Source organism: Pelodiscus sinensis, chromosome 6 (genome assembly GCF_049634645.1).
Source record: "Pelodiscus sinensis isolate JC-2024 chromosome 6, ASM4963464v1, whole genome shotgun sequence".
NCBI lineage: Eukaryota > Metazoa > Chordata > Testudines > Trionychidae > Pelodiscus > Pelodiscus sinensis.
In genome coordinates this window covers 27919078-28455781 of record NC_134716.1, presented here as the reverse complement: position 1 = coordinate 28455781, position 536704 = coordinate 27919078, and the positions used below count along the sequence as shown (strand labels likewise).

The 536704-nt window shown below is 44.6% G+C and overlaps 5 protein-coding genes and 3 long non-coding RNA genes across 13 annotated transcripts; 4 read left to right on the top strand and 4 right to left on the bottom strand.

The window, feature by feature from the left end:
* Nucleotides 1-11848: 11848 nt before the first annotated feature.
* On the top strand, nucleotides 11849-21568 carry LOC142829824 (uncharacterized). The gene is made up of 4 exons (XR_012904643.1): nucleotides 11849-12097; nucleotides 15213-15393; nucleotides 20318-20461; nucleotides 21307-21568. It is a non-coding gene; the product is annotated as an uncharacterized LOC142829824 (long non-coding RNA).
* A 10564-nt stretch (nucleotides 21569-32132) lies between these two features.
* MLANA (melan-A) lies at nucleotides 32133-41946 on the top strand. Its single transcript, XM_006115146.4, has 5 exons — nucleotides 32133-32251; nucleotides 33554-33652; nucleotides 36998-37094; nucleotides 37803-37904; nucleotides 38245-41946. Exons 2-5 carry the CDS (start codon nucleotides 33579-33581, stop codon nucleotides 38311-38313), a joined length of 342 nt encoding a protein of 113 aa, XP_006115208.1. The 5' UTR covers nucleotides 32133-32251; nucleotides 33554-33578; the 3' UTR covers nucleotides 38314-41946.
* Nucleotides 41947-55147: 13201 nt separating this feature from the next.
* Nucleotides 55148-126656, bottom strand: BRD10 (bromodomain containing 10). Of its 4 annotated transcripts, XM_075931609.1 has the most exons (9): nucleotides 126269-126651; nucleotides 125344-125934; nucleotides 117095-117295; nucleotides 103683-105103; nucleotides 85547-85623; nucleotides 74605-74694; nucleotides 60887-61002; nucleotides 60222-60409; nucleotides 55148-59412 (listed from the first exon to the last, which is right to left on the bottom strand). In XM_075931609.1, the coding sequence occupies exons 2-9, from the start codon at nucleotides 125826-125828 to the stop codon at nucleotides 55781-55783; spliced, it is 6210 nt and encodes a 2069-aa protein (XP_075787724.1). In that variant the 5' UTR covers nucleotides 125829-125934; nucleotides 126269-126651; the 3' UTR covers nucleotides 55148-55780. The 4 variants fall into 4 exon arrangements, 2 of the variants coding, with proteins under 2 accessions (XP_075787724.1, XP_006115209.2); XM_006115147.4 differs by lacking the exon at nucleotides 126269-126651 and having other exon boundaries at nucleotides 125344-126262; XR_012904641.1 differs by lacking the exons at nucleotides 55148-59412; nucleotides 60222-60409 and adding an exon at nucleotides 66753-66884 and having other exon boundaries at nucleotides 126269-126656.
* A 31629-nt stretch (nucleotides 126657-158285) lies between these two features.
* LOC106731449 (uncharacterized) lies at nucleotides 158286-167595 on the bottom strand. Its single transcript, XR_001367727.3, has 5 exons — nucleotides 167279-167595; nucleotides 166952-167184; nucleotides 165401-165506; nucleotides 163061-163187; nucleotides 158286-159177 (listed from the first exon to the last, which is right to left on the bottom strand). It is a non-coding gene; the product is annotated as an uncharacterized LOC106731449 (long non-coding RNA).
* A 44471-nt stretch (nucleotides 167596-212066) lies between these two features.
* LOC102452186 (uncharacterized) lies at nucleotides 212067-236139 on the top strand. 3 transcript variants are annotated; one of them, XM_075931616.1, is made up of 7 exons: nucleotides 212067-212220; nucleotides 218959-219162; nucleotides 220140-220256; nucleotides 224451-224498; nucleotides 228713-228810; nucleotides 230404-230469; nucleotides 234525-236138. In XM_075931616.1, exons 2-7 carry the CDS (start codon nucleotides 219006-219008, stop codon nucleotides 234750-234752), a joined length of 714 nt encoding a protein of 237 aa, XP_075787731.1. In that variant the 5' UTR covers nucleotides 212067-212220; nucleotides 218959-219005; the 3' UTR covers nucleotides 234753-236138. The 3 variants fall into 3 exon arrangements, with proteins under 3 accessions (XP_075787731.1, XP_025043785.1, XP_075787730.1); XM_025188000.2 differs by lacking the exon at nucleotides 212067-212220 and adding an exon at nucleotides 213125-213248; XM_075931615.1 differs by lacking the exon at nucleotides 212067-212220 and adding an exon at nucleotides 213896-214123 and having other exon boundaries at nucleotides 234525-236139.
* LOC142829825 (uncharacterized) lies at nucleotides 228821-306010 on the bottom strand. Its single transcript, XR_012904644.1, has 4 exons — nucleotides 305745-306010; nucleotides 295073-295194; nucleotides 259002-259078; nucleotides 228821-228910 (listed from the first exon to the last, which is right to left on the bottom strand). It is a non-coding gene; the product is annotated as an uncharacterized LOC142829825 (long non-coding RNA).
* Nucleotides 306011-306048: 38 nt separating this feature from the next.
* UHRF2 (ubiquitin like with PHD and ring finger domains 2) lies at nucleotides 306049-451657 on the top strand. Its single transcript, XM_075931614.1, has 16 exons — nucleotides 306049-306575; nucleotides 331339-331581; nucleotides 343623-343885; nucleotides 360709-360927; nucleotides 388578-388687; nucleotides 401364-401550; nucleotides 405818-405941; nucleotides 406334-406441; nucleotides 418670-418774; nucleotides 432840-432946; nucleotides 438771-438933; nucleotides 439440-439577; nucleotides 440309-440432; nucleotides 440907-441070; nucleotides 446800-446898; nucleotides 450557-451657. Exons 1-16 carry the CDS (start codon nucleotides 306423-306425, stop codon nucleotides 450701-450703), a joined length of 2454 nt encoding a protein of 817 aa, XP_075787729.1. The 5' UTR covers nucleotides 306049-306422; the 3' UTR covers nucleotides 450704-451657.
* Nucleotides 451658-460224: 8567 nt separating this feature from the next.
* Nucleotides 460225-529728, bottom strand: GLDC (glycine decarboxylase). The gene is made up of 25 exons (XM_075931612.1): nucleotides 529458-529728; nucleotides 529245-529323; nucleotides 517218-517353; nucleotides 504498-504662; nucleotides 504066-504143; nucleotides 502569-502716; nucleotides 502166-502362; nucleotides 499092-499188; nucleotides 494085-494190; nucleotides 492699-492838; nucleotides 491277-491357; nucleotides 490526-490623; nucleotides 489830-489914; nucleotides 489693-489734; nucleotides 486959-487101; nucleotides 483595-483670; nucleotides 477771-477896; nucleotides 472130-472279; nucleotides 470776-470888; nucleotides 468741-468882; nucleotides 466822-466933; nucleotides 465154-465249; nucleotides 463216-463388; nucleotides 461174-461254; nucleotides 460225-460927 (listed from the first exon to the last, which is right to left on the bottom strand). Exons 1-25 carry the CDS (start codon nucleotides 529683-529685, stop codon nucleotides 460784-460786), a joined length of 3036 nt encoding a protein of 1011 aa, XP_075787727.1. The 5' UTR covers nucleotides 529686-529728; the 3' UTR covers nucleotides 460225-460783.
* Between the last annotated feature and the right edge of the window lie 6976 nt (nucleotides 529729-536704).

Here is a 536704-nt window from a genome sequence, read left to right as displayed (position 1 = left end):
GGACGGAGTGCCCAATCGTGGTGAGAGGAGAACTCTCTGCTGAGACAATCTGCAATTGCATTTTGGACCCCTGGGAGGTGATGGGCTTCCAGCGTGACGTGCAGGACGCAAAACTCCCAGAGCCTCATTGCCTCTGTGCAGAGCTCTGGAGACTGGGCCCCCCTTTGTCTGTTTATGTAATACATGATGGCTGTGTTGTCCGTGAGTATGCTCAACAGCCTGCCCTTTAGGGCTACGTCTAGACTGGCATGATTTTCTGGAAATGCTTTTAACGGAAAAGTTTTCCATTAAAAGCATTTTCGGAACAGAGCATCTAGATTGGCACGGACGCTTTTCCACAAAAAAGCCCCAATCGCCATTTTTGCGATCGGGGCTTTTTTGCGCAAAACAAAGCTGAGCTGTCTACACTGGCCCTTTTGCGCAAAAGTTTTGCGCAAAAGGACTTTTGCCCGAACGGGAGCAGCATAGTATTTCCGCAAAAAGCACTGATTTTTTGCAGTAGGAAGTCAGTGCTTTTGCGGAAATTCAAGCGGCCAGTGTAGACAGCTGGCAAGTTTTTCCGGAAAAGCGGCTGATTTTCCGGAAAAACTGGCCAGTCTAGACACAGCCTAGATGTGGTTGGAAGACCTTGCAAGCATTCCTAATCACCTGTAGCTCTTTCACATTTATGTGGAATGCCCTTTCTTGAGGGGACCACATGCCCTGTGTGTGAAAGGTCCCCGTGTGGGCTCCCCAACCGCAGTTCTACGTGTCAGCTCCCAGCTCCCTGGAGTGTGGTGGAGGGTGGTATGGCATGCCCAACATAACCTTGCTGAGTCTGTCCACCAGGCCAGGACCAACAGGACCCCGGGTGGCACAGTCACTATCCATTCCAGGGAATGTCTTGCCAGGGCGTAAATTGAGGCTAGCCACAGCTGGAGGGGCCTCATTCTGAGCCTGGTTAAGGGCACCACGTATGTGTACAGTGCCATATGTCCCAGGATCTAGAAACACACTCATGCTGTAGTCATGGGGGCAAGCGTGAGCTGACGAATGAGAGCAGAGTGTGCCTTGAATCTTTCCTGGAAAAGCAATGCTCTGTCCATAGGAGTCCAGGACTGCTCCTATGAACTCTGTCCTCTGGGTTGGCAGCAGGAGGGATTTCTTTTCATTTACCAAGAGGTCGAGCCAACAGCACATGTCCAGGAGGCGGTGGACATCCTGCTCAACCTTCCTTTTGGACGGCCCTTTGACTAGCCAGTAGTCCAAGTACGGGTACACCTGAATGCCCTGACGCCTCAGGTATGTTGCCTCTGCCTACATGTACTTGGTAAAGACCCTTGGTTTGTGGACCATAGATAAACCAAAGGGGAGGACCACACATTGGAAGTGTTTCTTTGCAACTATAAATCTCAGGACTCACTTGTGGCCCTCAAAGATGGCGATGTGGAAGTACGCATCTATGACATTGAGGGCAGCATACCAGTCCCCAGGATCCAGTTCGGGGATAACAATGGCCAGGGAGACCATGCAGAATTTGAAGCAGGCCAGATACTCGTTGAGGCCTTGCAGGTCCAGTTTAGGTCTTATGCACCCCCTTCAGCTTGGGACTCAGGAAGTAGCAAAAGTAGAAACCCTTTTTCTCAAATTCCAGTGGTACTCTAACAGGCATGGGTCTGCGACATGCAGCACAAGCTTTGAAGGGGTGGGGGAGGAAGGGAAGCAGGGCAAGTCCATCCCCCAGGCAGTCTTTCATAGAAGTTAATAATTAACAGTTCACAAGTACTTTGCAGTTGGTTAAGGGGACTTGAATGCAAAGGGAGTGCTTGCGATAGTGGAGGCTGGAGCACACTTGCTGTCATTGGGAGAAAAGAAGGAACTGAGGAGGGAGGAGCAGTGGAGCGCCCTATATAGCGCGGTATACATACACCACTCCAGGGGGCGCTGGGACCCCGGCTCCTATGGGTACTGCTTAGGGAAAGACTTCCAGCACCCGTGGAAGGCACACACATCTATATTGAATAGGCATGAGCAATCACTCAAAAGAAGAAACTAGGGATAAAGCACATACCCATTCCCTCTAAGCAATGTCTCAAAAGACCCATAACTCTGCCTTTGCATTATACAGAACTTAGCTATTTACATTTGCTCTACACATGCAAACATAACCTACTCCACAGACAGAATATCACACGTACCACCTACAATAATCTCTTCATCCATTTTTACAGCCTCTTCTCCATTATATGTACACCATGTAATTTAACATTATATTCTGTCACTTATTACGCCCACAGACCATACTCATTTCACCATGACCTACTGACAATCCCCACAGCAAGCAAATACCTATGCCCCTGCTATTCAAGCTATTCAAATCAGCACTGAATGAGGCACTCTGGATTGCTCAAGGTATCCATGCACCTATTTATTTTGATCACATACATCCCAAAAGGGGGACATCCCCCACATCACTTCATATCACCATCACAGCTCTGCCAATCTGCTCCAAATAAACTCTCCCCTGTTCAATATGGCTACACTTAACACATCAAGTGCATCTGGATCACATGCAGATAGATTAAGGTATCTGGGCATATACCTAAATTTGATATTACCTGAATTTCAAAAGCTTTTACTCAACTGCTGATCTCAACTTTCTGCAAGGGCATCAGAGATCAGCTGTATTGTAACAATGTTTGTTTTTTGGTCAGTGAATAACATCTCACACTAAAAAGAATTTTAACAAGTATTTTAATTCAGTCATTGTGACACTCACATCCTTAAAACTGGATAAATGTGATATTCTTGTTATGAATTTGCCATTCCTCATACCCTCCCTAATGTTTTTTACCATCGCTTGCTGCAACTTGCCCTAAGGTCTCGGGGGGAAGGGTTTGCTTCTAATTAGTTGCTCTGTAAAGCTATCAGAACATTTCTGGGCACTGTAAAAGTAATGACGATTTACATTGTCATTCTCCAACAAATTGGAGCGTGGGCATGGACAGATAGCAAAGGGAGTTGCAAAAGACATGAAGTGTATTTTATTAGTTTTCCTTTCCCTCACATTAGTCTCACAGCTCCTCATCACCATACAAAAGGCATGTTGTTAGGCAGCAGTGACATAGTTAAAGCACTAAGAACCTTGTGCAAACAGGTAGAAGTTAACTCACTCAGAAGCTGGGCAGATTGAGGCTGGATCTGATCAGAGGTGATTTCTTTTGCAGCCAGGTGGAGGGCGTTCCCTTCATCTTTCACTTATAATCTGAAACAGGTCATAGTCCAAGAAAAGCCTCTTAGTAGAGTACAAATCTCGTACAGTCCAAAGGAATTTGAAATGGAATATACATAAGTTTAAGCAGTCTAGGGATTTTTCTTTTATCCACAAAATTTTCTCATGGAAAAATGAGAGGGGGACATGTTTATTCTGGGGTTAGGAACTGGTGAGAAGAGGGCAAAAAAGAATACAGATGGTAGTGCGGCACGAAGTTGACTGTCCAAAAAGCAAGTATGTTTAGTATATGTCCATACATACATTTTTATAACTGTTAACTGAATAAACCACAAACAGCAGAAGCTCAAACACTAATACAGAGTATAGCATGTCTCTTAGAGGAAAAATAGCTGATGTAAGTTCCGGATAAGATTTTTCATCTTGATCCTTGGAATGAGGTGTGTAGGTAATGTATATTAGTGTAACTCAGGTCAGGTCACTCTCAAACCCTTTAGTGTTGCATTATGATAGCATGACGTTTATTTGGCTTTGCATTATCTGTGTTTCTTAATTGTTTTAACATTCAGCTAGTAAATTTTAAAAGATCCACAGTTCTGGGTGCTGAATCATTCCAAACTCAACACTGCCAAAGAAAACAACTGAATACTTTCATCTGCAGCATTTAAAGTATACACAGAAAACAAATTTACCTACCATGGATATGCAGCCCCCTCTGCCATGAATTGCCTGCTATCACAACTGGAGTGGGATGCATCACAAAGTATCACATCAGAACTCATGGTTGTGCTAATGTCCAACCTAAACTTCCTTGCTGCAATTTAAACCCACTGTTTCTTGTCCTATCATCAGGAATTAAGGAGAATAATTTTTCTCCCTCCTTGTAATAACCTTTTAGAAACTTAAAAGCTGTAATGCCCTGTCAGTCTTCTCTTTTCCAAATGTTTCCAAAGTTTTTTCAATCTTCCTTTGTAGGCCATGTTTTCTAGACCTTCAATCATTTTTTTTTTTTTGCTCTCCTCTGGACCTTCTCCAGTTTCTCCACATCCTTCCGGAAACGTGGTGCCCAGAACTAGACACAGTCCTCCAACTGAGGCCTAATCAGTGCCAAGTAGAGCACAAGAATTATTTATGTCTTGCTTGGACCATGCCTGTTTGCTTTTTTTTTGCAACAGAGTCACACTGTTGACTCATATTTAACTTGTACAGGCAGTCCCCGGGTTACGTACAAGATAGGGACTGTAGGTTTGTTCTTAAGTTGAATCTGTATGTAAGTCGGAACTGGCATCCAGATTCAGCCGCTGAATATGGACACCAGTTCTGACTTACATATAGATTCAACTTAAGAACCCCAGGCGTCCCCAAGTCAGCTGCTGCTGAAACTGATCAGCAGCTGATTCCAGGAAGCCCAGGGCAGAGCAACTCTGCCTCGGGCTTCCTGTAGTCAGCCGCTGGTCAGTTTCAGCAGCGGCTAACTTGGGGGCCCCTGGGGTAGAGCAGCTCGGGTGCTGCTGGGTTGGTCCAGTAGCGCGGCCGCTCCTCAGCGCTACTGGACCAACCAAGCAGCACCCCAGCTGCTCTGCCCCAGGCGTCCTGATTCAGCCACTGCTGAAACTGATCAGCAGCGGCTGAATCAGGACTCCTGGGGCTGAGCAGCTGGGGTGCTGCCGGGTTGGTCCAGTAGCACCAAGGAGCGGTGCTGCGGGACCAACCAGCAGCGCCCCACCTGCTCTACCACAGGCCCCGGGCTTTGCTCCACATCTCCCTGGTCTGCTGGGGGGGGGGCACTAGTTGCGTTCCCCCCCCCCCAGCAGACCAGGGAGACGCAGAGCAAAGCGGCGGAGGACCCGGGCCGGACCGCGGCGCTTCCAGCTGATCTGGAAGCGGCCGCGGGTCCGGCCCCGGTCCGGCGCCGCTTTGCTCAGCGTCTCCCTGGTCTGCTGGCTCCCGCAGCAGACCAGGGAGACGGGGAGCAGCTTTTCTCGCCCCGGAAGAGGCGGGCGGCGGGACGCTACTGCTCGAGTCCTCCGGGGCGAGGAAATCCCCATTCGTAACTGTGGATCCGACGTAAGTCGGATCCGCGTAACTCGGGGACTACCTGTAGTCCACTATGACCCCTAGATCCCTTTCTGGATTACTCCCTTCTAGGCCATCATTTCGTTTTTTTGTATGTGTGAAACTGATTATTCCTTAAGTGGGGTGCTTTGCATTTGTCCTTATTAAACTTCATCCCATTTACCTCAGACTACTACTCCATTTAGTCTAGATAATTTTGAATTATAATCCTATTCTCCAAAGCCCTGGCAACCCTACCCACCTCGTGATATCTCCAGACTTTATAAGCACACTCTCTATGCCAGTATCTAAATCATTGATGAAAATATTGAACAGAACCAGACCCAAAAACTGATCCCTGCAGAACCCCATTCATTATGCCCTTCTAGGTATGAACCATTGATAACTGGGTGCATCTACACAGCACCATAAACTCGAAATAAGATGCACAATTTGTGCTATGCAAATTGTGTAGCTTATTTCGAGTCTACAGGCAGTCCCTGGGTTACGTACAAGATAGGGACTGTAGGTTTGTTCTTAAGTTGAATCTGTATGTAAGTCGGAACTGGCGTCAGCCGCTGCTGAAACTGATCAGTTTCAACCATGGCTGAATCTGGACGCCAGTTCTGACTTACATACAGATTCAACTTAAGAAACCCAGGCGTCCCCAAGTCAGCTGCTGCTGAAACTGATCAGCGGCTGATTCCAGGAAGCCTGGGGCAGAGCAATTCTGCCTCGGGCTTCCTGTAGTCAGCCGCTGGTGAGTTTCAGCAGCAGCTGACTTGGGGACGCCTGGGGCAGAGCAGCTGGGGTGCTGCTGGGTTGCTCCAGTAGCGCGGCTCCTCGGCACTACTGGAGCAACCCAGCAGCACCCCAGCTGCTCTGCCTCAGGCATCCTGATTCAGCCGCTGCTGAAACTGACCAGCAGCGGCTGAATCAGGACGCTTGGGGCAGAGCAGCTGGGGTGCTCCGGGTTGGTCCGGAGTGGCGTTGCGGGACCAACCCGGAAGCCCCCAGCTACTCTACCCCAGGGGTAGGCAAGAAAAGCCTGGTCTGCTGGGGGGGGGCACTAGCTGCTCCCCCCAGCAGACCAGGGAGACGGGGGTGGCGGGACCGCCCAAGTCCTCCACGGCTTTGCTCCATCTCCCTGGTCTGCTGACCTGGGAGACGCAGAGCAAAGCCTTGGAGCACGCCCGCAGCGGGACAGCCCAGGCGCGCCATGGCTGTCCCACTGCGGGCGTGCTCTGAGGCTTTGCTCCCCATCTCCCTGGTCTGCAGGGAGACGGGGAGCAAAGCTGCAGAGCACGCCCGCAGGGGGACAGCTCAAGCGCGCCCAGGCTGTCCCGCTGCAGGCGTGCTCCAAGGCTTTGCTCCCTGTCTCCCTGCAGACCAGGGAGAAGGGGAGCAGCTTTTCTCACCCCGGAGGACTGGGGCGGCAGACCGCAGTGCATCTTGGTGTCCCGCCGCTCCCGTCGTCCGGGGCAAGAAAAGCCCCATTCATAACTGCGGATCCGACATAAGTCGGATCCGCATAACTCGGGGACTGCCTGTATTTCAAAATAGGCTATTTCGAACCATCCCTTACTCCTTGTACAACAAGGTTTACAGGGATGGTGAAATAGCATATCCGCTATATTTCGAAATAGCGGACGTGTTCAAAAGATGCAGGGTAGCTATTTCGGGATACCTCTAGTTATCCAACCAGTTATGCACCCACCTTACAGTAGCGACATCTACGTTGTATTTTCTATCTTGTTAATTAGAAGGTTATGCGAGACTGTATCAAATGCCTTACTAAAGTCTATATTTACCACATCTACACTTTCCTCTTATCCACAAGTCTTGTTATCCTGTCAAAGAAAGCTATCAGGTTCGTTTGACATGATTTGTTCTTGACAAATCCATGACGACCATTTCTTGTCACCTTATTATCTTCTAGATGTTTGCAAATTGATTCATTCATTACTTGCTCCATTATTTTTCCTGGTACAGAAGTTAAGCTGACTGATTTGTAATTCCCTGGGTTGTCCTTATTTCCCTTTTTATAGATGGGCACTATATTTGCCCTTTTTCTAATCTTTCGGAATCTTTCCTGTATTTAATGACTTTTCCAAGACAATAGATAATGGCTCAGATATCTCTTCAGTCAGCTCCTTGAATATTCTAGGACATATTCCATCAGGCCCTGGTGACTTGAAGACCTCTAACTTGTGTAAGTAATTTTTAATTTGTTTTTTCCCCTATTTTAGCATCCGAACCTACCCATTTTCACTGGCATTCACTATGGCTGTGTCCAGACTCAGGGGTTTTTTCGGGAAAAGTAGCCTTTTTCCGAAAAAACTTCCCCTGCGTCCAGACTCAAGCCGCGTTCTTTCAAAATTAAATCGAAAGAACGCGGCTTTTCTTTCGATGGCGGTAAACCTCATTTCACGAGGAAGAACGCCTTCTTTTGAAAGTTCCTCTTTCGAAAGAAGGCGTTCTTCAATGTAAATAGGGCTTCTTCAAAAGAGAGCATCCAGACTCACTGGATGCTTTCTTTCGAAAAAGCAAGCCGCTTTTTCGAAAGTTCAACGTGCAGTCTAGACGCTCTCTTTCGAAAGAGGCTCTTTCAAAAGTATCTTTCGAAAGAGCCTCTTTCGAAAGAGGCTTGCAGTCTAGACATAGCCTATGTTAGGCATCCCACCAGCACCAATCTTTCTGGTGAAAACCTAAACAAAGAAGTCATTAATGATACCAGTGCCATTTCCACATTTTCTGTTATTCCCTCTTCATTGAGTAATAGGCCCACCTCTTGCTTCTAATATATTTGTAGAATGTTTTCTTGTTAACCATTATGTCTCTAGCTAGTATGACAGGATCAGGTCAGAAAGTTACAAAAAAATAGTCCTACTGGAGTCCGGGAGGCGGGCAGCCATAAGCCTGCCCACATCTAAAGGACCTCCCTCCACAGAACCTGAAACACCAAATGATTATGGGGGACAAAGAGGAAGCAGGCAGGGCTGTGGAGGTCAAAGGGCAAAAATGAGGGAAACGGATAGAGACACCAAGCAGAGAACCCCCGACAGCACCCACTGTCCTTTGAAGTTCGAGAGAGAGAGCCAGTGGACGTCGCCCAGTGGAACTCTGCCTGGATGTGTGAATGGATACAGGAGCAGAAACAGGCCCCACAGTCACAGGCCCCTCCCTCAGCCAGCCTCTGCTCCATGATTTTGTAAATGGTTTTCTTGCCTATAGCCAGGAGGAGGTTGACGAGGAGGTCCTGCGACTTTGTGGGGCCACGGATGGGGTGTGCATACATTAATAGGTATGGGGAGAAGTGGAGCCAAAAGAGGGGCTGTAACCAGGCTCGCTCAAGATAGACATGCACCAGGGTCTCCCTCAAGCCACAGAAGGGGCAAATGTCGGGAACTGGAGTGAACTGCGCCAAGTACACGCCCATGCTCACAGCGCTGTGGAGGACACTCCAGCCGATACCCTTGGTGGGCCGCGGAACCAAAGGAAAGACTGGCCCACCGGTGTTCCCCACCCTCTCCTGAAGATAAGAGGCCCCGCTCTTTGTTATCTGGGTGGGACAGCGAATGATGTGAAGCATGAGCATGTATGGATAACTATTTGGCACGGTTCGAAAGGGGCACTGCAGAGAGCTCGGGTGAGGAGGGGGAGGCGTTTGGGAAGGCACATGGGGCCAATGGAGACATCCAGAGGGCCAGGGAGGAGTGGTGGGCAGGATGCGCCCTCTCTCAGGACCTAGTCAAGGTAAACTGAGCAGCAGGCAGCAAAGCATCCCTCACCTCCTGAAGTACGTGCCAGGGAGTATGAAGGGGGGAGAGCCCCATGCACTGGACAAGTGCCAGAGGATCCACCCAGGCTCCCCAGCCATAGTGCAGGTGGTCTCCAATCCTGATGACTTCTGCCAGGACCAACCTCTGGCGCACCGAGGGCAACTCTACCACCTGCACATGGAGATGGGGATTGTGTAGCAGGGACTCCACAAGGAGGTCTGCCCCCATGGTGGCCTCCAAGGACTTGGTGGCTGAAAGCAGCTTCCAGGTCCAGAGGAGGTCCTGGTAGAAGGCCGGTAGCTCGGAGAGGTCTTGCAGAAGACCTCTCGAGTAAAGGAGCTGCTGGTCATATCGGAGCCCTTGAAAGCAGCAAAGGAAAATGTGCATTAACATGCTCCATGCCAGACTACCTGCAACATTTAGAAGCCTCTGCAGGGCCTGGAGGCAGAAGACATGGATCCACGTGCGCAAACATGGGGAAGGATTGAGAACCCGTGCAGTGACCCAATGCAGTCCTGGCCAGAAGAACCACAGCATTAGTTGCTGGATCTGAGCCAGGAAACCTGGGGTCAGGACCAGGATGTTGAGAAAGTGCCAGAGCATGGCCAGGACTAGCTGGTTAAGCAAATGTGCCCTCCCGTGCAGGGAAAGGTACCGGAGCAGTCCTGTCCATCTCCGCAACTGCTCAGCCACCCTGGACTCTAAACCTCGCCAGTTCTCCTGCCGGAGAGGGATGTGTGGTAGAAAGAAAAATGCTAAGATAGAGCAGTGGATCCGTGCTCTACCGGATGGCCTGAAGCGTGGGTAGGAGGGAACTTGCCTGCCACCCAGCCCTGACCACCAGGCCAAAGCTCTTGACCCAGCTGACCCGGGCGGAGGAGGCTGCCAAGTAGGCGGGTTGCCAAGTAGATGGCTCCACCCATGGCAGGCCTCCACCCATGCCAGAGTCCTGGATGACAAGGAATATGTTGTTGGCCTATGCTGACAGGACCAGCCGCATCTCCAGCTCACGAAGCACCAACCCCGTCAACCTCTTGTGAAGGAGACAGGGGAAGGGCTTGAAGGCCAGAGTATATAGCTGAATTGACAGCGGACAGCCTTGACTTACCGCCCCCTCCTCCCTTTCCTACCCCGAAGCAGACCAGTGCCGTCAGGGTCCAGTTGTGCTTAACCAAGCACTCCACAGAAGCATACAGCACCTGGAGAAACCTTGAAGCCAAAGGTAAGGAAATCCACCTGAAAGTGCAGGCCCCACTGAGTTTAAGTAGGAACTTTGAGCTCATTTTGTGCCTTGGCCTTTCTAATTTTGCCCCTACATACTTGTATTATTTGTTGTATTCATCCTTATAATTTGACTTAGTTTCTACTTTTTGTAGAACTCCTTTTGATTTTTAGATCATTCAAGATCTCCTGGTTAAGCCAGAGTGGTCTCTTGCCATACGTCCAATGTCTTATACAAAGAACTGTTCATATATAGTTGAAGAACTGAAGGGCAACTGCAAATGGTTTTTATATATATTTAGTTCAGTGATTCACGTACAGACAGTGACACTTATATCTGAGCATGTTGTGCTGTCAACCTGACAACCTATCCTCCACAGCTAAGGCTGAAATTGGTTGGTATGGGCCTGTGTAGCATTCCAGCACATTTTTTTAAATCCCAAATTCACATTGCTGCCAAAGTATAACTTGTCTGAAGAAATTTAATTTGAAGTATCATTTGGCTGAGTTTACTACTGCATGGGGGTGGGGAGAAAGAAGAGGAAGACTCACTGCTACATTGACCCATCTTCCCCGTTGTGCTAAGTAGCTCACCTTATTCCTCCCTCAGAACGGAGACCTGCAGAACCTCAACACATTCCTCTATTCTTCACTTTGCCTCTGAACAGCTACGACGATCTGCTGCAGAGCAGAACTGGGTCTATTTTTCTCCTCTTAATCTGCACTAAAAATGACTTTTGAATGCCTGGTGTCACCCCAGGCAGAGGTGCTAATCTCTTCCTTTCAGTGCACCAGTGGCTTAAAAGCTAAATCTGAAAGAAAATAAGAGCGATGTTGTTTAAAAATGGATGATAAAGATGTAACCGTACTTCCCTCCTGGTCAGTGGAACAAATATACATAACTGGCATTGAATATTAATCAAGTCAAGCACCCAAATCACCTGATCACTACGACAAGCAAAAAACAAACAAGCTACTGCCACAGAACCCTGCACAGAATTGTCACGCTAGCGGACAGTGAAATGTATTCTTACTAAGCACAGAATCAGTAACCAAAATACTAGCAGCGGAAGCAAAGTACAGTACAAAGAAGCAGCAGTACAGTGCAAATTCTGATCATAATTCGGCAAAGCACTTGACCTTAAAAGTAATTGGGGTCCCATAAAATAACTTTTCAACCCTGAGCAGCTCTAATGTGGTGAATGGGTTTGATTGCACAAGCAGCAGCCCCAGGATTTGGAGAGCACAAAGGCAAGCTTTGCAGTGCCTTTGCAGTCCTCTTACGCTGCCATGTTTTGTGTGCTCCTCAGCTGCAGCAAAGGATCTGGGCATGGCCTTACACTTACAAATCTCAGATGAGCCACAATCAAACCCCAGTTCTCAATAAACACTGGCACAATTCAGATCCAAACTTTTGGGCTTGCTCCATTTTGGAGTGAACCAAAACTGTGGATCTAAATATCCATGTCTAATACAAATATAACCACACCTATTATACATTCTCACCCACATAGCTCCGCACCACGATCTTGCTTTCTCTAGTTTCTTAGTAGTATACAACTGCTTCTTTGAGTGTAGGAGGAGCCAAATGACTTAGGAAAAAAGGAGTTCCTATATTGTACTGCTGTTTGTTCAAAAAATCGTGAACTATGAACATATCCCAAATGAGAGAGATTGTTGTTGTTTTTCTAACTAGACTGCTGTGCAGATGGAGAAGAATGAGTAATAGCAATTGGTAGTTTGCAATACAGATCAAGACACCACATGTGACACCAGAAGATAGAGGAGATGCATAAATAGCTCAGACCTGGGCTGTTCTTATCTGAAGGTAATAATCCATAGAGTTGTATTATACTTTAATTATTTTAGACAGGTTCCTAGGCAGCATTCTGCCATTCTCAGCCTTTTTGTTACAATATATATGTGTTAAGATATATGTATACCTTACTAACTGCCTGTATTAGTTTGGACTGTCCCTCACTTACATAACATGAACAAAGGAAGAGTTTATTAAATAAGTCATCTTCTGCCATCTATGCTTCAGGAGCAATCAGCAGCAACACTGATGTAACACCTGAAAGTTGTTGGGAGAAAACTGATGCATAAGGGTGTAGTCTGGGCCAATTTATAACATCAGATAATTATCAGAAAGTATTAGATTAAATGGGAACACAAAGAATCTACAGCCTGGCTGTCCTGGGGCACCATCAATGATTACAAGGCACAGAAACAAAGTGGATTTCAGCATGCATTGCTACTTGTGTTCTTTGTTCTCTCCTTTGCCAGTCTTTTCATCTGAAGATAATTAACAAAGGTTTATTCTGATGTGTTTATTGCTCACTTATTAAATAGACAGTCAGCAGCTATGGAAATATCTTCAAGTCAAACAATCCCTTTTACAAATGGGTTATATAGTTCTGCTGCAACATTGCTTTTATAATGATGGTATCACAGTACCAGCCTTTTACATGAAAAGTGATTTATTCTGCTTTTTTTTTTTGAGGGGTGGTACCTTGTTTACTTCAGTGATGCTTCCTTTCTCTTACGACCAAGGGACAATGTACCATTGCTGGCACTTATATAAAAAGAAAAAGTGATGAATAATAAAATAAAATATGCCTTTCTTTTCAACATCCCAAAGCTCAGCACTTAAATTTTTCTTTGTTATGACCCTGATTCTGCTATCTGCTAAGCACTGTCAACTTCCACTGAATTCACGGGATCAGGCTTTAACTGAGAGTAAATGAAATAATTATGCCACTTTTCCTAATACTGGTTGTATTCATACAGAAGCCTGGGATTCAGAATTTCTGGATTTTATTCCTGACTCTGCTGCTGACTTGTTACATGACCTGTGGAGAGTCATTTAAACTTGCCATGCCACCGTTTCTCCATCTACAGAATGGAAACACTACTATTGCTGTACCACGCAACTGTAACGTGCATCTTAACGAATCTTTGATGGTTATTTAGAAACCTAGAGTGTGCAGAGGTAGATGGGTTCATAGCCATCTGCTCTCTAAGCTGAACAGCACATGTTACTTCCCCATCACACATACTCAGTCAACAACTCTGTGGCTGCCTTTTGTACAGGGGCTCCCTCAGTCCTCTTTTCCTGTGCATCCATGCTGGCAGTGCACTCTGAACTAGCAAGTATTCTGATTAGAAAGGCTGCTTGCACTTTCCAGTTTGGGCATTTTAATCAAGAGAGTGTATAGCCAGCTGTTAGAGAAAGTGTTTCTTTTCTCCTGTCCTTGCATAGGGAAGTCACAGTGGCAAGATAAAAATGTGGGGACTTGAGAAATGTTCTGCACTCACCACATTTTAGCAATTAGAGCACAAGAGGGAGGTAAGAGGAGATCCTGATGTTACATCCAGTTGAGTTACTGTCTCACTTGTGTCCTTGGATCGGTGGGTTGATTTCCTTGTGCCTAAGCATGAAAGTGAGAAAAAGGAGAATCTTGATGAAAATGTGCTGTTAACAACAGAACATTCTAGTCCTGTAAAGCAGGGAAAACTCCCAGAAATTGTGCTACAGTAACATTATTAATTACACTAATAACTGAGGGTACCCTAGGGCATGATTATTACGAACTAACCAGAGCCTGCACTATGAGCAGTAACCTAAAAGATGATATATTTGCACTCAGGAGAAGGTTAGGTTGCTGTGTATATTTATGAGCTGTTATGCATCTTTTTGTGGCAGAGCCAACCTGGGATGCTGAGGAGTGCAAGGTGATGTTAGGAGGCATTACACCTTTGTAAGGATTCATAATTATTTTGAAGCATGACAAACAGCCAAGCTGATTCTATCTGCACAAAGGCACAGCTTGCACTCTCTCGTCCAAGCATAGCACTATGACCTCCTCAGGCCTCTGCTCAGCTGTGTGCATCTATTTGGCCATGATTTGTTTTTAAGAAGAGACAGATGTGGAACTGAATGCATTTGCATAACTGAGACAGGGCTGTCTGAAAAAGGCAGACAAGTTAATCAGTTACAAAGGGGACTGAACTCTGCCTACAAATTTCCCTAAAAAACAGACAAAATAAATACTCAAGATCAGAAGGAATGCTTGTGGTTAAGGCACTGCACTGGGAATCAGGAAACTTCTGTTCAGTCCCTAGTTCTGCCACTAAATTTCAGTGGAATCTTGGGCAAGTTACTTTGCTTTCAGCCATTTGAAGAAGTGGGCTGTGCCCACAAAAGCTCATGATACCATCTAGGTTTTGTTAGTCTTTAAAGTGCTACCAGACCATTTGTTGTTTTTTAAGTTTATCCAATAAAATAGGGTCACCTGGGCACCCTAACTGAAACTAGTGTCTTTTCCTGCCCCCTGGAGCTCAGAGACAGCAGGAATTTTCTTGGTTTCCATCTTCTACTGAGTTACACAAACGGTGCCAGCCAGAGGAACAGCGTGATTAATATGTTCATCTCTTATGCACACATTGCAACAGAGCAGGTTGTTTAACTCATCCCTGAGGCTGCAATTTACCAGCTGTCACCCTGGTTTTAGAGAGCAGGTAAAGTGGGAAGGTTACTGCCTAAGGGATATTTCAAATTACATAATGTCATGGCAAGAATCAAATTTGGGGCTTGGCAGCCTTAACAGCATGGCTTTAAAAAGTAAGCAGGTTGGGGTTCTTGAAAGCTTAGAACGAGCTGGGATCTCTGATTTTTTAAGAATAGTCCTCTCTCTTCCTCTGGCTTTTTTTTCTCTCTATTTTCCATTTCCACATCATTATTCGTCTTCTCCTTCCTCATTTTCTCCCTGTCCTCTTGCTCCTTTGATCCTTTTTTATTCCTCTTCTGAGACTCCTGCTTCTAAGCTCAGAGACCCCTTCAGTGAACATGTTAAACCAAATTGCTGAAATGCATTTTATTCTTTGCTCCATCACTTTGTGGATGTCATCTTTTTAATGGTAAACCTTTTATGATTTTGCAGGACTATTACAAAAAAAACCCTGCACAAAACCAATTACGAGAAAACTCAAGATGATGCAGGACAAAGTAAGCAGCCCTCCAGATGGGTTTGTTCTTTGTTGAAATTCAACAGCACTTTGACGAACTTGCAAGCACCACTTCCTGGATTACATCAATAACTATTGCTATCTTTCACTTAGGACGTGAGTAAAAGCGTTCTCTCCCACTCCTGTTGATCTCGTGTTTATTGTGTGACTCATACTTCCTAAATTATTTTCACAAACTTGTCAAACACTAAAAGGAAGTCATGTATGTCTAGCTATATAGAGGTACACAAATAGGCTGGGCAAGCATGCACGCGCGCGCGCACACACAGAGCACCAGATTAAGTAAATAAAGGGCATGTTTACACGAACATCAAACTGACGGTATCCAGTTCCAAACCAACATCCACATGGCTACCATATCTGCCAAAAAATAAAAGATGAAGGAAAAAGCAGGATGTTCAGATAAACAGCGATAACAAATAGTAGCGCTTTGGCAACCAAGAGACCAGGATTCTCTCCCCATGACCCACAAAAAGCCTAGACATATCCCATTCCCACATTCATATGTATATTACAGTGCTACAACATAATACATTGGAAAAGTCTGTACTAAATTACACAGATTTCTAATAAATACTTTCCCTTTGTCTCTGGCTGCAAACCCTGCCTGTTAATGCATCCCCACTAATACTTATCCCAAGATTTCAAACCTCCAAACAACTTCAAAGAGCCACCAAATACAATGGTAATTCCTTCTCAGATGCAAATGGGAATGCTCCTCTCTCAATCACAAAAAGGACTGAGACCCAAGAGACGCCAGTGACAGCTTTTCAGTGTGTACAGTACTTCAAAATATCACAGCTTTAAAATCTGACAGTGCTAGAAACTGGGAAGGGGTAATGCCCAGATTCCCAATGGGGGCCACAGCACTCACTTCTGGCCATGAAAAGGCCCTAAATATTAGACTTTAAAGCTATGACACTTTCAGGCGTGCAAAGGCCACTTGAGGTCATTTCTGGAGGTATAGCTGATTTATCATTTTTCTCTTCTTTAGTACTCTTTGTGCTTAGACTTACGGGGCAAGGATTCCCCTCTGAATTAGCATATATCTTCATCTGTGTTCCCTATAAGCTGTATGCTAGTGTGGCCACTCAAGAGAAATACAAATGCCACCCAACTGATTAGCAGACCACCCACAGCTGGTTTCACGTTTCTGTTGGTGGTGCACGTTCACACATGCCTCAGTGCACATAAAATTATTCCGTACATACATGGAAAAAATCCACAAATGGATGGAAAAGATTAGAGGAAACACTAGTCTACAGTGCAACCACAGGTGAGCCTGCAACACCTGCAGATATACCCCAGATAGCTTTGATTTCACTGCTTTGAATAACAGTAGCAGTGAAACTATGGCAGCCAAGGCTAGTCAGTCCAGGACATGCTATCATCAATAAAGGGAGAACAGACTCATTGCACCTAATTCTTCACTAATTCTGGGTATAGCCATTTATAGTTCTGCAAAGCAGTTCGTTCTTCACCATTAATAATTCAATAATCCCAAATAAATGTAGATACAATCTTTAAGCTACATCATTAAGTAATCCCTTTATAGTAATACCCTCAGTCTATATAGTAAAATAACAGCAATTAGAAGGCAATTTATAGCATAATTTTTTGTGAATAACCTTTATAATAGATCCCTGCAAATAAACTGAATTCGATACCCTAATCAAGTCTGCACCCACCATATAGTCTCTCCCAGAAAATCCCTTTGAAACAGCAGGATTATAAAGAAAGTTCTATGGGAATTGTCTGAAGATACCATTTGAATTGCTGCTACAGCAAATCAGAACAAACCCAGCAAATGCCATCTTTTCATATATGTCAATTTCCAATCAATTATTAGTCCCACTGCACAATGTTCAATGTGTGGGTTGTTACGTTCTGAAGCAACTAATCTATACGCAGGTATTTTGGCTCTTAAAAACAGAGCACGCCCTCCTTATCCCTCACTCTACTCCACTATATGACTATAATAAATCATAATGGAAATCTGCTAGCTTGGTCCATGATGTCAGAATCAGTGACCCATTGTGATACTATTTGTGTGACTTTCATATACAATTTTAGTCTAAAAAAAGCCTATTTGGAAAAATTATGTTTTCATATGTACTTCTAGATCATAACATAACACGGGATGAGGGTTAAATCATTATTTATTAGACACACTGAGATCTTTGGATTCAACAGAATCTAGAAAGACATATCAGAAAATGTACCAAATACAGATCTGCTCCGCAGGCTGTGAAGCCAGTCGGATAACATGAAAACAAGAGTTTTCTTCCTAGTGCCAGTATGCAGGGGTGAGGAAATGGATTTTGTGATTTTATTAGTTGGGTAGAAAGTTTCCATTCCGAAAGTTGTCAGAATTGATTAGAATCTTTCTAGTGGCTGGGAATCTTATGATGCATTCTCATTTTCAGATAGGGATACATGAACATGCACAGATTAAGTATTACCTCAAAAAAACATGTAGGTTTAATTTCAGGTGTGATTTCCGGTCAGTTCTTCTTTTATCTCAAAATGTTTTTACCCCAAACTATCCTCAACTGTGAAATCCATATTTAGAGAGTTTTTATGTGAAGTTTTTATGAGTAGGAGGAGAAAAGAAATTATGTCAAACATTTTCCACAATCTCATGCTTTGAGGCAACTTTCTTCCCTTCCTAAAACCATCCAACTTTGAAAACAGGAAGCCTTACGTAGCTTAGAAAGTATGGTGTCCTCACAACAGTGCAATAACTGAAATAAATCTACACCATCTTGAAGGCAAACAGTGTCTTCTGGTTACACATGGCCTGCTTACTCACTGTTTGACCTTAGGCAAATTGTATGAACTGTTTCTCTTCTCACAATGTCTTATCCAAATAGCAGGGGTCACATATCTTCAGAGGAGGCTTTTGAGGATTAATTCATCATCTGTTAAACACTCAGATCTTTGGATTGAACAGACTCTAGAAAGACAAAGTGTCTGCAAATATTGTACAGACACTATACAAATATCATACAGTCATCATTATCCTGTCCCCTAGGACCAAGTTAATTTCCTCTCACAACTGGGATACATGATGACTGTTCCCTCTAAATGTTACCTTTAACCACAGAGAAATCAAAGGTTTATGAAAAGCTGCTGAGTATTTTAGTTAGTGGCTAGTGCATTCAGACTTGGGTGAAGTTCCTACTTTCTCCAGCTTCCATCTTTCTCAAGCACTTGGAAGAAGGTGACCTCATCTGTACCAGCATCAGCATCTATAATTCAGGTGTAAGTGTTCTAACATGCAGAGAAACTTGGGCTGTTCCATACTCGACACCAGGATTTCCATGTAAGACATGTGCATAAATGACTGGGCATAGGCCATGAACAGTGGTTCTCAAGTTAACAGCCCAGAACAGAACTGTGGTTCTGAACTCATTTGCCTATTGAGGTCAGACACTTGACTTTCCTTCCTGCATGCTTCCTCTTGCTGCTCCTATGGTATGTAAACTGATGTTTCAGGTATTGTAGGAAGTGGGGAATGTACCCATTAAGTTGTTCATTCCCAGCATATTTAGCATCAGCCACCAGGTTGAGACTCCAGTGTAAGAAGGCAATTGGTCCGTCCAGAAGTCATCCCATCAGTCATGAATTTCTTAGCTTCAGACTGTACCTTTACCATTACTCTTAGCATAGTTGTGGCTTCATTCCCCCTCTACCCCCAATTCTTTCCCTTTATTATTCCCCACCCAGGACAGAGATTTCCCCCTGTAATATTTAAAACAAGATTCAGGATAAACAATCTTATTGAAATGTCTGAATGTTAATAAGAGGTCATTTGCCATTGTTGTGGTTTCATATAAGTAGGTATTTGAACAACCAAAAACAATTTGCTCCCTGACTTTGGACCAGTGAGCTAAATGTCATTCCAACCTCAGATTCTTATCTGTCTGGGCATAGGAACTTCATTTTCTTACAGTGAAATCAAACAGCACAGTGATCTGTTACGTCAGCTCCCTCTAGTGGCTATAGAAATTTCACACCCTTTCCCACAGCATCTAGCCACGTCAGTAACTAAGCAGAAGACAAAGCAATGCCTTAAATGGCAAGCAATAAGCACCTGATCCAATGCCCGTTGATATTGATGGACAAATAGTTACTCAGTCCTGAAAGTACTGGCGTATGCGCTGAACATTACTGATGCTTGCGAAATGTGACTGGATCACAGGTTCAATGCTTTTGAAATTTTTGCAGCAAGTTGTGAATGACAAGTGAAAACCACCTCACATGCAGAACTGCTCAGTACTCAAGAAAACTATACATGCTATGCTGTTGTGTGTGTGTTGTACTGTTCCCATAGCTCACCAAGGGACGCAGAAGTCCCTAATGTCCAACAAGTTTAGGGACTGAATCTGAGACCACATTGGAAAAATGCCTCAAATCAAATGAGGCTCTCTTGCACCTCCCTCAGCTCTTTTCAAAAGGTTTACAACTTCAACAAGGAATCAGTTTTAGCAACTCTCTGCCCATACAATCCCCTTTAGATAAACACTAGAGAACATAACAGATAATTGATCACTTTTCTATATAAGTTTTAAGCCAGACTTTCAGAGTGATCTAATGTTCTAGTACTAAAATCTATACATTGACTTCTATATCCTATAGCTGGGATCTCATTCTCTATTAAAGAATATTGTAATTTCAAAAGATTATTATTAGTTTCATCCCTATGTTGAAATTCTTTATTTCTGCAGAAAGTCTGCTCTCTACTCCTAAACATGTCCTGATTATGTTGCTATAGCTGCCCTTCCTCGGTAGAAAGTCTTAAATTTGAGGGAGGGGAATCCTCCTTCGAGGTCACCACAATGGAATTCAGATCTAATTTTCTCACACATGTAGGAACAACAGAATACTGGGTCAGAGAGATGCCTGATACAGATGAGGGGGGGGAAACTTTTCCTTAAATGTTTCCCTTTCTTGTATAATTGGTTTAGCGAGCTTCATGTCCTAGTGTTGCCTTATCTTTATTTCATTGTTGTTTTAGCACCAGTAGCCAGCAGCCTGTGCGCAAGATACACCCATCGAGCAGTTGTGATCATTGGAGGACTCCTGGCTTTCTCAGGGATGACACTGGGGTCTTTTGGTTTCAGCACTGTCTGGATGTATACAACTACTGGCTTTCTACAAGGTACAATCCAAATCATGTCACACACCTGCACTTCTTCTGACCCCTCTTTTAGGGTGCTTTTTTAAATATCTAATTTCCACTATAATGTTACTGGTTTTATTTATTTTTATTTTAAAGTTTTAATGCACACATTTACTTCTCCCCTCATTTATGTGAGTAGGACTATGCAGGAGAAAATTGCAACTGCCAATAGTCATAACAGGCAGATTGCCATCATTTCCCCCTGCAACTAACTGCAACCAGAAAACCAGCACCTCTTGATGTTAAAATTAATCAGGCATTAAAAGTTTTGCATTGCACCCTGAGGGCCTAAAAGAAGCAAAAGTGCAACAACATACATTCCTAATGCTGCACTTGGTATGGAATGAGTTTAAATCTCTTAGTCACAGGGTAAAATCCTCAGCCTCCAAATCTGTGCATTGCTGCATCGAAGCAAGAGCAGCGTGCCTGTATTCAGCAAGCTGGAGATTCTCCTTGACCAGGGAATAATGCTGACCTGACTTGTTTCAGCCAATAGCAAACTGGGCAATAGTCTTTGGAAAAACAAAGGTTCCGTGGTGAGGAGGCAGTAATGAAAACTTATTTATATGAACTGCTTTGTATTCCGGTTTTTCCAATTAAATGTGTATATCTAACAGTCATAAAATGCTTGACACAAACCTACAGAACATGCAGCACAGCAGAGCTAATGTTTATGGTGAAACAGAACTTTTTACAAGTCTTGATTTTAACTGTGCAAATTTAACACAGAAATAATAATGTGAAAACAGCTTCTGTTGTAACTGTCTCTTACTGCATAGATATGTGAATATGGTGAAGTGTAATTTTTTTCTCTTTCTCTGCAGGACTTGGGATTTCCTTATTATGGACACCCGCCTTTAGCATCGTCAGTCATTATTTCTCTAACAGACGGGCTTTGGCCAATGCTGTTGCCAGTGCTGGAGAATGTGCTTTTGCATTCACCTTTGGTCCTTTTTTTCAATGGTTAATTGGTTTATATGGGTGGAAAAGTGCTCTGTTGATCATAGGTGGCATTCAATTCAATATATGCGTCTGTGGAGCAGTGATGCGACCCCTGAAATACAGGTGTGTTCCTGAAGCTAAGAATTTTGAAGTTCAGAGACCATCCTGCAAAGTTGAGCCTAAGACTGGCAAGAAACATGCATCTCTCATCACTCACAAAACATTCAACTGGATGCTTTTGAAGAAACTGGAATTCATGCTTTATGCCATTTTTGGTATATTAGCTGCTATGAGTTTTTTCATTCCTCCATTATTTTTGGTTCCATTTAGCTACAGCCTAAGGATAGATGAGTCTTGGACTGCATCTCTGCGGTCCATTTTGGCTATCATGGACTTCATGGGCAGAGTATTGTGTGGCTGGTATGCTAACCTCCGCTTTACTAGGACAATCCATTTGCTGACAGTGACAGTTGTTCTGATCAGCACGTCTTTGATGTTATTGCCGCTGGCTAACACTTACCTGTCTCTGGCAATATTCACTGGCTTTTATGGCTTTTTCTTTGGTGCGACAGTGTCCATCCACATCACAGTGCTGGCAGATGTCGTGGGCATGTCAGATTTTGACAGTGCCCTGGGGCTCTTCATGCTTATTAGAAGCACTGGAAGTTTTCTGGGGCCTCCTCTTGCTGGTAAGTTGAAATGGCACTTTCATCAACACAGCTTATTAGTGAACTGCTAGTTATTTCGTAGTGATGGTCTCAAGCTGAGACGTTTGGATCTGGTCCAAATTTCCCCCTCGTATGGATTTTAGCCACGTCTCAAGTAAGGCTACTACTGCCCTGAGACTCTAGTACTGACCACGGAGTAGCACTGGAACTGCTCTGAGGTAATGGTGGTGAGAGGGTTCCCAGGCTGGCTAGTTAGGCTGTACAACAAGTGCATCTTAAGGAAATGAACTTAGATATTCAAATGTGTTTTCTGGGAGCATCTCAGCCTATTAGTATATTAAATGGGAAGCTGGCATAAAAAAAGAGTGGGAAGATACAGATCACTCATAGAAACTTAGAGTGAGTAGAAATACGGGCTGAAAAAAAAAAAAACAACTTGGAAAAATTCAAGCTACAGCACTGCAAAAAAAAATGCCACACTAAGATAGCTATATAGGCTGCTAAGCAGTGATGCCGAAGGAGACTTGGGGTGACAGTGGACAGCAAAGTAGATGTGCATGGGCGGTCAGTGAAGGTAGGGCTGGCAGAGGCTACCCCCAGCCCCTTTGGCTGAGGCCTCGCCCCCCACAGGAGCCAAGCCACCTCCCCACCCCCCACTAAAGGGAGGCGGGGCAGCACGCCACACATGCACTCCCTCCATGGGAAGGGGAGGAGGGCAGTTGGGCCCCAGCCTCCCAGCCCCTGAGCATGGAAAAGGCGGGTTCAGTAGGCCTACAGTAGGCATCCTGGCATACCAACAGTCCATGTAGATATGATTTTGCAATGTGATATGGCACAGAAAACACTAATTTGATTGTAAGCCAATGCATAGGAGCACTATTCAAAGACCACTGAATTCAGTGGGAGTCTTTTCAATTACTTTTGAATCAGTACCACGTAACAGCACCATGTCAGAAAGCAAGATGTTTTTATAGCCCTTTTCCATATAGTTTTGGGTCAGACCACCTCCAGCATTTTAAGCGCAATTAACTTCATTTGAACTGAAATCACTGAACAGCCTTAGTTATCCGACTGCATTTGCAAACCAGAAAGCTGTCTACATGGATGAGCATGGACAAAATTAATTTTACCTGCATTTCACTGCTACATCATGATGGTGCACCCTCAATACCCTATCCATCTAGTCATGTTCTCTTATGCCATGCATGTGTCTGTGGTATCTGCAGGCCGTGTTGAAGCCCAGCCAGAAATCAGAGTTTCTTTTCTAATTTCCATGATTCTTTGAAAAAAGGACTATCCCAAAGAGCAGAGATACCAATAATAGAATGCACCAGATGACAGGACCCCTTCTTGCCCCAGGTCATGGCTGAGACTGACTATCAGGCTGCCATGGGGCAGCTCACACTTTCTTTCTGAAAATTACTATAGTACTCGCCAATGACTATCCAAAATAAAGAATTTTACAACAGCAACACTGCAGTGCACTGAGCATCTACAGCAAAGTACAGTAGGGTTTGTGTTTATGTATAAACAGGTGCCACTGTCTGTGCTGTCCCCCATTTTTTTGGCTAAACAGAGAATTTTATTCTGTAGAGCTGCCCGTCTGGTGGCATCTTTCATTAACATTAAATTCATGTACACAAAATAAATGATAAGTAAATTGTTCTCTGAATTGTTCCTTTTAAGATTACTATAATAGGAGTGATTGAATATCCCCACAGCTACTGCTCTTAGCACAGAGAGTTGCAGATAGTGGCTGATGGTATAACAGATATTTCAAATGAAGGACTCTTCCCAGCACATTCCAACATCTACAAGGAAGATGAGCTGCATGTAGCCCTAGGATGACTGTACCTGGCACCTGCACATTATACCATTGGCCACTATCAGAGACAGAGTATCAGGCTTGGCAGTCCACCAAGAGAGTTTGATATGGCAAAACACATCCCTTTTCTGCTGGGAGTGTAGGGCCTTTGAGGCAAGAGTGGAAGAGAAAATTGAAGGGGGCCCCCAGGCTGCCTTAGGGACTCAGAAAATGCCATGCACTTAATTTACAAACAGGTGTCACTGGTGCTCTGGAGTGATCAGGTGCAAAGTCCATTTCGACTTCATGGGAACTGCATGTGCTTGCCCTAGAGTGGAGCTTGGCTAATCATGAAAAAAGGGACCTAAGTATTTAATGTTTTTTTCCGATCCTTTACATTAATCTGACCTGGCATAGGTCTGACACTACCATAGCTCAGTGGTCCCCAACATGGTGCATTTGTGTGCGCCTGCCAAGTGCTCAGGGCTGGCCTGGCCCCGGGCATGTGGCGCATGCATGGTGCCGGAGCCGGCCCCAGGCGCATGGTGCACGGTGAGCACCGGCCCCAGGAGCGCCGCGGATTGGCCTCCTGTGCTCTGGGCGCGCGGCGCTTGGGAGGGGGGCATGCCAGCCTTGGGCGCGTGCTGAATTGGCCGCCTGCGCTCCGGGCACACGGCGCTTGGGGGGAGGGCACCGGCCCCGAGCACGCGGCCCTTGGAGGGGGCGCCGGCCCCGAGCGCGTGGTGTATGGGGGGGCCCGCCCCCGGGCACGCGGCTATGGGGGGGTCCCCACCCCCAGGCGTGCAGCTATGGGGGGCCCTGCCCCTGGGCGTGCAAGTGTCCCCGCCCTCTGACGCCCAGCAGGCGAACGGCCACGCCCCCTGGTGCCTGGCAACCTCAAATGGTTGGGGACCACTGCCATAGCTAATACCAGCAAGCATGTGAGAAACCCCAAATACACTGAAGACCATGAGGCCTCTATCACTAGCCTGATGAATGTTAGGAGATTTTCTTTTAGTAGGGTCAGGAAAACACTTCAGAATTCACGAGAGATAGCACAAACTCTCCAATAGCTACTACATTGTTTGGAAATTAATCCACAGTAAAATCTGTCATTTCCCTCTTTCACTCACAATGGCTACCCATTTAACTCATCTTATCACCTCCGCCCTACATGGCTTTGGCATCAGGGCTCTCCCATCTGTCCTCATTGGTTCCCCTTTGCTCTTTGTTTCCCTACATGGCTTCTTCCCAATCTTTGTTCCCTCTCCCCTCCCACTGATTGTCACCCCCGCCCCAAGCTCTTTGTTGCCTCCTGACCTTGTCTATGGTTTCACTAGCACTCTGCCCCCTCCAGCCCAGCAGCAGTAGCTGTTGCTGCTGAGGGAGAGGTATCTGTCAAAGAGCCCAGCTGGCAGCCATTGCCTGCTCTACAGTTCATGGAAATTGCGTGGGAAACCAGTTCACTAGGACAGATGCTCAAAAGCTGGGATGGTGCTAGCAAAGCTGGGACTACTGGCTTGCAAGAAACAAGCAGTCAGATACCTTGTAATCCACGCGGCCAAATTTTGAGGCAACAAATTTCTGGCTGCTTAAGTTGCACACATACATCTGCCTGTTGCATCCCAAATTTGCACCTGCAGAAGTGGCGACTGCACCCTCTAACAGATGCTTACACACACACACACACACAGTTACCTACTGTGTTTGAGCAAAGAGCCCATCAGCAGCCATGATGGATGCCGTTGCAAACAGAGCAGTTTAGACAACTAGTTTTGTAAATACGGGCTTAAACCTTTTCTACATTTGCTGTCCAGACAAGTTTTTTAAACTGGTGAATTAATCCTTACAAAGCCAGAAGATGGACTCTATTACCGAGAAAATGTATTTCTCTTCTTAATAAACTCTCTCAGCAATTCACATTTATTTCCGTTTTCAGGTATCTAAAAGGGTGTCATAAGGAGGAGGGAGAAAACTTGTTCATCTTGGCCTCTGAGGATAGAACAAGAAGCAATGGGCTTAAATTGAAGCAAGGGAGGTTTAGGCTGGACATTAGGAAAAAGTTCCTAACTGCCAGGGTAGTTAAACACTGGAATACATTGCCTAGGGAGGTTGTGGAATCCCCATCTCGGGAGATATTTAAGAGTAGGTTAGATACATGTCTATCAAGGATGGTCTAGACAATATTTGGTCCTGCCATGGGGGCAGAGGACTGGATCCGATGACCTCTCGAGGTTCCTTCCAGTCCTAGTATTCTATGATTCTTCCTGACAAAGTCACACCACTACCATTTGCTTTTCCCACTAGGTTTGATTGTGGACCTGGCAGAAGACTACAGTGCTGGCTTCTACATGGCAGGAGCCACTCTCATCCTATCCACTGTATTTTTGGTTGCTATAGATCAACGTCAGCAGAAGAAAGAGCAAGAGAACCAGACTGACACTAAATCAATGAAGCAAGTTCTGCTCTTCCCTTCCCTCCATTTCCTGAGACTTAAGACTGGAAAGTGTCAAGATCAAGCTATGGGAGTGTGACCATTGCAATTCATCTCTGAGAAAATTTAGGGGCTTATTTAAATGTTTAGGTTGAATACATTCCAGATTTTTTCCCCCAAGGCTACTGAAGTTGTGTTTACACAATTCTTGCTGATACTCTGTGTAGGGCTGTGTAAAATTCATAAAAAAAGTCACAAATTGAATGCAAAAAATTCCCAAATGTTCATATATTTTAATATGAAAGTTGCAGTCCATCTGAATAAAAATCCAATTATGAAATTAAATGTATATATTTTAACCCCAAAGATGCAATTTTTAGGTTGTTTTCTTTTCAGGGGATGGGAGAAGAGATTAAAATACACAGAAAATAGCAAAAATATTAACAGAATTTTTTACCCATACAATCTTCACTCCCTAAGTGCCTATTATGTTTTATTTATAATCTGGATCATTTAATCACTTCTGTCTTGTGATATTTATTGACAACATTTTGAGCCCATGCGGCAGGCAGGACAGAACTGAAGAGCAGTTCTTAAACGTCTTCAATGTGTGGACATAGTCCCTTGAGAGTGAGATGTTTCTGGGACACCTCTCCTCACCAATTTTCCGTCTAATTTTTTCCATCCATGTATGGAATACATTTTGTTATGTGCACTGAGGCATATGTGGATGTGTACCACCACTAGAAATACATGCTGCTGGCTTTGGACACCCTGCTAAGGTTCTACCACCTGCTTTTATTCTGACCTTTTATCAACACTTTTGTCCTCCCTATCCACCAACAACCTCTTTACACCAAACTACAATACTGCAAAACCACCATACTTCACCTATAGTCTCAACATTCACCACGTATGCTAAACCAGTGTTGCTCAGAATGTGGGCACACCTCTGGGAAGTGGGCATGATTGACTAATTGGATGGGGTGGACTAGACAGAGACTTTCAGTTGTTTCCTAAAGTCTTAGCTTCAATTTTTTAAGTTAGTCGTTAGCTGCTAGGACAGCAAAGAGAATTTCCAAAACATGAGCTCAGAGACGTGTCTGAGTTTGAAGAGAGCCTGAGACTACAGCTCTAAGGTGTCAGCATTCCAAAAGGGTGTTTTAAGTGCCAGTGATAATCTTTAGATAGCAATATTGTTATCTAGTTCACTGCTAATGAAAGCACTGAAGAAAGATGAGGAAGAATATTTTGAAGCATTACAAAATACAGGATACATTTTAAAAGACAATTTACATTCATGTATTTCAAACTCTAAAATACATATAAACGTTTAATAACATTTTCCTAAAGGAAATCTTTCAAAACTTTGGAAAATGTTCTAAACCACCATCTTATAAATAAGCTGTTAGAGATATGAAGAACAATAGATATGCCAGCTAAGAAGTTGACACCTAGAATCAATTTTCTAAAAAGACACCATTGACTACCTCAGCTGCTTCACCATCAACATCTTCAAAATGCCAGTGTTTATAGTTTGGTCAAGAGTCTAAACCACCCAGTAGTCAGGTTATCTCAGATGCACTATATGACCCCTTTCTTTAATTTGGCTACCAACTCTCTCTATTCCAGCAAACATGGGAAGCTATAACACCAGACAATGGGCATGGGAGGCCATTAATCAGGTTATACTATCTTGTTTACCTCCATCCTGCCTTGGACCCTGCTTCTCAGACCCCTTTCACTATCAGTAGCTGGCACAGCAGATGACATTGTTCATATTTCTATGAGCCATACCAGTTCCATTTCAATACAGAAGAAAAGGGTCCTTTGGCCTTTCTTCTGCTTCAAGGGTTTTCTCAAAAAATATGGTGGCCGTAGCAGCCCACCTACACCATCTAGGAGTAACAAGTCTTTCCATATCTCTATGACTGAGTACTCAAAGACTGGTATTATCAGGAAGGGCAGTTGGCAGTTCTAAGAAGAACTTGGCTTTTCCCCTTCTAGGGCCACAAATAAATCTTAAGAAATTGACCTGGAGCTTTACGCAGTAAATACATGTTAGTAGCTTCTGGGGCATAGGGCAGCTTGCGTTCTAACATAGAACTGCAGGTTACATCTTCAGAGTTTCCTGGAGTGGCTCAGGACACTATGTGTACAACAAACACAATCTGAACTACCTGGTGTCTATAAACAACCACGTCTACAAGACACACTTGCCCCCAGAAATGGAGAAGATATCATGCTTGGTATAACCATCATCATCCCACATGTCCAGCTGGCTTCTGAAGAGGGACACATTGTCTTCTCAAGAATATGTTCCTTGAGGAGAAACCCTCCTTCTTTAATGCTCTTGTTGAGAGGGAGGTGCAAACAGGATATCTGTCCCTCTCATGCCCGTCACCTAAGCAATGCTTCTGCCTCTCACTTACAGGGATCACAGCCCCATACATGGTATGCCGATTGGAATTTTCTGAATATTAACCCCATGAAATACTAACACTAAACTACAATGATAGACCGAAGGAGAATTTATCTAAGGCTAGCTACCTGAGGCTCAAAGGTCATGAGGAGCTTTAACTTCAACTTGTGTTGCCTACGGGTATGGCTGGAAAAAGTTTCCAACACAAATACACATATATCTGCACTTTAGGTTCCAGCAGCATAATACAGCCACCAGAATCCATACCCCCTCAGTAAGGCCTCAGTCCAGTACTGGAAGCTGCCCTAATCTAATATAAGCTGGCTAATTGTTGGGGGTTGGTGCAACACAATGCACTTCTACCGCACCCCTTTTCACACACCCCTCTGCTGTGAGATGCCACAGGACCTGGCTATGAGCACTCGAGATTCTCTCCCTCTCCCCTCTCTCTTGGAAGGCACTGAGGAACCCTTAGCTGAAGGAGATCTGTCTGCTTTTCTGGCCCTTTGTGGCAGCCAAGTAGCACAATCACCAGCTTGCAGCCAAGGAACTGTCCCTATTTTTATTAAAAATAATGAAATCTTCTGGTAAGGACTGAATAATGCTAACTTAGCTTTCTATAATTAACAACTCAATCCAGCTCCAGGTGCTGGCGAGCGCTTTGTCGGAGAGTCCAAGTGCTCTGAGTTTGCAATGAACTTACCATTCGTCAAGCACGCTCTGCATCTCACAAGAGGCACAAAACATCTTACGTTATCAGGTCCCACGTTACTGAACATTCCTAGTTCTTCCTTACTTTTCGGACTTTAAGTTTCACTGAAAAAAAAATCACAAGACCTCATCCTAGAGCGATGAAATGACACAACTGATGACATAAAGACAATGGGCCCACTGTTTAAAAGGTCAGCCAGGCATTTTCAATTACACAGGAAGCCTTTATTCTCCCCCAGTGGATGGCCACAATAGCCTGCCAGAGGCTGATGGATGTCAGCGAACGTCTGGATTGTTCTGTGTTTTGAACGTATTTTTAAATTTTTCTTTCCAAAATGCAATCAGCAGAGAGTTGACTTTCTAACTCACAGAGCAGATTCCTAAAGACAAGGTAGCTGGGCAGAACTCACTCAAGCTCTGGGTCTCCACAAATACATTTCTGCCCCACAAAGATCCAGCACTATGCTTACTTCAGTCCTTTAAGGTTGTTCAAAGTTAATCAGTAACAAAAACACTACCCCAAACTGTATTCATCCCACAAACATCCCAGTGGGGCCCTGCCCTTGCATTCAGTACTTGTTTCCAAAACCATCTGTGCTTCCGTAGATCCCCTTCCCATTGTCTGGTTGTCCCTTCCAGTTGCTCTGGCTCTCCAGTGAGCTCCATCCCAAGACTGCAGCCTGGTTTCTCTTCCACCATGAGACACACAGAGCTGTGACCAACAAGTGCTAGGCCCTCTCCTTTTATATCTCCTTCCCATGTTTGAAGTCGGCTGCAAGTGTGGCAGATTGAGGCACTGGGATCCATAGGTTTTCCCTAAGCCTTTCACTGCCATTGGGGAGCCTGCCAGCTCCCTTAACCCTCGCTGGGCTCCTGAGCAAGGTGGGGGTGGCTCCATGCCCCTGGAAGGAGCAGGGCCTTGGGTAGAAGAGGTGGGGCTGGGGCTAGCCTCCCCCAGGCTGCCCACAATGCCTATCTCCACCAGCCTCCAGTACAACTGCAGCAATGGCATCTACTGGAGCTTTGGGCCCTTTTGAATTGCCAGACCCCAGGGCACTTGCCCCTTTTGCTCCCCCTCAGCGGGCTTGCCCCCCTCTCCTGATGTGTGGCCTCCCTGACCCATCACAGCAGTTCTTACAGAGCTGGTACTTGGGGTTTCAATGATCTCAATCTGGTGTAAATCAGGAGCAATGCCAATGAACTCAATATGTACAGGGACACAGGTTTTACAACAGCATAAATGAGAACAGGATTTGCGTTTCACCTTAACAATTGTTCAAGCCTTCAACTACAGCATTATACCTCTGTGCAATAAGGCAGTTGCACATTTTTCCACTCACTGCTATTAATGCCAAATCATTGGAAGCAAAAAATATTAAAATCAGCTGAAATATTTCTTCATTACTGCCCAAGGCAAGACAAAACAATAATATACTGGGTTGTGTTATCACATGGGTTTTTCATGAATGTTGGTCTGCTGGCACTGATGGAGAAAAAAATTACATCTGTTATTTAGCATCTCTCTCTTAGCAGTGAAACAGTTGTCCAAGGGTGGAGACATGCTTATAAAGAATATGAAATCTGCCATTACATAAAGTTGGGGACTGGGAAAGATCAGTTTTGATACCATTACCTTTTTAATGTTATATACAGGTCTAAAACCTGATCCTTCAACCCCTTTTCTATTCAAAACTCACAGAGCACAAGTGGAATAATGCAGAGGAAACACTGCTAGACCAGATAATTATATAGGAGACATTTATTCAAAATGGGACAATTCTGCTTCTAATTACTATGTTCTCCACTGCATTTGTTGTATTGTCATGGTTCCAGCAAAGAGGATTTCTTAGGTCCCATGGTATAATGGAAAGCAGAATTCGGCTCAATGAGTAGAACTGATTAACAAGGAAGATGCTGTCCAGACTGGGAGAACTATGCTAGCTTGAAATGTTTGTCCAGAAGTGTATACATTTTTGAAATGTTTGTACACATTTTCCAAAAGTAGTAAGTCCTAAACACACTAGGAAAAATCCATTGCACTGGTATCAACAATGGAGGCAGCTGTAGAGTAGACAAGGTTCAGGTGTTTTTATCACCATATTAGTTAATAAGGCCAAAACGGGAAAAAACAGTGCAGAAAAAATGTTTTGCTTTTCTGAACCCTGCACTAACTAAATCTTAGTGCTGAGGTTATGGTTTAGGAGGTGGTTCCCTTTTCTCTTTTTACTAGAGCGCTTGCTTACAAGTATCTGTTGAGCTACATTGGTATAAGGGCTCTTTAAACTGGTATAACTGTATGCACACAATTTGCACCTATTTAAATATCTAAGTTTCTAAATTGATATGGCTACACTAGTACAAAAACCTGTGTAGATAAACCCTCAATAATGCAAAAACTTTGTGTCAAGAAGCACGGACTCAAAAACAAAAAACAATAAAAACAATTTTAAATGGGGACAAGTATGTCCACACTAGGCATTTTGGCTGATTTAGGAAAATTGGTGCAAAAACTGTTTGTGGACCAGCCATATGCCATGTATGGGAGAGCACGGAAAGTAACAGATCTAGTAGCTGTTTGCTAAAAAGAATGGGGGGGGGAAGAAAGCTGTCTCTCTGCAAGGCCTCTTTCACGCTAATTAAAGCTATCAAAGGCTGCACCATTTGGAATTTCAACTCGTGATAGTCATGAGTTGTAGAGACCAAAAAAAAGAGAGAAAAGATTAAATGTAAGAGAAAAAAAGCTGCATATGCCTCCATCTAGTAAGCAGAGTGTGGGTCTGTGAAGAAGGTAAGGTTTTTGAGCTTATTATTCAGCTAGAACTTCCTTATGCTATTTTAAAACTAAGTTTCAGAAGAGATTTACTAGCTCAGTCTGAATTCTCTGAGAAGTTATTTAAATTAGGCCTCATTCATTTCTAAATGGGTCATTTTGTCTTAATTTGGTGATAAATTATTTTGGGAATACAAAGTAAGATTTGCTCATGCTATTTAATCAAGCCCAATGTATTAATTGATGTATTCTTTCTATAGTTGTGTCAGGTAAATTAGATTTGAACTGCTCTGTCTGATCAGATTTGGATGGTTAATTTCCCTCAGGCACTTTGGCAATTAAGCATGCACAGATAGCAAATGTACAGTAAATGCAGATCCTCAGCAGATGTAAATTGGTGCCGCTCCGCTCTCTCCAAGTCAATGGAGCAGTGCCAATTTATTCTAGGAAAGGGCTTATCTAGACAACTATTACAGTGGCACAGTAGCACCAGGACAGCTGCACTGCTGTAGCTCTCCAGTGAAGACACTAGCTACACTGATGGAAGGGATTCTTCTGCCAGCTTAGGCAATCCCCTAAAGAAAGGCTAGATGGACAGACTTCCCCCAGCTTCTTAGTGGTGTCACTATTGGGGTTGGTTTAACTGCATTATGTGGGGTCTGAATTTTTCACATTCCTGGGTGACAATTATATGACCTAGTTTCCTAGCATAGACCAGGTCTAAGGGATCTGGTTTTGGGTGTTTAAAAGGAACAGAAACACACCAAGTAAAACATTCACCTTCTCTTTCAAATATTTCTCCCCCACCTCAAACTTAGATAAAGTGTATTATCAACAGATTATTCCTGCTCTCTAAAAGTCTCTCAAGAACCTATCATGTGATCATACTAATTTACAAAATCTACATTGTCTATAGGAGTGATTTCAAACTACAGTGGACTCACCTAAGGTTGCAAGGAAAACTCATTTCACTCTTGAAACCTGCAAATTGTTAACATCAAAAAAGAATAAGCCAAGTCCTTCTTTTGGTCACTGTAGTGCAATCCCAGTAGTAACTCCACTGAAGTTGGTGGAGTTATACGGAAACAAACTCAAAGTTATGGCAGCGTGACTGACAGCTGAGTTTGATCCAATGCACTGTGTTCTTGTTATCACCGCCTTGCATGTAAATGGATCTACTTCTTTCTAAAAATTTTTTTTTAAAAAACAACACCCTCTTTCTTCTGATAAATAGACATGGCGATAAATAATATATTATCCTTTAGGAGTATAGTAATGGATTACACTTTGCACTGAATGGCCATATTTTTGTCCTTGTAGGTGTGACCAAAACCATTCGTACAAAATGCCCAAAGGAGATCACCAAACAGATGGCATCTTCAGCAGAGGGAAGCGATACACTTATCTTACAGCAGAAGAGTAAGTATCAAACAAAAGCCTTGACAATGTCAAAGCCAGTGAAAAGAGTTACATTCAGATATGCGACACCTTCTAAAGCCTGTTTATAAATGACTCATCTTAGAGGTTTTCCTCCATGATGGGAACAGAACTCTGTAAGGTAGGATTTTCCATCCAGGTTCTCCCAAAGGAAAAACAGAATCTAAGAAAAATTAATTAGAATTTCTCTGTTTGAGGAAAGTAAAGTCTATCTATTTTGTAGTTTTCTATACTATCAATCACTTACGTATAAAGAGACGCACTGAACAATTAAATAAACTCTGCATGGCAGAATCCAAACCAGAGGATGAAAGAATAAACAAAATTAATGGAAGTTTAAACTGCATTATTAATTCAGTTTACCACAAGCATTAAAGTTAGTGACTTTTGTAATAAGAGTGTGATGCTTATTTAGCATTATTCATCTGAGGAAGCTGCACTGAATTTTGGTTTTGCTATGTCATCAGAACCTCAACAGGGGCATCATCTGACCAAATGTGAGCGGTATTGGCCAAAACCCACGGCATACAGTGTTGTGCCTCCCCAAACAGGAGGAGGCTTTGAGGCTGGGTCTATCCTACCAAAATATGTCAGCGTAGCTACGTTGCTCAGGCGTATGGAAAATTCACACAGACAGATGCAGTTCTACTGAGCTAGGCCCTGGTGTAGGCAGCACTGTTGACGGGACCGCTTCTCTTGTCGACATGGCTACTGCCTCCTGGGGAGATGGAATACCTTCGCTGAGGAGAGCAGCTCTCCCATCAACATCAGTAATGTCTTCGCTATGTGCTGCAGTGGTGCTGCTGCAGTGAGGTAAGTGTACACAAACCCTTAGTAATGATGCATGAAAGTGAGTCTACATAAACTAGCACCAGGTGAGACTAACCCTATGCAAATTTGGTGACCTTTACTTTATGCTGCAAGATGTACCCATTTCCCCACATTTCACCTTGTGAGCAGAGAATAATGAAAGATGGCAGAGGGAAGGGGTATTCCCAAGATCTGCCCCCAAAAGCCTGATCCCCTAAAAGGGAAGGAAAGTCGGTTTAGTCTCCGCATTCATTCTGAGTCAAATGTACCTACATCTGTCCACAGTAACTCAGCTGGATCTAGCTGCAAGGAAATGAAGCATCACACAGTTATGAAGTGGATTATAGCATGTGTGTGTGGGAGACGGGAGGCAGGGAGAGAAGTGAAGAGGACCTGGTAGTTAGGCTCAAAGAGAGACAAAATAAGGAAAGGCCTCTCCATGTCCACTTGGAGCATTCAGGATATGAACGTTGCCATCCACACAATTTTCAGTACCACAGTTACACTCTCATAAGCTCTGCAGAAAAGACCAGGTCCTCTATCTATAGAGCCTGCACGAGAGCGGTAGTGTCAGTGGAGATGGGGTAACAGGCAGGGAATCAATAGAAACATCCAGCTGTTAGATAAAAATTATCCTGGGCTCCCTTGAGGGAGACAGGATAACAACAAGCCACATGGTGTGAATTTTGGGAAGTGCCTGGTGAGCCATGGGGCAGAAGAGAGAGAGAGAGAGAGAGAGAGGGGTGAAGAAGGCTTTGGCCTTGGTAACTCACAACTAAGATGTGGGAAAGAGATCCCTAGAACTGGAGACTAATGGCAGTTGTTGGAGGAAGGGTTATCTGAAGAAGTGGGCTGTGCCCATGAAAGCTCATAATACCATCTACATATTTTGTTAGTCTTTAAAGTGCTACCAGACTGTTGTTTTCGGACGAAGGGTGTGAGGCTTCTCTGAGAAGAGATTATTGGACACAGGAACACTGCCAGTAGAGTCTTCTCATGTCCTGGCTAGGCTCTGGCATAACAATGCATCTGCTGGGAAACTCCTGTGCAGAGCTGAAAGGAAAGCAGCAAGCAGTTAGTCTGTGCAACGAGACAGGTAACATGTCTCCAGCCAGGTGAGGGTAGCCTGCTGGAAGAAGGTGAGAGTGATAACTGGGCCTTCCAGAATTTGACACCCTGAGAGCTTAAGAATCCAGTTGATTGCAGAGAGCTGAAGGCCCCCAATTGTTTCTGCAAGGAGGAAGCACAGATATAAAGTATTGTGGTTTCCACGCCCACTCTCTCTGTTCACTTCTGTGTCCAACGTCTTAGCAATAGAAAAAGGAGGAAAGGAAAGCCATTCTTCTTTCCTCTAGCAGAAAGAGTGACAGTTAAAAGGATAGGGACAGAACAGGGGAACTGAAGTGAGCATCCCATGCTTCTAACTAGAAGGCAGCAGCAGAATTGGAAGGAAGGAGGGAACCAACAAGAACTTATTAAATGGGTAAAATCTCACAATTCTTTGTCTCCTGGCTTCTTTAAATGGCAGTCTTGAATGAATCCCCAACATAGAACGGGAGAAAGACAGATGTCAACATATACTATTAAACCCATAGCCCCCAAACACAATGTAACCCAAATCCCCACCCTCTACCACACAATCACCGTGCTTAACGTGGCATGAAACATAAGTAAGTTAGGAAGCAGTCTGTGCACAGTTTACAGTCTTACCTCTTTTCTTAAGTTCTGAAATTATTTATAAAGCCAGTGGCAATCCTTTTGTCTCTGGAATTTGCTATAACAAGGTACATGCTGGACAAAGATCCCAGTGTTCTTTGCCTGAAGAGATTCAGCTAATAAATATGGGATGTCTTCCTACAGGTGAGGCATTTCATTGCTTACATATTTTTTCCATTATGGGTATGATCTTTTCAGGGAGTAGGGTGCATTCTATAAGGGTTAATTCTTTGCAGATCAGTATTTGAGGCTCTCACTGCATTTTCTCAGTTGCTGAAATGGTCTCGCTTTTGGCAAGGACTTTCACTAGTCATTGGGGAGGTTGGCAGGAACCTGAGACCCTTAGACCAGAGCAGTTGAAGCTAAGAACAATTGTTTTGTCAAATTTCACTGAAAAGTTTTGGCCATTTCCTTTTCTATGGTTATCTAATCCTCAAAAAAGTTGTTCGCCATGAAATACTGATGGCTCAGAAATTCCAACAAATGATGGACGTTTCATTTAGTGGGCAGGTTGTACAGTGTACAATAAAGAATACTGCTGTTCAACAATTATTTTTATCTTTTATGTTCACCTTGTGATCCCAAGCTTCATATTCTGTATATCATCCAGACACGGCAGGATTCACTACTCACTGTCCAATGGTTTAGAGATCAATATAGTAATAGTTTTATTTTTAAAAGCACAGTATAGTTTGTGTTGTCACATAAGCCTCTTGAAATTGCTTGATAAATGCAAATACTTTACACAATTGTGCTAAATACACTCAGAAAGAACTTAATCTAGTTTTTCTTGTGCAACAGGGCTGCAGGTATTGGAATCCTTGTTGTGGTTCTTGGAGTTTTACTGATCATTGGCTGCTGGTATTACAAAAAACGATGTGGCTATAAAAGTCTTCCGGTAAGTTCGGCAACTCATTCTGGTAGGGTACACAATCATTATTATTATAGTAGTGACTAAAGGACTCAGACATGTAATATAAGTGAGCTTTTAAAATAAGAAGATGAAGGAGAGGAAACCAAGGCACAGAAAAGTGAAGTGATTTGTAAAAAAAAAAAATTACATAGTACATTAGCAGCAGAGCCAAAAATAAAACCGTCCTGCAGTCTCTCAGTCCAGTATGTATTCATTTACATACTGTTGCCACTAATATATATTGAACACCTCAAATCTGCTAAGCATTGTAAGCCAAATCAAAGTCAGTCTCTCCCTGTAACAGTTTACATCTAAATAACAAATGGAGTGGGGGAGGGAAGAGGACGACAAAGGTTACAATTACAAGCTTGTATGTTTGATAGAGCAGTAGTACATGTAATTCCTGGACTGTCACTGCTCATTAAAAGTGCTGTCATATGGGTGGAAATCGGGTAAATATTGCATTTTATTAATGTCAGCAGAACTGACAAATGGGGCCTGTGTGTTGTGTAGTCTTGCTTTAATCTTTATATTCATGCCCATCAGTGTGAAATAAGCTATTTGCATATATTTGCATGTATTTGCAAATGTGCATGTATTTGCAACTAGCCCTGCTATAAGTGATACATTTATAGGCATACTCAAGGTTTCTTTTTCTGTCACTTTCTCACCTTTCCTTACTGTCTATCTCAGAGTAAAAGCTCTGGCGCTGGCAGGATGAGAAGCATGGCAAGTGAAGATGTCCCACTGGATAGCAAAGCACTTTTACAGGAGTGCAGCAATTTTCACTCTGTGGTAAGCTGAATTCCAAGGTTTTGTTAACGTACAAATTACAACATTTAGTCTGCACTGGAGTTAGTTGGTGAGACAGCTGTTGGTAAAGTAGTAATGCCGCACTCTTTTTACTGAACTCTTAAGCACAGCCAGAAAAGCAATGCTAATATATTTTTTTTAATTGTTCCGCTGCTCTTAATAGCAGTATTATTTAAGGACAACCAAGTAAATCGATATTAAATGCTTTAATAGCAATACATAGCCAGCTAAAAGATCGTTATAATATTTCAGATGAAATGTAGTTTGCTTGTCCTTCAGTGCATTCTATTTAGCATCTTCACCCCAATTTTCATTACCACAGGTACCTGATGCTCCACCAGCATATGACAAAATCTCTGCAGCACCATCACCACCACCTTATTCGCCATGATGTTGAGTCAGTTTTAAATGCTAAGTATACCAACTGATTCTCTTCGTGCTTTTGCTTAAACTCACATGCAAACCTAATGTTCTTTATGGGTAAACTGTAATAATAAATGCACATTTCCATGAATAGTTGCTGGCACATACTGTCTTGTTCAATTTACCTTTCATCCAAAGTGTCAGTTACAGATGAAGTTGAACATGTTTTGGCTTTAACTTTTCATTCCATTAGGTAGATTAATTCAACATGCATGAAGATCACAAAACTGGCTATCTTTTTTAATTCCCCATATTTTTTCTCACTCAGGCTGTGTCTAGACTACAGGTTTTTTTTTTTTTTTAAAAAGTGGCCTTTTTTCAAAAAATCTTCCCTTGCGTCTAGACTGCCGCCGCGTTCTTTCAAAATTAAATCGAAAGAACGTGGCAGTTTTTTCAACAGCAGTAAACCTCCTTTTATGAGGAAGAATGCCTTTTTTCCAAAGTGCTCTTTCGAAAAAAGGCATTCTTGAATGTAAACAGCGCTTTTTCGAAAGAGAGCATCCAGACTGCCTGGGTGCTCTCTTTCAAAAAAGCAGCTTGCTTTTTCAGAAGAAATTGTTGCAGTCTAAACGCTCTCTTTCAAAAGAAGCTTGTAGTCTAGACGTATCCTCACACACACACACACCCATGTGAGCAGAGATATCTTTGCTCTCCCTCTCTTCTTTTTATGCTCCTTATAATAATAAACGTCTGAGATTTCTACAAAAAGTCAGCATAAAATGGGCAGCAAGAACTGTCTTACTACATCTACTATTGTAAACACTTTCCATTTCTCCTACAAGCAGTTTTGAAAAGCACATTAGCCACAGGGACTCAGTTAAAGCCAGAACATGCGTATAATTGACAAAATATTCTCTTTTTCTGGGTCTTATCCCCATGTCACTGATTCTGCATCCGTGTTAGACACAGCTCCTCAGGAAACTTAAAATATGAATGAGGCAACACAGGAATTGCTGCTTAAAGTAAATAAGTTTGTATCTATCTTACACCATACCTGTCGTTATGGTATAGTCACCATTGCATTTAGATCCTTGTTGGAAGTCACACCAGAGTGGAGAAGGACGGAAGAAGCATGGAGTTTGAAATACCATCCTGTCTATAGAAATCAGATTTGCGACACTAATCATGAACTGGGAGGCATGGCAGTTCATATTCCATGAAAAATACACAGAGGATTTCAGTCTTCAGCGCTGTCAGTCTTCCACCTTTCATGCACACTAACTTCAACAGAAAATAAGCATGTATTAAGATCTTTAACACACATATGTATAATTAAGAGTTATGAGTTTTAAGAAAAAAATCTTATTTTTGCGAAGTCTTCATCTGTAGCTAATTCATTGCCAAGCACTGAAGACGGAGAGGTTGAAACAATTAGTAACTTGCCAGTGATTAAGAATCTGGTTTCTCCTTAAATCAATATGCAAATAAAAAACCCTTAAGACAGAAAAAGTTTTAAATCTACAGTGACTTCTTTACCTAACAATCTTTTGTATGGAGGTACATAACCAATCCTACATTTGTATTGATACTTATATCATAAATTGTTTGTGGAATCAGTTAAATTAGATCCCTCCATGCTTGTATAGTAATTCTGACAAATTATAACTAGCATATCTGATTTTATAATTTATTAGATATCTGTACTTAGAATATTTAATGTTGTATCCTCCATTAATCTCCAAACTAAAATTATGCCAGAGTTTGAACAAATTGACTACTTACACGAACTGTTTATTTGCATTTCTTCTAGGCAGGCAGCACTTGGATTTGTTTAGCAATAAGAAAGAAGAATTAATAGAAAAAGATGCAAGATGGTCAGTTTATTCTGTTAGAAATATCAATAAATAAAGGAAATGGTAGAAAGATTAACTTTCTGCAGGAATGAAAGTCAAAGGAACAGCTTGAAATGGACATGTATAAATAACCAATAATTCAGTATACTGAGACATCCTTTCTAAGGAAATAACATTTCAAGGAAGTGAATACATACACATACTTTTATTTTTTTTAATCCTTATAGATCCAATAAGGGTTAAATGAAGAACTGTTCAGAAGAGCTGAGGTTAACCACAAAAGCTTTAATTGATTACTAATATGCTTTGATAATGGATATCCAAGTTAGATTTGCACAGGAATCCAGCCATGCTGAAGGTATCTGTATCAATCGCACACTGATTGCTATCAAGAGCCACTAATGGCTGCTAGCCAAAGTTACATGGAATTAGACTTCTAGAGCTCCGCAACCGAAGTGCTGACCTATTTTGAATTTCAGGACACTGATTTAGAAGTGCCCAAATGGTAGCTGAGTTCTTCTGAAAATCAGGCCCTACCTGTGGGTGCAGAGCTCTTCAGAGAACTCCAGCCACAGTATTTATTCTTCTCCAGTTGAGGCACCCTTGTGTGGTCACAGGGCATATTGTCAAGCAGTGGGCTTTGTTTTCAATTTGTGTCTGAAGGTACAAGTGACAAAAATAAGAACTGTTGGAGTGCTTAATAAAAAAATTTACAATTAACCACTCATGTTAAACTATCCCATGGTCAGCTTTGGCCTGTCGGTGCACAAAATAGGGTCTTTAACTAAGGGGAGTCCACTGTGGAATGAAACGAAAAGAGTAGACAAGTCAAAGTGAAGCCAATCTTGGCTGCAAGAGATACCTGTTTGCTAAAACTGCACATAGCGAGAACCATCTATTTGCTAATGCTTTTCCATCATCACTGACATAAAAATCCAACCCCAGCAGATCTTCTGACAACTTGAAAAGAGTGGAAAGCAAAATCCTCCGTGACGACTGCTGTATAAAAAGCACCATGCAAAGAAACTGTAATTTACCCATTTAGAGTTGTGATACTGTGAGCTTTACAGGAACACCTAGAAAGGCCCGAAGCATTTTTCCACAATACTAAAAATTGCCAAGAATATTCACAAGCGATTCCAATCATTTTTATACATTATACGTCCTACAGAATTGAGGAAGAAGGAAGTCTGGAGTTGGGTGATAGGCAAAGAGAGAGTAACTGAATCCTAAACCAACAGTTTATCTATTCCAGGAGGTAGTGTAGCTATCCGTTGTCCTCGACAGGCCATAGATATCCTGTCAAGGTGGCTAACATTTAAAATATATGTTATATTTTATTTTCTATATCTTAAACGCACACCCAATCAGAATTTTAGCTGCTACACTAAGTAAATGGCAAGATGACAATTTAAAGGAAACACATAACTGAGAAATGCATGGAAATCTGTGCCCTGGCAGGCATGAAGAGGGCTGTGATCTTTCCTTTAAACATGAGGCTAACGGGATCTGGACTTCTAACGCTGCTGTCATCTGAAGAAGTTGGCAGTGCCCACAAAAGCTCATGATACCATCTACATGTTTTGTTAGCCTTGAAGGTGCCACTAGTCTATTGTTTTTTAAGTTTGCCCTGGAAGTGTTAGGTACTTTCAAAGTATTAGATTTTGAATTGTTCTAATGCAGTGTTTCCCAAATAGGGTTCCGCAAAGTGAAAATAAGGGTTCCGCGAGAAAATTCCATTACAATAACATTTTATTATTTTTAAAAAAGAATAATTAATATTATGTGATTTTTGTTTTTAAATATGTGCAATTAAACTAAAGGGTTGATCTCATGACCTTGTTTAACATTTGTTTATTATTATCTTTACTTATTTGTGGTCTACTTCTTCAGTTCCATATATTAGACTGTTATTAGGGGTTCTGCAAAATTCTTTCACGTTTAAAAGGGTTCCGTGACCAAATACAATTGGGAAACACTGCTCTAATGGAATCATGCAAGGATGTAAGTGGTGTAAGGGGCTAGCCACTCTCCTGAGTGGTCACATTAGGACTGCTTGCATTGTGGTTCTGGCTCTTGTTTACATAGACTGTACTCAAACTGTTTTTCACCACAGGAGGAAGAGGGTGACTGAGTAGGCAGAACTAACACTAAGACATGCCAATCAGCAGCTCTGGATAAGCACAATAGGGAGAAATGAACTGTACCCCTTTTCAGGTCTGCAATAAATTACTTTCCCTCAAAGCAAGAGGGGAGCAATGAACATGCTTGTGAGTAAACTATTAGTTCCTACTTTACTTGGAGTGGTCTGTCTACAAAACCCATTCCCTCAGGCTCACGGCTGAGCCTGACTTACACAAAATTTTTCTGGAACAGCTGTGTTGTTTAGGAGTGTGTTATGGGGGATGGGAGGGAGAGACACACACCCCAACTGACACAGCTATGCCACCAAAAGTGTTAATGTAGAACCAATTACATTCACAAAATAAACCTTGCATCAGTATAGATTATTTTATTCAGGGAAATGTATAAGCTATACTGGCAAAAAAGACTCTTGCTGGTTTAAGCTACATCTCCAGCAGGTTTTGCTAGTATAGCTATCCCTGTATACTATAATAGTATATAGTAGTGGCAAACACAGGCAAAATCTTAGGTATTATCTACATAATCTGCAAGGGTAAAGCAATGTAGGGTGTAAATGTACAGCACTCAAACCTGTTGCATATTAACTAGTTGTGTGAACTCTGCTACCACATGCAAATAGTTCTGTAATGCACTTTGGACATACTTTGAAACTTCAGTATGTCAAGGCATTCTGTGGAACTTTTAATGCCTGGTAGCAGGATCCACATGAATGGCAGGCTAGTGTGTTGCAGATTTACAGCTTGACTTGTCTCACAGTAAAAGACTGCCTAGACTCACCCTTAATGTGGAAAAAAATGACTTTGCAATCACTCTGTGCATAGAAAATTGGGCAGAACAAGGCAACCATTTTACTGTTAGAAATAGCAGGTATTTTAGACTAATAGCCTATCCAACTTGCTATGTTGGTAAGTAACTAGTGTTCTGTAATAATCCCCCATGAAAAACAAAAAGGCAAGTAGCCAGGATATGAATGGACACAAAGGGACACCGATGACCAGATTTACAGCAAGGTGTCTTTACATTGCTCTGGCACTAGCAACCATAAACAAAGTGTCAATAATTAACCTGCTACAAAGTGCTTTTACACTGCTAGGGTGGTTTAAAGTGGCCTTGGCTTAGAATGTATGAGAAATAAAATCCAAACCACCTATTAGTATTAGCTATATGTGGTTGTTCAAAAATAAATATCAAGTTAAATGCTTTTAGAATGAATGGATTCCTAAGCAAATCTAATACCAAAGATTTATCACATCATTACCCTGTAGTATATTTTGACAATTTTATCCAAATATATAAAAATTTTATATTTTTTTATTTTAAACACCTCATTCTGAGAGCATAGCTCTTAAGACACAGAACATGTTCACAAAACGTTAAAGCAAATTTATTTTTTCCTGATTTGCATACTGATTCGTTATTTCTCTATATAATGAGTTATTTCTCGTTACAAGGAAAAATTTTCTGTGCTTTCGAGAAATCTTGTTTTTCTCTATGACAGTATTCTACTGTTGTTATAGTTTATTAAACTGTGTAACTTCAAACACTGATAGTCTAATATTTTTAATATAGCCATGCCATCAAAACTCATTTTTATAGTGATTATATATGAATGATGATTTAATGTCTTAACTTGACCATACACCTCCACATTTGTTTGCATTTAAAAAAAAAGTTACGAACTAACAGCAGACGGGAGAAATTGAGAAATCACTCTACAGTCAAACACACATTTGTTTAAATAATCCTTGGATTTGAACCTCCAAACTGAGCATCTTTACAAAATGTTTTAATTTATTCAACAGTTTCAGCAATTTTGGATTCTGAGGATATGGAAGTTTTCCATTCAAGCAAATGAAAAGTACAGACATTTATTTTACAGTAACGGTGCCCCAGAAGCCCTCATTCTTCCCCTCCCCTGCTCAGAAGGCAAACAGGACAAAGCTGGCTCAATTGTATCTTAGTACCTTTGTAAAAGAGAATTCCGATGATACAGTGATATTCCTTAGTAAGAGGAAAAGAAGGAAGATTGTGGAATACATTTGGACAAACACATGCCAAAGAATGAGAAGTTACTTAACTGTAAAGTATCTGCAGTTGTTTGAGATGCATCTTTCACGTGAAAATTCCACTTATAAGGTGCGTGCACCTCAAGTGCTCAAATTAGGACTAGTAGTATTTGTATGGTGCACAAGTGCCTTAAGTGTCATCATGCTCTATGTCAAGGACATATAGCAGCAGAGTATGCCAGCTGCCATTCAATTGACTCCCAGGTATAAAGATACAGGGGATGGAAGACGTGAGGTGGAATGCCCATGTGGACAACATATCTAAAAACTCTAACTTCTGTACAGGTAAGTAACTTCTCATTCTCCTTTGAGGTGGTTGTTCACATGCAAACTCCACTGAGGGCGACTCCAAACCAGTTACCTTGTGCAATGGAAGAAGAAACTTGGAGTCTTTAGGAGAATAAAAATTGCAGCATAGCTTGACTGAATGCAAAGTCAAGAGCTGGAAGCATCTGTCAGAGTAGTGTGTCTTTTAAACATATAAATGGTCTCTCAGGTACAGATTAGAGATGTTAAATTGAGGCAGTAAGCTAGTCCGCTTCTTGATTAGTTAATAAGGGGGCTAGCTCCTGAGGCAGTGCGAATCAGGACTGAGCAGTCCCGCCTCACGCTGGCTCTGGAACCGCTGTGGCTCTGCTTTTTAAATATAATAAGAGCCTGGGGACTCTTACTACACTTTTTAAATGTAGTGGGACCCAGCACAAGCTAGGACTCAGCTGTCTTTGCTCGCGCCGGGTCCCCCGTTGAGCCTAGAGATGGTGCAGGGGGGGGAACGAGCTCCCCCACTTTTTGCCTAGGCTTATTGGGTAGTTGACTACTCACTAACATCCCTACTACAGATGTAAGCACATTTTAAGCGATTTCTGAAGTTGCCTGGGCTCTAGTGGAATGAGCTTGCAAACTGTCACCTTTTAACAGGCTCTCACACAGTCCAAGGCAGTGACACAGTCTCTTTATGTATATGGTTGTACCTCTCATTATTTCTCTTCTCAAGACAAATAGATCTGCAGATAGTGGCAGAGTTCCAGCTGTGCCCTGTGGGTCCTGCGCTCCTTAGGTGGTTATTATATGCCTCAGAGGCTTGCTGTGACCCTCTATGTTGTTTTTCTAGATATCAGGGTTAAGGCTTATTGAGCCATTTTCATCACCGGCAAAGTCATGAATGGGATGGGGGAGATTGCTCTGTAATTCCTCGACCTCCTTTTCCCAGAATTAGTTCTTTTCCCAGAACCCGGGCCTGCCCACTACTCCAGGTTCTGGCCCAGGGACATGGCAGCGGCAACTGCTCGGGTTTTATAGCCCCAAGACAGCAGCCTTTTCCCTTGGCCACTTCCCCAAATGCTCCCCTAGTACCTTTCCTCTGGCACTTGACTGAATCTTTCCCTTCTCAGCTTCTCCACAAACACACTTCCCCCTCTCAGTCTGTCCCACTTGTCCTTTCCCACTTCCTGACCTGAGGGAAACCTTTTAAAGCTCCTCCTCCTCCCCCCCCCCAGCTTTAATTGGTTGTAGGTGTCTGGTTAGCCTGCTCCTTCAGGCCAACTATTAATTAGCCTCAGGTGTCTGCCTGCCTTAGTTACGGGGCAGCAGACTCTGTGAGTTTATTCAGGGAATAGAAAACTGTTTATTCAGCATGCTGTATACCTGCCCTACATTTGACTGCAGCACCCAGCTAGTCTGGGTCTGTCACAAGATCTACAGAATCAGTTGCAATTGTGTAACCTCCTGCAGCAATGTTTCTTAAACTGTGCTCCACAGCACACTGGTGTGCCACAAGGCAGTTGGAGGTGTGCTGTGGAGGACAGAGTTCAAAATGGCTGTCCTGAAAGGGACAGGTGACTTCCCCCCCCCCAAAAAACTTTTCCCCGACCCCTTTTTATTGTCAATAACTCCCCCCCCCCCCCGTTTTTTTTTTTTTTGCTCAACAAAAAAAATCCTTGGTGTTCCTCATGAAAAGAAATTATTGTTTAGTGTTCCTCAGTCTTAAAAAGTTTAAGAAACGCTGCCCTGCAGTATTTGGTTCCTCCCCAGCTCCTAGTTCTGCAAGATGGTAGAAATGTCGATAATATAATTGAAGAAAAAATCAATTGAATTGGTTATCTTTCAAAAGATCTCTTCTGTGAAGACAATGGCACAAAAATATCTATAAAATTGTTCTAGAAAGGTATTTGAGGAAATGTTTCAGAATAGTTTTTAAAATTGTGTTTTAACACAGAAAAGTACTAATTACATAAAGATTTTTTTTTTGTAATCCTCAGGAAATTAGCTTCGGTATTAAGACTGAAAACATTTATTCATCAAAGTTATCATCAGTGTCATCTCTGTCTAGAGTACTGCTAGACATATCATACTGATCCTCATCCTACATTCACTCATCTCCATACAAGGTAGGCTGCTGGTCAAACATTTGCTAATGGGTGAGCATCTAGTCTTTACACAAGAGGATTTGATTAGCTGAAGGGTAGATTCAGGAGCGTGTGATATTTCACATATAGCTGGTGTAATCAGTCCATTGTTTAAGACAGATCCATGCCCAATAAGGGAGGAAACTTTTGGATGCACTTGATCATTCATATTTTTCCCTCTTCATAGCAAGTATAAATGCATCCCTTGGTGGACATTTTTCTCTGCTTGGCTGTTCTTGCAAAACATCCAGCGACATAGCTCTGCAAGTGTTGTAATGGTGGTCTGAAAATGGTAAACTCAACAGATGAATGCCTCCTGTGAACTGATGCCCTCATCAGTAACGGTCTCATCCATTTCAAGCATCTTCAGAGTGAGGAGACTGAATTTGGAAGCTGAATCAAATGCCTTCCAGAAAGATAATATGATTTTTCTAGCCTTCTAGTAGTATTACATCCTGAAAAGCTGTGGAAACATGGCAGCATGGTAGCTATTAATGGCCCACGTGATAGTAACATCTCTCTCAAGCAGCAATTCAGTTCCCCCGCAGCAGCCACCAACACAATCATGTAGATATCTTGGGTAGCATCTCACAGAGAGAACCTGAACACCTGTGTCTTGTGCAAAAATCTGGAGTTTAGGAGCACTTTCCTCTGTGGCAGCTTCCTCACAGAGCAGGGGACGATCTCATGTTTCTTAATGTAGAATGTGATGGTTGTACTGTCAGTCATTACCTGACCAACTGACACTGATGTGCTGAAAGAAAGAGCTGCAAGCCAATGTGCATAGCTCTGAGCTCCAAGGCTACGTCTACATTGGCCCCTTTTCCGGAAGGGGCATGTTAATTTCAGAGGTCGTAATAGGGAAATCCACGGGGGATTTAAATATCCCCCGCGGCATTTAAATAAAAATGTCTGCCGCTTTTTTCCGGCTTTTAGAAAAGCCGGAAAAGAGTGTCTACACTGGCCCCGATCCTCCGGAAAAAAAGCCCTTTTCCGGAGGATCTTATTCCTACTTTGAAGAACTTCAAAGGGCTTTTTTTCCGGAGGATCGGGGCCAGTGTAGACGCTCTTTTCCGGCTTTTCTAAAAGCCGGAAAAAAGCGGCGGACATTTTTATTTTATTTAATAGGATTTCCCTATTACGACCTCTGAAATTAACATGCCCCTTCCGGAAAAGGGGCCAATGTAGACGAGCCCCAAGAGATTGAGATGCAATTTTCTCTTTCTAGGGTCCAGAAGCCCAAGAGCCAAGTCTTTGTGTGCTCGACACCCCAGAAATGAAGCTCTGTCGTTTGCTCTGGATGGGAGGGTATGGAGGATGGCAGGAGATCCCTCTGTATGCATTTGTGACGTTCTTTCACAGCACTGGAATGACGATATTGGAAGGGGAGGGAACACACAAGACCATGTCCTGATGATGCCAGAAAGGGCTGTACACTGGCTTCTACCACCCTTGCATGCAGCATAGATGAAGTTTGGCATGTTGTGAGACATAAATGCAAGCAGACATATGACCCAGAACATCGAAGCATACTTAGACAGATGTCAGGGGAAAGCGTGCAAAGGGTTGATGAGATCCACCATAATCAGTTACTACTTTTGTAATAGATAACTGCTCTTGCTGCCACAAAGTCTCATGGAGCCGCTATACATTTTATCCTCTGTGCTTGCGACAGAGATTTCTAAAGCCCTGAGTGGATACAAAAGTCTGTGAAAATGATCCATCCACATTCGCAGATGAGGATACCCAGGGATATATAGCAGAAATCTACATATTTCTAGATCCAAAATGTGTATCCACATCCATACCCAGAAAAATGAACTGTGGATATCTGCAGATTTGCAGGGCTCTACAGATTTCTTTGTTGAGTAAAAAGGTGCAGTATCTAGTGAATCATGAATTTTCATCTGCCATGGGGTGTTTTTCTAGCCAATCTAGGAGTTGCAGATATACCTGGATCCCACTGACCTCTCAGGTGAGCCCCCATGGACTGCCAAGTACTTGGTGAATATCCTTTTGTGTTGGGTAAAGTATGCATCTTGTAAGTAAAGAATCAGTCTTGGGGATCTAATGAAGGGAATTTGAAATGTCAGATGAACTGGTTGAAATATTTCAAATCTAGAATTACCCCCTCCCCTTTTTCTTTGGGATTGGAATGTAATAGCAATACAATCTTTTGCTTCTGAATTCTATAGGGATCTCTTATACCCTTATACCCTGAGATTTAAAAGAAAATCAACTTATTGATTTAACAATATTTCATGATAGGTGGCCCTGCAAAAGGATGGGGAAGAAAGGTGGAGGACAGAAGCAACTGAAATTCAATGGAATACCCTCAGTCATAATTTCTAGAACTCAATGGTCTGAAGGTATCTGATTCCAGCCCTCTTGAAAATAAACGTGGAGGTAATCAAAAGCAGGTGTCATGGGTATGATTTTCCAGTGGTTGTGATTGGCTCTTGACAATCGTGTCTAACTTCTCTCTGCGCAGTAGAGGAAGATGCTGCTACTTCCTTTGCATTTCTGATGACTTCTCTGGATTATGAGAATTAGTAGAAGGTCTCTTTGGTAACTTTGTGATCTGTCCTAAAATCTGCAGTATTTCAGGCTCAGCTGGACATTTGACCCTACTTCTGGTCTTCATTGCAGGCATCCATTTAACTTTTCAGCTGTTAATTCTTTTGGATGAAGACCTATGTGTCTTTCACTCCAGACAGAGGATTTCGGCTTACAATCCCTCTGCTCCACACTGTGATTTCCTCAGGTTTGATCAGGGTCCAGCCCCTGTCATTAACTCTTTCTCCAGGGGCTACAATGAACCAACCCTCACAAAATAAAGTGTACTTGTTCTTAGGGCTAAAACATTTCAGAGAAAACATCAACAAACAAACAAAGCTACATACAAGTTGAAAGCTTACCAGAGATCACCCCACTAACTCCAAAATGGGCTCTACGAGATGTCAGTGTTCCAACTCCTTCTCCTGGGTTCTCTCTCATTTACCAGTTCATATCAGTTTTAAGAAAAAGACCGCTTTGGAACAACCCAATCATTTCTTTATAAAACTTTGGGTCTCTGATCTCTGGCCTCCAGTAACACTAGTCAACAGCTCACTCCTCACGGCAAATCTTCAAAAGGCTGGGTTTTTACATAATCAGTGCTGTAGAATTTGCATTAACCATCCCTCCCTACATAGTCCTGTATTTTGTTTTAGCTACACCAGACTAACACGGCTACATTTCTATCACAAAAGTTCATGTCTGTCTGGCAAAGTATAGTCTTTTCAACTACTTACAGTGCTCAGGTCCCACATTTGTCACAAGAGACTGATACAAAGACTTCCCAAAAAAACCTTAAAACAATAAACCTCCTAACCCGAAACAAATTCTTTCCAGTGACCAGACATCACACCTCAATCATACTAACCAGGAACCCACCCCCACAATAAACTCCAGTGCCAACTCTGTCCACATATTTACACAAGTGAAATCATCAGAGGACCTAACTACATAAGCCACCACATCAGAGGCTCATACAACTGCACATCTACTAACATGATCTATGCCATCAAGTGCCAGCAATGCCCCTCTGCCATGTATACTGGCCAAACTGGAAAGTCTCTATGACAAAGGATTAATGGACACAAATCAGATATTTGAAATGGTAACAAAGAGAAACCTGATGGTGAACATTTTAACTTGCCTGGGCACTCTTTAATGGATTTAAAAATGGCTATCCTCTTACAAAGTAATTTCAGGAACCAGCTAGAGAGTCTGCAGAACTGGCCTTCATACGCAAATTTGACACATTCACCCAAGGATTGAACAAAAACATGTCTTGGATGGACCACTATATTCAACACCCAAAAGACATCAAAAGCTAAGTATCGGGCACTTGCAGTCCACTCTCTTAGCCTCATTTAGCACAGATATTTAAGTTGACATGGTTTTCCCCCTTCCCCCTTTTTTTCTGCTATGTATTTGTACCCCTGGACCCCTTGCTTTAACGTGGTACGGTTTGACGTAGTACTATGTTAAAGTGCATTGGAGATCATAAAGACTGTACTCATTACAGTACATTCAGTTGTATATTATATCCATTATCCATTATATCTACACAAACAGAAATCCCCAAAGCCCGCCTTATTCTTAGACCGCTGCATAAACTCAAATTGTTTTAAAAATAACTTCTCAAACCAGAAATTAATAACTGTCCAAAAAAGAATCCATAGCTATATGGCAAATAATCAAGGGTCCTTTTCTTCTTTTATTTTTAGTTGCTGTGGGGAAGCTTGACAATGGCTATCATCTGAGTTTTTAAGAGAACAATGAAGAAGAGAGGAACTGTACTCACAAAATTACTCTTTGTCCAACTAACATTTAGCCATCCAGCCCATTAGGCAGTTAATCAATCTCAGGTTATTTCACTTTATCAAACAGCACTTTAAGTATGTGAATACACATTCCCACTAACCCTCTTTATAAAACACAACAGTTCATGAAAACTGCAGATTGCCATGCACTTTTCTAAACAAGCACATTTGCAAACACCTCCATTACATTAAAATAACTTGGTTAGTGTAAGCTTGTAATCATTTGAAGTTTCCTTGCAGTGAAAAATAAATTTGCAGAAAAATTCAATTAGAGCTAATTACTGTGTAACTATTATTTTTTTAAAACGGTTCATTGGGTTTCCTCAATTTTCTTCTGTGTGAGATAAAACCATTGCAAAAATCCTCTTGTACCAGCAGAAGAAAAGAAAAGCAAGTGCAACATCATTCCTTTTTTAAAAAGGGAAAGGTTGAATCTGCTCTCTAAGTCCCCCAAAGCAATAAGAAAAGCCATTTTATTAAAAATCTACTAAAATAGTCTTCAGAAGAACAAAATTGTAGAAAGCCAACCTCCAGCTTCACCATCAAAATGGAAACAACATACAATGAAAGAGCTGGCATGTGATCTTGGAGAAAGCAGATCATCAAGCAAGAGATCATCATTTTCCAATGTTTCTTTCTGCCTGTCCACACATTAGGAACTTCAACTGCAACACTCAGTTCCAGAACATAGTCAGGTACCTAAAATATTTTTGAGTTGTACTAAAGTACAGCACACAAGCCCTGTCCACAAATGAAGGCACTTGAAACCTATAATTATAAGGTTGGTAAGGCAACATGGTGGCAATTTCTACAGTTCTGAAGCGGAAGCAATCCCGCTCAACTCAAAAAGCAAAGAGCTCTTATAAAGTAAGACTTGGCTGAAGGCAGGGCTTCTTTCACCAACAAGGGCAAACTTCCTTAATACAACCTCTCTCAGGATACATCTACACAGTGTTATTATTTCAAAATAACTAGCGTTATTGCAAAATAACTTAGTTCACCTCTACGTAGCAGTTATTTCGAAATAATGTCGAAATACTGTCAAGCTGGAGGACTTCTTACTCCCAACTCCTGTAACCCTCATTGTACAAGGAGTAAGGGAAGTTGGAGGAAGAGTACTCTATTTCAAAGTGCTACATAGATATTCCCAATTTTGAAATAAGCTACGTAATTGACGCTCAATTTGCGTAGCCTATTTCGAGTTAAGCTCTGCTGAGTAGACACACCCTCAACATCTTGGAAGTCTTATGAGGTTACTAAGTCTTTCTTGGAAGTAAAAAATGATAAGCCATTGATCTGAGTGAGCAATTGATCAGGATTGAGATGCTGCTTTAATTTCTTATTTTAAGATGCTAGACAAATCATGTTGAATGAATTGTTGGGGCAACAGAAAGGGTAAAAACTATCTGGGGAAGAAACTGAGTAACAAGCCTTAACTTGATGAAAAATCAGGCTGACAAAGCTGCAGAACAGAGCTTGAAGTTTCCCACTTCCTATGCTATACAAACGACTTTCAGAAAAGCAGTAATTTTTACAGCAAAAGTAAAAAACTTTTCCTGAGGTATTTCTTAGGTGCTAGGGGTTCAGTAAAAAAATGCATGAGGATGTTCAACATCATGCTGAAGTTCGAGGGGACAAAGTGAAAACTCAAATTTTAACTTACTCTAAAATAGCTCTCTTCCAAATGAAAGTTTATGGAAAAACACTTTTCCCTTGCTTGATAAAGGTCTAATCAAACTTTCATTAATGTTAAGAGTCTTTCCCCATTCTCTTCAATGGGAATGAGATCAGAGCCTAGTTGTATCACATACTCAGGACAGAACTGTAACAGCTTAGGCAGGGTCTAATGTGAAACTTCACCCAGGATTCCTGCGTCATTGCCTGAATGGCTTTAAAATGGATCTGCTCTGAAAAGTGAATTATAAAAATGGCATAAGGGATTTCTCTGTTTATTTCTTAATCTAATATGCTCATTTTACACACTCAAGTTGGGATCTTAAAGTCCCCCTGCTTTCTTCGCAAAAGAAGGAATAGGTGTGTTCATGGCAAGACTAATGGGTGTAAAAAAAGCAATAAAACTGTGTTTCTCTCACCCGTGTCAACAGATATAACTGAGTAAGCAGATCTAATGGTTAAGTATATGACTTTTTTGGAGAACCAAGGCTCTCTCCTCTGCCCCCCATCCTTCCCAAACAGATATCCAAAGTTATGCAAATAGCTTAAGGGAGGATGCAAAAGACCCCAAAAGCAAATTGCCTATCTGCTCAACCTATTCTCCTCTCTTTGAATGGAATTGTAAAGCACCCTGGGTAACAGAAAAAAGAAAGGCTAAACTTCTGGGATTGAGCTAACAAATATGGTGATTAGCATATCAAGAACTACGTATTTATATAGCTCTTGTTCAGTCAGTGGCATCTTTAATCAGAAAGAAAGAAGGAAATGTGATGTTTTCTAGAAGTACAGAAAATAGATAAACAATAGAATAGATTGCATCTGCTAAAAGTTTTTGAGGGAAGATTATGGCAAAAGATACCAAATGTTCTGGAATGAGATCACAGAATGTTAGGGCGAAGGGGAGAAAAGCACCTTGGCTGCGTCTAGACTGGCATGATTTTGCGGAAATACTTTTAGCGGAAAAGTTTTTCCGTTATAAGTATTTCCGCAAAAACGCGTCTAGATTAGCACGGATGCTTTTGCGCAAAAAGTGCTTTTGCGCAAAAGCACCCGTGGCCAGTCTAGATGAGATTTTGTGCAAGAAAGCTCTAGTGGCCATTTTTGCCATCAGGGCTTTTTTGCGCAAAACAGTCCTTCCCTGTCTACACTGGCCCTCCTGCGCAAGTATTCTTGCGCAAGAGGGCTTTTTGCCGAGCCGGAGCGTGAAAGTATTTGTGCAAGAAGCACTGATTTTGTACATTACAAAGTCAGTGCTCTTGCGCAAATTCAAGTGGCCAGTGTAGACAGCTGGCAAATTTTGGCGCAAAAGCAGTTGCTTTTGCGCAAAATTTTACCAGTGTAGACACACCTCTTGAGTTTGGGAGAAGGAAATTCTTTTCTGATGTGGAGGACAGTCAAATTTGAGAAACAAGTTAAAGAGGAATCCCAAGTGAACAGAAGGAAAAGACCTCCCTTTATGAAATCATACCTGACGTTTGAACTTGTTATCAGAAGGGCATCTCGAGGAGGCTGATGCGTCTCCCTTGAGCTGGAACACTTAAAAGATGATTTTTCCAGGAGAAGGAAGGAATCCAGGCAACAATGGGAACAGAGGGCACCATTTGATCAATCAAACATCCCTGATCCACAGCTGGAGCTCCATTTACTACAACTTTGTCTGAAGAGCTTTACTATACTCATGCCTGTTCATTTCAGAAGAGGAGGAGGGAAAAAAAAGATCTAATGGGAATGACACAAATGCACTAATGAGTACTCTTGATTGTGACTGGACGGTTATATGGCGATAGATGGGAAGACGTAGTCATCCATTTGATCTGGATCAGTGGAGCCCCAAACCAAGAAGAAACAAAAATCCACATGAGCTATATTCTTTCCATGTTCCTTGCACAGAACTTCATTTGATGGTAATCAAATGTTCTCAGCAAAGAATGTGGATATTAGATGGTCATATATTTGCATGTCCCAATAACTAAACATGCTGAAGCCTACAGGAAAACTGAGGGAAATAGTTCATAACAAGCACATGAAAGGAAAGATTTGACAAACATTTTGAAAAGAATTACAATGATTTCTTCCACAACATCAAAAGGAAGAAAGCAAAAGGTAAAAAATCACCTAAAAATCAGAATTTCCTAGAAATAAGAAACCTGTAAACAGGACGCCTGTTCCTCATTACTGAAATCGTATATGGAATGCTTAAAAAGCTTGGGGTCTTAAATAATTTTCTGTTTGGTAAAGTTCCACATTGCAGGGTTTTTCTGTATTAATGCATGAACACTATAAAAAAGGTGCATATATATATTCATCTCCCACGATGCAGTATCTTAAAATACTGTCAAAACAAAGCAGTACAGAGCAACTTGATTTATTACATGCAGAGTCTTCTGCATTGTTGCTTAACAGTACACTGGTCCAAAATTACTAAAATACTTAAAAAACTATACATTGTGTAAACAAAACATAAATAAGACAGCATACTTCTTTGTACATATAGTTTAGTACAGATTGTTAGGGACCAGGAATATGTACAATTTTACACCATGGACCGGATTTTTACAATGCATAAATATATGTTTTTACAGAAATCAAACAAAAATAATATCTGACAAAAATAAAGACACATACTTTTACAAACATGCTGCCTAACATTTCAAATTGTAAAATGAAACATGTCAATGTAAAATGTGCAAAAGTCTAGATTCCTTTAAACTAAAATAAAATTTTATACTTTGCTATGTATATTTACAGGTTATTTTTGACCATTTTATTAAATAAACCTTTGAATGCGTAGTAGAGGGAAATCAAACAGATCCTCCCCACATCTCGCACAAGTAAACTGAGAACAGCTGCAATCTAATACAAAGTAATTTAAAGAAATCAACTAAAGTTTCAAACAGTGTAAGAAATGTTCAACAGTTTGTAATGATTTTCAAAGTACAAAGAATGCCCCAAACATTTAAAATTGGCTCATTCACTCCTAATTCAGGATGCAGCTTTGTCAGATTTACTTAGGCCAGAAGACTGAAAAGCAGGGAAGACACTGGTTGGATTTATGCTTTTGGACACTGCAATGGGTGACAGGGGTGAAGATAGAGAAGAAACTGCCTTAGATGCTGGAGTATTTATAGCATTCAAAATGGCTCCTTCTGGGCTGACCAACAGTTTCTTGATAGATGTATCTAAGTGTAATACTGAAGCGCTACTTGGTAACTGAGAGTTACCAGCATTTATGGCAGAAAACAAAGAAGTTTTAGCTAAAACATTAACTGGAGGTTTTATCACTGAAGACACAAACTGGGTAGTTGTAGAGGGTGGAGCACATGATTTAGCAGCAGTGTTTATTATCTGTGGTGTTGCATGTACAATAGGCAGAGTGTTTGCTGTCCCAAGAGAGTTCACAATTTTTGTAGAGCTTTTCAAAGGATGTTTTGATGTTTGCCAACTTAATGAATTACTTGGTGCTAGCGTAATGCTTTGGGGAATATGATTAACAAATGGTACTCCTTGAGCACCTTGGCCATTGTTAATAACTAACGGAGGCCCATGTTTTGGATTAGCAGAGATTAAAAGAACATGACTGCCTGCGCCAAGGCCTTGTGGTGGAACAATAAATCGAGTGCCACTAATCATGATATGAGTTCCAGGTGCCAAAGGTGTGCAGGTATTAATAACTATTTTCTGTTGAAAACAAGTTTCATTCAACTGAGCTACTGCCTGGCTAGTTACAGTAGTAGAAGCAGTAGTAGACTGAGGGCCAGAGGCACCTGGAGCACAAGAATAAGCCTGAGCTAGTTTTGATAAATTAGTAGGCTTCTGCTGGCATGGGAGAGAAGCAAAGCTGGAAAAACTAATTTTTTTACCTGCATTTGGTGAAGCAGCTGGCAATACATTTTGAGGTTTATGAACGTTTGCATTACTTGGCACTGTAGCTGAAAGTCCTGGTGACTGAAATTGTACTAGTGTGGGGGGATGTCCTTTTGGGAGGGGGAGACACTGTGCAGCAGCTGGAACTGCTGTTAAGCAAGGAACTGTTTGTATGACTTTAGTGGAGGCTGCAATAGGTCCAGGCAAGGTAACTGTAACTGGAAACTGGAAACCAGATGATATACTTTGAGAAGATAGTCTTGGTTGTGTAGTTGAAATAAGAACAGATGAAGCAAGATGTCCTGTTTTAACAGTTGATATGGCCATAGTATTTCCAATATTTGATGCACACAGTGGATTAGTTAAAAGTGGCCTTATTCTTGAAGTGTCATTTCCACTAACCAAAACAGTGGGTCGTGTCCCAGCAGAAGTCCCACTTGCAGTCACTGAAACAGAATCTAAACATGCATTCGCTGTCGTTACTGTAAAATCATGTGTTGCTTTTGTTGCCACACCTATAGATTCATTAACAGATGTAATATTTTGACTCACAAAACTAGAACATCCTGGAACCAAACTACCACTTGTTGATGAAGGCAAAATAAAACCCTTGTTGCTTATGGCATCTGTTCCTTTGGGAGCTGCAGACTGCAATATGTTAATTGGTGGAACATGTGGTGCATTTCCTGTGGTATTTATAATGGCCTGACCTATGTTTAGACCAATTTTAACATCTTTTACTTGAGACACAGTAGTTGATGAGCTTACTTTCATTGGTGTGCCCATTGTAGATGGAATTAGAAGCAACTGAGGTTGTTCTGGAGCATTAACATATGTTTTACCAATAGAGGAAGGCAGTGTCTTCTTTAATGATTCTGTAATTAGACTGGTGTTTGATGGGCTACTGGGAATTGGGGTATTAATGAAAACTAATTTCTGGGCACTAAACCCAGTGGATGTTGGAGTTGGTATTATATTTACTCCTGTAGCTCCACAAGGAGAAAGAATAGGTGGATTTGTGACCAACATAAATTTTTTAACAGGATTTTTTAAATGGGGCATATCTCCATTTGTTGCTGAAGCAATCTCAGGTTGCATAACAGGATGTTTTTTGGTTGTGATATCAACTTGTTGCTGAATAGAAGGAATATGGGTAATATCTGCATTACTCTGTTCAGTACTTCCTGAAGAAATGTTAATTACATTAACAGTACTATTTGGAGTTGCTGACACCAAAGTGCTAGTTGATGAAATGGAGGACAAGAAAGTAGGAGAGGACACCTGTTGAGTTTTCGCTATCACCCGATCCAAACTGCCACTAGTGGGAAGCTGCCCTACTGGAAATTTGAGATTTTTCCCTATTAACTGGTTTAAGCCTGCAGGAATGGCAACAGAAGATGATGTTGAGGAGGCACCAAACAGTGGGAGACTAGATGTCACTGTTGCTGCAGATGGAAAAGTAGAAGTTGACAATGTTGGGGATTTTGGAACCAAAAATGCCTGAAGCGGAGGTGCATAAGTGAAAACTGAATTTGGAGATAAAGCATTAGGTGAAATCTGGCCTGGGTTTGTCTGTACTTTAACAATTCCAGTGTTCCCCCCTCGTGTTGTGACAAGAATGGATTGTGATTCTCTTATACACACAGTTTTCAGCTCCTGTTTAGATTCACAGGAGCTACTAGTCTGCTGAGGTGCTAGACTGTGGATGGAACATGAAGTATTTGTAAATTCACTTAGTGTTGTTGACGCCAAATGCTGATCTAATGTGGAAACAGTAGATGAAGGCAAAGGTACAGAAAATATGGCAGATGAAACTGCAGTTGCCATTTGGCCAGTCTCACTTTGGCTCATTTTAACAGCTGATGTTAGTAAGTTACTTGTTGATGTTACAGAGGACAAAGGCTGTGGTTTGCTCACTGGACTAGTCACTTGTGACAAATGTGTAATATTCTTGTTAAAAACTGTACAAGACATTTGAGTGGTAGCATTTACTGTTGGGTTTGCAAGAACAGATGATAAAGAATCATTAACATCTGTTGTCTGTGGGAAAGATGGACAGTGCAGCTTTGTTACACCTTTTCCTTCTTTGTGTTGTCCGAGAAAATTTTTGGGTAACATAAGAACTTGTTGCATGACTTTTTCTCCTGTTTTAGGGTCAATCACTGGTTGCATCTGAATCTTCACTGAGCTGTTATGGACATCTATTGGTACACAGTGGCCACTTGGCATTTTGTATACCATTTGTAAAGGACTCTTTGAATTGGTTTGGTAGGGCATTGCTGGCCGTAGTGGGGATGACTCCACAGGTGACATAACTGCCTTTTCAGAAGTAATTATGTCCATACACACAGGTGGTGTCATCTGATTCGTTAAGGTCACTTTGTTCCCAATGTTTTTAGCAAGCAAAGCTTGGATGGGGTTGGTCCCTTTCAGAAAGTTTGATATTGATGTTGCAGAATCAGTCAGGGCAAATGATTCTGGAGGTGGTAGCTCGCTTTGTTTCAGTTCATTCAAACAACTGTTAGTCTGCACTTCAATTTCTGTACTCTGAACTATAGCGTCATTTGTGCTTAATTTAACTTTCTTCCTTGGTGAAAGTTCTTTTGTGCTATCATCTAAGTAACTATTTTGCTTAGACTGACGTTTAATAGATTTGGGCAGTATCTTCTGTATTTCTTTAGAAGTCAAGTCTTTCTTTAGTAGCCTGCTCCTTCCTGCAGAAAAATCCATTTCTAACAGTTTCATTTCATCTGCAAAAAGAATTAAAACAAGTAGCTGTAAATATAATCACAAGTTATATGTTTGCAACTGGACACAGCTATATGATCATTTTAAACTTCTAAACTAAAAGTAATGCAGTAGGTCATAAGCTTGTTGTCATGTCAAGAATAGTTTCTGATGTAATGACAGTACTAATCATCTCATTAAAAAATAACTTAGGCTCCAAACAATTTACATTTCAAATCCTACTGAGAATTTGATTTTAAAAAGATCATTAAAACCCCAAAATTCTGAGGATTTATAAATGCATCAAATTACAAAATTTGCATTTTAAGTGACAGTATAGTTTCCGGGATTTGATGTTACAATGCTTTAATTTAAAGCAAATTCATGAATTAAAAAAGAAATCCAGAAGTTTTTATACAAAATCAATAGACAGATATGGCTCCACTGCCTTTCACACCAACTATGAAAAGACTACAGGAAAAATGCTGGTGTTGGGTCAGGAGTAGAAAGGGGTAACAGGAATTTGTGGTGTCAAACTATCATGTCCTGCAGCAGATGCTGTAAGTTCTAAGCTCCAATTTATGACAGGTGCCATTTCAGTACCTTCTACAGGCCAAAATCCAGAGGGCATAAAGGTAGCATAAAGATTAAGCCATCTTTGTCCACCCTTTCTCTGAGCTATTCTTCCCAGGAAATGCAGCACATAATCTAAACAAATATAATTCAGTATAGTAAAAATAACATGTATACGCAACTACAACACCAAATGCAAGAAATCTGGTAGGCCTTGTAACACGTCCACATGGTCACTAAATCCCAGCTAAGTGCTTACCAAACTCTGAGTGATCTTTTTGCAGGATCTCCAGATGCTCTGCAGATTCTGAAGATTTACTGGTTACTGCACTAAAAGGTTCTTTTCCATTATCAACTTCACTTTCTTCATTACTCCATAGTTCTCTGGTAAATTTATCATGGTCTGGCTGTTTTATGAAATCATCATAGTCCTTCTTCAATCGAGACCTTGAACAGAATGTCACACATGACGACTGACTTCTGCAACCTATTTTAAATAATTTTATCAAGGAAATACTTAACTTCTTATACTTGCACTTGTACTTACTGCCCAAAACCTTAGATAACATATAGTTAAGATTCCTTAGCACAAGATTCATGGGATGAAATGAAACTAAATTTGTACCAGTAACTCTACTCTGGGCATTGACTTGGCATGATAATTCTCCAAACAATCTGGGTATGCATGGAGATTTTAGGGCATTTTGAGAAAACTCTGTTCAATTTTATCTATGGAATCCTTAGCAATCCTCTGTAACACTTAAACATCTATATCTTTAAACTAAAATACTGTTTTACCTTATACATAGCCTCAAAAGATTACTGTCACCAGGATTTTAGCATCAATTACTTTATTACTTGAAAATATGTAACTTCTGTTTTGTTGATCTCTCTCAAATTGTTCCAAAGAGTACCTAAATTTACCTGTTTCTCTGAAAAGCCTTCATTAGCTTTGGTTCCCATGGTAATAATTCATTTAGCAATCGTATCAGTGTGCCGTGCAATTCCTTTACTGCTTGTTTCCGATGGTACCACCTTCCCTGAAAACATAAAATCACCATTTACTGATTATTGTATTATGTCTGCACATAATAAATATATTAGTCTGACACCAATGTCAGTGTACTTCCATGAAACATATAAAAAAGAAAATACAAAACTAAATACATATTATATTTGACTTCATCAGTACTGTCCTTCTCAGCTTTAGTAAGTCAAACTCTAATCTTTACAGTATTTTTATTGAAAACCCAGAAACAAAATCCTCATAAAGGTCTCTTAAGAGTATGTCTACACAGCAACATTTTTCTAAATAAACTAGAGTTATTTCAAAATTACTTAGTCCACATCTACACAGCAGGCAGTTATTTCGAAATAATGTCAAAGTATGAAGGACTTCTTATTCTGACTCCTGTAATCCTCATCGCATGAGGGATAATGGAAGTCGGAGGGAGAGTGCTCTATTTTGAAATAAGTACTGCATAGATGCTCCATATTTCGAAATAAGCTACACAACTGATGCAGATCAATTTGCACAGCTTATTTCAAGCTAAGTCGTGCTGGTAGATGCACTCCTAGAAAAATGTTTACCTTTTCAGGTTGCAGAAAACTGTGACTAAGGTCCAATTCTGCAAATATTTGGACATGTGCTTAACTTTACTTCCATGAATAACTTTCAATATGTAAGGTACTCCCATTGAATTCAAGGGGACTTGTCACATATGTAAAGCTGCATGTGTACATGATTACAAGATTAAGGTCTAAAATTGTATTACAGCAAATGTTTATGCCTTTAATTAAAAATGTTCATTTTATGAATGTTCACATTTATATGGACAATTATAGAAAGAAAAAGTATTCTATAATTTTTCAGATTATAAGATTCCTGGAAAAATTACTTTTGAGGCTATAGTTTCTTACAATTATATTTTATCCAAAAATGAATTTCTTGGGAAAGTTCTGTACCTGAGCTATATCTGATTTACCAGAGAATAGGAGGAGGAGCACTTTCTTTTTGTGACTGGAAAAAAACATAAAAACCTTAACTCAAAGATGGTTTTCTTTTCCAAACAGTTTTCTTTTCCAAAATGAATACTAGATTGTACAATCCTCCATGTAGAATGTATATCAAACAGAGTAACATGCATGTACAGTATTCTGTTTTCCTTACCAGTTATTTAAGTAGGCATTAATTGTGATTATTAAAAATTTGCTAATATAATCCTATAAATTTACATGCACTTTACGAGCAGCACAAATATGCTTTATAAATATTTGCCACAAGAGCTTAATTATTCAAACTCTGACCTTATACTTTTGCCACTTCACTAAATTCAGTGTATTAGACGAAAGAACTGGACTTACTAAAAGACTGAATGGTTCTGCTGCAAAAACAAGGAGAGTGGTTGGGAACTCACCTCCAAGTTTGATCTGCACCTGTAGCTTATTGCAGAGCTCTACTCTACAAAGACTACCTTTACCCCAGAATGCGTGGAATTTTGGGTCAAGTGGCTACAAGAAGAGGTGGATTAGAGCCGGAAGTTACAGCTCTTCAAAAGTCTTCAGTATCAACTTCTACGTGGCTTATCGGAAGGATTCCTTTCCACCTATCCCCTGAAGACTTCCCCAGCGCACAGCATGATCACTTAGGTTGCTAGACTGTTTTTATTATAATGTGCAATCATATAGAGCTGAATGAATGATGAGTCATTGCTTATTCTTGATTAAAATGACAAAAACCCACGTATTTGAAAAGCTATACTTTAATGCCAAGTTATGCTTAAGATTTAATAAACGTATTTTAATTCTCCCAGGTGTAAGTGGGTCACACTTCATATATTACATATTGAAGAAAAACTGTCAGGTACTATAATAAAAAGTTATATATGTGCAATATAGCCTAATTGGAATCCTGACACTGATTACTCATATGAGTAATCAATAGAACTATTTACAACAGTAAAACAATATTAGTTTCAGCAGATGCATTTGTATATGATTTAGTATTACTGGAATACATAAAATGGGTTTATGATTTAGTACTACTGGAATACATAAAATGGGTTACATGAAAAACTAAACATTAAAATAAGTACCAAATATACTTGATCATAAGCCCATTCGTTCATAAGCCAATCCCCCAAATTAAAAGAAAATTGTAAAAATCACAATGACCTGTCCATAAGACAACTCTATATTTGCAGTCTGCAAATCTCTTGTTCCAGCCAGTTAGAGTAAGCCACTGGCACATCAGGACATTTTGTTTACCTGAAGCATCTGCAGACACAGAGCCTCTCAGCTCCCAATGGCTGCTGTTTGCCGTTCCCATCCAATGGGAGATGCGGGAAGAGGGACGTGCTGGCTGCCACTTCCCACCACTCTCATTGACCCAGAACGGCAAACAGCAACCACTGGGAGCTGAGGGGCTCAATGCCTGAAGACACTCCAGGTACATAAAAGGTCCCGGCGAGCCAATGGTTTGCTCTGCTGGGCTCAGAACTGAAGTTTGCCGGCCCTCCTCAAGTTAAAAAATGAAAATGGTATAATGCAATGACATTTATAAACCAGTCCTCCACCCCCTTTACCGTGTCTTTTTTTTTTTACCAAAAAAATTAGGCTTATAATCAAGTCTATACAGTAAACAGAATGAGACTGATTCAGAACACTGAGGGTATGTCTACACTGCCACCCTAGTTCGAACTAGGGTAGCTAATGTAGGCATTCAAAGTTGCAAATGAAGCCCGGGATTTAAATATCCCGGGCTTCATTTGCATCTTGCCGGGCGCCACCATTTTTAAATCCCCCTTAGTGCGGACTCCTAATTAGAAAGCCTAATTCGAACTACCTACTCCATGACCATGTAGCCGCGGGCACGGAGTCCGCACTAACGGGGATTTAAAAATGGCGGCGCCCAGCAAGATGCAAACGAAGCCCGGGATATTTAAATCCCGGGCTTCATTTGCAACTTCGAATGCCTACATTAGCCACCCTAGTTTGAACTAGAGGGGCAGTGTAGACATATCCTGAGATACTATATGTCTTGAACAGATTAAGACACAAAAGTAAGAAAAAGATGACAGATTAATGTGTGAAATGTAGCTTGTAGATGACCGATATTCTAGTTTGGGTAGGGAAAGCAGAATTTATATTAGTTGGATTGGACCACTGAATAAACTTTTAAATAAAGAACTGTATAATGTTCTGACCAAATTGGCACAAGCATAGGTTTTAGTGTAGAAATGGACTAGAAGTTTTTACTAGATTAAGATCACCTGAGGAGACAACATCAAATGTGTAAAGATCACATTCCTCTAATTTAAAAAGATGAGAAACTCTAAATTTAATTTCTTAAAAAAATGTGTATAATCTAGATTAAAATTTCTGGACAACTTCTAATTGTTTGTTTTCCAAGTAATTTCTGTGAGACTAGGATACAAAATATCACCTTATTTTAAATCTAATTATCTTCTTAAATCCCAACTGTCCCCTTTTCTCTGGATCCTGGAGTATAGCAGTTGGAAATAACCCCCCGGTAGTAATCTGTAAAGATGAGTGGAATATAATGTGTAGAGTACGCTTTTCTCACATATATTCAAAGCACACAGTGAATAAGAAAAAAAAACCTGACCCAGTAAAACAAATGGCTTTGAACTTTTATATCAATGTAGTTCAATGTGGCTTTCAGGACAGTGACAGAGATGCCGCCATGTTAGTCTGGTGTAGCTGAAACAAAAGACAGGACTATGCAGCACTTTAAAGACTAACAAGATGGTTTATTAAGTGATGAGCTTTCGTGGACCAGACCCACTTCCTCAGATCAATTTGTGGAAGAAAATTGGCACGATCATATATACCAAAGTGATACAATAAAAAAAAAGTGAATACATATAAAACTGACGAATCAGATTTAAGAGAAGCCTCAGAACTGTCATTCATGCTTAAATTTGACACTTTACGTATGGGTCTTAACAAAGATGCTAATTATCTCACCCATTACAAAGATAGCTTCCCCAATTATCACCCCTAATGTCATTACCTCACAGACACTAACCTCCCCCCCTCACCGCTTCTCTGTTCTTAAATCTGATTTGTCAATTTTATGTGTGTTCGCTTTTTTTTGATTGTATCACTTTGGTATAGATGGTCGGGCCAAACAAAGTGGAACAGTTATGACTGTACTGCACAATGTAAGAGGGTGTGGCTGTTCTGGGAACTCTACAGATGCAGTTTCAAAGAATGACTAATAAATCTCTTACCTTATGATTCCACACTCAACTCATTTCCTCAGTGAGGGAGGTATGTATATGGGTTTCAGCATTACCAAATCCTATGGGTTGTACTAATGCAGTGGTTTTCAAACTACTGGTCGCAACTCCACCCTTACTGTAAGGTAACCCAGTGACTAGTAGAGGTGCTACTGCAGGTTTCCTTATTGTTCTGGCACTGTGGATCAGGTCTGGCTCCCAGGCGGGGAGGCCACAGGGTTCCATGTACTGCCCCTACCCTGAGCACTGGCTTCATACTGCCAATAGCCAATTCCCAGCCAATGGGAGTTGGCGTGGGCGGCATCTATGCTTGCATGCAGAGCTGCTTGCCTGCCTCCAGACCTTCTGCTGGCTGCTTCCAGAGCACAGCATGGTTTGCGGTGCTAGGAGAAGCAGGAAGCCTGCCTTCGCACCTCCACTGCATTGCTGACCAAGAGCCACTAGCAGTAAGCCAGTGCCAAACCATGAGCATCAACCTCCTGCCCCAGCCCTCCTAAACCTGGAGCCTCCACCTCCACCACAGACCTCTCATTTCTGGACACACACCCCTGAGCCCGCACTCTAATCAAAAGAATTATGTTGGGTCACGAGCATCAACAATTTTCTTCAACTGGGTCACGAGAAAAAAAGTTTGAAAACCACTGTACTAGCAGAAGTGGAGATGCTCCACAACAACTACTGTACCGGAGGAGTACGGATCCTTTCCCTTCACATGCTTTTTGAGAAGAGGTCTAACATTTGTTTTGAAGAGATATGTGAACTCTTACAATTTGTTTCTTTGAGTTTACTGCAGAGCAAAATTATAACACTTTACAATGAACATGCTTAATTATTTCTCTACTGATCATTTTAACAGAAATATCCAGCAACTCTAGGATTGCATATAGAGCTTTAAACTGGTGGCAGAGCTGAGAGAGAGTACCTGTATCATCACTTTTTCCCCAATGGGACTCCTGATTAAAGTTAGTGGCAAAAATTATATTTTTGTTCTGATAGCAATAAGTTATGATATTTGGACTTTTGAACAAATGATCAACAATTTGTATAAAGAAAAGCATAAAATGTGCTCTTTAGTAGTGGCTTAGAACTAAATTTAACAAAGGAAAATAACATTTAGAATTATGCGCTGAATGATCCCATATTACTAAGGTTAGAGAGACAATCAACAAATTCTGAACTTAAAACTTACCTTTTTTTAAAAAAATAGGTTTCCGACATCCAGAGCAGCCATGGAATGCTGACTCCACTCTCCGTGATGCCCCAGCATACACTAGTCTGATAATGGCATACTCATCATGGAACCCCAAAGCAGACTGGAGCCAGGATATGTATACAGGGGGTAAGGACTAAACTTTTATTTTTTAAATAAACACACACACACAACCACAATATTATGCAGTTTTATAAGATTTTTTTTTACAATTCTTTTTTTATATCCTATGGGACATAAAATAAAGAATATAAGCAATCTTACAAAACCATGCAATATTGTTCAAAAAGGGTGGTGGTGGAAGGAGAAAACTTACCTTACCCTTATAGGCCTGCTCCATTCTGCAGCGGGGTTCGGTGGAATGTGTGACATCACCAGTCTAGCACGTTCTAGTGATGTTACACGGAGAGGGAGCTGATCAACTGCAGCTGCTTTGGACATCAGACACCTAAGAAAAAAATTGGTAACTTTTAAGTTCAAAATGCTTTAAATGCACTTTTTACCTTAGTTATGGGCCAAATGCTACAACACTTCTTACCCAGTGTCCCTGGCTTCAAAAGGTGCTTTGAGTGACTAAAAATGCAGGATTTGACCTTATGGGGGCATTTAACATGTAACACATAGGTGCTTTCATTTTTTTAACAACAAAAGTGGCTGTAGATCAATGACATGCATTTTAACTTCTGTAATATAATTTCCAATAAAATTATATATATAATATGTGGCTTTAGTTATCATCTGAGGAACAGGACTGGAAAAAAACAAAAATCTGTACTATCTTTCATTTTGAGAAGAAAGAACTTCTAAAAAACTCATTGCCCATTTTTGCATCAATTATATAGTTAAGAATTTCTTCTATGGCTTGGAATTGGCAGGGAAATCATCAACCTTCAGCACAATATGTTTCTTTAAAAATATCTGCTTAGGATTTAAAGATGTGCAGGGAGAGCAAAGAAAACAATCTGTTCCCACAAATAAGGCTTTCGGAGGTTGTCTATTAATATTAACAGTATTTCCTTCAAAAGAATATAAGTCTTAATTTCTGATACAAAATGAGTAATAATTTGTTTCTCTTACACATGTGCTTTCTTAGCGGGCAAAGGTGCAAAACTAAAATACACATCTGTAGATTCTCATCCCAAACCTCAACAGCGGTCTCCTCAGGGAAGAACGCACTATATTAAACTTTTCCTATGCTAAATTATTAAACAGCAGCCAATTATGTTTTACCATGAAAGATCCACGCTGATACACTTTCAGAGTCATGCAAAATCCAACTGATTATATCAGAACTTGTCTTTCAGAAATGAGTCTTAAAAAGTATAATAATTGAACATAAACAAATCTTGTTTCTGTTTTCAGAATACAAAATGAATCTCAAAATGAAAGCAAGTTAGAGATAGATTCCTAACAGCGGATAACACCTTCATTTTGTGGTTTAGTTTTTATTACAACATGCCTAATCAAACAGACATTGGTAGGCCATTCAGTCAAGTGTTCTACTTTTCCTTAAGGAAACAAATTATTTCAGTAGTTAATTTACAGCATCTTATTTTTTAAAGAACATTTGAAAAAAAAATTAAAAATAGCTGACCATTTTCCTAATCTCAAATTGAGCTCTCTCAATGTTATAAACTTTAAATGATTCTCAACTTTTCCAGACTCTTGTATCCCTTTCAGGAGCCTAATTTTCTGGTACAGCCCCCAAAGTTTAATCTTATTTTAAAACTACTTGCTTATAAAGTCAGACACCAAAATAATCAACTATTACTGTAAAAGTGCTTACTTTCTCATTTTTATCATATCATTATAAAATAAATCAATAGGAATATAAAAATTGTACTTACATTTCAGAATATAGCATATAGACGTATAAATAAGTCTTAAAATGTTAGTTTGTACTGACTTTGCTAGGGTTTTTATATAGCCTGTTGTAAAACCAGGCAAATATCTAGATGAGTTGATGTATCCCTAAAAGACCTCTAACCCACCTCTGGTGAGAACCATTATAATCTAACTTGAGACAGTAACATTCAAGCATGTTCATTTCTAGAGAGGCATGGGCTGAGCAGGACTTCCCTGGTAATTGCTCTTCCTGGCTTTAAGGGCTCCCTGTGGTGCTGGGTAGAGGAACTGAGAGTAGGAGCTTGTCTCTCCTGTGTTCTCAACACTCCTGTTCTAGTGCCCAAGCAGCAAGGAGAAGGAACATATATGTATGTATGTACAAATAAAATCTGGAGAAAGAAGCTTGAAATGACTAAATGTAGGAATAAAAATCCCTGCCCTTATTAGGCTCTGGCATCAATTCTGCAGTTTCTAAGAAGATAACTTCTGATAGCAGTCTCTCATGAAAAAAATCTCTTAAGAAGTGAAGAAGCTGGCTCGGGACTAGAGGGCATGCTTCTACCATCATCAGATAAACTCAAAGGACTTATTGGTCTTAAGGAACATTTACAAATCTGGGAAAAATGAGGACAGAAGGTCCCTAAATGGAAGCAGCATAAGAGTAAAGTGCCTAAAGAATAAAGTTCTCGGACAAATCTTCATATGAGCTTTTTATCCCTGAGACCAACTCAAAAGATTTATGCCTCCAGTAGATCAATCTTCCAGATCATTAGCCTATATTCTTGGTAAAACTGACATCCACCTAAGGAGGAAAAGCAGCTAGTCGAACTGGCTCTTCTGATAACACCCTTTTCTTTCCCTCAAATAATAAGTCTATCACCTTTGCATCTTTACTGAAAGATCAAAATTTCACCAGCTGTGTTCCCACAAACAGCACTAATTGCAACTACAAAGAAGTTAGTAGACAAAATCCCACTATAGCAGTGACCAAGTTTTAATAGAGTAAGATATGACTAATTTAACAGTACAACCACACAGGGAGAGAGTTCTATTACATGACAGAATAGACTAGTAGAGAGAAACTGAGGGATGATTTGTGGGTAGATTTTACACACTCATTTTTTTAAAAATGGGTTTGAGGGACATATATCCTCTCCCCAGCAATTTTTCATTGTGGCAGGTAATACAACTCCTACAGTGGGTATCAGCAAGGGGAATGTCATGAAGGAGAGACAAATTCCAGTTGCTTCAAAGGGGTCATAACTCCAAAAAAAGCCCTCTGATATTTCAACTTCTTCCAATGATCCTGCACAAAGAGTTTCAGTGTCATTCTTTGGACAACTACACAAAGAGAGCCAAAAACAAAATGGGCTTTCAGAAGAATACAACACAACCCAAGATCATCAGATATAAAAAGCTGCTAAATTTTTTTGGCAACCTTCATGAACAAGAGGAGTGCTGACCAGCACCCAGTGACTAAGGGGTTAATTCAGGTATCCCTAGTAAAGATGTCTGGCCTAGAGAGCCAATCAAGATAGAGGCTTGGAATGTGAATTCAATATAGATTCGCTACCTGCTTTCTTGCTTGACTCTCCCAGCCCCCTGGCCAAAACCTTTGCTTGGTACTGGAGTTAACCCCTTAGTCACTGGGTGCTGGTCACTCATGACAGCAACAAATTCAAAAAGTCTGGTCTTCACTACCAAGATGTGATAACATGCAGTGTAACATGGGAATTGCACGTCCGACTGTGGTTCAACCAGTGCAGAGTGCTGTCTCTGAGAAAACTCGATATTTCAAAGACAGTAGTAAAACACCTCATAGCAAACACTTAAATAACTGTAGCCCAAAAAGGCAGAGTTATTCTTAGGGCTTATCCAAAGGAAGACTTAGTGCACAATGGCCTGCAATGCACTAACTCAGTAGTTTTCAAACAATGGGTTGTGACCCAGTCTTGGGTCATGGAATGTCAGGCACTGGGTCTCGTTGCTTCACAGCGAAGAATGGGGGTGCTAATGCAGGCTTCCTGTCGGTCCTGGCACTGTAGACTGCGCTGCACTCCAGAAGCAGCTAGTAGCAGGCCCAGCTCCTTAGGTGAGGGCAAGGGACAGAAGAGCGCACAGGGTCCACACACGGCTCCTGCCCTGAGCACTAGCTCTGCACTACCATTGGCTAGAACCTACTGGACTCTGCTTCTGGTGCGCAGCATGGTCTGCAGTGCCAGGACAGGCAGGAACCCTGCCTTAGGTCCTCCGCTGCATTGCTGACTGGGAGCTTCTCACTGTAAGCCCCTTCTGCCCCAGCCTTGACCCGCCCCTCAAAACTGCAACTCTCATCCTCAGCCCCACCCCAGAGCCCACACGCTCGTCAAATTATGCTGGGTCATGGGCATCAACAATTTTCTTCAACTGGGTCATGACAAAAAAAGTTTGAAAACTGTTGTACTAACTTGTCCTGCATATCCTGCCACTGCATATTACAAGTCAACAGTACACTCTGACCTACAAACTACAGAACTTTCAGTATATAGTAATAGGGTCCACAAAGTCAGTTAGTTCATGGCAGGCTAGTGTGATGAAGATTGTCATCCAAGCTTGCTACTCACTAAGTTTCCATGTAGATAATCCCTTAACTTCTGCTAGTTAGAGACTGGCCCATGCCCTTAAGAATTATACATTTATATAAATATTTTTTTTAAAATCTCTTATCTAATTTAACTGTGGCTATCGAGATAAATTTATTTGAAGCCTCCTAAACTTTTAGTTTCAATTACTTCTCCTGGCAATATCCATAGGTTAATCATGTGTTGTAAAAATTACTTCCTTCTCAGTTTTAGTTTGTTGCCTTATGATTTCATTGAATGTCTCTGTTCCTGTATAATGAAAAAGGGTAAATAGCAGTATATGATTTACCTTTTCAATAGCATTCATTATTTTGCATTATTTCAGCTACTATCAAATCCTCGTTTAGTAACTTCCTCTTTAAACTAAATGCAGTTCCAGTCTTTTTATGTTAATTATTTTCTGTAATATTTACATTGCTGTAGCACCCAAAGACTAACCAGATAAGTACCTCATTATGTTAGGCCTATACAAACATACGAAATGTTATGGAACCTCCTCCAGAGAGCCTTTACATGTAAGACTTTTCCTGGTTCTTCGCATTGTTTGTATCTGTACTCCCCAGAATTTAGCCTATATACCAGCGTTTCCGAAACTATGGGCTGCGGCCCAGTATCGGGCTGCAGGAAAAAAGTACCGGGCCTCAGCAGGGTTGCCAGGGTGTTCTGGGCTCCCGGAGTGCCTGTGTGACACCGGGTTTCCCAAGCCCTTGCCGGCCTGGGCGGAGTCTGCAGCTGGATCTTCCAGCTCCCGGCAGATGAGTAGCTAAGGGAAGTCGGGGGGCAGGGGAGAGGAGAAGGGGAGAGCTGGCCATCAGAAGCAGCACTGGATGGGGGAATCGGGGTGGCCCAGGGAGATTGGGGGAGGGGCAGCCGGCGGAAGCAGAGCTGGGCAAGGGGCTGGCCGGGGGAGATTGGGAGGAGGAGTAGGGGAGAAGTGGCCGCTGGAAGCAGGGCTTGCCTGGGGCATCGGGACTGTCTGTGAGAGATTGGGGGGCTGGTGGAAGCAGGGCTGCCGGGGAGCGCAAGGTCAGGGGTAAGGAGCTGGTCAGGGAAGATGAGGGGGAGGGGGAGAAGCTGCCGCTGGAAGAAGGGCTGGAAGCGGGCAGCAGGACTGGCCAAGGGAGATTGGGAGAAGCAGGGGAGAACTGGCTGTGCGGGAGGAGATTGGGGGAAGTGGGGCTGGCCAGAGGCGCAGCAGGGGGAGCGAACTGGCCAGCGGGGAGTGGGACTGACCCGGCCATATGTGGATCTCAGGGCGCTGCCCCCCCTCCCCTCCACTGCAAAGCACGAGTGAGTCTGGCCCAGGGATTCTATTGTGTCCCCCACCCCCCTCCCACCCCCTCGAGTAGTTGCAAACTGTCTGGCTGGTAGACACACTCATGCAGTCTGAGCACATCTACCAGCCAGGCAGTTCGAAACTACAAACTGATACATTTAGTAATAATAAAACTTACCTAATGAGAAAATACCAGACATGTTATATGTCTGGTATTTTCTCAGTTTGTTTTTTATGTGTTTATATTTTTGGGCTGCAAAAAACAGTATGGAAAAAAAAGGGTGCCAACTAAAGTAAAACGTTTGGGAAACCCTGGTCTAACCAGCTTTCTGTGTCTCTTACATTCCATGTATCCATATTTATATTCCTTAACTTGCTGGCAAGAATATTGTGGGTGACCATATCAAAAGCTTTGCTAAAGCTGGCACTGGGGGCTTTGGGAGGACCAGAAACAACGTATTTGAATATTCATCATTTGATTAATGAATATGCAAATATGCAAATGAATGCTACCAGTCCTCCAAAAGTTTGTGAATGGATTTACTGGTCCCCGTGTCAAAAAGTTTGGGAACCCCAGCTATATACTTTTAGAGACAGAGTGAGCAGAACCAAGCACAGAATATATAAAGGTATTGTTACATTTCAATTTTAAGAATAGGGTTGCCAGATGGTTTTAACAAAAATACTGGACACACTTGACATTACATCACAATTTGCATTACATCTTATTTAGAAAATACCGGACATTTATATTTTCTCAATTTGTTTCCTGAACAGAAAGCTCAAATACTGAACTGTGCAGTTCAAAACCAGACACCTAGCAACCTTATTTAAGAACAATTATTTAATGTTTAGACATTTAAGTACCATTCTAAAAGTCTTACTGGTATTAAATAATCAGAGGCAGCACAACACATATTAATTTGTACTGCTGTAAATAGATACTACTTCTACATTATTAATCACAACCATTCCAGTAAACCCCTCTTGAATTATTGGTCTTCAAACCAGGGTGCTGTCCTGCAGCTGCAAAATAATTTCAAATAGGGTCCATAACTGCAGCTTTGAGTGTTGTTTTAAGTATCATTCTGAATTTTTAAATTGAAGTCTCTATTTCCATAGTCCAGGTTAATATTTAATACTTCTTCTATTTCTCTAAACCTACCAAATCCACTTTTTTATGACAATAAAACAATTGCTGTATCAATAACCTATGGTGACCTGAACACATGCCTTCAAACACCTGAAACAATACAGGCTGAATAGCCTAATTTTCCTTCTAAAATAGAGATACAAAGACATTTAAAATTGTTAGGCATTTCTGTGGTAATCATTAGTAACAGGCATTTCTGTTATGAACTGTATTGATCACCATTGCCATTGATAAAACTTTTATGAAAAAGGAAGAAAAGAGAATGAAGATCAACAGAATAAGGGATGTGAGCCAGAGAATCAAGAAAATAGATAGATTTCACAACTTATGCTATTAAAAATATTCATCTCAATGGGAGTTTGTTCCTCTTTGCTACCACACCCAACTTCTGCTGGATTCTTTGGTCCAATGGGTCTGATTCTGGATTCTAGGTTTATGGCAGCTCAAAGTCTGCTAGGTACAACTGTATGAAACTGTTCCTCAATCCTCTCTCCAAAGCCAGATGTACTCATGATGATCCACTGCCCTGCTGAATAAAGTCTTCGACAGCTGACTATAAATACACAAGTCAGGCTAAGTTGAATCTGACTACAGATTTGTGGAAGGGGAGGAGTTAGACATCAGTATACACTTTAAATGGCTGTATCACAGCGCTCTGTATAACCATGTGTATGGCTAGAAAGCTAAGCAGGATCACAAATACATGAGGATTCCATTCCTCGATTAAGGGTACGTCTAGACTACATGCCTCTGTCGCCAGAGGCATGTAGATTAGGCTACCAGACATAGTAAAATGAAGTGGCGATTTAAATAATCGCCGCTTCATTTAAATTTACATGGCTGCCGCGCTGAACTGACAAACAGAAAAGAAAGCTTCATTTTACTATGTCTGGTAGCCTAATCTACATGCCTCTGGCGTCAGAGGCATGTAGTCTAGACGTACCCTATGTCTAGCAACAGAATATGGCCCCAAGAAGATGTGCTCAGAAAATAATTAAAAATAAACCTACCTCCTGGCCAAACTTTACTGAATCAAAAATCACAAAAAGTGCTTGAAGATTCCTATTTAATTATTAATTGCACTGTTTCTTAACAATAATTGTGAACTGAATACTAAAAGATATGACGAATTAAAAAAAATCTTTCTATCTAGTGAACTCTAGAGGTTTCTATACAACTATTTGTAAGACATACTTTCTAACAATTGATTGGCCTCAAAATAACTGGAACAATTTTATACCCATACAAAAGAAAGCTTTTGAATTTCACATACCGATTTCTTTCTAATGTTCTCCAGATCTTTGAGTTCATTCTCGATTTTTGTGATTAATTCCCTGAGTTCATCAAGATTAGTGCAAATTAGCTAAAAAATAAACATAAAAGTATTTGGTAATACGTCATTGAAAAAACACATACTGAAGTTAAAAAATCTCATTTAAAAACACATTCTAATGCTTAAATTTACCACTTGATATTTTCTTTACTTCTGAAATTGATATACAACAAACAAGGGAAAAATCCCCATAACTTTTAGAGAAAAACCTTATGAGACAGATTTCAGTCATATATATACAAAGAGCAGCTGAAATTTTGATACCAATAGCTATGCGTCCCATATGTTCTTACATAATTTACCCTCTCACTTGTCAATGCCTGCATCAGAGTCTGGGTACTTTCTAAAAGACGAATCTCACAGTGCAGAATGACACAGAACAGGAAACTTGCCCTAGTTTTAACTGTGTCTCTGAATACTTTTGTGCATGCATGTTCCAAACAACTCCAAACAATTGTGCTAGTAAAGTAATTACATCTTATTTTTATTAGTTTATATAAATCATTGGTAAATAAGGCTACAGCTACGCTGCCATTTTTTTAGAAGATGATATGCAAATCATGCTCACATTTGCATATCATCTTCTGATTCTTTTTGCAGAAGAGCTTTTGCTGCTATTTGGCCCCGTGTAGATGGGCCACATGTCAGAAAAAACCCCTCTTTTGCAAGACCCCTTATTCCTCGTAAATTGAGGTTTACAAGGTCTTGAGGAACAGGGTTTTTTTTCCCAACATTTGGCCCCATCTACAGGGGGCCAAATAGCAGAAAACCTCTTCTGCAAAAAGAATTGGAAGAAGATATGCAAATGCGAGTGCTAGTTGCATATCCTTTACTGGAAAAAAATGGCAGTGTAGCCGTAGCCTAAGTGTAACTATCATTTAAAACAGAACCCCAGCAAAAGACAGTGGGCCAAATTCAATATTGGTGTAAGAAAACACAACTCCACTGATTTCAAATGAGTTGCATGTGTTTAGATTAGACATCCATTAAAGGCAATCCAATAAACACAACTGTTTTCACAAAATAACTTGATTTGAACAAAACTAAAGCAATGTAATATAATATAACCCATCGTAATGTATATATTCCTGTTACTTTTTAGTGTCTTCAACAGATGACTTATTAATAATATTTCCTTTCAGAATGTGGCTGTTAATTTACTGTTTAACTATGGGCTTGTCTAGCTGCACTGCTGAAGTGGCAGACACTGCCTACACCAAGAGAAGGGATTCCCATATTGGCACAGATAACCAACCTTCCCAAAAGGTGGTAGCTTGCACTGTCTACAACATGGAGGATTTAGGTAGATTTAACTATGATACTAACTGGCCTGGATTACTGACATCCTAAAATAGGTAAACCAGGTTAGAGTTGAGCAAGCCTGTGTGTGAAAATATAACGTGACCCAACAGCAGGAAAATTTTGGTTTACTAACATTTATGTCAACAATAGGCTTTTAAGCTGGAAACGAGAAAACTACACATTTTTAATTCATACAATTTAATTTTAATTTAAAGAACTCTAGAAACTTGGTGGGGGGGTGGGGCAAAAGAGAGCGATTTTAGGGTCTAAGCTATTGGCAACTTTTCCCCAAAGGCTACAACAACCTGAGATAATAAATCCTGTGTGGTTAGACTTGATTTTAAATGTCAAAATGAGTTATACCAAAAAAACATTCAAGTCCATCTAAAAAATGTTCATCAATGATTACAAACATAATGAAATCTTTTAACAACAGAACAAAAATTAAAAATGACGGAAAATAATTACTAATATTTACGGCAAATCATAAAATCAGTCTAACACACTCAGAGGCAAGGTCTACACTAGACTCGGAAGCTCAGCTTAAGGTTCACAACTCCAGCTACACAGAACATGGAGTTGGAGTCAGCTTATCTTAAAAGCTGATCTTGGTGCCATCCCCACAGCAGAAGGTCAACAGAAGCAAATACTCCTGTCAGCTTCCATTATTCCTTGTAAGGGCAGGATTAACGGCTGCCGGGGGGCGCCCTCTGAATTAAATTTAGTAAATCTTAACTAGACTTGCTAAATAGAACTCTGAAAGATTGATCACAGAATCGTCAATCTTCTGCAGAGTGAAGACAAGGCCTGCTTGCAGTTAACACACGAAATTTTAGCATGAGAGCAAATTAATATAAAAAACACAAATCTAGCAAATTTTATGTACAGTAATTTGACTATTTTAGGCTCCAAAGCATCCATAGGCCTATCTTCTCCAATACAATTTTTATTGTTGTTTCTGATACTTCCCTTCTTCAACACCAGCTAAATATGAGCAAAAAACCCAACCAAACAAAAAAAAATCATAATCCTGGGATACATAAACAGGAATATTGTGAACAAGACATAAAAAGTAATTCTTCCTCTTTAATCTATGCTGATTAGGTCTCAATTGGAGTATTGTGTCCAGTTCTGGGCACCATATTTTAAGAAAGATATAGAGAAATTGGAGAAGGTCCAAAAAAGAGCAACAAAAATGATTAAAGATCTAGAAAACATGACCTATGAATACTGAAAGAATTGGGTTTATTTAGTTTGGAAAAGAGAATATTGAGAGGAAACAAGGTAACAGTATTCATGTGCCTAAAAGAGGAGTGAGAAAAAGTATTCTCCTTAACCTCTGGTAATAGGACAATAAACAGTAGGCTTAAATTGCAGGAAGGGAGGTTAAGATTGGACATTAGGTGTAAAAACTATAAAGGTGGTTATGCACTGGAATAAATTACATAGGGAGGTTGTAAAATCTCCATCATTGGAGATATTTAAGAGCAGGTTAGACAGACATCTGTCAGGAATGATCTAGATGTTACTTGGTCCTACCATGAGGGCATGGTCCTACCATGATGACCTCCTGAGATCCCTTCCAGTTATAGTATTCTATTATTATATTTTTTGAAAATACCCTTGTCAATGAAATATGGCATTGGATCTTTTGGCAAGATACAGATGTTTGAAAGATAGCTAATGCACACATGCAAGAATTACCTTCCATAACATTTTACTGAAGAAAAAAATAAAGTTTTGTGCACACTTCAGTGGGTTCTTTTTAGAAAGTGGAGTAACTCATTTCTAATTTTATTAAACAAACTTGAAATTAGGGATGTTAGATAGTGTGTAACTGAATAGTCATGTAACAGCATAAAACTTTAGCAGATACAAGACTATTCAATAGTCCCCATGGGGCAGGAGTAGGGCCAGCACCTCGTGCACTCTAGTCCCACTCCCAGGGAAGACCCTACTACCCCATGCTAGGGATGTAAGTGAGAAGCTTATGCTTATTGGGTGGTCGAGTGGAGTACTCGATTACTCGCTTTCCTCCCTCCCCAACGGCGCCTCTGTATGAGAGACAGCAAGCGGGAGGGGAGAGGAACCGGTGCCCAAAAGCACCATCTCTGCAGTGCTGCCTCCCCCTCCTCCCTGCCTCTGAGATAGAGGAAGCAGGGAGGAGATAAGGGAGGCTGCTATGGCAGCAGCCCCAGTTGCCAGGGGTCCCATCAGGTAGCTGGGCTCCCCTGCAGCCATGGTGAACAGAGGCTTCTGGACCCGGCTCGTGCCGGTTCCGCACTGCCACAGCTCTGCATTTTAAATTTAAATTTAACTATTCAGTCCCGGCTCGGGCCAGCTCCAGTAGCTACCCCCACAGCAGAGTGGCTTTTATCGATTAATCATGAAGTTGATACAAATTGTATTGATTACACAATTGGCCAAATAACCGCTCTGTAACATCCTTACCCACCATGCTGCCTCTCTATCAGAGGAAACTGTGTGGGGTGGCACACGGGTGCTGGTCCTCTAGGGAAGGGGCTGCAAACCGGCTCCCGCCTGCTCCCCTGCACTACTGCCTCTGATAGTGTGGGGTGGCAGCAGCCCCTGTCCATGGGGCGCCCAAGGTCCGCACAGACAGAGGCTGCTCCGCAGCAGCCTCCCCTGCCTGCAACACTTGATGCCTCTGATAGAGGGTTTTAAGCTGGCTTTAAGCTCCTGCTTGTGCCCCTCCCACAGCTGCTTTTGTAGAAGACAGCAAGAGGTAGGGTGCAGGCAGGTCTGGGGAGTCAGCACGTACATAGAGCCAGCTTGAAACCTGGCTCCTTGCACATATCAGCACCTGCTTACCCCCCTCAGCGCAGAGTTGGAGAGGGGGGCCAGCTGATCCAGCGCTCATGGGGGAGATGGTTTAAAAGCTGGCTCCCCATGGGCATTGGCTCCCACCTTCCCCAAGGGGTGGGACAGGATTAAGCCTAGGTTTATCAGTTAATTGTGTAGTCGTCTACACCAGTGGTTCTCAACCTTTTTATATCGGAGACCGGCAAACCCATTCACATAACTTTCGGTGGACCGGTAACATTTCATTTGTGTATTTGCATACTGATTATGCAAATAATGAATATTCAACTGTGCAAATAAAATGTTACTGTTTCATGGTGTAAAACACCCTGGTCCCTAGAGCCAGCTTATATCTCTAGAGCCCCTCACCTCTCCACTACCCACCAGCGCCAGCCACTGACTCCAGAATCCCTAGAACTCAACCACCCCAGTGCCAGCCTCTTGCCCTCAGAGTCCCCTACTCCCATCCCTCTGCCCCAAATGCCTCAGTACCAGCCTCCTGTTTCCAGAGCCCCACTGTACCCAATCCTCCCAGGTCTCCCGTGCCGGCCCCCAGTACCCAATATTAGCCCTTCCCACAGTGCCAGCCCTCCCCCGAGTCCCTTCCCTATTAGTCACACCCCGAGAGCTCCCCAGTGCCAGCTCCACATCCTAGATGTCACAGTGCCCCTCTGTGTCAGCCCCCCACCCCGCCTCTTAGAGCTCCCCACCCCCAGAGCTCCTCAGCACTAGCGTTGCCCCCCTCACTTAGCCCTGCCACTGCCTCCCAGCTGCCAGCTGGGCACAGAGTGCTTCCCTGCGTGGTGGGAGGACTGCGCAGAGCAGGCGGCACGCCAGGGCCCTGCTGAGTGCCTTGGCAGCCAGGCTCCACGTGGCACTTAGCTCCGTGTGCCATGGCAGCTGCGCCACTGTTGAGCCGGGGCCAAGTGCTGAGCGGAGCCAGGCTGCCACAGCATTCAGCTGGAGCCAATTTTTATCAACTACAGTACAAGATTTGTCAATAAGGGAAGGCTTCCTCAGGCCCGGCTCACGCCGGGTTCAAGAGCTACCCCACTGCAGCTCTGCAGTTTAAATGTAGTAAGAACTGGGTGCGCAAGCAACCCAACTCCTACTACATTTAAACTACAGAGGCAGAGTGGGAGTAGGTCCCGGACTTGGCGTGAGCTGGGATTGAGAAACCCGAGCCTAGTCCCAGCTCATGCTGGGACTCCCTGCAGACAGAGGCTACTGCCAGAGCAGCTTCTGCTACAGCTAGCCTGGGTCACCGCAGACGTGAGCTACTTCCCAGCAGCCTCCTCTGCACCCCCCACCCGATACTGCTGCCTCTGATACAGGCAGCAGCATGGTAGTGGGGGCAGATGGTACCATGGAGATGGTGCTGTGGGGAACTAGCTTTTAAGATGGCTCCCTCCAGCACTGTTTCCCGCTTCCCCACCTTGCAGCTCCTGATACAGAGGCAGCAGGCGAGGGAGGGTGAGCAAGTAGTCGACTACTCACTTACATCCCTACTTGGGTGTCAAGTTAGGCAACCAAAGTGAATACTTTTGGTTTTAATCTCTAGGTATCTCCATCTTCCTCATGTAAAACGTGAATTATATCATCCCCTCAACTCCCAGACGTACTGCTAAAGTAAATTAGTTAATGCTTGTGAAACACTCAGGGTGTGTCTAGACTACTGAGTTTTGTCGACAAAAGTGGACTTTTGTCGACAAAAGTATACCTGCGTCTACACTACCATTGAGTTCTGTCGACATAACGTCGACAGAACTCAGCAGTTTTGTCGACGCTGGTAAACCTCATTTTACGAGGCATAACACCTTCTGTCGACAGAGTTCTGTCGACAGAAGGTGTTATTGCCTGTAGGGTTGCGTCTAGACTACAGGGTTTTGTCGACAAAGCAGCTTGCTTTGTCGACAGAACTGAATGTGTCTAGACGCTCTATGTCGACAGAAGTTTTGTCAACAGTATCTGTCGACAAAACTTCCGTCGACAAAACCCTGTAGTCTAGACGTACCCTCAGATACTATAGTGATAAATGTCTTTAAGACTCCATTAAAATATCAGTAATTGTGTATTCACAGCAATGTTTGAAGAATGTGCAATAAAGTCTGAGGCCACTTATTGAGAGAGAATATAACAAAATATTGAAAAGCAACGCTGTCTGTGAATACCATCAATTCTGAGCACTGAATGAAGACAACATTCTGTGGGGGGGAAATAGTATGTGATCATGTAATTAGAGACATTATCATATTTCAAATGTGTAAGGGGGCAGAATTAAGGTTACACAGGTTATTTTTATTTTAAAATTGCCTAAATTCGGGGTACTTGACTTTGAAAATGTACAATATTTTAACAGTTGTTGTGGGAAATACAATTTAAAGGCTGGTTTTATGGTCCCTTAATGGAGGATCATATTATTTCCAATATTTCAATCATGAGACAAATCAAAGAAATATTTGCAGCCTTCATTTTGTATTTTCTTACATTTGAAGGTTTAACCTGAGACTTTTTACTGTAACTTGTTGTGTATTAGGGAAGAGGATAAAAGACTGCCAAACCATAATGGACTGTTTCCCCTTTATACAAGATTTCAAATACATTATTCTATCTTCCTCTATAATTCCTGCTGACTTTTTATTTACATAAAAATAACAAAAACAGTATGTTTTCTTATGAAAGCTATTTTGATGTGAGAACAAGCAGTCAGTTGTTCGAATGAGACTACGTGAACAGCACCAGAGCGTTCTCTTTAAAAACAACTTAGATGAAAATATAGGCTGAATTCAATGTCAGATTTTTTGTGATTAAAACTGCACTTCTAAGTAGTTCAAAGTTTTTGCCACTCAACTTAAGAGAAAATATTACTAATGAAACTGGATGGTCTATGTTTTTTCTTCCTGTTATAATATCCTGATAGGTAATAGGTAGTTCTTTTTGAAGAACACCATGTAAAAGAAGACACTTTCTACTATGAAATATTTTGAACAAGAAAAAGCAAATGGGAAGAAAGCCCACGTCCCTCATGGCTTTTGCACATGGTGACTGAAAACAAACTTCAGGACTTTCAGGCACCTAGCTTACAATTATTTATGCTAGCATATAATTATATAAACAATTAACCAGTAAGCCTGGTCTTATCGGTTAATCTTAACGACCACACACCCCTTGTTGCTTTTGTATCAGAAGCAGCAAAGCATGGGTGAAGGAGCAGGCAGGAGACAATACATGCAAGAAGCCTGCTTTCAAGCAAGCTACCTGTGTGGATCAGCTCAGGTGGAGCTGCCTCCCTACCTTGCTGCCTCCCACAGAGGCAGCTCGGGGTGGGGGAGATGGTGCTCAGGGGGGTGTTAGCTTAAAAGCTGGCTCCCCACGAGCACCGGATTTCTGGAGCCACTTCCTACTCTTGCACTGCTGCCACTATCAGAGATAGAAGCATGAGAAGGGGATGGGAGGGGAATGCTAGTACATCCCCCCTCTGCAGGGAGCTTCGGCCTCCTGCAGACTGAGACTTCTGCCACAGAGCAGCCTCTGTCAGTGGCAAGATCGGGCTCACCATAGATAAAGACTGCTCTGTGGGATGCTGGTACAGCTTCTGTCCACGGGGAGCTCCCCTCATGGACTGGCTCCTGCCTGACATCCCGCACTGCGGCCTCTGATACAGAGGCTGCAGTGTGGGGTGGCAGGGACTCAGAGTGCACTGGCTGATGGCCCCAGGGAACACTGAATAATCATGTAACTGTTAAGTTTTGGTGTGGTTACACAATCATTAAATTAAATTATATTTTACATCCCTAGTTTTGGAACAAATTAACCAAAGGGTCTTAAAGTAATCTGTCATGGGATAAGAGGGAAGGTCTTCTCATGCACTGATAACTGGTTAAAAGATAGGAAACAAATGTTAGGAATAAATGGTCAGTTTTTATAATGGAAAGGTATCTAGTGGTATCCCACAGGGATCTGTACTGGGACCAATCCTATTCACCATATTCATAAATTATCTAGAGAATCGGTTAAATGGTAGGGTGGCAAAATTTGCAGATGATACTAAACTGCTCAAGATAGTTAATAACAAAGCAAACTACGAAGTACTTGAAAAGGATCTAAAAATTAGGGTACTAAATACAATGGCAGATGAATTTTAATGCTGATAAATGCAAAATAAGGCATACTGGAAAACAACTATATGTAAAAATGATGGGAACTAAATTAGCCATTACCACTCAAAAGAGAGATCTTGGGAGTCATAGTGGATAGTTCTCTGAAAACATTCACTCAACGTGCAGCAGCAGTCAAAAAAGCAAAGAGAAATCTAAGAATCATTAAAAAAGGGATAGAGAATAAGAGAATATCTTATTGGGTCTATATAAATCCATGGTATGTCCACATCTTGAATATTGCATGCAGATGTGGTCACCTCATCTCAAAAAAAGATATCATGGCATTAGAAAAAGTTGAGAAAAGGGCAACAAAAATTATTAGGGATTTGGAACAACTGCCATATGAGGAGAGAGTAATAAAACTAGGACTTTTCATCTTAGAAAAGAGGAGACTAAAGGGGATATGACAGAGCTCTATACAATTATTACCATTGTAGAGAAAGTAAACAAGGAAAAGTTATTTACTGGCACCCATAACACAAGAACTATGGGTCACCAAATGGAATAGGTAGCAGATTTAAAAAAAAAGAAAAGAAAGTATTTCTTCACACAACATACAGATAACATACTCTGACAAGGAGTTCAAGAGGTTGTGAAGACCAGGACTTTAACAGGGTTCAAAATAGAACAACATACATTCTGTTCATGTGGGTCCATCAGCGATCATTAGCCAGGATAGCAGGCATGGTGTCTCAAACCTGTTTGTCTGAAGCTGGGAATGGATGACTTCCTAGGAAAGGGATCACTTGACGATTACCTGTTTTGTTTATACCCTCTAGGGCACCTGGCAATGACCTAGTACGGCTGTTCTTATGTTAACCTACTATATCAGAGGCTCAATTCAAACCTGCTATGTGCTAGGTATTGTAGAAGGGTCCATCCAGAGAGATTGCACTCTGTGTATTGTGAATTTTACCAGCTGTCCAGCACAGATGTTCCACACCATGTAAGCCCTACTTTGAGAGCTTATGAGAATTAAATGGTTCACATCATCCTTGGAGTGGGCCTCTGCAGAGGAGCAAAGGGCACAGTGGCACTGATTCAGTGAAGCACAAAACCTCAAGCATCTGCTTAATTGCTTTGCTGTGCTGGGGCTAGTTCTTATACCACAGTGCATAGAGGAACAGGACAATTTTTTTCTTCACTTAATTTCAGCTTTGTACAATTTCCCTGTCCCCCGGCTTATTGCACAGCATTGTCATTTGCTGTTAAACTGTTGCCATGTTCCACCCCAGAGCTGGAAGTCCATATGCACAACAGATGAAGCCCATATGTTTAAGGCAGTTTGGCTTATACTATTTCTTGTAGGACAAATCTTGATCAATATATGATAAAAGCTGATTGATCAGTAGAATATTCTGGCTGCCTGGGTGGGAAGAATGATGAAGGAAAGGGGTTTACAATCCAACATGTGCTAACGAGGCATTAAGAGGTAATGCCAGTGGATTAGATTAAAACAATAGCATGGGTAGGGCTGTAAGATTATTTAATCATGAATTAAAAATACATATGGATAAAATGCCTAGAAAATACAATTTTTGTGGCATACTTTACACTTTGCTTTCCCCTTCTTATTTATTAGTACCTTTTCCTCCCCCATAACCTAACACTTCTACATATGCTAACTACAATTCTAGTACATAATATTAGAACCACTATCAAGAAAAATGTTTAGCTATAGATAGTGATCTAGCATCTAGTGTTAGTTATTAAGTATTAGCATTTAAAAATTTTACCCAAGACCCCCTTCTGGGACACTGCATTGTGGTGGAAGAAATGGTTCTGTCTGTGGGTTTTGCAGAGTAATTACAACTTACGTAAGGTCTCAGTGCTAAGAATATTACTGATGCCTTTCTTAAATGTTCTTATATTTATAGGAGCACTGCAATCCAAGTGAACATGCATTCATAAATCATGATCTACAACAAAAGAACTGAAATACTTTAGCTGTAGTAGCATAAGAAAATGACACTATTATAATTAGCATTTTTTTTCAGCTCTCCAGTCTAAAGTTCATTTACAGCTACAAGTTAAGAAGTTAAAAAAAAAAATCACAAGTCTAGCTTTTCTCAGCCTCAGAGTAAATCAAACAAAATCTCACTATACAAGGATATGGAATAAAGTCTCAGAAGGGTAGCCATGTTAGTCTGTATCTGCAAAAACAATGAGGAGTCTCTAGAGTGCCACAGGACTCCTCGTTGTTTCTATGGATATGGAATGTCACACAACCCATAAAAAATGCAACTAATTATACCTCAGAAAACTACAGGTTTGTTAACAATATTAACTGTTATAAAATCACTATTTTTCAAAGCATTTTCTGTATTTTTTCCTTGACAACTGTTAAGTAGCACTCTGTGAGTCTACACATGTGAGTCTACACATGATAAATAAATTCAAGAACATTTACTATCAACAAAAAAGAAGCAAACATTTGAAAATGCTATCAGATTAATTCATTGGTTCTGCTTGTCTGCAGTGGGAAGAAAGTCACTCCTCAATTGCAAGCATAATTTCTAGACTCTCAGCTAACAGCTACATGCTCTAAAGACATTTAGATTTCAAGCATACCCAAAACAAAAATTAAAGACATTTACCTGAAAGTCTGGCACCGTAGGCTTTGTAACAGCTTTCCTCTTCTTTGTGATTGCTTTTTTAGATATGGATTTTTTTCCTTGTAAGGTTAAAAGAGAAAAGCTTCATAATGCTGTTTATTGAACTTCATTAATAAAACCAAATTACATACAGCCTTGAAAGTTAAATTATAACTAACAGATGGCTGATGGTAAGCTGGACTCAGCAAAAGCAAACATTAAACTACAAATACCTGCGTGCAGGGCAGCCTTATTTCAACAATGAACAAATCCACTATAAATTCCAAAACACGTCATATGAAAATTCAAGTATTTCTGCAAGAACATTAGTTAACCATGAAAGAAAAATTCACACTGCCATTGTGAAAGAGTGGAAGGGTATCCATAAAATTTAAATTGGAAACATAATTGGTTAAAATAAACACTTACCTACAAAAACTCTTCTCTGACATTAGTATCCCACACTGATCCATACACTATTAAATGTGCTTTCAGAGCACAAGTATTTCTAAATATTACCTCATGGATACTAGGAATTAAATTCTGTTTAAAAAGGTAGCCAGTTAAACATTAAATTTAACTGGTTAACCAGGATCTTGCAGATGGGGGAAAAGGGGTTTCCAGTCCAGCAAGGCCCGCCAATTAATCAGGTACCCAGTAAGCATCACCCTTACCAGATGATGCTTAACAAAGTAAGCAGTTAGCTTTTTACCTCCTTAATGAATACAATGAAGTTATCATAACAGACAGACCACTGTTTCCATTTAGTCTGGCAACTTGTACCTAGCAGCAGCCAAAACTAAATCTTGCTTTAGAAGGCGGCAAATACCTTCCTCACAATGCACTTCCTGCCCAACTGTATAATGTAACGATAGGGAAGAAAAATTCAGTCTCAACTTTAAAGGCAATCAATTTATCCTGAAATTTCAGGGATAATATTCCTTGTTACTTCTCATCTAACAAAATAGCTATAAATGTTACATATGGGCAAGATACCGAGAGAATATTTTTTGTTTCTACAACAGCATACAACTGTACATATTTAAATATCTTTGACCTCTTCATTTGCACTCTAAACATTAAGACATCTCTGCAAAGCTTACTATTATTATTCTAAACCTCTGAATAATTTTCAAAAAGCTGCAAATGAAAAAAATTTCAAATAATTTAAAAGCAGCCTACCACAAAAGTCCACCCCCCTCGTATGGATCATGTAAAAAAGTACCATATTCCTCTCAATGAGTAGCCTAGAATAAGTGTTGGAAGATTTTTGTGAGGTAATTAAAATTTCATTAACCATATTTTAGTTCAAATGATTACAAATTTGGTTTGATACATTTTAATTTATTTTAGAATTCCATGAGCTTTGCAGTGCAATTACAAAGATATGGCTTTATTAGGATGCATATTGAATCTCATAGAAAAATAATCGTGAAAATATTATTTATATACATCAATGGTATATTGTCACCTGGAATAATCTGTTCTTATCAATCTCTCTCAAAGAAGACATAGAACAAACAGAAGCAGTCTAGCAGAAGACAACCAATATGTTTGTGAATATGGAAAGACTTCCATATAAGAAGCAGCTGAAAACTGCTGGAGTATAATAATTTAGAGAAAACATGAGAAAGATGACATGATAAACAACATAGCTCTGACAGCTCCCAGCTTCCAGCCCCTGCAGGAGCAGCTCCTGCTGTTTGCTACAACATGTGAACAAGAGGACAGTCAAACTGAAAGGTGACATACAACTATTAAATGAAAACACTGTTTTTTAAGAAGTCAGAAAGAATGTGTGGAATTCATTGTCACAAAGATTCATCATGACCAACCAGTTAATACACAGATGAGCAATATTTTAGTAAGTGACCACATATTTCTATGGAGGGGGTGTGAGGTCTGGGATGGAGGTTAGGCGCAAAAGGGAGCTCAGGATAGGGGGGGACTAGGGCATAGGAGAGGGTGTGGAATCTGAGACAGAGTTTGGATGAAGGAGAGAGGCTGTGACCTGGGGCAGGAGATTGGGTGAAGGAGGGGGTATCGGTGCAGGAGAGAATTTTGGCCTGTGGGAGGAGTGTAGGAGGGGGTGCAGGATCCAGGACTGCAGAAGTTGTGACTTGGGCCGGAGAAGTGCAGAGGGTTTAGGTGGTGTCCTGGGGCACAGAGTTGGGGTGCAGAGTCAGAGGCTAGAAGCAGACTGTGGCCGGGAGGTGCCTACTAATTGGCACTTGATCAGGACAGCATGACCCTCGGGCAGCAGCCCCACGCTGCACAAAGTGATTGGCTGCTCCATATGCCAAGCACTGGGGAGGAAGAGTTCCGGCCAAGGGGAGCTGAGAGATTGTGCTGGGAGCAAGGGCAGCATGCAAAGCATACCTCCCCACCCCCAGGGCAAAGGGGCACGTGGAGCAGCCAACCGTTTTGAGCGGTGTGTAGCTACTCCCTGCCTGAGGTCCCAGCAGGGCAGACTGCGAGATGGATTCAAATGCTTGATGGGCCAGATCTTGCCCACCAGTAGCTTAGTAGGATTCAAAAACAAATTACATATATAAATGAGTAATGAGAACATCCACAATTACATACATTATAAACATTTTTACTGAAGGGATTTATAAACCTCTTAGAATTACATAAGTACAGGACTAGAAGAGACCTCAACAGGTCATCTAGTCAATTCTCCTGCACTGAGGCAATTAGCGTTATCTACATTATTCCTGTTTGTCTATCCTGTTCTTTAAAATCTCCTATAACAAGCCTTCTACAAGCTCCCTAGGTAATATGTTCAAGAGTTTAACTACCCTTATAGCTAAGTTTTTCCTAATGTTTAACATAAATCTCCTTAGCTGCAATTTAAGCCTGTTACTTCTTGTCCTGCCTCAATGGATAAGAAGAAGAATTTATTATCTTCCTCCTTACAACAATCTTTTATATAATAAGGATGTAAAATCCCAGGTAATCAGTTAACTGGCTAAATGCTGGGTTGACATAATGTTTAACCCGTTAACCAACTAAGCGGCACCCCAGGCTAGGGACTGCTCAGCTCCCAGGCCCATGTGAGGGCTGTTGCTGCCGCCGGCTCCCAAATCCCACTGGAGCAACCCCGTGCCCTCTGCGGGCTGGGAGCTGCTCCAGTCTGCTTACCGGTTAACGGTTAACCTTTCACACCTCTATTATGTACTTGAAGTCCATTGTTATATTTCCCTCAATCTTCTTTTCTCCAGACTAAAACCCAACTTTTAAATCTTCTCTCCTAAGTCATATTTTCTAGATCTTTGATTAATTTTGTTACCTCCCTGTTGACTTTCTCCAATTGGTCCACACATTTCTCAAAGCATGACTCCTTACTCCAGCTAAAGCCTTACTAGTGCTGAGCGGAAGAATTACTTTTTGTGTCTTGCTTACAACACTCCTGCTAATACATCCCAGAATATTTGCCTTTTTTGCGCAACATTATTACATTGTTAACTCAGATTTAGTTAGTAATCCATTATAACTCCCAGATCCTTCTCTGCACTACTGGTTTTTAGGTAGTCACTTCCCATTTTCATTTGTGTAACTGATTATTCTTTCTTAAGCAGAGCACTTTGCATTTGTCCTTACTGAATTTTATCCTCCAGTTTGAATTCTAATCCTGCTCTCCAAACTGCTTGCAACCTCTCCCAGCTTGGTGTTGTCCAAAGACTATAAGTGTATTCTCTAGGCCAGGCATGTCGAACAGGCCTCTGGTGGGCCACATGTGGCCCGATTGAAATTTTTTGCAGCCTGCCGGCCGCTCGGAGCATGTAGCTGCATGCAGATCATGGCCAGCTGGGCCACTCTGCGCATGGCATCACAGTGACTGCTCACAGCCAGCCGGCCACTCTGGACAGGCATCAAGCACCTGCTCAAAGCTGGCTGCTATGCTCATGCCACCCCTGAGCACCTGAAGAAGAAATGTGTAGCGGCTGTGGCACCGGGACCCAGGCATCAGGTTGGGGGGTCTAGTAGTGCCTGATTCTGGGGGAGAGGGGAGGCATTAGGTTGGGGGTGGGCATGGCTCTGGGGGAGGGAGGAGGCATTAGGTTGGGGGGACTGACTCTGGGGGAGGGAGGAGGCATTGGGGGAGGAGATGGATGAGGCATAGGGTTAGAGCGGGGGGAGTGTGTTCTGGGGGAACGGAGGGGGACTGGGTTAGAACGGGGGTATGGGAGTGCCTGGCTCTGGGGGAGGGATGAGGCATTGGGTTAGAGCGGAGGGGAGGGACGGAAACTAGGAGTGCCTGGCTCTGGGGGAGGAGTGAGGCATTGGGTTAGAGCGCGGGGGCTGTTCTGGGGAAGCAGAGGGGGATTGGGTTAGAATGGGGGTATGGGACTGCCTGGCTCTGGGGGAGAGGAGGAGGATATTTTGTAAACATTTTGTTTTTTATTTATTTATTCCCAAATAAAATAAAATTAATATACATTTTGTGATATAAATAAATATGTCAGTTTTTTGCAACTGCATGACTATTATGTTTATGCAAAATCTCAAACTTATAAAGTATCTGAAATTTTCACAGAAGCCTGTTCTATGTGATTAACCACTGTTTATACTTGTTTTTATTTCAACAAAACAAGTTATGTATCATATAAAAATTAAAAAGTACCTTACATTTATATTTAAATTAAAAATTATTTTATATGGGAAAATAACAATTTTACACATCAAATTACTGTATTATATTAAAACAAGACGTAAAAAAGTATAAAATATATCTAAAACATAATCTATAATAATAAATAATTAAGACTTTCCTATAGAAGTACATTTTCTTTGCTGGCCCTGAAAGCTGTCAGTTTTCTTTTGTGTGGCCCTCAGTAGGCTTTGAGTTTGACATGCCTGCTCTAGGACATTAATCACATTTATGAAGACATCAACAACTGGATCAGGACAGATGGACAACTACTCTGGGTACTGTTTTCCAACCAGTTGTTCACTTACCTTATAATTGTTTTGTCTACTAGTTTGTTTAAGAGAAAGTCATGTGAGAAAGTATCAAAAACCTTACTAAAGTAAATATATTTCATATCTACTGCTCCTGCCCCCTGCTCCTGCTACCAACCCTGATCCACACAGGCTTGTTCTCCTATCAAGGAAAAATACTGGGGTAGTTTGACATTTGTTCTTGATAAATCCGTTAGAATGTTACTTATACCTTATTATCTTCTAAATTTTTAAATACGAATTGATTATTTGCTCAATTATCTTTTCAGATACCAAAATTAAGCTGACTGGTGTATAGTTACTTAGGGTTGTCTTTTTTGCCTTCTTATAGATAGGACAGGAAGAGAGCAAATATAGTACTTTGGGATCTCTTCTGTCCTCCACAAGTTCTCAACAGTAATCACTAATGGTCAGAGATCTCATCATGCTGTTTGTTAAGTATTCTATTATGTATTTTGTCAAGCTTTACTGACTTGAAGATATCTAAGCTGTCTTAGGCTACATCTACACAACAGCATACGTCAGCATAACTTATGTTGCTCATTTGTGTGAATAAGCCACCCTCAGAACAACATAAATTACATTAACATAAGCATTCATGTGCCTTATATTGGCAAAAATGTTTCTCCCACCAACAAAGCATGTACCTCTTGTGAAGGTTTGTTTTATTAAATGCCAATGGGAGATCTCTCTTGTCGGCATAAAGCATCTTTACTACATGCACCGCAGTAGCACAGCTGTATCAATACAGCAGCATTGTTGCAGCACTGCAAGTATAGACATGGAGTAAATAAAGCATAATTTCTTCTTTCCCTATTTTAGCCTCAGCTATGACCTCATTTACACTGATGTTCACTATGGTAAGTTATCTGATCACTGCTCACCTTTTAGTGAAAATAAACAAAAGAAGGCATTTAACATGGCAGTCATTGCTACATTGTCTGTCATTGTCTTTCCTTCCTCCTTGAGTAATTGGCCTACCCTATTCTTGATCTTCCTCTTGCTTCTTCTGTATCTGTCAACTGTTTTCTTGTTCCCCTTTATATCATTAACTGTGTCTCATTTTATGCTTTGCCCCCCTCTAATTTGGTCCCTACATGCTTGTGGTATTTGTATTAGTCATCCTTCATAATTTGGCCTAGTTTCCACTTTTTGTATTATTATTATTTTTTTAAGTTTCAGACCATTAATAGCTTCTGGTTAAGACGGGGTAGAATTTTACCATATTTCCCACCTTTCCTATGTACTGAAATAGTTTGCTCCTGTGCCCCTCGTAGTGTCTATTTAAAAGACTACCAACTCTGATGAATTTCTTTCCCTTAAACTTGCTTACTATTGCATCTTAACTATTAATTCCTTGAGTTTGCCAAAGTCTGCCATTTGGAAATCCACTATTTTTATTCTGCTGTTTTCCCCTCTACTATTCCTTAAAATTATGAACATCATCATTTCATGATCACCTTCACCCAAATTGCCTTCCATATTTAAATTCTCAACTAGTTTTTTGCCATAAAAAAAAAAATCTAGAACAGCCTGTCCCCTAGCCACTTTCTACACCTTCCATAATAAAAATGCATTCCAAGAGCTTGTCTGATAATCTGTGCCTTGCAATATTATTGTCCCAACAGATATATGGGTAGTTGAATCCCCCATCACCACCAAACACAGTGCTTTGGATGATTTTGTTAATAGTTTAAAAAAAAGCCTCATTTACCTCCTCTTTCGGTTAGATGATTTATCTACTCAACATCATTATTTACCCCTTTCATCATTCCAAAGACTTTCAGTACCTCTGCGTCCCACTTCTGACTCAATCTCAGTACTATCATGCACTTCTTTGATAGATAATGCAACACTTCTTCCTCCTTCCCCCCCACCCTTTGCCTGCATCCCTGAATAAGCTGTACCCATCTATACCAACAGTGATTTGAATTGTCTCACCAAGTCTATCATGCCAATTTTATCATACTTGTGATTATTCAATAGCATCTCTAATTCTTCACATTCTTGCTCCCTTATACAGTCATCTAAGATGCTCATTAGATCTACCCTCTATATTCTCTCATCTCTCCTTTGTCCCTGCTGTGATTGTCCACATTGTCCAATCCTTCACCCAAGTTTCCATGGGCTTATGTCTCCTGCTCCAGTCAAATCTAGTTTAAAGCCCTCCTCATTAAGTTATCCACTATGTACCCTTCCTTGATAGGCAGACCCTGTTTCTTCTCAGCAGTCCTCGATACAGCATCTAAGATGGAAAAAGTTGAACCCTTCGTGGTGACACCACACGCGCTGCCATGCACTCACCTCTATACATGCCTGTCTCTGCCAAAGACCTCACCACTGGCTGGAAGGATCAATGAGAACTCCACCTGTGTTCTCAATTCCTTCTCCCTCATTCACAAAGCTATGTAGTCATTTCTGATCTGCTCAGAATCAGATCTTGCAATATCATTAGTGCCCACGTGAACGAGCAACACAGGGTAGTAGTCAGAAGGCCAAATGATCCTCAGCAACCTTTCTGTAATATTTTGGATATGATCTCTGATAGCAGCATACCATCCAAGACGCCATGTTGGGCCAGGAGATGGGTGCCTCTGTCCCCCTTAGAAGTGATTCACCAATCTTTGCCTTTGTTTTCTATTGGGAGCGGTGGCTGCCATATGCCCGGCCTTGGAGGTGTACAAATTCTCTTCCTCCACCTATGATGGGCAGGGAGGACTTCCTTATCCCATGGACTGGACAGGCCATTGGCAGGGCAGCATCCTGTCTCTATGCATGGGTAAGGGAGTACGGGCAAAGCACTGACTGATGCCAGAAGTAACCAGCAGCATGTTTCCTCAGCCTTTGAAAGATCTATTTTCTCTTCCCCTGGCGGTGATACTGCAGTCTTCTCCAGCTAAATTGCTTCCTCAATCTTGAAGGTCTTTACATGCATATTTTCAATGAATTCCGCATGTGCAAAGATGCTCCTCAGCCTGGCCACTTACTCCTGTAGCTCTCCCACTACTTCCTGAGAGATACTATCATTAGGCACCTCTCCCTCTCAATGCTCTCCACAGCATGGCTATGTATGACAAAGGGAATGCAGGCCACAGTCTACACAAATCCACACCAGGATCTGTCTGGAAGTATGCATGGTTAGGTTTTCTGTCTGGACACAAGTGATGGGAGACTAGCCACAAAACTGTTACTATTGGTAATGTGGTCTTCCCAAATGATGGTGCTTTTATTCTCTCCCCTACCAACTCCCTCTCAGACTCCTCCATTCCCTCTCTCTCCTTGATCAATCAGTGTCTGGCTTTTAAGCCCTTCTTTTCTAGGTCAGCACTGCTGCCTATAAACACACAGGGGAAAGATGATCAAGGATCAAAGCACAGGAGGCTAAAGCTTTGCTAATGCACTCTCAGTTATCGGGCCTCTGGCCCGCACTCTCACAGAGTCCTTAACAGATCACACGGTCATGCTTCTGGGTATATGCAAACCAGTAACTGACAGAGGAAAATTATTATGCAGTTTATTATGTGCTTTGTGCACAGTGTTATGTCAACAGGACAACTCCCAATGACGCAGCTTCTGGTACTTGCAGAGGTGGTTTTTTTTGTGCTGATAGGAGAGCTCTCCCATCAGCTTAGAGCATCATCACTGGACACATTGCAGCAGTGCAGCTTTATCAATACAGCTGCACCATGGCAGCACTGTTTGTACAGATATATCTTTAATGGATGAGAAGCATTCCAATCAGCACATCAGCAATGAGCACAATAGTAAAGCCCAAGAGTAAATCAATCATTTTGTTTTCAGCTCATACGAACCAATCAAAGGTGTTTAATTGCAGTACAGCTATTCCCTAACGCAGTGGTTCCCAATCTTTTTGATACTGGGGACCAGTAAACCCATTCACAAGCTTTTAGAGGACCAGTAACATTTATTTGCATATTCATTAAACAAATGATGAATATGCAAATAAATTGTTTCTGGTCCTCCCAAAGCACCCCCAGTGCCAACTTTAGCAAAGCTTTTGATACGGTCTCCCACAGTATTCTTGCCAGCAAGTTAAGGAAGTATGGATTGGATAAATGGACTGTAAGACAGATAGAAAGCTGGCTAGACTGTCGAGCCCAGGGTTTCCCAAACTTTATATTGTTGGAACCCGGTTTTTTTCAGTACCTTTTTTTGCAGCTCAAAAATATAAATGCATATAAACTGGGTTGAGACAGATGGTGCGGACTCTAGGGTGTGAATGAGGGATTTAAGTTTAGGAAAGAGTGAGAGGTGCAAGCTCTGGGAGGGAATTTGGATGCAGGAGGATATGGAAAAGGGGATGCTGGCTCGGGGAGGGAGTTCCAGGCTGCGGAGAGTTGGTCTCAGGTGGAGGGTTGGGGTGCTGAGCAAGCCACAGACTTGTGTATGTGAGGGTGCAGGAGTTTGGGGATGTGAGAGGCTCAGGACAGGGGGTTCCAGTGGATGACAGACTCAGATTTGGAGTCCGGGTGCGCAGCACAGGAGTGTTATGATGCTGTGGCCAGATGACAACTTGGCCCCAATTGGGGACTTGTTGGCCTGGCTTCATTTTTAAATAAAATATTGTCAAACACAAAAGGTTTCAGCATCATCTTTATTTATGAAAGGGGTGGGGAACCTGTTTTGAGTCAGGAGTCACTTGCCCACAGAAAAGTCAGTCAGGGCCACACAAGTGAGATACAAAACCAAAACCCCTCCAAACTCCTCAAACCTCACTAATGTGGCCCCGGCTGTGCTTGTGGGTGCTGGAACAGGGTGCCAGTGCATGCTGGAGCAGGGGACAGGGTGCTTGTGGGTGCTGGGGCAGAGTACTTGTGGGGGTCTGGGTGGGGGGGGAGGGGAAAAGGACCGATACCTGGGGATCCTGCAGCTGCATGCCAAGGCCCAGGAAGAGTGTGGGCTGCTCCCCCATCCCCAAACAGCCGCGCGGTACCTGAAACACTGGTCCGTCGCATGCCTGATGCCTTCCTGCGCAGGGCGAGGGGGAGTCCCGGACCATGCCAGCCCCAACTGCTGAGGCAGTGCGCGCCTTGCTCCTCTGCTCCCCACGGCAGCGCAAGCCGCCCGAGCAACCAGAGCCAGCACAGTGATGGACTGGCGTTTTGGGTACCACACTGGCTGTTGGAACAGAGGGAAGAGCAGCCCGTGCACTTCTGGGACCTGGTGCGCAGCTGCAGAACTCCTCCCGACCCCGCAGGAAGCCTGCGCTGCCTCCGTAGTCCCTGGAGGTAGCATCAGCGCGGTCGCTGCCCCCTCTCCTGGCCCCAATCCCGGCTACTTTATCAGCTGGTGCCGGCTCCAGTTCTTCATCGGCGCGCCCGGCCTTCTCTCTGGGTCCTAGTGCCCGCCAGATCTAGCCCTGCTGCCCAGAAGCATGCCCAGCAGAGATGCTGTGGGTGGCAGGCTCTCTCCCAAGAATCATGCATGCAAATTTTTCTGAGTACTGGTATTTTTTTTCTGAGGACCGGTACTGGGCCGCGGACCACACTTTGGGAAACGCTGCCCTAAAGTATCTACAGAAACCTCATAACTTGCCAGGATTCATAATCTTTGAGAGATGTATATAATATTTAAGGAATAATGTAACTACTGAAAACATGCTTCATGGACTTAGAGTAATAATTAATCATAAGGGGATAATGTGTCACAATGATGGCCCATTCAGGTAGGAGAGTTACCACTAGGGATGTTAAAATGAGTGTTAAGTGATTAACCGTGTAACAGCTGAAATGTTCAATGGTCACACAGTTACATGCATGGCAGCAGCCAGCTCCCCAGGCTGCACCTAGCCCAGCTCCCAGTGTGCATCGGCTCTCGCCTGACAACTCACTCCTGGGGAGCTGGCTGCTGCCCCACACCGCAGCCTCTGTATCAGCAGCGTGGAGCAGCAAACGACTCTTCAGGAACCAGTGCATGCCAGGAGCCAGCTTTTATTATTTTGTGTATGCACCACAACTGAGTGTTTAATTACATGATTTTCTTTCCACAGGACTTTTGTCTCATTTAGTGCTCAGTGAAGCAATGTGGGATGTGAAGTGAATATAGCTGTTGTTTTTAGGACTCCACCTCATTTGTAGGAGAAGGTGGAAGATGTGTACAGCTGAGGCAGAAAGACACACAAGTATTTATTTTTCAGCCAAGACAGAATAGGTTTTGTGATACATTAAATTATTATTAGATTACTTGCTGTTACTGCAGAACACAATATTATATGATTTTAGGAGGGACATGGATTCCCTCTAATATGTGATGACCTTGCAATTGCATTAGGGCTGTCAATTGACCTGTGTTAACGCCTGTGATTAACGCAGGACAGGATTAATGAGTTAAAAAAATAAGTGGGCATTAATGCTGCATTGCCTCTTTGAAGTGCCACTCCAGCAATTCAAAGGGGCAGCGCAAGCAGAGCTGGGGATCAGCTGGAGTGCCCTGGAGCGGCAAAGCCCCAGAGCGGCCCTTCAAAGAGGTTCTGCAACAGCAGAGCCAGACATCAGTCCCCAGCTGATCCCTGGCTCCGCATTGCAAAGGGCTTTTCAGTGCGGAGCTGGGGATCATCTGGGGACCGATTCCCAGCTCCGCTGTTACAAAGCCCCTTTGAAGTGCCACTCCGGCACTTCAAAGGGGGTTTGCAATGTGGAGCCAGTGATCAGCTGGGGACTGATCAGCTGGGGACTCCATCAGAGCTGTGGCTCCGCTTGCGCTGCCCCTTTGAAGTGCTGCTGCCTTAAAGGGGCAGCACTGCACGGAGACTGGGGTCAGCTGGGGACTCCAACTGACCCCGGGCTCTGCCTTGCACTGCCCTTTTGAAACACGGCAGTGATGCTTCCAAGAGGCAGCATTGCATGGACCCCGGGGTCAGCTGGGAACTCCATCTGATCCTGGGCTCCATTCAGTGCTGCCCCGTTGAAACGCCACTGCGGTGTTTCAAAGGGATGTTTCATGTGATTATCGCAATTACATTTTTTAATCGCTTCACAGCCCTAAATTGCATACATAGCTGGTGCTGTCAGGGCCAAGATGTTTAATTTGCAAAACACTCCCTGCATTACATACTTGTTTGAACACAAACATTATATATGCACAGACTTGAGATTTTTTTTTTAAATGTCAACAAATCAGATGGCTGACCAGACACACTACAACAATAATGGTCATGCCAATGTTAAATACTGCAGTAACATAAATTCATTACCATTTCTATTCAATATTCATGTGTTCATGCACTCCAGGACAGCATCAGACCTTCTAACTACAATGTCACCCTGGGAGCTCAGCTATTATCCACCAGGGCTTTCCTAAAACTTTTCTAGAGTCACAGCTTCCCAGGATAGTATCCCATCCTATAAGTATGCCTTACCTTACTGGTTCCTAAATGAATGATTTTACACTTGGCCACAATAAAATGCATATTGCTTACTTGCACCAAAGCAGATCAAGCAATCCAGATTGTTCTGGATAAGTCATCTATCTTCTTCATTATTTATCATATCCAAAATCTCTGTGCCACCTGCAAACTTTATCAGTTACTAATTTATTTTTTTTCTTCCAGCTCATTAGTAAAAATAAATAGTGTAGCATCAGCATTAGAAGCATAAATGCTTACTGATTATTCAATTTACATTCTGAAGCCTATTAGCCCATTTTAATCCATTTAACAAACGCCATATTGATTTTGTATCATTCTAGTTTCTTAATCAAAATGCTTGGCAGTATCAAGCCAAATACCTTACAGAAGTCTGTTATATTAACACAACTACTTTTATCACCCAAACTTAATCTTAAAGTTAGTTTGACAAGATTTATTTTCCTTAAATTCATGTTAACTGGTATCAATATATTCCCTTCTTTTAATTCTTTATAAATCAAAGCCCATATCAGCCATTCCATTATTTTCCCCAGGATTGACGTCAGGCAAACAGATGTGTACCTATCCAGTAGTCACATGTAACTTTTAAAAATAATGGCAAAAATTAGCTTTTTTCGAGTCCTTTGTAACTTTTCAGTTGTAACTATTTTATTTTGAGAGGAATGGAACCAAAGTCCAAAATACTAGAAAAATAACAATAAAAATTCTTGTTGGACTACTAAATTTGAAGTCCAAGGTGCCTATGGAGATTTCATCAAAATTCACTGCCCCCATTCTGAGAAAATCTAATTTCAGCTCTCTCTTTTCTCCCATAGACAAAGAGAGCTTTCCCTTCCTTATTCTGAATTAATATAAAGCTCCACTGGTCTGTTCTAAAACAAGGACCTTCTTAAGTTTTAGTGCTTGTGGAAACTTCAGTATTGACATCTCTGGAGACTACTACATAAATCAAGCATTGGCAATAAGAGGACAAGTTTCCTCCATAATGCCATATCCGTGGGACTAAAATTCTGACCTAGAAAACAACTTTCAAAAAGGCAACTAGGGGGCTGCACCCCCTGCTCACTACATGGTCCCTCCCCTTTCCCCCTCCAGCGCCAACCCCCACGAACCCCTTCTCCTTCCCCCCAACACACACCCCACCCCTGTGCCCTAATCCTAACTCCATCCCCTGAACAAGGCTGCACCAGGCCTGGCTGGCTCTCTGTCCCTGGCCTCCGGGAGGGGGTTGGACCAGGCCCAGCTCTCTCCCCCTTGTAGCTGGAGGGTTGGGCCAGGCCGAATCCATGGTGCAGCCAGCACTGGTTCTCTCCCCCAGCTGCTGGGGAGATGGGCCAGGCCAAAGCCGCAGCTAGTCCCGGCTCTTTCCCCCTACCTCCAACTGCCAGGCAAAGCTGAGGCCGCTCTCCCCATCTCTCTCCAACCTGCAGAGGAGGGCTGAGGCCTTGCCAGGTCCCACACGCTTCTCCCAAACACTGGGGACAGGTGGGGCTCTCCGAGGCCTCACATGGCCCTGCTCCTAGCCACTGGGGAAGGAGAGGGAGCTGCTGCGAGGCCTCACTTGGTCCCGCTCTGCCAAGGTCTGATAACATACAGTAATAAGACAAATTTATAGCAAATCTAAGAAAGGTAATATATCAAATACCCAAATAACTTCTGCACTATACCAGTTTTAAGTTTGATATTTTAATCCATTTCTCAAAGCAGCCTTTGATCAGCCACATTTACACATCTGAAAATGATCTCTCACTCACTGAATATTAATGACTTGTCACTAGCCTGGAAAGGAATTTTATCAAGTGATGTGCCACTACAATAATCTGATAATTACACCATAGACGTCTTTTTGAAGCTCATGATTCATTTTAACAAGGACAATGAAGATTATATTTACCATTCTGACCTATAACAAGACTACTTACTTTGTAAGTTTTACAGTAAGCTCTCACTGATGCACACCTCTCAAATCTCACAATATGCTGGATAAACATTTTTTTTTAATTGAGATTCTTGAACCTAGCTATTGGAAAAGGTTTTTTCAGAATATGTTGCAAATGATACTCAGCTGTAGCCTGTAAGGAATTCCTCATCTCAAAGTTGTAATAGCTTACAAGATCTGAAACTCTCAAAGTTTAAAAAAAAAAAGATGAAGTGCACAGAAAAATATGGTTACTGCTATTGGTAACTTGTTTTAGTGGATTAAAACATCTTCGTAATGGAGCTTTTGAGAGGAGTCTCTGAATCCTATGAGCAGGGCTCGACAAATAATGCAATCTGCTCACCCATGGCGAGTAGATTACAACGTGAAAGAGCCGGGTTCGGGCGATCTGCGCATGTGCAGAACAATCTGCACATGTGCAGATCGCTGTACAGAGCGGCTGGCGAGCAGGGCTCGCCGCGGTTTGGCGAGCCCTGCCTATGAGTGTATCTAATTCTTGCCATTAGCCATAGCAAAATGCAAGATTACTTACACTTAAATTTCTACAGCTGAATTCTAGCACTATCTAACCAGCATTAAGTACACTTAAGTATGTCAATCAGGAGTGTGAATTTTTCACGCCCCGGAGCAGCACAATTACACCAATCTAATTTCTTAGTGTAGACCAAGACTAAGGGTGAACTAATGCAGCCATCTTGTCCTTGGACCTCTGACTACACAAATTCTAACATTTTCAACCAAATTTCATGACAAAAATCCATGATTTGCCCTTTCAGATTTTAAATTGAAGGCCAGAACCACCTATTTACAGAAATAGTAATATCTGGTTATCTTTAGATGTAGAATACACTTTCCCCTCCTGTTAATTCCTGAATTTCTGAGGGCAACTGAAATCCAGTATTTATTAGGTGCATCATTTATTTTTAAATGTAGACTATTCTATTCCCTCTCAACTCCTCCTCATCTAGAAATATGCAAGGTTTAGGAATCCATCAAATCAAGAAACAAAGCTGATTTCAGGGATTTCTATGCTGACACTGTCTTCATTTGCATGTTCTCAAAACAGCAGAGATTTGTCAACAAATGAATCAATTAACATAGTTCTGTGTTATGTGTCATTAACGGATCAAATGAAATCTAAGTGACACACGTCTCTGAGGACATTGGTGCTGAATGGCAAACATAGAGGCCTGATACTTCAAGAGCCCTGTTACAATTTGTAAAAATAAAATGGTCCTACATAAGGATGTAAGTGACTAGTCAAGTCACTACTCGACTACTTGATTCCCCACCCCTTGCTTCCTCTGATACAGAGGCAGCAAGGGGCGGGGGAAGGAACAGGAGCTGGTGCTGGGGGGAGCCAGCTTTGGTTCCCTCCCCCAGCACAGTCTCTGTGGGGGGGGAAAGGGGAAGTACTGGGGGAGAAAAAAGCACAAGGGGGACCCTGCACAAATGCCTCGGTTTTTTAAATGTGCGTGAAATCTCTGTCCCCTCCCCAGCCCCTAAAGAGAACTGCCAGCTGTTCTGAACAGCTGGTAGTTCATTCTAAGTGTCACCTGCCCCTTGAAGGCTGGGAGGACATTTCTGGAGCTCCCCTCACCCCCAAGCAAATCGGGGCCTGGGAGCACATGTTCAAAACAGCTGGTGGTTCACTCTAGGTGCAATGGGCCCATGGCCGGCAGAAGAGACTTTGCACGCTCCCCTGTCCCCAGGTCTTGATTGGCCTGGTTGTGGGAGAGGAGCTGAGTGGTTGTAGGCCAGATCAACCAGCTTGGCGGGCCGGATCCAGCCATCAGAGGCCCACATCTGCTTTAATGCATGCTAGAAGTTTAATTTTTTAGTCTATGGATTCCCTCCTTAGAGTTTTTTTTTTTTTTTAAATCATCTTGTATCTATTTCTCTTACTAGCTCAAAACTGATCATCTGGCAGTATTCTGAGGGGTGAGAGGGTGTTTATACAACACATTGTACTCTTAACTGATTATGCTTAAGGGTTTTTGTGTGTGTGTGTTTGGCTCCTCTGCATGGTACTCAGATGCCTTGAGAAGAGCATCATGTATTACACAAATAAAACATATGGAGATAGTATTCCATGCTCCCAACAGCCAACTCGATACACAAAATTATGAACATCTCTTAATGTGTGAAAGCACGTCCAAGCCATCTACCAGAGGCTACTGTAATTAACAGTGGGAATCTATGAAAGGAAAATGTAATTTTTAGACTAGAATTATAGGGAAATGTATTTTTTAACCAAATCACTAATATTCAGTATTTCCCATGACAAATTCGTCATAACAATTCCAGTATGAAATTACAATTCCTTGCAACACAAAGTGCAATTTGATATAAATAACCACATGCCTCCACTAGGGATGTTAAAATGTGCATATTTGTGTAACCATGTAACCACTGAATTTTTTGGTGCTTACACATTTACATGCAGATGGGATGAAGCATGAGCACAGGGCAGGGCAAAGGCAGCTCCACAGGAGCCAGAGCTTTTAAGCTGGCTCCCCAAGAGCATCAGCTCCTGCCTGCTCCTCATCCCCCACTGCTGCATCTGTGGGAGGCAGGAGAACAGCAGAAGAGTTAGGCAGCTCGGCGGGGGCCAGCTCCTGCCTCCCTCCTCCCTGATACAGAGGCAACATGGGGTAGAGAGGAGGCTGCATGTAAATCGAGAGGCCCAGGCTCATCGGTTAACCGTGAACTTGAACCGTTAACATCCTTAACTCCCACTAGCTTACTGCTGCTAGATTTACTACTTAGTTACAAAAGCTCATTTTATATTAATATAATACTACTTCATTGCCCACATTTCCTTTTTTAATTTGCAGCCTAGCATACTCATATCTATTATAGCAGGCTCTCCCAGTATAACAAGCTCTGAACCCAAACTATACCTTAATAAAGATTAGTAGAAATAAACAAGCCCTTTAAATAGAATCAAACCAATTACATTAACTGTCTCCCAGACTCATGTGACTGGAGATCCTAATTCATGAAAACATCTTAACCAAGATAATGTTATTAATGTCTTAAAAACCACAACAAAATGAAAAAAAAGTTAGCTTGTTACAAAAAACAGGCCTCAAACGATCGCTATAACAATTAATACAGATGAGAAACATGTGATACAAAGATTTTGGGGATTTTTAGTGCTCAGTGAACGATATATAAAGTAAATTAACCGAAAAAAGCATTTCCCCTGAACTCTCAGTTATAGTGATCAAGTTATCACACTAAAAACTCCTGCTACCTTTGAATTCAAAAGCATAACTTCCATTGAATTCGGTGCTTGAGAGTGAGTGTTCAAAAGGCTAAAAAAAAAAAAACACACAACACACTTCTCTATGTACAATTTCAAAATATTCTGTAAAATCATTTCTTTAAAATACAACAGGTACTTCTCAGAGCACTGCTAGTGATGATTACCTTGATATGGAGTTGGACAATACCAATATAATAGCACAATGTAAAACAGTTTACACAATTTATATCCTGTTTAAACAACCTTCCCTGATACTTATATCTGTGATAAGGGACATAAGGTATCTGTACTCTACATACCACCATTTGTGAAGAATGGCTTCGGGTGCTTTGTGGACTAAGAAAGAAGCCTCGCAAACTACACTCACTACAGACTACTCTGAAAATTCTGAACATGTATCATGTTTTGTCAATTTTTATCAACTTATAAACCTACCCTGTGCATAAGACATATTGGATGTGAAATAATGCATAATACATGTGTGTTCCCATTCACAAAAGAAATAACAAATAGGCTATTTTAAGAACACCTCACTATCATCATCTCTCTCATTTGTCCTCTAATAAAATTAACTTACCAGATTTGTGCTTCTTGTGTTTTGCTTTCTTTTTGATGATAAAAAACTTATTATGAATCTCAGGTTTGTAAGTTTTGAATGGATGAGGATGAATCTCACGCTTTCTCTGAAGATGTTCATTCAAAATGTCTTTCAATTTCTTTTTTTTCTTTTTCTTCTTTTTTGCCCGCATCTTAGTAAGTTTTAGTTTCTTATTATTCCATAATGAATTTTCCAAAATCAGTTCTCTAGCAACTCTGTGGCAATTTATGTCTGGATTGTTGCTATGAGTCCCATTCACATGTACTTGGCAGGTTTTCAGGGTATTTGTTTTTAATGGCTTGGGCTCGGTTTCTATTAGGGAAGCTTCATGATCTCTCTCTCCATTTTCTACAACCCTAATTTCTCCTGGGCTAAGAGGTTCTCCAAAGCCATCAATTTCTCCTGGACTAATTGGCATCTCCTGGTTCTCTTTAGAGCAGCCAGGTTTTTTTATGTCACAGGTTCTATGCATTTTAATTTCACAGTTAGGTTTCATTTCTTTTTCTGTAGTGAGACTGAAGCTATCCAAGTGAATTTTTGCTGGGCAACAAATAAGAGAATCCATGCTTTTCCCTGCTTCCATTTTACAGTGAGGTAGCAGCTCTTCTCTATCACCAAATCTGACTTCCCCATTGCTCTTGCTGAGGTACTCACATTTCACTTTCTCCAATTTAATCCGTGGTACCTTTTTTACTTTGATGGGTGGGGCTGGAAATGCAGGAGCTTGAAAAGGCTTCTGTTTGTAAATCCGTACATCAGCACCACAGAACTGTGGAAAATGAACATAGGCATTCTCCAAGAAATCATAACCAAGGATCACTTCCCTGCACTCATGTATAGGCTGTCCAAGAACAGCATCTTGAACATCTTTTTGTGTTTCATAAACAAAGTCACATAAGCCTTTTAGCAGCCATACTTTTTGGTAGAATGGGAGCTCATGAAATGGTTTTCCTTCCAAAGGATTAACTTCCCCAAGTACTTTAAAAAACTGGGGGCATAGTCCAAGCTTTTCTGCACAGCCATCGGGGTTGTCAGTTTGCCCTACAACTGTGTACCACTGTTGTACCTTCTGTCTAAGTGCTGCTTCCCAAGTCCTATAAGGAAGAGTTGGTCTTCGATGCAATGTAGCTCTACGATGAGGAGGACTTAATAAAGACGTCATTATTTTAGATAAAAAAACATTACATTGAGGCATTAGAAGACAACGTTCCAACTCATAGAAGACTATTTCAGGCAAGTTTAGAATTTGTTGTGCTAAACAGAGGAAATGACCAATAGCTGGAATTTCCCACATAGTCTCCATCCTTGTAGGTGCTGCTTGAGCTAAAAGTGACTTTTCCCATTCTTCTATTTCTTTCTGACAAACTTCTTCTGCCTCTTTCCGTTCTTGCTCTCGTAGCCTATTGAAATGAAAGAAATTTCACAAAAATTCAGATATCTGATTTATTTTTAAAAAGCGAAGGAGAAAAATCAGAAAAACAGAATAATCTAAAGCAACAAAGCACACAGCAAGTGAAATCTGAATTAAGTTTGTCTTTGTTATATAGCTGAATTCAACTGGTTTCATTATGGGTTACATAACATATCAGTATGCAAAATAGGAAAACGTACCTTACCTTATACTTCTTACTGTTACCACTTAGAAAAAGAGGTTAGGGGAGGAGCAAGCCTTGGCAGATACCATCAGGTGTTTCCCCTAGTAATACTCCTATAGTCTTTTTATCATCTGTCACTATCTGCTCACCAAATATCCATTTACAACCATATTGAACTACTTACCTGTTGAGACTTTACCTTCATACTGCTGTACTATGACATAAGAGCTATCTTGCTCTTGTTTTAATTTAACATCTAATTTATATACAAATATATTTTACAATACCTTTTCTTCTGTGTATACATGCAGTTTCTTACTGTATGTTTTACTACCCAATGTGCAATGGGACGTTAAATAGCCAATAAAACGTCAGGATACATAAATAATGAGATGGAAAACAATGCTGAAAACATAATACATTGCTAAATTGTATGCCTGCAGCTATATTCAGTTCTTGTACAACATGAAAAACAAAACCACAGCAGAAATAGTTCATATTCAGGGACAGGTAATACAGAGCTCTGCCTAGAAAAATTTGAGTAGAAAGAGATTGAAAGTCAGTACAACTACTTTAGACAACGTATTGATAAGAAGGACTTTGATAGATGTATACAAAACAACAACTAGCCTAGATATCAGAGGAGTAGCTGTGTTAGTCTGAATCTGCATAAACAACAAGAAAGTCCTGTGGCACCTTATAGACTAACAGATTTATTGGACGATACGCTTTCGTGAGCAAAGACCCACTTTGTCAGATGCAACTAGCATAGAGAAGATAGACAAGGCACATCTATTTACCTTTTTCAAAATGAAAGTACACAACTACTACATTCAGTGAAATGGAAAGGCAACAAAATTAAAACTGACCAAAAGAATTATTTTTACTACACACAAAATTATCCTATATTGTGGCAATTCATTCCACCGGCCAGATGCCAAGAAATAACAAGTTTTAAAGAAGAACTGGACATGTGTATAAGTAGACACATGTATGGATAGGGAAAACTTCCAAAGCTCAATTAGTGAAGTTTTTTGTTTGTTTTGTGATTTTATTTTTAAATTGGGATGGGATATAAATCTTCTTGCTGGAGGATATACACTAGACTAGAGGTGGGGAACCTTTTTTGGGTTGAGGGCCACTGACCCACAAAATAATCAATATGGGGCCACAAGTGAGAAGCAACAATAAAAACACCAAACCATCACTAACATGGCCCCCAACTGAAGAGGAAGACACTCCGCATGTTTCCCTTGCACACAAGATGCCCAGGCTAGTAGATTTTGTGTACTCCAGCCCCACAAAGGCTGGTGAAGCAGGCTGGCGTGCCAGCGTCATCAAGTCCAGCCCCCTGCCCAAGGTAGGACCAATCCCAACTAAATCAATCAAGCCAGAGCTTTGTCAAAACCTCTATGGATGGAGATTCCACCACCTCCCTAGGTAACCCATTCCAGTGCTTCACCACGCTTCTAGTGAAATAGCTTTTCCTAATATTCAACCTAGACCTCTCCCACTGTAACTTGAGACCACTGCTCCTTGTTCTGCCATCCGTCACTACTATGAACAGCCTTTCTCCGTCCTCTTTGGAATCTCCCTTCAGGAAGTTGAAGGCTGCTATCAAATCCCTCCGCATTCTTCTCTTCTGCAGACTAAACAAACTCAGATCCCTCAGTGTCTTCTCATAGGTCAGGCGCTCTAGCCCCTAATCATTTTGGTCACCCTCCGCTGGACCCTCTCCAATGCATCCACATCCTTTCTATAGTAGTGGGCCCAGAACTGGACACAATACTCCAGATGTGGCCTCATCAGAGCCAAATAAAGGGGATCTGCTGGCAATGCTCCTCCTAATGCACCCTAATATGCCATGAGCCCTCTTGGCTACAAGGGCACACTGTTGACTCATATCCAGCTTCTCATCCACTGTGATCCCCAGGTCCTTTTCTGCAGAACTGCTACTTAGCTATTCGGTCCCCAGCCTGTAACAATGCTTGACATTCTGCCTCACAAATGCAGGACTCTACACTTGTCCTTGTTGAGCCTCATCAGATTTCTTTTGGCCCAATCCTCTAATCTATCCGGGTCACTCTGGATCCGATCCCAGCCCTCCAGTGTATTTACCTCTCCCCCTAGCTTACTGTCATCTGCGAACTTGCTGAGGCTGCAATTCATCCCCTCGTCCAGGTCATTAATAAAGATGTTGAACAAAACCGGTCCAAGAACAGATCCTTGGGGCACGCCGCTAGAAACTGACTGCCAATCGGACATCGAGCCGTTGATCGCTACCTGTTGAGCACAACAGTCTAGCCAGCTTTCTAACCATCTTACATTCCATTTATCCAATCCACATTCCCTTAACTTGCTGGCAAGAATATTGTGGGAGAACGTAACAAAAGCTTTGCTAAAGTCAAGGTATATCACATCCACTGACTTTCCCATATCCACAGAGACAGTTACCTCATCATAGAAGCTAATCAGATTGGTCAGGTATGACCTGCCCTTTGTGAACCCATACTGACTATTTGTGATCACTTTCCCCTCTCCCAAGTGAACCTATGTTGCAGATGGTACTGTCTTATTTTCAAACTGCTTGCTGCAATTCTCTCTCAACACACAAAAAATTTTAAATATGAATTAAAAAGGAATAACTTCTCCTAATTAAACCAAAAAATCCAAAAATCCAACTTCTAATTGACTCCTCCACTTGATGACAGAAAACCGTTAATGAACACTAGCCTGTAAAATACACATAAAATGTATAAAGTGGCAGAGTAATGTCTACGTGTTGCTTTAACTAGTTTAGACTACATTTTTGTGGCAGAGAGAAATATATCACAGAACTTTACACACAGTGAATGTATAGTATGTATTTATGAATGAGCAGGAACTACAGACAGATAGCCATTTGATATCAAAATAAAATTCCAATGAAAGTTTCATCTAACAAATTTTCCCAAGACTATTTTGTTGGATATATGTCATTTATTTATCTATGAAATTAAGATAGATAAATTAAAGCAACACTAAAAAAGTGAAAAACTAAATTTAAAAAGTTGACTAAATTCAAAAATTGTATTCCCACATCAGCTTTAATTCAGACACATTATATATATGGATCAAATCTTGCTTGTCTTACTTGGATAGTTAAGACCACTGATGTAAACAGGACTACTTGCATGAGTGATGTGACCTATATCTGTCCTGCATTATATTTCAGGATTGACAATTATTATGTTATGATGTTAAATATAGGCCAGTAACAAACCCATGTACAAAGGTGTCTGAATTAACTGTACTATTTACATTTCCTAGCTTTGTTCATTATGCATCTAAGAAGGGTAGCTATGTTAGTCTGTAACTTTAAAAACGAGTAGTCCTGTAGCACCTTTGAAACTAAAAATATATATATATAGTATCATGAGCTGTCATGGGCAAAACCCACTTCTGCAGGTGAGCCTGAGGCTCATTATACTTTATACCAGGGTTACTCAACTCGCGGCCCCATTTGTTTGTGGCCCACGGGTGGGAGCTAAGACAAAAAAGTAGCTGATATAATGGTCTTCTGTTCATATGCATCTTAGAAATTAAATTCCTAGGCTGCCATTGCTCATTAAAAGTGCTGTCATATGGGTGGAAATCGGGTAAGTATTGCATTTTATTAATATCAGCAGAACTGACTTAAATGGGGCCTGTGTGTTGTGTAGTCTTGCTTTAATCTTTGTATTCATGCCCATCAGTGTGAAAGAAGTTTTTGAATATATATTTGCATGTATATGCAACCACACTTAAGTTGCAGACCTTGGCATGTGCTGAGAGTATCATTGTGGCCCCTGGGGCTCCCAAAGTTGAGTAGCCCTGCTTTATACTTTTGTCCATTATACTTCAACATTGTATTAAAATACGGGTTTCTCTATTAATTTCTTGAGGGTGGGGCAGTAAAAGAATAGAAAAAACAAAGTAAAAAAATTAAGTGCTCCCATTCACGCGCCCACTCAATTGTGTCACTCTGCTGAGCATCTTAGCCACTTGTGAGATGCCTGCCATTCCTTCCCAACTGCATAAGGCAGCTTCCAAATGCCTTATCTTCTCTCAAGCAACTAAATACGCTCACATACAGTAGTGCATTTATTTGAATATGTAAGCTCCACATTGAAATACATGTGCAGGTAAGTTGTGTATTTTAGAGCACTTGATCTTGAGAAAAGGTGGGGCCAAAAGGGTGCCTGCCCCTTGGAAATGGGAGCAATGCCACCAGCAAGAAAATGATCAGGTTGAGCAGATGGTGAAGTGAATTTATCACTACGAATAGCTGTTAGGATTGGTTGTGATTCATTTATTAAAGATATTGAAATTGCAGTCAAAGACCTCATGTAGAGACACCCACAGAGAATACAAATAATAAATCTGATAACACAAATATTTTCACTATATCTGTTGGAAAAACATGTGTAAGCCTTTTTAGTTTACTATGGAATTAGTAATCACAATAGAACTTTGAAAATATTTTTGAAAGTAATTAAAGTAAATAGGAAAACAGTCATGCAATTAGTACTGAATTAGTGAAACATATAGGCATCAATATTCCCTCAATTTATTTTTCTTTTATATTGCGGGGGTTACAAATGTCACTGAAAATTACATTTTTGTCCTCCGGCCATCTACTAAACCAACATAAAAAACAAAAAACACACACAAAAAAGAGAGGAATGTGTATGGTGGGGTGTGGAAGAGAATTGTGTGTACACAAGGAGTACATACGAGAAGAGTTGTGCATGTATGAGCTACAGAGCGTTATGGGGTGGTTCTGGGGGGCAGTGGGAGAATTGCTCCAGGGTGGCTCCTCTACAGTATCACACATTGGTCTCTATTGCCACCATTCATAGTGTCCCAGATGGAAATTATGTGCTATGCAGTAGCTGTCTTAGGAGCTGGAGGCAGCAACACACACAAACATAACACTTTCGCTGGGCCAGAGGGTTCAGATACACACACTAGGGACTGGGCTGCAGTTTCACTCCCGTGCCTCTTGACAGCAGCAACTGCTATGTCTGTGGACACCAACTACTGGACAAATTAAGTATGAGATATAGGGTCAGGGTTATGTATTTCAGCCCCATCAGGCTGTAGCTTTGGAACTTCCACTAACGCACTGCGATGTTAAAATGTGTCACAAAGTTACAAGTTATGGTTACAAGTTTACATCCAGGGGGGCGGGCAGGCTCCCCGTGAGCAATGGCTCCCATCTGCTGACTCCTCACACTACTGCCTCTGCTGTGGGAGATGCGGGGGAGGAGGGGAGGGCAGTGGAGACAGGTACGCATGGGGAGTGGCTCTCCGTACATACCAGCTGCCATCCCCAAACTGCTGCTTCTGTATCAGAAGCAACAGCGAGGGCAGTCCGGGGAGATGTGGCTATATAATTAAGATGGCTCCCCATGAGCACGGTCTTGCACATCTCACCCATGCAGGGGGTGGGGGTGTGCATATAACTGGGCGGGTTAACCAATGGGCCCAGATTTATTGGTTAACTGTGTACACAATAACATCCCTACTAACCCAAGCCAGCAACACAGAGCCCAACCAGGCCCCTCATCTGAACTTCTGCACAAGAAGCATCCCAGAGACATTATCTCCTCCTGGCTTGGCATGACCCAAAACCAGAAGTCCTCCCCTATCAAGGGGCCAGGAACAAGCAAACTTTTAAAAAGCCACACCACAGCCCTTTTGGGCCCACCCAGTGGAGCCATAAGCAGCATCATTTCTGATTTGTGCTGTATATCTAAGATGGCTGCACAGTTTACACAGAACTATGATGGGTTATATTAAAACAAACTGAAAAAAGTATAACCAGAAAACCATAGTAATGCAAGATTTATACTCTACAATTCCACTAAATTACAGCAGTGTCAAAATGTTTTCCCACTATCATCAAAAAGACAATTAAAAATTAACTCTCAAAATAAAAACTAAATGCTAAAGACATCTTTGCTTACTGCCTGGCAAAAATCCATGCAATTAGTATAAACTTTGTTATTTTTAAAATCGGCTCTCAAGAATGAATCTACATAATTTAATAAATATTTATTACACAAAGTTTTAAAGTCTTTTTAATCACACAATATTTTGTTGAAGCTATATTTTATTTCCAGTATTGCATATCTAGTTTAGAAAAAGAAACATAAACTTAAAAGATGATTTGAATACTTTGGCAAGTCTGGGCTAAGCCTCCTGGGTCCTGCGCATGCTGCTGGGTCTCTGCGTGTGTCCCTACCACTACCGACAAGGCAAGGCTACCGTGCTTCAAGAGCCCTTTTAATCATGGGCCAGTCCAGGGTTTTTGGAGGTCCGTCCCTCCATTAGTCCACAGGGTCTCTCCTTTTCTTGCTGGCAGCCCACCAGCCAGGAGGAGGGTTGTGGGGAACCCAGTTCCACCCATTTGCTCCAGGTTCCAGCTCAGGACCCTAGGGGAACAGGGGTTAGCCCGAGTGGGCTGAGAGGCTTGGCCCTTGCCCCACTGAATAGTGGCCCCCTCCCAGGGCCTGAGGGAAGGTTTTTATTGTGTGCCCATAAGCCTTAACCGTCGGCAGGTGCTCCAATCAGTCCACCTTCCAGGCTGACTCCTAACGGCTGGGCTGCAATCTCTGGAAGCCTACTCCTGGAACATAAACCCACACACCCAACTCACCATGTAAGTGCCTTCCACTAGGCTTCTGCAGCCCCCTTCAATCATGCTGCCACAATACTTGAGGCATGATTGTGTGTAAAGTGACATTTAAACAGGAATCTATATTTTAATCTGCAAGTCACATTGGTAATAATGAGAAGTACTGAACATTCGGTAACGTCAAAACACTGACATGATGAGCGGCTGCAACAAGACAAAACTATTATCTAATAAAACCTAGGAATATTTTTCGCTGAATGACATGTCCAACTGGCTCTCAAATAGGCTGCTGCTTCTTCTAGTTCAGTGTTTCCCAATTTTATTTGGCTATGGAACCCTTCTAAACTCAAAGAATTTTGAGGAACCCCTACAGCCATAGGGAAAATTTGTCAAGCAATAAACCATCCAGGAGTCACACTTTGGAAATGCACAGAGTGGGGCAACGGGACGCAGAGTGGCAGTGGGGGAGAGGAGACGTCTGAAAGCTGGTGAGAAGCCAGAAAAGGAGCCAGTGCACAAAGACATGCTGGGTGGTGGGGGAGAGGGCGGGAGAGTGAGCGGGTTCTCACAGAACCCTTACTTTTACTTTGTGTAACCCCAGGGTTCATTTGGGAAACACAGTTCTAGTTGAATCCTTCATTCCTTAGACAAGCAAAAATTCCCACTGACTTCAGTGAATAAGCATTCTAACTGCATTTTAGCAGCCATATGAACCTGTCAGTTCTAGGTCTTGCACCTAAAGACTTCTCATGCTTTCTACGGAGAGAGAACTTTCAAAAGTAACTGCTAGATGGTAAATCTATCTGAAACAAAGCATTAAATGCTACATGTGAACAAAAATTATTCTCCCTGAAAATTATTTACCTGCTACTTTTAAAAGTAATTTCCTTCTGTTATACTCTGTTAAAGAAAAATATTTTTTCTGATTATTTTATGCCCTTGATTGTACCTTGTGTATGTAAGATAGAGCTCAGTTATGCATGATCCTTCAGTGGTACATAGTGCAGGTTGGCACAACCAACCTGTGCCACCCATGTCCCATATATGTTATAGTTGCACACAGAACATTTGATTTTATGTATTTGGCCTTTAAAAATACAAAACTAGGTAACTTACAATATTACTAGTTTGAAACATTAATTTGATTGTTCAATCAAGCACTCAATAGTTACAAAATACAGGTGGGACCTCCCTGGTCCTGCATACTTGGGACCTGAATGGTCCTTAACTAGGAAGGCATGCAACTAAACAACTATCTGATAAGCATAAGCTTATTGGACAGTTGACTACTGATGTGACTAGTCACTTCTCCCCCAGTTGCTGTCTCTATAAGAGAGAGGCAGCAAGAGGAGGAGCAGGAACCAGTGCTGGAGGGGAGCCAGCTTAAAGGCTGGTTCCCCACAGCACTATCTCTGCGGGTGACAGGGGAGGTAGAAGCAAAGCGGGAAACGGTGCGAACAGAGATTGACTGAAGCAGTCTCCGCTTGTGCTGGTTCTGCTGTGATTCTGCTTTTGAAATGTACAAGAGCCCCAGTAGGGCTCTTGTACATTTCAAAAGCAGAAGCCCAACCGGAAGTGCACCGCAGGGAGTGTGAGGCCAGTCCCCCACTGGCCCCACGCTCCCTGTTGGGCTTCCGCTTTTGAACTGTAGCAAGAGCTGGCAGTAACTAATAATTCAATTAGTTAATTATTCTAAATTTAACATCCCTATCCTTAACCACAGAGTTTGCCAAACCAGGGGAGGTCAATGCAGTAGGTCCTACTGCCAAACAGGGCTATGCTCCCTGCTGCCAGCCCCTCTGCCTCCAGCTCTCCTCTACACTGGCTCCTGGCTGGGACTGCACTTCTCAACCTGGCCAGCTGGAGCTCGCTGATCCAGCAATATCCATGGTCCACCAGACCAGAAAGTCCTTGATGATTTCAGACAACCAACCTATACTGGAATTAGGTGGGTCCTTACCATCTTAACTCTGCCACCTTGTTTACTTTATGATAGTCTTCAATTACAAGATCGCACAATATTTTCCCACAAACCCTGCTTCATTCATACACAAAGGATACATGGGCTCAGAATTAAGATTGTATGAGGAAATCTAATTCTGCCATTTCAGAACTCCTGAGTGCTTTACTTTGCAACCTAAATTACATTCTTTTAACATAGGGCCTTTTTTAAATAAAAATATTTTCTATAAAATAGCTATAGGTCAGATTCTGAAAAATATTAGGTCTCTAAAATGTAGACAGGTGCCTAGTGGGATTTTGGAGGTACTTATGGTTTTGAAAATTCCATGAGATGTCTAAATATTTTTGAATAATCTGGCTCTTGGTCACTAAACCCAGTTCACAACTTTTATTCTTGTTAATTCTTAATTAAAGCAAACAGCCAAAGAGGTCTTCTAAAGCTCCCACAGCATGGAGCTGATAATCCACAGAATAAGGAACATGGGGAAAATTGAATACAAGGAAATTTTAAAAATAGTCAGATGTTATTACATGTACAGGCAGTCCCCGAGTTACGCGGATCCGACTTACGTCGGATCCACAGTTACGAACGGGGCCCTCTCCCTGGTCTCCAGCAGACCAGGGAGAGGAAGCAAAGCGGCGGAGCACGCAGGCAGCGGACAGCCCAGACGCGTCTGGGCTGTCCGCTGCCCGCGTGTTCCGCTGCTTTGCTCCCCGTCCTTCTGGTCTGCAGACCAGGGGGACGGGGAGCAAAGCACAGCAAAGCCACGGAGCACGCGGGCAGCGGACAGCCCAGACGCGCGTCTGGGCTGTCTGCTGCCCGCGTGTTCTGCCGCTTTGCTCCCCGTTCCCCTGGTCTGCAGACCAGGGGGATGGGGAGCAAAGCAGAGCAAAGCCGCGGAGCCAGAGGGCAGCAGGACAGTCACGGCGCGTCTGGGCTGTCCTGCTGCCCCCGTGCTCCGCGGCTTTGCTCCAGACGCCTGTGGTACAGCAGTTCGGGCGCTGCCGGTTGGTCCTGTAGCGCCGCTCTGGGCGCTACTGGACCAACCCGGCAGCACCCCAGCTGCTCTGCCCCAGGGGTCCTGATTCAGCCACTGCTGGTCAATTTCAGCAGCGGCTGAAACAGGACGCCTGGGGCAGAGCAGCTTGGGTGCTGCTGGGTTGGTCCAGTAGCGCCGAGGAGCGGCAGCGCTACTGGACCAACCCAGCAGCACCCCAGCTGCTCTGCCCTAGGCATCCCCAAGTCAGCCGCTGCTGAAACTGATCAGTGGCTGACTACAGGAAGCCCCTGCCCCGGGCTTCCTGGAATCAGCCGCTGATCAGTTTCAGCAGCAGCTGACTTGGGGATGCCTGGGGTTCTTAAGTTGAATCTGTATGTAAGTCAGAACTGGCATCCAGATTCAGCTGCTGTTGAAACTGATCAGTTTCAGCAGCGGCTGAATCTGGATGCCAGTTCCGACTTACATACAGATTCAACTTAAGAACAAACCTACAGTCCCTATCTTGTACGTAACCAGGGGACTGCCTGTATATGCAATACTGTAGAACAAAATATAAAGCTGATACTAGTACACCAAGAATACAAAATGTGTCAATTTAAAAAAACAAACAAATAAATAAATAAAATGTATGAATAAATACATAAACAAACAAACTACTATAGATATTATTAAAAATTTTCACACCCATTGGTTCTTTCCATGTTGGGTCAAAACAGGTGAACATGCCACTCAGACAAGCAAGCAAGTAATGTTTACTTTTCCCCTTTTTCTTAGCTTATCTGTGAATTCAGTCTAAGTATGAAATAAAGTATTCCAACAGGATTTAGAGTACCATATGAACAACCTTAGAAAAGAAGAGAAACATCACAAACTGGCATATCCATCTCCCAAATGATGCATCCATACATACTTGTGTATCCAATCTGTAACATTTTGAAAAATCAGAAGCGGAAAAGCAAGCTGCTTCTCAATTACACTGTAAATATGCACGAGTGAGTTTGTCTGTTTGTTCAAGAATGCCTCCTTAATGGTAAAAACTAGGATCACCAAATTCAGTCTACATCTTCCTCTTATCGTAACTTAAAGCAAAGTAAGGGTTTTGTTGTACGAGGGAAATGAGATCGCTCCTCATAAAACCATACAGAGAAGAGACAGAATCAACAGGAAGGTAAAAGGGGCTAGAAACTAGCCCATAGGAGCTGCCTGTTTGCAGGGCAGGCAGTGAATGAGTGAAATACCTACTCCTCCAAGGCTCACAGTACTCAGAGCAGCACATGGCCCCTACAGCTAGTGTTCTGAGACATGTGGAAGTGTGGAAGGCAGGGAGCCTGCTTGAGGGACCTGCAGGGCCACTGGCTGAGAGCCGCCTAAATAAACACCTCCCAGCAAGCGCCTGCCTCTGGCACCCACGCCCCTCCCTTCCCCCAGCTCTCTGCCTCCCCTCTTGCACCTCTACTCTATATAATTAAAACCCTCTATACCTCCGATCCTGTACCCATACCAACTCCCAGAATGCTGTAGATCAATCTCCTTCTCCAAGTCACAACCCAAATCCTTGAACCTCTCTTTCACTCCCAGTCCCAGGTCACAATTCCTTCCCAGCCCTGCTGCCTCCTTCAGGTCAAAATCCTCTCTTGCACCGATACCTCCTCCAAGACCCTGCACCTCAATTCCCTACCCCAAGCTTCCTTCTGTACACAACCTTCATCACAGACCCTACACCTCCTTCATTAATATCATGGAAGAGGGCGATCCTTGACCACTTAGAAAATTCTTGGAGTGGCCCCCATATTAAAAATTATTCTCCACCCTTGGTCTACATGAACAATTCATTACAAGCATATGCTATGCGTTAGAATGTCAGTTTCCTTGGATCTGGCTCCTTTCCCACAAAGAACTAGATTAATACAAACTAACTAACTGCTAACCTGTAGCTATAGGGTTCCAGGATAGCGATGACCTTCCAGAGTCAAACCGAAATATATGACAACATTCATTGGTTCTGTGACAGTGACAGTCACGGTGATGTAATTACGTTCTTAGCTATATTCTAGTCCAGGGTTCAAAAGTGAACATTCTTTCATAAAGAACAGGTGATATATTTGGTTTTCCAGAAGAGAAGTATTTGAGAAATGGAAAGGCAAGATTACAAAATTTATTTTGTCCTTTTACCTCTTTTCTTCTTTTGCTCTCTGGTGTTCTTCTTGTCTCAGAATCTGAACCATTACAGACTCAAAAACACCTGTGGTCAATCCTGCTAAAATGCGAGCTGTGGAACGACGCCTTGTTGAAGTACATACTGTTCCTTTCTCATCTTCCAACCCATAGCACCCTTTCGATGTTACTGCTATTGTTGTCTTCTCTCTCAAGTGCCTTGAAAGAAAAAAATTATCAATGTACAATATTTTTTCCACTAACTATGCCTTTAAAATGCGTAACAACTAGGTTAGGTCAGAAAAAAATGGATATTTTTAAAGTGTCATCTCTATCCACAACTGGGCAGTCAAATTCTTTAGAGATCAGACCACTCCTTTGCAAAAATATTAAATTTAGATGCCATCGCCTGAGAATATATGAAGACCTAAGCTACTGACTATTTCTAATAGAGACTTCCTAAACAGATTTTCTAAATTAATTTCCACATAGATATTTTGAAAATATCTACAAAACACATATTTAAGCTCAAATAAGGCCATTTTCAAAAGACAGAAAAGCATTTTGAAACAAAAGATTTATTGAAAGCTCAATAACATTAGAGATTGTAATGTAAAATTTGACACGTACAAAATAGAAAATATTTTACTCTGAAATATCTACACAATGAAATAAGCTGAAAAAATATTTTTCTGATTTTGACTGTCTTTCTTTCACACTGCTAGGGAACTCAAATGCACTAATTAAGTTTAATATGAAAAATACTTTTCACAACATTGTCTTTTCCTTCAATTAGTCATCTTCTTAGATTGCCAAAATTAAGAAAAATTACACACTCTTTTCTTGGGTCACTAAAGGTAAGAACTGAAACCACTACCAGTTTCCCAAACTCAATCTAACAAAACAGAGAACATCTTTCTCCACTACAAATTAATAAGGAAAATATATACACGATGACATATTAGAACAGTTAAGAACTGAAGAGTTATAGGTTGTTTCATAATGAGTACGAACAGCAAAACAGTTATTAATAAGACTAAGCAATTATGTGACCTGTGTGCAAATAACAGTACTTCGGGTTATAAGATTTTATGACAGCAAATAAAAAAATAAATACAGATATTGTCTGTCAATATATTTGAGGAACTTTATTAATTTAATATATTCCCTGTAATACTGGTGCAGAAGTTTGGGGCACAAAGAAGCTATAAAAAAAAAACCAACCTTCTCACATTCAGGTTCATAGTAGAGATGTTAAATATCATGAATTCCTATCAGTCACTCGACTATTCTATAGTCCCCCGGGGTGGAGCCGGTTGCTAACACACTCCTGCCCCACTCCCGAAGAGCCACCTGCCCCACTGCGCTGCTGCCTCTGTATCAGAGGCAGTATTGCAGGGTGCTAGATGGGAGCTGGTCCGTGAGGGGAGCCAGTTTAAAAACTAGCTCTCTTTATGGACCGGCTGCCTGTCGCCCCATACTGCTGCTGATACAGAGGCAGCAGCATGGGATGACAGCAGCCCCTGTTCAGGGTAGGGTCTGAGCTCCCGGACCCAGCACAAGTCAGAACTGAGCCAGGCTTGACTGCCCACATGGCTCCTAATACACTATAAATGCAGAGCCACAGCGTGGACTCAGTGTGATCCAGAACTGTGCTGGGCTGCTGGCTAGCCTGCTAAAAAAATTACTGACAAGGTGGGGGAGGAAAGGGTAATGATTGTAGTCTATAGAATTAAGCTATAAGCTTTTGCTCATCGGTTAATCAACTACACTATTATATCCCGAGTACATAGGGTATGCAAAAGCCACAATGTCATTCCAACATCAGTCACTAATGATCAACTGGAGAGCAAGAAGTAAAATTCAGGTGTTTATAACACCCATTTTAAAGCAATGTCTCCTCACTCCTCCGCCCTGAACATGAAGCATTAAAGGTGCAATCTTGGGAAGTGTCAAGAACAGAACATTCCTGTGACACTGTACCCAATATTTATTATTGATTTTAAAATATTTTTACCCTGCCTCTCAATTTAAAATATTCCATCACTTCAAAGTGATATCATAGAATTAGCCGTATCTATGATGAATTTTTGCACCTAACATTGAGTAGTGATTATTGGTAGTCTTCACTACCAAATTTGTCAACAAAAACTACCTTTTGATGACAAAACAGGGAGAACGTACACAGTGACATGCAACTTTTGTCAGGAAAATGCCCAGTTTGAGCAACAAAACTCTTCCATCCCTGTGAGAGTAATGTTTTCTTTTCCCCTCCCTTTATTGTCAAGAAAGGTCCAGAATAGACACTGTTGTTTGTTTGGTCAAGAGAACAAATATCCCACAATGGCTGCTCTGACGGCTCTGCTCAGTGTTTTGATCTCTGCTGTTTTGCAGGTATGCACCCCTCGGCTTTCAAAGTTCCAGGAAGTATCTGACAAATGAGCGTGCTGCTCCATTTGGGAAACAAAGAACAAAGTCATTGGAATGCTTCTGTTCTGCACTGCACTAAGAATGGGGGGGAGGGGAAGAGGAAGAAGATACAAAGACTACTGTGCTGTACTCATGATGCCACTCCCACCAGCTGAGAAGGCTGTGGAAGAACTCTGATAAATATCCACAATGCATTGCTCACACTGTCGATGATGGTGCCCCCAGTGTGGACATGCTTTGTGGACAGAGGGAGCAAGTGTGAATAACCTTGAATTATTTTTGTATGTCAACCTTTGGGTGTAGACCTAAGTTTTAGTGTAGACTTAGCCTCTGTATCTGCATTTCAAATGTTTACAGCTGGGGAAGGCCAACTAGACAAGATGCTTTCTTTGTAGATAGTGGGTGAGGAAGGTCCATTAAATAGAACAATAGATGCTAGAAGAAGCTTATCTCCCAGCTGGAAGCCTTCGTGAGGAGGTTGCAGACAGTCTCCAACTAATGGCTGCTGTCACACTACAATGACATGGGACCAGGTTTCCTGGTGGTATACTCCATCATGAGTTGTCACCATTTTTTCACTGCCTGGTATGGAAACCAGGCTTTGAAACAAAAGCTTCCCATCATATGCAAAACCTGTATAAGGCAGGGGAGGAATATCATCTGGGTTCTTCACTGACTCCCCACCCAAGAAAACATGTGGAAACACCTAAGGAACACAGACTGAACTGGGAGAAGTGCTGGTCCCAAGCTAAAGAGATTTTTAGCCTATGAATGGAACACCGGGAGATTCCAAATTGTAAGCAAGTGCACATTTCCCCTCAGGAATCCACAGCCTGCTTGTATTATCAGTTAAGAGGAGAATCTGCTATTCACAGCCAATCTATTTAGAATATTAAACTTACTGTGCATTTTTTGTTTATTTGATGGGTCATTTGCTTTGCTCTGTTTGCTATCCCCGGCAGTTATTTAAAATCTATCTTTTGAAGTTAATAAAGCACAAACATGTTTATCTAAAACTAGCATGTAGGAATCATAATCCAGTGGGAGAAAGCTGTTCCATATTCCTCTCCATCCTAAGGAAGGTGGCAACTTTTATGAGTTTATGCTGTTCAGTTCCCTGTGCAGCAGAAGACACTATGGCTACGTCTAGACTGGCATGATTTTCCGGAAATGCTTTTAATGGAAAAGTTTTCCGTTAAACGCATTTTTGGAAAAGAGCGTCTGGATTGGCATGGACGCTTTTCCGCAAAAGCACTTTTTGCAGAAAAGCATCTGTGGCCAATCTAGACGAGCTTTTGCGCAAAAAGCCCCGACTGACATTTTCGCGATTGGGGCTTTTTTGCGCAAAACAAATCTCAGCTGTCTACACTGGCCCTTTTGTACAAAAGTTTTGCGCAAAAGGGACTTTTGCCCGAACAGGAGCAGCATAGTATTTCCGCAAAGAGCACTGATTTCTTACAGTAGGAAGTCAGTGCTTTTGCGGAAATTCAAGCGGCCAGTGTAGACAGCTGGCAAGTTTTTCCGGAAAAGCAGCTGATTTTCCAGAAAAACTGGCCAGTCTAGACACAGCCTATAAGTTTGGGTTAAAACCCCCGGGGTGAGGTTCGGACCTGGGAGCTGACCTAGTTGAAGCCTTCTAATCGTAGGGCCTGGTTAAAGAACTTGCCTGCACTTACTGCAGCTGGGTGTGTCCCTTCCTGTATGTATGCTGGTGAGAGTGTAAGCTGGAGAAGGTTTGATAGTTTATCAAGCAATACAATGGAAGAGGGACCCCCAGCCTAGTGGATCAGGAAGCTCAGTGTTATCCAAGGATGTAAAATACTAGTCAACTATCCGATAAGCATTTGCTTATCGGATAGTATTTTGACTAGCCAATATTCCCCCTGCCCCCGCTTGGCTGCATCGCCCTCTATGACAGTGTTTCTCAAGTTTTTTTTTATAAAGTACTCCTTTAAAAAAAAAAAAAAGAATACCCCCTAGTACCTACGGTTGTCAGCCACACAATATTTTTTTCTACCATTGCAACATGTTTGTTTAAACAACTTAATGGTAGCAGGGCGGGCGATGAAATTTTTGGGTGTAAAAAGTACAAAAATAATAAAACGCTGTAAAACTTAAAACAAAAATTCAGTTTTCTCCAAATTTCAGTTGTGTTGATGTACCCCACAGACTTCTCTCAAGCACCCCTAAGGGTACTTGTACGCTAGTTGAGAAACACTGCTCTATGAGATAGAGGCAGCAAAGGAGGGGGGGAAGGGATACTTCAAAGTGGCAGCACCACACAGTGGCGCTGCCACTTTGAAACACCAAGGCAGCGTTACAAAGGGGCAGCCGCTGCACAGCTGATCTGCAGATCAGCTGTGCAGCAGGCTACCACTTTAAAATGCCATCTCTGTGCCTTTCAAAGGGTCAGTGGAGCCCGGGGTCAGCGGGGGACTGAGTTCCCCGCTGGCCCCGAGCTCCATGACTTTGAAATGCAGAAGAGCCCCTGCTGGGGACTCTTGTGCATTTCAAAGCAGGCATGCTACATGCAGCTCAGAGACTGCGGGACTTCCCACTGGCCCTTGGCTGTATGCGGTGTTCTACATGCCTCCTTTGAAATGTACAGAAGCCCCAGCAGGGGCTCCTGCACATTTCAAAAGAGGAATGCCGAAGTGCCTATTGACTAGTCAATGAAAATTCTGTCAACTGGTAAATTAACCACATTTTAACATCCTTATCTCAAATGTGGTTACTAAGGGCTTTTTCCTGTGGCCAAAACCTCCTTTGTGGTTATTTGAGGAAGGGTCACAAAGCAGTGGTCCCGCCCCAGAGACTACCAGCAGTGGTTGGACCCTGCCCTTCTTTAGGCATAAAAGCAAGAGGAAGAGACATCCAATGAGTCCCCCAGCTTTCTGACGGTGGTGGGGGCAGTCTTCAGCCCTGGGGTGGTGGACAGCAGGCTCCACCCACGGGATTTTGGGCTCCATTCCTGGGACTTGTTTCCTGGGCATGGGGCTTCAGGCTCTGTGGTGGTGGACTTTGCCCTCAAGCTCATTACCCCCCCGCCCCCAGTGCCCCATTAACCCGAGCCCCTTCTGCCTCTGTACCCATCTCCCCATCCAGGACTTCATTTATTAAACACACTTGCCAATGCTGAGTTAGTCTGAAATGAAAAGTAATATTTGTATGTTGTTAATATCACTTTCCACAACACACAGTATCTAGCAAGATTTTAAAAAACCAAAAGAAACAAGAAAAAAAAAAAGAAGAATGCTCAACATATGTCTTATTTGTGATTATATTTCCTTAGGTCCAGCTAAGAAGAGAGACAACAGTACATTATTTTTATTATTGAGTCTGCAGAAAAAATCCTACATAGATAAACTTTCAATAATTTGGACATGTATATGTGCATATGTGTTTTCCTAAAGTTATGCAAGTATTTTAGGAAAAACTGTCAGTGATATCCAGCAAGGGTTGGTGTCTGCACTCAGAGGCCACCAAAATTTTGTTGTGAGAACTCCTGCCTAAGTTCCCTATAAAATGCATAGGGAAAGATAGGCATCTAAGAAGAAGAAGATCCACAAAAGTCAACATGCCAGGCAGGTAGTGTCTAAGCTAGCCATTGGGATAGACCAAGGAGAGGACACTCAATTTCTTCCGTTGAAGATGTTCCTCTGTGTATAAATTCTTAACAGTCACTGGGGGAGAGAATGAGAATGACTCTAATCCAGGGCTAAGGGCATCCATCAAAGCGAGCAACATCTCCTCTCCTACACCCAATTTTGGCTGGAGTTCAATCCAGCAGGCAACCTCTGAGTAGACATACCAGATTGAGACCTGCAGGTGAGAGAGGCATTCAAGTTCATGGTAGGGATGTAACAGGATAACTATTTATACTATTAACTGATAAGCATGGGCTTATCGGTTACCAGGAACAGTAGCATGAAAGGTAGCAGCACAAGGCAGCAGCAGGCTCCCCAGGAGCAGGGTGGGATCCAGCATGGCTGGGAGCCAGTTTTAAAGCCAGCTCCCAGTGAGCACCTTCTCCCAGGGAGCCCACACACTTTGCGGATATGTGTAACCATGCATCCACTAAAATTTTCAATGGTTACATGGTTACCCAATTACCCGTATTTTAACGTTTTTAGTTTATGCACTGCTCTAGAACTTAGGCAGATGACAAGTGTCTATATGCTTATAGAGAGGCAGCAGTGCACATGACCGGGCACAGAAACTCAAATGCCCAGGGAATTTTTCATGGCAGCATGTATCGCAAACTGGGAAAGACTCAACCTCCTCAAACAGCTCTGCAGGGCCCCACCCATTCTCTGCTCCAAAGCCCCTTCCTGCGGGCCACTTCCACCTTGGCCCCAACTCAACTATGGAGCTCTTCTTCTAGGAAGTGTGTTTGGGCTGGGGTTATGGTAGCTGGCCTGTGGCCAGTGTTGGGAAGCTCCTGTGTAAGGATGTAATAGTATAGTCAATTAATCGATTAACTGGTAAGGAAAAGCTTATAAGTTAAGAATGCTATAGACTACACGCATTTCCCTCCCTGACCCTTGCCAGTAATTTTTTTAGCAGGCTGGTCAGCAATTCAGCTCAGTCTTGGCTTGTGATGGGTCTGGGAGCTCAGACCCCTCCTCTCCCCAGTCAGGGGCTGCTGCCACTCTGCACTGCTGCCTCTTTATCAGAGCTAGCAGCACAGAGCAACAGGCAACTGGACTGTGAGGGGAGCTGTTTTTTAAACTGCAGCAGAGTGGCAGGGGGCTTTTTGGGAGTGAGGCTGGAGTGCACTGGCTGCTGTCTCCACCCCAGGGAACTATAGAATAGTTGACTAACCAATAAGAATTCATGAGGTTACTCAACTATTCAATTAACCGATATTTAACATCTCTACTCCTGGGCACTAGAGCCACTTTTTCCAGCACTCAGGCCACTTAGCACTCCAGGTTTAGGACTGTGTTGTCTGGTGGTCGGGGGGTGGATGCACTAGGAGTATTGGGGGGCACTGGGGCCATAGTTCCCAAGGTTGGCACCCCAGCAGGGCCTGGAAGCACTGGGGCTGTGACACTGAGTGCCTGGGAGCTGAGGGTGTTTGGGTAGGGCAGCCTGAGACTGAGGCAGCAGTGCCAGGGCTGCAATGATCAGGAGGAGTTTGGGGCTCTTGTGGGTGAGAGTGGGAGTTGAGGCGGGATCTCAGGCAGAAGGGGTGGGACCAGGGGCTGGTCTCCCCCAAAGACAGCTTATGCACTGCCTATGGAAATTTTATAACAGAAAGTTTTGGTGTCTGTCACACTAGACAGCAGACAGAGCTGGAGTTCATGGATCATAGTGATGCCTGTTAAAGAGGGTTCGTTGATCTGGCCCTTTAATTTTATCTTACTTACAGCTATATCTAGAGTACCTATTACTGCATCATAAGTGCCAAAAAAAATCAAAAGCTGTATGATCTGCCTCCGGTAATAAAGCTCTTTTAAGAAGAGTGTCTACAGTGGCTATGCATTCTTATGTGGTTCTGCCGTACTAAATATCATGGAAGGAAGAGCTTAGAGGCAAACAAAACAAACAAATACAATTTGCAGCTTTCCTTAAGGAAGGAGGCTTGGGCTCAAACCCTTCTTCAGAAGCAAGTTCCATAAACTCAGTGTGTTGAGCCCTAGTGTGCATGTGGTTTCATTACATATTTGGGTCTGGATAGCCACAGAACACACTAAGAAAAAGGAAGCAGAAAGTGCCTTTTGGCTTCAAACTCTTTTAAGTCCCCGCATGGAAGGCATCCTTACTCCACAAAATTGGCAGCTGTCAGAACCTCTTTAGGGGCTCAGAAAGACAAACGTGTCTGCTACACTTACCAGGAGAGCAAAGCTAGCTTCTGTTCCAGCATCATCTCCAGCTTCTGGGCCTGTTTGGAGAGCCAGTGATCCACCCCGTTCAGCCGGTAACACGTCTCAAGCATTAGCCGAAAATCAGCCACGAAATCCGTGATCCCAACGTATTGTCCATTGGCAAATTTCTCTTCCATCTTCAGCAGCCACATTCCGTCCGCTTGCTGTGGAAGGGAATCGCTGCCGGTGCGATCTGCTGGGGAGGTAGTTCCGCCTTCTTCCGGCACTATTAAATGGTCTCCCAGGGGCTTCAGAAAAGGAGCTGTCAGGGGCCGGTGCTTCTCCAGCAGAAACTCGCAGAGAATCCGGTAACCCTGCTGGAGCTCCGGGCTCAGGTTCTGCCTCCAGCGGCAGCTGCTGTCCCTCTCGTTCTCCTGCTGCTGCTCTTCTTCTGGCAAGCCGCCGACTGGGGCTGGACCCTCTGAACTCTCTCCGGGGGCCGGAGACTCCATGTCCCGCCTGGGCTACTCCAGGTTCGCGCTGTGTCCGGGCTCCGCTGCTAGCATCAGCTCTCAGGCCAGTCACTCGAGCTGCCGGCGGGTGGGCGGGCAGGTTCACCTGCGCACAGAGACACAGCTCAGCCCGCCCGCGCCCCTCACTCCTGCCCCGCGCCAGCCCGGGGAAGGTGCTGCTGCCTCCCGTCCCAACAACCGAGAATTCGCCGCGCTCCTCGCCCGCATCAGCCCCCTCCCCGCGCGGGTCCCCGCCCGCCCCAATCAGCGCCCAGGCCGCCGCTTCTGCTCTTTGCGCCTGGCGGGTGCGCGGCCTCCCCTCTGCCCGGCCACGTCCGCTGCCTGAACCGGCCTCCCCCGACCCCGCCGGGCGCTGCGGCGCGGCCCTCCCGCGCCCAAGCAAAACGGCTCCCGACGCCGCCGGGCCGGCCTGACCCTACCTCGGGCCTCGCTCTCCCCGTGGGCCGCGCAGCTGCCGCCGCCCCGCCCCGCTCTCCGGCGCTCGCCAAGCGGCCGCTCCCCCCCTCGCCTCAGTCGCGCGGGGCCTGGCTGCGCGGCGGCGGCCGGAGCCCGGTCTGCGCCTCAGGCCGGGAGCGGCGGGGACCGGCCCGGCCGGGCGGCCTGTCCCCCGCCCCGCTACCCGCGGAGAACCATGGCCGGGAGGCGGGGGCTGGAGCCGGCGGCGCTGTCAGTTAATGGCCGCGGAGGGGGGGGGGGTCGACTCAGTCCCCCTCCTCCCCAGACAGGTTGGGAAGGGGCGAGAGAGAGAGGAGCACCCCCCTGTGCAATGCGCATGCGTATTGGCAGCGGCGGCCGCGAGAGTGTGCGCTGGTTGTTTTGGACGCCAGCTGCGATGCCGTCATTAGACAGCGACATACTGTGGCCGGAGTGCAAACCTAAGGCGCATGCGTAGCCTGGAGGGCGGGGCTGTCTTGCCTACGGGCAGGCAAGTCAGTGCGCACGCGCAGTGTGGAGGCTTTTTCCTGGAGGCAGGCTGGCATCTCTTTCAGGAGAGGTGCTTAGGACCAGCCAGGGGGCCGCAGGAAATTGGTGCACCATAGGGTTGCCAGGTGTCCGGTTCTGAACCTGACAGTCCAGTATTTGAGCTTTCTGTTCAGGAAACAAATTAAGAAAATATAAATGTCCAGTGTTTTCTCAATAAGATGTAATGTAGATTGTGATGTAATGTCAAGTGTGTCCAGTATTTTTGTTGAAACCATCTGGCAACCCTAGTGCAGTCCATGGGCAGGACCAGACAACTGCTGTTGTCATTTTGCTACTCAGACACTGCAATTTCCTGTGTTCTGGCTTTATCAAATACAGCCTTGGCTGCCTGTCCTCATCCACAACACTGCTGCATTGATGGTTGTGTCTTTCTGCACCTTCACCCACTTCCATCTTTATACTGGTTCATTAAATGGAGCTGTTTGTGTTTACCGTAAAGGCCTATCTCACCCCTTGGCCATCCTCTGCTGATATATCACATCCCATCTCTGATCCACTTAGGATTCTACCCTTCATCTCCCAATTGTTGCATTCTCAAAAAATTGTGTGCTTCATACTTTGTTTAATAATGGGCCTGGAAACAATTGTGGACTAAATTCTCCTTGTTCTTCTCTGCATGTCTATGCTGACCATACAGCCTGGAAAATCCGGGACAGTCCCAAATTTCAATCTCCTGTCAGGCTGCCCTGTAAAACATTGAAAATATCCTGGAAATGGTAATGCAGCTAGAAGTGGCTGCATGCTGCTATTTCTCCTCCCTCTCCCAGGGCAACACAGGTATGCAGGGACCTTCCTACAGATTTTTCCCCATTCTCTGGAACCTAGCCAATAAAAGTAGTGGGAGGCAGTACCTGACCTCTGGCCCTCTGCTGCTCTGGCATGCAGGTAGTTCTCTCAGGAACTACTCCAGTAAAGAAGCAGTAGGTAAGTGGCCTCCTCCCCCTCACACCCCTCTCCACGAAACCCCGCTGCCCTTTAAATTTAGTAAGAGCTACACGAGTCTTCTTAGATTTAAAAGGCAGAGCCAGCACTCTGCACAAACCAGGATCAACTAATTTCAAGTGCCATGCTGTCTTTTAAATCTAAGATGACCTGTGTGGCTCTTACTAGGTTTAAAGGGCAGAGCAGAAGCCGGACTGGGAATCAGCTGATTCCCAGCTCCAACTCCTGCTGTGCTGCTGCTCTGTGTTTTAAACCTAGTAAGAGCCCCGTGGGTCTTCTTAGATTTAAAAGATGGAGCTGCACTTGAATCTAAGAAGCTGAATGGTTCTTACTCAATTTAAAAGGCAGAACGTGCACTAAGCACAAACCCTTCTGGTGGCAGGTGGGTGTGGCTAAAGGGAGTTGGGGACGTAGCTAATGTGTCCCTGGTTTTGGTTCAGAAAATATGGTTACAATATGCCTATCTATTCAAAACACAAGGAAAGTCTGGAGAGCTGTTTAATTACTTGCTTTAAGCATCTCTCTAATAATGTTACCCTCTCCAGCTGCTTTTCCAAGTTTTCAGTTTACTGATGGTTTCAATAACTTCTTCCATTATAATATCTCCTAAATGAATATCAAGTTCTAGTGTAGGTCTGCATTATAGTTAATATAATGGTTTGCTTGAGCTATTTAAAAGAGCCTGAACATTTTCTTTTCCTTTGTTCTTCTTTGTACTAAGAGTCTTTTCATGTCCCTTTTTAATAGTATGAAGTATCCTGTTAACTGTTTGATAGTCTTATACAAATGTTAACTTACAGGTAGTCATTCGTATTTGACAAAGCATTTCAAACTTTTTCCTCAGGCTCTGTCCTTGGTCACAATGTCATGTCACTTCTTGGGTCAAGTGAGAGTGACCTTGTTCCCTCATATAGCAGGTGACCACTTTATATAGTTCTTAGTTCTTTGTTTGATAGCCTTCTTTAAGTTTGCCCAGAGGGTTGAGCTTTTTCAAATGGGCTATTATCCCCTCCCCCATCCCTCCAATGACTTTAGTTCCTTTAGGAAACTCCTGTAACTCCATGGAGAAAACAATGTAATCCCTAGCCCACAATTACCCATGCAACATTTATAAAGTTGATACAGTGCTCTTTGGAGATGCTAAGCATCCATAATATCTGTCACATCTATACTGTAACCATCCACAAACATCCAAATTAATACCAAAGCTAATCTGTAACATGTTTCACCTATATAAAGATAGTAAAAGATACTAATAATCAGAACAGGTGCCATTTCAGATTTTAGTGGAGGGGAAACCTGTGCATGCTGTGATGGGAGGCAGAGTGAGTACAGCGGTTTCAGCAGTGTTACTGAGCATGCTCAGTACAAGCCAAGCAGATGACCCCTTCCCTGCACGCATCACCTCTTTCCAGGAGCTACAAAAGCACTTGAAAACTCTTTGGCGGGTAACTTAGCAATTAGCCAAATGAATTACTGTACGGTATCTAATTCCTATATAAAAGAAAGAAAATTTAAAAAATATTAGACCCAGCTACTCTAATACTAACATATTCTGACATCTTGTTACAAGTCACTTAAGTAACACTGGTTAGGCTTAACATTTTAATATATATTCTTACTTAGTTGCTAACTCTGAAGAAAAAGAGAAACTATCAGGACTCTTGGGCTCTAGCTCAACTTTGGGAGTGGAGTGCAGTCTACTGGCTTATAGCATGGAGCAGATTCATGTTGATTCTATATAATAACATCAGAATGGCCATATTTAGTAAAACCAATGGTCCATCCAGCCCTGTATCCTGTTTTCCAACAGAGGCCAACGCCAGATGCAGACTTCAGAGTTACATACAACAGTATTTTGCAGCTGAAGATGGCATCAGAGGCAGAATCCCAAGTGACTGCATAGAGTTCCGCAGAGGTGTGGATTGATGCTGCTCTGCACATCTCTGAGATCGGAACATTCTTAAGGTGACAGATCAGGAGACTGATTTAGAGAGTCTTTGGGCTGATATTGCTGAGCTCTTGCATCTTTCCACCATAGAGAGGGAAATGCTAGGGATTTCTAAAGGTGCTTGTTCTGTCAAGGCAAAGTGCTAGGCTCCCCTAACATCTCAGGCATGTAGTACTGTCTTCCTGTTATATTGGTGAGGCTTGTGACAGAATACTGGAAGGCATATTGAGTGCCCCCCCTCATTTTTTTTCCTTCCCTCTCCCTCCTTTCTCCTCTATTTATTTTAAGTCTGCACATCCTAAACTCAAAACTCTGGTCATCTGAAGAAGTGGGCTGTGTCCACGAAAAGTCATGATACCATCTACATGTTTTGTTAGTCTATAAAGTGCTACCAGACCATTTGTTGTTTTTTAAATTTATCATATGAAACAGGGAGGTTACCTTAGGAATGAATTTCAGATGCAACTTGAGAGTAACCTCTGGAAAGAATACCGTGTAGGGGGGATGTACCATCAAAGCTACTATAATCCCTATTCTTCTCGCCAAGATAACTGATACTAAGAAATCCATTTTCAATTATATGTACTTTAGTGAATAGGTGGCCATGGGTTCAAAGGACAGGACCTAGTCAGCCCTTTCAGGTTTAGGTCCCTCAAGGGGGTAGGAAGTAAAAGTCGAGGGAAGGTGTTTATTAAGGAAACTTTTAGTGTTTGTGTACCATCAGGGCCATCCCTACAATTTCTGGTGCCGTACGCAGCCTGAGCCCCTGCACCTCCCAAGGGGGATCTCTCTGCAGGGGCCAGCCCCTCCACAAGGGTCAGAGGTCCTGTGCTCGAGGACTGCAGGAGGCAGGAGCAGGACAAGAAGGCAGCAGGAGTTGGGCCATTGCCCACACTCACCAGTAGTGCTAGGAAGCAGAGTGATGCGCTCCCCCAACTTCCAGCCATGTCACTCAGGGAAGGAGAATTGAGGGAGGGATTGGAACCCCCACACTCACTGCCAGTGGGAAGCAAAGAAATGCAGCTAGGAATGGGTGGTGTTGAGCAGGCTGGGTCTCTTTGCTTTCCACTGTTGTCAGTGAGTGCAGGTGTAGGCCTGACCCTTGCTGTCAGTGTCAGCCCCCACAGCTAATCTCTGCATCACTTGCGGGAGGGAGCCTGAGAGAAGGGGTGGAGTGGGAGCAAGGCAGAACAGAGTATGGAGAGTTGTCCTAGGTCCTGCATTTCCCTAAGGACGGCCCAATGCAGCTGCATATTTTGCATCTTGGTAGGGACGGCCCTGGGTGCCATAGTACTGAAACTAGGGATGTAAAATCCCATTTAATTGGTTAACCATTTAAACATGATGTTTAACTAGCTAACTGATTAAAGGGGAGTTGCGCAGATCCAGCCGAAGCATCCGCTGACTGTGACGGACTGCCTGGGATCACCAGGGACAGAAACTGCTCCGGACAACCGTAGCATTCTCTGCCTGTGACGGGCACTCCAGCCCGCCGTGGACAGGGGCTGTTCCAGCTGGACTGGAACACTCCTGACCATGGCAAGCCCCATGGGACATGGGCAGGGAGCTGCTGCAGGCCCCACTGATTAACCAGAACCAGTAAGCAGCACTCATTAAGGGTGATGCTGACCAGGTAAACGTTTAACCTTTCACATCCCTAGGTGAAAGTGTGATAGCTGCTAGATGGACCCTGACAGAGGTTACGGATAACTCCAGTTTTTTAAGGGTCAGAACATATTCCAGAATATGTAGAAGATGTTGTTGTTGGAAAGATTTGTTGGGATGTGCATCAAATCTGAAATGTGGACACTTTTCAGTGGTGTGGACACTTCTTGTTCTGGTCAATGGCAAATAGATCTGTGGGCGATGTTCACATCATGTAAGCAAGTCATAAAGTACTGGCAGGTGCATCTCCCCCTCATGATCAGGTAGGAACATAGGTAGCATGTTAAGGAGGGGGGAGGCTAAGTTTCCCCAAACTGCCAGAGGGGTGGCAGTGGCAGATTTGGAGTCCCTTGGAAAAAACTCCCCCTGCTGCAGCCCCAGGGCTGGAGTAACTCCACGCCATAGCCCCAGAGCTTTTGCAATGTCAGAGCTGGGAGGGGGAGGGGGCAGGGGATTAAGCAGGGGGCAGAGCCTCGGGGAGCGGGGGTTGAGGTAGCGAGGGAATGGAATGAGTGCGGGGCCATGAGGACATGGGTGGCATAAGGATGGAACTGTGGGTGGAATCAGGGGAAAACCCAGGGGAAAGGGTGGAATGGAGTAAGGCCATGGGCAGGGCCATGGGTGGAAAGGAGGAGGCACTGTGAAGACAGAGCTCCTGCCACAACTGAGAGAGCTCTACCGCACCCCCAGCCAAGGCTGAGAGCTCAACCCTGGCCAGGGCCAAGCTCTCAGAACCATACCCCCAGGGCTCCAAACAAGCTTTCAGGCCCACCCCTGCTCCTGCCCCCCAGCTGGGTAATGGGAGGTTGAGAGTACTTATCCGGGGCATGGCCTTGATCAGAAGAAGCAGGGCAGGGAGCTGGCCTCCCCAGTGGGAAACTTCACCTGCCACTCATCTGTGGGCCTTTGCAACTGAGACTGTCCTCTGTTGAGTTCTGCTTGCCTGGAGGATAAGCTGTGGACCAGGTGTCATCATGAGAGATGCACTAGTTCCATACCATCATTGCTCCTGTGCACAGGAAAAGTGAACTGGCCCCTTCCCGGGAGTTGAAGTAGTACAGGCAGGTAACGTTGTCTGTTTGGATCTGTGTATGTGATCCTGCTACCAGTGGGCGGAAATGACCACAGGCATTCCTGACTGCTCTCAGTTCAAGGAGATTGATCTCCACAGGCGAGCACTTCCCTTGCATTATGAGGCTGTTAAAATGTACACTCCAAGGGTATGTCTACACTACCACCCTAGTTTGAACTAGGGTGGTAATGTAGGCAACCGGAGTTGCAAATGAAGCCCGGGATTTGAATTTCCCGGGCTTCATTTGCATATAGCCGGGCGCCGCCATTTTTAAATGTCCGCTAGTGCGGACTCCGTGCCGCACGGCTACACGCGGCACGGACTAGGTAGTTCGGACTAGGCTTCCTATTCCGAACTACCGTTACTCCTGGTGAAACGAGGAGTAACGGTAGTTCGGAATAGGAAGCCTAGTCCGAACTACCTAGTCCGTGCCGCGTGTAGCCGTGCGGCACGGAGTCCGCACTAGCGGACATTTAAAAATGGCGGCGCCCGGCTATATGCAAATGAAGCCCGGGAAATTCAAATCCCGGGCTTCATTTGCAACTCCGGTTGCCTACATTACCACCCTAGTTCGAACTAGGGAGGTAGTGTAGACATACCCCAAGTGATTCTTCAGTGGTACGTAGTGGCGATGTCATTGTCTGCCAGAAGGGGATCCCTTTACATATATTGACTGGAATTTTCTTCAAGTTCAAGGAGTTTTTGATCCTGCTGAGCTGCATTCCCTCTCAGGTGTGGCTGCACAGGAGCCTATCAAGGGCCACACACCTGATGAGGAGAGCTGCACAACCAGAGGAGAGGGGAGAGGTGTTGGGTTAGGTGGGGAATAGATGGTAGATTAGGAGCAAATTGGGGTGTATGAGGTTGTGCTTGGAGAGGTGCTTCTCCCCATGTCCCAACCCTAATCCTTAGGAAATCCAAAACCTCAAAAAGGAATGGCAATTTTTTAAAGACATCAAAAGCAGGATGCCTACTAACCGTACCAGTGCCTGCTAACCGTAACCAGATGGTTGAGGTGCTAAAAGAGCACTCAAGAATGATAAGGCCATTATGGAGAAGCTAAAGGAATTATTTGCATCAATGCTCACATTTGAGGATGTTAGGGAGATTTCCAAACCGGAGCCATTCTTTTTAGGTGACAAATCTGAGGAACAGTTCCAGACTGAGGTTTTGAATCAAACTGATAACTAAACAGGGGAGGGCTGGCAGCATAGGGCTGAAACTCAGGCAGCCCCAGGAAACCGGGGGAGCCATGCTGAATGGGAGCATTTAGGGTGGACTGTGGGCGGGGCCAGCCAGACAATTTGGGAAGGCTTTCCCTGTTTTTGATACCTGCTGCCAATGGACTCACAACTTGGAGCTCTTTGGCTGGGACACTCCCAGAAGCAGGGGGGAATCAGATTTCATGAGAAGGCTTATTTCCTGGTCCATTACATGTTTTTCATGGCTGTGAAACTGATAAGGGGCCAATCATCATGCACACAGTGGATTGCAGCCTTCCACAACAATTGCAAAACATGCTTCTATTTCATAACACTGGCAGAACTGGATCTCAGCTTCTGCCCCTTCCAAAGACTGCACTCTGATATGCTTTTGGCTTTCATCATGGTAACACAGAATTTGATCACTTCATATGCTTTAATGCATTAATCCTTACAACTCCCTTGTGACATAGTTCTTCTCCATTTTCTAGGGATGTCAACGACTAGTCGTCTATCTGATAAGCAATGCTTATTGGATAATTGACACACTAGTTGACTAATCACTTCCTCCTCACTTGCTGCCTCTATCAAAAAGAAGCAGCAAGGAGGGGAGAGGATGGTGGTGCTATAAAGCAGCAGCTGGACCCCGGCTGCACATGGAGTCCCCAGCTGGCCCCATGCTGAACATGGCATTTCAAAGCGGCAGTGCTGCATGGAGTCCCCAGCTGCTGCTTTGAAATGCCACATGGAGCATGACTCTGGGCTCCACACTTCAAAGGCAGAGGCACCCTTATCAACTAAATCAAATAGCTGATGCAAATTACGTCGACTATTCGATTAGCCAATTTAATCTAAATTTGACATCCCTACTATTATCCCCACTTAACAGAAGGGGAATCAAGGTACAGAGAGCTCAACATGACTGTGATGGGTCTGTCATACCCAACAAGGGTTAAAACCAACCTAGGGAGGTGAGTGGCAGGCAACTAAAACTGAGGCCTAGTTGGGAGGCAGGTACAGGTGCAGCTGTAAATAATTAGGGTGCAGCTGAGCCATATGAAAGGGAAGCCGCAGAGCAAAGCAATGTGAGTTTGCTGCAAGGAGCTGGGCTGGCTGGTTTTCCTAGAGGATATACACATCTAGCATTGGGAATGGCTTTTGTAAGTTAGACAGGTTGGAGGTTCTGGGAGCAGAGCTTGGCCAGGAGACGAAAAGACCACCACAAATCTCAAAAAAACACCTCATACACAGAATAAAAGTTCTGTATCTTGTGCTAAATGCAAAAAATGAAAACATTCTTTTAAATGCAATTTGTAAGTTTCTCCACAGGAGAGAGGTATTGCATAAAGACCAAATCCTGGACCCACTGATGCTAGAGGCAGAACTCCTATCAATATAAATGAAATAAGGATGTGGCTCTTGCAACATAAAAACTACTAATTAAATATGAAATGAAGTGATAAGATATTTTCCCATTCTTCTGTATAACAAATTGTATTTGTGGTATGCCATGTCCAAGAAAGTGGTATGATATTTTAAAATCATAAGTAACTATCAGATGAAATAAACTTATACATTTCATTACATCATATACCTTATACTACCTTTCTATATAGGGGTGAATTTCACCCAAAAACTTTTCCGTTTCTTTGTATATATTTAATGTGACTTCCTGGAAAATGTCAAATTATGGTCAATTTTTTTCAGCCCATAGTTAAATTGAGGTCAAAGATTCCTGAAGACTGTAACTGTTTAAAAATATTTCAGATCATGCCTTTACACATTGCAGCAGACTCAGAAGAGGACATAAAAGAGTAAAGGACATTAGCCTCACCATGATCAAGTCCCTTTTTCTTGGGGATCCAAACACAGGCTATTCTAGGCTAATCAAGATACCTGAATCCAATTAACCTGGTGAAGGAGGCATTGAGAAAAGGGTGAGGCTTCGTTTCCCCTTTCCTTGATCTATAAGTGCATCTGAGAGGACTAGAGGCTGAACTACCCCCAGCATTCCTGAAGGGGCAATAAAAACTAGGGAGTTTTCCCCTTCCAAGAGTCTGCCATGCATACCAGGAATCTATCTCCTGCCTCCTGTAAGAACTAAAGACTCTTTATTATTATGATGGACTCCATGTTGTTTTAACAAACTCCATCTTAGACAATGGACTCCATTTTGTCTTACTAAACTCCATCTTGGACTGTGCCCTGCACTGGAAAATCAGCTCCATCCAGTTTTTCCTGCCAAAGCTGAAATCACCTCAGGCGTGAACTACGCTGCACACGGCATGGGACCTTTTGCACATGGCACTGAGACGGTGCACTCAGCACCCTTACTGCTTTTCCCGCCTAAGGAACTTTAAAAGAACTGTCACCTGAGGGACTCTTGCTCTTCTCATCCTGAACACTTCGCTGCTTGGTCCTCTGGTCCACCGGCCCTTGGCTTGTTGCTGCTTCTGGTCATCCTGCTGTCACTCCGTCATGAAGGCTCGAGTGAGGCCTACCATCCGGCTACAGGATAGAAGCTGCCTGAGGATTGGAATCTCTGAGCTGCTGTGGGCACCTCCCTTCACAGCCTCCACTAAAGGGTGTGGGGATTTGCGTCTAGGGGACATCCAGCAGAGCTCTTAGGTTCCTTTGACTCATTCTGGAATCCTGGTCCATGTGGTGAAAGCCCTTGGGATATAAAGGAATCCGTGGTTGGCCCAGAGCCCTGAATAACATCTCCGTGGGTTCACTTGGGCTATGTCTACACTGGCGGGTTGTTGTGCCAGAAGTATGCAAATGAGGCTAAGCATGGAATATCGCCGAGCCTTACTTGCATACCTAATGAGCCACCATTTTTGCGGAAGAGGCTCTTGTGCTAGAAGGAGCTGTCCACACTGCCCCTTCTTGCGCAAGAAAAACCCTCTTGCGCAATGCCGTTATTCCTGAAAATAATCAGCGTTAGGAAGTTTTTCCTATTATCCAACTTAAACCTCTCTAAATCATCAGAGGCCAAGGAGAACAATTTTTCTCCCTCCTCCTTGTAATACCCTTTTAGATGCTTGAAAACTGCTACCATGTCTCCTCTCACTCTTCTCTTTTCTAAACTAAACAAGTTCAATTCTTTCAGTCTTCCCTAATATGCCATGTTTTCTAGACCTTTAATCATGTTTGTTGCTCTTCTCTGGACCTTCTCCAATTTCTCCACATCTTGAAATGTGGTACCAAGAACTGGACACAATACTCCAACTGAGCCTAATCAGCACAGAGTAGAGCAGAAGAATGACTACTTGTGTCTTGCTCACAACACTCCTGTTAATGCATCCCAGAATCACGTCTGCTTTTTTTGCAAGTGTCACACTGTTGAATCATATTTAGCTTGTGGTCCACTGTGACCCCTAAATTCCTTTCTGTAGTACTCCTTCCTAGACAATCACTTCTCATTCTGTATGTGTGAAACTGACTGTTCCTTCCTAAGGCTACGGCTACACTACAAACTTTTTCCAGAAGAGGAAATGCAAATGGAGCGCTAATTTGCATATTCTCTTCTGATCCTTTTTGCAGAAGAGGTTTTTGTGTAAAAAAAGCGCTGTGTAGAAGGCGCCTTTTTGCACACAAAAAAACCCTTTTGCACAACTCTTACTCCTCAAAAAATGAAGAATAAGGGTTCTTGCAAAAAAAGGAGTTTTTGCACAAAAAGGAGCAATCTACACAGTGCTTTTTTGCACAAAAACTTCTTCCGCAAAAAGGATCGGAAGAGAATATGCAAATGAGAGTGCGAGATTTGCAAATGAAAAAGTTTGGAAAAAGTTCGTAGTGTAGCTATAGCCTCTGTGGAGTACTTTGCATTTGTCCTTATTAAACTGCTTCATCCTGTTTACCTCAGACCATTTCTCTATTTTGTCCAGATATTTTTGAATTTTGACTCTATCCTCCAAAGAACTTGCAACGCTGCCCATCTTGGTATCATATGCAAACTTAAGAATCGTACTTTCTATGCCATCATCTAAATTGTTGATGAAAATATTGAACAGAACTGGTCCCAAAACAGAACCCCCACTTGTTATACCCTTCCAGCATGATTGTGATCCATTAATGACTACTCTGTGAGAACGGTTATCCAGCCAATTATGCACCCTCCTTACAGTAGCCCCATCTAGGTTGTATTTCCCTAGTTTATTGATAAGAAGGTCATGCAAGACAGTGTCAAATGTCTTTCTAAAGTCTAGGTATACCACAGCCACTGCTTCTCCCTTATCCATAAAGCTTGATATCCGATTTGTTCTTTACAACTCCATGCTCACAGTTACCTATCACTTTATTATCTTCCAGATGTTTGCAGATGAATTCCTTAATTATTTGCTCCATTTTCTTCCTTAGCACAGAAGTTAAACTGACTGTTCTGTAGTTTCCTGGGTTGTTTTTATTCCCTTTTTATAGATGGGCACTATATTTGCCTTTTTCCAGTCTTCTGGAATCTCTCCCAACTTCCATGATTTTTCAAAGATGATAACTAAAGGCTCAGATACCAACTCTATCAGCTCCTTGAGTATTCTAGGATATATTTCTTCAGGCTCTGGTGACTTGCAGACTTTTCTAAATAATTCATGTTAACCCAGCTTTGGATGTTTTAGTGCAGGGGTTGGGAACTTCCAGCCCTCCCCAGCCAATTCAGACCAGTCCTTGGGAGGTCCAGCAGCATTCAATGTTGCAGAGGGTCCAGCAGCTGGGTTAAGATCTCACCCCAATCTCACCTGCAGCACCCGCTGGACACTTCTGGCTCCTCATTCTGCACATAGGAGAGGTAGTGCATGCAGATGAGGTGACTTGGTGGCCAGGCAGCAGCGCAGAACGTGCCAGAGCCCCTTACCCATGTCAGGCAGCAATGCAGAAAGTGGCTTCATTGCTCGCTGCCCAGAGCCATGCCAGAAAGCAGTACAACAAGCACCAGAGCCCCTTCCCCATGCCAAGCAGTCAGCCAACAGTATAGAAAGCTGCTTCAGCACTTGCTGCCCAGAGCTGTGCCAGACAGCAGTGAGGAAATGGCAGGAGCTCTTTCCCTGCTTGATCACTTGCTGTCGCAAACAACACCAGGCAACAGCTGGGAAAGTGCATGAACTCCTTCCCTGTCTGGGCCAATTGTCAGAGAACCATGCCAGGCAGCTGCTTCCTGCAGGATCCAGCCCCAGCCAGATGCTGCGAGTAACTTCTCTTCCTGGAACCAGGTAAGGAAGTGTGCGAGAGTGCGATGGAAGGGGAGCTCCCAATAGAGATGTGAACAACTAGTTGACTATCTGATAAGCAAATGTGTGGGAGCTGGGAAAAAGGAAGGGGTGACCAGTGCCAGGTCAGCCCCTGAGCCTCTGCTCTGGCTGGGGCTGCTGCAACAGTCTGTTGGTTTGCGGTTTTTGTTTGTTTGTGTTTTAATTGTTTGTAATAGAATTTTTAGCACATGACAGTGTAGGTGGCTGCTTGAAGAGAAATGTGACAGGATGCCGTCACAGAAGACCCCTTGAGGGTACTTCCCGGAGTGCTGACAAAGCCACTGACACTTGTCTCCTTGTTCTCTGGGACTTTTCACCACTCTGTCCTGCTGAGCCAGATCTCCTGGTCTCCCCCAGCCAAGGCACAAAGCTGAGGTCACTACCACCCTGAAGAGCAATAGAGACACTGGACCTCTTCATGTCTGAGGGGAATGCCATTTTGGGCACAGCTACCAGGAACCCAACCCCTAAATGAGATCAGAACCCCCCCCAAAATCATTCAGGGTAAGCCCTCTTAATGAAAGGAGGATGTACATACTGATTGCTCCCTCAGGCAACGATTATTTACACTGGGCTTGATAGTAAATAAGAGATTTTATGAAGTGCAAACAGTAGGATTTAAGTGGTTACAAGTGAAAACAGGCACAATAAACTAGATTACAAATTTAAAATAACAGAATGCATAACTAGTTCTAATATACTAAAATTTCATTACAAACTTACCCTAAAACTGTTCTTATTTCAGCTAAACCGCCAAGCCAGGAAAACAGGCACAATGAACTAGATTACAAATTTAAAATAACAGAATGCATAACTAGTTCTAACATACTAAAAGTTCATTACAAACTTACCCTAAAACTGTTCTTATTTCAGCTAAACCTCCAAGCCAGGAAAGATCTTTTTTCCTGGGGTCTCTGGTTCATTCTCCTGGGAGTGACATGCCAGCCACAGGCCTGAAAACCTTGCATCTCAAATAGAATTCCTTTCAGGTGGGAATTCTTTGTTTCACATTCTTTCCTTCCATGGAAAATTGCCTGTTCAGATGAGTTGGGGTGGTCACAAGTCTTCCTAAGACCAACCATTGCTTAGACTTAAAGGACAAAAGAGGCTGTTTACAGGTAGCCACCCAGCTGTTGAAGGAAACAGACTGAATGGCTTTTATTTGCACATTTAAAGCCATAAACCATTCCATACTCCATATTTCTAACTCTACGTATAAGAATGATACATACTACTCTGATCATATGGCCCAGAAAATCCGGGACAGTCCTGAATTTTAAGTCCTATCCTGGTGCCCCGTGGTAGCTCTGATATGTCCGGGAAAAAGTCCCTACGCTCCAAGCACAGCAAGAAGTGGCTGCGCAGTTGATTCTCCTCCTCCTTCCTCTCCCCTCCCCTCTCCCAGCTTGGGGAGGAGTCAGGGACACTTCGCAGTCTTTCCCTGGGGCTGGGGGTCCAGCCAATAGAATCAGCAGGAGGCGTTGCCTGTTAGGAGCCCACAGAACACAAGTAAGTGGCTGGGATGTGGTTTGGGGCGCAAAGAGGGGCCCAGCTGGCTCAGGTGGGGAGGCTAAAATGCAGCTCATCTGGGGGGAGAGGGCAAAAAGCAATCCACTGCCTGGCCTGGCCAGGGTGGGGAGGGACGAAGAGCAGCCTGGCCCAGCTGAAGAGTGGCGCAGGCAGGGCAGTGCTGGGGAGTCCGAAGAGCAGCCTGGCTGGCCTAGGCAGGGCCAGCCCAGGGCAGTGGGCCAAGGCGTAGCTCCCAGCCCAGTTGGAATTTGGGGAAAAGGGGGTATCAGGAAGCCCAATATGGTGGGTGGCAACAGGGGGCCTGAAATGACCTCTCCTTATCTGGAAAATGCCTTATTTGGGACCAGTCAGGTCCAGAAGGTGCCAGACCAGGGAGGTCCAACCCCTATCCCCTAAGTCTACTCCTGCACCCTCCCTCTTGGCTAGACACCCACCCTCCTGGGCAGACACCCTACCCCCAGTCCACTCCTGCATCCACTGTTGCTCCTGCACCTTCCCTCCTGGCCACACACTGCACCCACCCTTCCTCTTGCTCCCTCCCCCTAACCAGACACCCTACTCTCATCTTGCTTCTGCACTCTACCTGCCATCCAGAACCTCTCCATCTTCTGCCCCCACCTCCCTCCCAGATCCTGCACTCCATCCTTGTCCCACTCTTTGGCAGCCCTGTTTCACACACTGAACCCCTCATTTTTGTCCCCACCCCTCAACCTAAGGGGTCTCCATAAAATCTACCAGAAAGTTAAATCTGACCTATGGGAAGACCTGAACCTCAGTTCTCCCTGTCCCTTCCCCTGGCACCTTGGGGCTGGAACACCAGAGGAGTGAGGTGTCTCAGTTGGGAGCCAAATCAGTGAATGTTGGGGGTTTGGGGAGTTCTTTTGCTTGTCACTTGTGTGACCCGCCCCCAGCTGATTTTTCTGTGGCTGAATGGCCTCTGATCCAAAAAATGTTCCCCACCCCTGCCATAAATAAAGAAAATATTGAAACCTTTTGGCTACGTCTACACTGGCCCCTTTTCCGGAAGGGGCATGTAAATTTCACTAGTCGTCGTAGGGAAATCCGCGGGGGATTTAAATATCCCCCGCGGCATTTAAATAAAAATGTCCGCCGCTTTTTTCCGGCTTTTAAAAAAGCCGGAAAAGAGCGTCTAGACTGGCCCCGATCCTCCGGAAAAAGTGCCCTTTTCCAGAGGGTCTTATTCCTACTTCAAAGTAGGAATAAGACCCTCCGGAAAAGGGCACTTTTTCCGGAGGATCGGGGCCAGTCTAGACGCTCTTTTCCGGCTTTTTTAAAAGCCGGAAAAAAGCGGCGGACATTTTTATTTAAATGCCGCGGGGGATATTTAAATCCCCCGCGGATTTCCCTACGACGACTGCTGAAATTTACATGCCCCTTCTGGAAAAGGGGCCAGTGTAGACGTAGCCTTTGTGTTGGACATAAATTAATATTTAAAATGAAGTTTTATAAACGTGTGAAAGCTTAATCTGTCTAATAATTTCAGTTAAACCATTCTCCCTAGCTGCAGCACTAGAAAAATGGCTCAGGTGTAATTATGTAATTAACGGTGAGTTTCCATTAGCAACTGGTGGTCCATGGAAAGGTTTACATTGAGCCAGGGGGTTCACAGGACAACAAGGTTGAGAATCACTAAATAGAGGTACCCCTGGCCTCTCCCCCTGAGAGACCTCGCCAGACTCCCTGTTGCTCCTGAAGAGCCCACAGAGAGATTGGGTCTGTTACCATGGTGGTGAAATCACCATGTCACTCTCGTGTGGATGATGGACAGATGTTTTGTGAGTTTTCCTCATCCAAGCAGTTGATGATTTAAACAATGTGTCAAGATGCCATGTGAAAGCACTTGGTGCATCCACAGAGAGAGAGGATGTATTGTCTCTCTCCAGAGAGGGTTGTGTCATGGTGAACAAGCCCTTTGTGAGCTCTGTGAAGAGGTGAGATGTTTTGACTTCCAGCTTCAAGGGATTTGTTCTTTAATCTTTGGGCTCCACGTTGCCTAGACTTGAATGGAGTTAGCTCTGACAACACATTTCTGAGTTATTCTGACACAAAGTGAAACCTGTGCTAAAGACCCCACGTCCAGTGAGAGAAAGCACTACTGTCAGAACTAGTAAATTCAAAGTTTCTCCAATTTTCTTCAAAGATCCCCTTACCAGGCAGTGGGGCTTTGGCTGATTGGTTCCTTACATTTTTGAAGGATGACTAAATATTAACTGGATCTTCTTGGGTAATAGCAATAGATTGCTTTGGGCCCAATCCTAGTTTAAAATTTAAATTGGATCAGGTGCTTTGTGAGCAGGTTGGAAAGTAGTCTAATCTGGCAATTATTATTAGGTATTATTTACGTAATATAGGCATTGCCATCATGGTATTGACATATACATTTCTAAGTAGCTTTACATATAAAATAGCCCAGCCCCATTTATCTCTATGGGAAATATACCTTGCAAGCAGTGCTGGTGAGGGTTAGTGACATGGTGTTGTCCACCCTGTAATTGTCATGGTTAGTTCAGTATTGTCATTCTGGCTTGTGGAAATGGAGGACACTTGATTTTTTTCGCGGTAAATTCAAAAAATGTAGTTGCAGTACATCTCTCATCAGAGGGTCCGGACTTAATGCATCTGAGAGTACTGAGGGAGTTGCCAAATGTCATTGAGGAGCCTTTGGCTATTATCTTTGAAAGTCGTGGAGATCGGGAGAAATCCCGGATGATTGGAAAAAGGCAAATGTAGTGCCCATCTTCAAAAAAGGGAAGAAGGGCGATCAGGGAACTATAGGCCAGTCAGTCTTACCTCGGTTCCTGGAAAAATCATGGAAGGGATCCTTAAGGAATCCATTTTGAGGCACTTCGATGAGAGGAAAGTGATTAGGAATAGTCAGCATGGATTCACAAAGGGCAAGTCGTGCCTGACCAATCTGATTAGTTTCTATGATGAGGTAACTGGCTCTGTGGACATGGGAAAGTCAGTGGATGTTATATACCTTGACTTTAGCAAGGCTTTTGATACAGTCTCCCACAATATTCTTGCCAGCAAGCTAAGGGAATGTGGATTGGATAAATGGATGGTAAGATGGCTAGAAGGCCAGGCCCAGCGGGTAGTGATCAACAGCTCGATGTCAGGATGGCAGTCAGTTTCTAGCAGAGTGCCCCAAGGTTCAGTTCTAGGACCGGTTTTGTTCAATATCTTTATTAATGACCTGGATGAGGGGATGGATTGTACCCTCAGCAAGTTTGCGGATGACACTAAGCTGGGGGGAGAGGTAGATACGCGTAAGGGCAGAGATAGGGTCCAGAGTGACTTAGACAAATTGGAGGATTGGGCCTCAAGAAATCTGATGAGGTTCAACAAGGACAAGTGTAGAGTCCTGCACTTGGGACAGAAGAATCCCAAGCACAGTTACAAGCTGGGGACCAACCAGTTAAGTAGTAGTTCTGCAGAAAAGGACCTGGGGGTTACAGTAGATGAGAAGCTGGATATGAGTCAACAGTGTGCCCTTGTAGCCTAGAAGGCTAATGGCATATTAGGTTGCATTAAGAGGAGCATTGCCAACAGATCCAGAGATGTCATTATTCCCCTTTATTCGGCTTTGGTGAGGCCACATCTGGAGTATTGTGTCCAGTTCTGGGCCCACTACAAAAAGGATGTGGATGCATTGGAGAGGATCCAGCGGAGGGCAACCAAAATGATTAAGGGGCTGGAGCATATGACTTACGAGGAGAGGCTGAGGGACTTGGGTCTGTTTAGTCTGCAGAAGCGAAGAGTGAGGGGGGATTTGATAGCAGCCTGCAACTTCCTGAAGGGAGGTTCCAAAGAGGATGGAGAGAGGCTGTTCTCAGTAGTGACAGATGGCAGAACAAGGAGCAAGGGTCTCAAGTTGTGGTGGGAGAGGTCCAGGTTGGATATTAACAAAAACTATTTCATTAGGGGGGTGGTGAAGCACTGGAATGGGTTACCTAGGGAAGTAGTGGAGTCTCCATCCCTAGAGGTGTTTAAGTCTCGGCTTGACAAAGCCCTGGCCGGGTTGACTTAGTTGGAATTGGTCCTGCCTAGAGCAGGGGGCTGGACTTGATGACCTTCTGAGGTTTCTTCCAGTTCTATGGCTCTATGATTCATTAGAGATGTAAATTCCCATTCATCACTTAACCAGTTAATATTAGGTCATACTAGGGCTGCCGTTGGCTCCCAGCCCCCTCTGGACCGGCCCCTGTCCACAGCAAGCTGGACTCCCCATGGAAAGAGGCTACTCTGGACACTGGTGCAGTCCCTGTGGGGTCCCCAGGTTCCCCAGAGACAGGGAATGCTCTGAACAAGAGCAGCCATTCTGCAGCGGGCCACCTCCAGCCCCCTCTGATTACCAGTTAATTAGAACCAGCAAACGTCATCCATTAAGAGGACTATGGAAGTTGTCCCATGAAATTGTGGGATAGTTCTGGATGATTCCCAGGCTCTGAGTCAAATGGGGCTGCATCTACAATACAAAGTAATAGGTCTTAGATCCTGGATCTCATCTTGAATCAAGGTTGGAGCCCTAGCACTGCAGTGATATGGGACCCTATTGGTAGAGGATGGTGGGAGGAGCTCTTAGAGGAGTCACATGACACCCTTTACTTCCAGTCATGTGTTCATTTTGACCCTGAAAGACTACTCCAGGGGTGGGACTTCCTGTGGCAGGCAGGAGAGGCCTAAGGTGTCCCTGTTTTCAGTTCAGAAAATATGGTCACCCCATACATACACCAAAATAAGATATATGAACCCAGCAGATTGTGATAGGTTACATGAGGTATTTTGTCCAAAGCATCTTAGAGTTCTGCATGTTTGTATCCATAAGTCAATTTCATAAAGAATGGGAGGGCAAAACCATCACGATAAAAATTCCAACACTTTTCAAATTCAAGATGGCTTCTTCAAGCAAAAGAAGAAAGTGAGACTCGGAGTGTCATGTTTCTAATGAAAAATGGACAAATGACTACTTTTTTTTCTGGATGTGAAATGCAAGCCTGTTTGCCTGATGTGTGGAGAAGCAATTTCTGTCCCGAAAAAAAATCAAATCTAGAATGACACTACAAAACAAAACATATAAAATATGATGAATATCATGGACAGTTGCAAGCGGACAAAATTTAAAAACGTAAAAATATAATTTGTATATTCAGCAAACAATTTTCACAAAAATTACAAAAGGAGGTGGATGTGTTGAGTGAACTTATTGCAAAAATAATTTGGCCTAATTCAGAAGGAGAGTTTGTAGAGTGCATTATTGCAACTGCAGCTTTACTGGCACCTGAGAAACTTAGATTATTTGAGAGTGTGAGTTTATCTCACAGGACCATGCCAGATGAATTCAGAATATGACTCGGGATTTTGAAATGTTTCCAAAAGATTCTACAGTTGATTTTGAGTTCTACTCTCTGGCTGTTGATGAGACAACAGACATAACAGATACAGCTCAGCTGGCCATTTTCCTGTGCGGAATCACATCAGGTTTTGAGATTCAAGAGGACATACTTTCTGTAGTACCATTGCATGACATTGTCAGAGATGAAGACATTTTTGAGACTGTTACTTCAGCAATGCACAGGCTTCAGTTATCATTAGAAAAACTGAGCCATCTTACTACTACAGGTGCTCCAGCTAGGGTTGGATCTCAGAAGGGATTAGTCGTTTTAGTCAAGAAAGAAATGGATCATGTTGGTCTTGATCCAAGTAAGTTGATTGTGTCATTGCATCGTTCAAGAGATTCTGTCTACACAGTCCATGTGACTAAACAATGTAATGTCGACAACAGTACCAAGCATTACATTTATTAAAAGTAAAGGATTAAACGGCCCAATTTAAAGAGCTATTGAAATACCTTGAAGCAGAGTATGGTGATTTAATATATTATTGTGAAGTGCAATGGCTGAACCGAAAGGGTATGCTGAAGCAGTTTTATGAATTGAGGAATTAAACTTTCAATGGAGATGAAGGGAAAACCTGTGGCTGAGCTGAGCAACCCTGTGGCTGTGTGATCTTGCATTCATAGTTGGCATTTCTCAACACTTATCAGAGCTCGGTGTCAAAGGGCATAACCAGCTTCTTACTTCCTTTTTTAAAAAATGTCAAAACATTTGAAGCTAAATTACAGATGTGGCAAATGCAACTGGAAAAGGACAACAGCATTTCCCAATACTTCAGGAACAAAAATCTGCATCAACAGTAGATTACATCAGGGAGTGAACAAATTTAGTGTCTGATCGAAGGAACTGGAATTAAACACTTTTTCCAGACAGTTCAATACAGAAGTCTCGATGTACCTGAAGGCTTTCAATATGAACTTATAGAAATAAAAAGCACTGATGAACTTATAGATAAATAAGACAAACTACCTCTGCTGGAATTCTACCATCTATATAGGTGCTGATAAAATTTCCAAACTTGAGGAGACCAGCTGAAAACTGCATCACTATTTGGCACTGCGTACTGCCTTGAGCAGTTCTTTTCCAAGCTTTCTCTTGCAAAGAACCATCTGTGTGCCAAATTAACAGACATTAATCTGAAAGCCAGCTATGAATTGCAACATCTTCACTTCCTGCAGACATAACAAGGCTCCGCAAGGAAAAGCAAACTTAGCCATCACTCTAAAACAGCAAATAAAAAAGAACATCACATTTCACATTACATCAAGGAGTTTTGTGCGTGGGTGTATGTTCCTTAGGTTTTTTTCCCTCCTCACTTTTATGTGGCCCCTGACTGATTTTTTTTCTGTGGGTTAGTGGCCCCTGACCCAAAAAAAGTTCCCTATCTCTGTTTTTGTGCTTCACTGCAAGAGCAGCAGAGCTAAGGAACCTGGGAACTTTCCTTGCAGTCAGGAAACAAATATGAGGTGTCATGCCACAAATATTGCTTAAATTACACTTAAAACTTCCCCATTTTCCCCCCAATTTTGGAGGGAAGGCAACACTCCAAAATGGCCATCTAGTCTTCTATCTAGTCTCACTTGTCTGTGAGAGTCTTCCCTTTGCCTACAATGGGCTTTGAGCCAGGTTACCAGGTAGGGCAGTGTTTCCTAAATGGTTTTCACAGAACCCCGGGGTTCAGCAAAGTGAAAATTGAGAAAATTGAGTTCCTTGAGAAAATTCCATTTACAATATCATTTTATGATTTTTAAAAAATAATAATATTTAAGCACTTATGAATTGTATTGAAAACAATTTTCACTTGTGTTTGCTACGATAAGTGTCCTTGTGTGATGCCAGCTTAGCCAGAGAGTGGGGACAATGATGTCACTACTCGCGCTGCGCATGAAGTCAGTCAGTGGTGTGATTGCCTTTTATATACCACTGTTAACGGTTTGTACACATTAAATGTGATTTTTGTTTTTAAATATGTGCAATTAAACTAAATGTTGATCTCATGACCTTGATTGGCATTTGTTTATTATTATCCTTACTTATTTGTGGTCCTGCAAAAAATTTTTGAGTTTAAAAGAGTTCCATGGCCAAATAAAATTGAGAAACACTGAGATTTGGATGGAGAAGGTAGGGCGATCAACTGGTTATCTGACATGCATCTGACGAAGTGGGTCTTTGCCCACAAAAGCTTATGCTCCAATAAATCTGTTAGTCTATAAGGTGACACAGGACTTCTTGTGGTTATCTAAGGTGTTTGTACAGCAATGCGAGAAGCCTGGGAAACAAACAGGAAGAATTAGAAGCCCTGGCCCAATCGAAGAACTATGATTTGACTGGAATAATGGAGACTTGGTGGGATAACTCACATGACTGGAGCACTGTCATGTGAGGGTATAAACTGTTCAGGAAGAACGGCGGGGAGGGGAGAAAAGGAGGAGAAGTTGCATTGTATGTAAGGGTATGTCTACACTACAAAATTAATTCGAACTAACAGCCATTAGTCCGAATTAACTTTAATAGCGGCTACACATGCAAACCGCTAGTTCGAATTTAATTCGAACTAGCGGAGCGCTTAATTTGAACTAGGTAAACCTCATTCTACGAGGATTAACGCCTAGTTGGAATTAAGTAGTTCGAATTAAGGGCTGTGTAGCCACTTGATTTGAACTAGTTGGAGGCCAGCCCTTACCAAGTTGCCCTGGTGGCCACTCTGGGCCAAACCAGGGAAACTGTTCTTCCCACCTCCTGGTGCCGGAGCCCTTAAAGGGGCACGGTCTTGTTAGAGTGCTTGTGCCAGTTGCAAGCCTGCCAGCACCCAGCCAACAGACCCTGCACCTGGCACGGCATGAGCCAGCCACCCGCTGCCACCCAGCCCTCCGCCTCTTCCCAGGACCAGGCTGGCGGCTCCCAGGAGCCTTGCCCGGGGCCACAAGAGGCGGGCACCCGCCTGCTCTAGTGAGGAGATCGTGGACCTCATCGAGGTTTGGGGGGAGGCCTCCAACGTCCACGACCTCCACACTAGGCACAGGAATGCGGCCATCTAGGGCAAGATAGCTGCCAACCTGGCCACCAAAGGCCACATGCGAACCCAGAAGCAGGTTTGCATGAAAATCAAGTTGGTCCAGTGAGACCCCCGACCCTGAGCCCTGAGCTTAGAACATAAGAACATAAGAATGGCCGTACTGGGTCAGACCAAAGGTCCATCTAGCCCAATAGCCTGTCTGCAAACAACGGCCAGCACCAGTCCCCAGAGGGGATGGACCGAAGACAATGACCAAGCAATTTGTCTCCTGCCATTCATCTCCAGCCTTCCACAAACAGAGGCCAGGGACACCATTCCTACCCCCTGGCTAATAGTACTCCATAGACCCAATCTCCATGAATTTATCTAACTTCTCTTTAAACTCTGTTATAGCTCAAGCCTTCACAGCCTCCTGTGGCAAGGAGTTCCACAAGTTGACTATGTGCTGTGTGAAGAAGAACTTTCACTTATTAGTTTTAAACCTGCTGTCCATTAATTTAATTTGGTGTCCTCTAGTCCTTCTATTATGGGAACTAATGAAGAACTTTTCTTTATTCACCCTCTCCATACCACTCATGCTTTTATAGACCTCTACCATATCCCCCCTCAGTCTCCTCTTTTCTAAGCTGAAAAGTCCTAGTCTCTTTAGCCTCTCTTCATATGGGACCTGTTCAAAACCCCTAATCATTGTAGTTGCCCTTTTCTGAACCCTTTCCAAGGCCAAAATATCTTTTTTGAGGTGAGGCAACCACATCTGTACACAGTACTGAAGATATGGCGTACCATAGTTTTATACTTCCCCTCCTCCTTCTTCCCCTGGCTTCCCCCTTCCAGCTCCCTCCTCCCAGGTTTCCCCCTCTACTGTTTCACTCTCTCTCTTCCCCTCTCCCACCTCCTTTTCCCAGTCTCTCTAGAGGTTAATCTCCCCCCGCCCCGTTTTGTTAAATAAAGAGAGTTTCTGTTTTTGAACACACGTGTCCTTTATTTTTTACATCAGGAAGGGGGGCTAGGGAGGGGTAAGTGGAAGGAGGTGAGGGAGGAGTGGGGCACGAGCCCCCGATGGGGAGGACTGGGGTGGCTCTGCGGGCTCCTCGGGATGGAAGCTCTCCTGCAGGGCCTCCTAGATCCTGACAGCCCCCCGGTTGACCCTCCTGGATGGCAGCCTGCGGCAAGTGCAGCCGGGCTGATGGCCGAGTGCTGTGATGTGCCGAGTGTGGGCACTCAGGGCACTCCAAGACAGGACTGCTTTGCTGTCCCTCATCAAGGTAGACAAGCAAGCGGGGAACCCTGAGAACTGTCTGTCCGGGGTGGGGGTCGGGCCCCGTTAAGCACAGCCCTCAGCTAGCCTGAGGCAGCAGCTCCACACTCTAAGTCCTAACCTGATGCCCTGCCGGCACTGGTTCTGGCCTTAACTTCGGTTCAGGGTCCACTCAAAGTGGACATGCTATTTCGAATTAGCAAAACGCTAATTCAAATTCATTTTTAGGTCTAGATGCACTAATTCGAATTAGCTTATTTCGAATTAACTAATTCGAATTAAGTTAGTTCGAATTAGTGCTGTAGTGTAGACATACCCTAAGAGAGCAGTATGATTGCTCAGAGCTCCAATATATAGATGGAGAAAAGCCTGGTGAGTCTATGGGTTAAGTTTAGAGGTGGAAGCAACAGGAGTGATGTTATGGTGGTGTCTGCTACAGACCACCGGATCAGGTGGATGAGGTAGACGAGGTTTTCTTCGGACAACTGAGAGAAGCTTCCAGATCGCAGGCCCTGGTTCTCATGGGCGATTTTAATCACCCTGACATCTGTTGAGAGACCAATACAGCAGTACACAGACAATCTAGGAAGTTTTTGGAGAATGCTGGGGATAACTTCTTGGTACAAGTGTTGAAGGAACCGATGAGGGGCCATGCGCGGCTTGACCTCCTGCTCACAAACATGGAGGAACTAGTAGGGGAAGTAGAGATGAGTGACAACCTGGGAAGCAGTGATCATGAGATGGTAGATTTCAGGATCCTGACTAAAGGAAGAAAGGAGAGTAGCAAAATGCACACCCTGGATTTCAGAAAAGCAGACTTTGACTCCCTCAGAGAACTGAAGCACAGGATTCCCTGGGATGCTTACATGAAGGGGAAAGGAGTCGAGGAGAGTTGGTAGTATTTTAAAGAAGCCTTATTAAAGGCACAGGAAGGAACCATCCCAATGTGCAGCAAGAAAAACAAATATGGTAGGCAACCAGATTGGCTTACTGGGGATATCCTTGGTGAGCTTAACCACAAAAAGGAAGCTTACAAGAAGTGGAAACTTGGACAGATGACTAGAGAGGAGTACAAATATATTGCTCGAGAATGCAGGGGAGTTATCAGGAAGGTGAAAGCGCAATTGGAATTGCAGCTAGTAAGGGATGTGAAGTATAACAAGAAAGGTTTCTAAAAGCATATTAGCAATAAGAGGGTGATAAGAGAAGGTGTGGGGCCCTTACTGGACGTGGGGTGCTTATGTGGATGAGGGAGATAACCTAGTGACAGATGATACGGGAAAAACTGAAGTACTCAATGCTTTCTTTGCCTCTGTGTTCACGGACAAGGTCAGCTCCCAGACAAATGCATTAGGCAACGCAGTATGGGAAGACGGTGGACAGCCCTTGGTGGGGAAAGAACAAGTTAGGAATATATAGAAAAGCGAAATATACACAAATCCATGGGCCCAGATTTAATGCATCCGAGGGTACTGAGGAAGTTGGCAAATGTCCTTGCGGAAACTTTGGCCATTATCTTTGAAAACTCGTGGAGATGGGGATAGATCCCAGATGACTGGAAAAAGGCAAATGAAGTGCCCGTCTTTAAAAATGGGAAGAAGGATAATCCAGGGAACTACAGACCAGTCAGCCTTACCTCAGTCTCTGGAAAAATCATGGAGGGGATCCTCTAGGAATCCATTTTGAAGTACTTGGAAGAGAGGAAAGTGATCAGGAATAGTCAACATGGATTCACCAAGGGCAGGTCAGGCCTGACCAATCTGATTAGCTTCTATGATGAGGTAACTGGCTCTGTGGATATGTGAAAGTCAGTGGATGTTATATACCTTGACTTTAGCAAGGCTTTTGATACAGTGTCCCACAATATTCTTGCCAGCAAGCTAAGGGAATGTGGATTGGATAAATGGACAGTAAGATGGCTAGAAGGCCAGGCCCAGCGGGTAGTGATCAACAGCTCGATGTCAGGATGGCAGTCAGTTTCTAGCGGAGTGCCCCAAGTTTCTGTACTTGGACCGGTTTTGTTCAACATCTTTATTAATGACCTGGATGAGGGGATGGATTGTACCCTCAGCAAGTTCGCAGATGACACTAAGCTAGGGGGAGAGGTAGATATGCTGGAGGGCAGGGATAGGGTCCAGAGTGATCTGGACAGATTAGAGGATTGGGCCAAAAGAAATCTGATGAAGTTCAATAAGGACAAGTGTAGTGCACTTGGGAGGGAAGAATCCCAAGCATTGTTACAAGCTGGGGACCAAATATCTAAGTAGCAGTTCTGCAGAAAAAAACCTGGGGATTATAGTGGATGAGGAGCTGGATATGAGTCAATGGTGTGCCCTTGTAGCGAACAGGGTTAATGGCATATTAAGGTGCATTAGGAGGAGCATTGCCAGCAGATCCAGAGAAGTGATTATTCCCCTTTATTCGGCTCTGGTGACGCCACATCTGGAGTATTGTGTCCAGTTCTGGGTCCCCCACTATAGAAAGGATGTGGACTCCTTGGAGATGGTCCAGTGGAGGGCGGCCTATATGATATGAGGGCTGGAGTGCATGACCTATGAGGAGAGACTGAGGGATTTGGGTTTGTTTAGTCTGCAGAAGTGAAGAGTGAAGGGGGATTTGATAGCAGCCTTCACCTTCCTGAAGGGAGATTCCAAAGAGGATGGAGAAAGGCTGTTCACAGTAGTGACTGATGGCAGAAGAAGGAGCAATGGTCTCAGGTTCAGTGGGCGAGGTCTAGGTTGGATATTAGGAAAAACTATTTCACTAGGAGGATGGTGAAGTACTGGAATGAGTTACCTAGGAAGGTGGTGGAATCCCCATCCATAGAGGTTTTGACAAAGCCCTGGCTGGTTTATTTAGTTGGGATTGGTCCTGCCTTGGGCAGGAGGCTGGACTTGATGATCTCCTGAGGTCTCTTCCAGCTCTATGATTCTAAAAGGGTATGGGGCAGATGCTCCTTGGTCAGCCTGGGCTAGGCAACCAGTCCTCCTCAGCTACCGGCTGGAATTTCAGGCTACTGGGGGAAGGGAGCCTAAACACTTCCTGTCAGAACCCCTCACCTTCCCTTGTGGTCTCTGGCAATGCTGATGTTGATTTTCTCAGCTTCTCTGACTCTCCTTATCTATTGCAAGTTCCTCTTCACCTCCATTCTCTCCCCCACCCTTCAGCAGGGAAGGATTTTTAAAAGGCCTCATGGCTACCTGAGGTCAAACCACCTGGCCCTTAATTGATTTATAGCAGCCCTGCCCCAGCTGCTTCCATTCTTCCCTTAATAGCCTCAGGTTAGCTGCTCCTGGCTGCCCTGAAGTAATAGGATTGCCAGGTGTCCAGTATTGACCCGACCAGTCCGGTATTTTCGCCTCCTCTCCAGTAAAAAAAATTCAGAAAATACCGGACACCTAAAATGTCCAGTATTTTCTGATTTTTTTTGCCGGCCAGCCACCTGGCAACCCTACAACACACTTGGCAACTGGGCCCAGCCCCCGGACTCCTCTTCCCCTGCCCCTCCCCAGCCCCTGGATGTCTTGCTTACCTGGTTCCGCAGGGAAGCTGCGTTCTGGCTTGATCAAGAAAACAAAATGGCCACCGGCAAAAAGCCTAAAGAACTGAAGCAAGGGGAAGCAATGACTTCCCTTGGTCTTTGTGCTCAACCACTCCCCAGTTCTTATCCCTATTCTGACTCTGCAGGCACTCTGCAGGCACTCTGACTCTGCAGGCACCAGGGACCATGCTGGTTTTTCTTTGTTTTTTTTGCTTAATAACTCTTGGATTCCCTTTTTTTTTTTGCTCAGCAAGTTTGGTCTCCCCCTTTTTTTCCCCCCCTCAACAGAATTTTTTCCCTGGTGTCTTTTTGTTGGGGGTGGGGGGGCATGTTCGGTATTTTTTGTTAAACCATCTGGCAACCCTATGAAATAACCCTCTCATCTAGCCCTCTAAGCTGCCCTCACAATGGTTACGTACAAATGCTGATTCCTCAGCAGGGCTGCAGTTGGACTTCTTATTTCTAGGACATTTTCCTCAAATACCTTTTGAGGAGTTGTTGGTCCTTTACATGTGCACATACATACAGATGCTGCCCTAAGATTAGTGTCTGCTATGCTGTATGTCCTTCCCTTTGAACTGGTAATCTTCGTTCCTGTTTACTTACTTTTTAATATTTCTGAGGATGGTAGAGTATCTCAAACTTGTGTACTTTCAGTGAATTCCACAAAGGGGATGTTTCCTTTGTACAACCCTAGCCAAGAGACGTGGCTGAGGACAGGGCTGTAGCCAGATGGCCAGGAGAAGCTGCAGGCACAGGGTGCTAGCTCTTGTGAGCAGCGGCACCACATTCCTCTCCTTTGGCTGCAGCATCTCCTAGGAACAAAGCCTTGTGGCTCAGTGGATACCGATGTCTGCAAGTAGACATTTGTACCCATACAGGTCTCTAGCATGAGGCTGGAGCTGGCAGGGAGCCTGCCATAGCCTCATTAACTCTGAGCTGGCAGTGCACCAGGAGTATGTGCTACCCTGCAGGAGCCCTCACCACAACCTTCTGCCCCTTTCCAGAGCCAGCACCCCCTTTTTTACCCCCTCTGAGCCAGCCCTGACCCCGTTTGAGAGACAGCACACCTTCCTGAACCCCATTCTCACTCCCAAACCCCTGACCGAGCCCAGTAAACGTGAGGGTGGGAGAGAGCGAGCAATGGGGGGAGGGATGAACATGGTGGGGCTTTGAGGAAGGGGTGAGGCCTCAAGTGCTGAGTAGATTTTGGGTTGCCTTTCAATTCCAAAAGTGACCTTGGCGTAAAGAGGTTGGGGACAACTGGTCTATACCAATGTGGTAATAAAAAATAATTTAAGAATAGTTTAGGATACTTTTGGGCTACTGTTTTTTAAGTGACTGTGGACTATTGATTCAGTAGAAAACTGGTAACTCTTATTTTTGCTGAGTTTTTTGTTTTTCAGTCATTTATTTTTAAATATTGCTGGATGAAATTAACTCACTCATTTGCCTCTTCACAATTTGGGCCATAAAATATTTAACAATTGCAGGAGTAAACAAATGTTATCTATCGCTATAAAAGACAGTGTAAAAAATATATCAAATTTCCGTTTTCTAATAGCCATGTTAAGGCTCCAAAACTGACACCTCAAGATTTGGGATTGGAAGCATCTTGCTGTGTGTGCTAAGTTTACAAATAAACTTAAAATATAGTTTTAACTGGTATTATATTTTTTTCTTTATATGGGGACTAGGAACAGTGTTCCTGTCAGCTTATTTCTAAGTTAATACCTGCAAAAAAATAAACAAATAAGTTTTCAAGTGCCTACAGCTGCCTCCCTACTAAAATCTGAAATGGTGTCCATGTCACCTTCCCACCTCCGATACTGACCTGTGATGAAAGTGGCTCAGTAGTCTTTGGTCCTTGCCTTTAGACAGAAAGGGAGGTCACCCTGAGAGTGGTAATGAGCCTCTGAAGCCAAAGAATCCATCCAGAAGTGTGGGACCTACCAATACAAGGTCAGAGCCTTGTCACAGTGTATTTCCATAGAAAATATAGCTGAAAGTATATTATATTTAAGACAGTTCTCTAAATTTTGGAGGGGAGAGGATATATTATCCTTCTACTTATGAAAAAGGGGCAATCATCTTATTTGTGGTTAAGTGCCTTGTGGCAGTAAATGGAAAGATTAAGTAATAAGGAAACTATATATTATAGCCCAGTAATATAAAGACCATGGTATCCTTGTAACTATTTAGTTATCGTTAGCACAGATTCATCAGCTTAATTAAACCAGTTGGTTGAGAAAAAAATGGAGTATAGGTAAAGTATTATATCCCAACAATTACAGTTCCTTTTCTGAATCTATTTGGAAAGCCCAGTATAGCCACAGCATGACATTTTAACCACATTAAAACTTTTCTATCCCATACAAGGGCTTAAATTCAGTCAGATTTTTGTGGCTAGACTTCCTTCCACCTCTTCAGAATTTTATATTTTTCCTATTCATTCAGCATACGCTAGCCTTTTTGTCAAGTTAAGAACATAAGAACAGCCATACTGGGTCAGACCAAAGGTCCATCCAGCCCAGTATCTTGTCTGCCGACAGTGGCCAATACCAGATGCCCCAGGGGCAGGGAACTCAACAGGTAATCCTCACATAATCCCTCTCCTGTCATCCATTTCCAGACAAACAAGCTAGGGTGGTTTGGTTCCCTTCTGGTTCCCTTTTGCTCCTTATTATGAGTCACACAAGCAGCAATGCCTCTGTGGCAGCCAGCACTTCATATTTTGTTTATTCAGATCTATTAAAGACCCTCCTAGCAAGCTGTTGTGGTCAAGCGCGTTTGAGAAGGAACTCACATTCCCTAGAACAGGGGTCATCAAACTTTTCAACCCAAAGAGCCAAACTACATCAAAATTCAGAACAAATGGTCAACAAAGAGCAGCATAAGAATATCCATTGCCCTGGGGAGGTGAGTTCTATTTCCCTCTGGTGAAGAGATTACCATGCAGCACATGGCCAGTTCCTCCACCCTTGGGCAGTGTTCTGCAGCTACAAACACGCGTGCATGGGATCATGGGACCCCCAGGAGGCAGGTGACACAAAGGCTGTGAGGTGTGACACAAAGGCTGCTCTTCCTGACAGAAAGAGAAAGGAGAGGGCAGAAGTGACACAGCTCTTGAAAGCAATTCAGAGGGACGGGGCTGGGCTGCCCCAGGGAGGGCAGCGGAAGGAAGAGGCACAGCTACAGGTTTGACCTTACCCTGCACTGGAGCCCAGCAGGCCGCACACGCTCCCCACAGGGCACCCCTGTTCCTCCTCGTGGACCTCAATGAGCCCGAGCACTCCCCTGCCAGGAGCTCCCGCCAGCCCTGTGGCACGGGATGAGGGGCGTTGGGAAGTGGCTCCCCATAGCAACCCAAGGAGGTGGAAGCAGAGATGTCAGAGCCATCGAGCCTCTTCCTAGAGCTGGAGCTTGGGCCAGAACCATGTGATGGCTTCCCAGCTGTTCCTGGGGTAGGCCCCATAGTGACTATTGGCGCTGGAGCCTGGGTTGAAGCTAGGGTTGCCAGGTGTCTGGTTTTCGCTCAGACTGTCTGTTATTCGGGTTCCCAATCTGGTAAAAAAAAAAAACAGAAAATACCGGACATGTGAAATGTCCGGTATTTCCTGTTTCCCTCGGACAGAAGCCCAGCAGGGACAATTTTCCCCTGCTGCATCTGGCAGGAGCAGGGGAGTGAGGAGTGTTACAGAGGCATAGCGAAGGGGTGGGGGAGCAGGAGGGGGCAATTGCCTCCAGGCACCATGCTAGGGGGCCGCTGGGCTGGGGTGGGAGTGCAGTGCACACTACTCTGGCCCACGTGACACTTTGAGCAGAGACCCGGGAGCTGGACACGTGATGCCTCCCTCTACACACTGTGAGCTGAGGCAGCTGGGCTGGGAGGCAGGAGCGGTGACTTTAAAAGTAAGATTTCCTTATCTGGCCATCCCATTTCTCCAGTGCCTGGCTCTGCGGGAGGCGAAGAGGGAGAGAGGATTTGATTGGGACAGGGTGCTCCCGGCTCTGGGGATGCCTGGCTCAGGGGGAGGGGTGAGTGTATTGGGATGGGGGACCGGGACTGCAGTACACCCCAGACCCGGGAGTAGCTGCATCACAGCCCAGCTTCAGCTTCAGCAGCTACTTGCCATGCCACCCACCAAGGAAGCAGCTGGGCAGCCATGATGTGGCCCTGGGAAAGGGCTGCAGGTAAGGCCAGAGCTGCAAGGTGGCTGCCCGGCTGTTCTTGGAGATGCATGGTGTGTGGCTGCCTTTTATGCCATGGCTGGAGCTGGGGCTGCAGAGTGGCTGTTCCAGTAGAGACAGCCATACCATGGCCCTGGCCCCAGGAGTAGCAGCACTGCAGCCCCAGCATAGCAGCTACCACACAGCCCACTCTCACTGCAGCTACATATTTGGTTCCGTCATGACCCATGTGTGGCTCATGTGCCATAGGTTGCCTACCCCTGCCCTATAGGATTCCTCTGTTGCTTCTCTTCATAACTTGTTCAACAACACGTATGATTCTCAACAAAGCTACAGATTTATCTGAATTTTTAAGTTTATTTGATTGAGAAGTGTACACTTGTATATTTTAAATTTGATAACATACTTTTCTTTCCCTCTTCCCTAAAATTAAACTGCAGAGTTCAGTTTAGATCTGATTCTTGCAAATCAAGAAGTCATACTAATACACTGAAAGGAGGTCTCTGAATTAAAAATGTCCCCATTACAGTGGCAAAGCTTCAAGACTGGAGCTGTGCTGCTGTAACAAAATAGTTTAGAGTAGCTAGTGTCTTCTCATCTGCCTGTCTTTCAGCCAGCCAATATCGTTAGACTGTTTGTTGACATTTCCCTCCTACCCTCCCCCCAAAGTATTTTATTTTAAGGACTCCAAAAGGAAGTGATGGGAGGAATGCCCTTCCCTTGGTTATTTTGTTTACAAGTTAGGCCTAATTTTAGGCCTGGTCTACACTAGGAGCTTAGATTAAATTTGTCCGCATGAGGTCAATTTTCTAAACAATGAGTCCACACTACCAAGAACATTCTGCCATGTTTAAGGAAGGTTGAAGACAGTTTCGGTACTCCTGCTTTTCACGAGGAGTAACAGAAAATTTGACTTTGCATGGTCAAATTTGCGGTACTGTAGACACTGTGTTGTGAAAGTTGACAATCTTGGTCTCTGGGAGGCATCCCACAGTGCCCCACTGTGAACTCTTTGGCCAGAATTATTGACTCTACTGTTCTCCAGGTGAACAGAAAAAGCCCTAGACAAGTTTAAATTTCATTTCCTGTGTGGCCAGCATTATGAGCAAACCTCAGAGCAGGCAGCACACCTCAGCAGCACCCATGGCCTCGACTTCCATGACTTCAAGTCCCATAAGCTCCATGAGCTTCAGTTCCCAGAGGAACGGGAGAGCACCAGCGTGGAGTGTGAAGGAGATCTTGGACTTCATTGATGTATGGCGAGAAGAACCCATTCTTCTGGCGCGCCGAACCAGTAAAAGAAATGCTGATATCTATGTGAAGATCGCAAAGTGCATGGTAGAGAAAGGATATGTCAGGGATGCCCAGCAATACCGTATTAAAATAAAGGAGCAGAAGTAGTCCTACCACAAGACTAAGGAGACAAATGAACTATCTGGTGCATCACAACAAACATGCTGCATCTACGACCAGCTGTATGTAATCTTAGGGGGACGACCTGACCAGTTTTTCAAGCCAAACAGTGGAATCCTCTGAAGACAGTCATCAGGCAGCAGCGTGGAAGACAGCATAGAGGAAGAGCAGGAGGAGAAGATCATATGACCTTGGATTGTCTCCAAGGTGATAAAAAGTTCTTGGCTCTCTTGGAGTCCTACTTTTAGCTGGCAAGCGGAGAGAGCCAAGAACTTTTTATGACCTTGGAGACAATCCTCTTCTCCTAGGACATCTCACAGTAGGGCAATGATCCTGGGGATTAAGTAACTTTTCATTACAGTGGGAACAGCTGGGAGCTTGCTGAATACTCCCCTGGATCTAGCAGCTGTCCAGTTCGCACAAATCCATGGGCAGAAACGGACAAGGGAAGACATGTTTAAGGAGCAAAAGGAATGGAGGAATATGCTACTGAAGGATGTCCAAGGCAGAACCATACAAAATGGCTGCCCATCGCGAGCTAACCACAGAAGATCTCATAAGCAGGAGCAGGGATAGGGGGCTCTGTCAGCAGGGTGGAACATCTTCCATATAAGGGCATAAAAACTTAAACAGAATAGTGATAGAAATGTAGCCATGTTAGTCTGGTGTAGTTGAAGCAAAATACAGGACTATTAAAATAAAGTGCTACATAGTCCTGTATTTTGCTTAAACAGAATAATTATTCTCCCCTGCTCACTCCTCCCACTGCAGCAAAAACCAGCCAATGAGCTGGATCTGTAAGCAGGTGATAAAACAGCAGGCAACCCCTCTCTCACCGGGAATTGCAACCTGTGAATGCCTGGCCTAATCACCCAGACGCCTTGTTCTCCCCTGCTCCCAAGAGTTTGCTGAGCATATTCGAGTTTGGTCGACCTGAGTGGAGGCAGTCAGGGTATGTCTACACTACAAAGTTAATTTGAACTAACGGACGTTAGTTCGAATTAACTTTGATAGGTGCTACACTTGCGCTCCGCTAGTTCGAACTTAATTCGAACTAGCAGAGTGCTTAGTTCGAACCAGGTAAACCTCATTGTACGAGGACTAAGCCTAGTTCGAACTTACTAGTTCGAATTAAGGGGTGTGTAGCCCCTTAATTCGAACTAGTGGGAGGCTAGCCCTCCCCAGCTTTCCCTGGTGGCCACTCTGGACACCACCAGGGAAACTCGTCTGCCCCCCTCCCGGCCCCGGACCCCTTAAAGGGGCACGGGCTGGCTACGGTGCCCGTGCCAGGTGCAAGCCTGCCAGCACCCAGCTAGCAGACCCTGCACCTGGCACGGCTCGAGCCAGCCACCCGATGCCCCCCAGCCCTCCCCCTCTTCCCGGGACCAGGCTGGCTGCTCCCGGGAACTTGCCCGGGACCGCAAGAGGCGGGCACCCGCCTGGTCTAGTGCGGACATCGTGGACCTCGTCCACTACCTCCGCACTAGGCACAGGAAAGTGGCCATCTAGGGCAGGAGAGCTGCCAGCCTGGCCACCCAGGAGCAGGTGTGCATGAAAATCAAGGTGGGCCACTGAGACCCCCGACCCTGAGCCCTGAGCTTACAATGGCCGTACTGGGTCAGACCAAAGGTCCATCTAGCCCAGTAGCTTGTCTGCCGACAGCGGCCAACCCTAGGGACCCTGGATGGGATGGACTGAAGACAGTGACCAAGCCATTTGTCTCGTGCCATCCCTCTCCAGCCTTCCACAAACTTTGGGCAGGGACACCACTCCTACCCCTGGCTAATACCACTCCATGGACCCAACCTCCATCACTTTATCTCACTTCTCTTTAAACTCTGTTCTAGTTCTAGCCTTCACAGCCTCCTGCAGCAAGGAGTTCCACAGGTTGACTCTTTGCTTTGTGAAGAACAACTTTCTGTTACTAGTTTGAAGCCTGCTACCCATTCCTTTCCTTTGGTGTCCTCTAGTCCTTCAATTATGGGAACTAATGAAGTAATTTTCTTGATGCACCCTCTCCACCCCACTCATGCTTTTATAGACCTCTATCCTATCCCTCCTCAGTCTCCTCTTTTCTAAACTGAAAAGTCCCAGTCTCTTTAGCCTTTCTTCATATGGGACCTCTTCCAAACCTCTGATCATTTTAGTTGCCCTCCCCTCTCCCACGCTCTCTCTTCCCCTCTCCCACCTCCTTTTCCCAGTCTCCCCGAGTTTTGTTCAATAAAGAGAGATTCTATTTTTGACCACACGTTTTCTGTATTTTGTACATCAGGAAGGGGGGTTAGGGAGGTGTAAGTGGAAGGAGGTGAGGGAGGAATGGGGTACGAGCCGCCGATGGGGAGGACTGGGCTGGCTCTGCAGGCTTCTGGGGGTGGAAGCTCTCCTGCAGCCCCCCAGTTGCACCCTCTCCCCAGATGGCAGCCTGCGGCAAGTGCAGCCGGTCTGGTGGCCGAGTGCTGTGATGTGCCCAGTGTGGGTACTCTGGGCAATCCAAGCCAGGACTGCTTTGCAAGCGGGGCACCCCTGAGAACTGTCTGTCCGGGGAGGAGGTCGGGTCCCTTTAAGCACAGCCCTCGGCTAGCCTGAGGCAGCAGCTCCACGCTCTAAGTCCTCATCTGATGCCCTGCCGGCACTGCTTCCGGCCATCCTTAACCCCGGTTCAGGGTCCACTTAATGTGGACATGCTAGTTCGAATTAGCAAAACGCTAATTCGAACTAGTTTTTTAGTCTGGATCCATTAGTTCGAATTAGCTTAGTTCGAATTAACTAATTCAAACTAAGTTAGTTCGAATTAGCGCTGTAGTGTAGACATACCCTTAGAGAGCATGTGGCTGGTCCTTGTGTTCCTGCTGTCTTCGGAAACGGTATAATCCCCTCCCACACTGTTTGCCATCAACTCTGTAATTGACCTGCTTTGGTCCCCTTTGATGTTCCTTGATTGTTATTCCTTGGAAATTTGGTTTAGAGGTGACAAGAGTTGTTAGTCACCCATTCACACATAACTGACCACTAATAGAAGTGGGTCTGGCCCATGAAAGCTCATCATCTAATAAACCATCTTGTTAGTCTTTAAAGTGCTACATAGTCCTGCATTTTGCTTGACCACTAATAGTCTTTCTTATCCCACATTTAGATAGCAAGTGTAAATAGTTACCTCCATGAATGAGACCAGCACTAATGTTACCATTGTCAACCCCTGGGTCCACTTTGCCAATTACTGTGACTTAGAAAAACCGCAGGGAATTATTTGTTATTGCCTGGTGATATGTTTGTTTTTTATTTTAATGATTATTTGGCGTCCACATATGTAATTGTAATTAGTTGTAATTGACTATAATTGACTGTAAATCATATTCAGGTGAACTCTCCCAAAAGTTAAAGGAGTGCCAGTGTTTGTAATAATAAAAACCAGGATTTCTCTTTAGTTTTGAGTCATGGTCTCATCCTTCCAGCATCCCCTTCGAGCCTAGCATTTTAGTGGGGCTGGACAAAGGAGAGGACAGTGGAGTGGGAGGAGAGGACATTGTGAACAGAACTGCAAGTGAAGCAAAAGAGAATGTCTTTGTATGCCCGATGGCTGTGAGGAAGTGCATGGTGGTGTGCCTGATAAGGTTCCCCTTCGACACTTTTCAGAACAAATTTCCCTCCTCACCCAGTTCCATAGACTCCACTCCTGAAGGCCCTAGGACACGTGGGAGAACTCATGGGCAGGCTCACACACAGCCTTCAGATTGTTGCAAGGGAAAAGTCTGTCCTCACATTTCTGATTCCTCCCATACACACCTTTCGGTCCCACGATGGACTCCTTTTCTGTTTCTGCTGTCTTCCCTAAATGAAAATATATGCTCTCTGTTTCTTTATTGCTTGTACTGCAGGTGTGGGATGACGGATTAGAGCAGGGGTCGGCAACCTTTTCAAACGAAAGAGCCAAACTACATCAAAATTCAGAACAAGTGGTCAACAGAGCTGTATAAGAATGCCCATTTCTATGACTGAAAATATACAACTTATTATTGATGATTGACATAATGATTAATAACAGTATTAATGAAACCTACTCAAAGACTATTTAATGGGACTTCTGCTGCTGTATCTCTTCACACATTTCTTTGAAGTTTACATCATAACTGGTCAAATTCAGTTTCATGCACGCATTCAGCCTTTCTTCTGTCAATCTTAGGGCTCATCTAGACTACGCTAAAGTGTCGAATGAGGATATGCAAATTCCGCAGGAAAGTGGTTTGGACACAGGTTTTTTGGTGACCCCCACTCTTTTTTGAAAAGCCGCATAAACCTCATTTTTTGAGGAAGAGCTTCTTTTCGAAAAAGAGGGGGGGGGGCACAGAAAAAGCCACATCCAAACTACTTATACCTTCAAAAGCAGAGCTTTTGAAAGTGAGATCGGAAGAATATATGCAAATTCCCGTGGAATCTTCATATCCTCTTTTGACACTTTAGCATAGTCTAGATGAGTCCTTAGGTTGGGGGCTAGGAATGTGGGGGTTAAGGAGTTTGGGTTGGAGTGTATGAGAGGCTCAGGGTAGGGGGGCTGGGTGTATGATGTACACAAGGGTGAGTTGTGGAGGTGGTGCAGGAGTGTTATAGCAGGGAGGTGGAGGGGTGAGGGGCTCAGGGTTGCAGTGTGTGTGGGGTGCAGGATTGTAATGATCCTGTAGCCAGATGGGGGCTGGGCCCCAACTGGGTGTTTATTGGCCAGGCTTCGTTTTTAAATAAAGTAACATATTATGGACAACACAAAAGGTTTTAACATTGTCTTTATTTATCGCAGGGGTGGGGAACCTTTCTTTTTCATCGGGGCCGCTGCCCCACAGAAAAGTCAGTCGGGGACCACACGAGTGAGAAGCAAAAAAACAACCTCGACAAAAACCCCCAGCCCTCACTAATGTGGCCCTGAACTGAGACGCCTTACTCCCCTAGTACTCCAGCCCCATGGGAGAGGGGAAAGGGCAGGGAGGACTGAGGTTCAAGGCCTCAGTCCAGATTAACTCTTTTGGGGTTCCAGGGTTGGTGGATTTTTTGGCCCCTCTCAGGCTCTGGGGTGGGGACGAAAATAAGGGGTCTTGTGAACAAGACAGAGCTGCCAGAGAGTAGGATAGGGATTGGGGTGAGAGGTAGGATGCAGGAGCAAGCTGGGGTAGGCGTCTGGTGAAGTGGCAGGAGCAGAATGTGGGTGGGTGTCTGGCCAAGGGGAGGTGGCAGGAGCAGGCTGTGTCTAGACTGCATCCCTTTTCCGTAAAAGGGATGCAAATTAGACACATCGAAACTGCAAATGAAGCGGGGATTTAAATCCCTCCCGCTTCATTTGCATAAAAATGGCTGCTGCTTTTTTCCGGCTCGGAGCTTTGCCGGAAAAAAGCGCCAGTCCAGACGCGGATATTTCGGAAAATAAAGCCTTTTCTGAAAGATCCCTTATTCCTCTTAAAATAAAGCTCCGAGCAGGAAAAAAGCGGCAGCCATTTTTATGCAAATGAAGCAGGGGGGATTTAAATCCCCGCTTCATTTGCAATTGCGATGTGTCTAATTTGCATCCCTTTTACGGAAAAGGGATGCAGTCTAGACACAGCCAGAGAGAGAGAGAGAGAGAGAGAGAGACCTCACCACTCTGTAAAGCTTGAATCCATCCGGGTTTCCAGGAGGTGATGGTTGCTGTGGATCAAGACTGTGCGAGACAGGCAGAGCAGGGCCCCCAGCCAGATCACTCAGAAGCTGATACAGAATTTAGATCCAGGCATGAGAACACTTTCAGTGTGGGTAGAGGTTTTTTATAGGACAGAGGTGGTGAACCATTTTTGGATCAGGGGCCACTGGCCCACAGAAAAATCAGTTGAGGATCATATAAAAGTGAGAAGCAAAAAACAACACACACACACACACACACACACACACACACACACACACACACACACACACAAAACCCTCAGTGATGTGGCTCCCAATTGAAACACTTCACTCCCCTTTCTATCTGACTAATTTTGTGAAGCTTTATGACTTGGTGACACTCACTCCCCCTCTGTTTTCCCTTCCTCCCTACACAGGAGCAGGCTGGAGGTGCAGTGTTTTGGCCTAGGGGAGAGGGATGTGCAGGGTCTGGGCGGCACTTGCTTGCTTTTTGCAGGAGCAGCATCCCACTCCCATCGCCTCCCCAGCTTGGCCAGTAGCTGCTGGTCTCCAGGAATGAAAACCTCTCGGGCAGGATCGGCAGGCAGCGCTGGAAGAAACACACGTGCTGCTCCTAGTCCCCAAAGCTTGGATCCTCCATCACCATCTTAGCCACCTTCCCCACCCAGTCTCTGTGCACTCAACGTGCATCACTACCACATCTGACAGCCAGCTGCGGTTTCTCAGATGATCAGGCAGCGGGGAGGCTGCTCAGCTCCCATGTCCCATCTCCCTGGAGCATGGGAGAAGGTAGTGTGAATAAGGAAGCACTTGCGTTGCTGGGGGCGAGGAGGGCGGAGCAGCATGCATGCGTGCTTCCCCACAAGCCAGATCCAGCACAGAGCATTGGGGCTTTCCCTGCACCTGCAGGAATCCAGTGCTGGCTCCAATCTCGCAGGCGGTGCAATGCTGGATCTCCAGCACGAGCTCCCATTGCGGGAGGGGGAGCGAGGGGGGATGAGCTCAGGCCATATTTGGTTGCCAACCCGCTGCCCTAGAGAATGCCTCATGAGATATTAGAGAGATATTAGCTAACAAGAGATATTAGAGTGCACTGTAAGTCGAAATAAAAGATATGCAATTTGAGCCATGCAAATTGCATATCTTATTTCAATGTTATTTCAAAATAGCTTATTTTGAAATTTGGCACTGTCTACACAGCACTTATCTTGAAATAACCTGCTATTCCAAAACGTCCCTTACTCCTTGTAGGGGTAAACTGAGGCATGGTATTTTGCTAAGAACCCCTAAGCTTTCCTAAATTCGGGGTAGGCCTGGGAATGCACAGCAGAAGCAATTAACATGACCCTGGTCACCCTGGCAACCACATTCCAAGAGGGCCTCACTCTGATAAGACTCAGGCTGGTACCAAAACAACCTTTGTGGAAACTGTTCTCACTGTCTTCCTTTACCCGTAGATAATAAGCCTGGAACCCAAGGACTACGCCAACGCAAGGCAGTATCACCCCACAGTAGATGCATCATAATTTCAGCAGACAAAGTTACCAATAACATGTCTGTTTTGTTTATGTTGGCTTATTTAACTTGTTAAGAATAACTAACTACATGTATTATTGATGTTTAATTGGCAATGGGCAGAGATGCTGTGTAACCTTTGTAGTTTATTGGCTTATGTGCTCATTATGTCTTGCCGCCAGACCCTATTAAATTGCTTCTACTCTGCCCATCTGCTGCCTATTGTAATGTTTTGATTAACTAGTGTTCACCAGGTTAACCCCTGGGTGTCACTCCCCCAGCATTGAGTGTTTAATAAACCCTCTGACTTGTTTTCACCTGCATCCAGAGTGTCCAGAAATTATTCCCTTGTGGAATGAGATTTACAAGGAGGTCAGAATAGTGAGCCAGTTATATTTTGAAATAATGGGCGCACTCCAAAGACGCAGAATAGCTATTTCAGGATATTGGAGGAATCCCAATATAGTGCTGGAGTTTAGACATAGCTTTAGTCACTCACAACTAACTTCTACCACTTACCTTCTCTTGACAGAAGTTCCCAGTTGAAAAATGGAAGTGTGGAAGGCAGTGGAGGAAGTGTCTGGCACCTTCTCGGATTTATTTGTGCAGCTGAACCTCATTAGCAATGGTAGACAGACAATTCACTGTCCTATGAGAAGTGACTGATTTCAATTCAAGATGGTCTTAGTTGGCCAGACAGTTTGAAAAAATTGTGTCATTCTTGGCTTCAAGGACCACATACTAGGGTGTCTCTGTAAGAAAAGCACAACAGCTTTGCTTATGGCTGTGGAAAAAGGCAACCGCATTCTGGGTACAAGGAGTTAAAGAAGTAACTTCAAGACCTACATTTGGCTTCTGTGAATGTGGGGACAATAATTGGGTAATCAAGAAGAAAAAAGATGCTGAAAAGTAGTAAACTGCCCATTGCCTGTAAATAAGAGACAAAATGGAAGCAAGGTCAAAAATCCATGGACACCAGGGAAGGTTACCAAATATTGCATTATGGCTCAATAGCAAGTCATGAAATAGCAATAATATTCGCAGAAATATTACAGGATAAATGTATGGTGAGCCACTGAAAAGAGTGACCAGCTGATTAAAGTTAGGAGTAAAGAACAAATATTTAATCTTCTATGTGCATATGTACCCCAACGCTAAGTGAAGTACCATCAGCTGAGTAGTTAATTATCGGAGTAAATTCCAATGAACTTTTGTCAGTGGATGAGGCTTTGGCACTTGAAAAGAAGCTGGTAGGATATTTTAGAAGTCTCAGAGTAATAGCCGTGTTAGTCTGTAACTTTAAAAAACTGAGTTGGCCAGTAGCACATAGTAATTCATGAGCATATCTTAGCATGATCTAATTTTTCCTAACACATATTTTGTAGAGAAGGATCTGCACTTAATCATAGACCAAAGCAGTGCTAACAGATTCTGGATCAATTACATCATGTTACCAGATTTGCCCATTACTTTGATATATGCTCATTTATTACGGTTAGTCTTCTGAGGGAATGTACTGCTTGTGTCACTTGTGTTCTTATGTGGACCTCTGCTTCTCCCTTCTGCCAGTTCCCTCCCAATGGAGCTGTCCTGCAGGCTCTGTGTTCCCCTGGGCTGGGTTCTTCTCACCCAACAATTAGCAGAACACACAAGTACGACCAGAGCATGTCAGAGAGGACAGGTTAATCAGCACTCACAAGCTGACTCCTTATATGTCCCTGGACTCAGTATCTGGGTTGGACAGCAAAGCCCAGCTGTGACCCTCACGTGCTCTTGGACTCAGTGGGCTGGGTTTAAAAAGCACTTTCAGCTGCCACCTTCATACACTTATCTCCATTTTCATGACACAACTGTTCTGCTGTTCTGCCACTTGATGAACAAACCCCACAGGATTTTTGGGCACTACATGGATCATTAGCTTAGGCCAAGGAACTTTGTTGCAGAGTGAATGGAAAAGCCAAAAACAACACCCTCTGGGGAGGAGGAGAGAAAGTTAAACAGCTTAACCACAAACGTCATTTATTTCCAGGCAGTAACCATACAAAAGAAGCCAAAGAAATAAAACTGTTGCAATAATAAATCTAACTTAAAATCTGTTTATAAAAGTCAGGACTAGCAAATCATAACATATCACACAGAGTAGGGAAAAGAGGCTATACTGAGAGGCTGTGTCTAGACTGCATCCCTTTTCCATAAAAGGGATGCAAATTAGACACATCGAAACTGCAAATGAAGCGGGGATTTAAATCCCTCCCGCTTCATTTGCATAAAAATGGCTGCTGCTTTTTTCCGGCTCGGAACTTTGCCGGAAAAAAGCACCAGTCCAGACGCGGATATTTCGGAAAATAAAGCCTTTTCTGAAAGATCCCTTATTCCTCTTAAAATAAAGCTCCGAGCAGGAAAAAAACGGCAGCCATTTTTATGCAAATGAAGCGGGGGGGTTTAAATCCCCGCTTCATTTGCAATTGCGATGTGTCTAATTTGCATCCCTTTTACGGAAAAGGGATGCAGTCTAGACACAGCCAGAGAGAGAGAGAGAGAGAGAGAGAGAGAGAGACCTCACCACTCTGTAAAGCTTGAATCCATCCGGGTTTCCAAGAGGTGATGGTTGCTGTGGATCAAGACTGTGCGAAACAGGCAGAGCAGGGCCCCCAGCCAGATCACTCAGAAGCTGATACAGAATTTAGATCCAGGCATGAGAACACTTTCAGTGTGGGTAGAGGTTTTTTATAGGACAGAGGTGGTGAACCATTTTTGGATCAGAGGCCACTGGCCCACAGAAAAATCAGTTGAGGATCGTATAAAAGTGAGAAGCAAAAAACAACACCACACACACACACACAAAACCCTCAGTGATGTGGCTCCCAATTGAAACACTTCACTCCCCTCATGCTCCAGCCTCAGGAGGGTGGGAGGGGAGCACTGAGGAACTTCAGGGCTTTCCCCAGTCCAGATTAACTCCCTGGGGGCATGGACTAGTAGATTTTGTGCCCCTCTTATGCTCTGGGGTGTGGCCAAAAATGAGGGGTTCAGTGTGTGGGAGGGTGCAGGAGTGGGCTATGGGTGGGTGTGCAGGGTCTGGGCAGGAGGTAGGGTGCAGGATGGATCTGGGGGTACATGTGGGATCTGAGAGAGAGATAAGGTGCAGATGTGGGGTGGGGTGAGGGAAGGAGGGTGGATGCAGGAGCAGAGTGGGGGTGGGGGATATGCCTTGGAGGTACAGTGCAGGAATGGGCTGGGGATGGAGGGATCTGGGTGAAAGGAAGGGTATGTCTAGACTGCATCCCTCTGTCAGCAGAGGGATGCAGATTAGGCAGGTCGACATTGCAAATGAGGCAGGGATTTAAAAATCCCGCACCTAATTTGCATAAAAATGGCCACCACATTTTGCCAACTCAGCACTTTGTCAGCAAAAAGCGACAGTCTAGAGGGGGATCTGTCAAGAAAGAACGCCTTTTTTGACAGATCCCTTATGCCTCCTCTAGGTTTACAGGATCTGTCAAAAGAGGCCTTCTTTCTCGACAGATCCCCCTCTAGTCTGCCTCTTTTTGCCGACAAAGTGCTGAGTCAGCAAAACGCGATGGCCATTTTTATGCAGATTAGGCGCAAGGTATTTAAATCCCTGCCTCATTTGCAATGTTGACCTTCCTAATCTGCATCCCTCTGCCAACAGAGGGATGCAGTCTAGACATACCCAAAGTGTGCAGGAGCAGGCTTGGGGTGCAGGGTCTGGGAAGGTGGTAGGGTGTAGAAATGGGATGAGGGTGATGGGGAGCCTGCTCAACTCCCCAGGTACACACATGGTTCTGCACTCCCTGCTGCTCCCAGACACTGCCCCCCACTGCTTCCATTGACTGGAATTCCGGCCAATGGGAGCAGCAGGGAAAAGCCTCCAGGCAAGCGGTTCTCTACACTGCCATTTCCCAAACTGGGGGACAGAGGGAGAGGTAGTGCAGAGCCACCTCCTCCCCTGGCCAGGCAGTCTACAGATCAGATCCAGCCCTGGCCTGCCCTGATCCAGCCCATAAGGTTCAGGATTCCCTCCCCCCTCCACAGCAGGGAGCGATGCTGGCACTCCAGGTCCGTGAGGAGGCCATGGAGTGACAGCGTTGGCTCCCCATTGTAGGTGAGGAGCCTCATAAGCCAGATCCAGTCAAGCCATTGGTCACATCGGGCCCATGGGCTGTAGGTTCCCCACTCATTGTGGGGAAACAACAATGGTTCAAGGGGGAATACTAGATTTGTTTATGTGTAAACTGATGATTCAAAGGAGTATTCAAAGTTGATTTGTTTGGGCTGGACAACAGGAACTGATCACTCCTGGCTATTGGCAGTGTTCCTTCGAGGGAGTTCATGCAATTAGGCAGCTTCAGTATTTTGGCTACCAGTAGAGGATTTATTACTAGAATTGGTCTGATACTTACTGATCTGGGAGCGGGAAAGCATAGCTTCATTAGCATCTGTAAACATATTTCCCATCAGGCAATGCTTTCCTGTTTTCTGTATCCCAGAGATCAGTGTGGTTCTTATTTTGCAATTTGTGGTCTCCATTCTATATGCTAATGGTGATGCCTCTCTGTCCCATTTCTAATGTAAAGGAGTCTCGGGGATTTTTTTCCCCTGCCTTTTCATTGCTTTTCCTCTTTTTTCAGATCAGCATTGGTTCAAGGAAAGGCCAGAGAAAGAGGTCTTTCATGAGTCAGACAGGATACTGTATTCTGACTCCAAGAACACTGGAGGGTTACAATGATGACAAGACATATCTAAAAAAAACCCCCAAACCCAAGAAACCCATATGATCCCCTGAGAGCAGACTGCAGAGCAAAATAGATTGGTTGTAATGGACTTCTGTGTGAAAACAGTGGGGGTGGGGGAATGAGTTGTGAAATAAAGAATAGTGACAATAAGGAAGTTGGCATGAAATTTGAGGATGCAGTTCTGTCAAGGTTGAACAACAATCAAACTGACCACCTTGATATCAATGAGACTGGGGAGAGGGGTGGGGAATATGTATTAAACAGTGCAGCTGCCTGCGGCCAAACCAAACACAGGAAATGTCGTGGCAAGGAAACGTGGTGCTACTCCAGTGATGTGTCAGTGGTGATAAACAATAAGGAAATGTTTACGCAATGGCAGAAAGTAAGAATGGTGGAAGTTACAAGGAATACAGGCTGTTAAAGAAGATACCACGACTGCTCTTTTGGCTACCATACACATATTTTAGGCCTCGCATCCCCAGCCCTCCTGGACCTGTGATTCCAATGGCCCTCTACAAATTATTAGGAACTTTGCCAGTGAATGAGCCTTCACACAGTGCACATTCTTAAATGTGTACATGTGTTTACTCTCAGTTAATTGGTAGAACACACAAACCAAGAATTTAATGCTCACCATTCCCAATAAAGCAGACAGACATCGCCCAGTGACCAATATCTTGCCTGGGGCTCTGGCTTCTGTACAGTATGGTTAGACAGGAGTTAAGAGTTCTGGCAGCTTTGGTCTCAGAGTTAGAGTCCAATGGGCCTCTCATCTGATCCTCAACTATATAGTTAAATGAGAATCCTTATCAATCTCTTAACCAATTTGTTTTACTCAAAGCATAACTATACAGTCATTCTAATCAATCATAACATCTGTTGGGCTAAAACAACATTCCTAGCAACAGCAAAACTTCAATTTCTACTTATTAGCTAAAGCAACTTTTTAAAGAAATTCACACAGACATCCAGTAAGAAACTTGCAGAAATGCAAGGTTCACTTGTCCATTCCCATCAATCTGCAGGCACAGGAATTTCTGTGGGGTGTGTATGTGCTTTTTTTTTGTAAATGTGGATTGCAAGGGTGGGAATGCACCTCCCATGGCCTGCCAAGTAAGTGGGGAAATCAGCTCCACCCTTTCCAGGGCTGGCGGGAGGAAGACTCAGGCAGCATATTGCTCCTGCCTTCCCCTGGCCAGCTAGAGCATGCTTACTTGGGTGACCATAGAGGGTGCTTTTGTACCCTTCATAATCTCCCACCCCCTTGCGTACAGGCCTGACCTGTGATTTTACTGTATCTCTCATTGTTAGCTTCAATTTTATTATGTGAGCAGAACTCACTGAAGATTCTAGTTGTCTAGCCAGTGGCAAGCAGAGATTAGGCCCTATAAGCAGTTCTGGTACAGCATATGAGCAGCTGGTACAGCAAAAAGAGGTAGCTTGGGCCAGCCACAGGAGACAGAGCAAAGTGATTACCAGATCACTCAGATCGCAGCTTCTAAAAAGGAGGAACAAAAGAGAGGACTATGCAGCACTTTAAAGACTAACAAGATGGTTTTATTAGGTGATGAGCTTTCGTGGGCCAGATCCACTTCCTCAGAGTGGGTCTGGTCCACGAAAGCTCATTGCCTAACAAACCATCTTGTTAGTCTTTAAAGTGCTGCATAGTCCTCTCTTTTGTTTCAGCAAGATCAGACTAACACGGCTACATCTCTAATACTATTCTAAAGAGGAGGGCATCAGACCATGCAGCAAAATACAGGCCTGTACGCAGGAATGTAGACTTTTTTGTAAATGTGGTCCGCAATTTTTTTTAAATATAAAGGAGTTCAAAATAGTCACGCAATGAGTGCACATAAGAGATGTTAATGAAAAATAAGAGTGGAAATAGTGATTGGTAACATTATTTTGTTATAACATACTAAAAATTATACAGTAATAAAAGCTTTATAGAAATTACCTTCTGGGATCTTGCTGTAATAGAAGAGAAAAACAATATTCCAAAAATATTCCTGTTTTTGTCTTCAGAGTTTCTCAGTTAAGACTATATATAGGCTAGTACTACGAGTTGTACCTTCCTGGTCCAGCACTCTCGGGTCCTGGACCAAGGAATTTGAGGGACCAGGGAAGATCAAAACTGCAGTCAGGGGCTCCACTCTCCCCACAGTGGCCTAGGACTCTAGCACAGACTGACATTATTCGCAAATGACAACAAGCGACACACAATCTTAGCCGCGCTGAACACCATGCCATCCAGAGTCTCAAAAACAACCTGGGCATTGTAATCAAACCAGCTGACAAAGGGGGTGCTGTGGTCATTATGAATAAGGCCGACTATAACCAGGAGGCAACCAGACAACTCTCGAACACCACATTTTACAAACCTCTCCCCTCTGATCCCACCTTGGAATACCAAAAGAAACTACACTGTCTCCTTAAAAGCCTCCCCACAGCTACTCGGGAACAAATCCACGCAGAATCACCTTCTGACCCCCGACCAGGATTGTTCTATCTACTTCCCAAGATCCATAAACCTGGGCACCCCGGACGTCCCATCATCTCTGGTATTGGCACGCTCACTACTGGTCTATCCAGCTATGTAGACACTCTTCTCAAACCCTTCGTAACCAATACCCCCAGCTATCTCCGAGACACTACTGACTTCCTAAGGAAACTTCAAAACATCGATAACCTCCCCAATAGTACCATCCTTGCCACCATGGATGTAGAAGCTCTATATACCAACATCCCACATGAAGACGGATTACAAGTAATTAGAAACACTATCCCAGAGGACACTACTGCCAACCTGATAGCAGACCTATGTAACTTTGTTCTCACCCACAATTATTTCCAGTTTGAGAACAACTTATACCTCCAGATCAGCGGCACAGCCATGGGTACACGCATGGCCCCACAGTATGCTAACATCTTTATGGCTGACCTAGAACAACGTTTCCTCAACTCCCGTCCCCTTTCACCCCTCCTCTACCTACGGTACATAGATGACATCTTTATGATCTGGACGCATGGCCAAGAAACACTGGAGATATTCCACAGAGATTTCAACAACCTACACCCCACCATCAACCTCAGCCTGGACCATTCTACACGAGAGATCCACTTCCTGGACACCACCGTACAAATCAACAATGGAAAATTAGACACCACTCTCTACAGAAAACCCACCGACTCATACAGTTACCTACATGCTTCCAGTTCCCATCCAGAACACATCACATGATCCATCGTCTATAGCCAAGCCCTTCGATACAACCGCATCTGCTCTAATCCCACTGACAGAGACCAGAAGCTTCAGGATCTCTACCAAGCATTTATAAACCTCAACTACCCACCCAGAGAAATAAAAAAGCAAATTGAAAGAGCCAGACGAATACCTAGAAACCATCTACTTCAAGAAAGACCCAAGAAAACCAACAATAGAACACCATTTGTCATCACCTACAACCCCCAACTTAAACCTGTCCAACACATTATCAATAAACTACAGCCTATATTGGAACAAGATACCATACTCATAGAGGCTCTGGGAGACAGACCCATAGTCTCCTATAGACAACCACCTAACCTCAAGATGATTCTTACCAACCACCACAGGACATACCACACTAATACCAACCCTGGTACCTTCCCTTGCAACAAACCCCGTTGCCAGCTTTGTCCACATATTCATTCTGCTGATACCATTATTGGACCTAACCAAGTGAGTTATAAGATCAAGAACACATATTCCTGCGCATCCAGAAATATAATCTATGCTATCATGTGCCGAAAGTGTCCGTCTGCTATGTACATTGGACAAACATCTCAGACACTTCGCCAAAGGATTAATGCCCACAAAACAGATATCAGACAAGATCACAAAGAGAAAACAGTTTCTTGCCATTTTAACCAGAAAGGACACTCTCTCAATGACTTAACCACCTGCATTCTGCTACAAAGACCTTTTACATCTGCACTTGAAAGGGAATCCTCTGAACTGTCATTCATGTTAAAATTCGACACTTTCCAAAAAGGACTCAACAAACATTTGAACTATCTCACCCATTACCAAGATAGTTTCCCCAATTATCACCTCTAATACCATTAACTCACAAACATCCCACTCTCCCTACCTCTAATATCATCAATTCACAGACACTTACCTTCCTTCCTCCCCCTTCCCCCCCGCATCCCCCTCCTGTTCTGCAATGTGATTTGTCCTTTTCATATTTGTTCATTTTTTTTAATTGTATCCTTTGGTATATATGGTTGTGACTACTTTCTTCCACTATTTGATCTGAGGAAGTGGGTCTGGCCCACAAAAGCTCATCATCTAATAAACCATCTTGTTAGTCTTTAAAGTGCTACATTGTCCTGCATTTTGCTTCAGCTGTCCGGAGCGCCACTCTCTCCCTGGTGGCGTCGCTGCCGCCTGGGGCTCTGGGTTCCTGCTGTTCCTTCAGGAGCTCCGCTTTCTCACCAGCAACCCTGCTACCTCCTGGAGCTTCACTACTGCCTGGCAGCTCTGCAGTCCCCCACAGTGCCCTTCTGCTGCTTGGGGCTTCATGCTCTCCCCAGAAGCTTCGCTGATATCTGAGGGGTTCTGCACTCCCCCTTGCAGCCCCACTGCTGCCCGTGGCTTTGCACTCCCTCCAGCAGCAACGGAGTTTCTGATTAGAATTTTTTTTAAATCTAGTCAAATCAACACTTGGGGGACTCCATGCTCCCCCCAACAGCACTGTGCTCCCCCTAGCATCTTCACTATAGCCCCAGAGGACTCTGTGCTCCCCTCCAGCAGCCATGCTCCATTCCTCCCAGCAGCTCTACTGCCCACGAGACTCAATCTTGGCCTGTAGTTTGGCCTGTATTCCTGGCCTCAGCTCCATGGCTTATCCCATGAGTTCTCTCCTGGGATCCCTCGAGGATGCTGGACCAAGGGTGTAGCCAGACCAAGGACATCCAGATTAAGAAGTTTCAACCAATAGTGAAATAGATTGTAGGTAATAGCAAACTTTTCTTCGTGACAGTAAGTTCACAGCAGTGTCTAAGACATGTTCATAGTTAGTTTCCATCTTTAAGGAGAGTGTGAAGCTCCAGTCTTCTGGGGAACTTCCCAGCAAAGATATCCACCACTTCATCCAAGTCTATTTTGGCTGCATAGTGGATGTGCATTTAAAGGGTATGAGTTGGGGTACAGGCTCTGGAGGGGACAGGTGGACAAGGCAGAGTGTAGAGAGCATGCAGGAAAGCAGGCTTGTGCAGGGATACAGGAATAATCTGTGGAGGGTTGGCTATGAATGTATACTGTACGGAATATGGGGTGGCCTGCTGGGAAAGGAATGAGGGGACATGGGGGAGTGGGCTGTGCACATGGAGAAGGGGGGTTGAGATGGTCAGGGAAGAGAAGCAGAATGTAGGGAAACTGCAATGCAAAGTGCAGTGGGCTCAGCACCACAGGACTCTCTGCCCTCATCTCACACCCTGCTTGCCCCGGAGCTGCTAACTCCATGCTGCTCCCTTTCCCCCCGGTACTGCTGCCTGATGTATGGGAAAGGAAGCTAGACTGGGCATGCAAGGGTGCAATTTTGGGAGAACAAGGAAGGCAGCAGCTTTGCATCCCGCTCCCCTGATGTTAAGGGAGTGAGGGGAAAGTGGATTCCGTGCATGCCTCTCAACCTGGCTGGTGAGCACCCCCAAACCTGCTGAAATGGCACCCATGTGGGCAGGGTTTGGAGCTGAACCAGAGCAACAGGAGAGCGGTTGCCTGGGAGGGCTCAGCGGTGCTCCAAGGCAGTAGTGACTGGGAGCTGAACGGGTGTCCACCCCAGGCCAGCAAAGCAAGGACCCTCCGTCCACACTGCCTTGGGGGGCCCCGTATGTTCCACTCACCCTCTGCCCCATTGATCCCAGATGCGCAGCCCCCCAGCCCAGCTGGTCCCTCCATGCAGGGGTGACAGGCACTGAGCCCTACGTTTCCCCTGACCTCTTCCCTCAGCATCTCCTTGTTCCCCTGCTGCCAGCCCAGCATTCTGCATTCCAGGCCACATGCAGAGCAGGGACTTCCCAGCACTAGTGAAGAGCTGCTGGCAGGCACTGCTCCGAGGGCTTGCATGTGACATTTCCTGGATGCTGGAACCAGGGTTGCTTCTGTAGCCTTAACAAACCTTAAGCGCCGGCTTTCATGAGCAACTCCCCCACTAACCCCACTGCCAGCTTCTAGCCCAGCTGGTCCAGGAATGCCTGGGCAAGGAGCAGGGCCTCTTTGGAGACTGGGCCTACAAGGACATTTCAAAGAGGGCTTGTCTGTGTGCCTCTGTCAACCTCCATGCACACATGTGAAGCAGTTATCAAGTAATCGAAATGGCTCCTGAAGCGTGAGTGTGTCATACACGCAGCTCACACTCCATGGCTGGGCTGTGAAACAGGCGTTTGTCTGTGCGATTGGCAACCCACCTGCCCTGCAGTGGCTTATTTGAGGGACCATTGGGGGGGGGGGGAAGTGTTCGCACCCTTCACACACACCGGCTGTGTCTACACTGGCACCCTTTTCCGTAAAAGGGATGCTAATGAGACACTTCGGAATTGCAAATTCTGCGGGGGGATTTAAATATCCCCCACGGCATTTGCATGAAAGTGGCTGCCGCTTTCTTCCGGCTCGGGGTTTTGCCGGAGAAAAGCGCCAGTCTAAACGGGATCTTGCGGAAAATAAGCCCTTTTCCGGAAGATCCCTTATTCCTACTTTCAAGTAGGATATTTAAATCCCCCATGGAATTTGCAATTCCGAAGTGTCTCATTAACATCCCTTTTACGGAAAAGGGTGCCAGTGTAGACACAGCCACCCTGTGTAGAGGCCTCAAATAAGAGCAGTTGTATATACAGATTGAACCTCTCTGGTCTGGCACGCTCTGGTCCGGAAACATCCATGGTCCATCATGATTTTAGTTAGCCAGGTGTCCATTTATCAAGGGTGTGGCCAAGTTTTCCGTGGTCCCATGAAGTTTTACAGTCACTATTCCTGTCTCTAAGTGTTCTGTGCTGGTATTTAGCTCTAATTTAACCCTAAATGGCTTCTAAGAGCCCAGTAAGCAGTGGAAGTGTTGCTAATGCTGCTGGACAATATTGACCTCCTGTGATCCGGCAACTTCTCTGGTTCAGCACTGGTCAGGTCCCACGGGTGCCAGACTAGAAAAGTTCAACATGTACTACAGTGGGAGCAGGGGAATTCATAGCAGTTTTATGCATTATTATGCCCAATTTACTGCATATTCAATTTTGTTAATATAAATAGCAAGAAATATCTCCTGATTGGATTTTGCTGTACGAATCAGACACTATACTGAGATCTTGTGAATCTCTCTGTGAGGAAAACAAACATTCCTTTGGGCTCTAGCTGATCTCTTCACTCTCTCCCACTATTCTTTCCCTCCACAGTTACTCATATTGTATTCTAGATAGGGAGGCAGTACTTATTACTAATGCCTCCTGTTTCTTAAGAAGAGAGTCAGTGCCAATTCATTACTAACACACACAACAGGAAAAATTACCCTTGAACTCTGTCCTTTATGAATTTTTTTCCGGTTTAAAAATCAAAGCCTATAAACTAAATTTTGCACCTAAGGTTCGACAATAAATAGCTTTTGAAGGAGCACAGTTTTGTTTAAACTAAGATTTTTCTGAACAGATTAAATATCTATTCAAACCCCAGATATGAGAAGGAAAAGTATTGTCTGGGATCAAAAACAAGCTATGAGACAAACCAATGAGTAGGAATAAATGGCTAATTTTCATCACTGAAAAAGATTAAAAGTAAGGAGCCTCAAAATTCCGTGTTCACTTGCATGTTGAACATAGTCCATGATTTGGAGAGGAAGGTGAGCAGTGATGTAAGCAGACTTTCCAGATGACAGTTATTTTAGTTAGTCAAGAGCAGAGGGGATAGCAAGGAGGTGAAAAAAAGACTTAACCAAACCATGTAATTTGACACGATGGTGTCAAATTAAATTGAATAGTGATAACTGCAAAATGCACATTGGAGTAAAAATACTTATACCATCGTCATCTCCAATGAGCAAGCCAAGAAGATCACCATGGTGGACATCACCATACCCTTTGAGAACCGGACAGCGGCCTTCCGTGCAGCCTGGGAGAAGAAGATCAAGAAGTACACCCCTGCTGGCCGACACCCTGCGAGCCAGAAGATACTCCGTCAAGATCTACGCCCTGCTGGTGGGGGCCCTGGATGCTTGGGACCCCCACAACGAGTCAGTGCTGGAGGCCTGTGGCATCTGCCGCCATTATGCCTGCCTCATGCGTCAGCTGATGGTCTCTGATGCCATCAAGTGGTCCCGGGACATGTATATGGAGCATGTAATGGGCCACCGTCAATATCGGGAGGAGTAAGCAACCTGCTTCCCTCACAACACCTGCTACAGCCTGGCAACCATCCACAGAACCTCCCCCTTCCTTGACATGGACAGTGACTTTCCTACACTGGAGGACTACGCGGTCTGCCCACCAAAGAGAGGAATGGCCAGGAACTCTAACCATTTATTGCCCTCAGGCCATGTCTCTCCACAGGTGCTGGACCTTGAGGGACTCTGGCCGACTTGAAAGATTTCAATGAGGGACACGGTCAAGGACAGACTATGGACTCTATTCTTAAAGAACCTTAGTTGGTCACCCACTGAGGAGGATCTCAGCAGGGGCCACAACCGTTTCTCTCCCTCCGAGGCTTTGCTTCCCTCCACAGGTGCCAGAGAAGACCATCAACGAGACACCGACTAACTGCGACCACGACGGAGACACGACAGATGACTGCTGGGGACACAGTCAGGGAACTCTCTTATCTTCTTCCCTGATGGACTATGGACTCTGCTTTTGTAAGAGCATAACTTGGTCACCCACCGAGGAGGGACACAGCCAGGGTCCCAACCCCTTCTTTCCACCCGAAGATGTGTTTCCCCTCAGGTGCCAGAGGAGACCATCACCAGGACAACAAAAGACTGCAGCCAAGACAGAAGGACAATGGACCACCAACGAGGGACATGACTGAGGACGATGAGGGCCTAGGTCAGAGGAAGCATTGGCTTTCATTACCTGATGGACAGAGCTTGATTTTTTTCCCCCTTCCAAGAAGACTTAATGGACTAAGGACTGATCCCCTCAGTGGGGCTAACTCCACCCATTGCTCTATAGCCTATACTCAAAGACAGAGACTCTATTCTGCTCTATGGGTGGTGCCCCTCGGGTTGTGTATGGACTAAAGTTTAATTACTTCCTCACTTGTATCCGGGACAGGGCAGGTTAGGTGGCTTGCTTGTAACCTTTATACAGTGCTGTAACCTGCCCTTGAGCCGCAGATTGTCTATCCTTTATTTCATCCTGTACAATTTGTTTGGCTTTCCAAACATTCACTCAATAAAACTCTTACAGGATTCTAGAGTAACTGTATTCATAAAAGAAAGGGACCTGGATGGTATTGATCTCTGTTCAATGTGTCACTGTGGTCAAAAAAGCACACAAGAAATTAGTATACATAGCGAATGAAATGAAGAATATAGATTGTCATTTGTATAATTCAAAATTAATGTTTCTAGACCTTTAATCATTTTTACTGCTCTTTTCTGCAATGTCTCCAATATCTCCACATCTTTCCTGAAATGTGCTGCCCAGAACAGGAAACAATACTCCAACTGCGGTCTAGTCAGTGTGGAATAGGGAAGAATTATTTCACATATCCTACTGACAACACTCCTCTTAAAAGATCATAAAATTATGTTTTCCTTTTTTTTCAACAGTATCATACTGTTGACTCATACTTAACTTGTGGCCCATACACCCCTTTCTACTGTATACCTTTGGCAGTCATTTCCCATTTTGAATGTGTGCACCTGCTTGTTCTTTCTTAAACAAAGTACAAGCATGTGTCCTTATTTAATTTCATCCTGTTTACCCAGATCATTCTGAATTATAACCCTCTCATCCAAAAGACTCTGCAGACTTTACAAGTGTATTCTCTATGCTGCGGTGGGACCCCTAAGGCCCAGGGACTGGATCTGAAGCTGGATCCAGCCCCTGATGCTCAGGGCTTTCCTCACCCCCGCCCCAACATCAAGGATCCTGTACTGGCACTTCAGGCCTGCAGCCCCCTTCATCCTTCCCTTTCTGCCATGGCTCTGGCATACCAGTACCTTCTGCCCACTGGGAGAGGGGCTGGAGTCAGGCAAGCAGGGTCCAGATCTGATCCACAGGCTGTGCCTGGCAGGGGAAGGAAGCAGCTCTGTACCCTATCACTTTCCCTCTCCCTAGCTGGGGAAACCTCAGTGCAGCAAAATGCTATCTGGCACAGGGATGTTCAATTGTGTTTAATCAGCTAATGGAGTAGTCGATGAAATTTCCATTGACTACTTGATTAGTCGACAAGGTGGGTGTAGTGGGGCGGACTGGCTGCCTGCTGACCAGGAGGGGGAAGAGCCCCCCTGTGAGCTCACTTGGGCAAAGCCTGACCCCACCCTCTCATCTGATTGGAAGGAAGGAGGCATGACCAAGGACTATGAAAATCCAGTCCAGGAGCTCAGTGGGGCCCCAGCCATCAGAGGAATCAGATGCCTGCCCTGTGCTCCCGGGCTGGGAGACTGAGCACTGGCCTGGACCAGCGGACTTGCTGAAGATGTCCAGCCCCAACACCCCAGCAGACCTGCCAGAGACCCAGGTATATACGGAGGGGGTAAACGGCAGTAGCTCAGAGATAGCTGACCACAGTTTGGCTGAATCAGAGCTGGGGTCAGCATGTTGCAGTCCGGATCCCCGCTGACCCAGAAGCAGACTGCTCTGCTGCTGTTAGGGTTCTGAGCTGGGACAAAGTGGAGTAGGTTGGCCTGTGTCTCCCCGCACCACACAAATCCTGGGTGGCAGTCTTCCTTCTCCAACCATTGAGGCCGACTGCCTGGATTTGCTGGATTTCTGTCCCAAACAAGGAGACCCAGCTGTTTGGTTAATATGAACTGTATAGACTAGCTACTGTTGGTTTGTATTTCTGACTGTTTGTTTGCCCTGCCCTACACCAGGGCTTGGGCCTTACTGTTTGCCTACTGCTCCGCCTTGAACAAGGGCTGAGCCACTTACTAACTGTTCCCCCCAGCACTGGCTCTTGCTTCTCCCCCTTGTTGCCTCTTATACAGCCATCAGGGGGGACGCTACTAATCAAGTAGTGATTCGACCATCTGATAAGCATATGCTTATTGGGTAGTCGGCTTATACCCCTAGTCTGGAGGCTTTCCCCCACTGCTCCAATTGACCATAATTGCCTGAGAGTGGTGTAGGAATTGTATCTAAAACCATACCTACAGTATGAGAGAAGATAGAATGTTTAAGGTCAATTTCTTACCACCCAATTTTGTGAAGTCAAAGTTCCATGTCCCCACAGTGCACAAGAATTCAATGTAGTTTGAAGTAGGGTATCCACAGTAGGGAGACTGCTGTCGACCTCAAGAGTGATCCACTATGGGTAGCCTATTCCACTCTGCATTCTGGGTTCTCATGGTGCACTTTGAGACCAAAATTATGCAGTGGGTGGTTCTGGGTTCATGTAATCAAGTTCTCATAATGCACTTGTCTACTCCCTCCCCCCTTCCTTGAGATAGTCAAGAAATAGTCTTTTTGTTAAAAGAAATAGCCTTTTAGGCCCTGGTAACTCGTGCAGATGCCATAGCACTGTGAGCATGGTTCCCCTGGTGAATCCCATTGTGCATCAAAACATTGCGATGTTCATGCCTACCTTGGTAGGCCTTATGGTGGAGTATGTCAAGACTGAATGCATATCACTCTAGGAATAGCAGGAGGAAGACTCTCAGGATGCCATGGGCATGCTTTACAGGCAAACTCTTGGGTTGAACAAATTAGAAACACAGCTGGCATCCAGTCCTGTGGAAACAGTGGAATGCTGCTTCTGGTGCTGGCAGACAAGTACGGACTGGTGGGACAGCATAGTGCTGCAGGTATGGGAAATCAGCATTGTCTGTAAAACTTCTGCACATGCCAGACCACTTCCATGAAAGTTTGTGAATGGCTTTTCTCTGCCCTGAAGTGCAGGAATACCTGAATGAGACTGTTGAGGGGTACCTCCCCTTGGTCGGAATCTCTCCCATACTGGCCCAACGGCTCAGTCTTTAAAGTCCTCCCCTTTTGGGGTAAAATACAGCCTCTTGGCACAATCTTTGGAGTTCCCCTCTCTCGGGGTAAATACGGCCTTGCGGCCTAGTCCTCAAGCCTGTCGGCTCTTCTGGATTCTGGGGCGATGCAGAGGGGAAGGATAGGGGGACCTGGGCCCTCCCGCTCCACCGGGTCCCAGCCCAGGGTCCTGTTGGCAGTAGCTTGGTCTACTGCCTACTCAGTGAGGGGTTCCTCCCCGTAACCTGCTGAGCACTCAGGGGTCTGTTACTCCCTGCCCAGGGCTGCTTCCTACCTCTCCGCCTTTTCCCTGTGGTTGTACCTCTCCGCAGCCCCCAGGTCCAAGGCTGGCGCAGCAGCGGGGGCGGTTGTGTCGGTCCCAACGGCGGGGACCCCTCCGGGTTAGGAGCTGGCCTTGTCAGTCCTTCCCCTTTGGCTATCAGCCCCAAGTGAGCTGGCTCAGGGCCTTTTATGGTGCAGCTCACCAGTGAGCATGCCTTGCAGGGCTGTGGGGGAGGGGCAATTTCCACCAGCTGGATCCTCTCAGCCAGCTGGGCCCTGCCCATAGGCTCACTTATAGTGCGGGGCAGGGCTGCCCCCTCACAGAGACCTACTCAGACAGTGGATAAGCGCATGGCAATTGCCCTGTGGAAGCCTTCAACACCGGATATCTACCAGTCAGTTGGGAATCAACTTGGAGTGGGGAAATCTCCAATGGCAGCTGCTGTCATAGAATTAGCGAAAGTAATCAACACCATTCTGCTACGGAGGGTAATGAGTCTAGAAAATGTGGATGTCACAGTTGAGGACATTGCCACCATGGGGTTCCCTAACTGTGGTGGGGCAACAGACAGAATGCACATCTCCATCTTGGCACCTGTCATGGCTCCTTCCCCACTCTGGCATGATAAATGCAGAAGTGAGGGCCAGCAAGTGTACCCCAAAACCTTATCTACCAGGCTTTGGTATAAAACTTCCCCAAAAATCTTAAAACCCTAGATTTTGGGAATAAAACTTCCGCTGCCACCATCCAAATATTAATAAAGAAATCATTTGGGAAATCTCATCCCTAACATAAAAATCAGGGCATACAATTAACCAATCCCAGGTTATTAAAAAGAAGAGAGAAAGAACTTTTAGTATTACAACAATATTCCTGTTGTAAGCATAATGACTAGATGTAAGGTAACAAAATATACTCCTGGGCTGCATCTAGATTGGCATGATTTTCCGGAAATGCTTTTAACGTAAAAGTTTTCCGTTAAAAGCATTTTCGGAACAGAGAGTCTAGATTGGCACGGACGCTTTTCCGCAAAAGCACTTTTTGCGGAAAGGCGTCCGTGCCAATCTAGACGCGCTTTTCCTCAAAAAAGCCCCAATCGCCATTTTCGCGATTGGGGCTTTTTTGCGCAAAACAAATCTGAGCTGTCTACACTGGCCCTTTTGCGCAAAAGGGACTTTTGCCTGAATGGGAGCAGAATAGTATTTCCGCAAGAAGCACTGATTTCTTATAGTAGGTAGTCAGTGCTTTTGCGGAAATTCGAGCAGCCAGTGTAGACAGCTGGCAAGTTTTTCCGGAAAAGCGGCTGATTTTCCGGAAAAACTGGCCGATCTAGACACAGCCCTGGAGAAACTCCATGGGCCTAGAACTTAGTCACAAAGAAAATCCAAAACAGCTTTTAAAAAGTGCACAGACATCAGATCCCATAACCAAACCATAAAACAAGAAAACCTAATGGATTTATCTAAACTTTACCTACTTACATGTAACCCCAAAGGAGATTAGTCAGATTCCCAGGGCTTTGTCTGCTGGCAGTTCTGGGAGAGGCACTCTGAGTTTGCTTTGGCTCCCCTTCCCTACCAGGGTCAGAGCAACTCATAGGGAGTGAGAGGTCCCTCCCAGGGATTTCAGGAGGGGAAGGAGGGGCCATTCTTGGGGAAGTCTGGAGCCAGCCAGGGCAAGGGGAAGGCTGCCTGTGTGGGAGCTAGTAAGCCCCAGGCCTGCACGCAGGCTTCCCCCTGAGAACTAGCTTCTAGGGACCTGAAGGCAGGATCCCTCAGCTGGGTTTTCTCTCTCCACTGCTGATTCCCAGTTTGTGGAGTTTGCTGGGAGGCGTCCCCAGCCAGGCTGAGTTGGCTCTCCAGCTCCCTGGGTGAGACCAGTCACCGCATGGTCAGCTCTGCTCTGTCTGCTGGTTTGGGGCTTCTGCCTGCTGTGTGTGTGTCTGAATGCTGGGGTAGGAGGTTATACTTTGAATTTTGGTGCAGCTGTGTGGCCTGCGTCTTGAGCCTTGCACCCCTTTGTGTTGAAGGGAAATTCTGGGACCGAAAAAGCCTGATTCCTGCCTGAAGAGGATCCCTGACAGAAGAGAGCAGCCCCTCTGCAGTGACTGAGTCATTTCTGAACCTGAGGCTCATTCATGGAGGCTGTGTCTACATTGGCACCCTTTTCCAGAAAAGGGATGCTAATGAGACACTTTGGAATTGCAAATGCCACAGGGATTTAAATTTTCCACGCGGCATTTGCATGAACATGGCTGCCGCTTTTTTCCAGCTCGGGGCTTTGCCGGAAAAAAGCGCCAGTCTAGGCAGGGATCTTTCGGAAAATAAACCTTTTAAGAGGAATAAGGGATCTAGCCCAGCCCAGGCCCAGGCCCTGAGAAAAGCGGCCAGCCGCGGACAAGAGCGGTTGCTTATTCGTCTGCAATCCTGTCTCAAAAGGGGAAGGTGAGCTCCATGGGGCAGGGACCCTCGGGGGAAGGGAAGTAGCCCAGGGCAGAACCCAGTGTGGTTGGCGGGTCAGTGTGTTTAGGTGGCTCGCCCCACTGACCGGACCAGATCCTTCACGGACCCGGGTCCTTAGGGCCCTGGGCTGGGGCCCATGAGCGAGGGCGGGTCCGGGACCCCCCTTCTCCCTTCCACGGTACCCCTTGCCTCCATAACGAGGGTGTCGGGGTAGCACTGTTAGCGGGGGCTAGGAGGGCCAGGCGGAAGTAGGGTAGGGTGACGGTTATGCCGGTGATGAGCACCCGAGACAGACTGGTCTAGTGTTGGACTGGGTGAAGACAGTTGATTGGGGCACTGAGGCACAGTGGAGGGTGGCAGTCACGAGCGCACCACCTGACAGAGCATCATAGTTCTTGTGCAAGAAGCACTGATTTCACACATTAGAATGTCAGTGTTCTTGTGCAAGAGCTCCCTGTCAGTGTAGACTGGCAGCATGTTTTTGCGCAAAAGCGGCTGTTTTGGTGCAAGATCGCGCCAATATAGACACAGCCCAAAAGTCTCTGTCCCTGGTCAGTGCCGCCCAGAGTTCAAAAGTTGACCTGCAGGGTTCTACCTCCCAACCTGGGTGGAAAGGGAGGGTAGGGGGGTTGATAGGGGCACCTTACGTGGTCTGAGGCTGATGGCGCCACCTCTACGTACAATTCTGCTGCAGCCTTTACCACGAGCCACTCCACCACGCTCCAACAGCTGTCTTGTTCTACTCCACTGGCTGCTCCGCTGGTTGCCTGCCACCGCTCCTATTGGCCATCACCTAGACTAGCCAAAGATTCCAGCTTCCACTGGACTAGCAAAAGACTCCTCATGGAGTCTACTTCAGGTCTGTCCTTAAAACAAAAGGGGGAAAGAGGCAGGTTAGGTCAGTCTTATAGCTCACACTTGGCAGGCATGAAGCAGGCTGACTTAAGCCCTTCCCCCTCAAATCAGTTCACTCAACTCTGGAAGGGGGGGAGGCTTGTTCCTCGAAGACCTCTTACGGTAATAGTGTCTATCCTGCAAGAACTGGTGTCATGTTTTACAGTTCTCACATTTAGGGGTAGCATGATTTGTGACCCCCACAACAGCCCCAAATTATTTACAATACACCACATTCCATTCCAACACTGATCCTCCATCAGCCCTGGCTGAATTGGATTTACATAACCACACCTCAGATTCCTTCCCCCTCCTGGCATGAGCTGTCTTTACATATCAATCATAGGTGTGCGCAGCACATTACATTAGGGTGTGCACCCAAAGAATTTTTTAAAAATGTACTCTTTGACCCCATTAGCCACACTCCTTGACTCCCATTAGCCACACCTCTGGAGGTAACACTCTCAGGGCAAAATGGACACATGACCAAAAGTAAAAGGTGTCCCCCCCAAGGACTTTTCCCATCATCTTCCTACCAATACGGATTAGTTTGGCCCCCATGAAACCCCCCTCATGCAACTATTCTGCAAATGCATTACCTCAATGTGTGTGACATTAACTCGGGGTCGGAGAGGCTGGGGGAAGTGTTCCTTCTAAGAGTTTCCTCCCATGAGCAGAATGAATTTTGTCTAGTGCACCAGTACTGAGTTCATGTGGCTTGTTGCATGTGCCACTGTGGCACCCAAATTATTAATAAATATCTTATAAACCTCTACCTTTTCCCTCTGCTGCCATGTCAGAACATGGCAGAACAAGGAGCAATGGTCTCAAGTTGAGGTGGGAGAGGTCCAGGTTGGATATTAGGAAAAATGATTTCACTAGGAGAGTGGTGAAGCACTGGAATGGGTTACCTAGGGAAGTAGTGGAGTCTCCATCCATAGAGGTGTTTAAGTCTCGGCTTGACAAAGCCCTGGCCGGGTTGATTTAGTTGGGATTGGTCCTGCCTAGAGCAGGGGGCTGGACTTGATGACCTTTTGAGGTCTCTTCCAGTTCTATGGTTCTATGATTCTATGTCTCCTCCTCTTGCTCCATCAGCTCCCCTGGTGCCTGCTGCCCCCCAACCCCTCACATTCCTCTGCTGTCCTGACTCCTGCCCTTCTCACTGCCCTCAGCCCTCCTGGGACCTGCCCCCCTCCACTAGCCCTTCTCTCCCCCCTGTGCCCACTCCTCCAGTAGCCCCATTCTGATCATGTGAGCTACCCCTCGTCATCCCCTCTTCTAACACCTCCCTTTACATACCTGCCCTGCCTCTCTCCTCTGGTGCTGGTCCCTCCCCTGCCCTCTTTTTCCCTGATGCCCACCCCCTCACCACTCTCTGCACCCCGTTCCCCTCATGCCCCTGTGCCCTCATAGATGCCTTGCTCCATCCCCGCCTTCCTCATGCCCACCCCTCTTTCAATCCTTCTCCCGGCACCTCCCCCTCCCCCCTTTAGCCTCCAGTGCCCTTACCTTCTCCTCTCCCAGCATCACCCCCTCCCACTGACACCTCCCCTCCTGCCCTTTTCCTTATTGCCTCCACTTGGCCCCCTGGCATTTGTCTCTCCTGCACCCTGTCCCTTGGTACCTTCCCCTTTCTTCTCCTGCCCTGTCCCCCTCCCCTCAGCACAAGCCCCTTCCTCTCCCACCCCTTCCCCCTATTTTCCCCTTTCCCCACCGTACCTTACCTTACCTTTGGCTTCTGCCTTCCAGTTTGCAGGGCTGGAGTCTGTGGTTGGGCCCCAGAAGTCCCTGCAGCCCTGGCCCCAGCTGCTTCTGGGGCTCCAGACCATGTGCTGGGCCATGTGGTGCAATTCTGGGCTTGCCCATGCCACCTTGGGTTCCTGCTGGGGGGGCGGGGGGGCAGGGCCAGACGGAGGCATGGGTGAGCTGGGTAGTTGCTCAGGGCGCCAACCTTACAGCTGCCATCAGGCGCCGCGCGCCCGACTCTCACAGCGCCAGCTCCCCCCATCCCCACGGCCAGCAACACCCTTCCCCCCATGGCTGCGGGGCCCTACATGGCCTGGCACGCGCATCAGCAGCAACAGCTGGGCCGGACTGGGCCGCGTTCGCACTGTGCACCCTAGGGGCATGCCCCGGGCTGCGTGCTGGCGGCCGTAGCCGGGGCGCGCATGCGCCGTGCACTCCAGGGGCGGGTCTGCGCACCCTAGCGGGGTGGACCCACTCCCCACGGGTGGGCCCGCGCATGTGCCATGCGCCCATGGCACCAGAATACACCCAGCACATCCAGTGCACATGCCTATGATATCAACAGTCAACAGTTAATTATCTTGCAGAGCTAAACATTTGGAGTGAGCACAACCACCCCCAGAGCAGCTCCCTCCTTTTAGCTGGCTGATAACACGCAGTAGTTCAGCCCCTGCTTACACCTCTATACCCTCATCCCACCCCTGCAGTATAAACAATAACTGTTGTTCAGAGATCATATGTTTTCATTTAGGGAAGACAGCAAAAACAGAAAAGGAGTCCATGCTCTTCCTTTGCTCCCCATGACAGCCATGTGCTTCCTGAGAAGTTGGAGCTGGAATGCAGTCCCAGGATTCCTACTCCCTCCCTCCTTATCCCCTGAACAGGCAGGCAGCTGGGGGAAAAGTCCGTGGTGGTGCAACAGACCCGGCATTTTCAGGAAGCGTGCCAGCTATTTAGGGGAAGGGAAGAGCGGCCTGCTCTAACCCAGTCCTCCTCCCCTTCCCCAGAGCTAGGCATCCCCCCTACCCCATTCTATCCCAATCCCTCTCTCCTCCCCTCCTCCAAACCCAGATACACACACCCACAACCCAATCCCACATTCCTCTCCTTCTCCAAAGCCAGACACACAGACACCCCAACCTGATCCCCCTTTCCTCCCCTTCCCCAAAGCCAGGCACATCCCCCCCAACCCAGTCCCCCTCCCCCCGGCTCTAACCTAATTCTTGGGTCCCGGAGCCACTGCCGCTGCTGCAGCCACGCGTCTCTCTCCAGGTGCTGGGGCATGGGTGCTGAGCGGCTGGCTTTGAGCATGAGCTGGCTGGGACGCAATGCACAACCAATCCCCCTTCCCTTCCCCTTCCTCTCCTGTTACCTTCCCCAGGGCCAGACACGTCCCCTCCAACTTTATGCTGCGGTCCCAGAACCAGAGGTGCTGTGCCACATCCGGGATGGCACACGCACTGTCCCCACCCCCTTCCCCAGAGCCAGGCATCTCCCCTCCCCAGCCTTATGCCAGGATCCCAGAGCCACTGCCAAAGCAGCTGCCTATGCTCAGCAGCCAGCTGCTAGCATGTGCAGGCTGGGATGCTGGGTGTGACCTGGCCTGCACTTGCAGGATATGACATAGTGCACTGGGGGCCATGAGAGGAATGGCGTGGGCCGTGAGCACTCTTTGAAGGGGTTAACAAACATGCGGATAAGGGGGATCCAGTAGATATAGTATACTTGGATTTTCAGAAAGCCTTTGACAAGGTCCCTCACCAAAGGCTCTTGTGTAAATTACATGGCCATGGGATAAGAGGGAAGGTCCTTTCTTGGATTGAGAACTGGTTAAAAGACAGGAAACAAAGGGTAGGAATAAATGGTAAATTTTCAGATTGGAGAGGGGTAACTAGTGGTGTACCCCAAGGGTCAGTCCTGGGACCAATCCTTTTCAACTTATTCATAAATGATCTAGAGAAAGGGGTAAGCAGTGAGGTAGTAAAGTTTGCAGATGATACCAAACTGTTTAGGATAGTCAAGACAGACGCAGACTGTAAGGGACTCCAAGAAGATCTCACCAAACTGAGTGATTGGGCAACAAAATGGCAAATGAAATTTAACGTGGATAAGTGTAAAGTAATGCACATCGGGAAAAATAACCCCAACTATACGTACAGTATGATGGGGGCTAATTTGGCTACGACAAATCAGGAAAGAGATCTTGGAGTTATCGTGGAAAGTTCTCTGAAAACTTCCACACAGAGTGCAGCGGAGGTCAAAAAGGCAAATAAGATGCTAGGAATTATTAGGAAAGGGATAGAAAATAAGACCCAGAATATCTTACTGCCCCTGTATAAAACTATGGTACGCCCACATCTTGAATACTGTGTACAGATGTGGTCTCCTCACCTCAAAAAAGATATTTTGGCCTTGGAAAGGGTTCAGAAAAGGGCAACTAAAATGATTAGGGGTTTGGAACGGGTCCCATATGAGGAGAGGTTAAAGCGACTGGGACTTTTCAGTTTAGAAAAGAGGAGACTGAGGGGGGATATGATAGAGGTCTATAAAATCATAAGTGGTGTGGAGAGGGCTGATAAAGAAAAGTTATTCACTAGTTCCCATAATAGAAGAACTAGAGGACACCAAATGAAATTAATGGGTAGCAGGTTTAAAACTAATAAAAGAAAGTTCTTCTTCACACAGTGTGTAGTCAACCTGTGGAACTCCTTGCCAGAGGAGGCTGTGAAGGCTAGGACTATAATAGAGTTTAAAGAGAAGCTGGATAAATTCATGGAGGTTAGGTCCATAAAAGGCTATTAGCCAGGGGATAAAATGGTGTCCTTGGCTTCTGTTTGTCAGAGGCTGGAGAGGGATGGCAGGAGACAAATCGCTTGATCATTGTCTTCGGTCCACCCTCTCTGGGGCACCTGGTGCTGGCCACTGTCGGTAGACAGGATACTGGGCTAGATGGACCTTTGGTCTGACCCAGTACGGCCATTCTTATGTTCTTATGTTCTTGAGAGCAGCTGATCTGAGTGGTTCCTGGTTCCATACTGGTTCTGTCAGGGGCTGCAATTTTTTTCTGCGGCCTGCGAGCCTCAGGTTGGCCACCTCTCTCTTAGGGCCTTTAGGGGTGGAGGCTATGGAACTGGGTGAGGAGGGAAATTTGTTCTGCAAAGGATCAAGGGGGAATCCTCTCCAGGTACACCGCCATGCACTTCCTCACAGCCATCGGGCATAAAAGATATTCTCCTGTGATTTACTTGCAGTTCCCTGCACAATGTCCTCTCCTCCTACTCCACTGTCCTCTCCTTCAGTAGCGTATTCCTCCATTCCTTTTGCTCCTTAAACATGTCTTCCCTTCTCCATTTTTGCCATGGATTCGTGTGAACCAGACAGCTGCTAGTGCCAGGGGTGTACGCAGCAAGCTCCCTGCTGTGCACGCTGTAATGAAGTTATTCTGAATCCTTGGATCACTGCCCAACTCTGAGATGTCCTGGGAGGAGAGGATTGCCTCCAAGGTCATAAAAAGTTCTTGGTTCTCTCCGCTTGCCAGCTGGCCATTCTCCTCCGCCTTCTCCTCCTTCATGCTGTCTTCCATGCTGCTGCCTGATGACTGTCTTAGGAGGATTCCACAATTTCATTTAGGAAATTGCTCAAGTCCTCCCCCTAGGATTGCATACAGCTGGTCGTAGAAGCAGCATGTTTGTTGCGATGCACCAGACAGTCCATTTGTCTCCTTAGTCTTGTGGTAGGACTACTTCTGCTCCTTTCTTTTAATACGGCATTGCTGGGCATCCCTGACATATCCTTTCTCTACCATGCACTTTGTGATCTTCACATAGATATCAGCAGGGCTTGACGAACTGCGGCGAAAGCCGCTCACCAGCCCCGCACTGCGCATGCGCAAGAGCCGCATTGCGCATGAGTGCGCAGCCGGTAAACGGGGCACCAGGCTGAAATCTACTCACCACGGGCAAGTAGATTCAATAGATTATCGAGCCCTGGATATCAGCCTTTCTTTTTCTGGTTCGGAGCTCCAAGAGAATGGGTTCCTCTCCCCATACCTCAATGAAGTCCAAGATCTCCTTCACATTCCACACTGGTGCTCTCCCGTTCCTTTGGGAACTGATGCTCATGGATCTTATGGGACTTGAAGTCATGGCCATGTGTCATGAGTGTGCTGCCTGCTCTGAGGTGTGCTGCCTGCTCTGAGGTTTGCTCATAATGCTGGCCCCATAGGAAATGAAATTTAAACTTTCCCAGGGCTTTTCCTGTTCATCTGGAGAACAGTAGAGCCAACAATTCTAGCCAAAGAATTCACAGTGGGGCACTGTGGGATGCCTCCCAGAGACCAAGAATATCAACTTTCACAACACGGGGTCTACACTACGTAAAAGTGACCATGCAAGCTCACATTTTGCGTAACTCCTCATAAAAAACAGGAGTCTAGATATTGACTTCAGCAGCCCCTGAAAATGACAGAATGTTCTTGGTAGTGTGGACTCATTGTTTAGAAAATTGACCTTATGCGGGCAAATTCAATCTAAGCTCCTAGTGTAGACCAGGCTTAAAATTAGGCCTAACTTGTAAACAAAATAACCAAGGGAAGGGCTTCCCACCCATCACTTCCTTTTGGAGTCCTTAAAATAAAATACTTTGAGGGGAGGGGAGGAGGCAAATGTCAGCAAACTGCCTAACAACATTGCTGGCTGAAAGACAGGTAGAGGAGAAGACATTACCTACAGCCTACATCAAGGCTACTCAACACATGGCCTGTGGGCCACATGTGGCCCACAGCCCATTTGTTTGCGGCCTGTGGAGCAATTTGTGTTTACGCGGGTCTTGACACATGGCCCGCAGGGGATCCTTTGAACATGGCCTCCAAGAGGAACACGCATTGAGTTAGCATTGAATGATGCATGTTGACAAGCTGGCTGGAATAGATGGGTATAGGATGTCGGTGTTTCTAATCCCCAGGGAGGAAGTGCCAGGAATGCTGGGAGCATTGTGGGAAGTGCTGGCTGCTTTGTACGGGGAGATTTCGGGAAATCCAGTAATGTGCCTGAACCACTATTGCTTACTGCTTAAACTTTAGCCTCGAGGCATAAAGGATCTGCTGACGAAGGGTTCTGGGGTCGGCAGATCCGCGTCTAGACTGCCGTGCTGTGCCAACAAACAGCTGATCGGCACACTGCGGTGGTCATTTTGATTTAAATGAAGCTGCGATTATTTAAATTGATGCTTCATTTCCCTTTGTCATCCTGCCTCATCTACATGGCTCCGTTGACAGAACCATGTAGTCTCGACACACCCAGCATGACCAAGTCAGAAATGGGGAAGAAGAGAGAGTTTGGGTGCCACAGAGAAAGCAGCTTGACCCCGCATCCTTCCTGAAGCCCAAATCTCTAGTGAAATCGCTGAGCTATACATTGAAAAACAGGAAGTTTGTCTAAATGCCCTAAGACTTATACCTTTCGGGGATCCCGAGCATGAAGTCTCTGACAAAAAAAAAAAAAAAAAACGCATCTGGTGAAAGTGATGATCAGAAGAAAACCTCTAGCCTAACCTTTAAAAAGTGATTGCCTAATAAGTATTTGAGTGACATGTTATTGTAATACTAATGGATAAATAGGGAAGGAAAGTTTTTGTTGGGAGGACAATTTTAGGAACACTTGGAGGGACACCTCGAGGACTCCTTGAGGACTCTTCACTTCTGGACGCATCTTTGCCCCCACCGGCAGACAGAAGACTGGCCTTCGGAAGCCTGCTCGGTGTCATTCAAGAGCCACACTCAACTTAATTATCAACGTAATTATCGAGGGTGGGGGTGTTTTACTAACCTGTTGTGTAAGTGCTTGAGACTAAGTAAAGTTTAGCTTTAAGTGAAAGCACTCGTGTTGTCGTGTTTGTACCATCCATCTATCGGTCGGACGACCGTGTCTCCCCTGAATTATCACCTTGCAGAGAGTAAAAGTTACCAAGAGGTTTGAGTTGAAAGAACCCCAGGTAACAGATTTTGGAGGCCCCAGCGAGGATGGTTGAGAGGAAGGAGATGGTTGGTACAAACAGTTGGTAGTTTGTCCACTGCAATAGGAGGTAAAAGATGGCGGGATGGGGTCGCTCCCTACAAGTGACCATGTTGCAGTTCGCGAGTTAATTTACGGATACATTCTGTTACTGGGACTCAGAACTCAGGCTGATTGCCTGCTTGAGTGAAGAATTATGTCCAGAGATGGGGGAAACATCTGGAAAGAAAAAACAGTTCTAAGTCATGTTGGGAAACAGCCTGGCAGATTTTGTTCGAGAGCATAAGGCTCTAAGAATATTCAGAGCCAGAGGCCCTGCTCCACCAATATTTGGAGCTAGGTCCCATTTCCCCCCTCCCAGGACTGAGGCTAGGGCATCCTCAGCCTTTCTGTTTGCTGTTCATTCTTTGAATGAATGAAGCAATTAAGGGCAAAAGCCCAGAAGGAAAAGGCAATTATGTAACAAGTATGTGTGAAGAGACAATAGCCAGAAGCCAGAGAGATCACAGCTCCATCCCTTTGAAGAGAAACTGAAGGGGAGAGTTGGGCTGCCAGTAAAGTGCCTTTTTTTTTTTTTGGAAGCAAGCATCAGAAAAAAGTAGTCTTTGTGTTTTAAAGTAGGTCTAATTCAAATAAAGATTATTGTACAAAGCCAACTTTGAACTTTTTATTAGTGAACTTAAAATCACAATAACTGAAGCCCTGGCTAACACCTTCACACTCACAAATGTACATATTAAAGCCAATTATCAAACTGACACTAGATGTAACCATTTGACAGTGATTGCTTTATTACAAAATAGTCAGGGAGAAAGTTATAAGACTATTAAAAACATTGAAAAATGTCTTATACATCACTAGAACAAAACCAAGCTAGTACATTATGATAAGTTTTTGACCAATCCACTACGTTACAAAATCACCTGACAATATTTTACAAAATCCTTGGTTTGAATATAGACATTATTATGGAACATCCATGCAGGCACAATGGTATGGTGACATTATTTTCATGATCAATTAGACACCACTGTAAGCAGAAGAAAGTTGCTTTATTTCATGTAAAAGAACTTTGGGAGATCTAGTAAACAAAAGAGATTCTGTGAAAGAGAGTAAGGAACTAAAAGAGATAGAATGAGTCAATTATGGACAATATTTCTTTCCTGGATTCACTTAATATGTTAAAGAGTTCTCTCTTAAAAACGCAAGTAAGATGCAGGCAATGACTGAAAATGCTGTCTTTTTGTTTGTGTGTGAATTATGAAGGAATTCACTTGTAGGAGTTTTGATAAAATAACTTTACAGACATCATTTTCAAATATCATTTGCAAATACTTAAGATTTTTCTTTTCATGGGTAGGAGGGGGGTTGAAGGTTTAGAATACAGTGCATACTATGATAATGAGGAGTCATTAAAAAAGAACGGTTACTTACCTGTAACTGTTGTTCTTCGAGATGTGTTGCTCATGTCCATTCAAAGTAGGTGTGCGCACCGCGTGCACCGCGTCTTCCAGAGCGTTTTCCCTAGCGGTACCCGTAGTGCCGGCAGAGCACCCCCTAGAGTGGCGCCGCCATGGCGGGGCATAAGTACCCCTGCCGGTGCTGCCCCACCTCAGCTCCTTCTTGCCGGACACTCCGACGAAGGAGAGGTAGGGTGGGAGTCGAATGGACATGAGCAACACATCTCGAAGAACAACAGTTACAGGTAAGTAACCGTTCTTTTCTGCTTCAAGTGGTTGCTCATGTCCACTCGAAGTAGGTGACTACCAAGCTAACCCCACGGAGGAGGGGTCGGAGCAGTCATACCACCGGAGTCATGAAGGAAGGTGATCAATAAACAGATTTAATTGAACAATCCAACACTGACAAGGCACCAATTAAGAACAAAGACAACCGGATATATATATTTACATATTTACATCACAGATTTGAGGACTGCAGAGCCCACCCTTGCATCCTCCCTGGCCTGCTGAGGTAGCGCCTAGTGTGTTGCAAACGTGTGAAGGGAAGACCAGGTGGCTGCCCTGCAAATTTCTGTGATTGGTACCTGGGCACCAAAGGCCACCGAGGACGCCTGCACCCTGGTAGAGTGTGCCTTCACCCTGGGTGGGTTTTACCAGCCAGTTGATAGCATTCTGTGATACATTGCACCACCCATCTTGATAGCCTTTGTATCGAAATAGGCGACCCTTTCACCCTGTCCCCAAACGCAATAAACAATTGTTGTGATTTATGGAAGGGCTTGGTCCTATCAATGTAGAACGCCAGCGCCCGCTTGGTGTCCAGGGAGTGCAGGACCCGCTCCTTAGAGGAGGCGTGAGGTTTTGGGGAAAAAAACGGTAGATAAATCTCCTGGGACAGGTGGAATGGTGATACCACCTTTGGGAGGAAGACTGGATGAGGCCGTAGCCTTACATTGTTATGGGAAAAAACAAGGTAGGGCGGGTCTACAGTTAGCGCCCTTAGTTCCGACACCCTTCGAGCCGATGTAATGGCCACAATGAAAGCAACCTTCAATGAAAGGTGCAGCAGGGAACACGTGGCCAGCGGTTCAAAGGGGGGTAGGATAAGCCTGTGGAGGACTACGTTGAGGTCCCAGGCGGGAAGTGGGGCCCTCACCGAGGGATACAACTTTTCCAAACCAGTAAGAAACCTCATAACCACCAGGTGAGAAAAAAGGGAGACTCCTGCCGTACCAACATGGAAGGCGGAGAGAGATGCCACATGGACTTTGATAGAGGAAAAAGACAGGCCACTAGACCGAAGCTGGAAAAAATAGTCAAGAATAGTTGGAATAGGAGTCGAGGACAGGTGTACTCCTCTCCGGGACGCCCAAGACGAGAAGCACCGCCACTTGGCAGCGTACGACCGTCTAGAAGAGGGTTTCCTGCTACTGAGGAGAACCATCTGAACCTCTTGGTAACATTCCCTTTCTGGTTGGTTCAACCACGGATAAACCATGCTGTTAGATGGAGAGACCGGAGATCCGGGTGAACCATGATCCCCTTACCCCAGGGTTGAGTTAGCAGATCCCGGACTAGAGGGAGTGCTATTGGGTCCTGGACAAGCATGTCTACTAGGATGGGGAACCAGAACTGTATGGGCCACCTGGGGGCTATGAGAAAGATCGAGGACCGAAAGGTCCTCGCCCTGGTCAATACCCTGGAAATTAGGGGAAATGGGGGAAAGGCATAGAGAATGCCCTCTGGCCATACGATCGTCAGGGCATCCCCCAGGGAATATTTCCCCAGCCCCAGCAGGGAACAGTAGTTCCTGCACTTGGCATTGCTTACCAAGGCGAACAGGTCTAGGCAGGGATAACCCCACCTGCGGAAAACCTGGCAGAGAGCATAGTCCTTGAGGGTCCACTCGTGGGCTCCAAAGGATCTGTTCAGCGTGTCCGCTAGCAGGTTTTTGCACCCGGGGAGGTATTCCGCTTGAGGTGTGATACCGTGTGTGATGCACAAGTGCCAAAGTTGCAGGGCCTCTTTGCAGAGGGGAGGTGATCGCACCCCACCCTGCTTGTTGAGGTAAAAGACCGCCGCTGTGTTGTCCATACGAACCAGGATCGAGCAGTGAGCGAGCCTTGGCAGGAAGGCTTCGCAGGCTCTCCTCACCGCCCGCAATTCCTGGACGTTTATGTGCAGGGCTCGCTCGGAGGGGTACCAAAGGCCATGAGTCCTGTGCCGCCCCAGGTGTGCTCCCCAACCCAGATCGGACGCATCGGTGACCAGCATCAGGGAGATGGGAGGGGCATTGAAAGGAACCCCGCTGCGTACCACAGTTTCCTGGGTCCACCATAGGAGGGAGTCCAGAATTTCTGTGGGCACCGTAATTATCGAGTCCCAAAGACCCCTGGATTGGCTGAAGGCCCTCGCCAACCACGCCTGCAGGGGTCTCATCCTCAATCTGGCATGGCGGACCGTGTATGTACATGCTGCCATATGGCCCAGGAGCCTGAAGCAGATCTGAGGGGTCGTGATAGGGGACCGGGTTAACCCCGAGATCAGCTCCACTATGGAGAGGAACCTGGGGCAGGAACGCCCTTGCCACCCTCGAATCGAGGAGGGCTCCCACGAATTCTATCTGTTGGGAGGGAGTCGGGGATGACTTCTTGACATTTATCATGAGTCCCAACCTTAGGAAGAGGGCTCTTGTGAGTGCCACGTGATCTTCTACTTGCCCGAACTAGCGACCTCGGATCAGCCAATCGTCGAGGTACGGGAACACGTGCACCCCTTGTTTGCGGAGATATGCGGCAACCACCGCCATGCATTTCATGAAGACCCTCGGTGCCGTACATAAACCAAAAGGGAGCACCGTAAACTGAAAATGGGATTGGCCCACCATAACCTGAGGAACCTCCTGTGGCTGGGTCTGATCGCCACGTGGAAGTACGCATCCTTGAGGTCGAGAGTTGTGTACCAGTCTCCTAATTGTAGCACTGGGATGACCGATGCCAAGGTCACCATTCTGAACCTGTGTTTTATGACCACCTTGTTTAAATCTCGGCGGTCCAAGATGGGGCGGACCCCTCCCTTCGGCTTGGGGACAACAAAATAACGGGAGTAAAAACCCCTTCCTCGCAGATGCGGAGGAACCTCCTCTATTGCTCCTTTTCTGAGGAGCACAGACACCTCCTGGTACAAGATGTGTTCGTGAGGGGTGTCCCTTACTAGGGACGGAGAAGGGGGTTTTGAGGGCGGTGGGCCTAGGAACGGGATAAAATAGCCTCCATTTACTATGTTCAGAACCCAGGCATCTGATGTTATTATGGCCCATGCATGGGCAAAAAGGGATAGCCTGTCCCCAAACGGGGGGCCAGGGCGGGAGATTGGTACGGGACTCTCGAACAGGGCGTCAAAACTGGGGCTTGCCCTGATGGGAAGGACCGTGAGGACCTCCCCTCTGGGCATCGGTCCTGGCACGACGACGTCGACCCCTAGCACTCTGAGGGTGAGCAGCCGCCCCGGAACCTCCACTGGAGGCCCGGGAGCGGCGCCTCCAGTAATCCCCACGGGGGACCTGGGGCTGCTCCCTCCCCTGCTGCCTATAGGGCAGCTGTCGCCGCTGCGGGGCCGGCATGTGGATGCCCAAGGACTTCAAGGTAGACCTTGTGTCCTTTAGGGTATGGAGCCTAGAGTCGGTGTGCTCCAAGAACAGAGCTTTGCCCTCAAAAGGCAAGTCCTGTATCGTATGCTGCACATCCGGGGGAATTCCCGAGACATGGAGACATGTCCCCCCGACGCATAACGACACCAGTCGCCATCATGCGGGCTGCTGAGTCCACAGTGTCCAGAGCCGCCTCGAGAGTGGTTCGCGCGATGACTTTACCCTCCGAGGCAACAGCCGCGAACTCCTGACGGTCCTCCACAGGGAGTCTGTCTTGGAACTTTCCGACGGCCTGCCAGGTGTTAAAGGCATACCTGCTTAGCATCGCCTGTTGGTTCGCGATGTGGAGTTGCAGCGCTCCTGTGGCGTAAATGTTATGGCCCAACAGGTCCAGCCGCTTAGGCTCCCTCACCTTTGGAGAAGGACCAGGCTGAGGGAGTCTTTCCTTTTGGGCCGCGGCTTGCACAACCAAGGACCCAGGGATGGGTTGTGAGTACAGGTATTCATGCCCCGAGTTTGGAACGTAATAACGCCTCTCGACCCCTTTTAGGGTAGGGGTCAAGGTTGCTGGCGTTTGCCAGAGGGCATTAGTAATCTTTGACACCGTTTTGTTAAGCGGTAAGGCCAATCGCGTGGGTGCATCTTCCGTGAGGATGTCCACCATTGGATCCGTGTCCTCGATGACAGGCTCCACCGTAACAGCCAGGTTGGAAGCCATGCGGCGGAGGAGGTCCTGGTGCATGCATCCATTGATGGCAGACTCGGTGCAGGGTCTGCTAGTGCCTCGTCCGGAGATGACAACGACGAGGACTCCTGAACTGGCACAGGAACAGTTGTCGCCAACTGCGGTGCCGTCTGGGCGGCTTGCGCTCCCGATGGGTCCACCTCCGGTGCCGGTGATTGCGGTGCCGCTGGATCAGGTTGCGGCACCCGAAGGCGGGGGGGGGGCTGGGACAGGCACGCTGACGGTTGGGATCGGTGCCCTGAAGTCCCCGACCCCGGAGAAGGAGGCAGCTGACCTTGTCACTGATGGTAGGCCCAGGGGGTCCAGAAAGGCCACTGCGGGTGCAGAGGCCACGTTTGTTGAGTGTGGTCCCTCCTATGTCTGGACCTGGACCTGTGGGCCGAGGATGCTCCTAAAGAGCCTGAACGGACGGAGACAGCATGGGTGTGTCTAGACTACATGCCTCCTTCGACGGAGGCATGTAGATTAGCCAGATCGGAAGAGGGAAATGAAGCCGCGATTAAAATAATCGCGGCTTCATTTAAATTTAAATGGCTGCCCCGATCTGCCGATCAGCTGTTTGTCGGCAGATCGGGGCAGTCTGGACGCGATGCGCCGACAAAGAAGCCTTTCTTCATCGGCACAGGTAAACCTGGTTTCACGAGGCTTACCTGTGCCGATGAAGAAAGGCTTCTTTGTCGGCGCGTCGCGTCCAGACTGCCCCGATCTGCCGACAAACAGCTGATCGGCAGATCGGGGCAGCCATTTAAATTTAAATGAAGCCGCGATTATTTTAATCGCGGCTTCATTTCCCTCTTCCGATCTGGCTAATCTACATGCCTCCGTCGAAGGAGGCATGTAGTCTAGACACACCCCATCCGAGTCCGAAGAATAATCGGAGTCCGGCCAGGGTGGAGCCGAGGAGGAGTGCGGGGCAAACCTTGCCATGGACTCTGGTTTACCCGCATGAGTACGTCGGGGCCGTACTGTCTGTAGGACTGGGGGACCCATGCCCGATGCCGGAAGGTTCTACGGCACCCAGTTGCAGCACTGGGGCGCCCAGACTTGGTACAGACTGCGACGTTGCCAGTTGCGGCACCGGGGTGCCCAGGCCCGGTGCCTGATAAGTCGCCAGCATCTGTGGTGCCGGGGTGCTCAGGCCCGGTGCCGGGTGAGATGCCGCCAATAGCTGCGGCACTGGGGTGCTCAGGCCCAGTGCCGGTTGAGTTGCGGCTGGCGGTTGCGGCACCGGGTGTCAGCCGACGGTCAGGGCAGTGAGTCCCTTAAGACCGGCTGAAGTTCTTTAAATTGTGCTTGGTTCTGTTACAGCAACTGAAGGAGTCAGGTTAAAGCTTAAACAGTTACTATTTATTGTTACAGGGTAAACTTAGTTGTTAAATGCTACTGCTATGTTACAGATAACACAGCCACTACAAAGGACAGGACAGAAATTACACTAAGAAGTCACTTACAGGTACCATGAAACCCTTTTGGTTCTCTGAGCTCTTATTAAATGCATGCAAAATAGACACATAGCAGGTATATATTCTCACCCCTGCGTTCCAGACTTGGCGTGGCCAGCGTCTTTCTCTCAATCCCTCGGGAAGAAGTAGGGCGAGGTTGGGCGTCCCACAGACCTCAGGAAACAATCAATACCTGCCAGCAGGTATAGATGATTGGAGCTCAAATGGGGTGGGCAGCGGAACCTCTTTTATACCCCTTGTGTCATGTAGGCTTCTTCCTGATCTCAAATGGCCAATTAGGAAAAATGGCTTTGAACACCAAGTTTCCCACGAAGGGTGCAAAGCATAATTTACACCTGGGAAAATGCAGCACCTCTGGTATGTGATGGGCGAAGATTCCTCTCCTGGGACAGTGCAGGCGTGTCAATTACTGGTACTAGCCATCAGGGCGACGGGAGGCCCCGGGTCATCAGCTAGCCCATTTACTGTCTGGTTTCTGTTTATGGTAGAGTCAGGGACAGGCAGCAAACCTGTGTTCCCAGGGCATCAAAGGCTGACTGCCTTTCTCTTGCTCTCTGGGGGGGGGGGGGAAACAAGATGGGGTTTTTGTGTCTGGCTACAGTGGACACCACATGGCTACTCAGATATGGCACCGCCAGGCGGGGAGCTGGCAAGGAGCTCATCTGCAGCGAAGTTTGCGCATGGCTGGAAACTCCCTGAGAATGACGGTTCGGCGTCGAGAAGGGTGCCGAAGTAGCAATCAGTAATGACCCCACATGGGGTGGTCCTGACGCATAAGCCACCTTAGCATGCTGACCTGGGCCATGCTGGGGTGAAGCCGTAGCCAGCTGAGCCTCCGACGATGGTGACCTCGACCCTTCCGAGTCAACCGAGGATGGAGGGGAGGTCATGAGGCTAATAAGGTCCTGTGCCACCTCGAACGTACCCAGCGTGGATGGGCGGTGTGGAGGCAGGCGACCAGGACTATCGAGGCCTCCTCGGCGCCCACGGTGCGGCGAGGGCGATACGCGCACCGGTGAGCCCACGGCGCGGTGCCCAGCCGAAGTTGCCTTCTTCGAAGGGAACCTTCGCTGGGATTTCTTCACTCTCTTAGGGTATGTCTACACTACCCCGCTAGTTCGAACTAGCGGGGTAATGTAGGCATACCGCACTTGCAAATGAAGCCCGGGATTTGAATTTCCTGGGCTTCATTTGCATAAGCGGGGCGCCACCATTTTTAAAACCCCGCTTGTTCGAACCCCGTGCAGCGCGGCTACACGGGGCACGAACTAGGTAGTTCGAACTAGGCTTCCTTTCATTCTGTAAATTTTGATCTTCAAATTATACAAAAGTAAAAAACAGACCACAGGTTGAACCTTTCTAATCTGGGACTGACTGGTCTGGCAACATCTATGGTTTGGCATTCTTGGGGACCCTGTGGTTGGAGCAATGTGTGTGTGTGGGGAGGGGGCACTATGGCAGCAGAATCATAGATGTTGCCAGATCAGAGAACCCCAGTAGCAGAGCCAAGTTGACAGCAGGGGAACAGAGTCCGAGGACCCAGCTGGGGTTGGGAGAGGAGCTGGGCCACGTGCCCTTGGGTCTTCATCGACCTCCCCTAGCAAACTCCCTGGTTTGGGACCAATCAAGTCCAGGAGTGCCGGACCAGAAAGGTTAGGAGAAATGTTTTCAGTAATGTTTGAGATATTAATTACTAATTAAACAACCCTGTCTTCTTAAACTCTGTGCAAATATCAATTCTAATTTATAAAAATAAACCTTAAATATAAACACAGGGCCAAGTCCTGCTTATTTAAATGAATGTATACATAGAGTAAATCTGCTGACGACTCCATATTATTTTGATTTACACTCATTAATTGAGCACAATTGATTAGATTTCCAAGGGGCGGAGGGCGGGAATCAGCTAATTGTTATTTTTAAAACAAAGTCAACTCCAGCCTCATGATTACTGAAAATGTTTCGTCTCAGTTTTTCTTCCAGACCCAAGAAACCATGTAATAGAGTACACATGCAAATAAGTTTATCTTCAGTTCCTTGTGGGCCAAAATTATGGATCTTTTAAGCTTGATTAGAATGTCAGTCTCAAAAGAGCAATTTTTCATGGTGACAATGGGCAAATATACACAGTATAACAGAACGTATTACACATCCAAAAACACCCATCCCAACATACCTGCAGAATGTATGTAACAATACCTGAAACATGAGACCATCTGGAGTTACTATTGTCTGTCACATTTATCTCTTGGATAAAAACACTAGATAGTCACCTAAATAAAATATAAACCTACACTGTGCAACAAGCATACTAACAACTTAACTAAAAAGTGATAACAATGAGGATGCAGTTTAGCAATAAAAAGATGGTTAGAATTAATCAACACTGTTGCCACAATGTATGTTCGTTAACTGGAATTTTTAAACATAATTCTAGGTAACTGAGCTTTAAAAGGCCTTACATATTGGTTTCACATGCTCCAGGTCCATGACTTCAGATGCTGTAGATAATATAATTTACCCAACAGCAGAAAGATGGGAGGTCAAAGTATTTATAAGAAGTGAAAAAATGAACAAAGAGTTTCTAATAAATATTTCAATCTTATTCCAACATGCACTTTGATAGCAATCTACAAGCCATAGCAAAACTCTTATGTAAGAAAAAATGTGCCAAATTAGCTAACTTATACTCAGGGAGCGTTTTGTTGGTTTTTTATAAAAAAAAAAGGTATAGATAAGAATCTCTGCACTAAGAATCTCCCACTCAATCTTTGTCATTTATTGCAATAAAAAAAAACTTAGTAAAACCAATTTTCTCCAACGACTAGTTATAAATTTTATACAAAATATTGTTCCAAAATCTGTTATATATGGAAAAACCACCTCCAACAGCTCCCAGAAGGGTGGGGGCCAGAAGAACATTGCAAAAGAAGGGGCTATATTGTTTTCATTTTAGAAAGTATTTGCTTTTGAGGGTTATTGATCAAAGAGTGCTTGGTTGTTTCCATATTCAAAAGAGTATCAATAATGTTGATATTCGTAGTTAAATAATTTTTTCTTACGATTGTGATACTGTGCAATAAAGGGAAACTGTTAAACACTTACGGTTTTCAGTCCATTTTTACGTTATTTAATAAAATATATATCGGCTTACAGGGCGGGTGGGGGAGGGGACTAGACCCATTCTGGGCACCACCAAAAATTATACAAACCTGCCACCCCTGCTTTAAGGAGGGGAACTGTACAGGGAGATTTCAGCAAATCCAGTAATGTGCCCATGTTATCTGCTTAAACGAAGCACATGAGATCTTTTGTAGGGGAAAAGGCAGGAGGCCGCATTTATTGAGAATACAACAGTTGCATATGCTTTTCAATCACTCACGCACAAACATACACACACACAGTCTTGCCAGACAATGTTATAGTTACCAGTCGAGAGTCTGTATCAATCTAGTGGCCAGCTAGATCGAACACAGAGGGGTAGCCGGGCTCTGTTGGTCGATCGATCTGATACTCCTGGAGTGGCAAGACGAACCCAAAGTTCCATAGCAAAGCACCCTGCTTTTATAATCCTTTTCTCTGTTGAAATCCATGGATTCTGCTCTGTCAGCTTGTGACCAGAATGTTATCTTTTTGATGTCAGTGTTCCCAAAACATTTTCCAAGGTCCATCCTGTAATTAATCGTCTTTCGGGGGTGCCTGCTTGCTTCAAGGCTCGTCAATCTGCCAATATCCAATCAACTTTAGAGTAGGGATATGCATCAATGGTTATAGATGGCTTCTCTGCCTCCAGGTCGTCTAGTCTTCACCCACGCTTCCTCACCCTCCTTCTTTGGCCATCTGGTTCTGAGCACCTTGTCTCGACACATTCATATTCCTCTCACACACATAAGCAATGTTACAAGGACTCTTGAGGTTACACAGATACCCAGATCTGCATCAGGCAGAGCAAAGAGGCATTGTAAATCAAGCAATTAAGGCCTCTCAGCCTTCAATTCTTCTAATCTCATTAACATAGACACAGTATGAGATCTTGTCTCTGTACTTACTAAACTTTAGAACAAGGAAATATAGGAGATATATATTTAACTAAAGGATTTGACTTACTACAATCTTAAATATGATTATATATTACCTTACATTACTACATTACTAAACCTATCTTAAGAAATATAAAAAGAATAAAACTTTCAGTTCCAACACCTGTACCACTATTGCTTACTGCTTAAACGTTAGCAACCAAGATAACAGGCTAGACAGCATGACCAAGTCAGGGAGGGGGAAGAAGAGGGAGTTTGGGTGCCACAGAGAGGGCAGCTTGACCCCACGTTCTTCCTGAAGCCCAAATCTCTAGTGAAATCGCTGAGCTATACTTTAAGAAAAACAGGAAGTTTGTCTAAATGACCTAAGACAATTATATATATGCAGGGCTCGACAAACCACTGTTTCTACTCACCCATGATGAGTACAGGCAGTCCCCGGGTTACGTACAAGATAGGGACTGTAGGTTTGTTCTTAAGTTGAATCTGTATGTAAGTCGGAACTGGCATCCAGATTCAGCCACTGTATCTGGACACCAGTTCTGACTTACATACAGATTCAACTTAAGAACCCCAGGCGTCCCCAAGTCAGCTGCTGCTGAAACTGATCATCAGCTGATTCCAGGAAGCCCGGGGCAGAGCAACTCTGCCTCGGGCTTCCTGTAGTCAGCCGCTGGTCAGTTTCAGCAGCGGCTAACTTGGGGACGCCTGGGGCAGAGCAGCTTGGGTGCTGCTGGGTTGGTCCAGTAGCGCGGCCGCTCCCCGGCGCTACTGGACCAACCCAGCAGCACCCCAGCTGCTCTGCCCCAGGCGTCCTGATTAAGCCACTGCTGAAACTGATCAGCAGCGGCTGAATCAGGACTCCTGGGGCAGAGTAGCTGGGGTGCTGCCGGGTTGGTCCAGTAGCGCCAAGGAGCGGTGCTGCAGGGCCAACCGGCAGCGCCCCACCTGCTCTACCACAGGCCCCGGGCTTTGCTCCACATCTCCCTGGTCTGCTGAGGGGGGCACTAGCTGCGTCCCTCCCAGCAGACCAGAGAGACGCGGAGCAAAGTGGCAGAGGACCCGGGCAGGACTGCGGCGCTTCCAGATCAGCTGGAAGCGCCGCGGGTCCGGCCAGGTCCTGCACGGCTTTGCTCAGCGCCTCCCTGGTCTGCAGACCAGAGAGATGCTGAGCAAAGCAGCGCAGGACCCGGGGCCGGACCCACGGCATTTCCAGATCAGCTCAGACCAGGGAGACGGGGAGCAGCTTTTCTCGCTCCAGTCCTCCGGGGCGAGAAAATCCCCGTTTGTATCTGCGGATCCGACGTAAGTCGGATCCGCGTAACTCGGGGACTGCCTGTAGATTTCAGCTGGCTGCTCCGTGCACCCCATTCATTGGCGCTGCGTGCATGCGCAGTGCCAGTCTGGTGCATGCGCGGTGTGGGGCTGGCGAGTAGCTCTCACCTCAGTTTGTCGAGCCCTATCTATCAGGGACCCCAAGCATGAAGTCTCTAAAAAAGAAAAAAACACAACTGGTGAAAGTGATGATCAGAAGAAAACCTCTAGCCTAATCTTTAAAAAGTGATTGCCTAACAAGTTTTTGAGTGACATGTTATTGTAATACTAATGGATAAATAGGGAAGGAAAGTTTGAGTTGGGAGGACAATTTTAGGAACACTTGGAGGGACGCCTGGAGGACTCCTTGAGGACTCTTCACTTCTGGACGCATCTTCGTCCCCACCGGCAGACGGAAGACTGGCCATCGGAAGCCTGTTCAGTGTCACTCGAGAGCCACACTCAACTTCAGTAATTATCGAGGGAGGGAGTGTTTTACTAACCTGTTGCAGACGTGTGTAAGTGCTTGAGACTCAGTAAAGTTTGTACCATCCATCTATTATCGGATGACCGTGTCTCCCCTGAATTAATTCCTGACACCACCTCGCAGAGAGTAAAAGTTACCAAGAGGTTTGGGTTGAAAGAACCCTGGGTAAAAGCTTAGCCTTGTGGACAGAGCCTGGGAGGTGCTGACTGGCTCAAATTGGTCAAGTTTGGGTCTGGCGCCATGGCTTAATCTTTGTATTCATGCCCATCAGTGTGAAATAAGCTATTTGCATATCTTTACATATATATTTGCATGCATATATAACCACACTTAAGTTGTGTCCCTCAACATGTGCTGTGAGTATAATTGTGGCCCCCAGGGCTTCCAAAGTTGAGTAGCCCTGGCCTACACCATGATTGCTGCAAAATTCTCCCATTCCCCATTGTGTCTCCTGCAACTCAGGGATCCACCTTAGTATAGTTGTGCCTTTATAGTCCTGCTGCTGAAAGATGTCCTGACAAGGGCAAGGTCCTAGACAGGGACCAGATGACATAGTTGTTATCACAGCTTTGTCTAAATTCTGAAATCCACATGCGGTTTTAGACTTTGTCATCCCTCCAGACCACTATAAGTCCTTTTCCTTCCCTACCTTATTTCTGTTTTCTATCCTGTTCCTTTTGCCTTCTGTCTTATAAAAGTCTGTCTTAGTTGGCCACGCCTGTATACAGTAAAATTCCGATAATCCGGCACCTTTAGGACCCAGGGGGTGCCGGATTATAAGATTTGCCGGACTATTGGAAGGGGGGGCTATGAGGGGTCTGGAGTGGGGGGGGATGCCACCCCAGACCCCTCATAGCCCCCCCTTCCGATAGTCTGGCTCTGCCCCAGGCGTCCCTGATTCAGTCGCTGCTGGTCAGATGCCTGCAGCAGAGCAGCTGGAGTGCTGCGGGGTTGGTCTGGTAGCGCCGACCCTTGGCGCGGCGAGACCAACCCGGCAGCACCCCAGCTGCTCTTGGGGAAGCCTGGGGCAGAGCAGCTGGGGTGCTGCCGGGTTGGTCCCGCAGCGCCGAGGAGCGGCGCTACTGGACCAACCCGGCACCCCAGCTGCTCTACCCCAGGTGTCCCCAAGTCAGCCGCTGCTGAAACTGATCAGCGGCTGACTCCAGGAAGGTTGGGGCAGAGCAGCTCTGCCTCGGGCTTCCTGGAGTCAGCTGCTGGTCAGTTTCAGCAGGGGCTGAATCAGGAACAGCTGGGGTGCTGCCGGGTTGGGTCCCGTAGCCCCGAGGGGCAGAGCTACGGGACCAACCCGGCAGCGCCCCAGCTGCTCTGCACCCAGCTTCCCCGATTCAGCCACTGGTCAATTTTAGCAGCGGCTGAATGGGGAAGTTGGGGGCAGAGTAGCTCCAATGGTCCGGCTACCCGGAGCACTTCCGGGTTCCTGATGGTGCTGGACCATCAGATGCTGGACCATCGGAGTTCTACTGTATTTTACAACACAACGATGAGCCTGTAACCAAAAAGGCAATTAAAATCTATGCCCTAAACAGCCCAATGCTGGTACAAATTTGTCAGGTTCGAAGTGTCTAATGAGACTGTGTGCGCTGCTTATATTTTTCCGGTAGTGAGGCTGCAAACAAAAGTCTTATCTTTGCTGGTTTTTTTCTCTCCCTTGTGTGTGTGTGTCTTGCTCTGTTTTATAAAAGCAAAACTGGACTTAAATAATAAGAGCACCATCCCATCTTAACTTTTTCTTTTTCTCTCCCAAAAAGGACAGCTATTACCATCTGCCATATCATCTGAAAGACTATCAAAGTTTTTTTTCCAAAAACAACTTTCCACCATTAAAAACCTCAGCAAGAAATATTATTAAAATAAAAGCCTTTGTCAGTACTTTACATTTCAAATGCTTTAACTATCTTCTTAATTTTTAATGGTGTTTGCTGTGGTACTAGGCAGGCTAAAAGTAATAGAGATGTAGCCGTGTTTGTCTGGTCTAGCTGAAACAGAAGATAAGAGTATGCAGCACTTAAAAGACTAACAAGATGGTTTATTAGGTGATGAGCTTTTGTGGGCCAGACCCACTTCCAGTCCTGTCTTTTGTTTAGGCAGGCTAAGATCTCTATACTAAACCTCAAATCTTGTTTAAATAGCTTACTATTAAACAATAACAGGATCATGTTCAATGTTTCCTCTATTTTTTTCTATCCATGTGCAGAAAAAATTGTGTTATGTGTACGAAGTCATGTGTGGATGTGCATCACCAGTAGAGACACATGCTGTTGTCTACGGGCACTCTGCTAGTCAGCTGGGCTGCGCTTGAATTTCTCCTGGATGGCCGCCAAAGTGCACAGCTTACAGGGAACACTGGATATGCTAACACCTTTAACTCGTTGGGCCCATATACGCCATCAAAATTAAGACAAAAACTTCCCTGTACAGGAACCTTTACCTTCGTGTATGTGATCTATGTATAGATCAAGCATTATCTAGCTATAGTAAGTAGGAACAACTTATAACATTCAATACAGTATAACTCAAAGAAATACACAAGCAGCTGGGCAGCATTAGAAGGGCTCTGGACATGATCTTCCACATTTTTTTCCTGTGTATTTTTAAAGAAGTAAGTATTTCTTGGTCTTGATAGACTAATACAATTAACAGCATAGGCATGATCATATGCAGGCCAAATCAATCTCTTCAAAGTTCATTAGCTGTACAAGGTCAAATTCTGCCCTCAGTTGTACTCAGACACAGGGTTGCTAGATGATTTCAACAAAAATACTGGACACACTTGACATTACATTACAATCTACATTACATCTTATTTAGAAAATACCGGACATTTGTATTTTCTCATTTATATTTTCTCAATTTGTTTCCCGAACAGAAAGCTCAAATTCTGGACTGTCCAGTTCAAAACCAGACACCTGGCAGCCCTAAACACCTCTGAAGTTGAGGAATAGGTCTAAATGAAGTGTACGTAAGTGTACCCAAATGCTTTCAAATGAAATAGACTGCAGTTCTGAATGACAAACAATGCAAGAAAAATTAGCTTTATTGCCCAGCAAGAACTCAAACTAGTTCATGACAGTTTGGATGTACTGTAAGCAGCAGATAGGACTACAAATGAGTGTGCTATATAGCCTATATATAGGCTATATAAATATAGTAGTATGTAAACAGGAAAAGAAGCATAGCAAGAATGGCTATTAGTTCTTAGAAAATTTGTTCGTTAGAACAGCACATCCCTTCCCCTGTCCCCTCCCAAAAATGAATTGATACATTTGCAATGGGACTAACACTTAGTCTGTTTTGTGAAGCTGCTGTAGAACAGCCCCTAAAACCAAGTGTAGTTACTATCTTCACCGCTTGGAAAAAAATGTTACATTGAAGAAACATTCGAGAAGAATTTTGGTACCAAATTGTCACAGTCTAATTTATATTTTTGCATGCCACTAGGAGTTACACAATATTTAATCTTAAGTCCCTAAAATCCATTGAGATTAGGTGAGAAACTGGGAGCCAAATGCACCATTAGTATTTTAACTCTAAATCAGATCCAAAATCTAAAGTGGTCTGTTTTCCAGATCCAAGTGAGCTGAAATCCAGGCTCTGAGAAATCTTATGAGATCAGCTGTCCCAGATTTCTATCAGTGGTAGACCAGTTTATCCATCAGCATAAAACTGGCAAGACATAATAATCAAGTTGTTCATATTTAGATGATGTATGTTTGTGTGTAATATTTTTGGCGCTATTTCTTCCCCTTTTCATAAAGTGAGTAGTCTTTTGGCCATTACTCTTTCACCAATTGAAAGGCTATGATTCAGGCCCTAGATCTGTTGCATAATCTTCAAAAAGTTTAACAGGCTATTCAAATTGCATTACTAGTATCCAATTTATTTTTCCCATGTGTGGGTTTTTTCTCTACTTACTGGAAGAAGTCTTATTTCTGGCAGTTAGTCCTTTGAGCCTTTAAAAAAGAGTCTGGCACTAGCAAAACATTGTGGATTTCCTTCCACCATTAGTTCTAGAATAAATGGAATGTAGAAAAGATTGCCTATACTGATTACGTCCACAGAGTTCTCTTGCACAAAGACTATTTAGTTGGACTTTTGTGGATGAGTGGGTGTATAGATGAAGCGATACACTCATTATTTCATCCTGTGAAAGGACTGGGTTCACAGCCAGCTTTTTTTCTTTTGCAGTCTGGCTCCTTGCCACGTGTTCAGTGAATAAATTGGCTGTAACTGAGCAATTTCTGAGCCACATCACTCCAGTGAAGGCGCTAGCCAACATAAAAAGGTAAGCAAGAATAAGTGACAATACGTTTCTACAAGGGCTTTACCTTAAAAAGTTTTGTCAGATAGCAAGTTTAGAAACTAAAAAAGATTCTACAATTGGCTTATAATGATTTTGTTTTAAGCTTGTTTTTCAGTCTGAGTTTCTTTTCCATTTTGAAGTTGAGGATTTGCTAAAGATTAACTAACTACACGATAATTCAGTTGATCAAGATTGTGGTGCAGATCAGTATAGGTTCTATGTAATCTTTTGTTTAATTATAACATTTAAAGACGTACATAAAACTCAAAGGAGTTACCAATCACCTTTGCCAAATAGGCTTTTTCAAGTTGAGTACACACTGCTCCTTAATATAATTTAGTGAAAAATGCCTGTCCTCTTTTCATGAAGAGATTTAGTAATAAACTTACTTTTGAGTTTATATATAGAATGAAATAACATTTGGATCATATTGCATTGGAAGTGAGGCTTTTAAATTCCACTTTAATATGCAGTATTATGTGTTAGTTTACAACAGAGATAGTGTAATTTGTATGTCAGGGGAAATGGGAGCAGCAATTCTGGAGAAAAGTAGTGGGGATAAGGAAAGCTGCAGAATTCTGTCTTGCCTACCCCTAGAATACTCCTGCAGATGTGGCTAATGCATCAGGCATATTCTTCTAACCCTTGCTTCTTGGAGGACCCTATGAGATCAGTCATTGGATCTACTCAGATTTACTTGACTGCAAGATCCAACATTTCAATAGCCAAAGTTAATTTCTTTTGCTCCTTTCATACTCAGCTCATCTTAAAACCAGATGCTGCTGTTTGTTTTTACTGCTTCTGAAGTCAGTCTCCCTCCCCTGAGCAGCACATAGTTTTCTGTTTAACAAAGTGTTTTTATACAGCATGGTCTCTCTTGGGGTAGGGAGGAGAGGAAGGAGAAGAAATAATGAAGAGAAGATTTCCAGGAAGAACAAAATAACAAGGAAAAAATGAGAGAAAATAGCCAAAAAAATGACAGGAAAAGGGATACAAAATAAATACAGAAGGTAATACAAGCCAGGAGCAAGAGAATAGAAAAAATGCAGAGGTGGTGATAACTGCAAGGGTATGTGTTGGAGTTAATGGTGGGGAAGATGGGGTTAAGAGAGTGTCAGTCAGTCTATTTCAAGGCATGTGTGAGCAAACCTGTTTCAAAGTCCTTCTCACAGTCAACAAGGACTTCCATTGCTATAGTTGTGGGGAAAACGGCCTGGTTATTTATCCAACAAAAAGTGAAGCCCCATCAGAAAGACTTTCAGTTCGTCCATATGCTTATTTCAAGAAGGCTCGCAACTGAATGAAACAAAAGTGCATGGATTTAGAACAGTCCTTCAGTAATTAGGAATAGTTTTTTTTTTCTTCCTAAGAGTCTGTCTGCTTCGTATATATATATATATATATACTTTTGAAAATTAGTTGCACGTGTGCTGTCTTCTCAGGAAATCTTTGGATCCAAATTTCTCACCATGAAGTCAGATTCAACTGTCTTAGGGAAGCTGGGAAATATAAGTATCATAGCTTTTTGAGGCCTGAATGGTGGGAATGGTGTGTTAGAGTGGGACTCCAAAATTACGTTTGGGAGCCACCAAGGGAGCCAACAGCCTTGCAGTGCCCCTGGGCAAGGTGGGTGGACTGACTTCATGCTTCCAAACAGGGCAGGATCTCAGCTGGAAGGGACGCAGATTGGGCAACTGGCCCTCAGCACCACCTGGACTGCAGGACCCCTCTCCACTTCCAAAAGCTTCCCAGAACATGCTGTGCAAACTTTTGAAGCGATTTAAAGACCTCAAGGCACTACTACTCTTCCCCCTCTTTCCGCATCAGTGGGCCTGGACTGGGAGCCACTGTTTAAGTGTATTAAAACATTTGGAACTTTTCAAGGGTAAAATAACTTATGTAATCGCAGTATGCTAGTGACTAAGAAGTTATTTTGTTAAATTTCTTCATAATTACAAACAATGAGTAGTCCTGTGGAAACTTAGAGACTAACAAAAAATATGTATAGTATCATGAGCATTAGAGGGAAAAACAAGTGAGCAGGATCACTTGGAAGTTAGATGTAATGGAAATTTCTTTCAGATCCATTAATTTTGTGAAAGAGTGTAATATTTTGGAAATTTGGGTTGCATAGCAGTGGTAGGAAACAGTTTTGCTCATATATGGCATGCATGACAGTCAAATATTCCCAGCAAAGTTTGAAGATCCCAGTCCTTGCAGGCTAACATTGTATACCTATGTGAAAGTTGAAATATTATTATCATGAAGACAAAATACACTGTCTGGAACCTCATTTTAGGAATTTAGAAGGAGCAACCCAAGACAGCAGTAGTTGTATTGTACAGAATTTTAAATGAGTGTTTAACTGTACTATAATACTATAGTATAGTACTATAATCTGCTGGCTTCCATGATAGTGTGATCGCTAACAATGCCAGTGCATATTGTGTAATTAACCCATTTCTCATATTTGGCTTTGAAAGATTTCAACTGCAGTAACACAATTGATTTGGCTTAATCTAATTTAAAAGCACCATAAATACACATAGTAAAATGTTTAAAGAAGAGGGATGAAGTGAGTAAGGTAACATCTTTTATTTTACCAATTTTTATTAATCAGATACAAGATAAGTCATCTACCTTGTCTTGCTCATATCCTGTGAGTGGAACACATGAGATGCATAGTTGAAACAGGAATTATTTGAGAGACCCATCATTGGGAGGAGCAAGAGGATATCTTTAGACCCTCCTGATGTCAGTGTTTAAAAACAATCAATTTTCCAGATGTCCAGGGGATAGTTAGACCTCTGGAAAATATTGTATTTTAAAAATTTAAATGTTGGCTATTCTGTCAATATTTTGCTGTGATTGATAATTTAGGATGAAGGCTTTCCAATCTACTGCTGCTTAGAGTACAATCTTCAATGCTTGATTACAAACAAAAAATCCAAAATGAAAATAAATGAAATATTAACAATGTTGCAATATTGTATCACTTTAAAAGGCAAAGAAGATACAGTTTATGCACAGCACCTAATATATCATTTCTGCTGATGACCTCAAATGCATGATTTAAATCACATTAACAAGATATGTTAAATTATACTGCTCTTTCTGATAAGATCCTCCAAATGGAACATAGCAAACAAAATACCAGTATTTTAATGTTCAGCCAATGCTATACAAAAACTAAAAATAGTAAAAACCTCTACCAAAGCAGTTAGGAAGAAACATTCACAAAATAAATCAGTCAGTAACATAGCATAATTGGAAAAAAACAGTGGCCTCACCAGACACAAAGGCTACGTCTAGACTACATCCCTTTTTCGATAAAGGGATGTAAATTAGGCACATCAATATTGCAAATGAAGCCTGGATTTGAATTTCCCACACTTCATTTGCATAATGGCAGACGCCACTATTTTCCAAAACAGAGCTTTTTTGGGGAAAAACAACAACAAAAAAAAAACAACTCGCAGTTTTAGATGGGGCATTTTCGACAGAAATGTACTGTTCAGAAAGTTCCTGTACCCTCATTTTTTGAGGAGAAAGAGTTTCAGCTAAAGCATGATTGATGACATGTTCAGCTCAAACATAGCGTTGCCAGGTGCCTGGTACTGAACTGGATAATTTGGTATTTTTGCCTCCTGTCCGGTAAAAAAATTCAGAAAATACTGGACACCTAAAATGTCCGGTACTCTCTGATTTTTTCCTGGCCAGGAGGTGAAAATCCCAGGCTGTCTGGCTCAATACAGAGGCAGCCTGGCAACCCTAGTGCTTACCGGGTTCTGCAGCGGAGCTGTCCGGCCCTACACAGGGAGGCAAGATGGCAGGCGTCCACCGGCAGCCTGTTAGGGCCAAAAAGCCTCACAACACGTTTTTTTTAGAGGGGCCACACTGTTGTTTTTTTGGGTTTTTTTTTTTTTTTTTTTTTGCTTAACAACTCTCGGGGTCCTTTTGTTTGTTTGTTTGTTTGTTTGTTTGTTTGTTTGTTTGTTTGTTTGTTTGTTTGTTTGTTTGGTATTTTTTTCTTAAACCATCTGGAAACCCTACCCAAACATCACGAAAGGATTACAATTAGGGGTGTAAAATCACAGTTAATCAGTTAACCGCTTAAACGTTAGGTTGACCTAACATTTAACCAGTTAAAAGACTAAGTGGAATCTCACCAGTCCAGCCCCCTAGCCTGCAGGGCTTCTGCTCCCAGACCCCATGCTGGGGGAGGGGCTGTTGCTGGCTCCCAACTCTCACATTGGAGCTGGGCCTGGGGATGGTTGGCGGCTCCCAGCCTCAACCAGGCAAGAAGGAGCCCTCTGCCCACAATAGGGGGGCTGCTCTCAGAGAACCAGTTAACCATTCCCCAGTAAGGGTCATGATTACTAGGTAAACAATTAACCATTCACATCCCTAATTACGATGTGTCCCAGAAGTTATATTAACCTACCTACTTGCATAGGGAGGCTAATTAGGGATAAACTCTAGCTGGGGAAAAAGTTGGAGAGAGGGTCTCATAAAAGGATTGCAGCACAGATACAGAGTGATTTGGAAGAGCCGAGATGGGTAAACTTTTTGGCTAGAGGGCCACATTGGCTACAGCTACATTGTAGCCTTCTTCTGGAAAAGCTTATGCAAATGAAGTGCAGTGTGGAATATCACCGCGCTTCTTTTGCATAATTAATTAGCAGACACTTTTGCATAATTAATTAGCAAGATGCTTTTGTGCAAAAAAGGAGCTGTGTAGATGGCTCCTTTTTGCTCAAAACCTCCCTCTGTGCAAGAGCCATTCTTCCTGAAAAAAATGAGGAATAAACGCTGTGCTTCATTTGCATAAGCTTTTCCAGAAGAAGGCTACAGTGTAGCCATAGCCATCCCAGCCAGTAGGGAAGGCTAGGGGAGGCTATGCCAAAATCCAATCAACCCCTTTCCTCTGTCATTGAAGATAGCTTAATCGGGATAGGATGGGTATGTCTACACTACAGCGTTAATTCGAGTTAACTTAATTCGAAATAGTTAATTTGAATTAAGCTAATTCGAAATAACGCATCTATACACAAAAACTATTTCAAAATAGTGATTTGCTATTTCGAAATAGCGCGTCCACACTGAGTGGACCCTGAACCGAAGTTAAGGCTGGCCAGAACCAGTGCCGGCAGGGCATCAGGTTAGAACTTAGTGTGTGAGGCTGCTGCCTGAGGCTAACTGAGCTCCGTGCTTAAAGGGACCCTTGTGAAGGGAGAGGGTCCTACTGTGTCCCGTCTCGGGGTCAGGAGCATGTCACGTCTCTTCACACACGTGTGTGGCTATTAGGCCACAGCCCCTGTGTGGCACGCAGCTGGAGCCACCTGTCCAGGGGTGTCACAGCACGTGCTCACACGTGCACAAGTTGCTGCATGATCCGTGGTAAGCAAGGCCCACGCGTGCGGTCCCTGGTCTCCCTCCCCACCCTCCCACCCCCTGCAAAGGGGACAGTGATGGCACTTACATGGTGTGGCCTCCCCAGATGACCCTGGTGTGGCACCCTCCATGGCGGCTCCTCCTCTGTGCCCTGGTCAGGGCCCTCTAGTCCCAGCTCACTGCCCCCACCCCGAGTGGCACAGACCGTCCCGCCCCCAAGGATGTGGTCCAGTGCCTCAAATTAGGGGCAGGTGTCTGTCCCTGCTGAGGAGCTGCCCCGAGTGGCCCTGGTGTACCCCTGCCGCAGCTCTTTAATTTTCAGGCACACCTGCTCCTGGGTGCACCTGTGGCCTTTCTGGGTCACGGTGGCAGCTATGCGGCCGTAGACAGCCATGATCCTCCATCTGGTGCGGAGATCATGGACATTGGGGGCCTGCCCCCAAACCTCAATGAGGTCCATGACCTCCTCACTAGTCCAAGAGGGAGCGCGGCGTCTACGACCCCTGGCTGGCTCCTAGGTGCTGGGGGACTGGGCAAGGGACGACTGGCTGGCACTGGCTGCCCGGCTCATGGTGGGGCCACTGGGTCAGGGGCAGAGACTGCTGGTGGGCCTGGATCTGGCACGTGCAGTCTGGCCAGAGTCTACCCCTTTAAGGACTCTGGGGCTGGGGGAGGGGAGAGGAGTTCTCCTGATTTGGCCCAGAGTGGCCACCAGGGGAAACTGGAAAGGGCTGGAGGCCAGCTAATTTGAATTGTCTACACAGCACTTATTTCGAATTAGCTATTTCGAATTTGGCGTTACTCCTTGTAGAATGAGGTTTTTCCAAATTCGAATTAAGCACTCCGCTATTTCGAATTAAATTTGAAATAGCGGTTTGCACGTATAGATGCTATTAAAGTTAATTCGAAATAATAGCTGTTATTTCGAATTAACTTTGCAGTATAGACTCTATGGGAGACCAGGTACTGTGCAGTATGCCTGAAGGATTGGCAGTCAACTAAAGAAAGGAGCTGGGAGATGTAGAGAAACCAGAAGACTGAGAATTGGAGGAGGGGCTGTGTTAAGAACGAAATACAGGGAAGCAACTTGGATAGAAAAAGGATGAACAGAAAATAAAGATACAATATGAGGCTTAGTTGACTACCCATGTAACAAATATTAGCTACTGCTATCTCACAGTTCCATCTTTCAGTGACCATGAATGGCTTCATGCAAAGATTGAATTTACCCTGCTTTGAGAAGTCAATACGTTAACAGTCTTTGCAAAATAAAAATTGTTTCTAATGTGAAATGCAAATGTGATTGAACTATACTGTTATATTTAGACTACAAGAAAGTTGCAAGACACCTTACCAGGATTTTGTATCCAACAATGATCTTACGTCCAAGATCCCGAAAACCTTATAAGGAGAAGAGGAGAAAACGCCTAATGAAGAATTCTAAAAATAAACAGAAAAAATTAACTGCAATGCAGACATCAGTATCCTTGGCCACTAAGAGTGTACATCCGGTCATACCTAAGTCAATAGGTAAATGTGATGGTCAACCTTCCTTTACTATAAAGTGTGTGACTGAGAGAGGTGATGGGCAAAGCAGAATGCAGGCCTAAATTCAGTAATCAATAAACAAGCCGTGGAGGACATTCAGCACAGAAATACATTATTTAAGTATCTGGAGCAGCCTAAAAATGACAAGATCCAGCAACAAACATTTCCCTAAACACACTATAAAAAGAAGCCTAAATACACTTTTTTTCATATCATCGTCCTGAGACCTATCCCAGCTCCAAAACTAATACTTGAAATGTTTAGAGCAGGTTATTTCCTCATGGGAAGAAATGGCGGGGAGGCAAGAACTCACCATATGCTTTCTTAATCTGCTTATTCACTCTGTGTGTACTCTGTTCCAGTTTACTCTAAACAAAGTGGTAGAAGCATCAGCAAAGTTTTCCAGGAGCAATTGTATCTTCACAATTCCAAGGAAAAACACAGAGGTTTCTTAGTAGTGATATCCAGGGCCGGATTAAGACCTTTAGAGGCCCTAAGCACTCAAAAAAATTATGGTGTCCCCCCCAATATGTAATTCAAAATAAAGACAATACTATACCATAAAATCTAATATTTTTGGTGCCCCTGCTTTGCTGGTGCCCTAAGCACGTGCTTAGTCAGCCTATTGGGTAATTCAGCCCTGGTGACAGTATTGGTGGGGCTTAGCCCTATTGACAAGCCATTTCTGTCTTTAACTTTTCCTACACGTGTTGAATTCCAAACCAAAATTAGCACTGGGTTTGGTTTTGTCATTACAAAGTCAATAATGACTGAACTTTAGCCAAACCCAAAAACATAGCTGCCTGAGCCCACTCTATGTTATATTCATGTTGTCTATGGTTATATTTTAAGATCTGATTAGTTTTTCCACTTTGCACGGACAGCCAAAAGAATATTCTGTTAAATAACCTTTCTAGTTCTGTGATCTGCAAAACTAATTGAAATTCATTTATGACTAGAACACCAGAAAAGAAAGAAATGTTACATACTGACAAGGGATTCAAAGACAGTGCGTTTTGATTTAGACGAGGATGGCCATTGTAAAATATCAATCGAGGATTCACAATCCCCTGAAGGTACAATTTCTCTTTCTATATAAAAATAATATATGTTGTCTAACAGGACGATTATATGTATTTCCATGAGCTTGCTTTCACTATATGAACACTCAGCATTAGAAACTTTTAATGCCGCTAGTCTGGTGTTTTCGTAGTTACAAAGCAAAGACAAATACAGGCTTCAAATATGGTATAAAGTTAAATGAAAAGCAGATTATCTTGTTTGCTGGGCACTAGAATAAAAAACACATTTGCATTCCAGTAGGTGAAAGGGGGTAGAACAATCATTTGGTAAGAGTACAGAGAGAAATAAAAGGAGATATAGAAACATCCTTCTCTAATCTCTGAATAAAAAAAGACACCCCAACCAGCCTCCGAAGGATAGTTGCTAGAGGTATTGGGAAAGGAAATGGTAAAGAGAGAAAAAGCAAATAAAAGTGATTGAGTTGAGCACCCACAATGTGGTGAAGAGAGTGGAAGCACTACTTGTGGTATCAAACAAAAAACAGGACTAAGTAGCACTTTAAAGACTAACAAGATGGTTACTAGACTAACATGGCTGCATCTCTATTCTTCTTCGAGCAGTGTCCCGTGGGTGCTCCGCTGTAGGTGTCGGGCTTGTCCCGGCGCTGCAGATCGGAGATCTTCTGATGTGCTCACAGGTTAAAAGCAGCAAATATTTAAGACTCCTGTTATTGTACTTTTTTCCCTAAGATAAAACAACCTTTCCCCTAAATACAGTTTTGAGGAGCTAACTATAGAGACAAATGCTGCCCTGCACTTGTATGGACAGAGAAGCCTTACAACCGTGGTCACCAACCAGTAGATCGTGAGCTACCGGTAGATCTCAGGGGCTCTAAGAGTAGCTCTTGAGCCCTCTCTGAACTGCGCACCTGCGCAGTACATTTACATTAGATTTCCTCATTTGAGGAGTGGCTACTCACTGAGCAACAACACAGGTGAGTAGCTGCGAGGAATGGTGGGAGCTGGGAGGTCGGGAGGGCTAAAACACCCCAGCCAGCTGACTGTGGCTTTCACAGCACAGCTGGAGCTAGGCGTAGCCTCCCTGGGCTCAGCGCAGAGCAGCCGGGCTGGAGGGAAGAGAAGCAGCTGCCCGGCCATGGTGCTCAGCCAGGGTGCACCATGCTCCATGTGGGCTGGCGCAGAGGAGAAGCCGCCTGGCCTGCTGGCTGTGGTGTTCAGCCCAGAGGAGACTGAACTGCGCTCCAGCTGATTGGGTGGCTTCCCCTCTGCGCCTGCTCACATGGAGCTTGGTGGCACCCTGGCTAAGCACCATGGCCAGCTGGCCGGGCAGCCGCTTTTCGTCGCTCCAGCCCAGCTGTGGTCAGTCCGGAGGGAGTGCAGGTCGGAGGCTTCCCTCCGTGACTGGTGTAGGGAACTCCCTGCCCCCAACCTTGTTCCCTCTCCTCTGCTCCAAACTTGTCCCCCGCCCTCCTGGCCCTCTGTTCCCTCTCCCTTGCCCCCCTTGCCCCGCTGCAGAAACCTGCCCCCCCCCCCCCGCAGAAACTTGTCCCCTGGCACCCTACCCCCCCTGCGGAAACCAGTTCCTTCTGGCACCCTGTCTCCTACTGCAGAAACCTGTCCTCTGCTCCCCTCTGCAGAAACCTGTCCCCCCCAACACCCTGTCCCCTGCTGCAGAAACCTGTCCTGGCACCCTGCCCCCTCTCCCCTGCCCCCACTGGCACCCTGTTCCCTGTTCCAGAACCCACTAGCACTCCTCCCCAGTACTGTGTCCCCTGCTCCCAAATGACTTTTCTATGGGTCAGTAACCCCTGACTCAATGCGGGTTCCCTGCCGTTCTCATAAATAAAGACAATGCAGAAACTTTTTGTGTTTAACACAGTATTTTATTTAAAAATGAAGCCTGGCCAACAAACCCCCAATTGGGGCCAAGCCCCCATCTGGCCACAACCACTCCTGCACTCCCCCTTCCACAGACCCTAGATCAAACACTGGAACCTCATGCCCTCAGCCCCTCACATATCCCAAGCCAAATTCCTGCACCCTCACATCCGCAAGCCTGTGGCTTGCTTAGTATCCCAACACTGCCCAGCCTGGAGCCCCCTGCCTGAGCCAGTGTCCCCTTCTCCACCTCCTCCTGCATCCAGATTTCCTCCCAGAGCTTGCACCTCTCACTCCTTCCCACACCCAAATCCCTCGTTCCCATCCAAGAGCCTACACATCCTGTCTCAACACAGCAAGGGTCCAGTTAGACTGCAGGAGTTTTTCAGGATTCTGGAGATATCCCAGAAAAACTCTTCTGCATCCAGGGTTGCGTTTGTTCTTCCGCTTTTTTAGTGGAAGAGCAAACAGGCTCTTTTAGTCACCCCAATATTCCTCTTTCCACAAGGAATAAGGTGGCTTCCAAAAGAAGGGGTTTTTTTCCTGACATTTGGTCCAGTGTAGACAGGCCAAATGTTGGAAAAACCTCTTCCTACAGAAGAATAAAAAAAAAAAAATAAGCAGCAGTATAAGGATTGGGGATAGCAAGTGATGGAGAGGAGGAGAATAGAGAGGGCGGGGCTTCAGGGAAGGGGCGAGGCGGTAGATCTTGGCTTGGTCTGTCATTTAAAAAGTGATCTTGGGTGTAAAAAGATTGGAAACCACTGCCTTACAATCACATACCATTGCTAAGGAGGCATGCAATAGGAGCTCCATAGGGTTCCAGAATTGGAATGAGGCTGGTAGGAAGCTGTTCTTCACTGTGTGCCTTTCCCTCTTCACACTACAAACCCATACAATGCAAGATACTGCAGACTGAAAGTCAAGGCCTTGAGTGGTGAAACTGAGCATAACTGCTTCCTTTCAGGACCTATGTCCATTTAGGGTTGCCAGGTGTCTGTTAATGACCCGGACAGTCTGGTATTTTCACCTCCTGTCTGGTAAAAAATTCAGAAAATACCGGACACCTAAAATGTCCAGTATTTTCTGATTTTTTCCCGGCCAGGAGGTGAAAATACCGGGTGTTTACCTGGTTCCGGAGGGGAGCTATCTGGCCCAGAGCAGGGAGACAAGATGGTGGATGGCTGCCGGCAGCCTGTTAGGGCCAAAGAGCCTCAAAGGCATTTCTTAAAGGTGCCATGCTGGGTTTTTTTTTAATTTTTTTTTTGACTTAATAATTTTGGCTTAATTTTTCTTTTTTGGCTTGGGGTACTTTTTTTTTTTTTGCTCAACATCTGTGGTCACCTCCTTTTTTTTCTCAACAGATTTTTTTCCCTGTTTTTTTTGGGGGGTGGGGGGAGAGGGGTTGGTATTTTTGTTTAAACCATCTGCCAACCCTATGTCCATTTACTCCAGCTGAGGATCTGTATCTATGCAGTGTCTGTATCTATGGAAGGCCCCCATTGTTGGGGCTTTAAAGGCAGCTAGCAAATGAAGAAGAAACAAGTCAAAATGTTCTATCAAGGGATGCAAGAAGCTATGGGAGGGAGCCAGGCCCAGTGGATTGTTGAAGATCCTCCACAATTGAGCCTTTCACTGCTACATGCAAATACACACTGGCTGTGTCTAGATTGGCATGATTTTGCGCAAATACTTTTAACTGAAAAGTTTTTCCGTTGAAAGTATTTGTGCAAAAAAGCATCTATATTGGCAGGTGCCTTTGTGCAAAAGATTTGCTTTTGCGCAAAAGCATCTGTGCCCAATATAGATGCGATTTTGCGCAAGAAAGCTCCAGTGGCCATTTTCGCCATCGGGGCTTTCTTATGCAAAAAATTCCTGTCCCTGCCTACACTGGCCTCTTGCGCAAGAACACTTGTGCAAGAGGGCTTTTTCCCAAGCAGGGGCGTCAGAGTTCTTGCGCAAGAACACTGGCAATCTTACATTAGACCGTCAATGTTCTTGCACAAATTCTTGCGGCCAGTTTAGACAGCTGACAAGATTTTGTGCAAAAGCAGGCGCTTTTGCACAAAATCTTGCCAGTTTAGACGCACCCTCTGACGAGTGGAAGCAGCCTACCTTCTACTGTTCTGTGCATACATAAGATGCAGCAAGTGGCTGATAATGCCATTGTAATTATGTACAAAGGTAAAACTATGGTGAAGACTTAGAAAGAAATGAAGTCTGATTCCTATTGTTGTTACTGAATATTCCAGAAAAACTGAATGTTGCGTTTTTGAAGAATGCTCTTTTAATCTTCTCCTAGCTTACGGCATATGTATGTTTATTTGCGAAAATATTTTTATATTCTAGATATTGCATGGTTAGATATCTTCAAAAGCAACAAACCAAATGATCTTGGTAAGATTTTGATTTCTATGACCCAGAGAACGCAACTGTATTTGTTTATGTCAGGGTTTGATTTTGAAAAGGCTTTTGATGAACCTTTAAGGGAAGTACAGAGGTTAGTAATGCAAAAAGAAGGTATTGCTGATCTGAGTGATCCCTCTGTCTTAATTTTTTTCTATAATGTTCCTCACTGTAGTATCAAAGCATTGCTAAGACTGATATTAATATTCAGAACATTAATAATATTTGGCACCTATACAGTACCATACAAATATTAAATATTAATCAAAACATGTCTGTTGGGTAAGAAAGTCTTATTAAACTTATTAGGCGGATGGGCTTAGAGAGTTGGAATGATTTAACTCCAGTGTTCAATGAGACAGAGAGATGTTTAGAACAAGATCTTGACTTTCAAACTCATGCGCAAGCTTCAGAAGGCCATTTCAAACATAGTCAAAGGTGGTACATACATGAAACTCCCTTAGATCTACTTACATCCTAATACCAACGTGTATGGAAGTCTTAGTTGGTGTTACAAACATTGGTCAGCTGGAAGAACACGTAAAGTGAGGATTCAAGTAGGAGATGTGTCCTCCTGTCAGCTTTGCTTGCTACATTCCTCTTGGAATGTGAATTGATTGCAGTCTTATAGCCCCCTTGCATGCAGTTGCACCCATTGATGTGCAATTTGCACATCACTTCTGAATTTAGCCCATGGAATGAAAGGCTATAATGCAAGGAAAAAGTATCTTTCATATGACACCAAATGCCCTCCCAGATTTCAAATATAATTTACCTGCTGAGGAACAGCTAAAGGGTATACTTTATACCTTCTTTCAGACTTTGACCACCTTCATTGAGATGTACTCACATAGAGACCGTGCTATAATCATGGGTGTCTGGTATGTAAGGCGGGAAAAGGCTCTGCCTTCCCAAACTGACAGTCTACCCCTGTCCACACTGACAGTCTAGCCCTGTTGTAGATGTTCAGGGGTGAAGTGTTGCTGCCCCCAGCGCCCACCCTCCTGGTGCTCCATGGACTGCATGGCCACCTCCATCCCCACTACTCCGGTGGCTTGGGATGCATGGTCTCATCCCTCTCTGGTGCTCCAGGGGGTCAGGGAGGCTTGGGCCAGCTCAGGCTGCATGGCTGCCCCCCTTCTCACTGCTCTGGGGACCAGCGAGGCTTGGACCAGCTTGCTCCCCAGTGATCCCAGGGCCAGGGAGGCTTGGGCTGGCTCTGACCACATGGCCTCTTTGCTCCCCAGTAGTCCTGGGGCTGGGGAGGCTTAAGCTGGGTTGGATTGTGTGGCTGCCTCCCTCCCTGCTGCTCCAGAGGTCAGCAAGGCTTGGGCCAGCTCCGGCTGCATGGCCTCTTTGCTCCCCGGTGCTCCAGGGAGGCTGTGGCGCGTGTGGTTCCCCTCTCTGTGGTGGTGGGGGGCATGCGCTCGGTACACTGCTCCTCCTCTCTCCATGGTGGGAGCGGGGCCTCAGCAGAGGGGGTGGGGCCTTAAGTGGGGCTGGGGGCCTGCTTCATCCAACCCCAGCTGCACTGACCGCCCATGGCTGGAATGTGCTCCATATTCTACCAAGGATTTTAGAGGGTTTCCATGTATAATGGGTTTGATCACAGAGGTCCCTTGGGACCGTCTTCCACTGTGGTGATTGTGCTACTCAGTCCACCTGTCTGCCATCTGGGGCACCCAACCACCCTGTCCTGCTGGGCCAGAAGCTCTGGTCTCTTTCAGCCAAGGCACAGAGTTGGGGTAACAGATCTCCCCCACAGAGCAACACATACACTGAACCAGCTCAGCTGTGGGAAGACTCAGCGATAGAGCCTTGATAGCATCCATGGAACACAACCCTCAAGCGGGACCAAAAGATCGACTAAATCTAGTCTTACACAGAGAAAGGTCACAATGCTCACTTTCTTTATCCATGAAAGAGAGAGATGCACAGCTATGGCTCCCAGCCAGCTAACACAGGGCTTGCTAATAAACAGAAATGTTTTATTAAGTAAAAAAGTAATATTTAAGTGATTGCACATGAAAACAGATCAAAGTTATTTACTAATTCAAAATAAACAAAACACACCAATTAAGCCTAATATGTTAAGAAACTTTTACATGCAAATTCTTACCCTAAGAGTAGTTCTAATCATCTCTTTTATAAGCTAGGCAGCCTTCTAGCTTAGGTCTGATCCTTCCCCTCTTCAATCTTAGATGTTTCCAGCGTCTTGGGTGGTAAGTTGGGGTTCTCCCGATATCTGGCCACTTCCCTAATGTTTGGTTTCCCACCTTTATATCCCCTTTGGCTAAGGTGGGAATTCTTGTGATCAGTTCAAACTTGTCTCATCTTCAATGGAAAATTACAAGATCCAAAAGAGGTTCCAGCATCAGGTGGCCTGGCCATATATCCTGGCAGGACCACCACGTTTTGGGCTTACAGCAGGGCTGGATATGGCCCCCAGCTTGCCTGGAACTGGCTCCTGAGGGTCAGGAGCCCCCCGCAGTATTAGGGAGTCTGCACAGGTGCTCCAGCCCCCCCCCCCTTCCCTGCTGCCTCATTGTGGTGCTGGAGCACACAAAGTCTCTTGGCCTGGGACCTCTTAGACTCTGGTGCTCTGATGTGCAAGGGGAGTGTCTTTCTTCTCAGTTGGGGGCCATGTCTGTGAGGGTTGGGCTTTTTATTTCTCACTTGTGTGTGGCCCCCAACTGATTTTTAGGTGGCTCAGTGCCCCCCAACCCAAAAAAGGTTCCCCACTCCTGGCTTACAAGAAAAACAAAGTAATTCACAGATTGTTGGTTTGAATGTCAAGCCATTATGTTTCCAGGGTATCACTAACTGCCCTCATTAACACATTTAGAATTATAAACAGATTCACACTTCATATTCCTAACTTCACATACAAGAATGATACATGCACAGAAATAGAATATTCACATTTAGCAGATCATAACTTTAAAAATGTCACATGATGCATTTTGCCTAAAGCATCTTTGAGTTACACACATTCATAAGCTGGCGGGAGGCATGACACCATGCAATAGTTAGAAGAAGGCTGACTCAGCAATAATTCTTTCCAGCAATCTCTCAGAGCACGTCTACACAGCACTGTTATTTTTGAATAACTAATGTTTTTCCGAAATAACATCGTCCACGTCTACACTACAAGCAGTTATTTCGACATAATGTTGAGCTAGAGGACTTCTTACTCCAACTACTGTAGCTCTCATTTTACAAGGAATAAGGGAATTTGGAGGAAGAGTGCTCTTCCTCAAACCTCCTGCTGTGTAGATGGCGCCAAAAGCCAAAATAAGCTATTTAGACTTAAGCTATGCAATTGACGTAACTGAAGTTGTGTAGCTTATTTCAGCTTGAGCCTGCTGTGTAGATGTTCCTTCACAGAGTACATACCAGTCACAGTGAGAGGTTCACTGATGACCAAAAGGATTAATTTGGACCATTTACTCTACCTGTTTTTTAAAGAATACAATGCTCTCTTAAACAATAAAAAAAAGTCTTTAAATGCACTGATGTAAAGATATTCAGATACTTCAGCACCAGACATGTTCTAAACAAAAAAAATACTGTCTGACCTGGTTAGACTTAGTTATACTGTATTTACTATAGGAATTCCTTTTAAAATAAACTGTGTTATTTGTGGGGCCCCCTATTTGGTAACTCTTGAAGTTAGCAAATCAACATATTTCAGTCTACCATTTCATATAACTTGGTAGAAGGTATTCTTAGTTCATATCCTTTCTGCTTATAAGTTTCTCCAGATTTTTTTTTTAACCTAAAACTTAAGTTTTGTTTTGAAATGCCCAGTAGAAATGGATATTTTTTCACTTACTGCTATTAGAATTTGTTAAAATTTTGCAATCACCCTATTGTTTCCCTGGATTTTATACTATTTAGAGAATGTTATTTCAAATAGAAGTAAATCTGACCATACCTTTAATATGACTCAGAATCTACAGTGTTTCACATCATTGATTTTTAGAAGGTGAATTTAAAGCCATGGTTGCTGTTGTTAGTTATATAGTGCTTTTGGTAGATCTCAAAGTATTTTACAAAGGTGTTCAATATCATGAATGCTTAGGCTTGTTACTATTCTTGTGTCTAGCAATATAGAGTGAAAACTAAACAGTGCCTGTTTAAAAGATTTTCTTGTTATGTTTCAATTCACAAAAATGAGTAGGTATTTTATATTTATCCTTTAGACAGAAAAAAAAGAGGTAGAAATTTGGTGACCATGACCCAGCGATCAAAAAATAACTTTGTCCTATTGGGCAAGGATAAGAAACAACTATATCTGAAGGTAAGAAGTAGTTTATTTACCCTTCATCTTTTTGTGACGCCATCTTTGTTTGTCTTCAGCTTTCCAGTTTTCCCAGGATTTTCAGTGTCTCCTCCAGCTCCTGTTAAAGGAAATTATAAGGTTGGCTGCTTGTGCTGGGTTCTGGTGTCTTGATGCTGTCAGGCTCCTATCTCTTTTTAAATCTCAGAGCACACTTATGTGATATGACATGGTTTGAGATTTGAATACAAAGTGCATGAAGAGCACTGAGTAAGCTTGATAACAAATGTTAGTAGAAAATTGTTAGAGCTCAGTGTGAGAATCTAGATTGTAGCTTCCATTAGAGAGGGAGAGACTACTGCAACAGGAGGTGGTGTGCAGGAAGAGAAAAGAGGTGTGACACATGAAAGAAGAGGACTTGGGTGTGGAATTCTCTTCTCAGGACAAACTGAAATTTTAGATACAGTCAGGAATATTGATCTGAGAAACCACAATTCTGTGTGCTAACATATTTGTAAACACTCTTACCCTGTGCAATTAGAAGGGCATTTTGTTTTTATTTTTGTTCTCCAAGCCATTGAGGATTTGTATAGATAGGAAAAGCAATCAAGGTAATGTTACACTAGTGTTATAAACTAACACTTTTTTTACCTTGAGTTCAATGGTTCTGATTGACTCCAGGGGTATGTCTAAAATGGATTGCACACAACTAAATTAAGGCAAAAAAGGTGTTACTAGGTATGTATGATAGGCAAAATAAAGCAAGTCCTTACAAAGGATTTATCTGATTCAGAGATTAAATGTCCAAAAATTACTTTTTTGAAATTGGTACTACAGAATCTGGAAATATTTGAACTTTGTACCTCCATTGTTGTCACTGCAAATGAGCTGTTTCGAAGATCTAGCATTCCCTGACATGTTTATTACATAGTTTCAGTTTCAATTAATACAATTTAAGTTTCGCAGAACTGACAACCTTGGTGAGTCAGTGGGCCTTATCCCCCAGAAGGATATGAACGTTTTCTTTGAGCTCAGTGGGCATAGATTAGGTCCCCACGGCTGTAAAATACTATGGGAATATAATAAAAATATGGTCCAATCCAATCCAGGCTGCAAAATGGAATTATGTTTTGAACCAAATTGAGGAACTACTTTATGGTAACTGGTCTCCATTTGGTTCATTCTGCAGTCACTAAGGTGGATGTTAAGGGTACATCTACACAGCAGGGCTAAAGTTGAATTCAGCTATATCAATTGTGTAGCTTAAATCGAAATAGATTAACTCAGCTTTTGACACTGTCTACACAGCAGGAAATTGAAGGAAGAACACTCTTCCTTTGACTTCCCTTACTCTTTGTGAAACGAGAGTTACCATGAGTCGGAGTAAGAAGTCCTCCAGCTCGACATTATTTCGAAATAAAGGCTTGTAGTGTAGACACGCAATTCTGAAAAAGCGCTGCTGTGTAGACATACCCCTAGTCTTTTAAAAAAATCTTTAACATTTCCCATAAGAGGGATTGTTTAAAATTACTTGGGCACTGATGGTACAACCAGTGGCTAATATAGATCAGAATGGGAAGGGAAATGCATTGATTTTGGTGGCTGTCTTCACAGGTCTTGAATCCAAATGGTATAGAGTCGGTGACCGAAGAAAGCAAGGATGTTCCTGACCCCAAACAGGTACATGCTCAACCAAATAAATGTATATATGTTCACATACCTGTACAATAGGTGGCACTGTGAAAAGGATACAACCCTGATGCTTCAGACCCATTAGCTATAAATTATATTGTTTATATTTAGGGTTGCCAGGTGTCTGGTATTGACCAGGACAGTCCAGTATTTTCACCTCCTGTCCAGTAAAAAAAATCAGAAAATACTGGACACCTAAAATGTCCGGTGTTTTCTGATTTTTTTCCCTGCCAGGAGGTAAAAACACTGGACACCTGGCAACCCTATGACACACTCAGCAACTGGGCCCAGGCCCTAGACACCTCCCAGGGCCACCACCCCCGGACCCTCTGCTTTCCTGGTTCCACAGGGAAGCTCCCTTCTGGCTCCACCAAGAGAACAAGATGGCTTAAAGATCTGAGCAAGGAGAAACAATGCCTTCCCTGAGCCTTAGTGCTCAACCTCTCCTCTTCCTATCCCTATTCTGATTCTGCACTCACTTAAAGTGGCCATGCTGTTTTAATTTAGTTATTTTTTATAAAATAAGTTATTTTAATAATTCTTGGGGGGGGAGGGGGTTCTTTTTTTTTTTTTTTGCTCAACAAATTCAGTCTTTTTTTTCCCTCAACAGAATTTTTCCCCCGGTGTCATTTTTTTTGGGGGGGAAGGAGCGTGTTTGGTATTTTTGGTTAAACCATCTGGCAACCCTATTTATATTTCACCAATTATCTGTACTCCTGTTCTTTCTGATTTTTAACATCAAGTGAGAGAGCAACAGTGTCATGTAATAGGACTGTACCCATCAGTTCAGAGTCAACCATTCGGCATGGATTAGAATTTAGAAGATATAGAAAAGTTTCCTCAAAATAATCCCAGAGGACTGAAGCTGGGCAAGCCCAGACATATGAGCCAGCAGAGACACGCAGTACAAAAGCTAAGGTCCTTATTGCAAATACACATCACAGCTGGAACAGAAAGAAGAAAAAGGAGGGGACTCTAGTCTGATAGATACGTGCCTATGAGAAGACCAACTTATAGGGAAGGCAAAACTGTCCCATTCTTAAGAACAGTGCATCTACTTATCTGAAGTCAGAACTACTGGAAAATAAATAACAAGCAGTAGGCCCAGAAAAGGGAAGTTGACAGACACCAAATATAAAATCAGAAATACAAAATGACCTATTCTGCAGGACCTTGAAAGTTAAACCGGCATCAATAGAAGACCATGAAACAACATTGTAATATCTTGTGAATGTATGAAAAAACAACTGGGTGTCAGCGTATCATATTTCATTGTAAAAAGTCTGCTTTTAACTGGCACATAAGTAGAAATGGATAAGGTAATGTGGACACACACAATATAGGGTTGGCAGGTATCCAGTATTAACCTGGACAGTCCAGTATTTTTGCCTCCTGTCTGGTAAAAAAATTCAGAAAATACTGGACATCTAAAATATGCGGTATCTTCTGTTTTTTTCCCTGCCAGGAGGTGAAAATACTGGACACCTGGCAACCCAACAACACACTCAGCAACCGGGCCCAGTCCCCGGACATCCCCCGCACTTACCTGTTTCCACAGGGGCTTGTCTTGTGGCTGGAACAGAAAAAACAAAATGGCCACCAGAAAAAAAGCCTCTTCTTAAAGAGGCCATGCTTAATAACTGCTGTCGAGGTCCTTTTTTTTTTTTCAACAACTTTGGTCTCCCCCTTTTTTTTTCTCAACAGAATTTTTTTCCCGGTGTTTTTTTTTTTGGGGGGAGCGGTGTTCGGTATTTTTGGTTAAACCATCTGGCAACCCCCCACACAAAAAGATTAGTTTGGTAGCTTTAGCATATATTTATCTGAACAGACATCCGTATCCAGTGGAAAATGGAGACAATTTAGGGTTCATTTACACAGCTGAGCCGAAGTCAAAATAAGCTACGCAAATTGAGCTATTTCAATTGCGTATCTTATTTTGAAATAGCTTATTTTGAAATTGGGTGCATCTACACAGCACTTATTTCAAAATAGAGCCCTCTTCCTCCAACTTCCCTTATTCCTCGTACAATGAGGGGTACAGGAGTTGGAATAGGAAGCCTTTCAGCTAGAGCTAGACAGTATTTTTACACTATTTCAAAATAATTGCCTGCAGTGTAGAAGCAGACTAAGTTATTTCGGAACAGTGCTAGTTATTTTGAAGTAGTGTTGCAGTGTAGACATACACTTTGTTTATTACCAAAATCATTTATGGTAGTATTTAAAAGCAGTCAGGTTAACATAGCAGTATTCAAATTGAAATGGACAAGGTGGCCTTTTATCGGACCAACCTCTACAGGCAAAATAATCAAGCTTTTGAGCTACACATTTCTTCAGGACTGGACAAATGTAAATGTTAATCTTTCCACTTACAGTCAATATATTTTGGACTGAATCAGTTCAGTTACAGAACTGGTCCCAGAAAAGTTGGTCTGGAGAAACCAAAAAACACCAAGATGGCCAGCTGCCATTTTTAACAACTAAAGAAGCCTGTCTCTTAAGCCAGAAAGGATTTTTGACTTTATTTCCCCTTGATTTTCCTAGTAACTTTAGAAAACTGAGGAACTGTAGGAAAAGAAACCAAAGTCCTTTTTACTGTTGGTTGTATTTTGTATATTCATCCCCACCTCTCTTATTTTAAGATGTTCCCTGGAACGCTTTCTCCAAAATAGTTTCCTCTGTGTTTCTGGATCAAGGCTCTGAATGAGAAACATTGGAAAAAATGATGTCTAAGGATTAGAGAATGAGGAAAATTTTCCCTAAGTAGGACAAATCTTTCAGTGGTCTGAAGTCTCTCTTTGATTATATCAAGAAGTCTCTATTACACTTTAATTTGCTTTCTCATTAGTGTAGATAAAGAAAAATCAGGCCAGGATGATCTTAATCAGAGAGAATTCTTCGCAAGGAAACTATATGGGGTAAACTCAAGGCCAGTGGGATCTCATGGTATGTAGAACAGAGCCAGACAATTCCAATAATACAGGGTATCCAATCAGATATTAGACCTCAGCCTTAAGAGAATGGAGGAGGGTTACAAAGATCATCTTAATAGAGTGGGAATGGGAAACCTGAGAAGATTCACTGGAATCAGAGCCTTGAATATTTTGGCATGACATTGTGTGCTAGGAGAGAGGGAGTTATGAAGTCCATATTTTTGTGTTGCTCTTTGTCTTGATTTTTCTCTTCTCAATGTTATGATATCAAAAGCATGAAGGGAGGAGTTAGTCTAGTAGTGGTAGGTGTAGCATATGGGCCCCATCTAAGAAAGTGTACTCACTGATGTAGGTAGTATGGGTACGCTACATAGTCTTCACCTCTCTTAGAACTTTGGCCTGAAATTAGCAGCTGGAGGCACTTCTTGAAAGAGCAGAAGAGGAAAGAGAAGGTAAGGAAAGAATAAGATGAAAAACAGAAAGGGTCTTGAGCAAAGAAGTGGGGAAAATGGTCGCAGAACACTTTTAATGGTCGCAGAACACTGCTTTAGGTGTTTGGACCTACCCAGATCCAGTGACTTTAATACCTGACATGCACATTTTTCACAGCTAGCTCTGTATTGTCCTAAAGAAGAGCAAGTCTTCCCTGAGATTCAGACTCTGAGGGTATGTCTAGACTACATGCCTCTGCTGATAGAAGCATGTAAATTAGATATACCTACATAGTCTATGCCTGTTTCACGAGACATAAGGGATCAGTCAACAACGGCTTTCCTTGTCAACCGATCACTGTCTCGACTGCCGCTTTGAGCCGGCAAACAGCTGAGCCGGCACAACACGTTGGCCATTTTTATTCTAATGAAGCGGGGGATATTTAAATCCCCGCTTCATTGACTATGTCGGTATGTCTATATTACATGCCTCTGTCGGCAGAGGCATGTAGTCTAGACATACCCTGACTGACAGGTGGCACTTCAACTGATAAATGGAGAATATTGCATTTTAAAATGTAATAAGTTAGCAGCATCTCCATTTTAACTTTTCACTTCAGATATCTTTTAGAAACACGGTGAAATTTTACAATACATGCATAACTTTGTGTGTTTTTTATAGCTGACTGAACAAAGTCAAGAAGACCAGCTGTTCATCATGCATAAGAATGAAGAAAATTCAGTTAAGTTTCAGTGTTATCAGGATAAGAACTACTACCTTCATGTGAACAAAGACTCAGTTGATATATGCCGGATGAAAGAAACAGATGCTAGTGGAGGAAAAGACTTTGATTTCAAGGTGATATATGTATCTAGCCCCCAAAATAAGCCAACACAAAATAGAAAATAAGGGAGACTGACATCATAGGGGGGTGATTAAGTTCCTTAGTTTGTATAACATTTTTCTATAGCCTCTGTTTCATGATTCACTATTTTTGATGTCTAAGGGAGAGGTCAGTTTAGGTTTTAAATATACTACACCTGAGTGATGCATGTAACTTCGAAGGGGGTGGCTAACTGTGTTTTAGATAAAAACAATTTCTTTCTAGCTTTTTTTCTAGACATTATATTTGTACTTCAAAGGAAGCTGAGTTGGGAAGTGGGGGGGACAGCAGCAGGGACCCAAAGATAGGAAGAGAGAAAATCACAGAAGATAAAATAGAAATCACTTTTAATTTTACATTTGGTAATATGAACATTTATTTCTTAAATGTTCCACATGAATTCACCTAAAAAGTGGGGAGAAATAATCATTCAGCAGCCATTACAAGTACATAAATATGTGTGTACAATGTACTTTATTGCACCAGCAATTTTGCCCCTACCCCTGAAATCTGAAAAAGATCATAAAGACAGAGGCATAGGCATCAATTCCATGCATAGTCCAAGGCTACTCTGGTGTTAATGACTAAACAACAGCAAACCAGGCATCAAATATTGGATGTTACACAGTTGCTCCAGGGTACTATCCTGGGACTCAAGAATTAGAGAACCAATAAACAGGTACCACAACACTTGCAGAGAGTGTTCTGTGTGGATATCATACATTGTGTGCTGAAACAGGAAACCTAATGTGGACCCTCAGTTATACTAGACCATGTTGCAACCAAGCAATTCTCTAGTATAAAAGGCTTCACATTTGTGTGAGACTATGCAAGAACAGAACATAAGAATGGCCATACTGGGTCAGACCAAAGGTCCATCTAGCCCAGTATCCTGTCTGCCAACAGTGGCCAATGCCAAGTGCCCCAGAGGGGGTGGACCAAAGACAATGATCAAGCGATTTGTCTTCTACCATACATCTCCAGCCTTTGACAAACAGAGGCCAGGGACACAATTCCTTACTCCCTGACTAATAGCCTTTTATAGACTTAACCTCCATGAATGTATCTAGCTCTTTTTTTAACTCTGTTATAGTCCTAGCCTTCGCAGCCTCCTTTGGCAAGGAGTTCCACAGGTTGACTATGCTCTGTGTAAAGAAGAATTTTCTTTTATTAGTTTTAAACCTGCTACCCATTAATTTCATTTGGTTCTTATATTATGGGAACAAGTAAATAACTTTTCTTTATTCAGCCTCTCCACACCACTAATGATTTTAAATACCTCTATCAGATCCCCCCTCAGTCTCCTCTTTTCTAAACTGAAAAGTCCCAGTCTCTTTAGCCTCTCTGGGGGTATGTCTACACTACCCTCCTATTTCGAAATAGGAGGGTAATGTAGGCATACCGCAATTGCAAATGAAGCCCGGGATTTGAATTTCCCGGGCTTCATTTGCATAAGCGGGGCGCCGCCATTTTTAAATCCCCGCTCGTTCGAACCACGCGGCTACACGCGGCACGAACTAGGTAGTTCGAACTAGGCTTCCTAGTTCAAACTACCGTTACTCCTCGTGGAATGAGGAGTAATGGTAGTTCGAACTAGGAAGCCTAGTTAGAACTACCTAGTTCGTGCCACGTGTAGCCGCGCGGCATGGGGTTCGAACGAGCGGGGATTTAAAAATGGCGGCGCCCCGCTTATGCAAATGAAGCCCGGGAAATTCAAATCCCGGGCTTCATTTGCAATTGCGGTACGCCTACATTACCCCACTAGTTCGAACGAGCGGGGTAGTGTAGACATACCCTGATAGGCGACTCGTTTCAAACCCCTAAATCATTTTAGTTGCCCTTTTCTTAACCTCTGAACAGAAGTTAAGTTTTCTCACATGGGTATGCATAATGCTACTGCTGGGCTAATGCCCTGTTAGATTCTTTAAATAGAGAGAACGTGTGCCAAATATGTGAAGAAACCAAAAAGCTTTTACTGCTCAATAAACAAGAGATTCTGACATAACCCCTTTGTTTTGACTAAAAGCTCTTACGAAGCCAGGTGTCTGCTCTGAAACCACTGAAATTAGTGAAAGACAGCCATTGATTCCAATGTGCATTGCTCTAGATCTTAATTATTTGAAATCTCCATGGGATGAACCACAGACCTGAGTGACTTTAAGTGATAAATCGAACTATCTATAGAACATCCATGAATTACACAACAGTATCTCAAAACCATACATTTCAAAAACATTATTTTGAAAGTGAGGGCAGGAGAACAAAGACCCTAATTCACTCCTGGCCCCTTCTATGGCTGCTGCCTCCCGCATGGCCCTCAGTGCAGTAGACCCAGCAAGGATGGAGCACACCTCTATCCGGCAGCAGGCGATAGGCTGCTCCCGGGCACCAGTTAACTGTTACTTGATAAGCATCAGCCAGTAAGAATGATGCTTACCAGGTACCTGGTTAACCAGTTACCCATTCACATCCCTATTTCGGATGAAGTTGATAGTTACTTGAAGTTACTGGAAAGCGTCATTCTGGTTTCTATGACCTCTGAATCAGGCCTGTAGTTAAAATCTGAATAGTGATGCCACATGTAAAGTATGTAGTTATCTTGCATTTGGATTGTTTACACGCACAGCATATTTTTTCCCTCACTCTTTCTACTTCAAATATTTAACAAACTAAGGCTTTTCCTTTTTTAAAACACGTTTTATATTTAAAAAAATAAGCAAGTATAAAATGCACCGCTGGTAGATAAATATTGGGTTTGGACATTGTAATGTCAATAACCTTCCTGAAAACACAGAGCAAATGGTAAATTCATTATGTTCATCTGTACACAAAATTCTTAGTAAAATAAATGAATTGCTGGGCTCCGATTATTTATGCAAAAAATGTCAACCAACACTTTCAAAAGTGCATAGTGATTCTGAGGGCCCAACCTGGGGTCTGATTTTTCAGACGTGTTGAGGCAGAGCATGTGTGAGAATCAAGCCTCTCAAATCAGGCAACCAGGATTAGTGGGAACTTCTGAAAATTTAAGCCCTAACATTTAACTCTTTGAAAAAAATATGTTATGCATCCAATAGTTAAATAAAATTGCAAAATTTCATATCAATCTATTCTGCAAATACTGACCTGCAGCAATGTGAGAGAGAACACTTTGTTTTGTGTGTACTATTACAAACAGATGTTTTGTATAAAGGTTTTTTTATCTAATTAAAATGTTTTTAATAAACTGGGCACCTTTCATAAGTGTTTTGGAACTTCATTTTAAATGTTTTGTGAGAAAAGGTATGAAGTTTCTAAATTTTTGGAAGCTACTGATTAGTATTCTACCAAAAATAATAATTTACTTTCTCTCCTTGTGAGAGGAAATTAGTCATTATGTTTACAGAACTTGCTAATAAATAAAGCATGCCGGAACAATGAAAAGAAGTATGTTAACTGGAAAAGTTGTTCTAAAGCAAAATAATCATTTACCATCAAGATTTTAATGATTACTCTGATAGTTATTTTGTCAAAAGTAACTATGCCACTGAGAGAATGTCTCTCCCCAGGAAACCTGTAGCATCTTCTGGAGGGACCCAGAGTCTTTCCTTCATGGAAAAGAAAGATCTAAGCCCACTCCATTATATTCATTCACCACGAAAAGATCAATGTGACTAGGCAGGAATGGGTAGTGATGGTGCATTACTCCATTCAAGGCTTTGTTTAACCAGAAAGGATTAATGTGATCAAATGTTTAGACTAGGAATCTGGCAGTCAGGTCTGCTAGATTCTGCTCCTTAAGTACGACACTGATTTCATGCACAAACTTCTTTGCCATTTTCGGCTTCAGTTGCAAAGTGGAGATTCTTAAACACTGCTGGCAAGTTATATAACAAACTTACTGAGGCGCCCATTCAGCAACATTTTTCAAGCACATACTTTATTCCATTGAGACAACACATGCTTTATTTTAAACAAGCGTGTAAGTTTTTTCCTGGATAAAGACAAACATCTGAGTGTTTCTGGAATAACATTAATAATCAAATATGTTTTTTAAAAGTTTTTATTTTCAGATTTATTATGCTTAAACAGTAAAAGGCAATGATAAGACTGAGCTTCTATTTCAACTCTATTTCCATTTGAACAAAATTTTTGTTTGTAAATTGCAAATGCTAGTGATATCCAATATTGCATAATCATGCAGACTTGTAACTCCTCTCCCCTCTTTTCTCTCCCTATAAACATACAATATGACAAAGAATGATAAAACTTATTTATTCCATGAAGACTGCAATCTTCCCTATCCAGATGGGAAAGTGCTTACATCACGTTCCTTTTAATGTGAAAAGTATTCCGTTTTGAGTACTGCTTTTGGGCAAGCGTCAACATCCATTTTCATATTTGTTTTGTGGTGAGGATAGTAAAATGCTGTTTTATTTTATAGGAACTTGGTTTTGCTTGTTTTATCAGGAATGTAAGGTAGGATTTGCACAGAAAGAAAGATAGTGTGTGTTCCGAGTACTCTGAGAATGTGTTCTTGATGGATGTTCTTCCAATATTCTCCCCTCCGTGACTAGGCAGGAGTGGATTGTGATGGTGCATTTCATATTTTTATGGAAATATGCTTATAAATATACTTAACTGAAAAATGCTTTATGCAATATACTAGGTATCATTTGAAAAGTTATAATCTGCAGAATGTGTCTATTCCAACTGTATGTATGTGTCATATCTGTATCTGAGATTAGGAATACTGACTGTAGTTTTATTATCAATCTGTTCATGTTGGGAAAAGCCTATAACCAGCTCATCAGGAATGACAATGAAGAAGCCAGACATAGAACTAACAGCCCATTAGCAAGAGACAATTGACTGGGAAAGAACTGTCTTTCTGCAATCCTGCTATACTGCTACTGATTTACATACACTGGCTTCCATAAAGACACGTGACCATGTCACCTGATGCTGGGAGTTATCTTGAACGCTGTACTTTTCCATTGGAGGTGAGAAAAAGTTTAAACTGAACTTAAAGGATTCCTGCCTTGGGCAAAATCTATGTAAAAGGTGGGAAAGCAAACAATAGGGACGGCAGCCGGATGACAGGAGAGCCCTCTTACCACTCAAGATGACTTCTGGAAACATCTAAGACTGAGCAGAGAGAAGGATCAAGCCAGGCTGGGAGGCTTTTGAGATTGTAAGAAAAGATTATTATAACTACCATTAGGATATGATATTGCATGTAACACGTCTCTTAGGGTATTAGGCTTAGCTGCAGATCCATATTCAGGAATTTCTGTGGTGGGGGTGGCGAGGAGTCCTGTGGCACCTTATAGACTCATTTCAGTTAGTCTATAAGGTACCACAGGACTCCTCGCCGCTTTTGCAGATTCAGACTAACACGGCTACCCCTCTGATACTTGTGGTGGGGGTGCGAGCCGTGGGAGGGGCTGGTGGCTATCCCGCCTCTGCCACGGTGGCCCAGCTGCACCGTGGCCTCGTTCCCAGGGGAGAGGGGAAATCAGTCCCAGCCTTCTCCCAGCCAGCCGGAGTATGGGGGAGGGAGGCTGGGTTAACACACTGCTCCTGCCTTCCAACAGCCAGCCAGAGCACAAGGGAGAAAGGCTGGGGCAATGCGCTGCCCCAGCCTCATGAGTACAGGCCTGAGCTGTCATGTTTTGTTTTATTTTGGTTTAGTACACTACATTGCTCTGTCTTGTGACTACTTAAATCCTACATTTTATACTTAATAAAATCACTGCTTATTAATAAACCCTGTGCAAATAGTTGTTACGGGGTGAAGGAGAAGCAACTGTGCATCTCTTTCTTTATAAAAGAAAGAGGGTGGACAATATGAGATCTTAGTATAAAATTTTATACTAATATGGAGTTATCTGAGGTTCTGGTCCCACTGGGGCTGTGAAAATGAGTACCGTGGCAAGTCACTTTGACTGAGCCTTAACAGCTGATCTGATCTCAGTCTCTGTTTTAGTCTGCTATGTGCTGAGACCCCATATCTGCCAGTGCTAAGAGGGGAGGGAGGTGGGCTTAGTGGTATGACAGCACATCCACTGACAGCTTCAAGAGGATCTTTGTGACCAAACCTATTACAAGGGTTTCCACACTAGCTCTTCTATTTATTTTGACTCCTAAGTCATTAGTACAGGTAATGATCAGGCATGGCCTTTTTACGGTATAATCCCGAGTGGTATTATGCTTCTTGATGTATTTTGAGATATTGCACACCAAAAGAATTCCCATATATTACAAACATGTAATATGAATAATTATAATACAAATAAATATTAAATACCAAAGCCACACAACTCAGACATAAAATATACCTGAATAGTGGCTTCCTTAAAGCCATATATGAAAAAAATAAAAGCTTCCAGCATATCAGGCAAAATTATCTGAAAAACATTAGTCATTCTCTTGCATGATTTCAGGGAAACGTATATAAGCCTTATTTTTTTTCAAATAATATACAATTGCTAAAAATCTAGAAAACATTAGACTGTCCAGGTGAAAAATAAGAATTCTTCCCCTTTTCAATATGTATTTTTGTAGGACCAGGCAAAGGAAGTACAGGTTGGACCTTCCTGGTCTAGCACACTCGGAACCTGATCGGTCCCAGATAAAGGATTTTACTGGACTATGGGAGGTCATTTCTTCCCCTCCCTTCTCCCCCGCCATCACCACCCTCCCCAGGCATGGCATGGCTGCCAGCATCTGAGCCGGCTCCCCACCTGGCACAGACCTAGGGTTGCCAGATGGTTTCAACAAAAATACCGGACACACTTGACATTACATCACAATCTACATTACAACTTATTTAGAAAATACCGGACATTTATAGTTTCTCAATTATATTTTCTCAATTTGTTTTCCAAACCGAAAGCTCCAATACTGGACTGTCCAGCTCAAAACCAGACACCTGGCAACCCTACACAGACCCCTCTGTGCCAGGGCTCCACACAGCAGCCCCATTGCCTCCTGGTCCCCTCTGGAAGTTGAGCTGCTGGGGGGCAGCCCTGCAGCTGGACTCCATCCCGGCTGGGCAGACCTGTTGCCTCCCAGCCACTCCAGACAGCTCCACTGGGCAGCAATGGGACTCCTGGGCTTCTGGTTATGCCTCCAGGTGGTAACCCTGCTCCCAGCCTCCTGTCTACAAAGCTAGGAGGCTCAGCTGTTGAGGTCCTGGCCCCACTGCTGGGCGGCCTCGTTGCCTCCCAGTCCCACTGGGCAGCTGCACTGCTGAATGACAGCTCCGCTGTTGGGCTCCAGCTTGCTACTGGGCAGCAGCATGGCTACTAGCTTTTGATTGTGTTGCTGGGCAGCTCCCCCGCTCCCAGTCCCACTGCCAGGCTCCTGACTCTGCCATTGGGCAGCCCCACTGCCTCCTGGTCCCACTGGGCTGCTGCACCATGGGGAGGCATCGATGCTACCAGGCTCCCAGTTTTGCTTCTGTAGGACAGCCCCGCTACTGGACTCCAGCCCCGCTGTAGAGCTCCCAGGCACTAGAGTAGGGTTGGGGAACCTTTTTTGAATCGGGGCCACCGAGCCACAGAAAAATGAGTTAGGGGCCAGACAAAAGAAACAAAACAAAAAAACCTAAAAAACCACTTCACTGATGTGGCCCCCAACTAAGAAGGAGAAAGACTCCCCACATTCCTCTTGCACACCAAAGCCTAGAGGCCCCAGGGTAGTAGATTTTATGAGCCTCCCTAGGCTCTGAGGTGGGGCCAAAAATGGGTTCAGTGTGTGGGAGAGGGCTGCCACGGATCCAGGCAAGCCAACAACCACAGCCGTCCCCTGGGCCTTAGGTTCTCCACCCCTGTACTAGACCTGCACCAGGACTCTCTGGTCCTGGAAAATCCATGGCCCTTCCAGACCACAGATGTTTCTGACCAGAGAATTGTGATTTAGAGAGGCTCAAACCTGTATTTTATGTGTCTGCTGCAGTCCAATGAAAACTCTTCCATCCTTATTCATTTGTATTTTTTAAATTATGTCACAGATGAGCAAAACTATTCCAATATACCATGTAGGAACAAGACTAAATAAGAAAGTTCAATCTTCCAAACACATACTCCTGAACAGCGCACCCTGAAGTCTTTTCAGGATTGTGCCCAATCAGGCCAAAATCTATCCAGTGCCAAGCAAAAGTGTGAGCAGTGAAAAATTCCTCTGATCTTGAAAAGCAGTAGAAGCCACCTCCAAGTTTAAACTGATTAAAACATAGAAAATAAATTTAAGGTGTTTTTCTTATTAACGTAAGGATTTTTTAAAAAAATAAGACATGTGTAAGTGCAGTGTACTCTTCCAGGTCACAAGTTTTCATGTGACAAACATGTTAGATTCATGTCTCATAAATTTTTTTGTTCATATTTCTAAAGCATACAAAATATAAAGTAAGCACACTCCATTGCATTAAAAAAAGCATTGAATTCTGGACATCTGCGTGTAACGCCTAATACAAAATCAGTTGTCAACAGAAAGAATGACTAAATCATGTATTTAGGAAAGAAAACAATGCATAGCAGAAATAAAGCAGCGAGGAGTCCTGTGGCACCTTATAGACTAACTGAAGTGTAGGAGCATAAGCTTTCGTGGGCAAAGACCCACTTCGTCAGATGCATGTAGTGGAAATTTCCAGAGGCAGGTATAAATATGCAGGCCAGGATCAGGCTGGAGATGACGAGGTGGATCCAATCAAGGAGGATGAGGCCCACTTCTAGCAGCTGATCTGGAGGTGTGAATTCCAAGAGAGCAGAAGCTGCTTTTGGAAGTTAGCAAGCCATTCACAGTCTTTGTTTAATCCAGAGTTGATTGTGTCAAACTTGAAGATGAACTGTAGCTCACTCCCCCCCAGAATTTTGACATGTTCCCCCCCCCCCCGGGGGGGGCACGCCCCCTAGTTTTAGAACCCATGTAGTGTAATTTAACCCACCAGTAAGTGCCATGAACAACAATAGCATTTCAGTGCTTAGCACATACTAGCTGGCTACAAAGTGAAAGTTACTATTTTATTAGTCAGGTTCCCCATATTATGAATAGCATGCTGTAAGGCAAATTCTGTATTCAAAGCAAATGCATTCAAAGATTGTTGAGGAAAACTGACTAGAATGTTGCTTAATGTCCTGCTGCAGCTGCTCCATTGGTAAATGCACTTCTTTTGAGACACCAAACTGAGGGTGGAATTAGAAAAAAAAGGATAAAAAATACAGGAGAGAAAAATGTAAAAAATTTGAAAACAAGAGTGAAAAGGTGATAAGAAAGAGAGAAGACAGAAACTGAGCAGCCATTGAGAAGAAATGCAGAGAGGATGAAATAAAAGCAAGTATTGAATGAAGGGGACAATCCTTCTTTCAACAGGAGAACTAATGTGTACTCCATCTTAGGGATGTAATAGTGTAGTTGATTAACCAATAAGCAAAAGCTTATCGGTTAATGTTATAAACTACATGCATTTTCCTCCCCTGCCCCTTGGCAGTAAATTTTTTAGCAGGCTGGCCACTAGCCTGGCTCAGTCCTGGCTTGTAATGGGTCCAGACCCGCCCTAGACAGAGACTGCTGCCACCCCACATTGCTGCCTCTTTATCAGAGGTCCGTGAGGAGAGCTGAGTTTTAAACTCCAGCACCAAGTGGCAGGGTGCTCCTTGGAAGAGAGGAACCATAGAATAGTTCACTAAGGGTACATCTACTAAGGGTACGTCTACAGCGTTATTGCAAAATATCTAATTTCTAAATAGTTAATTCAAAATAAAATATTTCAAAATAGCACGTCTACACACAAAATGCATTTCGAAATAGCATTTTCCTATTTCGAAATAGTGCGTCCACACTGAGTGGATGCTGAATCGCATTTAAGACTGGCTGGAACCAGTTCAGGCAGGGCATCAGGTCAGGAGTTACTTTGTGTGGCTGCTGCCTGAGGCTATCTGAGGCCTGTGCTTAAAGGGACCCCGCCCCCCCCCAGACAGCCGGTTCTCAGGTTTCCCTGCTTGCTTGCCTATCTCGCTGAGGGATAGCAAAGCATTTTTGTCTCTGTGTGCTCTGGTTGCCCTCACTTGGGACACCACAGCACTCTGCAACATTGAGCCAGAACTGCCCCTGGGCACTCAGGTGCTTCTCTTGGATGTGTTGCTTCGAGCCTGGCTGCACTCTCTGCAGGGTGCCATCCGGGAGGTCCATTGGGGGGCTGTCAGTATCCAGGATGCCCTGAGGGAGAGCTTTCACCCTGAAGAGCACTAACAGTCTCCCTGGTATGCCCCACTGGGGGCTTGTGCCTCATTCCTCCCTCCCGTCCTTCCACTTACCCCTCTCCAACCCTCCTTCCTGATGTCAAATAAAATACACATATTTTCATGAACACAAACTCTGTTTATTGAACAACACTGGGGTGGGGGAATGAAACTCTGGTGAGACTGGGGAAAGGAGGCGGGAGAAGAGAGGAGAGAGGGTGGGAGAGGGGAGGGGGAAACCTGGGAGGAGGGAGCTGGAAGGGGGAAGCAACAGGAACAAGGCGGAGGGGAAGCTCAGGGCTCAGGGTTGGTGGTCTTGCTGGGCCAACTGTCTCCCAGCACTGTGGGTGTGAGGGCCTCAGCCCCCAGGTGGATGGGGAGGGGATGGAGAGTGGGAAGGGTGTGGAGGGAGAAGCATGAGGAGGAAAAGAAGTGGGAGAAGGACTGGTAGCTGGGGAGGCAGCAGGCGCTGGAGCGGCAGGAAGCAGCATGCTCTGTACCAGGGTCTGCAGGTGCTGGCAGATGGCACGGCTCTGGACAAGCTGCTCCCACCGGAGCTGCAGGTCTTCTTGCACCCAGTGCTGGAAGGTGCGCTGCAGGGCTCATAGTGCCCCCAGGTGCTGCTGTTGGTACCCCTCCACTGCACTGGTGGTCCTGCGGAGCCCTCGGGTGCGGAAGCATGTCCTGGATGGTGTGGTGTGCCCTGCACGCACAACTGGTGCAGCTGTGGAGAAACAAGAGCAGTGGTCAGTTATAGAATCATAGAATCATAGAATAATAGGACTGGAAGGGACCTCGAGAGGTCATCGAGTCCAGCCCCCCGCCCTCAAGGCAGGATCAAGCTCCGTCTACACCATCCCTGACAGATGTCTATCTAACCTGTTCTTAAATATCTCCAGAGAGGGAGATTCCACCACCTCCCTTGGCAATTTATTCCAATATTTGATCACCCTGACAGTTAGGAATTTTTTCCTAATGTCCAATCTAAACCTCCCCTGCTGCACTTTAAGCCCATTACTCCTTGTCCTGTCCTCAGAAACCAAGAGGAACAAATTTTCTCCTTCCTCCTTGTGACACCCTTTTAGATATTTGAAAACCGCTATCATGTCCCCCCTTAATCTTCTTTTTTCCAAACTAAACAAGCCCAGTTCATGAAGCCTGGCTTCATAGGTCATGTTCTCTAAACCTTTAATCATTCTTGTCGCTCTTCTCTGTACCCTTTCCAATTTCCCCACATCTTTCTTGAAATGTGGCGCCCAGAACTGGACACAGTACTCCAGCTGAGGCCTAACTAGTGCAGAGTAGAGCGGCAGAATGACTTCACGAGTTTTGCTTACAACACACCTGTTGATACAACCTAGAATCATATTTGCTTTTTTTGCAACAGCATCACACTGTTGGCTCATATTCAACTTGTGGTCCACTATGACCCCTAGATCCCTTTCCGCCATGCTCCTTCCTAGACAGTCGCTTCCCATCTTGTATGTATGGAACTGATTGTTCCTTCCTAAGTGGAGCACTTTGCATTTCTCTTTATTAAACCTCATCCTGTTTACCTCTGACCATTTCTCTAACTTGCTAAGGTCATTTTGAATTATGTCCCTATCCTCCAAAGAAGTTGCAACCCCACCCAGTTTGGTATCATCTGCAAACTTATCCTTGGGGACACAGTAGGAGAAGCCCAGCCCCCCTCTGCAAGGTGAAGATGACCATTCCCTGCACCATCAGAGCCGATGTGCTTGCAAAGAGACCATGTTTGGAATGTCCTGCAATCCCTGAGACCGCATCCATGCCCCCGTGCTGTATATAATGTGGGTGGGATGAAGGGGAGATGTCCCCTGCCTCTGTGTAGAGTGGCTTTGCGAAGGGAGGGCATCCTGCTGTGTCTCACCCCGGAGTCAGGAGAATGTCATGCCTCTTCACACACGCATGTGTCTAACAGGGTAAGGCCCCTGTGTGGCAGCCAGCTGGGGCCAAATGCCGTGAAGTGGCATGGCACATGCTCACACATGCATAGATTTCTGCATGATCCATGGACAGCAAGGCCCACGCACGCAGTCCCTGGTTTCCATCCCACTCTCTCTCCCCCCACCCTCCACATAAGGGGACAGTGATGGCACTCACCTGTTGTTGCCTCCCTGGCCTTGGATGACACCGGCAACAGGTCCGCTGGGGCGGCTCGGGGGTCCTGGTTGCTCAGCACATTCTGTCTGGTCTGCTGAGGCTCCAAGTTCTCTTCCTCCTCCTCCTCGATGCCCTGGTAAGGGCCGTTTGCCCCAGGATTGATGACCATCTGTGGGACACGAACCATCCCGCCCCTGAGGACATGGTCCAGGGTGTTGAAATAGGGGCAGCTTGGTGTGTGTGCCCATGGTTGGGAGTTGCCCCCTGTGGCCCTGGCATATGCCTGCCGAAGCTCTTTTATTTTCATCCACACCTGCTCCTGGGTGCAGATGTGGCTTTTGCTGGCCATGCTGGCAGCTATCCTGCCATAGACAGCTGCATTCCTCCATCTAGTGTGGAGATCATGGACGTTGGAGGAGTCCCCCAAAACCTGAATGAGGTCCATAATCTCCGCACTAGACCAGGAAGGCGCCCGCCTTTTCTGGACCCTTGCAGACTCCTGGGAACTGGCAGACTGCTACTGGAGAGTGGTGGAGGGCTGGCTGCCGGTGGCTTGCTGGCTCATATTGGGGCCACTGGGTCAGGGGCAGGACAGACTGTTTGTTGGGCTGGCAGGTTTGGAGCTGGCACAGGCACTGTGGCCAGACTCTACCCCTTTAAGGGCTCAGAGGAGGGGGGAAGGGAGAGGAGTTTTCTTAGTTGATGCCAGAGTGGCCAGCAGGGCACCCTGGGAAGGGCTGGAGGCCCCTATTTCGAAATAAGCATCTATACAGCACTTATTTCGAAATAGCAATTTTGAAATTGGCGTTATTCCTCGTGGAATGAGGTTTTCCAAATTCAAAATAATCCCTCTGCTATTTTGAATTAATTTCAAAATAGCGGTTGGCTTTTGTAGATGCTAGTAAAGTTATTTCGAAATAACTTTGCTGTGTAGACATACCCTAACAGATAAGAATTTATGAGGTTACTCAACTATTCATGAGTGGGCAGGCCTGACCTAGGCAAGCAGGCTTTAAAAGCCAGAGGCAGAGCGACCAGGGGAGCGAAGTGGACAGGAGCTGCAGACAGGAGAGTTTAAGAGAGAGTTTGACAGAGAGAGGCCTACGATGGTCAGGAGACCCACATCTGTGCCAGCATTGCTTCTGTCTTCTCCACCTGTGCCTGCAGCCAGACAGAACGCCTGAACATGGATGCCTCTACCCAAATCCTGGTGTAGTTTTGCAGGGACTGTGGCTTACAATTCCCACTTACTGATATACAAGCTGGGGAGAGCATCCATTGCGAAAGGTGCCTGCTGATGGAATCCCTCAGGCAGCAGGTAGGAGAGCTACAGGAGGAGGTGGCTAGGTTGAGGAGCATCCAAATACATGAGCAATTCCTGGACAGTGTACATGAGGAGACACCTGAGTTAGCTGTCCCAATACACAGGACTGCGGACACACCACTGGTGGAGGAGGAGACGGCTCAGGGTGACACTGGCAGCTGGTTACTTCTGGCAGCAGGCAGTGCCCCACCCCTGCTCCGAACCCTCCTGCCGTGGTACTAGGAAACCGTTATGCTCTTCTTGATACAGGAGATAAGGAATCACCTTCTACAATGGAGGAAGCAAGGCCTCGTACCCCCAAGGCTTGGAGGTCTGCTGCCACCACTGCGTATAGGAAACGTAGGGTAGTGGTGGTCGGAGACTCTCTTCTGAGGGGCATGGAGGCGCCCATCTGTCGCCCGGACATTTCATCTCGGGAGGTATGCTGTCTGCCGGGGGCCTATATCCGAGATGTTACGGAGGCATTATCGAGGATTATCCGGCCCTCTGACTACTACCCCATGCTACTCATCCATATGGGCACAAATGATACTGCGAGGTGTGACATTGAGCAGATCAAGAGCGACTACAGGGTTCTGGGAGTACGGGTGAAGGAGTCTGGAGCACAGGTGATATTCTCTTTGATCCTTCCTGACAAAGGTAGGGGCCCGGGCAGAGACAGGTGTGTCCTGGAGGTAAATGCCTCGCTCGGAAGATGGTATCTCCAGGAGGGCTTTGGCTTCCTTGACCACGGGATGCTATTCCAAGAAGGACTGCTAGGCAGAGATGGCGTTCACCTTTCGAGCAGGGGGAAGACCCTATTTGGACACAGACTGGCTAACCTAGTGAGGAGGGCTTTAAATTAGGTTCAATGGGGACAGGTGAGCAAAGCCCACAGGTAAGTGGAGAACATGGAGACCTGGGAGATGGGTTGGAGCGTGGGCTATAATGGCAGAGAGAAAGGCGGGTCAGGGAAAAACTGGGAGGCAAGATCAAATCAGTATCTTAGATGCCTATATACAAATGTGAGAAGTATGGGTAATAAGCAGGAAGAACTGGAAGTGCTAATAAATAAATACAACTATGACATTGTTGGCATCACAGAAACTTGGTGGGATAATACACATGATTGGAATGTTGGTATGGAAGGATACAGCTTGCTCAGGAAGGATAGACAGGGAAAAGAGGAAGGAGGTGTTTTATATATTAAAAATGTACACACTTGGATGGAGGTGGAGATGGACATAGGAGGCGGAAGTGTTGAGAGTCTCTGAGTTAGGCTAAAAGGGGTAAAAAACAAGGGTGATGTCATGCTAGGAGTCTACTACAGGCCACCTACCCAGGTGGAAGAAGTGGATGAGGCTTTTTTTAAACAACTAACAAAATCATCCAAAGCCCAAGATTTGGTGGTGATGGGGGATTTCAACTATCCAGATATATGCTGGGAAAATAACACAGTGGGGCACAGACTTTCCAATAAGTTCTTGGACTGCATTGGAGACAACTTTTTATTTCAGAAGGTTGAAAAAGCTACCAGAGGGAAAGCTGTTCTAGATTTGATTTTAACAAATAGGGAGGAATTGGTTGAGAATTTGAAATGGAAGGCAGCTTGGGGAAAGTGATCATGAAATCATAGAGTTCACAATTCTAAGGAAGGGTAGAAGGGAGAACAGCAAAATAGAGACAATGGATTTCAGGAAGGCGGCTTTTGGTAAGCTCAGAGAGCTGATAGGTAAGGTCCCATGGGAATCAAGACTAAGGGGAAAAACAACTGAGGAGAGTTGGCAGTCTTTCAAAGGGACATTATTAAGGGCCCAAAAGCAAGCTATTCCGCTGTATAGGGAAGATATAACATATGGCAAAAGACCGCCTTAGCTTAACCATGAGATCTTGCATGATCTAAAAATAAAAAAGGAGTCATATAAAAAATGGAAACTAGGACTAATTACAAAGGATTAATATAGGCAAACAGCACAGGAATGCAGGGGCAAGATTAGAAAGGCAAAGGCATAAAATTAGCTTAAACTAGCTACGGGAATAAAGGGAAACAAGAAGACATTTTATAAATACATTAGAATCAAGAGGAAGACCAAGGACAGGGTAAGCCCACTGCTCAGTGAGGAGGGTGAAACAGTAATAGGAAACTTGGAAATGGCAGAGATGCTTAATGACTTTTTTGTTTCGGTCTTCACCGAGAAGTCTGAAGGAATGCCTAACATAGTGAATGTTAGCGGGAAGGGGGTAGGTTTAGAAGATAAAATAAAAAAAGAACAAGTTAAAAATTACCTAGAAAAGTTAGATGCCTGAAAGTCACCAGGGCCTGATGAAATGCATCCTAGAATACTCAAGGAGCTGATAGAGGAGGTATCTGAGCCTCTAACTATCATCTTTGGAAAATCATGGGGGACAGGAGAGATTCCAGAAGACTGGAAAAGGGCAAATATAGTGCCCATCTATAAAAAAGGAAACAAGAACAACCCAGGAAACTACAGACCAGTTAGTTTAATTTCTGTGCTAGCGAAGATAATGGAGCAAGTAATTAAGGAAATAACCTGCAAATACTTGGAAGGTAGTAAGGTGATAGGGAACAGCCAGCATGGATTTGTAAAAACAAATCATGTCAAACCAATCTGATAGCTTTCTTTGATAGGATATTGAGTCTTGTAGATAAAGGAGAAGTGGTGGATGTGGTATACCTAACCTTTAGTAAGGCATTTGATACGGTCTTGCATGATATTCGTATCAATAAACTAGGCAAATACAACTTAGATGGGGCTACTATAAGGTGGGTGCATAACTGGCTGGAGAGTAGTTATTAACGGTTCTCAATCCTGCTGGAAAGATATAACAAGTGAAGTTCTGCAGGGGTCTGTTTTGGGACTGGCTCTGTTCAATATCTTCATCAACGATTTAGATATTGGCATAGAAAGTACGCTTATTAAGTTTGCAGATGACACCAAGCTGGGAGGAGTTGCGACTGCTTTGGAGGATAGGGTCATAATTCAAAATGATCTGGACAAATTGGAGAAATGGTCTGAGGTAAACAGGATGAAGTATAATAAAGACAAATGTAAAGTGCTCCATTTAGGAACAATCAGTTTCACACATACAGAATGGGAAGGGACTGTCTAGGAAGAAGCATGGCAGAAAGGGATCTAGGGGTTATAACAGACCACAAGCTAAATTTGAGTCAACAGTGTGATGCTGTTGCAAAAAAAGCCAACATGATTCTGGGTTGCATTAACAGGTGTGTTGTGAGCAAGACACAAGGGCTATGTCTACACTTGCGGGTTCTTGCACCAGAAATATGCAAATGAGGCTAAGCGTGGAATAACGCCAAGCCTCATTTGCATATCTAATGAGCCGCCATTTTGTGGAAGAGGCTCTTGTGCCAGAAGGAGCTGTCTACACTGCCCCTTCTTGCGCAAGAAAAACACTCTTGCGCAATGCCGTTATTCCTGAAAATAATCAGCCTAGCGGCATTGCACAGGAGGGTTTTTCACAGAATGGCCATCAGAGCATGCGTGCTTTTTCTGATAGGGGTTTCTTGCGCAAAAACCCCTTCAGAGCCTCCATACCTGACTTTTTGCTCAAGAGCTGTAGCGCAAAAAGGAGTTATTCCTCATGGGGAGAGGAATAACTCTAGCAGCAAAAGCCCTCTTTTCTGTCAATTTTCTTGTGCAAATGTGCAGGAGATCTTGGACCTCATCGAGTCATGGGGAGAGGAACCCATTCTCTCAGAGCTCCAAAACAGCAAAAGAAATGCTAATATCTATGCTAAGACAGCATAGGGTTTGGTGGAGGAAGGATTCTCCAGGCACTCCTAGGAGTGCCATATTAAAATAAGCAAAATGCAGAACTATGTAGCACTTTAAAGACTAACTAGATGGTTTATTAGATGATGAGCTTTCGTGGGCCAGACCCACTTCCTCAGATCAAATAGTGGAGGAAAATAGTCACAACCATATATACCAAAGGATACAATTAAAAAAATGAACACATATGAAAAGGATAAATCACATTTCAGAACAGAAGGCGGACGCGGGGGGGAAGGGAGGAAGGAAGGTAAGTGTCTGTGAGCTAATGGTATTAGAGGTGATAATTGGGGAAGCTATCTTTGTAATGGGTAAGGTAGTTTGGGTCTTTGTTCAATCCCCCCCGGAGAGTGTCGAATTTTAGCATGAATGACAGTTCAGAGTTTTCCCTTTCAAGTGCAGATGTAAAAGGTCTTTGTAGCAGAATGCAGGTAGATAAGTCGTTGAGACAGTGTCCTTTCTGGTTGAAATGGCAAGAAATTGTTTTTTCTTTACAAACACACATTTTTCTTTACAAAGAAAAAACAATTTCTTGCCATTTCAACCAGAAAGGACACTGTCTCAACGACTTATCTACCTGCATTCTGCTACAAAGACCTTTTACATCTGCACTTGAAAGGGAATCCTCTGAACTGTCATTAATGCTAAAATTCGATACTCTCCGGGGGGGAGGGAGATTGAACAAAGACCCCAACTACCTTAACCATTACAAAGATAGCTTCCCCAATTATCACCTCTAATACTTACAGCTGCCATCAGGCGCCACGCGCCTGGCTCCCGCAGCGCTGGCCTGCCTGCATCCCCGTGGTGCCCTTTCCCCACGGCCACAGGGCCCTACACGGCCTGGCGCACGCGCCACCAGTGACACCCGGGCTGGACTGGGCCACGTTTGCACCCTGTGCCCCAGGGGCGGGCCTGTGCACCCTAAGGGGGTGGTCCCGCTCCCCATGGGCCACACACCTTTGCCCGGGGCACCAGAATGCCTCAAGCCGGCCCTAGATGGAGCACCCGGCGGTGAGCCTGGAGTGAACCCTGCCCCAATGCAGAACAATGTCTCTCCTCACTCAGTTCCATAGGCTTCGCCCCCAAGGGCCAGAGGACACAGTGAGAGGAACATAAAGGCAGCTTCAAATAACCTCCAGGGCTTCGGGAGGCAAAACCTTCTTGTGTTTCTGAGCCATCCTCCCCCAGGTCCCACCAGGTACTTCTTTTCTGGCCCTGCTGCCTTCCCTACATAAAAATCTATGATCTCTGCACATCAGTCTCTTTATTGCTTGCATTGCAGAGGTGGGGTGGGGGATTACATGCAAACACACTGAATGCAGGGGCACCACATTGAGAGCAACATGCATGACTCTCAAAACTGGCCATTCATAAAACTTCCTTTCAAAGTCTCTCTGATTTGTACTGCCCTCATGGTGTCCTTATTGGTCTGGTGTCTGGCTGCTCAAAGTCTCTGGGTGGGCTCTCTGGCTAAGCTCCCCATCCTGAGCGCTCTGGCTCATCCTCCCCATCCCATTTCCCCATTACTCTCACAAATATGGAGCATACAACAGGCTGCCATCACAAAGGGAATGTTGAGTTTGCTGAGGTCCAACCTAGTCAGTAGACTCCTAGTCCTTTCCTTAGAACGCCCAAAAATACATTCAGCCACCATTCTGCACTTGCTCAGCACCTGCTCCTTAATGGGATCCAGGCTGCCTGTGTACAGCTTCATGAGCCATAGGAGCAAAGGGTAGGCTGGGTTACCAAGAATCACTATTGGCATTTCCACTTCTCCGATTCTAATTTTCTTGTCTCGGAAAAAAGTTCCAGCGTGCATCTTTCTGAAGAGGCAGAAGTTCCTAAAGATGCATGTGTCATGCACCTTTCCAACCATCCCACACTGATGTCAGTGAAACCACCATGTGATCCACCAGTACCTGCAGCACCATGAGAAGTACCCCTTGTGTTTATGTACTTCTTGGCAAAGTGATCCAGGGCCACAATGGGGATGTGTATTCCGTCTATCACCCCACAACAGTTAGGTAACCCAATCGCAGCAAATCCCTCCACTATGGTATCCATGTTTCCCAGAGTCACTACATTCTATAGCAGAACAGTATAGATTGCTTTGGCTACTTGTATAACAAGAGCTCCCACTGTAGCTTTCCCAACTTCAAATTGATTCCCAACTGCATTGCAAGCTTCTACAGAGCAACTGCCATGTACTTTTCCACTGTCAGGGCGGGTCTCATTCAGTTGTTCCTGCACTTCAGGGCTGGAGAAAGCCATTCGCAAAGTGCCATGAAAATGGCCTTGCGCATTTGGAGTTTTACAGCCACTGCCAATTGTCTCATGCCTGCAGGGGTCCCACCAGTCTGTGCTTGTCTGATGGCACCAGAACTGACATTCCACTGTGTCCAGAGGATCAAATGTCAGTTGCATTTCCAATTCGCTCAATGCAAGGGGTTGCCTGGACAGTGTGCCCAGGGGAGCCCGAGATGGAGGAGATTCCTCCTTGTCTTCTTCCTGGTGTGCTGTGCTTACACTCTTGAAAGATTGCACCATTAGGCACACCAAGGTAGATCTCAACATCACAATGCTTTCATGCAAAACAAGATCCATGAAGGGGGCCATCCTCGTGCTGCTATGGCATCTGCTCAGGTAACCAGGACCAAAAGGGGCAAGAAAAGACTGTTTCCTGTTGATCTCAAGGAAGAGGTCTGAGTAGATGAGTGCATTATGGTTATGGGATGCTGGTGACATGAACCCATAACCACACACTGAACAGTTTTGTCCCAGGGTGCCCTTGGAGCATAACCGAGACTGCAAAGTGGCACTGGCACTGTGGCATAGCTACCAACATTGCATCACTCTCAAAGTCTATGGCAGTCTCCCTACTGGAGACATACTTCTTTGCACTACATTGAATTCTTGCACACAGTGGGGACATAGATCTTTGAATTTGCAAAATCAGATGACCAGAAATAGACCCGGATAAGAAAAGGCCTAAGTTCCTTTTCCACCTCCTATCAGAATGACTGCAGCCCTCTTATCTGCTTTCACTTTCCCTACATTCTTCCTTGTCTCAGTTTTAACTCCTTCCTGGTTAAACTCTACATTTCTTTTCTCTCTGTTTTTTTCCCCCGTTAAAAAAACCCAACTTCTCTTCTTTCCCCTCTGCAGGCAGGCAGATTCTGAAGAGTCAGGCATTAGACTGGGACTATTCTCATTTTTATTCAACTCAGCCTCGCTAACATGCCTGGCTCCCCAGGTTTCAAGCACAGTCAGATTTGCAAGCTCTCAGTCCCTGGGACAGACAGGCACTGGCAGTGTGTTCATGGCCTGGGGAGACATGCATTACACACAAGTGAGGGAGCTTTTCAAGTTCCCTCTTACAGCAGCAGTAGCAAACCTAAGCCTCAGAGCTTGGCAGGGAGGAAAAAGAAACCTTAGACCCAGAGCAGCACTAGGGCACCACCTGCTGTCCCAATACAACATAACATATTTCCAGCCAGACAAAACTGGTTCCCAGCTTCAGCCTGCCTGCACCGTTGGCACAAGTTTGTTATTCTTGCAGTCCTCCTTATTGCTTCCATGCTGAGAACGCCACTCTTTGGCACCGATGGCACTCCGGCCGGGAGGGGGCAAATTTTAGTAATATACCTGCTGGCTCGGCTCCTTCTCTCTCCAGTGATACAGAGGAGGAAGGAGAAATAAGAGTGGGATCATTTCAGCATTCCTTTCCTACATTTGGACCCCTCAACCACAGGTTGTAGGTGGGTAAAGCAACACCCACAATGGGTGCCACCTTCTATGGCTTTCCCACTGCAGCGAGCATACTGGGACCCTGGGCATTATGCAGAGCCCAGAACACCCAGCCATTCAACCCAGCCATATCCAGAATGTGGCGACCGCGCTGCCATCTGCTCCAGGCTCCCAAGCATTGCTGCAGGTGCAAGCTGCTGAACTTGCAGACAGACCAGAGGGTGACACCCTCCCAGCTACTCATCCATCTCCTCCCACATCAGAAGGTTTTAAATCCTTTCAGGATGTGTTTAAAAGAGTAGCAAAGATAGCACTTACTATTAATGCTGCCATCACGGACCCAGCAAAAACCATATGGCTGAATCCTGCCTTAGCTCCACCTTCTTGTAAGTGATCAGGCAAGAAGTATTACATGCAGATAAAGGAGCTGAGTTTTTGTTTACTTACCTTACTGCAAACTTGTTGATAGCAGAGGTGGTTAATCAACATCAAACCAAAACCACTCCCTATGATAAAGTTAAGAAATGCCTAGACCTCTTTGCCAAGAAAGCCTCACATACCCTAAAGCAGTCGTTCCCAGCCTTTTTGATACCAGGGACTGGCAAACACATTCGCAAACTTTTAGAGGGCCCGTGAAATTTTCTTTACATATTTTCATATTCATTGTGTAAAAAATGACTATACAAATAAAATGTTACCGGTCCACCAAAAGCCCCGGCCTCCAGAGTCCCCCAGTGCTAGCCCTAACCCCTAGAGCCCTGCACTCATCCACTACCCTCAGTGCCATACACTGACCCCAGAATCCACTGCACCCAACCCCCCAGTGCCAGCCTCCCACCCTAAAATCCCCCCAGTGCCAGCTCCTACCCCTTAGAGACCCCCCCACCAGACATCCAGTGCCAGACTCCTGTTTCCAGAGCCCCACTGCACCCTACACCCTCAGGGCCTCCCCCCAGTGCCAGCCCCCAAACGTTAGCCCCATCCCCATAGCTCTCCCAATACTAGCCCTGCACCAAGGGGCTCTAAGGCTGCCCTGCCAGGCTCTGCGCAGCCCTCCTGCCACACAGTAAAGGGCTCCCAGTATGGGCAGCCTCACTGCAGCCCGGCTCTAGCCATGGGAGACGGGGCCATCCGCAGCGTCATTCACTGTGGACAAGTGAGAGGAGAACTTTTAGTGCCCACACAGGCATGCACCTTCCAGGGAATGGATCTCCCTAGTGGGCAGGGCTCATTAACAGCTGGGGGTGTGGGCCTAGGGTTGCCAGGTGTCTGGTATTCTACCGGACAGTCCGGTATTTGTGCTCTCTGTCCAGTAAAAAAAAACCCAGAAAATACCGGACATGTGCGATATCCAGTATTTTCTGATTTTTCTGGCTGCACACAGGACGGAAACCTGGCACGGGCGGGGGGAGCGGCTGGAAGGCGAGGCCATGATCGGCACTAGGAACCTGTGATTGCGCAGAAGCCAGGCTCCCAGCGCCGATCGCGGCCCCTTCTCCCAGCCTGGGAGTCCCAGCTAGGAGGCGGGGCCATGATCACCACTCAGGGGGGCGTGGCTGGAAGTCCAATTACAAGCTCCCAGCACCGATCGTGGCCCCGCCTCCCAGGTTGTTTCCCCTTCTTCAGCCCACCGGGCACGGCCGCGTGGAGGTGGGGCCGCTACAGGGACCCGCAGCACAGCTGAGAGCTGGGGCGGGTCAGTTCCGGAGCCAGGTGCAGGGCGGGGCTGACGAACTTCCGGTCCTGGGCACTGTGGGAAGGTAGGATGGGCGGCGGAAATGTCTTCCTCGTCAAATGGGAAGTCCCGTTTCTATACACCTTCCCCCTACTCCTTTGTTGAGTTGCATCCTACACAAAATCAGACTACTCAAATTCAGGATCCAAGTAAACATGGTTCTCATATCTGACCCAGATGTCTGTCACATCACGAACCCTTCCCCTCTGGCCTCATCTATTGACACAAGATACAGGTCACCTCTGTCACCCCAACATTCCTAAGCTTCATCCCAAGCATGGCTAATCCTGGAATGACATAACTCGAAAGAAGTACAGGCAGTCCCCGGGTTACGTACAAGATAGGGACTATAGGTTTGTTCTTAAGTTGAATTTGTATGTAAGTCGGAACTGGCTCCAGATTCAGCCGCTGCTGCTGAAACTGACCAGGGGCTGACTACAGGAAGCTGGAGGCAGAATTGCTCTGCCCCCAGCTTCCTGGAATCAGCCACTGATCAGTTTCAACAGCGGCTGAATCTCGAGCCTGGGACAGAACAGCTGGGCTGCCAGGTAGGTCCCTGCAGGACCAACCCGGCTGCACCCCAGCTGCTCTACCCCAGGGTCCACAACAAAAGCCTGCCTGCTGGGGGGGGGGGGGGGGGCGCACTAGCTGTGCCCCCCCCCAGCAGACCAGGGACACGGGGAGCAATGCCACAGCGGCGGCGGGGACCGTCTCCAGCAGACCAGGGACACTGGGAGCAAAGCCGCAGCGGCGGCGGAGTCCCGCGCCTCCCCGGCTTTGCCAGAGACGGTCCCCAGAGACGGTCCCCAGCAGACCAGGGGCACCCGGAGCAGCTTTTCTCACCCTGGAGGTCGTAAAAGATTCTCCATTTAGTGTCAAGACAAGGAAATCACTCCACAGTTGACCCCATTACCCAATATCCTTTATTACATATTGACACTAAAAAAAAATCAAGTCTCTTGCCTAGCTCAATCAGAGTGCACTTATCAGCCATCACCAGCTTTCATACTGGGTGGATGGATTCATTGTCTTCACCCATCCACTGACTAAGCGCTTTCTCAAGGGTATTGAGAACACTCATCCCACATGAAGGAACCTGAACCTTATGTGGGACCTTATCTTTTTTCTCCATGCCTTCATGGGCAAACCTTCTGAACCACTAGCGATCTGCTCATTAGTACACTCATCCATGAAAGTCGCCTTTTTAGTAGTGATCACATCAGGACGAATAGTGAGAGAACTGGCTGCTCTAATGGCATGCCCACACCCTAAATTCACACTCAAGGTTATCTCCCTCTTCCATCTTAATAAACCCATTGACTTACCTGTATTGTTTCCTAAGCCACATGCTGACAAGGGAAGTTTCCCATCACACACCACACGTCCACAGTGCACTGGAGTTCTAGGTAGAGAGAACAAAAACAATCAGAAAATCTTCCAGGCTATCCATATCTACAACAGAGCAATCCAGAAGCCAAACTATTTCCAAACAGAGACTTTCTAAATGGATCTCTAATTGCATCAAGCTATGTTACCAAAACTACAATTTGCAAGTTCCATGTGGACTTCATATGCACTCCACTAGAGCTATGTTCACATCTGCAGCTTTTCTCAGACATGAAGCCATCATTGACATTTGTAAAGCAGCAACATGGGCATTGCCCCATACTTTTACCAAACATTATGCCCTGGAACAACAGTCAGCTGCAGATTCTCACTTTGGGCTATTGGTGCTTTCCACTGTACAAACATTAACTCCAAAGCCCCTCCTGTCCACCGAAGGGCACTACTCTTCAGTCACCTAAAATGGAGAACTCACAGAGACACTCCTTGAAGAAGAAGAGAAGGTTACTTACCTTGTGCAGTAATTGAAGTTCTTCAAGATGGAATACCCATCCACCTCCCCTCTATTTCAGGGAGGCCCACTGGCAGGGGAGGGCAAAGGGGACAATTGCCTCAGGTCCCTGTGATTCAAAGGGTCCCAACCCCTATAAAATTTCTATTGGAGCACTGCCATGGCTCTCCACACGGCTCTTAGGGCTGCTTGAGGAGGCAAATGTGCCACACAGCACACTCCGGGCAGTCCACCCCTTCTGCCCTCAGCCCCACCCCTTTTGGGAGCATGGAGCCAAGCTACACTCCCCCTAACCTTGCCCAGGGGCCTGCTGTGCCTGTCAGCTTTGGAGTTTGATTTGATCCTCGGGGATAGAGAAGGAACTGAATTAGGGTTGACTGTTCCTCCATAGTAGCCTCTTAAAGATACATGAGATGGCTGATGCACATGCATGGCCAATCAGGGCACTGCTACCAAAAGTTTCCAACAAGAAATGCATGGCACTAAAACACCTAAAGTGGAGCACTCACAGGGACAACAATCTCCAAGAACCTCAGTTACTGCACAAGGTGCATAACCTTCTTTTCCAAGGATACATAACCTTGCTGGTAAAAAAAAAACAGTTGCAAAATTCAATTACCATCTGGTTAAGAAGATGGCCTGGATTCATTGCAGTAGCTGTCCAGTAAACATTCTTTCCTTTTATATTGCATTTAAAACAGCTTGAAGATAAATTTATTACTGGAGTTCACCAGAATGGCTGCTCAATAGTTTCGGCAACTAGATCTTACAAAAAAGATAATGTGTACACAGTACAAAAATCAACACCTGTAGTATGGGTGGATAAATACATTTAGGGTCAGATGAAGCTCATGGTCAGCAGTGAATATGCAGCCACACAAAAGAAAGAGATGCAATGCACAGCTGATGGCTGCCATTCTGCTTTCTGTGATGATGCAACAGGGTTGGTGTGGTTGCCATATTTAGGAAGAACATTAAGAATTCAGGAATGGGAGGAAGATAAGAGGTCATCCTAAAGGACAAGGAGGAAAATCTATCTGATGCAGAGGAACATGCTAGGCTGGAAGGAAGAATCCATTAAAAAAGGACTGAAAAGTTTTAGGCGGGAATCTAAACTGTTTAGTTTAAATCCACTCTGGTCTTACAGGACAGCTGAAAAAAAGAGTTATGGATTATCTTCCTCTTAATTACATGTGTTTTCTTCTACTTATGTCCAATGTAGTATTATCTTTCTCTGTAGAAAGATCTTTAACTACGTAAAATACTAGTTTCAACAATAGTAGCGGTAGCATACAGAGCCATATATGCGCATCCTCCAATTCATATCATGTTTTGTCATGATGTTTGGCTTCCCCATATTTCCTTGGATATACACTATACTTCCAAGTACACTTGTTGGATGAAAAAATGCCACAATTAATTATTCCATAGCCTGAGAGCTGTGAAGGAATACTGTGGCTACAGGAGCATTGTTTAATAGACAATTACATTGTTTTAACACGTGATAATACTACACAACATTTTTGGAGTGCCTACTTGGGTCAAAATTCTGCAGAGTTATTAAATAATAGTTTATCCTCACAATGCTCTTGAGGGGTATGTAAGTAAATATGACTATCTTCATTTTACAAATGGAGAGTCTGAGGCAGAAAAGTGAAGTGACTTTCCTAAAGCCAAACAATAAATCACTGGCAGAGCTAGGAGTAGAACTTACACCCTCCAAAGCCAGAACTCACTTCTCCAGTACTGTAGTAAAATCTGCTGCAGAACGCTCTGCAGTATTTCTAATATCCATACACTATCCTTTTCACTTACTAGAATAGCACTGTGGAATAAAGGGTACAGCTACACTGTAGGGCTATGTCTAGACTGCAGGCTTCTTTCGAAAGAGGCTCTTTCGAAAGCATCTTTCGAAAGAGCCTCTTTCGAAAGAGAGCATCTAGACTGCACGGAGAAATTTCGAAAAAGCGGCTTGCTTTTTCGAAAGAAAGCATCCGGTGAGTCTGGATGCTCTCTTTTGAAGAAGCCCTATTTACATTGAAGAACGCCTTCTTTTGAAAGAGGAACTTTCGAAAGAAGGCGTTCTTCCTCGTGAAATGAGGTTTACTGCCATCGAAAGAAAAGCCGCGTTCTTTCGAATTAATTTTGAAAGAACGCGGCTTGAGTCTGGACGCAGGGGAAGTTTTTTCGAAAAAAGGCTACTTTTTTCGAAAAAACCCCTGAGTCTGGACATAGCCTAGCTGTACCACTGTGGAATAAGGGTACTGTGTGGGGGAGGGTTCGAAGAAGGTATGCAAAATTGCGCAAATTGCGTTCGCATTTGCATATCTTCTTCCTTTTTTTTTCTGGAAGAGGATTTTCCTATATTTGGCCTGTCTACACGGGGCCAAATGTCAGAAAAAAAACCTCTTTCGGAAGCCCCCTTATTCCTCGTAAAACATAGAACCGAAAGAGATTTTTTTCCCGACATTTGGCCCCATGTAGACAAGCCAAATATTGGAAATCCCTCCCCACCCCCGGAGAAGATGTGCAAATGCGAGTGCAATTTGCATACCTTCTTTGGGAAAAAAAACCCACAGTGTAGCTCTACCCTAAGGGAATTACAACTGTTACAGCTTTTATAACTATTAGGAAAAAATAGCTCGGTATGAATTTTGGTTATTTTGAACTATTCTAGGTATAAAATAGATACTGCGACTTAGCTACACAATGGTAATATTTTTACAAACTTATAAAAACTGCACAAAGAATCTGTATGATAGATAGATAAGGAACTAGTTCTTGGCCTTTGTGACTCATGGCCAGGAAAGGGTTAAACATCCTGCAGAATAAATGACCCAAATTCAAACTTTAGTGATATACACTGGTAGATAATATTTGTGTTTTTCTGTGTTTGCATGTATATTGTTAAAGATTTACAAGGTAATCAAATGGTTTTGTCTATACTGTATTAATCACTCTTTTAAATGTACAGCAAATCATCTGTGAATGATGGGCCATTGTCTGATAGTAATCCATATAGCTAATAACTGGTGATGCTTGGGAGATCTGTCTATTTGGAAGTCTCCATGGGTATCTTTAGACTACAGGGTTTTTTCAAAAAAAGAGGTCTTTTTTTGAAAATACCTGCGTCTAGACTGCCGCCGCGTTCTGTTGACAGTAAATCGAAAGAATGTGGCAGTTTTGTCAACAGCGGTAAACCTCGTTTTATGAAGAAGAACGTCTTTTTCAACAGAGATCTGTCAAAAAAAGGTGTGTGTGGACACGGGGAGCCTGTTCTTTAAAACAAAAAGGCCTCCAGGAAGAAGCCCTGGTCAACAGTCCATCCTTTACAAACCTCTATGGTTTCTGTCCGCAGCCTCTTAAAGGCACAGGCACCCAAACAGGTATTATTGTCAGGAAGCCAGCCAGATCACCCGTGCACCCATGTCCCAGCCTCAAGGCCCCCCTGGCCCTTCTCGGGACAGTGAGGAGAACCCACCCAGGGGCACCAAAAGGCGGGCACCAGCCTGGTCAGGGCCAGAAATTAAAAACCTCCTGGAGCTCTGGTCCCAGGAAGAATCCCTGTAGGCCTTGCAGCTGCACCATAGGAACGCAGACATATATGAGCGCATGGCCCAGAGACTGGCCAAGAAAGGGCATAACCCCTGCACCATGGACTAAGTGAGGGCCAAGGTGAAAGAACTGCGGTAAGGGTATGCCAAGGCCCGAGACCAGAGCTGCCCATACTATACAGAGTTGGAGCAGATTCTTGGAGGTGGGGAAGCCCAGACTCCACTGTGTGTGGTGGAGTCTGGGTTACCTCACCATATTGTGGACCAACCCCTGAGGGACGATGACCAGGAAGGAGGGATGGGAGAGCTGCACCTGGAGGAGGAGGAAGAGACAGCAGGGACCCTCTCCCAGGAGGCTCCCCAGGCATCCATGGACATCAGGGAGGGAACATCGGGTGAGTGCTTTGAGGGGTCACCACACATGGGTGGGTTGGAAGTGTGGGGGGCCATCTAGTCCCATTGCCACTGTGGGGCCCCTGTGATGCTTTCAGGTTGCTGCTCAACTCACACACAGTGTCACGTGTAACACCCCTGAGTCTCCTGTCCAAAGGAGAGCCCGACAGTGACGGCATGCCCTCGGGACAGTGGGGGAAGGGGGGGCACATACATTGATTGTCTCCTCTTCTTTTCCTCCACAGCCAGATCCTCCACCCAAGAGGGGAGCACCACACTTGCCCCATCACCATCCTGGACATGTGGCACCCGCAAGCAGTGGCGTGTCTACACTGACGTGCTGAAAAAGCACTTAGTGGCCCTGCAGGCCTCAACAGGACTCTTCAGCAGAGGACAGAGGCAGAGGCCATGCGGCGCAACAAGCTGCTGGATGAGCTGGTCCAGCAGCACACTGCTATCTGTGCCACTATGTGGGAGGTCCTAGCCTTGCCTGTCCCTGTCATGGGCACTGATCCTCCTGAACGCCAGGACCCTGCTCTCCCAGCCCCTCATTGTTCCCCAGCCCCTCCTGCTCCTGTGCCCTCACAGGCCGAACAGCTGTCTCTCCTTCCTGCTCTGGCAAGGACAGGCTCTCGCTCCACCTGAACCCAAGGTTGTGGTGGCGCCAGGAAGCAAGAAGGTGGCAGGACCCTGCGATCAGGGAAGCAGCGGCCTACTTGACCCCCTCCAGATTTTCAGTCCCCTACCACCCCATATAAAGGACATTTCAGTTATGTAACAAAATCTTTATTTTTGAGTGAAAGCTTTACCTTGTATATAAACATTTGAACAGTAAAAAGAGAAAGTTTTTTAAACAGTACATTTTCCTTACTGATAGCGTTTCTAATAAAAAAACAATATCTGTTTACAAAAAAACCCGGGTGCGTATGTATTCTTTATGGGAAGAGGGTGAGGGTAGTGGAGGGGCAAGTAGAGGTGGGCCAGGCCAACGTATCCCCCCCACCATGGGGGAGGCTCTGGGGAGAGTCAGTGGGCTCCTTCTGAGAATCTCTCCCTCAAGGCCTCTTGGATTTGGACACCAGACTGGTGAGCCTGGCGGACAGCAGCCATCCGGAACTGCCCAAATTGCCTCCCCTTGCCATCAGTACCTGTCTCCCACCGTGGCAGGAAGGCCTCTCCTTTCCTCTCCACCAGGTTATGGAGGGCGAAACATGCGGCTACCAACTCCGAGATGTGGCATTCACGCATCTCTAGGCATGTTAGGAGGCAACGGAACCTCCCTTCCAGCCGGCCGAAGGCACATTCCACCTAGATGTGAGTCTGGCTAAGATGCATTTTGAAAAGCTCCTTGCTCGCATCCAAGTGGTCGGTGTAGGGCTTCATGAGCCACGGCATCACGGGGTAGGCCACGTCGGCCACAATGCACACTGGCATCTGCATGTCCCCGAGTGCGAGGTCCCCCTGGGGGAAAAATGTTCCTGTCTGCAACCTGCGATACAGATAGGAGTTGTGGAATATGAGAGCATCATATGCCTGCCCCGACCACCTGACACAAATGTCCATACAATGTCCCCGGTGGTTGACCAGGGCCTGCAGCACCATGGAATAGTAGCCCTTCCTGTTTATAAGCTGGGCTGCTTGATGGGGCGGTGTGCGGATTGGGATGTGTGTCCCATCGAGGGCTCCTCCGCAATTCGGGAAGCCAAGGGCAGCAAACCCGGGAATGATGTAGTCCAGGTCCCTGAGATGGACGAGCCTCTTCAGCAGCTCCGCATTGATGGCCCTCACCACCTGTAGCAAGAGAAAAATAGACAGAAACCAGGATGTCCCTCCAGCGCATGGTTGGCCGAGGAGCTGCCTCCAAGTGCCACTCCATCCCCCACTCCCTCTTGCCCTTGCCTGGCAGTCCCCCTTTCTCAATCCCCCACACAGCAGGGCCTGTCCCCCCAAAAGTGATTTACCTCCATGAAAATGGCCCCAACGGTAGACCTCCCCATGCCAAACTGGTGTCCCACAGAGCGGTAGCTGTCGGGTGTGGCCCACTTCCAAAGGGCGATTGCAAGCCGCTTTTGAAGAGGGATGGCGGGCCGTAGGTGGGTGTCCTGGTGTTGCAGAGCAGGGGGTATCCAGGCACACAGTTCCTGGAATGTGGCCTTCTGCATCTGGAAGTTGCAGAGTCACTGGCCGTCGTCCCAAAGCCCCATGACGAGCTGGCCCCACCAGCCCAAACTCATCTCATGCCTCCAAATCTGCCTGTCCCCAAAGAAGTTTGGGGGCAAGGACAGAGCTCCTGCATCCTGGACAAAGGTCTCGTGGGTCTGGTCCGGGTCCATATGGGGCAGGAGATTCATGATAGAGTCATGAAGATGCAGCAGAAGCTGCAGTATGGCAGTGTGGGGCCGTCACCTGCCCAGGGATAGCTCAAGCTCTGTGGCCAAAAACCACAGTGAAAAGCAGAACACCTCCCCCCCGCCAGAAAATAAACTGCTGTGGTGTCCAACAAAGCAGGGCAACCAGAGCAAGCACTGCAGCAGCTTTGCTTTCCCTCTAGGAGGTAGGCAAGCCAGAAGTAGGAGCAGAGCAACAGCTGTCCAGGGGTATCCCTTTAAGCACATGTCTCTGCAAAGGACATGCAGAAGCACCAGGAAATAAAGGCTGCTTCCATGTCCTGCCAGAAGCAGTTCCGGGTGCCTTTTTTTCCAAAAGATCGTCCAGTAGTCTGGACACTCTTTTTCGAAAAAGCGGATCTATTTTTCGATTCGCGTAATGCAATCTAGATGCTTTTTCGAAAGTATCTTTTGAAAAAGTCTCTTTCGAAAAAGGCGTATAGTCTAGGCGTAGCCCATGATTGCCTATTGCTCACCCAGGCATGAATGATTAAAAGATTGCTTTAAAACTGTATAAAATGTCCTTAGGTCCTGACCCTTTTTATCCCAGATCTGCTTGATGCTTTAGCAGGGAAAGCTTTAAGCTCCTGTCTGATATCTCCAAACCTACCTCTATTCATCCTGAAATATGGACATTGGACTATAACATCAGGACTAATTATGCAAGAACTCTCTGCATCTACAAAGCTCAACAACTCTACTATGAATCTGATCTCAGAACTATATTCATCATGCTGTATATCAATCTTTACCTTTTTTTTAAATTAATGGAGATTGCTTATCTCCTAGAACTGGAAGGGACCTTAAAAGGTCAATGAGTCCAGTCCCCTGCCTTCACAGCAGGACCAAGTACCATCCCTGACAATGTTTTGCCCCAAATCACTAAATGACCCATGTAAGGATTGAACTCACAACTTTGGTGCTTAGTAGGTCAATGCTCAAACCACTGAGCTATTCCTCCCCCCGAACATTTTTAACTAACACTCCCATTTCTTTAAAAAAAAACCAGCGTTTTAGTTTCATTGATAACAATTGACTATAAAAATATATTTCTGGAAATATTCACTGACCTGGGAGGTAAAGTGGAATTGGTCACCCTAATTGAGTGACCTTCAGGTAACTCCACTGGGACTTTTGTCGCAGCCTTTCTTGCCAATGTCTCACTAATCCTTCTGATAGTGTTATACCAATAAAAGCAAGCAGGATCTTATGAGGAGGATAAGGCAAAAAGCTACATTTATTGTAAAGATAATAATAAAAAATAAAGAAAAGATAGAATTAAACAACGTTGTTTAACTACTTATTCCTATCACTACTTAACCCTTATACACTTTTATATATATATATATATATATATATATATAAACATTCATTCATACATCCATTCATTCAAGTTCTGTGTATAGTTACCAGCCTGGAAGTTGCTTGTGACAGAATACTGGCCAGGTACTCTGTACACAAGTGATGGTAGTAGGGAGCGAAGTCCTGATCAGATGCGCATCTGAAGCTCCTGGTGGGCTGGCAGCAGAACCTTGGACTCTGATTCCATAGTTTTTTAGTCCAGTTCTTATAGGAATTTCTTCCTATGCTAGTCTATGGAAATTGCTGCATCATGCTGATGTCTTCAGGGTGGCTGCCAGGTGCTCATCAGTGATCTCATCGGGTGGACCTCCTGTACTTGGTTTTCTCCACTTGACACCTTTTGGTTGCACTGGCACCTGACGCCTTCTTCAGCCCTTTGTTGCTGTATTCTCAGGCTGGCACCTCTCAGAACCAATCATTCATCATCCAAGCACTCTCTCTTACATACATTCCCTAATTAATGTTTCCCATACAGTATTTCGTATAACAACAACTTTACATATTTTCAAGAGTTGTAGTTACAAAAAAGTCAAGTTTCTGGGTGGCATTTCTTGAAACATTCTCTGTCTGAGTGCTGAGTTAGTTACAGTTGCTTTGAAGAGAACAGGCGTCAATTATGTAACAATGGCGTTAGTCAATTACAGGTCTTGGCTCCCAGAGCAGAGTTAGTGGCTTGACAATGCTTTGTTACAATGTATCTCTGCAACCTCAATTTCAAGCAGCCCCTTGCACAAGCTTGAGCATGCCCTGGGACACGGGCGGGGGGGGGGGGGGGGGAGCTATTTCTGGCTACATAGTCTTAATATTATATTCCTAACAAATTATATTCTAGAGGGGCAATAATTATAAATCTAAACATTTAACAATCTTAACAAATAATAATACTAAATCTAAATAATAATAATAATAATAATAATACTAAATCTAAACACTTTAAGTTGTGAGGAACAAATTATGGGGAGTCACTTCCACTTGGGGGAATCACATTTTTAATACATTGATATGTTATCCCTACAATAGTAAAAAAAAAAATAATGAAAATAGCCTAATGATAATTGTGATACTCATGCTGGGAAAATGTACTCTTCTGAATTAGAAGAATGTTTAAACATTTGTTTTCTCTGTTCTTATATAGATTTGGGAAACTAATAGCATACTAATATGAGGGAAAGGAATGGAGCCGAATTTCAATATACAGGTCTGATAAAATATCCTGTATACTACAATAAATATTTACTAATGTATTGCTCTTTATTTAGTTAATTTTAGACACAAAATTTTACTTGCCCCTATTGTCCAAGCAAAGCAAAGCAAGAATCTTTCTAGTGCCTTTTTGTTATAAATTATATGTGGGAGAATCTTTTGGTTTTATTTCTTTATTCTTTAATATTCATTTAAGATTTTGACCAGCATTGAACTGACTTCCAAGTAAAAGGCTTCATATATCCATTATCAATCTTCTGACACATCCAGTCCCCAGTGGCTCAAAACATTTCAGCATATAAACACTGCGGCTATGTCTACATTACAAAGTTTTTGTGCAAAAACCATGGAGCGTCCACACCCTAAGTGCATTTTTGGGCAAAAAAAACTCCAAACCAAAACAAAAAAAACCCACTAAATCAACAGGACAGAGGGCTTTTGCTCATAGAGTTATTCCTCTCCTAACGAGGAATAACTCCTTTTTGCACTACAGCTGTTGCAGAAAAAGGCATGTGTGGATGCTCCGCAGGGGTTTCTTGCGCAAAAAGAGCCTATCAGAAAAAGCACAAGTGCTCTGATGGTCATTCTGTTAATGGCAATCAGAGCTTTCTTGCGCAAGAGCATCCATGCAGTGTGGACGCTCTCTTAAGAAAAAGCACATCAACTGATTCCTGGGTTGTGCCTGGTCCCCGCTACCTGCCTGCCTCCCATGGAAATGGTGCTGGGGGAAACTGGCTTTTAAGCTGGATCCTCCCCCCTTTTGCTGCCTGTTGATAAAAGCAGCAGGGGGAGAGGAGAAGCAACTAGTCGAGGGACTAATTGACTATCCAATCAGCTTTTGCTGATCGGATAGTCGACTAGTTGCTTATACCCCTAATGAGAACCAGTTCAAACCTTTGCCCATTACCATACTACAAAACCACCAAAACATTCAACCTTGTTTTTGAGTTAGGTAATGGAAAATATGCCATTCAAAGAATACGTTTGGCAGAAGATATTCTGTGATTTTAATCCCAGTCAGCCTTAGAGAGCCAGGATCTTTCAAACCTGTCCACATGTTTTGTAGTTTTGGATTCACCGAAGGCTGGAACTAGGAGAGGGTGTAAAAGGGATTATTTTTCATATACTGCTTGTTCCTCCAAGTTTGAAATCCCTTCTTTCTTCCGGGAGGAAGACAAACATGGCACACTCTGTGCAGGTAACAACAGCAGACCTATCACCATCCATGGCTGCTGTCCTGGAGAAGGGATTAAAAAAGAAAGGCAAGAGAACCTCACGCCCTTCCCTCTCCCCTTCCCAACTCCCTCTCTAAACTCCCTGTTAGCACTCACCTATTCACAAGCAAGTTCTGCCCTGAGCCCTAGGAATTGGGTAAAGGTGTGTGTCCCTACAGTGTGGAAGGGATAGAGACATTTATGCAGGTAACAGCACCAGCTCCCAGAAAGTGGAACTGATCATCAGACTCCTGGTACTCCAGGGGTGTAGAGCTCTGCCTTGGTCCTCATACTCTTGAGGTTTTGGACTCCTACTGTTCTGAATATAGCAGGAGCAGAAGAAGATGGTAGTCTTCCAGACAACAGAGGTGGACCTCACTGAGACAATGTATTCCTCAATGGCAGAACACAGCTCAATAGTGTTGACCACCTTTATCCCATCAACCCAGCAGATACCTCTTGGAGTCTTTGCCAGCATCCACATCAATGGTGCCGATGCTGATGGCAGCTTCTGCTCCACTGTTGTATTCAGTGCCAGATGTACTGGCTACCCAGGCATGATGCCGGCCGCACTCTCAGAACCGGCAGCCTTGATGACAATCATGGCACTAACCATGACACTGGCACAGATACTACATCTGCTACATCATAGACTCACCAGATGACAGCACCTACAGTACTGACGTGACCATGGAACTGTGTCTCAGCACTGAGACCTGTTACAGTTGGTTGAGAAGGGCAGGCTGACCTCCAGGGCATGCCTAGAAGCAGCATGAGACTCAGAGTATGCAGCTTCTCATGTCATGGCCACAGGGGCAGCCATGGGAAGGAGCTCATGGCTCCAGGTGTTGGGCCTCTCCTTTGAGGTCCAACAGACTACCCAAGACCTATCTTCCAAGGGTGGGACTTTGTTTTCTGAAAAAACAGACAAAAGGCTAAACAGCCTAAAAGACTCCAGAGCCATCCTCAGGCTCCTCAGCCTCAAAATGCCCTCCAATTAGCAGAGGCACTGCCACCTGCAGCCCACTCAGCAATTTGGTCAGCAAAACCAATCAGATGTCTCCAGAAGGCACAATACAAGTGGTAGGAGGAGACTGTGTCAACCGTCTGGCCAGAGTTTGGGACAAATGAAATCATCCTCAGGTTCTGAGCCTATCTTTTGAAGGCACAGTGTACTACACCAGGCAATGAATCTGCCCCACCTTACTTTCTCGTCCCGACTATCCTCTTTCTACCATGCATGGTCCCTTATCACCTTGGACTGATGCATGGTAGACGGGTGATATTCCATCCAATTCTGGGCCCTTCTAGACCTCTTGCCTGTGCTTCTTTAGGAATCCTTCTCGTGAGCACAGTAGTGACGGATGACAGAACAAAGAGCAATGGTCTCAATTTACATTGGGAGAGGTCTAGGTTGGATATTAGGAAAAACTATTTCACTAGGAGGGTGGTGAAGCACTGGAATGGGTTACCTAGAGAGGTGATGGAATCTCCATCCCTAGAGGTTTTTAAGTCTCGGCTTGACAAAGCCCTGGCTGGGTTGATTTAGTTGGGATTGGTCCTGCCTTGGGCAGGAGGCTGTACTTGATGACCTTCTGAGGTCTCTTCCAGCTCTATGATTCTAAGATTCCTGTATCTCAACAACTGGCTGACCAATGAACGCTCCACGGCTGAAGTGGAAGCTCAGGTCAACTTCATCAAAGACACCTTCGACAATCTGGGTCTCCTTCTAAATGAAGCAAAATCTACTTTGTGCCCCATGCACAGAAGAGAGTTTAATAGGGTTGTACTAGACCTGACCCAAGCTAGGGCATACCTGCTGGAAGCAAGGTTTCAGGCCCTGGATGATATTATTCAAGGCTTCAGACAATTTCCCACCACCACAGCAAGGAACTGCCTGAAGCTTCTGGGACACATGGCTGCATGTACCTACAAGATGCAACATGCCAGACTCAGGCTCAGACCTCTTCAGCTTTGTATTGACCAGCATGGGACAGATTGGACAGTATTGTGACCCTGCTGTTCCCGCCAGCAAGAGGACTCAAGCAGTCCCCTGCTGGCCCCATGTTCCCTGTGGCATATCAAAGCAGCCGTGCTGCATGGAGCCCAGGGTCAGTGGGGGAGTCCCCAAGCTGACCCCGGGCTCTGCGTGGCGCTGCTGCTTTGAAATACTGCATCTGCCTGGGGCTAGCTGGGGACTCCAGTATGTGGCATTTCAAAGCAGCAGTGCTGCATGGAGGCTGGGGTCTGGTCCCAGGCTCCATGTAGCACTGCCACTTTGAAGCACCCCCTATGTTTCCCTCTTCCTCCTCCCCCCTCCGCACTTGCTGCCTCTTTCTGGTAGAAGCAGGAAGGGCTGGGGGGGAAGCGACTAGTCAATTAGTCTTTTATATCCCTACCAGATGGCCTAGTGCAGGGGTGGACAAAAAGGCCTCTGAGGGCTGGATCTGACCCACTAAGCGGGTGGATCCAGCTCATGAAGGCCCTGCTGCTCCCCTGCCCTGCAGGCCAATTAGGGCCTGGGGGATCACCTGAAGCCTTCTCCGCTCTGCACCCGCTGATTGTCCTGGGGGTAGGGGAACGTGCCAAGCCTCTTCCAGTGCATGGATGCCTAGCGGGAAGGAGGGCAAAGGAGATCCCCCACCCCTAGACCAATCATGGTCTGGGGGTGGGGTAGCCCTCGCCTTCCTGTTTAGGTCCCAACCCTTCCGGTGTGGCCCAGGGCTACTTACAAAATTTTTGCAGTGGCCCCCAGGCAAAAATTATTGCCCACAGCTGGCCTAATGCCTTTTAGGTGATATAACCATCCCTTTCACCCTCTGCTGCCCCCAGTGGCAGGAACGCAGTATAGCTACCCTTTATCTCCAGGAACACACTGCTGTCCCTACTGCCCTGTAGGTACTATAGCTGTCACTTTCCTTCATCACCATGGGTATGTCTACACTACCCTCCTAGTTCGAACTAGGAGGGTAATGTAGGCATACCGCACTTGCAAATGAAGCCCGGGATTTGAATTTCCCGGGCTTCATTTGCATAAGCGGGGAGCCGCCATTTTTAAAACCCCGCTGGTTCGAACCCCATGCAGCGCGGCTACACGGGGCTCGAACTAGGTAGTTCGGACTAGGATTCCTATTCCGAACTACCGGTACACCACGTTCCACCGGTAGTTCGGTGTAGGAACCGGTAGTTCGGAATAGGAATCCTAGTCCGAACTACCTATTTCGAGCCCCATGTAGCCGCGCTGCACGGGGTTCGAACCAGCGGGGTTTTAAAAATGGCGGCACCCCGCTTATGCAAATGAAGCCCAGGAAATTCAAATCCCAGGCTTCATTTGCAAGTGCGGTATGCCTACATTACCCCGCTAGTTCGAACTAGCGGGGTAGTGTAGACATACCCCATCTGCTGCCCTTTGTGCCTCCCCCACTCTGGATCTTTGCATGCACTTCTAGGGTGTTCTTCCCCCTCCAGAATGCTGCACCCACTTCTGGGGTGTCTACTCCTCATTCTGGATTAGGCACCCACTCTGGACTGTCTCCTCTCCTCTCTCTGACATACTACACCCACTTCTGAGGAGCTTCCCCCTCACTCTGTGGAATGCTGTGCTCACTTCTGGGGTGTCTCCTGCCTTCTCTTTAGAACACTGTACCCATTTCTTGGGGGACTCCTCCCCTCCTTCTGGAACACTGTGCCCACTTCTGGGATGTTCCCTATTCACACTAGAGTGACGTGTCCACTTCTGAGGTGTCTCCTTTCCCCTCTGGAATTCTGTACCCACTTCTGGGGTATCTCCTCCTCCCTCAAAAATTCTGAAGGGGCACCCCAGAACTGGGTGTAGGGCTCCAGAGTGGGGAGGATACATCCCAGAACAAGGCACAGGGTTCCAGAGTGGAGAGCAGACACTCCAGAAGTGAGTGCAAACATCCATGGGATGGAACACCCCAGAACTGGATCCAGCATTCCAAAGACTAGAAAGAAAACATCTGAGAAGAGAGGGCAGCACTCCAGAGAGAGGAGAGGAGACACCACAGAAATGGGCATAGCATTCCAGAGAACAGAAAGTAGACACCCCAGAAGTGGGTTCAGTGTTGCAGAGAAAGAGAGAGAGGAGATGTCCCAGAAATGAGTGCAGTGTTGCAGAGAGAGAGAGATGTCCCAGAAGTAGGTATAGCGTTGTCAGTGTTGTCAGAGAGAGGGTAGGAGGCTCCCCCAAAGTGTGAGCAGCTTTCCAGAAAGGAAAGGAGACATCCCAGAAGATGGGGTGTGTACAAGACAGGAGATGACAGAACCCAGAAAAGGACAAGTATTCCAGAGAGACTCTTCCTCATAGGGTTAGCAACCCTACCAGTTTCACTGGGAGTCTCCCAGAAATGGGTTCTATCTCTTTGAGGCTATGGAAGCCAAACCATGAGATTTTACGGTGTTATAAGTCTGGCAGTGCATTGGGACTAAGACAGGCTGTCTGTCCTGGATTTCTTGCCACGCCCAGAAGCAGCTGGCACATCCCTGCATCCTCTAGGAACTGCAGCCAATGGGAGCTGTGGGGCCAGTGCTTGTAGGCATGGGCAATGCATGGAGTCACTTGCCCATGCAAGTGCTGCTAGGATATGCTGGTCACTTCTGGGAGTGGCACAGGGCCAAGGCAGGCCCTGCTTTAGTCCTGATGTGCTGCTGACCAAGAGCTGCCTAAGGTTAGTGCTGCCTGACTGGCACCTGCACCTCTCACTCTCCCCGTACCTCAACTCCCTGTCCCAGAACCTGCACCCTCCCACACCCCAACTCTCTAACCCCGGCTCAGCCCTGAGCCCCTTCACACACTCCAAACTCCTCAGCCCCAGTCTAGAGCTTGCACTCCAATTCGCTATCTCCTCCTGGGGAAGTGAATGCAAGTGAGGGAGAACAAGTGAGGAAGGAAGGGAATGGATTGAATGGGAACAGGACTTCAGAGAATGGGGGTGCATGGCCTCTGGGTGGGGCAGGAGGTGGAGTAAGGGAGTTTGAGATTATACCGTTAACTTCACATTTTGCCCACCCACCACAGATCTGCAGCAGTAGCTGAGCAGGAAATAGTCAGCTTCTCTGCTTGCCTGTTGCTATGCTAAGCTTTAAGTCTCCAAGGCTGCTCCATAGTACTGAGTAGAAATGACATGGGAAAGGCCTAAGTTTCAGAGGGGCTGAGCTCCATGGCTATGTCTACACTTGCAGCTTCTTGTGTGAGAAATATGCAAATGAGGCTAAGCATGGAATATCACTGAGCCTTATTTGCATACCTAATGAGCCACCATTTTTGCAGACGAGGCTCTTGCGCCAGAAGGAGCTGTCGACACTGCCCCTTCTTGCGCAAGAAAAATCCTCTTGCGCAATGCCGTTACGCCAAATATTTTCAGGAATAGCGGCATTGTGCAAGCCGTGTAAACAGTTCCTTCTGGTGCAAGAGCCTCTTCTGCAAAAATGTCAGCTCATTGTGTATGCAAATGAGGCATGGCAATATTCCATGCTTAGCCTCATTTGCATATTTCTCGTGCAAGAAGCCTCAAGTGTAGACATAGTCCCTGTTGATTTTAATGTGCATGAACCCAAAAACTCTAAGAAAACCAAATAAGTTAGTGTCTGTTCATGGAGCCCTTGTGAATTGAAATCAGCTGTACCTGCTTTATACCAATCAAGGATTACCACCACACCAGATGACTCTTCAGCTGGCTGATGAAACTGAAGCAGTGCAAAGGGGCTGCAGTGTCTCTGGGCTTAGCCTAAAATTGGATTCAGGCTTGGCTCTGCCACTAGAGTGAGTCAGCAAGTTGGTTTAGGATTCCCCACTTATCCTAACATTCTACTGCTGTTAGGATCCTGAGCTAGGATGTGGTAGAATCAGGAGGGCACAGATCCCCATCATCCTACCACTCCACCCTGGGTGGCAGTTTTCCCCAGGGTAGGCCCAGAGGCCTATGTTTGTCAGCCATCTGCTATGGTAAGGATGCTTGATTGTTTTGTTTTGTGCCCTGCCTAGCCTAAGGGTCCAGGCTGCTAGATTTGTTTAAAGTGTTTGTATTCTCTACTGCTCCCTTTATAAACAGTTAATTATTCTTGGCTCCAGCCAGAAAGTGCTGGGCTATAGACTGTTTGTGGTTCTGCCCCACCCAGTGGGCTGGAGTTTTCCCTAGAAACAGTGACTTGCAGTTTGCCTTCAGTGAGGGAGAGTGGCCTTCCTCTCCACTCCAGAGTGAAGGTCTGCTACATAGCAGTTGTCTTATTTACAATCCCTGGACTAGATTCTCTGCTCCTAGGACTTGCACAGCAAACAATGGGCATAGCGTGGGCTTTTATGTGCTGACTTGCAAGAGTCCCGAAAGAGTCCAGCAGAAAATGGCTGACCCATCATAATACTCAAGTCACAGCCCACCCTGCCAGCAGCTATATAGAGGGTAAAATAGAAGATGGCTATAGCAGCAGTATGCCGGCAGAGAGCACCCCCTTACTGAGGGAATCCTTAGTTCTGATCTGGACAGTTTGACCCTCTACCCTTTCAGCATCTGAGGAGATGGAAAGACCTGTACAGAGGGAGAGAATCAGGCCCTATTTTCCCAGCTAGCAGTTATATTACATGGGTGTGTCTATATAAAAAAAAAAAGTTACTCTGAAACTTCTAACCTACTAACGTATGTAATAATGTAAAATATGAAAGGACAATGTAATATTCCAGAATAGAAATTACATTTTCAATCTTTCTTTATCCTCTTCAATTTGCAAAAATATGGACTCCAATACCTTAAAACTTCCAAATCCTTTAAGCTCTGTTACTGTTATTTAAACAGAGAAATTTCTTCACCAATCCCCAAAACTTTACAAACAGGTGAGAGTGCAGGCAGTCCCCGAGTTACGCGGATCCGACTTATGTCGGATCCGCACTTACGAACGGGGCTTTCTCGCCCCGGAGCTCGCAGGCAGCGGGACCACCCAGAGCGCAGCAGTCCCGCCACCTCGACCTCCGGGGCGAGAAAAGCTGCTCCGGGTGCCCCTGGTCCGCTGGGGACCGTCTCCAGCAGACCAGGGACACCTGGACCAAAGCCGGGGAGGCAGAGGGGTCCCGCGCCTGTGAGGCTGTGCTCTGGCAAAGCCGGGGAGGCGCGGGACTCCGCCGCTGCTGCGGCTTTGCTCCCGGTGTCCCTGGTCTGCTGGAGACGGTCCCCAGCAGACCAGAGGCACCAGGAGCAAAGCCGGGGAGGCGGAGGGGTCCCGCGCCTCTGAGGCTTTGCCAGAGCACAGCCTCAGAGGCGCGGCACCCTGCCGCCGCTGTGGCTTTGCTCCCCGTGTCCCTGGTCTGCTGGGGGGGGGTGCAGCTAGTGCGCCCCCCCAGCAGACCAGGCTTTTGTTGTGGAGCCTGGGGTAGAGCAGCTGGGGTGCTGCCGGGTTGGTCCTGCAGGGACCTACCTGGCAGCCCAGCTGTTCTGTCCCAGGCTCGAGATTCAGCCGCTGTTGAAACTGATCATTGGCTGATTCCAGGAAGCTGGGGGCAGAGCAATTCTGCCTCCAGCTTCCTGTAGTCAGCCCCTGGTCAGTTTCAGCAGCAGCGGCTGAATCTGGAGCCAGTTCCGACTTACATACAAATTCAACTTAAGAACAAACCTATAGTCCCTATCTTGTACGTAACCCGGGGACTGCCTGTAATATTGATTTTGATTTCCTCACCACTCTCAATTCTGCTGAAAGTCAGTACAGAGGGTCTATCTGTTAATCTTTCTTCCCCTCCAACACACAGAAAACAAGCTTTGTCAAGAGACAGTTCTTCTGGCCAGTACTATAAAAGAAACAAACTGAAGGAGAAAAACAACCAGCAAGGAAACCAGAGGATAGAGTTTCTATGACAAAATGAAGAACTAGTAAGTACATTTTCTATTTGGTTTCAGTTAGCAGGAAATATGGCATACAATACATACTACACCAGGTGGTAAAAGCCTTCACTGAAGCTTGAATTGTTTGCCACTATTAATTATGGTAACATATCTATGGAACTGCTCATGTGAGTTAAATGAATGTTACTATTTTTGCTTTCTTAATGTTTGCTTTAAAAAGTGAAACTGTTGAAGAAAATATTTTTAATAAAATGAAATTTTATATTTCCCTAAGCAGCAAGAAAGACCAGGGCATCTTATATTAAATACTAGCAGATGTACTTGCCATTGCTTGGGTCCTTAATTGTAGTAATGTTTGGGGTTTGTTTTTGTAAATTCAAAAGGAAAATGTAGATGCTTTATTTACATGAATGCATAGGGCAAGGAGATGGGAGAGGGGGGTTCAGAGCAGGGCGTTGGGTGTGTGGGATGTATGGGGTGGAGGTGCAGGAATGAAGTCCAGGAGTGAGAGATGTAGGACTCAGGGCAGGGGGCTTGGAGGGAAGCTTACTGGGACCACCTAGGGTAGTGCTGCTATGGGGGCAGCTTATCCCGGAGGGAGGGGGACATGGCAGTGCTCTCGGGCTGGCGGCTCCTTCTGTGGGGCCAGGGCTGCAATCCCCAGTTGGTGGTTCCTCCTGGGATGCCAGGACTGCATGGGCTGGCACAGGCCTGCAGCTTGACTGGGGTGGGGAATGATGCTCAAAGGGATGGCCCTGGCTTCCAGTGCCCACTCCATGGCCTGTAGCCTGTCCAGGGCAGGGGGGAGGGATACTTGCAGCCTGTCTGTGAGGGAGGGGGGCAAGGCTCTAAGGACTGGCACTGGCCTCCAGTGCCTTCCCCCCCCTTCATAGTCTGTAGGCTTTCTGTGTGGAGGGGGCTGGCTCTGAGGGCTGCCCCTGTCTGCAGTGCCCTCCCCCCACAGCATGCTGGATGTCTGTAGGCAGGACAGGCTCTAGGGCTGAGGCTGGCATCCAGCGGCAGCCTGTGCTGTCTACCATCAGGGCAGACTCTGGTGGCCAGTCTAGGCCTCCAGTGGACCACCCCTGCCATGTCCTGTAGCCCGGGGGAGAGGGGGAATTGTCAAGAGCCAGGAGGGGCCAAAGGGTTTGTAACAGGGGTCTCCTTATTGGTGTGCTCACAGACAAGATGGTGGAGCCCCTGAATGCTTCTGGCCACTTCCTTGGTGGTAAGGCCACCACCCAGTGGCCACTCAGCAGGATAGCTCTCCCCTGGGAGCTCGCTGCCCCCAGTGGCCACTCTCATACTGAGTCCCTTGGCACAGCAGCCACTCCCTTGGCATGTTATGGAAAACTGTCCTTTTCCCAAGGCTTCCAGTTCTCCTGGTACAACCGGCCTGTAACTTTGCTTTAAGTTAGGAGAGGAAGCTGCATAACCAATCCGGTGAGTCTTCCCAAACAGACTCGCAGACAGACACACTCGGATATATATCAAATTTACCTGGCATTGCTCAGGTCCTCAACTCAAATATGTTGTGTTTGTCTTCATTTTAAATGATTGCTCTTTGTGGGGCCTGGGGCTAAAGGATTCAGTATGCAGGCCTCCCCAGGGAGAGAGGACCACCCTAGTCCTCTCCCACTGCAGCATCTTAGGGCCAGTTGAGAAGTGTCCCTGTATAGCTGCTGCAGTTCCAGTAGGCACAGTGAAGGAAGGAACCATTTCCCCCATCTGGGGCAGGTCAAGGTTCACCGACCCCACACACTTGCCCAGCCAGTGTGAGGAATGCAGCAGACTGTGCACTTCCCCTTGCTCCCTGACAAAGGGGGGACCGCCAGCCATGCTCCTGTACAAATGAGGGAAAGAGCCTGCAGTCTTCCCAGCCCTCTCTAAAGGACACCTGGGAGGTGGGAGACTCTGGGCTGGGGCAGTTCCAGATGGGGGTGCGTGTGCCCCATGTCAGCCCCTTTCACCTGCCTGGTAATTGTCTCTTCCTTTTCTGTATGGTTTTATGTGCCCCTGTATGCATTGGGAAGGGGGGGGGGGGAGTGAAGGAGAGGGCAAGCTTCATTCCTCCCTTCCCCACACAAGCAAACTCTTACTTTGCATTAAGTTATGAAAAGAGGAAGCTGCGTACCAAATGTGGTGGTGGTTGCGCTTACTGTTTAGGAGGAATTCTTGAATAGACAGGCTCACTTGCTCAAACTCTGTCTGTCTGGGCCTGTATACCCTATATACTGTATTGAGAATCTGGTGAGGTGTAGTATTGCCCCTCTGCACAATACTACCAGCCAATTCTGCATTTACAATATGTACAGGCCTATTGCAGGGGAGCCTTTGGTGACACAGAGCAGGCACAACAGCTGCTATATCACTTCCTTCCACGCTTCTTTGCCCGCCTAACCTGCAGCTGCTGTATGAGACGTTTTGTACCATTTTAACTTAGTATAATTTACAGCAGCCTTTGTTCTTCTCTAAATTACGCTAGCAAACCCGTTCAGAATTGATGCAGGGGATTCTACCTTTACATCCCATGCCTGAGCTGAATTCTGTGCTCCCTGTCCATAGCTGAGGTTTTGGGCACACTATTGAAGATGTCTTGGGAATATTTGTGGTTAAAATCCATTTCTATTGGAAAATAAATTGAGTCCTGAAAAATGTGATGGCTTATGCATGTCCATACAAGTAAATCTTGTGCAAAGTGAACTTTGTGAAGTATCATTTAAAAGTATTTCCAATTTAAATGTGTGCATCATCACTATATACAAAGTTATGGGACTTTGCTATGTTGGTTATTAAAATATGTTGTGAATCGAGGAAACACCAATGGACTAACCCCTCGGAAATAACAAAGGGACTATAAACAAAAGACTTGCGTGTCACCCCAGAGATACATCAGGCTGAGTATATGCAGAAAGGTGCAAAGATTAGCAATTCATATGAGGAACAGATACCAAAGCATATACTCCATAGATCAGTAGTCTGCAACCTTTTAGGGCCGCTCGGGGGCGGGGCCGCTCCTGTGCCGCACGCCTAGGGGTGGAGCTGCCCATACGATGCACGTCCAGGGCTGGCGCTGCTCCTGTGCCGTGCACCCAGGGCCGCCACCGCCCATACGCCACGCGCCCGGGGACAGGGCCGCCACTGCCCATGCGCTGCATGCCCAGGGACGGTGCCACCCCTACGCTGTGCGCCCAGGAACCGGCAGCGCCCACACACCTGGGGGTGGGGCCACCCCTGTGCTGCGCGGCCGGGGCCGGTGCTACCCCTGTGCCGGGTGCCTGGGCTGGTGCTGCCCATACACCTCACGCCCAGGGGCGGGGCCAGCCCCAATCACTCGGTGGGCACCATGGCGCCCGCAGGCACCGCGTTGAGGACCACTACCATAGAGCTCCTTACTTCACAAGACAGGCCGTGTTTTTTCCATCAGAAAGGGTAAAGATATAAAAGAGGAGAACACAAGGCTCATGGGTACCTCTTTCCTACCCCATCTCTGGTCTGGTGAATGCTTAAAGGAGAAACTATTTGGGCAACTTATTTAAAAAAACAAACAAAACCCAACCACTAGCAGATTTAACATCCCCGCTAATAATGTGGACTATGTTCATTGATCCAACTGCAATGATTTTACCTGATTTAACCATTTAATAATTCTTATTACTTAATAAATATTTAGTTTACTAAAGGACAGGTTACAGAGTTATATTTGGTGAGATCTGGAGTAGGATGTAAGGGGTTAACCAGTAAGCATCACTCTTACTGGGTGATATTTGCCAGGCAAGTGGTGGTCTGGCCAGGCTGGAGCAGCCCTCTCACCTACCCGTTTTGAGTGGGGGACTGCTACAGCTCACGCAGGCCCACCATGCCACGGGACCCCTGCTGACCAGAGTGGCCGCATGGCTGGACTGTGGCCAGCTGGAGCATCCCCACCAGGGAGATGCCAGGCTGGAGGAGCCCCCTCTTCCCCTGCCCCGCTGTGGGCTATCCAGACCCAGTAAACCATTTAAATGATTAAAATTATATCCTTTTAACTGGTTAACCTTTTAAAGGGGTATTTACATCCCTAATCTGGAGTACATTTTGATCTGGGGGCAAGGTTGTCCCAAAGGGAATATGGGGCCTGGGGCAACCCCCCCCCCCCTCCTCCTTAGGCCCCACTCCAACTCCACCATCTACTGCTTCCCATTCTCCAAAGCCCTCTTCCCTCCAAGAGATGCAACATGGGAGGATTACTGGGGACTTGTTGGGGGGCCGTAGCAGGGTTTGGGTCTCCTCACACTCACTGCGGCATCAAGAGTTGCAGGAAGTGGAGCGACCCAGCAGCCTGCTCTGTTTTGCCCCCATCTCCCAGCTGAGTCACTCCACTTCACCATGGCAGCAGGAAGCAGAGTGACTTAGCTGGGAAATGGCAGTGGAGCAGACTGCTCCCACTGCTATGGTGAGTGCAGGGGCCCTGAGCCCTGCAGCTGCCCCAAGCTGTCCTGTGAATGGGATGGCTCTGTTTGGGGGGTAAGTGACTGGTCCTTTGGGGTTCAAAGAACTTAATGTGGTAAGTTTTGGCTTTAATAATCTTTCAAGAAGTCCAGGACATAATATAGAGTGCAGTGTCTATAACTGTCTGTGACTCTGCAGAATGAAGCAATAGTCACTGGTGAAAGTAACTTAGATTTTTTTTTTATTTACAGGCACTGTCCTATTGCAACCAAGGTCCCTGACATCCCTTACATAGCTCCCTATTGGTTTTTGCCACAACTCAGCCAGCTTTTCCCAGAGCTGCGCACCAGGGCCCACCCAATTACTTTTACCTCTGAGTAGTGCTCTACAACAATGCATTTGTTGCTGGTTTGGTAAAATCTAAATATAGACTGGGGCTACTCAACTTTGGATGCCCTGGAGGCTGCAATGGTACTCGCAGGCCTCGGCATGTGCTGAAACTTAAGTGTGGTTGCAGGTACAGGCAGTCCCCGGGTTACATACAAGATAGGGACTGTAGGTTTGTTCTTAAGTTGAATCTGTATGTAACTCGGAACTGGCGTCAGCCGCTGCTGAAACTGATCAGTTTCAACCGAGGCTGAATCTGGATGCCAGTTCTGACTTAAATAGAGATTCAACTTAAGAAACCCAGGCCTCCCCAAGTCAGCTGCTGCTGAAACTGATCAGCGGCTGATTCCAGGAAGCTTGGGGCAGAGCAACTCTGCCTCGGGCTTCCTGTAGTCAGCCACTGGTCAGTTTCAGCAGCAGCTGACTTGGGGATGCCTGGGGCAGAGCAGCTGGGGTGCTACTGGGTTGCTCCAGTAGCACGGCTCCTCGGTGCTACTGGAGCAACCCGGCAGCACTCCAGCTGCTCTGCCCCAGGTGTCCTGATTCAGCCGCTGCTGAAACTGACCAGCAGTGGCTGAATCAGGACGCCTGGGGCAGAGCAGCTGGGGTGCTGCCGGGTTGGTCCGGAGCGGCGCTGCGGGACCAACCCGGCAGCCCCCAGCTGCTCTACCCCAGGGGTAGGCAAGAAAAGCCTGGTCTGCTGGGGGGGGGGCACTAGCTGCACCCCCCAGCAGACCAGGGAGACGGGGGTGGCGGAACCGCCCAAGTCCTCCACGGCTTTGCTCCGTCTCCCTGGTCTGCTGACCTGGGAGACGCGGAGCAAAGCCACAGAGCACGCGGGCAGCGGGACAGTCCAGGCGCGCCGCGGCTGTCCCACTGCTGGCGTGCTCCGAGGCTTTGCTCCCCATCTCCCTGGTCTGCTGGTTGGGAGACGGGGCGCAAAGCCGTGGAGCACGCCCGCAGGGGGACAGCTCAAGCGCGCCGGGCTGTCCCGCTGCGGGCGTGCTCCGAGGCTTTGCTCCCCATCTCCCTGTAGACCAGGGAGATGGGGAGCAGCTTTTCTCGCCCCAGAGGACGGGGGCGGCAGACCGCGGCGCATCTGGGCGTCCCGCCGCTCCCGTCCTCCGGGGCGAGAAAAGCCCCGTTCGTAACTGCGGATCCGACATAAGTCGGATCTGCGTAACTCGGGGACTGCCTGTACATGCAGATAGCTTCTTTCACACTGACAGGCATGAATACAAAGATTAAGCCTTAAGCTGCAGCGCCACACCCAAACATGGCCAGTGTGAGCCAGTCAGCACCTCTCAGGCTCTGCACACATGGCTAAGCAGCCAGCACTGCGCACAATGCCCTGGTGCTCCTGGCACCTACTTCCTTAGAGCCAGAAACACTGACACCCTGTACCCGTCTGTTCCAGCCAGCCTGTCTACTTACATCTTTTAGTGCTTATCCCACCTGGGAGATAGGGAGCTGTTGTGGAGCATGTTCCCAGTGGAGGCCATGTTCAAAGGATTGTGGAAGGTAAAATGGAAGGTTCGAGAATGTGGCCAGCCCCAGAGAGGTGCAGAAACAGGCAGCCTTGTATTGAATATTTTTTAACTTTTATTAAAATGCTTTTAACTATAACTTTTTATTTATCAACTTTTTACATGCGTGGGCGCCAGATAATTAACAGTAACAACAAACAAACTGCAATACAGTAGAGGAAAATGCCCTGGGGTTTCTCTAAGTCTAAGTAATTATCAATAACACCCCAGGGATTTTTATCAGTTATATTTGCATTAATTTTACTCATAAATTCTAACATCTATTTAACTCTTAACTGTACTATTTAACAAACTTCTAACTAACTTACTCTTAACACTATTATTTATCAACCCTTTAACTAACTTTACACAGCAATACTCACAATGATCAGACATACAAGAGACAACAGAGACAACAGCATATTCGTTATTCATTACGCTCTGCAAAAGATTCGGTGAGTGGGAGGGGGTCCTCGGGTGATCAGCCCTCAGAACCTGGCTCGTGTTCTGCCTTCCAAGTGTTCGGGAACCCTCAACTGCATGCAGGAGGGGTAGCTGTTTTATAGAGAGAGCAAGAGCTTTCCCGCGCCTAGTTGTGATAGGCTTGACAGATTCAGTCTGCCTAGTGACAGGCTGAAGGGGAAGGGGAGGGGGTGAGATGGCCCTTGAGTGGCGCAAGCTTTGTATGACCCTTACCTGCCTGGTGTTTTATTCCTGGTTTTACTGATCCTAAGTCACATAGTGCAGGATTTTTGGTTTGAGGGGAAGGTAAACTTGGGCTAGGAAGGCTATGCGCACGAGGCCTGGCCAGAAAAGAGCCTGTTTTCACAAGGATCCTATGTGCAGGCCATGTGTTGAGCCCCGTGTAAACACATACCACACCGTGGATCGCAAACTAAAGGGCTGCATGTGGCCTGCGTGTTGAGAAGCCCTGATATAGACTATACCACCAGTTTGGGTTTATGTACCCTGTTTTCTGACAGTGACCTGTGATTGGCAAGCTCAGGGGTAAGCCACTGCAGGCAGCATGAGAATAACTACCAAGGACAAAGGTTTTGCTATTGGGAGTGACTATTGGACTGAAAAAAACTGGCTTTCATAATCAGGACTTTTTTGAGGGCAACCAACTTGACTGGGGTATAAAGCTGACCAATTGATCACATGATATAGGTGACAGGACTTTTGAACTCTCACCAGCAAGACTATCGGGCAATAGGACTGCACAAGGTCGAGGGCAGGAGGGATCTACCCATATGATGTGAACTGGGCATAAGGACTCAAAAGAAGGGGTGACCATAGATTTAGGGGAGAGGCAGAATATGGGTGTTTCATTGAAATAGCTAAAGATATATAATGCCTGCCTGTTCTGAGAGTAAACGTTGGGTTTTTTTAACATTACCTGCTGCATAGTCTCCAGAAATTTAATCTATGAACCAAAGTGGCCACAATTTAATCTATGAACCAAAGTGGCCACAAAGGTAGAACTCAGGTAAGTAACTAGGGAGGCTTGTGAAGTTAGAGCACTGGTTTCAAAGCCTAGGTATGTTGGCTTACATTCTAATCCCCCAAGGAAGAGGAAACAAAGCCCAAGTTATGACTACACTGGAGAAAAACCCATGGCAGTAAGTCTCACAGGCTACGTCAACTGACGGGCTCAGGGCTTGTGCTATGGGGCTAAAATAGAAGTATGGATATTCTAACTTGAGCTAGAACCAGGCAAGCAATGTGGGTCCTAGCCTAAGTATGCATATCTGTTCTCCTCCCGCCCCCCTTCTATTTATGTCTAGCTTTCAAATCCCCTACTCATAACTCCAGTCATCTGAAGAAGTGGGGCTGTGCCCACAAAATCTCATGATACCATCTACATGTTTTGTTAGTCTAAAAAGTGCTACCCAACCATTTTTTTTTCTGTAACAGACTAACTCGGCTACCCCCGAAGCTCCATATCTGCACTGCTATTTTTAGTGCTGCAGCATAAGCCCAAGTCTGTCGACTTGGTCTCAGAGACTCATTACCATGGTGTGTTGTGTTTTTTGTTTTAAGTACTGACATACCCTTAAAGACCTAGAGTTAGAAACAGTTGACTGGATGTTGCTGAGCTCCAGATGGCTTAAGCTTTGTCACTCCCTGCTCTATAACCCTAAGGGTGTCTGTGATATTCAGTTTTGGTTCATAGTCCGGGCACCAATAGCATGCCGGTAACACAACAGCCTGGCTGCTTCCATCCTTGTTTACTATTTGCAGGGTGACCCCAATACTTCTCAGTCTTGAATTTCCCCCAAACTGCAATTTAGTGTCTTAACTTCTTTAAGTGTTCAGTGAGAGGATAAGTTCACTGCTTCCTTAAAGAGACAGTACCCAGCAGCTGATGACCCTGACTAGGTTTCAGTATAAGGTAGTGTTTCTCAAAGTGGTCTGCGGACCCATTCTGAGAAACCAGAGCAGCTGGATAGCAGCTTTGCTTTACTTACCGGCTCTGCAGCCACAGAACCTCATGACTCCCATTGGCTGCCGTTCACTATTTGCAGCCAAGGGGAACCGCAGGAAGCAGTGTGACCCGGGCCACCGCTTCCTGTGGCTCCCCTGGGCTGCAGACGGGAACCAGAGCCAATGGCAGGAATGTTTCAAAAGGCAGGAAGGCTTCCTGGGGTGCTGTCTCCATCCTCTGAGACTGTGACAGTCATCTTTCCATAATTGCTCTCCGGAGCCTTTGTTTAATTTGCATGTACATGTGCTTTTCTTTATTCTTGTCACACCTTGATCAATTTACCCTGGAGACTTATTCAAGCAGTCAGAACTACATTCCTTTGTCTGGAACAGGTATGGCATAGGCACTGCTTGCCAAATACATGTTAAGAATGTATTTCCAACACATACTTATAACACTTTGTACACATGTCATACATACACCACAAAATGATTTGCAGGACGAGTGTGTTATCAGTTTATATATGATATCTTATTTAGGGGTTCCCAAATTTCATTGCATCACAATGACCCTCTGATAATAAAAATTACTACACAACCCTAGAGGAAGGAAACCTGAAACTCCCTGGGCCCCTCGCCGTGCAAGGGAGAGGGGGCAAAGCTCAAGCACTTAAGCCCCAAGCAGGCAGGGTGCCTGTAATCTGAGTCCCAATGCCCAGGATTGAAGTCCTGAGGCTTTGGCTTCAGCCCAAGGAAGTGGGACTTAGGCTTTGGCCTTGGGCCCCAGCAAGTCTAAGCCAGCCCTGGTGACCCATTAAAATAGGATCATAAACCACATTGGCAGGGCTCGACAAATAATACAATCTACTCGCCATGGGCGAGTAGACTGTAACCTGGAAGAGCTGGGTTCGGGCGATCTGCGCATGCACAGACGGCCAGACAGCGCGGCTGGCGAGTGGGGCTCGCCGCAGTTCGGCGAGCCCTGCACATTGGTGTTCTGATAGAGGGAAGCGACTAGTCGAGTAGTTGACTATCTGATAAGCAAATGCTTATTGGATAGTCCACTAGTTTCTTAAATCCATAGTTAAGGTACAAAGCAACTTTTCTTTAAAAAAAAAAAAAAAATCATCACAGGCTTTGTTTACACTGCAGGGTTTTTGTGCAAGAAACTCTTTGTGGAAGAGATCTTGTGTAAAAGCGTATCCACAACTCAAAAGTGCATAGCAAAAGTGGTGAGCTTTTGTGCAAGAGAGCATAGACATTTCATGGACAAGCTTGCGCCAGGAAGTTCTGATGGCCATTCACAGAATGGCCATCAGAGTACCTGTGCTTTCTTTGAGCTTTTTGCACTAGAAACCACTGTTGAGCGTCCTTGGAGAGGAATAACTCTACTGGAAAAAGCCCTCTGTCCTGTTGACTTACTGTTTTGGCACAAAAACATGCTTGAGGTGTGGACGCTCGGTTGGCTTTTGTGCAAAACCAGCTGTTTTTGCAGGAAAAACCTTGTAGCGTAAGAGAATGGACTCATCAGGACAAAGCTCACCCTCCACCTTAGGTTAAGTCCCTGCACATACAACAGTGCACTGATATCCAAGTGCTATTTCATTAATTACAATCTGGCCTATATAACTTTTTAACCTAACCATTTTATCTTCTGAAAGATCAAATCATGTCAAACCAATGCAATAGCTTTCTTTGATAGGATAACAAGTCTTGTGGATAAGAGAGAAGCGGTGGACATGGTATACCTAGACTTCAGTAAGGCATTTGATAAGGTCTTGCATGATAGTGTTATCAATAAACTAGGCAAATACAACTTAGATGGGGCTACTGTAAGATGGGTGCATAACTGGCTGGATAACGGTTCCCAGAGAGTAGTTATTAATGGTTCACAATCCTGCTAGAAAGCAGTAACAAGTGGGGTTCTGCAGGGGTCTGTTTTGGGACCAGTTCTGCTCAATATCTTCATCAATGATTTAGATATCAACATTAAGAGTACGCTTATTAAGTTGGCAGATGATACCAAGCTTGAAGGGGTTACAACTGCTTTGGAGGATAGGGTCATAATTCAAAATGATCTGGACAAATTGGAAAAATAGTCTGAGGTAAACAGGATGCAGTTTAATAAGGACAAATGCAGAGTGCTCCACTTAAGAAGAACAATCAGCTTCACACATACAGAATGGGAAGTGACTGTCTAGTAAGGAGTACAGCAGAAAGGGATCTAGGGGTTCTAGTGGTCCACAAACTAAATATGAGTCAAAAGTGTGATGCTGTTGCAAAAAAAGCCAACATGATGCTAGGATGCGTTTATAGGTGTGTTGTGAGCAAGACACGAGAAGTCATTCTTCCGCTCTACTGTGTGCTGATTAGGCCTCAGTTGGAGTATTGTGTCCAGTTCTGGGCGCCACATTTCAAGAAAGATGTGGAGAAATTGGAGAAGGTTCAGAGACAAGAATGATGTTGCCACAGGACTCCTCGCCGCTTTTGCAGATTCAGACTAACATGGCTACCCCTCTGATACTTGACAAGAATGATTAAAGGTCTAGAGAACATGACCTATGAAGGAAAACTAAAAGAATTGGGCTTGTTTAGTTTGGAAAAGAGAATATAGCGGTTTTCAGGTATCTAAAAGGGTGTCACAAGGAGGAGGGAAAAAACTTGTTCTTCCTGGCCTCTGAGGATAGAACAAGAAATAATGGCCTTAAACTGCAGCAAGGGAGGTTTAGGTTGGATATTAGGAAAAAGTTCCTAACTGTCAGGGTGGTTAAATGCTGGAATAAATTGCCTAGGGAGGTGGTGGAATCACCATCTCTGGAGATATTTAAGAGTAGGTTAGATACCTGTCTATCAGGGATGGTCTAGACCAGTGGTCCCCAACGCGGTGCCCGCGGGCGCCATGGCACCCGCCGTCGCATTTGTGCGTGCCCGCTGACAACCTGGGCTGGCCCCGGTGCGTGGTGCACAGGAGGCGCCGGCCCTAGGTGCGTAGCACGTACCGGCACTGGGTGCGCAGGGCTTGGGCGGCCCCAGCCCCGGGCACATGCAGGTGCTCGGGCATGTGGCGCTCGAGCGGTGCTGGTGCTGGCCCCAGGCGCGCAGCTCGGGCGGCGGTGCCGGCCCCGGGCCCATAGCACAAGGCACTTGGGCAGCCTCGGCCCTGGCCCTGGGGCACATGCTGGCGCCAGGTGCAAGGGCATCCCCGTCTCCTGGCGTGCCCCAGGCGCGTGAGTCGCCCCACCCCCCGGGCACCTGGCGCATGAGTGGCCCCACCTCCCGGGCTCATGGGAGCCTCTAAAGGTTGGGGACCACTGGTCTGGACAGTAGTGGGTCCTGCCATGAGGGCAGGGGACTGGACTCTGACTTCTTGAGGTCCCTTTCAGTCCTATGATTCTATTGAACTTTGGGCTACAACTATCAAAGACGCTTATAGGTCCTTTCTGAAAAATATTCCCTACTTTATAGATTTATTTCTTGTGACTGGTTTGTAATTAGCACAAAAAAATCCTGAGAGAGTATGGCAGGCAGGCTGCGAAGAAAGGTTCTGAAGACAGATTATATACAGACCTGATTCAAAGCCCCACTTGAATAATTTAGATTCCTTTCATTTACTTTAATTGGCTTTGGCTCAAGCCCTAAGGCATCATCTACATGGCAAGCAGAAATCGGTTTCAGATACGGTTGACAGATATGCACTTTAAGGGTTGATACTATGGCATTAAAAAGAGCGGTGTAGACCTTAAGACTTAGGTACTGAAGCCTAGTGATGGGGTGGATTTCACAACCTGAACATCTACACTGCTATTTTTAGTGCCAGGACGAGCTCAAGTCTGTAGACCTGGGGCTTTTTCTGCAGATTTCTGCTGCCATGCAGGTGTATCTAAAGGGTCCAGTTCTGAAGCTCTTACGCAACCAAAACACCTAATTGTTAGAATTGGACCCAAGTTGACTTACATCCTAAGCATGTCCTCAGATGTTACAAATGATGTAGGTCAGACCTAAATTAAGCCAAATATGTTCAGAAAGAAACAAGAGAATTTTTTAGTTCCTAAATAAAAAAAACAGATTAGGAGGAAAAAGGGAGAGGAACAGAATTGTTTGGCGGATATAGTTAAAATCCAACCATCCAGATGTGTTAATGTGGATTTTTTGGGAAATGCCCTTTTTGTTTTGCTGAAACTTAAGATAAGTACTTCTGTGTATTTACAAAGCTTCTCCCTACCATAACACTTGCTCCCCATCCCCACCATGTTTTACAAAAGGTGGTGTACTTGAATTTTGATTTTTTTTTTTTTTTTTTAAGAATTGTCTTAAAAATGAGGTGGCTTGTCACATAAGAGATTATTATGCTCCAGTGACTGAGAAGATAATATAAATAATAATTCTACAGTGGAATTATACCTGCTAGTTCAGAGAAAGGCAATACTTCCTGCAACCAGTTCCACACTTAAACCATGTTTGTCCCATAAACCCAAACTGTGGTTGGTCCTAGAAAGAGGTGATCCTGCTACTTTTCCATGGGGATAGGAGTGGAACAAAAGGTTCCTGCTGTGGGGGAAAGTCTATTTAAGCAATGGGAAGCAATCAACCTTTTGTCTTCAGCTGGCTTTTTAACCTACCTGGCCCACCCTAAAGGAATACAAATAACTCTAAATATGCTGGAGACCCAAGTGAGAGTAAAGATCAACTCTGATGTGAAGCTTTTACCTGAAATAAGAACAGCTGGGTAGGATAAGAATTTGCATGTAATAAAACACTTTTATTATCAAGCCCAGTGTAAATAACTTTACCTGGGAGAGTGGGGTGGAAGCATATCTCTATTTCGTCTTATCAGCTTTCAGACAGGTTTATTTGGGCTTTCGGTCCGATTTGGGGATTGGTTTCTTGGGTGCTGACCCCTTATAGCTGAACCCTCCCAGCTTTGAACTGATTCGGTGTCTGTGCTGCTCTGTGGGGGCCAGTAATCTCAACTCTGCAGCTCGTCTTGAGGAGACCAGAGGATCTGGCTCAGCAGGACAGAGTGGTGGGGAGTCCCAGAGGGCAAGAAGGTGGGCATCAGTGACATGATCAGCACACTAGGGGAAAAACCTAAGGAGACTTTGTGGAATCACCCATCATAACACCTCTCTGCCCTTAATCTAAATTTGACCTTATTTAGACAATCAGTGTCTCTTGTTGGGCCTGATCCTGGAAACACACATAATTTTACTTCTGCAAGTTCTTCAGTTGAAATCAATGTGAATGCTCTCAAGTTATTATTTATTAGTAGTAGTTACATTACTTGTGTGGATTCAGTCCTTTTTTAGTGTTCATCTTTTTCATCATGATCAGTGCAAGGAAAAGTGAATAACTATGCACACGAGAGACAAATTAGTTGTGGATGGGCTTGCAGTTCTATTGTACACTCGTTTTCTGAGATTTCTGACCATGAAAAGACAATGATTTTGGGCCATGGTATTCTTGATTTCTGTCCTTTCAATTCTTTGAAAAAAATGATCCAGCCATTGGGAATGTCTATTTCTAGCAGATTCCCAAAGCCTGGTTTCTACAAGGGACCCTACTTACTAGCATTATGTCAGTGCTATTTGGACTAAGCTTCAGTCAGCTACCTCACATGCACGCCTCAGTCTCTCTTGGACATGGCTAGATTACTGATTCCCAACCTTTTTCCCATGGAGGAACCCATAAAATAATTATTCATATCCCGAGGAACCCCTACCTATGAAAACGTTTGCTTGTCCAGAAAAAGATGACAGCGGGGAGCGCAATTCAATTACTGCTAAAAAAAAATTTTCAAGAAAATTTATTTGTAAAGAGCGGTTTCATTTTTATATATTATGTATGTCGGCTTACTGTGTGTGTGTGTGTGTGTGTGTGTGTGTGTGTGTGTGTAAAAAAAAAAAATGGAGCATTTTTTCTGTCTCTCCTTCTCTTCTCTTCCTCCTGCCTCACTCTCTCTTTTTCTTCTCTTTCTCTTCTCCTCCTCCTCCTGCCTCTCACTCGCAGAGCCCAAATGGCTGCTTGCTCCCGCATGGTGGCCTGGCTGAGTGGTGCAGAAGTCAGCCAAGCGCCAGGGTGGGAGGTGAAGGGCGTGACAGAGGCTCCAGGCCCTGCCCAGTGTTATTTATTCCCTGGTTGGGAAACACTGTGCTAGATCAACAGGACTAGCTGGAACAGGAGAGAGGCCCATTGAAAATACTCCAGCCCATATCTTTAAACCAGGGATGGGGAACTTACAGCCCACGGCTTGCCTGGCTGCAGCCTGCAAGCTCACCTGGTTCTGGCCCTCAAGTGCTACATGGCAGGCATGAGGAAGCAGCTTGATACAGCGAGGAAGCTCTGTCCCTGTGCTCACTTGCAAGCTCTACCCCCATTGCCCCCACTGGCTGGGAATTGCAGCCAATAGGTGCAGTTGGGGGAGGGCTGAAAGTGCAAGGTGGTGTGGAGCCACTTGTGCCCCCTGGGAACTATGCCAGGTAAGCACCACCAGCCTGCTCTTGCACCCTACCCTCATGCCCCCCTATTCCTCCCCACTATCCCAGACCTTACACCTCCACCTTACTACTGCTCCTCAGCTCCTGCTCAGACCCTCAGCCTGCTCCTGAACCCTACAATCCAACCAGACCCACACCCTCATTCCACTCCTGTACCCCACCTCCTGCCCAGACCCTGCAACCCCACCCCAGTTCTCTTCTCAGCAGCCCCTCCCTGCACACTGAACTCCTTGTTTTAACCCCACAAAATGTACTAGTCCTGAGCCCCTGGGGGTAAGCCCTGAGCTTCAGCACACCCTTCTGGAGCTGGAGTTCAAGGGGAATGAGGGAACTCTTTTTTTTGTTTGTTTTTTTTCCCTTTCACTCAATTGGGGGCCAAATGAGTGACTTCGTTTTTTTGGCTTCTCATTTTGTGGGGTCCCAGACAGATTTCTCTCTGGGTCTGTGGTCCCCAGCCCAAAAAGATTCCCCACCCCGATTTTAACTATTTCTCCTAACAAGTTCAGTTACACCTTGAACAGGAGAGAAGCCACGAGAGATCTCTGCAGGAACTCCAAATAATGGTGCTCCAAATTAAGATGAACAACCTCTATATATTACCAGCCCAGAACCTGTTACCATCCATTACCGCAGCCTACAAGTGAATTAATAACTCCAAAGATACTGAAGACTGCTGAGAGATCTAACAGCACTAGTATGGATTTTATGCATGCATTTACATTAAGCCCAGAGATGTATGCAAATCTTCTCAGAATCTAAATCAACAAAACCCCAACAAGTTAACAGCTGAACACACTGATCCTTGGACTTAAGAGATACTGATGCACAGTTCTAGTACCTTTATTTTGAGTGGCTGGCTGGCTGATTTTTGCTTCAGGTCCAAATCACAATGGATCCTTCCCTTCAGAACCACTTACCAGTTATCTTGGTCTTTCAGGCTATATCTACACTGGAAATGTTTAGCAATGAAAGTGCTATTGACATGCAAAAGTTGCCAAAACTGAAAACTCAACAAACCTGTTTTTCTACCACCTTTGTTACCACATCATGGCCAGATTGTTAGCTCCCCTGTCTACAGAAAGAGCAAATCACTGTGGATATGCATCCCTCAGTGCCTAGGCTCACTTCCAGTCTCTGAGCGCTGTGGGAATGCGCAACATGACTGATGGGACATTTTTTCACATTCCCAAAATGCCTACCACTACCTCTTTGCTTCCCAGCCCTCTTGGGGCTTCCATCTTATTCCACTCCACTTGAATGCAGAGAAATCATGGCTCCCAGATTTCTCTCCCATGTTGTGTTCAATGTGCTTAGGATATAACACGATGTGGCAGAGCCACTTATGCACTTAAAAGCAGAGAACAAAGACTCAGATGCATATGACAACGTGAGCGACAGGGACAGCAATGAAATGGCATTGCATTGGGCTGTGTCAGAGCATAGATGTTTTTCCTTTTCCTCACTGGGAGTGAGTGCAGGGAAAACTCTTGGTAAGTAGAGGAAAAGGGGATTGGAACAAATCTAGCTCAGCCCACCCTAAGGCAGTTTTTACGTCCTGCAGAAACAGGTAAGACTGGATCTGGATGTTAGTATTACCCAGATAGTTATAGTAACATTACAGTTTCTATCATGAATCTATTTTGAGGGTTTATTATTTTGCAATAAAGGTTCTTACTGAACTTAAATTTACCACATTGTTTCAGGAGAAAAATGTGTTTTCAATATTTAAAAAGCAAACAAACAAAAACTTCAGCAAGGACCTGTTGATATTAACAGAAGTCTTTCCACTGATTTTAATGGGAGCTGAACTAAGTCCCAGGTTGTTTTTATTCTCACTTCTGTTTCTAAAATCAATTTAATGAGCTGCTCTATAGAACTTTGCAGGCTCTAGGACTCCAATTTAAACTAGAGGCTTGGAATAATACTTTAAAACAACTGAAACTGAGGCTCAAAAGAAAGTGTGATATTGGCAGAAGAGGTGCCATCTCCTCCTAAAGCTTTAGGCCTCAGCTGAGCATTGCAAATTTATTGTTCTGTTGTGTTTGTTAGTACTGTTAAGATGGTACTGAACATATAATAATATGCTGCAACTTTATGAAAAGCTTGTAATTGCTCCATGCATTACTCTCAATTACAATTTCTTTAACACGTTATCAGGCACTACTTAAGTTTTTGCTTTGTAACTTTAACAAAATGTTTTCACTGAAACTGAACTCAGTGAGGAGGGATGTCTCCTGCCTTTCAAGATGGTCTATCAAAACTAAATGGGCCATTGTGGGACATCACAATACAAATACTTTGTTAATTGCCTCTTACTTCTGTGAAAAGACTATGTGCAAAAGGGCTCATCCCATCAGCCTGAATTCTGGAAGAAGTAAACAAAACACTGGATTTTTTTTCTTCATTTCTTTGCTGTTTGGACTCTTATAAGGCCAGACCTACAAAAGAGAAGAAGAGGTAGCCATAAGTCAGAGTCAGCATCAGAGATGACAGATTATTACAGCTCTGTCATCTGTTGGAACCATATGGTGTAATTCATTTGTGTGTAAACTTGCCTGATATAATTTTGTAATAACTCTATCATTTCTTTTCTTAGTCCTGAGGTTGACAGTCACAATTCTAAGCCAGTTCAGGCAGCATTACAGGTAGTTATTACGCATGCCCAATAACTAATGAAATTGGATGTTATTTCTTTTACCCCAGCAGTAAAATGGTTTAAATTAAAGGAGATGGCCTATAGATTTGCTAGTTATGGAGATTCAATAGGATTGCTTCATTGGTTTGCAAGGAGTATTTTTATCAAATCCTAAGTCAAGATGGATGCTTTAGCAATGCTCCACTGATTTTAAATTAGCTTTTCTATCCTATCTTGATTCAGACACAATACTGATTCTCAGTTGAAACTATTAGAAGATTTATATCACATACAAACTAATTTAGGAGTCATTGGAAAAGTTCCAAGAAACCAATGGAGGATTTAACAACACTTATTAACTTCACATGAACTTCTTCCAGTAACAAACACTTCAAAATAAGGTATAAAATTGTTGGAATGATTTAGTCAGCAGTGGAATACTGCCATGGCAACGGTGAAGGTTCCTTCCAGGCCCATTACCTATCAGTTCTGTTTTTGAAGGAGGAAGTGCAGTAGCTGAACAAAAATTTTGAGGGAACACCACACATTTAGAATGGTATAAAAATATATATTTTAAAGGAAAGTCTCCTTTAAATTGAACACTCATGTTGCATCTACACCCCACATATATTTAGTAGCTCAATGGGAAGAAATAATATGCTAATATTCTACCACGTGATAGCTCTGTTTAATCTCAGTAGAGCTGTGTTTAGTAATTAGTCTTACTATTTAGTTATGTTGATTGGTTTGCAAAATAACGGTTACAGAATTACAAACTACATACTAAACTTCACTTTAACTTTCAGCCAAATACAGCCACATGTGGGAAACAAGATAATATCCTTAATTTTATCCAACTGAGCTCTATGCTAACTATGTATATTATGGCCAAATCATGACCAAGACGAGAAAAATGCACAAAGCCCGTAAACTTCATGAGCTTCAACTTGCAGAGTTTTGCACAATCATTCTATTGTAGTGGTGGGGAAAATGTAAGAGAACCTGTGAAGAAATCAGGACATCTACCGTGGTCAAATGTGTTTCCATGGAAGCCCAGCGCCTCTGTGTTATTCCTTGGATCAACTCCCTCCTCCAGCAGGACAAAATTATAAGAGCATAGTTCTCAATAATATTATGAAGACAGTACAATATTTCACAGGGAAATCCCTGTAGATCTGGAGGATAACATACTATTGTGGAGAGTGTTTCTCCCTTGGCCCTCTCTTCTATATTCTTTCCAGAGTTTAGGAACCTCAAATGGCCAGGTGAGTTAGGGATGCACCCGGGCTTTTGCGGATCTGGATTGGTACTCCCATGTTGACAAGATGAAAATCCAGGGTCCCTCTACAAGATGCCTTAGACTTAAGAGTGTCTTCCCTCTCCTGCAGATCTCCATCAGTTAGTCATCCCATGCATATGTATCATCTGTGAGAGTCCTCATATGCATATGTAGTTAGACATCTGTGGCACCTTCTTTTGGGTGGTGTCTCCAATGCAGCCACATTCTCCTTCAAAGAGGGTGCTTCCAAAAGCAGGCACTTGTTGCTGACTGCCAAGGTGTCAATATGTCTAGTTGAAGCAAAATGCAGGACAATGTAGCACTTTAAAGACTAACAAGATGGTTTATTAGATGATGAGCTTTCGTGGGCCAGACCCACTTCCTCAGATCAAATAGTGGAAGAAAGTAGTCACAACCATATATACCAAAGGATACAATTTAAAAAAAATGAACAAATATGAAAAGGACAAATCACATTGCAGAACAGAAGGGGGATGCGGGGGGGTGGGAAGGGGAGGAAGGAAGGTAAGTGTCTGTGAATTGCTGATATTAAAAGTAGGGAGAGTGGGATGTTTGTGAGTTAATGGTATTACAGGTGATAATTGGGGAAACTGTCTTGGTAATGGGTGAGAAAGTTCAAAGACTTGTTAAGTCCTTGTTGGTAAGTGTCGAATTTTAACATGAATGACAGTTCAGAGGATTCCCTTTCAAGTGCAGATGTAAAAGGTCTTTGTAGCAGAATGCAGGTGGCTAAGTCATTTAGAGAGTGTCCTTTCTGGTTAAAGTGGCAAGAAACTGTTTTCTCTTTGTGATCTTGTCTGATATCTGTTTTGTGGGCATTAATCCTTTGGCGAAGTGTCTGAGATGTTTGTCCAATGTACATAGCAGACGGACACTTTCGGCACATGATAGCGTAGATTATATTTCTGGATGCGCAGGAATATGTGTTCTTGATCTTATAACTCACTCGCCAAAGGATTAATGCCCACAAAACAGATATCAGACAAGATCACAAAGAGAAAACAGTTTCTTGCCACTTTAACCAGAAAGGACACTCTCTAAATGACTTAGCCACCTGCATTCTGCTACAAAGACCTTTTACATCTGCACTTGAAAGGGAATCCTCTGAACTGTCATTCATGTTAAAATTCGACACTTACCAACAAGGACTTAACAAGTCTTTGAACTTTCTCACCCATTACCAAGACAGTTTCCCCAATTATCACCTGTAATACCATTAACTCACAAACATCCCACTCTCCCTACTTTTAATATCAGCAATTCACAGACACTTACCTTCCTTCCTCCCCCTTCCCACCCCCCCGCATCCCCCTTCTGTTCTGCAATGTGATTTGTCCTTTTCATATTTGTTCATTTTTTTTAAATTGTATCCTTTGGTATATATGGTTGTGACTACTTTCTTCCACTATTTGATCTGAGGAAGTGGGTCTGGCCCACGAAAGCTCATCATCTAATAAACCATCTTGTTAGTCTTTAAAGTGCTACATTGTCCTGCATTTTGCTTCAACTACCCCAGACTAACACGGCTACATTTCTATCACTATTCAATATGTCTAGTTGTCTTTCAAGGAGCACAATTCACAGGTCCTATTGTTCTTCTGATTGTTCTTGGATCTGGCTTCCACCCCTCTTCAACCTTTGCAAGTGCCCAGAGGGGCTTTTCTTTCATGCCTTATCCATTCACTCAACAGGACAATGAATTAAACAAAAGGGGGTACAAAGTCTACAAGATATGTTTCTATGTAAAAAACTTAAAACAAAGTTTCTATGTTCTAGATGAAAGTATACAAAGTTGCTATATAAAAGGACTTAATGCAACAAAGCTAAAGACTCCTTACAATGCTAAAAGGACTTGATACAAAGTTAAAATAAAAATTTCAATGAGAAAATGATTTACAGAGATTGAGATGTATCTACATTAAGGACTAGTCGACTATTGGATAAGCAAATGCTTATGGTATAGTCAGTCTATACCATAAGACTAGTTGATGCCTCTCCCCCTGCTGCTTCTATTGGGGGGGGGGGGGGGAGGAGGGAGAGAAGAGGGCATTTCAAAGCCGCACAGCTGAACTGGACTCAGCTGTCCCTTTGAAATGTGGAGGTGTTGTTCAAAGGGGAAGCTCCATACAGCTAATTCACAGCATGCAGAAGTGCTTATGGAGTAGTTGATGGAAAGTCTATTGACTACCTGACTAGTAAAATAACGGTTACTTAACATCCTTCAAACATACCCTCCTATAACTACTGATGAGAAAAATGACCTTTTTCAGCAACCATACTGCTGATTTTCCAACTTGTGTAGTTTAAGCAGGGCAAAGGAGCTGACTCTTAATGACTCGACCTCTACATATAATGTTACATCATCTATTTCTTAAGTAGTCAATAACAGATCTTTATAATAAGCTGTTTTTATCATATACAGAAACCATTTATTTTTACTATAATCAACACAATGATTTCACTCAAGTTAGGCCTCTTAATATAAAGGAGTCATAAAAGATCTATGTGACATTACATCCGTAAATAAAATCTTGAAAGAAAATAGAGTACCTCACAAGTGTATATGCTGCAGGATTGGGGACATGGAATGTATCTGAATGCTAAATAACTCAGAAGCCTATTCAAGATTTTATTATAGTACAAATAGGTTTGCTTATTTCTGTAATTTTTTTTATTGATACCTTCATAGTAGTGAGTATTGCCAGAGACCTCTGAAAATGAAGAAAATGTGTTTTTAAAAAACATAGCTCAGAAAATAGCAATTTCTTGCGTATTAGTCAATTTTAAGTTGACATCCTTATTCGCTTTACAATTAAAGTGATTTTTTTCAAGACATGAAAAATACATTAAGGATTAATTTAACCAAGAGTAACTCTAATGAAATTAATATACAAAAGGAAACAGTTTGGCAAACTGACTCAACTTTCAAACTTAGTTGTAAGTTTATTAAATGGATAGTGCTCTTATTTTATATCTCCCTATCTTTGTACATTGTCTTTTACAACTACTGCATACTGTCCTAAGCTTTGTCTATACTACCAACTTATGTTGGCATAACTACATCACTCAGACTGACAGTTATCAGTCTAACCTCCAGTGCAGAAAGGGCTTCTCTCATTAACCTAGCTATCACCTCTGGAGATGGAGTACCTACATGGACAGGAAAAGCTTTCCTGCAAGTATAGGTCAGTGATTCTTAAAGTGGTCCCTGGATCCACTCTGGGAAAGCTGCTACTGGGCTGCTCTGGTGTGTTTACTTACTGGTTCTGTAGTCATGGAGCTTCGCAGCTTCCATTGGCTGGGATTTGCTGTATGCAGCCAAGGGGAGCAGTGGGAAGCAGTATCCCTTGGCTGCAAATAGTGAACTGCAGCCAATGGGAGCTGCGAGGCTCTGTGACTGCAGAGCAGGTAAGTAAACAAACGGGAGCGAGACCCAATAGCAGCTTTCTCAGTGTGGATCCAGGGACCACTTTGAGGGTACATCTAAACTACATCCCTTTTCCCGTACTTCATTTACATAATGACAGCTGCAGCTTTTTTTCCAAAAAGCGGCTTTTTGGATAAAAAAACAAACGCGGTCAAGACAAATGCCCCATTTAGAAAGATCTTGTAACCCTTTATTGAAAAAGGGATGTAGTTTAGATGTACCCTGAGAAACAGTGGTAGAGGTGGCTGATAGAGCTGGGCTATGCAACACTGTAAGTGTAGACAACCCTTTCAGTCTGGGACTCGCCTTACTCTCAGTCAGTAGCATCTTACTCCTTGGTAGTCTGTTTGATTTTAACCCAAATAAGGGTGGTAGAATCTTGAACCCAGTAGGGATATTAAAATGAGTAATTAAGAAATCGTGTAATCGTTGAAAATTTCAGTGGTTATACACAGGGAGGCAGTCAGCTCCCTAGGAGCCGGTGTGCTCCCCTCACGTACAGGGAGCCTGTGTGTAACTGTGAAGATTAACCAATGAGCCCAGGTTCATCTGTTAACCCTTTACACAGTTACACTTTCACATCCCTAGCATATAGACTGGAAGCTTTTCAAGACAGACTCTCTCTCATTGTATGTAGCTTTTCTTCACGACTTTGTAACTCCAAACAAGCACTCATATCTCTATTCCTTGTGCATTTGTTTAAGAAAAACTTTTCTCACTCAGACTGTCATTCTAAATTGCATGAAATCAACTAGCTCCAAAATTTCAGTCCTTCTTGTCGGAGAGGAAAAGGATATTATTCCACCTATATCCGTTATATATACATGCGCGCACAGCTGTAACCGGATACATGTGATGGTGACTTTTCTTCTACCACAGGTTCATTTAAAAATATGGAACCATCACAGCATCCATTGACTGTCAACTAAGATCTCTACCAGAGTTCTCTTTACATGATGCAAGAAACAGCTGTATGTAAGTAACATCCAAGTACAGGTTGTACCTCTCTTAACTGGGACTCCCTGGTTGGGCAATATCAGTGGTCTGGCATGGACCAGGATGTTCCTGGACCCATGGAGCCCAGGAAGAGGGAGGTCTGGCAGCAGGGCTGGAGTTTTCTACCATGGTTTTACCTCAACAGCTCTCATTTTTCTCTTTTGCTGTTTGTTTCTGTTCTCCATTCCCTTGTGTCTTATGTCTCCATCCTATCTCTCCACTCGTGTTTCCAGGACTCACCTATGGCTTCTTCTCTTGGCTCCCATGAGTCTGTACGCACGCTCTCTCTCTCGCTCGCTCTCGCTCGCTCTCGCTCTCTCTGATGGAGTGAGGTTACAGAAGATCCCTTGGGGTTGCTTCCTGGGGTGCTGACAAGGCCACTGCCACTTGCCTTCCTGCTCTCTGTGGCTTCTCGCTACCCTGTCCAACTGGGCCAGCTTCCTGGTCTTCCCCAGCCAAGACACAGAGCTGAGATCACTGACCCCCTCAGGAGCAGAACAGACATTGAAACTCTTCAGGTTTAAATGCAGTATTGGGCCCAGCTTCCTGGGATACCGCTCCCCAAATAGGATCAGAACCCCAAATGAATTATTTAGGTAAGCCCCCCTTAACGATGAAAGGAGGATGTACACACTGATTGCTCCCCCCAGGTAGTAATTATTTACAGTGGCCTTGATAGTAAATAAAAGTAATTTGATTAAGTAGAAGCAGTAGGATTTAAGAGGTTGTAAGTGAGAACAGGCAGAGCTAAGTTGATTACAAATTTTAAATAACAGAAAATGCTTAGCTAATTCTAACACTAAAACCTCAGTACAAACTCACCTTAAAACTATTCTTTTTCCAGACAAGCCTTCAAACCTAGGGAAATCTCCTCCCTACAGTCTTGTCTTTGGCTGGCATGCCACTCCCAAGACTTTGCTAAGCTTCCCAATGTTTTATAGATTTCACTTTTATATGGCCTGGCAAGCCCCTACCAGTTAGGGAGAGCACATGACTTCTTAAGACTAACCACTGCTAAGACTTAAAGGACAAAAGGGTCTATTTGCATATTATTGCCCAGACACTGAGGCTTCCCAGCACTGGAAATGCCCTTGAGGGCTTTCATTTGCACATTTAAAAAACATAAACCATTCAATATTCCATATATCTAACTTTACACAAGAATGATACATACATCAAAATAAGATATACAGACCCAGAGGATTAAGACCTTTAGACTGATAGGTAACAGGAGGCAATTTTTCCGTAGTATCTTCGAGTTATGCATATTTGTGTCCATAAGTCCATTTCATAACATAAAGCATAGGGTGGTCCAATCACACTAACTCAGAGGCAGGCAAAATATGCCCCATGGATTGGATCTGGCCCCTCACTCAGTGGTGACCTTCAGCCAGACTCTCTGCCTACCCTTCCCCAGCATGCTGGTCAGAGCACTTGGCTGCAGGAACCATGTTCTTCTGTGAGCATTGCAAGCCCAGGGAGAAAGGAGGAAAAGACTTTGCCCTCTGCCCTCACCCCCATCTTGCAGCTCCCAATGGCCGGTTTCCAACCAATAGGAGTTGCCTGTTTGCAGGACAGGCAGTCCATGAAGTACCCCTCCTCTCTACCTCTCGGGTTCACAACCAGCCTCTATTTTCCTTAGTAGATAATACCCACCTTCCATCCTCAGTCACATTTTCCAATCCCAGCACTTTCCCACAAAGCTACCATAAGCACAAATGCTTCATTTTTCTATATTTTACTAGATAACTTTATTTTCATTACTTAACAAATTTCAAAAGCATTGATTATTCCTTGGTTATATTCTTTTCCTTCACTTAACATTTTTCTTTTCTTTTCTCCCTGGATCTGTTTCTTTCACCTAGACTTTCTCATTCTCTCTCTTCCCCCCCCCCCCCCCCCCTTCAACAACTTCATCCACTTTTAATTGCTCATACCCTCTTGTTTCCCAGTTGAATCAATCTGGTGACAAACAGTTTGTCACCATCTCCACCGTATCTTATCTCCATGTCCAAAGTTTCTGCTCCAATCCATTCTCTCTAACGTATATCTTCCCAGTGCAACTCTTGCCCAGTCCCCAATAGATCCTGTACTCTTCAGCCAATTTTTCTCCTTCATCAGTAGAAACTAGTTGCTATGAGAACCCACTAGCCCCACAAAACATGTAGATGCTTTATCTTTCTCTTCCAGTGGTTTCTCTTCTGGTATCTAATCCATCCTATGTCATATTAAACTCATCAAGCCATATTCTACACAACAGCTCAATCCGTTGTCTCTGACCAGCCGTCAGAGATCTCATCCTCACATCCAACAACTCTTATATTAACTGATCCTCTTTCCCCAAAAGGCCTGACAAACCAAAGGATCCCCAAAACATGGTCTCCAAGCAAATAGAACCTCTGGCATTAGATCTTGTGATCAGACTGATCCTGACATCTTCACACAGATTTTCCTCAGAATAATGATCCTTTTTACCACCATTCCAGCTGTTTCAATTTAACGTCTGAATTTTTTTCATTCTAACCCAGAGGAGGGAGAGACAGCAGTTTTAGAACACTGGGCTGTATTCTGCAGGGAAAAAAAGAATGACGTTGCAGTGTGGAGTTGTACTAGGACTCTGTTGCTTCAGACTTCTGGACTAGATTGCTTCTAAATGGTTGGAATGAGAACTCTTGGCTGGGTCTCTTTGTGAGACCTATTCACACTGTTTCTACAGTACTTCTGGCTTCCTTCTCTGTTACCTGAAGTGTGTTAGTGTTCATTGGGACTTAGAGAAAGCCAGAGCCTCAAGTGCCTAGTGCTTGAACCATTTATGCTACTGGAATCCATGCTTGTTCTCAGGTCAACATGTTAACATCTATGGAATGTTGGACTTACTCTAGTGGGATTAAATAATCAAAAGCCTCTTCTTCCCTTTGTATTAATATATATATGACCTAGAGATGAAGGCAAAAGAGTAAAGGGCTGATTTTTGGACACACATGAACTTGCAGCTCCCATTTTTTTCCCAACTGTAGATGCACCAGTGTGTTCAGCATTTTTGTAAATAAGTCATAAATTATTTGGTCAAGGCTACAGTCAGTTTGTTCAGTTACAGCTGGAACTAGAATGCAGGAATGTTTGCTTTTATTCCAATGTAATAGTGCCATTAATACATATTTAACAACTGAATCCTTTTGTACCCTATCTGACACCAATTCCCAAATTTTCACATAGAATACAGGTAAACCTGCTCTGAATTCCTACAGCAGTGGTTTCCAGTGAGCCTTAGGGACCTCTGGCTGCCAGGCTGTGGAGGCTCTTGGGGCTGGGGTACACTGCTCCTATCCCAGCTGTTAGCAAAGGCATGTCCTGCCCCGCCTCTCAGCTAACCAATGCTGGGCAGAGGTGGGGGTATACTGTCCCATTGCACAGGGAATTGCTCTTTCAAAACATGGAGGAGACCCCGCCCCTGCCTGGCAATGGTTGGCTGAGAGATGGGGCAGGACATGCCTCTCCCAACAGCTGCAGTGGGAGGGGAGATGACTGGTGGTGTGCCCCGGCCCCCAGAGCTGCTGGCAGCAGTGCAGGGCTAGCTGAGGGGGGATGGAGCCGGTCTAGTGCTGGGGGGCTGAGCTAGTAGTGGGGGAGGGCTCTGGGGGCAGGGCTGGCATGGGGAGGGGTCGCTGGGGATATGGCTAATATTGGAGGCTGGCAGTGAGGGAGGTTCTGGGGAGGCTGGTTGTAGTGGAGCTTTGGAAACAGGAGGCTGGTAGTGGGGGGGGGGGGAGGTCTAGTGATAGGGACACTAAGGGGTGGGAGACTGGCCCTGAGGCATTTGGCATGAGGGGCTGGCACAGGAGGCTCTGAGGGTGGGAGGCTGGAACTGGGAGTGTTGAATGCAGGGGACTTGAGGGTCAGTGACTGGCAGCAGAGGATAGTGGAGGGGTTGGGAATTCTAGGGTAGGACTGGGCTTTTGGCAGATGGGCAATGTTTTATTTCCATATTTCATTTGCATAATGAATAAGCAAATAAAATGCTGTCAGTCTGCCAAAAGTTTGTGAACGGGTTTGCTTGTCACTAGTATCAAAAAGGTTGGGAACCACTGCCTTACATAACACATGGACATCAATGCTTCCAGATGCAATAATGTCACAAAAGCCTGTAGCTAGGGTCTGGATCCTCTTAAATCCAGGTGCCAGATCTGCTTTGGGCCAGGATACATGGTGATCCAGATAATGTAATGAAGTAGGAGCACCGAGCTCTTTATTTTGCTTTGCAGTGAAACAGGAGAGCACCTTGCTCTTTATTTAAATTCTTCTGGTTGGAGCTTGTGGCCTAAGATTTGATTAGCTGCGTGCAGGTTGGTCTTAAGATCTAGGTCTATGGGGACAGGCGTGGCTAGCCGGCTGTGGGATGTGCGGGTTGAGGGCACACAAGTGGCTAACCCCAGGTTTCTGTGGTGCTGGGTTCCGACTGAGCAGTGGACGGGGTGTGAGTCACTCTTGCTCGGTGCGCACGTTGTGAGGATGGGGCCCAGGAGGAGCTGGGGGTTCACAAGGCAGCACGTTGAGGCCTGGTTTCCTGGCGTGGCTCGGTGCGTGGCCCAAGCGCTACCGTTGTTCTCGGTGTGGCAGGCCCCGCTCTTACCTTCGGCCTGGAGCAACGAAGCGGAGCTGCGCCCTGAGGGTGCTGGGGGCCGTGGCGACCTGGCCCGGCCCCCGCTTGCTCCTTGCGCCTCGTCACCGCGCGAACCCTCCGCCTGTCAGCGCGAGGGCGGGAAAAGGGGGCTGGGGGCGGAGCCCCGCGGGAGGCGCAGGCGGCGGGTGCGCGCTGCCTCCCGGATGATGTCGAGGTGGTCTCTTTAAGGCGGGGAGGGGGAGGAGGGGCGCGGGAGACTCTCGCGATATCAGCCTTGGCGCCGTGACCTCCATGTGAGAGCGGCAGCGGTGGTGGTAAACACTCCCCGGGGCTCGGACATGGCTCCCGGCGGTGCCCCTTAGACCTGGCCGCGGCGGGTCGCGCAGGGCGCTCCTGCTTGGCGCGTTGCAGCCGGGAGCTCGGGCGCCCGCTCATCCGTCGCCGCGGGCGCGCTCAGGGCGCCGGGGGCGGGGAGGGGGGCGTCTGGTCTCGCCCCTGTGAGCGAGGCCGACGGCCCGGGAAGGCTCGGGCTGCTCGGCGGAGTTTGCCATCCTGCCCCGCTGAGCCGAAACAAAGGAGCGGGAGAGACGCCCCCCACCCTATACGCATCCGGAGAGTGGGCGGGAGCCGCGACCGGCAGCCCCCCCGCCCCTTCCTCCGCCTCCGAGCGGTCGCCAGCCGCGCACCATGTGGATCCAGGTCCGCACCATAGACGGCACCGAGACCCAGACCATCGACGACCTGAGTCGCCTGACCAAGATCGAGTGTCTGCGGGAGAAGATCCAGGAGAGCTTCCGCGTGAGCCCCGAGCGGCAGCGCCTCTTCTACCGGGGCAAGCAGGTGAGGCGGGAACGCCCCCTTACCTGCCCCCCCCGCCAGCGCCTCCCAGCCCCGCGCTCTTTGTGTGCCCAGGGCCGGCGCTCCGGGCTTCTTGGCCGGGCGAGCCGGCGGCTCCGGCTTTTCTTTATTCGCTCTCGCTGGGCCTAGGGCAACGTGAGAGGCAGGAGAAGCCGAGCAGCCCGGCTCCGCCGAACAGGCAACCAGGCGGCGTCTCCGGGAGGAGAGGGTATCGGCTCCTTTGTGTTTGCTTTCCCAGCTGGACAGCCTCGTTTCCCGCCCCCCCGCCGCCGCCGCCTCCCTCCTCCCGCCTGGGGATGGGAGGAGACGCGGCGGCTCCTGGAGGCTTCCCCCTTGGTGTCCCCGCTGGCTGCAGCGGAGGCGCCTCCCCCGGCTGCGTGTGTGGGGCTGTTTCCAGGGCGGAGCGCCGCTTTCGGGCCCCGCACGTGTGTATGTGGCGGGGGGAGGGGACGGCGGGTGCGACGCTGCCCGGCGCGCGGGGCTTGCCCGGAGCCGGGCTGGGTGGTTCCCTCCCGCCTGGCCTGGCGCTGCGGGTTAACGGTTTTGCGGAGTTGTTGGGCCTGCCTAGGAACTCGCCCGTCTCCTGTGGGGCGGGGTACGCTCTCGCCACCCTGCCCGGAGGGGCGGGGGCTCCTAGAAACAGTCTCCCTCCGCCTTGGCTTTCACTTGCAAAGAACGGTATAAGCCTGCGCGTAGCTTGCCCCTGCACGACCTGTGCGCGCACCTTGTCTACCCGAGCCTGTCTCTTCCCTACCCCTCCCGAACTTCCCACAGTTGCAGCTTCGCCAGTGGGAGACCTGCCGCAGACAAGGTACCACTGATGCCCTCCCCCTTGCATTGCCTGGCCCTGGTTTGAACATTTGGCCGTCCTGTGCTTAAAATCGTTGTGTTGGCTACCTAGGCTGTGGCCAGAGCATTGCCAGATACTGCTGTATCTGAAGAGGACCTCACCCAGTTTGTGGCTCTAGCTGTAGAGCTGTCGTCATCTCCTAGACATATGGTAGTGGGAAATGAGAGATGCAGAACTCTTCCTCTACTACTCTTGAAGCACATAGAAGATGAAAGGAAACAGAGGTTGGCTGTGATGGCACCAGAGGTGCACACGTAAGTGTGGGTGAAAGAGTGAAATCACTACTAGAAAGAGTGATTTAGGCTACCATTGGGTGCCCTGTGGCCCTAACCAATATCGCCAGGTTATTTTTCTCTAAAATTAAACCTTAAATTTAACAGACTAAATATCTATTGGTGTCAACAACAGTAGTCCTATGGAATGGGATTTTAATATGAATCACCAACAGGTAATCCTTACCAAAAGTTTTACTGACACTTTATCAGAGGGTTAGTCTGTATGTGCAAAAACAATGAGTACTATGGCTCCCTATAGACAGACTTATTTGGGCAAAAACCCACTTCATCAGATGGTATCAGTCTGTATTTATGCCAGCTTTTTCATGAAATTGATAGCTTTCTACTTCATGTGGCTAAATTCCATGCTTTGTATTGTAACAAGTATCAGAGGGATGGCTATTGTATCTGCAAAAAAAAACCCAAGGTGATCTTTGGCACCTTAAAGATTGAAAATGTATTTGGGTATAAGCTTTCATGGGCAAAAACCATGAAAGTTTATGCCCACATCTGTTGGTCTTTAAGGTAGGGACGTTAGATATTGTTTAATTTAATAATTGTGTAACCATACCATATCTTAGCAGTTGCATGATTATTTGACGGTTCCTGGAGGTGGGACTTGCAGCCAGTATGCTCCTGGCTCTGCTCCCAGGAGCCCCTCTTCCATCCTGTGCTGCTGCCTCTGATAGAGCGGTAGCGGCACAAGATGGTAGGTGGGAGCCAGTTAAAAAACCTCTGATAGAGAGACAGCAGCCCCAGTCCACATGAGGTCTGAATTTCTCCTGGGCAGAGGCAGCGTCCCACCAGTCCTGTCCTCTCCCTCCCTCCCTCCCTCCCACAACTGTGCTGCTGCCTCTGATCCAGAGGCAACAGTGTGGGGATGAGGCAACTCCATGGGAGTAGATGCATATAGGGAGCGGACTTGAAAGCCAGCTTCCCACATGTACCTGATCCCACCTACCCCCTTCACCTTCTGTGCTGCTCCACAGGATCTGGTGTTTATGGGGAGCTGGCTTAAATGCCCACTCCGCACGGGCACCAGCTCCTGCCCCCCCTTACTTGCTGCCTTTGATACAGAGGCAGCAAGGGGGGGGAATGCACATAGTTGTTGGGATTAACTGATAAACCCAAGCTTATTGGTTAATCGTTTACATGACTGTACGCTAACATCCCTACTTTAAGGTACCGCAGGACTCCTCATAAGTTTTACTGTATCTAGTGTTCCTGGTAGGGATGTGAAAGGTTAACTGGGAGTCTTTGGGGGCTGGAGCAGCTCTCTTGTCCCAGGCATGAGGCTGCTCCAGCCCTGCAGGGGGCTTGCCACAGCAGCAGATCTGGGAAGCCCGCAGTCAGAGGCTGCTTGGGGGCAGGGAGGCTGGTAGCGGCAGAGTGTGGGGGCTGGGAGCAAGTGGCTACTCCAGCGCAGGGCTGAGGGTGGGAGCCCCATTGGAAGGGGCCTGCTCTCCCTTCCTTGCAGCAACCATTTAACTGATTAACTGGGATTTTACATCCCTATTCCATAGAGTGAGAGAATCATTTGTGTGATAGGTTCTGTATTAAGATTAACACTCATGCCATAAAAATTAGAATCTGGAAGTTAAAATTTCACTTGAGAAAGTTGTGATACTTGTAAAGCCAGAAGCTGAAGCAGAGCTTTGAACAGTTAGAAGTGGTCACAGTTATTGTCAGTTTGACCTTCCTTTAGTCATGTTGATGTCAGTACATCTACCCACTTCCTGAAAAGGAGACTGGGTTCTGTCTTGTTAATTGCAGGGACACAGGGCTGTTACAGCAGGAAGTCACTGCTTTTGTTTTCACTTGTCCTCCCCCCGCCTCCCCACTTACTACTTTTTCCCCCTTTCCTGCAGCAACTATGGCCAAAAAAAACCCAAACAAAAAACCCCAACCAAACAATATCTCGGTAGGCATTTATTACTATAGACCAGGAGTGGTCATAATTTTTAATGGGGGGGGGGCCTCCAAGAATTTGGACAGTGGTCAAGGGCTGCATTTCTATCTCTGAGGTCTGGGACAGAGTTTGGGTGCAGAAGGGAGCTTCGGGTAAGGGACTAGGGTGCAGGAGGGGTGTGGAGTCTGAGTGGGAGCTTGGGTGAAGGAGAGGATATCTGGGGCAGAGGCTTGGAGTGCAGGGTCCAGGTGAAGGTATGGGTGCAGGAGAGGCTTCTGGCCTTGGGGAGGGACTCAAATGCGGATGCAGGGTCTGGGAGGGAGTTGTGAGCTGGTAGAAGTGGGTGCAGTGAATTTGGGTGGTGACCTGGGGCAGGGGAAAAGGGGGCACAGTTAGGGAGGGAGGCGTGAGTGACAGGTTCTGGGGGAAGGGTATAGAATTGGGTGCAGGGTCTGGTTCAGAGGATTTTAATGGTGGCTTAAAGCAGATAATTGGGAGGGGTTGAAGAGGGGGGGATGCCAGATGCATGCTGTGACTGGCAGGCACTTAAACAGCTTCCAGCCAACAGCCTTGCAGGAACCTGAGCTGCAATTGCAAGCTGCTCCACATGGCTCTGCTTGGGGCAGTATGGGGGGGGAGTGATGGAGGAGGCTTCATTGGCTGTCCCTGCCTCCAGCAAAATTGCTCAGCTCCTAATGGCTGGAAACTGGTCAGTGGGAGCTGAGAGATTTTGCTGGGAGAGGTGGGACAGTGCTCCCCAGCTTCCAGAGCATAGAGCAGTAACATTTAAAGTGACTGCTGCTCCACAGTGCTTAAGGGTCTGAGCAGGGCAGCTGTGGGCTGGGTCCGGTGGCTTGGCTTAGGCCAGATCGGGCCCACTAGCTGCCTCTTGCCCAAACCTGCTACAGACCTAGAGAATTAGAGAACCCTGACCCCGTCTAAACTATAACTTCCACAATTGCTGTAGTTGTGGAGAGGTAAATCTTGCTTTTGGTAAACTGGCTCTTAAGGCAGAGAAGATTATATGGTAGAGCCCCTTAAACGTGATTTACCTTGGCAAAGGCCACATTTACTCTTGATTATGGTGTTGCCCTTCAGCAGGGATTAAGTAACCTTTTCAAACCGAAGAGCCAAACTACATCAACATTGAGAATGAGTGATCAACGAAGAGCCATATAAGAATGCCCATTTGCCCTGGGGGGACTGACATTTCACTCTGGCAAAGAGGTCACTCTGCAGCCCTTTAGCAGCACTCTGCAGCTATGAACAAGGTTGCGGGGGATCAGGCCCCTCCCCCCAGGTGGCAACAGCATCTGTGAGGGTTTAGATACAGGCTGCTCTGCCTGACATAAAGCAGCAGGTAAGGGAGATATGCCTCTCGAGCACTACAGAGGTACGGGGCTGGGCTGCTGAAGGGCCAAGAGGAGGAGGAGGAGGAGGAGGCGGCGGCGGCAGAGCTACATGTTTGACTTTACCCTGCACTGGGGCTCAGCAGGGCCCATGCGCACCCTGCAGGGCACCCTAGTCCTCCTTCATCGATATCATTGAGCCCAAGCTCTCCCCTGCCAAGGGCTCCCACCAGCCTTGCAGTGCAGGTTGAGGGGTGATGGGAAGCAGCTTCTCGCAGCAACTGGAGGAGGTGAGAGCAGAGAGGCCAGAGCCATCTGGCTTCTACCCAGGGCTGGAGCTGGAGCTAGAGCAGTATCACTCCCCAGCTGCTCCCAAGGTGGGCCCCATGGTGGCTACTGGAACCTGGGTTGCAGTGTGGTTGCTCCTGGAGTACGCCCCAGACCATGGAACAGCCGCACTACTGCCCGGCTCCATGAGCTGCCCACCATGCAATTCACCCTACAAGCAGCTGGGATAAAGGGGAAACAGCATGGGGAAGGGTTGAAGGTAGGGCCAGGGCTGCATGGTGGCTGCCAAGCTGTGCCTGGGGTGGGGCTGCATGGTGGGTGGCTGCACCATATGCCAGGGCTGAAGCCGGTGTGTGGCTGTCCCAGTGGAGACAGCTGCACTGTGGTTCTGGCCCCAGGAACAGCTACACTGCAGCCCTGGCTCCGTCAGCTGCTATGCAGCCTGCTCTGACGGCAGAGCCAGTCCTGGGAAAGGGCTGACCGTGGGGCCAGGGCTGCAGGGTGGCTGCTGAGCTGCTCGCTTGGCTGGTAACCGTCCCATGTGATAGGACTGGAGCTGGCACCCTTGCTCCAGCCCTGGCTCGCAGGGCTGCCACCTGCTATGTGGCTCTGCTCTGGGAGTTTCTGGGAAGCTACCATGTGATTCTAGCTCCCCACTCTCCCAGCAAGCCCACCACTAGCAGCAGCTTACCTTCCACATCTAAAGAAGGTGAGTATTGCTGCGTGAGGAGATGGGCAGGATTACAGTTTTGTGCACTACTGTGCAGGTGGGCGCCTTTGAGGGAACTTCCAGCAGCTGCCAAAAGAGCCATATTTGATATGGCTTACTGGCATAGGCTGATGACTCCAGCCCTCTGTAGCTTCTCCATCACCTGTTCAGATCCACAAATTAACAGTAAAATCTTCTAATCTTCCTGTGTTTATTTCTTTTCAATTGTACTTTTTAAAGCAATTTAATGGACACTTAGGATTCTCAGCAAAGCTATAGTTTTATCTGAATTTTTAAGTTTGAGAAATTTAAGAACTTGCAAATTATAAATTTGATAAAATACTTTTCTTTCCTTCTCCCCTAAAGTTAAACTGCATAGTGTTCCGCTAAGATTTGATTTCTTGCGAATCAAGAAATTGTACCAGAACTAAAAAGGTTTCTGAATTAAGGATCTCGACACGAGTGGCACAGTTTCAAGGCTGCAGGGCTGTTGCTGTAACAATACAGTGTTGACATTTCCTACATCAAAAAGAAGGGATTTTCTTGTTGGTGTAGTTAATCCACCTCTGAGAACTGATCACTGGGTGCATGGAAAAAATTTTCTGTTAGTCTAGTTGCCTCTGTGCTGGGGGTTAGGTTGACCTAACTATAAAGACCTAATGGAGTTAGTAGGTTAGCTGCTGCCTTTTCTTGGAAAAGGAAAAGAAGGCAGCTAACCTGCATTAATATTACTTGAACTAGATGTAATGTTTTCTTAATATTTCTTTTCTGTGTAAGCAATTGCTGTAACATTGTTTGTAAATTATGAATGGAATAAGAGGTGGCTTTAAAAATGAATAGGGGGGTGTCCTTGATTCTCAGGATGGAGGAACAGGCAAAGTTTGAAAAGCTCATGTTTAAACATAGGAAACAATAAGGGCTTGTCTAAAGAGGTTTTTAATACCATTTCACTCTGCCTAGCAACCAGCATAGTTAAAAACTCCCTAATGAGGCTGCAGCTAAACTGAGTTATTCATATTGGTATTACTTTCAGACAAACCTGTAAAGAACTCTTTTGGTGGCCTCTTACAAAAGGCAAGCACACTCGCAGAGAGGTTAAATAAGAATAATATTTTGTGCTTTAAAAAGAGGCTGAAATTCAAAACTTAAATCAGGGAAAACAAACTTCAAACCGTTCTTAACTCTGCCTCTTGCCTATATGCAGAACTTTATCACTGTTTTGTAGGATTAAATGCAATTTGGGATTACTGAGGGAATTGACAAATTGTTGTGTGGCTAATGTGATGTTCTGGGTGACTTACAATATGGGTTACTTTTTTCATAAGATTAGGGGGTGGAAGTTACAATTTTTTAATTTGACAGTTGAAACAAATTCTGGTTCTGAACTCCTTTCCTTTTAGGGATGTTAGCATGTAGTCAGTTATATGATTAACTGATAAACCCAGATTTATTGATTAATCGTAATGACTACACGCTGCCTCTGTATCAGAAGCAGCAACGTGGTGGGGGGAGGGAACTGGGAGCTGGTGCCCATGGGGAGCCAGCCCCATGTGTGCCAGCTCTTGTAGGGCTGCCTGTCCCTCCTTCCCCCGCCGCTCTGCTGCCTTTCTTAGAGAGGAGCGTGAGTGGGCAGGTGGGAGCTGACACATGCGGGAAGCAGCTTTCAAGGTGGTTCCTTGGGCTTATTGGCTCCCATCAGAGGCAGTGGGAGGGGGGTAGAAGGGGGGATTGTTGGTGCTTGCGGGGAGCTGGCTTTTAAGCCAGTTCCTCCCCAGAACTGCCTCCCAGCTGTCCTCCCTGTGTGTAAATGTGTAACTGCTAAAAATAAGTGGTTTTGCACACGCGCACACACACACACACATTTCCTGTTGGAAGTTAGTCAGCTGTGCAAGTGGAAGGGACAAAGACTTAATCTCCTCAAGTATATTCTGTGGAACGTGAGGGTGTACTGTGTTCAGTTTGTTTTAATATATCTTGTTCATTTTGTTTCAGCAGTAATGAATACATGTAATTGCATTCTAAAAGAAGCAGTCACGTTACAATTTGAGACCCCATTCTCAGGATATATTTCCAAAACCTATTGTTTCAGGCATATATATTAGCATAAACTTAGCCATTGTAGTGTGACATCCACTTCCTTCATTACTATGTATTTGAAGCATCCAGCACTCTTGCCCAAAAGGGGAGTAAAATTAATCAGGGAACTAACCCTATGCACAGCTAAGATTTCACACTAAAACATTTGCGTACAGACATGAATGTTTACTGCGTTCAGTATTGCACAGAAGAACACATGGCCCGCCCCTATTCGTGCTTTGGTGTCTCGTCCGTAGCTTGCTTCATGAAGGCTCTCTGCAGAGTGAAAGTTAGGATTTTGAAATGAGACTAATCTGCAACATACATCTTGAAGGCCAGTTATTTCTGCAGATGTGCCTTGTTCTTCCTTGCTTGCTTGCTATTTTATGAAGTCTTAAAACTTTTAATAACTAGTTCCCTGACTTAGAGAGAGAGCCTGAATGAGAGTTCAACTTCTCCTGCTTGTTTAACCGTAAATGTTAGGCCAGTTAAGTCTTGTTTCTGGTTTTATTGGAGCACTTCTTTGAGGCCTTAGATCAGGGGTTGGCAACTTAGGGCACATGTGCCACTTTGGCAAGCAAGTCAATTTTCAGTGGCACGTGGGAGGGGGCTCAGCCCCGCCCCCTTCCCCCTTGCAGCGGTTGGGAAGCTCTCCCTCCTTCCTGCAGCAACGGGGCCTCTGGGGCCGGCTCCAATACAGCATGACCGTTGCTGCAAGGGAACGCAAAGCCAGGTAAGGTCCCCCCTCATGCCCAGACCTCCCTATCCCCTCCCCAAGACCCTGCACCCCGAGTTTTCTCTGACACCCTCCTTTGTTCCTGCACCCTCCCTGACCAGTCACATCCACCCTGCTCTTGCACCTTCCACCCTGGCCTGGCCAGACACCCCCACCCTGCTTCTGCATCCATTGTTGCTGCTGCATCATCCTCTTTCCTGGCCCCACACATTGCACCCTCCCTTGCTCCTACTCCCTCCTCCTGGCCAGACACCCTTCTCCCAGCCTGCTTCTGCACCTTGTTCCCCACTCAGGCCTCTCAACCTCTCTCCCTTCTGCATCCTCCCTCCCAGATCTTGCACCCCATTCCTATCCTACTTGCTGGCAGCCCTGTCTCGCACACCATATCCATCATTTTTGTCACTGTCAGAGTCTTAAGAGGGCCCATAAATTCCACTAACTCGAGAACCCCAGAAAAGTAAATCTGGTCTATGGGAAGCCCTGAATCTCAGTCTTCCCCTTCCCTTTTCCTCACCCCATGAAGCTGGGGGAGGTGTCTCAGTTGGGAGTTTTTGGAGAAGTTTTTTGTGGTCCCCAACTGATTTTTCTGTGGGTCAGTGACCCCTGACCCCCAAAAGGTTCCCCACACTTGCCATAAATAAAACATGGAAACCTTTTGTGTTGGACATAAATTAATATTTTCTTTATTTAAAATGAAGTTTGATAAGCTAACATGAGAGAGTTAAAGCACTTACTCTGTTTCACAATTTAAATTAAACCATTCTCCCTAGCTGCAACTGGTCCAGAAAATATGGTTACCATACCCAGCTTGACCTTGCCTCCCCTTCTCACCCCTCCTCCCTGGCACACAGATTTGTTAAATATTGGTACACTGCTTCTGAAAGGTTGCCGACCTCTGCAGTAAAAGGTAAGATCTGCATCTTTCTTTATTAATGAAGCTGATGTAAGTATCATTAACTTTAAAAACTTTAAAAACTTTAAAAACTGTCACCAGCACTCAGACCTGTACATAGAGATGAAGTCAAATCTTGGCACACCACCTCTGTAAGGTTGCTGACCCCTGTCTTAGATGTTTATGCTGAGTGTTTTCTGCTTTATTGACAATATTGTGCTGTAAAGTCACGAGAGACACCCTTAATCCAAAATGTGAAGTGGATAAGGGAGAACAAGTTGTAAATAAGGTGTCCTTCCCTTTTGATGACTCACCTTTCAGCTGGGATTATGCAGTCACCATGTCAGTCTTCCATCTGAACTTCTCATGTAAACAGAAAGTTTTGAAATCTTTTCAGGCTAGCTTTTTACATAAAAATGCATATTTAAAGGCACGTTTGTGCTGCCACTTTATTGTCCTTCAATTTTCTCTCACAAGGGTATGAAAAACATGCCCCCCAGCATAGCAGATTACAGTTCTGTAAAGTGCTAATGTAAATGAGCTCCCAGCAGTGAGAGCTATGCCCTTTGTTTATGTGGTTTACATACAGTGCTGGGCCATACTTTCAAGTGTTGCCGCTGTTTTAAGTATAAACTTAGCGTAAGTGATTCTGTTAGAGCTGAAACAAAAGACAGAACTATGTAGCACTTTAAAGACTGACAAGATGGTTTATTAGGTGATGAGCTTTCGTGGGCCAGACCCACTTCCTCAGATCAATATGTTGAAGAAAATTGGCACAACCGTATATACATGGTTAACCGTTGGTTATATACATGGTTAACCATTCTCCTGGTTAACCGTTACCCATAAGCATCACCTGTTGATGGTGATCCACCATTAACACCCAGGAACAGAGATCTCCAGCCAGCAGAAGCTGCAGTTGTACATACTTGTAGAGGCATAGGTAAATACAGGCAGTCCCCGACTTACGTGGATCCGACTTATGTCGTATCCGCACTTACGAACGGGGCTTTTCTCGCCCCAGAGCTCGCGGGAGGCGGGACCGCCCAGAGCGCAGCGGTCCCACCACCGCGTCCTCCAGGGTGAGAAAAGCTGCTCCGGGTCTTCCTGGTGTGCTGGGGGGGGACTCCCCAGCACAACAGGGAGACCTGAGCAAAGCCGCACAGGCGGTGGGACCCTGCTACCCGTGCGGCTTTGCTCCGGGGCAAAGGAGCAAAGCCGCATGGGCAGCGGGGTCCCGCCGCCTGTGCGGCTTTGGTCGGGTCTCCCTGCTGTGCTGGGGGGGGAGAGGGCGCAGCTAGTGCGCCCGCCCCCCCCAGCAGACCAGGCTTTTGTTGTGGGATGCCTGGGGTAGAGCAGCTGGGGTGCTGCCGGGTTGGTCCTGCAGGGACCTACCTGGCAGCCCAGCTGTTCTGTCACAGGAGTCCAGATTCAGCCGCTGTTGAAACTGATCAGTGGCTGATTCCAGGAAGCTGGGGGCAGAGCAACTCGGGCTTCCTGTAGTCAGCCGCTGATCAGTTTCAGCAGCGGCTGAATCTGGAGCCAGTTCCAACTTACATACAAATTCAACTTAAGAACAAACCTATAGTCCCTATCTTGTACGTAACCCGGGGACTGCCTGTATAGCAGTAGTGCCCTTCCAGTGGCTAATCCTTGGGAGCTGCCATTTTATTACACCCCCCCCCCTTCCCTGCCCCCGGTTAAGTGAATAAAAATTGGCTAAGTTAAAAGCAGCTGAAAGCAATAACTATAGGTAGCATTGTCAGCTCCATCTATAATTGGTTAATTGTGGTGTTAAGACACTGGGTACCTTAGTTGCAAGAGCCTGAAGTTTCAGCAGAATTAGTACTGTATTAGAATGTACTTGAAATAATATTGACAGTGAGTTAATGCTGAGGTTAATGGTAATTTAAGTTGGATAATAGATTCAAACTATGCAATTCAGGAGAGCTTTTACTGAAAAATCAATTGCTTGCTATATTAACAAACAACTCCAATAAAAATGCAAACTGTTTCTCTTGGAAATTGGTCAAATTTTTTGAAATGTAATTATCCTTTGTGGTATTTGGCATTAGTCTCTTTAGGATTTGAAAATATACTTTATGTAAGACACAAATAGATACTTAAGAGTAAAATGTCTTGTAGCTGAGAATTCAAGCAAGTGGAAAATGTGATGAGCATGTCTAATACACTGCAAGGGTTATGTATAGTACCCTACCAAAATCAGGTAGGGTACTGTACGTTTTAGTTTCACAGTCCTAGGATTTCAAAAATTGCAAGCATCATTATTTCAGCTATTTAAATCTAAAATTACACCACCATGAAATTTCAGTGGTTCTGACCCCAAAAAGGAGTTTGGGGGAAGATGTCAGAAAATTATGGTGGGGCATTTGCAGTAGTGCTACCCTTATTTTTGCATTGCCTTCAGTGTTGGGAAGCTGGAGAGTGACAGCTGCTGGCCAGGAGTCCTGCTCTGAATGCAGAGCTGCTGCCAGCAGCTGCACAAGAGTAAGGATGGCACGGATTAATGTTGTCACTGTTATTACTTCACTGCTGTCTGCAGAGCTGTGATGAAAGAATGGCAGCTACTGAAGGCCAAAATGAATGGCATCAAGAAGATTTGGCTAGTGTGGGGTGTCCCTGTATGTAAAGACATACGCAGTGTTTTACTTTTGTCCTTGGATTCTTGCTAGCCACTATTACCGAAATTATCAGTTTGACATGTTTAGTACCATGTGCCTTGGAGGTGCATACCAACATTTCTGTTGGTTTTTATTGCATTAGAAATCGTAGAGGATCATTTGATTTTTTTAAAGCTTTTTCTCAACTTTAGAACATAAGAATGGCCGTACTGGGTCAGACCAAAGGTCCATCTAGCCCAGTAGCTTGTCTGCCGACAGTGGCCAATGCCAGGTGCCCCAGAGGGGGTGGACTGAAGACAATGATCAAGCCATTTGTCTTGTGCCATCTGTCTCCAGCCTCTGACAAACAGAGGCTAGGGACACCATTCCTACCCCCTGGCTAATAGCCTTTTATGGACCTAACCTCCATGAATTTATCTAACTTCTCTTTAAACTGTTATATTCCACAGAGGCTAGGGACACCATTCCTACCCCCTGGCTAATAGCCTTTTATGGACCTAACCTCCATGAATTTATCTAACTTCTCTTTAAACTGTTATATTCCACAGGTTGACTATGTGCTGTGTGAAGAAGAACTTTCTTTTATTAGTTTTAAACCTTCTACCCATTCAATTCATTTGGTGTCCTCTAGTCCTTTATATTATGGGAACTAATGAAGAACTTTTCTTTATTCATCCTCTACACCACTCACGGATTTTATAGACCTCTATCATATCCCTCCTCAGTCTTCTCTTTTCTAAACTGAAGAGTCCCAGTCACTTTAACCTCTCCTCATATGGGACCCATTCCAAACTCCTGATCATTTTAGTTGCCCTTTTCTGAACCCCTTTCAAGGTCAAAATATCTTTTTTGAGGTGAGGAGACCACATCTGTACACAGTACTCAAGATGTGGGCGTACCATAGTTTTATACAGGGGCAGTAAGATATTCTGGGTCTTATTTTCTATCCTTTTCTTAATAATTCCTAACATTGTTTGCCTTTTTCACCGCCACAGCACACTGTGTGAACTTTTTCAGAGAACTATCCACGATAACGATCGACTAATTTGCCCGGTACCGGCGTTAGATTTATCGGTCTATAATTGCCGGGATCGCCTCTAGAGCACTTTTTAAATGTTGGTGTCACGTTAGCGATCTTCCATTCAGTAGGTACAGAAGCCGATTTAAGGGATAGACTACAAACCACAGTTAACAGTTCTGTAATTTCCCATTTGAGTTCTTTTAGAACCCTTGGGTGAATGCCATCCGCTCCAGGGGATTTGTTCACATTAAGTTTTTCTATTTGTTCCAAAACCTCCTCTAATGACACTTCAATCCAGGACAGTTCCTCAGATTCATCTCCCACAAAGGACGGTGCAGGTTTGGGAATCTTCCCCAATATCCTCAGTGGTGAAGACTGATGCGAAGAAGTCATTTAGCTTCTCCGCAATGGCTTTGTGGTCCTTCATTGCTCCTTTTGTATCTCTATTGTCTGGGGGGACCCACTGGTTTTTTAGCAGGCTTCCTGTTTCTAATGTACTTTAAAAACATTTTGCTTTTGTTTTTTGAGTTTTTGGCTAGCTGTTCCTTGAATGTCACAATAATTAAGCGGCAAGGGAAGACTTAATACACTTAAGCCATGTTAAAATTGGTACCTGCTTATCAAAAGCCTGATTTGTTTAAAAATACAGTTGTGTGACTCAAGACAGTTATCTCTTGTAACTTACAGCATGGAATACTGTCTGATATTTTTAAACTCTATTCTTTCTGTTAATCTGAATGCTGTTGCTTTATGTTTACACATTTATTTCTGTTAATCTTTACAGCTAACATATACAACAAATCTTGCTAATAGGCATTTGTGTATATTGCTTTGTAGCACTACTTTACTAGTGGTGTCATTGACTAATGGCAGAGGAAGATCAACAATTGCCCTTTTCCTGCTCTCACAATAGCATATTACTAGAACTGTAAAGATGGAATTGCATTCACCATTATTACTTATGTTTATGATAGGGGCTGACTTCAGCAGTCATAGGCAACTCAAGTATTCTCTCATACTACACAGGCTCAGCCTTCCCTTGGCAGGTTAGCAATAGGTACAGTTGAATTCCCAAGTCCTCTAGATGTCACCTTGGAGTGACCAGATCAGGGTGCAAGAGGCTGCCAGTATGCCGGATCTGGCCTGCAGCCGCCTCACTGGAACCCTTAGGCAGAGAACAGCCCATGCTGTAAAAAGCCAGCTGCTCTCAAAGGGAGAGGTGCAGCAAGGAATCCAACTGCTTCGGTCCCTGCTTGCACCGTTTCCTTGCTCTGCCTCCCCTGTCTTCTCCCCCCCCCCCCGCCCCCAATGGTACTCGAGGGGACCTGGCTTTTAAGCTGGCTCCCCTGGCATGAGCTCCTGCTCCCCCTCTCCCCCGCCTCTCTCTGATAGAGGCAGCATCTAGTTGAGTCACTATTTGACTACCTGAGAACATATGCTTATTGGCTCATCGACTAGTCGCTTACATCCCTACCCCAGGTCACCACCCAAACTTTCTGCTTTGATCCATGTTACAGCTCCCTCTGAGACCTTGCACCACTTTTCCCCCATGCCAGAATCCTTTCCTGCACTCTTTACTCCCTCCTGGACCATGCACCCAAGCCCCTGTCCCAGATCACAGTCCCTGCCTTCATCCAAACTCTATCTCAAACCCCACACCTGCTCCTGCACCACAGTTCCCTACCCCAAACTGTTTTCTGCACCCAACCTCAGTCCCAGATCCCACACCCCATCCATAGAAATGCAGCCCTTGACTGCTTGTCAAAACGTTCAAGTGGGGGGTCCGCCCATTAAAAATTGCTTTCCCTGAACCAAATCCTGGTCCACTGGTCACTTGCATTCAGATCCTCTTTCTGAAAGAAACAGTACACCACAGCTTACCAATTACACCTTGGATCACCAATTTGCTTAACACACAGCATTTAGATTTGACAAAAACAAGAATAAATTAGTTTAATAACTAGAAAGAAAAAACCTGGTTACATGTAAAAGAAAAAATGCATACTAAAGCCTGAATTTAACATAAAAAGGTATTGTCTCATCTAATAAGGCACTGCTTAGCCCAAGTCCCTCTTGCAGTATTTTTCAACCAGGATGACTGACAGACTGTCCTTTTTGTAAGACGGACTGCCAGCAGACTTGATTTCCTTAGTTGAAGAATGCTGTGGTGTCTTCACGCTCCTAAATATTAGATTAATCATTTTTTTCACTAGTACATAAGATTCCGTTTACCCTCCCACTGTTAACCTTTTCTTGTTAAATTCTTACCCTGAAATCCCTGCAATTGCTTCTTTAGCATTTGACTTTATGCAAATAGACCCATTGTACGCAATACTCAGCCAGTGAGAGAGAGCTCCTACCTCCTGTCTGTTGGAACCTGCCTTAAGGCACATTGCTTCTGGGTGACCTCCCTTTAACTTCTAGTCTGAGTCATTGTCTATACTGCAGTTTTAGTGACAGGGCCGTGTCACCAAAACTTGGGCAGTGTAAATGCTGTTCGACACTCTCTGACAAAAAGCTTCTATTCTCCAGGAGCAGCCTTTGTTTTGTGATCAGGAGAGCACCCTTTACACTAGCATTTGCCTTGGCAAACCTTTGGGGTGGAGTTAAGCACCTGTGAAGTTGTATATTTTCAGTCATGCAAACAGGCATTTTTATATAGCTCTTTGTTGACCACTTCTTCTGAATTTTGATGTAGTTTGGCTCTTTGGTTTAAAAAGGCTGCCGACGCCTGTGCTAGACATTGAAAATCATGGACTGAACACAGACACTGGATTTATGTCATGGTACCGGGGCCCACATGCCACATCCAGACCATCGTGACTTTCTAAGCTGGGGCTCTAGGAAAATGTCCTGCAGCCCAGAAGGTGCTCAGGTAGTCTTTACTGTCTGTCGTGGCTCCACCTATTCTGCTTCTGGAAGTGCCATGGCCAAGGACTGCTGGCAAGCATGTCTCTGTGCTCCACTTGGTTGCTCCTGACTCCAGCACTTATCTTCACAGCTCCCATTGGCTGGAAACGCTGCCTACCTGAGTGCCCCAGTGTACCACTGGTCAGGAGCCTATGCTGGTAGGTGTAGGGTCTGGTCGGTAGGCACACAGCATCCCCTCCAGCACTCCAATCCCGTGCCCTAGGTCAGAAACCTCTCCTGCACCAAGCCCTGCGTCCTTTCTTGCACTCCAGTCCCTGCCTGGAGCTCCCTCTTGCACCCAAATTCCATCCCAGTAGCCGACCTACAAAAATTATTGCCTACCCCTTTCTTAGAATAAACAAACTGTACTCTATTAGCCCCCTCACTTGTTCGTATGACTGCAGTAGTTTTAACTGGCCACTTTGTTTAATAGTGCCTTCCAGTATGTGTTAACTACTAAAGCCAAACAGTCTGATCTTGCATTTTTCTGTGGTTCTGGGAGTCTCTTTCCCAGATGTGAAGAAGAGCTCCGTTCGGCTCAAAAGGTTGTCTCTCCAGCGGAAGTTGGGCCAATAAGATATTTCATCACCCACTTTCTCTTAAAACTCAATAAAGCATATGAGAAGTGTTAAGTAAAATCCTCCTGAAGGGATACAACTTCAATAGAATCATGAACAGTGCTTTTAGAATGCTTTTTAATTAAGCAAGCCATGCTTAAAAAACTTGGAGAACAAATGAAACCAGTGTGGTATGTGGTTTTTTTTTTAAAAACCTTTAAAACTTCTATTTGAACTAAAATTGAATTACACACTTGAATCATCCTTTATACATCTGAGGAAAATTGCTTTTAATAGGATTACATGGAAGTAACATTACTGACACAGAGGCTTAGCTTTCAGGTAAAGGGAGCTCTTTTCAAAACTCTTAACTTTTCTTGTAGTTAGTCTCTAATGCAGTTTGTGGCTGTAAGAACAATCACTTGGAATGAGAAGCTTTTTGCTAAATACTAGTTGAACAAAATTATGGTAAACAAGGAAGAAGACAATGACTATAGTCAGGGCTCGCTGAGCGGCGGTGAGCCCCGCTCGCCAGCCACACGGTTCTGTGCTGTGCACATGCGTAGATCATTCTGCATATGGGCAGATTGCCCCGGCTCTTCCGGGGGTATAATCTACTCGCCCCGGGCAAGTAGATTACATTGTTTGTCAAGCCCTGACCATAGTTATCACTCTTCTATTTCTATATCTGTCTATTGGTACTAGTGATCAGAAGTAGTTAATAGTTCTGACCAGGCCTACCACCATTAATTTTAACTAGCCTGTAGAGAAGGGGAGGAGAGTGGCAGGAATTCTGACTTCATAAGGGAGTGGTCACTTTTTTGGGTGCTAATGCCAGTCATCTTCTGATTTTCTACTTGTAGATTAGATCAGTGGTTCCTAACCCCTCTTGTGTATGGACCCCTTTTCAATCTGTTAAAATCTTATAGGTCCATGTCCTTGGAGGAGGAAAAGACAAGTACAAGGAAAGTAAGGATCGGGCCCTTATTTTTAAACTTTCCATGGCTCCCCTGCAGTACCATTTTTTGGACCGCAAGGGATCTGTGGACCACAGGTTGGGGACCTCTGGATTAGTTGACATTTTTCTTTGGGGAAACTATGACTGGCCTTAGTTGGGGAAACTATGACTTATCACTAGGTAGCTGGCTCAAATTGCGAGTTTAATGATTTACTACAGGTTGGACCTCGCTGGTCTGGCACGCTCAGGACCCGATTGGTCCTGAGCGAGGGGATTTGCTAGAGCAGGGGAGGTCCCTCCTCTCCTGACCCAGTCTGCCACTGGATTAGGGCACCTACCTGCCCCTGCTGCTGCCGCCGCAGCCCACCGGAGCTCTATAGATGCTGCTGGCCCTGCTGAAGTCGCGGCCTTAGTACCATGGCTAGAGTTGTGCAGCCAGGGCAGAGTGTCCTGGGTGTCACTGGGGCAAGAAATCCCTGTTGGTGTCTCCTGTTCTGTTGCTCCCCCACACACTAGGGCTCCTGACTGAGTCACTGGTGCTCTCTATGGCATTTCTGCCTCACTGTCAGACCTCCGTGGTCCAGGAACATTTGGGGTCGGTGCTGGACAATGGATGTTGCTGGACCAGGGAGACGTGGTTAAGGGAGTTACAACTTGTGCTACTAACTCTGATGATGATGTTTTTTCTACTTTGCTATATAGTACATCAGGAATCTTGCCAGAATTTTGGGTAAAAGACAGTGGTTCACTTAAGCCGACACACACATGAGAGAATCTATTTTGAAGAGTGAATTTGTTTATGCAAAATAGTCATACTTCACAATTACCTACAGCAATGGTCCCCAACCTTTTGGGCCAGCTGGGGGGCGGGGCCACTCATGCTGGGCACCTGGGGGCGGGGCAGCGCACCCACGGGCCGTCACTGCCCATACGCCATGGGCCTGGTCCATATGCTGCGTGCCCGGGGGCCACAGTTGCTCATACGCCACGTGCCTGGTGCCGGCACCACACTCCGGGGCTGGTGCTGCTCCTGTGTCGGGGGCAGGGCTGGCCCTGATCACTTGGCGGGCGCACAGAAATGGCCCGGCAGGTGCCATGGCGCCCGCGGGCACCGCGTTGGGGACCACTGACCTAGAGATACCAAATTTTGCATAAGCAATCCTGCTACTTAAATTAGCTGAATGCACTAGGGATGTAAGTGACTAGTTGTTATGTTTATTGGATAGTTGAGTAGTGATGTGACTACTCGCTCCCTCTCCTTGCTGCCTGTTTGAGAGGCAGTGGGAGGGTGGGGGAAGAGCCAGTGGTGGTGAGGGAGCTGGCTTCAAAGTTGGTTCCTCCCAGCACAGTTTTCAAGGGTGGGGGGCCCAGCAGGGAAATGTTCAGTCCCTGCTTGCGTTGGTCTGACTGCTGTGCCTCTCCCTTGGAAATGTGGCAAGAGCTGTGGGGCTCTTGCTACAATAAAGTGAGAAGCAGTGTGGGGAATCAAGTGGTGGGCTCTTACTATGTTTCAAAGGTAGAGGCACAGCAAGGATAGCGAGCGCTCTATCCTTTATTGACTAATCAAGTAGTTGATGGCAATTCCATCGATGGCTCAATATGTTGATTAATCAAAATTTAACATCTTTAGAATGCACTACTTCTTACACTGGAGTATGCTGGATGAAAGGTTTAAATAATTATTTTTGTTTTTCATTGGGGGGGGGAGGAATAGAGAGTAAGACAGAGGATACCTTATTGCCTCTATATAAATCCATGGTACACCCTCATCTTGAATATTGTATACAGGTGTGATTGCCTCATCCCCCCCAAAAGACACGTCGGCATTGGAAAGGGTTCAGAAAAGGGCAACAAAATGATTAGGGAGTTTGGAATGGGTGCCATATAAAGAGCGATTAGAAGTCTTGGACTTTTCAGCTTAAAAAAGAGGAGACTAAGGGGGGATATGATAGAGGTTTATAAAATCACAACTGGTATGGAAGAAGTGAATAAGGAAGAGTTATTTGCTTGTTCACATAACATAAAAACTAGGAGTCACTAGATGAAATTAGTAGGTGGCAGGTTTAAAACAAAAGGAAGTTTTTCTTCATACAGCACACAGTCAACCTGTGGAACTCCTTGCCAGAGCATGTTGTGAAAACCCAGGTCTTTAACAGGGTTCAAGAAAGAACTGGATAAATTCATGGAGGATAGGTCCATCAATACTTATTAGCCAGGATGGGTTGGAATGGTGCCCTAGCTTCTGTTTGTCAGAGGCTGGAAGCATATGGCAGGAGAGGGATCACTTGATTACCTGCTTCTGTTCAATCTCTGGGGCATCTAACGTTGGCCACTGTTGGAAGAGCGGATGCTGAGCTAGATGGAACTTTGGTCTGACTAAGTATGGCCATTCTTATGTCATGACTTATTAAAATTCATGAATAATTTGCTAACAATTAAAATCGAGTTGCCTATTCTACTGTTGTTTTAGTGCAAAGATAATTTTTACTGTTATAAATCAAATAATTCAAAAGTTATTTATTATAATTAGTCAATGAAATTAATATTGTTTGAAGTTGAAATCCTACAAATGTAAAGCTGTTTTACTTCCCTTTTTCAAGCACATTAATAAATTCTATTGCATATATTTGATTTCTTGAACTTTCCTATAAGTGTAATCTATGTAAAATGACTTTCTCTGGTCTCCTGCTTAGTGTTCAAATATTTGTACACATTCTATATATAGGGATGTTAGAAAGCAGTTATTTTAATAATCATGTAACCGCTAAATTTCTAAGCGGTTACATCAGGGGTTGGGCAAAAGTGTCTCCATCGGCCAGATCTAGCCCACCAAGCGGGTTTATCTGGCCTGTGGATGCCCTGCTGCTCTCCTACCCCCAGGCAAATTAGAGCCTGGGTATGGGAGAGTGTGCAATGTTCCCTCCCCCACCAGCAGCATGTGACGCTTAGTTAACAACCAGATTTGACTCTTAGTGCTGCGTGCCCCATGCAGGAGGGAGGGAGGGAGGAAGAGGCTTCCCTGGTTTCTTCCACCCTCAGGCCCTAATTGATGTGAAACTTCCTCCCACCTTTAGGGGCACGGGTACCTAGAGGGAACTGCCAGCTGTTCAGAACAGCTGACAGTTCTCTTGGGGGGTGGGTGGGCAAAGACTTCACTCATTCCCCCTACCCCCAGGCTAATCCGGTTCTGTGGGCAGGGAAACATGGAAGTGTCCTGGCCGTGCCCCTTCTGCCCAAGGTGCTCTGCCCCTTCTGGTGTGACCCAGGTCCACTTCACAAATTTCTGAAGTGAGTTACATGGTTACTCATTGCCCCTAGTGGTGGCAGACAGCCAGTATGCTCCCAGCTCCACTTCTGGGGAGCCGCCTGCCATCCTGTGCAGATGCCTCTGTATTAGAGACAGTAGTGCAGGGTGGCAGGCAGCTCCCCTATGTGCTCTTCATTGAAAACTGGGACTGAGCCAGCCTGCTAGTCCAAGTTTCAAATGCAGATCACACACAGGTTTGTTAGTTAAGTGGGACTATTAAGTTTTTTGGTTATCAATTGAACAGCTAGCTGACTAGCCGTTAACACTCCTCATTCTAGGGATGTTAAAATGCATTTAATTATGTAATTGTGTAACTGCTGAAAATTTCAGTGGTTTCACATGGGTGGGAGGAGGCGGGAACTGGTGCAGGCTGGGCACCTCCCTCTTGTGCTGCTGCCTGATACAGAGGCAGCAGCACAGGGGAGGGACCTGTGTGTATCTATGCATGCAAAACCAATGAGGCAAGGCTCATCTGTTAACGGTGTACTCAGTACTTTTGTCTCTATTGCAAAGTCATAGTAACCCTTAGAGAAGAGTATAGTTCCCATAAAGAGCAGTGAGGCTAAAATAAGTATGATACATTTGTCTCCGTGACCTACCTCGGCAGGGGGAGACATAGCACGCAAGATCGCTTAGCATTCTGTGTCATGAGGCTGTTGGATAGGAATTCGGCAGTTTTGCAAGGTAGAGCTTGCAGGCTGTTCTAGTTCGCAAATATTGTTAACCTCATTTACTTCTATTAGTTTAATTGGTCCAAGAGATGCCATTGTCAGTAAATACAGCAAATGGAAGAACTCTGATTAACCCTCTGAAGAAATTGAATCTGTTGCATCAGCAAGGTGCCCAGAAATAGATGTTTGTCTTGACCAGTGCTCTCGGTTTAACTCTCCCTTTATGCTTGGCTCCTCATTTTGGAAAAAAAAAGCCAACCACCAAGATTCTTCTAGAGACTTCATTATGTTTTAATGCTCTAGTTCTGTATACAAGTTCTTTATCTTGGATAATACTTAGAAACAAATTTCAACTCTGTTATAGCAGCCACCTGGGCTATTCACTGAAACATTTTTGAGTTATGACCCACGATCTCCACCCTCCTTTACCTTCGTGTCTTTAGAGATGCTAATAGACTTCAGGAAAGGGAGAATGCTGTAAGGCAGGGGTGGGGAACCTAAGACCCAGGGGGCAGATGTGGCCCCAGCTTGCCTGGACCTGGTCCCCAAGGCTCAAGACTCTCCCTCCAGCATTGTGAAGGCCGTGCTGACACTGCAGCCTCTCTGCCACTTCTGCGCGGGTCTGGAGCATACAAAATTTACTAGGGTGGGCCTGCCTAGGCTCTGGTGTGCTAGGGGGAATGTGGGGAGTGTCTTTCTCCTTTAGTCCACTGCCACATCAGTGAAGGTTTTGGCGGGGCGGGGGGGGGGGGGGGGGGTTGCTTCTCATTTGTGTGCTGCCCCTGACTGATTTTTTTTCTTCTGAGAGTCAGCATTGGCTCCTGGCCCAAAAAAGTTTCCCACCCCTGCTCTAAACAGTAATTCTAATGTGATATGTCACTTGCAAGGAAGCCTTTACACAACAAAATAGTTGAAAATTCTGCTGAAGTTCATCAATCACAGAAATGTTGGGTTGGAAAGGACCTGGAGAGGTCATCTTGTCCAGCCCCTTCTGGTGAGTGAGGACCAAAATAGACCATATCTGTTGGGATTTTGTCTAACCTGTTCTTAAACCTCCAATTAAGGGGATTCAACAGCCTCTTGGAAGCCTCTTCCAATATATAAAACTATCCTGCAAACCATCCTGACTGCAAATAGCCTTCAGTGGATGTGGAGAACAGCCTTTATAATAACCCTTCGCACATTTGAAGATTTATCCGACACTCTCAGCTATCTTGTTTTAAGATTAAACATACTAAGTTCTTGTTTGATTTTCCTCATAGTCAGGTTTTCTAAACCTTTTATTTGTTACTCTCTTCTCACCAGTCCACATGCTAAAATGTGATGCCCTGAACTGTGACCCAGTACTCCAGCTGAGGCCTCACCAGTGCTAAATAGAATGGGCCATTACCTGCCATATCTTGCATATTAACAGAATGTTAGTCTTTTTTGCAGATACCTCACACTGACTCACATCTGATTTGTGATCCATTATATCCCCTGGATTCCCTTTAGCACTACTACCACTTATCCAGTTAGTCTCCATTTTGTAATTGTGCATTTGATTTGATTTTCTTCCCAAAGTGTAGAATGTTTGACTTGTCATTGTGTGAATTTTCATCTAATTCATATCCGGTCAATTCTCCAGTTAATCAAGGTTGTTCTGCATTGCAGTCCTGTCTGCTTAGTGCTTGCAACTCCTCCTGTGCTTGATGTGATCCACAAAGGTTAAGTGTACATTCCAGTCCATTATTCAAGTCATTAGTGAAAAAGCTGAATGGTACTAGACCCAGGACAGACACTTATGGGCACCCCAAAAGATATGCCCTCCCAGTTTGACAGTAAATAATTGATAACTCCAAGTGTTGTCTTTCTCGACCAGTTTTGCAACATATAATAGTAACTTCATCTGGAGCACATTTACTTAGTTAGCTTATGAGAATGAAAGAACTATATTACAAAGCCTTACTAAAACCAAGGTATGTTGCGTCTACTGTTTCACCTTTTCTTCCAGGCCAGTAATCCATCCTGTTAAGGAAATGAGATGGCTTGGCAACATTTGTTCTTGGTAAATCCATGCTGGCTATTCCTTAAGAACCCAAAGGATAATAGCATTTTGAGTTGACTGTTAAAAATTAGGTTTAAACCTGAGCATTAAAAAAGTCAGCCTAATTTTGCTCAGATGTGTAGGCTCTGGGGTGTTGGAATGAGGGATTTGGGTGTGGGAAGGGGTGAGAGGTGAAAGCTCTGAGAGGAAATCTGGATGCAGGAGGAGGTGGAGAAGGGGACACTGGGTCAGGGAGAGAGCTTCGGGTCGGGCAGTGTTGGGGTCAGATGTAGAGTTAGGGTACTCAGCAAGCCACAGGCTTGTGGACATGAGGGTGCAGGAATTTGGGTTAGGGTATGTGAGTGGCTCAGGGCAGGGGGTTCCAGTGTATGATAGGTTCGGATAGAGGGGAAGGGGGAGTGCAGGAGTATTACGATGCTGTGGGCAGAGCGGGGCTTGGCGCCAATTGGGGGTTTGTTGGCCAGGCTTCATTTTTAAATAAAATACTATGTCAAACAAAGTTTCTGCATTGTCTTTATTTCTGAGAAGGGCAGGGAACCTGATTTGAGTCGGGTCACTGACCCACAGAAAAGTCAGTTGGGGCCACACAAGTGAGATGCAAAATAAAAACTCATGCAAAAGCCTCACTAATGTTGCCCCAACTGTGCTGGTGGGAGCAGGGGACATGGTATTGGGGAAGAGTGCCAGGGGGTGCTGGGGCAGGGTGCCAATGAGGGCTGGGGCAAGGGACAAGGGGGGCAGTAGGTTCCGGGGCAAGGGCCTGGGACAGAAGACAGGGTGTCAGTGGAGGCAAGGGACAGGGTGCCAGTGGGAGCAGAGTGCCAGTGGGAACAGGTGTCAGGGTGTTGGCTGGGGCAGGGAATCCTCAGCACACTCTTCGACAGAGGCAGCAGGGTGTATGTGGGGGGTGGGAGGGGGAAGCAACTAGTTGAGTCACTAAGTGGACTAATTGCTTACATCCCCACACTTGATACAGGTGAGTTCCTCACTAGAACTGTGAAGGCCCCTGTACATCTTTCACTTTTTCCTCTAATTATAACCTTTCATAAAAAGTGTTTCTTTTTACTGCTTTTGTGGTTATCTGCTTATTTTATGAAATTGTGTGCCAGTCAAATATGAAGCCTAAGATACTGATTTGCTGCTTTGGAAAGGTTGGTAAAGGGTGAATTGTGGAGTTATATACAATATAGTGATTGTCAATAAAACTGTTTCCTCACGCTGAACCACATAACGGTATCAGAGACAATATAGTTATGGTCTGCATTTTGAGTAGGAAGTAACTGGAGTATCTCAGATACTGCATAGTAAGGTCCAAATCTTGCAAGGATGCACCTGCATAGTTTTTATGTCCGTGAGTAATTATATTGGATTAAATCTTTATCCCATTGAATTTAAGTGTTTTATTGTTGACTTCTACGTGATCATTGGTTTTGTAGTTTTTCTTGCAGTGATAAAAAATGTGCTTGATAATTTTCTATTGTATGGAAATATTGCTAAGATTTTTCTCCTAGATGGGGCTCTGCAAAATAAAATATTTTTTTTTGACAGCTGGAAGATGGACATACTTTATTTGATTACAACGTTGGACTAAATGACATAGTTCAGCTTTTGATACGGACTGAGTCTGATGCTCCTACCACTTCCTTGACTAATAAGGATGGAGAAGTCAATCCTTGTGCTATTGCCAACTGTAAGAACAAAGTCAAGAGAACAACAGGGAGTGGATCGCCCAATCAGCCATCTACATCAGCTCGCTCATTTCTCATTGATCCTGGCATTGGATTGTATAAGGTATTTGCAAGTTTTGAAAATAGAAATCATCTTGTTTTGAAGTTTCCAGGTTCAGTTCTACAGCTTATATAGGCCCAGATTCTTGAGAAACGCTATTGTGTTTAATATTACATTTAAGTCCGAGCGGTCTGTACTCCTTAAAGGTTAAGCATGTATACAAGTATTGGGAGAATCGGGGCCAGTTGTACTATCCAGATTAAACAAATCTCTAAATAAAGTAGTTGGTTAAAAGATCTACTACAGCAAGCAGGTTCATTAAATAAACTTCTCTGTTTGGGGATTTAGGTGTTTGGATTATGATGCCTAAGTTTCTGATCGAAGAATGAGGAAAAACCTGGTCTCTTTCTCATCTCATCCCATTTCATCTGAAAGCCTTTTTCCTTTGATGCCTTGTTCTTGGCCATCTCCTTAACAGATGGCCACCTGTAGCACATCCACTGTCTGGGAGAAAGACTCGTTACCCAGAAGTGTTCCCACTGCCGTGACCTGAAACCCAAAACTAGAAAAAACAGGGACACTAGATTGGTTCCTAGAACCATCACAAACTATGATCCTAACAACCAATGCCTCCCTAATTGGTTGGGAAATGCATCTACATGAATACAAAGGGAAAATGGTTGTCAACCAAACTTATTTTATACATCAGTCTCTTAGAGGAATGACTAGTCTGCAACGTCTGCCAACATCCTTCTCTCTTGTCTAACAGTTTACCATAAGAATGATGATGTATAATCTTGCCTTCATATAATACATCCATAGGCAGGGTGGAGTGAGGTCCCACTTACTATGCATGGAGTTGATCAAACTGTGAAACTGGTATATTGAAATTACATCTCAATTTCAGCTTCATACCATTTGGGACACCAGAATACCACCATGGACACACTAAGCAAGACATTCTTGCATGATTACAAGCGAGAGCTGGATATATGAGCATTTCATCCAATATTTAACTAGTGGGGCCATGCGAACATAGATCTCTTTTTCACTCAGCAGAATTCCTGTTGCCCTCAATTATGTTAGTGAGCCTGGCATGCAGATTGCTGGGGGACACGTTCTCCTGTGCGTACCTTCCTTCTCTCTTATTGAGTAATTTGCAAAATTCATGCATGCTGAGCTTAGCTCTATCGTGGCCTTGACAGATATCTCTACACTTACACTTTGGCTCCTTTCAAAGATGCATTCTCTATCCAAATCCACTGACCTCCACTTCAAAGCCTGGTTCCTCCTCTTGTGTCAGGAAACAACCAGCTCAGATGCAGTCAGATAAATTTGAACTGCAGGTGTGATGTGACCAGATGCATGTACATTTGCAAACGGATGAGATTTGACTACTGGAGTGCCTCACACCTGGTTGATGTAGCACAGGCCCTGCTACCATTTAGTCTTAACTACGTTTGATACCTTGAGCAGTCAGGATTGGCCAGTAGCTCTTTTTGGATACAAGTGGTGGCAATCCTTTCTTTTTACTACCCCATTCATGGCCATTCTGTCTTCGCATACAACAGGTATTAAGTACTTCTTGAGGGGTATTAAAAATCCAAGCCAGCCTCTGGATTCCTCCCAAGACACTTGGGCAGCCTCGGGGAGCAGCATGGAAGACCGTGTGGAGGAGGAGACTGTTCAGCTGGCAAGCAGGGCAACTGTCGTCACAGAGAGCCAAGAATTTTTTTTTTTTAAATAACCTTGGAAACAATCCCCTCCTCTGCTGGGCCCTGATGTTGGGGAGGGCACTTCTGTGAGTTTACATTTTTTATTATCTTGCTACAAGTGGGTTAGGGCAGTCTGATGTGATCTGTGATTGCCCCTGTACCTACACACTGAGTGGGGAGGGGAGGAACTCCCTGGAACAACTTGTGTCTGGAGATGGAGCAGGAATCTTCTCTGCACATCTTAAAGCTCTCGTACAGGAACTCTTTTATTCATCTCTCAAGGTTTCTGGGAAGGTCTGCCTTACTCTAGTCTCCCCAATAAGACATTTTTCCATGCCAATCCAGCAGTAAGTGGTCTGGTGTCCTTGCGACACAGCATTGCAGAGCAAGGTCCAGATTTCTGGACATAGTCAGCAACTGCTTCCTGTCACTCTGTGTGATTGAGAGAAGACTGATATCTCGCATAGGAATGTAGGTGAAGTAGGGAGTCTATTAGCTGATGCATCTGCAATAAACTTCTGTTTACTCATCCTCAATAAAGCATTGCATGAGCCCCTGTTCTGCCACCACATCCAGACCTGCTGCACATCGTGTGGGAAGGGGAAGTTGCACTCTCCCAGCAAAGGGGAGAGGGTGCAAAACACCTGGATGCTGCAAGAGTCCTTGCTCTGCTCTTCCACCACATCCGGGTAAAAATAGAAGTGTACCTTTTTGTAGACTGCTTTAAAGCATAACCATGGCCTGGTACATAACACATACCTAATGTCTTTAGATGGACCTTGACTTTATTCTAATAGATTGTTTTACACTCTTCAATGTATCTCCTATAAAGTCTTCCCTTAACTCTTTGTTACAGCAGAAACAGCAGAGAGCTGCTGTGTAATCTCCTGGGTTCACCAACAGTCTGCCTGGTACAAATATGTAAGCAAAAATGGACTAGGGAAGAGATGTTCAAGGAGGAAATGCAGTCTGTCAACTTGGACAGAGAGCTTAAGCGAGAGGAGAAATATGCTGCTGGTGGAGTAGTGAACAGAGCATGAGGGGAGCTGGAAGTGAAGCACTAGGAGAGAGTGGTGTCATCCTTGATGGATGTGATGGACCACATGATGGCTTTCCAGGATGCACACCCAGCCCCTTGAGCCCTTGCGTATTAAATCGCATCAGATTTCCTTCTCATAGTTCCGTAGCCTCCTCTACCATGGGTCATAGAAAGTGGGGGCGGGGAAAGTCCAAGGGCAGCCTCACAGTCAACCCCCAGGGATGCATTGAGAAACAAAAGGCTATCCTTGCAATTGTGATCTACTCCCTTCCATCCTAGGGATGTTAATATCGGTTAATTGAATAGTCGAGTAATCTCAAATTCTTACTGGCTAGTTGACTATTCTATAGTTCCCAGGGGTGGGGCTGGCAGCCAGTGTACTCCAGCCTCACCCCTGCAGAGCACCCTGCCACTCTGCACTGGAGTTTAAAAACCAGCTCCCCTCGTGGACCTTTGATAGAGACGCAGCAGTGCAGGGTGGCAGTAGCCCCCGTCTAAGGGGGGTCTGGACCCATCACAAGCCAGGACTGAGACAGGCTGCTGGCCAGCTTGCTAAAAAAAAAAATTATTGGCGGGACGGGGGCGGACGGCAAGGAAAATGTGTGTAGTTTATAGCATTAACCTATAAGGTTTTGCTAATCAGTTAATCAACTATACTATTATATCCCTACCGCACCACATGAAACTTCTGCCCTGGACTCCTTTTCTGTCCCCTGCTGTGCTCCCTAAATAAAAGAGCATTATTTCTGATAACAATCTCTCTATTGCTTGTGTGGAAAGGGTGGAGGTTTACAATAAGCACAGTGAATGCGAGGGCTCCTTGTTGAGAGTAACATACCCAACTCTCAAAACTGGCCGTTCATAAAAAACGGTCTTTCACAGTCTCTGATTTTCATTGCCCCTTGCTGTGTTCTCCTTATTGCCCTGGTGTTAGGCTGCTCAAAATCCCTAGCTAGTTGTTCTGTGTGTGCCCCCCCCCCCCCCCCCCCCCCCCCCGCCCAAGATGCCTTCCTTCTTAATCACAAATAAAGTGAACAAAGCAGGCCATCATAATGGGAATGTTTCATTTAAGGTCTAATCTAATCAGTAGATTCCTAACACTTTCCCTTTTGAAGTGGGGTGGGGAACCTAAGGCCTGGGGGCTGATGTGGCCCCCAGCTTGCCTGGATCTGGCCCCTGAGGCTCAGGGCTCCCTCCCCAGCATTGGGGAGCCCATGTTGGCACTCCAGTGCCCTCTCCACCTGCCCACGGAGCTGCAGCACGCAAAATCTACTAGGCTCTGGTGTTCAAGGGGAATGTAAAGAGTGTCTTTCCCCTCAGTCGGGGGCCACGTCAGTGAGAATTTGTTTTTGTTTTGCTTCTCACTTGGGTGTGGCCCCTGACTGATTTTTCCCCTGCCTCCCCCCCCCCCCCCCCCGTGGGTCAGCAGCCCTTGACTCAAAAAAGGTTCCCTGCTGCTGCTGTAAATGCTCAAAAGCATATTATAACATTCTACCACCATTTTGCACTTGCTCAGCTTGCAGTCCAACTGCTTCTTGCTTCAGTCCAGGCTACCCCTGTACAGCTTTATGAGCCATAGGAGCAAGGGGTAGGCTGGGTGGCCAAGGCTCACTATTGGCATTTCAGTGTCTCCAGTTGTAGTTTTCTAGTCTGGGGAAAAAGTTCCAGCTTGCGAAAAAGATCGGAGCTCCTAAAGATGTGCGTGTCATGCATCTTTCCTGACTCTTGTATCAGTGAAATGGCCCCTGTGATTCCCCCAGCATCTGTAGCACCATAGAGAAGTATCCCTTGTGATTTATGTGCTCTTTGGCAAGTTGATTGGGTGCCAAGATGGGGGATATTCATTGAATCTATTGCCTCACCAAATTTAGGGAACCCCAGTACAGCAAGCCCCTCTTGTGTATATACTCCCTGTTTCCTAGAGTCACTACATTCCATAGTAGGAAGGTATTGGTTGCCTTGGCTACTTGGATTACAGTAGGTGTCCCTCCCCTCTGCCCCTCCCCAACCCAAATTAACTTCACTCCAAATTGATTCCCAACTGACAAGTAGCTGTCTGGCATTGTAAGCTTCTGTAGAGCAATTGCCACTTGCTTCTCTGCTATCAGAGTGGGTCTCGTTCTAGTATTCTTACCCTTCAGGATGGGGGAAATCAATTTGATAACTTCCATGGAAGTGGCCTTACAGATGCAAGTTTCGCAGCCACATTGTATACCCACATCACAGTGAGTTCCACCAGTCTGTGCTTGTCTCTAAGCACTAGGGCTGATGTTCTAATGGGTCAAGAGGATCAATCGCAAGCAGCATTTGCCAGTCACTCAAGAGCTTTGCAAAAACGTATATTCGTGGCTTCTTGAGATTCTTCCTCATTCTGTCAGATCCTGGATATGCTCTGGTCATACGTCGGCATTAGGCCCATCAAGGTTAAAATGATGATTATAATGCTTTGATGTAGAATGGGGGTCTATGCTTCTGCTGCTATGGCATCGGTGTGGATAACCAAGGGAGAAAAGGGTGCAAAAAGACCCCTGTTGCTCAAGCAGGGGGAAAGGAGGAAAAAAGTACATTATGGGACACTGACAACGTGCATCCAGATTCACCTGCTGAATAGTTTTGGTCCTGATGTGCACTGGGGACATGAGCCAGAATACAAAAGGGCGGAGACGCTGATGAGTAGCTACCCACAGTGCATTATTCTCAGTCTATGGTAGCCACTCTACTGGGAAAGCGATGCGTCAAACTACATCAAATTGTTGCATGTTCCCAATGTGTGCACCATCTAGTTCAGAAAATTGGGTGCTAAAATGTCTACCTCAATGTATTCAACCTTATCTAACTTTCTTGGAGGAAGAAGTTTTGGAGGAAACTTCTCCATTAATCATGTTTCCATAATTGTCCATCATGAAACATGTTATTGATGAGTGTCTAATTTATTATGCAATTACTATGATCTTTCTCCTACCTGCTATATTAGATTCCTACCTTCCAATTTATAAAAAATTGTTTCCATCAGTTCACATTTTTGCTGGTGAGGTAGCACTCAACAATGCCCCAGAATATTTGGTTGTTTTCAATTTCTCAGTTTTGGCAAGTCTTTTAGATTTTTGTTGCAATCCTACTCTTCTAGTGTCAGGTCCCTTGAACAGGGTGATAACAGAGGTTCTCACTTTTGTTGTTGTGGCTTTGTATGCACTATTCATTTAATTACGAAAACACATGTGACATGGAACTTGAGAAATGTTTCTTCCTGATCTGTGTGGTGAGGCCTTCTTAACTTAAAGGTATTTCTTGTATATCATCTGCATTCCTCATGCATGCTGGTGTCTTTGGGTGGCCTGTTCCTCTGGGTTTTCAAAACCTCTTTAGATACAGGACAAAGATTTTGGAGATAACCTGGAAACATTTTTACCTGTCCTGAATCTTTATTGCCAGGGCTCGGCAAATAATGCAATCTACTCGCCCGTGGTGAGTAGATTGCAACCTGGAAGAGCCGAGTTCGGGCAATTGCCCGAACGATCTGTGCATGCGCAGATTGCTGAACAGTGTGGCTGGCGAGCAGGGCTCACCACAGTTCAGCGAGCTCTGTTTATTGCTGTCCAGTTATCCTCGATTTTTAAAGTAAAATCTGTTGTACGTCCTTCGAAGAGTTTAATTCAGACCCTGTTTGTATTTCAGTATTTTCACAACATTGATAAAAATAGCTTCTTTATTCTTAGTACAACTGATATCCCCACAGCTTGAATTTCCATGATTTTTGAAATTGTAGAACTCTCCATTCAGTCATTTACTTGAATATTACATTGCTGTTAAACATGGTTTCTTTTTTCATATAGGCTTGGAAAGATTAGATTTTTATAAGTAAGTATTCATTTTAATGTATGCAAACAAAACTTCCATTATTAAAAAAATGTACAGATGGCAATGTAAGAATGATGATGCGTGAGAGCTTAATAAGATGATCTAATGTTATTTACTTCGCATATTTTTAACACATTATGTTGATATTTGTATTATGGTTATAAACTTTTTTTTTTAAATTTCAACTTCTGTCATTTAATAATTGTCAGAATTTTTCTTTCTCTTTTTCTGAAGTCTGGCTTTCACACAATTTCTCTCATGTCATTCAATATGAGTTTTTAGATCCGAAAGAGCAGGACGCACCAGAAACACTTAATCACTTCCTTATTTATTGTAAGTTTTAAGCAGTTAATACAATCCTTGTAGTAATTGGCGTGCAAAACTTAAACTTTAAACTCAGTTCACTTAAAATTCACTCATTGCCCCCTACATTGGTCAAGGCTGGAGGTTCGTGGTCTCTTTGACTCCCATGCTTAAAGACGTCTTGTGCTGCATGGCTGGATGAAAAGTCTTTGCTTCTAGTTACGTGAGCAGGATCTGTGGTTCTATCCTATTTTTTACCTCCCAATTATATTTTTTGAAAAGCTCATTTTTATAACAAAGCAACACTTGGTTGTTCACATCCATAATTGCGACATTTCATCCAACTGTGCATGGTCCCCTATTCTATGAATCATTACTAGGCTGACCTCTTTTACTTGATCTTATTTGTCCAGAACCTAATGCATGCCATTTTCCCAAGTCGTTTACCCCTTTTTTTGGCTAGCATTTCTGAAAAATGCAAGGTGTGTCTGTTATTTTGCTCCCTATTCCTGCAAGCTGTAGCAACAATAATTCTGGAAATTTCAGCCATGCTTATTATTTATGATCACACGTAGCAGTTTCAGCATTTTGATACTTTATTTATGGTCAAGCCTTACCCAATGAGTTAGGGCAAGAGGTTACATTTCCACATACTTTTTTTTACAGATCTACCTACATGCACATTTGCACCAGACTTGAGCAGGGCCTAGACTTGACTTAGCCAGACTCATGGCAAGGTGATGCATGCTGTGTAGACTCCTCCACAATTTCTCACAATTTAAATGGATATAAATAGAGTAATGTTTAAAATGATTTTGCTGGATAGTATTGATGTTTGTTATAAAACGTGATTTCTGGAAAGGTTATATGTATTACAAGTTTGGTTCCACTAAATTGCCCCCTATGCTTAAGAATTATGATTTACCATAAAAAAGGACACATTTGCATTAGCGTATGAAGAGGTGAGTAAACACCAAGGGTCAGCATAGTAGTTCAAGTGAGCAGAAGTGGCCCCAAAAATGTGTCGTAGCGGAAACTGTTGTAATTTGTGCGGATTCTATAGGTTTATTGAGATTCTAGCCAGAGCACGCATCTTATAGAGTTTTGGCAAATTGAAGTTGCCCTTCCATAGCCTCCCCAACATCATTCTGGACAAGGCAGAATCCTGTCTTTGGCTCAGAATACTTTATTAATACAGGATAGACCAACTCATGCACTTTCTATTCCTTGCACTATCTTTATAAAATTTGACTCTGTACATTTCGTACTGTGCTTTTTCATGTCTCTTAAACAATTGTTAATTGCATATATTTCTTAAATTTCATTGCTCTTCTATTAACAAGTTGACAGACATAGGAATTTTTCTTCCATGCAGCTGTCAAATCCTTCTCAAATTCAGGTATTGTAAGAAACAGTAGAAATTGTTGGATAACATGTTTCCCTTTTGCTGATTACATACGGTACTTGATACTTGCATGTATCTTTCTTTTATGTTTGAAGTCATGGCGGTACATTTTCTTCCATGGTGTGTTACTCTGTATTCTTAGCTACAGCTAAGCTTGCAGTGGTGGTTTGATTTGGCTAAAAATCTAGAGGTCTTTTCACATGTCTCATTTAATATTCAGTTACCATGGAAACTTGCTGATACTGCACTGTATACTGCTGCAGCTGAAGTCTAGGGGTATTGTGTAATGGTTTGTTACTTAAAGGCTTATTATCAGTCTTCAGAGTATAATGGAAGTAAAATTTCTCACTTAGGTTTCAAAATAGCAGAGGTAATACACTGGAGTGAAATAGGTCATAGCAGTACAGATTTTCAAAAAGGGGCAAACATGGGGCCCATTTACACAACCGTTGAAGTTAGTTTTACTACTGTCCCTAAGACAGGCAACGGAGGGATTTTAGGGGTCTGACTTCTATCTGTTCCTGTTCTCATTCTTCTGTACCCAATTTTTCTTAAATTGTTAATTTTGTTACTATTAGCTCTACAACATTTTCTTTTTCTAGTGGTCTTTAATTTCTAACAGCTGCTCTTATTTGAATATCTGTAACTTCCTAACAATTAGGAAATTTTTAAATATTTATGAAATTAAAGAGGTAATTAATGGACTTAACATTTCTTGAATTTCATTGATATTTTTAATTCTCATGGATGTTTCATGGATCTTATGACATGAAATGACCCTGTATTGTGGAGATGGTTCTGGAAGGAACTGACTTTTAAGCTGGCTCCCCCCTTCACCAGGTCCTGCCCCCCCCCCCCCCCCCTTGCTGCCTGTGATACAGAGGCAGCTCTGGTGAGAAGGGAGCGAGTAGTGACTCAGCTACCCGATAAGCCTAAGCTTATTGGGTAGTCAGCTACTCAAGTAGTTGCTTACGTCCTTAACCTACTGTATACGTTCCTCTTCCTGTTCATTCACAAGGTCCTTCTGAAGATCTGACCAGAGATAGCTTCAATAATCTTGGTAGCACCAGCGTAGCTACATAAACACTGGTTTACCACACTTCTAGATATGTCCATGGAAATGCATATAGCTCTTCTGCTCTTCTGCTTCTGTGGACTTAATCACACAGGATCATGGCTGGATTCAACATCCTAGTGTAGAATTTATTTACCTCAGGTCATGGAATCCCCATGGCTGAACCCATTAGACCTTGCATGCTCAGACTCAGTCAGGGAGGCTCTCTTTAGCAGCAGAAAGCAGTTTGTCACTTATGGCTAAGTGGAAAAGGTTCTGTAACTGTAACTGAGGAGTGCCCTTCATCTTGGAGTATTTACTTCACTTAAAATAGTATTTTCAGTAGACATGCATCTGGCTACTATTTTGGCTTTCCATCTTGGATCAGGTGAATGATCAGTATTTGCTAATCTCATGGTTGGCCGTTTCCTCAAAGGGATACATGGACTGTATGCTAATTAAGGCAGCCTGTTCCCCCATGGGGATGTCAATCTAGTGCTCTTGAAGCTAATGGGATCCTGCTTTTGAACCTCTAGCAACATGCTCTCTACTTCACTTCTCTTGGAACATAGCATTTCTAGTGGCTATAACGTCAGCCAGGAGACGGACTTCAGTACCTTGAATTAAGACAAAGTTCCCCCCTCCCTCCCTTGTGTTCTATAAAGACAAGATGCAGTTGTGGCCCAACCTAGCTTTCCTCTTGAAGGTAATTTGGCAGTTTCATGCAAATCATGACACCTTTTTCTTTGTGTTTTTCCTTAAGCCATATGCTAATACATGAGAATAGATGCCTTTGAGTTGCACAAAGCAATTTTGGAAACTGATGAAGCTTGGTGCTGCAGGTGTTGTCCCAAAGGATCTCTCTGTGGATCATGGCTTGTATCGGGGACTGCTATGACATAGCAAAGAGATCTGCCCCAGCATTAGAAGTGCACTCCACAAGAGCACAAACTTGTGCAGCATTCCTGGTGCAGGTTCCTATTCCAGATACCTGCAATGGGCCTTTATGTTGCACTGCTCCATTACACAGCAGGCTAGAGACTGCTCCATTTAGAAGAGCCATGCTGCAGTGAGAGATGCTGAACTCTGATCCCTTCTCCTAGGAATGGCTTGGGACTCTGCTACTTGGAATCTGATATGAACAATCACTTGAACATCAGTTACCTTTCATTAGCTGTTCTTTGAGATGTGTTGCTCATGTCCATTCCTGCCTCCCCTGTGTTTGAGTATCTGGCAAGAAGGGACTGAAAAGGCGTGAAAGCGTGACTCCAGGGGGCTCCACAGCCAACTCAACAGGTATTGCTAGGGAAAAAGTCTTCTGGTGACTGTGCATAGTGTGCACACACCTACTTTTAATGGATATGAACAATATATCTTGAAGAACAACAGTTACTAAATGTAGGTAACTTTTTTCTACTTTATATGCCTTTTTTGGGAGTGGTACAGCACCATTCTGCAAGACTGCTACAACATTTGTTTGTAATACAGAGTGGATGGAGATGTTAGGTTATTAAGCGTGCTAGAGTTTTGTAGATACCATCTTGAGTCCTGTTGCATGTTTTAAAGAAAATACCTGTGCTTGTTTGTTCAGAATTCAAGTGTAAACTGGCCCTGTCCATTCAAAAAACCTTGAGCAATTGATCTGTTTTCTACTTAAGTGGTCATGTAATTTTTTAGTCAGAGAACTGACTAAAATATAGTTAAAGTAATATTTTTAGTTAGCAGAAGAACTTAGACAAACTTTCTTGTTTAAGTGAATGATACTATGGAAGGATTCTTGGTAGTAGTGGCAGTTTTTGAGCAATAATACTAAATTTCCAGGTTCAAGTGCACAGAAGCTACGGATGTTGTAGTGACCAGAATTGTGTTTTGTAGGAGAAGTCTACATGATAGATACATGTTGGCGCAGCTGCGCTAATGCAACTGCACTGTAGTAGATGTGCTCTTTCATTTGGCATAATAGCTTCCACCTCTTGTAGAGGTGATATAGTGCCAGTGTAGTCAGTGCTTAGACTGATGTAAATTACCCTGTGTGGGGGGGTGTGGGTGGATTTTTAGATCCCAAAGGTGTAACTGAGTGAAGTTACATAGACTTAAGTTGTAGTGTAAAACAGTTCTTTGAGGTTTCCATGCCTCTTAAATCTCTATCTTGGATAGCTGTGGAAACAGCTTTGGTAAGTTTGAAGAGCCTTTTTTTGTTCTCTTGGTTGGGAGAATCAAGGGCCAAGAAGGATGAAAGATGCATCTGGAGAAAAATAACTATTCTAGTATTGAGGAATCAGTTGAAGTCTTAAAAACTCTGTAGGTTGTGAGTTATCCTGAGTTCCAGTCCTTGGGAAGACTGTCCCTAAAGGCATCAATTCTTATTAATGATTGGGAACAATATTCTGGAGGAGGAGGAGAATGATCAACTAGTCGAACTTTTCTTATAAAAATTAATCTTACTGAGCATGAGTTTTTGTTTAACTATTTATAAACATGTTAAATATTACATTATAAGTGAGTCAGATATTAAAGTATCTCCTAAAAGCACACAATGTAAGTGTAGGAGTTTGGTTTTGTGTTACATTTACTAGATGTAAATAATAGCTGAATATTGCTCTTAAGAAACTGTGTACAGGTTAGCTCAAAATGACAGGGGTTTTTTTAGTTAGTTGTTCTTTCCTGCTCCCCATTTAACCTGATGTATAGGAAATAAACATTAATTCCTTGTCAAACTTCCATTTGTAGATAAATGAATTGGTGGATGCTCGTGATGTCAGCATTGGATCCTGGTTTGAAGCTCACATAGAAAATGTAACCCGAGCAACAAAAGGACATAAAAATGGTAAAGCTCAAGCAAAAAGTGGCAATACTTACAGAAGGACTAATGGAAACTTAAGTCAAGATCATTCTAGAGACAAGACAAATAATTTGGACAGTGCACCTTCAACATCTTATTCAGACTGTATGGATACTGATGAAGATGCTATTTATCATATCAAGTATGATGAGTAAGTCTCCTGATATTGTTATGAGGACTCGGTATGAATTTATTTGCTTAGTGTGAACCAAGAATATGGTTGAAGAAATTTGGTCCTAGAGAGAGCAAGTTCAAAATTGCAACCAAAAAAGCAGTATTAAGAAGCCATAATGCATTTCTTTTGGATGTAATGACTAATCAGGGTGTGATGATTTTTTTTTCTTAATCCTGAATTCTTATAAAGTATTTTAACTTGTGGCTCACCTTTATGATTCTTAAAAACCACCCTTTAACAAAAGTGAAATTAAAAATCAGATTTTCTATATTTAGTTTCCTGCATCAGATATGTATAAATTATAACTTTTTAAAATTTACACTATTCCCATTGAAGTCCATATGAAGAGGAAAAACTCTAATGGGAGCAAAGTCTGGTGCTTGTTTGCAGCAAGTTTGTATTCTTAGCTATTGACCATCATACTGCAGTCTATTTTCTTCTTTTTAACCATCCGTAATTGCCTGTAAGTCATGATTATCTACTTTCATTGGACCAAAGTTGCTAAATATTTACACTGTCAGATTTTGAAGTTGTCTGAAGATCTCTGAATTTTTTCAGTTAGTAGTGAGAGCTTCAGTTAGAAATTGTTATCTCTGGCAGACAAAACAGATAGCTAGCAATAGAGATGAGTGGTGCAAATCTACCCAAGCTCCAACTTTAATCAAATGATGTTGACTTTTTCTTCTGTGTGAATTTGTTCAGTAGTTTGAGTTTAGTGAGATTTTTGTTCCTCTTTAGAAGACCACCTCTTCTGAATCCATATAAACCAAAGATTGTGTCCACATGTATATTATTAATTGTTTGTGTTGAGAGCACTGAGGAGCCCCAGGTATGGACTAGGTTCCTATTGTACTAGGGAAATTTGGATTCCAGAGAGAGGGAGTTCAAAATTACAGTTAGAAAGCAGCATTAAGCCATAACTCATTCCTTTTGTAACGTACAAACACATAACACAGATGTAACCGCATTCTATACAAGACAAATTTGAAATAGTCTGCAAAGTCCATTAGGATGTTAAATATAGGTTAATTAACTAATCGACTTGTCAATGGATTTTTCCATTGACTAGTCGATAAGCGGGGGAGCCACAGCTGGGTTAGCTCCTGGCCCTGGGAGCTAGCCCCTCTGTGGCTTTGCCTTGTAAATGTATTAAGAGCCTGCTGCACTGTAGCCTTTTAAATGTATTAAGGGACGACAGGTTCTTAATATATTTAAAAGCAGAGTTGCAATGTCTGGGACTGGGTGCAAGCTGGGAATCAGCTGATTCCTGGCTTGCACCACTACTCCCCTACCCCCCACAGAGATGGTGCTGGGGGGAACCAGCTTTTAAGCGCTGGCTTCTGCTCCCCTAGAGGCAGAAAGCATGAGGGGGAGGGGAAGCGACTAGTTGAGGGACTAGTCAACTATCCAATAAGCTTTCCTTATTGGATAGTTAACTAGTCACTTACATCCTTAAATTCCAAGAGTAAATCGCTACAAAAGGAATACAAAGCAGCACTCAGTATTTTTCAAGAATTATCAGCCTCCATCTTTTTTAGTAGAGCAAACAAATGAAATTTGAGAACTGTTGCGCAAAGTCTGACAATGTTGTACCAAAGAGTATCTCTACACTAATTGAACTTGCCTTAAAATATAAATGGAATTAAATTAGCAGGGTCATATCTATTTTCTAGTGGATAGTCTTTTAAGACGTGGAAGTCTCACCGTTAGACACAGTTAAAAATTAGTTTTTGTTGTGCTAAAACAAAACTGGGATTGGGTAGGATCAATCCTCTAAGTAGTTACCAGCTTTTCTGTTAGATGAGTGCTCTTGGTGTGTGTCAGCCTTCTTTCCATTCTTTTGAGGCAGACTTACGATCCTTCTGATCCTACCCAATCCCAGTTGAATGTCTGCTCCCACTGCAGGTACATGAGGTAGCACAGCAGCTTTGAAAGCCCACACATTATTACCATAGCTAAGAAATTAACTAAAAGACTACTAAGTTTGTTTGAAAAAGGTTAGTGGGGTCTGGTCCCAGCTGGTCACAACTTCTTTTACAAACTGAATAGTTGAAGTGCTCCACTAAAAACACTTTCTCTTACTCTCCAGATTTCCTCCTATCAAACCAGAAATGTTTATTCCTGTGCTCTTTCAAGTCATTTGAGACTTAGAACAACATTATATAAGCACAGGGTGGGTTCTAATGGAACAGTGGGAACACTACAGGTAAGGATACTAATTTTATCTTTTTCCTAATGTGGGTACCCACTGTTCCATTAATCTAGGATTGATGGGAAATAGTAAGCAGTAATAAAAATCCTCCAAGAACATTGAGGGGTGGAGGGATAGACATGAGAACCAGAGCAAAATTTTGTTCTCCAACCCATTTTGTTGTTGAAGAGCTTATTGCAGAACACGGAAGAGAAACTAGAAGGACACTCATTCAAAAAGTGTGCCACATGAGGCTAAACAATACCATCTTGGAGTCAAGTGGAGTCAAGTAGAGGAAGTTTCTTAAGACCACGTAGCTGCATGGCAGTTCTTATTGTATGATTCTGCTTATAGTTTCGAAGTTGCCGTTGGACCTGGTCGTATGAGCCCTGTTTGTCCCAGGGATCTTCAGTAGTCATCTGAAGACCTGAAAAATAGCTGACACAATATTTCTAGGTGGATAGTATTACTTGTGCACTTTACCCCCTATCTAAAATGTGTATTATCATTATTATTTGTATTTTCATAGAGCCTACGCGCTCTAGTAAGGTACTAGGACCCTGTTGTACTCATCTGTGTATGAACACAGAATAGAGCAATCTATTGGACTTCCTTCAAGGCTTATTTGTATATAAACAGAATTCTAGGATTATCAATTAATTGCTGTTGACCAAGAAATTAAACAAATTAACTCAATTACAATTAATTACAGTTGCACTATTAAGTAATAGAATACCAATTTAAATGTATAATATTTTATATTTTTTACTTTAATATTCAAAAATGTGGAAAAACAATCCAAAATATTTGTCGTTTAAATAGGTATCAATTAAAAGTGCTGTTACTTATAATTTTTAATCTTATGATTAATCAAAATATATTTAATCGAGAGTCCTAAAAGATACTAACTTGATCAAATTTCAGATGTGCAACTGTTTGTTTAGGTCATGGAACAGAATATAAAAACAAGGACAGATCTAAGTGAAAAACAGTATTCCTTTTAGGAACAAATGCAGGAAGTGGCACAACGGTGATCCTGTCAAGAAAAATGGGAGAGAAGAGCCTTTTTGATTGGTTATTGTTCCAAGTTTGCCCTCTCTTCTAGCTGAAGAGACTGAGGAAAACTATATTGTTAGGAATGCTTTCCCCATTTCCCAGAGAGGGTTAATGGGGATTTACAGTACATCATTGAGGTCTCCTAATAGTGGGCGGCATAGATATCTTCAAGGAACTTATTTATGAAATCTGGAAATGTACAGCTGAAGCAATATTTTGGAAGTTGAGGAATGAGACCTCCGATTACCCTGATTTGAAACATACTGGGTTAAGTATGGAGAAGAAAGGAACGAGTCAGTCGTAGTTATCAAGAAAAACTGACAAACTCCGGTACTAGTATACAGTGATATATCTTGAACTCTTCTGTTAGTAGTGTTTTTTTCCAGATTCAATCCCTAAGAGCTTTGTCTACACAAACATGTAGATTGTGACAAGTTGGGGTGTTTATCTGCCTTGCACTGGGTTCTTGAGTGTGTGTATATATACCCTGCTGCTACCCAATAAATGTTCGGTAGTGAAGTTTGTTTTGTTCCCTTTTCAAAGTGGGATAGACAACTCCTAAGAGCCCAGGTTGCTTAAAGAAAAATGAATTAGCGCTTATGAAGTCCTTCTATTTGATTTTTTTTTCCTCTTTCTTGCCTGTTTTATTGAGGGATTTGGGAAGCATGACTTTACAGAAGCCTCTTTTAGATCTTTTAGATCGGTGGTTCTCAATGTCTTTGGGCTCAGGACCCTTTTAAAAGGAAATGATTAAGAAAAAGCTTTAGTGAGGGGTGTGGTAAGATGCTGTAGAATACACCCTTAATTTACAAGTTGTAAAGATATTTAATTTTGAAGATCTGCCCTAACATTATTATTCAGTTAGGTGTTTCACACATTTACTAGTGCTAATTGTGTATTTAAAAGGTCTTTTGTAATGAGCTTGGGTTTTGTTTAAATTACAGATACGGTGGGGGGGGGGGGAGGGGAATTGTAGCAAATTGTCTTGGAACTAACATAATCCTAGCCTGAAAAATCCCGACCACATACTTTGGTTCCAATGTGTGAATTTAAAGTGTCTTCAGTTACAACAGTTTTTGATAAGAGATGGGAAAAGGATTAAAGGATGCTCTGCAATTCCTTTGTACCAGGAAAATTTTGTTCAGTGATTTTATAGGGCTCGACAAATAATGCAGTCTACTCGCCCATGGCGAGTAGATTGCAACCCGGAAGAGCCAGGTTCAGGCGATCTGCGCATGTGAAGAACAATCTGCGCATGCGCAGATTGCCGGACAGCACGGCTGGCGAACGGGGCTCGCCGTGGTTCGGTGAGCCCATGTGATTTAGGATTGCTAAATATCTCTCACATTTTAGTAATGCTCAAAAACAGTGCTTGTGACCAAGGAATACTGGAATCTTTCTTAGGCAACTTATTGCCAAGAGGTTTCCATAGAGATGTCAGGCGACATAAGGATTTTGCTATGTTAGTATTAATATTTAAAATTTAGAAGTAGATTCAGTAAAGGGACAGATAACAAAAGGGGTGTAATGGGGTGGGGGTGTGTGTGTGTGTGTGTGTGTGTGTACACACAATCTTTAATATTATACCTATTTTTGTAATGTCTCCTTTTTAATATTATGCTAAGTTCATAACTTAAAAATAACACACGAGTCCATTGTGAATATAATTTCTAAAGAACATTTGTAGCTAGAAGATACTATATAAAATATACTACAATTGAGGGTATGCCTACTAGTGGTGTGATTGGGTAACCAATTAACTGGTTACATGGTGCCTGGGAGCAGCACCCCACTTGAAACCAGTTCCAGCACTGGGAGCTGCTTCAGCAAGGATGGAATGATTGCCCATCTGGGATCCTGCTTAATTGGTTAACTAGTTAAACATTAGATCACCTAGTTTTTAATGGTTAACTGATTAATCTGGATTTTACATCCCTAATGCCTACCCTGAAGTTAAACTCCCACTGTCTTAGCTGTTTTGGGGGGGGCCTCAGGCTACAGGGCTGTTCTGTTGCAGTTCGGGCTTGGGCTGTTGCTGCGGCTCTGGTGCTCTCCCTCTGAGTCCCAGGGCTGAGGCTGGATCCCAAGCCCAAACATCTACACAGCAATTAAAAAGCCTTGTGTATCTTGAACACTACAAGCCCAAGTCTGCAGACACAGGCTAGCTTCAAGTATTTAAATGAGATGTGGATGTACCCTAATAGCAAAATTTAGCCCACTATTAGTAGTGTAGTGTATTAGGTAGGAAATCCACAGAAAAGCATGCACCTTCTATTTTCTTCTGAATGTTGTGATGAAAGCTTTAAAAAGAGGCAGTAAAAAATAACTTTTAAGTAGCCACATTTGAGTCTGAGTTATTGTATTAGGGTTTTGTTAACCTGATGTCAACATATAGTCGACTATATGATTAATGAATAAGCCTTGGCTTATTGATTGATCTTGTCGACTACGCTCACCACTCTGCGAAGACCAGCTCTGTCTGCAGGGAGCTTGGGCCTCTACCACCCCACACTGACACCCCACCCCAGCCCACAAGCTGCTACCACCCCACACTACCACCTCTGTATTAGGAGCTGCAGGCAGCTGATCTGCATGGGAATTAGTGATTTAACTGGCTCTCCTCGTGGACCTGCTCGAACCTGCCACACTGTGCTGCTGCCTCTGATAAGGAGGCAGCAGTGTGGAGTGGCAGGGGGCAGCAGTGTGGAGTGGCAGGGGAATCCCTGGGAGTGGGGCTGGGTGTGTAGTGGCAGCCAGTCCCACCCCCTGAGGACTATCGAATAGTTGTGTAACCCCTAAGATTTCATGCGGTTACACGACTAGTCACTTACATGATATCTAACATCCTAGTTTCTTTAGTGAAAATAGAGAGAATTGCTTAATGCTATTTTAGTTTGTGTTCTTGAAAGATTTTCTTTTGTTTCTTTGTATATCTATTTTACACTGCCCTACATTTTCTCCTTTCTTAAGACCATAATGGCATATCTTACCACAGTAATGGAGGTCTATAGTATATAAACTTGTGTTTAGAGTATAAATAAACTGTATTAAAAAAAATAAAATAAAGCCACATTAAAATAGGCATACAGTAGGATAGTGGTCTCCTGTCTTTTTTAAACACAAGATCATTTTTTGAATTTAAGTGCAATTCAGCTTATACATCAGACCCAGACATCCTTGCACCATCTCCTTCCCCACCCCTTCTCCAAGGCCCTACCACTGCCCCACTGCTTCTTCAAGCCCCCCAGCCTGCTCACTCCATCCTTCCTTCCTCCCTCCCCCATACTCACTCACTTTCACCAGGCTGGAGCAAGATGTTGAGATGCAGGGAGTGTGGGTTCTGGTTTTGGGCCAAGAGGTTTGGACTTTGTAGGGGGTCTGGGTTGAGCCTGTGGCAGAAGGTTGGGGTACAGCAGGGGGTTCAGGAATCTGGGAGAGGTTCAGGATGGGGTCTCCAGCTGGGCACTATTAACCTCAGGCAGCTCCTGGGCAGTGGCGCAGCTGGGCTAAGCCGGCCTCACTTGGCAGGCAGGCCCTGGCTTTATGCCACTCCTGAAAGCAGCCAGCAAACTCCCTCCATCCTGAACCCTGTCACTCCCTACCCCTTCCACCATCTCTGGGCTCTGGAGATAGAATATAGGGGTGGTGGGAGGGGCCGCCCTGACATCAGTGCCTGCCGGCTTGCCCTGCCCTGTCTTGATCTGCAAGCAAGAGGCTTCGGGGGAGGCAGCTTCAAGGCAGAGAGCAGAAACATGTCAGTGAGAGGAGGGGCACCTGAAGTGGTGGCCCTTGATAGCCTCCTGGCCAAACCAGTCAGGGCCACCTGTTAGAGGCTCCAAGATCTACCAGTAAATTCCTATCTGCTGGTTGGTGACCACTACAGTAGGAGTTGTGGTGTAAACCTGAAATGTGTGCGATCCATTTATCCTTTCTCTTCTTACTAGGGATGTAAAAATCTCATTTAATTGGTTAAACATGTTTAATCAGTCACGTTTTTGAAGGGTAGGTGGGTAGCTGCTCCATCCCTCATCAGCTAACTGGAACCAGTAAGCATCAGCTGTTAGGGGTGATACTTACCAATTAGCTGGTTAACCTTTCACGTCCCTACTTCTTACCTCCTTCTATTTTTGTTCTTTGTGGGGAAGGAGATTTGAGGACATGGGATAGGGAACTTACTGGTTAGTTGGAATTCTAATTCTTTATATTTGAAGTCAGATTTTATAAGTTCAAATTCTTATGACTACAGGTTGAAACTCTCTAAACTGAGACACTCTGCTCATAGTACCAGTAGAGGGTCAGCAGCAGGGATTCCTGTGGGGCCAGAAGTGCAGCTGTCTGTCTGTAGTGAGCTAATGGTGGGACCGCCCAGTGCGTGGCAGCGGGGCTGCCCCGTGAGTTTGGGAGACATGGCACATGGTTGGGAGCCATAGTGGCAGTGGCTTAGTGGGGCAGGGAGCCATAGTGGCGGCTGCCTGGGGGGTCCCAGAGCCCCAGTGCATTGCTACCCAGGCAGGGATATAGCCAGAGGCTGGTGGCAGGTGTCCAGAAATTGCGGCCTCTGACTGGGCAAAATCCCTGACCTGAGACTTGTCGGGTCCCAACAGTGCGGGACCAGGGTGGTCCAACCTGTATTACTGACAATAATTACACTTACACCCAATAGTGTTTTCAGAAGCAGTGTTTGGTATTGTAAGCTTCAATTCAGCTGAAATTCTTTGGCTCTGTGGGGGGCAGATTTGCTTTATTGATACACCATTTTATAAAACTAGACCAATTTATTGCTAAAAATTGCATAATAATTTGGAAAGTTGCACATGGAAATAACTTCTTACTCTGTAGTACACGTCATTGTTCTAGTTAATTTTATCCTATACCCTGCCTATACAACAAACAAATTAGTCCATCTTGAATACAAGATGGATTTCACATGTCCATTCCACTGTAGGGCTGTGTCACATTGGCAAGATTTTGTGCAAAAGCGGCCACTTTTGCTCAAAATCTTGCCGCCTGTCTGCACTGGCCGTGAGTATTTGCGCAAGAACACTGACATTGTAATGTACAAAGTAAGTGCTTCTTGCGTAAATAGTCTGATGCTCCCGCTCAGGGATAAGTCTCTTGCGCAAGAGGCCAATGTAGACAGGTAACATCAGTTTCTTGTGCAAGAAAGTCCAATGGCTAAAATGGCCAGGGCTCGACAAATAATATAATCGACTCGCCCGTGCCGAGTAGATTGCAACCCGGAAGATCACCGGACAGCGTGGCTGGTGAGCGTGGCTCACTGCGGTTTGGTGAGCCCTGAAAATGGCCATCGGAGCTTTCTTGCGCAAGAGAGTGTCTACGCTGGCACGGATGCTTTTGCGCAAAAGCGCAAATCTTTTGCGCAAAGGCACATGCCAGTATAGACGCTCTCTTGCGCAAATACTTTTAACGGAAAAAGTCTTCCGTTAAAAATATTTGCCCAAAATGATGCCAGTGTAGACGCAGCCTAGGTGTTTGTGTGGTCCAGTTTACCACACAAACATCTACAGTTAGAGAATTTTTGCCCCAACAGTACCTATTGGGGGCAGCCCAAACAGCACTGGCTGTCTTGCACAGACATTGCAGGCTCAAAAGGCAGTGCTGCCCCAGTCACCCTCAGTTTCTTCTTATCTGCCATGTTGGTTGTTGAAGCTCTAGATCCTTGCTGCTTCATATCTGTACTTCGTTTCCTGTAAATAGTACCTATATATAGTTAGTTACTTACTTTTAAACAAACTAATTGGTGGCTTTTTTGTTTTATATTCTGCTGTCCAGTTTGGGTACTAGCCCTAGTACAGAAAAATGTCATTGTCTCTGCTATGATTTCAAACCCTGCCACTCTTGTGGCATGTCAGTATTTAATAGTTACCCCAGTTTGACTTAAGAGCTGAGGGAGGAGACTTATGTAAATGCAAGTATGATATTTGTAAAGATTTTAACCTCTCTATCAGTGAGGGAGAGAGGAGATAAGGCAGATTAAAAAAAAATTGATGGAATTTTTGCATCACTGCCTTCATTTGCATCCTTTACCTCAGTGCATGTCAGCCAACGGTCAGGGCAGTTAGTGGTGTGTGTGTGTGTGTGTGTGTGTATACTATACACTCGAGACTTTAACTGCTGAGACCGGGGTCCCTTGCAGCGGGCAACCTGGAAGAGGTTGACGAGTGCCCCAGTTCTGCCAACCAATGGTCAGGGCAGTGAGTGGTGTGTGTGTGTGTGTGTGTGTGTGTGTGTGTGTGTGTGTGTGTGTGTGTATACTATACACTCGAGACTTTAACTGCTGAGACCGGGGTCCCTTGCAGCGGGCAACCTGGAAGAGGTTGACGAGTGCCCCAATAAGTGTACAGGGAGAGCTTATTACGCTTCAGATTTCAGCTGCTAGAATTTCATAATTCCTTCGCAGCGGGCAGCCTCGGGGAGACTGAGAAGCGCCCCAACTGAATTTTGCCACCTGGGTGTGACACAAATCCAAACTCCCAAGCGCTCCCTATATCTGTCCCCTTATGACCGGCTGAAGTTCTTTTAAATTGTGCTTGGTTCTATTACAGCAACTGAAGGAGTCAGGTGAAAGCTTAAACAGTTACAGGTTTATTGAGGAAGCTTATAAATCATATGGTTGCAATGGCTATTGTTCTATTTCTTAACTATTAGCAAAATATAGGTCTTAAAATGGTTACAAAGAAGATAAAGATAGAAAAATAGAAATAATGGTACCAAGTAACAGCTTACTCTTGCTATGTGTACACTTAAGACAGAGGACCACATCCAGGTACCATTTTTACCCCCTTCTGTGCCTCTCGACTCCAGCATGTCAGGCCAGGGCCGGTCCCTCAATTCCTAGGAAAGACGAAAATACGAGGTGGGCGTCCCCATAGAACCTCGGGAGGTCAAACACCTAACCCGAACAGCAGGTAGAGGGTAGAATGACACTCAAAGTGAGTGTGTGCTGGGCCCATCTTATATACCCATTGGGTCACGTATTTTCTCTTTCTTATCTGTAATGCCAATTGATGCTGGTCTGTCTGCTGTGAGACCAGTTCTTACAAGGAAGTTGTGAACTTAATTTACACTTGTAAGAGAGATTTGAGATGATTAAATTTTGAAGTACAGGACATTGTTTTCTCAGTGGGAAATTCCTCTTCCTGGGACTGTGTGTGTTCGAATCAACATAGGTGCCAGCCGCAGCCTCGAGGCCAGCTTATTGACTTAGCTGCTCTCTATCCACATATCTGTGTTTCAGCTTCTCAGGATCAGATGAGCCAGCATAGACTATGCTGATATTATTGCTCCTTCTCTGTCCTGTATGCTTCAGAGAGGCAAATAAGATGGATGATATAGGGGTTAGTCTGTCTGGCCACAGTGCAGATACAGAACAACTCAACATCAGTCTTTAGCATGCTACTGGAACAAAAGAGGCAGATTAGCATCGGTGGTACCAGTGAAGAATCAGCGGAATCATACTTGGTACTGGGGTCATAGAAGGCACAAGTAGGGATGAGATGATATAATAACTCAGAATGGTGTTAAAGGAGGATGTATTTCCCCAAAGCACATATCTGCACAGGGAGCTGATTCACTCCTGAGCGCAGTGTGAACTTGCTGAGATTGGATCTTGAAACATCTCCTCTTGCCACAGTACTTCAGGGTATCTTTCAAGTATAGTCTACTCCTGAGGCATTTGTAGTGGCAAAAGAGCTGTTAAACCAATTGTCTCCATCTCCAGAGATTTAAGAGACTCTCTTGGCACTGTCATCTGTGGGATGCATCCTGTAACTTCACTTCTGTACTAAGTAGCTCCATTGGATGTGGGTACCAGGGTCGAGACTATCTAGGGCCACGGTGTCCACCATGCTAATCGCTAGCCACATGTGGATATTTGGCCGGTTGTGTGTGGCTAGTTCTCTATAGCAATAGCCACTATAGTGCTTCAGAACTGGTTGGACACCACAGATCTAGGGGAAAGCCAGGGATGGTCTCCCTGGCTCCCCTTTCTTCAGACCCTGTGCCTTCTTACTGGTACCAATGTGAACAGTGCCATCTTGGTTTCAGGAATAAGGTTCTTAATCACCACACTCTGAAGTAGGTTCCTATCTATCCTTTCCTAGTCAGTCCCATTAGGAGGGATGCCTACTCTGAGTGTGGTCCTTTTGGAATCCATGGGCTGATACCAAAGAAATGACCTCCCAATTACGTCAGCTAGCTCCATCTACTGGAAGTCAGGAGCATTGTCTCTGCAACCACTAGAGCATTGATTCTCATCAGTCAGGATTCCTCGCACACACCGCCACAAGAAGAGCAAGAACTGAGCCAGCTCTGTACTGTTAGTACTCTGTTCAGATGAAGAAGTCGTAGCAAAACCTTTTTCTTCACCGTGGGGATGATTTTCCAGCGGCCGGGTTGTTCCAGAGGATGGTTATTAGTCCAAGATATTCAACCAGAGGAAGTCCAGGGAAAAAAATCTCTTAACTGGTGGACATTTTGACATCAGCTTGAATAACTCTTAATTGAATGGGGCTATCATAGAGTCTAACAAAGTCTTCTGACAGACTCCACCTTCTGTGCCTCTGATTCTAAATGAGTGGAGAGATGGTATGTGTCCTGTTCCTGAGGTTTGAGCACCTATATAGCAATCCAGGTTCTCTGGCATGCAGCCACTGAAAAAGCTGGGATCCCCCTTTCCCAAATACAGAGGACAAGAAGCTGGGTTTATGTAGGAGGAGGCGGCTTTTATTCCATGGATCAGTTGTAGCTTTGTATTGTAAATCAGTAAGATTTACTGGGATCCTAAGGTTCCATCCTGTTAGATATGGCTTTCAAGTTCAGCAGTAAGCTATTCCCGTATGAGGTGAAACAGGAGTTTCAGTCTTTAGTAGATGAGACGTTGGTCATGAGAATAGCTCTATAGCTAGGTGTCGCAGAGGATTCTGCAGGTTTGCGGCCTGGCTTTTATCATGATCGGGTTCTCATCCCGATACTGGCTGCACCTCTGGAGGGAGGCCAGAAGAATAACAGTTCAGAACTTATCTTTTGAAGGGCTGTCACTATTATCGGAAAAGACTGATAAGACTCCTTGGATAGTCTCAGGCTCTAGAATAACTCTGATATGCATCTAACGAAGTGGGTCTTTGCCCACGAAAGCTTATGCTCCAATAAATGTTAGTCTGTAAGGTGCCACAGGACTCCTCGTCGCTTTTGTAGAATAACTCTGAAATCCCTGAGCATTTACACCCCAGGAGTGAAGCAGAAGGTGTTCTGTGCTAATCAGTCTCATCATTTTCAAGGGTTTGCTTCTTGAGTCCAAGACCTATCAAAGAAAACAGGCAGGGATCGCAACTTAACAATCTACCTCTGTGTTCATAGCCACTGGCTCATTGAGGAATGTGGCATCTTCCAAGAGACCACTTTGCTGTCCACCTGCCTATCAATCTGATAGTTCTAAGAGGCCTATCTTTTCCTTCTTTCTTTTTCCCCAAGCTCTTGAAAATCACCTGTCCTACTTCCATCATGCTTGGGACCTCATCACTACAGATTGGTGGGTTCTAAACATAGTCAAAGTGGCATATACATTTCATCCCACCCTCCCATTGTTCTTCACGGAGCCCTCACATAAGAAAATATTTCTGCAAGAGAGTTTGTAGGAGCTACAGAGGAGGTCACTCCTCCCTTTACCTCTCTATCAGGAAAGGTTTCACTCTTGGTACTTCCTGACCCTGAAGGCAAAATTGGGCCTGAGGCCTATTTTTGGGTTAAAGTAGTTAACCAGTTCTTGAAAAAACTAGAATTTTGGTGGTCACTCTAGCTTCCATTAGTACTTTCAGGGGGACTGATCAAGACTCTTGACTTAAAGGGTATCTTTTTTTGTGTGTGACAGTTCATAAGGGTCACAGAAAAATTCTAAGATTTGCTGTCAGCAGCCACCGTTATCGGTTCTCCATTGGTCTCTTGGCTTCCTTACTTGCTTTTTCAGAGGCTGAGGTGGTGGTACCATTTCTCTGGAGATTAGGTGTTTGTGCTTCCTTATCTGGATGACTGATAATGCCAGTGCAGGTCGCTGATGGTGGTTATTTGCATATTCTGATCCACCTTTGGCATGCTGGGCTCCTGATCAAATCAGATGACAAAGTTTATCCTGTTGCCAACATAGAATTTATTGGGGGTGGACCTGGACTTGACCGATGCCAGGGTTTTACTGCTTTAGATAAGACTTCATACAATAAAAAGCCTTATTGTCAACTTAATCTTAGCTTCTCACCGGGGTGAAAGATATTTAAGGTGTTCGGGGCACATGGCAGTGTGTACTTAAGTAGTCCAGCATGACGGTCCGCACCTCAGACTCCATTAGGACTGTGTAGTATAGATCTCTTTTCCAAGAAAGCACCACATAGACATGTTAGGGCAAAATGTGACAGTGTATGTGCACTATCTAGAGTGGTGAACACATCTGCCTGGAGTATGTAAGGGAGTTGCTTTTGCCACACTTCACCACTCCTACCTTAATCACAGATGCCTCAGACATGGGGGTAGGGAGCTCATTTGGGACACCTGCAGACATGGGGTCTTCGGTTATGCTAGCATCTGTGTACACAAACGTCAGGGAGCTGTGGGCTGTCTGTCCTTTTTATATGGAGTTTCTTTCTCACATATACACAAAAGGGTGTATTGGTGACCAACACTGGTTTTCACAGTTCTTAGACTCTAAATCGGCCCCCAATGTTACTCCTGCTCCACACAGGACTAGCTTTATAAAATTCATGGTAGTCTTTTTTGAAATACTTCTAGGTCTATGTGCAGGACCAGAAAGACAGGTAGAACCCTAGGGTCTCAATGCATAGGGCGTAAGAAGGGATAGGATAGCTTACCTGGGCAGTAACGGGTCACAATATGAGAACTAGTTGCAGAGATTTTGCATCAGTCTTCTAGGCATGGGCAGCTGAGTTAGAGCTATGGTTTGATCAGTGTCCTAGCATTTAAGTTGCCATCAGCAGCAGGGACTTGTGGAAATACAATTATTACTTGGAGCAGCAACAGTAAAGTACAGGATTGAGTTTGGTGTTCCTGTGGCCTCTGAGCAACGGGCTTCCTTCACATTTCAGCAGACCTCAGATTGACAAGTGTAGGATTTTTGGCCTACTATCTGGCATTAATTCAGTTTGGTATAATTTGTAATGCTGAAACTCCCAGTATAAATTACTAAGTGGGGATTTTGTTTGCTTTGGAATTCAGATTAATATTTGTTAAAGCAAACATTTTACTATAAAATATCTTTGTTTTCATTTTTTTAAAAAAATTTGTACAGACATCTGTTCTCACATAATGGGTGTGTGTCCATAGACCTCTTGACTGGAATTTGTTACAAAATGGAATCTCCTTATACTCTTGTCAGACCAGACAAAGTGAACTTTTTGTAGTCTTGCTTTATTTCAGTCTGAAGAGTCTGACTTCTCCATTTTGTAACAGAGCATCTTAATTTTGCTTCCTTCCAACAAAGTTTCCTCTTGGTGTTCAGCCTTCCTTCTGTCATTTTCCCAAGTGTATATGTAGGTAGAACTCTGTGACGGCTTCTACAAAATGGATTTATGCAGAGGATTTAAGGAAAGTGTTTTTATAGTGTTTGATTCCTCCAAAAGCCTGAGCACATTCTATGTTCATTTCATCCTATATAGTAGCCCAGTGTCTGTAACGCTGAAATGCTGGCTGTTCCCTCTGGTCGACGCTGTTGCTGAAATGCTGTTGCCTGAGTCACATCCTTCGCCTCCCACTGTGGCGCTCAGCTGATTTGTGCGCCGCTCAGCCGGGCCACCGCGGGGGAGCAAGCGGCCATTTGGGCCCCGCAGTTCCCATGCAGCTCTCCTGTGCTGCATGGGGAGCACAGGGCCCAAATGGCCGTTTGCGCCACTTGCTTCCCTGTGGCAGCCCGGCTGAGCCGCACAGAAGTCAGCCGAGCGCCATGGAAGGAGGCGAAGGGGGACGGGGCGATGACGTACATGGCCGGGGGCAGGGCCTGGACAAGCATGCATCCCCGACGGAGAGCGGAGAGAGTGTGAGAAGAGAGATGGAGAGAGAGGCAGAAGGCGGAGGAGAGCTGAGAGAGAGGGGGAGGCATAGGAGGAGAGAAGACCAAGGTGGAGGAGAGATCTGAAAATCCCGTCTTATGATGGGCTAATTGACTAGTATTAAAGTAGTTACTTTCAAATGGATATCTCTACATTTAACCTGCTAGATAGGCATTTCCCAGTTTAAAGAAATGGAACTCATTAGAAGTATTTACTACAGTACATTTCTAGTGTGCAGTGCATCTCTGCTGGAGTAATATATTCCAGCACTCAGAGGAAAATGAGATCAATTGTTTGTGATAACCTAAGAATTCATGTCTCATTTAAAATAATTTGAAAAAATAACAGGATTTTATTTAAATAATGAACTCCAGTGTGACTTAAGATTTTTAATTTTTTAGGAAGCCGATTTTACAATATTGCAATCCTTACCACAAGTTGAACCTCTGTAGTCCGGGTTTCTGTGGTCTGGAAGAACCATGGATGTTGTGGGACTAGAGAGCCCAAGCAGCAGAGGTTGCTGGTGGCTCAGAGCGGAGAATGCTGACAGAGCCAGTGGGACCCTTGAGGCATCAGAGCCCTCAGCTGGTGGGGTGGAGAAGCCAGATGGGAGGGCAGGGCTCACAGTGCAGCAGAGATGGCAGCTAGTAGGGCCGCTGCAGCTCAGAGGGCAGCAGGGCTGAAGAGAGGAACCCAGCAGGGAGGCAGGCACCCCCATGCTTCCAGACCTCCCTTGGTCTGGCAAACTCCCTTGTCTGGGATGGGTCAGGTCCCAAGGGTGCCAATCCAGGGAGGTCCAACCTATATATTCTTGATGATTTAAATCCTTAGATATGGTACTGCTTAGCTTTGTAGATGTTGTCATTTAATAAAGTGCTAGTCACCAAAATAAAATGACAGACATTAATACAGTTAGCCATTTTATGTGCTAGTCGTAGAAACATTCTTTCTGTGGTTAGAGGTGTGTTTGTGGAATTTCAGAACTATTCTACTTGCTGTTTGAATAAAAATGTATTTTTTTTCAATGTAGTTTCATCTTGCATAATTCTGTTGGTAAATGCTGTGGATTGGATTTTCAAAAACTATGCCATTGAAGTTAATGGAAAATTTTCCAGTTCATTGGGGTAGAGTTAAATTAGTATCTTAAACCCATTCCTAATCTTTCTTTCCTTTCACTGTGGGCCTGTTCAGGAATTTTGCTATGAACCAGAGTACAATCAAGACTGGGACAGGTTTGTCCTCAGATTTGAAATTTTTAGCATCTTTCTAGCAAAAAATTTACGTAAGTGTAATTCTTCAAATCTCAGCTACCCAAGACCGTAGTCAGAACAGGCAAAAATTTCAAAATAACATCAATCCTATTTTCAAAATAGGACTGAGGCTTTTTAAGTCACTTGAGGCACTTTTTAAAATGTTGACCTTTCTTATAATAGTGGAAATACTAATTTATATCTTTTTTTCTTTGTTTTTTGTTCCCCAAGGTATCCAGAAAATGGTATAGTAGAAATGGGTGCTAATAATCTTCGACCACGAGCAAGAACCATTTTGAAGTGGAGTGAACTCAATGTGGGTGATATGGTGATGGTTAACTACAATGTAGAGACTCCAGAGGAGAGAGGTTTCTGGTTTGATGCAGAAATTACCTCCCTGCGAGAAATCTCAAGGACTAACAAAGAAGTTCATGCCAAAATTCTTTTGGGGTAAGATTTTTCTTGACCAGTTTTGAAAGCATGTGGTATACAGAAAAACATATCAACTTTCATTTTTGGTCATTACTTTTTTTAGCTTAAAATTGTTAACATTCTGTTTTACCTCTGTGTCTGGGTCTTGGAAATACTTGTCTTTTTTTTTTTTTTCTTCTTCAGCAGATGGAAACTTTAAGATGAATGCAGGTGGAAAAAAAGTCAGTTTTTGAGTTGGTGGTGGCTTTATTGCTTTTTGTGCGTGTGTATAGTGTGGGCTAATCTTGTATGATCTGTTGTGTGATCCCATTGGATCAGACTAGCAGCTGAACAATCCCTTTTCAGCTTGTTTTTTATTTGTTCAGGCCCCTTGGGAATAGCCTGATCCTAATAGGTAGGAGGGATGTAAATAATTGTTTAATAAGTTAACCAGCTAAATGACTAAAATTGTAACATTTAACTAGTTTACGGGCTGTCCAGCTTGGGTTGCTCCAGCATGGCTGGGGGGATGGAGGTGGTCCTGTTGGACTCTTCAGGGGCAGATGGCTAGTGGGTTAACAGAATGTGTTTTCTCTAATTCCACTATAAGATTTCTATATGGAAAAGTTCAGATTTTTCAGCTGACTCTTATGTGAAGTACTTGAAGACAGCACTTCAGAGGCAGAATTTACTTCCACAAGTCTGTACAGGTTGGATCTCCCTGGTCTGGCACCCTGGGGACTTGAGGGAGGGAGGAGAGAGTTTGCTGGACCACTGGAGGTCAATTCTGGCCCCTCTACTGACAGACTCCGGGCTCTCCTTGGTCTGTCAGCAGACCCAGTTGGATTCCCTTCCTGTCCCCCTAGCTCTACAACTGGATTCCCTGCCTTTGGGTCACCCAGTCAACTGCCTACGGGGTTGACTGCCCTCCATAGCCAGCCCTGGGGCTGCTGCAGCTGCTGGGGTTGGGCAGCCAGCCTGGGGCTCCTGGCTCACTGGCCAGCCTTGATCACTGGGTTTCATGATACCAGCTTCCCAGGGCTTGCTGGTCCAGCAACATCAGTGGTCCTGCCAACAGATGTTGTCAGACCAGAGAGTCCCAGAGCAGAGATTCAACCTGTAGTACAGGATTTTGAGACAACAATAAGAGTGCATTCTTCTGAGTTTTATGTGGACTGTGTGTTGGATTTTGGACAGATAAGCCTCTCTTCTTTCATAGTAGTGTTTTGGGATGTGAAGGACTAGTCGACTATGTGATAAGCAGATGCTTATAGGATGGTCGACAGGATAGTTGACTGTCGCCCCTTCCCCCTGCTGCTTCTATCAGATGGATGAGGATGGAGAAGAGGGCAGTTCTTCAAAGTGGCAGTGCTGCATGGAGCACGGGGTTAGCTGGGAAGTCTCCATCTGACCTTGGGTTTTTGTGCTTTCACCTTTGAAGTCTAGGATTGTTGTTACACTTCAAAGGCAGAGGTGCCCTATTGACTAATCAAATAGTTGATGCAAAAATGCATCGACTATTGGATTAGTCAGTTACCTGATACACTGCTAAGGATGTTGAGTATTTGCTAAACCCTGAAGCAGACTTTTTAGCAATGGAGGCTGTAATGCCTTTGGAATACATTTAGAACATTTTTCTTAATACAGTTCATGTGAATCAAAGCAGCATATTTTAACTTGGATATAGAAATTTCTCTGAAGGATTATTGGAACATAGTATCCCTATTTAATGTAAATATCCTTGATTGAAGTATTTGACTGTCTTGTTTGGCATATCACAAGAAAAAGATTTTTGAAACAAATAGCCTTTCTTTTTGTCCATCTTACTGGGCGATAACTGATTAGAATGCATAAACCTTATTAGGAGATGATCACTTCCATAATCTTTTTTTGCTGCACTAACTTAATTGGGCTGAAATCTATAAATCTGTGGATATGGCCAAAATCTCTAGTTTGATGCTAACTATATTCACTATACAGTTCTCAGTTACCGTTCTTCAAGTGATTGTCCATATATATTCTGCTTTTGGTGCACATGGATTCCAGGTTTGTGCAGTCACATTAATTTGGGGTAGAAGTATTGATTAGAACTACACCAATGCCTTTGATGGCCTCATAACCTCCATCAAGGACATAAGCTGTGGAGCTTTCCCAGCTGCCAAATTAGGTCTGCCTTACTACCTATGGCTGTTGTTTGAAATCCTTGGCAGTATCAATTTTTATTGCAAACTGTGCCTTTTGCCTTATACGTTCAGATAAATTCATTAGTTTTAGCTCATAGATTAAATTTTCTTTTGCCTGTTGGCATATATATATATATATTTAAAAAAAATAGTTGTTCAGAATACTTTATCTTTTTACAGCCCTCTTTTATAAGGGTGCTAGGATCATAGCACAGCAGAGGCTGAGCTACCTGTCTGCAAGACCTGTTGATCATGTGACTATACTGTAAATGATGGGCATTCTCAGTGTTTCATTTACTTGTGGAAGGACATTACGGAATGATGTTCCATTTGTCATTCCTTTTCCAAGCACACCCAGTAGGTGAGTCGCGAAACTGACACACTTCCTGCTATAGAAGTTGATGCAGGCATCTTCAGGTTCCAGGAGATGCCTCTATGTGCAAATCACTCCATGATTATTAGTGCCCTTATGAGCCATGGTTTTACTCCAGGGTCCCAGACTTTTTCTGTGAAGATCCTATTTGTCCACGGCAGCATTGGCATCAATGTTGACAGGGGCAGGAATCTCTAGGGAGATCCTGGAAAAACTTGTGCTCTCCCCACCCTCTTTGAAGTAAAAAATTGCTATATCACTGACATTGGGATACACTCTGTCCTGAAGGATTCCAGAGCCACTTTGTGTTCTTCGGGGTTCTACATCTGAATTCCAGAAGAAATCTGCCAAACCAACAGTCTTATTCCAGATGGTGCTCCTTGATGGAACATTAATGCCAACCATTATGATTCTCTGAGCCACTGAGGAGGAGGCAGGGATTTCTATTGAGGCAACCATTTAATATCTCCTTTGCTGCCCCCCAATATTGGACTGTTTGCTAGCCTTAAACTAATCTGGACTTTTTCAGCAGCTCAATAAGAGTTCATGTGGCAGCTGTATCTCCAAATCCCCTTCCTAACTAAGCTCATACTATTTTACACCCTTCACTTGTCCATCATCCTGTTTGAGAGTCAATCATCATCTCGGGATCTGGACGTGTACAGTCAGGGTTGACTGCACAGTTGAGCCCTTAGTAAACTTGCTCTCTTTACAACCTGTCAGTGGAAACTGCTTTCCTGCTTGCCAAGATACCAGCTAGGAGGACAGGAGAATTTCAGGCCTTCTGTCCGGTCCCCCCCATACAGTGTCTCAGAAGGATGAGGTTATTCTTAGAGCTCACCTTAAAGTTCCTGCTTAAGAAATCATGTTGCATATAAATCAGTCCATTCGCTTCCTGGTTTCTTATCTGCCTTATGCTTCACTTCATCCAAGGTAGAATCTTATTAATGGTAAAGAAGACATTGCTATTTTATTTAGAGCAAAATAATTCAGGAACACACCTAGTCTACTCATGGCATTTTCTGACAGGGTCAAGAGTGAAGCTATTTCCACATAAAGTGGTTCTCAGATTGCATCAGAACTTGTTATAAGATAGACAGGAAGAGTCACCTGGGTCTATTAGAGCTCATTCTAATAGGGCCCAGGCCTGATTCCACAAGTAATCCTATACCTGAGAAGTGTAGAGTTGCAATGTGGAATGGATTCTCATTAGGGAATAGTGTGTAGTAAATGTGTAGTCTTCTATATTGGATGCAAATTTTGGTAGGACTCTTAATCAGTATTCAAGTGGAATTGTTTTTACCTGCTTCCCAGCAAACTGGCAGCCACCTGATTGTCACCAAGAGTGGCATCTGTAAACAAGCATCTACAGAATTTCATGACTTGCTCTCCTTGCTGATGTGGAGCCCTGATCTTATAGGTTTTTTTGTATTGGCAAAGGAACTGAGATGCGGTTGGGTCCAATCCACCTACATTAATTAAATGCAGAAGCACAGCAGGCATGATCCCAACAAATGCTTCTAGTCAAAATCAGTCTTACCTTGCATGCATGGAGTGTATGCTGTCCAAGAATGGAGTCTGTGTGGACAACACATCTGAAAGAGTAAATAACTTTCTACCAACAAAAAGTACAGAATACTGCATCAAAAACTATTTATTGCTGGGTTTTGCCATGTTTATTAACGTTGAATGGTACATTATTCTGCAAATATTTCATTAAAATCAACATGACTGATCAGGGAGGAATATACTGCTCATTACAATTAAGAATGGTAGAAAATGGCCCTTGATGAGTATGCCTAATGCAGAATGTAGTTTGTTGGGATACACTTTGGCTGAAGTTGTTTAACAAATAGCTCACTAGAAATCTATTATTTTTATAGTAGTATGGGAGGGACTGGATAGTTTTTCAAATGGTTCCAAATAATAGGCAAATATGCAGTTACCCATGTACTGTCTAATACCATAAGGATATTCCATTTTGAGAGCCAAAATAGGGGTAGGGTTTTAAATTGATTTTTGAGTGATTTTTGACACAACTTGTCATGCATTTAGTTGAAGGGCAGGAAATGCAAAGGACACACCTGTGTAAACTACTTCTAGATGCGCTGTGGAGGTGATCTTAAAACAACAAATGTTCTGGTAGTACTTTATAGACTAACAAAATATGTAGATGGTATCATGAGGTTTTGTGGGTACAGCACACTTCTTCAGATGACCGGAGTTTTGAGTTTAGGAGGTGCAGACCCAAAATAAATGGGGGAGAAGGGAAAGGATGGGGGGAGGGGAAAAAAGTAGGGGGCGGGGGGGAGAAGGGAAAGGATGGGGGGAGGGGAAAATGTAGGGGGCGGGAAACAAGGAGCAGTGGGTATGAAAATATCAAAAGGAAAAATAAGTAGGCAGAGCTGGTAGTCTATAAGCACCTAAAGATTGGGTAGCTAAAAGAAGCAGATAAGGATCATAGGATAGCATCTAGATAGGAAGGGTACTACTGCAAGAATCTACATAGACAAAGCTATTGGCACCTTCATTCAGTGTTAGGTTGATGTCACTGATCCTATTGACCAGGAAGCAAAAGAGCATGGAGTTAGGATAGTGTTTCCCAAATAGTGCTCCACGGAATCCCAGGGTTTCATGAAGTAAAAGTAAGGGTTCCGCAAGAACCTGATCACCTTCCCTCTCCAACCCCGCACCCCACAACCAGTCTTAGGGATGGGCGGGGGCCGCTGCGGACTTAGGGGCGGGGTGGCTTTTTTTTTTCCACTGACCAGTTTCCCCTGGCATTTTTTTTTAAAGGGTTCTGTGGCCAAATAAAATTGGAAAACACCGAGTTAGGGAATTAGGAACTTATTCTAAAAAAAAATGGTTTTGCCTTTATCAGTAGATTCTGCACAATTGCCTTGGGCAGCCACAGGTAGGTCAGATAACACGGAATGTCGGATAAAGAAAGGTCAGATAAACGAGACTCTACTGTAGTTTGCTGTTCTTAAGATTTCAATTACTGTTTCCTAATACTTCCCATCCAGCAGTCTTAAAGTGAGTTCCTTCTATATCCTGTATTCTTAAAACAGGTTAGCAGTGTGTGAATGGTGCAGGCTTAGTGCACAGTTTCGTGGTGTGCAGATGGTGCAGGAGTGTTGTGGCACCATACTGGGGATGTGAAGAGTTCAGGACAGGGGGTTCAGGTGTATGATGGGCTCAGGGTTGGAATCTGGGTTTGTGTGTGCTGTAGTGTTATGATGCTGCAGCTGAATGTGAGCCAGAGGTGGGCTTGGCCCCAGTTGGAGGCTTATTGGCCAGGCTTCATTTTAAAATAAAATATTATGTGCAACACAAAACGTTTCAGCATCGTCCTTATTTATGTGAGGAGCAGGGAACCTGTTTTGGTTCATGGGCCACTGACCTACAGAAACACCAGTTGGGAGCGACACAAGTGAGGGGTGGGTGGGTGTGTGTGGGTGGGTGGGTGTGGAGGGAGGGCCCCCTCCCAACTCCCCCCCCCCCCCCCCCCCCAAGCCTCACTGTTATGGCCCCGACTAAGACACCACACTACCCTGGCACTCCATCCCCATGGGGAGGGTGGGTCGGACCGAGGTTCAAGGCCTCAGGCCAGATTAACTCTTCTGGGGTTCCAGGGTTAGTGGATTTTGTGGGCCCCCTCTATGCTCCTGAGGTGGGGCCAAAAATGAGGGATCCAGTGTGTGGGACAGGACTGCTATTGAATGGGATAGAGATGGGGGTGCAGAATCTGGGTAGAAAGTAGGGTACAGGAATAAACTGGGGGTAGGTGTCTGGCCAGGAGGGAGGGGGCAGGAGCAGGGTGGTGGTGGGGGTCTAGCCAGGGAGCATCAACAGGGTCCTAGTGGGGGTCTGGCCTGGGGGACAGGATGCTGGTGGGGATCTGGCTAGAGGGAAGGTACAGGATGGTGGTAGGGGTCTGGCCGGGGGTGAGGGGCAGGATCTGCAGGCAGCACTTGAAGTGCCTGTGGAAGGAAAGGCAGACAAGAAAACGCACATGCTGTTGTGGGCAGGGGAGGAGCGCGCATGTTCTTGTGTTCCCTTCCTTCCCTGTGTTGCCTTCCTTTCTTCCTGCGGCATGGGGGGGCGGGGCTGGAGGGGAGAGAATCCCAAGACTTTGCACCAGATCCAGCTTCAGATCTGGTACAGAGCCACAGGGTGCCTTGGTGCCTTCCCCTTTCTTCTCCTGACCTTCTCCCCTCCTCTCCTCTCCTCTCCCCTCCCCATAGCCCAGCCTAGCCCCTTCCCCTCCCCCAGGGCCAGCTCTAGATTTTTTGCTGCCCCAAGCAAAACATTTTTTGGTCGCCCCCTCCTTTTTTTGTTGTCTTTTACACGTTTGCATTTTGCAATGGGTTTTTTTGGTTTGTTTTTGTTTTTTGTCCTGGCATTTTAGCCCTATAAATAGCAAATAGCATTTTCATTCATTTTTTTCCATAAAGGCAAAGGCACTTCAAGTTAACTCCACCTTTCACTCACTGCTGGGTCACAGCAGCCTTTTCCCTGCCCTGTCCAGCCCCTCCCTATGGACAAGCACCCTTCACTCCCGACCCACAAGGAGAGCAGGGTGCAGCAACAGCACAGAGCCAGAGGGGTGCAAGGAACAGTGAGGAGGTACGGGGGTTCTGTGGGGAATGGGAGGTACAGAGTCAGAAGGACGCAGGGATCGGGGAGCAGGGTGCGGTGGAGGCACAGCGAATGGGTTGCGGGGAACCGGATGGGCAGAGGGATAGGGGTCATGGGGCAGTGCAGGGAATAGGCAGCACAGAGCGGAGGGGGGGGAGGAATTGGGGGGAGCAGGATGCGGGGTGCAAGGGCGGTGCAGAGCCAAAGGGTCGCAGGGAAGAGGGAGAGCAGGTGGTCCGGGGAGAACGGGCGGCGCAGAGACAAAGGGGGGCTGGGGCCATGGCAGGGCTGGAGCTGGCCCCTGGCTGCGCTGCGCACTGCAGCCAGCTCCCAGGGACACGCGGCCAGAGCCGAGCTGCCGCGGTCCTTTAAAATCAGTGGGGCCATATCACGCCAGCATCCTGGCATCCCGCCCCGCTTCCTCGCACCGGAGCTGCACACAGGCAGCCCGGTGGCAAGAATCGCCACACTTCCCCCTTCCCAGCAGTGCTCTGCTTCTCCACCAGCCAGCGGATCAGATGAGGCCACACCGGCAGTAGTGCAAGCTTCCGCCAGCCTGTCACAACGGCCCACTGGGCCAGTTTGCCCCTGCACTCGCAAGCTGGTAAAATCGACTTGCCACGGGCAAGCAGGCAAGTGTATTTGTTGAGCCCTGTCTATAATTTCGCGACCCCTCACCCCTTAGTCTCCTCTTTTCTAAACTGAGAAGTCGTCTCTTTAATTTCTCTTCATATGAGACCTATTCCAAACTCTTAATCATTTTAGTTGTCCTTTTCTGAAATTTTTCTAATGCCAGTATATTTTTTTTTAGATGAGGCGACCACATCTGTATGCAGTATTCAAGATGTGGGTGTACCATAGATTATATAAAGGCAATAAGATATTCTTCGTCTTATTCTCAATCCCATTTTTAATGATTCCTAACATCCTGTTCGCTTTTTTGACTGCCGTTGCACACTGCGTGGACGTCTTCAGAGAACTACCCACGATGACTCCAAGATCTCTTTCCTGATTAGCAGTAGCTAAATTAGCCCCCATCATACTGTATGTATTGTTGGGGTTATTTTTTCCAATGTGCATTACTTTACATTTATCCACATTAAATTTCATTTGCCATTTTGTTGCCCAATCACTTAGTTTGGTGAGATCTTTTTGAAATTCTTCACCATCTGCTTTGGTCTTAACTGTCTTGAGCAGTTTAGTATCTCCTGCAAACATTGCCACCTCACTGTTTATCCCTTTTTCCAGAGCACTTATGAATAAGTTGAATAGGATTGGTCCTAGGACTGACCCTTGGGGGACACCACTAGTTACCCCTCTCCATTCTGAAAATTTACCATTTATTCCTACCCTTTGTTTCCTGTCTTTTAACCAGTTCTCAGTCCATGAAAGGATCTTCCCTCTTATCCAATGACAACTTAATTTACGTAAGAGCCTTTGGTGAGGGACCTTTCAAAGGCTTTCTGGAAATCTAAGTATACTATATCTACTGGATCCCCCTTGTCCACCTTTGTTGACCCCTTGAAAGAACTCTAATAGATTAGTAAGACATGATTTCCCTTTACAGAGACCCTGTTGACTTTTGCCCAACAAATTATGTTGTTCTATGTTTCTGACAATTTTATTCTTTACTATTGTTTCAACTAATTTGGCCAGTACTCATGTTGGACTTATTGGTCTGTAATTGCTAGGATCACCTTATATTGGCATTACATTAGCTGTAGTTGTTGGGTACAGAAGCTGATTTAAAGGATTGGTTACAAACCATAGTTAATAGTTCCGCAATTTCACATTTGAGTTCTTTCAGAACTCTTGGGTGAATGCCATCTGGTCCCGGTGACTTGTTACTGTTAAATTTATCAATTAATTCCAAAACCTCCTCTAATGATGGAAGTAGTTTTGCTGGAACTGATCCAGACTTTAGATACAGGCATCAGAACATTTTTCTTCAGCAGGGGTAGAAGTGTTTGTAGGGATATAACAATGGTTCAGGGAGAATACCGGATTTGTTTATGGGTCAACAGATGGTTCCAGGGAGTATTCCAAAGTTTTGTTTAGGCTAGATTCGGGGTGTCCAACCAGTTCTGAAGCAGTAGCCACTTCTTTAGCCATACTCAACTGGCCAAGTGGCTGCAGGGTTCAAGCCACACTCAGTCGGCCAAATAGCCTCTTAGGTTCTGGCAAGACCTAATGGCTAGCAAGTTGGACACCATGAGGTTAGACCAGGCATGTCAAACTTTTGACGCCTACTGAGGGTTGAACAAATGAAAACTAATAGCTTTCAGGGATACCAAAGAAAATGTACTTCCATCAGAAAGTCATAATTATTTTAGTCGTTTGATTATAATACAATAATTTGTGTAAAATTATTTGCTCATATATAATTTTAATTTAAATATAAATTTAAGGTACTTTTAAATTTTTTATATGATACATAACTTGTTTTGTTGATATAAAAACAAGTATAGACCGTGGTTATTTAAATAGAATAGGCTGCTGAAAATTTGAAATATTTTGTAAGTTTGAGATTTTGCATAAGCATATCATTATTCATGTGATTGGATGAAATCCATAACACTGAAAATATTGTAATGCATTACAAAGATTAGTGGTGGACCCTAACCTGGCTTCATTGAATTTCTTTTTACATTTATTTAAAAATTGAAAAAAGGACTTTTTTTTTTTTTAACCCAATTCATCTGTGGAACTCACTCCCATTAAATAGCAGTGAGGTCAAAAGTTTGTAAGATTTTTTTTTTTAAAAGGATGAAGCCTTATTGATAATGAAAATATCTAAAATACCATAGGTAGGATTAAAAAAACCAGATTAAAACCCATGTTTCAGGTCATAAGCCAGCCACAAACTGATGGGAGTGAAGAAGAAACATTCCCTATCCGGTGACTATTGTCCACTGTAGTTTCTTGTGGACATACGCGAACACACTCCCAGCCTCTTCCCCCAACCCAATGCCTCCCTCCTCCCCCTGAGCCAGGTACTCCCAGCCTTCCTCCCCCTTGCTCTAACCCCGTGGTCACCAACCAGTAGATCGCGATCTACTGGTAGATCTCAGGGGCTCTAAGAGTAGCTCTTGAGCCCTCTCTGAACTGCGCACCTGTGCAGTACATTTACATTAGATTTCCTCATGTAATGTAGGCGGGGCTTCAAGGAAGGGGCGGGGCAGTAGATCTTCGCCTGTTCTGAGACTTAAAGTGATCTTGGGTGTAAAAAGGTTGGAGACCACTGCTCTAACCTAATGCCTGCTTTTTTGCACAAAAACCTCTTCCCCAAAAAGCATTGGAAGAGAATATGCAAATGAAGTGTGAAGTTGCTAATGAGCATTTCATTTGCATTACCTCTTTTGCAGAAAAGAGGCAGTGTAGACATAGCATAAGATGCCTCAGGACTCCTCATTTTTATAGGTACCTTTTTTGCATGCCAGCAGTACCTCCATGGGGCATTTAGAACAAAGCATGTTAGTTCATTTTACAGATTGCATTGCTCTGGCATGTATTCCTGTGTTTTATAGACAAGCCTTTAATTTGGCAGTCGTGTTTGAAGCAAGGAGCTTTCTGAGGTAGGAGTTCTCTCTCAAGTGCCAACACTGCCCCTCTGCCATATATATTGGCAAAACTGGATAGTCTGTGACAAAGGATAAATGGATGCAAGTCAGGTTTCAGAAATGGGAAGACGCACAAACCTTTAGAGGAATATTTTAATCTTCCTGGGCACTCAGTCATGGGTTTAAAAGTAGCAATTCTTCTACAAAGGAATTTCACAAGCCAATTACAGTGTGTGTGGAATTGACCTTCATATGCAAACTTAACACTGTTTCCCCAGCCTGAACAAAGATGTCAACTGGATGTCCCATTATAAAACCAGCCTTCCTTACATTTAACACCCATTTACATCAAAAGCTAAGTATGGGACACTTTCAGTCCACGCAGCCTCATTAGCACCTGTGCTACACTTGACAGGTCATCTGAAGAAGTAGGTTTTGCCCATGAAAGCTCATGAGAATGTATGTATTTGTTAGTCTCTAAGGCAGTGGTCTCCAACCTTTTTACACCCAAGATCATGTAAGTCTCAGAACAGGCGAAGATCTACTGCCCCGCCCCTTCCTTGAAGCCCCGCCTACATTACATGAGGAAATCTAATGTAAATGTATTGCACAGCTACTCTTAGAGCCCCTGAGATCTACTGGTAGATCGTGATCTACTGGTTGGTGACCACGGCTCTAAGGTGTACCTTAGAGACTACTCATTTTTTCCAGCAGAAAGAGTAGAGTACAAACAAGGCCCAAAAAATGCACTAATTGGTCTTCTGTATTTTCAGTTCTGAATAGAGCAGTTCTGTTTGTTTTTGGGGCATCAATGTTATGAGGAAAAGTGAATCCTCCAACAGCAATCCAGAGTATTTCTTGTACCTACTCTCAAACAGCCCTCCTTTCCCCTGAACGCAGCCAGTTACAGCAGCACTGTAAAGTGCCAGTGTGAACCAGCCACTTCCCATGTGGAAGCTGGTTTACATAGAGTTCTAGGAGACCTCTCCCAACACTCTTGCCATGGCCACACTTTCAGTTAAACATACTGCTGTGCTTTAAATGTTTAAGTGTAGACAAAGCCTCAGCTTTCAAGCAGTTAAGATCTGTGGTGAGTTGGTTGAGCAGATTTTGAAATTTATACCTCTACTTTTTTTTTAAACTACAGTATAGGATTTTTAAACAGTGCTGCTATAGCACATGATCCATTGGGTAAAATAATTATTTCTATAAATGTATAAACCTAGCTGATATTCCCTCTTAAGCAGAGTCAGTTGCTTTAGGAGAGTTCTTGGACAAACAGACTCTCAGCTAAACACAGAGACAAACCTCTAAAATATGTTTAGTTTACATTATCAAACTGCATCCTGATGCAAACTTTGGGAAAGTTTACTGCATTTTCTGTTTAAACAGACTTTAAACCTCTCCACCTCTAGTACTGTTTGTCACCTGAATCGACTACAGGTCTGCAACCACTTGAAGAAAGAATGGTTACTTGGATTGTAATAGTTGTTTAAGATGTGGATATTGAAGTGTAATTCTGACTTATCCTCCCTTTCGTCTGCATCAGTGCCTTAAGGAAGGAATGGAGAAGATCCAGAGTCTGTGTCATGGTGGTGCCACAATTAAATAACCTGAAGAGGTTCATGGCACAGTGGGTACAGCTGGAAGAAAACTTCTCAAACTCTGCTGAGATGAGTGTGCACATACCTAAGTGTCTGCAACTCTTGACTTTCAGGATGCATACTTCCATACAGCTGGTCCCCGAATTGCAAATGGTCGAGTTATGACCGTTCACATTTACAACCAAAGCTCTCATGGAGCAGTTGTAAAGGTGGTCCCCAAGTTATGAATGCAACCCGCACTTACAAACAGCGCAGTCGCTATGTAACTCAATCAGGTCCGAGTTACGAATAGATCGAGTTATGGCCAAGTGTTTGGTCTGTAACTCTTTCATAATTCGGAGGGAGGCTGTATTTCCATCCTTATGTCCCATAAGATGTACCTATGTTTTATAGTGAAACACAGTTGTTACCAATTCAGCATACTGGCTTTTGGCCTATATACAGCTGCAAGGGTATTCACTGAGTGCCTATTTATGGTTGCCACTCCTCTGCAGTGGCAAAGTGTGCACCTCTATTTTTATCTTGATTAACTGATAGAAGTTGCCACAGTAAGTCTCCCAAGCTGTTTGTTGAAACCTTCATAGCTCTTGAGCAGTTCTAATAGAGTTCACTTTGCAGTAGTATCTCTCTACCCATCCGCCCATATAGGAACACACGTTTTACCCCCAACCTGCAGTAACTAAATTTTTAAAGGGGCTAATGCACATATAAAGTGCACCTGCTTAGAGTTTTTCCCATCCTTTAGGACTTAAATGTAGTTCTCCTATTTCTGATGGAGCCTCTGCTAGAAGATGGCATTCTTAGAGGCCGTTACCACGTTTTGGTAGAAGAGCAAAATCCAATAACTGGTAGTGGGATTAATTTATACCCCGTCCATAAGGATAGATGTACCCTTTGTCCTTAAATCCAAATTTCTGCTTAGAAGGTCCTAGACTGCAACTTACAATCCATGTATTTGCTTACTAGATGTCAGTCATCTCATGCAGAAGCTAAAAATCACATTTTAGATGTATTAAGAGCTAGTCTGTACTGCTTCTGCAGAACAAAACCATTCTGTAATTCAGCAAGATTATTTGTATCTTTTGGTAGTAAAAGTTAGAGGATGGGCTGTTTTAAGTATGCATATATGTACAGGGCAAATGTCTCTTTTTTTCCACTTAAAATACATACTATTAGGGTTAGATATTAAATTCACTTTTTTTATCTCCAGTTTTGTTGGATTATTATTGAGGGACTTTTTCTGAAAATGTTCATTTTAGGAGCGATTAAACCAAAGGGAAGGTCAGCCTGAGGCCCACAGTGCCAAAGAAATTCCAAGTAAAAGAGGCAGAATCGAATAATGCCAACCTTTTAGTTAAAAAAGAGGAAAGGAGAGGACGCATAGATATAACAATGAGATTAGGGAAAAAGGCTGGATTATGTATTTCTACATTATCAGTCTGTTACTTGATTGCTGTTTAAAATCTGCCACAAATGATCATACACATGTGAAACAATAAGCTCATTTCAGCATCATTAGTTATATGGCATTATCACTCAATAGGAAAAAGGCATTGTTACATCCAAAACATGAAACAGGGAAACTAGTCTTGTGTGTAAAGAGATTAGCAAGTAATGAACAGTGAGGGTGATGGATTTAGTCAGATCCCCCTGAGACTGTCACTTGATGTGGCAAAAATGCCACTCAGCCTGTATGCCCCCTGGGGCCCTGTGACAGAGTACCGGTCTTGTCCCAAGAGTCCTGCGCTTCTAAGCAGATAATGTTAGCCTCAGAGGCTCGTTGTGACCTTCCAAGATAATAAAGTTAGTGGTAAAGGGTGTACAGGATGGGGGTGTAGGAGTTGGGGAACTCATGGATGTAGTAATGGTGGGAGCAAGGCTGGGTGGGAGTGAGACTGGGTGTCAGATTGGGTGGTTTTCAGAGTAGGTGGGAGCTGAGTCATGTGCCTTTTTAATTATCCCTTGTTTTAATATTTTTTTCTTACACTATTTAAATTATATATATTTATATTTTTATATATAATGTTGTTAGTAACTGGTGGGTGCCACAGTGGCTCACATCTGAACAAGTGCACATGACATCAATATTGATGCACAAGACAAACCTCACTCTGCTCACGGATGGAAAAAATCTTAGAGGGAACACTGGTTGGAACCCTTTATTCAATTCTCCACACCTCTGTGGAAATGTACAAAATTCAAGATGGATTCCAGCACGACATGATATAGCCATATGTCTTTGTAAGATCAACCATACTCCCAGTTTATAGGAAAAGCAAGACTATATGCAGATCATTGCCCTCAATACTTGTCCATTAAGTTCCTTAAGTACCACTAATGGTCTTCCTATTTTTAACTTCAAATATTGAAATGATATATGCGCACAAATAGAAATACACATTCAGCAGATTATTTTTAAAATGGTATGTTACATGAAGTATTTTATATAATCATATTTGAGTTATTTCATATTCATAAGAATATTTCCGAATAATAAGTGAGAACACCCTTAACCAGGAGTTAACCTTTAAAAAAATCTGCTATTCAGACTTTTATGTATTTTCTGGCTTCAGGGCATGCTTGGGTTAGCTGCTGTCCTGAGCAATAGCCAGCCACCCTGGATACCTGCTTGTCCATTGCCTGAAGATCAAATTATTTTAGGAAAATGAGTGGCTTTTCTGACAGCAAACTGTAAATAGTGTAGCAGGCTTTTAGAGTGGATACCTTGTGGTTACATAACTTAGTGCTTTGGAATAAAATTATTCTTGAGGCAAATTATCTGAGAATTTAACTCTGTATTCTTGTGTTTTCATTGTGAGATTTGTTAATATTATGAAAATAATATTAAGTTAAAAACACAATTCATCATTTGTTTGCTTTCTAATGAGGTGTACATTCTACGATGGTAACCAAATCAGTTGTAGAACATCCTTGAAGGTATCTTGATAAGTTCCTTCACTCAAATGCTCATTACAGTTGCACTGAGTTCAATGCTTGTTTTAAACAATGTGGTAGAGCAGAATTAGGTTGTGTGTTTCAAATTCAACAAAATATGCTATCTTGATGTTTAGGAGAAGGTCTGCGTGAGACTTCACTTTTAAAACCAGCATGCTAAAATTTCACCTTTGGTTACTTTTATTGTCAAAGCGGTGAGGAGTCCTGTGGCACCTTATAGACTAATCGAAGTGTTGGAGCATAAGCTTTCGTGTGCAAAGACCTACTTAGTCAGATGCATGTGATAGATTTCCACTCCATAAGGCTAAATACAGTTAATATTATGCATCTGATGAAGTGGGTCTTTGCCCACGAAAGCTTATGCTCCATCATTTTGGTTAATCTATAAGGTGCCACAGGGCTCCTCGCTGCTTTTGCAGATTCAGACTAACACGGCTACCCCTCTGATATTTTGTCAAGCATCTGTAATCATTGTTCAGCATTTTCAGTTACTGTTCAGAATGGAAAGAAAGTTAATATATTACTGGAGTGCCCAGATTCCTGAGGATCTGTCATAGGTTTATGTAACATGTTCAGTTATATATATATTTTTTCAGAATGGAAAGAAAGTTATTAGTGGAGTGCTCGGATTCCTGAGGGCCTGTCATGGGTTTATACAGGGTACTGCGCTTTGAGTCAGAGCTGGAAAGTGCAGCAATAGCATTCTGCAAACTTTCCCACAGAGAGGGCATTATTTTGTTTTTAAAATTTATTCCTTTGGATAGTGGAACCTAGCATAGGGTTCCTTTTGTGGAAAATAGTTTGGTAAGCACTATTTTAGGCAATTTTTTTGTATAGGATGTCAAAAATACAAGGTATGCTAAGATTTCAGTTATAGTTAAAAAGTGAAATAGCAACTAAATAGTGATTACATCTAACTTCAAAGTTTATTAAAACTTAAGTTGTCAAAGTATTATCTTCTTTTATGTTTGTGTGATTGATATTATTTTCCTTTACTCTTTTTCCAAACTTGTCACACATGTTCTTGTCTGTAGTTGTTTGTTTCAGATAATCTTACTCAAGATTAAAATACACCTAAAATGACATTCAATGAATGTGCTAATTATGATGGTGATATTTTCTTTTTATTTTTGAAACTGTGTTCCTGTATAACTGTAAAGATTGTTTAGCAGTAATAGCATGGCTTGAGCAATCTGCCAACTATTTTCATAAGTCATTCTGTGTAGGGGTATAATAGTGTAGTCAGTTAACTGATAAGAAAAAAACCTATAGGTTAATGCTATAGACTACACGCATTGCTTCCCCACTGCCCCAGTCCCCGTCCAGTACATTTTTTTTAGTAGGCTGGCTAGCAGTCCAGCTCAGTCTTAGTTTGCAACGGTCCCAGGACCTACTCCTGCTGCGACTCTGCATTTAAACTGTATTAGGAAATGGGCGGGCAGGCAGCCCAGCTCAGTTTTGGCTTGCTCTGGGTCCTGGAGCTGAGACTTCCTCCCTGGACAGGGGCTGCTGCCACCCCGTGCTGCTGTCTCTCTGTATCTGAGGCAGCAGCACAGGATGACAGGCTATATATCTATATCTAACCTATATCTATATATATAGTAGCCCAATGTCTGTAATGCTGAAATGCTGGCTGTTTCCTCTGAGCGGCCTGTGCTGCATGGGGAGTGTGGGGCCCAAACGGCCGCTTGCTCCCCCATGGCAGCCCAGCTGAGCGGCGCAAAAGTCAGCCGAGGGCCAGCGTGGGATGGGAAGGAGGGCGGGGCGGTAATGTACATGGCCAGAGGGTGAGGCCTGGCCCTGTATGTCACCGCCCTGTCCTCCCCTCCCCCCCTTCACCTATGCCGTGGCGCTCTGCTGAGTTCTGCGCTGCTCAGCCAGGCTGCTGCGGGGGAGCTCAAACGGCCACTTGCCCCCTCACTGCAGCCTGGCTGAGTGCCACAGAACTCGGCTGAGTGCCACAGAACTCAGCTGAGCACCACTACGGGAGGGGAAGGGGGGTGGGGCGGTGATGTACATGGCCCTGCCCCCTGGCAGTGTATGTCACTAGGGTAGGGTAAAAAAATACTGGACACACTTGATCGGGGGCGGGAGGGGAGAGGAGCGGGGCTGGCTGGGAGGAGGTAGGGGGGGCATGTCAGAGGCAGCATAGCTGGCCAGCGGGAAGCAAAGCTTGTCGGGGATGGGAGTCGGACGCAGCGAGCCTGGCCGTGGGAAATCGGGAGGAGGAACTGGCTGGCAGGGGGCGAGGAAAGGCAATCAGCCGATGGGGAGCTGGACCTCCCAGGGTGCTGCCCGCCCCACTCATGGTCCCAGTGAAGAAAGTCCAGCTCCGGCTCCAGCACGCGCTGGAACAGTGCTCAGGAGCAGGGACAGAGCTTCCCTTGCTTCCCAGTGGCAACTAGCGGCTCCCAGCGCCAATCACTCCTTACCTCCCAGCCACTCCCCCACCCCCGCCAGGCTTCTGTCTGGCGCTCAGCCCGAGAACCAGAAAATACCGGACACTATACATGTCCTGTATCTTCTGATTTTTTTTTAACTGGACAGAGGGCCTGAAAACCAGACTGTTCGGTAGAAAACCGGACACCTGGCAACCCTATACGTCACTGCCTCACCCCCCCCCCCCTTCGCCTCCCGCTGTGGTGCTCCGCTGAGTTCTGCGCTGCTCAGCTGGGCCACTGCGGGGGAGCCCAAACGGCTGCTTGCTCCCCCGTGGCGGCCCAGCTGTGCGGTGCAGAACTCATCCGAGCGCCACAGCGGGAGGTGAAGGGGGGCGAGGCAGTGATATATGAGCCCTGGGGGCGGAGCCTGGATGAGCGTGCATCCCCGATGGACACAGAGGAGAAGGGAGAGAGTGAGAGGCAGGAGGAGGAAGAGAAGAGAAAGCGAGCGTGAGAGGCAGAAGGTAGAGGAGAGCTGCGAGAGAGAGAGAGAGAGAGAGAGTGGGAGGCAGGAGGAGGAGAGAGAGGAAGATTGAACGAGAGCCCGGAGGCTCAGGAGAGAAGACAGACGTGGAGGAGAGACCTGAAAATCTCGTCTCATGACGGGCTAATTGGCTAGTATTCTAATAGGAGGATAGTGTTTATTGGGCTTTTTAGACAACCTCCTCTTCTTTCTCCCATCCACTAGGAGCCCATCTATCCCATTTAATAATACATAGTCACATTCACTGTCATAGATATACTCTTTCTACTACATGTTAGGACCCTGTTTCTACTTTGAGGAACCTAATTGCAAACCTCAGTCTGAGAAATCTGGGCTTTGTTTTTGTTCCTGTAGGTAGACCAGATGCTTCCATGAACTCACTGGGGCTTGGGTCAAACCACTTTCACCCTTGGGCCAAAGGTTCTGCCTCTGGTAATGCAAGTAGATCATCAGTTCAGTGCTACCTACTCATCCATTGTAGCTCTATCTTTACCTTTTACCTCGGGGGTCACCTGCCATATTGCCACAACTACAGTCAGCAGGGGCACCTGAGCTGCATCCCCTCATTATAAAAGGGATTCTCTCTGAAGACTGTGGAACTTGCTCTCCTCCTGGTCTGTAATAGTCTGATTTTTAGTGACCTTAATTTGCATGCAGCAGACTCTGTGTGTGTCTGTATGTGCACATACGTGTTTGTGTATATGTGTATGATTTGAGAGGGCTGGGAGTATGCTTCTGGTAAGAGTGATGATGGGGAAAAAGTTATGTGGCTGAGTTCCTGCTGAAATGATTACATGGATTCTGCTAAGATTTCCTTGTAATTATTCTATTTCTAATGGCTTACTAGGTCATCTAAAATCTTGAAAAATGTTATATTTTAAATCTGAATACAGGCAGTCCCCGGGTTACGTACAAGATAGGGACTGTAGGTTTGTTCTTAAGTTGAATCTGTATGTAAGTCGGAACTGGCGTCCAGATTCAGACACTGCTGAAACTGACCGCCAGTTCTGACTTACATACAGAATCAACTTAAGAACCCCAGGCGTCCCCAAGTCAGCTGCTGCTGAAACTGATCAGCAGCTGATTCCAGGATGCCCGGGGCAGAGCAACTCTGCCTGGGGCTTCCTGTAGTCAGCGCTGGTCAGTTTCAGCAGACGCTGACTTGGGGACGCCTGGGGCAGAGCAGCTGGGGTGCTACTGGACCAACCCAGCAGCACCCCATCTGCTCTGCCCCAGACGTCCTGATTCAGCCGCTGCTGAAACTGACCAGCAGCGGCTGAATCAGGACCTGGGGCAGAGCAGCTGGGGTGCTGCCGGGTTGGTCCAGTAGTGCCCACGGGCGCTGCAGGACCAATCGGCAGCGCCCCAGCTGCTCTGCCCCAGAGTCCAAAACAAAAGCCTGGTCTGCTGGGGGGGGCGGGGAGCACACTAGCTGCGCCCCCCCCGCCAGCAGACCAGGGACACGGGGAGCAGAGCCGCAGCGGCAGCGGGGTGCCGCGCCTCTGAGGCTTTGCTCTGGCAAAGCCTCTGAGGCGCGGGACCCCCCGCGGCTGCGGCTTCAGTCAGGGTGCCTGTGGTCTGCTGGGGACCGTCCCCAGCAGACCACAGGCACCCGGACTGAAGCCGCAGCCGCGGGGGGTCCCGCGCCTCTGAGGCTTTGCCAGAGCAAAGCCTCAGAGGCGCGGGGAACCGTCGCTGCTGCCGCTCCAGTCTGGATGCCTGTGGTCTGCTGGGGACGGTCCCCAGCAGACCACAGGCACCCGGACTGAAGCTGCAGCCGCGGGGGGGTCCCGCGACTCTGAGGCTTTGCCAGAGCAAAGCCTCAGAGGCGCGGGACCCCCCCGCGGCTGCGGCTTCAGTCCGGGTGCCTGTGGTCTGCTGGGGACCGTCCCCAGCAGACCACAGGCACCGGGTCTCATGCGGCAGCAGCGGGGGTTCCCGCGCTTCTGAGGCTTTGCTCTGGCACAGCCTCAGAAGCGCAGGAACCCGCCCGCTGCTGCCGCTTGGGTCCCGGTGCCTGTGGTCTGCTGGGGACGGTCCCCAGCAGACCACAGGCACCGGCACCCAAGTGGCAGCAGCAGCGGTTCCCGCGCTTCCGAGGCTTTGCTCTGGCAAAGCCTCAGAAGCGCGGGAACCCGCCTGGTGCCCCTGGTCTGCTGGAGACGGTCTCCAGCAGACCAGGGGCACCGGAGCAGCTTACGAACGGGGCTTTCTCGCCCCGACTTCCGGGGCGAGAAAGCTCCGTTCGTAAGTGCGGATCCGACGTAAGTGCGGATCCGACGTAAGTTGGGGACTGCCTGTACATTACAAAAATAAAATTGAGGGCATCAATGAGAAAAATCTTTCTCCCTCCAAGGGAATCAGCCTCCAGATACCATTATTTCTTTTCCAAATGGCTACCCACTGAGCTGGTTCTCTTATTGTTGTACTGAATTATGATGATGTGTAAATGGGCTAAGCTGCATGTCAAAAGTTGTTCCGTATGCATGGAGAGCTTCTGAGGAGGCACAGAATTGGAGCTCTGCTACAGTTACTTCTGGAGTGAGACCTTTGCTGTGGCACTTTCAGTCTGGGTCAGCAGAACTATACAAAATCCGCTTTTAAGTTCGTAACTGGAAGTCTCTCCATGTTTGCTGCTCATAGCAATTACTTTCAGCCAGAAGAGTTATTGAAATGAAAGTTTTTTCAATTAAAGTTCTCAGTTCTTCCTTGAAAAAGATAGTACTGAATCCTTTTCCTGATCTTGTTCAAAGCCAACAAAGACAACTTTGGATTAAATCCATGGTTTTTTTATCCCTTTTCCCCCCCCAAAACCAATGGTTCTCAAATTTTTGGCCCATGGCCCACCTGTGTCAATGCAAACCTTTCCACGGACCACTAACTGCTAATGGAAACTCATTGTTAATTATATAATTATGCCCTAGCCATTTTGCTAGTGCTTCAGCTAGGGAAAACAGTTTAATTTAACCAGTAAGAAAGGAAATATTAATTGAAATTATTAAACAGATTAAGCGCTTTCACTTTCTCATGTTAGTTTACCAAACTTAATTTAAATACATTAAAATATTAATTTATGTCTAATGCAAAAGTTTTCAACATTGTCTGTATTTATGGCAGTGTTGGGGAACTTTTGGGGCCACGAACCCACAGAAGACTCAATCAGGGACCACACATGTTAAACGTAAAAAAAAACCCCAAACAAAAACAAAACCTACCCTTAACCCTCACTGATGTAGCCTCCAGCTGAGACGCCTCATTCCCCTGGCACACCAGCCTCATAGGGTGGGGGGAGGGGAGACCGGGAGAACTGAGGTTCAGGGCTTCCCATAGACTTGATTAATTCTTCTGAGATTCCAGGGTTAGTAGATTTTGTAGACCCTCTTTGGCTCTGGGGTAGAGCCAAAAATGAGGGGTTCAGTGTGCAGGACGGGGCTGCCATCGAGTGGGATGGGATAGGGGTGCAAGATCTGGGTGGGAGGAGTCGTCTGGGAGTAAGATGTCTGGTTGGATTCTGGCCAATGGGAGCAGCAGGGAAAGCCTTCAGGCAGCATCTGAGGTGTAGCAGCAGCGCATGGAGCCACTTTTGGCTCTGCTTCTTCCCTGCAAGTTGGATCCCATGATTAGGCCTCTCCCCCACCCCAAGTTGGCATTGGTGCTTGAACCTGAGGGGGAGGGGTGAGGCTGGAGTGCCTGCGTGGGCTCCCCACCTTAAACTCAACCATCAATAAGAAAAGCAATGTCTCCTTTTTTTTGGTATGAAATGGCTTTAAAATCTATCTATTCTGAGTAGGAGAGTCATATGTTATTGTTTGTCTTCAGAAGAGGTTTAAAACACCACTTCAAGGTCTCAATACTTGGTCTCTGTTTTGGCTCCGATTGAATATATACCAAACATGCAAAACAGCCTCTATGATGCCTACTGGAAACATGACAGTTGGTCTGCAAAAAGTCCTTCTGACGTTTGGACAGAGAACTATAAATCTTTACATTTTGGCACTTTTGCAGTGTCTTTCATAAACACTATAATAATAATAATCTTTTTTCTACTTTGCTGTGTGTTGGTTTTTTGGCTTCATTCAAGATAAACCACACAAGCAAATAAAAAATAAAACTACCTAAAATTATGAGTACGTATATTGTCCATTTTGAATTCCAAAATGTCATTTTGTATTCATTTCTTTTGCTCTATTGGAAGTAAATGTAGTAAGAGATCATTCCTATCATTAATGTCTAGCTAGTGGGTGAGAGAAATTAGTTTCATTTCATGGTAAGGGGCTTCTCATATATGAATAGACTTTCCCTATGCATACCACGATGTTCTTGACTGAAATGTGGTGTTCTTTTATTTCTAATAATCCTGTCTACAGTGGTTTAACCTTTTTCTACCAGGTTATTTAGTTTTGACTTGATGGAATCAGAGTATGGTGCTGCAGCAGTCCAGCAGAGGGAGTTTAAATTGAGAGTAGGGACATTTCCTCCACACTGTTGGAATGAGCCGGTCTAAAATATAAAGTCATGTCCAGATCAGTGGATGTCCTTAATAATGAGAAATAAAATAAATTTGGAAACTAAATTCCTTTGTTGGGTTTAACTGTATGTTCCTCTAATCACTTAATAGACATAGCCCACTGAAGTCAGTGGGACTATGAACCATTCCTAATTTAGTTTTATATTGTGAAACTGAAAGTGGCAAGAGAGAGCCACAAATAACAGCTGTAAAGTTATCTTGGCATAGAGAGGGACTTAAGTTTTCTGTCAGTCACCCTTTGCGGTTAAAATCAGTTTGGAATGCTGAGAAAAATTATGTAGAGTATAGGCTGTAAGATTAAAATCTTTGTTACTAATTAATGCCCTCCATCACCTCACTTAACATGAGTATTTTGTTCTAATTACGCACCATTGTAAAGCTGTAAACCATTTGTGCATTGTAAAGCTGTCCAAGTTCTATTGACATCAAGGGTGTAAAAATGTGTAAAATTACATATTGTATGTGTTCTTGTTGGATTTGGGGCCTTAGCTGTCTGAAGCATTTAGCAGCCCGAGAAAATCAGCCTGCGTACATCTACACTGCAGCGTTTTTCTGGAAAAATGGCCGTTATTCCGGAAAACCAATTCTTGGGTCCGCACTGCAATTGCATTCTTTCGACAAAGTTGAAAAAATGGCGGACTTTTTGCGACAGTGGTGAACTTCTTTCTACAAGGAATAACGCTTTTTCCGAAAAAGCTTTTTCGGAAAAAGGCGTGTGGATGTAGAAAAGAGTTCTGTCCAAAAAAAAAAAAAAAGCCCCCCAGGAAATAACACGGTGGCCTTACTGGCCACTCTATCCACACTCATCACAACTCTGTAGTTCCTGTCTCCTGGCAGCTCTTAAAGCTGCAGGCACCTGGGACAAGGCTTGTGGCAGGAATCCAGCCCTGGGAGGTGCACCTCCTTGCGCGACTCGCTGCCGCAATCCTCGGCACCCATTGCCCAGCCTCAAGCTCCCCAAGAGCCCCCTGCCTATCCTAGGGAGCATGCACAGAGCTCCCAGGAGCCTGCCTGTGGTACAAAAAGACAAGTGCCATCCTGGCGTAGGGTGGAGATCCTTGCCCTCCTGGAGGTCTGGGGCCTGGAGGTCTGGGGCGAAGAGGAGACCCTGCAGGATCTCTGTTCCAGACGGTGCAATGCCAATATCTATGGTCGGATGGCCACATCCTTAGCCATGGGGGGGGCCACCATCTCATGAGTCTAGAGCAGGTCAGGAGCAAGGTGAAGGAGCTCTGGCGGGGCTACATGAGGGCCAGGGAATGCAGCTCTGATTCAGGGACAGAACACCACTCCTGTCCCTACTTTAATGAGCTCCGCTGCATTCTGGGGGGATGGGGCAGCCCTTTCCCCACCCCTGGGCATGGACTCGGGGCTGGAAACGCCTATTGTGTCTCATCTGAGGCTCCGAGCTGAGGAGGAGGAGGAGGGAAGAGATGGCCAGCAGTGTCACCTTAGTCCTGGAGCTGGTATCCCAGGGCCTGGATGTCTCCAAGGCTGGTGAGTGCTCTTTGTTTTTTACATTCGCAGGGAAGTGGGCGCTGATGGGCAGGGGTGCAATCGTTGCTCAGCCATGTCAGCCTGACCCTCGCATTGCAGTCCGTGCACGTGGATGCACATGCAGCACCAGTCTGCGCCACACAGCCCCAGGAGGTAGCCCTAGAACACCCCCAGGCTCCTGCTCAGTGTCTGGGGAGGCCACACATACATCTGACCCCTTGGGGGGGAGGAGTCGCCCTCCCAGCATTAGCCACCACTGGAAGGAGGCTGGGGACAAGGGTGCACAACCTCTAGCATACAGAATGAGGAGTGCCGCACACAGGCAGGCCTGAATGCTCAAGGCACCACCCGCTCCTGGGGACAGCGCTGCTAGGCATAGGTGTGTGTGGTCAGGTTGGTAGGCCAGGCTGCTGCAAGTCCCTCTCCTGCCCATGGGATCCTAGTGTGACCAGAAACTTCCTTTGCCTTCTTGTCTGTCTGTGTGTTGGGGAGAGGGCAAAAGCATAGTCCTCTGGGCCCACTGTGTAGGCCACACATGGCTTTGCTTCCGGGACATCACTGTCCTGTGCCCCGAGGGCTGTTGCTCGCAGCTCACCGAGGAGGGCAAGGCTTCGGGGACAGTGTCTGTCTGCATAGATAACTGACCATCACTCCCTCTTCATTCTTCACAGCCAGACCAGCTGTGCCTGAAGGGCGATCACCCGCAAGCAAGCAAGCCACCCAACCCTGGGGGAGCTGCTCGCAGATACCAAAGAGTCTAGGAGGACTTTGAGGGAGCACGTGGCCATGAAGTTTCCAGGATGACGACCAATGGTGGACCCAAATGTGGACTGAGATGGTGCAGCAGGGCCGCAACGTGTGGACTGAGATGATGGCATACCCAGTTCCTGAGTCTGCTCCTGTCCCCGCTTCCCTGCCATGCCTGCCCCCGCTCCAGCCCCCCTCCTGCCTATCCCCCTGTTGGCCCTGTCCCTCCCACCCTCCCCACCTGCGAGGTCCCCATGGTCTCTGTACCTGAGGTGGAACTTCCAGCTGTACCACACCCCACTCTCAGCCTCAGCTCTAAGCCCCCCTCCTTCTTTCCCCTCCCCAGGTTCTCAGCCCCCCTCCTCCCCAGTTACTTTTATTATCAAAAAACCTTTGTATTTTTGTTAACACAAAACTGTTTTTATTGAGTGTTCTGGGACCCAGATGGGGACATGGGCTCTATCTATGGCTTCCTCGCAGTTAGGGAAGCTCAGGGTGGCGAATCCAGCCATGATGGGTCCAGGTCTTCCAGGCGGATGACTTTGCACAGCAGGATGGTGTTGATGGCCGTCACTACCTGCATAAGGAGAAATCAAATACACAAAACAGAGAATCAGAGGGAGTGCCTGAGCCCTTGTGAGGTCCCCTTCTCCCACAAATATCCCGGGAGCCACCCCCTAGGAAGCAACCCATGCAGGGCTGTGTGAGGGCTGGACTGCAGAACCTCCCAGGGAAGGGGCTTCTCCCTTTTTCCCTAGGGTCCCCTTTCCAGTACTCCCTACCCCCTTCAAGGACTGCAGCCCAAGAGCACCTTATCTCCATGAGGAGGGCCTCGATGGTGGGCTTTCCCACGCTGAACTGGTTGCCCACAGACTGGTAACTGTCTGGGGTGGCGAGCTTCCAGACAGCAATGGTGACCCGCTTCTCCAGGTGGATGGTGGGTCGCATCTGGGTACCCCGTCGATGGAGGGCAGGGGCGAGCCAGGCCCACAGCTCTATGAAGGTGGCTTTCCTCATGGGGAAGTTACAGACCCACTGCTGGTTGTCCTACTGCTTCATCACCAGCTGGTCCCACCAGTCGGAACTGGTGTCCAGCCTCCAGAATCTTCTCTCCTCTGTGGGATGTGGTTGCAAGGGCCTTGCTCCTGCACACAGGCACAGGGTCTCGATGATGAGCTCGGAGTCGCATTCCTGCTGGATCATGAACGCAGCCTGCACAAACTGCTGCAGAAACTGCAGCATGGCAGTGTGGGATCTGGGTGGGATCAGGGCAGGTAGCTCTGGCTCCATGTCAAGGAGTGTGCTGTGGTGTCCAAAATGCTTTGCTGTCTCTCAGAGGTATGCAAGCAAGCAGAAGAAACAGAGAAACAGCTGTCCGGGGGGGTCCTTTTAAGCACGTCTCAGATAGCCTTATGCAACAGCACCTGGAAGCAACTGCTGACCTAATGGTTTTTTGCCTTCCTCTGTAGCATGGGGTACAGATCACAGCTGGAGGATTCTCTGTATGTTGGGGTCTTCAAACTATTTGAAGGCTTCAATATCTGAGATATAGGTGAGAGGATTATTCTAGGAGGGGATGGGTGAGATTCTGTGGCCTGCATTGTGCAGGGGGTCAGACTAGATGATCATAATGGTCCCTTCTGACCTTAAAGTCTATGAGTCTCTGCTTGAACTGGTCCTGGGTGGCCTTAAATGTGAGAGAGCATCCAATCAGTTTATTTCGAAAGAGTTTCCACACACAAAAAGCACAACAAAATAGCAATTTGTTATTTCATTGCACTTTTTGTGTGTGGACCCTCTTTCGAAATAAGATCTCTTCCAGACAAATTTATTCCAAAAACAGCCTACACCCTAAACATAGCCCATTAAAGCAAAATTTAAAAGTAACTTCAACATTTAGAAGCTGAAAACATTTGGAAAGAGTTTTCTACAAACAGAATTTAAACTAATCACCGTATTATTTTTCTTTCTGTTTAAGTTCAATAGTGCACATCATTGCAAGTTAAAAATCACCATTTCCTGTTACTGCTAACAGTATATTATATCATTGCCAGCCCCGTGGTCTGGGGGCTGCTACAGCAGAGCTAGAGTGGTTCCCTATTCAGGATCCTTCTTAGTCAGTTAACTGGTTAAACATTAGGTTAACTTAATGTGTAACTGCTTAGTCGATTAATCATGATTTACATTCCTACAATAAGGATTCTTTCAGGTTTGTTATAATATTTTTACTGCTGCTTTAATGTTTTGGATCTTGACTAGTCTGCCATTATTAGCTTTTGATTTAGTGTAGTCTGCTGTTGCTAACTTTAGATGATAAAACAGTATTTTAATGTTTGAGAAACAACTTAAAGAAAATGAAATATTATCAATGAATGAACTATCAGTTGCTGTCTTTGCTATTTTGCAATATAATGCTCTTTGGAATGATATTTAATTAACCTTGTGCTGATGTAAAATTTTTTTGAAGTTATATCAGTGTGGTAAATTTTTGTCAGTTTAGACCAAATTGTTCAATGCTGAATGTAACAGTTGTGGCATTTCAAGTCCAAAATTCTATGGATTTTTAAAATAAAAACTGGCACTGATCATTAGCTACAGCTCTTCCCCATGGTTTATCAGTTATAGCAACAAAAGTCAAAGAAACAAAGTTAAATATGCTCTTTTTTTCCCCCCTAGAGGCCCAGAAGACGTAATAAATGATTGCAAAATCCTTTTTATAGAAGAAATGTACAAGATTGAAAAGCCAGGAGCTTATCCACTGACATTTGGGGATGGAGAGTTCAAAAGTATGCTTCTTTCATTATATGTTTTGGAATGGTGTTTAAAACTATGTATTCAAATGTTTAAAAATCATAGTTGATAATGATACAACAATTCAGATTCAGTAATTTTAATGAATGTGTGTTTATGTTGTCATAATATAGTCATAGAAAGCCCTTTGACTCTATTGCCACTTCTTTGATGAAACATAGATTACAGGGAAATACTTTTAAAATATGTTCGTATCTATCTAAACATCATAAGCAGGGGAATAGGTAGAACAGCTGATAGCTCTTTGATTCCTAGTGGACCAGTTTTCAGATCTCAAAATCTATCACTATTGGCATTTTTGTTTATTCTCAGCAGAGGCCAAGGACTGAATGGGCCTAATGCATGAGCTACACTTCAGCCCAGATCTCCTGTAAGAACAGTGAAAGAACATTAGCAGGTAGTATAAGGAAGCTTACACTGGCACTGCTTGTGGGAAACCTAATCTGTGATTAAATAGAAGACTTCAGACTCCAGGACCATCACTTGGCCACCTTTGATCTTCCTAGAACTAATTTGACTCTACCAAAAAAGGACAGTGTCTTCTAATCTGAAGTCTTAAAATAAAGTTTCACCCCAAATCAAAATTTCTACACACATGTATCAGGTAAAATGGTGTTTCTAATGTGAATGAGAGTACATCATCATTAGTGGATGCTGCTGAATTATGTTTGTCGTAGTTGTGACAAAAAGCAGCCACATTTTGGGGTCCATGCGGTACAGTTCAGCTGTTCTGTAATGCAAGAGACTAAATGTGCCCAGTGTTTTTTTCCCTTTCATAGTATACCATAATGTTAGATATCACTGTTTTAAAAAAGCAAATTTCCTTTACTACTTCACTCTTAACTTTTATAAATGGAAAGACTTAAAATAATTTACTTTTCACTTATGCTATAGGTTTTTAATTTTAAACAAGATTGGCGAATGAAAATACTGCCACTAACTATTTTTCATAGTCTATTTCTAGGCCATTTCGTTTTGAGTATTCTTAATAGAAAATATTTTCATTGGGAACTGACAGTTTGAGAGAGAATTCTATGGTGCCCCCAAAACTGCACATGTAACATTAAGTGATATCTACTTTGCATTTATACATGCAATTATTTTGTTTTGCGAGTGTAGTTGGTTTTCTTAATACTTTTGGAGGCCACGAGCAATCTGTTATAGTTTAACACGCTGATATTCTACCTACCTCAGTGCAGTGAAATTAATTTTAAAATAATGTATATTAGGGATGTTAGTGTATAGTAATTTAAACAACTAACCACTAAGCCTGGACTTACTGGTTAATCTACACAACTACATGCACCCGCCCTTGCTACCTCTGATAGAGAGGCAGTGGTGCTGATGGTGAGGGAGGCAGATGGGAGCTGATATACGTGGGAAACTGGCTTTTAAACTGGCTCTCTGCATGTGCCAGCTCTGCAGAGCCACCTGCCCTCCCGGCTCTGCTTCCTCTTTATCAAAGTTAGCAGGACGGGGAGGAGGGAGAGCAGGTGGGAGCTGATATGTGGAGACAGGGGCTGCTGACATCCTGCACTGCTGTTTCTATCAGAGGCAACCACATGGAGCAGCAGGTAGAAGCCAGTCTGCATGGGGAACTAATTTTTTAAACTGGCTCCTCTCATGTACCAGCTCCATCTTTCCTAGGAGCCTGGCCTTCTGTGCAGTCTGCAGTGCAGAACAGGCAGGTAGCCTACCTTAGCACTCCCACTGGTTACCTGATCCCTCTGCAGCAATGAGACCCAGTGCCTGACTTTCCATGACCCAGTATTGGGTCGAGACCCATAGTTTGAAAACCACTGATGTAGAATTCTGCTACAATAGAGATTTCACTGTTTAACTGGCAACCCAGGAAGGCTGAAGCAGCTTCCCACCTGCCTGTGGTTCAGTGTGGTTTGGTGGGCCCAGCCCAGCTGGAATAGGCCCACAGTGCTATGCAGCGGGGCCAGCCTGGTTGAAGCAGCCCCCTTCCCCAGCAGCTCCAGCCTAGCCTGAGCCACCTGTGGTGTGATGGGCCTGTTTAATGGTTTAATGAATTAGTGTTTAACCAGTTAACTGTGTAAATGGGATTTTACATCCATGGTATCAGATTGAAGCTTCTCATTTTCAGGGCCCTCCCCAACTTAATATCCTCCTTACCTCTTTACTTTTTGTTTTGCTCCTCACTATTTGTTGTTCAGTGCAATTTATTAATCTAGGTGCCAACTTTATATTCTTCTCTCACAGCCACTTCTGTTCTTTTTTCATGTTGCCCCCATGCTCTTGCTTTTCGGCCTCTCAGGTGCATCTCAGAACAAAGCTCTAAACATGTACAAAATGATTAATAACTGAAAACATTTAACCACCAAGATTCAAAAATGAACCTTCCCATGTGGCCCATCTCATTCTTCCGTTTATGCAACTGCTTTCAAACAACCCCTCTTCTTACTCTGTTCTTTATTTTGTATGTTTTTCTGGCTAAAGAGTCTGTTTCTTTTGTGAATCACCATGTACATAAATAATAAATTATATTTCCTCCATACTTAGACCCTATAGCTGCCACCTATGCTTGAACATTGCCTGTTAAACAGGTAAATGCTCTCTAATACTCATACTAATGGGCAGTATACTACCTCAAAAGCTAGATAGAGGCTGTCCCATATGTGTTCCATGAAATTAATCAAGTTTGATGTTCTGGAGACATGGTAGAGGAATGCACTCCCTATGTGTTACTGTATATTCATCTGGACCAGCCACAGTTCTTGTCCTTTCAAAAGTGGTAAGATGGTCAGCAGAAATATTCTTCACAGGCTACACAGTTAATTCTACTTTTGATGGAAAACCAAAACATGCTAGAATTTTCCATTCAATAGATGCTTATTAAATGTGCCCTGACACATTCATTAAATGCCAAACTAAAAATTGTGTGGTGCTTGAAAGTCTTATCACTATTAAGAATAGGAAGATTGATACTGTTTCTAACACCACAAAATTCTAAAAAAAGCCAGAGGTGGTCAGACGGCCCTCTTGCAGCTAACATGGTTGATCAGTGAGAGTCTACTGCTTTGAGAGATGAAATTATGGGCTGGCTAAAACAAATTTCAAGAGAATGGACATCTTGAGAAAAACATAATCGAGAGCCAACATATTACTAATAAACATCAAACTTATTTTCAAAGCTTGACATCAAAGTTACAAGGAAGCTGAGAATAGGCTATCCTTGTTAAAAGACACAGTGAATACCGGGATATAATCTCATAGCAACAGGAAAGGACCATTAAAACACTATAGAAAATGTTAAGGCTCTTGAAGGAAGATCAAGGAGATGTGGGCCAAGACACATTCCTGCTTGTATTCTGCCCCAAGCTTCACAAAATGGCAGAAGAAAGTCACATGCATGCTCTGGATGTGCTTAGAGCGCTGGCTTTCTACTTTGAGTATACCAATCCCTTCCTCAAGTTGGCACAACTTTTTGACCCTAGTGTGGATTGCATTAAAGGCCTGCCAGTGTCATTGCAGCATATTTTTAAATGGATCACTGCGTTTATAGACATCTGTTATGAGCGGGTACATGTCCCTCCACCTCAGATTCCAAGCTTACTCCACCAGGGCTCAGGCATCCTTGGTTCGTTCTTGGCACAGGTGACATCATTCTCTCAATCTGTTTTCCTAGATTTTCTTAAATTATACCTACCTTTTCCCTTTGCTGGTGTGCCTTATCTTCTATACTTATACCTTCACTTCATATCTCCGGGGTAGTGAAGGGAAACCCAGAAATACCTTTCCTAGATTTGGGAAACAGTGCCCCAACTACTGATATGTCCAGGTGTGTGATAGAGATGTGTAACTCAAGGCCTCCTTATGACTAATAATATAAATTGTTTCCTGGAACATCAAAGGAGTGAATCAGCGAAGAAAAAGAATAACTGCTCATCTAAAACCACTGAACATAGATGTTTCTTTTCTTTAGGAAATCTTCCATGATCATGTGGAGGTAGAGAAACAGGAGAGAATGAATGGAGGAAGAATTGTTGAATAATTTTTCCTCAGACAAAGGTGTAGCATTGTTGTTTCACAAAACACATTCTAGATGTAAATAAAGATGGCTGGATTAGATCATTGCTAGTGAAGGCTAGATCTGACTCTACATATGCCCTAATTAATACATTTTGATTAATAAAAATGATCCATATTTTTTAATTTTTTCCACATTAATATCTTATTAGAATAAGGCCAGCGTTTTATCAATGCAAGTTACACTGACAGTCAAAACACCATAATTATATCACTTGTGCATGTTTATACCACACTCTGTGTTGGCAAAGCACAGCCCCACTTGGTACTCTATCAATGATGGTCAGAGCAGTGTGTGAGAGTAGCCATCTGCCTCTGTTACTTGCTGCCTTCTGTAGTTAGGACTTGTTGGAAGAGGGCGTGGATCACAACACATCATGGCTCTGTGTTCCCTGATGAAGTTTATTTCCACCCTGGCATTCCACATGCTTCGGACTGTGTTTTGTGGCATTTTTAAGCTGCCCTGTTTACTGAGAGCCCACAGTCTGTGTCTTAAACGATGGGTCCCATAATTTTCCCTACTTTTGTGGTAATTGTTATGAACACATTTATAATTGTGCATTACATTGTGAGCTCCCAATCTGAACAGGAATTGGATTTGCTTATCTGCTGGGTGCTATGGGAAGAAATAGCATCAGATTAGTTTTGGCATTCACAAAGCAGTTGCACATGGTGGGCCATTGCTTTAGGGCTCTGGAAACAAGCTTTGAGTGGTGGGATGACAAACAGTGGCGGCAAAACTTTCATCTGTGGAAAGCAACCTTCCCAGAACTGCATGCAGAGTTTGTCCCACCACCGTGGTGCAAGAACACTGAAGTAAGGCTTGCTCTCTCAGTAGAGAAGTGTATGACGATCACTGTGTGAAAGCTAGTGTCTCCAGACTGCAAGCATTTTATCACAAATCAGTTTGGAGTCAGTATGTCCATTGTTAGGGCACAGTTAACACCAAATGTGCATGGTCTATAACAGTGCTGCACAACTTTTTTTCATTTGCGACCCTTACAGGGGCCGCCCCCCAAAAAAAGTGGTGGTCCCTTTAACTGTAAGGCCGCTCTGCTGCCACTCCCCACCTCCGCTGCATGTACGTCAGGTGCTGAGCTGGGAAGCCAGGAAAGGTAGCTGGCCGGATCCAAGTGCTGTTACCCCCAAGGAAGTTGTGACCCACAGGTTGCACACCGCTGGTCTATAACACATCCTGCTGCGAAGGACAGAAACCGTTCATAATGTGTGTGGAATAGTAGATGGCTTTGCAGCAGTGGTATTTCCTAACTATGTAGGGATGATACTTGGTATGTATATTCCCATTTTGGCTCCAGACCTTCTTGTGATGGCATGCATTAATAGAAAGGGTTACCTTTTTATGTTATTGCAGGTGCTTGTGGACCATCATAGTCATTTCATTGAAACCAGCTTGGGATGGTCTGTAAAAAAAAAAAAAAAAAAAAAAAAAAGAGTTCATGATACACAATCTTCCATAATACTGGCTTGTACAGGAAGCAGGGACTTTCTTCCCACACCAGAAGATTCTAGTAGGGGATGTTGAAAGCATGCAGTTACTCTGGGAGGCCCTGCGTACTCTTAATTCCCATGGCTGATGAAGCCTTACACAGGAAAATGGGAGTACTTCCACAATAGGCTGACCAGATGCAGAATGACTGTGGAATGTGCCTTTGGCAGATTAAAAGCATTCTGGCACTGTCTTTATGGCAGTTTAGACCTAAAGGAGGAAAACATTGCCTTGGTCATCCCTGCTGCATATATTTGTGAGGCTAAGGGTGAAATGTTTCTCCTAGAATGGCTCGCTGAGGCAGATTGCCTAGCTGCTGATTTTGAGCAACCAGATGTCGTGGCTATTAGAAGGGCATAATGAGTGAGAGGAGGGGCTGTTAGAATCAGATTGTAGTATAAAAATATACATTACTGGTGCTCATTATAAAAATATTCTCAAAACCCCTCTCATGCTTTATTAACTTCAGTTATCGTGTTTTGCCTAAAAATTGTGGGAATTTGCAGGATTTGTACTAAGAAAGTGATTAAACTACAGCTATGTATTGCTACCAGCAATCACTATATGTAGAACACAAAGTAGTTCTCTTTCAGAGAGTTTGTTTTTATTAAACACCAATTAACACACGCGAAAGGCCTGGTCGGAAGGAAGAAAACAGTGAAGGGCAGTGAAGACTGAGTTATCATTTTGGGTATCTGGAATTATGCCTGGGTGGAGTAAACGGAGTACCAAGATATTCCAGGAAATTGCAAGGATTATGTGGGAGGAGTTTGAAGAAGTCATGGAATACAGTTCTGAATTGGGTAGAGATGTAAGCGAGTAGGCAGAGGCAGCAAGGTGGGGGGGGGCGGGGTGGAGGGCAGGGGGAAATAGGGGCCACTGCTGGGGGAGCTGGCTTAAAAGCACTGGCTCTGCGGTACCACCTGACCCCTCCTCTGCACTGCCGCCTCTATCAGGCAGCAGTGGGGTGGTAGACAGTTGAGCCTGCCACGATGCGGGCCTAGGCTCACTGGTGGGCCCAGGCTCGCTGTGGGCAGAGGCTGCTCCAGCAGCAGCCCCTGTCAGCAGCAGTCCAGGCTGGCTGCTGGCAGAGGCTGCTTTGTGGCAGTTCCGGGACCAAGCCCTGCTGTCCATGGCAGAGGCTGTACCAACAGCAGCCCCTGTCCACTGCGGCCTGTGCTGGCCATCGCTGCTTTGTGGCAGGTCTGGGACCAAACCCCGCTGCAGCTCTGCAATTTAAAATGCAGTAGAAACCAGGGCTGGGGGCAGGCCGCCTTCCCCTATTGACTACTTGAGTAATCAATAAAAATCTTTTGGCTACTTGATTAGTAAATTAATCTCATTTTAAGATCCCTAGTATTAGGTGCGGTGAAAATAGGCATCTCTTCTGACTGTTGGGGGTTCATGGACTAGAACATCTTTTATCATCTACACCTGGTCTCTAGAATGTGCTTCTCACTCTCCTGCCTTTCTTTTTCTCTCTACTCCCCGCATTCACTTTTTTTGACCTCAGAGGATTGGAGTGCCATTTGGAAAATGTTTTTCCTGCTCTACTTCACTCACTTCCTTTATCTGTCAAAAGCACTGTACCAGTGTGAAAGGTAGTGATGGGAAACCTAGGTTAGTAAGTGAGCCACAATAGTGTCCCTCTTCATTTCAATGGGCCATAAGATTGTTGTAACCAAGATGGCCTCCTGTGATAAGGTAGTTTTGCTAATTGTGCTTGGGTACCTATAATTTGCGGGGTGTACTGATTGAACTATGGTAGCGCTTTGGCTGCGCAGGGAGTGCCTGGATCTCCCAGTCAATGTTATATGCAGTTAGCATGAACCTCACTTCGTGTGACCTTGCTTTACATGCATGTCACTTAAGTAATACCACTGGAAAATAGCTAGGTAGATGGAAACCAGTGGAATCTGGCAACCCTGCTGCTTGGGCAGTGGTAAACAAAATGTCTTGCGGGACACATATATAGAACCCTGATGGGCTGCATGAGGGTGCAGGTTCCATTGGTGTGGGGGAGGGCCTCTGAATGGTATGTCTTCAGAAGAGAAAAAACAATATAGAGAAACATGATTATTCGTTAGTTCATATACAGAAGTCAGCACCATTACAGCAAAATATACCCCTTGTAACATACCACTCGCTTTCTTAATGACTTTGGGAAACAGTGAGTACAGCCCAAGTTGAGGGTGGGTGTTCAAGATGGGGCAATTGTGATAGGTGATGTTTTCAGGGGTCAGTGAAGGCAAATAGGGACAACGCTGTAAATTCTTCCACCTTTTTCCAAGCCAATATCTCACTCCTAAGGGTAAGAAAGTATCCAAGGGTGCATCTACTGCAAATGTGCAGGTTTAGACCCATGCATGCACAAGTAATTGCTGATTGGTGTGGGAAAGTTTCCTACAATGGGGGAAGGAAAAAAGCAGTAGCTCTTCGAGAGACATCTCTGGGGGTTCCCCACAGCAGGTGTCAGTATGTCCCAGCAGTGCATTGTTATCTTCCTAGAAGTGCATTGGGGCTGTGTGGCGCTGTCCGGCACTACCGTGCATGTGCGGCCACCCTCTTTTCACTTCCTTCATACCGTCCCCAGCTCAAGACGGACCTCCGCAGCTCTCTTCATTCCTCAATAGTTCTTTGTACCTAGATTAGTTAACTCCAAGTTCTTCTCCTTAGTTGTTCGTCAAGTTGTTCAAGGGAAAAAAAAAAGCTGTCCGCCCCAAGATGGTTCTCCCGCTGTTTAAGATCACCTGGAATGGTGGGCTTGCCGGGGTTCAAATGTTACACCGACTGCAGTGACGCAATGCCAGCCTCAGTTGGCCATGCAGAATGCGTCAAGTGCCTTGGGAACCCCCATGATCAAAAGGGACTGCTCACACTACGCTGAACTTAAGGCACAAATGTGGAGAGACAAGAGACCTCCATTTAATAATGCTCATGATTGAGAAGGGCAAACACCCTTCCTCAGACCCGGGCTCTCAGCAGATTGCCAATGATAAAGGGGACAAACCAAAGAAATCCCCGAAGAAACGTGCTACCTCTCAGCAACAGGTTCTGCACTCGCCTAAACGGCGTTTGACTGAGGCAGGTGACAAAAGCAAAGAAATCACATCTCAGCACATACAAAAACCCAGGCACCTCTGGTGCTGACCAAGCTCCCCACACACTTGCCTCACGTGGTGCTGGTACGGAGGCTACAGGCCATTCAGTGCCTGCCTCGGAACTCAGCACCAAGTACAGCGCTGCACAGCGCACTGCCTGAGATCACGGTGCTGAGAGTGGTTACCATGGCATCGCAACAACTGACAGGGCAGCCTATTGGCACCACCCACCTTTGCTGACCACAGCAACTTCTGACGCTGCATGCTCTGTGCCTGGAATACCACAGGTGCTGGCGATGCTTGCAACTTCATTAGCCTTGGTGCCTTTCACTCCTACCATTAGCTACTGACATCAGAGAGCTTGTGGTCTCCTCAACTTTAACTCGCCATTTTTAAGCACTGACAAACGATCTTACTCAGCACCATACAAATACTCGTCATCACCTACTTTATCAAGTGACGACGAGGAGCCAAGGTTTTTCTCACTCCAGCTGTCACCATGCACAGAAACATCAGGACTTTTGTTCCATGCCAATTTTTGTTCCATGCCGTTCTACCAACATGGGCATGGCCCCCTAGGCTCCATAGCCAGGGATACCACCCACGTGCCTTATCCACCACAATGGCAATGTTGGAGACCATCGCCTCAACATCACAAAATGAGGCCATATAAGACAAGCACACTATAAAAGCACTTTCTCCCCTATCCCAATCCCCTCTAATACAGAGGGAACAGAAGGAAATCGATGAACAGCAGTCCACCAATTTAGGTCCGTATGCTTTATTAGAAACAAACTCACCATCTGTGACAGGTGAGGCTATCATACCACTGCCTTTGGCAACCACTGAAGACTTCACCCCTTTCCAGGGAATTTTTAAGAGAGTTTCAGCTGAACTAAGCATTGCGATGCAGGATGTGCAGGATATACAACATGAGCTTACAAACCTCCTGTAGGCTGTGCCGCCTTGAAAAATCGCCTTGCCTATTAACTCAGCCATCATGGAACCTGCCAAAATCTTTTGGAAAATCCCTGCCTCAATCCCTCCCATCTGCAAAAAGGCAGACTGCAAGTATTCTGTCCCATGAAGGGCTCGGAATATTTATTTACTCATCCTCCTCCAAACTCTTTGATAGTCGACACAGCTTAGCAAAACAAATAACAGCTAAACCATTCCACGCCATCCGACAGAAATAATAAGAGATTTGACATGCTTGGCAAAAAGTTCTACACCTCAGCCTCATTATAAATAAGAGTGGCCAATTATGCAGCACTCCTCAGTAAATATGACTTCAACCATTATACAAAGTTCAGCACCTTTACTGACAATATACCAGAGATGAAAAAGACGTGGTTTAGAGCAATCATTGCAGAGGTCCAGGCAATATCAAGGATAGCCCTTCAAGCTGCCTTAGACAAAGCGGCCACAGCCACAAGAACAACAGCCACATGAGATGGGCCTCATGGCTCAATTCTTCTGCCTTCCCTCATGAAATCCAGTCATCCATGGAAGATCTACTGTTTGAGGGTGAAAAGCTCTTTTCTTCGAAAACCAATGATGTCCTCCATTCCAGAAAAGACTCTCAGGCCACATTACGCTCCCTTGGTGTTCAGACACCTGTAACAAGGAGAAGGCAATACAGATACCAACGATACCAGAGGCCAAGATACCCATAGTCCACATACAAAACCAAATATAAGATCATCCGCCATACTAACAGCGTGGCCGTGGTAGACAGCAGCATAGACGCAATCAGGCCAGTGCTTCCAACCATCCACCTCAGCCCAATAAACAAATCCGAGGTGTCTGTCAAGAAACTGAAAACCATCTGACATTTTCCAGACCTCCCAAATACTAGGAAACCTTTCACTTACTGTCCTCTTCCATTTTATGACACATGGCGCAACATTACACCTGACAAATGGGTGCTACAGACAATTTCATTCGGATACACCATCTCATTCCTGTCCATCTTTCCCACCTCCCTCACCCCCTCCCATCCTGTCCCTCTTCAGGGAGTCCTCTATATTACAAGAAGTAGATGATCTCCTACAATTGTGTTCTATAGAACTTGTTCCCTCAGTTTCAGAGGACCTGATTTTATTCTCATTACTTACTTACCCAGAAAAAAAATGGAGGCTGGTGCCCAATTCTTGATTTGAGGGCCCTGAACAAATTTGTAGAGTTAAGAGTTCAAAATGGTTATATTATCCACCATTATCCCCTTTCTCAAGCTTGGTGACTGATTTTCATCTCTCAACCTACTCAGACAGTTTCTCCATTTCACCCTAGGTACGCAACACTCCCAAAATATGGTGCTACCCTTCTGACTTTGCAGAGCACTAAGGGTTTTCTCCAAGATGTTAGCAGTGGTTACAGCCCACTTCAGAAAATGGGATGTTACCATTTATCTGTACCTCGACAATTGACTTATCAAGGCAAGAATTTGAGACAAATACTATTGCTGCATCCATCTGGTACAACAGTACTTCCTATCGTTGGGACTTCTAATCAACGACAGCAAGTCAGTCCGTATGCTGACTCAGTTGATACAATTAATCAGGGCGCACCTCAACTCTTCCTTAGCCATCACCTCCCTGCCTTTTGACAGGTTCTTGAGGATCTGTGAGCTAGTCCAATCACTCCGTATAATGCCATGCATCACAGTCCACAACTGTTTACAACACCTGGGACACGTGGCATCTTGCAACCCCGTGATCCCCAATGCCCGACTATTCATGAGGTGCCTCCAGTGATGGCTCAGACTGAATTACAAGCCCTGACCAAAATACTGTCAGTCCCCAACACAGTAAAAAGATCAATACGGTGGTGGACAAAGCCATACAATTTATGCAGGGGCATAACATTTCAAACTCCAGAACCAACAGTGGTCATCACCATGGATGACGTTACAACCCAGGGTCTATCGACTCCGATGAAGAGGATGCTACATATTGATGTCCAAGGTCAGACCAGGGAGACGGGGAGCAAAGCTGCTGGTCTGCAGGGAGACGGGGAGCAAAGCCTTGGAGCACGCCCGCAGTGGGACAGCCCAGGCGCGCCCGGGCTGTCCCGCTGTGGGCGTGCTCTGCAGCTTTGCTCCTGTCCCCCTGGTCTGCGGGGGGGGGGGGGGCGCCAGTAAAGCCGCTGGACCCCCCCAGCAGACCAGGGACACCCGAGCAAAGCTGCCGCCTGGGCGGCTTTGCTCCCGGGCAAACGAGCAAAGCCGCCCAGGCGGCGGCTTTGCTCGGGTGTCCCTGGTCTGCTGGGGGGATCCAGCGGCTTTGCTGGACCCCCCCCCCCCAGCAGACCAGGGAGACCGGGAGAAGCTTTTCTCGCTCCGGAGGACACGGGTGGCGACCCACTGCCCGTGAGCTCCGGGGCGAGAAAAGCTCTGTTCGTAAGTGCGGATCCGACATAAGTCGGATCCGCGTAAGTCGGGGACTGCCTGTATATGAATATCTGTTCTCATGTGAGCAGTTCCATCAGATAAAATACACATAGTTATACACAGCAGTAGTCAGTCACAAAGTCTCCATGCAATTGGGGAATTAATCTGTTCTGCTGTAAAAAGCACTTTCTCCTCGAAATCAGTGGGATGCATCATAGGCATAGGAATTTCATCCTTTTTGATGGAGTAAAAGTAAAGTATCATTTTGCTTTTTCATCACCAGCATAATGGCAAGGGGTTTAAGGAGATTTTGTGCCTCAGCTCATCGGTATTGACTGTTTTGCAAGTCTTTCATACAAGACTATGAATTGATATGCCATTAGTGTTTTAGATGTAGCATTGTTTTATATGTAGTTTTGTGAGTAAATAATTCTGAAGAGGTATCATTATGCCTGACCACTTTTTAAAAAACAGAGAGAAGTGCAATGCCATGAGGGCAGGAAGTATATTTTCCCTCTCACCTTTTCCCTCCCCATAATGTCATATTATGAATCTGAAATAAGTTATGAGGCTTCACTTTTTCTAATTTTTCTTCACAGGAAAGAGTGGCCCTGAGTGCAAGCATTGTAGAGCAGACCCCGATGCGGAATGCCGCTTTTGCTCCTGCTATTTGTGTGGTGGAAAACAGGATGCTCACATGCAACTTCTGTGTGATGAATGTAATATGGCCTACCATATATACTGCTTGAATCCACCTTTAAGCAAGATACCAGAAGATGAGGACTGGTAAATATAAAAAGATACTTTATGCAAAATTCTGTTCTATAAAAGGTGCCTTTACTGTTTGAAACTACAGAGAAGTGCTAAATATCATGGATATACAGATACAGAACATTGAGGAAGAAGTCTTGTAGTGCTGGTGTGTATTTTTCATGAATAGAATCAATATAAAAAGTCATGGTCATGCTTTGGATGAAGGTTCCATTTATAAATAGTTTGTAACTGGTTATTAGATGTCTTTAATAAATTATTAATTGTTATTAGTCCCACAGATCATTAAGATGCTTATAACCATCTATTATTCCTTCAGCTTAAGTGCTTAGTTTTAAAACCTAAACTATTCATATTTGTAACATGCTTATGATATCTATTAATCATTTATCGATCCATTATTAAATAGAACATAATATAACGTATGATCCATTATGTATACACCAATATAATTTTAATAACCTATTGGTGCAGACCCTTACTTCAGATCAGTTAGTTCCATAAGTAATAAGTACATTCATATTTTATTAAAAAATGCCTGTTAATGTCTTAATTCCCTGTGGAGATGGATGATTCAAATTACTTCATGATAGTGGCTGTTTAACATTTATTTAAAAGTATGGAGGTGTGAAGAGAGAGAGGTAAATGTAGTTCTTTGAGTATTGTCCATGTGGATCCAGTTGGTATGTTCACACCAGGGATATGCAAGTTTGCAGTCTTAAACCAGTCGTATCTCTTGGAGTGCATGTGCCCTAGATGTCCTTGGGTTTCCCACTCATATTTATATAAGTCATAGAATACTGGAACTGGAAGGGATCTCAAGAAGTAATCGAATTCAGCCCCAGCCCTCACAGCAGGATTAAGCACCATCTAGATCATCCCTGATATACGTCTGTCTAACCTGCTCTTAAATATCTCCAGTGATGGAGATTCTACAACCTCCCTAGGCAATTAATTTGAGTGTTTAACCACCCTGACAGCTAGGAAGTTTTTCCTAATGTCCAACCTAAACCTCCCTTGCTGCTGTTTAAGCCCATTGCTTCCTGTCTTATCCTCAGAAGCCAAGAAGAACAATTTTTCTCCCTCCTCGTAACACTCTTTCAGATACTTAAAACCGCTATCCTGTCCCCTCTCAAGTCCTTCCACTTAGTTTCTTCTTAACACTTGTGAAAGTGAAGTTTGGAGTATAGTGATATCTTCTTCGTGTTTTCAGAGCTGTTAAGATTTAGCCAGAATCTTTAGAGTCAGTCAATATCATGTAGTTTACATCCTACCATTAGTTAGAATAGATGTAGGATTCAAAATTAGAAGTGTTTTTTGCAGTTGACTTTACCTTTCTCAACTGCTGTGAAGACACCATTCCCATCTCCTGGCAGAATTTAAGTATATCAGCTTTCCTGTTGTGTAATGGCCTGATGTCTGTGCATGACATCTATCTCTAATGAGCATATTCAGTGTCTCTTCGGCTTTACTGAAAAAACAACAAGTAGTCTGGTGGCACTTTATAGACTAACAAAACATGTAGATGGTATGAGCTTCCATGGGCACGGCCCACTTTTCCAGATGACTGGATGTCTAGGAGACATCCAACACTCTGGTCATCTGAAGAAGTGGGCTGTGCCCCAAAAAGCTCATGATACCATCTACGTGTTTTGTTAGTCTATAAAGTGCTACCAGACTATTCGTTGTTTTTTTGGTTTACCTGTACAGACTAACTCAGCTTCTTCAGCTTTAGAGAGGCATGTGTATTGTCAGAATTTCTTTTATGGAACTTGATGACAAAGACAGTCACTTCAAGTTCTCACTCTTGAAACATTCCATAAGGTTGCCTTTTGGACTTGGAGTATTCAGAGCTCACCAGGCATATCCAATAGGCTTATGCAGCAGTAAAGTCCCACAGTTAGTTGGCGGGTCATGATGCAACACCTCAGTCCCTACCATTTGGTATTAGTTCAGGGTCCTCAGTCGTTGGGGCATTTCTTGGAGTGCAAGTACAGAAGCTCAGCATAAGCCTGTTTTCCCTCCTAAAGGTGCCTCAGTATTGAGAGGCAGACAGGAGTATTGCTCTAAAATGGATATCCAGTACCATTCTTCCTCTTCTAAGACTTTGCGGAAGAACAAAAAGAAGTGTAGTCATGTGGATTCATTTGGATTCTAAAAGCTCTCTCAATATAGATTGAAACAAAGACATATCAATATTCCATTTGTTCTCTTTCTCCGCCACCGCCAGAAAAAGAGATCTCTTTCCCCCTGTGTTAGGTCAGTTGGGTCTTTGAAGATGCAGCAGGCTTGATGGGTGTCTTAAGAGCTCCAACATAACAGTTAACAATCCCAGTCAGTGTTTCTTCAGTTTGGCAACCATCTATTCCTATTCTCTCAGTCTTGAACCTGGTATTAGCTCATACTTTTAGTCAAGTAATTTCCAAAGGATATGTAATTCAGTTCAAATCTTTCCTGTACCCCACTCACCTTTCTGGTCCTTCTTCATGGACTTTTGTCATGAGAGACCCTTGAGAGGAAGTGACCTCCATACTACACCGGAGAGCCACAGAGGATGTTTTTAAAGAATATAAAGGTAATGGTTTGGTGGCACTGTTAGGCTGTGTCTACACTGTACGGTTATTTTGGAATAAGCTATTCCAGAACAGTTACTTCAAAATAGCACGTCTACACTGCAGGGAAGCCTCAAAATTAATCTGAGGCAGTCTTCCCTTATTTAGATGTGCTATCTTAATTCAGAGTTCCAGGAGGAATAATTTAGAACGGGCCTGGTGAGGGGCTATTTCAAAATAGCTGAAGTGCAGCATCTACACAGCCCCTATTCCAAAATAACTGTTCCAGAATAGGGGTCGTTCTTCATAGAATGAGGTTTACAGAAGTTGGAATAAACCGTCCATTAATTTGAAATTATTTCAAATAACTTTGCTGTGTAGACACACCCTTAGAGGGCAGGCCACTTCTTCTCAGATTATGTAAATGGATAATAGTACAGAATATCAGATAGCAAACCTAAAATCCCCTAGGGAGGATAGATCTTATTCTGTTAAAGTAAAGGAACTCTGCTCATCCAGCTTTAGGAACGCTGTTCTACAGGAGAATTGAAAAAGCCATGTATTCCATCAGATAGGGTATCTAGGGCATATTTACAGCTTCTCACGCTGTTGTGGTCAGAAGATTGGGAACTTACACATCCAGAACATCTAGAAAAATTTTACTGATTAGATATATTAAACTTTTCTTCTATTTTAAAATTTAACTTTATTTTGTTACCACTATGCATTTTGAGTTTTATTCATGAAAGTAAATAAACTTTGTGACCAGGGAAGCCAGTGCAGTGGAGGCAGAGCTATGGTCTTTCTAATTGGCCACTCCTCCTGAGTTATGTACCAGTGCTAATCCTATGCAGTCCTTGCACTCATTTTTGTATAAAGTACTACAATTCCTCAATGCAATTCTGCTGCAGAGAGAGCCCCCCCCCCCAAAAGAAGTGTAACCTTATTTTCTTCCTGCCTTGCATACTGATTTAGGTTCATGGCACAGTTTGACCCTTAGTTGAATACATTAATTTTAAAAGTGGAAAATTGTCCGTTTTAAATTTTAATAATTTAAATGTGGCAGCCCCCAGTTTCACCCCACAGTTTGGGAAATACTGATAAGGTATTCTCATACAGATCAGAACCAGTCTATTTATATGCTAAACAGTATTTAACATTCAATACAAAACTCAGTTAAGAAAACATTAAAACTGCTTGGCTAAGCAAGAAAGTCCATAGTAAAAGCTGCATGTACACTTTGAAATTTGCCTTACTGTAAATATGCATTATTGCATATACTTTTCAACTTACAGAGTATAACTTCCTACAGTTTTTGATAGCCTTACATATGGATGGAAAACTTTTTTCATTATTTAACTTTTTTTTTTCATTCCTTACTTACACTATTTTCACTGTCCTAGTGAAGTACCTTTATTTACTTAGTGTAGTGTTCCATCCCCATCCCTTCTATCCAAGTCCCCTCCTGTTCTGAGGGGGGGGGGGGGGTAGAGACAGAAATTCGGGAGGTGGTCCACTTGTGAATATTACTGCCCACCTCTGCGTTAAGAGAACATTCGAGAAGTTAGGGTGAAATGTACAAGTGCAAAGCAGTAATAGCAGTTATATTACCCGGGGATTGTTTGAAGTTGGCAAAACTTTAAAAAGCTAGATTAATCAACACTGTTCTGGTTACAGTAAATATGTTGTCATTAGGTCAATAATTTAAAAACCTGTCAATTTTTTTTAAGGTACTGTCCTTCCTGCAAAAATGATTCTAATGAAGTTGTAAAGGCTGGGGAAAAGCTTAAGCAGAGTAAAAAGAAAGCAAAGATGCCATCTGCCAGTACTGAGAGTCAGCGTGACTGGGGCAAGGTAAGGTGTATGGAAAGAATAAATATAACTTGTGTTTGAGTGTGTGTATGTGTATTAATTATATCTGTAACTATATATATACATTGAGCTTGGACAGTTTGATACTAAAGTATACATCATGCAGTTTTCAGTGAAATTGCACAGTGTGTAAACTAGTGTTGAATTTTGCTCATTGTCTCTAAAAGTTAGAACAATAGAAATCCTTTTTTAAAGGTGACCAGAAATGAGGATCATAAATAAAATCATCAATTCAAATTAAAAATTGTATAAAATTGATTGAAAATGTTTTTAAAATATTTTATTAATGTCAGAAATCCTTTATATCTGCATCAGACTTTGAAAAGAAACTTACATATAGTAAAATTAATTTATTCTCTCTGATATGTTGTTAGGGTATGGCCTGTGTTGGTCGCACTAAGGAATGCACTATTGTTCCTTCTAACCACTATGGACCTATACCTGGCGTTCCTGTTGGAACCACCTGGAAATTCAGAGTCCAGGTATGTTACTTTAGAATTATTTCTAAGTGGGGGCACTTTGGGTACAAGAATGGTTTTGTTATTGATTGCTGACATGTGAAGTACAGTGGACACATGTAACAATTCTGGCTCTGATGCATATGATCTTCGACTACTTACACGGCTTAGAGTGAAGGCCTATCAGTGTCTTCCATAAAAATACACTATTACTGCCTTTCACAACCACATTGAAGGGTCATCAGTGTTCGTATATCCCATGACGAAAAGATTCCTTAAAGGCCTCCAGAACCTCTGCCCACCTCATAGAACACCAACGCCCTCATGGGACCTTTATTTGGAGACCCTTATGAGACTCTGCCCCCTTGAACGTCTGGCCACATGCCTATTAGTCCTCACAATGAAGGTGCTTTTTCTGGTGGTGATCACGTCTGCAAGGAGAGTCATGGAGTTAGGAGCCCTAATGGTGGGCCCAACATACACGGTCTTTGCTAAAGATAAAGTGACTTTGAGACCACACCCAGCCTTAATACCTAAAGTCAACATCCGTTTTCACAGTAATGAACCCATAGTCTTACCTGCGTTTATTTCCAAAACCACGTACATCGCCTGCACACGCCATGCTTCACACCCTTGATGTCAGAAGGGCTTTGGAATTTTACATAGACAGAACTCAGACATTTTGCAAGTCCCCACATCTGTTTGTCTCTATTGTGAACTATTCCAGGGGCAACCCAATTTCCACAAAACACATTTCTAAGCTGATAGCGGGTTGCATTCTCTAGTGCCATTCCTTTGGTAACAAACCTCAAAAGACAGCACCAAGAGCACACTCTACCCATTCCTGTGCTATAGCAACATCCACAGCATTCCTTAACAGCGTGCCTCTCAAACACATTTATTGGGCAGCCACCTGGTCATCGAACCATATGTTCTCAAAACATTATGCCCTCGTGCCCCAACTGACTGCTGACACATCAATGGCTAACGCGGTTCTATCTGCCGCTACGAAGCAGTAACTCTGAGTCCCACCAGCATAGCACACACTGCTTTATAGTCACCAACAGTGGAGCACCCACGGGGACATCACTTGAAGAAGAAAATGAAGTTATTCACCTTGTGCAGTAATGACTGGTCTTGGAGGTGTGTCTCCTCTCCCCCCCTGGGTGTGCCACAACCCTCCCTTCTACTCAGAGTCCAGTTGCTCTGCGGTAAATGGCAGCAGCGCAAGATGTTGGCTGCACATGCACAGCCCACCTGCTAACTGCTATGAAAAAGCGTCCGATCCTGCTGCTCCGGGGAAGACCCATCACCTACAGTGGAGCACCCACAGGAATACAGACCTCGAAGAACAGTTGCTACTGCACCAGGTGAGTAACTTCCATTTCTCATTGACACCATTTGTGCACTCAGGCATTCATCTCCAGGCTATGTATCTTTCTAATTACAAATTTACCTACAAATGGGTGGGTGGATGAGAACACATGTGATGTCCCAGACTCCTTCATTCTCAATCCCAAAGTCCTTTAGTTATTGCTGACCTGGTCAGAGTCATATCTGGCAGTATTATTAGTGCCCATGTGGATGAAGAGCATGGGAAAATGGTCAAAGGGATGGATTAGTCTTGGCAACCTTTCTGTGATGTGTCTGATACCAGCTCCAGATGACCTGTCTCCCTCAGAAGGGAATTTATGACCCCAACGAGACAGTGCTTTCTTCTGTGGTGTGTGATGAATATGAGCCTCCCAGCCCTAGAAGATGATGGATGGTTCCTCCTCCTAGTTATTGAATACTGCTTATTACCTCCTGTTACCAGTACTGCATACTGGTTCTTGATCGCGATGGATGAACGATATGCATAGGTGGTGAATCACTTTTTGTTGCCCAAGGTGACCAGCAACCAGTCTCCTCATTATAGAGCTGCTGATTCTCCTTCCTCCTTTAGTACAGCTGTAGTCATCTGAAACTGGTTAGTATTCTCTATCCCAGGTATTTCCATGTGTGCTTTGTCAATGAAGTCCTCATGCTCCTAGATGTTACCTGAATGAGTGTCACCCTCCTTCTGCTCACCAGCCTGTTTTCTGAGGGACTCCGGCAACAGAAATCTTACACATCAGAGGGTTCTCCTGCCAGACTGTGGTCTGAGCAAGTCCAGACAGCTCCAGGGTGGAATTCTCCCGAGGCAGACTGCCCAGCGGAGGCCCCAGTAGGTGCAGTCAGAGAGACAGGAAGTGCCTCAAATGGTCAAGTACCTAAAAGGATACAAGGAGGAGGGAGAAAAATTGTTCTCCTTGACTCCTGATACTAGGACAAGAAGCAATGGGCTTTAATTGCAGCAGGGGAGATTTAGTTTGAATGTTAGGAAAAACTTCCTGTCAGGGTGGTAAAATTCTGGAATAAATTACCTATGGAGGTTGTTGAATTTCCATAATTGGAGGTACCGAAGAGCAGGTTAGACAGACATCTATCAGGGATGATGTAGAGATGGTGCTTGGTCTTGCAGTGAGCACAGGGGACTTGATGACCTCTCAACGACTCTTCTAGTTCTAGTATACTGCGATTCTAGTGACACACCATTTATCTCCCATTGTGAGCTCTTCCTTGTAAACTAGTTAAAAGTTAGGGGTCTATGGTTTTCCTTTCCTAGTCTCCCTACTTAATTAGCTAGTTTCCTTAGCCTCACCAATCTTACCAGTCACTGATTGCTAGGTCTACACTATGAGATAAGGGTGAATCTGTGAAGGTCAATTTTTGGTCACTAGATTTTGCAAAGTCAAAGGCCTGTGTCCCCGCTGTGGGGAGGAACTCAACGTAGTTTGAAGTAGCATGTCCCCATTAAGGCTATGGCTGACAACTCTGAGAGCGATGCACTGTCGATTGCTGTCCCACAGGGCCTGCACCACTTTGTATTCTGGGCAATGCTCTTAGTGCACACTGGGACCAAAATTGTACAGCAGGTGGTTATGGGTTCATGTTATCAGCATCCCATAATACACTTGTCTACTCCTTCCTCCCTTGCTTGAGATCGACGGGCAACAGTCTTTTTGCACCTTTTTTGGCCCTGGTTACCCACATAGACACCATAGCAGCATGAGCACGGATCCCGTTTTGCATCAAATCATTAAGATGGTGATGTCTGCCTTGATGCAACTAATGGTTTATTGTGTTGAGAGCGTATGCACGTCACTCCACCAGGAAGAGTGTGAAGACAAATCTCAGGATCCCATGGAGACTCTGTACAGGCAAGCCCTTGCATTGATGGAAATACAGCCACCAATCAATCCTCAGGACACTGTGGAATGCTGGTTCTGGTTCCATGAAACAAGTACAAATTGATGGGACTGCATAGCGCTACAGGTATGGGATGATCAGCCATGGCTGCAAAACTTCCAAATATGCAAGACCACTTTCTTGGAACTTTGCAAATGACTTTCCCCTGCCCTGAAGCACAAGGACACCCAAATGAGACCTGCTCTGACAGCGGAGCAGTGCATTGCAATTGCCATCTGGAAACTTACAACACACCAGATACCAGTCAGCTGGGAGTCAATTCAGAGTGGGGAAATCTCCAGTGGAGTCTGTTATACAAGTAGCCAAGGCAATCAATGCCCCTGTTCTGTGGAGGGTAGTGACTCTGGGAATCTTGGATACTTCAAGTAGTGTGTGTCCATTACTTAGGTCAGGACCACAACACAGAACAGTGCCCACATTGCCTGAAATTGACCAGCCACTCCAGGAAAGCTAAAGAGCTCCATCTTAAAACACACCAAGTACGACCTTGTCAGCCGATGGTCAGGGCTGTGTGTGTGTGTGTGTGTGTGTGTGTGTGTGTGTGTGTGTGTTACACCCAAATCTTCAACTGCTGAGACGCAAGGTCCCGTTGCAGCTGGCAGCCTAGGAGGCTGAAGGGCACCCCGAAAAAAGGCTTAACGCCTGTGCCTTTACCGCTAGGACCGGGGTCCCGTTGCGGAGGGCAGCCAACAGGCTGACAGACGCCCCAGAATTTATAGGAAGAGCTTATTACATCTCAGATTTCAGCTGCTAGGATACAGGATCCCTTTGCAGCGGGCAGTCTAGGGAAGACTGAGAGATGCCCCAACGGATCTGTCACCTGGGAGTCACACAATCCAAAATGCCCAAGCTCTTCCTGTACCTGTCCCTTATGACTGGCTGAAGTTTTTAAATTGTGCTTGGTTCTGTTACAGCAACTGAAGGAGTCAGGTTAAAACTTAAACAGTTACAGGTTTATTAAAGAAGCTTATAAATCATATGGTTACAATGGCTATTGCTCTATTTCTAACTGCTAGCAAATACAGATCTTATGGTTACATAGGAAAAAAGGAAGATAGGAAGTAATGGTACCAAGTGACAGCTTAATCTTTAAAGAGCTCTATTCTATGCATGCACTAAAACAAAAGGACACATATGGGTACAATTTTTACCCCCTTCGTTGCTCGGTCCTAGCGTGTCAGGCCAGGATCGGTCCCTCAATTCCTCGGAAAGATGAAAATACGAGGTGGGTGTCCCCGTGGACCTTGGGAGGTCAATCACCTAACCCGATCAGCAGATAGATGGTAGATTGACACTCAAAGTGAGTGTGCTGCTGGACCCATCTTTATACCCATGGGGTCATGTATTTCTCTTTCTTATCTGTGATGCCAAATGGTGCTGGTCTGTCTTTTGTGACACTAGTTCTTACAAGGGAGTTGTGAACTTAATTTACACTTGTAAGAGATAACTAAATTGGAAGTATTGGGCATTCTTTTCTCAGTGGGAGATTCTTCTCCCAGGGACGACTGTGTGTGATCGTATCAACATAGGTGCTAGCCAGGGCAGTTCTCGCAGCCTCGAGGTCAGCTTATTGCCTTAATTGTTCTCTTCTCATATCTGTTTTCAGCTTACTAAGGGTCAGAGGAGCCCGCATATCCTGATCTCGCATCGAAGCTTAATGGCTATGCTGATTTTTATTGCTCCTTCTCTGCCCTGTATACAGGCACCTCAGAGGGGCAAGCAAGATTGATGTGACAGGGAGGGCCTGTCTGGCTACAGTCCTTGGACCCTCGGCCTCAAGACTTATGTTCCATGGGTTGACTTTTGATAAGGGGGCTCCCGCTTGCCTAAGCCCTAGGAACCAGGACAGAGCTAAAATGTCCCAAAAGAGGTCCCAATGTTCGCTGGGCTCTGACTCTCCACCCAGGAAGCACTGGGCAAATGGAAAACTCGCCTCGGCCCCACTGCTGCTAAAGCGCGGGAGAAGCATACAGGGAATGAGGCTGGCACCCACAAAAGCTGAGACCCCAAAGAGAAGGTCCGACCTTTTTCATGCCTGCCGAGCTTGGAGCCGAAACTGACAAACTCCATAACAGCACTGGTGAAAGCACTTTTGGCACATAAAGCAGCAAGACCACAATCAGTTCCAGCACCGAGCTCTGCTGAGCAGGCTTATGCGGTGCAAGCACTTGGGAAGTGCACAAAGGTGTTTAACAAGCAGCTGGCACTGGCTCAACCTACAATGCTGGTACCGATGATCCAGATCCCACCGGTGCCCATTCCCCCACCTATGCTGCCTCAGTATACCACTGCAGCAGAACTAACAGTGGTGTCAGTGCCAGGGACACCATTCTTTGGGACTGATGGCACCCCTAAATACAGGACACAGTTTCTCCTTAACACCTACCATGGTACCGTCCATAAGGAGTGATGATGACAGCAACGAACCTATGCAGATACTTACTCCGAGAACTCCGTTGCCTAAACCAATGCAGCAAGTGCATCAGTGGCAACAACCATAATGGTTCCAGCCATCCATGCCAGCCAACTGGCCATATTGGGACCTGTGGACGGCATATAGAAGACAGCAACCCCAGCAGCCACAGCTGCCACTGGCACCCAAGCATTGGGTCCCCAGTACTCGGTTTCCCAAACAAACCTGTTTTTCAGAGGATGAAGAGGGAGTCGACATCACAGGGACAGAGCGAATATCAGATTCACCCCCCACCTACACACCTGTCTTCCTCATTGCCCGACAACAGAATAATGCCCCCACCACTAAATGCAGGGGATGATTTCAAATCATTTCAGGAACTTTTTAAATGTTACAGACACATGGGAAGTATCTCTGACAGCTATGCCCGAGATCCAGCATAGGCTGACGAGTATTCTTCATGCTTCGCAGCAGGCCAAATTCGTGATTCCCGTGAATGAAGTGCTCATGGACCCTGCACAAACTATATGGCAGACGCCAGCCACAATCCCAGCAACTTGTAAAAGATCTGATCGCAAGTATTACGTGGCCCCCAACCACATAGACTTTCTATTCACACATCCCACACCAAACTCCTTAGTGGTAGAAGCAGTTAATCAGAGAGGCAAACAGCACGTCTTCCAGACAATAAAAGAGAGCAATTCAAAGCAAACATCAATGAAGGAATATTAATCTCCCGAACTGCCCTACAGGCCACTCTCTCAGCAGACACAGCTTCAAGATCCCTGGAGTCAGCAGTCATCACGAGGTGTGCTTTGTGGCTCCAACTCTCTGGCTTCCCAAGGGAGGTCCAGTTCATGGTTGAAGATATAGCATTTAAAGGCACAAAGCTGTTTTCTGAATCTATGCCTTGCTACGTATGGAGAAAATCTCACGAGCCACACTACAGACTATGCATCCATGTATCTGTGAATAAAAGAAATCAGGGAGGATCTTTTACACAGATATAAATCAACCCCATTTAACCTACAGCCAAGATATTATGACAACAGACGCCGAGCAAGACAGAACAGGGGCAGACAAGCCTCTGACCAAGAAGCCGCTCAAGAATCCACAGCACCCCATCAGGCGTTTTATAGGTCCGGTGGAGGGTCAGATAGCACCAACATTTCCAAGGCAGCAATATGAACCCTGTACAATATTTGGCAGAAGACTAGCTGCATTTTATCAAGCATGGCGAACCATCACCATGGACAAGTTGGTGCTGGAGATCATCAAAATAAGTTACTCTGTACCATTCATTACCATCCCCTACCAACCCCTCCACCCCGTCCCTCTTCAGGGACCCCTCTCACGAACTTGTAGAATCATAGAGTTGGAAGAAACCTTAGAAGGTCATCAAGTCCAGCCCCCTACCCAAGGCAGGAGCAATCCCAACTAAATCAACCCAGCCAGGGTTTTGTCAAGCCGAGACTTAAAGACTTCTAAGGATGGAGATTCCACCACCTCCCTAGGTGACCAATTCCAGTGCTTCACCACCCTTCTAGTGAAATAGTTTTTCCTAATATCCAACCTAGACCTCCCCTTTTGTAACTTGAAACCATTGCTCCTTGTTCTGCCATCTGTCATGACTGTGCACAGCCTTTCTCCATCCTCTTTGGAACTTTCCTTCAGGAAGTTGAAGACTGCTATCAAATCCCTCCTCACTCTTCTCTTCTGTAAACTAAACAAACCCAAATCCCTCAGTCTCTCTTCATAGGTCATGCGCTCCAGCCCCCTAATCATTTTGGTCACCCTCTGCTGGACCCTCTCCAGTGCGTCCACATCCTTTCTGTAGTGGGGGGCCCAGAACTGGACACAATACTCCACATGTAGCCTCACCAGAGCCGAATAAAGGGGAATAATCATTTCTCTGGATCTGCTGGCAGTGCTCCTCCTAATGCACCCTAATATGCCATAGCCCTCTTGGCTACAAGGGCACACTGTTGACTCATATCCAGCTTCTCATCCACTGTGATCCCCAGGTCCTTTTCTGCAAAACTGCTACTTAGTCATTCAGTCCCCAGCCTGTAACAATGCTTTGGATTCTTCCGTCCCAAGTGCAGGACTCTGCACTTGTCCTTGTTGAACCTCATCAGATTTCTTTTGGCCCAATCCTCTAATCTGTCCAGGTCACTCTGGACCCTATCCCTATATCTACCTCTCCCCCTAGCTTAGTGTCATCTGCGAACTTGCTGAGGGTGCAATCCATCCCCTCATTCAGGTCATTAATAAAGATGTTGAACAAAACTTGTCCAAGAATTGATCCTTGGGGCACTCCGCTAGAAACTGACCGCCAACCTTACATCGAGCCATTGATCGCTACCCATTGGGCCCGACAGTCTAGCCAGCTTTCTATCCATCTTACAGTCAATTTATCCAGTCCATGCTCCCTTAACCTGCTGGCAAGAATATTGTTGGAGACCGTATCAAAAGCTTTGCTAAAGTCAAGGTATATCACATCCACCGATTTTTCCTATATCCACAGAGCCAGTTACCTCATCATAGAAGCTAATCAGATTGATCAGGCATGACTTGCCCTTTATGAATCCATGTTGACTATTCCTGATCACTTTCCCCTCTTCCAAGTGTTTCAACATGGATTCTTTGAGGATCCCTTCCATGATTTTTCCAGGAACTGAGGTAAGGCTGACTGGTCTATAGTTCCTTGGATTGTTCTTCTCCCCTTTTTTAAAGATGGGCACTACGTTTGCCTTTTTCCAATTATCCAGGATCTCTCCCGATCTCCACGAGTGCTCATGCAAGAGATACAATACATCTTACAATTGGAGGGGCCATAGAAGAGGGGAACACAAGGGGAAGGGGTTCTATTCCCACTTCATCTTTTGAGATCTAATATCTGTCTCCAACCCTGTTTTCTTGGTGGTGAGAAAGTAATCAGTTTTGTTCTCTAGCAACGGTTCAAGATGGCAATCTTATGTATCATCACTCCTGCCTTGGAAAAGGGAGTTTGGCTGTCCACCCACTTCCTTCTGGATGCATATTTTTATATCTCAATACATCCGGTTCATAGGGGACCATACATTTTTAGTACAAAGCCCCAAAGGTCTTCTCAAAGGTACTGGCCGTGCTGGCGGCTCACCTAAGGAAAGGTGGCATCACCATATTCCCATACCCAGTCGATAGCTTGGAAAAAGACCCCACAGCGCATGACACAGAGCAGGCAGTAGCAACCACCAGAACACTGTTTGATACTCTGGGCCTTCAGATAAATCTGGAAAAGTGCGTGTATACTCCCACTTAGAACATAGAATTCATAGGAACACACTTGGAGATTGCAAAAAAGCAATAGCATCATTCCCAGCACACAGGTTTGCAAAAATCAAGGGCCTGATATCCTTAGCACAGACCAGTCCATCGACGGCAGCACAGCAGTGCCTACAACTACTGGGACACATTGCAGCAGCCATGTTTGTTTTACCACATGCCTGACTGCGCATGAGACCACTACAGGCCTGGTTAAGGCCACACGTGCACCAGATAAACAGAAACTTTTCCATGCCAAGCAAAATAAAGTCCACGCTCATATAGTGCACACTGCATCAAAATGTGTGCAAAGGGGTCCCATTCCAACGACCACCCACAACACAACAGACGCTTCACTAATGAGCTGGGGAGTCCATTTGGGCAAGCAGGTCATGCAGGCCCTGTGGGACATGGAGGAGGCCAGCAAACAGATAAATGTACTCAAACTCAGGGCAATACACAACCACATGTATCCATTTTCTAACTTAGATCCAGAATAAAATGATTCAGATATTGTCAGACAATGTACTACATTAACCGACAAGAGGGAGCGGGATCTTGCAAACTGTTAAAGTGGTGAAACTGTGGGAATGGTGCACCCCGAGGAATGTAATACTGATTGCAACCTACCTCCCAGACAAGGACAAGGACCTTGTAGACTGCCTCACCAAAAAATTTGCACAGAAACATGAGTGGCAGATCAGCTCCACCATACTGAACCATTATTTCAGAAATGGGGTTTTCCCATAGTGGACCTCTTTGCCACCCACAGAAACGAGGTATTTATATTACTGCTCCAGCACAGGCTTGGGGCCCCGATCTTTGGGGGATGCATTCTGCATGAAGTGGGAAGCACCCATCCTATACGCTTTTCCACCAATTCCACTGATCCAACATACCATCATGATGATCAAGCCGGACAGAGCCAAGGTTATACTCATAGCCCCGGGCTGGCCCAGGCAAACCTGGTATCCCTTACCTGTTACAGCGGAGTGTACATCCACCGTACTGCCTCCTACCAGTCCAATCTTTGCTTACAGAGCAAAATGGGCAGATAGACCACTTAGATGTCCACACATGCCATCTTCACAAGTGTATGCTAATTGGCTGATGTCTGCCGAAATGGAACCAGGGCCGGGAGCCTGAACTAACTGTATTGTTTGCTGCCCCTCCCTGACCTAGAGTAAGGATCTTTGAATTAATTGTACTGTTTGTTGTCTCGCCCTGAACCAGGGCCAGGGATTATAACTGTTACCGATATTTGTGTACTGCCCCGCCCTGACCTAGGGCCAGGGCACCTGAACTGTGTGTATTTGCTGGCCCGTCTGAAGCAAGGTTTGGCCTATTGAACTCTGAACTAACTCTGTTTATGGCCCATCCTGAACAAGGGCTAGGGCTTTTGGAAATGACTGTGTTGCTTAGTGTCCGTCCTGAACCAAGGCCGGGGATTCTAGACTAATGGTGGTTGTTTGCCTGTTGCCTGCCCTGAAGAAGGCCTGTCTCCGAACTGTTTGCCTGTCACTCGCCCTGAAGCAAGGCCAGGATCTGAACTGTTTGCCTCTTGCCCCACCATGAGCCCAGGCCAGGGTTCTGGACTACTCACTGGCCTCTCTTCGTTGTTGCGTGCCCGAGATCCAGGCTTGGGCTGCTGACTTGGGGGTTTGTTTAGTCCCCACTATAGTGGGGCGGAGTGGCCACCCACTGACCTGGAGGTAGAGACCACCCTCTGGGAGGCCTGACCGGCTACAGATCTCAACCACGTCCTCAGGCACTCAGGCAAGCCTTTCGAGCCACCTTTCTGGTTACAGTTACCTCTACTAGAAGAGTTGGGGAACTAGGAGCATTAATGGCGGACCCTCCATACACAACATTTCATAAGGACAAGGTGGTCTTCTGTTCCCACCCTAAATTCCTCCCTAAAGTACTTACCTCTTTTCACTGTAATGAACCCATATAGTTACCCATCTTTTCTAAAGTGCATAAGGACAACAGAGAAAGGGCACTACACACCCTAGACATCCACAGGGCAATAGCCTTTTACCTACAATGTACAGAGCCCTTTCGAAAATCTTCACAACTCTTTTGTATCATCTACAGAGAGATCAAATGGGTTACCATATCCTAAGACTATCTAAATGGATCTCAAGTTGCATACAGCTAGCCTACAACATATCCCAGAAGGAGCTCCCAGCAACCATACATGCTCTTTCCACAAGAGCAATGACAGCGACAACAGTCTTCTTCAGGGGAGTACTAATAGAAGACATTTGCAAAGCTGCCAAATAGAACTCAGCCCACACATTCATGCAGCGCTATGCCATCCACTCGTTTGCAAACATGGATACGTGTTTCATCCGGACCATACTTGCAGTTATTGAGTCAACACTACTGAAGCGCCCACCACCGAACATGAATACTGCTTTGTAGTCACCTTAAGGTGAAGCACTCACAGGGACATTCCAAGAAGAAGACAACTCTCACTTGTGCAGTAACTGGAGTTCTTCGAGATTGTTGTCCCTGTCTGTGCCCTACCACCCACTCCTTTGGACTCAACTAGATCCTGGTCAGAGAAGGAACTGAGGAGGTGTTTGGCTGTGCGCACGGGATGGTCATTTTAAGTGTCATGCACCAGCATTCCATGTGCACAGCTGACCAAGGGGAGGCACTGCTATAAAAAGTGTCCAACCAATAGTGCAGCGATGCTGGCACACCTAAAGGTGGAGCACCCTGGGGGCAACCATCTCGAACTCCAGTTATTGCACAAGGTGAGTAACCTTCTCTTTCTCTAGCTACAGGTCTATATTACCATAAATTCGACCCAGTCAAGATAAAAAATTGCATCACTCCTCTTGAAAAACAGAAGTACTGAAATCGACTTTAGCAGCCCCTAAGGTCAACGAAATAGGCTTAGTAGTGTGGACACATCATTTAGAAAATTGTCCATATGCAGCTAAATTTGATTCAAACTCCTAATGTGGACCAGGCCTGGGAATCTGCATGCATTTTGAAACTGGTTCCCACATACAACCTTCCTCACTCAGCCACCTCTGATCACTGCTCAGGGTACAGTATAACAGTAAATTGAGCCCTAAACTACCTTTGTTTCATATTAACCTTTTATGCACAGTGTCTCTTCAGAATTATGCTTCAGGGTACAGAAAATGAATTACTAACAATTAGTGTTGTTAGCCAGTTGTTTCAAGAGGTTAGCTTAAAGATTTTCTCTTTTTTTTTAATCCAAGGTGAGTGAAGCAGGCGTTCACAGACCCCATGTTGGTGGAATCCATGGACGCAGTAATGATGGAGCTTATTCACTTGTGCTGGCTGGAGGATTTGAAGATGAAGTGGTATGTTTTTTAAAATACAAATCAACATAAAGACTTTTGTTTTATGAATGCAGAGAGTTAAGTGTATTGCTGCTGCTAAAATTAGCTCTCATAAATAAGATATAAGCTCATAGAGTAATGAATATAATTATTTTAACTTGTTTTAATTTAAACAAAAACAAATGTTTAAGAATATCTTATCATCAATGACAGAGGGCAACTTTGTGCTCATGTAAAATACTTTAATTATAGTTGATTTTGAGTTTACTCACTAAAGCTGATATTTTTATATAGTCTGAATTTATTATCAATACGTGAAATCTGATGAGGCTGTGACAGTGGGCTTCGTAAAGGATACATTTTAGATCTTACCCTATTCATCTTTTATTGCTTTCGTGTTCATAAAACTGTCAAGCAGATAATCTTGAACTTTTAAAATCACCACAGATCTTGAGTCTAGGATAATCTTATCTCTTTGGTTCATGGTGAGTGGGTGGGAGACTTCAACTATCGAGACATATGTTGGGAAACTAACACAGCAGGGCATAGATTATCCAATAAGTTTGTGAAGTGCATTATTTCAGAAGGTTGAGAGAGCTATTGGGGGGGGGGAGGGAAGCTGCTCTAGATTTGATTTTAACAAATAGGGAGGAACTGGTGGAAAATTTCTAAGTGGAAGGCAGCTTGGGTGAAGTGATCATGAAATCATAGAGTTCAGGATTCTAAGGAATGGTAGAAGGGAGAACAGCTAAATAAAGAAAATGGATTTCAGGAAGGCAGATTTTAGTCAACACAGAGAGCTGGTAGGTTAAGGTCCCATGGGAAGCAAGACAAAGAGGAAAAACAACTGAAGAGAGTTGGCAGTTTTTCAAAGGAGCCTTAAGGGCCCAAATGTAAACTATTACACTGCATAGGAAAGATAGAAAGTATGGAAAGAGACTGCCTTGGCTTAACCAGGAGATCTTGCATGATCTAAAACTAAAAAGGAGTCACATAAAAAGTGGAAACTAGGTCAAATTACAAAGGATAAATAGAAACAACGCAAGTATACAGGGGCAAAATTAGAAAGGAAAAGGTACAAAATGAGCTCAGTCTAACTAGAGACATAAAGGGGAACAAGAAAACATTCCACAAATATATTAGAAGCAAGAGGCAGACCAAAGACAGGGTAGGCCCATTGCTCAGTGAAGAGGGAGAAACAATAAAGGGAAACTTGGAAATGGCAGAGGCGCTTAATGACTTCTTTGTTTCATTTTCCACCAAGAAGATTGATGGTGATGGGATACCTGACATAGTGAATGTTAGTGGAAATTGGATAGATTTAGGGATTTTAAACTTAGATTAATTGGCTAATTGAATAGTCGGTGCAATTTGCATTGACTATTCAATTAGTCGATAAGGGAGCCTCTGCCTTTGAAGTCGGAAGTGACTGTTCAGGAAGGAGTACTACAGAAAGAGATCTAGGGGTCATAGTGGACCACAAGCTAATTATGAGTCAACAGTGTGATGCTGTTGCAAAACAAAGCAAACATGATTCTGGGATGCATTAACAGGAGTGTTGTGAGCAAGACATGAGAAGTCATTCTTCCACTCTACTCTGCACTGATTAAGCCTCAGTTGGAGTATTGTGTCCAGTTCTGGGTACCACATTTCAAGAGAAAGGTAGAAAAATTGGAGAAGGTCCAGAGAAGAGTAACAAGAATGATTTAAAGGTCTAGAGAACATGAGCTATGAGGGAAAATGGAAAGAATTTGGCTTATTTAGTTTAGAAAAGAAGATACTGAGGGGGGATGTGATAGCGGTTTTCAAGTACCTAAAAGAGTGTTACAAGGAGGAGGGAGAAAAATTGTTCTTCCTGGCCTCTGAAGATAGAACAAGAAGCAATAGGCTTAAACTGCAGCAAGGGAGATTTAGGTTGGACATTAGGAAAAAGTTCCTAACTGTCAGGATGGTTAAACACTGGAATAAATTGACTAGGGAGGTTGTAGAATCTACATCTCTGGAGATATTTAAGAGCAGGTTAGATTGACATGTATCAGGGATGGTCTAGAGTGTGCTTGGTCCTTCCGTGAGGGCAGGGAACTGGACTTGATGACCTCTCAGTCTCTTCGAGTTCTAGTATTCTATGAAGTATAGCAACAACCCCAGGGCTATTGATACACTTAAAAGGTAAAAGCGCTACAGGGAGCATGGGGCCAGTGTGGGACTCAAGTAGTCCCCCGCTGACCCCGTGCTCTCTGGGACATTTCAAAGTGGCAGTACCGCATGGAGCCTGGGGTCAGCTGCCACTTTGAAGCACCCGCTCCTCTCCTCACCCTTGCTGCCTTTCTGATAGCGGGGAGGGAAGGGGAAGTGACTAGCTCGACTAGTCATTCACATCGCTAGGTAGGTTTAGAAGTTAAAATTTTAAAGTTAAAAATTACTTAGAAAAGATAGATATCTTCAGGTCACAAGAGCCTGATGAAATGCATCCTAGAATACTCGAGGATCTGATAGAGGAGATATCTGAGCCTTTAGTTATCTTTGAAAAGTCATAGAAGTCAGGAAAGATTCCAGAAGACTGGAAAAGAGCAAATATAGTGCCCATCTATAAAAAGGGAAATAAGAACAACCCAGGAAACTATAGACCAGTCAGTTTAACTTCTGTGCCAGGGAAGATAACAGAGCAAGTAATTAAGAAATTCATCCACAGAGATCTGGAAGATAATATGGTGATAGGTAACAGCCAGCATGGATTTGTTAAAAACAAATCATGTCAAGTCAATCGGATAGCTTTCTTTGATAGGATAACAAGTCTTGAGGATAAGGAAGAAGCTGTGGACGTGGTATGCCTAGACTTTAATAAAATATTTGATACCGTCTTGCATGACCACCTTGTCAAGAAACTAGGGCAGTACAACCTAGAAGGGCCACTGTTAGGTGGGTACATAACTGGCTGGATAACCACTCTGAGAGAGTAAGTTATTAATGGTTCACAGTCATGCTGGAAGGGTATAACAAGTGGGGTTCTTCAGGGGTCTGTTTTGGGACCAGTTCTGATCAATATCTTCTTCAATAATTTAGATATTGGCATTGAAAGTACACTTATTAAGTTTGCAGAAGACACCAAGCTGGGAGGATAGGGTCATAATTCAAAATGATCTGGACAAACTGGAGAAATGCTCTGAGGAAATAGGATGAAGTTTAATAAGGACAAATGCAAAGTGCTCCTCTTAGGAAAGAACAATCATATGCACACATACAGAATGGGAAGGGACTATCTAGATAGGAGTACTTTAGAAAGGCATCTAGGTGTCATAGTGGACCATAAGCTAAATATGAGTAAACAGTGTGACACTGTTGCAAAAAAGCAAACATGATTTGGGGATGCATTAACAGGAGTGTTGTGAGTAAGACACGAGAAGTCGTTCTGCTCTACTCTGTACTGATTAGGCCTCAATTGTAGTATTGTGTCCAGTTCTGGGCACCACATTTCCAGATGTGGAGAAATTGGAGAAGGTCCAGAAAAGAGCAACAAAAATTATTAAAAGACTAGAAAACGTGAGTTATGAGGGAAGACTGAAAAAATTAGGCCTGTTTAGATTAGAAAAGAGAAGACTGACAGGTGACATAATAGCAGTTTTCAAGTATCTAAAAGGGTGTCACAAGGAGGAGGGAAATAAATTGTTCTCCTTGGTCTCTGATGATAGGACAAGAAGCAATGGGCTTAAATTGCAGCAAGGGAGATTTAGGGTTGGACATTAGAAAAAAAGCTTCCTAACTGTCAAGTTAGTTAAACACTAGAATAAATTGCCTAGGGAGGTTGTGGAATCTCCATCAGTGGAGATATTTAAGAGCCTGTTGGATAAACATCTACCAGGAATGATCTAGATGGTGCTTGGTCCTGCTGTGAGAGTAGGGGACTGGACTTGATGACCTCTCGAGTTCTCTTCCAGTCTTGGTATTCTGTGAATCTATGATTTTATCATGCTGAAAAAAAGATGATGGGAAATTTCTACATTTGTGACCAATATAAACACCTCAGCAAAGTAACCAAACTATATGAATTGTTAGTCTTGTCTGTCCTTTCTTTTCACAAGTTTGACCAAGATAAGTGTGTAAATAGATTGCTTTCTGTAACCAAAATAATGTTGACACTGGGTACTCCCCCTCCTTCAACTCTGTGTTTTCAGGTGGAATTCTGAATCATGCAACAGGTGAACACAAAGCAGTAAGCATCCTGGTTTTTAAAAAAACAAACACAGGCTGCTGTTAATTGCAGCGGGAAAGGCGTTAGACAAGGAAATGAAATAAACATCCTAAATAGATCAGAATGTTATGTATTCTTTGCCAACAGCCCTTACCCAGCTGCTGCTGCTGCAGGAGTTTGCCTCGAAGGCATCAGTGTGTCTCTGTTGAAGAAGTCACATGAGGAGGTACTTGGTGTTGGAACATTACTACATGCGTGGAATCAACCCCAACCCAAGCTCCAGGGCATATTGCCATGGCATCTTGTTGCGTCTGCTGCTATATAGTCAAAGCTAGGTAGTTGGAGAATGCTGTTATTTCTGCTCTTTTATTTTCGGCAGTGGTATTGATGTTCAATTTACTAATCCCAACTGCCATTTATTCTTCTTTTCTTCATATTGAATAAATTAATTTGGAGTTTAGGGTATCCCCTGTCCTGTCATCAAACTGATGTTGTGGCCAGGTTCTATTGCAGATACTGGTACTCAAGTAAAATCATACTCGTGTGGGGCTTTATAGTTTAAAAGGAGTAAAGAAGGAGAGGGGAGGGAAGGAAATACTGCAGCTACTAATCTCAGATATTTGAGTGACTGTTTATTGAGATGCCTTTAGGCTTAGTTCCTAGAGCTCTTTAAGGATATGGAGGGGAAAAAAAATCTTATTTGGGTGCTTGTTTAGTAATAATGCTAAATTTCTCTTCAGTAACTTCTCCCTTCCACTAACCTACACAGACCCATTTTCCATAGATTTCCAGATAATTTCCATCTTCCCATTTTTTTCTGGGGAGGGTTAAAGGAGAAAGTTGTCTGACAAAGAATTCAAACTCATTTCCCCACCAAAACATTTTATTAAAAACTGATGTACGGGCTGGGACTCCTATCCCAAACAGGGCCAAGGAAAGGGGGTTTAAGATTCAATAGAATTAATGAGTTGAGTATAGTTATTTGTCTGTAAGTGTTTGCAGAATTGAGTGATAAATGCATATTAGGGGCTGTTTTATGGCATGCGTTTATAACATGTTTTACATGGTTTCCAGTAACCTCCAAGATTCTTCTACACTCTCCTTGTGAGTATGAGCAACTGTTTATCACATGAGTGGGGGTCTTCACTTGCAAAATTTTGTTGCAAGAAGTGGAAAATACTATTTGGCTTTCCTTTCTTATCCTTTTGTAGTGCACAACTGAAATTGTCCGATTTTACAAACACACACACGTGTAACTTTATTCACTAAAATCAACAGAATTTATGTGAGCCAAAGTTGCTCATTTACATCAATGTAGGATCAGGCTCCAAATTTAGAAAGGGGTTTCATTCACTCTTACAAATTACACTGCTTATGCTACATTTCCACAAAGTTATATGCATCTAAAATGTTTGCATATTGGTATTTTTCTCGTGATTGTCTAATTTAATGACATTCAGTTGCTTTAGCTATCTAATTTAAAATACGCGAATTCTAGATCCCTGTGATTCAGATTGTAAGATTTGTTAAAAATAAAACTTTTTCAGTCCTATTCTTGATTTTTTTTTTTAAAGGGCTCTAGAACACTACCTAGAGGAAATTCCAAAATTTGTCATGGATTTGAGCAGTCTAAGAACTACTGTCATTATCAACCAATGTTTATCAGGAGCCAATATTACAGATTTTAGACATTTTTAATTACTTTGAAGTTTGGAGTCAGAATCTTCATGATTCATTCCTTTTGAAGCATCTCTGTATCAAATTCAAATCGCTGAAGATTTAATATGCCATACTGTCAATTTGTAGATTTTGGAGTCAGTTTTCATGGCTTCATGAAATGTTAAAATACTTTTTGAGTCAGGATTAAAACTGATGTTCATGTTCTCTCAGTGAATGGACTTCAAGGTACATCCTTCAGATTGGTTTGAGGAATATTAATCAAGGTTGTTAATGTAAGTACTGATTCTTTGTCAGCAGTTAATCTGAATGAATGTTGTTTTTTCTACAACAGCTCTCTGCTTACTTCTATTTGTGTGATTGCCAGTTCACATTGTTGAGGTACAGAATCTTCTCGAGAGTGGTGTGTATTTAGGCCACTTTCCCCTCCCTCTCCTTCCTTTTATGGGCAATTCTTAAGGATATTGGAGGAGGAGAGTCCTCCGCTGCTCCTGGGGTTCATTCAAAAGTGCCAAAGGTTCGGCAAGCTCACATCACACACAATGTCCACAGTGTATTTATGTTAGTTTTTCCTTCTATCTTTTTGGGGCTATTTTTATTTTAGTTAGATTCGCAGTTAATTAACAATTTTTTCTTAATTTAAGAACAAAGAAGAAAGGATACCTATTTGTCATGTGTGTCATCTATACCCACATGGAGCAGGAAGGATGCCACACTCTTCTCATGCATAGTATCTTCAAGTCCCAGAAACTAAATCTGGCAGTGTGTAAATCCATCATTGACTTTGGAGATTCACTAGGCAAGTGACTCTATTTCCAGCTCATGAAGCATCCAAGTCTGTTGTCCTGAATGGCAAAGCCCAGTGCTGAGATTGGAGTACAGTGGGTACAGCAAAATAGGGTCCTTGGATCAGTCCAGGTCAACCTATTCCAGTAATGCTGACATGAAATCAGAGTCCTAGGGTTGACTGGGTAGACTTAATGCTGACACAATCAGCATGTTGCTGAGGTCCTGGAATCCCTGTGGGTAGACTAAGTTCATTGCTGAGGTCCTAAAACAGTTGACATGCTGCCAGGGCTTTGGTAACATCAATTTCAGTGAACCAGAAATGGTTTGGCACCCAATTTATGAGGCAGTAAGGTCCCCAGATCCCTCTAGGTCAAGCAAGTCAATTGCCTAGAATCTGAAACCGTAAAATGTGCTGCAGTGCTTGTTGAAATCATTGGGTACCTCCTTTAGACATGGCATTAACATTCCCATAACAGTCTGAATCATGCAAGTCCATTTCTAAGGATTTGGCACTCTTGGCTGGTATGCCATTTACTTGAAGTGATCTAGCACCAGTATAAGTGGTGGTTGATCTCTGGATCCATCTGGATTCACAGACTGGCGCTGAGGATCTGGTACAATCGACTGAAATATTTGCATAAAACTGGTGGGGCACAATGTAAGTAGTGTTGGATTAAGGGTTACATACTCAACAGATGAGTTCAACAAATACATTTTACGTGGTGATTAGTTACTCCCAAAAGGGAAGTTGATCATAATGATTTTCTCAGTGGACAATACGTCAACTTTTCTTTGTAACACAAACTTATTGTCTTTTGTTATACATATGTATTAGTTTCTCATTTCCATATTGATTTCCCTCCCTCATCAATACAATCTTAGTGTTATTTCAGATCAGTCTTTTCTAGTTTTTTTAGTTACTTGTTGTCACAGACGGAATTACTCTGCAATTTCTTCCTGTTTAGTGTTATGCACATGTATTATTTGGCAATTTCTCACATGTACATAGTTCTGTTTATTTTTACACTGTTAAATGTTATCAGAACAGACTTAACATCCACTGCAGGCTTCTGTCAGGCCTAAATATGCCTTCATTCCCAACAAGTGACAAAAAAGTCCCTGGTTCGACTGGAAGAAAAAGATACAGCAGCATGACTCTCCAGACCACTAGTTGAAGTGGCTCTGTGCCCAACTCTAATAGTACTAGGATCCTGAGATTCATCGGAGATAATTTAGTTTGATGCCAGAGATACAGAACAGTTAACTTAGCTAAACTACTGCTCAGACTGGTTTGCTGTTCCCAATGCATGAGTCTCCAGATGTGTTCAGTTCAGCCTGGTCCAATGCTGTACTGTTGACTGTCTGAAGTACCACTGAGTAAAGGAATATTATATCTTACATCAGAGGTCCCCAGTTTGTTAAAATCTGCTGACTGGTGCTGAAGGTGCAACAATTCTTGATCTCCTCCCCCCTTCGCCCCTGAAAAAGAATCTTTAACTTTGTTTAGCAGCCCAGTGCTGAGGATTGAGCACCACAGATTTAGAAGTCACATGCAATGAGGCTCTCTGTGAAATTTAAGATATTAAAGGTCCCCGATCTGTCTAAATAGCTTGAGGGTGCTGTGGAGTATTGGATACCATTGACTTTTCATTGTAAGAGTTGGTATAGTCTCATGTTCTTTGGGGGTGAACTGAGTCATCATCCCTTCTTCTGTCTCTCCTTTTCTGGAATCTTTCCAAGGTCAGATACTTAGTTTGTGTAATTTCAGTAGTCATGTGATAGCTACCTGTGATTAATTCTTAGGGCCTGCAGAGATTGTCAGCTGAGATATTAAGTAGGCATTCCTTTTGTGAGAGTCCCTGCAGATGAAATCAGTAATACTATTCACCATGCCTTATATGCTGTTTGGAGAATGCCTAGCAACTTGTGGGCACCACTAACCCCCGCTCTCTCCATCTCTGTTTCACGGGAAAGTAAATCAAAGATTTATTGCTTCATGTGATTATAATATTTACTAGTTTGCTTCCAGAAATGTGTGTTTATTATTCTGATCATCCCTTTTTCACAGTGCTAATTTAGCACAAACAAGCAACTTCATGTGAACAAAATGAAAACCAGATTTTGTATATTGTTCAGAAGAGCAGTAATTAATATCTCACTCAATTCTGGCAACGAATATTTGTTCAAAGTATTAGGGAAGCTTAAGGATAAATCTGCTTCCACTTTTGTTGGCGTGGAAGTTTATGAATATCAAATAGTAGTTGAATTGCCCCATCAGATGAACAGTGCTTTCATGATTTAACAATTTGATGCATTCAGTTTAGAGTGTTTGTTACTATCAGTAAATGGGGATACTGACAGGCTCCACCAAATGTTATAAATTAACCGAGTCATCCAAATTTACTGATTTCAAAGTTTGGCAATGTAGAATTGTCACTTTTCTTTTAGTAAGCACTTCATCTATAAAAAGGTATTTGAACTGAAAAAGATGGTAAAGAAGGCAGTTATAAGGTCTTTCTGAGAATGCCATGTGTGTGTTTTTGTTACACAGTTTGTTAAAAGGGACTCCAAACCAGTACTCCTGAATTTGATAAATTGGATCTACATCCTCATCTTGAATTTTTGGGGAAACACAGGACACACAAAATCTAAAATGTTAAATTGTTGGAATTTGTGTGCAAATGGATTCCATTTTTAAGGATATGATTTTAAGCAACCAACATTCAGAAAAATAACAGTCTCAAGGAGAGCGTAATCTAAAGTTGTCTACTGCTTTCATTTAAGCTATGTCTACACTTTGCACCTTACAGCAGCATGGTTGTGCCACTGCAGATGCACTGTTGAAAGGTGCACTAGGTAGCTTCTTTTTATCGCTGGGAGAGAGGCCTCCTGGCAACAAAATAAAACTGCCTCCAGTGAGCGCCCACTGACAAAGTAGTGTCCACACTAGTGCTGTTCATCATGAAAACAAATGTTTTAACAATGAAACTGCCAGTGTAGACAAAGCTCGTTCCATGAGGTGTAACGGTAGTTTGAATTAGAAAGCTAATTCGAACTACCTACTTCCTGCTGCGTGTAGCTGCGGGCACAGAGTCCGCACTAACGGGGATTTAAAAATGGCGGCACCCGGCAAGATGCAAATGAAGCCTAGGATATTTAAATCCCGGGCTTCATTTGCAACTTCGATTGCCTACATTAGCCACCCTAGTTCGAACTAGGGTAGCAGTGTAGACATACCCTGTAAGCCTAAAGACTCAATGAGGGCAGACTTAAGGCACAATGTTCCCCTTGGGAAAAGGAGCTGCAAATAAAGACCCACTCTTCTAAACAGCACCAATAGAATGGTGTAGACAATTGGTACTTACTGTTCTTGCACCATAAAAGACAGCAGTGACACCTGCAAACCATTCCCTGGAGTACAGAGGGCCTGCAGTACCAATGAGTATGTCCATTTCAGTGGTGCCTGCTTATCTGACCTCTATACTACTGATGGCTGTTCTGGTTTCACAGGAATATTGGTTCTCCCAAAGACTTGATGGTCTTGGAGACACCTGAATTACCCTTGCTAGGCACCAATATAACCACTGTTTGTTACACCCAGGTCTTCATATGTGTAGCCTGGTGAGGTGCACCTGGGGAATGAGGGTTGTCCCTGTTGGGGTCAGTGGGTGGCCACTCCAACCCATTACACACCGTTTAAGTCAGAGCTCTGGTTCAAAGTGGGCTACCGCATGGGCAGTCTATGGGCCAGCCCTAGCACAGGATAGGCTGAAGCAGGAGCCAAGCCGTTTGCGGTGTACCCCTAGTACAGGGCGGGCTGCAGCAATAAGCAGTTTCTAGCCTAGTCCTAGGGCAGGACGCAGCTGCAGCATCAAGCAGTCTATAGTCCGGGCCTGGTTCAGGGCAGGGCTGCAACAATAAGCAATTTCTAGCCCAGTCCTAGTGCAGGACGGGGAGGCAGCAATAAGCAGTTTTATGCAGGGGCAGGCCACAGCAATTAGTAGTTTATAGCCCAGATCCAGCTCAGGGCAAGGTGGCAGTTTCTAAGCCCTGACCTGGTGCAGGGTGGGGCTGCAGCAAAAAAGCAAACCAATTCACAGCAGGTATGCACAGGTAGATAGTCTAGCTTCTTGTTCAGGAGGGTTTCAGACACCTTGCCTGTGGTCACAGAGAGCAAGAGGGGAGACGTGGGCCCTCCCTACACCACTGCGTCCCAGCCCAGGGCCCTAACAGCAGCTGAGCAGTCGGCTGCTGGGTCAGCAGGGATCCTGGTCCAAAATACACTGACCTATTGTTTGGTCAGCGGGGGTCCATGCTGCAGCCCACTGACCTTTGACCAGACCAAAGTCGGTTATCTCTGGGCCGGCTGTGTTTCTCTCCTCGTGGATTGTACCTTTGTTCAGGCCAAGTCCTCAGGACAGCACAGGTTGAAGTCCTCCGGCCAGATATGCAGGCCCTCCAGGTATTCCTCCAGGAGTACCCTGCCAGTCGTCAGCTTCCCCCAGGTCTAGTGCCTTGCTGGGTTGGGCAGAGCAGGCTTCTGGCTCCCTTGCTGGCTGGGGAGAGAAGGTTTCTGGCCCTAAGTGGCCTTGCAGGCTGGCCTTTTATATCCCCAGCCCCACCCACTGGCTTCCTCCCAGGTGAGTCATCCAGGTGAGCTCACCAAGGCTCAGGGAGAGGTGTTTCCCCCTCCGAGTCAGTGGGTGGCCACTCCAACCCACTACAATATGTTAGAGATATTCTACTCTACCATTTATGACTACCCCACCTCTGTCAAGTGACAAGGAAAATAATGAGGATAGACTATGCTCAGTGTATGTCCAGGATCCTCCATTATAACACCAGAGAACTAGCTATTACCATAGTAGAAGAGACCCATCTAAATGGTATTGACACTACTGGATGCCTCCACCACTGCCCTTTTTATCACCTCACCGGTCAGATTGGGACCTCTGGATGACATGTGGACAATAACAACTTTTGAGGATCTCTAATGTCACCCAGAGAGCTAGACGAAGGTGAACGCCTTCAACTTCAGTAATTTCTCTACAAAACCTACTTGAAGAAGTGTCACAGCACAAACTGCTTGATATCCAACAGATGTCATCAAAGATTGCACTCCCCGTGAATGGGACGCTGCTTGATCTGGTGAAAACTGTATGGCAGATACCAGGGACAATACTGCCAACATGAAAAAGGGCAGACAAAAATATGTGCCCTCAAAAGTGGAGAACTTCTATTTTCTTCTCCCCATATTCACTGATGGTTGAGTCACTTAATGAATGTGGTTCACAGCACTACAACAAAATGACAACATAAAATGATGACAGAAGATTACTGTATTTATTTGGACATAAACAGTATTCTTCAGCAACCCTACAATTTAGGATCCCTAACTATCAAGCCGTTATGGTAAAATACAACCATACCAGTTAACTGAAATTAAATATCATTATTGAACATGTCGCATTATTGAACAGAAAGAGCAATTCCAGGAAATCATTGCTGAGGATCAGCTCCTTTCAAGGATAGCAATGCAGACTTCTCTGAATGCTTCCGGTAGGACTGCTTGTTCCACCTTTGTAGCAGTTGTCATGAGGAGAGTGGCTTCCTCTGTCCGACTTTCTAAAAGAGGTACATGTCATGGTGGAGAACCTCCCTTTTGAGGGATCTAAATTGTTCAAAGAAAGAATGGAAAAATCCTTCCGCACACGGAAAGGTTCTAAGGCTGCATTATGTTCTCTGGGTATTTACACTCCTGCCCAAAAAAGAAGATTCATTAAGTTGTGCGCACACTCAGAGATCCTAGCCTACTTGCTTTCTTCCTTCACAGAGACATGATCCTCAAGGGAAGAGGGAGAGTTTACAATATTGGAGACCAACAGTCCCACAATTATTGACATGACTCTTGATGTGTTGGTTGAGTCCTCAAGTTACCACTCCCAGTCTCATTTGCTCCAACAATCCAAACATCTTCCCAGTTTGGTGACTACTTAACTCTTTTTTTGGTCAGATTTGGAAGTTTATAACTTCAGACAAGTGAGTTCTTAGAGATAATCTCCTAAGGATATTCAATCCACTTTACCACTCTTCCTGCCTCTCTTCATGGACTTTTCTCACAAGCAGCTTTTACATGATGAACCATCATCAAGGTTTCTTCTAATGTTTTTCATCCATGTGTGGAATAAATGTTATGTGCATCAGCACATGTACGGATGTGCACCACCAATATAAACACATGCTGCCAGCTGTGGGAGGCTGCAGGAGCTCTGCTAATCAGCTAGGCTGAATTTGAATCTCTTCTGGGCAACTACCCAAGCGCTCAGCTTACAGGGAACACTGACCACCACCTAAAACTAGGTACCAGAGAACCTTTTCCAACTAACAGAGAGGGAAGGATTTCTATTCCAAATGTTTCCTGATACAGAAAAAGAAAAGCAGTTAAAGACCCATTCTGGATTTAGAGTATCAGATGGGTAGCCGTGTTAGTCTGAATCTGCAAAAGCAGTGAGGAGTCCTGTGGCACCTTGTAGACTAACCGAAGTGTTGAGCATAAACTTTCATGGCAAAGACCCACTTTGTCAGAAGTTCCTAAGATTCGTTCTGATCATTTCAATACAAAGTGCTCCCATTCAGTCTATCAGCAGCACCTAAGGTGTTCTTGAAAAGTCCTTTCTGTGGTAGCAGCACACCTTGGCAAACAAGGCATTGTGATATTTCCAAATCTTAATGATTGCTAGCTCAAAGTATGTTCATTAACCTATACCTTGAAAGACACACAAAAGATTATAGATCTATTCCTGAAATTGGGTCTATAACTAAATTTTCAAAAGACCACTTCAACCCCACTGCAGCAGCTGGAATTCATAGACCCTTAGATGCAGGAGAGTCCAAAGCCTATGTCTCTTCACACAGGCTCACAGCCCCTTTTACACATGTTTAATATTAAGCACAAGTGTCATTGAAGTGTAGGTAAGTATATGCTTAACTGTTCCTCTGGATCAGTGCTAGGGTGTACTCAGCATCTTGCAAAATTGAACCCTATTTTATCTGTGGTAATACATATTTTATAAATACTTAATAGTAAGTAGTTTATTTCCTACTAAAATAAACTTTAATTGTTCTGGGTTTAACTATATTTAGGATCTGTGTATGATCCTGTCCCTCCATAGTATTACATCTCTGAAAACATGTTTTTAGAAGCTAAGGGTTTAGTAGTCAGGTATGAACAATGTCTCGTCATGGAACCTAGACACCAGCAGCGCTGTGTTGGTAAAATTTCTAGGTGAGTCTTGTAGGAATGTAGAAATTAATAGATGTGTGTCAGGGAAATGTTCTTGTTTTTCTGAGCAAACAGGACCAATTAAGCACTTGCTTTCAGTTCAGATGCTTTCATTTGTAATATTAAAACAAGATAATCTTCTCGCACAGGACCGAGGCGATGAATTCACTTACACTGGGAGTGGTGGTAGAGATCTTTCTGGTAATAAAAGGATTGGAGAACATTCATTTGATCAAACTTTAACACACATGAACAGGTAAGTTTTTGAAGAATAAATTAAAGTCTTTAAACAAAAATAACGTTATTCCATTAATTTAACCTAATTTTTTATATGTTCCTTTTATCTCATGAAACCCTTGTAAATGATGGTACCTCTGGCTATCCAGTTCCATTTTATCAGTGCCTTGTTACATTGATATAAAACAGCATTTATAACTCAATAAAACATATTGCTGGATTATAGGTTGAGCCGGCAGCTGTCTTCGGTTATGGTTGCCTAACACTTTTCATTATGATACCTTGTTTTCAATGGCATAACCTTTTCAAACTTTGAGACTTCAGGCTGAAATTTTCCACAGCAAGTATCTACCTATGGCAGACTTATTTATTTAGTGAAAATTATTTGCAAAAATTAAGTTAGCAGAAAATATGTTTTACCCATGTTAAAAAAATGTGATCTGTTTCATTTAAGCCCTAGTGCATCCAGGAATTGGAGGAAGCACATTACATTAAGCACGAAGTTGACCTGATGTCAGGGATATGCTTTTTGCTGTTCCCATGAAAATCTGCCTAATTTTGGTCAAATTAGACTAATAAAACATGTAGATGGTATCATAAGCTTTTATGGGCAAAGCCCACTTCTTCAGATGACCGGTCATCTGAAGAAGTGGACCATGCCCACGAAAGCTCATGATACTATCTACATGTTTTATTAGTCTATGAATGCTACCAGGCCATTTGTTGTTTTTTTTTTCTGTACAGACTAACTCAGCTACCCACTGAAGCTTTTGGTCAAATTGTAAGGCTCTGAAAAATAGCAGTCTAGATATGCTCAATAGTCTTTGTAAACTTTGGCAGCCATATTCTCTGAGGTTTCTGCTTACAGTAGTCTTGTTTCATCATCACAGAGTTCCTAGATGCTGACAGGACTGTGCATGCATTATTCGCATAGATAAGAGATTCTGAAACTTTGTGGCCCTGGGCCAGTCCTGCTCAACACAAATCTTTCTGGGGATCACCAGCCAACCACCCATGATGACAAAATGCAGTAGCTTATCTAAATACATTAATTAATTAATGTCCAAAACAAAAGGTTTCAACACTGTTATTTATGGCAAGGTGGGGAACCTTTTTTTGGGTTGGGGCAACTGATCCACAGAAAAATCATTTGGGGGCCACACACAGGTGAGTGGCAACCCTCCCACCAAAAAGCTCAGGGCTTCCACCGTCCAGATTAATTCTTCTGGGGCCCGAAGGTTAATAGATTTTGTGAACTCCCCTAGCCTGTGGGATGGGGCCAAAAATGAAGGGTTCAGTGTGAGGGGTTTTGGGTGAGAGATGGGGTATTGGAATGGGATAGGATTGAGGTCCGGCCAGGAGGGGGGAAGTGAGAGTCCAAGAAGGAGGGTGCAGCTGCGGGCTGCGGCTGGGGTGTCTGGCTAGGAGAGTTGGTGCAGGAACAAAGGAGGGTGCAGGCACGAACTGGTTGTTAGATGTCCAGTTCAGAAGGAGGGTGCAGCAGTGGGCAGGGGGTGCAGAGTCTCAGCAGGGAGGTTTGCATGGGAGTGGAGTCAGGGAATGAGGGGGTGCTTGCTGGACTTCACACACCTCCGCCCAGTCACTCCGAGGCAACGAATCTCAGGCACAGCCTCCTAAGCACTGCATCCCATTGCTGCCATTGGCAGTGATTCCAGACAATGGGAGCAGTGGGGAAAGCTTCTAGGCAGTGTGTCCATGCACTGCCCTTCCCCTAGCCAGGGAGAAGGGGAGCAGTAGCCTAGAGTTGCTTTCTCCCCTTTGAGCTTCTTTTCCTTTCCTCCCCCTAGCAGGAATCTGGTGCTGGTGCTCCAGTTTTGCTGGTCGGGGGGAGGGAGGGCTGGAGCGCTGGTGGGTGCTCCCTGCTGCAGGACTGGGGTGGGGGAGAGCTGATCCTCAAGTTGTGGCGTATCTGCAAGGTGGTCATGGAGCACAGTTGGAGAACCACAGTTATAGATCAACTGAGCGTAAGTACAGTTCAGAGTTGCAAAGACTAAGTAGAACTTGCCCTGTGATCACTCCTTCTGGCACCACCCATGGAAAAAAAATACTCTGGTGGGCCTTTCCTTCTCCTCTCCTCTGCCCCTCCCCTCCCCCGTGGTGGCCCTAGCCAATCAGTACATCCCTGTTCCCTCATTTCCAGTGCCTCTGGCGTGCTGACAAATAGATGACATCAGTGAAGGGGAGGTGAAATAGGAGTTGAACATGGGCGGTGCATGTCTGGGAGGGAAGGCGCGGGACCAAGCCCAGGTTCAGTTGCTGAGATGCTGCTCTGTAGCCTTCCCCAGCAGCTGCATGAAAGAGCATGGGTGGGAGGAGGCAGCGTCTGGTTCCTGCCCTGACTTGGATGCTGGAGTCCTTGGCATCTAAGCCCAGGTTTGGAGCAGAAGCTGTTTTCTCCCTAGCCAGACTCTCAGGCAGCTGATGGGCTTCAGAGCAGTGGCTAGATGATGGGGCCAGTGTTAAAAGCAGCTTCCTTCTCCCTGTCTTGGATCCTGCCAGGGAGAGTGGCAGAATGTGCATGGGGAAGGAGTAGACATGGTGGGAGGACAACCCCCCCCCTCCCCCCACTGGTACAGGTACCATAGGGTGAGAACAGCATGGTAGCCCTGTGGTAGGAGAGGGGAGAAACATAACCTGCCCTTTAGAGCATGCCTTCCCTAGTTGAATATGGGGATCCTCAGAGGAAGGACTGAGCAGGGTCAGGAAGAAGTGGGGTATTAGGAATGGGGAAAGTGGGACCTAAGAACAGGGGGGATCAAGCATCCCTTGGGAAATCTGGAAATTTGTGCCTATAATGCAGTGCATCAAAACAGATGGGAGACTGCTATACTCTGTGCTCCACATGCTGGTGCCCAAACAGTGAAGAAGGGAAGGAACAGCCTTAATAGAATACTGAGGGATGTGAAAGGGGGCAACAAAAACTAAGGTTAGGGCGGTTCAGAAATATAGGTGGTTTGACAAAGCCCTGGCTGGGTTGATTTAGTTGGGATTGGTCCTGCCTTGGGCAGGGGTCTGGACTTGATGACCACCTGAGGTCTCTTCCAGCTCTATGATAGGGATAGGATCCGGCTTGGTTGACCGTGCTAGAGGAGTTTTGGATAGGCAGCCTTAATACAATCATTTCTTAGTATTTGCATCTTCGGTTTTTTAACTTTACTGTTTTTTATGTACAGTAAAGTCTCAGTTATCTGACTTAGGACTGGAGGATGGTCGGATAACTGGAAATGTCGAATAATAGGGACGACGCTGGCTCATGGCGGGGCAGGAGCTCGGCGCGCTCTGGCAGAGGGTCAGGAGCAGAGCAGCAATGGTAGCAGGTGGCTGGGGGGAGGGGTCCTCCCAGGCGGGCTCCGCTCTTTGTTTCGGGGGCAGTTGGCACACATGCTGGCCCCTCCCCGGCAGATTCCGGATGCTGCGTCCTCGTGAGGGGCCGTGTCCTCCCCCTTCCTCTTCTCCCTCCTCCCCCGGGCCGCCTGGATGTATCCAATGCCCTGGCGCTCCTGCCTCTCCTCAGCCTGGTGGCGGCCCCTCCCTTCGCCAACCATCCAGCCCCCTTCCCTTCCTGCCTCAGCCTGGACTCCCTGCTTTGGCTGGGAGCCAGGCTCACTCCACAGGGGGGCAACTCCCTCCCCTGCCCGCAAAGTTTTGTGAGGGGGAAGCAGGTCCAGGCCTGCTCCTAAAAGCGGGGCCGCTAATGCGGCAGAACGGCCAGGATTGGGGCCAGAGCGGGGCACGGGCCCAGCATACCTGAGCGCCAGGAGAGCCCGCAGTGTGGGTGTGAGCTGCCCCAGGCGTGGGGTGGGGCGGTAAGGTTTCCAAGCCCGCACTGTGTGCCGGGCTGAGGGGAGCCCCCACAGACCTGCCAACCAGAGCTCCTGCCCAACCCTGGAAAAAGGAAAAGCAAGGCCTTGTGGTATGAAGTGTCCCTGGAGCCCCTTGCAGTCACGTGACAGGCGGCACCTGTCAGATAAAACGCAATGTCGGATAAGTGAAGGTCGGAAAATCAAGACTCTGCTGTAGTATTTTTGTGTTTGTGTTCCCCTGCTACTGCTATCTTCAAGTGGTCCCTCAGAGCTGTAGTTGCTTTTTTGGGAGGAGGAGGATAGGGGGGTTCCCTATTATCAGATGAAGTGATTGTAATAAGTGCTTCAAAAGTGCTCTTGTTTGTTTTTTTTGTTTGTTTGTTTTACTCAGAAAATTCCTTACAATTTATAAACTCTACCTTATTTACATAGAATTACTGACAATGTGATGATGCTTTCCCCAACCATTATAGCATAATAACAAAGAAATTTCTGATGACATCTCTGATGCAGTGCATCAATGCCCTGGCTATCCGTTGATTGTCATTCTCAGGCAGGAAAACAAATCTATTACAGCTCTCCTGAGCTACTGCATTAAACCAGTGGTCCCCAACCTTTTGGGGCTGCCATGCGCCCCGGGGTGGGGGCCGCCCGTGCGCTGTGCGCCCTGGGGGCGGGGGCCCGCCCACGCATGTGCCGGCCTAGATTGTTCGTCAGGTGCACATAAATGTCCCGGCGGGTGCCATGGTGCCCTTGGGCACCATGTTGGGGACCACTGCATTAAACGCTTTCACTTGTTCTTTAACTGCATTTTTTTCATGTTAGCCTTCTCATAGCTCCACCAAAATGTTCAGGATCGCTGTCATTTATGCAGTACATCCAGAAACATTTCTTTTTGTACTGAAGAAAGAAAAGCCTATTAACCTGAGATTTTAATAAAAATCACTTCTGCTTTTTGATGATGCATCAGTTTCCCACTATACAGCAATGCATTTAGATGCAGCCATTACCCCCAACCTCTCCACAATGAGGTTTAACAGGTAGTTCAAAATAGGGCTTTATTTCGAACGCCCGTTTCATTGCCGCATGTAGACGCGGGCAGTTATTCTGGCCTTGTAAATTTAAAAAATGGCGCCCGGCCGAGAAGATGCAAATCAAGCACGGGATATTTAAATTCCGGGCTTGATTTGCAATTCCAAATGCCTACATTTGCAGCCCTATTCCAAAATAGGCTGCAAGTGTAGACATACCCTTAGTGAAATTCCTTAGAGTTCAGACAGTGATGAATTCCTTACCAGAAAACTGGTTCATTTTCTGTAGGTTTTTACCCCGAAATAATGAAAAATTTTCAAAGCATTATTTATTGGGTAGCCACTGAAAAAAAGTCCATGAGAGGAAGTTTCAGGGCCTGAGTCAACTAATTTAGGGATGTGGTACAATGCAGACATTCCTGCTCTTGAGTATGAGCTTTTGAAACCTGGTGGATGGTCATTGGCCTATTCTTAAAATTGTTATTGGTCACATAATACTGATTGTTTAGCAGTTTCACAGACCAAGAAAAGCAATGCTTTAGCTATTGACATTCGTTGAACGGTTATTGAATACCTTTTCCTGATGCAACTTTTGGCAGGTTTTATATCTTCAGGTGTGTGTGGTGGGGAGGGTTGGCAACAATACTAGTTCCTATCTTGTTTTTGTAAAGATGCTATATTAAAAAAACCCTGATAACCTGAAATGATGTGGAAAGAAGAATATTGAGATATAAGTTTAGCTTTAGCTGATGCTGGTCATTTAGAAATTATAAATCCTTATACATTATTGAGAAATAATTATTCTAAAATATGAAAAATGTTCAGCTTTTTGCATACCTTCAAAGGAATAAGTTTGTTTTGTTACCCTTCTATTAGTTGGTGAAGGCATAATGTGGCAAAGCAAATAGTGTGACCAAGTCATATACATGTTGAAAGCGTATATTTTATGATTCGTTATCTTATATGAGGACTTTTGGATATGTTTTAGGGCACTGGCCCTAAACTGTGATGCACCATTGGATGATAAAAATGGAGCAGAGTCTAAGAACTGGAGAGCTGGTAAACCAGTTCGAGTGGTGCGCAGTTCCAAAGGACGAAGAATCAGCAAATACGCCCCTGAGGAAGGCAATAGATATGATGGCATTTATAAGGTACACAGTTTTCTGCTTTATACCTTGTTGCATTTTAAGAGTAAAATACAGATTAGATTCTAAGTGTTTCATATCATGGCCTTTATTACCACATTGGAAGAAAGTGATCATGGTGTCTTAGTAAAGATTATGTGTCTTAAGTAATTCTATGAAGACCATTTGAAATGAAAGTATTCAAAGTAATAATAATATAAAATAGTCCCCCTTAGACTCTGGTATTGTGGGGAGCGTGTGTCTGCTTTCTCAGTCAGGGGCCATGTTAGGGAGGGGGTTTGGGTATTTTTGCTTCTGACTTGTGTGCAGCCCCCAACTGATTTTTCTGTGGGTCAGTGGCCCCTGACCCAAAAAAGGTTCCCCACCCTTGGTTTATAGCAAAATAATGAAAATCCAGTGAAGTGAGACTTATGGCAAGATTTGTTGGCTGTGATTTAAGGGCCTAATATGACACAACTTTATACGCTGTTAGAGAAAATACATAAACTAGTACTAAAACTTCTGTGATTTAGGTGGTGAAATATTGGCCAGAAATTGGAAAATGTGGATTCTTAGTTTGGCGTTACCTTCTGAGAAGAGATGATGTTGAACCTGCACCTTGGACCTCAGAAGGAATAGAACGATCAAAGAAATTGGGTCTGAATGTACAGGTTAGAATCTAAATTCACAAATACGTTTTAATGTTTTGTTCAAATAAGTTGTATCTAATCATTAAATTACCTTGCTTTTATATATTTGTGACTATTTGAGACCCCAACAAGACAACCCTTATTCACTTTGAATAGTAGTCATATGAATTGTTCCATTGTTACTCTCTTGATAACTTTGAAAACAAAGATGTACCTGTCTGTTGTTTTTCTCTGTGTGTACCCGGTGAGTGTGGAGCTCACTTACAGAGAAGCCAGTCTCTGAGGATTGCAGAAACTTTGGGCAATTGAAAACTCCTTTCACATTAGTTTTCCCCTTTCCGTCCCTGCCCTTCCTTTCCAAGTAGCTTGCCAACTCCCTATTTTGGACCTGGAAAGATTGAAGGCAGTATTGCCTTTCTCAACAGGCCAGCCTTTTCCTTGGATGGATTATATTACCACAAAGTCAGCATCTTCAGCTTTAACTCTATGGTTTGTGGCGTTTTGAAGGCCATGGATATCTTCCACTGAAATGGTCCTTCGTACATCAAGCTTCATCAGTTCTTTATGACTGAATTACAGTTCATTAAAAATAGATGTTACATATGTAACTTCATTTTTTTGCTTATGTGAGTCCTTTGAATTTATTTCAATGCGTAGGTTTAGTGGTGGAAGTTTTCTTTGGAAATGGACATCCCTGAATTCCAGCAAGTTTTGTGTTAACTTTTAAAAAATAAATCTGTTTTTCTGTTTAGTATCCAGAAGGTTATCTGGAAGCCATGGCTAGTAAAGAGAAAAAAGATAAGGTTAAAAAGCAAACCGTGAAACAGGAGCCAACCAGACAGAGCAATGGAAACCAGAAAAGGTCAATTGATAATGGTATGTCTTTTTTTTTTTTTTTTTTTTAAAGATCGAGTTCTGTCAAGTTGTACATATTTACATTCAATAATATGAAAACTGTTCAAAAAAACGGGAAGTCATTTGGGATCAGAATGAAAAAACAAGGAAAAATCTTGGTAAAGCAAGTGTTCAACTAATTGTAAAAGATAAGTTTGTTCACATAAGATTGTGTTCAGTGCTGGAAAGGATAAAACTTCAGGGGAAAAGAAAATACTGCATCATTTCCCCCTACTTTCCTAACATGTTTTCTATTTCTTCAGAAGGAAAAAATGGACAGTCATTTATGTGCAGCTTTGTGATGCAGCCCAGAATAAAGCCCAACAATAGGAAGAATGTATTACAGTTTAGTTCACAAATGAGTTGCTTATTTAAGACTCGTGAAGTACTTTATTGTGTTCCCTTCCAACAGTTCAAACTAACACTCTGTTCACTGTGTGTGCTGATATTTTTCAGTAGGTATAGAAGAGCCTAAAATCACACCCAAAGCCATGAGAATGGGAGATGGAGGGAAAGGAGAGGCTTTCCAACTAACTCAGCAACAGCAGTGGTTGATTAGAGAAGACTGTATGAACCAGAAACTATGGGATGAAGTGCTTGCTTCACTTAAGGAAGGACCAGTATGTTGCAGCTTGCTTATTTTCTACATTTTCACACGAACCAGCATGTTAGCCTACATCATTTGAAAGAGAAGTTGTATAATCTTGTTTCTCATTCTTGAAACACACCAATGCTAATTTTTTAAAAAGATTTATTTATGATTTTGGAAAAAACCGTAATAGTAATACATTTGCTCTATCATCTTCTACATTGTGAATATATGTCCTGTGTCGTGATGCTGGCATGAGAAATAATACATAAAAAGAAAGATGAAGATAGTGCCACTAAAATAATTGACAACAAAATAATTTTTGTATTCTAAGTCAAAGAGGAAATGGGAGAGAACTGCTAGGAACATCTCCTGAAGGCTCATCCTGTAATTAGTTGTTTTTTTGGGGGTGTCAGCTCGCTTCAAGGTCCATCAATCTGCCAATAATCCAATCACTCCTTATTATGGGTAGCATCTTTGACGCCAGGTAGTCTGGTCTTCGCCCACACTCAACCTCCTCTTTCGGCCATCTGGTTCTGAGCAATAACTTTTGCACCATATCTTGACACATTCATGCCCTTTTCACACACATAAGCAATGTTACAAGGGCTCTCAAGGTTATGCGGCACAACATCTGCATTTGCAAAGCAAAGAGGCATTGTAAATCAAGCAATTAAGGCCTCAGCCTTCAACATCCCTTTAATCTCATTAACACTATCTTTTTACTTAGGCCCATTTACTAAATTCACTAATTTTAGTAGGGACAAATAAACATTTAACTAAAAGAGCTTAATTTAATATTACATTATTAAACTACATTACTATATTACTAAACCTAAAATACAAATATAAAAAGAATAAAACTTTCAGTTCCAACATATGGTGGCTCTGCAGACGGCTTTGGTTGTGTCAGACTTGGTGACTCAATCCATGGCATTGGCCATCTCGATGCAGCAGGTGGCTTGGCTCCTCCTCTCGGGCCTTTCACAGGATGCCCAGAACTCCATCCAGGACTTCCCCTTTAACACAGGTGTCCTGTTTGCAGAACAAACAGACACCAAATTACACTGGCTTTGGGACTGCTGTACTACCTTGTAAGAACCCGGGCCTGTATGTTCCTGGGATGGAGCTGCTAATCAACCAGAGGACAAGCATACCTTTTGAGGATGCACCCAACCACAGCATACCAGACTCATTAAATCCTCCCTGTTTGTTTTCCTCCAGATTCCACGCTTTCCTTCCAGCATGGAGAGACATTATTCAGACCACTGGGTTTTTAGCCACATTTCAGCATGGCTACAGACTCCAGCTCTCCTCCACCCAGCCCTCCCATTCACCTTCCCTTTCCCTCTTCAGGGACCCTTCCCATGAGTATCTCCTTGAACAGGAGCTGACTCAGTTGCTCCAAATGGGAGCGTGGAAAGAGTAATGTCTGGTCTCAAGGACCAGGGTTTCTACTCCCAATATTTTTTGGTTCGCAAGGCCAAAGAGGGCATTCATCCAATACTGGACTTGTGTAGCCTAAACAAGTATCTGGTCCTCTTCAAGTTCTGCATGGTCTCCCTAGCCTCCATTATCCCCAGCCTGAGGAACACAGGTACTTCCTATGATTCAAGGTAGGTCAGAACCACTACCAATTTACTATCCTGCCCTTAAGCCTGCTGATGGGCCCCCAACGGCTTCACTGATTCTGTTTGTCATTGTAGCATATCTGAGGTGCCAAGGTGTGCAGGTGTATCCTTACCTAGACGACTGGCTCATCAAGGAACTAATGAGGCTCAAGGTCCAGCATGATGTAGCACTCATATTGGACATGTGCTGCCACCTTGGTCACCTGGCAAACTAAAAGAAATCATTGTTAGTAAAGACCCGAAGGATTGAGTTCATTCGCACTATCTTGGGATTCCACCGTGGCCAGCGTGTTGCCCCTCCAAAAGAATTTTGAAGTCCTGTCGACCCTCTTAAAACCACGCGCTCACCCACCAACAACTCTCGTGTGAGTGAATCTGTGGATTCTTGGGCGCATGGCAGCCTACATGTACATTGTGCCCCTCACCAGGCTTAAGATGAGACCCCTCAAGCTGTAGCTAGCATCTGTGTATGCTCCAGCGAGGCACTCACTGGAAAAGGCAGTTGCCTGTTCACATAACTTGTGTTCTTCTAGATGTGTTGTTCATGCCTATTCCAGTCAGGTGTATGTGCATCGCGTGCACAGTTGTCAGAAACTTTGCCCTTAGCATCTCCCATAGAGTCAGCTATGGAGATCCCTAGAGTGGCGCCGCTATATTAGCGCATATATACCACTGCCAACCTTACCCTTCCCTTGGTTCCTTCTTGCTGGTTACTCTGTCAGTGAGAAAGGAGGGTGGGTATTGGAATGGACGTGAATAACACATCTTGAAGAACACCAGTTACAGGAACAGGCAACTGTCTTTTCTTCGAGTGCTTGTTCACGTCAATTCCAATCAGGTGACTCCCCAACTGCTGCCCCGTGGAGGTGGGGCTGGAGTTCAGAATCACAGATTGGATCACTGCCCTACCAACAGTTGCATCCTCCCTGGAATGCCTATCGATGGGGTAGTGGGCCATGAACATACATATAGAGGACCAAGTGGCTGCCCTACAGATCTCCTAAAGGGGACCTTGTTCCACAAATGCAGTCAACGAGCCATGTGCTGTAGTCAAGTGGCCTGTGACGGGTAGGATGTATAACCCCTGCCAGATCATAACAAATGCGTATGCACCACTATCCAGGATGATATACTCTGTGTGGAGACCAAATCCCCTTATATCAATTCTGCTATGGCCACAAACAGTTGCATGGATTTCCTGAATCGCTTTGGACAATTATTATAGAAAGCTAAGGCCCTTCTCACGTCTAGCATGGGCAGCACCCTTTGCCTAGTGCTAGAATGCAGTTTTGGATAGAAAACTGGGAGAAAGAGATCTTGACCCAGGTGGAACTGGAAGACCACCTTTAGTAAGGTGGTTGGGTGCAGCCTGAACTGCACGTTGTCCTTGTGGAAAACCACAATGGGTTCCGAGGAAAGAGCTCGAAGCTCAGACACCCTCTTCACCGAGGTGATAGCGACCAGAAAGCCCACCTTCAGAGAAAGATGAAGCAACAAACACTCAGCCATTAGTTCAGAGGGGGGTCCCATACGTTTATTGAGCACCAAGTTAACATCCCAAGTGGGTACAGATAAATAAGAATATGGATACCACCTATTTAAGCCTTTCCTAAACCCAGGTTACCATCGGATGACTGAACAGGGAATGGCGGGAGCACCCCGGGAGAAAAGCAGACACAGCTGCTAGGTGAACCTTGACCAAGGAGTGTGCTAGGCCCTTTGTTCGTAATGTAAATGTTTGTAAAGGTAATCCAATACCACTGGGATGGGTGCCCTTCTTGGGGAGAGATTCTGTTCTGCACACCAGGTAAAAAACCTCCTCCACTTGGCCAAGAACGCTGCCGTGGTGGAAGGCTTCCTGCTTCCCAATAAAATCTACTGCACCTAGGCCTGCATCGAAGCTCTAATGGATTGAACCATCCAGCTTCCATGCCATGAGATGGAGTGAGTGCAGGTCTGGGTGTCTGAGATGCCCCTGATGTTGAGTTAGGAGGTCTGGGTACAGGGGAAGGGCTATCAGCACCTCCACTGTCATGCATAAGCCACTTGCACATGGAACACGTCTTCAAGCCGAGAGTGTTAGGCATGCCCCAGCACACTGGAGGGGCTAACTGTCCTTGGGCACTTGCCCACTACGTCTTAAAACTGCTCAACTCGAAGGTAGAAGACAAGTTGAAATCACTATTCGCTTATTCACTAGGGACCAGGAGCTTGCCTAGGCAAGACAAGCAGGAGGTTCCAATGCCATCACGAATGTTAAGAAGGAACTGAGGGAGGGGTAGGTTCAGCTGAGATATATATGCACTAACACAGTGGTGCGCCACTACAGTTCTTCATAGCTGACCCAACGGGAGCTACTGGGGGAAAATTTCCAAATGCTCATGTATGCGATATGCATACACCTGATTGGAATCGACGTGAACAAGCACTCAAAGATTGCTGGATCACTTCCTGCGAATACTCGTGGTGGATCATGAGAGAATATGTTATATCCGTTATATTTCATCAGCAGCCACATTCGACAGAATTCATGGCCGATGCTTTCAATCATGGGTAGGGTGTCCACGTGGATACTCTATGGATCCAAGAAGAGGCTACAGAAATTATGACCCTCCATATAAATATAAAAGAGCTCAGGGTGGTCAGAAATGTGTACATAGTGTTTCTTACTCACTTCTCAGGCAAGATGGTCCGGTTCCTTACTGACAATACAGCCACAGTGTACTGCATCAACAGACAGGGAGGTGCAAAGAAGCAATGCGCCTTTGGCAATTCTGCAATCTCCACAACATTGTTCTGGGGCTGTGTCACCTTCCTGCAGTGTGGAACACTGTCTCGGACCATCTCAGCAGAGAATTCTTACCATGAGCGGACTTTTCACCCTGACATCGCCTGCTCTCCCCTCCACAGGATGGGGTTCTCCCCAGTGGATCTCTTTGCAATAAGGGAGAATTCAAGAAATAGCAATTTCTGCTACCAGTTCAGTCTCCATGCCGGATCCCTTTCTGTTCGCATGGTCAGAAAGCCTTCTCTACACCTTCCCACCGTTTCCCCTCATCAGAAAAGTCCTACAGAAAATCAAACGGGACAAGACAACTGTGATTTTTATTGTGCCAGCCTGGCCCTGCCAGCACTGGTTCAGCTGCTCATGACCCTAGTGTCCCGTAGCCCCTTTGTCCTGACTTCTTATCCAAGGCCCATGAGCACCTGCTGCACCTGGACTTCTGGCAACTTCACCTTACTGTGTGGTTTCCCCATTGGCTGAACGTCCAGGAGCTGGCCGGTTCAGACAAAATTCAGAGGGTACTCCTTGAAAGCAGAGAACTCCCAATACACTTGTGTTTCTCCTCATGGGCTCAGCAAAGATACATAATCCTGTCTGAGGCTTCTGTGACTATCTTCTCCATCTAAGGCCTCAGTGAGGGTCCAACTAGCCACCATTTCTGCATTTCATCTACCAATTCAAGGTCGCTCTGTCTTTTCCCACAACATCACATCTCAGTTTTTGAAGGGTCTAGAAAGACTTTTCCCTCAAATCCGAGGCGCCGCCCCCCCCCCCCCCCCCAATATGCAGTGGGATCTAAACCTGATCTTGGTGCAAGGCTCATTGGTTTGCCATTCAAGTCACTTGCCATATGTATTCTTTTGCTGCTTTGATTTAAGGTGGTCGTCTTGGTGGTGATTATTTTGCTACAGGGATGTCAGAGCTCTGTGCTTTAGCCTCCCTACATCTGCTTCTTCAAGGATAAGGTTTCACTTCAGCCTCATCCAGCATTCCATCTTGATCAGGACATTTTTCTAACCTGTCTTTTATCCCAAGCCTCACGCAAACAAAGAGCAAAGGTGTATTCATGCTCTGGATGTCAGGCGAGCACTGGTGTTCTACTTGAAAGGAACCAGGCCCTTCTGCAAATCCACACGCTTCTTTCTGACTTATGCAGAGCATTTTAAGTAGATGTGATTACTACATTAATAAGGCAATTGATTTGCCCTTGTTAAAAACTGCATTAGCTATGGTAATTTTAGACAATCTGCACAAAGGTATTATTCCTAGGAGTTTGCCAGGTTGATGGATGTCCCCTTAGTAGAATATTCTCATCCATTTTTTCTTTCTTTTGCCTTACACTAGAATTTTCTGAAGAAACTGGAACAATCCTTTATGTGTGTCTGCTGCCAGGAGCTAGTGTACCAGCCAGTGACAACAGAGTGCCTCCATAATGTCTGTAAAGTAAGTACAAGTTGGACCTCCCTGGTCTGGCACCCTGAGAATCTGACTGGTCCTGAATGAGGGAATTTGCTAGACCTAGGGAGGCCAATTCCATCCCTCTGCTGATGGGACTTAGGGCTCTCCCGGAGTCCCATCAGCAGACCTAGAGGCATTCCTTTGCCCCCAGGCTACCAGCTCCGCCGGCCAATCCCCACCACTGCAGCTCTGCTGCCCTGTGACCTTCAGGTTCCACTCACTCTAGGGCTTCCACAGCTCCAGTGCCCAGGGACTGCCCTGGCACTGTCCCATGATCGCCACGGCTGGGTTACCGTGGCGCTCAGACACCAAAACTGCCAGCTCTGGGGTGCCAGGACTGCTATGGCTCTGGAGCTGCCAGGTCTCCACTCACCAGGGCTGCTGCGGCTTCCTAGCTCCAGTGCTGCCAAGGCTTGAGGCATCGAGGGGTGGGGGAGTTCAGGGCTGCTGCAGTAGCTGAGGCTCTGCTCCTTATGGCCACCATGACTTCCACAGCTTTGCTACCCCTGGGTTGCCGGAGCTGCTGTGGATCCACTGCTTTGGAGCCACCATGGCTCTGCTGTCCCAGGGCTGCCATGGCTAATGCCATGGCCACCCAGCCCTCTGGTCCAGTGGCTTTCTGGTCCAGCAATATCCGTGATCCTGCTGGACCACGGATGCTGGCGAACCAGAGAGTCCTGGGAAAGAGAGTGAAGCTGTACCATCTCTGTACTACTCTGGGTTGAGCTTGGTAGTCTGTTAAAATCCGTAAAGACTTTGCATATACATAGAGAGAGAGAGAGAGAGAGAGAGAGAGAGAGAAAGTGTGTGGGGAGAGGAGGGGGGTGTATACGCACACACTGCATTGTGCATGTCATATCTGCTTCAGTCAGTTATCTTTGTAGTATAGATCTTCTCTTCCAATATGTTTTTATGTGATAAGCTATATGGTCATGGTTACAGAGATGTGTATGCCTGAGAATAGTTCTGCCATTGCATTGTAATTTTAGATTATTGATTTACTAGCTCTGTAGAAGAGGAACAACTTAACTGTACTTGGATCATTATATCTTCCACATACAAAATCTACTCATAGAAGTTTAATTTTTAAGGCAAGTGTTAGCACCTCATATAACACAAGTCACTTATTATCATTTATTATATGGATCACCAAGATGTCCTGGGCAAAAAAATAGATTCTATTGTTCTAGATGTTGCACAAACACATAAGAAGACCAAGCTACATTCGTTTTTATTTATATTATTACTATTAAGCCAGGTCTACCACAGCAGGATGATTAAATAGAAGTAAGGGGAGGGGGGAAGAGGAGGTGGATGGGGGAAGAGAGCTGGATAAGTGGTGAGGATCCCAGAGCGCAAGGATAATAAAAGTGTCAACACAATGGCCATGAGGGAAGAAAACAATGTCCAAAGTTCAAATTATAAAATAATAGTTTGCTAACATAACTGCTGTTCAGGGGATGAGATTCTCCTTGTCCCTGCTGCTGCTCTTAGTTAAGTCCTTGCTGCTTCCAAAGGCTGGTTCTGTCCATGAGGTTCTGCTCTAGCTACTCTACCCACATATGTAGGGAAGGAGTAGAGAGGCAACTATGAGATCTGGGGATAACAGATAAGCGAAGTGGATTTTTATTTGTAAATTTTTGATATTCTCCGGAATGAAGTGTGTATGATTAATCTACATATCCCCTCTTGGGGACTGAATATTGGGTTCTTTCATAAAGATTAGATGGATTGTATGTGGTTTTTGTTTAGTGCAGTGGTCTCCAACCTTTTTACATGCAAGATCACTTTTTAAATGTCATGGCAAGCCAGGATCTACCCCCATCCTTTCCCCAAGACCTCACCCCTTTCTTGTGGCCCTGCCCTCTCCAAACCTTTCCGCAGACTACCTGTTGCTCATGGAAACTCAGCATTAATTGCATAATTACTTCTGAAGCCATTTTGCTAGTTCTGCAGCAGGGGAAAACGGTTTAATTTAAATGATTAAACAGTTAAGCATTTTAGCAAACAAACTCCTCCGAAAACCCCCAGCCCTCACTGATGTGGCCCCCAACTGAGACACCTCACTGCTCTCTGCTTCAGCCCCCACATGGTGTGGAGAAGAGACAGGGAGGACTGAGGTTCAGGGCTTCCCAAAGGCCAGATTTACTCTGGGGTTCCAGAGTTAGTGGCTTTTGTGGAGCACCTTAGGCTCTGGGATGTAAACAAAAGTGAGGGGCTCAATATGCAGGACAGGACTGCCAGCTAGTGGGATGGGGATGCAGGAGGTGGTGTGCAGGACTGAGGGAGTTCGGTGGCAGGAGAGAGTGTGGAGTGGGGGTGGGAGAGGGAGTTTGGTAGCAGAAGGGGGTTGGGGCAGTAATCCAGAAATGATGAAAGGTGAGAATGCAGCCGAATAGCTAGTTGGGGGGAGGGGGGGAAGGGGGAGAGCAAAGAAGTAGGGAGTAAAGTAAAGTGCAGCTTCTGCAAAATTCACATCTTCCCTCTGCTCCAGCCTCACTCCCCTCAGCCCCATGATCCCCTGCATTGCCCCATGCCGATCAGTGTAAACCCCTGTCCCCTCCCATCCTGCCCCCGCATCCTCCTTCACTCCACTTACTGTCCCCACATCCCTATGCCCACATCCCTGAGACTTGCAGCCTCCTGGGAGTAGCGCTGGGGCGAGGAGAGCTGGGGGGTGAGGGTGGTGGGGAGAGGTGGAGTTGAGTCTCTTCGCTGCCCAGCTCAGCCCTTTGCCTGCAGGCAGCGGCTCTGAAGCTAGAGCAGGCAGAGCCAAGGGCTGCCCAGGTTTGGCTCCAACTTGGACAGGCACAGCAGGGTGTTGGGGAAGGGGCACCCCAAACCTGCACACAGTCCGCAGGGAACAGTGCAGCGTTTCACGGTGCGCCACATATGCCAGCCACCTAAACCAAGCTCTGCAGAGCAGGCCCACCCCCACCTCCACCCCCTCCTGGAGCAGGGGACAAGCCAGGGATGTACCCTTGTGTGCATGCATGTGCCTCTGCCCCCCGCCCCCTTTCCAGCCGGTAAGTTAACGAAGAGGGGCAGCCACCCCTCTTTGATCCCGCCCAGCTGGCAAGTGGTTTAGTGCTTGCTCCATTACATATTTGCCCTGGATTCTTTTGTCTCATGTACAATTAGTAAGCTTTACAAAAAGTTTTTTTTAAGTATTTAAATAATTAAAAACATTAAAAAATAAAAAGAAAATGGCTACTTAGTTGCCATTGTAGTGAGGAAAAGATTTGCAACCTAAGTTAGATAAATTAGATACGAGCTAGAATTGCATATTCAAAGTCATAGCTTGAAATGAAAGGCTGGGATGTTTAAGAAGTTTAGCAGGAATGTAGAAAGACTCTGCAGATGGAGCTCTTCTACCCTCAGAGAGGTGGAGGGCTGAGGGAAGTGCAGTCCTTTCTTGGTGACACTGCTTTCATTCATGCCAGACCCACTGGCTTTTACTGTAGCCAAGAACAGAGTACTTTAAGTTATTGTCCTGTATAAAGGCAGAAATGTGTATCAGAAGACTTAGTAACAGCGTAGTAACTGTTCTAGCTATGCTGAGCACTACATTTGCTCTCTAGTAGTTGCTTAGCTAGTTTCAGCACAATGCAAAAGCTGTAATTTTTTTCCTTGCCTGTTTTAGAGCTGTTTACAGCGCTCCTTTCGAGCTGAAGTCTTCACCTGCCCTGCCTGCCGCCATGACCTTGGGAAGGGCTACACCATGGTTCCCAACAAGATACTGCAGACACTACTTGACCAGTTCTTCCCTGGTTACAGCAAAGGACGATGATATGTTCAGCTCCTGCCTGACTTCTCCCAGTGACTTTATAGACAATAAAGGAGAATAAACATGGGAAATTCAACAGTGGACCAGCCAGCTTGATGGGACTCAACATATTATCACATTCTGAAGCAGCTAGCTCTCTTCCCCCTACAGCCATCTCTTTTGTGTAGTGAGAACTCAAATTTTCAGCTGTCTTTCACCATCAAAGGTAGTTTTGTCCAGTTGACAACTAGTTTTTAAAAAGAAAAACAAAAGCCTCAGCTCTGACTGGTCGGCTGTAGCTGATGCTGATATTGTTTAGTTTTTGTAACTACCTCAGGACAGAGGAAAATAATTTGTGGGAATTAAAAACAGTTAAGTGAAGTTTTAGCTACACACTGCCTCCTGAATATTAGTTGTGCCTGGTCCATACAGTTTGATTTACAAAAAAGAGAAAAAAAGAAAAAAAAAGCAGCACTTAAACCAGCTTGATTAAAGAACAAAAAATTCTGTGGTGTGCATAATCCCTTTTTCTTTTTTCCCCATTATGCTGGGTTTTTTTGGTTTTGTTTTGGTTTTTTTTGGTTTTTTTTTTTTGCAGGCTGATTTTTAGTCTATTTTTTGTGAGCTTCATTGTGCTTTTTCTTGTATCTTATGCAAGTTGACTACTAATGACTAATGAGAACAATATGAATGCATTGTTGCTACATTAGTGTAAAGTGATCTGTGTTTTTTGCACTTAAGGAGGGTATTCAAGACACTCTAGTTGTGTAAAAAAGAATTCATCTGAAACAAGCCACTTTTGTATTAGTTAAAACTGTATGCTTTTAGTAGGTCTTGTATCAGTGGCAATACATTTACACAGCATTGAAGGCAGTGCTAGCTTGGAGAGGGTTCAAATCGCTTCATATTGTGATCTGAAATTTTATATACAGTATATTCCCCCAAAATATACATTAAATATTTTATGATTCAGACAAAGTTGCTAATTTTTGTTGCTTTGTAACACCCATGTAGCTTAAGTCATAATTAACAAAAAAGTACTTTTTTGCAGAAATGTTTTCTTCAAGTGGGCTTTTTATACATAAAATAAGGTATTATATGAACTTGCATTTCAAATTTTGAAGACAAATAATATATTGGGCCACAGACTTTTTTATTAAGGACAGAAGAGCTTAATCCATTGTTTTTAGGTTTTAACAGATATCTAATGGTCTCAATGTAATCCAAGGTTCGCGTTACTGGGGAGTTTCTGCCTTAGAGATACATTTCAAACCAAGGATTTAAAATAAACCCAAACCCTATTTTGATTAGATCTTCTTTTTATATCTTGGCAGCAATGAATTCAGTGGTTTAAAGCGGTTTTCTGTTCTGACACACATGCACGATCTAAATGTGAAACTGTTGTTTGTCTTATGAAAACTGGAGGAGAAACGAATCACTTTATTCCTTCTAATTATTGGCCTTGGAATAGGTATCTGATAAGCTTGGACCAGCATTATTTTTAACCCATTTAGCAAGCAACTAATATTGTATTTGACCCGTAATCCGTTAAAGCTTCCTATGTAAAGTAAAATTTCATTCATTGACAATTTCCACTGCAAGTTTACTAATGCAAAATGTACTGGCACCAATGTTAGCATCTTCTATTGCTGAACAAAAATCAGAGGAAATAGGATAATTATTCTCCCTTTGATTGTTTTCTATATTTAATATAGAATAAAATTGGTTCTAACCTCATCCTTCAAACAGACCTGTGAACACTGAGACTCAGGCTTTCAGAGCAACCTTAAGAGTTAGATGCCCAAGTCCCTTTGATATTGACAGTTTCTTTCTGTAGGTTCATCTGAAAACAGTAACCTGACTATTCTTCTGGTTAAAATCTACACTGATTTGTAGTATGTCTTAATTATACACAGCATGCCCACTGTAGTGAAGTAGTCTACAATAGCTTGACATGTGAAAGATGCACACGCTCCATTCTGCATTATTTCCACACAATAGTTAGGTTCTGTAAAGTTTTTATGGTACCTTTCACGATAACCTTACTTGTTTGATGATGAGTAGCAATTAACACGCAGTTGACAGTCCTAACAGAGACTCACACTAACATATTAACATAAGATACTCCAAGACTAATAATAATGTACTATTCTAAGATAAAATCTCAAAGCTAGAAACTTTTCAATGGAAAAAGAACGATCTTCAGCAATAGTATGGTTTTCTAATTGTAGCATATTACCATTGTTCCTCAAGCTTTTCCTGAATGTTCATGTTGTGCCTCAAATTAAGATGAATAAGGAGAACAATACTTCAAATCTGAAGTGAGATTAAATTTTAAACAATCCGAACTGTTAGGTTTTATATGGGTATGTATACACTGCAGATATGTTCTGGAATAGCTTATTTCAAAATAGAGCATCCACACTACAGGGAAGCCTCAAAATTAGTCTGAGGCAGGGTCCTCTAATATGGACACATTAGGGTACATTCGATTTAGAGCCCCAGGAGGCCCTGGGGAGGAGCTATTTTGACATAGCAGCAGTGGAGCAGCCACACACCTTCTTCCAAAATTGCTTTTTCAGAAGAGGCATTATTCCTCATGGAATGAGGTTTACCAACATCAGAAAAAAACCTCAGTTTCAATTTTCTTTTGAAATAACACAATTGCTGTGGATGCTAGTATTGTTTTCCAGAAGAACGGTGCAGTGTAGATGCACCCACTGACTAAGTCTACACTCGCAGCTTCTTGTATAAAATATGCAAATGAGGCTAAGCATGGAATATTGCTGTCTCATTTGCATACTTAATGAGCTGCCATTTTTGCAGAAGAGGCTCTTGCGCCAGAAGGAGTTGTCTATACTGCCCCTTCTTGTGCAAAAAAACCCCTCTTGAGCAATGCCTTTATTCCTGAAGATGGCTGAGGCAGAAAGTTGGGGTGCAGGATTCAGCTGAGCATCTCTCAGGTGGTTCCCAATTGGTGGTGCAGTGGAGTTTGCCCTGGCTCTGTGCTTCCTGAACTGGTCAGCATGTATGGCATGTCAGTGGAGGACCCAGGCAGCTCTGGGCGGTGCTGCCCCCATAGCTCCTATTGACTGCAGTTTGTGACCACTGGAAGCTGTGGAACTGGGAACGGGGACAGCACATTGAGCTTCCTGATTGCTCTGCACCTAGAGACAACAGGGAAGGCTTGGGGCTTCCAGCCTGCAACACAGAGACTTGCCAGAGGCTGGATTTAATGAAGCAGCAGGCCAGATCCAGCCCGCAGACGGTAGGTTGTTACAACAGATGTATTCAATTAGGTGTTAATGTATCAAAGATAAAACGTGTTTTGCAAACTCCCCACACTGCAATACAATTCTTGCAAAAGTAATAGAATCATGATACTAACACATCTTGGATACTGAGGATGTGCTTTAGTAAATCAATTCAGAAAAGATGCGGTTGGCTGTAAATCTCCCATCATAAGACGGTGTATGGGCACCTGATGTGGAAGAGCAATAGCTACATTTTAAGAAAGCAGGGTAAGTTGTTTTCAAAAGAATCTTTATAGATTAAGGACCCATAATGACAATCAGTAATTAACAGAACCCAAATACCAAGGAAACTGATATTTTCCCATCGTTTGCAGGTCACTGCTTTTTTCTGACAAAAAGAAGTTTCTTCCTCTTTGCCATCAGCTGGACTCTCCATATATTTCCTATGTTTTCCCAGCATTCAATATTCCAATTTCCTTTACCTATCTCAATCAGGCATCCATAAACCTTTCCCCTGATCCCTCAACTTTCTGTGGCTGATGCTATCATGTATGCCTGTGAAGCCAACGTCCAGAATTTCTGTTTCAGCTCTCTACAGCTTCACCACCTACTGCTGAAAAGCTGCTAGAGAAGCCATAATTCTGTCCTTCTGCAGAAGTTGATGAGATTTACGAAGTGAAAGAATTGCACACCTTTTATGGCAGGTACAGTGCACTGCTGTTAGTTGGAAGAGGGGAGGGGAAAAGGAACTGTGTAGAGGCAGGAAGCCAGAATCATAAGGCCTATAGACATTTCTAAAAACAAAGACAATGGGTTTAGCAACTGAGACATATCCAGAGATATATATTGCCACTGTTTGGGGATGGACTAACTTGCCTCAGCTCATAGTTGGACCCAAGGATGGTATTAACCTGCTTAAAAGGTCCTGGTTTTCTGTGAAATGGTGACTAGTGGAAAAGAAGTGGAGGACTGTTGCATGCAGGAAGTAACCAGACAATGCAGCCGAAGTGGATGGAAATGAAACATTTTTCTCCCTGTTATGGCAAAATGGCAACTCCCAGTAATAACTTAAGCTTTGTCTGCAATAGGGATTCAGACCAGTTACATCCATTGGTCCCATGGCTGTGGGGTTCATGCCTGATTAAAAGTGTGCAGTGGGCACAATCACTCCATATTTTAGTTCAGTGTTTCTCAACCAGTGGTACGAGTACCCTTAGGGGTACTTGAGAGAAGTCCAGGGGATACATCAGCACAACCTAAATTTGGAGAAAACTGAATTTTTGTTTTCAGTTTTACAGCATTTTATTTTTCTCTTTATGCCCAGCTATGATTAAGTTGTTTTAAACAAATGTGTTGGAATAGTAGTAAAAAAATTGTCTGAAAACTGTAGTTAATAAGGGTACTTCGCTTTTTTTTATAAAGTACCCCTTTTAAAAAAAAATTGTAAGATACTATTCTATTTTACCCTCTATAGTCTAGATTTTTTCCCCGAGTGGCTGTGATCAAGGCTTTTCCATGAAGCAGACAAGGCCTGAGCTACAGTTCTTCTTTTAACTACTGAGAATGTTAATGGTTAACTGGTTAGCCTCCCCCTTAACATGTGATTAACCAGTGGGAGCTGGAGTTCCAGCCTACCCTGTTTAATCAATTAAACTTAGCATTAACTAATTAATGTAGTTAGTAAGGATGTACAATCTTGTTTAATTTTAGTAAGAGCCAATTCTATTATTCTTGCTGGAAAGTGTGAAATTAATACAACTGGACTGGTGAGAACATCATTTCTTTCTGTTCAGTCATTTCTTTTCTTCAAACACTCCAGGCAAACATCAGCTGAAAGAAAAGTCATTTTCCTAAAGCCAAAGCAGGCATTTTACAGATCCACTTAATTTGGCTCAGAAATAGTGTTAAAAAAACAAACCCCCCACACACACCCTTATCCGTGTCACTTACAATGACCACTTGTAAAGTTTTTGCTTTATTGTTCTATACAAACCTGTCCTATTATTCCCTGGAAAGTATTTGCCCCAGTGTGAAATTACAGCTGTCCAAGAGAACTGTTGCTTAGTATTTGTTAAGTAAACCTTGTCTAATATAAGCAGATGGTGTATTTTTCTCCATCCTGTGTTCCAGACATGCTGGGCCTCTTGTTTTGAGGCAGCACCTTGCAAAAGCTGCAGTGTTACATAAAGTATTTATTTGCATTGATTCAGGTTTGCTCATTAGAACAGGCTACAGCAGAGCCCGAGTGAGGTACTGTGGCAAAGTTGGGTGAGAGAGCCTGCATAGCTGATATATGCACTATGCAGTGCTCTATCTATTGCTGTCACTCTTAGTGCTATAAAGACATTTCATCCAGTTTGCTTACAGAGATCAAATGCTACTATTTGAACTTTGTACTCTGGAGCCTTGGGACTTTTCATTTTACAAATCATGCTCTGAATTTAAATGCAGCAAAACTATACTACTTCAAGCAGACCTTTTAAGTACTTTGTAGAGTGCAAGTATGGCGTTTAGAACCAAACTTGTGTTAAAGGGATTTTAAAATAAAGTTCCAGCAGATCCTCACTGCCTGCATTACTACTATAGTATTATAAAGAATTATTTGCTTCTTGGTGGATAGGATGGTGCAGTTTTTTGTGAAGAGGGTTAAGTATAGGTAAGTAACTCACTGAATATAGACTTTAATCTATATTATGTATTACTTAGAATTCCTGTTTTCTTTTACTGAATACATTTAGTTGCAAAGCCTATACTTCTGCAGCATTTCATTTAAGCACTATTAACTTCTATTAAATATCATGGTTTCACAGTTCAGTATGAACAGTAAGAATATTGCCTGTATGCACTGTGGTCAAGTTGGCAGCACAACGGAAACAAGATTTATATTTCATGATTGCAGATATGCAACCTGAGCACTAAGATATACAACAGTGACCTCAAAATGTAAGAACCTTTTGTCATGTAGAGACTAAAATGGCATTGAAATATTTGTAAAGGAATAAACTCATCTGTGTATTGGCACTATGATAATAAATTTAGGTTCAATTGCTGTAATTTATCCCCTGTATTGAGCTACCACTGTCCCTGTTGAACTTTGTACAGTTGGTACCAAGGCATCCTTAAAATCAAGTGAGTGTTTGTAAATATGGATACCTAGGTATTTTCCTACTCTATTGCCATTTCCTGTAAACTAGTGTAAGCTGTTCGCTCTCTTGCCTTGTCTAAAGAGTATAGTTCCTCACCCATTGAGAATAATGGTCTCCATAGCTTAGTTCCGAAGAATTGGCACAGGTATACCTGGTGGTTGTTCTACTCAGTACCTAGCATGACTTCACCATTTTTTTCTACAATTGGCTACTATATAATGGAATACAAAACTATGATATGCCAGGAGCTCTGATTCAGGATGAGGGGCAAGAATTATAAACAGCATTTTAACTATTTTAGTATTAAAAACTAAATGTTTTCATAGTGCAATTTCTGGAGAGCACCTTTCATTGTCAATTTTTTTTTGAAAAGTAGACATCTCACTAAAATGGAAATTCAGTTGTAAAGAGTTTAGCTCTTCCATTGATCCATACCCAGATGGCCTAAGCCAGGAAGTAAGCTCACTTTCAGCTTAATGGCAACAAGACGTGATGGCTATGGCTATGTCTAGACTGCAAAGAAAAGTTGAAAAAAGATATGCAAATTCCAAACCGCAATTTGTGTATCTTTTTCCACTTTTTTCAGAAGAGGCTTTTCTAAAGTGTGGCTGATCTACATGGGCCCAAATTTTGGAAAAGCTTCCTCTTTCAGAATATCCCTTCTTCCTCATACAATGAGGATTACAGACAGGGTAAAAATGCATCTACTTTTTTGGAAGTTGTTCCAAAAAAGCAGATGCATTCCTTGGACATGGCATAACTTTTCTGGGATACAGCTCTGCAGTGTAGACAGTCTTGTTTTCCATTTAAAAAAAAAAAATCATTCACCCAAATGGTTAGAAAAGCTAACAATCCATTGACAAATAGAGTGGCTGAAGTACATCAAACAACTAAACTAGAAGTAAACATCTGCACACAGAAAGCAGCAGTCCTGAATTCTGAAGACAGATGCAAGATTAAGAAATAAGGATTCTGGATGCTTCCGTTATAAGAATAATCCCTATGCCTGTTGATATCGCATCTAGTTCAGCTTCCCTGGTTATATTAGTTTAGAGTACATCCTAGTGTACTACTGACTAGGGAACCTCTGGAGACATTTCAGAAGAGCAGATGAACTTAACTTTATCAGATCTCAAGTATGAGACATTTTCAATCAACTTATTTTTAGCTGTCCTTTTCAGATTGGTACTCTCCTTGTTTCCTGTTGAGGTGAAATTATAATGTGACATTCAGTTAGAGTACAGGCAGTCCCCGGGTTACGTACAAGATAGGGACTGTAGGTTTGTTCTTAAGTTGAATTTGTATGTAAGTCGGAACTGGTACATATTGTAGGGGAAACTCTAGCCAAACTTTTTTTTAGTTTTGGATAGCATAGGGAAAGGTTAACTCCCCTCTAATGTTTGTTTTGCTGTCTGTTCCCCTGTTCAGAAGATTTCACATCTATTTCTGTCCCTGTGACAGACTCAGGACTAAAGAGTAACTCATCAAATACCAAACAGCTCTGCACCATGCTTTGAGCTAATAGTTTTATTTCCACACACCACCCAGGGTTCTAGGAGGAGGGTCCTTTTTTTGCTAACACAATGAGGCCAGCACTTTGTTTGTTTTGGTGGAGTCTTTGTTTGCCCAGGGAGCCCAGCATGTATAGGGGGAGGAGGGGCGGAGAGGCTGCTTTTGTCTGCTGTTCGGCAGCCTGTTGCTCAGGGGAGGGGGCGGCGTGCAGGATGCGAGGCCGCGGGGGGGGGGGGGGGGAGCAGCGGGCGTGGGGAGGCACTTTTCCTCTGCCTGGCAGCTCTGCGGGATCCCTGTCCCTGTGGCCAGCTGCTGCAGGCAGAGGCCAGTTGGAGCCGGCCAAAGAGGAGGAGGAGGTGGATTCTAGGACCCAGGTGAGCGAGCCCCGGGGACGCTGCTGTGCTCCGGGAGTCCGGCATGTATAGAGGGGAGGAGGGGCAGAGAGGCTGCTTTTGTCTGTTCGGCAGCCTGTTGCTCAGGGGAGGGGGCAGCCTGTTGCTGGCAGGGGGGCAGCGGGCGTGGGGAGGCACTTTTCCTCTGCCTGGCAGCTCTGCGGGACCCCAGTCGGAGCCGGCCCGAGGAGGAGGAGGATCCTAGGACCCAGGTGAGCGAGCCCCGGGAATGCTGCTGCGCATGTGCGGGAGTTGCCTCACCCCGTTCGTATCTAGGGATCCGACGTAAGTCGGATCCACGTAAGTCGGGGACTGCCTGTACTGCAAAGGGAGCAAGGCCACATGTACGCTATTGCTGTTCCCGTTATAACAAAAAGTGACGTACAGACTTTACAGGAGATACGTTGTACAGCATAAACCCTAACCTGTTAAAATAAAACAAAGGTTTTTCTAAAGACAATAGGGATTAATTAGGTACAAGGCCACAGTTAATGCTTTTAGGCAGCCATCATACAGAAGGTACATTTCAGTTCTTAGGGGAGCAGCTGACTTGGTTTGGTGACAGGCATGCAAGGGGATACTCTTAAGATTAAAAAATTCTTGACTCTGTGATATTGGTTGTCCTGATTGCTTGCTAACCATTCTCCTCCTTCCACTATGCTGTCCTCCATGCTGCTACCCAAGTGTCTTGGGAGGAATCCACCTACTGGCTCAGGAAACTAGTCCTCTTCTGTCCCCTGGGGATGGCATGGTTGTGGCCATGATCCTCAGTCTGTCTTAGTCTTTTGGTTCAACTGCCTCAGCTCCTTTATTTTCACAGGACTCTGCTGAGCATTCCTAGTGTATCCTTTCTCCTTCATGCCTTTTGCAATCTTGCTATAGATATCTGCACTTCTTTTGCTGTTCATAGCTCCACAAGAACAGATTCCTCTCCCCATACAGCCATGATGTCCAGGATCTCCTCGTGCTCCATGCTGATGCTTGTCTGCAACCCTAGGAACTCATGGTCAGGTGTGCTGCCAGCGCTGAGGTCTGCTAATCACACTAACACACAGGAAATATTCAAATTTTCCTAGCGCGCCCCCCCCCCCCCCCATTCATAAATGTTGTGGCCAGATAAGTGACCACAAATCACTTGAGACACTCCCAGAGGCCAAGAAAATAAACTTTCAAAATGTTACATCTCCACTACTGCAAAGTCGTCTATGCAAGGTTGAATTTAGCAATGATTTAAAAAGCCATTCTTAAAACTAGTAGAATTTATTGAAATAGAAGCATTGACAGGTAAAAAACAAATACCACCATTTAATATTTAACAACTTCCAACAACCACCCCAGCTGTAACAGCAAATAAGGTAACAAAAATCTACTTCCTGTGCTTATACAAAATGTAAACAATTACTGTGGCAGTTGTTATAAATACTGCCATCTGATATAATTGGAAGAAAAATTAGTCCTCTTTCCTTACAACCATGAAAAATTCTATGTTAACATTTAAAGTCCTTAGCACACAATGAGAAACTCGTCACTCTAAAGAGAAGACAAAGGTGCTGAATCAAGGCAACTGTAACTTCTAGAAACTGAGGCACTGAATCAACTCCATTTGCTTCCACCTAATACAGTGATTGTATTTACATTTTAACAGAGCAGTGGTTCAATTAACAGTCTGGAGATTATAAAAATAGACATGATATATAAATTTCCCCCATTTGGTTGCAGGGAAGAGAAAGCCATCTTGGTGAACTGAAATGCAGTAGTAAAGTGTGAATTGCTAGCCACCTGAAAATAAAAGGATAAAACCTAGGAGGATGCTCTCTTCTGTTCAGAAAAGGGAGATTCATAGACTTCCATTGGTGGGCAGGTACAAACCAGATGCTGATCTCCATAGATGTCATCAATTCGTGCAATTGTGGGCCAGAATTTGCTTTCAGGCTTCACAAATGGCTAAATACAGAAAGACATCTTTAGAATTTGAGGTATTATCATTCATTAGTTCATTCTCATTAGACCAGTCCTTTGGAAGATTCCAGAGTGCCACCCACACAGCTAGTGTGGTTCACAGTCTCATGCCATGGCACCTAGACCACAGCAACAGACCTAACAAGCAACTAAAAACACAACCACATTTACCTTTTATCACACACTAATGAGCAGTGGGAATTAAGAGATGGAGATTACATAGTTACTTACTAAAGGGAAAGCTGCTACTTCTCTGGAATAAGGGCGATCCCAATTAGGAGAGGTAACACAAGTCAGAGTGTGTGGTGACATCTACAAAGAATAAAGGCAAGTTAGAACATGGAGAACTAGGTTCAATCAAACATTTCAGTTAAATCCATCTATTGCTGGTACAACAACATGTATATTTCTTCAGTAGTTCAGATTAATACTGAAGGGGATCTCTTGTGGATACAAAATGTTTAATCAACAAAATGAAAGACTGGATTTTTAAAGGGAAAGACTGAAATGATTCAGAATATCTATTTGTTCAACTTTGCTAAATAACAAAAATGAAACACTGAAAAATAAAGTAAGAAAATGAAGAAGATGGTTCACAAAGCAGCTGGTTATAGTTATGGCCAAGTTCCTTCTCCCTTGCTAGATTTCTGAATACAAGAACAGTAGCAGTAATTGGATTCTCAACTTTGGTACTGGGCAACTGGATTCCTCAACAACACTACAAGACAGTTGCTAACCCATTTGGGTGGAACTTCAAGCTATATGGAGTCTTTTTCAAGTCTAAGAGCTCTGTGCAGCTCATCAACCAAAGCTGATCCACAGAAGATGACATTACATCACTCATCTTGTGGGTCTCATGTCCTTGGAACAATTTGGTTACAATACCAAGAAAATGTAAGTCGGATTTTTAAAACCCAGTGCAACATTAGAGAAGGTCTAGCCAACTTAAAACACAGACTGTTTCCCCCCAAGATGAGTTATGAGTAGTTTTGGGTACTAGACTTGCTCAAGAGCCTCTTCCAATTTTTATGTTTTTACAATGAAGTTTTGGAGTTGCCGCCCCTGAATAAATGTATTTTACCCATTACTATGTAGAAGACCCAGAAAATACAAACATGAAAAAACCCATAAAATTACACACACATTGTTCACTAACTTACGACTTGTCTCCAGACTATCAGTTGTCACAGACAGGACTTCTAACTCGTCAAATCAAAAAGCTTTCTGGAAAACCATTTAAGGCAGGGCTGGGCAATAATTTTAGGGGGGGGGGGGGAGAAGATGCCAAGATTTTTGGAAAGTGATCAAGGGCCACAGTTTTCTATGGAGAGAGTTTAGGGTCTAGAATGGTGCATGGGGTAAGGGACTGAGGTGCAGGAGACTGTGGTTTGAGAGGGAGTTTGGGTGAAGAGGGCTATGACCTGAGTCAGAGGAATATGGTACAGGGTTTGGGTGCAGGAGAGGATTCTGGCCAGAGGGAGGAGCATAGGAGGGGGTATAGGGCCTGGGAAGGAGTTGTGACCAGGGGTAGGGTGGTGCAGAGGATTTGCATGGTGACCTAAGGGAGGGAGCTATGGTGCCAGAGGGAGCCTCTGGCTGGGAGGTGCTTACCTAAGAGTGTCCTGGCCAGCAGCCCTGTAGCACCTCCCAAGGCAGGGTGGACTCCCTGCCTGCTGCAGCCGCAGACCACTTAAAACTGCAGGCTGCTCCCTCCATGTGGCTTTCAGCTCCAGGAGGAGGAAAGAGGCTTGCTCTGCCCTCATCACCCAGTCCAATCCCTCAGTTCCTATTGGCCTATTGTTTCTGGCAAATAGGAGCTGAAGAATGGGCTGAGGGGGGGGGGCAGATCTCACAAAGCCTCCCCTTCCCTCAGGAGGAGAAAAGCACATAGAGCAACCTTACACTAGAAAAAGGCTCATGTGTGGTGGCTCAGGTTCCCAGTAGGGTGTTCATAGGCTGGATCCAGTGGCTCGGCAGACCAGATCCAGCCCGTGAGAGGTATCTTGCCCATCACTGATTTAAGGCAATGGAACCCCTTAAACTCACCCCAAATCTGTGAAATTTAGACCATTATTCACTCAAATATGCACATCAGTGAATATCTTATTCCTTCACTGTTGCATATTCTTATTTGCAAACAGTAAGTTTTCTATATACACATACCACACTGAATTTCAGAAAGGAAGCCTTTGGTACCACTAAAACAAGATGACAACAAAAAGCAGCATTGAAGGCACTGGGGTGTTATAGAATTGCTCTGCATACCAACTCACCTTTAACGGGTTAACCATGGAGTCCATTCGGCCTTCCTCTATATCAGCAATTTCTTGACGAATGTTGATCATTGCATCACAAAATCTGTCCAACTCTGCCTTGTCTTCAGACTCTGTTGGTTCAATCATAAGGGTCCCTGGCACTGGCCAGGACATCGTTGGAGCATGGAATCCTGAATACAAAGGAATCCCATCACTGATTACAGAGTACTTGTGAGCAAGTATTCAAGTAACCAATGTGTTGGATTTTAATAAAAGCTGAAAAAAAGTTCTTGAAATAGCTTCACTCATTAGCATCAAACTGAAATCTTACAGATGGGCAACATATCGAGGCAATTATGATGCACCAACAGCACATACAAAGCTCCAAGTTTTCTGAATGTATGAGATGTGAAAACCTCAATGCTTGGCCACTTCCTTGTTCTGGTATCCAAAGCCAAGTTTTTTCTTCCCCAAAGCAATATTTCTGGCCACTTCCCTTCCTGTCCACACTTGCATCAGTTGCTTTTTCACCTTACGACAGGCATAGGGTCAAGATGATGATGCAGACTTGGCACCTCCATGGAAAGGAAGATAGGGCTATAGTAAGGTAAAAGGAATAGGCTGCTACAATGCTCCTTGTAACTGTCCAGTTGTCATTTTTAAGGAAGCCAGGTCAATAAGGCACCCTGTAAGAAGCTAGACTGGAATGAGCCATATCAGATATTGTAGATATTACCTGTCTATTTTTAAATGGTAAACTAGAGCCCTACCACATTCATGGCCATGAAAAACACATTACAGATCATGAAATCTGGTCTCCCTCAGTGAAATTTGATCTTTTGTGTGTACTTTTACAGATTTCAAGGGAGTAGACCAGTCTCTCTCAAATTGGAGCCGCTGGCCCAAAAGGGATTTGCAGGGAGGGGGAAAGTAGCAGCATAGAAGTAAAGGTAGCAATAACCATACCAGGCTATCCTTCTACGCTGCTGCTGGCAGTGGCTCTGCCTTTAGAGCTGGGCTCCTGGCCAGCAGCCACTACTCTCCAGATGCCCAGCTCTCAAGGCAGCACCATGGCCAGTGGCATTGTCGAACTAAGAATAGTACCACCAATCCTCCCCCTTACAATAACCTTGTGGTCCCCTACTTCCAGCAACCCTATCTGGGTCAGGATCCTCCAATTATTATAATAATGAAATTTATTTTAAAAATCCTATGGCCATGAAACTGAGCAAAATGGGCCATGAATTTGGTAGGTGCGGAGGTGTAATAGATTCTCTTTCAAGCAGACAGTTACAGAGAGCAAAGAGGGTTTTTTATTTCCTGGTACTGAACAGTTAACTGATTTTAGGGTTAGCTATTTTATTGTGATTCTCTTACTGGATAGCACTTTAGGGATATCTGCCCATGTTAACAGCGTAACTGTTAACATTTGCTACAGAGGATCAGACCAGCGATAGTGGTCCATGTAGTCCCTGTCTGACAGTGGCCAGTTGTGGATGCTTCAGTGGAAGGTGCAAGAAAGGGCATAATGGCTAAGGAATATTTTGCATGGAGTTTCTTGCCTAACCTCTATCAAGAGGCTGACCTAAACCACGAAACAAAAGAATGTTTAAAAAATTAGAGGATTTGAACTATTTAATATAAGTATAGATGCTCCCATTTTCCATAAAGAGGTTTAATCCTATTTCAATCCTAAAAAGTTCTTGGACTAAGGCAGATCCTAAGATCCTGTCTGCGTGTACTTTGAACAGCATCTGTGCTGGGATGCCCATAGCCCCAATGGCATCATTCCAGCATCTAAAGACCATCAACATAGGGACTATAGGGTTCTATTACAGAAGCCGCTATGCGGCTATAGAACATTAGAAGCCTAGAATCTTTCTGAGCCCTTGAAGGTATGTTAAAGAAATTTTGGCCCTTATTGCTGTAAATGACATGTCCTTTTTAGACTCTCACCATAGTCCTGAAGCCTCTTTGCAACATCCACAGCTTCAACATTTGCTGTTTTCTTGAATGGTCTGGCGTCCAGAATGAATTCATGAGCTACATAACCTGGAAGCGAACAAAGTTTACGTACACTGATCTCATTTTTTGGGAGAAAACGAGAACTACAAATTGGTCTTAATTTTAACTCCGCATTTCTGTTCCTGTGGCTTCGGCAGAGCATGTCTTAAGGATGCACAAGGAACATCCTGTTGGAGAGTGCAGTTTCATGTGTGAACATTTAAGAGACGTTGTGAACTAGAAGTGTACTTGAATAGTTACTTCCCCTCCCCTTTCCTCTCCATTGCCACACTTCTTTGAAAACAAATTTCCCTGATACACATACAGAAGCAACATTTCGTGTTGGAGCTTATTAGATTTATCAAGAAGAGAATCAGACATATGCTCACTGCTGCTCCTTTTATATGTAAGCTTAATGCTCCAATAATGAATTCTTGTTATGTGCATGCCCTTCTTCCTGTACAATTAAGTACATGCCCTTCTCAGTCCTGTCCAATAATGCAGCAGCATTGTACTGCCACATGATTAGTATTTGGGTCACAAGCTTACCCAAATCAGCAGGTCCTGAGAAACGAGCATGCTCAAATTCTGGAAAAAAAAACCCAGCTAATTTATTTTTCGTATGATTCCCTCTAACCAACGTTGAGAGTTGATGATGGGCTGAGGAAGAAAACTGTATTCAGCTCTTTCAGAAAAGCAGGATATTACTATCTCTTGGGTGAGTAACAAAGAAAATATCATGCAAGTATGATCTGAGAGACTGAAATACATTTCCATCAATTCTCGAGATAAACTGGGTTACTCTTGAACAGAAGATTGAACATTTTCATTCATCGACCTTTCAAAAGTTTAGTTTTGTATTTGTAAACTACAGTTCTCATTTGTAAAATATTGTCAGCAGATTTAAAAGAATTTACATATCTACACACAATGGTTGAATGATGTGGTATGCATTTTGGATATTTTTAATGTCATTCAATTGAAATAGGCAGTCTCAAAAATAAGGTCTTCTATTGACTTGAAACTTGCAATCTGATATTCTTCACAATTTCTACCCTGTCTTTAAAATAAAAAAAAATGGGCAAGCAACAGTTAAACCATTCCCCTAAAAGTTACATTTCATACCAAAAATTAGTCTCCTAAACCATCACTACAGGCATTTTAGGATGATAAAAGGGTGTATGAACAAGAAATCATTTATATCATCTTTGCTTATTGTGCTTCATAGTATATAGAATTACTATAGCTTCACTACTTCCTATTTAGAACACTGTTCTTCACTATTTAAATTAAAATAATTGTCAATTTGAGGAAAACAATCTGTGATTCAAAGACAGGCAGAAGACTCATTTTACAAGTTTTATTGTTGCAACTAGTTACTATCAGCGTGGTTTTCTCCTCTGCCAATACCTTAGCTTCATTTTGACTCCTGTCTAGAATTAGTACTAAATATTCTCCTCTGCCATGCACCGCATTTCAGAGTGGGATTGAAAAAAACAACAACTTCCTCAGTTTAAAAAAAAAAACAAAAACCCACAAACGCAGTATCTACAATCCCAACTGCCATAGGATACTGGGAGAAACTAGAATGTCAGGAGACAAAGTAAGTTCAATACTTGCCTCTTGCCCCTCTGAAAAGGACTTTGTAGTGTTTCTCTAGTCTTTTTGCCATGTAGTTAGCATTTAATATGGCAATCTCGGAAGCACGTTTAAGACCCTTTCCACCCATCATCTGAAAAGAGCAAAAACACTATAGAACACAAGTGTGAAACAACCTCTTACCCATAAGCAATGAACACAGTCTCATAGGTTATACATGTCAGTTTATAAATTCACCAGCACACAAGGTATTTCTGGTTTCACTAAGATTCTCTGCAGTGATTAGCGTGGGCAAGTTTTAGTATTTCACTCAAATATTTAGTTTTCTATTACATTAAATTGACAAAAACAAACTGAGCACATTCCCTCATATGAAAAGGAACATTGGTATATCAGTAAGGATTTGTTCTCTTTTTAGCAAACAGGCTAATTCACACAACAGCCCTTCAATAGCTTTAAATTGAGCAGAAAAGGTTTCCTGGGATGACACATGGCCAAACGCACCTCTGGATTTCCAAAATTCTGTTCACATTTTATTATCTATGCTCAGCATGAAAGAGCAGGGAGATACCTGCACTTAACAATATGCTCCAGTGTGAATATTTCAAAATTGGAATCAATTTACAATACTAAGGAGCATTATGTATTGATGGGAATTAGGCATTTGTATACTTAGATTTGCTCATTTCAAATTCCGGAATCTGAAGCACATTTTAAATCATGTTTACTAAATAAGATGTCAAATTAGCTGCAAAACTGAACAAATGGGATCCATCTATTCCACTTTTAAAGCCAGGCATGCTATCCCCTTCTCCCTTGAATATCAGTTCAAAGTGTTACACAGGGTATCAGAATGCATGTTTCTCATAGTTAATTTACTGGGCGCGTAACAAATAAGCACGACTAACATAGTATGAACAGGCTGTAAGTTTCACTCTGTTCCAAAAAATATAAATAAACCCTAAAGTCAAGTTTTCACGTACCCTAATAAAAACCTATAATCAGATTTGATTTTCATAGGTGAGATTCCACCTGAGACCTTTTGTCTCCTGAAGATGCCACTTTCCTGAAAACATTTACTAGCTGCTGGCATTAACATTTTTAATACCATACTGCAGCATATTAAGACAAGGTAAGAAATTAAATGTACTATTGTTTTTGAGAAACAATAGAAGGACAAGCTTCTTTCTTGGATATATTCTACTTATATATGTGGCTATAACTCTGGCCCAAGAAATATTAAAAGGAAACAAGCAAGGTCATTAAACAGATTGCAGGTGTTCATTTAGGACACTAGTTAATTGTACTGCCCTATCTAGAGAAGCAGCACCCAGAGAGACAATAAGGAGATCTCAGACTGAAATTTATTCCTGAAATCTGCTCTAGGACATCTAACAGGCACTGGTTTGATTTTGTTTATGATGTGCATGTCTTTGGGGGGGGATGGCATTAATCAGCATTGTTACATTCTACTTGCCCAAGTAAAATATTTTTCCTCCTTTAACATGTAAGGAAAATAGAATTCCTTGAGATAAAGTGCAAGTAGTTAGATTTTTTTCCTTGGGTTAGTAAGTTTTCATGGACATTTCTTGATACTGCCAAAATCTTTGTTGACTGACATTTCCCAACCTGGGGAACATGAGACTAGTCACCGGGGATGGGAAAAAGGAGATGAAATGTAGAACAGAGATGCAGTGAAGGATGGGTTGTGTTAAGGGTTACAAGACAGACAGGGAAAGCTGTAACAAGTTTACAGAGATGCTGTATCTGTAATTAGAACATGTGAATCAGTGCCATCATTTTCAGTGAAATGTGAATCCGTTTGAAAGCATGATTGCTGGATAGGTCTAAAAATACTCCATTTCACCTTCCCCAATGTAGAAATACCACACCAGGAAAAATAAATATTACCGGGGGGGGGGGAGGGGAACACCACATACCTTGATATATGCCCAGGAAATGGGCAATATAGCACTGGAACCCCAAGGAGCAGCGCTGATTGTACCCAATGGACATGCACTCTCATTAAGCTGCAGCGCAACGACAGGATGGGTAGGCAGGTAGGGAGCCAGATGAGTCTTCCTGAAACACACATACGGTGATTTTAAAACAAACACATTCCTGTATCATTTTGGTTAGCTCTAGAAGAGGATTCCCAGTTCTTTTATTAAATCAGGAACAAAACTACTCAAGTATCGAAATCCACTTTAACAATAGCCATGACAATCTATGTTTTCTTCAGTCCTTCCATGAAGAAATCAATTGTGGTGAGTTTTGCAAGATAGACTCCAGACTGAAGACAATTTCCTTCAAAAATAAATGTAAGTGGGTAAGCTAGTGAGAACTTGCATACGCAATTATTAGTTCCTTACCAATGCCTTTCAAGAGTACAATATGCACAACTATGCTGTTCCCCATACCACTTCATTATTGGAGTGTTCTGCAATAGTTTCCTTTATCCTTTCTGTTTTGCTTATGCTTTTCATCCTAATGATATTTAAGACTTTTCATGTTGCAAGAAGTCAACAGGTTTAACAAGCAGGATGACAGTCCTTCCTCCCCCTCCCTCCCTGTTATTTGCAAACACCAGGTCATTGCCCATGTTATTCTAGAATGATGGAATCTCCCCCATCACCTTCTATGCTGACTGGTATTTCCCAACCTGGGGAGCATTAGACTAGTCACTGGGAATGGGAGAAAGGAGGGGAAAAAATGTAGAAAGGAGTAAGGGTCTGGAGTGTGAGAGTTTCAAGTTAGAAGAAAGACTGGGAAACTATAACTCCAGATGTGCACCCAATTCAGTAACAGCTGTGGGTGAAGTATCCAGTTTCTCCTTGAAAACCACCCATTTTTGCTACCCAAGCAGTTCCTTTAATGCAGCTGACCATGACTGCAACTTGCATGGGCAGACTCCAGAATCAGTATCAGCTCACCAGCATAAGCATCTCTTCCCTACTGCAAAGACATTCCTCATAGGCAATCAAGGAGTCACCAAAAAGACTCCCATATACCCAGAACAGCATGTAGCATTCTACGATTGAGAGAAAAACAAAAAAGTATAGAAAAGAAATTTCCAGGATAATGGATAGTGCAAGGGAGCTATGGGAACTTCCATCTGCTAACCCACTGCAAAGAGATAGGGAGCCACTGCCACAGTGAGGCAGATTTCTTAGCACCATTTAAATAAAAACTAGCTTTGCTTAATATCTCCTAGTCTCAATGCACTATTTGTACTATGTAAAACACTGAGGCTCTGTCTACTCTTGCGGCTTCTTGCACGAGAAATATGCAAATGAGGCTAAGAGTGGAATATGGCTGAGCCTCATTTGCATACCTAATGAGCTGCCATTTTTGCAAAAGAGGCTCTTGTGCCAGAAGGAGCTGTCTACACTGCCCCTTGTGCAACAAAAACGCTCTTGCACAATGCTACTACACCAATTATTTTCAGGAATAACGGCATTGCACAAGAGGGTTTTTCTTGCACAAGAAGGGGCAGTATAGACAGCTCCTTCTGGCGCAAGATCCTCTTTTGCAAAAATGGCGGCACATTGGGTATTCAAATGAGGCTCAGCGATATTCCACGCTTAGCCTCATTTGCATATTTCTCGTGCAAGAAACCGCGAGAGTAGACATAGCCTGATACTCATAAGCTTTGTGCTATATCTACATCTAACATCGATCCACGTCACTAAGTTCCTGTACACAGTTTAGCACAGTGGATATGCCTGGCTGCAGAATCACCAAGGTGTGGGTGCTTGTCAAGATTCTAGTGTACTGGGAGTAGAACCAGGTACTAAGGCTACAAAACGGTATTCAGATGCCAGTCTTGGAATAGAAATGTATACAACTGCCAAAACAAAGCCATCCTCGTATCAGTGATAGGGTCCCTTACTTTCAATAGGAATGTTATATACAATTTAACTAGGGTCCCTTTTCCTCTCAAAGTAAATTTGAGAGCTAGAGCCAGATACTTACACTCCAATTGGCCCCATTCCAGGTCCTCCTCCTCCATGGGGTATGCAAAAGGTTTTGTGAAGGTTCAAATGAGACACATCAGATCCATAGTCTCCAGGGCGACACAGACCCACCTGTCAAAGAATCATCACCAAAAGGGCTCAAATGAGGACTCAGAAAATATAAGTGTCACGTGCAAACTGATCTCAATGTCATTTGACAGGGAGGTGTCACCATTGTAGAAAGTTGTATCTGTTAATGACGAACAACATATTAGTGTTGTTTCTTCAATTTGTGCCCATTTGCACAAATGATGCAAAAATTTGTTAGAATTAAGGTAATTTGTTTGCCTTTAAAAGGTCCTATCCCCATTAAGTATAGGAAAGTTTAACATCTTTTACAAATGTTAAATTCTCATCTGAACATATAACAGACACCTAGACTAGATAAAAGGTTTTAGATTATTCTGGCCTTGCAGATACTTTTCACAGACATCTTCTGAATCAGATTACAAATAATTCTACATACTAGATTTCTGCTTATTAGGCATTTAGCCCATTTTAAATTATGTGTGGTATGCAGAAGTTTCCTGCATATTCTTGGGAGAGTTTAGTGATTTAAGTTTCTTTCAGGTACATTGTTTGAAGATCATAGTTTTGTAAGAGTGTTTTACAATAGCTCTCAGGAACTACACACAAAAGGTGGTGATTAACACAAGACAGGTTGTAGCCCTTCCAAGGAGGTATCCTCTTAGATTAGCCTGTGGAGAATCCAGTTTGAACTGACATGACTTTTGAATAAAAACTTTGAATTTTAAACTTTCAGACTTTTTGGAACAACAGAGAAAACTATACTTGCAGAAGGGATGGAAGGACTTGATCTATGAAGGCCCCATCAGACTGATGGGTGACCTCTGGTAAGCTTTCGTGTATGTATGTAGGTTCTTTTATTGTGTTTTCTCTTCAACGCTTTCACCTCAGCAAATGTGCATGCTTATAAGGAGCTAGGTGGTAACTTGTAACCGCTGTTCAAAGCCTCTGGAGAGAAAAAGCAAAGCACAGCCACTGGGCTGTTTGGACAATCTGGTTTGCTAGAAGTATCATCTGTGAGGCAGGGAATTGTGCAGCTTTAAAAACCTTGTCAGAAGAGAGAGAGAGATGCTGACCCGAATTGTGTCAGTATTTTTTGCCATCCAAATTCTACTGGTGTTTTTGATAACCTCAGTTTCTTCCCATGCATGTGTATGGTATATTAGTCTTACGGTGCAGCTGTGATATGATTCAAAACGTGTGAGAACTGACATTTGTTGTTTCTCTGGAAGTTACTGCCCACCACCAATAATTGATAGTTAAAAATCGATTTAACAGATTCATACCTGGGCATTCATGTTTGCACCGTCTAGGTAAACCTGGCCTCCATGTTGGTGAATCAGGTCACACACATCACTGATTTCCTCTTCAAACACACCATTGGTGGACGGGTATGTGATCATGATGGCTGCTAATTTATCCTTGTGCTTCTCTACCTTTAGGAAAACAGGGGATGAAGAAGGTCACTAGGAGGTCACAAAATTCTTTCATAAAAATCAAGTACACCAGCACAAGTGTTTCATGTCCTGAAAACAAGTTTACCCATCTCCTCAAGCAAAAGGCAAATTTACTGTCATAACTGCCAGTCTTCCTACCTGGCACATGCAGTTAGTGCTAAGTTGTAGACTTTGGAGAAATTTAACCATCTAAGTCAAAATATGTTTTTATTCACAAATTTTCTATAATGACAAATGTCTGATGAGTTCTAGTTTTCCTTCAGAAGCATCTTTGTAGAAATGTTTGTTCTTCACCAGGACTAAATGAAATCAACAGTAGTTTGAGGGGAAAAAAAGGAGTATGAAAAATGGTTACCTGCCTGTACAATAATGGGCACTCAAGATATATATGGCTGACACATGCAGGCCACCATACAAGTGTGTGTACACCCCATGCAGTAGAGCCAGAGACTTTGCCGGAAGTATTACAAGGCAGCACGTGTGCCTCTGTCCCCTTGTGTGTGGAGCCAAGGGTGTAAAAAGAATCATGGCATTCTTCGAGTGCTTGTTCATGTCCATTCTGATTACGTGTGCGCACGCCACGTGCATGGACTCCGGAGCTTTTTTCCCTTGGCAGTCTCCATAGGGCCAGGCAGGGAGTCCCCTGGAGTGGTGCTGGTATACCGGTGCATATATACCCCTGCTGGCCCCTCTACCCCCTCAGTTCCTTCTTACCGCCAGTGACAGTAGCTGGAGCATGTGTTACGGCTATCTGCCTGTCCCATAGCAGTTTGTATTCTCATCTGTTCCTGTATTATAGTTAGAATCAGTAGTTAAGTACCTGTTAAGTAGTTGTTGGATAGCGTAATTAGTTGAAAAAAAGAGTTCAGTGGGATTCTCCCCATCAGGGTAGGGGATGCCAGGCTCCCAAGGCTTTAAGCCGCATGGTTCGTGCTCAAAGCCTAAGCCCTGTGGCGACCTGCACTCTTTGTATTTCAAGTGCCTCGGAGAGGCCCAGCGAGAGGAGAGCTGCTCGATCTGTAGAGGATTTAAGCCCAGGACCAAGAGAGAAAGAGACCCTAGGCTAAAGCTCCTGTTGATGGAGTCAGCATTGCAGCCTCCGAGCGAGAAACGTCCTCACTCTGTCCACAGCGCACCGTCCGCTTCAGCCTCGGCACCGGCCAAGCATCAAACGGCCGTCTTGAAGGTGCCCAGACACAGGTCACAGTCGCCATCACCGAGGAGCTCTAAAGGCTCGAGGGGCCGGTCTATGGCAAGACGTGCCCACAATGTGCACCCTAAGGAGGGGCACTTGACCTCCAAGGCGCCTAGGAGAAGGCGCAGCCTGGACAAGGCTCAGAGCCCAGGGCAGGCTACAGGGATGGGATTCAGCGCCCTTCTACCCCAGAGACGTTCGATGCCACAAGAAAGCTCATCGAACTGACTGCAACCGAGGGAGAAGTCCCAGCGCTGCAGCTGAAGGCTGCACCTTCCCACGGCACGAGCGTCCTCCCATCAGCACCGACATCGGGGTCATGGAACTCTCAGAGCATGGCGCAGGCCCCAGCACAGCAGATGGTGCCGGGACAGATGGGGCATATTCAGTCACTTCTGACGGCAACGGGGTATACAGTGCCCCACTATGCGTCGCAGGAGGTGGCACTGCTGATAAGACCCTTGACGGTGCAGGCCCCCGTACCGAGCGTTATGCCCACCATGACGGCACCGGTGCAACTGGCACCATACAGGGCACTGGCGCTGATGCCTCTCTCAGTACCTATTACGGCACTGGGACAGAGGTAGATGGTGCCTATGGTGCAGCAGCCCTCGATGCCGCTGACAGCCACAGCACGACAGGGCTATTTCCCAGTCTACCAGATGCTGATGGGCACTATGCAGGCCAACAGATGCCTCTCCTGGCACCGCGACCAGGGCACAGGGGTAAGACATCGGCCATGACCGTGCACTAGAGGGAACAAGCTTCGTCTTCCCTCTCCAGGTCGGCATCAGACTATTCCTCAGAGTCCGTGGCAGAATCCGTGCGGTCAGCCAGATCGTCCATCGGTCACGCTCAAGTCTCAGATCTGGGCAAAGGGACTCGGCAGACCAGCAGCAGTGGCAGGCGCAGTGGCAACCACAACCGCTGCGGCTGTTCTGGACACCTTGGGCATACCATCAAGCCCAAGGGCACCCCCCTCAGGGCACCGGAGTGTGAGGAAGGACAAGTGCCACCGAGAGAGTTGTCATCGTCCTCACCGGATGAGGCTCTGGCAGACCCGGCACCCCAACTCCCTTCCATGGATGCCAGGGCTCACCAGGACCTGCTAAGGAGGTTGGCAGCCAACCTGGCTGTGCAGGTTGAAGACATCCACAAGGACCTGGACCCCATGGTAGATATCCTGTCGGCATCAGGCCCGGGTCGTGTGGCACTACCACTGAACAAGACTGTCGATAGGTTGTCAAAGACCCTGTGGCAAACGCCAGAGTCAATCGCACCAACACAAAGGGGTAGAAAGGCGTTACTATATGCCACAAGTGGGGCATGTACATCTTTTTACCCATCCCGCCTCCAGGGTCCATAGTTGTGCAGGCAGCGGGGCAAAAGGAGCATCAGGGACCTCTGGGGCCAAAACCAAAGGCTAAAGACCTTAAAAAGCTGGACCTCCTACGTAGGAAAACCTATGCCATGGGAAGCCTGCAGCTTCGTATTGCAAACCAGTGTGTTCTGGATGGGAGCTAGAGGCATGTAGGTAACTGTATGAGTTGGTGGGTTTTCTGTAGAGAGTGGTTAGGTCCAATAATGGTATCAGCAGAGTGAATGTGGACAAAGCTGGCAACGGGGTTTGTTGCAAGGAAAAGTTCCAGGGTTGGTATTAGTGTGGTATGTTCTGTAGCTGTTGGTAAGAATCACCATACGATCCATCGTCTATAGCCAAGCCCTTCGATACAACCACATCTGCTCTAATCCCACTGACAGAGACCAGAAACTTCAGGATCTCTACCAAGCATTCATAAACCTCAACTACCCACCCGGAGAAATAAAAAAGCAAATTGAAAGAGCCAGACGAATACCCAGAAACCATCTACTTCAAGACATACCCAAGAAAACCAACAACAGAACACCACTTGTTATCACCTGTAGCCCCCAACTTAAACCTGTCCAACGCATCAATCAATCAACTACAACCTAAACTGGAACAGGCTACTAAACTCCGAGAGGCTCTGGGAGAGAGACCCATAGTCTCCTATAGACAACCACCTAACCTCAAGATGACTCTTAACCACAGGACATACCACGCTAATACCAACCCTAGAACTTTCCCTTGCAACAAACCCCGTTGCCAGCTTTGTCCACATATTCACTCTGCTGATACCATTATTGGACCTAACCAATTGAGTTATAAGATCAAGAACACATATTCATGCTCATCCAGAAATATAATTTATGTTATCATGTGCCGAAAGTGTCCGTCCGCTATGTACATTGGACAAACATCTCAGACACTTCGCCAAAGGATCAATGCCCACAAAACAGATATTAGACAGGATCACAAAGAAAAAACAGTTTCCTGCTATTTCAACCAGAAAGGGCATTGTCTCAATGACTTGATTACCTGCATCCTGCTTCAAAGACATTTTAACACCTGACTTGAAAGAGTCCTCTGAACTGTCATTCATGCTTAAATCTGACACTTTACACCTAGGTCTTAAAGACACTAATTACCTTACTCATTACAAAGATAGCTTCCCCAATTATCACCTCTAATATCATTAGCTCACAGACATTTACCTCCCCTCCTCATCCCCCTTCTGTTCTGAAGTTTGATTTGTCCTTTTCATAGGTGTTCATTTTTTTTATTGTATCCTTTGGTATATATGGTCATGCCAATTTTCTTCCACTATTTGATCTGAGGAAGTGGGTCTGGCCCATGAAAGCTCATCACCTAATAAACCATCTTGTTAGTCTTTAAAGTGCTACATAGTTTGGGGATCAAAAAACAGGAGTAAGTGATTGGGCAACAAAATGGCAAATGAAATGTAATGTTGATAAATGTAAAGTAAAGAACATTGGAAAAAAATAATCACAACTATACATACAATATCAGCAGTGGCCAACCCTTGGCTCGCGTGCCACATGTGGCTCTTTGATGAAAAAATTGTGGCTCCTGATAAAATGTTTAAAAAAAAAAAAAATTATCACCATGCTGACTGCTCCACACAAGGTTGCTCACTGCCGGGCCACTTTGAGCCACATTCCAGTGCGTACTCACTCCACCGCTCTGCTCATGCTCATGTCCCTCCCTTGTGGTCTGCATCCCAGCCAGCTCATGCTAAAGGCTGGCCACTCAGAGCATGTGCCCCGCACCTCCATGAACGTGCCCCACGGTGGCTCCAACTCCAGGACCCAGGTTAGAGCCGGGGGGGGGGGGGGGGGGGGGCTGGTTCTGGGGGGGTCGGGGATTGGAATAGAGCAGTGGTAGCTGGCTGGGTGGTGGGGGGAGAGGAGGCATTGGGTTAGTGTCGGGGGGGTGCCTGGCTCTGGCATGCACACTCTCAAACCTCCAAAGAGCTATTAAGAAACTAGAGAAGAACTACACAGAAGTGGAATACAATTATGCACAAGGGAAAAGCTATTTTGAAGCTAAATGAGGCTCAAGAATGGAGGTGAGCCCAAACTTGCCATGGGTGGTAAGAAGGAACTGAGAGGAAGGCAGCAGTCATGCCCTTTTTCATGCCCTCAGTTCCACACACGTGTGTGGCCAGGGCACTTGTGCTGCCTACTGATACTGCTGGCAAAAGTCTTCAACTTGAATGCCCTGGCCACACACCCCTACAGTGTAAGGAATATGTGCACAGTCACTTGAATGCGAAATGCAAGTTTAATCACAACCTGAGAGAGATTTTAGACAAGTTGTATTCATTGGTTAACAAAACTGATCTTTCACTTTTTCAAGGAAATGGGCTGTCAGTCTCCCCCCTCCCCTATGGCAGTGGTGCAATCATCATTTCAATACCAAACTGCCCCAAAATATTTGTAAGTATATTCTGCCACTTCTTCAGGTTCATCTGCAGCAGTCAATTCAGAGATGCAGAGGCAGTTGCCTAGCAACATCTTACCCAGTAGGTGAAGGTTAAAGTGCAGCTACAAATGTTTGAGAATCACATGATTCTGCTTCATTCGCCTCTGATACTGAGCACGGGGGAGAGAAGGGAGGAAACAACGCTGCCATGGAAGAAGCTACAATGTACAGACTCTTTCAACCATTTCCACAGAGGATCCCCAGGATTTAAAAGAGGGCTTAGACGTTTAATGGCTTGTGTCTAAGCTAGCAAGAAAAGGAAAAGTGACTTTTTTATTTTTAAAACAGGTATCTAGCATTTGCACTATTTTCCCACATAACAGAAAATCTCTACAGCTAACAATCTATTACCCAGAAAGAAAGAAGAATGTCCCTTCCCTCCCAATGTAAGCAGCCGACGCGACACTCACCATTGCCTTTAGATGGACAGAATCAATGCTTCCATTCTTATCCACCTCAATCGGCTGAATCTTCATCCCTGCCATATGGGCACTGGCTGGGTTGGTACCATGAGCAGATTTAGGAATCAGACAAACCTGAGTGGACAAAAAAAGTTAAGTTCTAATTAACTGACTCACCATGACATTGTAATGCAGTCAATTCCATCAAAAGGTACATTTCATTATCAGACCTTATCGAGAGGGAGGTGGCCTCCCACAGACTCAGAGAAGGAGGAACCATTCACTGAGCCTCTGGTGGGTGGAGTCAGACCATGTGCATCCCTCCCACCAAAGTCAATAGCAGGATCGGAAGTATAAAAGTAGGTCTGGGATCTCATTTGGGCTGCAGCCACCAAAGGAGCCAGAGGCCTCCTGCCTTCTCCCAAAGCTGGACGACTGTCATGGGCCCCTGCAGGGCTGAGGGCTGAGCAGAGCTGCTGGAGCCACCAAGAGAGAATTGAAAAAGCCACAGAGGTGTTGATGGGACTGCTGTGGGCCTTTTACTGTGACATACAACCCGAGTGGGAGGAGGGAAGAGGCCCAGGGATAGCTGACTCCAGTGCGGCTGCCTTGTTTCCAGAGACCTGGTCAGCGTGTTGTGGCTGGATTCCCCGCTGACTCCGTGCAAACTATTCTGTCATTGTCAGTGCCCTGGGCTGGGATGCTGTGGAATTGGGCAGGCCTATGTCCCCACCTGTTACCCCCTAGGGTGGCAGTACTTCTCATTAGACCAGGAGGCCTACATCAGCCTAGAGTCCACCAAACTAGGACGCTAGACTCTGCTCAACCCTGCCGAAGCCTCCTACATTGGGTCTCAGTGCTCAACCTCTGCCAGAGCCCTAATGACTTGTTGCCCCAACCTGACTAAGCTCTTGGCCCCTTAACTGTATTTGTTGCTCAACTCCAGATACAAGCCCAAGTTAGCGACTATTGTTATTAAGGGTTTGGAGTCTTAACTATGTTTGCTACTCTGCCCTGACTATAGGCCAGGACCCAAGGCTGCATGTTGCCCTGCTAATTCTCCAACAGTGTGCGACACACAGGAACATAGTGAAGTGGAATGACCTCGCACAGACCCAAATGTCCCTACCAACAACCTACTACAGACCTCCAGAGACAGGTACACACAGACAAACAGAAATACCGCATGTATAACAAGAATTCAATACAATTTTCATATAAGAAATGTTTACATAACATTGCAGCATCCAAACCACATTACCATATTTACTGAGCATTTCTCACACCCAGGGGCACTTTTGAAGAATTCCATTATCAATTTCTACTTGCATATTGTCTGTATTTCATCTCCGGAGGAATGATATATTACACACTAATTTTGAGATGTTAGTCATCCTCTGTACACACACACGCAACCAGGAGGGAACATATCCTAACTTGAGTCTCATCTGAAGACTGAGAAGCTCTCCACTAGACCTCCCAACTCAAACTTTCTAGTCTCTTCTACATTTGATCTCTGTATAGAACTTCTAAAGAATAGTGGCATCTGCATGGAATAGAGTTTTCTTTGGAAAACTACTCATGCTGACAATAAAATTCACCTTAAAAAAAAATAATAGGAATAATTTGAAGATTAGCTACCCTGAAAGTAACTATTTGTTACTAAGTGTCATGAGCATATTTAAAACACAGGTGCTCTTGCATATTTATGAATTAATCTGACAAATTTGTTCATCACATTTTCTGAAACTTCCCCACTTTGTAGAGGAATTAGACAAAACATGTTTTAAATTCTCTACCAACAGCTATTGATGTTGCATTACTATTCTTTTCATACCATGAAACCAAATCTTCTTTTATACACAGTGATGCCTTTCTAGTAAACACCAATTCTGGATTAACAGATTAATTTTAAAATTAAAATGAGTATGTAAATAAATCTACTTAATTTAAATTGAGTTAAAATAGCTTATAATGAAGTGCCTTACAGTCAACAGATAACATGCTTTCAAATTAAATGAAGTGCTGGAGTAACTTTTTTTAGTTTTATACCATATAATTACAAGTCAAGTATTTAAAAATTGGCTGTTTTATGTTAGAAGTTGTAAAATTTTTGTTAAAAAAAAATCTACTATGGCACCAACATAACTACCCTGTTTTGCAGCAACATATAAAATACAGGCAGTCCCCGGGTTACGTACAAGATAGGGACTGTAGGTTTGTTCTTAAATTGAATTTGTATGTAAGTGGGAACTGGTAGATATTGTACCCCAGGTGTCCCCAATTCAGCTGCTGCTGAAACTGACCAGCAGCTGATTACAGGAAGCCCGAGGCAGAGCTGCTCTGCCCCGGGGTTCCTGGAATCAGCCGCTGATCAGTTTCAGCAGCAGCTGACTTGGGGACACCTGGGGTAGAGCAGCTGGGGTAGAGCAGCTGGGGTGCTGCCAGGTTGGTCCCCGCAGCACCGAGGTGCGGCGCTGCGGGGACCAACCCGGCAGCACCCCAACTGCTCTGTCCCAGGCGTCCAGATTCAGCCGCTGTTGAAACTGACCAGCAGCAGCTGAATCAGACACGCCTGGGGCAGAGCAGCTGGGGTGCTGCTGGGTTGGTCCCGCAGCGCTGCTCCTCGGCGCTACTGGACCAACCCAACAGCACCCCAGCTGCTCTGCCCCAAGTGTCCCCAAGTCAGCCGCTGCTGAAACTGACTAGTGGCTGACTACAGGAAGCCTGAGGCAGAGCTGCTCTGCCCTGGGCTTCTTGGAATCAGCCGCTGATCAGTTTCAACAGCGGCTGAATCTGGATGTCTGAGACAGAGCAGCTGGGGTGCTGCCAGTAAGTCCCCACAGCGCCGCACCTTGGCGCTGTGGGACCAACCCGGCAGCCCCCCAGCTGCTCTACCCCAGGCGTCCTGATTCAGCCGCTGCTCAAACTGACCAGCGGCGAGAAAAGCCTGGTCTGCTGGGGGGGGTGGGGAGGGCGCACTAGCTACGGCCCCCCCCCCCCCCCCCGCAGCAGACCAGGCTTCTCGCCCCAGAGGACGGGGGCGGCGGGACCGCGGCACATGTCGGCGCTCCCGCTGCCCGCGTCCTCCGCGGCAAGGAAAGCCTGGTCTGCTGGGAGGAGGGGAGGCGCACTAGCTGCGCCCTCCCCCCCCTCCAGCAGACCAGGAAGACGCGGAGCGACTTTCCTCGCCGCGGATGTGGGCGGCGGGACTGCCCAGACGCGCCGCAGTCCTGCTGCTCGCGTCCTCCGCGGCTTTGCTCCGCGTCTCCCCGGGGAGGCCAGCAGACCAGGGAGACGCGGAGCAGCTTTTCTCGCCACGGAGGACGCGGGCGGCAGGAGTGCCGCCGCGCCTCTCGGCGGTCTTCTGGGGGGACGGGGGAGCACAGCTAGTTCGGGGTTCCCTCACCCCGTTCTTAAGTAGGGATCTGACATAAGTCAGATCCACGTAACCCGGGCACTGCCTGTATAACATTTAACAATTCAGCAGGTATGCTGAAAAACATGTAAGGGGCCCCATTCTCCACTGTATTGTACCTAATATAATCACTTACAATTGTGCTGCGAAATTTCAGAGTAGACATACAATGTTACATTTTGACCTGGTAGTGTTGTACAACCACTTGGTATACAGTGTAAATGATTAGGCATGAGCACTGCCTACATCTTTCAGAATATTTTCCCCACAAGCAGGGACCAATTTTAAAGAGGTTTATTCTGGAGATATCTCTTGGTCAGGGTTTGCTTGCTTTCATATTCAGACTCTGCAAAAATCCAGATATCCCATCACTGTGTACATTGGAATTTTAGGATAGCTGTTGATAACAAGATTCTGTAAAACAGTTTTGGTACTGTAACTGGGAAAGAGACTAAATGCTTCATATTGATTACACAGAAAAAACAAAACTTGCGCGTGAATTTAAGTGAAACACTGTGGGTGTGTCTAGACTATAGGGATTTTTTGAAAAAAGTGGCCTTTTTTCGAAAAATCTTTACCTGTGTCTAGACTGCTGCCACGTTCTGTTGACAGTAAATTAAAAGAACATGGCGGTTTTGTCCACCATGGAAAACTTCGTTTTACGAGGAATAACGCCTTTTTTCAAAAATGCTCTTTCGAAAAAAGGTGCTATGTAAAACAAACTGTGCTTTTTCTAACGAGCATCCAGACTGCCTGGGTGTTCTCTTTCAAAAAAGCGGCTTTCTTTTTCGAAAGTAGTGATTGTAGTCTAGATGCTCTTTTTCAAAGGAGGCTTTTTCGAAAGTATCTTTTGAAAAACATGTGTAGTCTAGACGTAGCCTTTATCTTAGGGTACGTCTAGACTACATGCCTCTGGCGACAGAGGCATGTAGATTAGGCTACCCGACATAGTAAAATGTTTGTCGGCTCAGCGCGGCAGCCATGTAAATTTAAATGAAGCGGCGATTATTTAAATCGCCGCTTCATTTTACTATGTCGGGTAGCCTAATCTACATGCCTCTGGCGACATGTAATCTAGGCGTACCCTTAGGCTCACTGAAGAAATAAGCACTGAAGTACCTTTATATAAAAATGGAACAATGCGAGACCGACACTGCATTGCAACAAGTTTCAAAGAAACCCAAGGTTAATTTCAACTGATGTTTTTCTAATCTTAACAAAAGCTTCCTTCCTCATACTAAGAAGTTTATAAGAAAATGTAATAGACATCTCTTTACTTAAACTCTGTTTTACCTTGAAAGACTGACAAGAACTATCTTGGAATACTCAACTCCACACAAATTGTACCTAGCTATTTTCTAAACGTAAAAGGGAAAAAAAGTATCCTTCACAGACCGATACATTATCAAGGGACATTACTTTAAAACAATCTGATTTAAACTCTTAATGCCATGGAAATCCTGAGTTAAAGAGAAAAAGTAGGTGAATAGTCTGTCCAACCATGACCAAAGACAGATTTTCCCTCTAACTCTACAAAAAACACATTAGTATATCACTAAGGATGTATGTTGACAGAAAGGAATTATGTGGGGGAGAGGTAAGATTAAGTTTGCTATATTCAAGCTTTAAAAAGCTCAATTTTAGTAGTGTTGAAGCAGGAAAATTAACAAGTTGTGTCCCAAGGATCTGAAAGTTTCACATTGAGGACATGCAGATATCAGAGTCCACGCCCCTCCTGTGCCCCCCTTCTCTGTTAATTTCTGCCTTTCCTTATGGTCCTCGTCCCCTCCACCCTTCCCTATGTGGCACCCCAGGCACTTAGTGCAACTGACCTTCCACTTCTAGAATGCAGCTATACAAAAAGTTCAGCCCTTCCTCCTTCTCCCCTTCCCACCAACCAGGGTACTCAGAGGCCTGCTGCTGTAGTCCTAACAGTCTGCAGGGCTACTGTCTGGATTCTGATGTGCCCACCTGGCTTCTAAGGAGCTGCCAGTGGTCACATGTAAAATTCTCCAAAGGACTCATGCGCTGCTTATTCTGCCACCCCATGGTTTCAACTCGGGGCTGCTCTACACCTGAGGCAGGTGCCCTTTTTGTCCCACCCTATTTATACCTCTGGTCCAACCTGAACTTACCTTTGGTACTTATATGGCTCCCATTCTTGTAGCATTTTGTCAAGTCAAACAATTGTGAGATGCTCACCACAACACTTGGTGAGGAAGGGAGATGTTACCTGTTATGTACAGGGAACTGAGGCACAGCTTAAGTGACTTGGCTAGGCTTGTACAGGAAGTCTTTGGCAGAGCAAGGAACTGAACTTAGATCTCCCAAATCTCAGGTTAGCAATCTAACCATTGGACCATATGCTAAGCATTTGCTCCACAAGAGTTGTCTTGTGCACATTTTCATACTTACATTTCTAAGATGTTCTCCTTTTGCATTTAAGTAAGCCTTGATTGCAGCCAATCCAGCATATTCACCCTGGGCCCCGCTGTAAGAACAACACAAATCCCATTATAATATATGAACCAGACTGTCAATATAGTACTCTAAGGGTATGTCTACACTAGCCCCTTAGTTTGATCTAGGGAGGCTAATGAGGGCGACCGAAATTGCAAATGAAGCACGGGATTTAAATATCCCAGCTGGTCACCATTTTAGAAATTGACGAGCCCGAAGTAACTGCCTGCATCTACATGCGGCAGTGAAACAGGATTCCGAATTAAAGCCCTAACTCAAATTAGCTGGTAAACCTCATTGCAGGAGGAATAACAACTAATTTGAGTTAGGGCTTTAATTCGGAATCCCATTTCACTGCCGCATGTAGGCATGGGCAGTTACTACGGGCTAGTCAATTTCTAAAATGGCGACCGGCCAGGAACATGCTAATGAAGCGCGGGATATTTAAATCCCACGCTTCATTTGCAATTTCGGTCGCCCTCATTAGCCTCCCTAGATCGAACTAGTGTAGACATACCCTAAGTATCATTAAAACCATTCTTGCTCAAGCCATTCTTGGTGACTTTCAGTTAGTTCAGCTATTTGTTCTTATAAACTTCTTGACATGTACAGGAGATACAAGTGTACACATTATCAAGAACATTATGTGAAGCATATTATTATGTCATCACTAGCTTATATACGATCATCACTAGAAATGCAACAATATTGCGGATCAGGGTTGGGGAACTTAAGGCCTGGGGGCTGGATACAGCTCCCAGCTTGCCTGGATCAGGCCCCTGAGGCTTGAGGCCACCCCCAGCCTTGGGGAGCCCACACTGGTAAGGGGTAGGTGGTTTTGTGTTTCTCAATTGTGAGCAGCCCCCGACTGATTTCCTGTGGGTCAGTGATCCCAACCCAAAAAAGGTTCCCCATCCCTGTTGTAAATATTGAATAGATCCTCGTTTCTAAATCACATAATACTACTTTAACTAGAAAAAAACCCCATACAATTAGTATAGAGCTGCAGCTCCATCAAGAAAAGGCCTGGATAAAGCATTACAGTATAACAGATATCCAGAAACTGGAACCCTTTTACAGTCATTTAAAGAGCAGAAGACAATTCAGTATATTTGGCATGAAGCGAATGAGTAATTCCACTACCTACAAGCACAACAATATTCACTGAGCACTACAGTAAAACCCTAGAGATTCTCTAGTCTCATAAAACCTTACATATGAATGAAGAGAATTTCCAACAAGGATTTACATTACTGGCTTATTTAACAGCTATTTAAAACAGTGCTACTCCAGCAGCTTTGCGAACGTGCTTCTTAGCCCTTCCTCAGCGCACTTAGATTCCAAAAGCCCAAATCCCAGGCTCTGAGCTCAGCCCAATTCCCCCGCATGGAAGCTTGTTGCACTATTCAACAGTATAATCAGCCCATGGTGATTTTGTCAGTGGACAGTAATTAAGGGATGTTACACTTCAGTGATAAACTCAGGTGGGCTGTAAGGAATTTAAACACTTCATATTACTCAGTCAACTGCTTCCCCCCAACTCAGGGAAGAATCACTCCTTCTTGCTATATGCACCGAGGTGCTTGCAAATATGCACCACATTCTCAGAAGGGATAGTGACTATAGACTACTGTGTGACATCTGGAGTGGGGGACCAAACCTTTATCAAGATGACCTGTGTGGTGAAAGGAAATACTCGTGTCTCTTCTTGACATGGAGAAAGAATTCCTCGTGAGTATGTCAGATGTTATCCCTTTGTTACAACGAACAACGTATCCAAGGGTCTCACATTCCTTACCTCTAAGATGAGACAGCCAGTTTGAGTGACAGATCACTTTGTCTTATTTTAGATCATCTGGGAGTCCCCATCTATGTATAATTCATTGGTTCTAGAAAGAGCCTTCTTTCCGCTAATGCTCTCAGACATGATAGCAGCAGCATGGAGGCAGGATTATAGTACTTCAAAGAGCAACACTAATCAAGGCTGAGGGGAAACAGGATAAAACACTCTATGTTTGCCCCCAAAAGTTCAAAGCAGTTCAGGAAAGGAGTGTGATAGCACAACCGAGCAATCAGCTGGCCAGCACATACTTGTTACCATGCTCCCTTGTTCTCATTCCTCCACAACAACACAATCACTCCTGCACTCATCTGCACTTATTGCAAGGAGGGCAGATTAAATGGCTCGCCAATGGTGTTCCTTGTACGCTGTGCACGGAGGCAGCCACTCAGGAGAGATGTCAATTGCAGCATGTTTTTTTTTTTACCAGTGGTGCACATTCACACATGCCTCAGTGCACATAAAATAGATTTTGCACATGGATGGCAAAAATTAGAGGGAACATTGCTCATCAACCCCTCAAATGGGGGATTTGGCAAGGCACCCTTGTCGCCTTGAATGACAGAAGGAAAAAGATGGTGAGATTTGCTTGGCCCTGTACAATAGAATCTCTCCCAATCACCATCACCCATGCAGATTTCTGTTTAAAACAGTAGTTGTCTAGCCAAAGGCTGCCACATCCATATGACAAGTAGGAAGAAGAAAAAAAATGGAGAGAGACACTCCAAACATCAAAATAAATCTGAAAGGAGTGGGGGAAAGGGCAAAGTCAGGCTGTCATTCATCCTGACCCTCAGACTTTAAGAAAACATTGCCAGATTAAGATTCTCTAATACAGTGTTACCATAGTCAAGCCTCAACGTCCCAGTCTTGGATTCAAGCAGTAAAGTGTGAAAGCAGCTAACTTTACATCCCCTCCTAACAGGGATGCTCAGAGCTGTCCTCACAGTACATATGATGACTGGGAGTGGTATGAAGCAGCAGCCCTAGCCACTCGCCTGCTGACTCAGGCCCCACTGATCTTCCATTGTGGCAGAGGTAGAAAATAGAGTGAGTGATCATGGGAGGGTTGCAGCATCACTCAGGTTGGCCCAACAACCCTTGCCATGATGGAGATCCTGAGTGGGTCACGTTCCTCCTTGCTGCTGCTATGAGGCTGGCTCTTTCTCTGGGGCTTTCTTCAAAAGTCCTCCTCAACTCATCCAGTTTCCAGAACATTTTCCACCCTCTCAGGAATGCACTGGCTCAGGGCCTGCGTGGGCTCAAGGGAAAGACAAGGGCTGAGCACAATAGACTCAGCAGGAGAGGCGATAGGGCCAGCAGCTGAAGCAGAGGTGGCTCCACAGGGATGGGCAGTGAGTCCCATCTCAAAGAGGTCTGGAACACCCCCGCCTCCAGGCCTTTGACAGCAAGCCATTTACTAGAAGTGCAGATAAATGTTTTGTTCAGGGAGTGCATGTGCAGTGAAAAAGCCCCTACCTGTTTGGTTGGAAGGAGATTTTGTCATAGCCTGTGATCTCACACAGATCCCTCTCGAGCTCCCTGAACAGTTGTTGATACCCTTGAGCCTGGTCTAGAGGCACAAAGGGATGGATATTAGCAAATTCTTTCCATGTGATAGGCTGGAGGAAAAAACAAAATACTGAACTGTAACAAGAGACTGCGTTTGTAAACAATGTGTTTGGAGTAAAAAGGGTTAATGATGAGGGAGAAGAATTAAGACACAGAGGCCTCTGAGTTACGACTTTCTGCTATTAATTTGTCCTGTGGCACCTTATAGACTAACAGATCTATTGGAGCATAAGCTTTTGTGGGCAAAGACCCACTTTATCAGATGCATGTAGAACTGGGTATTTGCCCACGAAAGCTTATGCTCCGATACATCTGTTAGTCTATAAGGTGCCACAAGACTCCTTGTTGCTTTTGCAGATCCAGACTAACATGGCTACCCCTCTGATACTTACTATTAATTTGAGATTGTACATCAGGGGTGGGGGTTTTTGGTGTGGAGTCACTGCAAGAATTTGTTAAGTGATCATGGGCCACACTCTTCCAAGATATTCATGGAAGAGGTGCAGGGGTTTGGGTTGTGACCTGGGACAGGGGCTGTAGGGTCTGGGAGGGGCATGCATGCAGGAGAGGATTCTGGCCTGTGGGAGGGGCGTAGGAAGAGGGGAATGGAGGGTCTGGGAGAGTGTTGTAACCTGGGGCAGGAGTGCAGGAGAGAGAACAGGGGTTTGGACTGTGACCAGGGACAACAGACTGGGGTGCAGGTCTGGGAGAGGGATGTGACCTGAGCAGGGGCGTTGGAGGGGAAGCAGTACCTGGGAAGGTGTATGGAGGCTGGGAGCAGAAGAGCAGGTGGTTTGGGTTACATGGGGTAGGGGCAGGTTCTGTCTGGGAAACCTTACCTGGGCAGCTCCCAGCCAGCAGCCCAGAAGGTTCCTTAACCACTGTGAGCCTGGGAGATGTGTACTTCACATGCTGCCTGTCCTGCAAACTGGCAGCTGCTACTGGCCAGAAACCAGCCAATGGGAGCTACTGGGGGCGGGAGCAGTGTAAGAAGCCTCTCGCCCCCTGCCCCAAGGGCTCAGCAATCAATCTGAGATGCACATTGTCCTCCAGCAGCCCACTTTACTACTTGACTAAAATGGAAAACATTTTTGGTGTCACGGGGGCAAACAAAAAAAATAGCCAACCAATCACCAGCAAAACAGAAAACAGCCAGTCCATCAGAGCGGAATGCGGCAGGGGTGGGGCAGACAGGGAGATGGCTGAGGCTCTTGCAAGCTGGATCTGGCCCAGAGATCATACTTTGCTAAGCCCTGCTCTAAACTCTGGTGAAGTGGTGCTGATGGTGTTTTAATCCCAGAAGTCCATAGACAAGAACTGTTTGGGGCTCCATCGTGCTAGGCTCCGAACATACAAGCAGCCAACAGTCTTTCTTTGCCTTAAATAATTTATCATCCAAACAAGCAGGGTGGATGTTACAGAGTGAGCTATGCAATGAAAACAAATGCCATGCTAGTTCCACTATGTTGGAGGGGAGGGGCAAAGGTTAATTAGGAGGGGATAGAGGCAGACCAGAAAGAGGAGCATAAGAGAATGAGTGGAGTGGAGTGCAGCCAAAGTGGAGACTGAGGGAGGGAGATGAGGGTTGGAATTAACAGCCAATTTGCACACGGCAGAGAAAGTCCAGTCAAAACTGAAGTAAGTTCTCTCAATGCCTAAGTGCTTTTGGGTGCAGCTGCTCCTACCAGCTAGTCTCCAGCTGGTTTCATTGACTGGTTTCAGAAATCAAACTGAAAAGAGACTAGCCTGTTATTTGGTGACGAGACAAATTGGAGATTTGGATTTTTTTTTATTATTATTACTACTGAGTGTTTTCATTGCAGTAGTTTCCAAGGACCCCAATCAGGATCAAAGGCCCATTATGCTTGGCATTGTATAATCAGTAGACCCTTCTTTAGAGATCTTAAAAAAAATCTAATTCCTGAATCCTACCTGGTGTTATTAATACCACATTCATAACATTTTAGGATAGGATTTTCAAGAGGCTTTAAGACCAGTTAGTTGTCCAAATGCTGTGGATGTGCAATAGGAATCGGATGCTAGGGATGTCAGAGTGTAACCGACTAACGGTTTAACCGGTAAGATGATGTTTATCAGGTGATGGTGCCAGTTACACTCAGCTACTCCCCTACCATCCAGGGAGGCAGCTTCTCTATAGCAGGGAAGTCTCTTGCTGGCTACAGGAGGCTTCACTGCGGGCTCTATAGTATAACTCTTGTACAGAGTCCACAGTGTGTAACCACTGAGATTTTCAGCAGTTACACTGTTTCCTACTTCACTGAATTTTGACATCTCTCTAAATGGATACTTAACTCGTAAGCATCTTTGAAAATCCCAGAATAAAGTCAGTAAGAAATTAGGTAAAAATAGGCTCAAACGAAACAAGACAGAATTTGTCATTTTTACCTTTCCTTCTCCCCACAAAATTACTTTTCTATAGATTTAGAAAAAAAATTAAAAATTCTCAGGTGTTGGCTCAACTCTGCTCCAACTGAAAATGTCACTCTAATGTATTAAAATATCTCAGGTAGTTTCAGACAACATGCAGTGTTTACATGTACAATGTTTGGGACTCTGGCTGACTCAGCAGCTCACTCTGAGCTGGTTTCAAACAAGTAATAAATCTATCAGACAAACTTACTGTAAGTTCAGATGAACTATTAAGCTTCATTGTACAGGAGCCCTTAAAAAAAAAATCAAAAACGTATTCAGTTACTATTCATCCAAAAAATAAGAAACTATTAATTACCTAATGTTATTTATTTAGTAAATTCTTACCAAAGGAATCATGCTGTGAACAAGGGAAATATCTTTGTTTTCTAATCTTTTCATATACCGGACAATATTCGTTTCAGAGTGATAGCTGGAGGGCACAAAATGTGGCGTTAGGGCAAGCAGTTGAACTTCATATACTGGATGACCCGTACAAAAGTGCTCTAAAAAGAACTGACAATGACTGCACAATGGAAAAAAGCTATTTCTTTTTGTATTTAATTTTAATGTTTTACAAATGTGTTATACAGACAAGTACCTAACACGCTTGTTCTTCCTGAAATGCTATTAGGTTAGAAGTGTATCACCACCACACATATGGAATAAAACAGTTTTAATAAATCTTCTGACTAGACAAAGTCTTCAAATAAAATTTATGAAAATAAGACAAACAAGATGAATTCAAACTTTGTGGAAACCAATCTGGTATGCATGCATGCATACCACAAAACGACAAAAATATATTTCTTAGCTTGGTTCAGACCAGAGTAAGAAGGGTTTGCACAATCCTACAAAAATTTGGAGAAACATAAAAATGAGTAAAAATAGACATTTAGTATTGACACGAATATAAGTCAATAGCTACTATAAAGTAACAATCCCTGGTACCACCTTCTCAGCGTATAAAAGAGGGAGAGGGCAGGAAATGTGCCAAATCTCCATACAAATTGAAAGTCTGCAGTCGGAATAAACTTCACAAACCTGTTGAATACTTGATGTGTCAAGAATTTGGATGTCCTCTTAAATGCAGTACTCGGAATGCCCCTTGTTTCTTCTCCCATACTCTCAGCAACCAATTCCTTTAACAAGTAGAGAAAAAGGAAGTGATAAAATAAGACATCTTCACAGAAAAAGAATTCATTTTTTTCTCCCAGCAAGTTATGCAGTTATCAGTTAGTTGAAATACACTGCCATCTTATAGTCACAGGTTCCCTGAAGCACATATTTTTATCCGTATACATGTCTATAAAGCATCCATAACATTTCTGGCATTATATAAAATAACAAAAATTACAGAAACCTCACTAATTCACTGAGGAGCACTACTGCAAATTACCAAGTACTGTAGGTGGAGTCACTACCTGCAGGCCACTGAGGGAGCACTGCCAAACCCTGAGAGTGCAATCCCAAAAATAAGTAGTGCCCCCAAGCACAGGTTAAATCTGGGGATTAAGTGGCATGCTCCTGGAGCAGGGCGCTCCTTGACAACCCTTATCTAATATCTTCAGTAAAAGACAAATCCTGTACAGCATATAGACAGTCCCTGCCCCAGAGAGCTCACAAGCTACATTAGCAGAGTCTACAGGAAGAATGAGAGTCCTGAGAACTGACCAGGAGTTTTTTATTCATGTTCTTGATTCACTTTAATATAGGTTTGTAGCTCACTGAAGTACAGATTTCATGTGCTGTAACACTTGGCTAAATAATTCTAAATGATTTATATTTTACTTACAGATGAAGATTCACACCCAAAGATCCACAACAAGTCATCCAGGTCTCTTTCCGTTACAGTTTCATCAAGGGACACACCAATCTGGAGGGGGGGGGGGGGGGGGGGGGAGTAGCAGCAGCAGCAGTTACTCATAGTTCACTAACCCAGGGATTACATTACATGTACTGTGGTTTTGCACACAATATATGATCTTCATTTCATTTTATGTATCTGACCTATTCATATATCATTTATAAACGACATCCGTTCCTAAAACTACAATATAATTGTGTTATGCTGGTAATATTTCTTGCCTATTAGAGAGAGTATCTTTTCCCCTTCCTAACCCATCCCAGGTTCACTTTTCAGTTTCAGGGCTTGAGACCGCTATCTACTATATATTTGAGAGAGCCGGCCAATCTGTTCAAGAACTCTTAAACACTAAGAGCTCGGGCCACCAAATTTGGCAGGCAGCTTCCTCTTATCCTTCCTTAAAACAAGGTCAGGGTTTGGTTGTGCCCAGAATATGGGATATGCCCAAAATAGGATTGATTCTCATAAAACCATACAGAAAAGAGAGAGATAGAATCACCAGGCAGGTTAAAGTGGCTTGTCTAGGGAGGCACCCTCCCCTTCTGGGACTGCCACAGTTCCAAGCCTCCCACCCCCCAGATGCCCTTTAGGAAGAAGGAGAGGGCCTCAAACTTTTCGCTCCTTCCCCAAGGAGAGGCACCCCTTCCCCAAGGAGAGGCACCTATCTTGCAGTCCCAGAGCTATAGGGAGAGGTGGCTTTCCTCCCAGACCAGGTACTACTGCAAGAAGATCAGGCGTGGAAGGGGGAATCCATTTTCCTTGCAGTAGCCCCAGAACACCCTCCTCCAGCCCCAAGCTCCTCAACCCAGCCCAACCTTACAGCCTGCCTCCCCAGTTAGAGCAGACCAGGGGGACGGGGAGCAAAGCAGAGCAAAGCCGTGGAGCACGCGTGTTCCGCCGCTTTGCTCCCCGACCCCCTGGTCTGCAGACCAGGGAGACGGGGAGCAAAGCAGAGCTAAGCCAAGGAGCACGCGGGCAGCGGACAGCCCAGACGCGTCTGGGCTGTCCGCTGCCCGCGTGCTCCGCCGCTTTGCTTCCTCTCCCTGGTCTGCTGGAGACCAGGGAGATGGGCCCCGTTCGTAACTGCGGATCCGACATAAGTCGGATCCGTGTAACTCGGGGACTGCCTGTATTAGAAAGACAGATTTTGGAAAACTAATTAATATTCAGTACACTGCCAAGCAATTCCATGTTTTTATATCCCATTTTAAAGTATTTTAGGGAAACAAATCGTGGAGTGACACATGAGCTTGTTGGAAACACGACAGCATTTTTCTTTTATGATAGCTCTGAATGCAAGAAAACCTGCTGCAGGCTTTGTGAAAGATGAAAAACACAAATGTGACTTACTGTGCCATCGCTATAACCCCGAAAGTTTATCTGCCGCTGACCTGCGCGGTCAAAAACCTCCTTGACTGCACATCCACACTGGATCTTCACGGTATCAAAGAACAGGTCATGCTGCAACGTGTGACCTGCTCGCTTAAGACCTAAAGAAAACAAGTTAATTCCAGTTATTCCATGTTTCTTTGGTTCCTTCTCCCCACCCTTCGCCTCTCAAGCAAGTACTATTTTAACAAAGGGCATTACACCGAATGCACAGAATGGTAAAATCTAGCAGCATGTCTACCAACTGCAATTCTGCATATAATATTTTACATCTGAGCATTCTTTTGAATGTATATAGATGCTAAAAGAACTGTTGGCTAAATAAGACCTTATTAAATTAATACAACAGAGATAAAGCTCTGTATTTTCTCCCCCACTGTCAATATAAATAAATTAGTCAAATCTTTACACAAATCTATAGATCTAAGTAGTCCTAGGCTGTCTAGACTGGCAAGTTTTTCCGGAAAATCAGCTGCTTTTGCGGAAAAACTTGCCAGCTGTCTACACTGGTCGCTTGTAAGATTGTCAGTGTTCTTGCGGAAATACTGTGCCGCTCCCGTTCGGGCAAAAGCCCTCTTGCGCAAATCATTTGCGCAAGAGGGCCAGTGTAGACAGCACAGTACTGTTTTGCGCAAAGAAGCCCCGATGGCTAAAATGGCAATCGGGGCTTTTTTTGCGCAAAACCGCGTCTAGAATGGCCACGGACGCTTTTCTGCAAAAAGTGCTTTTGCGGAAAAGCGTCCTGCCAATCTAGACGCGCTTTTCCGAAAATGCTTTTAACGGAAAATTCTTTCATTAAAAGCATTTCCGGAAAATCATGCCAGTGTAGACGTAGCCCTAGAGTTTGGCTTAGAATAGGAAGAGTCCACTAGTTTAGAGATCTTTCCTGTGATCACACAAGTCTTGAAGGTAGGGCTGCAAATACAGAGGATTTTAAGGACATCCCCCATTGTTGCTCTAGCACCAGCCCAGCTCTTTCTTTATTAATGATGGTAGCAGCACTAGTGTAAGTTAGCTGTTACCATTTTTACCATCAGATTATTTCAAGTTGATCAGAACAGCTCTAGACCACAGCAGTCAGAAGTTAATGGACAGTACTCCTACTGGTCCAGCATAGGTGAAGCTGTCCCATATACAACAGTAGCAGAAACTTCTTACAATCTATTGATTTCTAACAGAAAGAACTAGCATATCTTTATATACAAAGCACTAAATATTATCTTGACCCCAGTGCAATAATTTTGGATTTTGTTTGCTACTAAAACCCATTGGGTGAAAAATTGAAGGTCAGTGTTTTTAAGGTGTGAACATGTAAGACATACCTCTTTATAATTGCTAAGTACGCACCTTCAGCTAAAACTAGTGTGGCATTGTGTACCCTTTTCGCAATGTGCTTTAATCCAGTTGAACCATGGTAGATTCCATACATGGCAGCCATGTTAGCCAGAAGAGCCTAAAACATCAAACGTATTTTAGGAACCATCACATACTAAACTAACAGTAAACCATATCTCAGGGTAACTATATAAACTCTCTATATAAAAAGCTATCAATAAAAGGTGAACACTGAGTTCTAGTAATCTACAAAGTTAAGAGATAAAAAAGCTAAGTATCTTTCTTTCTAAATTATAAGAACATAAGAATGGCCAAATTAGTCATTTGGTCAGACCAAATGAGTCCTAACATTGTTTGCTTTTTTGACTACTGTTCCACACTGAGTGTATGTTTTCAGAGAACTATCCACAATGACTCCAAGATCTCGGTCTTAAGTAGTTATAGCTAAATTAGTCCCCATCATATTGTATGTATAATTGGTTATTTTTTCCAATGTGCATTACTTTACATTTATCAACATTAAATTTCATTTGCCCAATCACTTAGTTTGGTGAGATCTTTGTAAAGCTCTTTACAGTCTGATTTGGTCTTAACTATCTTGAGCAGTTTAGGATTATTTGCCAATTTTTCGCTGTTTACCCCTTTCGCTGTTTACCCCTCGCTGTTTACCCCTTTCTTCAGGGCATTTATAAATATGTTGAATAGGATTGGTCCCAGTACAGTTCATTGAGGAACACCACTAGTTACATCTCTCAATTCTGAAAACTAACAGGAAACAAAGGGTAGGAATAAATGATCTTTTAACCAGTTACCAATCCATGAGAGGACCTTCCCTCTAATACCACGACAACTTACTTTACTTAAGAGCCTTTGGTGAGGGACCTCGTCAAAGGCTTTCTGAACATCTAAGTACACTGTATCTACTGGATCCCCTTGTCCACATGTTTGTTGACCCCCTCAAAGAACTCTAGTAGATTAGTAAGGCATGATTTCCCTTTACAGAAACCATATTGACTTTCCCCCAACAAATTATGTTCCTCTATGTGTCAGACAATTTTATTCTTTACTATAGTTTCAATTAACTTGCCCGGGATGGACATTAGATTTACCGGTCTACAATTGCCAGGGCTCTAGAGCCCTTTCTAAATATTGATGTCATATTAGCTAACTTCCAGTCAATAGGTACAGAAGGTGCTTTAAAAGTTTGGTTACAAACCACAGTTAATAGTTGCACAATTTCACATTTGAGTTCTTTCAGAAGTCATCTGGTCCCGGTGTTCCAATTTGTTCCAAAACCTCCTCTAGTGACATCTCAATCTGGGACAATTCCTCAAATTTGTCACCTAAAAAGAATGGCTCCGGTTTGGGAATCTCCCTAACATCCTCAAGCATGAAGACCAAAGCAAAGAATTCATTTAGCTTCTCCACAATTACTTTATCGTCTGAGTGTGCTCCTTCAGCAACTCGATCATCCAGGAGCCCCATGGTTATTTAGAAGGCATCCTGCTTCTGATATACTTAAACATTTTGTTATTACTTTGAGTTTTTGCCTAGCTGTTCTTCAAACTCCTTCTTTGGCTTTCCTTATTATATTTTTACACTTTGACAGAGTTTATGCTCCTTTCTATTTTCCTCACTAGGATTTAACTTCCACTTTTTAAACAATGCCTTTTTCTTTCACTGCTTCTTTTACTTGGTTGGTAAGCCACAGTGGTACGTCTCCGGTTCTCTTACTGTGTTTTTTAATTTGTGTTATACATTTAACTTGAATCTCTATTATGGTGTCTTTGAAAAGTTTCCATGCAGCTTGCACGGATTTTACTTTTGTCACTGTACCTTTTAATTTCTGTTTAACTAACCCCCTCATTTTTGTGTAGTTCCCCTTTCTGAAATTAAATTCCACTGTGTTTGGATGCTGTGGGAAAAACACCTCAACAGGGATGGTAAGTTTTATTACATTCTGATCACTATTTCCAAGCGGTCCAGTGATATTTACCCTCTTGGACCAGATCCTGCGCTCCACTTAAGATTAAATCAAGAATTGCCTCTCCCCTTGTGGGTTCCAGAATCAGCTGCTCCAAGAAGCTATCAAGAAGGTATCAAGAAATTTTATCTTTGCATCCCATCTTGAGGTGATGTGTACCCAGTCAATATGGGGATAGTTGAAATCCCCCACTATTATTGAGTTTTTTATTTTGATAGCCTCTCTAATCTCTCTCAGCATTTCATAGTCACTATCACTATCCTGGTCAGGTGGTCAATAATATATCCCTACTGCTATATTCTTACTATTAGAGCATGAAAGTACTACCCATAGAGAGAGATTCTATAGAACAGTTTACTTCATTTAAGATTTACTTCATTTGATTACACATTTTCTTTTACATATAGTGCCACTCCCCACCAGCACGACCTGTTCTGTTCTTCTGATATATTTTGTACCCTGCTATTTGTGTCCCATTCACTGTCTTCATTCCACCAAGTTTATGTGATGCCTATTATATTAATATCCTCCTTTAATAGGAGGTACTCTAATTCACCTATCTGATTATTTAGACTTCTAGCATTTTAGACTTCTATGCATTTACAAAAATTTGTGAACAGTCACATTGCAAAAAACATTGTCTCTAAAGGCATAGGAATTAGAAGGCTATAATACAGGGCTGGGCAAACTATGTCCGGGGGTGCGCGGGGGGGGGGGGGGGCACATCCAGTCTGTCAGGGTTTTTTTTTTTAATCCGGGCCACAGGATTATCAATCCAGCATCATGGTGAGGCTAAAGCAGGATATTTCTTGAAGCTGTTAACACTTGCCTCTGGCCCCTAGAGCGTGGGGGTGGGAGAGTCTATGTGCTGCCCCAGCCTGCAGGCATCTCCCGCCGCTCCTATTGGCCAGGAACAGGAAACCATGGTCAATGGGAGCTGCAGGGCTGGTGCCTGCTGACTGCAGCAGCACACAGAGCTCCCTGCCACCCCACAAACTAGGAGCTACCGTCAGACATACCAAACACTTCTGGGAGCCATGTCAATCCCAGGCAGGCAGGGAGCCTGCCCTGGCCCCATTGGACTGCTACCCTGGAGCCACCAGAGATAAGCAGCACCAGGACAAAGCCTGCATTCTGCACCTCCTCCTGCACCCCGAGCTCCTGCTCTAGTCACAGTCCTACATTCATAGTCTGCCATACAAATTTTCCCACCCAGATGTGGCCCTCAGGCCAAAACATTTGCCCAACCCTACTGTAGAGCCTCTGGTCTGTATGACAGGTAGCTTAGTAGAACCATGACCTAGCATGATACGAATCTCTGGGAATAAGTCTCAAAATAAGTATGATGGTAAAGAGTATGGAACCACAAGAACATACTTCTGGAGTTTTAGGGAGAGTTCAAAAGATGCAGAACTTAAAATGAAAACATGCACAAACCACACACATACCAAGGCAACTAACTGACATAATCGCTCATGAGTAATGTAAATGGCGAATTGGGGTACCAAGACAGAGAACCCAAAATTATTGAGGTGTGGAAATATATAAACAAAAACAGGCTAAAAACAACCACTGACTATGTATAGGGAAAGTGAGTATTAGTGTGACTCCTTATAAAAGATGATACCCACTCTGTGGAAACTGGTATACATGGTCATGTGCCAATATGTGGATAGTGGCAATTTTGGGGTCTCTCAGAAGGGATGATGCGAGTAATGCAAGTGCTGAACATTCTGTATTAACTATTACCTTTGCTACGTTTGTGGTGGTTTGTTTTGAAGTTTATAACATTACTAGTCAGGACACAGAGAGGCTTGTTCCTTATTCACTCATTGAGAACCTCTAGTTGAGGCCTTCATTCCAGCGGCAACCTTATCACTGCAGTTGATCTGGGGGCAGAACCCTCTCAGACCACTGCATGGTAAATTAAATTCAATATCCCCTTATACATCACAGTTTTCAATAGTCTGAGTCTTCAGTAGGGAGCTTGAGTTTTTGGTTTGAATCTCACAAATCCCTAAATATAACTTTCAAAAGAATCACTGTTTAAAGGTCTGTGCTCAGGAGAATGGTTTACTACCATCAAATCTCCCATGAGCGCTAAAGATTTAAAAAAAACATCTAGTATTAATCCACAAAAGAGAAACTGTGGCAAAATACTTTAAGAGCATGAATACAGCCTGCATAGGGAACAAAAGTTTTTTTAATACATCTAACTATAAAGATGTTTGTCATAATCACAGTTGTGAAGAGTACCGAAGAAGTTCTTAAAACCTCAAGCAAAAAGTTACTTTGTTCAATATTTCATTTACCTTCCCATTTGAAAATAGTTATTTTAGGATCAAAAGAATTTAACAACTATTTGCACATCAGAAACCTATGAAGTTCACATTTTCACTATTTGAATTCTGAAATTACTTCTGCACAAATAGCAAAAATCTTCAGTCTGGGGTATTAAAATTCTACTTCTACAAAAAGGGAGCATCTAGTTCAGGCTACTCAACTTTGGAAGCTCTGGGGGCCAAAATGATACTCACAGAACACGCGGAGGGCCACAGCTTAATTGTGGTTGCATATACATCCTAATATATATGCAAATACCTTCTTTCACACTGACGGGCATGAATACAAAGATTAAGGCAAGACTACACAACATGCAGGCCCTATTTAAGTCCGTTCTGATTATATTAATAAATGCAATATTTTCCTGATTTCCACCTATATGACAGCAATTTTAATGAGCAATGACAGTCCAGGAATTTAACTACTAAAACGCATATCAACAGAAGACCATTATATTGACTACTTTTTTGTTTTGGCTCCCACCTGCTGGCTGCGCGTTGAGCCTCGCGTAAACCCAAACTGCACCGCGGTGCCATGTGTTATGTAGCCCTGACCCAGTTTATAGGAACTCAGTGGAATTCCTTCCCAATTACAAATTGGCTGCAAGACTAACTTTTTTTTAAATGAAAACTAATAATTAAAATCATCCTTTTCCCAAGCAAACCCTCCAAGAGTTTTGCCATAGAAATCACCTGTGCTGTACAGATGTTGCTGGTGGCCTTATCCCTTCTAATATGCTGTTCTCGAGTTTGCAAAGCCAGCCGATATACTTCTTTTCCATTTGCATCTCTGGACCATAAAAAGAAAGTATTAATGCTGTTAGTTTACGTTGAAACAGTTCAGTTAATACAGAATCTGTAATGTGTAATTTGCTAACTTGAAGCTAATTGGTGGAATTTCCTTAGGGGTGAAGAACTGTGATAAGTAATCATTGTGAGTAAACTAAAAACTGATGCAAACCTGAATATGAATATCTGTTCAGGGATAGAATAAAGAAGCAAACACTTTAGATAAAACTAAAGGGTACAAGACCTGCCTGCTTCTTTCTCTCTACCCCTTAAATAGTCAGGAGAAGGTTCTGAAACATCCAAAACTTCTACATTTTTGTTCAAATCACATCTGTCAAGTACTCCTATCTCTAGGGGAAGTTTAGAGAATCTAGTCAATCTCCTCTAATCACGTACTGTAAAGATCACATTTTACTGGTTTTACAGTTTTACAAAAGCACTGATGTGTCTCTCTGTCTCAAGGGCTACAAAATTTTCAACAGTTTTTTGGGTTTTTTTTAATTTGAACACTCCTGGGGCAGAATTCAGGCACTGCAAGAAAGAAGGAATCCTCTGTATATGTAAAATTGGCTATGTTATAAAAGTACTGTTTAATACATGAATGGTAATTGAGCAATCCACCGATACACGCACAAGATGATACAGGTTGGACCTCCAAAAACCAGGACTCCCTCGTCCGGCAACATCCATGGCCCAGCAGGACCACGGATGTTCCTGGACCAGGGAATTCTGGCTGGGAGCCCCAGTGCAAGAGAGCTGGCGGCTTGGAGCCTGGCGGCGCTGGGGACAGAACCAAAGCCAGAGCCCTGGTAGCACAATCGGGGACACAGCAGCTCCAGTAGTGGAGGTAGGGACGCGGCAGTCCAGGCTGCTGGGGCCACAGGTGCATGGCAGCCCAGCAGGGAAGGGAGAAGCAGGGAGGGGAGGCAGGTAGCAGGGGACCTCCCCTGGTCCAGCAAATTCCCTCATTTGGGATCTATCAGGTGCCAAGAGTGCCAGACAAGAGAGGTCCAACCTGTACTAAGTACCAATCCATCAATCTACACATATCAGTTAATTCTTAAATAATTCCTAATTAAGATTTTCAGAACTAGAGAGGAAAATTTGAGAGCTACAGTCATGTATACAACATAATGTTGTTTCAGAACAGCCATTTTTCTAAGACTTCAGGGCACACAGTAAACTAGTCACAAACAGCATTTGCTCGGCTGCTGTACGGCATCCAAGATAAAGACAACTGAATCCAGCAGTTATCCTAGGGTTTCCAAATATGTGGCTTGTTTCCTTCATCACTTGAAACAAATCAAACTGCCTTTGGGCAATATTATAGTTCTGACTGTAGTTCAGCATTTTAAACTCTCTGCACTCCAGTGTCATGGGACTCTGTGTGAGACCAGAAGACGGGTTTTGGTGACACTGGCATTCTTGTGAGGAAGAACTTCGGCCTTGAAGTAAGGGACAAGTGGCCCGAGGAACAGCAGTAGCAATGATTAAAGAGAGCAGCATGTAGCTGTTATTTGTAGGGTCTCTGAGCCAGGACCTAGAGTAGTAGGTGGGCCCAGGTTACCTTCTCCCCTGCCACTGGCAGAGTGGCCAAATCCCTGAGATGGGGACAAGTGTTGTTTAGAAGCCCAAGAAGGAAGCTAGAATGTAAAGGGCTCAATAATGGGGATGAAGACCCTAGAAAGGGTGAACCATTTGTTGACAGTTATTACCTCACTGGAAAGGGACTGAATGTAAGAGGTGACATGGCTGGAGAACTGGATCAGGGAGAAGTCATCCTGGGGCACTGCTCTGTAACGGAGCAGGGAAACTTAATCCTAGCCCAGAAGGGGCTGAGGACTGAGTCCAGAGACAGGACAGCAGACACCAGCAAGGGAAAAGCAATAGTCCTTGTAGGACCTTCATTGCCCTGAAAGGGGTTCCTTCATGCAAGTGTATGTGTGATTTGGCCATAGGGCTGAGCCACTCAAAACTTGCCTGATGGGGGCCCAACAACCGACAGGGGATTGAGGAAAAAGGTTATGTGCAGGATTGCACGTGGCCCAACGGGAGCCACTCATAAGAGGTAAGTGTGCACACCAACCATATTGTTCTTTTTGGAATAATAGAAGACGACACGTAAAAAAGAAAATACGTGTTCACAAACGTGCTGGTAGTAAGTACGTTAAAACCTATTACTTTCACAAGTTACATTGTTTCCAAAGCATTTGTAAGGGTTTTTGTTCCAAAGTGTACAATATTTAAGTGACAGTTATAACGCACTCAATTAAGCATGTTCTCCATATTCTCAAACACTACTAGTCTGAGTATAAAAAGGGGTATTCGGTTCAGTGTTTCCTCCTACCCCCAAACCTTCAGCACATTATTTAGTTCACATTTCCTTCACTTAAATTTCTTGATATTTCAGCAGCTTTTCTGAATTTTCTGTCTGCCTCCTAAAATTCAGGATAGTGATTCATTCTCCTCATTTAAGAGAAGGATAGTGGAATAGTTAGGATACTGGATTGGAAGACCCTGGTTTAGTTCCATTATAGAGCTTTGGACAAGTCACACGGGTATGTCTCCACCATTCAGAAGATCAACGTTGCCCTGGTCGATCTTCTCACTACATCGAACTCAGAGGGCACTGCCATCAGCACTAGTACTCCTGCTCCTCATGAGGAGTAAGGGAAGCATTTGCTCAAGTCAGCCTCCCACTGTGTGGATGGCACGGAAATGCAATGTAAGATACATTGACTCCAGCTACTGATTTACATAGCTGGAGTTGCATACCTTATTTTAACCTTCCCCTATAACGTAGCCCAGGTCTTAGTCTGAGTCACAGTTCAGCATGAATAAAATGAAAATCATCTTAATTTCTCTACCTGAAAGAGGTGTACTGAGGATACATTTATTGAAGAATATGAGGTGGTCAGATACTATGATTTAAGGGCCATATCAGATATTTCCAGCTCAGAAATTAAGGAAAAATGTACCTTGTAACTCCCACCATTCTCCCAGGCATCATTCTCACCAGGTTTTCTTTGACAGCGAAGAAGGCTGCATGTGGTCCCCCATAATAGAGTGGTACCCCAAACCTCTGTGAGCTACCCAGAGCAACATCCACCCCAAATTCTCCTGGAGGTCTCAAAATACACAGAGCCAAGAGGTCAGTAGCACAGCAGACCAGAGTCTGAAAACATAAGAGCATAGATTTGTTAGACTCTTTGCTGAAAGTATACATATAGTATCCATTTGGGGAGCCTTCAAACTGTTCTATAGCATTCCTGTGAAACTGAAGTATAAAAGTATTCTTTGTTCTGTGCCTCACCTATAAATACAATTACAATGCCTACTGCTATAGTACAGTTCAATGTCAGACCTAGTATTGAATCTTACCCCATTTTGGTGGGCTCTGTCAACTAGTTCAGTGAAGTCTTCCACCTTCCCCTCAGTATCTGGGTACTGAAACAGCACTCCACTGACATCTTTTCCACCAAAATCCATTTCATGGGGCAATTTCTGCTCAATAACAACGCCAGTATAACTTCAGAGTAAGAGATACAGAAGGCAAAAGTTATTCAAGACATTTCATACTTTGGGATAACATTTGACAGATTTGGCTTTCACAAATGTAGGGAAAATTTTTCTTTTTATAATATAGCAGATTGTGTAGCAGCGTGAAGAGGTTTCAGTTAAGGAAGGGCTAGGATCTATGGTACTGAAAGCAATATTGTGCCATTAAAAATAGTATGTGATCTTGTAAGTAGACAGACAGACAGAAGGGAGCAGAATTAACTTACATTTTTCATTTCCTAAATCTGGAGGGCTTAGCTTTATAGACTATTATTTAGGGTACGTCTAGACGATCTCTTTCGAAAGAAGCTTTTTCGAAAGAATCTTTTAAAAAAGCTTCTTTTGAAAGAGCTTGTCTAGACAGCCACAACTTTTTTCGAAAAAGCGATCCACTTTTTCGAAAAAGAGCACCAGGCAATCTGGATGCTCTCTTTCAAAAAAGCCCTGTTTGCGGTCAAGAACGCCTTTTTTCGAAAGAGCTCTTTCGAAAAAAGGCATTCTTCCTCATAAAATGAGGTTTACCGCTGTTGAAAAATCCTCCACGTTCTTTCAACTTAATTTCAAAAGAACGTGGCTTCAGTCTAGATGCTGGTGAAGTTTTTTCAAAAAAAGGCCACCTTTTTCGAAAAAACCCTGTAGTCTAGACATAGCCTTAAAGAATCTAATACAAGATTTTTTAAATGCATTAAGAGTTTAACTAAATCTTACTGATTTCCTTGAAAAGTAACATGTCATCTGGTAGGTAAGAGAATGTTCAAATGGAGTTCAGTGCTGAGGTGTGCACATGTATGTTAACAATGAAGACAGGGAATGTATTTCCTTGTTTCTATAGGTTTATCTCCATTTTAAAAATTGTGAATTGAGTTCACATCTGTTTATTTGGGAAAATAGGTTAGTTACAAACAAACTCACAGGACACAAAATTACTGTATTTGGTTTACATGGACAAATATTGAACTGCAGCTAAACAGAGTAGAACTTAAGGTACCATTTTACTGGAAATGGATCTAATCAGTCAGAACCTAAGCTGGATATTAATGAAAATAAATTTTACCAGGCTTGTATGAATTATTGTGGGGAAAATCCTCAGTCCCATAAAGTATTTACAGTATACGCAGTCAGTTCCAAACTAGCTGCTGCAGATTATCTTACATTTCCCAAAGCATACCAATCTACCAGCATAAACAGTGCCCTATACACAAAGGGAAGCCAGATATTTGTAATGTTCAATATTTGATCAGTATAGAATAAGCGGTGAGAAGACAAAATTTCATGTGCCTGCTTGTACTACATATTAAGCAAGATGGACATCAGCATTACTTTGCTCTCGTTTGGACTACTGCTATTGTTTGAGGGTGGCATCGCACATCAACGTAGAACTTGCTCCTCTTGTTGTGCCTGTTTAAAAAAAAAGAAGGAATAAAAAAAAAAGGTTAAGTGGATCAGGGAACAAAAACTCAAGTATAGTCTATAATGGAGCAGTTGTTTTTCCTCACTCAGACACGTTATTATATAATATATATTTCAAACCAAGAACATTCTGAGTTCTGATACTTTCTAAAATATAAACAATGTAAGTAGTATTATTTTTCACAAAATTAATTGTATACATTAGACTGGAACTCCAGAAGACTGATTCACCGTAACATACAGTATCATTTTTAGACCACTGAACCATTCAGTCCCACAAAAGGAAACACGGCAAAAAAAAGTCACAGTTCCTTCTAAATTAGCCACCTATTTGAGTGTTACCTGTGACATAGTTGCATAGCCTCGGCTGCAGCAGTCCCCTCATCCAGTAAAGATGCATTGGCCACATCCATTCCTGTAATGTCACACACCATAGTCTGGTAATTTAACAGGCTCTCCAGTCTACCCTGGGAAATCTCTGCCTGGTAGGGGGTATACTGGGTAACCCTGTAGATAAACACATTATCAGGTCCCTAAAACTTCTTTGCAAGTGATTTTACACATAAGTATTTCCCCTCCCCCCCTCCTCTATTTTACATGACTATAAATAGGAAAAGCTGTGCAAAAGCGCTAAAATACACTCCTGGAAGTTGAGAACATTTATCCCACCATCCACCAACATTATTTTTTTAACTTGACAAATAGATTGTTTTTCATATTTAGAACAGAAATGAAGTTAAAAGTTACATCTAATTTCATGATCTTAAAACCGAGGCAAAGGGGCGAACACATCTAGTTGGATCAACACAACTTAATGACAGAGAAAGTCGGTCAGGTCATAAAATATCTAGGTCTTATACAAATTCAGTATCTTGGCACTGTGCTTTTAACCTGTGTTTAGAAATCTGATGTTTGTAGCTAATGCATTAATGAAACTGTTATGACATTTAAAAAATCTAAGCCTAAAATACTTAAAGTTATGTAGTCAGACAAGTATGCAAGTGCAAAAACTGTTAGGTTTTTTTTTTTCTTTTTGAGGATAGAGGGCTCAGTTCTGCAAGACTGTGAATGTTCTCAGCCCCGGTAGAAGTTAAGGACACTCAAGACTTCCCAGAATCAAGCCCACAGATTCCCACTTCATAAATGTGGCATACCATGTGATCCAGATATTAAAACAAGTTTTTCTGGTGGATAGAATCATAGAAGATGGGGAAGGGACCTTGAGAGATCAATAAGTCCAGTCCAAGCACGGTCTAGATCAACACTGATAGATGTCTATCCAAACTGTTCTTAAATAGCTCCAGTGATGGAGATAGCAGTAAATCTGACAAATATCAGGTCAATTTCATTGTGATGCAACTAGGGGTACATCTAGACTACAGGGTTTTGTCGACAGAAGTTTTGGCGACAGATACTGTCGACAAAACTTCTGTCGACAAAGAGCGTCTAGACTACATTCAGTTCTGTCGACAAAGCAGCTTGCTTTGTCGACAAAACCCTGTAGCCTAGACACAACCCTACATGCAATAACACCTTCTGTCGACAAAACTCTGTCGACAGAAGGTGTTATGCCTCGTAAAATGAGGTTTACCAGCGTCGACAAAACTGCTGAGTTCTGTCGACGTTATGTCGACAGAACTCAGCGGTAGTGTAGACACAGGTATAGTTTTGTCGACAAAAGTCCACTTTTGTCGACAAAACTCTGTAGTCTAGACACACCCTAGGAGAAGTTACCTATGGTGCCTCAGCCTTTGAAATGTACAACAGCCTGCTGGGAGGCACTTCTGTCTGCTGAGAACTCACAGCCATGGAATCCCTTTCCAAAAATTAAGCGCATAAGCTCTCTCACAAGCAACAATCACCACCACCCAAGGAAGGACAAGATGCCCATTTTTTATTATCTTTAGCCAAGTGGGTAGGGCACTCACATAAACATGCAGGAGACGCGCATTCAATTCACCCAGCCCAAAAAACAAGTCCAACCTTTCATAGGTCTGCTAAACTAAGACAGAAAGTTTTGTATGGGGGAGTTCAGTAATAATGTTCCTGCAATCACAGCTCTGTATAAAAATACGAAACCTAACCGGATGCCTTCAGATCAGCCCCTGGCTAACCTTACTATAGCTTTGTACAGGGGGCGGTATGATGGAATGTACCTCTTTGTTCCCAGTCAATGCGCTACTGCAGTAACGTTTGTACAAGGCTTGTTTTCTAAGGTATCATTTGAAAAATCATGATTTGCTGGCCAGAATTCTCCAGTTATAAATGTGGCAATGGTGTTCACAAATTTATCTTTCTATATATCTTAGAAATGTGCGTCAGACTGCGAGTCCATTTGTTCAAGAACTCCTCCTAAACAGTAACAGCTAGGACCACCAAATTTGGTATGCAGCTTCCTTTTTTCATAACTTAAAGCAACAGGGTTTGGTTGTGCTAAGATAAGGGGATGTGCGTGACATGCGATTGTTTTGTATCAAATGGCAAGAGAGGTGTGGTATAACAGGGACAGTTATACTCACACACAGCCAGAGAGGGGCAGCAAGTGCCCTGAGGAGAAACTGCCAGGCAGCCTGGACAGCTTCCCCCCAACTCTTGGGAGAAGCTGGTGGCTGCCCCCTCAAATCCACTCTAAGGCATCCCATCCCCTCTCCTAAGCTTGCCCACTCCTCCCAACCCCCTGCCCTGAGCCTCCCACACTCTGGTCTAAGTACTTCACTTTCTCACACCTCCAGCTGCCTTCCCTCAGCCCCTGCTCATACCCCAATCCTAACTCCGTAACCCCCATATCCCCAAGCCAGTGTCCTGACACCTGCACTCCCACATCTCAAGCCCTGACAGATGTCCACTTTTCATGGGTGTGGCCAAGTGTCCCACAGTCCCATAAAGTTTGTTTACAGCCACCAATCTGACCTCTCAGTGTTATTTAGCACTAATTTACCCCTAAAATGTCCTTTAACAGCCCATTAAAGTACTGCTAGGCAATGATGACCTCCCATGGTCCAGAAAATTCTCTGGTTCGGAACCAGTCAGGGCCCAAGAGTGCCACACTAGAGAGGTTCAACCTGTAGGACAACTTATAAAGTTATAAGATTTCCCTATATATCAACACACAGTCCAAAACCCACAGCCCTACCTAATCAGAAGTCACCTAGACAAAGAAACACGTTTGCCTTCCTTTGCATTCAAGCAATATATTTTCCTTCATTCAGGAAGGAAACAAAAACTTCAAACAGCCGAATCAGCAGGAAACTTCCGTGCATATAGTCTGTCTAGTAATGCTCAGCTGGAAACATGTTTCCAAGAGAACAGAAACTGTAAACACATCCCAAGGGACCCTCTCCCTCCATCCATCACATTCACTGCTCCTGAAGAGACAAAGAAAGCAGCTGTTTGACTCTGGGCATATGAGTGTGACCTAAAGAATTTGGTAAGTCTTTTAAAAGCATTCAGGGAGAAATCTGTTTTGAATCTAATGTAGCTTATAACGTCTAACTTAAGAATCTTGTTTGCCATGTAACCATTTGATTCTGATGACCCATTACTTATATTTCATCAATTTGTAATTCATACACTTGTTTTACTGTTTTATGTAACTCAGTGTGCTTAAGTTTCTAAAGAACTGTTTGATATGCCAATTTAAAGGGAAAATAGATTTAAAATATGTGTACCCTCCATGGGCAGTATAACAAATACCTTATCATAGAACCATAGAGCTGGAAGAGACCTCAGAAGGTCATCAAGTCCAGCCCTCTGCTCTAGGCAGGACCAATCCCAAATAAATCAACCCAGCCAAGGCTTTGTTAAGCCGAGACTTGAAAACCTCTAGGGATGGAGAATCCACCACCTCCCTAGGTAACCCATTCCAGTGCTTCACCACCCTCCTAGCAAAATAGTTTTTCCTAATATCCAACCTGGACCTCTCCCACCACAACTTGAGACCATTGCTCCTTGTTCTGTCATCTGTCACTACTGAGAACAGCCTCTCTCCATCCTCTTTGAAACCTCCCTTCAGGAAGTTGAAGGCTGCTATCAAATCCCCCCGCACTCTTCGCTTCTGCAGACTAAACTGACCCAAACCCCTCAGCCTCTCCTCATAGGTCATATGCTCCAGCCCCCTAATCATTTTGGTTGCCCGCCGCTGGACCCTCTCCAATGCGTCCACATCCTTTTTGTAGTGGGGGGCCCAGAACTGGACATAGTACTCCAGACGTGGCCTCACCAGAGCCAAATAAAGGGGAATAATGACATCTTTGGATCTGCTGGCAATGCTCCTCTTAATGCAACCTAATATGCTATTGGCCTTCTTGGCTACAAGGGCACACTAACTCATATCCAGCTTCTCATCCACTGTAACCCCCAGGTCCTTTTCTGCAAAACTACTACTTAAGTGGTTGGTCCCCAGCCTGTAACAATGCTTGGGATTCTTCCATCCCAAGTGCAGGACTCTGCACTTGTCCTTGTTGAACCTCATCAGATTTCTTGTGGCCCAATCCTCCAATTTGTCTAAGTCACTCTGGACCCTATCTCTGCCCTTAAGCATATCTACCTCTCCCCCCAGCTTAGTGTCATCCGCAAATTTGCTGAGGGTGCAATCCATCCCCTCATCCAGGTCATTAATAAAGATATTGAACAAAACCGGTCCAAGAATTGATCCTTCGGGCACTCCGCTAGAAACCGACCGCCATCCTGACATCGAGCTGTTGATCACTACCCGCTGGGCCCAGCCTTCTAGCCATCTTTCTATCCATCTTACCATCCATTTATCCAATCCACATTCCCTTAACTTGCTGGCATGAATATTGTGGGAGACCATATCAAAAGCCTTGCTAAAGTCAAGGTACATCACATCCACTGACTTTCCCATGTCCACAGAGCCAGTTACCTCATCATAGCTGCTAATCAGATTGGTCAGGCACAACTTGCCCTTTATGAATCCATGCTGACTATTCCTAATCACTTTCCTCCCTTCCAAGTGCCTTAAAATGGATTCCTTAAGGATCCCTTCCATGATTTTTCCAGGAACCGAGGTAAGACTGACTGGCCTATAGTTCCCTGGATCGTCCTTCTTCCCTTTTTTAAAGATGGGCATTACATTTGCCTTTTTCCAATCATCCGGGATTTCTGGTAGTCCAGCTGGGTTTAAATCATTCTGTGTGTGTCTCAACTCCTGGCTTAACTTCCACACAAAGAAAGCAGGCAAGGTATCTTATACAAATCAAATTTCAGCACTGTACCGCATTAGTTCTTCTGGCTCTCTGCCAACCCCCCTTCTAGCTACCTGAGTTTAACCCATTAGTCACTGGGTGCTGGCCACACTCCTCCTATCCATCCCAAGTATAAAAAGTAGGATTGATCTATCTTTTTTCCACTTGCAAAGTAAATTACTACGTTAAAAGCAAGAGATGCCTGCTAATTCTAACACTCATAAGAAACTTGCTACATACCAATTCTTACCCTAAATAGTTGTTCTTATCTCAGGCCAGAGTTGATCTTTTTCTGACCTGGGTGCAGCAGCTTTGCCTTCATCCTTTTGCTACATTTTTGTTTCCAAGTGTTCAGTTGTATTCTTTTAGGGTGGGGAGCATAGGGCGGGAACATAGTTCTTTGGCCAGGACCAGGAGTCCTCTAAGCAGCTCCCTGATCTAACATTCAACTTCAGAAGGTACACCCAGCGATGGCTCACCAGCCCTAATCCTGGATCCTTTGCCTTCCCTTTGTGAGCCATCTATCCCACTTCTGAGGTGATCTGGACCCAGATCACCTCAGATCATATCCAGCAGAGGTTAGACATGCTATCCAGTTTTGTGTTCTCCTCTCCAGGGACATTTCTCACAAGCAGCTCCTCCTACACGAGGTGCAATCGTGCCTCACATATGGGCGATAGGAGAGGTTCTTCAGGAGATTGGGGCAGGAGCTTCTACTCCAATATTTTCTTATCCTCAAAAGAAATATGGGACTCAGGCCCATTCTGGACCTTTGAAACAACAGCACATTCATAAAGTTCAAGTTTCATGTGCTCTGCCCGGACACCATTATCCCTTCCCTGGATCCAGGTGCCTGACATCACCCTCCACCTGAAAGACATGTACTTCCACATAATCATCCCAGCACACAGGAGATGCCTGAGATTTGCAGTCAACAGCTCACATTATCAGTTCACAGTACTGCTGTTCGGTCTCTCCACCTCCATGGCTGGTGCACGCAACTTGCAATGGGCTGGGCCACATTCTCAGTGTCCCAAAGTCCATGCCGGTCCCAACAAAAAAGATAAAGAGTTCATCAGGGCCCATCTGGACTCCATGGAGGGGATAGCCTACCTGCCTGAGGCCAGAAATGGCTTGAAATCAGCTCCCATCAGCCTACAGTGGTTACCAGCCACTACGCCGAGGAATTGCATATAGTGCCTCAAACATGGCAACTTGTATGTTGCACAGGGCATTAGGCTACGTCTCCACCCCCTACAGGCGAATGATGTAAAAAGTCGGTTAAAAAAGGTAATGGTGTAACCACTGAAAAATCTTAGCTGTTACGTGCACTGCGGGTTCTGCAGTATGAAGTTTCAACAAGCTTTATTATACCGCAGTGAAGCCTCCCTGTGAGCAGGGCCACCAGTCCCTGCTGGCCCGGCTCACGGGGAGGCAGCTTTGCTGCAGGGAGCCTCCTCCCCAAGAGTGAAGCTGACAGCCCCTGACTGATGAACAACTAGGAGTGGGGAGAGGAGGAGGTTCTGGTTAATGGGTAAGCATGCTGGTAAGATTGGGCTACTGTACAAAATAATTAGCTCATGAAGTAGTGGAAATCAGAATGTTTCAGAGTTTCCTTGAATCACAGAGTTGTTAGACTGGAAGGGACCCCAAGAGGCTTGAAGGCTTATGAGAAGTCTGATTCCTAAGAATATAGCAAGTCTTAGGACAACTGTCCAAGAGTATACTTTCTATAGTATAGCTATTTCTAGCCTGTATCACTACACATTGTGCCCAAGAATTACTACTCCCAGTTAAGGATTAGTGCAGTGGTCCCCAACCATTTGGGGTTGCCGGGCGCCAGGGGGCGTGGCCGTTTGCCCGCCGGGCGGGCCCCCCCCCATAGCCACATTCCCGGGGCCCCCCCCATAGCCACATTCCCGGGGCCGGCGCTGGCGCTCTCTCCCCCCCTCCTCCAAGCGCCGCGCACCCGGGGCCGGCGCTGGCGCTCTCCCCCCCCCCCCCCTCCTCCAAGCGCCGCGCGCCCGGGGCCGGCGCTGGCGCTCTCCCCCCCCTCCCCCAAGCGCCGCGCGCCCGGCGCTCTCTTCCCCCCCTTCCCCCCCATGCACCGCGGGGGGTCAATCCGCGGCGCCCCTGGGGCCGGCGCTCACCGTGCGCCACGCACCCGGGGCCAGCTCCGGCACCACACATGCGCCACGTGCCCAGGGCCAGGCCAGCCCTGAGCACTTGGCGGGTGCAGACAAATGCCCCCGCGGGCGCCATGGTGCCTGCGGGCACCGTGTTGGGGACCACGGGATTAGTGCTAATAGTTTTCTAACCTGCTGGTTTAAATTAACTTTTAAGGGACCTTGAAATTTGAGAATACAATATCATGTGCAACCAGAGCTAAAAATATACACCATCTATTGCTACAATGTATGGATTCCCAGGTTTCCAGGATGCAGAGCATTCATTTTGAAACCTTCACAGGTTAAGGGGGGGGGTGCAGGGGGGAAAAAAAGGACATCATACTTTTAAAATTAGGATATTAAAGTTACCAGAACCCCACCCCATACCTATCAGGATTTGACATGATTATTTTCATATGCTACAAAGTATGGAATATTATTCTTTATTATATTATAAAGCCACTACTCCCCATATTTAAATTGTTTTTTAAATACCTGGCTTTCGTTTTTAGCAATAGGTGTTCATCTTGAACAAAATTAAAGTTGTAGCAATAAACATTATACACAATATACAGCAGTATTTGTGTACTTAAGGCATAAGGCACCATGAAGAATGTGTCAGAATATTCAACAGGTCTATCTAACAAAGTATTATAGACACAATTTATGTTGAGAACTTTAAGGTTGCAGAGACAAAAATCAGATATTTAGAAATGCCAGATTTAAGTTTACCTGTGCAACCTTCCTTCTGGCCACTTGTGTGTATGCATTATGATACAGTCTTTAATTACATGGTCACATACTAGGTTTTTCCTATCCATGCTTCAAAAAAAAATTACACTGGTCCTGAAAAGGTTTTATCAGTCTATCTTGGGTGGAACCATATTTTGGCCTCATTAACAGTGCCTTCTTAATCCAAATAAACTGAACAGTTACTTTTGCTGCACATCCATAACCTAGTGTGACTGCACTAAACACAGCAGCCAGCAACACACAGAGCACATGAAATGATAGCTTTGCTCCCACCCCCCCAAAAATAAACACTTAAGTGATTTTAAACAAATTATGCGAATACACTCAACATAATATAATATATTGGAATTCAAGAGTACTTAAGTGACTTTGGAGCCCAATTTCAGTTGAGTGTTAATGGACACTAAAGCTGCGTGTGGTTTTGCTCACGAGTACACATTCCAGCAATCCTCAACCTCCTATATACACACTTTTTACAATCAGGCCTGCTCTTTGTCACAAAAATTGTCCTTTCCAAAGTGCACAAAACTAACCACTCAGTCTGTAATACAGGATTGTGATAAAGACAATGAATATTACTCTAAATACCAACACAAAAGATGCACAAGATTAAGTCTAGACTTGTTATAAACTTATTTATGAAACCAAAGTCTTTGGTGTTGTGTTTACATTCAAGTCAGGTCACAGGAATTAACTAGCTCTGTTTCTAGGGTAACAGTTCAATGCAATGATACTCTGAAGACCATCAGGAATCATGTGCACATTTATGTTCAGAGTTTACACAATTCTGCTCTGCTGTGCAGTTTACACCATACAAAAGGGTTTTTGGGTAGGTAGTGTTGAACAACCAGAAACTTTAAGTAATAATACTGATTAAGCACTAGTTACTAATTAGCTAATGTTTGATAAATCACCAATATTTTGAAGTGGCCTCACGAGGAAAAGTCTTGTCTGGATTTCAGAGATATGAGCTACTATAAATTAGTTACTGTACACTTAAGACTAAATGGGTTTGGAAAAACTAGCAGATCACTTGGTTCTATTTCTAGACCTCAAGAGCTCACTATGCTAATAATGCAAAACAGAATGCCCTCTCGGATAAAATGAAACCTAAAAAACACATAACTTTCCTATGCAATATGTTAAGAGTTAGTGTCAGAGCTTACAAGGAACCTATAAACCATGTAAAATTCCTGTGTAAATGGCAAAATGGAAATAAATTAACAGTGTACGCCATGCAAAAAATTGAATGAGCTTCTCTAAGAGTTGCCTGGCAGAATCTCCCTCATTGAGAAAAAATTGGAGATTACAGAATTAAGATTCCGCTTGCTAACTTTGACTGCTCAAAAAAAAAAAAAAAAAAAGTATACCACCACACACACCAAGCCTACCTTTGGACTAAAGTCTCATCTTGCCTCAGACCAAAATAAAAAAGTGTTTAATTTTTGAAGGTTGATCAAACAGTTTTTTAGAATGTAGAAAATGTAACAGCTTTCTCACTCTTCAAAAACAAGCATTATTCAGGAAACTCATAGCCTTGGTCTGACAATTTTTATATAAATATAATTAATCTGTTTAGCCTTTCATTGTCAAACAAAATTGTTTAGCATTGTCTGATTGAATCAGCTTGTTCTGAGATTCCTATAGAGATGTTTATTTTCCTAGAGGAAAATAGAAAACAGTCTTCCAGGGAAGCTAACAAATTTTTTGGGGAGAAGAATAAAGATATGATATATTTTGACTACTGAACCTCCCAGCACTGATTACAGCCCCGCCTCCCCAGCCATTCCCCCTGCCAGGCTTCTGTCAGGCGTCCAGCTGGAAAAAGCGGAAAATACCGGACATTTTCTTATTATTTTTACTGGAGAGAGGGCACAAAAGACGGACTGTCTGGTTGAATACCGGACACCTGGCAACCCTAATGGCTAGAAGCTGAAGACAAATTCAGACGGAGGGAAAAATTTGACAGTGAGAATAATTAGCCATTGGAAAATGTATCAAGGATCATGGTGGATTCTCCATCACTGACAACGTAACTCAAATGGATGTTTTGCGAAGACGTAACACGTAGAACAGTGGTCACCAACCAGTAAATCAGGATTTACTGGTGGATTTTTGAGTCTGACTGGTTTGGCCAGGAGACTATCAAGTGCCAGCACTTCAGCTGCCCTTCCCCTTTTATGCCTCCTCACCCTACACAGCAAGCAGGAGGCTCCTGGGGGCGAGCAGGATAGGAAAGCAGATATCAGGGTTTGCCCCCTCCCTCCATCCTCATACTCCCATCTTCAAAGTGAGCAGAGTGGGGCCAGGCCTTAGAGAAGGAGAGGGAAAAGAAGTGGGGACAAGGGTATTTGGGTTTGAAGTAGATCCCAGATTGACTTGAATTCAGAAAGTGATCTTGTGCTTTAAAAACAGTTGGAAACCACTGGTGTGGAAGTTATTTTGGCAAAGTTCTATGGCCTGTGTGTATACACAAAGCAATCAGACTAGATAGTCACAATGGTCCTTTCTGGCCTTGGAATCTAATCCATGAATTCACTTTCTAGCCACTTTTGGTTTTTGTATAGTGCAATAGCTCAGTGCTGAAATATTTAGATTGCAAAGGCTGTAGGATGCCTGGGATCCTACAAATCAGACAAAGTTGATTTAGAGGCAGAGGTGAAAACTTCAGTTGAATATTCGCTATTGCGCAGAAAGGAGCGGAGAAAATCTAGGCAAAAGGTCCCCAAAATGAGGTGAGGGTGCAGCCTTCGGGGGGGGGGGGGAGGCGGGGGGGAGGTGGGAGAGATGCAGGGGAAAGTTCAGGTGGCAGAGTAGGGCCCAGGCCAGCCCCCAAGAGGGGAGATAGTCTGCTTCCAGCTCCATTCCCACCTCAGCCCTACACCCAGCTCCACCCATATTGCTCCACACCCAGATCCTTCCCAACTGCAACTCTGCTCCCAGCCCCGGGCGCCTTATCCTGGCCACATCCCTCCTACCACCCCAAACCATGGCCCTGCACCCAGCCCTGGATAGCAGAAGTTACAGACAGGAGTCAGGAGGGGGTGCAATCCTGAAAGTTTTGGGAACCACTGATCTAAAGATAAGGAATTTCAATGGTGCATATAAAATGTGAGTCAAAATTCTAGATACTCTTCAATTTTTGATCAGAGTGGGTGGAGGTAGAGGCAACAGTTACAGCTGACATGGGCACATTCTCGCTTAAATTTTTCCATATTTTAATTTAGAATTTTAAATACTCTGTCCAAGTTTGTGGTTTGGGAAGATCTTTAAAAGAGTAAAGGGCCACAACTGTCATTACAGTGAAGCACATGGTATGAAGAGAATTCAAGTAGTAACTAAATGATTCTTTAAAATATTAAATCTAAAGTTCTAATTTGGCTGACAATACTCTTGGGCCTTCCCGATAGGAGCACTGCTGTGTATAAGCTCTGAGAAGAAACTGAGTAAGACATTTAGTGCATCTAAAAATTCTTAGCAATAGTGGGTCAACTTCATTCGTTCCTCTATATCAGTAACTGGCAAACAAAGAGAAGAGCCCCAGTTATGGGTACATATTCAAAACAGTTAGAGAAATAACAGGGAAACAGGGGCTCTAGATTTCTGCAGCTATCTTCCTTTCCTGTAAGACAATCATTACTGCTTCTCAAGGTGCTCAGATATAGCCACCTAGAAATGAAGATGCCAGCGAATAAAAATAAGTACTCTGTACCTCAAAAGATAAAGTTCAAATCTGAGGCAGAATATAAATCTATTTTAGTCTGGGGTCTTGCTTTACATTTTTCTCAGAGTGAAGTTAGGAATGTTTCTGTTCATGTCAAAGTTTGGCTTAAGCGAACAATAAATGTGACTTTTCCACTCGCACCATATATTCACTTTGAATAATCTCTTTCATGCCACCTGTTTATCGAATGCTCAGCATTAGGCACCAGATCTCCCAAACTATATTGATGCTTGTAGTGAGCAGGGTTGGCCACTTACTGACCCCGAGGAGGAAGAATCCCTCTCTGAGCCTGGGCTGGCTGAGATGGAGCCAACTCCTTTAAGTCCACAGAGGCCTAGGGGAGGGGCAAGAAGTATAAAAGCTGAGCCAAGAAGCTCAGTAAGGAGCCAGTTGTTGTAGGGAGCAGAGGCCTACCCTGAAGAAGCTGAGGAGCTGGCCGAGGCGGATGACTGGACCAGGCCACCAGTCCTACACCTTGAGGAGGAGACCCTTTTCTCCCTATGCCTAAATTTGGCCTATACCGACCCTGTGAAGCCACCACTGCCTGGGAGCCAGGTACAAACTGAGGTGGAGTCTGGAAATGGATCAGGGGAAGCGGAGGATGGTCAGGTGGACCTGATCGCCCTGTAAGGTTTATCAGGATGCTTCAGAACGGATACCCTGCTAACCCCAGTGGATGCCAAGGCTGCCACTGCGGGGCCCTGAGCTGGGATGCGGTGGAGTAGGGAAGGCCCACTTCCTTCCCCCCCACCCCTATATTGGGTGGCAATCTCCCCCTGGCCACTTGTGCTGTGAAAGCAGTTTGCCTGCCCTGCCCTGAACCAGGGCCTGGGCCACCATTTTGACTTTGAGAGCTATTTGCTGGCTCACCCTCAGGCCCCTAGTCCTAAAGGGGCCGCTGGGTTAGGAAGTACAGGCCTGAGCACTGGGCAGGGGCTCAGGACTGAGCGAGAATTCTTACAATGCTCAATTTTTGAAAGGGTAGGATATAATGCCTTTCTACTGCAACATAATCGATTCAACTCCCACTGAAGGCAGGATGAGCATTTTGACAATTCCCTTAACCAAGCTTCAATCTGACGAGTACATCATCTGTATCAAGAACATTGTCTGTCAAGACATGCCCACTGTTGTATACATTTGTCTGTGCATCATACTTATACCTATACATGACATGTTTCTATGATTTTAATCAGGAAATTATGTACATTACCATCCTGCATTCTCCAACAAATTCCGCACAATGGCCTGAGGTACTGAGCAGTTGTAATAGCCCATGCCGATGTAGGACCTCCAGATTTTGTTCTTGCTTGCGATATTGTGTAGTGTTTCAAGGATTTCATTTTCACCTAATTAAAAAGAAAATGTTATAAAAAGGTATAGCGGACCAAATGTTAGTTATTTTGACTAAACAGTTGTGCTTGATTGATGTAGAAATGAGCAGTTGTCAAAAGTTTTAGAAATAAGGGAAGAAATGGTAGTGAGATATTAATCTAGTAAAATACTTAGGAAGAGAGTAAGTCTACCAAATATAACGATATTCCAAGAAGCAAAAGATTTGAATAATACCAACATTAAACATTAATTTATTCTCCTCCTCCCTTATAGGTTCCTCTGAATACAGATTGTCACTACCCCCATACTTTATGAAAATTGGCATATGACTATGCCTAACTCAAGACTATTCAAAATGGGTCGTGTAACACTTTTAAAGTTATAGATTCAGACTACATATCCTATGTCTGTGCATGTATCATTCTTGTATGGGAAGTTAGAAATATAAGGTGTGACTGATTTTAATTCTAAATGTGCTAATAAGGATCATTAGCAGTGTTCCCTCTAAGATTTTTCCACCTATGAGCAGAGTGAGTTTTGTCTTGCGCACCAGCATTGAGTTCATGTGCGTTTGTTCAGATGTCTGCCACTGTGGCACCCAAGTTATTAATAAATATCTTATCAACCTCTCCCATTTCCCTCTGCTGCCATGTCTCCCATCTTCCCCTCACCCCATCTGCTCCCTAAGTGCTTGCTACTGTCCCACATCCCCCTCTGCTGTTCTGGCCCCTGCCCTTTTGGCCCCTGCCCTTCTCACTCCCCTCAGACCTTTGGGGACCTGCCCGCTTCCCCATCCTCCTTGACCCCTGCACTCACCCTCTTCTCTTCCCTCACACCCACTCCTCCTCTAGCCCCACTGATTATCTGTAGCTACCCCTCCCCATCTCCTCCCCTAACACATCACTCTACCCACTGGCCCTGCCTCTCCCTTCTGGTGCCCGTCCCTTCCCTTCACATGTCTGCCCTTCTGCTTCACCTCCACTATCCCCCTGGCACCTGCACCTTCCCTTACCCCTGCACCCTTCTGGTATCTCCCCCTTCCCTCCTTCTCCCTGGTGCCCACCCCCTCACCACCCTCTGCCCCAGTTCTCCTCATGCCCCTCTGTGCCCTCACACATGACTTACTCCTCCCCTGCCTTCCTCATGCCCTCCCCTCCTTTCAACTCCTCTTCTCCTGGCACCCACTTCTCCTCTCTTCTTCCTTCCTCTTGCCCCCACTGTCCCTCCCCTTTTCCCCCCCCAGCATCCACCAGTCCCCTCCCTTCTCACCCCCAACTGACATCTTCCCTCCCCTCCCTATCCTTTTCCTCATTGTCTTGGCCCCCTGGCATTTGTCTCTCCACCCTGCTCCTTGGTACCTTCCCCTTTCTTCTCCTGCCTTGGCCCCCTCCTCTCAGCACAAGCCCCTTCCTCTTTCCTCACCTTCCCCTTAGTTCTCCCCATGCCCCTTCCTAACTTTTTACTTTTGACATGAAATGCAGTTTGTGGGGGCTGGAGCCAGGGCCACGGTGCTATTTTTAGTACTGCAGTCCTGGCCCCAGAAGCTCCCACAGCCCCAGCTGCTCCTGGGGGAGGGGAGGAGAAGAGAGGGGAGGGGAGGAGAGGGGGAGCCCTAGACAGCAGGAAGGTGGACATCGGTGGCTTGATCAGCACACTAGGTGAAAACCTCAAAGAGCTTTCTGTAACCCAATCATCACAGTTACATCCCACTTAAGGATGTTAAATATCAAGTGGGACGTAACTACAATGGATTGGGTTACAGAAAGCCCTTTGAGGTTTTCACCTAGTCCCCGCTGGGGCTCTTGTACGTTTCAAAGGAAGAATGCAGAACTCTGTATGCAGGCCGGGGCCAGCAGGAAGTCCCGCTGACTCCAGGCTGCACATGGGCATGCCAGCAGGGGCTCTTATGCCTTTCAAAGCAGAAGCATCCTCATGGAGCTCGGGAACCCCAGGCTCCATGTTGCGTGGCTGCTTTGAAATGCCATGCAGAGCTCGGGGTCAGCTGAGGACTCCCAAGCAGATCCCTGGTTCGGCAGAAATGCCACATGGAGCCCGGGATCAGCTGGGGAGTCCCCAGCTGACCCCAGGCTCCATGCAGCACTGCCCCTTTGAAATACTGCCTGGGCGTTTCAAAGTGGCAGCACCACACAGCTGATCCCAGGCTCAGCTGTGCAGGGCTGCTGCTCTGAAGTACCTCTCTGCCCCCGCCCTGCTGCCTCTATCCAGAGGGGATGGAATTCGACTAGTTGACTGACTATCCCTTAGTTGACTAGTCCTTAGCCCAACTTTAAATCTTTCGTGTTAAGAAAAATTTTAGAAGATATTTTTTTCTTGCTTTAGTTCTACACTGTATTGGTATTGTAAGCTATTTAAAACACAGTAAATGCCTCTACCAAAACTTAAATCATTGGACTCTATGACAATTTAGGCAATCATTTTCCATACCACAAAGGAAGAATGTTGGGGTGGGGTTTGTTTGTTTTTTGTTTTTTTAAAGACCCCACATGTTTTCTGGGGTTGTTGTGTATGCCTGAATAAAGGCACTCCAGGAAGGGATCTGTACTCACCTGGAACTGGCAGAACCAACAGCTAGATGAGGCTGCGCATCATTCGCAATTAAGGTTCAGGAAACATGTCAAATAGAAATGTCAAACTTGCCCAGCTTCCTACTCAGGAAGATCGATGTCAGGTGTCTAAGCCAACATTACATTTGACCTTATTCTCAGTAGGGATGTTAAATATCGGTTAATCCAATAGTCAATTAACCTCATGAGTCCTTATTGGTTAGTCGACTATCCTATAGTCTCTAGGCAGCCCCTGTCCAGGGGGAAGGGTTCTGAGCTCCCAGACCCAGCACAAGCCAGAACTGAGCCAGGCTGCCTGCCCGCCTGGCTCCTAATACACTTTAAATACAGAGCTGCAGCGGGGATAGGTCCAGGACCCAGTGCAAACCAGGACTAAGCTGGGCTGCTGGCCAGCCTGCTAAAAAGTGTACTGGCGGGGGTGGGGGTGGAGTGAGAAATGCGGGGCAGTCTATAGCATTAACCTATAAGCTTTTGCTTATTGGTTAATCAACTATATTACTACATCTCCAATTCTCAGTATTCTGTCGTGTCGTGGCAATACAAAAGAATCAGTTCTCTAGAAGGAATTATAGGACAATACTGAGTAAGTCAGGTCAGTTTCATAGTAGAGTAGGCTTTGGAATGGACCTCTTTTGTGAAAGCTTACAGGGCCATTGGCAGAAGAGACATTCCAACTTTCCTGGATCACACTGGGGATGTAAAAGTATACCAGGCTAACTGATTAGCTTGGGCTCATCAGTTAACCTTCACTGTTATATACAGCCTCCCTCCCCCCTTCATGCATTAGAGGCAGCAGCATGAAGGAGGAGGAAAAAGCCAGCTCCACAGGAACCACCACCATCCCATGTATGTGTCTACCACTGAAATTTTCAGCAGTTACATGTTTGACTAAATAAATGCCTTTTAACATCCTTAGATTACATCACGATAATGTTTTTTATGGTGCAGATGAATAATTCACTTCTCCCACCACCACCACTAGTACATTCATAAAGTCACATTCATTGCAACTGTTCCCAGAGATTAATGGCTTAAGGACTCTGCTTGGGAAGTGTTTCTCACAGTTACTTTAGACAAGACTGATCAGATTTCAATAGGATGGGCCCATTTCTCTAATTGGAATTTTCATGCACTAGTGTCTTCAGCTATTGCCACAAAGCAAAGAGGGCAGTTTTATGTGCACAAAGCATTTGTTCAATGTAGTCGCAGAATGTGGAGACCTGGATATTGGCCCTGAGCCTAAAGCAGTGGGTTTGGGTACTAATTTTTAAACCTGCTAACACTAAGTTCAACATTTCTAGCTATGACACTTAAAAAGAAAAAAGAAACTACCCATTAATACACTAATTTTACAATCCCAAATTGTCCCTCCCCAGCTGTCAATCTTCAGCTTCTCCGCTCCTCTCAATTTTTCATGGTGTTAGGTCTTCAAATTTTTAATGGCATATCAAGAACTGTCTGGCTTCAGGTGGTGCTGCTACTGCCTCATTTTCCTTCTTCCCCAAGCAACCAGACTTCATAATGTGGTGCTTACTTAATAATTCTTCCCCTTCTAGAAGTCTGGTTTACTAACAAAACTCACTACTGTATTGAACTTCTTCCATTCAGTTTGCTACTTGGATCCTGATTGCAGAGATCTTATGCCTGCCGCTGTTAAAGCTTCACTCCAAGCAAACTTGTCCCCTGCTAGCCTTCTGTCTCAGAACTAAGGACAGCCTCAGTATTAAAATAGCAGCTCAGACATCCTGCTCCTTTGAATTATACCCTGACTGGACTCAGACTCCAATTCTTTTACATCCTGTTGCAATCCTGATTCCTAGAACATGGTCCTAGACTGAAAGGTGAATAGTTGCAAGTTACACTGAAACCGAAAGCTGCCTCTCCATGAGCACCAGCTTCCTGCCGCCCCCAAACTCCTGGTGTGTAAAAGTTGCAGGAGTTACAGGTTTACACAAATAAATGCATTTTAACATCCCTACTATACACAGATCCTGAAGAGAAATTGCACCCCCGCATATTCTCTGAAGACAGATCGTATGAAGAAGATCAGTGACATCTGTTGCATACAAAGGTTCTGCATGGTATTATTTTTACTTTACATTGTAAAAAACTTTGGTCTTGGATCTCTCCTCTTCAGGTTGTGAAATAACAAAGCATCATATCAAGCTGTGAAAAATAGATAAATGGAGTACAGATTAAGCAACACATGGAAGTCAGCCATCACACTCAACCTCCTGCTGCCAGTTTTCTAGGGCAGAACAGATTAAATGCTTAATCTTAGCTCTCTCCACTGAAAATAGTCTAGTAATCCTTCAAGTATCTTAATGGAGAAATCTTTTCTTGATGAAAATATGCAGCTGACCTTGTTTAGTTCCTCAATTCAGTGTACAAGGACAGAAGCAATATCAAGAACAGAGGTCACTGATCTACGGGTTTGAGATAACTGTACCATGACAAGAGAACACTACAGATTCTGCCAGGAGTTCAACATGAACATTTATTAGATTTCACAACTTCTCTTACAGGAAACAAACATGTTGCTGTTTTTCAACAGAAAGGTCTCCCACTGCTACCTTGCCTTATGTACATTTCCAATTTCTCCCTCCTCCCTCACCCTGTCACACCAACACATGCGCCCACGTACTTGAGATACTTTCTAGAAGCTATAAACCAATTTAAATTGGTGCAATTTACATTATTTTTTCCACATCTTTTCGTAGACATCCTGATTTTACTTCCGAGTCTAGGGAAATCAATATGTAGAGGACTACTCGATAAACCCTGATTTATCAGTTAATTGGTTAATCCTGTTGACTACACATGTTTGTCCTCACTATACCCCTTGCTGCCTCTGTATCAGTTAGAGGCGCAGCTGCATGGACAGTGAGGGGGACAGGCAAGAGCCAATACATGTGGGGAGCCAGCTTTTAAGCCCATTCTCCATGCATGCAGGCTCAGTGGATCTGCCTGCCTGCCTGCCCACCCCCCATTTACTGCCTCCTACAGAGACAGCAGGGGAAGGGGGCAGGCAGGAGATGATGGTCAGGGGAGCTGGCTTAAAAGCTCCACAATGCCAACTGCCCCCACCTGTACTGCTGGCTCTATCACTGCTGGGTAGGCAGTGGGGTGATGGAGCAGGGAAGGCTGCCTCAAATCAGCCTCTGTATGGTTGGCCTGGGCTCACTACAGACAGAGGCTGCTCCACAGTAGCAGCCCCTCTCCGTGGGGAGTCCAAGCACCCCATGGACAGATGCTGCTTCAGCATCCCACAGAACAGCCCCTATCCCCTATCCACGGGGGACTCGGACCCTCTCTCCCCCAGACAGAGGCTGCTGCCATCCTGCATTGCTGCCTCGGTATCAGAAGTAGCAGGTGGGAGCTACTCTGGTGTGGCAAGCTGGTTTTTGAAACAGCTCCTGCCTGCCACTCCACGCTGCTACCTCTGATTGATAAAGGGGCAGCAATGTAGGGTGTAGGCATAGGCATCCAGTATGTGAAGTGGGGGAAGGCTCTGCCTTCCCAAATAGCCAGGCATAGCCCCACCCACACTCCACTCCCAGAATGCATGCAGTAGACATGCTGGGGTAGAGTGCTGTTGCCCCCAGTGACTGTCCTCCCTGTGATCCGGGGCTGGAGAGGCAGGGCTGAGCCAGGCTATGCAGCGCACCCTCCTCCAGGGCTGGGGAGGCTGGAGCCATGCTGCGCACCCTCTGGCTTCCTCCCTAATTTAAAATCAATGATTTAAGTTGCCTAGATTTAAAAATTAATCCACTCTTGATAGAACATCACTAACTCTTACTAGTAACTGGGACACAGGAGACCCATTATAAATTAATTATACAAATTAGTATGTGACCACATTTTAGACAGGAAAATGCATCACACTGTACTTCAGCTGGTTTCAACATTGGTCCCAATATTGGAATCAATGAAATGCATAATTTTAAAACTGGAATAGAAATTTAGCACATCATGATAAACAAAGGTGCTCTTTTTATCCACTATAATTTTAGAGAGTTTGCCTGTTTGGACAACAGTCCTACAAAATGGTAAGAACTAGGATGACCAAATTTGGTCTACAGCTTCCTCTTAGCAAGGCAAGTGTTTGTTTGTGCCAGGACAATCAGATTAACCCCGAATGTGATTTTTTTTCCTATACAGGTTTATGAGAAGCAGACAGAAGAAAGAGGCAGAATCACCAGGCAGGTAAAAGGGGCTGACTTAGGGTACACTCCTTCCCCCATCTGGAACTGCCTGAGCCCCAAGCCTCCCACTCCCAGGCACCCTTTAGAGAAAGAAGGGAGAGATGAAATTTTCCCCCAACCCCCTTATTTTTACTGGAACATTGCTGGCTGTTCCCCTTCACCGGGGAGCAAGGGGAAGTGCTCAGTTTGCTGTACAGGCAGTCCCCGACTTACGCGGATCCAACTTATGTCGGATCCGCACTTACAAACGGGGCTCTCTCGCCCTGGAGCTCACAGGCAGCGGTCAGCCACCTCGACCTCCGGGCCAAGAAAAGCTGCTCCCGGTGCCCCTGGTCTGCTGGGGACCGTCTCCAGCAGACCAGGGGCATCGGGAGCAAAGCCGCAGCCCCGGCGGGTTTGCTCGCGGTGCCCCTGGTCTGCTGGAGACGGTCCCCAGCAGACCAGGGGCACCGCGAGCAAAGCCGCAGCAGCGGCGGGTTCCCCCGCTTCTGAGGCTTTGCTCGCGGTGCCCCTGGTCTGCTGGGGACCGTCTCCAGCAGACCAGGGGCACAGCGAGCAAACCCGCAGCCGTGGAGGGGTCCCGCGCTTCTGAGGCTTTGCTCTGGCAAAGCTCAGGTGCTCTGCTCCAGGCGTCCAAGTCAGCCATTGCTGAAACTGACCAGCGCTGACTACAGGAAGCCCGAGGCACAGTTGCTCTGCCCCGGGCTTCCTGGAATCAGCGGCTGATCAGTTTCAGCAGCAGCTGACTTGGGGTTCTTAAGTTGAATCTGTATATAAATCAGAACTGGCGGTCAGTTTCAGCAGCGGCTGAATCTGGACGCCAGTTCCGACTTACATACAGATTCAACTTAAAAACAAACCTACAATCCCTATCTTGTACGTAACCCGGGGACTGCCTGTATTCCTCTCTCTGGCTGAGGAGTGCAGGGGGCATATGAAGCTGGACCTGCCCCAGCAAGGGGATATGCAGCCCTCGCCCAGCTGTGCCTGATGGTGCTACAGCAGCCATGGAGAGGTGCTTCTCACCTGGCCCCAAGCTGTTGAAGTGAGAGAGGGCTGGGGTAGTCCTCTCTACTCAGGGTAGCTTGCATACTGAACCCTCAGCTCCAGCCCTACCCAAGAGCAAGGATTTAAAATGAAAAAAGACAAACATTAATTGAGTTTAGGACCCAAGTAATGTCAGGTAAATCTTCGAGTACATTTTGGTAAAAGCCTGTTTAATATTTCAACCCAGGAGATGTTTTTTCTAGTTGAATTATTCACCTGAAAATACTATTTAACTTTTATATAGAGGTTACTTAATAGTTGCCTGAATCTCAACGGTAGTAGTACTAATGTGCACTAAATTACCTCAGAAAATGACTTTTGGAATCTTTGATTTGACAGATGCTGAGGGAGAACTTGTGGTCTTCTATCCCTTAAAACTAAGGATGTCTCAAATGTTTAATTAGAGGGAAAATGTTTAAAGTATACAATTACTGTAGTACTCAAATTCAGTCCTGATGCGAATTCTGCAGTTTTACTATGGCTCCAAATGCAACAATTGCAGAATTCGCCCAGGACATAAGGCATTAAGACTATAATAAAAGTATCGTCCTGGAAAACTCACTGATGCCAAAAATGCTTTAGAAGTCTTAATGACTAAATAATTGCACTAAAGCTTAAGAGATGTCTAGCATCCTGAAAATCACTACAGCAGTATCATCATCAAAGCTTATGGTAGTGTTTAACATATTGGCAAATAGGACATATGATTTTGATTCCTCTTGCTTCCTTTTAGTATTTGCTCATCAGCAAATTGCAATTTGAGTGTAAACTTTAGGCCCAGCAGCTTCTGTAAGGCTTCTGGCCAGTTTAATCTGGTTCGTTTGAGATGACATCACAGAACACAGGCAGCAGCCAGAACGACTAGGTAAACTATAGCCTGAAAACACTACTTCTAGCCAGGAATAATAAAATACAAATTTAAACACCACAATTGAAACAGATTTTTAATCTCTTTGATGCAAGGATGTATTTTATTTTTCAATTCACTTTCTCCCCACCTCTCTCTCTCTCAAAAAAAAAGTAGATCTTAAACTCTTCCTCACACTCCCTAGTATGCGTAGTAGAGATAATTTAATATCCTAATGGGGACATAGCATATGCTACGATTGGAATGTTATCTTTATTTAAAGGAAAAAGACATTTGTCACTTTCATTCTCAAACCTGTCAGATCATTTTAAATCTGTAAAGAAACAAAATCCTCACTAATACACACTTCTTAAAACGACTCACACGCAAGACTGTCTCTACTTCTCAAAGACTTAAAAGTATAAAAAAACTTCATTACAGTATTTGCTAAGACTTACGGAATATGCTACAAGGCATTCATTCACATGCTGTACATGATAAATAATTGAGCACTAAATTAACTCTAACAGCACCTGTCAAATTAAAGCTTCCAAGAGTAGTAACCATTAGTACCATTATAGTTGAGATTTTGACTACTATTAAAAGCCACCTCTATATACAAATTGAATAACCATTTTCAGGTGAATAATTCAACTACAAAAAACTTCTGCTTGGTTGAAATATTGTAAACAGGTTTTCACCAAAGTGAGTTCAATATTTAAAACAAAATACAGGACTATGTAGCACTTTAAAGACTAACAAGATGGTTTATTAGATGATGAGCTTTCGTGGGCCAGACCCACTAATGGATTGTTCACTTTCAGTTCTTTGGGTATGATGTCCATCTTCTTGCACTTGCGTCTGGCCCACGAAAGCTCATCATCTAATAAACCATCTTGTTAGTCTTTAAAGTGCTACATAGTCCTGTATTTTGTTTCAGCTACACCAGACTAACATGGCTACATTTCTTTCAATATTTAAAGCAGAGGTGGGGAACCTAAGACCCCAGATGTGACCTCCAGCTTTCCTGGAGATGAGCCCTGAGGCCCAGGGCTCCACACCCTGCACTAGAGAGCCCATGCTGGTGTTCCAGCTTCCCCTCCACCCCTCTGCCGCCCCATTGTGGAGTTGGAGCACACAGAGTCTACTAACCAGCCCCTCCCCCCAGGCTCTGGTGTGTAAGGAGACTGTCTTTCTCTTCCTCAGTCAGGAGCTGTGTCAGTGAAGGTTGGTTTGTTTTTTGTTTTGCTTCTCACTTGTGTGGCCCCTGACTCATTTTGTGGGTCAGCAACCCCCAACCCAAAAAAGGTTCCCAACCCTGATTAAAAGAAGGGTCACCTTTGTTTCTCATGATGTAGTAAATTTCTATTCCACTTTGTTTAATTATGCGTGTCATTGATCCCCCTCCCCCCCAAAATAAGAATCCGACTAAACTTAAATATCAGTAGTTATTTTATCTATGGTACAGAAGTTTCCTAGTCTTGTTTTATATTTTATTTAAAGATGCAAACGCTAAGCAATATGCCTTCAAAAGTGTTACTCAGGATTGGGAATGTTAACAAATGTTTATTTCTGTAAATGTGTAACTGCAGAATTTTTAGTAGTAACATGTTTACATGCAGGAGGGGCAGGAGGAACCCAGTGCTCCTGAGGAGCCAACTTCTAAAAGCACTTGAAAGCCAGTTCCCCCCCCGAGTACCAGCTCCTGCCTGCCCCAGCATCATGGGGGGCATGCATCTCTGCAGGAGTCAAAATGTGCAGGGAGCTGGATTCCCGTGTGTACCAGTCCCTCCTGTCTCCCCACACCCACGCGCTGCTGCCTCTATCAGGAGCAGCAGCATGGGGGGGGGGGGGTGGCAGGTAGCTCTTGCTTGCCCCTCTGCACTGCTGCCTCTCTGAGAGTCAGCAGGATTGGGAGAAGGGGAGAGGCAGGAGCCTTTTAGGGCTGCAGATGGTTTCAACAAAAATACTGGACACTTGACATTACATCACAATCTACATTACATCTCATTTAGAAAATACCAGACATTTATATTTTCCCGTTTAGATTTTCTCAATTTGTTTCCCCAAACAGAAAGCTCAAATACTGGACTGTCCAGTTCAAAACCGGATACCTGGCAACCCTAGAGCCTGTGCATGTAAAGAGCCAGCTATCCATAGGCACTGGTTAAAAACCAGTTACCCACCCCCACAGGCTCTTGCCTCCCCACCCCTTGCTGCCTCTGACAGAGCAGCAGCAAAAGGGGGGGGGGGGATGCATGTAACAGTTGGGATTAACCAATGAGCACAAGTTTATTGTGTAAACGATAAGCTTTAACATCCCTATTCAGGATAGGAGGTAATTTTAGAAGTGCAGTTTGCCAATTCCTAGGCTGACTCAGATTTATTATGAGTGGCAGTTTTCAAGCCATATCATAGTGCCTTTGGGGCATGCCAAGATTTACTGCAATTCAGTTAACTCAGAACAGATCTAGAGGTAATCCCGTCCTGCCATAAAAAAAGTTTACTTGTTGGTTTCAAATGTGAGAACGGTGAATACTTAGGCAACACAGGGCTACAACTAAGTACAACATCACAGTCTGCAGATCAACAGGGGCAGGCAGGAGGCAGGCTGGGGCAGGCAGGAGCTGGTACTCGGGGGGAACTGGCTTTCAAGTGCTTTTAGAAGTTGGCTCCTCAGGAGCACTGGGTTCCTCCTGCCCCTCCTGCATGTAAACATGTTACTACTAAAAATTCTGCAGTTACACATTTACAGAAATAAACATTTGTTAACATTCCCAATCCGGAGTAACACTTTTGAAGGCATATTGCTTAGCGTTTGCATCTTTAAATAAAATATAAAACAAGACTAGGAAACTTCTGTACCATAGATAAAATAACTACTGATATTTAAAGTGCTACATTGTCCTGCATTTTACTGATATTTAAGTTTAGTTGGATTCTTATTTTGGGGGGGGGGGAGATTGGGCTTACTTCTTTGTGCTAAATCCTGTTGCATTTCCACTTCAACTGGTTGGGGGGGGGGGACACCCGTTTATTGTTACAGTTTTTATGTAAGTTGAATCGTTAGACTAATGACCGGGATAAAGAAAAGCACAACTGCAGCTCCTGCGCGGAGTAATTTTAATGCGGATGAATTAGACCACAGGCAGGAGGGACGAGAAAGGCGCGGAGGAGGGAGAGGGTGAAGATTGTACAGCGGGGCTGGAAGGGCCACTTACAAACATGGTCATCCATCCTCAGGGGCCTCGTCAGGCGGATGCCGGCAGGGACGGTGTTCGCAATCAGCTCGTCGAGGCTCTGAAAACAGGGCAGGCAGGCAGTGAGCCCCGGCGCCTCGCCCGCCCCGCCGCGCGCACCAACTTCATCCCCGAGCGGGACCGTTGGGCGAGCCCCGGCGCGGGGGAGGGAGGCGGGCGGGGCAGGGCACTTACCGCCAGCCCCACGGCGCGCAGCATCTCGCGCGCCTCTTTGTCGCCGGGCCCGATGTGCCGCTCGGAGAACGCGTCGTGCCGCGGCAGCAGCCGCTCGATGGCGCGCGAGGCGCTGCCCCCCGCCGCGCCCTGCTGCCCCGCGCCGCGCCGCCCCCACCTGCCGGCCAGGCCGCCCCCGGGGCGCAGGAGCAGCGCGGGAGCCCGGCCCCAGCGGGCGCAGGTCTGCATCGTGCCGCCACCACCGCCGCCGCACCTGCCGCCCGCTGGGCTGGGGAGGCGCCGCGCCCCGCCTGGAGCCCCGGCCAATGGCAGCCCGCGGGGAGGGGCCGCGGCCGCGCCCCGCCCAGCCCGGCCCGACGGGGCCACCTGCCGCCCCTCAGCGCTCGTGCCCCTCCCCCTTCCTGCCCACCCCCCTCGCCTCACACCCACTGTGCCCCTCCCCTGCCCTGCTCTCCCCCTCCTCTGCCTGCCCCTCCCCGTCCTGCCAGCCACTCCCAGACCCCCTTTCCCCATCCCCTCTTCCCTTCCCCTGACCCCCTCAGCCATCCCCCACCTCATCCCTTTCCCTGACCTTCGCACTCCTGGACCCCATGCTCCCCCTGTCCCATCCATCTTACTCCTCCCCACCCCAGGCCCCATGCTGCCCACCCCAGACCTCTGTCATCTTCCTCCCCATCCCCGGATCCCCCCAGGTGGTCAGCCCTCTCCATCCTCAGCCCTCTTCCACCCTCTCATATTCCATTACAATCAGCCCTTGTCCCCTGTATCTCCACTTACCCTGCACATATGGTCCTCATCTCCCAACTTTTCCCTTCTAGCTCCTCAGGCTCTTATTGGACTCTTTCTAGCTTTCTATTTTGTCTTCCAGTCCCTTCATCTCCCCTTCCACTGCCCCACATTCACCAGTCCTCTGCTTTTAAGCTCTCACCCTTCAGCTCCTTTTCTCCTCATGTTCCCACTGCTCCTCATCCTTCACTTACAGATCTCCCTATCCCAGCCTCCATTTCCCTGCTTCCACCCCTATACCTCTCCTCAAGCAACTCAGAAGTTTCAGGTCTATTTCAGAAACAGTATTGGAACAACAAAGCACCAAACCACTGGCAAACATAACACATCAAGGCTGCGTCTACACTGCAGGCCTCTAGCGCAAGAACTGTTTTGTGCAAAAGTTCTTGTGCAAATGTTCTTCCACAAGAGAGCGTCCACACTGCCATGAGCTTTTGCAAGAGCATCCATGGCAATGTGGATGCTGTCTTGTGCAAGAGCTTACACCTGTTAGAAAAGAGCGTAGCTCTTGCACAAGAAGGCCTGTCTTCCGATGCCATTTTTCTTGCGCAAGAGCGGGTGGTCTGTGTGGACGCTCTGCGGGTTCTTGCACAAGAACAGAACCTGCCAGTGTAGACATAGCCCTGGAGTATGATCTGGATTATCATGTGTCTTTGGGGCTTCCTAAGAGCCAGGGCTGCAATTGCAGGGATCGAGTCACTAGGGGGAAAAGGACCCACTTAGTTTTGGGGGCTTTCTGTCAGAGGAGATCCATTTGGAGGAGGGGGTGAATATCAGGAATAGCTTGATGAAATAATTGCACATTGGCCCAGCACTCTCTACTCTGTCCTTTGTGCTGATATGCCCGTTTGGAAACCGGTGTGAGGAGTGGGTATGTCATGTCAGGGATCAGCGCAAACATGCCAAGGGCTCTTCGGCTATGTCTACACTGGCGGGTTCTTTCACAAGAACAGCCGTTCTTCCACAGAGCATCCACACTGCCTGCCCACTCTTGCACAAGAAGATTTACAGTAAAGCATGGGAAGAGAGGGCTTCTTGTGCAAGAGCTACGCTCTTTTCTAACAAGTGAAAGCTCTATTGCGCAAGAGCTCTTGCTCAAGAGGGCAGTGTGGACTCACAGCAGCGGTTTCTTGCACAAGAAAGCCTTATGGCTAAAATGGCCATCAGAGCTTTCTTGCTCAAGAGAGCATCCACACAGCCATGGATGCTCTTGTGCAAAATCACATGGCAGTGTGGACGTGTTCTTGCGCAAGAGTTCTTGCATAAGAACCTGCCAGTGTAGACATAGCCTAAGTGCCTGTCACCATTTACATAATATCTTCTGCTTGTAAACACATCAAAGTACCAGAGTGTAAGCTAAATTCAGATCTCGGGGGGGGGGGGGGGGGGGGGGCAGAGTGGCTGAAGACTGACAGTAACAATATTTTGTATTTCTGTAGCACACTGTCCTCTTCCCCTTCATCCCAAACTATTAAGAAGATACTGCTACTGTATTTGATTTACAGCCAGCAACTGTGATGTGAAGTGGCAGGCAAGGTTTATGTAAGTGCAAAATACAGTTGGGCTATGTCTACACTGGCATGATCTTGCCCCAGAAATATGCAAATGAGGCTAAGCGTGGACTATTGCCGGGCCTCATTTGCATATCTAATGAGCCGCCATTTTTGCAGAAGAGGCTCTTGCACAAGAAGGAGCGTCTACACTGACCCTTCTTGCGCAAGAAAAACCCTCTTGCGCAATGCTGTTACACTGATTATTTTGAGGAATAACAGCATTGCGCAAGAGGGTTTTTCATGTGCAAGAAGGGGCAGTGTAGACAGCTCCTTCTTGCGCAAGAGCCTCAAAATGGCGGCTCATTAGATATGCAAATAATTCCCAGCGATATTCCACACTTAGGCTCATTTGCATATCTCTGGTGCAAGATCGCGCCAGTGTAGACATAGCCTTACCGTTCAGCTGCAGTTCTGTTCAAGTGCTAGCCACTGAAGAACATAAATTAAAAAATGCTTTTTTTCAGAAGAGTGAAACAATATCAGCCATGAATATAATACTTTTACTGAAAAGCGTGGTCTGAATTCAGGTAATATTTAGCTTTTTAGGTGCCCATTATTAGAATATCTGACTGCTTACCAAAAAATTGAAAAAGAGTTATCCCACATACTCCAACTTCCATAATTTGTATGAACTCCCACCACCCACTCACCCATGATAGAAATTGCTTTTGCTTCAACTCCTTATAAACCAAATAAATTCTGACCCTTTGCATTTAAGCAGATGAAATTCTGCTGTATTTATTAACTTTTATCATTTTCCATTCTGTTCGTAGGCATGGTACAAATTTTGACAATCCTATTCTTAAATTATACTTGTTGCAAATGATCTTCCTTAATCTAAAAAGGCTACACAATCTTTCTTGTATGTGTTTGATTATTAGCATTTTAGATACTGGCATGTAGCCAGTTGTAGGAGGGGAGGCAAATAAAAAACTATAAGAATTTTACCGTAAACTAAAGGCCTATGACAGATTATCAAGGGGTAAAAATAGTACAACTCCACTGAAGTCAATGGAGCTTTTGTGCTCTTTTACATCTCCTGAGAATCTGGCTCTTGGGTTTCTAATTTCATCTTCTACCTCTAAGAGACCCTTAAGTTTTAATCTTTATTTTATTTCATCTAGTAATTGAGAAGTCTCCTCCTCATACTCGCAGCAGAAAGCTTTATTGTAACTAAACTGGAACATAGACACTTATCTCACAAGCATAAAGGAGCAGTTAATTCTTTGATGTCAGAACTCTGAAGGCTCTTTGGCAGCACATCTTTTAAAGATTCTCCTAGAATACAGCATTACATGATATCTGTAATTTTATCGTAAAAGGTAATCACACCCTTATAGGAAAACTTGTAGCGATTCTCCTTCTTTATGGCTCTTACCAGGCAAAATAATCTGCCTTCTAGTTCACACAATTCCTATATTGTGATGGTGCAGTGTACTGGCTTATCTAAGATATGCATCAGTATGCTGTGCAAGGGGATAAAGAAAGCAAAGCCTCCTGCATGCCTGGGAATTTCAGAGCTGCTTAGAGTGGGAATTGGAATTGTGCATTCTTGTAAATGTCCTGTTAGGGATCACTACTCTACATGTTTGTAGTAACTCTCCTAAACAGACCACAATGGGTAGCACATTCATTCAAATGTTTATGGACACCTAAAATGCAGAAGAAGTTTCTAAAGAACTTTTGTTGTTTTCTAAAGCCTTGCTTTATGTCCAGCAAACAGGACTGAAAGGGATTACTGAAGCATCACACCCATGGCTGTGTCTAGACTGGCAAGTTTTTCCACAAAAGCAGTTGCTTTTGCGGAAAAACTTGCCAGCTGTCTACACTGGCGGCTTGAATTTCTGCAAGAACACTGACAATCTCATGTAAGAAATCAGTGCTTCTTGCGGAAATACTATGCTGCTCCCGTTCGGGCAAAAGTCCTTTTGCGCAAAAGCTTTGCCAGTGTAGACAGCTCAGATTTGTTTTGCGCAAAAAAGCCGTGATCGCGAAAATGGGAATCGGGGCTTTTTTGCGGAAAAGTGCGTTTGCAGAAAAGCATCCATACCAATCTAGACGCTCTTTTCTGCAAATGCCTTTAACAGAAAACTTTTCCGTTAAAAACATTTGCGGAAAATCATGCGAGTCTAGACGTAGCCCATATGTCTGCATGTATTTATATCCATCTGCAAACTGAGTTTAGTTCAGAGACAGCTATTTTGACTTTAAAACTGTTCTTTGCTATCACCTTAACTCTGCAGCATAAATAATCAGCTGAAATGGAGGGCTAGGAGGGATAAATGTTTGCACTTTGCAGAGGGTTACTCAAGGAGGTTCATTAATTTTTTAGGATCTTCTTTTCAAATAGAAAGATCCTTTGTCAAAGAGCTGTCTACAGCTAAGGGAAATCTGTTTTATCAGGTGAGCTAGTGATAGGTCATTTAATAGGGTACTTTAATCATTTGAGAGGGATTGAGGCTGATCAGTGAAGTCACCTGTCAGTCAGGACCAGAAGTTATAAAAGGATACTACTGTCTGCTAAGTAGCTTTCACTCACTGGCCAGAACAAGAAGGTAAGAAGATTGAGTAGCCAGTAGGAATTAAGGAAGGAGAGAAACAAAAGGGTGGGTTGGGTTGAGATGAGATGCAGCAGAATCCTGGACTCCCTGAACTGACAGTGACTAGTTACCAAAGGACTCTTGGAGTAATGAGGAATCTGAGGCAGGTATTTGTATGCAGATTTTGGTTTCTTCCCACCGTAGATCTGTATATCTATTGTGCCCTCTCTGAATAAAATGGAGTTGGCTTGGAATTCCTTTTGCAAAGTCTGTGTACCCTTGCTTCCAGCCATCAGGTGTCCCTCTTAAGCTTAAAAAAAATAAGTACCCAGAGTGATCTAGATGGTGCTCTGGGGGAGAGTGTTTTTGAGCAAGTAGGGCACTTTTGGGGGGATCAGCGCTGGTGCTGGGAGGATCTAGGGTAGTTGAACCACAGGATTCCATTCCCTGGAAGTAGCAACAGACCTTCGATGCCTAAGAAATATAGTCAAGGAGTGGCTGAATCCTACTGAGACTCAGGGGAGCTCAGAAGCATCGTGGATTCACAGTTTGGATCCCAGCACAACAACCTGATTCAGCAGACAGAGCTGGACCAGATCTACAACAGTGTGATTTAGTTGTTTTGTTCTTTAAACTGATACAGAGCTCTCTAATTGTAGTAGGTTAGCTCTGTTTCAAAAAACTCTCAGCTAGAGACATGCTTTGGAATATATCACTGGGACCTCACCCACCACTTACATCCCTTTTTTCCCATCACTGTCCAACCAACTTAAAAGGCCAGGTTCAATGCTACCATGATAGATGCAACAATGAATTTAACTCCATGTGTTCTGTGTTGTATCTATAACTTTTTATATAATTCAGTTCTACTTTTTTTAAATTACTGATTATATGACATTAATAGTACTAGATGAAGTGGTTATACAGTGTTTATTTGATTAACACTAATATGCTTGGAACTGTTCATCTAAACAGTCCTTCATCCAAGACTCTTAGTAAAATAGTTGTATCACTGACAAAACACTTCACAAAGTACATGATGTATCAGTACACAACAGAGGTAAAGGAATCTTGCAGAAGTCACTTCTTAAAGAGTTCATGGAAGAAATGTGTTTGGGGAAAGTCATTTCATCCATCAGGAAAGATTTCCTTAATGCAAATAGTTGAATGAAAAGATTCCAAGATGAGAAGAATAAAGGGGAGTTAAAAATACTGAAGTTTTGATTCACTTCTTATGCAGTCAGTTTTACAACAGTCTAGTTTCAATGGAGTTATTCTTGACTGATACTAGTGCAAATGGGAGAAAAATTAGGTCCAGCATATCAACATGGGAGCAAGGTTTTAATGTTAAACTAATTGTTTTCTATAAAAACAATATGGCTTGTAAGTACTAGATCTGTCTAATGTGGTTATTGAAGATTTGTCTTAATCTATACATCATTGATGAACCACTATTTATAGTTTTCAGGGTAGGTGATGTCTCTGATATAGCTTATGCTATACAGGCAGTCCCTGAGTTACGCGGAACCGACTTATGTCGGATCCGCAGTTACGAACGGGGCCCGTCTCCCTGGTCTCCAGCAGACCAGGGAGAGGAAGCAAAGCGGTGGAGCACGTGGGCAGCGGACAGCCCAGACGCGTCTGGGCTGTCCGCTGCCTGCGTGCTCCTTGGCTTTGCTCTGCTTTGCTCCCCGTCTCCCTGGTCTGCAGACCAGGGGGACGGGGAGCAAAGCAACGGAACACGCGGGCAGTGAACAGCCCAGATGCGTCTGGGCTGTCCGCTGCCCACGTGCTCCACCGCTTTGCTTCCTCTCCCTGGTCTGCTGGAGACCAGGGAGACGGGCCCCGTTCGTAACTGCGGATCCGACATAAGTCAGAACTGGCGTCCAGATTCAGCCGCTGTTGAAACTGATCAGTTTCAGCAGCGGCTGGATCTGGACGCCAGTTCCGACTTACATACAGATTCAACTTAAGAACAAACCTACAGTCCCTATCTTGTACGTAACCCGGGGACTGCCTGTAATGTAGCCTATGCAATGGATGCACAAAAATAGGTTGTTTCTTTTTATACACTTTAAATTTCTAGTTTAAATACAAAGGAACAGGACTTTAGTTTAAAATTTGCTTTACATATTTCATTGGTTTGTTGCTGAAGATTATAAAATCACATCTCTAAAATATCCTTGCATAGATTATTAGATGCACAATCTCTGTATTTAGTTTTAGCCTCAAATGCTTGGATTTTCAGATATAGTTTTTTAAATAAATGCTTCAAAAGACTACCTTGCCTAAAATACACATTGTAAATGTTATTACTATAGTACAAAAACTTGCTTTCAAAGTCTTCCTATCTCTTCTGTCCATCCCT

Bases quoted from the DNA above. Each gene is read 5' to 3' on its own strand.
- UHRF2 (XM_075931614.1), top strand. From the start codon at position 306,423: ATGTGGATCCAGGTCCGCACCATAGACGGCACCGAGACCCAGACCATC. The intron at 343,886-360,708 runs GTAAGTCTCCTG...TTGTTCCCCAAG, and splicing joins TATCATATCAAGTATGATGA to GTATCCAGAAAATGGTATAG. The intron at 360,928-388,577 runs GTAAGATTTTTC...TTTCCCCCCTAG, and splicing joins CATGCCAAAATTCTTTTGGG to AGGCCCAGAAGACGTAATAA.
- MLANA (XM_006115146.4), top strand. From the start codon at position 33,579: ATGCCCAAAGGAGATCACCAAACAGATGGCATCTTCAGCAGAGGGAAG. The intron at 33,653-36,997 runs GTAAGTATCAAA...CTTGTGCAACAG, and splicing joins ACTTATCTTACAGCAGAAGA to GGCTGCAGGTATTGGAATCC. The intron at 37,905-38,244 runs GTAAGCTGAATT...TCATTACCACAG, and splicing joins GCAGCAATTTTCACTCTGTG to GTACCTGATGCTCCACCAGC.
- GLDC (XM_075931612.1), bottom strand. From the start codon at position 529,685: ATGCAGACCTGCGCCCGCTGGGGCCGGGCTCCCGCGCTGCTCCTGCGC. The intron at 491,358-492,698 runs GTAAGTCACATT...CCCCCCCTCCAG, and splicing joins GGGGTTATAGCGATGGCACA to ATTGGTGTGTCCCTTGATGA. The intron at 490,624-491,276 runs GTAAGTAAAATA...TACTTGTTAAAG, and splicing joins TTGGGTGTGAATCTTCATCT to GAATTGGTTGCTGAGAGTAT.
- LOC102452186 (XM_075931615.1), top strand. From the start codon at position 213,994: ATGCTGTGCAAACTTTTGAAGCGATTTAAAGACCTCAAGGCACTACTA. The intron at 219,163-220,139 runs GTAAATGTGATG...ATTTATGACTAG, and splicing joins GGTCATACCTAAGTCAATAG to AACACCAGAAAAGAAAGAAA. The intron at 228,811-230,403 runs GTAAGAAGTAGT...CTGTCTTCACAG, and splicing joins AGAAACAACTATATCTGAAG to GTCTTGAATCCAAATGGTAT.
- BRD10 (XM_075931609.1), bottom strand. From the start codon at position 125,828: ATGGAGTCTCCGGCCCCCGGAGAGAGTTCAGAGGGTCCAGCCCCAGTC. The intron at 105,104-117,094 runs GTAAAAGGACAA...TCATTTCAATAG, and splicing joins AGAGCAAAAGAAGAAAAGAG to GCTACGAGAGCAAGAACGGA. The intron at 85,624-103,682 runs GTAAGTTAATTT...TAACCTTACAAG, and splicing joins ACACAAGAAGCACAAATCTG to GAAAAAAATCCATATCTAAA.